The sequence below is a fragment of the Phycodurus eques genome, chromosome 8 (genome assembly GCF_024500275.1).
Source record: "Phycodurus eques isolate BA_2022a chromosome 8, UOR_Pequ_1.1, whole genome shotgun sequence".
Lineage (NCBI taxonomy): Eukaryota > Metazoa > Chordata > Actinopteri > Syngnathiformes > Syngnathidae > Phycodurus > Phycodurus eques.
The window spans coordinates 7,886,116-8,462,831 of NC_084532.1; the positions used below are offsets into that span (position 1 = coordinate 7,886,116).

Here is a 576,716-nt window from a genome sequence, read left to right on the forward strand (position 1 = left end):
TTGGTTTTCTGAAGTGTTCCTGATCCCATATCCTTTACACATCTATGTCGGTTTTTGATGCACTGAGGGATCGAAGGTCACGGGCATTCAATGTTGGTTTTCGGCCTTGCCACTTACATGTAGTGATTTCTCCAGATTCTCTGAATCTTTTGATGATATTTGGTACCATAGCTGATGAAAACCCTAAATTCCTTGCAATTGTACATTGAGGAACATTGTCCTTAAACTGTTCGACTATTTTCTCACGCACTTGTTCACAAAGAGATGAACCTCGCCCCATCTTTGCTTGTGAATGACTGAGCAATTCAGGGAAGCTCCTTTTATACCCAATCATGGCACCAACCTGTTCCCAATTAGCCTGTTCACCTGTGGGATGTTCCAAACAGGTGTTTGATGAGCATTCCTCAACTTTCTCAGTCTTTTTTTGCCACATGTCACAGCTTTTTTGGAACGTGTTGCAGCCATAAAATTCTAAGTTAATTATTATTTGCTAAAAACAATAAAGTTTATCAGTCGGAACATTAAATATCTTTTCTTTGTAATGTATTCAATTAAATATAGGTTGATCATGATTTGCAAATCATTGTATTCTGTTTTTATTTATGTTTAACACAACATCCCAACTTCATTGGAATTGGGGTTGTACAAAAATTAAAAAACAAAAAATGAAATCACTGATAAACTTAAACCACTACTGACAGTAATATACAAAGTGCAAAAAAATAAACCTAAAGCGCCATTAACAAGTAGAAGAAGAATTGGAATAAACAAAGTAAAGCGATCCACACACATTCCCCTCACACTGATTTCCTCCACCCATGACTTGGCAGCTAATTGGGCAAAGATCTGCTGTCTTCTTTTCTTGCAAGCGACATACCAAAATATGCTTCATTAAATGCTGTGTTTTAATGAACAAGGTGTGCCAGACAACTTGTACATGTAACACAACTGCGTAAAATACCGCTAGTCATAAAATGTCAATTTCTGAGACTGTAAATAAAAAACAATTAGCATGTTTTCAAGGCAGGCTATCTCAAGCTCCTGTATTGTTCATGTACACCAAATGAATTATTAATTGACTTAAGGTTGTTATTTGATCTTCAGACAATATCTAAGATAGAAAACAAAGCACAATTATATTCTAGCAGACAACTGTTAACAATAATCACAAATTAGTTTTTACTAAATTATTATTTCAACTGAGGTGTCATTTGATTGTCACACCCCATTTATGTCCCAACCAACTGCCTCAAGATGCGTAGTGGAAGCATGTAGGAACATACAGAAAGAAAAGGGAAGAGTGAGGGAGGGAGGAAGAGAGAAAGATACGGAGCGCATCACCCAGCGTCCAGGAAGTGGCCCTATTGTTTTCAGGGTCACCTCGTTTTTCCTTTCAGAGCCACTCAATGTCTATTCTGTCCCCACAGGCTGTACATCTTAAATAAACAAAACTTCTTGCTGCACAAAATGGTATCTCATCTGGGTTTTTTTCCCTCACCTAAAAAGTATTAAGAAAACACTCCCTCACACGCACGCCAGCTGAAATTAAAACAAACCACTGTTGAATTTATATTTACGGTACATTTGGCTCCAAAGCAGGTTGGACATAGCAAGGGTAAGTCACAATATAAATTACAATATTCTGTTGTTGAGTCATACACTATAAGACAAATGTGATAGACCACACCTCAAACTCACATTTATTAAACCACAAAACGATAGCTGAATAATTAAGGAAGAAGCGGGTTGCTAAAGAGAGTGGACATGGGCAAGAATAAAAGTGAGGGTCTCAGGGCGAAAGGTGGAGTACACCCTGGACTGGTCACCAGCCAATCACAGGGCAGGGGGCAGAGCAATATTTGTTAATCGATTTAGATTTTATGAAGGTGTGATGGTGAAGTGTTCTGCTTCCTTTTCATCATTTAAATCTCTTCACGCATTGGTGCAAATGGATGATAGTGCTGACTGCACTGAATGGAGCATAAACACCAGGTGGGAGGGTGCACACCTTTGTTCCCAAGTTACTCATTAACAGCTCTTCAGGGAAGTGGCTGCAGGGCACGCCTTCTTCAACCTTTGCACAATGTTTCTCAGTTTTCCAAACAGACAAATGAAGTGAATGTGAAGCCTGAGAGCCAGCATAAGGCACCTAAAATCTGTAAAGGCAGTAGCGGAGTTACTGGTGATCAGGTATTGAAAGACTTTGAATTGTGTTTGTTGCCTTGATTGTTCATTGTTGTTTTCTGATGTTAATGAGTTATTTACAACAATGGCAGTGAAATGAAAGTCAATTAATGTCAGCTTGGTTTCATTTTTTTTTATCATCTAATGTGTTTATTGTTATTTGTATACTTTCATACTCCACTCCGTGCCCTTTGACGCAACTATTAAATCAAATACACAGTTAACCATTTGCTAAAGGACAATGCTGACTGACATGTTGACATTAGCCATTTATTGTTTGTACTCCAAACAGTAGGCTACTGAATCATGCACTCTTTCTTCAATATGCCTGGCTCAAACTACAAAATTGTATCCCTATTTTTGGCCTACTTTGCAATCGCAGCGTGGCACAGAGGGTAAGTGTGCACCCTGAAATCAAAGGGTCACTCTTATGTATCCCCGCCTGAGCGTATGTCGTTGTTGTGCCCCTGTGCAAGACACTAAACTCACACTACCTCCGAATGAATGTTGTTGGATGTTTGATTTCGGTCGGAGGGGCCATAGGTGCAGAATGGCAGCTATGCTTCTGTCAGCCTAGCCCCAGGACAGCTGTGGGTTCACAAGTAGGTAGCTTACCACCACTAAGGTGGGAATGAATATTGCATGCAGAAGTGCAATATAAGTCGAATGCATTATTATTATCATTATTAAAAGTAACCGGACAGATATTGAAGCTCGAGTAAAGCTTAAATTGTTGTATTTTGTTATTTTACCCAAGCGAGACACCCAACAGCCGCCGCGCCGACCCGAGCCAAATAACTGTCATATATAAAACATCAAGCATTGTGTTTTACATCAATACTTAACTATATCTATAATGTATAATGTGTCTGTGGATGAAAAAGCCATATCACATGCATGTTAGTCAATTGGACGCCACCCACTCCCATGTCCCCCAGGCCAACCAAAGCACCCGATCAGTCCCAAAGGGAGGAGCACGGGTACCGGACCACCACCCCCCCATCCTCATTCGCTTCCACTCTCTTCAGCAATCCGCCTCTTCCTTAACTACTAATTTAGCTTTTTATGATTTAAGAAATGTGATAAAGTACAACATACTGAGCAACAGACGCCTTTACAGGCTCGCTATACAGGGCATCCATGTATCCAATCATTCACTGTCCGGGGGTGCGTCGGAAATTCCTTTTTATGCGACGGTCGGGTCCAATGGTGTTCGACAGCATTGCGCGGTGTGCGGCAGGCCTTAATGTGCCATTTGACCGGCACCAGCTTGCTTCAATGAAGTCAACTGTTGATATAAAAGATGTCACTTATCAAAGGGTTTTTAAAAACTCACCTTTAGCTCCATTCTTAATGCATCCACCCATTAATTTTTAACACTTATACTGTTCAGGGACACGGGTCAGCCTATACCAGCTGACTTTGAGCAAAAGGTGTAATACACCCTCTACTGGTCACCAGTCAATCAAAGGACGTTCATTTTTTTATAAGTAAAATCATCGCACTTGTAAACAAGAGTAGCTGTTGAGTTGGCCTTGACCATGTGGTATTGTCCTTGAAAAACAATGGCATTGTCAAACTCCTCTTCACATTTCAAAAAGGATGAAATACAACTTGGCAGTGGGAGAAGAACGGAAAGGGGGAGTCTTTTATGCTGCTCTGTGAGGTTTTGGGTTTAGGGTCAACTAGGGGCTGGATTAACTGTGAATCAATGTCACTGCAGCTTTAAGGGGGAGAGAAAGGCTGAGAGTCCATTTTGAATTACAGTATATAACACTTGAAACATTTTTGTGATGAGAAGTTATGAAATGCACTTTTAACTGCCATAATAATATTTTGTGGTACATAGTTCAAAAGATTTCCAACAGCATTAGCAGAATCTTAAATGGATGTTAAATGCAGCGCAATTGCAAAAAGAATATTTTCAAACCTGCGGTCATAATTAGTTCCACCAAAATGGACAAACACTACACCCTTTCTTGCCGTGCCTGGTGTGGCTCTCCTTTGCGCGTTACCTTTGTGAGGGCAGAAAAGGAAGAGATAAATGTGCCCCTGTTGGTTTTGTTTACAAGCCTACCAAAGAGAATGGCTGTTGAAGACAAAAAGGAAGAAGCCTAATGGCTGGAAGTCTGAGGGCAGGTCGCTGGTGTTGCCGGAGATTGGGAGAGACACATAGTGAGCGGAAAAAAGTAAATAAAATGAATATCAATTATGAATTGTTAATGTTTGCAAAAACATAAACGAAATTTGTATGGCTTCACCGTCAACGAGAGCAAACATTAAGACTGAGGCATGCAAATACAGTATCTGAAAAATCACCAGATAGTCATACTTAAAGGTGTTTTCTTAAACAAGACTTACTGAGGAGCCATGCATGCTAAACATATGCAAGCCATTACAGAGATAGCTGTGATATAAAGTTATATTTTCACTGACTGCATGTTGAACTCAACAGACCAATCATTAGGTACACCTCCACATTCCAACCAGAGAACAGAGAATAACAATCACTACATCATACTGATACAGTTTCAAATGTTTCTCATCCTTGTTTAACTACTTAAGTGGGAGGCAAAATATCAAAAATACCATTGTAGTTAGACAGCGCTGCAAAATAGGACCAAGCTAAACGTTAAGTAATACCTCTTTAACAATCTCTTAAATTCGCCCACTACATTCTTATCTATATTGATATTGGATAGCCTTATATGTACTGTATGTAATCGTGTGGGTATCGGTGGTGTATGTGATGGTGTTCTGACTCTATCAAGGTACCTGTGAAAATACTACCATTATTAAGTCTTGTTATTCTGGTCTCCCGTGGTGTAGGAAGCTGTAATACCATCCATCCATTCTCAACACCACTTTTTCTGTTCAGGGTCACAAGGTACTGGAACCTTTCTCAGATGACTCCCGGAAAAAGGCAGACCACACCTTGAACTGGTTGCCAGTCAGTTACAGGGCACATCCAGACACGGACAACCAATTCACGATTACATTCGCACTGTCACTGAGTGGCAACGGAGCCGAAGTCAGACGAATGTACCACTACACCATCAGTGACCTGCTGTAATCCCCAAAAAACTAAATCTGTTCACACCAACCAAGTGTTTTTGCTTTGCTAGTATTTTGTGTCAGCTAGATGCAAGGAAGAGGCTTCCACAGTATGTGAGGCTTCCTGTTTGCGACATACTTTTCCTGTTGTGGTTCTTATCCGCGGGAGCGCCTGACAACTCAAAATCAATTAGGATGTCTGAATTCGAAATATCCATGCAATGTCTCCATTTCACGATGACACACTCACACATGTGAGATATTTATATTTAGGGCATTTGTTTGTTGTCTTTGCATGACAGAGTAATAAAATATGTATTTACTAGCACACATAATTCACAAGGATTCAAATATCCCGTTTTCTTTACAGAATGGCTTTGTAAACATAAACAATAATGAGGTTAATAACGGTTTTATCTCCATGTATGTTTCTGTCTTTTCTCACTCAGTCTTACAGAACACGAGGACTATCTACTCCAATGTGGGGAATTTTACACTACTACACGGTCATTCAACCTTGCCCTCTAGTGGGGTTCTGTGGCTACAACACCCATCCTGGTCAAAAGAGAACTCATACAACACCCTGCATAATCTCAGGAGATGCAGCATCCCATTGAAGTGAGTTTGACCTGTTGAAGAACTGTAATCCCAGCACCAGGTAAATAATCGGTAGTGTGCGCTGGATTATATTAAGCTACTGGCAATTGGAACATGGAGATACATGGGATACACTCATATAAGCGATGATTAAATGCTTGAAGTCCTGCTCAAGAAGCTGGAAATTGAGTCACACGGGAGAGGACACTTCCCAGTAGAGCCAAGAAAAACAAAAGAGGGATGGAAGCATTTGCAAATACAAGCACACAACCCACAGCCACACCAGCTCCAAATGGTAAGGGAATTCAGCTCAATGTATCATGTCATTTTGATTTAAACTCATTCTAAAACCAAACTAGGCCAAAACACAAATGATCAAATATCAACTGAGCAGGAAATGCAAGATGTGATTGTTTCTGCTGCTTTCTCAGACACAAGGAAGACCACCTCTCACAGGTGGGAGTTCCTGGTGGCCGTCTTGGCCACTGCCATCTCCATCTCCATTCTCATGGCCCTCTTGGCTAAGTGTCAAGTGCTTCGGCGCTACCTGGCCAGCTACCGGCACACTCGTTTGAGGGAGACAGACACAGTAGGCCAGTGTGAGCAGTCAGGTTGGCCCTCTACCCACTCAACATCACGATTAAATACTGTTGCTATTTTGGTAATCAACAAATATAGCTACACTGAGAGTAAATAAACAAAGGTTCATATCATAGGTCATATCATGTACTGGCTGGTGAGCAGTTCAGGGAGTACCCCACCTCCCGCCCAAAATCAGATGGGATAGACTGCAGCTCACCTGTGACCCAAGCGAGAATAAGCAGTACAGAAAATGGATGGATGGATAATTTAATATAATAAAAGCCACTGATGGTATCGTAGTGGTACATTCAGATGACTTTGGTGTAGGCAGCATGGGTTCACTTCCCACTTAGTGATGGTTACCCATCTCTATATGTGCTCTGTGATTTACTGGAGACCACTCCAGGGTGTTGTCCGCCTTTCGCCCAGTCAGTTGGAATAAGATCTAGTTGCAGTGTAGAAAACATAAGAAACATAACACAAAAAGTGAAGACATTTGTGTTTAGTGGGTGAGTTGCGGCCATGGAGAATTGGCCAAACAGCTTATTTTGCTCTCACCATTGACTCCTGTTTTGATGGTTTGGATGATCAAAGTTTGAAGAAACAAAACATATCTGCAATTTAGAAATGTATTCATTTCCAAATCACAAGGTTAGTAGCGTGTGGAAGAACCACACACAGCCACAACAGCCTGGGCTGTCCTCCTCATGCTGGTCACCAGCATGAAATCACACTGTTATGGGATGGCGTTCGATTCTTCACCCGGCATTTGTCGCAAGTCAGCCAAGGCGGTTGTGTTGGTCACTCTGGCATGAACAGCATCTTCAAGCGGATCCAACCAGAGCTCAATGAGTGGTCTCTGACAAACCCAGCTCTGTGAGGGTGAGCATTGTCATCTTGCAGGAGAGAATTCAGTCTCAGATTGTGAAGGTATGGGATTGCCACTGGTTGCAGAATCTCATCTTGATATATCTCTATAGTAAGAATTTCCGCAATAATAACAAGCCTAATTTTTTTCTAGTGAGGCAGCTGCCACCCTACACCATCACACTGCCTCCACCAAAAGATGTTATCAGGGCAACAATCAGCATAGCGTTCTCTGGCACCTACAAAAGCAACTTATACTGTAGCTAATACACTACTACAACATACTGTATGAGCTTTCTTTTTTTTGTCTGTAAGAACTTAAAACACATGACCATGGTGATCTGTACCCAGGTCTGGAGGTGGGGTTTGACATGCATGGGGAATGTGAAATGAACCCTCACCATCTTGTGAGTGCTGAAGATGATGATGGCTTCATTGAGGACAACTATATCCCGACGAGTGAAAGAGAGAGAGCTGAAAGAGCAGCAGAGAACATGGAGGACACAGAGGATGAGATGGATGAAATTGAATTCACCATTACTTAGATGAGAGTGATGTTAGGCCTCTTTTGAACACCTGAACCCTCAGGCGAACCCTCATGTCCACTCCTGCTTTTTTATTTTTTTTACTCTGTGTTGCACATTTTAATGACCAGCTGGGCATTTAATGATTGAAGCATTCAAAAATTATCAAGCACTTTATTGATCTTTCATTCTAAGGACATAATAATAATACAAAGTGTCATTCAGGTGTGCATACTTATGAAATTGTTTTTGGATATTAAATACAAACCAAGAGGAACATGCCCCATTTATTTTAGGTTTTCATAGAAGGAAGATTCTACTAACATAAAATCAAAGTCATAAACTTTGAATAAAATTGTAATAACGAGTTGGAAACAATCCATTTCTTTGCATCATTTCACAGTTGCTTGATTGATTTTGGAGCCCAGGCTGTGTACAAGAGTACCTCTTTTTGCTTGACTAAAAATTACTATAAATAATAAATGTGTCTATTGTATTAATTTACGTATGTGTAACAAACGTCCATCAGTATAAAAAAGAGCCTATGCATAAAAGCAGTGATAAAGCAAGTTATCATTCTTAACTTAAGCTTTCAGACACACCAAGTGTTTCATTATGGACAATTATTGCAACATCATTAAATGTATTCAGTTACAATTGTGACATCATGGTAAAAATCATTCCAGTCTTTTTTTCTTTCTTTTTTCAAAAGCCACATGTATCACATAATAAAACATTTTTTTGAACAAACAAACAAAATATTTGTGGGTGCAGCACACATTTGATTACTCTGTCATGATGACCAATCACCTTGGGTTTGAGACAAGCAACATTTTTTCAATCATTTCTGATGTGACTGATGAGTCAAGGCCTTGTGAAGATGGCACCTAAGCTTCAGGAAACAGAATGTTTAGAATCTGGAGATATTCCATTAAAAATCAAAAGAAAACATATTTGGCAACTGTACGTACATTAAAATGGATCAGTCAAAGTTACATAGATTTTTTTTCCTTTAAATCGGTCATGATATTTTGTTGGTTTGCAGTTAAATGAGCAAAAAAACAGCAGGGATGATATATCCATTACATTATTTTAATAATAATAATAATAATATCATATTGCAATGTGTTGAAAGTGCCTCATGGCTCAAATTTGAAGAAACTAATTCCTTAAGCTATCCAGTGGGATGCAAATATCTTTACTTTCATCCAATATATTGGTGATCTAAACTGTATGTTGTAGTTGTAGGCGTTATTATCATCACGTACCATGAGAAATGTAAATATTTTGATCAAACTGAAAGTTAGCTGTTGCTGCTAGAACCATAATTTGTAAAACGTAGCAATTCAGTTCTGGAAAAAAAAAACACATATAAGTAAGGTGTATTTTTTCAGTTGTTATCGTGAGCTAATTTAGCATCTTTTGTAGCTTGGTCCACAACGTTAGCAAAGCTCTTGGAACACGTTTTGATAGCATAAACGTCCAGCCAATGCTACCGAGCTCTTATGACAAACAAACGCATGTATTTTCTTTCTTTCTTTCTTTCATTACAAGCAAAATGTGATGTGGTAAAAGGGAAACTATTTTGAATGCAGACACCCCCATTTACTTCAAAACGCAAAGTTTCCGTTTGCAGCACGGCTCCCACCGAATTACATACCGGAAATACTGTATTTCTGGCAGCTAGCTTGACACTCCGGTCAGGAAGTGCCGCAAGTTAAAGCGAAAGGAAACCCGACGAAGGGAGGCAGAGGCTGGAGGAGAGGCGTGGCGGAAGAAAGGTGATGGGAGTTAAAATTATTCCACACAAGTGACCCACTTCTAACTGGAGACACGCAAAAAGGAAGCCCGGTTCTTGTATCTGAGGATTTTACCCCCCACCGAAGATGTCAGCGTCGGCGTTATTTATACTGGACCTGAAAGGGAAGGTCAGTTTTGAAGATGATCTAAAATACCAGATTAAGAAAACAACAACAAAAAACGAATTGTTAAATTCTACACGTTCTGTCTCAATGTAAGACACGTGTCAATGGAAAAATAACTTGTCAAACTGGTTCCACGGAACATAGACGAGCTGTACTTGCAAGTGCAGCCATGCAACTTGTGTTCTACCCAGTCCCTTTTCAAAGTATACAAAACAAACATTGAGTGTTCATTCTGAATGATCAAAAGGTTATAAACACGTATACTACAATATTTATAATAATTATTTATTTTTTAATTTCGTAAATACTGAATTTCAACTATGTCTCAATGTCTTGTTTGACATTTCTTGAGTCTGACCTACTGCGCACATCATTTTCTCTATATATCTATAAATAAAAAATGTACAAACTTTACAAGAGTTCCTAATCGGACACCGCACATCTAATTGTTTGAAAGGGTTGTGTGAAAAATTATGCCTATGATGACAAGTTTTTATTTTTACTATTCATTAATGCCTGAGGGGTTATTTGTAAAACCGTTTTAAAGACATTCACGCTTTGGGATTTGTTTGTTAGTTGTCTGAATAATCCAATAACTACTCATGCAATGTGAACTGTGAATGGGTGGCACGTGCACCATGGCAAGAACTCTAATAATAGACTTTGGTTGCAAAACTGGGTAAAAATTAATTTTTTCCTTTCACTAATTCAATCACAATGTGACCAATCCCTGAGCCCAGAATGCAAGTTCAAATGTCTTGTATTTATAATCATGACTTTTTACTCGGTTCTCTATGAACCATAAAGTAGCCTATTAATAAAAGATGGGTACATAAATACTATTTTTTTAACCTGTCAACAGATTTTTAAAATGTGAGATACACCACATATGACCGTGAAAAAAAGTTTTTGCTTACTGTTCTTACAGTGTTTGGTGTATGATGTCTGTCATAGTACCAAGATTGACCTGAAAGTGCACAGTGCCACAGGGCATTCAGACTGCGGGAAAAATGGTTGGTGGTCGGTTATCTTTCAGGAGCGTCCAAGAATCGGGCCATTGCTGACTTTGATCAGATAGGGGAAAATGCCCAAACTCAGCCCGATTATTGGTGTTTGAGTATCCCGTTTAACAGATGAACTGACTAAGATATCGTTGAAGCTTGTTAAGTCACCTCCAACTATACCCTTGACTACAAAAATAAACTTACTGTTGGATTGTCAATTGTTGCTCCCAGAGAAAGCAGGCCAATCATCTGAAGATATACACAAATCCCCCTATATGTATTTTAATATAGGGCTGGAAAATATCAATTTACTTTTTACTTTTTTTTACTTAACTATGTTCATAAGTGTGTACTTTTGTACTTTTACTTAAGTAAGGGAGTGGCTTCAGTAGTTTAACGTTTACCAGAATAGTTTTTTTGCGCAAGTATCAGTACATTTACTTAAGTACTGAATAATAGTACTTTTGACACCTCTGGTTAAGTCAGGCTCGAACATCAAATTGGATAGCATCCATTATAATTTTGTCCCAAACAATTAAATAATGAAAAATATTTCATTCTATTTTATTGCAACTGTATTTATTATTGATTAACACACTGAATAGATAATACTAATACTAATGGAACATTTAATATATTTATTCTCAATAAATTGGAAATAAAGTGCTTTGAACAAGGCATTCTTAAGTGCCTAAACATGGAATTGAAAAATAAAGTTTTATCAATTCATGTCAAAATGAGTACAGTATGTCCATTTCCTGCCTGGCCACGGCTTTCGCTTTAGACCAGTAATGGCTGTGAAAACATTGATGGATTTTTCTGTTGCTGAATCGGTTGGACAGCTACGATTAGCTAAAGTAATTTGTATATATGCAGTACAAGCTAATAATAACGAACAGTTTTAATTTCATTTTCATATTTTAAAGCACAAGTTCATCGGTTTGCTCCGAAGTTTCTTTCGCTGTGATTATCCTTGCTCATATATTACAATTATAGCACAGTTAAAACAAATATAACAGTGGTATAAGACTTTTCCACAGTCCTACATCTATTCATATTATATTGTTTGTTGCTGCTTATGGTCAAAGGGATGCTGGAGTCCATTCCAGGTGATTTTGCGCAAAAGGCAACTTTATACCAAGAACCGAACTGCAGTCAATTGCAGTGCATATAGCCGATTATTTTAGCTGTGTATGCTGTCAAAACACTATTCATTAATTGTGTTGACACAAGTCTGGGTTCATTTATTCAAGGATCAGAATCAGTATTTACTTAAATAAACTAAAGAGTAAAAAAGTACAAGCCCCACAGTCTGGATATTTCACAGATCAAAGGTTTTTGCTTTCTGTCTTTGCCCGAGGGCATGTCAGTAAAGTCAGTATCATCACCTTCATTTCTCCTGACGCTTCTCTTTTCCTGACCACATCTCTTCCCCACTCCTGCCCCTCACTTCTTGTGCTCCTGAGCTGCAGGCCTCATGGTGATGTCACCTGCTGTGAAAACTGAAATGTCAGACTATTGGAACCAGCACAGCCTCATTTGTTCCCTCTGTCTTCTGATTGCATTTTAAATGAGTGAGTCTGTTCAGACCACGGCTCGGGGTTCTAATGAGCAGTGGGATCATTTCATTACCATCAGTAGCACTTTGGGATTTCTGAAGTCAAACTTTCTTGTCACAGCAAAGTAAAAGTGTTGTTGAAATTTGCAAAGTGTTCACATTTATAGTTTGTTCAGGCCAAGGTTAAGAAAATAAAAAAAATGATGCTCATATTTCGGTTTGCTCGGAATCAGCATTATTAAAATGGGACAAAAGTTGCTGTGAGTAAAGTCACAATTTGTTAGGACCGTGATTGAAAACTCAACTGAATTATTTCTCTTCAAAAAATATGTCTAATGAGTTACATAAAAAAAATTGTAATTTCTGTTTTACAATCTGAGATGTCACAATCTTATTCCGGTGTTCCGGTCCTTGTGGCCATCCCTTTGGGACTGATCGGGACGCTTCGGTCGGGCTCGGGATCTCCCTGGGTCTTGGGGGCGTCGGTGGCATCCCCCCGGTTGGGTCCCCTGCTGGACGGGCTTGCTGACTGTAGATGGATGTCTGCCGACAAAACCCACGTGCAACAAAGATGGCAGTTTTTGCATGTGCTGGTGTATAAATGTGATTTCTTTCTTTTAATAATGCAGGTCTCTGTCTTTGATCTGTTTAATTTACTAGATTCTATTGTGTGGATCAGAATTACAATTAATTGTTTAATAGTACTTTAATGTGTCTATTTTTTTTTTCAATTTGTGTGCATCGGGTTCAGTTTAGAATGGGTGGAAGTTGTCGAATTTTCTATTTGGGTACAATTATTTTCCCCTTCGGCGGCACGGTGTCCGACTGGTTAGAGCGTCTGCCTCACAGTTCTGAGGACCGGGGTTCAATCCCCGGCCCCGCCTGTGTGGAGTTTGCATGTTTTCCCCGTGCCTGCGTGGGTTTTCTCCGGGCACTCCGGTTTCCTCCCACATCCCAAAAACATGCATTAATTGGAGACTCTAAATTGCCCGTAGGTGTGACTGTGAGTGAATGGTTGTTTGTTTGTATGGGCCCTGCGATTGGCTGGCAACTAGTTCAGGGAGTACCCCGCCTCCTGTCCGATGATAGCTGGGATAGGCTCCAGCACGCCCGCGACCCTAGTGAGGAGAAGCGGCTCAGAAAATTAATGGATGGATATTTTCCCCTCCACCCTCGTATTTGTCTTGCTCTTATAAACTTCACGTGGCAGTCATAGTCTTCTTCCTTGCAATAATACAACTAGGGCTGCAACTTACGATAATTTTTTTTAATCGATTATTCTGTCAATTATATTTTCAATTAATTGATGAATGGGTAAAAAAAGACTGCAGAAAATGCAAAACAATTATGATTCAGTTTCTCTTTTGGTCTGTAACTTGTCAGAAAATGTTGATCATTGTTTTCAAAAATAAAAGCAGCTGTTTGCAAATGTCTTATTTTGATTAAACTCAAAGATAATCAGTATGCTTTCATGGAGGACTACAGAAGTCTGAGAATATTTACTGTTGAGAGGTTGAAATTCCAAGGATTTGGACAATTTTAAGTGAAACAAGGTCTCTGAACAATTTATTATAAAAATAGTTATTTGATAATTGATTAGTTGAAGGCGGCATGGTGGCCGACTGGTTAGATCGTCAGCCTCACAGTTCTGAGGACCCGGGTTCAATCCCCAGCCCCGCCTGTGTGGAGTTTGCATGTTCTCCCCATGCCTGTGTGGGTTTTCTCCGGGCACTCCGGTTTCCTCCCACATCCCCAAAACATGCATGAATTGGAGATTCTAAATTGCCCGTAGGAATGTGAGTGTGAATGGTTGTTTGTTCCAATGTGCCCTGCGATTGGCTGGCAACCAGTTCAGGGTGTACCACGCCTCCTGCCCGATGACAGCTGGGATAGGCTGCAGCACGCCCGCGACCCGAGTGAGGAGAAGCGGCTCAGAAAATGGATGGATGGATGATTAGTTGTTGATTAATCAATGAATTTTTGCACCTCTAAAAATATACTTCTGAGAGTCATCTGAAATTCTGAGACATTAATTTCCAACATTGTGTGTGTGTCAAAATATATGACTCTATACTGCTCTCATCCTAAAATCAGTCAATTAGTTCGTATTTACATCTATCAACCATGTCAGCCTTCCGGTGGCAGGGTGGACCCAAGTGCAGAAACGAGGGAACAAATGGACTGAGATGAAAAATATTTATTGCACAACAGGTATTAAAAAAGTCTCAAGCAAAAATACGCTGATTGGCTGAATGTACGAATTTAGAGTATTGACAATCTGCCGGAGTGGTGGAATCCAAGGCCATTTTAATCATTTTAGCTAAGTCGTTTCATTTCTAAAGAGCCACAAGATGCAAAGGAAGACAGGAACAATTCCATGTAGACCTGACCAATGACAGATGAGGTGTGTCAGAAAGGTTGTCACAAAAGGTATACAGTATTTCAAACCCAAACTACAAACTACATGTTCCCCTTCAAAGTAATCCCCACATAGTCAACCGCACTTCCCCAGCCTTCACTTCTCTTAAACAATCCTGGAAGACGTTTTACGGGATCCTCTGCAGCTCTGTCATCGGGGCCATCTTGATGTCGTCCTTGAGCTTGAGAAAGATGAAAAAAGGTAAGTAAGGAGTTTGCTCCAGCATGGCGACGTTCTTCCCGGCCAGGAACTGAGGGATGCTCAGGGCAGGCACGTTGTCATGGTCAAGTAGCCACAACTGTCGCCTCTCTTCGTGCACTGAACAAAACTGCAGGATCTTTTTTTAGATGTGCTGGTTCATTGTCTGGTCCAACCTGAAGGGGAAAACTCCCAGTTTGTAGTTTAGGTTGGAAATATATCTTTTGTGATTCCAGTCCTGAAACTTGTCTGACACACCTCGTATACTGTTGTTGGTATGTACAGTTATTACCATATTATTCCAGAAGAAAAAAAAGTCCATTCCAATTCAATGTCAGTATTGCAGTTTCTTTTGATGAAAAGAATTGTTTTCCTCATTGTTTTTCGCTGCTGACCCCTGAACTTATACGACCGTGTTGTAGTACTCTCTTACAGAAGCTGAGCAGTGAGCTATTCATTCATTCCTTTTTTTCTGCCCCAGGTGACATTACTTGCTTGGTATTTCCTTTTAATTGATTTCCTTTTGTCTCTGTTACATCATGCAACTCAGCCTCCTGCATTACAAAAATGAGAACATGTGTGTGATCCCTCAAGCGTTGGAGCTTTGATCGCTCTGTAGTCGTTGTGTGGCTTTGTTTTTGTGTGTTTTCTGTGTGTGTAGGTGTGTGTGTGTGTATGTGTGTGTGCGCGCACAGTATAATTGTTGAATCATTTGTATTCATTTGTAGGTGATTGTGGTCTGCAAATCCACATTAACAAAATTCTCGTAGCTCACATTTAATGTAGGTTGAATACAAATGTCACTTAAACATGAAACTTAACCAATAGTTAAGTTAGAGTTAAGTGAGTTGAATGTTCAGATAATGTGCTACTCCTTAATTTGCTTTCCATCAGTTAAAATTCCCCATAAATTTCCCCATCAGTTGTAATTCTCACATCCTACAGATAATCTGTGCTTTGCTAATTTCTACATTTGGTCATTTTTCATGTCGAACATGCATGAATTTTCTTTTCATTTTGATACAATAATATATGCATTTCGCTCCCAATATTCACTTTCAAAACCATCAAATAATTTAGATCGAAATCTGATTCATAAAGTACCACTTTTATCACATTCTTCACAGTAGCGCTAGACACAGTTCATTGTTTAGTTTTTCCCTTTTGGGCAACATCAAAATTGAAACGTGTAATAATGTGTATGCTAAGTGAGTAGCTGGCGCTGCACAGAATAATTTGATGTGTATGAGCTCAATTTATTTGTCACATCCATTGTCTGCTGATCAGTCTTGCTAAGTGTTCGTCTTTTATGGGAGATATCATGAGTTCTCAGGTGAGGTAGCCATAATCACACATCTGTCAGAGTATGATGGATTTTGAAAATATACACATTTCTATTCTATTTTGTTCGATTCTCTTCTTATGAGTCGGTTTGCCTATTTATAATGAATGCACTGTCTGGATGCCCTGTGGCACCATGACGTCTCTCATAGGATGCTGGTACTACACAACTTCTGGTTTCAGGGACGAGACTCTTGATTGTCGGCGGAGAGATATTTAAGTGTTGGGTGTGCGTGCGGTGTTGGTAATATCAAGTATACCGCATACTAGAAGAGCAGTAACAACGCAGGATTGTTTTTAATTGTCAGGTGTGGTGTTGCTTACAGTTTAAAAACCAGTTCAAATGTTAAAGGTCCCATATTTTGTCTACTTAGACCTCCAGAGAGTGACTCTCTAACATGGACATCGTATAAAAGTGTCAATTTCATTTAAAAAAACAGCTTCGTTTTTTCATACGAGTGTCCAGAAGAGGCCTCTCTAAGAGCTACTTCTGTTTGAACCAGTTTTGTATCCGCTTTGTCTATATATGGCTAGTACATATGACTTTCCTATATGGCTTTCCTCTGATTGGTTGCCTTCGTGTAGAAGACCCACTTGTGAGAGCACACATGGTTGTTATGTTGACAGTGCTGACTCGAGAGCGGTAGGCGGAGATTTTCGCCAGTGATGTACATAATCTCGAGAAATTGGAATGACCTGATTTCAGGCCTATCAGCAGAAAAAATGTCTCGAACTCAGGAATGCATGCATGATATTAATTCATATTTCACACGTTTATTGAGGCACCCTAGAGACAATATTACATCCCAAATACTAGAAAAAGTTGTTTGGTAAAATATGGGACCTTTAACAATCTTGATGGGTGTACCAGATTTTAGTGAAGCGGCTTGAGTGTTCAGGTCTGTTACCTCAACCAGGCGCTGTAAATATTTCATAACACCTTTGTGCTTCTCTGACAGTGCTCTTTGCCTCTATATTCTTATGTTATGCATTCAGGTCTTGATCAGCCGTAACTACATGGGAAACATGGATATGAATGAGATTGACTACTTCATGCCATTTCTAATTAAGCGGGAAGAAGAGGCAGAGATGACTCCACTGATCACCCATGGCTCCTCACACTTTCTGTGGATCAAACACAGCAACCTTTACCGTATCCGAGTAGAATTCATATTTCATTTGTGTGCTTTATTAAAAGGGATTCAGTGCATTGTGTCAAAATTAAAAAAAAAACAAAAAAACAAAAGGGAAAAATTCCATACCCAAAGGAAACGCTTTATTCCTGTCTGACGAGATTTAGAATTTTATCACAGGCGGCATCTAGGCCTTCATTGACTCTTACCACATTCTGCAAGCAGTGCAAAAAGTTTTGCATTACAAAATCATGATGTGTTATGTGCCCTTTAATATGCATGTTTCAACAGTCAAACCTCATTACATGTTATTAATTTAGCATGGAATTTTGGTATTAAGTGCTATTTCAAATCAGGCAGCTGAGCTATTACTTCACTGTGGCAATGTTCTATTTTTTTCCCCCTGAGTACAATGCTTTAAGGTTTCAATTTGTTTTCATCTCATAACGGCATTATATTTTAAATCCGTTGCATGTCATCACATATCCTTCAGTTTTCTCTACACGAATAATTATTTCTTAACAGTCTGTATTTCTTCAGTGGTGGCCATGACCAAAAAGAATGCCAATGCTGCTCTGGTGTACTCCTTCCTTTATAGAATTGTTCAGGTTTGTATCTTTTTATCATAATCTAATACTTTGTTTACATGCTCTTTTTGCCCAATTTGTGATTGACCCATTTTTGTTTCGTTTGTGCTCCTGTATATCATTTATTCTGACGTCGTATTGGATAACAATACACAGCTGTGTTCCCATGTAAACAATAAATTATTAAAACAGGTCTTTAATGGAATGCCTTTAGATATGTATTTCATGACCACTTTGGGGAAAAAACTCGCAATAATTTCATAAATGTTTAAAGAACCCCCCCCCCCCCTCCCCCGAAGACACCAGCTTGATAAAAGTACTTTTTCAAAGTCCAGGTACTTCAAATGTGATTCATTGATTTATCAATACTGGATCGCTTACTGAAACATTTAACCATTTTGCCCAAGTTTTTGTATAGTTTTCCAATTATAGTTTTATCAGTGTACAGATACAATGTTCCCTAGAAGTAAGAAGTTACTTATGCAATGTAAATAATACTGTGGCTACTACTTGTAAGTAATAACCTCCCTATATTGTCCCTCTTCCCTGTCTCTCAGCAGCAATCTAGAGTAAACTATATAGATGCTTTCATTTATCATCTGTAACTATTTGGTTATGTTGAGTTTATGTTAGTAAAAATATGACGAGGATGTGTAGAATTATTAATGTGTTTTCATTATGGCGAAATCTCATCAATTTGGAGTGGAAAATGAGACATTACTGTTGTCATAGAGAATTATGTAAGTAACATTTTCTCTAGATTTACTGCATTGTAATTATTGTTAGCCTTTTAAAAGTTATGTGAATGACATATACTGGATGCTTAAAAAAAATATTAGCTATGAATAACTAAAAATAGGTGAGTTTGAAATTTTAGTTTGTTAACCTTATTCAGGAATCAGGACATTGGATATGCATATCTTTTGTTTTGTAGCATTACATGTTTGATATAGAAATGTTTCCATTCGTGTTTACTCTTCTTTGTATGAATACTATCTTCCTATATCGCTGTGTAGGTGTTTCAGGAGTATTTTAAGGAGCTGGAGGAGGAGAGTATTCGCGACAACTTTGTGACTGTGTATGAACTGATGGACGAAGTCATGGATTTTGGATTCCCACAAACAACTGATAGCAAGATTCTTCAAGAGTGAGATACCACATTTTAATAATAGTACTTGCTTTCAGAACAACAGCAGTGCAAATGCATACCGTCTGCACATTTGATTTTCTGTAGGCTTTTTCTTGTTGACTTGATGGTTGTTTATTCATGAGTTTGTTCAGTTGATCACTGATCATCTTTTGTCATTGGTTTTACCTGGTCATGTTTTCCCTACTCTTTCATGTCAGCCAATAATATCCATTCCTTGGGTTGTGTTCTCCTGAGCTGCATCTCATCTGTGTGATTCTATTGAGCACCCCTAATTCTATTCAGTCTTTGTGTGCTCATTGTTCTGTGAATGTAGTTTTCCCAGGCGTGTCGTTTTTTGTCTTTAATGCTACGTCCTTTGCATTTTGTATTAGTCTTCTCGGGATAAAAAAGAACTTATTTAGATCCTGCCTTTGTTTGTGTTGCTGGTCTGCATTTGAGTGCACCACCGGTAGGCTAAATAGTTGGTTCCCTTCAGTTAAACAACAAAACCCCACAATGGCCGCTTAAATAACTTACACGAACAAAAAGTAATAATAAAAACCCACAGGGATCTCGTTTGATGTGCGTCCCGTGTCTGAAACACACCAAAAGGGACTCATAAAGCATGGTGAATCTGCGTCCAATGATGCACAGCATTGCTTACCTACTGTACGCATGTGTGTGTGTGTGTGTGCGTGTAAGTGTGTGTGTGTGTGTCTGTGTCTCTGTGTGTGCATGTGTTGCTAAAGTGCTTCAGCGAATGATCCCCTAAAAGTACAAGTCCTGTCATGGTGGTAGCCAAACAGCGGAAGAGTAGGGTGGGGTTATTGTTCCATAAATACAATGGACTTTTTTCCAGACTCAATAAATTTTCATTGATGTGGTAACAAAACAGCCGCTTACGACGAAGCCAGCCGCTGGTGGAACAGCTTTGGCTCCATAGATGCAAACAATTGGGACATTTTAGGGAAATGTAACTATATATTAAGTTCGCTAGCCCACGAGCTAACTGGCTAGTGTGCTAAGGAGCTAAATACTGTAGCATGCTCTGGCTCGCTGTACTCCATGCCACAATGTTGGCATGGAGGATTCTTCTCTGACCAACCAGGCCAGGTCCCGAGGCAGAGTCTACCCTGCGACGCCTTTTTTGTTTAAATGAACTCTTATGCCATCATAATGAACATTGTACAGCACCATACTATGTGATAATTGTTGCCCGCTATATCTATTGCAGCCTGGTCATACTGGAAGGGAGATCTCTGTCCATCTTTTGAAGGTTTCTTTTTTCCCCAAATGAGGTTTGAGTTTTTCCTTGCCCGATTGGGGGGTTAAGATTAGGGGATCTCATCAGTCATTGCCATTCGGGGGCCTGTGAAGCCTTTTGAGAGTCTTTATAAAAATAAACTTGACTTAAAATAGAGGTTACTAACTGGCGGACCGCGGTGCATGTCCGGACCCAGAAGCAGTCCCAAACAGACCCACACCATGGCCAAAAAAGAAAGGTTACGATTCAAGACACACTGGGTGCTTCTATTTTAAGCGGCACAACATATTACAGGCTTTGCGGTAGTGATGAATTGTACTGAGCAATTACGTGATTTTCCGCCATGCTTTCAGCCAAACAAAACTCCATCGCAGGCGGTAACCACTGAAATCATTGACTGTGCGCAGACCAGACAGAGACAAGGGGTGAGAGAAGGAGTGTGTGTAAGTTGAGTTAAAGCAGAGAAAGAGAAAAATGGGCTTTAAAATGGAATGGCCTGAGTCATTTTTGTGTGTACTTCTCAGTGGGAAGTTCCTACTGGGAGCTCTTATTAAAATTACATATGTATGTGAAACGCCATTTGTGCTGTCCTCATGACACGTTGCCTATGTGAAGCTAGACAGCCAGCGAACAAATACAGAAAGCTCCGTATACAAGGCGTTCTTTTCTTGTTTTTTATGGAGGTCTCTTGTGCTGATACAAATATCAGACAATATATAAATAATAAATATATATTTAATTACATTGTACATTTTGTGTGTAAAATACAAGTAGCTAGTTTATACAGTACACATATAACAAGCAGTTTTATTTAGCTGGTGAAACAATCATGATTTTCAGTGTTCAAATAAAAAACATTACATTACATATAACATTATTATAGTGCTTGTGAACATACAAATACAAAGACGAAAATGTCCCAGGGCTGAACATTTAGAGCCCAATTTAGAATGTTATGAGCTGTCTTCAGAGCACACTTTTACTGTGACTACTAGACTTCTACAGATCAAAGAATACGTCAAAGATCTTCTATAAGCAGACGAATTGTCTTGCACTGCTGGAAAAACAAACGATCCTTAATGATAAAATGTCTCACTCTGACAATTGTACTCCAAAAATTTTTAACAGTTTGCACGATGAAATATACATGGCAAAATCAACGTATTAGCAAATTTTAACATAAAACATTTTAACTACCAAACTAATCTAAAGTGCTACATGGCTTATTCAATCAGTCTCTGAAAGTAAAACAATAATCTCCGTCACAGGTTTTAAGAACACCTTTGTAATCCCTTCTTTAATAATCCGCACTTCCACTTTGTGGACCTTCTTGTCACTGCTAGAAAAGGTCTTCACTATCAGTCCTGTGTGCTTGAACGTCCTGTAACAGGACTACATCTCCTTTTACATTTGGTTGATTTTCGGTCCATTTTGTACATTTCTGCAACAACTATTCTCCTATTCTCCAACAGAGTCCTACACTCCTCTGTACAAGGAGGGGATCCACTCCAAGATCCAAACCTTTCAATTCCTTAGCACGGTCCTCCACAGGAAATGCTTCCATGACGAAGCTACAGTTAGATGCCACTTTGTGGAGACGCAGATTGGATTCTGCAAACACGTTTTTTGTTCTTGTTAACAGGTCAATTGCTTGCTCAGGAGTTGCGACAGATGTGAGCCCATAAAACTGTCTCAACAAACTGCTTGGCCTTTGTGCCATGCTCCTGATCACCTTCCTTTGATGTACATTGCATACAATTTGATTTGTTCAGATTGGGTCCACTTAGTAGCACATGTTTGAGAGACGTACCATCACACGCTGCACTGGAATCAAATACAACCCGTATTTGATCTGGTTTCTGTGGGTGGTATACGGCAAACGTTGGCAGGTACCAGTGTTACTTACCTTCGGGCAGAGGTGGTGCACGTTCACCTTGATCATTGTCCAGCATTTTCTGCATAAACTGGATGTAGTGATCTCTCCTTTCTGTTTTTTTTAAGTGTTTAAGTGAGTAGAGACACTTAAGGGCATGATCTATATTGGTTGGGAGTCTCCTCCTTTGACTACGGAAAGGCTAATGAGCGACCCAATTGTTGTCTTTGTTCTGGCTAACTGTATTGTCCATAAGTGTTAGAAAGCTTTTTTCATCAATAACCAGTGTTAACGGATCTTTCAAATACAGACTGGGCCAGCATTAGCCACCAGTTTCTCAAGCCGCCTGGGAACCGCATTAACTGATTTCACAAGGAATTCTGGTGGGATGGAAGACATAACTTCTCCTATTCATCCTTCAAGTTCTTCCAAAGTCATTGATTTGGTAGAATAGACTTGCTGCTTTAATCATGGAACATACACAAAAACATTTTTTAAAAATATTACAACATATGAATACATTTGTGGAGTTTGCATGTTCTCCCCGTGCCTGCGTGGGTTTTCTCCGAGCACTGCGGTTTCCTCCCACATCCCAAAAACATGCATTAATTGGAAACTCTAAAAAATTGCCCGTAGGTGTGACTGTGAGTGTGAATGGTTGTTTGTTTGTATGTGCCCTGCGATTGGCTGGCAACCAGTTCAGGGTGTTCCCCGCCTCCTGCCCGATGACAGCTGGGATAGGCTCCAGCACGCCCGCGATGCTAGTGAGAAGCGGCTCAGAAAATGGATGGATGGATGGATGAATAAATTATAAGTATTTTAAAATAGGGAGTTACTTTTCAATCACCCTGTCGTTAGCTGGTGAAACAATCACGATTTCCAGTGTTAAAAAAAACCCAAAAACATTATGGACTTCAAGCTAGTCCTTGTGAACATAAAAATACTTACAAAGAAGAAAATGTCCCAAGGCTAAAATGTTTAGAGCCAAATTTAGCATGTTATGAGCCATCTTCAGCGCATACTTTTACTGTGAAGACTAGTTTGAATTCTACTGATGAAAGAATACCTCAAAGATCCTCTATGAGCAGAAAGATTCACTTACACCGCTGGGAAAACAAATGATCCCGAATGATCAGCGGTCTCACTATGACAATTTTACTCCAAATGTTTTAAGTTTGCACCATGAAATATATACTACAAAATGAACATATTTACAAGAGAACATTAACTAATAACTTTTTAACTACCCATTTAACCTTATGAAATATGGATGTCATTTAACATAAAGACATGACACCATTATGAAACAAAACTATGTTTTTGAACCAACATAACCTCTAAACCGGTTCAGTTCAGATTTGGTAAATACAAACATGTAAAATTGTTTGAAACTTCACTGTTGTGTCAAGATTTGGCCTCTTGAAGAGAAAGGGCAAAATTCAAATATTTTTCTGAAATTAAGCACTTTATTTGAAGATGTATAACATTCTCTTTTTATTTATTTGCTCTTATTGTGAAATGCAGCCCTACTTTTATTTAGTCAGTGAGAGAACATTACACAATTGTGCTCATATATTTAATTACCAGGGCAGAATTTTTAAGATGTGTACAATGTTTCATTATGCTCTACTATAATTCTTTCAGTGGCATTAAAAAAATAAATAAATAAAAATTGATACTGTTTATTCTGAAAGATTTTGGGAAAATATATCATTCTAAAAAAAATGCTATCCTGGTACGCCATATAATGAGAGAGAGCAAGAGCAAGGGATAAAACTAAAATATTGTACAAACAGTATCAGAGATACAGTAACAACTGTGATAAAAATCTTCAACATAGCAGGACCGCAAAGCAACAACCGTGATATACCAGAGGATTGCTGTATCTGTATTCCTTGATGATAGGTTGCAGGGGCTCATCGTTTTGATGACTTGTGCATCCTGGGTCTCGCAGTGCCATCCATCCATTTTCTGAGCCACGTATCCTCACAAGAGTCGTGGGAGTGCTGGAGCCTATCCCAGCTATCTTCGGGCAGGAGGCGGAGTACACCCTGAACTGGTTGCCAGTCAATCGCAGGGGACATATAAACAAACAACCATACCCACTCACATTCACACCTACGGGCAATTTAGAGTCTTCAATCAACCTACCATGCATGTTTTTGGGATGTGGGAGGAAACCGGAGTGCCCGGAGGAAAATCACGTAGGCACGGGGAGAACATGCAGATTCCACACAGGCGGGGCCGGCGATTGAACCCTGGTGGTCTCGCATAGTCTCAAGTGTAAAATGACCTATGACATGCAAAGTTTCTGTGATGTATTATGGAAAGATGAGATAAAACTGTAGTTCTCTGCCAATTGACAACATCTCTATGTTTAGCCAGGCAGGAAGGCAAAAAGGGCATACAAGGAAAAGATCACTTTACCAGCATGTACAGTATGCGGCACTGCATCCAACTAATCACCAAATACATAAGCAGTCATGAACCACTCACAAACATCAGTGACTCCTTAGCTTAAGAGCTGAAGCATTTCTATACCCGCTTTGAAACAACAGAGACAGCGAATGAAGGGGCCCCCTGCAGACCACAGTCATTATTTCACCATATGAAAGTAGACACGGATCTTCCAGTCCTTTAATACCAGGAAGGCAGATGGTGCTGAAGAAATTACAGAGAAGGTGATCATGGGCGGTGCTTTTTAGCTTTTAGTTATCTTTTCAACATGTCTCTGTCTAAAGGCACAGTAACATCTTGCTTCAAAACAGCTACCATTATGCCAGTGCCTATGCAAAGTAACATCATTCCCACAATTTTGCCAAGATGGGCAAGAAATTGCTGTTGCTGTGGTTCTCTAAAAGTGGTGTCATTCAAATGTATAACTTGGAAACGATAGTCTGAGGAAATTTGACAGTGAATGATTTCTCAGAGCCTCAGAGGGTGTGTCGATTGTTTTTCAGTGTGAGATATAACCAATGACTTAAGCTACAATAAATAATGGAGCTTTATCCATTGACTGAAATGAACTGAGTCCAGTGCAGTGACAGTGCCACTCAAGTATGCTGTGCTTTTGCTGTTAACAGGGTTCTTTCTGTTTTCCCTTGCTAAGAGAGGCAATTCTGTCTCACTAAAGACCTTTGTGTTTTCTCCACAACTAGCCCACAGTACCAGGAACATGTTTCACTGTCAAGTCATTGTACACGTTTTCTCCCAAACATTGGTCGGGCAATTTCTAGCAGTTGCTTCAAGTTGTGGAGTATTCTCCTGTATATTTGTTTTATCAGAAAATACTTTTATATTTTCGACATCCTGTAGGCCGAATGACAAATTCAGCCATGACCTGGGGTGTATTCTAGTCGAAATCTGAACTGAGTTGACTTGAGCCTGGTAAGGTTTTTTTCATATCTTAATTTTTTATTTATTTTTTATTCATTTTTTTTTATCTGTGACAGACCCCACACATAATGATAAAAAATCAGTCATTGCACAGTTTTGGTCTTATCGTGTGTGTGTGGTGTAATCTTAACCCATAACACCACACCACACACACAAACATTCTGTTCTGCCGCCAATCTAAGAAAAAACTGTCTGCCTTCAGAACAGTTGACTGGAATTATTTCAATCAACTTTGAGTATTTTTACCTCGAGTAAAGTATGTGCGTAACCACAGCAAAAATATTTCATCAATGGTGCACCGATATCTCGATTCACCATGGCAACAGAGAAAGAAATGTCAAATTACTTTTCCTCCATGGAATTGGAGGTGCTAATCCAGTGATTATGAAAATATATGATGTGAAAAAGTAACACTGCTGTGGAAGAGCCGGAAATGGACAGTGAAGTGGCATGGGACAAAGGTTCCGCATGCCGTAAGTTTGAATGCACTCGTGCATTGGCTTAATATTTAACCACACTATAAATCGTACCATATACAGTCGGTGAAAAAATGGTTTATTGATTCACGGCTTCTCATTTGGGTTCAAACCGGTGTTGTACTTCAAAATACATCGCCAGCCAATCACATGGCACATATTGAGACAGACAACTATTTACACTCACATTTACACCATCACTGAGTGGGAACTAAACCTAGGCTGTCTGTATGCCAGTCAAGCAATGATTTTTAATTAATTTAGTCGTAATTAATCATCCAATTATTGAATACAATTATGTTGTTTTATTGACAAATTCATAAACCAATTATTTAAGATAAATAAATGAAAAAAATAAAAGATTAATGAATCACAAATACATTAAAAAAATCATTTAAAACATCTCAATTTACCAATATTAGGAAAATCCTCTTGACGTAAGGCATTTGGAATTAAAGGCAAAGTTAGCCCTGCATGCAATTACAAAGGTGCATATTTGTGGTAAATAGTTATAGAGAATGCTGTCCAGCTTCAACAAAATACCAGTGCTAGCAATACGAAGCACACATCCATCCATCCATTTTCTGTACCGCTTATCCTCACTAGGGTCGACATTTGCACTGTAAACAAGCCAACGTTAGCCACGGCTACTATTTTGGTTGCATGATTTATTCGAAATAGAATGTAACTGTAACACAAAATGTATTGTTTTAAAGTTTTATTTTTTGGAATGTACAATCAATTCAAAACCAAAAAGAGGTGATAAACATACTTGCCCAGGAGAAATGTTGCTAATAATGTGTTGCTTCTGAATCTTCTCAGCTGCCTGATGTCCCTTCGCTATGCTGCAGTTTGCTAGTCTTGGCCTGTTGGTAGCAATTGGGGGGATGGGCATTTTTTTCCAGAGTTGGATATTCCAAAATAGTCAGCAAAGCTCCTAAAGCCCAAGTTAACTGATCAGCACGAGGCTGCGGGGGTGTGCCGATGACAGGATTGTGCCCGAGATTCCATAGCAAATGATTGGCATGTCGTCTGTCACGCCTTGTCTCTGATAGTTTGTCTTTCCTCGAGCCCGGAACCTGGAAACTCCTTTAAGTGTGGCACACACCGAGTGATGGGCCAGCAGCATTGATCTGTCATGTTGTGTGCATGTTTGTGCAACTAGCCTTCATGAGTGGCCAACCGTCAGCCAATAGTTTTGCTGCGATTTGAAATTTTAGTCACATGTGAAAGACGTTGCAATGTTGCAGATGTAACGAGCAATCAAGAATACTATGTCCTATCAGATGAGCTTTAAAATCCAAAATTACATTTCTGTTTTCAACATCAGATATTGTGTTCTACAATAATACTTAACTGTATTTTTAATTTCATATGTACCTGTTGCTAAAAAGCAAAGCGTGGACAGCCTCTGTTGCCAAAATGCATGCGTGCGGTCAGTGAATAGGTCTATCATTGCCATCATCCCCTGAAATATACAGATTCCTGTCTTTGTATTATTACACAGTAAATAACAGACCTAAAAATATAAAAGCACCATGAGGGTAAGATACAATACAGTAATATATCTACAGTGGCTGGCGGAAAACAGTTTCTTCCTTGACAATCGGACCATGTTGTTTGAGGTTCAATTAAATAAGTGGCTCAGTTTCTCATCTCAGAGGAAATGCAACATTGTTTTCCCCGATAAGAACACCAGGCGTTGCAATTGCAGCGTTTCGGTATGTGTGCGACAGTCAATAGCCAGGTGTGCGGGTGTGTGTTGTCCACTGTAATTTCTTCACGATTGTCCAGTTCAGCTGTGTTAGTCGGTGTGTGGCCTTACATGACAACATTTCAAGAACATGAGGGTCCCTCATTTCAGAGTAATTTACTCAGATTGACATAAACTGCTTGCATCCACCTGCACTCTCTGTTGTGCACGCAAACATACTCACACAAACATACCCACACAAACAATAATCTTTTCATGCCCCAACCACAACAACAAAAAACACATCATTTTCCTTATATGATAACGTCATCATATCTGGTGACAGTTAATGTGTGGTGTGTGTGTGATGTGTGAAGCAGGGATGTACATATGAACATTAATGTGTATGTGTGTGTTTGTGCATGTTTATGACAGCAATTGTTATGCTATTATATCAGTATGCTGCCACTTCATTAGCATTTTTGTGCAACACCGGGGAACAAAAGCAACAAAACCTCCACCCCAAACCAGCTGTCTATGCGTTTGATCGCTCAGAAGGCCTAGACTTTGGTTGGTTTCAACACACAAGTAAAACCTCCATGTGGAAAAAACTTAAGGAAAGGATACAGAAAGAAGTTTTTTGAACAACCTCCTCTGGTTGATGATGCTGTTGCAGATAACGCTGGTGAGGGACAGCCTGAGGGTGGATAGGAAGAGACAAATTTAGAAAGGAACACATCAAGGTTGGAGTTGCTCTGGTTAAAACCGTTATAGAATAACACATTTAGATGCATGTAATGTGAGGTATGCTGTAGTGACTGTGACCCAGTTGCCAGAACCCCCCAACCCCCTCACCTTAATAAACTGCATTCTTCCAAGTGGCCCTGCTGTGAGACTGCCCCAAGAAGACGCCTCGTTGACCCTAAACTAAACCAAGCATCAAAGGCCCCCAGATGTTTCCACCAGACCACCTGTCTGTGATTAGGAATAATTGCTGGGACAAGGCGACACCCGCTGGCATCGAGAGGAACTGCAAAGTCGAACCAGGGGGACTCTCTTTTGATGTTTAACCAAAGATAAATGTCTATTTTGATATTTCACAATCGCTGCAGAAATTTTCCAAATGTATGCCTTGATGTCTGTGTCAGTGTGTCAACTTTACAAGTGCAATTGCAAGATTTTGAGAATTGTTCTTGATTTGACTCCAAGCAGCATGAAATGTGATTTGAACCATAAGCAGTTGATTTGCCTAAGCTAAAGTATAAACAGTCAGTCCGATATGCTTGACCTCTGAGTAAAGAGAGTACCAAGTTGAGGTTATTTTATATACTTTATATTAATATATGCTTTTTGTTGAATTTTTTACAGATTTATTAAAAAAGAAAAACAGAGATATCACACAGCCATAAGTATTCAGACCCTTTGCTCAGTATTTAGGAGAAGAGCCCTTTTGAGCTAATACCATGAGTCTTTTTGGGAACTTTTTCACACCTGGATTTGGGGATCATCTGCCATTCCTTTCAGATCCTCTCCAGTTCTGTCAGGTTGGATGGTGAACGTTGGTGGACAGACATTTTCAGTTCTCTCCAGAGATGCTCAATTGGGTTTAAGTCAGGGCTCTGGGTGGGCCATTCAAAAACAGTCACGGAGTATTTCTGAAGCTACTCCTTCGGTATTTTAGCTGTGTGCTTAGGGTCATTGTCTTTTTTGAAGGTGAACCTTCAGCCCAGTCTGAGGATCAGAAGAAATGGGCAGCACCTGAGTTAAATATATGAGTGTCACAGCAATGGGTCTGAATAGTTATGGATGTGTGATATCTCAGTTTTTCTTTTTTTAAAAATCAGCAAAAATGTCAACAATTACGTTTTTTTCCTGTCAATATGGGGTGCTGTGTGTACAATACATTAATGAGGAAAAAAATTGCTTTAATTATTTTAACAAATGGCTGCAATATAACAAAGTGTGAGGAATTTAAGGGGGTTTGAAAACTTTCCGTACCCACTGTGTGTGTGTGTGTGTATAAATATATATATATATATATATATATATATATATATATATATATATTTATATATGTATATACGGTCTTTATTCATTGGTCTCTTAGGACCATTTTTGATTTTATCTAATAAAAAAAATGCATGAAAGTCAAGCCATCACTTATGTCTGCAACAACAATGGCTTATGCAAATCACCTTTTTAAATTTACACTGGCTTATGCAAATCACCTTTTTTAATTACACCCATCAGTAATCTGCATACAATGCAAATTAGTTTTGAGTCAAAATAAATAACATATTATAGAAAGCTTCTTGATAGACTAATGCATACACATGAAATATATAGAATAGCTGTTTTTTATTCACTTCATATTAGAGATGGGCACCGCAGTTCTTTTGAGTGGACTGAATCTTTCTTTCAGTTATATAGTTCACCGAATTGTTAAGTTCTTTTTCACAAAATCATTCAAGTGCTTCCTCATTCAGTTAAAGATCCATCCCTGAGGTTCACATTCACTCAACACGTTCACCGAAGGACTATGCGTTGTTGTTGTCACGTATTGTCAACTAGGAAAGGCGGGGAGACTTAAAAAAAATAAAAATAAATTTTAAAAAAACACGGTATGACTTTTCTCCATTCCACCGCGTCACTGACACCAGCCGCTTTACTGTTATTGTCATCTGATTAGTGGAAAGCGTCTTTGAGTCTCTTGAGAAGCGCTATATGTTTAATGTCTATGTTTATTAATATGAAATTAAAATATTTAATAATCACATTAGAGACACAGACGGAATGTGTATGTATATACATTTATTATTAATTAAAATGTATTTTCAATATGTGTGCTTGTTTTCACGTGCTTGACTGACTCAACATTACCCCTTAGCTTGAAGAAACGGCTGCTGTGAAAGCTATACCCGCGAGGACGTCAGGACTTGCGTTTAAAATTTCTGATGAGTACGTTCACCTCGTAGAACATCGTTCCTTGCGCAAACGAAGCACTCATCGTACTAGTGCATTACTCCTTAGCGGATCACGAACGAAGTTCAATGAACGAATCACTAGTCAGTTCTTCAGCACACCAGTACATCCAGTAGACTGAAGTCCCTCCCCTGAACGAATCACTTTTCAGTTCTTCAGTACACCAGCACACCAGTTCACTTAAGTAACTACCCTGAATGAATCAATCTTCAGTTCTTCAGTACACCAGTTCACTTAAGTCCCCCACTGAACGAATCACTCTTCAATACATCAGTTTTCCAGTACATTTAGTTCACTTAAGTCCCTCCCCTGCCTGCACGGCGCTGCCTGACGCTGGCTGCTCATTGGTGATTCGCTGAAGTGAGTGAAAACGCTGGCGAATCGCAAATCACGTGGCAGTACGTTTTATGAAGTCCCACCCCCACCTGCACCGCTGGCTGCTCATTGGTCATTCGCCGAAGATTCAGAAGTCAGTGACAGAACGCTTTAGCAGTTCCGTTTCCGCTCCCAGCCGACTCACTCGCCTCACGGCGGCGGCCAGCGGCCTAGCTAAAAGAAGGAATCATTTCATATGATTCAGTTCAGTTCGTTCACTTAAAAGATTTGTTCTTCTGAACGAAACGTTCGCGAACGAAACAACACTACTTCATATTAAGCCTTGTTTGTTAACGGGAAGAAATGGCATTGGTCAAGAACAGACGGTGATTACGGTTCTGTAACATATTAGGTTTCTGTGCTGGATTACTGACTGATTAGAAACCAACTTTGTTTCTTTTAGGTACATTACCCAGCAGGGTCACAAACTTGAGGTTGGAGCTGTTCGACCTCCTGCCACTGTCACCAATGCTGTGTCTTGGAGGTCAGAGGGCATCAAGTACAGGAAGAATGAAGTTTTTATGGATGTCATTGAGTCAGTAAATCTATTGGTGAGGACACATTTTAGTATTTTTGATAGGGCTGTCAATCAATTATTTTTTTTAAATCCGATTAATCACACTTTTGAACGTTGATTCCTCCCGATTAATCACAGGTGCCAAATATGCCTCACACAGTACCACATTTTGCTTTGAGATGGTATTTTAAATCTGTTGTGCTTCTCCGAAATGATAGTTCAGTACTGCACTGTATGCATTTCACTTATGCCATTAAAACACTGTTTTAACACTAATTTTAATTAGAGGTGGGGCACCTGACATATTGCATTTATAACTTTAACTGTAAAGTATAAAACTACACTGGCCACAAAAGTTAAAACCATTACACATATAGTACATGAAATATTCTACCAAATGTCAATTGTATGACAGCTAACCAGTCGAGGCTTTGTTGTTAGTCGCTCGCCTGGGAAGTTTAAGGGAATTAGATCATCACTCACTACTTCTTGTCAAATGGCACAAAGCGATGGGCCAGTAATGCACGACAGCAATCGTTGAAGATCCAAATCCAAGTCTTATGTAATACATCCACAGGAAGGATTATATTATGGGCTGAGAGCCCGATACACAGTTTGAAACAGCAACGGATCAAAACCCAAAGTAAAAACCTACCCAAATAAAACAACATCTCCAAACATCCCTTAGCTAAAGAAACAACAATTACGCTCAGTCATACACATGGCCATTGATCATCATCTCAAATTATTATGGCACTCAAACACGAGGTAAACGCGGGGGAAAAAAGTACTTAGACAGTCCGCTGACTTCCTGGTAACTTCCGATGAATATTATTATTCTCTTACATTCTGCCTCTTGAGTAACCACCATTGTCCGTTCAGAATGATGTTTTAAAAAAAAAAAAAAAAAAAGAAAACCTCACAATGAATCTGACTTTTTACACAACCCAGAATAACTAAGGTGCACTGACAGCTTGTGTGATATCGGGTCATGATGTGCAAGTTCCAATAAGTGTTTGAATTAAGGGCCATATTTTTCAACAAAACTCCAGATGATTTCAAGATTTTTGAGGCGTTCCATGTATCAATATCTCTTTGTCCTGGCATTGCCCACCTAACTTTTACTGTGATCCCTAGCAATTAACCAACCAAATAGTGGCCTTTTGTCTTTCACAATTTTCAGAGCACTATCATAATCTCATTGTGTGGAATGCAAAATAAACTATGGTGTGATAATAATTTCACATCATCAAACTAGATGATGGATTGGTATATATATAGTTCTTTTATCTGAATTTGTCACCACAGTAAGAAAAGGAATTCTCAGATATATTGTTTTTGAATGTATTGGTCAGTCATCTCCAGTTTATCAGTCAGAGGGAAATGGATGAGGTGCCATATTTAAACATAATTCAAATACTCATTTTGTTGGTGGTTTACACTAATATCTCTCATCCTTCTCCCTTTTAGTGTGCGTTGAAAGGTTGATTGGGGTATTCGGTTGTCACCTCGTTAATGTAACTTGTTTTGACCAATGTGTCATGTGTAATAATCTTGTATTCTTATAGGTGAATGCCACTGGCAGTGTCCTGCGAAGTGAAATAGTGGGCTGCATTAAGCTTAAAGTGATCCTTTCAGGGATGCCTGAACTCAGACTGGGCCTCAATGACAAAGTGCTGTTTGAAATCACAGGCAGTAAGTAACAACCCATACTAAATGTCATTATCTTCAGGCATTTGTATATATAGCCCGATGCACAAGGTAAGTGGTTCTCAACTGATGTCAACTTGAATCCTCAGTTTGCCTTCTTTTTATGTTATGAATGATGTATGTAGACAAGTGCAAAAGTAACAGTTTGCAATATCTCAAAGGTTTCAAGCACTCACAGATCATTGTGTCCTTTATGCATGTGTAGGATGGTCAGACTTGTCGACCTGCAGGCTACAACATTGGCACATTTTCATTTATAAAGCCATCTTAGGTTCAGAGCTACAGTATATCGGAAACATTGTGGCAGTTATGGTACTCGATCCTTGGCCCTCACGCTTTTAACTGTACCCAAGATCCACACTGAGCTGGGGAAACATTATTTTAAATACGCAGCTCCTTCCTCATTGAATAATCTTCAGCAACAGCTGAAATGGAAGGATCTTGTCTCATTGAACACAAAGACTTTTAAGCAGCTTGGGGCTGAAACATCAGACTGTCAATGTTTCATTAAATTTGTTTTTAAAGAGTTTGGATTTTGCAAATTAAAAGTGCTGATTATTGTATTATGAGATTGTCTGAATGTATTTAGGTAGTACTATTTTGTGTTTGTCTGTCCTGACCAGGACACTCTTTTAAAAGATATTTTTAATCTCAATGAGGTTTTCCTGGACAAATAAAGGTAAAGAAATTTCAAGTACTTATTTGTTTATTTTTACATAATTTGGGTTTCTAGTTCATAAAACCTACAAAATCAGGAATTATGGAACTAAAATAAACTTTTCCATGATATTCCATTTTTTTGGAAAGGGTCTGTATTATCATAGGGAAAGCTGTCATTGCTCTGTCCACTACGTTTACCTGTCAACTTCTGACATTTGGCAAAATGACCACAATCACCACATTCAGACATGGGTGGGTGAATATTATAGCAATAGTACTACCGGGTGATTGAAAAGTAACTCCCTATTTTTAAGTACTTTTTAAGAAGAACGTGTATTGCATGGAGTTTTATTTAAAATTCGATATGGGCGCCAGCATTAGCCACCGGTTTCTCAAGCTGCCTGGGAAGCACATTAACTGATTTCACAAGGAACTCTTGTGGGATGGAAGACATAACTTCTCGTATTCGCCCTTCAAGTTCTTCCAAAGTCGTTGGTTTGTTAGAAGAGACTTGCTCCTTTAATCATGGAAAATACACAAAAAGAGAAAAATATTACAACATATGAATAAATTACACGTATTTTAAAATAGGGAGTTACTTTTTCATCACCCTGTATAGTGAGCTCCCTGTCTCTCCCCTTCCTAGTGAAGGGGATAACTAAACGAGGGGTGCCTTTGTCAAATGTTTACTATTAAAAGCCTTTATTTCAGTTTGAGCAGCAGATGTCATATACCATAAGTATTTCCTACCTTTCTTTGTTTTAATTCCCCTCTTCCACACATCTTGATTAATGTTCTGTTTTTCCAATTCCTTATCCTCTCTTCCTAGTTGCAGTACCCCTTTCCCCCTGTCTCCCACCCTTATGCCCCCTTTGACTTGTATTCCTTGTCTAGCCTTTTTAGTTTGTCTAGGTTTTAACCGTTCCCCCAGCCACAGCCCCGCACAAAGTTAAAGGTCTGGGATTGTTACCCCCAATTTCACCCACTGTAAAATGGAAAAATTATCAAACAGAAACATTGACAAATAAAACACGCAATGATGCAAATATGTCTTACAGGAGAGGAGTGTGCCCAAGCCTTTTCACAACATACATCATATAACACTGCCCCCTACTGGATAAGGTTTACAAAGACAGGAAGCTGAGTCCCTTAAATTCCTCACACAAACCAAGTTCGTTAGCTGCCATTCAGGCAGGTCTTAACATTATATTTTACATGAAATGTTGAACAGATACACGGTAATTATTTATTTTTAGATTAATGGTGATTACCTACCAGAACATTTCAATCTTCTGAATTTGACTGAATATATTTTAATAGTGGTTACAGTCAGTATGAGCAGATATGCAGACAGTAAAATAATTCCTGACCTATTACAGTCAAATATAGGTAGAAGACCCTCTGGTGTGTTTCTTTTTTTCTGGCTATTTTGTTGTTCTGTATTAAAAGCATGAGACCAAGTGAGAGGAGTTACAAAGCGGAACCACAAGGGACATTGTCACATCTTCTGCTCTCCCCTCGCTTGTGTACGCATGCACATGCACAGTCTTGTCTCTTGTTATTGCCCCTGAGGTGCTAGCAGTGATAGAACATGTCTCAAATGACCTTTACTTTTTACCTTTGCCAGAATGCTCAATGCCTTTGTGAGTTAGTAACAGACAGATTGAATAGAACAGAGAAGGACAGTATCAATTCAAAAGTGTTACAGTAATTTGCATTAATTCAAAGATCTGAGACAAATCCCTCACTCAGAAGGTGGCATTGCACATGTACGCTATGCATACAAAAAAGAAAAATGTGTTTCAAAACAAGCATGCCAACACCTTAGATAAAGCCTGTGTATATGTAAACATTCTTGTGGGAAAAACAATACCCATTCATCAATGAGAGCAGGTGAAGCACATTTTCGCTGACTTTGAAAGAGGGGATTTAGCTGAATGGCCACAAGGCCCACAGTTGTTTCAGCAATTTTCTACCACTCAGCGCTCACCATTAACCACAGCAGAGGGGAACAGTGGGCTAATTTTTCCAGCAGAATATAGATGCCACCATTAAAGAGGTTACTTTAAAAAGCCACTTGCACAACTCTTGCAGTTACAGATTCTTTCCCAAAAAAAAATTTATATCATGGAAAAATGTATTTGCATAATTCCATTAAAAAAGTTCAAATTTCATCGATTATTGATTCAGGGTCCACAATTTAAACAATTTCAATTATTTGTTTGTTTATTTTCACATCATTTGGGCTTCCAGCTCATAAAACCCATGAAATCAGCAATTCCAAACATGTGAATACTGTGAAGAACTCAGCCCAAATTTTGCAGGCCATAAATGTTTTAAACTGAGTGTCACACACTAATCATCTACTAAAGTCAAAGCGCCTCCACAGGTTTCCCCAGCTGTTATTAAATTGCTTCAGTTTGGTTCAATTGTCTCAGTTGGGTTCAATATGGGGAAGACTGCAGACTTGACAACTGGCCAGAAGACAATCATTGATACCCTCCATAGGATGGGTAAGCCACAAAAGTCCATGGCTAATGAGGCTGGCTGTTCACAGAGTGCTGTGTCCAAGCATCCATCCATCCATCCATTTTCTGAGCCGCTTCTCCTCACTAGGGTCACGGGCGTGCTGGAGCCAATCCCAGCTGTCATCGGGCAGGAGGCGGGGTACACCCTGAACTGGTTGCCAGCCAATCGCAGGACACATACAAACAAACAAACAACCATTTGCACTCACAGTCACACCTACGGGCAATTTAGAGTCTCCAATTCATGCATGTTTTTGGGATGTGGGAGGAAACCGGAGTGCCCGAAGAAAACCCACGCAGGCACGGGGAGAACATGCAAACTCCATACAGGCGGGGCCTGGGATTGAACCCGGGTCCTCAGAACTGTGAGGCTGACGCTCTAACCAGTCGGCCACCGTGCCGCGTGTCCAAGCATATCAATGGAAAGTCTAGTGGAAGGACAAAATGTGGCAGGAGAAGATGCACCAGCAAAATAGATCACCGGGGGGTTCTGCAGATTATCAAACAGAGAAGATTCAAGAACCGAGCAGAGATCCAGAAAAAGTGGAATGAGGTGGGAGTCACAGCTTCAAAAACCACCACATTCAGGCGCATCCGGGGGATGGGCTACAACTGTTGGGTTCCTCGGGTCTGAGCCTGAGCCAATGTAGGAAGCGTCTCAGATGGGCCAAGGCGAAGAAGGACTGGACTATTGGCCAGTAGTCCAAGATCCTCTTTTCCGATGCAAGTAAAGTGTGCCTTTCAAGGTTCAAGGATTTTTGTTGGAAGACGGGTGAAGAACAGAACCCAAGCTGCTACTTGTAAGCCTGTGAGTATTCAGGCACTAATAATAAACCGCTAGCTGACAGTTTAAAGTGAGGTCAGAGAGATGGGCTCATTGTTACGGCACTCAAAGCACAGTGATGGAAATTGGTCACGCTGCCGGGTGCCTTCTCATACAGTGACACCTTTGGAATATTATTAAAAACAGCCATTTGCATATTGTCAAGTTAATATTGTGTATGGCTAGTAACAGTTTCAGATACAAGTACTGTATATGTTCTTTGTCAAAACTGGAAATTAACAAAAGATGTGTGTTTGTTTGTGTTTTGAAGCCACATTGCGGCTGTGCTTGACAGCTCAATCTGGTAATTATACAGTTGGTGCAAAAAGGAAGACAGATGGTAGCACACTGTGAATAATAATTGTGTGTTTATACCAGCTCTTCTCCATCGCTTCATTAAATAAATTAAATCATCATCATTAAATGCTTGCCTGGATACATGTAAAGTGAGGTTAGTTGAGGCTAAGGCAGGTTTTTGGTGTGTGTGTGTGTGAGAGAGAGAAGAGTGCTAGTGTCTTGATTACCTTGACCTTGTTTTGAATGATTACAAGGCTCTCACCATTTTTCTGTTTATGTGTATCGTGTGTCTCAGGAGACAAGAGTAAAACCGTGGAGCTAGAGGACGTAAAGTTTCATCAGTGTGTCCGTCTGTCGCGCTTCCAGAATGACCGCACAATTTCTTTCATCCCCCCTGATGGTGAGAGTGAGCTCATGTCCTACCGGCTCAACACAATGGTGAGCAGGACTCACACACAAACATGCACACACCAATTGCGAACCTGTTGAAAGATGTATTACCTTTTGTGCTCTATTCTGTTGCAATGAGAGTAAAATTATTCAGGCCATTGTCACTTTTGGATAACAGTTTTATATGCGTGTGTTGTACTACATACATATACTGTATATATACATTTCACTCTTTCTTTCTCTCTCCCCCTAGTTTTAACATTGTTTTCTGTTGGTAATGTGTGTTGTTGTGATGCTATTCAGGTTTGTGCTCACCCCTCTGACCTTGTCCACTCTTTCTATCCCCCTGACAGGTGAAGCCAATCATATGGATCGAGAGCGTGATAGAGAAGTTCTCCCACAGCCGCGTCGAGATCAAGGTGAAGGTAATGACAAATGATGCACAAGCATAAACACAAACATTACCACTAGTCCTTTTGGGACCATTTGGATATTCATGACACATGGCTTGCAAAAACAATCAAATTGCCATTTTGACAGTAATACTGCCAGGTTTGGGGTTTGGATTTTCATGTGCATGATCTCCTTCGCTGCAAAGTTCTAGAATGGCATTTGGGTTGCCGTCTGTTTATCATTGCAGGCTCGTAGTCAGTTTAAGAGCCGGTTAACTGCCAACAATGTGTCCATTTTGGTGCCAGTGCCCAGTGATGCCGACTCACCAAAGTTCAAGACCAGCACAGGCAGTGCCAAGTGGGTGCCCGAGAAGAGTGTGGTGCAGTGGAACATCAAATCTTTCCCTGTTAGTGTGGAACATCCTAATCTTTCATTCTTTAAAACATATTACTGTACATGCATTTAGATGCTGGGTTTGGGTTGTAAAGGGCAAGACATCATTAAGAGTATGATCTTTACATAAACTGTGAATTTATACATTTGTATGCACTGGTCCAATTGCTACTTAGTTCTTGGTGTTTTAACGAGATCAAAAGATTGAACTCACTTGTCCTTACTGTACAAGACTGTGTGCTTGTGTTTTGCTTGCATCATTTGGTTCAAGTAGGTTGTGTGCCCAAAAAATGAGGTCAGATACTGGAATATACTGAATGAGCAGGTTTCTTTTTCTTCCCTGATCCAATACCAATATGAGACTGCCAGGATTCAGAAATCAGGATTCCTTTGGCATGCAGAATCATTTTCACACATGGATTATCCACCGTGAAGTTCAGACCTTTAGATTTTAGGAATATTCTAGAAATGACTTCAAACTGTACAGTGATCTGTCTTAAGTGAACAAGTCCAGAAAAGTTTGGACTCTATTTTCATGACTAGCACAAATCCGGAGCGGCGTGTGCCATACAGTAATTCTGCAAAGGGGCAGGTTAGACCAGGTTGTCGTAAACTCGCAGATGCGCGCAGCTGGCGTATTGAACAAAAGGGGCTGTCTGTACACACAGTATGTAAACACAGCCGACGTCATTCGCCACCAATTAAAGAAGCTTATTTCATTCATTCCCTTAAAGTGAGACACAATGACGGTCTCGCGTGGAGAGCGAGACCTGTGCGTGACTGGAACATTGTCACTTTGGCTAATGTGGCAAAAGACAACGTGATTAAATATAGCATCAGCTGGTGATAACTTAAAGATGTCCGAACCACTGACCCCATGGATCCACGATCATTTGTGCATATGCCCCCCACTGCCCCAGAGCTGCGTGTTTGCCAGTGGGGTGATTTAAAAAAAAAAAAAAAAAAAAAAAAAAAGGGCTAATAATGATAATAATCATGATGCAATCAGTGAATTGCATTCTACAATAATTCACAGGGTTAATTGTCCGCTGTTCTGTATTCATAACGGAAATATGTCCGATCCACCCCACATATCTGCAGAGCTAGTGTTTCTGTCTCCCCACTCTGGGAGGAAGAGGGCTAAACCCGGTTTTGGTACTTTCGTGGACCGGCGTACCCCCAGCGCATTTAGTGCTGGTGTGGGCGTCACTACAGCTGACTTCAATTCAGCCAATGGAAGCGGGTTACTGCATACCCGTTAAAAGTGGAGCAAACCGTTTTGTATATGTATGTATATCATATATGCGGAAGAGGACTCAGCGACCCATGAGTGATTGCAGCATTGAATGTTAGCGATATACCCTGATTAAAAACAGAATGAGCTGGTGAAAAATCGGTGGCGGCTTAAAGTAAAAGAGTCCGACCTCAATGATCTATATTCCCTCAAACGATCATTTGTTTATATACCCTGACGCCAATAGCGGCATGCTGGCCAGTACATTGATTTTAAAAAATGTAATAATGATGATGATGATAATAATAATAATAATGGATTCCCTCTGAAATAAATCTGTCATTCATCACACACATCCGAGGACCTTGTGTGTCTGTCTGCCTGCATGTACACCAATCAGATTCTCCAAAATCGTGTTAGATCCCGGCACTAAAACCTGGACATGGTATGAGCAGGTCTATGTTTAGACGCACTTTCTGTGCACCAAAATCTCACTCCGCAAAGCACATCTCCAAGGGCATAACCTCGCTGCGTTGACACCAACCATCTTGGTGCAGACAGGTCTGCCAATGCGCAGCGAGTCTTGCGCTTGCACAAAGGTCAAGATGCACCGCTGAAAATAGAGCCCTAAGTCACCAAATTGTCACATGGGCCGGGGCGGATGCCAAAGGACGCACCCTTGCTGCGCAAACCGGTCTGCAATATATGCAAACACACCGAGCGAGCCTTGCGCTGGCACAAAATGTACACCACTCCGTCACACTTTGCACAGTCTAAGAATATAGACTTACATTAATGCAAATCTGGATGGAAACAAATTATTTTCTACAATTAATAATCGAGAGGACACATGCACCAACAGTGCACAGATGACATAATGTACAAAGATTATGAAAATGATTAACCGGTTGTATGGTTATAATCTTGAGACATTTAAGATGACTCAGACATATGCCAAAACTGATTAAATTTGTCATGATTATTACCATAAGATGTCCCATGATTTTCCATCATTGACAGGAGAAAATACACCAGACATACAGCTTTGCGGACACAGTATTGTGTAATAATCATTTTCCAGATGTAATAACAACTTTGACTTCTTCTCTTTTCTGTCCATGTTCCTGAAGGGTGGCAAGGAGTACCTGATGCGGGCACACTTTGGGCTACCCAGTGTGGAGAGTGATGAGTTGGATGCAAAAAAACCAATCATTGTTAACTTTGAGATCCCTTATTTTACTGTATCTGGCATTCAGGTGTGAGACAATGTTAGCAATAATGTTTTGTACCTTTATTTCAGTACAATTCTCATATATAAATTTCTTTTTTTTTTTTTTTGTGCTACCCAGGTGCGCTACCTAAAGATTATAGAAAAGAGTGGTTACCAGGCCTTGCCCTGGGTGCGCTACATCACTCAAAGTGGAGGTAAGAACACACTTAAATAGTTACAGTACTTAGTACTTACCCAAAGTTGAAACAAACCATTTTGTGATTTTGGTCGGCCTCCGTTGAGTTAAAATTTAAAAAAAAAAAAATTCTAAAGGAAATTGAGGAATATACAATTATATCTATTTACTTGAATGTTACTTAACATTATTGTCTGTACAATTAATAAAAAAGTTGGAGACAGTTTGAACCTTGAACATATAATTTTATATTTAGATACTATATTTCCACCCATCCATTATCGATACTGTTTATCCTCATGGCGGCCGCGAGTGACCTTAAGCTTATCCCAGCGGACTTTGGCGCGTCAGTAGATGTTTGGTACTCAATCGTTTAGTGTTCGGGTGTGAGTCACCAACTGTAATTCTTTCTCAAGGGTTCACTGACCACTATGATGCCCGCTCTACCATTCTACACAGTTGAGATGAGGTTTGGATGGTGTGCTGAGCCTTCACACAATTGGCCTGATTCACTGAGGTCTCAAATTGTGGGTGCTAAATTACATATTCAGCCTAACAGATTGTGTGCACTGTTGGCAACAGGTGTAAAAGTATTGGAGACTGCTGGCTTTAAAAGTGGGTTTTGTTTGTTTAGTTAGTTCTAGTAGTTTTCACAATGGAAAATCTGGGAGGGCAAAATTTGAGACGTTTGAAGAGATGGAATTGGAAGTGTTTATGGAAGAGATTGTTTGGAAGAGATGCGCTCTTGCAGTCATCTTTACAGGATGGCCATTCATAGGGAGAGTGGCAAGTGGTAAACTTTGTCCCTTTTAGACAATCTTTTACAATGGACTGATGGACATCAAGGCTATTAGACATAGCTAGGTTTTCCAAGAGCTGTTTTGGGCGAGGTACGACTCACATTGGGCAATGCTTCTAGAGAGTAGAAAACTCAAAATTGGTGTGTTTTTATAGTGCAGGGCAGCTTCAATCACCTCCACCTCATCACATTAATTGGACTCTATTTGGATGGTTATCTCCTGACTTGGATAAGCTCTTGGAGAATCATTAGCCTATTGGTTAGGATGCTGTACTTTTTCCACTGCAGTGGGAATCCATCCATCCATTTTCCAAGCCGCTTATTCTCACAAGGGTCGCGGGCGTGCTGGAGCCTATCCCAGCTATCTTCGGGCAGGAGGCGGGGTACACCCTGAACTGGTTGCCAGCCAATCGCAGGGCACACAGAAACAAACAACCATTCGCACTCACATTCACACCTACGGGCAATTTAGAGATTTCAATTAACCTACCATGGATGTTTTTGGGATGTGGAAGGAAACCAGAGTGCCCGGAGAAAACCCACGCAGGCACGGGGAGTACACGTAAACGCCACACAGGCGGGGTCGGGGATTGAACCCCGCTCCCCAGAACTGTGAGGCAGACACTCTAACCAGTCGTCCAACCGTGCCGCCTGCAGTGGGAATGTATTTAAAAAAAAAAAAAAAAAAAAAAACTTTTTTCTTCTTCCTTTCCGCCAAATCGACCTGTTCCCGGTGTGGACCGGGCCGGCTGAACACTCGGAAGCTTGACTCGCCTGCCTCAAACGTGTTCAAGACACATAAGTCCGTTGCGGTCGACTAAAAGTACAGATTAGTGCATATTTGGGTTTAAATTAACGAGAACAGGAATCCCCAGCTATATGCATTCTTTACACGCTCATTCTACCAATCTCACATCACAAGTCAGTTTCCTTTGCCAATGTTCATCTGTACTTTGTTTTGTGTTTTTCTCTGTTCTTTCCCTGTAGATTCCCCATGTTAGATCATTACATTTTCCATAAAATTCACTACCTGCATTGTTGTGTTTGGGTTCGAGAGAGAAAAGCTCTGGACGTCTAGAACTCTTATCAAAGTTCTCTGAAGTGTAGCAACCTTCAGATTACGAGACTGATAAAAAGGTTTCTCATCGTTTTTCCCACATTTTATCCACATAAAAAGCAATGTGGTGCCCCTCTTATATAAAAAAAAAAAAAGCTTTATTTATAACGCTGTACTTTAAAATTACGAAGCTCATTCTTTTTTCCTGGATTAATAAAATTTTTATTTAACCCATATACGCTACAAGTGTTTGTGTGGCAGTAGCACGGTGGGTGACTGGTTAGCACATCTGCCTCACATTTCAGAGGTCGTGGTTTCAAAGCCGGGCTCTGGCCTTTCTGTGGGGAGTTTGTATGGTCTCCCCATGCTGCGTGTGTTTCATTTGGGTGCTCCGGCTTCCACTTCTGTTCAAAAAACATGCATGTTAAGTACAGCACTCGAATCCAATGTGTCATTGTACTAGTTATATAATGCTTTACTTTCCTCATCTTGTTTACAGCTAGTGCTTTGTCTTTTGTTGTCTTTTCTCATAATATTGAGTTACCTTTTTTACTCTCCTTTATTTTTTTCCGTTACTGCCCTTTAAAAACCTTCTGTTCGACTGAACGACTGTAATTCTCAAATATCCATCAGAATACAAAGAGACCGCTGTGGCAGCTTAAAACGTCCACGGTGACACAGTAAAACTGTTCTGGCATAAAAGGGATACAGATCTTCATTTCAGCCTGACCTAACAACCAAACAGGACAACAACAAAAAGAGGGTCTGTCACATATACAGTCAAGAAAAATCCCCACACTTGCCACCTACAACTTTTCTGAAAGCTAAGTCATGAGTTCAAGTTGCATACAATGCCCCCTGTATCATACCCATTTATAACGCTTAATTTGTAATGTGTTAAATAAATATACGTTTTAGAATTATGACCACAAAGTTCATCCATGCTTTCATCAGACCATAACAAAATCTCCCCAAAATGTCCTAGGGTCCAATAAAACCAAGGTTGAACTTTTTGACCAGAATTCCAAAAGGTGTGTTTGGCGCAAACACATCCCCAAAAGAACACCAAACCTCCAATGCAGCGTGGTGGTGGCAGCATCATGGTTTGGGGTTGTTTTTCTTCAGTTGAGCCTGGGGCCTGGTACAAGATGCAGCAAATATATACAGCATACATTCCACTTACAATAGGATATACACACTTGTGCAAACACATTGGAGTTGTTTATTTTTACTTCCCCTTTCGAAAAATGAATTAAAATGTCATTGGAATTGTTCAGGTTATAGGTCACATTATTGTTGTAAAATGTTTTAAAGGATTTGTCTTGATCTCATTTAAACAGCATTCAAACAGGAGCGTTACAGCCATCTATCCATCCATTATCCAAACCGCTAATCCTCACTAGGGTCACGGGTATGCTGGCGCCTATCCCAGCTAACTGCGGGCAGGAGGCGGGGTACACCCTGAACTGGTTGCCAGGCAATCACAGGGCACATACAAACAAACAAGCATTCGCACTCACATTAATACCTACGGACAATTTAGTGTCCTCAATTAACCTACTGTACATGTTTTTGGATGTGGGAGGAAACCAGAGTACCCGGAGAAAACCCACGCAGGCATGGGGAGAACATGCAAACTCCACACAGGCGGGGCCAGGGATTGAACCCCGGTCCTCAGAACTGTGAGGCAGATGTGCCAACCAGTCTTCCACCATGCCACATCCATTATACATCCATTCATGAATTTTCCACAGCACATATCCTCACTAGGGTCGCTGGCATGCTGGAGGCTATCCCAGCTGACCCTGGGTGAGAGGCGGCGTACACCCTGAACTGGTCGCCAGCCAATTGCTGGGCACATATAAGCAAACAACCATGCGCACTCACATTCACACCTACGGGCAATTTAGAGTCTTCAATCAACCTAGCGTGCATGTTTTTGGAACGTGAGAGGAAACCCGAGTACCCGGAGAAAATCTACGTAGGCACGGGGAGAGCATGCAAACTCCACACAGGCGAGGCCGGATTTGAATCTGGGTCCTCAGAACTATGAGGCAGATGTGCTAAACGGCGACCAGTTCAGGGTGTAGTTCGCCTTTCGCCCGAAGTCAGCTGGGATAGGCTCCCGGCGCCCCGCAACCCTAAGCAGGATAAGCGGTGTTGAAAATGGATGGATGTTCTTTACCAGTTCCTTTTTTATCAGTCAAACGTTAGAGGCTTGTTCAGATTTTGTATTCCACATTCTTGCTGCATCTCTATTCAGTTTGCCCTGAAAGTGAACCAGAGTTCCATCCTCTATAATATCATTTTCCGGTTCTTTCACCATCATGTGCAGAGATAGAAACTTTACCGCCGCTTCCCTTCTGAAGGTGTAATTCAAGTATTCCTGTGAATTCCTACGATAACAATCGCCATTTTGGCATCTGTGATCTGTGGATTGAGTGAAACTGTGGATGAACCCCATTTTATTTGTCATAATCCAGGAAGATAACGGAGGACACGCAAGCCAAGAAATGTTGCAGAGTCTGCAATCTAATAAATGCGATTATCCTTTAAGCATTATACTACCATATTGCAGAAGTTGTATCTCCACCTCTACCTATATCACTACCCATTTCGACCCATTAGATGATAGAATATGAGCATGTTAAAGCTATGGCATATTGATGAGGATTGATCAGAACTTTCAAGGGACACTTGCCAGAAGTCATTACGTTTCGTACCTGACATTCACTCCAGGAATAAACACGACTGTCGTACATACGTCAGGTTTATTATGTCAAATACAAATCCGAAGCTGTAGAGAAAGAAGTGCCAGCAGGCTCCCTTGGTAGTTCTCAGAAGAAAGATGAAGTTGGCAGGACTGGAGGCAAAGATTATATTTCTCATATTTTACTTACACCATTGGCACAAAGACACCTAGGGTCCCATTTCACCCAAAACAACCCACAGGCACGTCCATATTGATTAAACCACACCTCAATGCGTTATACAGTCCCTACTGACTTTGCTTACGTATTGTCCAGTTGAGTGATGACAGTTTACGATACGTCTTTCCTCGCTCGTCACCCTGCTGCATCATTCCATCTGTGTGTACTAAGCTACGAGGAACTGCCAGTGTTTGAACATGCGCCTACAAAAGAGATGACACCCTTACCTTTAATGACAGCACCGTATGAAGTGATTCACCTTAAATGTAAGATACTTCATGCAACATCCATGAGGGTTTTTCCTTTCCTCTTCTCACATTCCTGTCTTCATAACAGCACTTTTTGAGGCCTGTCCTTTTGGCCTCTGTTGTTGCCAAAAAAGCCATAAAATGGTGAAGAAAATGGAAGACTGTTAATCCTTTGATGCTTGCTGAACTGAGCTGACATCTCACAGATAGCAGTACAAACAGTTTTGGTCGACTTTAGAGGCATAGTTTTCCCAAATCTTTTCTTTAAGTTCCAAATTAGACAACAGCAACCGATTCACCTTTACAGATTCCACTTGATCTTGATCAGACATTTACATAAACAAATTCAATGTGAAAATGAATAATGGTAAAAATGTTGCTTATTATTTTTCATATTTTCATTTTCATAGTGATAGGTTAGGATATTTACGGTAACTTTCTGTTAAGCTGTCAAGTTAAACAATGTATGCAACTGTGAGAGATGGTGTCCATGAAAGACCACAAGACACAATAATTGATTTTCAAACAACTTTATTTCAATGCAAGTTTGTTTGCGTTCAAGTTGACAGAATTAGAGGCACTGTTGGAACTAAGATCTGAAAATCATGGTCAGATTAGAGTTGAATGCACATAACATACTGTATATACAATTGCACAAGATACAGTATACACTTATTGGCACATCTGATTTACATTACATAGTAATTCAATGTTTCTAATAACCATTTTCACGAATGTATTTCCTTTCACCCTTGCCTAAGGAGAGTAATTATTGAGTATTTGATTTATTGTGCCAGCACTACAGCCAGTATGAATGTAAATCTTGTTTAAGGATTTGGTGTTGCCAATGATGGGATGTGCAGGAGTGATGACAGGGACAAAAGCTATGTGTTAATGCTGTGCTGTTACATCTCTTGGCAGATTACCAGCTCCGGACAAACTAAAGGGCAAAGACGCTGCTAGACGAATGGCTCTCTGTGGCTTCTTCCCCTGTCCTTATGTCTCTCTGAGTGGGACAGAAGGAAAATCTTCTCTCATTTTGTGCAAAAATACGTTCTTCTTTTACACCATAAGTGTAATGTAATGTATTTATAGTTAAGGCTTTCCCTTTTTATGTAACTCACGTGGAGGTTTATTGTCAGCGACATTGAGAAACATTGAGAGAAAAAGAAAATCCCCTTTTAAAAGTTTAAATGAATGAATTTCTAGTACATTATATTTTCAAATTTTGCAGCTCAATGAATCAATGCCAGCCAGTGGATAACCACATTGCCAAATATTCGTGTAATTTATTTCATCATCATGAAAACGTTTACCGTTTTATAATCTGGTTGTGTCTTTGTTATAAATTTTTTTTGTACTACATAAATCTCTTACTCTCTGAGGCAGAATGGTTATGAAAACATCTGTCGTATCTTTATTGCCTTAAATAAATTGTTGTTGTATCATCACCCGTACCACTGTGAACATAATCCTCAGTCAAGTGAACCTAACACCAGCCGGCAGGTCAATGATTAATAAGTGACAATATTGTCTGAGACTTTGGCAGTGTAATATTACACCACTGACAACCCCACATGCTGAGCCTGTAACCTTGCAGCAAAATCCACTTGCAGCTTTGACGAGTCTTCAACAGTGAGTTGGATGCAAAAATGCTGTCTTCTTATCTTTTTATACTATCACACCTAGAGAAGTTAACATAGTCTAAAGGGATTGCTTGAAAATATGTATATGCATGTGTCTTTGCATAACTCGTTTTGTTCTGCCCACACACATGTGAAGATGCATATAGTTGTCCCAAAGAGTTAGGAGTGCACTGTTGTTCAATTACTCGTGTATACATTGTACCATTCACACATTAGCTCAGAAACACCACTATTGCAATAGAAGTCATTTTATTACTGAATAAAAACCTGTTAAATATGAAACTTTTTAACAGACAGCCTAATCGTTTTTGAGTTTTGCTTCCAAAATTATTATTTCTGTTATTGGTCGTCATTAATTTATAATGACTGGTATATGAAGCAATGACATATATTTGAAAATAAAGGTTCTGTACATTTGAAAATATTGAGCAGATTGTATGAAATATTTCCCACGTTTCAATACAGGTAAGTATCGATAGCTGCAAGGCATTTATCCGCTCCCTGAAACATCAGGCAAACAAGTTCACAAAATTATATTTATATTATAAAATATTTTGTAACACATTTGTTTTTGTCGGTCAATAGTTTTTCACACTCCATAACAATAGTGTGATAAATACTCATTGGCAAATTCTGAGGTGGCCACACAAAACTATTACCAGTGAAAAACCATCCATCCATTTTCATAAGGTTACACTATTTGTAAGTGGTACCAAATTTGATAAAATTTTTGAAGCAATATGTGTGTCATGAACTGACAACATGAAAACAAATGATTCACACGTCCAAGATTTGCTACGGAATCTTGCACAACTTGATTAAAATACACTGTGTACTTGGTCATTCAATATGTGTTTAATTATTTTGTTAAAAGAAATGCAGCTATTGTCGGACCACAAAACAACTACGTTTCTATGCACCACTTATTCATCCATCCATTTTCTGTGCCACTTATCCTGTTCAGGAGCCTATCCTAGCTAATTTTGTGCAAAAGGTGGACTACACCCTGGACTGGTCGCCAGTCATTCACAGGACAGAGGACAAACCATTAACACTCACACCATCACTGAGTGGGAATTGAAGCGACACTGCCTACAATGTGAATGTACTACTCCTGTATAACCGCCTGTATAACGCCCCAATTAAATGTTGAAGCTTAACGATCATATCTTTAAAAAAAATCTAAAATTCAACTAAACGTACATTCCTTGAATCAAGGCTGACACCGTCTGGTTTGTCTGTTCACATTTGTATTTGCCTTGGACCAATAAAAAAATATTGAGTCTCATTTCTGGCCTTTGTGTGTGTGTGCAACAAACAGCTTGGTGCTAACCTGTGCCAGCCCCTGCCAGTCCGCCGCCTTGTGCACTGGACCCCCATTTTTTTTTTTTTTTTTTTTTTTTGTCCTCGCCGCAACAATGGTTCACTGTGACTCTTTTGTGTCGCGGCAGCATATGCACAGACTGATAAAGAAGGCTTTACACACACACACACACGCACGCACGCACACACAAAATATATCGTGTGGGGAAATGTGAGAGATGCCTCTCAAAAGCTTTTGACGAACACTCAACAAACTACATCAGGTAAACCTGCACAAGCTAATCAGATCCAATACCAGAGCAGTATCAAATGAATGGATAGTTATAATTTACAGTATGTCAATGTCAAGACAATTTACAGTCTTGCATGATTCAAACAACGTTTGGCTAACACATGCCTGTAAAACATACAAAAGATAGCAAAATATCAAAACAACCACACACAAAAACATTTGCAGTACTTTTGGTAAACATACGTTTGGACTGTGGAAAGATGTGATAATAATGGTCATATTCACATCCATTTGCCGATAATCTGAAGCTAACACTGATACCACTGGTAGCTAATACTAATCTGTGCTAACACTGCATCTCTGCTTACCTTTTATCTGTTACATTTTAATTTCACAGTTGATAGGTGCGCAAGCACACCAGCGGACCAACAATTTGTCTATAAGCAGTTAAAAATTCAATTTGCCATAATACAGTATGTTCCCTTTAAAGGTCACTTGTTTTGGCTATTTAGACCACCATAGAGTGACTCTCTAACATGGACTTAGTATAAAAGTGTCAATTTCATTTTAAAAACATACAAGTGTCTGGAAAAGGCCCCTCTGACAGCTACTTCTGTTTGACCCGGTTTTGTATCTGCTTTGTCCATATTTGGCTAAGACCGCCCCCTTTCTTCTTATTGGTTGCCTCTGTGTAGAAGACCCTTTTGTGAGAGCACACGTATTTGTAATGTTGACAGCGCTGGCTCAGCACCGGAAAGGTAGGCAGGGATCTTCGCTAGTGATGTAGATAAGCTTGAGAAATTCAAATGACCTGATTTCAGGCCTCTTGGCAGATTTTAATTCATATTTCACATGTGTACTGAGGCACCATAGAGACAATATTACATCCCAAATACGGGGGGAAAAATGGTTGGTAAAATACGGCACCTTTATTGGACCACATTTTTCACATCTAGTTTTTGTTCTGTTGTTATTTCTGTTTTTACTTTTGTTTAAATTGCTATGTTTTTGTACCATCAATACTTGAGTCAATAACTTTTGTCTTGCCAGCCATGGAGGCAACGAGAAGTTAAGCTAATTTCAATAGCTGACCTTGGGGATCGTTATTCCTACCATTATGATTAGTAGCAAATGTGATTTCAATCAGTGTTATCATACAGTTAAAGAATTAAGTGGGTAAAAAGAAAACACGATTGCAAAAGTCACATTCAGTCACACAAAAAACAATTTATATAGAAATTCACAAATTGAAAGAGCATAAAAAGTGGAATAATTCTAAAACAATTGTAAGGTCAGCTGACAGACACTACAGACAAGTTTGGAACAAAGTTAAAAAAAAAAACAATGATTTTTTTTTTTGTTAAACTCAAAAGTCACTCATGTGATTTTTCATTTTTCTTCCATTTATATGGCCATTGAGAAGGTGAAAAGATTTTGAATGTCTTTTTATTGCGCCAATAATTGGATATTCTGTAGCTGTAATTTGATCATTTCGGGCTATCATTAGCGACTCACTGATGTCCTGATGCTCACAAACCAAGGATGGTCAGAAATGCAGGCCAAATGTCCCTTTAACACATGAATAGAGCTCACCTCATTTTTCTTTCAAAATGGGTTGCAGTGCAAAGACTTCAGATACAGCTATTGATCATTCGTCCACTTTCCATTGCAACTATGGCCAATAACAGTAAGTCTTCAACTCACCTGTAATGCATATTTCTTGAAATGCGGGAGGAGGTCGGAGTATCCAGAGAAAACACACCTGTGGAGAATAAGCTAACACTACACAGTAAAGCCGGAGGTGAGATTCGAACCTCGAACCCCAGAACTGTGAGGCAGACGTGTTCACAACTACTAGACCAAGCTGCCAACTTGAGATCCATCAATTGGAATTAATGTTTTTATTATTTTTAATGCCCAAAAAATATTTTAGCAGTTTTAAAGATGTGAGTCTAATTCTAAATTTATCATCAGTGCACAGTTAAATATGTTAAACCATCAATTACAGGATTTGATTACAGTATTCCCCCACTGACTTACTTTTTTTCCTGTTGGTGTTGATGCACAACACTGTCCAAGCCAAAAGTACACAGGGCAGAATTCAGCATTTTTGTCCAGAACGAATGTAAAATTTTAGCAGATGTGCAGATTTGAGCGTTTAAACGCAGCATTATGTGTGGCTTTACCGAAACTAAACTGGTACACTTTGTGTGTTAGTCTTTTATCTTTTCTTTCAGTTTTTTTTGCCAACATAGATGTCATTCTTTTTGCTTACGTTTGGCTTCCGATGGTGACAGAAAATGGAGCAAAATGTCGGCTTGGAAAGGATGTGTCATCTTCACGTCTTTTTGTCCCCAGAAAGGATTGGAAGTCAGTTTAATGTACAGAAATTAGGAGCTAAAACCCAAAAGAGGCGACATTCATGCTGTTTAATCTCATATGAGATTAGCCAGGCTTGAGGTAGTTTCTCGACGAGCCCGGTTGTCCATGTGCCCAGAGATGGTGAAGATGTTCAACATCCTGTCCACGAACCTTCGTCCAGGCCGTGTCCTCTCAAGTAGGATGACCACAAAAGAGTAAATTCCAACGCCCAGAACTGCAGCCCCCCCTCCAGTCAGCAACACCACACCAGAGACGTACATATCGTTAAGTGCTTGGCCTGGTTTGGGCATATGGTTCACCAGGGCCAGATGTAGTAGAACCCCTCCACAAATGAGCATGGACATTCCAGCAATCAAAACCACAAGGAAATCAGATAAGCCTCCACTTTTGAGCATGTCAATCTGCTGCCGGCTTCGAATGCAATTCATGTCCTGCACTGCTGAGCTGAGCAGCTGTTTGAGCAAAACCCCCAAGGCGAGCAGGCAAAGGGCCGTGCCCACACCCAACCGCCATTCGCTGGAGACGCTGGTGGTAGTGGAGAGGAGGCCAACACCCCCGAGCCCACAGCCCACGATTAGAAATACAGCGATGGAGTAGCACAGCAGAGACTTCCCGGGTTCTCTGAACCACCACAGCTCCACTTGTTCCTCCAGGATCCCGTGCTGAATCTGAATTGGGTCAGCGGGACCATGGAGGCCCATTTCAGGGTCTCCAGGTCCCCTCAGGGGGGGAATATCGTCCAGTTCAGGCATCTTGCTGCCACTCCCAGCCTGATGAGTAAGGCAGCCACCACCGCAGAGGAAAAAGAATCCACTTCAGAATCCTTTCAACCCGTGTCACCTTCACTGACAGCTGACGCTGTTGGGACTGGCAAGTCGAGTGGTTTTAGCAGGGGTCACTTTGGATGTTAACCTGGAGGTCTCCCAGGTCACTTGAGAGGCATTACCATGACAATTGGAGGCAATGCTCTGTATGTACAAAAACACTTGCCTGTAGAGGTAATATTGTTTTATCCACAGCAAACCTCGACAGTCAATTTGGGTCCCTTCATCCAAGCTGGAGGAAAGGTTGGATCCGGATTCACCTCCGCGCTCGCGGGAAGAGAAATTTGTAACTGGCAGCAGACATCACCTAGAAGAAAAGGCAGACTGTTTTTACACATTTTCATTTTCACCTTCTAACCTTTGTTCGAAGCATTCACGGTATTCTGAACAAAGAACTGAGACATCAAATGAACTTTTATGTGCAAACTGTGTTGAAGAGTAACTCACAAACAGTTGAATGTATTTACATTGACTTATAGAGGCTGACATTTTTACTTTGCTTCAGTCATGTTGAGTTTTGGTAACAGGTGCATTAGAGAATCAGCACCATATGTTTAGCGCTACATATTGGTCTCATTAAAAATACACCCAATTAACTTTGGATGCGCACACAGTTACTATTTATTTGCAATCCAACCATTCTATTATGGCTGTTTAAAAACAACATTTTTTGCCTCATTATCTCAATGCTAATGAAAGTAGCAGCATCAACTGATAGCGGGAAGAATGTACATCCACACACACAAACGAGATTCTATCACACCGACTTACAGATTTGACCTAACAACTACATGCACATTAAATCAAGTCTTCACTCCTAATGTTTATGAATTATGTAAAATGAGTCCCCTATTATAACCATGTAATTTGTAGTCAATGTAATTTTGTCTCTTAAGTTACTCTTGACAATGCCGTCACTCAAACGTTGTAGACTTAATGTCAAAGAAAGGGGACATTCTAAACACACTGGACAAGCACTACAGCAGTGGTTGTCAAAATGTTGACACCAAGTCCCACAGAGAAAAGTATTTAGCTCTCCATTACAACTATGACCACCATTAAGTGGTCAGCAAAAAAACGAGACGGAGACTCTAATCCTAAAAAGTACATTTAACATTATCGCAAGCCACTATCCCGTGATGGAGTGTGACCATTTTTAATTAAGTGGCTCTATGCGTACCACAAGAGGAAGCCCCGTACCACCACTGGTACTCGTACCATACTTTGAAAATCACTGGCATAAAATCACTGGCATGATATCCTGTGCTGTATTGACATTACCGCATGTAAATCTAGACAGCAAGCACACATGCTAGCGAACATCCTCAAGGTTATGGCTGTCAGCAGCTTGTCTTTAGAAACCTGGCAGCAGCTTCATTTCTATCAAAGTCAGCAGCCCGTGGCACAAGCCCACATGTCCCAACACAAGCTGACAGGAGTTAGTTGCACTCTTCCTCACATTTTGTGCAGGAAAAGGCAATTCAGCAAAATCTAAACTCAACACCCCGTATCTCTACAAACATAACTGCACATTCAGGACTGGGATTATGTTTTGAGGCAATGTGACAGATGATTTAAAAACATTACAATTTGATTCCCTCATTTGGATATAGATTTATGCTGACATTTTTTATTAATGTAGGCAGTGCCCGGCCTTGTACAAAGGTAAAGCAACAACAGTGGCATCGGGAGTGGGCATACAAAGCGTGTGAAGTGAAGTGTAAGGTAATTACAGCAGGGAGGCGGGGTGTTTATTGGCAACATGCTGTTCTTTGAAGCATTTCATATCCTGTGTCGGATCGCTGCAAGTGAGTGTTGCAACTGTCGTACATTAACTAAGAAAGAAAAACATACCTCTATGTATTTTCTATGGCGATTGTCCTCATCATTTGGGATGAGCTGGATCCTATCCCAGTTGACTTTGGGCAAGAGGCAAGTCACACCCTGGACTGGTTGCCATCCAATCACAGGGCACATGTAGACAAACAACCATTATCACACACATTCAAAGCAATGGACAATATACAAATTCGATTGCCATTCCAAGAGCATGCAGGAAGATTTTCTGTTATAGTGTATTGATTTCATAGCACACTGGTTTCAGTGTTGAGTCACTAATTAATCCCAGCTGGTCTGAGCACAGCGTCAGGTGGCGCCATAAAAAAAATAGGACAGTGAGTCAGGTGTGCACATGTAACTGTTGTAGGGGATGAAGTAAAAAGGTGGAGGAAAAAAAAGGCAATACTGAACTAAATATTCCTCAACCACCTGCAGTGAAACAAGAAGGTATTGAAACATTGCTTTGAAGCAGTGGCGGGCTGAGTACCTGGGCCATCAATAGCGACTTAGTCCACCACTTAAGACCACCACAATCATGTTGCAATTATAGAAACCATCAATACTATACAAAAACACACATAACAGCATGCAATTGTGCCACATAAATCATTTGGAGCTAACAAAAAATGTTTTTTAAAAACAAATCATACTAAAAGAGGAGCTGATTATCCATCCATCCCTCCATTTTCTGAGCCGCTTATCCTCACTAGGGTTGCGGGCTGCTGGAGCCCATCCCATCTATCTTCGGGCGGGAGGCGGGGTACACCCTGAACTGGTCGCCAGCCAATCGCTGGGCACATAGAAACAAACAACCATTCACACTCATTCACACCTACGGGCAATTTAGAGTCTCCAATTCATGCATGTTTTTGGGATGTGGGAGGAAACCGGAGTGCCCGGAGAAAACCCACGCAGGCACGGGGAGAACATGCAAACTCCACACAGGCGGGACCGGGGATTGAACCCGGGTCCTCAGAACTGTGAGACTGACGCTCTAACCAGTCATCCACCGTGCCGCCCTGTTGGAAATAAATTAATATAATTTCATGGAACAAATATTACAATTTAGGTTGTAAATGTACAGTAGGTCTATGCGTCTGATATTGCTTAAACCAGCAGAGAAGGGCTTGCTGGCCCTCATGGCTCACCATTGCTTTTAAGATTGTTTTAATATCGTCTTGATTCCTTAAATATTACTGTATTAATTACCTAAAAACACATTTCTTCGTTCCACTTTAATTCTATGGAAGATTCTGTTGCACGTCTTTAACGGTAAAATAGGTAATCTTACTAAATGATAAAATTCAGGACTATGCAGGAGGTTGGTATCTCCTGTATGCAGGTGTACAAAATGATGCTAATCCAAATCTGGATCATTAAATATGCCTGAGCCCTGTGGCCAATGTAGTTGAAAATGGGATCAAAAAACATAAAACAATCAATGAGGTGCAAGAAAGGTCATCATGGTCCCTAGATAATAGAAAAAGTGGGAACCATAAACAACAAAAGCATGTCGTCATTTATTACTTCTCCTACAGTAGCTTTTCATACTGGCTTCAAAAATAAACAAGCAGCTTACCCATATTTACACTATTTCTTTTATATATATTATAAATTCTGGGGAAACAAAACAGTAAGCAGTAACAAGAAAACAAGCAGCATTCATTTTAGTTGACAAAAAATTTAATGGAGGGAAACCCCAAGGAAAAGAAAGAAAACGTTACTTATTGAAAAGTGGCAATTGGACATGGAGAAATATGCCTTTTCCTACCACTATTCATTTAAAAAACGGATGCTATTCATGACAAATATTCAAAATGGGTTTCTTTGAAGGGATGGGAGTAGCAAACCAATGCTGGACACTCAGGCTTACAGCAGAGAATGAAATGATTGAGGACAGGCTGACAGTGGAAAAACATCCTTTGTTATGCAAACGAGTTAAGAGTTATGATGAAAAACTGAAAAGGATGAAAAAGGATGAACCTCAAACATGAATCCTAATCTGTAGCTCTCATTGTCTGCCTCTTGGAAGTCCTCAGCCTTACAAGGTCACCGGAGGAGCTGTAGCATAAAAAAAATTTTTAAAATTTTTTTTTAAAAAAAAACATACTGCACTCCAATTACCTGGGAAGCTTTGGGACTCCAGTATTCCCCCCTCTGTTATGTTGGCCCTGAATTCATTCCACTGGCCATTAGTGTCTCATTTTATTGTTGACACTTTGTTCTTTCAAAATTGGCTGTCTGGCAATATGCTAATCAGATTATCAGTCAGCAGAATAAGTTCAAAGGTTGCAGTAACATCCAGAGGGACTAAGGGGGGTACAATATTTTTGTTAAATTTGCCGAGGCTCAGGTGGGGGTTAAGGCGAAATGATTCAACAATAATGGTCATACATGGAGCATGTTCGATATGGTTACAAAAAATAAAAAATAAAGTTGTATTTCTGCCAGGGAAGAACGTATTGTGCTTTACTTGAGTGTGGCAGCACAATTAAAGCAGGCGAACACTGTTACTTTGTCACTTGGGAGCAGACTTCATTTTGGCAAGTAAACCCATCTTGTGATGCTTCACTCACATACAGTAGGTGCATCTATATTTAGGATGCTGTCAATGTTCACGTACTCCTCTTACATCAAAGCTATTGCTGCCAAATAAAGACAATTTTTAAAAAAAGAGATCAAGAAAATGTATCGAAGAGAATCTCCTGCTGTGCGTTTTTTATCATAGGGCCTATGGTTTGGCTTAAGAGTAGTACACGGGAGACAAGGTGATGTGTTGCTGTGGTAACAAAGCAATACACTCTCCTTTCTATCTCCCCCTTTTCTACTCACTCACACAGCCCCCTCTCCTCTAGTCAAGCACTGATTCTCTCGGCGGGCCTGCAGGCGAGGAGAGGGGTCAGGGTTGGCTCCATCTGTCTATGTGCTGGGCACTGGTGCCAAATGCCATAGGGAGTGGAGACAAGGCTTGTGTGGCATGGAAGGGTAAGGGATATTTGAAGCTCTGGACTGAGGGCAGTGCTGAAACTTCGGCGTCCTTCTTGGGGTTTGAAATGTGGTTGGCAAAGACAAGTGAGCAAACAACATATCTTTTTGAAGACACTTTCTTCTCAACATATGGCGCAGCCATGCAGACACAAAGTGCATTACAGTCACAATGGACAAGTCAACTCACAGGGAGAAACGAATGCCCTCTCTCTGTATGGTACCCACAGCTCTACTAACTATTGATGGATTGGCATTGGCAAAATAGATAGCCAGATACCCTGATGTACTAAGCCTGCTACCTGGTCAGCCGGGGTTCCAAGCGATACCAAATAAATCAAATATTAACCTGCTCAATTGTTAAACAGATTGATCATCACCACAGCAAGCTAACATTATTAAAATGCAACATTATTTATCAACTGTTCATAAATGACCTAAGTGGCTTACCTTTGCAAAAAGGTATTAAGGAGATACACTATATTTATTTGAAATACCAGAATCTGGAAGACTGGCGAGGTACATATCGTTTTTCCTGCACGCAGCTTTCAGAGGTGTGACTCTACTTTTCTGAATCTGGATTGATTTTGACCCAACCTGTGGTAAGATCTGCTCACAAAGAGTTGTGCTATGATGGCCTCACATTATTTAAAATGTTAGATACAAGGTGGACTGGCTGGGTTTGATAAAATACAAGCTACTACGCAGCTTCTTACAGGTGTTTATACTCTCAAAAGAATCCCAGCGCACCACTTGTCAGTAGCACCGCCTTGCTCAGTAGCAGTAGCACTGCCTCCTGTCCTGCCCTTTTCTGTCCTCTCTCATCTTGTTCTCTTGCTTATTTATTGCATGTACTCAGCAGGTGCCCTCTAGTTTGAAAGATGTTTAGAATTGACATAGCCACTCCCACCACACTTCTGTTGTACAGCCAGGTCCACGACCCCTGTCCTGCATGCTTCCCCTCCTGTCCCTTTCCAGTCCTGTCCTATATTATCCTGTCCTTCCTTTACAGTGTAGTAGCACTATTTCCTCATACAACACTTAAATCTAATGTGTCATTGTACAAGGCATATAATGATTTACTTTCCTCATCTTTATTACAGTTAATGTCCTGTCTTTTGTTGTCTTCTCTTCCTATATTATTTAGTTATCTTTTCACTGTCTCTCCCCTTTGTTTTTTTCTTCTGTCACCCGCCTTTAAAACTTTGTTCGGTCCGACTGAAATTTACAATAAAAATCCATCAGAATACAAAGAACCACAGTGGCAGCTTAAAAACTCAACTATGGCACAGTAAAACCTCCTCCTTTCTGTTTGACCTAAAAGCCGAACAAGACAAAAAGAAAAAGAAAAAAAAGATCAAAATATTTTCAGGAACTACCTGGTACCCACGGGCACGGGAACTAGACTCATCAGCAGAGACCACTCACCTTAAAAACTTCAACATTTTTTGGGGTAAACTACAACAGAGACAGTGAGTCACGCCACTCACACCCAGTGCTATTCTCAGTAATAGTCTGAACGAAGAGACAAAGAATTGTCACAGACACACTCCCGACAAGATATAGAATGTTTTCCCAGAATAATGGAAACTGTTAAGACTACAAAACTAATGTGCTTGTAGCGTGTAGTGCAAATTATATATCAAACATTGGATTTTCCGACCTGCTGACTATAGAGGTGCGGTATGATGACAATGTTGTGAGTCTGGCTGTAGACATGAATTCAGTTATTAATGTCAGCGGAGGCTTTAAACAGATCCATCCTATTTCATGCCCCTGCGTACCCTCTGGCCACTCTAAGATAGTTTAATTCCAATTTTTCTGCATGAGCTCATTTTTTAGTTTATGGCCCAGCATCACCTCAATCAGCTCACACCTCTACACACCCTCATCTCCATTTGTTTCATGTGCTTATCTCGCCCGCCTTCCACACCTTTCATTCTTCCTTCGATCTCACTCCTTACCTCCTCTGTAGCACCGCCAGTGCTCTTTATCTCCCAAACTTCTTATCTCTCATGTCTGCTTGGGAGATGAGGTGTTGCAAGGAGAGACCTGTGTGCCTGTGTGGAGGGGTGGTACTCGTCTTTGCGAACTGATCTCCCTGTGGCTCAAGGTAATTCAGCCTGACCCAAAGCTCCTGAGCCATTATACACACACATACTGTAAAGCACACTATACACAGCATGATACAGCCATTAGAATGTTGTGATGTTTACATTGTTTTTACTGTGGCATTCTGACATCTTTCCCCATTTGCAATTTTCTATTGGCTCCATTATTACCTGTGTCCACCGATGCATTAATCTATCTAAAATATCCCAATCATTTGGGATATTTTAATAACAGCATAACTCCTCATAGTAATTAAACAGGATTAATGAGAAAACACACAATCTGTCCTCATTTATAAATCAAGCTTCCTCCTTCATAGCTGTAGCCTTGCCTAGTCCAATGACTTCCAAGTCTACATCTTCACACCCACTTCCGGACATCTTTCATCTCATTTCCACCAAGAGCAGTTTAGAGCAGTAAACCGCAAGCTGACTTGGGTTTCGACTGCAGTCTCTGCTGTAATATCAGCGTCAGCTATGTAAATAGTGTGAGATCATACCAGCGTGACACAGTCTGACCCCTCAATTACAACAAAGAACAAAGAAACAGAACATGACAGAGTAAATAAAACGATAGTGGACATCCTGCCTGTGTGTTCTTCTGTTTATTTCAGTAAGACACGAAGAATACACAGCACCTTCTCATTATTTTATTATTTTTTTTAAATCCACACAACATTGAGTTGCCACCCCACTCAACACAACATGCCAACACCCTCTAAATAGTGCTATTTTAGCTTCAGATGCCATTAAAGACAATAGTCATTTTCACAGTGCATTTTAGCCGCTGCCTTTCTGACATTCTGAAGTACACATTCACGCAGCCGTTGCGAGTTGCCCAATTACCAAACTTAGATGTGTGGCAGTGAAAATTGCTTTCAACACATAGGGGTGTGGTCTCCGGAGTTAAACGTGACACAAGGGCCTGGTTGGCAGCAGTCTCGCCTCTGCTACCAAATTGGAAGCAGGTCAAATTCCCAGGTCCACTCCAACTCCCTATCCCATAATTCATCCCTTACACACAGAACAGTGAGCCAGAAAAAGCAGTGAAAATGCTGGCTTTGGTGGCCAGTGTGAAAGACGTCCCAAATTATGGTTGTTTTGATTGTATTTCATTGTAATTTCTCATAACTATTCAAATAGGGTCCACTACAGATACCGTAGTAATAGCAGGCACATGCACAGAGATTTTTGGGCCCAGATGCTCAAGCCAAAAAAAGGTACCCATCACCAAAATTATTTACACAATTAAGAACTTTCTATTTATCTGATCTTATCTTTTCCGCTGGTAACCTATAACCTGTGCAAAAAAATAAAGAAGGGAAGTTGTTATGTTCTGCGTTTTGGTTTGGATTGTGTTTGGCTTTGTTTTATATTTTCCTGTGTCCCATGTGTTTCATGTCTTGTGTGGTCATTTAGTTATTGTGCCCACCTGTTCTCGTCAACCCTCTACCTTGTGTCGATCAATCAGCCACTCGCGTCTTGTCCAGGTGTTCGTTGTCTCGTCAATTTGTTTGTATTTAGTTCCCCGGTTTCTTTCACTTCATGTCGGTTTATTGTCTGTGGCATGTCGTAGTCGCCTGTAGTTTTACTAGTCATGTCTTGTTTCCAGTTTTAGGTTTATTCAAGTGTTTCTTTGTGACTTTGATTATCAGTTTTGGGATTTTGTTTAGTTAGCTTTTTCTAAGATGCTTGTTTGCCTTTAACTTGGAATTAAATATCATTTTTGAGACTTCTGCCTTGCCTCCCTGCACTTGGGTCCTCCACGTTTTGCCTTGCCTTAAAAAAAAAAACCATGTGACAGAAGTAGAAATCAAAAATGGCGGTAACGCGGTTACCCTAGTGTACATACTCTCTTTAGAATGGGGATGTGGCTGTGTTCAGAATTAAATAGACTTTACACCGATCTGATCGGCCTGATTATTATCGGCCGATAATTAGCAATTTATGATGATCGGATTTAATGTCACCGCATCCCGTTTTTTACGATCACTGGGCTTCATCTTGTCAACTCAAACGTGACCAGATACACTCGCTACCATGGCGACGAAAACAATTATGGATCGCTCTGTGCTTATAAGAACAAAATGGGGAAAAACACGTGCTGGTGGCCACCGGTGCTCGGGAGAGGACGTTCATTTTAGGCTTGCTTGAGGTATGTTCACATACTTTTAATAGGATACCGCTCGCAGGCAGGCAACAAACCGTTATGTAGCCTAGCAAGTATGTAATGTTATATTACATATAATATATCACACATTGCGTGCATGCACTAAGCTGTGGCAACAGAACATACATGATGCATGGAGATAATAAAGGGCTTATCATTAGTAGTATAAGAGGGGATTTATTCGACTTTTGACAGTGTAAACTAAACAAACAACCTTATTGAACTGCACCAAACATCATTGTTTTGGTGGAAACAGGGCTTTTGCTGCAATAGGAGCAAAATGAAACAGCTGCGCCAGTTCTGCTTCTGTCAGGTAATCTTCAATTCCCGTTTTCACTTGCGTGAGGACATTAATTCAGTAACGCTCATAAGACTCCTAATTTGAATCCCCTTGGTTCCCAGACTGGAAGGGTGCCTGTGAAACCCTGCGGACAGCTGCTCCCTTTACTTTGTCATGCACAACTGCAAAATTAAAACGCTAATCAAATCCCATTTTAACATGCATGCACCCGTCTGTTTCTGTCCTGGGGAAAATGCTCCTTGTTTTCAAGGCCTTATTTCAAAACAAAAATACAAAATAAAAACATCCCAAGCTTCCTCTTGTGGGTTCAGGGGTGATACTGAATATGCTCTAATTAAAATAAAACTGATCAGAATGAATTTGGATGGTTGGATGTCTGTCTTGTTTATAGACCAATGAAGTGACATTTTCTCTTATGTCGAGGGATTCCTTTTCGTGTACAGAAAAATGGGAGCTTTAGGAACTGCATTTTGTCACAAGCTCTGACTGGGACTTGCAGTGTATGTAACAGGCAGACATATACAGGAATTCTACTTCTCTCTCATCACTACACATCGGATCAAGAATATTATCGAAGCTATTCAAATGAAATGCAACATATTGTATAGAGGGTGTCCTCACTTTACAGTGGTCTTCACGTCTGTTCGTGGTGAATTAGTTTGTGCCCCTTCCTCTATAAAACTCAACTCCGAGAGTAAAGTTAAGGAATTGTTCTCTAGTTGGAGTTATTGGTTTTTTTTTAATTTGATTATTTTATATTCGTTTCCTAGGAGTGTTTTTCATACAGATATTTACTGCAATTACTTTACTACTTGAGAGACGGTAGAAATGACCAGAAGACAGAGCTGGAGGTGGCAGAGTTGCTATTGCTACATGTTGTTTTTCATCAATACTCTATATTATCGCCCAAAACAAAGCACAGCTATAACAGCCCAAAAATGAATGAGGGGAAAGGAGAGTCAAAAATGTAAATATAATAACTCCTCACTGTTGATCCTCATCCTCATTAGTCTGCTACAGAAAGTTTAGAAAACCTTGCATTGTATGTGTGTAGAAATCGGAAACTATTTAAACTTCAAACTTATTGAGATATGATCAGGCGATAGAATTTTCTACCAACTCTGAACTGAATGGGCTGAATGAAATAGATTATGCTCATACTGCAGGTGGACAGGCGTTATATCCATGAAGAGAGGTGGATGGAGTATGGAAAGGACGTCCGGATACGACTGACCACACAAGGACCTGACTTTGTGTTATCTGCTGACTGAGAAACTCGACACCTCTCTTTAAGATTCCGCCCTTGTGTCGTGTCGCAAACACACACGCCTCACTCTGCCTCACCTATAAGAGCTAGGCCGCTTCAGACTCAGTCACCAGTATTGTTTTTCGGCATTCTTTTCATCCTATGCTCTGTGGTGACCACAGGCTCCTCACTCATCAGCCTGACTTGTTTTTATGTCTTTGACCACATCTTGAAAGATTCTTGTTGTTTTTTGTTTTTGTTTGTTTGTGTGTGTGTGTGTGTGTGTTTTGCATTGTGAAATAGACAGTTCAGAGGATTGAGCTTTGTCCGAGGATAAGATGTGTGACTGATCTACAGTATATGAACAAAGTGGCACAAGGTTTCATGCATGGCTGTGCACATTATTGATCTGTTTTATTTAATTATTATTTTATTTTTTTAATCAAAATAACATCCACTCTGTGGTTTATAGAGTTTCCATCATGCAGCAAAACTGACCCGTAGCTCCATGATGTGTCCAGCATGTAAGGATTTACTCATCTGTGCACTGTAATCTTGGGCTGTCCCACAAGTACAAAGGTTAGGCTGTGATACAGTGTCACCATGTTTTACTATGATATGACTGAAAACAAATTAGACAATAGGGCTCAAGAAATTAAGAATACTGTAGTAATAACATGAATGAAAATTAATTAGGAATTCTTTAAATATTTTTGGGGAGTATTCTAAGATAAGATGCGGGGGGGGGGGGGGGGGGGGGACCTCTAAATGTAATAAATATTGCTGTAAAATGGAAAGAACCCACCTCATTTATAGGCTATATTAATGACGTTATGTCATCTTATCCCCTCATTTAACCTACAAAAGGAAATAAATCCAAGCCATGTTTTATTATTCATTTTCCCATGAATAGGATGCATGTTTTATTATTGGTCTGATATTTGAGATGTATATTTGTGCCAGACATTTCCAGAAACTAATGGATCTTATAGCCTACATAAATGATTTCAAAAGAAAAAAACAAAAACAAAACTTAGTATAAAGTTGTCAACAGGGAGAAAAAAAAACCCACACCGTTATCGCGTCCTCTTTTGCCGAGTTATAAAAGCCATTCTTACTGTGCCCTCAGCTGATGCGTGTCGTTCACCGGTCAGAGCGTCCTTTCTATTCGAAATCCAGGTGGCGTCTGCGGCTGTGAAGCGGCCGCAGCAGTCGGTGCACGCATCCGAGCCTCGGTGGCTCGCCGAGTCCGAGAGCGGCTCCGATTTCTGTCTCCGCGTCCTGCACCAGCACCGGGCGGACTTTCCCCGGTCTGCTGCAGGAGTGGCAGAGCGAGACGGCACGGGACGCCGGTGGGAGGGGACACGGACGGGTGGATGGAGTTCTCCGTGGGGGGGCAGGAGCCTGTGTCTACCTCGCTACCTCTCCGTCATTTGCAATTCCCACAGCAGCAGTGTTCGAAACCTTTCGGTACCCACGAGGACATGCTGGCTGCCATTTGGAAATGTAATTGATTACAACGCATTTGATACATTGGATCTTATTGTTCCATTGTTACATTAGAATCTACGTTTATTTGACAAAACGTGAGGGATATTGTCAGTTCTCATCGCTAGGAGAATTCAGACATGTTTTTAGTGTACTGTATGTTGTGTGTAATTTGTATAACTAATCATGGTGTCAAAGGTTTTACACTTTTACTGTAGAAAAATGAATTCCACATTGGGTTTGGTGCCTTGCATTACAGCACGTCGGAGGCTCACTCCTGCATCAATCCCAATTTCTTTCATATTCGGATCCGTAAGAGTTGATCTGACAGTGTCAGTATCGACTTTGCGAAGCCACAACGTTTGACACGGCTCGTGTATTTGCAGTCATTAGATTGTGTCTACTTAACTAATTTCCAGTATCCTGCATGTGCTGTACAGTGCTCATCTCGAGTTCGATGTCTGATATTCCTTGAAAACCCCTCAAGTGCCACTTTACTACCTGTATCTGATGTCCAAACCAGTGAGCAAACATTTCCTGTAAAGACACAGATTTTCGTTTTATTACTGCCAAACAAACTAAGACGGAATATTAATGATGTACTCTAGTGTACAGTAGACGAGTGGAAATGAGCAGAGGTGCCAGCAAAGTGAACAAAAAGGGACCAGTCTAAGGCTTGATCCCAAACCAGTGGCCAGTCCGTGGTGGACCCTGCCTCTCATCCAAAGCCCCCCACCCTAATGAGGATAAGCGCTGTAGAAAATGGACAGATGATGGGCAGATAAGCTAATTAATTCATCCTTATGTATAGAATTGACCATAAAGGCGCAGAGGATCATGCAGAAGAAGAAACAAACATCATGGTGTTGGTCTTAATACCAGTCATTTATTTGATCAGTTTGGATCAAATTTAATATTGTCCTCAACAGCATGCTGCCTCTTCCGTTGTTTCTTCACATTCAATATTTCCATTCCCATCAGGGCCACCGTCCAAATTTAGATCAAGTGTTTCATTCACAGCTAATCGTTTACTCATTGAAGTGTTACCACAGGATGCCTCGTGCACAGACGAGTATTATTTATAGATCCAAGCCAGAAGAACTTGTGAGTGTGATTGTGTTGATTGGATGCAATAGTGTGACCAGTATGTGAGAGATAAGTGTGTATACACCCTGTTCTCTTAATGGTTCACACATACGTTGATTAGCGTGCTTTCTGTGTCTTCTTGGTTGTCAAATTGTCATCTGTTTCTATTAATTCATATTTACCACAGGGGCTTAAAAAAAAACTGTTTTCGGCAGCCCTAGCGTGAATATGTATTAATAATGTCACAGTTATTTGTTTCCATTTGTGAACCTCTATCACAGATGACAGCACATTCAGTGTACAGCAATTCAAAAAATAATAATAATAATTCAAAACATAGCATAACAGTTGATAACATCTGGCAGCCCATTGAGTTCAAATAAGACCTTGGGACCTGAAATTACCTATATTTTCACCAAACCTTCTCCATAGTGGGGAAAGGAAGTTTGTGCTGGCCATTGCAATGTTTTATCAACTATAAAGTGATAAGTAACAAAAGGGTTGCCATGCAAAGTGATACATTGTCCATCCATCCATCCATCCATCCATTTTCTGAGCTGCTTATCCTCAACAGGGTCGCACGAGTGCTGGAGCCTATCCCAGCTATCATCGGGCCGGAGGCGGGGTACACCCTGAACTGGTTGCCAGCCAATGGCAGGGCACATATAAACAAACAACCATCCGCACTCACATTCACACCTACGGGCAATTTAGTCGTGCCGCCTGTGATCCATTGCTCCACCTCAACGGCTGTTCACTGTGTTGCATTTAATGTGTGGCTATGTGCAAGTCAGGCAGCCATGCTCTGGTTTAGAAGCAATGCCTTAATGTCTGTGCTCCTGAAATATTGCAGGAAATTGTCATTTCTGACCAGGTACAAAATAGTCAAATACTCATGATAATGTGTGCACAAGATGTTTAAAATGGAACCCTTAAAGTAAAACACAATGTGTTCCTGGATGCTGGTCAACCTCAGATTTTTTGTATTTGTACATTTTGCCCAGAAGAAATAATGGGAATAGGCATTGAGAACTGGGGCCCTATTTTCGTGAGCAGTGTAAATCCGGCGCAGCAGCGGCACGACTGTGCACCAAAGCTGGATCAGGAACCTTTTTTTTATTATGCAGGGCTTTGACTAGAACACAAAACAACAAATTTAGCAAATAATGGCGAGTAGGTCAGGGTTGGTAATTTCGTAGACCAGCTCAGCCTGGCAGATCCGATAGTGGGCGGGATGGGATGTTTACAGCCGACTTCATTTGCCGCCATTCAAAGCGGTTCCTGTCATTCCCTTTAGATGTGCAGTGTCAGTTTTGATGGAGACTTCTCTGTGTGGAAGAGGATGATGCATAATCGCAGCGGTTCATGCGTGAGTGGAGCATTGTCACTGCTTTTGGCTGCTATGGCAACAGACAATGTGAGCGGGTACCCTTATTAAATACAGAATGAGCCGGTGATAACCACTGGCACTTTAAATATGTCCGTGGACCTGTGTGTTTGCCTGTGCCCCGATCAAATTCACCAAAATCATGTTGGACCAGCGGTCTACCTTGCACCAAAACCTGGACATGGTCTGAGCAGGTGTAAGTTTGGATCGACTTTCTGCCTTTAAGGACACGCCCTCGCTGCACCGGTTGTGTATTTTTATTTCCAAACATTGTATTTATCAATGAGCAATCTCATTGGCCTTAAGCGGTGTACACTTTTACCGTTTTTTTTTTTTTACATCTTAACCTTTGTGTTGTAGGTGGGTGGGCGGAGTCTCCCGCAATGCAGCTGCTGGTGATTTTTGTCATTAGCAGTGTATTTAAGCGTGAGAGACGCAGGAGGAAAACGCCGAGAAATTGTACTTTGCTTGTCGCCATTGCCTTGCCAGCTTTGTTAGTCTCACGCATTTCAACATTCATTCTGTCCTGCCAGTAGTGTTTTCCTGTTCTTGTTTCTCTTCTTTGTGTAGGTTAGAGTTTGTTCTCGCAGTTACTTTTAATGTTTTCCCCCTGTGGCTTCCCATCAACTGTCCTTATTTAAGTACCTGTCCCCGAGATGCTTTTCACTTTGACCTTCTGTCAAATCACTTTCTGTTAATAGTCGTTTTTTCACGTCAGTGTGGTTCCTTTGTTGTATAAAGTCTGTAAACCTGCATCTTCTGTTGTGTTGCTTTGTGGTCCAAATATATTGTTTGATGTAGCTGTAACAATAAAAGAGAGAACTGGCTTGATCAAACTCTGAGTTAACCAAACACATAAGGATTTGCAATCGGAAATATGTAAACGTTTCAACAGTTACATTTTGGGCCAGGACTGTTTACAAGAGCTCAGAAGAAGGAAAAAATCACTATTAACACAATCCACACCACAGGACATTGGTCAGGATAATCTTTCAGAGACATCCAAGGGGCCTTTGCTGACTTTGATTGGAAGGGGCCCGAAATGCTCAAATTCGGCCATTTGTCTGTATGCATGTACCCCAATCAGGGGCAAAAGGACATGTAATGTATTAAGATCCTGTAGACAGCAATACAGTATATTGAAGAGTGAAGGCTACCTCTCTCAACAACACAAGTCGCAGTGACTTGTTTTTCACCATATTCCTGCTCCAAACCACAATTTCTCTCCTTGGGCACTCCCTCCGGCAGCAAAACTCCATCTGTGTTTATTACACCTCGAACTCCTTTTCTGAAAATGGGGAGTGCCCTTGTGAACAGATGCACGGCAATCTGTTAATTCTGGTAGCGACACTGAAATGGGGTTGAGGAGTACATTTACCCTTCTCAAAAGTATTGAATTTGACTCTGAAATTATGTACAAAATGTCAGTTGTAGGTAAACATTTTGAGCTTTGAAGTTATTTATTGAAGGAATATGCTGTGGGCAGTCTTAGGAAAGTTCATTTTCTATGCGAACTGGTTTAAAGTTCAGTTGACCGTTCCAAAAATGAATTAATTCAGTACATATTTCATAATTTAAAATTTTTAACAAAGTTCATTGTTCCAAAACTGAAGTAGTTAATAGTTCTTTTTTTTTCCCAATATGTGATATATCACCCTCAAAATACTGGCATTTAATTTCCCCATTGTTGCAACCCATTCGGTCCACAACAGTAGCCAGCTGCAGCTTTCACCCTACAATCTCAAAAACATGAGAAAAAAAACTTGTTGCTTAAATTATCTTTTTTTAAATGAGGAATTAAAACAAAAACAGGGCCTTAATGTGCAAACAAAATCATGCAACACTGTATGACAGCAATAATGGTGAAAAGACTGATAACTTTGCATTCCTTGCACCTCGAGCTGACTATATTGACTCAGCTATTCTTATATTACAAAAATCCATATTACGACTGTGTGATGGTAAAGTGTTTTAACTAAAGCATTCTGATACAAATAATGATTTTTCACAATTACGTACTGCATTCTGTACCCTCTGAATTGTCATCAGGGGGGCCATAATCTCCTCGTTATGGCCCCCCTGCTCATGCGTACACACAAACCCCCACAATAATCCTCCCTTGTCACAACCCCAAAAACATATTATCAGGAAAACGCTACACAGTGTGCCCCCACTATTCGCTGTGAATAGTGGAAATCCGTGGGTAATTGACGCCGCTCTAAAATGATTTATAGTTGCCTATAGATGCCGTAAGATACTCACTTCACCAAAGTTAATTGGGACTAAGGTGTCATGAGAGGGCACCGAAGTAAGACTTTTGTATTACACAGGGCTTTGACCTGAGCATAAAACAGCGTACTGCAGAAAACTCCAGAAATCAAAGTAAGTGAATGAACAAGATCGTTCTGTTTTAAACTATAGACCTGAAAGGCTCTTCTTCTTTGCACCACCTTTCAACCACCATTATTTTATCAAAATTATCTGCACAATAATGTCTGTTTGCTGAAGTGCCAGAGGTAAGATGCCATTCATGTTTGTCTCTTGAGCACCTAGCTTGAGCCAGGAAGGGGAATGAGCTTATCTGATTTCAAACAACAAAATAGTTGGTCACACATCTGCTACCTGAAGACAGCACCTTAAATTGCATGTTCGGCTTTAAACGTCCCATGCTATCAGATTTTTTTTTAAAAAGAAAACATTTTAAAATATATTTCTTTGGTCGAAAATGCCCAGAAAGTCCTTTTTTTGTCAAGCTATTCTAGTCATTCAAATGTGACATGTAAATGAGCTTTGCTCTGATTTTATCTCTCAAAAATACACACACTTTCAGTATATGTATTTTAATCATTTCATATATTAGCATACAAATAGTTTTCTCTCATTTTTTTTATTTGTGTCTGCATAAAAATGTATATATATTTTGTGATGTACGAAAACAAGTCTCATGCTAACACTCAGTAAGCCAGTACAAAATCAGACCCGTGATCAAATGAAAAGGAAATGTAAGCAGGGGTATCCAAATAGATTCTAATTAGAGGGAGCCACAAACCAATCTAGCAACAGAACAGCTGCTGCACTCCAAGCGAATCTTTATTCATGTATGGGTGGTGAAATTACAAATTTGCACACACGCACACAAAACAAACAGGGCCTATCGCACTCAAGACAGCATTTTCTATCTATGGACAGTACATTACATCCCCGTGGTTATGGTGAGAATTTGTTTATGCATGGTTTCATTGGGAAGTCAAGAATTCAGTTGGTTTTGCATGTCCTACCTTTCGACAGCGCCCATTCGTGAATGTTCTTGATTTCGTCGAAGCACGAGCTTGCATGGTTATACTGCATTGCACTGTATGTGCGGCAAAGCTTGCAGAGAACAGCAGTGACACATCAATAGGGGTCCCGATTTCACAGCACCCCTGATGAAATCCCAAGCTACCACCCCTAGCCCTCACAACACACAGTCTTTGTGAACTAGTACAGAGAACTTTGTTGCAAAGGATCGGATTTCTAAAACTTGTGAGGGATGGGCAAAGTTTGGGACAATATTGACGCAGTGTATTGAGCTGGTCTGTGCAAACGTGTTTCATTGCTTAAAGAGGCTGATTTAATGGACTTCTTAATGCCAGAATCAATTTGAACTTTATCAGGGATTCGTCTGTGCTCATGATCTCCCCTTTTGGTCACTTTTTACACAATGCTGAGTTTTAGAATACATTCACTTTCTTTGTAATGTATTTTTGGTTGGACGATTCAGCGAGTTAGGAGCAAGCCAATTAGGATTGCAAATAAGTTCAAAATGAATCTCTACATACAGTACATTTTCTCTTCTTCTTGGGCAATTATTCAGTGTGACCATTCAAGTCTACAAAGGCAGCTCAGCCACATCAGTTTTCAAGATATTTGACGATGACTCACTGAGCACAAACAAGGAGAAAATGTTATGGAGAATTTTAAAAAAGGCTTGTGCTAATGTAATTGATGATTCAGCAAGCTATCAGGAGGGTCCTGTGCCATTCACTTTTTCAACGCTTGACATCGCCCCTCCCCTTAGCAGCTTAGTTTGACAGACGAGACAACGACATCATAATTACCACATCTTTGATTACTGCTCTTCTCAGGAAAAAGGGAAATAATGCAAAACCTCCAATTAGCTCTCAGTCATTTAAAAACAGGGATGTTACATACCTCATATGCGTCCACTTCAGCGATGTCTTATATTTAAACATTGGGAGTATTCCCATATATATAGTAGGTTCAGCAACTGGATGTCACACAAACACTTTATGAAGAAAAGTCTTCTTTATTTGCTGAATGTTTTTGTCATGTCCAGAGGCTATCTGATATTTTTACAACTCAGCTTCATCTGGTCTATGTCCATAGCTCATACTCAATGTTCTACAATTGGCTTCTGGACTGTGGTTTGGTAAATGCCCAGGTCAAAGTTCAAGTCATGTTGTTTTATATATATATATATATAGCTTCTAGGTTAGACTCCTTAGCTAAACCGAAATACTGTACAAGTCTCAGTGGCATTTCTATCTACAGTAGAAATTGTGCATCACTAACCACTTCAGTATTCTACAGCCTACACTACAGACAGTGTACAGTATATTGAAATTCCAACATATCTTCCAACAGTACGGCAAAACCATGTTTATTTAAACACAATTCAGCAGAATCCCCATTCTGTAATAAATATAAAATGTGTGAAAGAAAGAAACGGCACCACTTGGTGCAGAACTGACCCCAGCCTTTATTACAGAATAAATTCTGAGGATAAACAGCTGCTGAATTGAATTTAATCCACTATAGCTCATGGATGATTTTAAATCCAGGCCATAAATTTGGTTTGGAAAAACAATTTGGATTTTCTTCAGTTTCAGAGTTGTATTTTTTCTCTCTCCCTATTTTCAAGCCTATTTTTCAGTTCCAAATCACATTTTTCATGCTCAAACTTTTAACACGGCTTTGGCGTCAGGGAGGTAAAGTCACAACAACTGCCCCAGACCTGCATTCAGAGCACATGTAGGAAAGAGAGCCCGCTGAGTAAATGTTTCCTTGTTGCCAAATTTCTCACCCAATCAACAAAAGCTGAAAATGGACATCATTACTCAACTGCAGAGACAATTTGTGACTAACACACGCCATATTTAATTGATGTCTCCATGAAATGACAACAGGAAAGAACATTTCTCCAAACACTTCTCCATAATTTGCCTTTAATACAAATGACATACTCAAATCTCTGTAAAAGAATGTGATGGTTGATGTGTCAAGGACTGCGCTACGCTCTAACAAGAGCAGTACAGGGAGAAAACTTTTCAAATAAATTTGAACATTTGATCATATGTCATAATCATCAGTAGAACATCATTTCCTTTTTGTGAACTTTATTTCAATTTCATTTTTGTACATTTCTATGGACTACAAAGCTAGCTCCTTTTAAAAAAATACATTTTAGATGCTTGCAGGGCCTTAGTAATATTGTCCATCGGTTTATCAATTAAAAAATTGCTTTCTCATTATTTTTTGGGGTTTTGGATAATTAATGTGACTTGGGGGGCTTTCTATTTAGGCTAACATATTCATCTTGACTATCCAGGTTTTAGTCAAAACAAAAAAGGGTGAGCAGATCAATAAGCCAAGTCTAATTTGACTTAAGGTGTCGACTGCTGATGCGTAGACAACCATGAAAAACGAAAGGAGCGCAATGAAGTGGTTACAGTGGTGGTAAAAATTGGATAGCTTAATCCTTATAAGTATGCTCTGTGCAACATGTACCTGGTAAAAGATTTAAAAAGTGTTCAGTACAAAAAGCAGAAGAAGCTCAAAGGAGGTAGCTTTGAGATAGAGAAACACAATTTGCTGCCTGGTAATCATGAAGATAGGGAGAGGGAAGATAAATGACTGGACAAAGAGTCAGTGAGGAAGGTAATTATTTAGAGGGGTGGACTGAAGGTGGGAGTTAGAGGATGAAGAGGAGTGGGCAAATGAGAAAATGACAGATTGAAGCAAAGATGAGGAAAACAACGGGCGAAAAAGGTGAAAAGGGACAAATGGACGTTCAGAGGCAGAGAAAGAGGGTGGAAGAAATAAGAGAACCAACAATCACATCATTGATCCCTGCCTTTACTTCACACAAACAACAGTACATGCCCAGTTGTTGTACTCGTGCTTCGTCCGCAATCCGAGAATACGATCACAAAAGTCCACCTCGACAGTCCGTATAGTTTTCAGATACTGTAGAACAAGTGACGAGGGCGTGCAATCTCGTTACTTTTAAAAAAATGAATGAAATTTACTCGCTGTTGTGTGAGAGTTAGTAGAGAATAGAAAGGCTTAGTATGGTCAGATGGACTAATTGGCTGCCAGGTAAGAAGTAGCAGTCTGTACACCTGTTTTTTATCGGCTCTACTTGTGATCCAGTGCCATGCCTTCCAGGAGAAGTGCTGACTGGGGTTTAAAGAACCAAAGCGTAGGTGCTAAGAAAAGTGGACAAATGGTGATTGAACTATCTGAGGGAATCCGAAGTCCTGAAAAAATAGATACAGAGTAAACTCAGATAATCTGAACTAAGGTTCTTTTTTCAGTCAGGTTGAAGATAGATAGGGAAATGTTTCCTTTAGAACCCCTAAAAACGCCAATTTTATCCAAATTTACTTGGGGTGGGGGGAAAAAAACCGTTAAGTCGCACAAAATGTTGGTGCAAATCTCAAGCATTCTGCAAGTTTCCATCCATCCATCCATTTTCTGAGCCGCTTCTCCTCACTAGGGTCGCGGGCATGCTGGAGCCTATCCCAGCTGTCATCGGGCAGGAGGCGGGGTACACCCTGAACTGGTTGCCAGCCAATCACAGGGCACATACAAACAAACAACCATTCGCACTCACATTCACACCTACGGGCAATTAAGAGTCTCCAATTAATGCATGTTTTTGGGATGTGGGAGGAAACCGGAGTGCCCGGAGAAAACCCACGCAGGCACGGGGAGAACATGCAAACTCCACACAGGCGGGGCCGGGGATTGAACCCGGGTCTTCAGAACTGTGAGGCTGACGGTCTAACCAGTCGCCCACCGTGCCGCCATTCTTCAAGTTTATTATTATTTTTTTTTCTTTGGCTGTTTGTGGCTTTTATGGCAACATGCATTCCAAAAGAAGAAATATTGAAACAAGAATGTGAGTCGAAAGAAAATATAAAATATATGTGCATTTACTGCACACAAAGTAAGCATACTCACATTCAGACTCCAGTACTTTTTTCCACCGTCACCATATGGTTGACCACTCTGGTATACGCAACCGGATGAGATTGGACAAATTGGAAACGAGAGCATGGGGAATGTGGGGATTTTGCTACCCATATATATATATATATATATGGGTAGCAAAAAAAATAAAATATATATATATATATATATATATATATATATATATATATACTGTATTTATAAAATGGTGACGTGTGATAACTGTGTGGATTGAAACTGTTTTTGAGTTTCACTTTTTGAAGTGAACTACTGAAACGCTGGTTAATCCTTCACTTTTATGAGAAACATCAAAGTTAAAATGTTACTTCAAACATTGCTTGACCATGAAACATATTAATCCATCAAATTCATTGAATTACAGTAATTTAGGTTCCAAACAAATCAGAAATGGACAAGTGTCCCACATAGGATTGTGATGGACTTTAACAATTAAAGTGTAGCTCTTAATTCACATATAATTTCCGCAATATTCAAGAGAAATGCAGGCATGTACTTTTGTGTTCTCATAGTGTTCAATCATAAATCATAAGTTTAAGATGAAAAACATCAACCCCATAAATTAACTGACTAACCTACCTAGGCCTACTGTGATTTGTAGCCATTTTTGCATTAGATATTTAGCTGGTGGTGAGGTTTATATGCAAAACTTTCAATCTTTTTTTCTTCCTGTCCTGTTCCTTTGCTCTGGCATCCATCCATCCATTTTGTACCGCTTATCCGGGTCGGGTCGCGGGGGCAGTAGCTTTAGCAGGGACGCCCAGACTTCCCTCTCCCCAGCCACTTCATCCAGCTCTTCCAGGGGGATCCCGAGGCGTTCCCAGGCCAGCCGAAGGACGTAGTCTCTCCAGCTTGTCCTGGGTCGTCCCCGGGGTCTCCTCCCGGTGGGACATGCCCGGAACACCTCACCAGGGAGGCGTCCGGGAGGCATCCGAATCAGATGCCCCAGCCACCTCATCTGGCTCCTCTCAATGAGGAGGAGCAGCGGCTCTACTCTGAGATCCTCCCGGATGACCGAGCTTCTCACCCTATCTCTAAGGGAGAGCCCGGACACCCTGTGGAGGAAACTAATTTCGGCCGCTTGTATCCGGGATCTTGTTCTTTCGGTCATGACCCACAGCTCATGATCATAGGTGAGGGTAGGAACGAAGATCGACCGGTAAATTGAGAGCTTCGCTTTTCGGCTTAGCTCCTTCTTTACCACAACGGACCGATACAAAGTCCGCATCACTGCAGACGCTGCACCGATCCGCCTGTCGATCTCCCGTTCCATTCTTCCCTCACTCGTAAACAAGACCCCAAGATACTTGAACTCCTCCACTTGGGGCAGGATCTCATCCCCGACCTGGAGAGGGCATGCCACCCTTTTCCGACTGAGGACCATGGTCTCAGATTTGGAGGTGCTGATTCTCATCCCAGCCGCTTCACACTCGGCTGCGAACTGCTCCAGTGAGAGTTGGAGCTCACGGCTTGATGAAGCCAACAGAACCACATCATCAGCAAAAAGCAGAGATGCAATACTGAGGCCACCAAACAGGACCCCCTCTACACCTTGGCTGGGCCTAGAAATTCTGTCCATAAAAGTTATGAACAGAGTCGGCAACAAAGGGCAGCCTTGGCGGAGTCCAACCCTCACCGGGAACGACCCCGACTTACTGCCGGATATGCGGACCAAACTCTGACTCCGGTCGTACAGGGACCGAACAGCCCGTATCAGGGGGTTCGGTACCCCATAATCCCGAAGCACCCTCCACAGGACTCCCCGAGGGACACGGTCGAACGCCTTCTCCAAGTCCACAAAACACATGTAGACTGGTTGGGCAAACTCCCATGCACCCTCGAGGACCCTGCCGAGGGTGTAGAGCTGGTCCACTGTTCCACGGCCAGGACGAAAACCACACTGCTCCTCCTGAATCTGAGATTCGACTTCTCGACAGATCCTCCTCTCCAGCACCCCTGAATAGACCTTACCAGGGAGGCTGAGCAGTGTGATCCCCCTGTAGTTGGAACACACCCCCCGGTCCCCCTTCTTAAAAAGGGGAACCACCGCCCCAGTCTGCCAATCCAGAGGCACTGTCCCCGATGTCCACGCGATGTTGCAGAGGCGTGTCAACCAGGACAGCCCCACAACATCCAGAGCCTTTAGGAACTCCGGGCGAATCTCATCCACCCCCGGGGCCCTGCCACCGAGGAGCTTTTTAACTACCTCGGTGACCTCAAACCCAGAGATAGGAGTAGCCATTTGTAGCCATTTTTGCATTTGATATTTAGCTGGTGGTGAGGTTTATATGCAAAACTTTCAATCTTTTTTTCTTCCTGTCCTGTTCCTTTGCTTTTGCATCCCATCTCTATTTCATATTTTTAGAAGAGGCTACTTAGATCAGAATTCACTTCTCCATTTACAGAAATGATTATGCACGGTTCCAAGAGTTGATGTTGCATTTCCCTTAGAAATTCAGTGAATGTCCTTTCCTCTGTCAAAGAAAGCTGGCAACCCTGCAGTGTGCCCTTAATTGGCTACTTCACTTCCAATCAGTGTCAGGATGAAGACCTTTTTAAAAATGGTGTGACAATTTGCATATAACATTTCAAAGAACACACAAAGAAGACATCTTTGCATCAAATACATCAACAGTACTTTTTTCAATAACCCTCATTTTAAGACAATACACTAATTGACAAGTGTAATACGGTGGCTTGGTGATGAAGAGCTGACTGCATGAGGGAAAATAGAATCCATGCTGTCTTTGTGAGAGCTTGGGTGTGCTTCAAGGTTTGCAGTTACATTTTAAGTTTCAAGGCACAATGTGAAGCCAACCCTAGTCATCATGGTTACAAAATCCATACTTACAATTAGTCCAGTATTACACGTAGCAAGGTAAAAAGTCACTCACTTGCTTTGGAAAAGGCAGCTCCATCAAAACAGATTAATTGCAGCAAGACAAAAATATTGTGTGTAAAACGATTTTTATAAAATCATTGTAATAATATACACAATAATAATAATAATAATAATAATAATAATAAGAATAATAATAATAAGAAGAATCATTTTTAAAAATATCAATTTCTGAGCCGCTTCTCCTCACTAGGGTCGCGGGCGTGCTGGAGCCTATCCCAGCCGTCATCGGGCAGTTTTTAAAAATATGTTTTAATTAAAACATTCCTCGGTGGGAGGGCCCCACGGGTGGATGAAATCCACCCGGAGTTCCGAAAGGTTCTGGATGTTGTGGGACTGTCTTGGCTGACACGCCTCTACAACATCGTGTGGACATCGGGGACAGTGTCTCTGGATGGGCAGACTGCGGTGGTGGTCCCCCTTTTTAAGAAGGGGGACCGGAGGGTGTTTTCCAACTACAGGGGGATCACACTCCTCAGACTCCCTGGTAAGGTCTATTCAGGGGTGCTGGAGAGGAGGGTCCGTCAGGAAGTCGAATCTCAGATTCAGGAGGAGGAGTGTGGTTTTCGTCCTGGCCGTGGAGCAGTGGACCGGCACTACACCCTCGGCAGGGTTCCCGAGGGTCCATGGGAGTTTGCCCAACCAGTCTACATGTGCTTTGCGGACTTGAAGTAGGTGTTCGACCGTGTCCCTCGGGGAGTTCTGTGGGGGGTGCTCCAGGAGTAGGGTGTACCAGAACCCATCAAGAAGGCTGTTCCGTCCCTGTACAGTCAGTGTCAGAGTCTTGTTCGCATTGCCGGCAGTAATACGGATGTTTCCAGTAAGAATTGGATTCCGCCAAGGCTGCCCTTTGTCACCGAATCTGTTTCATTACCTTGATGGACAGTATATCTTACTTCAGTCAAGGTATTGTGGGGGTCCAGTTTGGTGGCCTTAGCATTGCGTGTCTGCTTTTTGCAGATGATGTGGTTATGATGGCTTCATCAAACTGTGATCTTCAGCTCTCGCTGGAACGGTTCGCAGCCAAGTGCGAAGTGGTTGGGATGAAATCAGTACCTCCAAATCCTACCCTCAGCTATGGTCACGAGCTGTGGGTTGTGACCAAAAGTACAAGATCACGGATATAGGCGGCTGAAATTAGTTTCCTCCACAGGGTGCCCGGGCTCTCCCTTAGAGATAGGGTGAGAAGCTTGGTCAGCCGGGAACAGCTCAGACATGAGCTGCTGCTCCTCCGCATTGAGAGTAGTCAGATGAGGTGGCTCGGACATCTGATTAGGATGCCCCTTGGATGTCTCGCTGGTGAGGTGTTCCGGGCACGTGCCACCGGGAAGAGGCACCAGGGATGACCCAGGACATGTTGGAGAGACGACGTCTCTCGGCTGGCCTGGGAGCGCTTCTGGATCTCCCCGGAAGAGCTGGACGAAGTGGCTGGGGAGAGGGAAGTTTGGGCTTCCCTGCATAAGCTGCTGCCTCCGCTAACCGACTCCGGATAAGCGGAACAAAATGGATGGATGAAAATGAATATTTTTGACGACCCGCCCACGCCAATACACAGGTCCACCGAAAATCTATTTTGACCTAGTTTTGACAGAGTGGCATCGATCGATGAGATTTGATTTTGAACTTTGTGAGACAAAGCACAGAGTTAGACGTAAATTCTAGTTATTTACCACGTACCTTACATTGAAATATATTTAAAGTGATTATATAATAATTAACTACAGTTTCCACTACATCATGGGATTTTAGTTGACATCATACAGAGAGTTACTATATTTTGCATGCAGCAGAATTGTGACGCTGTGTGGCTCCCAGCATGCATTGCACCATAAAATGTTGAACTGTTGCTGTAATTAAGACGTTAATCCTCAATGTTCGTGAATGATAAGGGTTAACGTAACATTGATCACGTATGTTTATGTTACGTGTAGTTTGTTGAACGTGTGTCTTATTTAACTATTGTGTTACATTTACGGTACTGTTATGTTTCACTTAGTTTTCATGAAAGCCTGACTGTGGGTTGTGTGCAATAAATGACACCCGGTCAGTTCTCTTCTGTGCTAAGAGAAGCTAAGATAAGCGTCACCTGGTGACTTATCAGCTGCGTTACATACAAGCGTGTACTTTCCTCTGGTTGCTCAATTTGGAACTTCCTGCTTTGAGGACTTGGACAAGCTACTGATAGGAATTAACGTCTGTCTCCAAACAGCACAACTCATCACCAAAGTAGTTTTCTTCTGTCTGTCTAAACGTTACAACTTTGGCTTGTTTGCTACATGTATGAAACATAAAATATCTGATATCCTGTAAGATTCAGCAATCATGATGACATGTAAAAACAAAAAACTAACAAAATAATAATAATAACACACGTACATACATTCATAGATACATACATACAGTGGATATAAAAAAGTTTACACACCCGTTCAAATGCCAGGTTTTTTAGATATTAAAAAAAAAACTGACTAAGATAAAACATTTCAAAACTTTTTTCCCCCCACCATTAATGTAACCTGTACAACCGAATTGGAGCGTGAAGAAATATAATATTTTCAAGAAGGGAAGTAAAAATAAAGAACTGCATACCTTCTTATAACTGGGGATGTGGCTGTTTTCATCCATCCATCCATTTCCAATACCGTTTATCCTCACTAGACGAGAGTCAGGGTACAACCTGAACTGGTCGCCAGCCAATCGCAGGGCACATATAAACAAACAACCATCCACACTCACATTCACACCTACGGGCAATTTAGAGTCTTCAATCAACCTACCACGCATGTTTTGGGGGTGCGGGAGGAAACCGGAGAGCCCGGAGAAAACCCACGCAGGCACGGGGAGAACATGCAAACTCCACACAGGCAGGGCCGGGATTTGAACCCCAGTCCTCAGAACTGTGAGGCAGACGTGTTAACCAGTGTTAACCACCGTGCCGCCATATTTTAAGTCATTATTTTGTTTTTTTTAAACACACACACACACATTCACACCCAGCAAATATTGTTCGCTTTTTTTTTTTTTTTTTTTTAATGCTGTTGGTTTGTTGCGGCCATGTTGAGACGTTTAGTAAAACTGTCTTCCGAGAACACAAAAGTGAACGAGTGGTATTCCTACAGGAGCCGTATCCGCATGTATTCAGTGAGTCCATTTTTACAGGTTTACAGGTTGTATTATTATTTTATTTTTAATTTGTTATTTGTTATTATGTATTGGTAATCTTTGTTTTGTTTCCTTTTTTGTTTTTCCTGTAGGAACGTTTTGTAATACACGTTTCTCCATCGACGGACTATCTTGGTAGGACCACAACCACACGCTCTTCCTCCCCACGTGAGCTGTTTGTGGTGGATGGTGAACGTGTGGCCCGATTCATATTCACGATTACTTGATTGTTTTGTTTGAGCTTATGGGTATTGCTAGTGAGACCATGGAGCTAGTGGAGGAGGACGAGATGTTCAGCGAGGACTCAGAAGACGAAAACAGCGAATTGTCAGACAATGCGGTTAGTTCATATCGTGACACAGTCAGCTAACCGTTAGCAAGCCAGATGATCATGCTCTATTTTAAAAAATATATATATTTTCATTTATTATTATTGTTATTATTATTTAAATGTAGTATAACTATTCAAATTATAAAAGGCACCACTCGTTTTAACCCTCTCAAGACAACGCGATGTTTTTTTTTTTTTTTTTTTTTTTTTTACTTTCTACAGTGTTTTGCTCCGTGGAATAAAGTAATTTATATTGAACACCGTTTATGTTGCAACAAACGACAGTGATCGTTCATCTAAGTATATTATCGGCTCTGTACTTGTATGTGTTTAATTGACCTACATTCAAAATGATTGTGGGCATGTCGTCTTATGTTGTATGTTTAGCTCCAAGAAGCTTTCGCGAAAGGTTTATTGAAACCTGGAATGAATCTGATGGTAGAAAAATCCAAAAGGTTCGTCAACAATGTGGTGAGTAAGATTATACAACGGTTTCTTTGTTTGCTTATACACATATTTACAATTTGAAATCAACTATTTACGCGAGTCATTCACATATCATTATCCAATGCAGCAAGGCATGAAACAGGGTTTGTCAGACTTAAGGAAAGACCTTCCCTGGGTGGAGAGACTGGACCTCACCAATCCGCCTGTTGAGGATGTCCTCGCTAAGATTGGGAACATGCAAAGTGGGAGCAATGGAGTCGTCAATGCTGACGATGATTTCCAGAGGGAGATGTTCTTGTGAGTATCAGCTTTAATCCTTCAAGTATTGAATTCTTATTGGCGGCAAGGTATGTTTATATGTGCTTGCGTGGACTGCTCCCACTTCCTCCCATGTTCTGAAAAAATGCGTAATGGGTTACTTGAAAACTTAAATTGTCAATAGGTGTGAATGTATTTGTCAGAATGTGCTCTCGCCCACTGTCAGCAAGCATTATCCAAAAAGAACTTATTCAAACTAATTAATTTGCTTCTAAACTGTTTGAACAATATTGTTTACAACAGAGGTTACCTATGTGAATATAGGTTTTAAATTGAACACAGTGGGAGCATTGATGTAAGTGCATAGAGTAAACAACGCTCATAGTTTACTGTTATTATTGATGTAATGTGTGAATGGAAAGCAAACAATCTGTTTAACACAAAGTGCAACACTACTAAAATCTGGACCAGAAGCACGTTCCTACGCATTTCTCACAGAATATGGCAGTGCGAAAAGTGTTTTTTTTTTTTTAAAATTATATATATATATATATATATATATATATATAATGTCAGGATTGCCTACTCATTAGTGTACAACTCACAAGAGTAGATTTATACAAAACAAAAGCTGCTCATTCATATTGTAAGGCAAACAAGGGAAGTTTTTTTTTTTTTGATCACCCAAAATAGATCAGTCATGATTTTTGTGGGAATGTATTATTTATTCAGAATTAAATGATGGTAGTTATTACTACACTGTATATTTGTTTACATTGCACTTTTTTTTTTTAAACAAACAGAATATACTCTAACAATACTGATTCTAATGATTCTTCTATTTCCTCCTCCAAATGTCACACATCGAGCTGTGTCTTTCTCTCAATGTCCTGCTGATCATGAGTGACGCGCTAAAGAACATGACTGGCAAAAAAGCATCACAGTAAAAGCTTCAGCCAGCCAGCAACATGAATAATTCCATTTGTGAACCGTATTAAAGTGTCTAATTCAGAACACTGGTCTCAAATATTGACCTCCGACTGGATAGTGTTGAATGCTTGTGAGTCCTTGTCAGTCTTTCAACGGCTTTTGACGTTCATGTAGTCCGTACATCATCATTACTTCTTGTGGGCAGTGTGAGGTCATTTAAGTTTGCAGTTCATGTCTGCAACACTGTCGAAAAGCCTCATCAACCTTGGCAGTAAAATTATTGATTTGCTGTGTTAAATGCTTTCAACAGCTACCGGCAGGCACAAGCAACAGTCCTTGAGGCGCTGCCTCTCTTGAGCAAGCACGGCATTGCCACCAAGAGACCCGACGACTACTTTGCTGAGATGGCTAAGTCAGATCAGCACATGCAAAAGGTGAGTGCTTAGTTTACTAATATACTCCTCACTTTACAGTGGGACTGGGTTAACTTGAGAAGGGGGCGGAAAAGTACCATACAAAGTTTACCTGGGAAACTATGAAAAGTTGGACGCGTGATTAAAAAGGGAGTTTATGGAATTAATAGTTTTAGCATTTGTACAAACTTGATCTTGTACAAATATTGCCATTTTTGTCATGAGCAGCATGACATGAGCAACAGATGATTTTAAGATACATATTTCAGGTTGGGTTCTTATGCAATAGAGCCTCAGTACTGTTACTGTAGCTGCAGCATTAGGACATTGTTGCAGTTCATTATTTCCAGTTTATGTTCATGAATTCCATTTTAAGAATTCCTGGAAATTTGCAATCCAAACTGTGACTTAATGCGCCTTATTGTCAGAGGTGGATAGTAATGCGCTACATTTATTCCGTTACATTTAGTCAAGTAGCATTTTGGATAAATTGTACTTGTCAAAGTAGTTTCAATACTGCATGCTTTTGACTTGAGTATTTATGTTAAGAAGAAACGGTACTTTTACTTCATTACAATGATCTAAATGCTGCTCGCTGCTTTTGTTTATCAATTTTTGCTTATTTATCAACAATTTTGTGTGCAACCTGTCTGTTTAGACTTCGACTTCAGCAATGGGCGCTGTTTGCTTCAATCCAATTTAACTGCTAGTGACATTAAAGTCTAGTTCACCAATCAAACCACACAAGGAACTCATATGACCGCACACGTCTTCTATTGGACTTCCGAGCATAGGCATTAACACTAGATAAGCCAGCTCGGCTAATTGACGTGCCTACGTGGCGACCATGTTGGGAAGGTCGTCGTTACTATTGAAGGCTACGGCGTGTGACTCGTGTTTACATTTAGACGAAGGAAAAACAACAGCTTTCATGTATTGTAGTATTTGTCTGGCACCGTCTGCCCAAAAGTGGATATTTCAGCCCACTTCTAACTTAAAAAAAACACCTTTCAGTAAATTGCAGATGTTTTGTTGTTGCTTTGCCTGTGCGTATTAGCCCACATTAACCCTGTTTTATCACAACTAAAATGTGCATCTCCGAGGGTACGTGCTAATCTCGCTCACACTGTACTCGTGTGCGCGCCCACACACACACACAGCAATATCAGAATTTGCACATTCACATTTTATTTGTATTTTAATGACGTTCATGCTCTGATTTTTTTTTATTTTTTTTTTTTATAAATCGGATGTTACTTACCATTTACTCAGTACTTGAGTAGTTTTTTTGACTGTGTAGTTTTTACTCTTAAGTAATTTTTGGGAGGACTACTTTTTACATTTCTTTGAGTCACATTGTCAAGCAATAGTAGTCTTGAGTACAGTATTTGGCCACTCTACCCACCTCTGCTTACTGTGTTGCCTAAGGTACTTTCATGATTATTTTGCCAGATTTATTGCCTCAGCCACTGTCACTCTTGAACTTGTCTAAGCGTCACAGTCAAATTCAACTATTTGTACACTTTGACTATCTTTTCTTGTCTATTCCACCATCCAGATCAGGAAGATGCTGATTTCAAAGCAGGCGATAATGGAGAGGTCAGAGAAGGCAAAGAAGTTACGCGAGCAAAGGAAATTTGGCAAAAAGGTTACCTTTTAATAGTTTCTAATTGTAAAATGGAGGATAATTGTGTCTGATTCAGTAGTTGAGTCATTGATGATTGTATTTTGGCACATTAGGTGCAAGTAGAAGTCATCCAGAAGAGACAAAAGGAGAAGAAGGCAATGATGTCTGCTGTAAAGAACTACCAGAGAGGTTGGTCAGGAGAAAACTAATTTCAACAACAGTTTTGCGCATTTCATTTTACTTTGTGCCAGACAGGCTTGGTAGATACAAATGGAACCTGTTATTATCCTCCCACTTTCAGGAATGACTGACAAGTTGGATTTCTTGGATGGAGACCAAAAGGCTCCTGGTAAAGATGCTTCTCGGAGCTCCAAGAAGGCATCATTGAATAAGAAGGGGTAAGGTGTTAAATTATCAGCACTTTGCAGTTTGCATCAACTGTAACAATAGTTAAGTGCCTCCCCGAATCCAGACTTTAATTGTGACTGCTCCTTTAACAGCCCCAATGCCAAGAGAAAATATAAGGACCAGAAGTTTGGCTTTGGAGGCAAGAAGAGTGGAAAGAAGTGGAACACTAAAGAGAGCCACAATGATGTGTCCAGTTTCCGCGTTAAAGTGGCCAATGCGGCGGGTGGAAAAGGAAAAAAGAAAGACAAAGGAAGAAAACAAAATGTAAGCTACACACAAGCTTTGATAAATAATGTAACATGAAGACATGCACGTTTGAAGAGATGCTGATTTTATTTTTCTTCACTTCTAGAAACGTCCAGGGAAGTCTGTACGCAGAAAGATGAAGGCTCGCTCATAAAACACATCGGGGTTGTTCAGTGGGACTTGAACGTTGCTTCTCGGCTGGATTTCCTCACAGTTCATCTTCCTTAAGAACATTGACTTCTTTGTGACATTTTGTTCAAACTGCCGTCTGCCAAAGTGTGTGGTTAAGAAGGAACAGCATAATCAATCAGGCCACACCGAGGGAGGAAGACTTCCTTGCTGTGGAGGCTGTTCCTTGAACGTCAGCCCTTTACGAAACACTGTTTGGATCACACTTGTTAAACATCAATATTCCACGTTATTTAAAACGTCTAATTTAGTAGTTAAGACGTTAAACCCATTTCACTTATTAAGTCATAAAGACGGTATGTACTGTGTTGTGCCAATCTGATATGATTACACTTAAGTATCCACACTTACCATCCCTCCTTATTTTAACTCGCCGTAGGTTTTTTTTCCATTTATAGTTTCTGCTTTTTTTTTTTTTTTTTTTTTACTTGCTTTTAGGATCATTGAATACTAAATTGCCCATAGGTGTGTATCTGAGTGTGAATTATTGTTTGTCTATATGTACCCTGCAGTTGGCTGGCGACCAGTTTAGGGTGTACCCTGCCTCTCGCCCAGAGTTAATTTAGATAGGCGCCAGTACGCCCGCAACCCTAGTGAGGATAATCGATACGGAAAATGGATTGATGAGAGCCTGTCGCTTTTCATTAGTACGATTTGTAATGAGATGACTACAATTAATTTGTAAAGACCATCACTATTGCTGTACTAGAAAGTGTAGTGTCACCTTTGGAACTTAATGGCCATAACCCATTGTTTTTGGAGTCTGTGATTTATTATTAAATATTTAGGGACTTAAAAACAAAGTTTGAAAAGTCTGTTCATTTAAACTTGGTTTGACATTTAATTAGTTGTAACATGACTGGAATTCACATGATGGCAGCTTTGAAATGGGCTACATTGATCACGATAAAGCGCACACACTGCTGATGACTAAATCTTGTCTTATTGACGTGTCAGGGAAAAGCAAACTGCTGCCTAAAGCACAGTATGTAGAACATGTTGATGACAAAAATACTCAATAAAAAAGCATCCGGTACTCCAATCTACACCAGGTCAACGAGCTGTTTGATCATGAAATACATATTTGGCATCACTTAAAATTGCAAGAAAAAAATGGGGTGTGTATTACATAACTATCTTTTGAGATGAAGATTTTAAAATGTAATTCTACTTTGTGAATTCTGAGACTAATTGAACTTATTGAAGTATTCCAAGATATACAAGTCCGAAAATACAATGAATATAAAAAATACTACACACCCCTGTTCGAATGCTGTGGTTTTGTGATAAAAAGAGTTTAAAAATTCCCAGTTCCCACCTTTGTGACCTACAATCTGTAGAACTCATTTAAAAAACAAATTTACCATAAGTATTTTAAGGGGGGAAATAAATGCCTGTTTGTGTGGCACATCTGGATGTGCCAATATTTGCCCACGCTTTGCAACAGTTTTCCATATCTATCAGATTGCAAGGGCATCTCCTGTACACAGCCCTCTTCAGATCACCGCAAAGATCTACATAAGGATTCAGGTCTGGACTCTGGCTGGGCCTTCTAAGATCTTGTTCTTCTGGTGAAGCCATTCTTTTGTCGATTTGGATGCGTACTTTAAGTCATTGTCATCTTTCCAGTGGAACACTGAAGGTTTTGTGCTCATAGTGAATCGTTTTGAAACAGTCCATAATTTCTTCCACCTTGACTAACGCCCTTCAGTTCTATCTTAAGAAAAACAGCCCCAAAACATGATGCTACCACCCTCGTGCTTCACTGTAGGTTTGGTGTTCTTTGGGTGATGAGCAGTGCTGTGTTGATGTGAAACATGCTTTGTAAAGTTATGGCCAAAACGTTGAACCTTGGCTTCATCGGACTATAACACATATTCCCATATTTACAAAATTCCTAGCACGTATTTGCAAAATGTAGCTGTGCTTGGACGTTTGTCTTTTTATGTCTTGCCACCCAATCCCATAGCCCAGATATATGAAGAAAATGGAACATTATTGCCACATGTACTAAACAGCCAGTACTTGCCATAAATTTCTGCAATTCCTTCAATGTTGCTGTCGGGCTCTTGGCAGCCTCCCTGATCAGTTTTGTTCTCGTCTTTTCATCAATTTGGAGGGAAGTCCATTTCTTGATAATGTCACTGTTGTGCCATATTTTCTCGGCTTGATAATGACTTTCTTTGCTGTGTTCCATGGCAAACTTAATGCCTACAGTAGTTGGTTAATTGTGAACACAGGCACATCCCCAGTGACAGAGGGTGTGCGCCCTTTTTCCAGCCACACTATATGTTATTTTGAATTCCCCTCTTTGAGTTGTACAGGTTATAGGTCACTTTAATGGTGAAAAAAAGTTTTGGAATGATTTATTTTGGTCTCGTTTTTTCATCACGTCATAAAAACATGGTATTTGAACAGGGTTGTGTAGAATGTATATATGCATACCAAAATCTCCTTTGTGGTGATTGCTTTTGTTGTGGATTTATTTTGAAGAGCGAAGGATAGACTCTTGGTGCTTGGTGATGTCTGAGCTGTGTCGAAAAAAATTGAGCCTGTTGTCGCTGCGATTTGTTGGGATCTGGGGACAAAACAAATGTGGAAAAAAAATATACGTCGCTGCTTAGTTCTGGTAATGAAACATAACAAAATGGCCTTACTTTTTAAACTTCAAACATCCTCACCAGTGCTGTGGACACCCATCCAATCTCCTGACTTTCAGTCAATGGCATCGCATATTTCTTAGTTGGCTCCTGGCGAGCTTTGTGGAAGGCTTCAATGAAATCCGCTTGAGAAAATGAAATTGCATCATCAGCAATATATTCTTGACAACTCCCCCTTTTTTTCATGGCTTCAAAGGAGCTACATCCTCAGAAGTCATAACACTTGTCATTGGCTGTCATTTTTAAAGACAGAGTGTGTAAGAATTGGCCAAAAGTCATTCCTATATTTCTGACCAGGTTAACACACATTTACAGCGGAAGCCACACCATAAAGTGATCATGAATATTTTCATAGAGCCACAATTAGACACAGCTCTTGTACTGAAATCAGCTAAATTATTCAGCCACACCTTTTGCTGTGGTCGACAAACACAATACCTTTTGAGGCTAGCAACATACTTTCATGTCTTTCAAATGTTTGTCAAAGAAATTTGGTACGTCAACAACTGCTGGTTTCTTTAAATGACAACAAATGATGTTAAACTTACAGTTTTCTGGAATCACTTCTTGTGGTTTCCTGCACATGGGTTTGTCTGGTAGGATGTGTACTGAAAGCGACAATGGGAAAGAAAAAAAGCCACCAACAATTGTATGTGTTTACCTGTGCATCAAGAATATTATAATAGAGCAGTTTAATAAGGGTTGAGTTACTCACACTTTCGGTGTGGGTTGATGTTAAACTCAGTGCGGAGTCTTTGCTGTCTTTGCTCTTTGCGGATCATCTCGACGAGAATTACATTCTGATAAACCACATCTTTTTCTTTTCCTGCCATTTTGCAAATTCATACAGCACTTAGTTGATAGAATAGGTAGATAGGTTAACTAACCTCTGATCCGTCAAGCAAATTTTTGTCTCACGCATGGTCGTTGCCAAGCAACAGAAAACTCACCTGAGTGCCGCAATAACAAAATTAGACCACACGGTGAGGCTGCATGCTCAGCGTTGAGCATTGTGAGTGACTGGACTCTTACACTACTACAAATGTCAACGTTTAATCCCACAGTACCTGGCCCGTAAACAGTAGAACTTTAACGTCATACTTCACTCACTTTATGTCAACATAGTTTCATATTAAGTAACATCAGAGAATTAGATAAAGCCTTTACCACGTCCAGCCATGGCGTGCATATTTACAAAAGGAGATTAACGTAAACAGTTTTTATCAACTCAGTTTTGATTAAACCATCACAATTTTATACTTTTTTTGTTTTTAACAGTTCGCCAAATAAGGAACCCAAAGATTAGAAACCTGGCGGCACGGTGGTCGACTGGTGAGCACATCTGCCTCACAGTTCTGAGGACCCATTTTTACATGAAAAAAATAAAAACACCATTTTTGTTTTGGCTCCCATTTCCAATACATACCAAGCAAAGAATACAACTGTATGTACAAAATGTACAGTTTATGGTAAAGGGGGGATAGACACTGAACTAAAGCCTCACATAGGCTTTTTAAGTGGCATAGAGAAAATGTAAGAATAACAGCCAAATAACTTTTTAATGACTGCCATTTGTGCACAGTGACGATTGGTAGTCATATCAATTTAAAAAATGCCATTACCACCCTTAAAATTTGCTCATGTGAGCTTTAGTTTGATGCCTGTTTAAGATTGTAAGAGACACTTCAGACATTCAGTACATTATAAAGTGTAAATAAGTGAGCAAAGTTTATTTATAAAGCAAATTTTAAACACAGCTCGCACTGAACCAAAGTGCTGCACACTGTGGATTAGCTGAAAAAATATCAAAAAGTAAAGCAGTTGAACATAAAAATAGACACTGTTGCAAATCAGAGGTTTCAACTAAAACAGCATCGACACTCAAACAATTACAGACATACTCGGATAAGACTTTTGAAACATGAAGAAGACCAGGTGCATTTCGAGCCCGGAGTGGAATATTGTCATTGAAGGGGCACGTCTTATGTCAAGGGGCAGTTTGTTCCATAACTGAGGACCAGCAATTGCATCAGTCCAAGGCACACCTGTGCAATAATCCATCCATCAATCTATTTTCTGTCGTGATCCCCATTTGATATCCATGAAGAATTCTTCAATTTAACTCTTGGAAAATTGGAGCAAAAGCAAATATTGTGTATAGTTAACAGTGCAATTGTACCAAAATGTCGATGCCTGTAAAAAAACAAACAAACAAAAACCTATTATTATTATTATTATTATTCTGTTTCTCTACAGCCAACATAACATTACTGTTCTTTGTTTAATTTAAATACATCAATGTTCAGAGTTGAAATGACAACTTTGCTGTATTTAGCAATAACAATAAAACTTCAAATAATTGGTAGTCGTGAGGTTCTGGGTTTGAATCTCAGCTTGTGATCATGGAAATTTCAAAAAGCAACTATAATTTAATGACACGTTTTTTTCTCCCAGTAAGGTAACAACTGGGTGGGTATAATGAGGTGCATGTAGTTTTAAATTTGCGGTGCAAGAGCTGACCAGAGACTTTTCATCACTTGTCCGGCCACTTAAATTTAATTCCAATGAACACACACACACGCTATTGACCAATAATAACAATCGGCAATTCATAAAAAAAAATAAAACTACCTGTAAAATTGTGTAGGCGCTGTCCATTGCGTTTTACTTACAGATTGAGTAATAAGCCAATTGTCATGTGAAATCTTTGTTTTATTATTATTTTTTTTTTTATTTTTATATTCTCAAACCCTCACTCTTGAACAAGACTCCAAGATACTTGAACTCCTCCACTTGGGGCACGATCTCTTCCCCGACCCGGAGAGGGCACTCCACCCTTTTCGGACCGAGGACCACAGCCTCAGATTTGGAGTTATTGAGTATTTCAAACAAATTTGATTCTTGAGAGGATTTAAGTAGCATAGAGTAGAAGAGCATGGATGGGTACTTTCATTTACTTAATTAATTAAGTAAAAATAATTAATAAATAATTAGTAAAGTAAATAATTTACTAAATTATTGGACGTTAAACCAACCATGGTAGACAAACTGTACTCAAATCCAAGTATATGTTTCTCCACTATCAATATCAATATCAATATCCTCCATTTCACCAGGTTAAAAAAAAATAATAATTGAGAGTTAAAACCTGGCACAATATCAAAATGGTTATCAAAAACACAAGACACAAATAAAATAGGATCATAACCTGGGTTCAAATCCGGCCCCGCCTGTGTGGAGTTTGCTTGTTCTCCCCGAGCCTGCGTGGGTTTTCTCCGGGCACTCCGGTTTCCTCCCACATCCCAAAATCATGCATGCTAGGTTGATTGAAGACTGTAAATTGCCCGTAGGTGTGAATGTGTGTGAGAATGGTTGTTTGTTTATATGTGCCTTGCGATTGGCTGGCGACCAGTTCAGGGTGTACCCCGCCTCTCGCCCGAAGTTAGCTGGGATCGGCTCCAGCACGCCCGCGACCCTAGTGAGGAGAAGCGGAACGGAAGATGAATGAATGAAAGAATGTTTCACGAGATTCAAGTTACTCACAACATATGGTCCTTGCTGGTGTTTTTTTTTTTTTTTTTTTTAAATGGAAACTCAATACAATGATTACTGTCAGAAACAGTGCACAAAAACATAAACTCTTTAAATGTTATTGTAGGACGAAGTGAGTCTAGTCACCAATCAAACGTCATGTATTATTGATAGAATTACCTATGTAAAGTGGATCAATATAACATTTGATAATTATTACACCTTAGTGGGTGTCTATATCAGGGGTCACCAACCTTTCTGAAACAAGGAGACTGGGAGAATCACTTTTTCCATGGCATAATGTGCATTTGATGGATACACTCTTTCCTCTAATGTACTTTATGGAGAAGTAATGTTTTCTACTTACACTTAAAGAAAGCTGCTTTACCTGTACAGTAGATTTAACCGGGCTGCTAATAAAATAAAGTAAAATAATTGAATTAAAGCGCCGTTTTTTGTTTTTTTGTGGAAGGGACCATGAGAAAATCATATTGTGGTTTATGTGTGGACCTCCACGACTGCTCTGCCTGTAACAGCCATTCAGTTATGACACTTATCACTATAAGAGCAGATTCCACCCGTCCAACAACCCTTTTTCTTCTCACACACTGTGATAACATTATAGCTCAGCTTTTTATCTGCACACTTCTTGCGGTAGTAGAAGGGCTATTGGTGTTTATTTATCTGATTATGATTACACTCTCTCCTGGCGGCACAACTTTTATGCAAGTGCATGGACGAAAATACAAGTACAATATACTTGGATTGCTCGGTTGCTCAAGCTATTTACTCTGCCCTGGGAGCACTAAGTGATAGTGGGTGACATACAGTATACCAGTCCATGCACACACACATAAACCCTCTTCTTCCTTGTATGTTTTGATATACCTGAAGGTGTCTGGGCTCAATGGAGACACTATGGTCGTGGGAAAGCTGTGTTACGATCAGATGGAAGTTCCGTGTCACCATCGCTCTTATCTGAAATCTCCTGTTTTGTCTTGCTGACAGAGACTTTGTCAGCAAGGACAGACCCTGGAAGAGATTATGGGATGGAACCCATTCCACGTAGCTACATCATAATGCCGGCACCTCATGTACATTTTTCATCCATTCATCCATTCTCTTCACCGCTTATACTCACTAGGGTCGCGGGTGTGCCGGCGCTTATCTCAGCTGACTCGGGGCGAGAGGCGGGGTACACCTGAACTGGTCGTCAGCCAATCGCAGAGCACATATAAACAAACAAGCATTCACACTCACATTCATAGCTACGGGCAATTTAGAGTCTTCAATCAACCTACCATGCATGTTTTGGGAATGTGAGCGGGAACTGGAATACCCGGAGAAAACCCACACAGGCACGGGGAGAACATGCATACTCCGCACAGAAAGACAAGATTTGAAACCAGGATCTCAGAACTGTGAGGCGGAAGTGGCCACTGTGTTGTCGACATTTTTCATATTTAATGTTTTATATTTATTTATTTATTTTTACAAAAATGCTGTTTAGATTCTTAATGGGAACAAATACTGCATGAAATAGATGTTTAGAGGCTGAAACAATTATCTCCTCAATGGCTTTTTCATGATTTAGTTCACTGCATGTCTTCGTTAGCAGCAATGGCCTGGAGTGAGCATGCCAGCCAGATGTGTTTTATATGCAGCGGTGCACATAACAATTTTAGTCTGGTTCACAAATGAGGAGCAGAGATTGTTGCTTCGTGCAAATTTTTTTCATGACCCACCGAGCTCACTGGATGAACTTATGCCAAAAGGTCTTTTTGCATGTGCTTTACATTTTAATCGTCTAAATCTGAGCCAGTTCACAACTGGTAAATTGCCTGTACAAGCATACCTGCATACCTATATACACAAACCTATATACACAATATATATATATATATATATATATATATATATATAATTTCATCTATCCATCTACTTTTTAGGTCTTTGTCGTGGCTGCTTTGTGCCCAGTGGTATCCATTTGATAGTTTCTCTGGTCCACCTTTTGTTACCTCTTCGGCCAACGCGGCCATCCCATTTCCATTTAAGGCTTTTTTATTTTTTGAAAAAAAAATGTTTTTTTGAATGACGTCGGTAACTCATATCTGCTCTTTTATCCAACTGCATCTTTTTCTTGTTAAACACACCGGAATACACTAGCATCAAATTGCAAACTGCCGAAGTAGTTGGAAACGTGAAGAAGAGGCCTTCATCCTGCATTAGATAGAAAATGCCCACGCAGAGATTTTTATTTTAAATTGAAAATTTTTTAAAACAGGAATTAAGCAATCTGGAAGACTCTGCAAAGTACAATAAGGCAAAATCAACAAATGTTCTTCACGCAGAAAACCATTTATTTACACCGCTCAAGTACATGTTGATGTACAAATTTAAGATTCAAATTCAATTTGCCGCAATTCTTTGCTTTTTTTGTTTTGGCCTCCAACTTGAGCCAGGCCCATCTCCACCTTCACCTGATGCCCGCTTCAAGCTGTGCCACATAGGAATAGGAATAGCATCCTCCTCTTTAAACACTCATTCTGGAAAAGAATTGACTAAAATCGTTGTCTGTTTCACTTCATTTTTCTCTATTACCAACTTTAAAGGCTAATCCCAAATGCATCCTCCAGGAAAATATTAAGTACAGCATTTTTCAGTTTTTTTATTGGCCATTTCTGAATTTGAAGTTCGTTCATTCTGTGTTGTGACATAATCCCGAACATCGCTCCGTCGCTTAATACATTTAACATTAACATTCGTAAACTAATTAGTTAATTGAAGGCACATTTCCAAATTAATACAAAATGTACTAGCGGATCAACTCTTGTCACCGATGTTACGTGTGCTTCGCGGTATCGCTGGGACCAGAACCAGGCCCGCGACCCGCAGCACCTCAACGCGAAAATACAAAAGACCAGTGCAACAAATACGACACTGGCTGATCTGATGAGCAAAAATGTTGCTTAAACGTAAAAGTAGCAATAGAGGATGTCCGGCCCTTATCACTGATTAATGCAGATATCAAGATTATCTCGAAAGCCCTCCTCGCAGTGAGACTTGAAAAGGTACTTCCGTCGATAATCCACTATGACCAGACAGGATTCGTTAACGATAGAAGTTCCACAAATAATGTCAGATGTCTGTTGAATTTAATAAGCATGTCAGCGTAAAAATTTTAACGCAATCATCATGTCACTTGACGCACAGAAAGCTTTCGATAAAGTTAACATTAAAAATTTAATGAGTCTATCCACTCTTCAGAAAAGTAAACAGGAGGGAGGCCTAAATGCTCCCAACTTTAAACACTATTATTTAGCTAACCAATTACAATACCTCATCAAATGGTTGCACCACAGCGAGGAGGATAATTCTTGGCTAGAATTGGAACAAATACAATGCAACAACATCAAACTACCAAAACTCCCATTTATTTCCACAAGTCTTAAACGCCATAAATGCTTCAAGAACCCAACACCTTGGTGGCAAAGTTTACAATCTACAGGATCTCAATTAGCTCCCAGTATACTCTCCTCAATCTGGCATAATCCAGATTTCAAAATTCATAATATACCCCTTCATTTTAGTACATGGGAACAACATGGAATTAACCACCTACAAAAACTATTTAACAATAATGTTTTTAGGACACGTGATGAATTGTTCCAATAATTTCAAATAACAGGTGGAAACTTTCTTCAATACAATAAATTAAAAGCAGCAATTAAAAAAAAGAATACCAACACTCCAGAGCACCCTTGAACTGCCAGAGTTTGTCAAGCAAATAATGAACCTTCTCCCGCACAGTAAAATAAATCTCTCAAAAGTTTATAAATTAATTTCATGCAATGAATCAGTGCACTTACCAATCACCAAATGGGAAGAAGACCTCTCCATGTCTGCTGACTGTAGCGACTGGATACAGATATGTAATAATACGTTTAGAATGACCAAAAAAAACAATAATCTACATCTTATACAATATAAAGTGCTCCATAGAACACACTTTACTCAGTACACTATGAATAAAATGGGCTTCTCTCCATCTAATATATGCGTGCAATGCACCAAAAATACCCAAGACACCTATTTTGGGAATGCACACCAATTCAATGCTTTTGGTCTTCGGTTATACAAAAACTCTGCCTAATAAATATTCACAATCATTACTCATCGCATTAGCTACAGCTAAGAAAACAATTCTATAAAACTGGAATAACAAACAAGCTATTAACATCAATCAGTGGCTAAATCTCATCATAGAATATATTGCGTTAGAAAAAATATCAGCAGAGCGAAAAAATCAAATACATATATACATAGATAGGTTGTCACCTTTCCTCAACATGCTAAATGTAGACTCTTGATTCCTTTGCCTGGGTATGGTGCCATCTGACAATAACAAGACTATTTTTGTAAGTGGGGCTTGGTGGGGCAGCCCTCTTTGTCGGTGGTTTCCAGCCTGATGGTCCCGACCTGCAGGAGCCATGCCTCTTAATCACTCACTTAGCACACACTCACACCACTCACTTTATATATTTTTCTCACTATTCACACCTGGACACATATCCAAGGGTTCCTGGGGGACTGGTATGGGGTCGGGAGGGTGTGGGCGTCGGACCGGGTTTCTGCACGCCTGTGCTGTTTCCTGGTCCGTGCGCCCTGCCTGCCCCCCCCTGGATTTTAAATGCATCAAACACACTCATCCCCACGTTTTTAATGCACCACATACACCCATCTCTGGGGGATGGTGGGTGTGTATCTCAGAGGTCAAGATGTGCACAGCAGGAACAGCGCTTGTAAAAAAAACTAAACCCAAGTTGCATCAAGAAGTTCAAAAGTGTATTGCCGCACATGTGGAGAAAGCAAAAGATGTGCCCACCACATACTGACAGCAAAAAAAAAAATAAATAAAAAAAAATTGAACTTTAAATTGTTACTTTGGACTTTAAAGTATAATTTGTCTTTATTATTTATTGATATTATTTTTCATGGATTTTATGTTTTTTTTAATTGAATCTATTGAAATGTAGAATATGCTTATGTTTAAGTTAAACAGTGGTTATGTTGGAATTTAAATATATATTTTTGTTATTGGTTTTACTGAGGCGGCGCGGTGGACGACTGGTTAGAGCGTCAGCCTCACAGTTCTGAGGACCCGGGTTCAATTCCCGGTCCCGCCTGTGTGGAGTTTGTATTTTCTCCCCGTGCCTGCGTGGGTTTTCTCCGGGCACTCCGGTTTCCTCCCACATCCCAAAAACATGCATTAATTGGAGACTCTAAATTACCCGTAGGCATGACTGTGAGTGCGAATGGTTGTTTGTTTCTATGTGCCCTGCGATTGGCTGGCAACCAGTTCAGGGTGTACCACGCCTCCTGCCCGATGACAGCTGGGATAGGCTCCAACAGAAGTACCAGCCAGGTTGCCAGATTGGTGGCACGCATGGCATGACACAAATAAATAATCACTTTTCTTTCAAAATCAAAGGGCACATTATACTGTATTGACAGTTTGATTTGTCAAGTCATGTAGTTCAAGTCCAAGTCAAGCCAAATCTCATGAATGCTGAGTCTAAGTCAAGTCTTTCATATACTGTAGCCAAGAAAGTCACAAGTCATAAAATCAGCCACGAGAGTCCCCTTGAGTCCAAGTCACGAGTGGAGTCCACCACCTCTGTTTAAATTTCTAATTTATCGCAAAAGGGGAGGACCGTGCACTGTTAGACATTCCTCAAAATTCCTCAAAGTTATTTACCACATACCACACAGTAAAATACTTTAAAGTGATTATACAGTATTTAACTACAGTTTTCCACTGCATAAGGTGCCCAACTCCCCAACGCCAACTTCAGCTCACGCTGACATCTTTCCTTGCATGTATGTTGTTTGCTTCTCTGTGTGGTGTGTAACAGAAATATACAGCATAGTGAATTCCCCCTCAGAGTTCAGAATTCATATAACATAGTAAAAAAATGAAAAGTAAATGTAAAATAAAACAGGTGAATGGAACAATCACATTGCAAGCAGAGCCTCCTCAAAATGATAGATTGGATTAGTACCAAAAGATAAAATTAACAGTAAAAAGGAAATCAAAAGGAACTGTGCCTTTTTTCGTCTGTGCAAAATAATAACTACATTTCATGTATGGAGGAGACAATGTTTGTCAATACATTCTCTGATTAAATGAATTTGAACTCCCCTGCCCCTTTGCAGTAACAGCTTCCACTCATCTGGGATGACTCAGAGGGTTCATTTGCTTGGTCAATAGTCACTGATGTGGCTCACAATCTGTGTTGTAGAACTATGATCAAAAGTGTTAAATGGGGCGGTTGGGGTCAATTCTTCCACACCAAACAATCCAAGCAGCTTTTCTTTGTGCGCTGAGTACATTGCCATACTGAAAATGAAAACTTTGAAAATAAATTGCCCAAAACATATTGGTAAGATGAGAAATTAATATTCAGGGGGAATTATGATGTCCCACTCAACTCCTGGTTGATTGATTTACACATTAATCGTGACCCAAAAGATTTGTCATATACCTGTAGTGTATTTGGTATCTCCCAGACCAGTGGTGCATCACATCCACCTGCTTGTTGTTTGTAAAGATTCAACGTTGGATGTTAAAAGCATAAAAAATGTAACATTACAGTGCACTGTTCTAAGCGGCTATGACATTTGTCAGCTCTGACAGGCTTTGCCACTCTGTTAAACACTCGTCTGCTGATCCCATGTAATAAACAAGCAAAAAGATCTATCTTTTTCTATCCATCCATCCATTCTTAACACCGCTTTTCCTGGTTAGGGTCGCGGGGCGCTGGAGCCTATCCCAGCTGACTTTGGGCGAAAGGCGGACTACACCCAGAACTGGTTGCCACTCAGTCGCAGGGCACATATAGACACGGACAACCATTCGCACTCACTGAGTGGGAACCGATCCCACGCTCCCCTCACCAAAGTCAGGCGAGTGTACCACTACACCATCAGTGACTCCAGTCAAAAAAGAGCAATAATGTTTTTCATGGGTCCGGTCCACATACTGGTAGGTTGTTGTCTGAGACAGTGTGGTTGTGTTTATGAGCAAAAATAGAGATTTTGTTTCAATAAGGTAAATCTGGTGTAAAGGTTATTATTTTGATTTGCTTCAATATGTTCCCTACAGAATAATACCAATCAGGCAAGAACACCCAAAGAGAATGGAAAAACATATTTCAGGTTTTATGATGTTTTCTGTGTGTATCTGTGCAGTGGCGAGGTTCATCCTCACCAATGCCCTGTTGGAAAATGAAGCTTTTTAATGCTTGAACTGCATTGTAATCGACTCGTTATCATTGTCTGGGAAATGACATAGCAGATGCCATCTGTACATTAATGACAGCTCTTCATTTCTCCAAATATTTTGTGAGAGAATAATTTGGAGATTATTGCTAAATTGCCTGAAATTGAAATAAGCATCAAATCCTGATTACTGCATTTACTCAAACAATAAACTCTGTAATGACATAACAGGTCAGTGAAGAATGTTGTCAGGTAAAGTGATACAGAGGTAAGGAGAAACAACATTTTGTCCCACTCCTTGTGAGCCAACTCGTCCCGCTGTTTGAGGTTTGAAGTGTGCCGTCCACAGACTGCACATTTCAGCTACTTTCAGAGATGTTGAACAGGAGTTAGATCAGAGCTCATAGAAGGCCACCTCAGGATAGTCAATGATTTCTTCTATAGCCACTTGGATGGTTGGGGTTATTGTTATTTTGCAGGACATGTGACAGAGACCAAGCTTTCTGACATTGGGAAGGACATTTTGGTCAAAAAATGCCTTGGTAGTCTACAGATTTCATTAAATGCTGCATTAATTCAAGGCACCGGTGCAGTCAAACACCTCCAGAATATAACGGAACCTGGGCAGGTTCTGTTCGGTGTTATTTTCTTTTCAAACTTCTTTTTTGTGTCTCTACATATAGAGCTGATTACCAAAACAACTCCAGTTTTGTCTCTCCTTTCCAAAGGACATTCTCCCAGAGACTTTGTGCCTCATCAATATGCATTTTGGCATAATTCCAGTCCAGGTTTTACAGTGACCATTGTTTATCTTTCTTTGACGGAAGGGCACCAACAATTTTGGCCTACATGTGTACCTGCAGTAGTTGAACAAATGAAATAACAATGGCTTTATTTATTTTCAACTTAAAGGACTGCAGTATTATACAGTAAATACTATCTGGACAGTAGCACAATCAGCCTCAACAAGTACTTCTATATTTCACATTCTCTTGTCAATACATCAGAAGTGCTCCCACTCAGTGATGTTTACGGCGTTGCTGCACTGCATCATTAACTCTGTGTAGCTCCAGGGCTAATAACATAAACCCCAGTGTCCGTGGCTCAGATCCCCTGAATAGGGAGATCGTTAGGAAAGAGCAACGGGGTTATCACTCATGTCAAATTCCTTGCCAAAGTGGCCACTTTGTTTTGGAAAGAGATCTGGCTTTGTCACGCCTTGGCACTCACTCATTCCCCTCGAGTAAAATAAGAGCCCAAGAAAGCAGAACAAGACTTGCTGCTAACGCAACACGAGGACCGAGCTGAAAAAAATAACTATGTATTGTTGTTAAAAAAAAGACTTAATTCTCTGTGGGTTTTGAGTATTTAGTGTTAGTTTGACAAATAAGTAATGTTTTGACAACACCATCAATAATGTGAGCAGTTTAAAGAGATTGCACTAATTTTTGATCTGTGGCTGAGAAAGAATTTAACAGATTGAAATTGTTTGGTGAGTTGGTGGATCAATCAGGTGTTTTGAACAAACATTTAATGATACCTAATCAATACCAGCTATCGAGTGAGAGGGGGGCTCCAGGTCTCAGACAGTTTCATTTCAATGTGCGTGGCAACTTTTACTTGTTAAATGTACATTAAAATGACATTTAATTCTCACGAAACATTTTTTCGTGAAAGAATATGACTGACCACGTCATTAATTAGGGGCAGAAATATACAGTGCATGCTAAAATTGTAGTTGTATCCATTAATGAGATATTTTGTAATGCGGTGTAATCACATGGACCAATTAAGTGAGACACACGCACACACACACACACAAACTTTTGAAACTGAAAATCTGTTTAAGCTCCAAATGTATAAGAAAAATACTCATGCCTTTAACTGCAAACCAAATCATGGGTCACAAGAGGTTAGTTTAAAACAGTTCATTGCAAATTTGGCTGAGATCTGCTGAGTACTTGGTGTGATATATCTGGAAGTATTTCCTGTTTGAGTAAATAAAACACATGAGAGAAGTCAATTGCTGTAATCGAGTACTCGTCTCTTTCCGTCCACTTCCAAACGTCGGGTGAAACACCACATCTATCAACAACACCCACTTTAGTCCAGCCGACTAAAGTGGGGTCAGGTTGCTGCGGTGGACCAGTGTTTGCCTGGCTTTGACAAGTGACAGTTGGGATTATAGACTTTTCCAATGGAGCACCACATTTGTTTTGAATTTCAAGACTTATTGTCGACACAAATGTGAGGACAAGGTGGACTGAAATTGAATCTACATTTTATCTACAACCTAAATTCCAATGAAGTTGGGACGTTGTGTTAAACATAAATAAAAACAGAATACAATGATTTGCGAATCATGTTCCACCTATATTTAATTGAATACACTACAAAGACAAGACATTTAATGTTCAAATTGATCAACTTTATTGTTTTTAGCAAATAACTTAGAATTTTATGGCTGGAACACGTTCCAAAAAAGCTGGGACAGGTGGCAAAAAAGACTGAGAAAGTTGAGTCATCATCTACGGTCCATAATATCATCAAAAGGTTCAGAGAATCTCGAGAAATCACTGCATGTAAGGGGCAAGGCCGAAAACCAACATTGAATGCCGGTGACCTTCGATCACTCAGACGGCACTGCACCAAAAACCGACATCAATGTGTAACGGATATCACCACAATAGGCTCAGGAACACTTCAGAAAACCAATGTCAGTAAATACAGTTCGGCGCTACATCCGTAAGTGCAACTTGAAACTCTTCTATACAAAGCAAAAGCCATTTATCAACAACATCCAGAAACGCCGCGGCTTCTCTGAGCCCAAGTTCATCTAAGATGGACTGGTGCAAATTGGAAAAGTGTTCTGTGGTCCGACGAGTCCCCATTTCAAATTGTTTTTGGAAATTGTGGACGTCGTGTCCTCCGGGCCAGAGGAAAATAACCATATGGACTGTTATGGAGGCAAGGTTCAAAAGCCATCTCCTGTGATGGTATGGGGCTGTGTTAGTGCCGATGACATGGGTAACTTGGACTGACTGTGATTTCTCCAGATTTTCTGAACCTTCTGAACCGTAGATGATGAAATCCCTAAATTCCTTGCAATTGTACGTCGAGGAACATTGTCCTTAAACTGTTCGACTATTTTCTCACGCACTTAAATATAGGTTCAACATGATTTGCAAATCGTTGTATTCTGTTTTTATTTACGTTTAACACAACGTCCCAAATTCATTGGAATAGGGGTTGTACATTATATCAGTTGTTTATTTTTACATCCCCTTTCTAAAAGATTTTAGTGTTTTTTTCACTCAAGTTGTAAAGGTTCTAGGTCACCTTAATGGTGGAAAAGGTTTTGAAATGATTTATCTTGGTCTCATTTTGTATATCACAAAAAAATTGTGATATACAAAATGTATATTGAATAGGGGTGTGTATACAATTTATATCTACTGAAGAATATATATCTCTACAAAGACTATATCCACACTGTGTATTGGAGGGCTTACATGGCTTTACACTCAGTGCTGGTTTGCAGCCAGATGCTGCTGCCAGCATCCCATCATCCCGAGTTTCATCTGGCAGTGTCTCAATACTCCATCGTTTGACTGCCATCCTGAAAAAAAAAAAAGGCAGCGTGTGAGTAGGTGTTAATGTGTATATCTCTCTCTAATATGCTCATGTTTGAGAAAGTCAAATGCTGGCAAAGTGTGATCTGAATCAACCGAGGCATAGAAGAGCATTAGGTCCTGTAATAGGCTTCATCTTTAACTGATTACTCTTGCTTGCACTACACACTCTGCCAATAATGTCATACCTCCCCACATGCTTCCATTTGTGTTCCTATCCGAGACATACGTTGGTGTTGACTCTGGAATCAGATGAAGTTTAAATTTTTTTGCAATTATGAAAATGTAAATAGAAATGCCCATACTGTACATGAAAATTAGTCTAGCTATACAGTTACTTGAACATTGCTGATATATTTAGAATTACTTAAAATTATTCAATATTAATTGGGAATTTGAGTATATTAAGGGCAGAATAGTGGTGAGCATGTTTGCTTCACAGTTATGAGCTTCCATCCATCCATCCATTTTCAACACCGCTTATCCTGGTTAGGGTCGCGGGACGCTGGAGCCTATCCCAGCTGACTTCGGGCAAAAGCTTTGGAGGGAGCTTTGGAGGGAATGTTGGCTCTGGCCTTGCTATGTGGAGTTTACATGTTATCCCCATGCTTGCCTGGGTTTACTCTGGCTTCCTACCATGTTGCAAAAACATGTGTTTTAGGTTAATTTAGGACTTTGAATTGTCCATAGGTGTGAATGAGAGTTTGAATTGGGAATTTGTTGTTTTATATGTGTCGTATGATTGGTTGGCAACCACTTCAGCTTCTCACCCAAAGTCAGCTGAGATGGGCTCCAGCTCACCTTCGACTCTAATGAGGACATGCGCTATAGAAAATTGATTGACGGATAGAATATATTACAAGTACACTGTCATTCATTGAAAACTAAATTGTACAGACCTGTAGGTGTGAATGTCTGTTTCTATGTGTCAGTCCAAGGTCTACCCTGCCTAACATCCAAGTCAGATGGGGTATGCTTCGGCTGCCCCATGACCCTGAACACGATCAACAATACAGAACATAAAGGGATGTTCTCTGTTGCCAAGTAACAGCTTAAAGCTGTGACACTGTATGACAGCTTGCCGGATTTGTGTCCTCAGGGGATACATTTCATTGTGAATCTCTTTAGAGAGTGAAGCCATCGAAGCAATGACCAATGTTTGTGTGAATAGCTTCTGCATTTATAATTATACACAAAAATGCAATTATTGAATCCTAAATGGACTCAATATTAATTGGAAAAAAAAGCACACTGCTTATCAGCACATTTAAAAAACAATAGGCGAGTTAGCACTTATCTGCTTTCTCTATCCTGTGTGCTAATTTGTGCCACATGGACTTACACGTTCCCTGCTGGCTGCCTGTGATGCTATCCAAAATGACAGATGTCAGACAGCTCCGTTCCAGAACCGTATCGCACTTTCACACACAAGCTTAATCATACACCAATCTCGTTCACTGATGGACTCGTTGTATATAAGGATTTACATGCTGCACAGTACACACATGCTACTCAATCGATGAGCTTGCTTGACAACTGAGTTGTGATTATTGCTTGTGCGGTATAATTAATTACTGCCAATTTACACATTTTGCCCGGATGCACACACATTTACACGCATGCATTCAATTAGTCTCTAATGGAGTGCACCACCACACACGCTAACACGAGAGCACTACTGAATAAATGAACACCTGACACAGCTGGAACTTTGGAGCCTTGGTAGATTGTGGATGTTATTAGTACGTACAACAGAATGGCTGGATACATGGATGGACCACAGTAGTAGGGATAATAGTCATTTAAATTGTTATGGCTTGGGTGAGGCTGTGCTTGTCGGTGCGTAAACTTTGTATACTTCAACTAAAGAAGTTATGTTTACATCACCATTTTGGGTTATTTTCTGTTTGATTGTTCAATAAAGACATTTCACAAAACACAATGATTTACACAAAATTGAACGCCTCATAGTTCTGAAGATTTGGGTTCAAATCCGGCCTCGCCTGTGTAGTTTGCATGTTCTCCCCGTGCCTGCATGTTTTTTCTCCGCGTACTCCGGTTTCCTCCCACATCCCAAAAACATGCATGGTAGGTTAATTGAAGACTCTAAATTGCCCGTAGGTGTGAATGTGAGTACAAATGGTTGTTTGTTTATATGTGTCCTGTGATTGGCTGGTGACCAGTTGAGGGTGTACCCCGCCTGTCGCCCAAAGATCGCTGGGATAGGCTCCAGCAGCCCGCGACCCTAGTGAGGATAAGCGGTTCAGAAGATGATGATGTTGATGAACGATGGACCCGGGTCAAGGAAGAAGCCATTACAGATGGGTATCTGTGAAGGTTTAAGATTTATCTACCCATCCATCTTCGACACTACTTATACTCACAAGAGTCTCGGGTGAGCTGGAGCCTCTCCCAGCTGACTTTAGGCAAGAGGCATGGTACACCCTGGATTGGTGTACACATGGCAGATCTAGACACACAACTATTCACACTCCCATTCACACCTAAGAACAATTTATAGTCTTCAATTTACCTAACATGCATGTTGATGACTGTGAGAGGACGCCGGTGTAACTGGAGAAAAACCACGCAGGCATGGGGAGAACATGCAAACTCCAAACAGCAAAGCCAGAGCACGGATTCAAACCCCCAAACCTTAGAATTGTGAGGCGAGTGCTGGTTTAAGATTCAATGCTGGCCCAAATTAGGGGTTATTACTGCAGGGTCTATGTTATACTGAGTGCCATGACATTACTATAAGATTTATTTAATTAATTTCAGTTTTCTAAAATCTGATATTATCAGTGCCTGTGGTCTCCGTTTTATTTGAAGCCAGGGTATGCCAGTCTTTTCTCATGTATTCATGAGAAAAGAGAAAAACATGTTTTATGGCTGAAAACAAAACAAAACAAACGAATGTAATTCCTACCACAATGACGTAACTTATTGAAAAAAAATCAAATTGAATTTGTGTGATTGTGACATTTGCTTTGCAGGTCGCTGCACAAACACATTGATGTGTCATGCTGCAAGTAATGGCTGGTGGCTCTGTAACAAATGTCTTTTTCCATTAGACTCAAACACTCCCCGTTGCTCTAAAGTTTTTCATTTGTTTGAAAAAAAAACTCTGTCATGGAGTGATGGTTGTTTCTAAAAACTACCAGGGCCCAGTTTCTGTTCAATGTAATGGCAGGTGCAACTTCGACCATGAAAGCATTTTGGCTCGTGCACTCTCTGGGGCTGGGAGAGACTGCACTTAACCACTTCCTTTTTTAAATCACTTAAAACTTTATAAAGCTGTTATTTTATTAGACCAGATATCCTGTGCTGAATAGTTATATGAATACGTATCCACCCACCTTTATCACTCTGTGAGAGTCGCAGCACTATACGTGCCGTATAAACAAAGTAGCGGGTATTTTTCTTTGTGTATTTCCATGGTCTCTACCATATACAGTATCACTGTGAATAACTGTCTGAATGTAGACAATTCTCGACTATATCCTCAAAGATTATCTCAGACAGAATGGAAAAATTCTGCAATGGCACACAAACTAAAACAGTATCTGGCACCAAGTCGTGATGTGTCTGACAGAAGGGGGGTAAATGATGGACAGATTGTGGGAGGACTGGGGGGAGAACCTGTCAGGGAGGCGGAGGCGTCTGGTCTGACACGCACTCTGACAATCAGCAGCCTTGCTGTCTCCATTCTCCTCTTTGTTTCTATCTGCCAGTCTTTTGCCTTCACTCTTGGGTTTTTGTCGATACTTGAAAACATTGAGCCTCATTCACCAACAAAATTAATATAATACATACAGAAAAATGACAATGAAAAACAAATACAAATATTTTGTTTTGACACTTATGATGATGGTCTATTTATTGAGCATGGTTGGAAGAACCTCTTTGTCTGTCCATGGACGTGCACGCACACACACACACACACACACACACACACGCACACACGTACGCACACATACACTTGCCCTTTCAATCGGGGTTATCCACAATGTGCTTCACCTTATTCGTGTGTAAACCCTTAAAGTTGATCAAGACTAGTCCTACGTTTGTCACCCATCCATCCACAAACTATAATACTCCCGCATTTTCTGAGAGGAAAGTAGACCCATTTGTCAGCACTGTCTCAGCTGTGTTTTCTCATTTGTCCGCCACTGACTCGCCTCAGTGAGTTAACGGCAACCCGATTCTCTGCGTTTTTTCATTTTGCGTTCACCCCCGCTCAGGTGTCTGAGACTCGCTATGGGGCAGTGATGGAGCACTCGGGAACTTAACTGCTTGAAAGTAACATAGGAAAGGAAGGGCTCTCGCCACTTGTGCGTTGATTGATAAATGGTAGTCAGGCTAGTCTGACTCGGAGCCTCTCTCCCCTGCTGCGGTAAGTGGTTACACAGTGAGCAGAGGCCCACAAGTAAATCCCCCCACGGTTCCGACCTGCTCTGCCTTGTGTTTCATTCCTTTCACTTTCAACACCGTCACCTCTGTCTACAAATACACACCTGATCTGCAATGACTGAAGTCATTCTGTTTAAGGTGAACACATTAATATGATGGATTATAAGAAAACAGTGTTGACCACATGCTGTCAGGCATTTTAAGCCACATTGAATGAACATCAGTTTCACATGGTAACAGACTGAATATTTTGAGAACTGTATTTATGATACAAAGAAACAGTTTGGTATAGTACATGTATTTTGGAAGCTGTACTGTATTGCTAAAGGGATTTTTGCCAGGCTCGTTAATGACCCACTGAAGCATGTTACATGAAGAACAGAAACAGTGATTGCACACACACAAAACATGAGATACACTAATAAAACGTCCAACCATATGTTATACAGTAGGCCTACTGTACTGAGGGTTATCCTGTTTCAGAGTTCGTTAGGGGTGTTATAGTCAAAGTGGGCATTTTACTAACCCTCAAAGAGGAGGAAAAGATCATTAGAGCCATCTGACTAACACGCTGGATGTGCAGCAAGGTTTCTGTAATGTCACACACAACCCACACAACATGAAATAAGGAACACATGCGGTCATGGAGGTTCCTGAGGGTGAAATGTTTGCTGTTGCAGATTTGGATGTTGAACAGAAATGCTGCAGTATGATAAGACCCCATGACGAATTTTCAATTTTGACAACAAAGATAAAAGCAAATGACGTCAGCATGCCTGATTAAATGTGTACTTGTCCATGTTGTCACATCATCTGCTGTGTTCTACATTCTGCAATACCTCAAAATGCATGCATTATTATGATGATTATTAAACATGGAATTGAACACTAAAAGACCTCGCTAAACTCTCAACTGTCAATCAATCAGTCCGAAGCCCATACGGCCACAAGCTGGCTGTCAAATCGGATGTAGCGGACATGCCACGCAAAAGAGGACACCCGGCACCCCAGCCTCGCACTACCACCGCTCCCCGCCGAGGTAGACGTTAACTCCAAAGTCACACCCAGACTCTAAATGGATCAACACAATAAACTATCTTCAACAAGACACAGACATTTGCTTTTGCCATGCCGACGCTGAGTGAATCACGGCTGCCTGGCACTTCAAAGCGGAGACCAAGGATGCTGAGTTTGCCTCCGGACGCTAAGTTAATTAACTCCTCGCCAGTCAAAGGCGCCTCCAACCTCTTGAATTACTGCCACTTGGGAGTTGGAACAGGCAAGAGCGACACCCACGGGCGACGGAACGGCACTACAGACATGGGTTCATAAGACAGTCGGTGACTCGACTGGGAGTTAATATTTTAAGAACTTTACATGAACACCACTAGTGACTGTATTGCTGCAAGCTTGAATGTCTAACGTCAAATATGTTGTTAAATGAACCAGATGTAATGTTCACCACACCACACAACATTTGAAACATTCATTACAAGTATGAAAAAGGATGAGCATGGAACAATGCAGGGTGAGGAGATGGTCTCGTTATCTTCAATCCAATAATTAATGTTTTATTCCACTAGTTTTAAACCACAAAATAATCCTTAATAATAATAATAATAATTTTGGTGGAGAAGTCTTCCTTTGATCTCACCCCGACCAATTCGCCGACGACCGGGCCAGGCAGGACGCCCACCTCACCCGAGGTGGCAAGGACACATCGGATGATCCCCGGCCGCAGCATCCTGCAAGCGCTCCGAGCCACCCTGCTTGGGGGCCCTCAGTCTGAGGGAACGGAGCGCCCGCTCCGAACGTTTGGCAAACAGAGACAACCGAGAGACGTCCTGCCTGAAAACTCATTGGCCTCCTGCTTCTCCTCGCTTTTTTCCTCCCTTCCGTCGAATCCGCCTGTTCCCGGTGCGGACCGGACCGGCCAAAAACTCGGGAGCCTGTCTCGCCTGCCTCAAACGTGTTCCAGACACGAAAGTGCAACATTGCGGTCTACTAAAAGTACAGATTAGTGCATATTTGGGTTTATATTAATGAGACCAGGAGTCCTCAGCTATACGCATTCACTACACGCCCATTCTGCTCATCTGATATCATAAATCCCTTCCTTCCCCAATGTTCGTCTGTACCTTGTTTGCTTTGTGTTTGTCTGTGTTTTATCCTGTAGAAACCCCTTTTTATTATTAAATTTTCTATAAAATTCACCACTTGCATTGATTATGTGTGTGTTTGGGTTTGGAACGAAACCTCTAGAAAGTCTAGAACTCAAAGTTTCTAAGCTGTAGCCACCTTCCGATAAGAGACTGATTATAAAGGTTTGTCATCATTTGGTGGGGGCCGACCTGCGTCCCTGGGCCTAGTTTTAGACGTGCCCCCCCCAAAAAAAAATCAGGAAACCTGAAATGGTGAAAAAAACAGTTTAACGCTATATCACCACATTTCAGACTACATATAGTAGTCCTCAGTCGTTGCACGTTTCCAGCAATTATTTTCAAGGATTTATAATATCTTTAGAAATAAATCTGAATTCAGGGTGCATGGTCTTTCAATAGTGAAGCCCCTACAAAAAGTGATTAGTGATTAAGTGATTTTTTTCTATTACAAAGACAATAAACCCTCCAACACAAACTATTTTGGGGAAATGTTGATCTAGAGTTGAGTCGTGTAGCGAAATGTACCATTTGAGACTCAATTTTTATATAAGTGACCTTTTGTGGCAGCATCTGCCATTCTTCAACAGTGTATCACTGCAGGCATTTGTCTGAGAGCCAGCCTGAGGCAAAAGCGAACTAACACAACTGAGTGGCTGCTTGGGGGCCCCAAAAAGCATGAGGATTTTTTTTTTTTCACATATTAAACATGGTGGAAGGGGGCCCCCAAACCCAGTTCTGCATAGGGCCCCCATAAAGGCTTGGGCCGGCTTTGGTGTACACAGAGCTCTCTCAAGTGCAATAAAGCATGTAAAATGTTCTGGTAAATAGTTCAGTCATGACAGCATGTAATGCTTAATCTTTTCATTAGAGAGACAGACAGAATGGGATCTGACAAGGTAGGCTGTCAAAAGAGCAAAATTTCATATCCCAAAACAGTTAAAGTGACAGACTTTACATGATCTCATACCACTCTTAAATAGTGAAGTATTGATGAAGTATAAAGGTATAACACGAACCTGAGATGTCGAATATTAAAATTTTGACAAATGTTTTAAAAAGAAAAACATTAGAATAAATGACCAAAGTTTTGGCAATGGTCAAAAATGGTCTCTGAGCACAATCTTGCTTCACTAAAAAGGAATATAAAATATGATGCTTATCTTAGCAAGATGAATCACAGTTATGGGTGAAACTGAGTTAAAGATTTCCAGCTCACTTTATCTCCAATTGCCCACACTTTCTTTGAATGGGTTTGACTTCTTTCCAGCACTCCTGCCTGAGCCAAATGTTATTCTTAGAGGTCTGAGAACCTGACATCAAAACACAGGTATCTATGTCATTCAATTATCCACGACTACGAATAATACTTTTTTTTCCTTTTTTTAAAAAAACAAAACAAACTATGCCTGCACATAATAATTATTCATTTGGAGTAGGGTTCCAATACAATTCATTCAACATTCAAGGTCATACAATCAAGAACCGAAATGGCGTGGAGGGATTTGATTACCAGGAATCCAAATGTGGCCAAGAGATTTGTTTGAGTTTTGGTGTGTAAATGTTTCTAAAGAATACAATCAAAACCAAGCTGGCCAAATAGAGTACTGATGAAATAGTTTGGCTGTCAAAACTGTTTTTGTATGGATATTATTGTTGCCACACTGGTCTATGACGTTCACTTCAGATTATGTGGCAAGTTAAGAATATCCAGTGAAGATGGGGGGTAGAAATATTTTAATTATGCTGAGGTTGTGCAGGTTTAATTACAGTCAAACATTTCCAAAGCTATAAAAGGAGGTGTTGACATTTTTAACCTTTATTAGAAGGTCAATAACAGAATCTGAGAAAAGAGATCAGTTGGCTTCCTCTGCCTTTTCTTGTTACTAGTTCTCACATTTACACAGTACCCATGTGTACAGTTTAAGTTGGTTACAGGCGGAGAGCACCAAGGAATTTTGTTAATCTCTGGAGAAAAAAAAATACTCATCGGAGACAAGCTGATCAAATATTTTTTTTTAAAAGTTAATTTCCAGAAATTTAAGAGTAAAAAACCAGAGTTTGCAGCCGAAATGGTTCAAGTCAAATCAATTTGCACCAAAAGCTCAAATACATTGATGCTGGATGCTTTGAAGACATCCCTTAAGTTTACATGCACTACAAGGTAATGTACAAAGGCTTTAGACCACCCAAAAATCCCCGACATCCTTGTGGAGGCAAACATACTGGAGTTTGGTCAAAAATGGAATGACACACAGTGCATATAAACTGGAACCTTTCAGAGATATATAACTAAACTGAAGGAACAAGCTATGTGAGTAATTTGATTAAAATGGTCTTGTAAACACTGTGACTACAAAATGTTCTTCGGGGATTGTGATCTGGACGCTATTGTGATATTGCTTCAGTTTCCCCCCGATACGTATGTTTCTTCTTCAAATATAACAGTGCTTTTCATCCAATTCTATTTCTCTTTTGCTCCCATCCTCATTTGAGACAGAATCTTGCTGAGATGAGGAGATTCCCATCCTCTATACCACTGATACTGTTCAGGGAAGCTGCATTTCCGTTGACTTGGGGTGAGAGGCAATGTACACCCTACACTGATTACCAGTCAATCGCAGACTGACGTACATCGTTCGTGGGAGGAGGACCACCAGAAAAGAATCCAAACCAGCACATGGAGAACATGCAAAGTCCTTCCAGGAAAGTCAAAGTCAAAATCCCCTTGCTGTGAGGCAACAGCGTTAACCACTGTGCTTCTATGCTATGGAATCCATTTTTTTCCCCTGTTCTGTGTGAAAGTGCAGCATGTGAACTAACAGAGCAACTGAACCTTGATAAAACACACTTTGTGTGGTCCCATAGTCTGTAAAAGCACATTTTCGGAAGGCCTACCTATGGTACATTTTAGATTTGCCAGTGATATTACAGCAGTCCTTCCTAATAACATCATACTCTGTCAATAAAGTAAATGTTTAGAGCTGATGAAGTAAGAAGCAGCTTTGTTGTGATCAGCGAAGCAGTGAATACTTTGGATGTAAAGCATATTTGGAACATTAAACAGATTTATTTGTGGTGACAAGCTTAAACAGGAAGCATGAAATTGTTTGGTAGAGCGATCAATGTAATGGACAGTCAGTAAAATGTTTGAAATAGTTTTGCTGGATTTCAAAGAGCGGTGTGGTCGGCCTCTTCAGCACGATAACATTTTCCGTAGGTAGGCAACACGTGTGAGAGTGTCTTGTGGTTTGCTTTGGTTTCTAATATTGCAGCAGTAGTTCTTCGGTGGCCAAGTGGCATCATGCAATGGTAACTGGATCACAACACAGCTGCAGCAACGGGGCACCCTGAGTTGTCCGATAGGCTGCTGGAATGATGACAGGGCAGCTCCGCACATACGTAGGCAAGCACACACATTCTGCATGCACACTCACACTGTGGCAAATGTGAACAAAAAAAAAAAAAAAGCAAATAGTACAGGATGGAGCTAAGTGGAGCGGTGGGGAATAAAACTCTACACTGCCTGTTTCAGTGATGTTTTTAAAGCTGTGACGTTTCGACTGCACCCGCAGCAGGCTCAGTTACACATAGGGCTGTCTTTTCAAATGAGAGACTGTGTGTTTGTTATTCTGTTAAATGAGGGGTGGTGGTGGTCAGCCAGGAACCCAACGACAGTAAATTAGTTTCAGAGGGGGAGAGCAGGCTAGGTGCTTGTTCTCCGTTAGAACCATATTGCTCTTATTAGCGCTGATGGCCGTAGCTATGAATTTATAAATCATGTTGCTTCAAACTAACTGATACTCAAAATTAATAGTTTAAACGTGCATATTGTTTTGAGTGTCATTAGCTCAAACACTCATTATGTTTTTGTGAAATTATTGGACCAAAATGATACATTTGTCTTCAAGTCATGTCGATGACAAGCTTTGTTTAACACTGCCGAGGGCAATGGAGGATCATGCTGCGTTCAAAACTATTAACAATGCTTAGTTTATCACTGGAGGCCAAGTGATGTATCTCAGGCCGGTATGTCTCAGATCTCACCGTCAGCTTGGGACATCACTTTACTGGACTTTAAATAAGATGCACAATTTGCTGGAGCCAGTGACTTTGACTAAAGGTTTGTATTTTGGACTGTAAAGGTTTCATACCAATGAAGAAGCCCATATTTGGTGATAATTATCAGACACTGTTGTCGTTTTTTAATGAAACTTCAAAAGTCATAGACAATTGGCTATTCAATGCCTCTGCCAAAGTCGTTGTCATCTTCTCTTTTTTTGGTTTCTGTTTCTTGGATGAACAGCATTACAAAACGATGTCAATCTGGGGCATGGAAAGGCTGCGTCGAATTTAATCCACCTTCAGATAAATGTAAAGATACAAATTATTACTGTTGTTATTATTATTATTATTATTTGCACTCCAAACATTGCAACAACAGTCTTGGTGTAAATGTGTGGTCTATCGAGTGTCATTCAACATGTTTGGAATATGCGATGGAATTGTATCGCTCAGTTTACATTACAGTGTTCAATTCAGATTTTTGCTCTCAAGTGGCACAATTCAAGTGTGTCATGGCAGTTCAAAGAGAAAAAAAACCACTGGTCATCAGACATTCTCAGATCAGAATTAGGGCTCTTATTTCAATCTGGATTCAAATCGGATACTGTGTATATCGGATTACTGCCAATCCAACGTCAACACAAACGGACGGATAAGGTACACCCCCTCAATGCGAGCCTGGTTTAATTGTAAAACGCCCAGCATGACGTAGAAACACTCGCATCGCTCCAAACACCACAAAAAACACTTCGTACCGAATCAGGACTCATGAGTCCAAACTCTCACAGATCTTATGAGTGCTCTAGCAGGCTGCGGTACTACGTACACACGGCGAATTAGCGGACTCACAGAAAGACATTAGACTTAGATGATTTGGTACATGGAGTCAAGTTAGGGGGTGGCCAACAACATTACACTGAGTAACCTCACATTGACCTGAGTCCATAAAATGAGTTTACCATCAGTCATATCAACCTAGTTTTAACCTCACCCTTTTCGCTGAAAACAAATTGTATTTTGAATGTGTCTCAGAGCAAATAACCAAGAAAAATGTCTTAATTTTCTTCAAAAAGTGCTCACAGCCAAAAACCTACTTGGTTATCACAAAGAACACATAGCCTTCTTTTTTTTTTTTACCTCTCTCTCTTTGTTTTAAATGTTTAGAAGCTGTTTTTTTTCCCTTTATTTTAAATGCTTTTAATCACGTACAGCACATTGGGTTACCTTATGTGTGAAATGCGCTATATAAATAAATTTGCTTTACTTCACTGCACACGCACGCACACACACACACACTTCTGTAAAGGAACCTTACACCAATGTCTCTCATTTAGGCTTGGCTAACAGACACCAAAAAGCATGCAGGGCTGTTGGACAGTTTGACACAGGAGAACCTTAAGTGCGTAAGAAGTTGGCAGACACATCAAACACGTTGTGCTGAACTTAGATACTCAATGTTGCAGATACTATGTTGAAATGATCAGAGGAAATCCTGCCTGTAGTGTAATGATATCATCCATCAGCACGTCAACAACAGCTGTCTTCCAAAAATGGTAGGAAAATAAAGTTGTTCAGCGTGTCCAGACACCTTTTTTCCATTTGATGTTTGAGTTTTAAAGATACTACTCTATATCAGAACAGTACGTGGTATATTAAACAGGAATATTTCTAAAATAGATCATATGATTGAGAGTTGCCTGTTGACTGCGCTTGGTTGAGCTTGGTTGAGCTTTTTTTTTAGATTTTTTTTTTCCTAGAAAGTAATGAACCGAAACTATCATGAGCCACTCTTGAGTTTCGCTTTTTTTTTTCTGTCAGATGACTTTTTCTGTGTTATGTCTTTTTTTCTCTCTCTAGTCAGCGGAGGGAAGAGTTGAGCAGGGAGGTGTGCACCTGGCGGCTTGTGTAATCAGCTCCCAGTTTTAAACCCTGCAGCCACACCAGGAAGACACCAGATTATTCCTTTGTCTTTGCCGTTTGCTGTGTTGCATTCTGTTTTGCACCCTATTAGTTGCGTTTTTTTGGTTTGTTTTTTTAATTGGTCTCCGTTTTTTTATAATGTTTCCTACTCGTTATTAGTACCTTATGTTACCAGTTTTCTTATTTTGTACTTTGTGTGAACATACCAAACCTTTTTGTCTGTCGCACCTTTTGTTTGAACATTATTTAAATAAAGATTTTGAGTTACACCTTCCATACTCTGTGTCTGCTTTGGGGTTCCAACTAGTCAAAAATCATTATCATAACTAAATCGATGCTATCGAAATAGGTGAAAAAAAAAGAAAAAAGTCCTTCCATATGCCCATCCCTAAAACAATGGAACTGTAGGTTGAAAGTCTGACTGGATTTTCTTTTTTATTATTTTTTATTTTATATATATATATATATATATATATATATATATATATATATATATATATATATATATATAGTTAGTTATAGTGCATCTGCTTTGTCACAAACAGTACACAATTTTCAAAATATATAAAGAATATACTGAGCATCTTTCTGTAAAATATTAAATAGCAATATTTTGCCAGGATACAATGTGATTATTGATATATTTGGAGTAAAACAATATTTATTTGAACAAAAAAGCAAACATCACCTCACAGGAACTTGCCAACAGATTTTAAAAAACATGTACCGGCATTACCAGATTACTAGCAACCTTTTATTGCTCAGTGTTTTTCTCAATGTCTTTATGTCTCCAAAGTGTTCTCTGTCAATTGACTCTCTGTTGTTGTCATACTAGAGTGGCTCCAACTACCGGAGACAAATTCCTTGTGTATTTTTTTTGGACATACTTGGCAAAATAAAGATGATTCTGATTCTGATAGTGTCCCATCTGTGTTGGACCACATGCCCAAACTTTCCATATAAAAGTTGATGGTGTTATCTAATTTACTTTTTGTATTTGACTCTTGCCTTTGCGTTAACCTTCTTTTTTGAAGGAGTGCCACTGCGCGGATCCAGTAGCAAGGTTGAATTTCTTTTGAGCAAAATATGTATATACAGTATATATGTCATTTAATACTCGTGTATCAATAGTAGCAATATAGTTCCGGCCTTATACATATTTTGTGGGCATTAACACAAAGACCTGACAATTTCTCTTTTAATAATGAGCTACATCACATTGTACAGAGTCTGATGCAAAATACTGCTGATGATCTGTTGTTGACACAAAACAAAACAATAAAAAAAAAAACAGTCTGGCATGTGCATGGCAAATGCAGGTTTCTTTCAAACCAGTAGTAGGAAATCCATCAATCAATTTTCTTTAACGCTTATCAGAGGTGGGCAAGGCACCCGCTACATTTACTGTGTTATATTTACTCAAGTAACATTTTGGATACATTTTGCTTGTCAGAGTAATTGGAATGCGTCATACTTTTTTTTATTTTTACTAGAGTATGGATGTTCAGAAGAATCTGTACTTTTGCACCATTACAATGATCTACATGCTGCTCGCTACTTTTATTTATCAATTATTGCGTGTGCGATCTATTTTTAGACTTTGACTTCCACTGCCGCATCGGGCGCTGTTTGCACCAATCCAGCGTAACCACTAGTGTCATTTCACTCCTGGTCACTGACCAAACAGCATAAGGCAGACACATGACCGCACACCAAGCTTTCACAGGGCCAATCAAATGGACTCATACTGGGGGAAAAAAAAATACAAAATCAGCCGTGCGACTAGTGTTTACATTACAGACTCCGAAAAACATCAGCTTTGTCATGCAGTGTAGTCTTGTGTTTGGCCAAACTTGGATATTTTAGATCACTTCTAACTTGAGAAAACACCTTGCGATAAGTTGCAATGTTTTGGCTAAAACATGCATCTTTTGGGGTACGTTCTGTTGTTTTATTTCAGTTGTTTATTTTTACCTCCCTCTCAAAACGATGGAAAAAAAATCAATTCAGTTGTGCAAATTCTAGGTCACATTAATGGTGGAAAAAGTTATACAATTATTTACTTTGGTCTGAATTTTTTACGGGAAAAAAACTGGCATTTGAACAGGGTGTGTAGATTTTTTTTATAGCCACTGCAGCTTTGCTCCTGTTTTAGAAATCGGTGGCTGGTGAACCTATTGTGTGGTTTAAAAGTGGAAACAAAATAGTATATGACCATTTCATGGAGCTACCTTTGCCTTAATTTGTGACTTTATGAAGATTTTTTTTTCATTCTTTGTTATTTTATAAAGATTGTATTCATTATGTTTTAGTTTAAGTGATATTTTTCAGCAATATCTGAATTTGAAAGTTCATATTTTATTCAGTTATTTTATTTGATGTTAATACTTTGATTTAAGTTACTCAACAGTGACTCAGTGCTTGAGCAGTTTCTTTTCACTGAGCACGTTCCTACTCTTACTCAAGTAATTATTTGGAAGACAACGTTTTACTTTTACTTGATGTTCTGATAGATTCTGACCTGACTTTCAACAGTCATATCAAATCAATGAGTAAAACTGCCTTCTACCAACTGAATAACATATCCAGAGTGAAGGCTTGCATGTGTCAAGCAGACCAGGAGAAGCTCATCCATGCTTTTATCTCAAGTAGACTTGACTATTGTAATGGACTTCTGACTGGACTCTCTATAAAGAACATTAAACAGCTGCAGCTCATTCAGAATGCAGCAGCTCGGATTCTGACCAGAACAAAGAGGTCAGAGCATATTATTCCAATTCTAAAGTCTTTACACTGGCTTCCAGTCAGCTTTAGAATAGATTTTAAAGTTCTGCTACTGATCTATAAATCACTAAAGGGTTTAGGTCCTGAATACATGAATGAAATGCTCATGGAATATAAACCCAGTAGGGCTCTGAGATTGACAGACTCAGGTCAAATAGTGGAGCACAGAGTCCAAAGCAAACATGATGAAGCAGCATTTCGCTATTATGCTGCACACAAATGGAATAAGTTGCCAACAGAAGTGACGTCAGCCCCAAGTGTGAATGTTTTTAAGTCCAGGTTAAAAACTCTTCTTTTTTCCCATGCTTTTTAGAGCATTTCCACTTTTAAATGACATTTCTTGCACTGTATGCTGTTTTAATTCTATTTTTATTTTATTTTATTTTTTTTCCATTTGTTTTAAATGTTTATAAGCTGTTTTTTTCTTCGTTTTTAAATGCTTTTCATCATGTAAAGCACATTGAGTTACCTTGTGTATGAAATGTGCTATATAAATAAATTTGCTTTGCTTTTGCTTCACGAGTAATATCATTCTAAAGTAACAGTGCTCTTACTGTAATGCAATATTTGGCTACTCTACCCACTTCTGCCGCTTATCCTTAGTTGCGAGGAGCTGGAACCTCATCCCTCATCCCAGCTGACTTCAGGCCAAAGGTGAACTATACCGTGGACTGGTCGGTCACCACTACTGTATCATACACCACCCATGAATACTAGGAAATATATTTTAGAGATATTTTTGGGCATAATAATTCTAAATACTTGTCATAACATATGGATTGGGCCACTGAGTGAGCGCGACCTTGAACAGTTTTGGAAGAGGAGGCTCTCTATTTCTATTCATTGCTAGTCTCAGTTCCCAAAATTATTATTATAGTCAATCTAAATACAATATTTGAAGATCAGCAACAGAGAGTGATGCCAAAATAAAGCTTTTCTACCCTGGACAGAGTGAAATCAATCCAGCTGAAGTGGAAATGAGTCACTCACAAAGAGAGCTCGAACTGCAGGAGTTGAGTGGGCGACTACAGGTGGAGGGCAAGGAAACGAGCTGGGTTGCGAGCCAGAGTGTGGCGTTTCTGATCCAAAAACATGTTTCATCTTGTTGAAAGTGCTTTGTCAGCACCATGGCCTTCACTCAGCAAAGTCTTTCCATGGCCCACAAAAGAAAATATTATTCCACTGGTCATTACAGATGGAAATACTTTCAAGGAATGTAAAGCGTTAAAGCTAATCTTTCTGTCCCTAGTACAATTCTATGAAGAATGAAGAAATGTGCTGTGCGTTTTAGTGAAGAGAGTCTCCAATAAGATGCCAAACATCCTCTCTAAGGACACACAGCAATGAATGAGCCTTGGAGAGAAAATTTATTTTCTATCCTCCTCTGTCTTATTTTGCACAAAAAGTCATTATCGTCCCTTTGTGATGTATGCTTATCTTTTAATCACAGAAGATGAAAATGTGTGCTTTCACCAAAGAAAAGAAAGATATTGTGCATTTTTGGACAAGTCTATGTTGATAATATACAATGCAACACAATTTCATGTAGTCAGTGCTTTCAAAGTCACAGCCACTTCTTTCTTTGTACCAGCCAGCCCTCAGCTCATCTGTGAGGAGATAGAAAAACATTCCGATGCGATGGTAGATACGAGCGAACAAAGAGAGCGCTATCACCTGTGTTGACGCCACAAGGTCCAGAGTTGTTAACTGTATCTGAACTCCATCTCAGAGATTACAGAGTAGCGTAGAAAAAAAAAAGAGAAAAAAGTAAAAAGCGGATCTATATCAAATGCATCTTCAAACAAACTGCCTGGGCCAGGTTCAGCATACAAAACAAATGTTGCCTTGGCAACACTGACATCATCTTTTGGGCAAATTTACCATCTTCCCTCATCAGTATGATTGCGACACTAAGAATGATTTTTCGAGGTGTGTCAGAAAAGTTTCAGAATTGGTGTCACAAAAGATATATTTCAAACCCAGACTACAAGTTTGGGTTTGAAACGTAATCCTTCTGGAGTCTATGCCCTTGCCCAGTCTTCACTGTCAAGCACTCCTGGAAGGATTTTACCAGGATCCTCCACAGCTCCATCCTCACGGCCAACTTGATGTCACCTATTTCTTCAAAACAGGTCGCCTTGATGACCCCCTTGAACTTGGAACTTGAAAAAAATCACATGGAGCCAGGTTGGGTGAGTAGGAAGGTTGTTCCACCACGGCAATGGTCTTCTCTGCCACAGCTCTACTTTCGTCTGTCGCACCGAATGAAGCAAACGCTGCAGGATCTCTTTGTAAATGTGCTGGTTGATTGTCTGGCCCACATTGAAGTTTGTAGTTTGGCCTTGAAAGATATCTTTTATGACCCCGGTCCTGGAACTTTTCTGACTCACCTTGTACAGTATATATGAAGTAATCAATCAGTCAATCAATCAGACTTGGTATCTATAGCCCTTTTCATACACTAAAATGTAGCACAAAGTGCTTTTCACAATAAAAGCAAGCAAACAAAGCATATGCCACTGCCACACAAAAACAGATGCACACAAACACACAGAGAAATTTCCCTCTCACACATAACACAGTATGTAAGAGCACTGCAAAAGACACAAGCCCAAGCACTCAAAACTTAAAGTTTTGTTCACACTTTGTTTGGTGGATGAATATTTACAGACAGGTAAGAGTAATTTAACTTGACATGATATAAATTATTAATGATGATGATACTAAACATGATAGCAGACAATGCAAAGATTGTCTAATTATTATAATTCTAATACAATTTAAAATACGGCAAAACCGATTTTGATGTACCACAATTGTATTGCCCATGTTGTCGTGTGTTTGTTAATGAGCAGGATTGTTAAGATTCATTTTTTTCCCGTGACACTTTGTAGAGGGGTGGGTCTCGGACCAAGGAAAACATGAGAGTATTTGGTACAGATGCATTTTTTTTTTTTTGCTCAGCAGAGGCGGAGGTCTGCACTCTGCTGAATGCCATTCTAGTTTGAATAAAAACCAGCTTCTGTCAGTGTAATACAACTAACCGTTTCTGAGTTCACATGTCAAGGTGATCCCTGCACATAACCAAAGCCAAGTACTTTCCATTGGCTTGTCAGGCCCTTAGCAGAGCCTCCACTGAGAAAGGTAGCAGCTTCACAGCTGGAGTGCTGCCTGAGCTGCCAGGAAGGCTCTCGACAGAGTCTTCACCAGGATGCGTCTGGGCAGCAGGAGTGTCGGCACACCGGCCTCTAGCTGTCAGCGCTAACGGATCCAAGGTCCTGCTGGGGGCTCTGACATTTGCCAAGTCCAGGATCCCCTGATCTGATACAAAAATAGAGCATGTGACATTTGAGTCTTGAATTTCTCTTGGTTTTGACTGAGCTTTGATGAGGTCCTGACACAACAAAGTGCTACCACGGTGTTTGAGAGTTTGTCGTGAAGGCGAAGGTATCAGCTCTGATGTATCTTTCTTCTCGCAGCAATTCCAGCCATGCTTCACCTCATCCTTCTTATCTCTATTTAACCCTGAGCTTTTGCAGAGCTGGAACTCACTTTTTGTGCATGATGTGTTCTTAAAATGGAACCAGTGATAGAAATGGAAGTCACAGTCTTGCAGTGGCTTACATCGGTTACACCCAGACCCAAAGCTAGATGTCCCTGCAGATGAAGGGACTTTGTTGAACGACTGCAAGCTAGGCGTGATGGGTAGAGGCATCGGATGAAGTGTGGGGAGGAAGGTGGAGTAGGAAAAGGAAAGGTCATTCTGGAACTCTCTCTGTCTGAGCTCCCGCTCCAGCATCACGTTCTCCAGCTCCTTGTCAGCAAACGTTCGTCTTTTCCTCATGCGGGCACTAATGCTGGCGCTTGGAACACGTGCATGGTCACACTGTGTCTGCTTTAAGCAACAGGAACCGTTACACTCCTGTGGTGTCAGCCCTGCACATTTTCCACAAATGCAGATTAAGGTTATATACAGTATATGTATTCATATAAGTCAGTTACATATCATGAAGTCATTACAATGCATTATGATTTATCTACCCTGTCTGACTGATTAGACTTTATGCCTGCAAACTTGACATACTTCATGTCAGATAAAATTGGGGATAACTGCTGTTTGGTAGTCCTCACTTTATTTTGGTCGCCATAGCAACAACTACATCCTCAATTTAAACTCCTTGACAAATGAAAGAGGTGGATTCGATTCAAATTTACCTTGCAGGAGGCTCTTGGTCCGCAGCATACTTGGCTCTGCTGCCTCAGGAGAGCGCTGAAACAAAGTTCTCTGTGAGGAAGTTGGACATTTGACACCTCTCTTACCCTGGAAGACACGACGCAATAAAGAGTTAGACATTTTGACGTAGAGAATGAATTGAGAGCATAAATCACTGCTGCCTTACAGACCAAAAGTCACAGTATCTTGCTCAAGAACCCCATCACAAGGGCTTGGAATCGAACTCACAGCCCATATTTTGGAGGGAGCCAGAATTGCATTAGATCCTTAATTAAGGTGTTTCAGGTAGCTAATCAAAATACAGACTGATGCAGCTGTTTCTATCCCAACCAAACATGACAAACACATGCTCAAATATATTTGTGAACGTCAATACATTTTGCAGATGGCCCTATGTCGTCGCGTTTTATCTAACACTGTACAAAATAATCAGGAATTCTTTCTATTGAAAAACGTTTGGATAAAAGCATCATCTTAGAGACTGAGTGCAGCTTTTCCAGCTAATATTTGTTGTGTTCCGATTCATAGTAAAGAACTATCGGTCTATTATTTTCCTGTCAATGGACGCCACATCCAAAAGAGTGCGTCCCTCACCTCCGCAGCCTGGTGCCTCCTCAGTGCGACCTGCGCGGCCATGACGCGCTGCCGCTGCACCACCAGCAGGCAGCAAGCGCAGCCGCAGTCCCTCCAGCGGCACAAGCGTTTGTGACCTTTCAAGCACGAAACCACGCCGTGGTTCCGACAGCGGGCGCATTTGGGACTTCGGCTCATCTTGAGCGGTTTCTCCTGCTGCAACGATTTCTTCTCTCTGCTGTCCCCGCAGGTCAGCGCCGGGCTGTCCGTCACCCCCAAGCGTCCATCGGCACTTGTCACGACAAAAAACTCTTCATATTTTGCTGCATCGAATTTTCCTATTGTTTCCAGCTGCCGGCTTCCTTCCAATTGAGCGGACATCTGTGTGACAAGTTTCGAGTAACCACAGTACCTTATCAATATGACGAATTGATCCTTAACGCCGAGGTTTGTACGCACAGAAAGCAAAACCTACATCGGAATATATTTTACATTCTAAACATGTACATATCAAACGTAGTGCATGCAATGTAGTTAAGTCACTTATTAGTGAATTGTTGTAAAACAACGGATTAGAGTCTACACTATTTTACGCACGCGCTCCACCAATTCAATTGCATCTGCAATCTGCGTGCAATTTAACACAATAACTGTTGAAAAAAGGGCTTAACCTGAAGGGGGGAAAATGCAGTTCCCTGGACTTGGTTGACGCGTGAACAGTGTGGTCCTTCAGCACCAAGTCCTTCTAAAACCACGCACTGAAGTGTTGTCTGATCCAGCCTGCAACTGTAACGGTGTTTTAAGGTGGAAACTTCGCAGCCTACCGCCAGACGTCTGAAATGTTAAACTCCTCTCAGCTGCTCTCTGACGCGCCTTCTAAAAACAAGGGGGCCACAAATGCTTCCAAGTCCTTGCGCAGCGTCCGTGAGCAAACATTTGGGGGAGCCCACCTGCGAGAGAAGTCACTTTCTCGATTTAAGCTCCTCACCTGCCCTGCCTTAAAAGTACCCAGCCCACCCGGGGAGTTGACTCAACTTGCAAAGATTGGAAAACAAGACACATCTTCAAGTTAAAGCATTGGATACTCCAGATCAAAATTTCCGTCCACTACAGATAGATAGATAGATAGATAGATAGATAGATAGATAGATTATTTTAAATTTGTGGCATTAAGGTAGTGAGGCCCAAAGTGATGTTTTTTTTCACGCGGGGGAGGGGGGGGCGGGGGGGTAAGTCAGAAGGCAGCACACCTTGCTTTTGGATACCATGTATTGTATACATGATTGCATCAAGTTTGTTGAAATAATTCAACTCCATTCAGGACCTCTGCGGCGAACTTTCCTTATAATAATAAATTCCGGTGTCGGTGTGGATGTACATATGGTTGACATATGCAGATGAATTGTAACATGCAGTCCCGCAGAATGTGAAAAGTGCGCCTTCTACTGATCAATACTTGTAACTACATTCAGGGTCATTCTTGAATACTTGGCCCGAAGCATTCACCAAAATGCAATTCACCAGTACATATGAAATAATAATACATTTTTTTCAAATATAATATATATATATATATATATATATATATATATATATATATATACATATATATACATAGATACAGAGAGAGACAGACAGGCAGGCAGGTAGACAGACACATAGGTAGATAGATAGGTACGTAGACAGATCGGCTTCTTTAGATTCTGACCATGAATGAAATATTCATGTATTTACTTAACGGTGTGTTTGATTTGATTCACCACAGTGATAAAGTAAAATGAATTATACCTTCCACTCTAGGGGAAGACCAGGAGCAAAATACCAAATTGTTCCTACTGCTGCCTAAACGCGTCTCAGCAATCCATCAGTGGACTTATCTAGCATGAGCAAAATGAATGGCTAAATGTGCAAAGTGGAATTAAAAAAAAATAAAATTAAACAAACACAGCACCCTTTCACCAATAAAAAGCTCTTGCAATGTCTGCATCTTTATGTGAAAAGTGCACCAACAACAACGTAATGCATTTTGTTGGGATCATTCTTGTCCCATGTCCCTTCCTCCCTACTCTTTCAACAATGACCTGAGGTTGTGTAGAGGATTGTGCTACTCAGTCAGCATGTAGGCAGCAGAGATATACTGTAGTTTGACAACATACTCCTCTCCCTCCTGTTTGGCCTGTCAGCATGTCCTCCTCTGTCTGCTTCTCCAACCGTGCAAGCACCCTCAATCATCTTCCAGTGTAACACAAACTAAACAACGATGACAGATAACCGGTGAGCTACCTTCAAGGACAACTACTTCAACTTCATGCGTTGTGCTGACGTGTAGAAGAGGTAAACACAGGAGCTTGTAGACTGGCTTTTTGCAAACCAAATCCTGAGCTGAATTTTAAGGCTCTTCAAAGAGATGAGTAAAAACATTGGGCCGCATTTCACGATGCCTTTGCGAAAAGCTTTTAGCAGCTTTATCCACGACTTCTAAAGAGTATAGAGGACACCTGAGCAGTTATCAGCACAAGGCAGATGCCAATAAGCTGACAGCTTTAGTTAAAGAGGTTTAACCTGTACCAAGGAGAGTTTTTGGGCTTTCAAGCTTGGTTAACTCATGATTGTATACACACCACTGAAATAAACGCACCTTTAACCCTATCACGTAAGACACAATGAGGCTGCTTTTGTGAAGTTTTCATATGCCGTGCAAATATTGCTCGTCAAAGACGGTTCCTCTGTTGAGGCTATTTAATGTTCATTTTTAACCTGACATACAGTAGTTATACAGCGGCTGAAATAAATATTTAACACGTCACCATTTCTCTCACCAAATACATTTCCAAAGGTGCTATTGACATGAAATTTGTACCAGATGTTGGGTAGAAACCAAGTCATCCATACATACAAAGAAAGTAGAAAAAGTAAGATCAGAAATTAAGTTGTGCGTAATAATTTGAAATGAAACAGGGAAAATGTATTGAACACAAGAAGAAAAGGAGGCGCAAAAAGGCATGGAAAGCCAAGACAACACCTAAAATCTATCAATAATCAAACAGCAATCCAGCCCCTTGTCAGTGCAAATGAGTATCAGCTGGTTCAGTGCTAATTGATGGCCTAAAAAAAAGGTCTCATTGCCAAGCTGTGAGTCAAGACACATCTCATGATGGGTAAGACCAAAGAGCTGTCTCAAGACCATCACAAACTATCCATCCATCGATTTTCTGAGCCGCTTCTCCTCACTATGGTCGCGGGAGTGCTGGAGGCTATCCCAGCTGTCATCGGGCAGGAGGCGGGGTACACCCTGAACTGGTTGCCAGCCAATCGCAGGGCACATAAAAACAAACAACCATTCGCACTCACATTCACACCTACGGGCAGTTTATAGTTGTCAATTAACCTACCACACACATTTTTGGGAGGTGGGAGGAAACCAGAGTGCCCGGCGAAAACCCACACAGGCACGGGGAGAACATGCAAACTCCACACAGGCGGGGCCGGGGATTGAACCCCGGTCCTCAGAGCTGTGAGGCAGACGCTCTAACCAGTCGTCCACCGTGGTACCATCGCAAACTAATTGTTGCAAAATATAACGATGGCATTGGTTACAGGCGCATTTAAGCTTCTGAATGTTGCAGTGAGCACGGTTGGGGCCATAATACATAAGTGGAAAGCTAATCATACCACCATAAATTTGAGGTGCTCCTCAAACATTCCTGACAGAGGAGTGCAAAGTATAATCAGAAGAGTTGGGAAAACAGTGAGTAATGCGCTCCGTCGCCATGGCCTGTATGCACGCTCATCACGCAAGTCAAGGATTTGGAACCTTTCGATCAAACTGTCAAAGGTCTGGAAATGTGGTTGAGTGGTAGATTTAGATGTGAACAAGTACAGAAGCTTTCTGACAAAACTATGTGTAGGGCAAATTATTGATAAGACAACAAGAGCAGCCGCCTCCCTCCTACACCGCCAGGCCTTGGGGGATGCACACGATGACCTTTGTTTCTCTGTCTCTCTCACTTCTGTATAACGGAGGTGATTGTTTGCTTAGACTTCAGTCAGGGGTGAGAACTCGTAAGACTTGTACCTTTTCCTCTCTTTGCAAAGAATTTTTTTTTTTTTTTAAATAAAAAACCCACAAAGACCAGATTGCTTCCTTTCTTATTCCGTCAGAAAAGGATTTGCCAAACAATACTCCAATTGTAACTAATAAAAAAACACTTATCCCAAATTTTGGCTATAAAAATAGATATTTATATTTTTATCTTATTAGATTTTAATAATCATTGTAAATAAAACTTACAGATAATTATTAATTCAGCAACGGGTTATTGTTCTTCTTGTCAAATTGTATCAGAGTATACTGAGAGCTATATATTTTTTTCTCTGTGTAGATAGTGTACTTTGTGATCTATCAACAATCTTTCTGATAACATAAAATATAGTCTTCGGTCACTCGTGATCCACAACTCAGTAACAAGCCAATGCATCAATGCAATCAAGCCACGTTCCATGATGTTAGCATGCAAGGTGGATGAGTGGTTAGCACGTTCCCCTCATAGTTCGGGATTCGAATCTTGAGGCCGGCTCCAGTTCCCTGTGACCCTGAACAAGATCAGAATTGTAGAGGTTTGCACACAAGATCCTTTCTATGTAGATTTTAATGTATTTTTGTCACCCCACTTTTAATACAATAACTTACCCACTGATGAGAAATTCAAAGGCACCCTTTCTTTATTTTTATAGATCAAATACCTGTATGGCAATAACATCAAAACAGAAGTTTCTAAAATTTAGTTGTCTTTCTACTAGTCAAATCAGATTGATCACCCCCCCCATGGATTTTTATTTCCTTTTTGTTAATCAGATTGTCTCAGGCCATCGAGCAAAAAGCTTTATGAAAGGAAACCAATATCCTTATAGACACATTGCTGACGTCTCAGTTGGGGCATACAGCAGTTACCATAATATTATGGACTTTCTGGTGAAGTTCCTAAACAGTAATTGAGCTTAAGCGAAACAATATTCAATAGGTTCCAAGTAAAATAATATTTAGTCTTTCGATATCCAATCAGTCAAAAATCTGGACGCACCTTCTCATTCAATAGCATGAGAAAGTGTGTCCATTCCTTTGATAATACAGTACTGTACATTCAGGCACATTCAAAATGGTTGCTAATTAATGAAGGTAATGTAAATTACAATTTACAATGACAAAAAATTACAATTCTGGTAAAATACAAATTATCTTCCATTTCCTTTCAAAGTATTTTTGGAGGGAGAAAAATGAATTTGGACTGGAATCTGGGACACAGAGGAACATATACTAGTCTTGTCAAGTCCTGGTTTAGTTCCAGTGTGGCACTCTCCTGCTCAAGAAGAAATTCAAGATTAGACGGGAAAGTGAATGTTTACACACGGTACAAATTGAAACATGATTGTATGTTATGCACGAATGAATGTCATAACAAGGGAGTTGGACATAAACTAGCACCTTGATTGGGGGAACAGCTTTGTGGCTTGTGAATTTTGAGAAACCTGGTATTTTTACTTAAAACTACAACTTATTTTCTACTTGTAGCCAGATCCATTGACTGCGAGGACATGTCATGCTGAAATACAAGCAGCAAATAAAATAAACTAAATAAATGACTAAAAATGCTATCCTCAGCTACTGTCTCAGTTTTAAGATATGAATTTCACAGCGGAGCTTTATTAGTTGTAAAAACAATCTAACTCAGTTGTGGCTTTAGAAAAAACCCCATCAAATACAAATTTACATTTCACTTTAATTTGTCTTGTCAAGGAGCAGAGAGGAGGCCCATTGTCTGAGACCATGCAGATGTTAACTGCACTGTCGTCAAGTCATGTGTTTGATCATGTGACATATGTGGTTGGCAGGCAGTCGCTGTCTTTCCCAGCACATTATGCACAGCCCCTCCTTCAGCTACAAAAGTGTAACATCGTCTTGTCTCCGCTCCCTGCTGACTGCATGTGACAGCTGAGGGGAATGTATGGAGAGCAGTCGCCAGGGTACATTATCGATGCCCTCATGCTTCGCTCTTTCTTCCACGAAATGTATTCCCGATTCAAATAAGCCTTCTCTTCTCAACTATCATTTTAGTTCCAAGACGCTACAAAGGAAGTATTTTGGCCCCAATAAATGCTGTGATGGTGGGAATAAATTGAGTTTTATATGAAAGGAATAACAACAGAGACAATTTGGGGAAAAAAATAGCAGTCATCACCATCAACTGCTGAAAAACACATTAGCATACAGAAAAGTGGGTTTCCACTGTAGTGGTTCCTAATTGTCGCTTTCTCCAACTAAATGGCTTCCTCCCCCTAGATAATGATGCAGTACCCTCCTACAACTGCAGAAAGTATAATAGATAGAGAGGGAAATATTGGCAGAAGTTACAAGAGCTGTTCATTTACATGCGATTCCATTGCTTTCCCCCGCCAGCCAATGCATTCGGGCTGCAGTGCATGAGGGGAGAAGAACGGGAATGAATAAGACAGAACATTGGGCATTGCAGGTCTTTACTTTGAAGATGAATTCCTTGAACCTCAAAGAAAAAGAAGAATAAATCTGATTGGTGTCAAGTTGAACTGCTGCAACACTCATGAAAAGAAGATTTTATACATGGTGGTCAAAAGATGCTCAATATATAATTTTTTGAGTATCCTCATTTGTTCCTCCCTAGAACTTCCATCAATCCATCCATCGCATGTGCTGGAGCCTATCTCAGCTATCTTCGGGCGGGAGGCGGGCTACACCCTGAACCGGTCGCCAGCCAATCGCAGGGCACATAGAAACAAACAACCATTCACACTCACATTCACACCGACGGGCAATTTAGTGTCTTCAATCAACCTACCACCCATGTTTTTGGGATGTGGGAGGAAACCAGAGATCCCGGAGAAAACCCACCCAGGAATGGGCTGAACATGCAAACTCCATACAGGCGAGGCCTGGATTTGAACCCCGGTCCCCAGAACTGTGAGGCAGATGTACTAACCAGTCTTCCACCATGCCGGCCCCTGGAACCTTTTTTTTATTTATTTTTATTTTTTTGTCGACACTAACCACTATTGCTGCCAATTTACCATCACATTTAACTGTGTTGATTAATTATGATTACATGGAAGAGGATTAAAAGCTGTCGTGGCAATTAAAGGCTGTGAAGGTTTTACAAAGTGAATGCATAAGCAGCATTTGAATCCTCCAAAACAATGGTCTGTGTCCACAATGTAGTTCTTGAGGCAGTTGATAAACTAGAAAGTTTTTAAAACGTACCCCAAAAAATAATTAAAATATGTGTTAGTATTTATCCAAATGAGATGCTGTTTCTTTTTGTGTTCAAATCTGTCGGCGCAGGTCTTTCTGTGTGGCGTTTGCATCCTCTCTCTGTGCTTGCGACTTCTCTCTGAGTATTTTTATGATGGTCAAATTTCAAGCCTCTCTTAACAGTGGGCCATATGTTTCCATACATTTTTTTTAAAAACAGGCTGAGGAGTGTGATCCCCTGTAGTTGGAGCACACCCTTCTTAAAAAGGGGTACCACCACCCCAGTCCGCCATTCCAGAGGCACTGCCCCCGATTTCCACGCGATGTTGCAGAGGCGTGTCAACCAGGACAGCCTCACAACATCCAGAGCTTTTAGGAACTCCGGGCCAATCTCATCCACCGCCGGGGCCTTGCCAGCGAGGAGCTTTTTAACCACGTCGGTGACCTCAACCCCAGAGATAGGCGAGCCCGCCTCAGAGACACCAGACTCTGCTTCCTCATGGGAAGGCGTGTCGGTGGAATTGAGGAGGTCTTCGAAGCCTCCCCACCGAGTCACAATGTCCCGAGTTGAGGTCAGCAGCTCCTAGGATCATTGGGAGACACAAACCACTTCACCATGATAAGGTGTCGGCTCAAGTAGGGGATGAACACAATTGAATGAAACATTGAAATACAATGTCCATCCATCCATCCATCCATTTTGTAGCGCTTATCCGAGGTCGGGTCGCGGGGGCAGTAGCTTTAGCAGGGACGCCCCGACTTCCCTTTCCCCAGCCACGTCATCCAGTGAGGATCAGCGGTACAGAAAATGGATGGATGGATGGATAATTGTATTGTGTAAAATAAGTCAAAACCCAGTCTTACAGGCAGTGCCAAGGAACAACTGGGTCAGTGCTGTCAGGCCTGTTGCCAGGCCAGTGACCTTATTCATGCTGTAAAAAAGGTAAAGAACAAAACATACTGGTTGGGAAGTGATTCATACTAGTTTAATGACTGAATATATTTAGCTCATTCATCTGCAGAGTAGGTGAATACTTAGTATGCTAAAATATGTACAGCAGATTTGCAATATTTTGTATGCATCAAAACACAGCATACTTAATGGCCTATGCTCAGTGACGACCCATTCCACTCTTTATACTGCAAATTTTCTTGAGCCTCTTGCAATCTCCTCACAGCCTCATCTGTACTGTACTTTCAGCCAGCTATCTTAATGCTAATAATAATTAGCATCTATATTCCAGTGCTTTAACCTTTTAAGCAACATATTTAACACAAACTGTGCAGCAGACAAGATAAGGGTGCTCACAGTTATATATTGTTTATCCTCTGCATAGAATGACTACAAATAGTGTCATAATGATAAACTGAGAGAGGAGTTAAGACGAAGCATTATTTGAAATCCAACTTCAGTTGTAGGCAGTAGACAGACAGTGGACAGAAAACCTTGGATGTCCGCTGCCGTGGTCGTGGCTTCCAGTACCTGGTGGACTGGGAAGGGTTTGGGCCTGAGAAACGCTCCTTGGTTCCGCAGTCCTTCATCCTTGGCTCATCCCTCCTACGGGACTTCTACCTGGAAGTTCCCCATAAGCCCGGTGGGGCACCAGGCGGTGCCCCTTGTGTGGGGATACTGTTGCGAGCAGTGTTGGCAGTTACCTTGAAAAAGTAACTTAGTTACTTTCCTGATTACTTGAGCTTAAAAGTAACTTAGTTACTTTACTGATTATTTGATTTCAAAAGTAACTAAGTTTGAAAAAAGTAACTTTTTAGTTACTTTCAACAGCAGCCAAGGGGCAGGAATGTCACTTATCCACAGTACAAAAAAAAGCATTAGCTTAACCGTACCCATTACTTGGTAATATATGCCACACAGGTTACAGAATGATGTCATCAACATGAACCAATAACTTAAATAGTGTAGTTGAAGTCACCTTAAATGAGCTACTTAGTGCAGATTTGACATACCAAATACAGTAAGTACATAAACATGGAAGGCATGGAAACAGGGCGGAGACGTCAGCCGTGCAAGCGCGTTAAACCAGCTCACAGTCCGGACAACAGGCGAAGGCGAAAGTTCTCACGTTTTATTGTAAATATTATTTAAGCTAAGTACTGTAAGTCCTTCAGTGAGTCAGTCCTTATTGCATGACGATTTATTACCACGCACCTCTGTATGAATACTATAATTAACCCACAATGTATTGCGCGCTTAACACGCCAGTAAAACAGTTTTCTTAATGTGTAAATAAAAAGGTAACAACAATCAAATACACTTTTTTACGATGGTAAATAACAAAAATAGTGCAGTGACAGTGAAATCATGCATTTCTTTGCACTTTTATAGTACTCTAACGTCACTGCGCAGTGTATAAGAAACAATCACCTCCCAATCGCCTCGTTGGGTTTAATGAATAACGAGCACCCTGCGTGATCGGTAAAATGTTTATGAACCGCTAGTTTGCTCTTTGCATGAGTCACCATCCATAAATTTGAGCTTGGCGGGAGATACAGAGGACTCAAAATGAACTATTGTTATGAAGAAGTAACTGTAGTCTGACTACTTCCTCGGGAAAAGTAACGTGTTACTTTGCTCGTTACTCAAAATGGCAGCATTTTGGAGTTACAAAGTAGCGCGTCACCGGCATCACTGGTTGCGAGTCATTTTTGGTTCTTTTATTTTGACATCGTTGCTGTCCTGCTTCCTGTGTTGCCTCTCCTTTTGTTTCAGGGCTGGGCGTGGCCAGGTGGGCCGAGCTCCTGACACAGCTGTCCCCCATTACTCATCACCCTCTGTATTTAACCTCCGGTCTGACCTCCAGTCCTCGCCAGAATGTCCTTGCTCCTTTACATGGTACTGGTCAGTTTTGCCTTCTATTCCCCATTGATTGAATTGCTTGCTTTAAGTTTTATTACCTCCCTTAGTGGATCTTTTTGTCTGGCTCCTTGTACTCACTAGTGATTTTCAGTTAATTAACTTTGTTGGAACTTTGAATTTTTTCCCTGGATTTTTCTCAGTGAGTTTTGTTTAGACTGATTTTTTTTCTTTCTTTCTTTTTCACCTGCGCCGTGAAGGGAGCTCAGTCTTTAATTAAAGATTCATTTGCTACTTTGGAGTCAGTGGCAGCTTTTGGGTCGAATTCCTGCATCAATCGTCACAAAAATATTAGCTTTAGCTCAGTAAAATGCACACAGCGAGTTTTTTGGAGACCGCAGGAACAGATACATTGCATTGAGTGTTTTGAACTACGAGTCTGGTCACGGAACAAATTAAACTCATATCTCAAGGCACCACTGTACGTCATATTTAAAATGTTCTTTGCTCCAGTATATTTAATTTATATTTTTCAGTGATAGATATACATACCGATATACCCACAAAATAGCAATTAATGTTGTACTGCTGTAAGGGACAGAGTAGAGTTGGACAGAGTAGTTCTGTCCAACTTTTTGAACATTTTGAAAGATTGTGTTTGATGGTGAAGAAGGTGAAAACCGTAACGAAGCAGAAACACCACTACTTGCTGTGCATATTTTAAGAAACTTATGTAGGAGAACTGTTAATGAGGCACGCCATTTTGCTGTGTTAGGCATTTTATATGTGGAAGCATTTCACATTTCTTCAGCACAAACAAGCTGAGTGGTGAAGTCTCTCAGAGTGAGCTTGGTTGTTGTCATGTTTTATGTTCTTACTCATACAGAAAATTGCACCTCAAATGTAGATGCAGAAGAGTGACTATAAAACAGAAAAGAGGATACGGAAGATGCATTATACTATGTGAAGTGAGAGAAAGGTTGCGTAAAAAGAAAAAAATGCTGAATGAGAGAGGGAACTGTGGAAGTGCTCAGTGAAAAGGCAGATTGGAAGACAGCGTACGTGTGCGCATGGATGCGTTTGGTTGCCGAAGGTGTGGCACGTGTGCATCTGAAGTTTGAGGTCATTGCTATCGCTCTAAAGCTCAGTTAAATGTCATTCTTTGACAAGTCCGGACATGGTCGACGTGTCCTTTGTGATTGTCACTCTGATGTGACATGCAAAGATTGCTGTCTTGTTTACTCATCGACCTATACCTGCCCAAAAATGTGTGTGCGTGCGTGCCTCCGTGTGTGGTGCACTCATACATTCTCTCTCTGTAACATGCCCGTTGTCATTGCTGTGGAGTCAATGAGGATGAGAAAAATAATAGAAATGGAAAATCATGTCAGAAATATTAAATAAACAAGACTTGCTGTTAGAGAACATGTCACACACTGTTCAGCTTATATGAAACAAACAGAGAGGAGCTGTCCCCAGCAGATAGACACGGGGGCAATTCACATCAGTGAGAGCGAGCACACAATCATCGAGCTGCAGGGGACAACAAAGCTGTGATGAGAAACAAGGTCTTCAGGCTAACCTTTAGGCTCTAACTAAATACGTATATTCACCATCATTCACAGAGAAAAGGGGTCATGCCAAATTAATATAAAGATATCTTGGCGTGAGTCGTGGCTGTATGTACGTCTGTATATGCATGTATTTCATCAAGCTACTGTATTTCAGTACGTTTTTATAGTTCATATGTAATGAAGTTGAAGTTCGAGGCTTTCAAGTGATATTTTGTTCTATTACTGGTAGTACTGCCCTTGTATGCATACTAAATACAAATATATTTAGACTTAACAGGTTTAATTAAAATTGAACTTTGCAGCAGATTTTAGAATGATCGCATTTGTTGGGTCAAAAAGAGGTGGGTTTCAATTGTCAAACAACCTCGATGCAGTTGAGTTAGTACTGTAGTATATTGCTAATAATTAATGAAACTATAACAGTTCAATGTAATTATAGGCAAGCAGGAACAGAACTGTCAAAAATACATCATTCTTCTCGCCAAATGAGCCAAGTTGCACATTTGGTACAGTCACTCAAACAGGGCCGTTTTCTGATATGGGCAATCGGGGACAACTCCGCCACTGTGTTGCAACCGCCGTCTCCTTCCGCCATACCTCAGTGTGTGACTAATGTACTTCTAAGATTTCATTTCAGGTAGCGATCAATGATTTTGCTTTCACTGGGAATTTTGGGGTAATCTTGTGCTCATGATGCCAGTATGAATGTAAAGTTACTAAACATGTGATGCATAATACCCAACACAACACTTGATTCCATGTTACAGCTCATAGGCTGAGTTTTAATATTAGAGCATCTATCCATGAGCCACTAAGAGCAAGTACTATAAAACAGCCCGCTTTTAATTGCAATTACCAAGGATTACAAACCGCTAAAACAAGTGTTCTTCAAAATAAAAGTCAATCTGGAAAAAAAGAATTACTGCTTTTATGTTTCTCCTACATATCTGTCCTTGTTAACCCAATGCTTTGTGCAAAGAGAACACATGTCATGCTTGGACTCTTCCTGATAAGAATACATGGGAATACTTGGCAACCAACATTTGTTTTTGCTTGCCCCATCTGCTCTAAGCTGACCTGGTTGTGTCACAGATGCGTCCTTTCCTGTTGCATTTTTCATGATGAAATAGGCAGCCCCTTGATGACTTTCCATTTAAAATTCACGTACTATTTCAAAGACGACTTCTCTGGGCAAGAGCCTTCTGTCCCTCTTTGAAATTATAATAGGGCCATGTGGAATTACAGATGCAGGTGAGGAGAGGATGGAGGAGTCATGGTGCGGCAGGTTGGATGTGGATGTAGTGCTTCTGACTGCAAGGATGAAAGAAAAAAATTCGGAAGACCAGCTGCTGGCAGAACTGAGGGAATAGTGAGATGGAAGAATGAATGTAACTTTGACATATCATGGAAAACATGGAAAAAATAGATATGATAGGATGAAATGAAATAGTAAAAAGGTGTCAGAGAGGATGAGGTGAAAGAAGAATAGAGTATCAGGAAAATGAAATCAATATAGATGTATGGAGAAATATGTAGCAAAAAAGACATGGAATGGAGTAGAGAAAGACATTTTACATCAGCTGCAGCTTTGCCTTGGGTGGATCGGGAGTGGTTCAAAGGGGCCCACAAAACATAGATCAACTATCAACCATACACCTCATACCTCGGGCGTTTAGAAACAGTTACCAGCTGCTTAACAAACCCTTGGAGGATTTATCGGTTTTCATTCAATGTATCCATCCATCCATTTTCTGAGCCGCTTCTCCTCACAAGGGTCGCGAGAGTGCTGGAGCCTATCCCAGCCATCATCGGGCAGGAGGCGGGGTACAGCTTGAACTGGTTGCCAGCCAATCGTAGGGCACACATAAACAAACAACCAGTCGCACTCACATTCACACCTACGGGCAATTTAGAGTCGGCAATTAACCTACCATGCACGTTTTTGGGATGTGGGAGGAAACCGGCGTGCCCGGAGAAAACCCACGCAGGCACGGGGAGAACATGCAAACTCCACACAGGCGGGGCCGGGGATTGAACCCCGGTCCTCAGAACTGTGAGGCAGACGCTCTAACCGTGCCGCCTCTGGATTGTTTATTTTTGCAATAGTTAACGTCCTTATTGTTACGTTAATTATTAATTTCTGTTTTTGTTACCAGTACTTTGTGGAATGTGTACCTTATTTACCCATCACATTTATTGTTGATTTATTTTGTACTGTTTGTTGTTGTTGTTGTTGTTTTAACGAAACCATAACTTTAGGTAGTGAAAGAATGGTCTTGTTCAATTCCTCTATAAGAGTGTGCCCATCAGGGCGTTAATTGTCAAAAGATAATAAGTTCTAACTATACATTAACAATAATTGCGTCAGATAATTCGATCTAACAGGTAATCATTGAGACCTACACCATTATGTTGTCACCATTCAAGTTCTCCTGTAGTAAAACAGTGACATAAGCGACATATATATACAGTAGCGATAGAAGGAGAGAGCTACAAAGGGTTTGTTTCTCAGTGCTTTGGTCAAAGTAGCAAGTCTTTTCAAGTTCAAGTCCGCGACACGGTGGACGACTTGTTAGCGCATCAGCCTCACAGTTCTGAGGACCCGGGTTCAATCCCCGGCCCCGACTGTGTGGAGTTTGCATGCTCTCCCCGTGCCTGCGTGGGTTTTCTCCGGGCACTCCGGTTTCCTCCCGCATCCCAAAAACATGCATTAATTGGAGACTCTAAATTGTCCGTAGGCGTGACTGTGAGTGCGAATGGTTGTTAGTTTGTATGTGCCCTGCGATTGGCTGGCAACCAGTTCAGGGTGTACCCCGCCTCCTGCCCGATGACAGCTGGGATAGGCTCCAGCACGCCCGCGACCCTAGTGAGGAGAAGCGGCTCAGACAATGGATGGATGGAGGTTCAAGTCCAAGTGAAATCATGAGTAATTGCTGTTCAAGTTCAAGTCAAGTTGCAAATCTTGTAACATAGTTGAGTCTGAAGTCATCAAATTCATGACTCGAGTCTGACGAGTCCAAGTCATGTGACTCGAGTCCACACCCTTGCAAATAATGACAACTACATTTGAGAAAATGTTCACATTTATTATTATCTTGTTGCAAATCTTGTTTCAATCATATGAGCAATCTCATATCTCAACAATAAGTGCAATTTCAACAATATTATGAACCATTGTTTTCTTTTACAGGCGCAACTTACATATCACAGTCAAGTTTTAATTTTGTTTTTATTCATCTTATTGGGAGATGAATATAAGCTATTGTAGTAGTTATTTCCTGCGGTGTATGAATAAATTTGCCATTTTAATCTTGTATGGTTGTAATTAGTGTTTTTTCTTTGTTACGTTAAAATTGGTTTGCGAGAAATTTTCCAGATTTATTATTACGCTAAAAATTTGCGTTTTTCAGCTGTTATAGTAGGGACTCTGTTCTTTTTGATAATATGCTATCACATTCTTGTTAGAGAATCATAGAGGTCAAAAGACAAGAACCAGTTCAGAGTTTCACCTAATTCAGGTAAGCCAATCAATTAGTATTGAGCAAATGATGATTCATAGCTGGTGTGTAAGTACCATGTATCAAGTGGTGCATGACTCCAGAATCAAATTTAGACGACTCACTCACACTTTTTGAAGTTACATTTTTTTTTTTTTTTTTTTTACATTAAGTTACTGTCAGTTCAGGTTTACAGTAACTTACTGGCAACAGCGTTGTACCACTTGTTGCTACACTACCGTTACTTTGTTCCATCTCTACATTGTCATCAATTCTTCTTTGCCATTATTATTACCATTTGTGCTGGCAGTAAAGAGAAAAAATGGTGCTAACTCATCCCTAAAATCTTAAAATTGAGAGATTTCTGCATATAATGACAACAAGTGAGGTGAGCTGAATTTTAAGCGAGCACTGGTATAAAACTTATCAATGTGAGGCAGGCACACATGCTGCCATGCACAAATTTTTCCTGCACACTCTGGCCTGCCTATTGCCTTCCTCCGCGGTTGCAATATATTCACAGCCACTCTACAAATATTCCACATAGAGCCCCTCAACATTGTGCTGCTCTCGCAATAAAGCAACTTTTCCCCTCTAGTTGTGTGTCAGTCCTTTCAATGCGTCGGCGTGATGCATTCTTAATTATATCACATTAGCCCCCATATCACGTGGAAAGGCGTCTGAGTAAACGAGTCACTAAACACATTTGGCCTACAGCTTTGTCCCGTGGGTGTTTGGAGCCTGGCTCCCATGTGAGAATGAGTCAGTGAGTCAGTGTGTTACTACACGGAGTTTGGATGTGCATGAGTGTATCAGTGTGCCTAACAAGGCATGATAGCTAGCACATATTTGAGGACTTTAATACTCACGTAGAGGGTCTGTATGAACAGATTTGTGAGTGTGTGTGTGTCTGTGATGTACTGACTTTCTCTTGGACTTTGACGCATACAGATGTGCATCGCCCAGGGGATTCGATCCGTCACAGCCAATTGCCCACTGCTGTGCGGTTCTGTGGTGTGTGCACAGATGTAGTCAAAACAGGTCATTTGAAAAATAATTCCCGTTGTTCCTTGAGATGCATCCCTCCATCCATTTTCTTTAACGTTTATCCTGACTAGGGTCAGGGGCGTACTGGAGCCTATCCCAGCTGACTTTGGGCGAGAAAACGGGGTACACCCTGAACTGGTCACCAGCAAATTGCAGGGCGCATATCAACAAACAACCATTCACACTCCCATTCACACCTACGGGCAATTTTAGAGTCTTCAATTAACCTACCGTTCATGTTTTTGGGATGTGGGAAGAAACCAGAGAAAACCCACGCAGACACGAAGAGAACATGCAACCTCCACACAGACGGGGCCAGATTTGAACCCGGGTCCTCAGAACTGTGAGGCAGATGTGCTAACCAGTCGTTCACCATGCCGCCTCCCTTGAGATTATCTCGTAATTTTCCATGCTAACTGATAGGGTTTGTTTCCACATATAATCTCCCTCATGTTAGAACAGTCTCTCAAACTGCTCTGTAATCTTCTGGGGGATTATATTTGTAGAAACAGCATGGCTACACTGTTTCCTGCATAACCCCTGCAATCACGGACCCCACACACACACACCCCCCCCACACACACACACACACTTACACAAATCTTTTTAAACTCCACAGAGCCAGAACTGTTAGTTCAAATGTTCCTTTGACGTCATTCTGCCTCATTTCGCTTTGGGATTATTGAAAAGTAATACACTTCTGAACTGTGCTGCAATGAGTTGTTCAAAGGATTTTAAATAGACATAGACATTGTTTAAATACAAATTAGCTCTAAATATATAGAATTGTAGCAAGTGAAGTGATGTCAACACCAACAAAGCTGTTATTGATTTATTTTAACGTCCTGTTCAACTGCATGGCCATGCAGAATAGTGGATCTGTATGCCTCTTGTGCTGAAACAGTTTTGCTGTGTGCAACAAGGGAGTTTGAAATACTCCCTGTGCTTATTTCTTTATCTTTTTAATTATTCTGATGTTTATTGAAAATGCAGCTGGACAGAAAAGGGGTTTTGGGAACAGGCAGAGGCACAGAACGGACAAGGGGAATAGGGGTGCGAGCCACAACGGAACAATAGTTAGATACTAGATACAGTATTTGACCACAAGTAAGAGAAAGGTGAACACCCACCACCCCCTTATTACTATGGTTACCAGGTCCCCGAATGGCAACCATTATCCCTGTACCGCGATCTTGTGTGGTGGAGTGTCATGCCGTTTAAAAAAAACAAAACAAATAAGCATCATTTTTAGTTTTCACAAAATTTATGATAAAGACCTTCTAAATGTCAGTTTTTAGCATGGTTGAGTATGGCAATGTATAAATGGGAAAAACAACCTTAATATTGCTGTTTTGAGGCTGCTTTGTTTTGTTATGTAGTTTTATGATCATTGTTTTGTTATATTTAAGTATGTTTTGTACTAGTAACAGTATGAACCAGTGAAACCACAAGGGTGCGGCTCCTTTTTCTCTATTTGCCATTTTTGTTGTGTGTTTTCTGGAAGTGACTTTCTTCAGGCTTCTGGTAATCTAAAATTGGCTTAGAGTCAGAAGTTTAGCATGTTTAGCAAGTCTTCCCTTGTGTAAATGAGTCGCCTAACGTCTCCAAAGATGAACGAAAAACACAAAAACAGACAATACTAGAGAGCACGTAACCGAGGCGACCACACAGGTAGCTGTGAGTTTTCCCACCATAATTATAATTATTGTCCCGTGAGATTAATACCGTGATGAAACCAAACCGTGACATTTAGATATTGTTACATCCCTAATAAATACATAAAATGTATTACATGGACAAGAAAGCAAGGATATTCAAAATGAAGAAAACAGGGTTTCATGGTAATTCCCCAAGAGAGTGATTAGGATCGCTGCTGAGCAAGTACACTCCAATTTTTTTTAACTGTTTCAAAATTTCTCAATAGTGGTGCCTTGAGATACAAGTTTAAGTCGTTCCATGACCACGCTTGGAACTCAAAAAAAACGTATCTCAAATCTTTTTTTTTTTCATTAAAATGAATGGAAATGTGGAGGCACGTTGGCCAACTGGTTAGCACATCTGCCTCACAGTTCTGAGGACTGGGATTCAATTCCCGGCCCCGCCTGATAACGCAGTACGGAAAATGGATGGATGAATGAATGTCAATTCATTCTAGCCTTCCCACAAAAAAAACAACGATAAATTTGTATTTTAATGAGAAAAAATAGCACTCCATTTTATTGCGGTAAAAAAGAAAACATAAAACAACAACATAATGAAATATAATACAAAATATATTAAATAGTTGTTGTCGTACTGCATCAATTGAATGGCTATTGTGCTGCTCCTTCTAGTGCACTTACCTTGGCCACCTGGGGTCAGTATAAGACAGACAAACGGATATACTGTTCATTGCGATGTCTCAGGGCGGCACGGTGAACGACTAGTTAGCACATCTGCCTCACAGGTCTGAGGACCGGGGTTCAAATCCCGGACCCGCCTGTGTGGAGTTTGCGTATTCTCCCCATGCCAGCATGGGTTTTCTCCGGGCACTCCGGTTTCCTTCCACATGCCAAAAACATGCGTGGTAGGTTGATTGAAGACTCTCAATTTCCCATAGATGTGAACGTGAGTGTGAATGGTTGTTTGTTTCTATGTGCCCTGCGATTGGCTGGTGACCAGTTCAGGGTGTACCCCGCCTCTCGCCCACAGTCAGCTGGGATAGGCTCCAGCACGCCCGCGACCCTAGTGAGGATAAGTGGTGCAGAAAATGGATTGATGGATGAGAATTCTCAGCTCATCAGTATGACATATACTGATAATATTAATCATTCTACATAGATGATAAAAAATACATGACAGTACTATGTTTTGTTAACATGTGTTGCTGCACCGTTGTGTTCAATCTGTTTTTAAAGGGGTCAAAGCAGCACAATATAGATGCTATTTAGCATTAGCATTAAGATAGCAGACTAAAAGGCTAAGTAAGCTATGTGGTTGTTTTAAATACACAAGGTTATGTGTTATGTTTCGTTTGTCAGTAATCCTCCACTGGCAGTGGCAATAAACACATTAAAGCCTCTTTTTTGAATTGTTCAATCATTGTATCTGCCAAACTGTCGCTTGTTGTGAAGTAAATTAGGTCATTCATATGTCAGGGCACCAATGTATCTAGAAAGTGTTGAACATCAATTAAAAACATTTTTTAAAATGTAATAGTGTAACAAACGACAGAAAAAACTACATTGGCTATTATAAATGCATTCGGATTGTCAATACTGTTGTGAAAATCACAACTACCAAGAGTAATCTCATATTGAGACCAGCATTTTCAGCCTCTGAATAAGACAACTTGTATAACTACTAAACATAATTCTATTTTTAACAACATACTGGAGTTTGAGAAAGTTGAAGTGTAAAGCAATTGCCACTTCAGCACAAACAGACCCAGTGAGAATGTCCCAACAGCTAAGACTGCTTTAGGGCCGAGAGGGGACAGATGTGTTCAAATCATAACGGATGCCTTTTGCAAAGGTTTTCTGCTGACAGTCACCTACTGTGACTGGAATATGAATCAGTCTTCCACAGCCCTAAAATAAACTGGATTTGTGCACTTTCCTTTGCTATGTCACACTTCTTTGTCTACTGTAAGAATTTGCTCTGCTTCGTTCCTCATTCAATGCTCCAGTTAGTCTGCATTTGTTTCACTTACAGCCCGTGTTCTAATTCAAAGCTGAACTTGTACACATTTTTATTCACAAATGTTCCCTCATTAGCAGAAATTATTGCATCGCCTTGAATGAATTATATTAATTCTGGCAGCTGTATAGTTGGTTGTCTTCTGCTTATGTTGATTAGCCTCAACTGCGAGACTGACAAAACACTCTGGAGGATCTCAATTAATGTTTTTCTTCCCAAAACAGACTATTTAATTAAACACAGTCAGCCTCTTCAGTGTTGATTTTCTCTATTTCGTGAATATGCAGTACCTGCAAGTACTCTTCACAAATCACTTCTGTTGCCGCCTGCTGTTCTTCAAGACAAGAGGTTGAATTAGAACCTTCATTTTAGATGTTCAAGTGTGTTGATGGAGGGTTTTGCAGAGTCTGCATTTGGATAATTCCAAATATTGTTTATGTCATCGATGGCTTAGTGGTACATTGCCTCAATTCCGTGCAGCTTGCATTGGGTCAGTCCCCGTTCAGTGATGTTGTGAAAGTGAGCGTGAATGATTGTCTGTCTGTAGGTGCCCTGTGGTTGATAGGCCACTGATCCAGTGTGTAGTTTGACTTTTGCCCAAATTCGGCTGGAATAGGCTCCAGCCCCTCGTGACCCTGAACAGGCTAGAAAATAAATGGGTGGATGGAAAATATTGTTTATCATGAACAGCACCATGTGCTTTTTCCTTACTTTTTTCACAATTATTTTTTATTCAAGCATCAACATGTCAAAAGTATGTGTTGGCCCTTTAAGTATCAACTGGGCAATGAATAAGTGGAGAGAACGAGCATTTGTGTAGGTTTCTGCTTTATGTCTCTGCTTCCATTCACCATTTCACAGAGTGTATTCCTCTCTGACGTGAGCTACCATTATGTTGAAACAAGGATAAAAGGTGAGGATGTTTGAGCCCCTTCAGCATTGCCGTGTCAGTGTCACAGTCATCTATCTGGTTTTGAAAATGACTTGCAAGCCCACTCGTGGGTCTGTAAAGCTGCCATTAAGTCACAAGGGATAGGAGATACGGGGGTGTGTTCATATTGATAGACGATCTGAGAACTGCTGGTGCAGCGGCTATCTCCGGAGAGAAGTTTTTACTTGGTCCATCAATCTATTTTCAATAGCTCTTTTCCTCATTAGGTGGCTTAGGACGACCGGTCGGGTACACCCTGGACTAGTCACGAGGCAATCACAGTGTACGTAAAGACAAACAATTCACACTCACATTCACATATATGGATAATTTAGAATCTTAACTCAACCTAACATGCAAGTTTTTGGCATGTGGAAGGAGGAAAACCCCCACAAGCACACAGAAATCATGCAAACTCCACAAAGGAAGGCCTGAGCCAAGATTCAAACTCCAAACTATCTATTGGAAAGTATCTCAATATATCTAATATCCAGAAGTTTCATGTCGATGGACCGTTTAGATTGCCATGTGATTATAGTTCGCATTTCCCCCAAAGTCAGCTGGGAAAGGCTCCAGCTTCCTGCGACCCTGAACTGGATAAGAGGTGTCGACAAAGGATTGATGGATGGATGGACCTTTTCGAGAAGAGTTTTATAATAAGATTAGTTTAAATGATGAATGTCGAATTGCTCATTACAATAATAAATCGCCAGGACAATCTTGTAAAAGAGATTTTTTTTTTATCTCAATGAGGGTTTTTCCTGGCTAAATAAAGGTTAAATGAAGTTGATTTTACAGTATATTTAAGAAAAACTGCTATCATAGACAGCAGGCTTAGAGGTGGGGCTAGCTGGCGAAAAATGAAGGGGTGGAGCTGCCAACTGATCACCACCCGCAGGTACATTATATTGCCAAAGGTATTTACTCACCTGCCTTGACTCACATATGATCTGAAGTGACTCAAGTCTGAAGACTGAAGTCTCAATACTAAAGTAAATCTCAGATTCAGGAGGATCAGTGTGGTTTTCTTCCTGGCTGTGGATCAGTCGACTACATCTATACCCTCAACGGGGTCCTGGAGGGTGCATGAGAATTGGACCAACCATTCTACATGTGCTTTGTAGACTTGAAAAAGGCGTTCAACCGTGTCCCTCGGGAGGTCTTGTGGGGGGTGCCCCAGGAGTATGGGGTAGGGTTACCACTGGCTGCTCGGTCCCAGTACGACCAGCGTCCGAGTTTGTGCCACACTGTCGACGATTTGTTTCCAGATGCCGTTGTTCTGTTGGCTTCATCAAGCCGCTGCAGAGTGTGAAGCAGTTGGGATGAGAATCAGCACCTTCAAATTAGATGCCAAGGTCCTTCGTGGGAAAACGGTGGAGTGCCCTCCCTATGTCAAGTGGTCCAAAATGATTTTCCTCCACAGGGTGTCACGTCATGGAGAGATTTCATATTCACATTGTTGTGTCATGCAGATGCAAGGCTTGTTGGCAGTAGAAAAAGCACATTATGATTACATACTATACAAAGGTCAATACACACAATGGGCCTGATTTACTAACAGAATAACATGTTCACACTTGGTTGCCGTGTTGTGGATATTTACTCAAATTGCGATCTTTTACAATGATCCCAAAAAGTGGGTGCGAAATCCCTTGTTCATTCACTCTGTTTGCGCGGGTTGCTACCAACAGGTGTGTTTGTGTCCGTAAGGCCACTTTATTAGGAAAATGTTGGCAGCCCCCCTTGTCATCTCCACGGTGATGGTTTCAACATCCTGGCAACTTGTATACCATATTTACAGGAGGGTTTTGGTCAGCATTGAACATTTGGGAGTGCACTAATGATATACGGATTGATACTGAAACGTCAAAATCTCCCCTATCAGATCATTATTCATTTTGCTCTAAAATTGATTCTCAAATAAAAAGATAGATACTTTTGATACTTCAGTCATTCAAGCAGTAATGGACAGGGTATCATCCACAGGAACACAGTGGAAAGTACATTATTGAGATATTCTCGAAATGATATGCTGTTTGTGAGAACTACTTTTTTTCCGCTTGGGTAAGTGTGTAATGCATGCCACGCCGCTCAGTTAGTCATTCAGTCTCAGTCTGACTCTGTACAATGGCATTATTACAGAGCGTAAGGTGTCATGTGTGGAGCTATTTCAGCTCCAAACAGCCAAGATGCGGCTGCTGATGTTTTTGGAAAAACAAGGACTTATGGCAACACAACAAATCTAGAGAAATAACCTTAGGTTAAACGAAAACACAGAATACGAGGCATTTATGATGAGGCGGAGTCGTAGAAAAGAGGAGAGCACGGTGTTGTTTCTCTGGTGCTAGAGGCAGACACTATTCAGGTACAGAGAGAGAACATGTAGCACTTTAAGCAACGCTGCCTCCATCAACTGTTGTTGAATGAATAAAAACAGCTGTGAAATAAGTAATGAAAAAAAATACATGCTTCAGCAAATAGCTGCACGAGTTCGGCTTGGAGTAAAAAAAACAATGTGCGTCAATTAAGTTTTTCTGTCCGTGATATTACAAGGGCCGGCACGGTGGCCGACTGGTTAGAGCGTCAGCCTCACAGTTCCAGGAAATATCACGGGGCATTGAGCAGAACACTGAACTCAACCAGTGGAACGTCCAGCGAAGCTTAAATCAGAAGTATGGACAAATTTGGTTTTGCAGTAATCAAAAAATATCAAGGAGAAAACATGATGGACATAAGCCAAGGTACAAAATTCCATCAAGGACATATTGCAGCATAACACAACAGGTACATCACAGGCTATGCAGAGCTACCTAATAGTAATAAATATAATTAGAACATTTGAGCATTACATATTTTGTGTTCAAGTACAGTTTTGTATTATTTATAGTATTTGTATTATTTCTATGTTGAAAAACAACATCAGAAGTAGCGGGTAAACCGACTGTTACTCCAACCTGAAGACATGTTATCTGCACTCTAAAGTGTGAATGCATTTGCCATTAATGGTTATTTATTGTATAGCCATAATTAATTTTACCTGATAACTTGGGAAATTTCACCTGCAATGTCCAGTATCCAGGTATTTATTTCACAGTTACACTGGTTGGATTTTTGGAATAAAAAGTTACTGAATCGATTTCAAAGCCACTGAATTGTTTCGGATCATATCGCTCTAGATGAAGCATTATCATCCTTGAATTGAATCGGCAACCACAAAGGCTGATACAAATCAAATTATTGTTAAAATGAATTGTTTACACCCCTAATGTGCAGGTATGTGTCAATTCTGCATGACAATGTGTTTCAAATTTGGGGCAGTGCACCCGAAAAAATGCTCTGGGAGAGGTGAACACCATTGGTCACAATACACTGAAATAACCCAGACGCACGTAAATGCAGAGTTAATAGGAGTGTTTTCGTTGTTAATATGGCATGATGCCTTCATGTGACTGGCTCCAAGTCAGCCTTTGTATCAGTCATAAGTTCCAAAATGGCATTGCTCAATCGACAATATGGCACCATAATTTTTATGGCATCTCAAAAACATGTTTACACGAGCGGAAAAATGTTGTCGCCCTCTGTCATTTTCCCCGCACTACGCTGCCACCGCTTTAGCCTGGTTTGTACCGGCCTTTCAGTGACACTATTTAAAGGCACAAAATCAGTCAGTACAATTGATCTTGGGTTTAATAAATCCCATTGCATGTGCTAAATGTATTTATTTGCACATACTCCTACATTTCACACATTCAGCAGATGTAATCCTGCTTGCACCCAGTTAGTAGATCAGTTTCCACATCTGTTTGCATGTGCAATCAAACATGTATAAAGTGGCAGGTTTACATTTCTTTCAAAAGCTTAACATTTTTGCCAAAACTGTGAAAATTTTTCAATGGCCATTTTGGCTGAAGATCATAATCAAATATCTTGCAGGTGCAAGAAAATAATGGGCAAACAGGTGGATGATTATTGATAGAATGAGTGAATGGGTTTGCAGCATGTTTGTATAGCTAATGAGGCCTCCAGCATGTGTGTCTACATAGACTGAACTCATAATAGACTGCATGGTTCAAGTGACGCAATTCGGGCATCATGGGAGCATAAAGAAAAGAAAAACTGTGCAAAGTTGGGTATCTTCACATCAGCCCTTTCTACTGGATTTACACTGCATGTTTCAATGTCCTGCCAGTGCGACTGTTGCGTAAACAAACAAATTTGATATACCCGGTCTGTGCGAGCTTGATGTCATCGAACAAACCTGCCTCTGCCCATACAACATAAATGAACCTGACAATATTTGTATTATTCATTTATTATCATTTACTTCTGTGTTGTTGCTACCTGGTGTTGAGCTTTGCATTGCAATTGACAGTCCTCTCCCAACGTATTGGAACAGCACGGTCAATTCCTTTGTTTTTGTTGTATACTGAAGACATTTGGGTTTCAGATCAAAAGACAAATATGAGACAAAAGTTCAGAATTCCAGCTCTTATGTCATGGTATTTACATCTAGATGTGGTAAACCACTTAGGACAGAGCACCTTTTGTTTGAATCAACCCACTTTTCAAGTGAGCAAAAGTATTGGAAAATGTGACTGATGGGTGTTTCTAGTTGCTCAGGTGTTGCCTTTTCGATTGATTGCTTAAACATCGGGTCGTGCTTGTTTTTGGCTTTCAACTTTGAAAACTGCATTTGCTGTTAAGCAAACATGAAGAGTGCTGTCTATGGGAGAAAAGCAAACAATTTTGAAGCTGAGAGAAGAGGTTAAATTTATCAAACATTGGGCATAGCCAATACAACAATTTGGAATGAAAAACAAAGAAACTACTGGTGTAGTGAGCAACAGACATCGAACAGGTTGGCCAAGGTTATCAACAGCAGTTGTTGACAGAAACATTGTGAGAGCTGTGAAGAAAAACCCAAAGGCAACAGTCAGTGACATCACTGCCAACCTCCACAGGGCAGGGGTGACGGTATCACAATCCGCTGTTCGAAGAAGACTTTATTGCGTGATGACACCAAGATTGACCTCTACCAAAGTGATGGAAAGGCCAAAGTATGGAGAAAGAAATAATCTTATTATGATCCAAAAACACACAGGCTCATCTGTGCAGCATGGTGGAGGTAATGGCATGGCATGGGCTAGCATGGCTGCTTCTGGAACGGGCTCACTAGTCTTTGTTGATGACGTAACTCATGATGGTAGCAGCAGAACAAATGCTGAAGTCTACAAAACCATTTTGTCTGGCAATATACAGAAAAATGCATCCAAACTAATCAGGAGAAGCTTCATCATGCAACAAAACAATGACCCAAAACACACTGCCAACACAACAAAGGATTTCATCAGGGGGAAAAAAATTAATCACCGGACCTTGACCCAATAGAGCATGCATTTTACCTCCTGAAGAGGAGACTGAAGGGAGAAACCCCCAGAAACAAACAAGAACTGAAAGAGGCTACAGTACATGCCTGGAAATCATTTCAAATGAAGAATGCAACAGTCTGGTGAAGTCGCAGGCTTGATGCAGTTATTGCAAGTAAGGGTTATCCCACCAAATACCAAATGTTATTCATCCATCCATCCATTATCTGAGCCACTTATCCTCACAAGGGTCGCGGGAGTGCTGGAGCCTATCCCAGCTATCATCGGGCAGGAGGCGGGGTACACCCTGAACTGGTTGCCAGCCAATCGCAGTGCACATATAAACAAACAACCATTCGCACTCACATTCACACCTACGGGCAATTTAGAGCCTTCAATTAACCTACCATGCATGTTTTTGGGGATGTGGGAGAAAACCGGAGTGCCCGGAAAAAAAACACACAGGCACGGGTAGAACATGCAAACTCCACACAGGCGGGGCTGGGGATTGAACCCCAGTTCTCAGAACTGTGAGGCAGATGCTCTAACCGGTCGTCCACCGTGCCTCAAATGTTTTATTAGGATCTTTCTGGACGCCTCCCTGGTGAAGTGTTCCGGCCACGTCCCACAGGGAAGGGACCAGGGACGACCCAGGACACGCTGGAAATAGTATGTTTCCCAGCTGGCTTGGGAACGCCTTGGGATCCCCCCGGATGAGCTAGATGAAGTGGCTGGGGAGAGGGAAGTTTGGGCATCCCTGCTAAAGCTACTGCCCCTGCGACCCAACCTTGGATAAGCAGTAGAAAATGGATGGATGGATGGATGGAACTAAATCCCATGGATGGATGGAACTAAATCCCATGTCAACATAGTGAGAACATGCAGACTCAACATTGCAAGTCCCATGCTTCCCCACCACACTAAACTTGTTGAGAAAGGACAAATTCTATCTTTAAAAAATTAAATTTATTCCAAACCTTTTGAATAAGGCACGGCTTGGTCAAGCAATTTGACAAAGGGCGTATTTAATTATATTGTACGAATATACTTCAGACTAGGGTTGGGCATCGTTTGAAGTTGAGCGATTCCAGTTCCGATTCCGGTTCCAAGCAATTCTCAATTCCTGGCTGGGTCAAAAACTTTGCATGGTTTAAATAAAGGGTGTCCAAATTATGAACATCAATTTTCTTAGCCGGCCGCAGCATAGACTAAAATGAACATTTGACTCGGGGGTCTTTATAACCAGTATCAATATCAAACATATTAACTAAAAGGCAACGTGTGTGGAACTAACCCAATTGACTTAATATTCATTAATTAATGTTTCAGCTAAAGTTAAATATAGCATAGTTATTTGGCACTGTTTAATCATGTCTAATGCTTTATATGTGCAAGTTTTAACTAACGTCCTGTTTTAAGCTTGTTGTCTTTTATTTTGAAGGGTATGACTGAAACTCCGCGCGGCATAGGCTGAGACTCACAGCGCTACACATTGTGAAAGCCTCCTTTGTACAATATAATCTTATTCCAACTGTTGCACTGAGGAAACTGGTCATTCATTTTAACAAAGTCATTTTAACAAAGTTAAGAGACACTTTTGTTGGCTGCCACCCTCGTTGGGCACAAGCATGTCTTCGTGCGTGTTCTTTTTCGTTGTTTTCGTCCCTAAGGCAGGAGCACTATGGATCGAAACTGGGAACTGAAATTTTAAATTTGAACGGTTCCGGTAAAATCGGAACGTTAGACCTGGTTCCAGTCAGTTCTTGATTCTCAATGCCCAACCCTACTTCAGAGATAGTCCAATGGGTCCCATCAACTTTAATTGACTGGTTACAGTAGAATATAGGAAGCAATTTTATTCTCCCAGATCTCATTTTCAGTGAATTAGGAATCGCGTAAGAAGAAATTCTCTTTGGATTACAAGCTGTCTAGCATTGTAGTAATTGTTTCCTTGACATCTTGTTTCTCTGCTGTAGCTTCTGCTTTAGTTTACAAATGTATTTGCTCTCTCAGTTCCAATATCTGGCTATCTATTAATCACTCTCCCCTGCATGGCTAGGTTCTTATGATCTATATTTCTCATATCCTTCATTCCACTTTTAACTTTCCAAACTCATGATACCCTGTTTAATTATTCATCATAATTGTCCCCTTCTCTATTTTTCCTGCCTCTGCCAAACTGTCATCAAAATTCCAAACCTCTCCATAAATATTATGACCTCTTTTCCTGCCTCTTCTCTCCATTACCACTTTTGGCTCTCTTATCACCCACCCACTGCTTTCCATCGTCACGCTCTGGTCTCTGTATTGCTTGGATGTAAGAAAAAGTTGGAGGCAAGGAGTTTCATCCATTATGATGAAAGTGACAATGATCGTGATATGCTACGTTTCTATTTTTATCCTAATTTGCATACAGTGCTTGACACTCAAACACTTAAAATACTTTAGATTGAGGTCTGCCACTTATAGCAATATAGTATGCAGTGTAATAAAATGTGTTTTAGATGTTATTTTCCGTTTGCTGTTTAAAATAATAAAGTCTGTTTCTTCAAAAATATATTGTATATTCATTGGGGAAAACACCATGATTAATTTAATTTTACATTATTTAATACCTTTAGATTGTTTTCACCTTGAAGTCCATGTTTGCATCTCTTTGTTGGTCGATTGTGATTTAACTTGGTAAAATAGTAACGTCTCTGTTAAGGTCCAGAGTCATTGTGATTATGTTTGTTGTGCTCTTGTTATTTTTGTTGTGCTCTTGTCCCTCCCTGCCTGAGGGTGGTGCTGGCACCCTTGACCTGTGTTTTTGTGTTTCTCAGGTGCTGGCAGGTGACTGGTGAGACAGTATAAAATTCTTCCTCTTCTTTTGGCCCAACTTCCAACTGCACCGTGCATCCTGGTTCTGTCTCTACTTAGCCGATTTGTCCATGACTGTGGTTTAAACGTTTTGACCTTAATTGTATGTTTCTCATTAATTAGGAAAGCAGTCCAGATAGCTGCAGGGATGAGGAGCCATTTTTCTTTCCAGTTTTTCTACGTTCATGTTTGTCTGAAGGAAAAGACCTGTTTGATTGTCATTAATTTGGGTGAAGGAATTTTAGAAAAACAATTAATAGACTTTTTTTGTTTGTTGTTTTGACCGTGTCCACCCTGAGCATATTTGACTTGTGTAATAATAATAATAATAATAATAATAATGTAAGTCATAGTCTTTTATTTTGGAATGCAATTGTCGTGGCCTTTGTCATCCTGAGAACTGGTGAAAGATGGGCGTACCTTTCATACCATCTACTGGTTGCTGAGGCCGTTCGTAAGTCTCGGATGTGTAATTTTGTAAATTCAATCCTCATCCATAAAGCCATCAAAGTCCTCATCTTCTGTATCCGAAATGAACAGCTGGGCAAATTCTCCATCAAACATGCTGGGTTCCCCCTCGTCATTGTCGGAGTCAGTCTCATTGCCGGGGGGCTGTTCAGCAATGGTGCCGGCTTTCATGAAAGCTCGGACAACAATCAAAGCAGATACCTTAGCCCAGGCATCCACAATCCATTCACATATGGTGGCGTAACTCGCCCTGCGATTGATGTATAAATGGCGCCGTTTCATAAAATGAAAGCACCAAGACGGACCTCCTTGAAAATGTTTGATTTTAATTTCTTCTGCAAGCGTTATTCTTCTGTACCATTCGACTGAGAGTCTAACACTCAGTGTTTGAGAGCACTCAGTCGAATGGTGACTGTAGAGACGCTTCTCCCGGCTGTTCTTTGATCATTAATCCATTGCTCCCAATGCTCCCAGTCAGTCAAGCGGAGCGCTCATCAAAGTCACACAACATTAACATATTTTGGAACTCGGTGCACACATAAGGCGCCATCCATTTTGGAGAAAATGTAAGACTTTTAAGTCCTGGAATGGTATTTAAAACTGTAGATTACACAAGTGTAGTATCACACAAAATTTAATATGCAATTATTCGATTATGAAAAAAAATGTGTCAGTATTGTGTGGCGTGTTCTTTAAAATTAAAATAAAAAATCCCTGGTTAATGCTATGTTCTTGGTGAAAAGTGCTAATGGAGGAATGTGTTTTAAATAATTTGTTTGTGAAAAGTGCATTTAATTTCAGAAGGCACAGGAGCAACGTATATGAGAAAGAAAAGAGTGACAGACGCAAGAATATTCTCATTCAGTATGTATCAGGTCTTTCTGAGAAACTCGGGATTTTCAACATGTAACATTCCATTACACTTCAAACCTGGTAACACCCTGAGAGAAAGGCTGATACAACCCAAAGACCAGACACCCCATACCCAGAAATGTATGTGGTCAGATGCACTGAGTGACACACAGACGGGCAAACTCCTCAGGTCAAGATTCAGCTGTCTACCTGCACCTCCAAGAGAAGCAACACTCTTCTGAGGACAAAATCATGCATATTCTGTACAGGGAAAACAGATGGTTTGAAAGAGGTGTGAGATAGGCCATCTACGACATGAAGGTAGAAAGACCATCCCTTAATAGATGAGGCAGTGTATACACCACCTATTTTCCACTTAAAATACCATCTTTGCCTCCATTCCAAAGAAAAGCACCAATTCTGCCTCCAACAAATAACACAAAAATGTAAGTGTTTTCTATTCCTCATGCCAGTTCTAGATTAAACCTACTGCAATACACAAATACTCGGACCAAATATTAGTAAAAGTGGATTGAATCCAATGGCAAATTTCCAAGCCCCAATTCTGGGGCTAATGTTAAGGGAGGGTGGGGTTAGGAGAGAGAGTGAATGAGGGTAGATAATTGGAACTGTGCCCTGGCACACTGCTAAATCCATTGCTTATCCCCATCAGTGGAGAGATGAGCTCTGCTGCCCCAACACTTACACATGCATTCACACAATTAGTGATCGATTAAAGATACATTAGGTACAACAAATTGGGAATGTCTGAGAAACTGAGTCACTCATTTGCCCCTGTCTACTATACATTAGAATGAGTTTGATGTCTGGCTTTACACCTCATATTTTCCCAAGTCAGGGGCCATAGAGGCACGTATCGAATTTGTATTCTCTACACCACTTATCCTATTCACGGTCATGAAGTACTGGAACTTATCCCAGCTTACTTCAAGCGAAAGGCAGACTATACCCTGAACTGGTCAACAGTCAGTCGCAGGGCACATACTGTATAGAGATAGACAACCATTCAGACTCACACTCACACCCTCTTTGAGTGGGAACTGAACCCACGCTGCCTGCACCGTTCAGGCGAATGTACCACTACACCATCAGTGATTAATGTGGTTCTATATAGATACTGTATATTCAATAATTAATTACTGCCAGTAACTGATGCATACCGTGCTATCCCCCGCGCAGCTCTGGGCTTGTCTGACCACTGCTTAATTCACTTAATAGCAACATACAGAAAAAAATTAAATGTGCGAAGCCTGTGGTAGTAAGAAGTGGACATAGGAAGCAAAGTTAGAACTTCAAGACTGTTTAGACTGCACAGATTTGAGTGTCTTTGAAACTTCAACTGGCAACCTGGATGTATATACGGACACTGTTACCTCCTATATCAGTTTCTATGAAGATGTGTGTGTACTAACAAAGACATTTTGCATGTTCAATAACAATAAGCAGTGGTTCACTGCCAAACATAAAGGTCAGAGGACAAAGATCAACATTTTCTTGATAACTCGAGAACACCTTTACAAACCACAGCTACCATTTTGAAGTGATTATACATCTGCCATTTCGAAGTGATTATACAGCAGATATAAAATTGATAAATATGATTCTGAACACGTCTTCTGCTTTTTGCATCCAGCGCCTTCCGGTCTTTGGCTCTATCCAGCGCTGTGACGTAACACGAGCCAAACAGCCTGTTCATTCGGCGTTGTGTGGTGTTGTTCCATGCTGTTGTTCCTGTCCTTGTATATTTGTTGTCGTATGATATAGCGATGTCATGATGGTTTATTGTGTAGCATTGGGTTGTACAAATGGTTCAGGCAGTGGCAAGAGTTTTTTGGGTTTCCAAGTGAAAAAGAAATACGTGACCAGTGTATAGGGAAAGTCAGTCGACAGGGGAAGAAACATGGTAAGCTATGGGTGCCTAGCAAGTGTTCCAAACTCCGTGCTGATCACTTCAAACCAGTGTGTTTTGAGAAAGACTTAGCAGAAAGAATTGGATACACAGGTATAGTTATGCAGAGGCTGAAACCAGCTGCGGTGACAACTATTTTTCCTACGACAATCGGGACCTCAACCACCAGCAAGAGAACTAAATCTCGTAGCCGCCATAGTGCAGCGGCGAAGCGGCCAGACAAGAGGTGAGGATTTCCTTGTATATACCTACAACTCAATTATGGTAATTATGCACTGGGCAGTAGGACAAAAACAAGCCACTCATGTGCTTGAGAAGCATCTGCACCATTTGCACAATTGACACTGTTCCAGATTATCGCACTACTTGTCACTTTAAACTGCTTAAATTTGTTTAAGTCTCTGCACCATTTGCACAATGGTTACTGTACCAGACTATTGCTCTATTATTCATTTCAAACTGCTCTCAATTGCTAGAAGACTGCACCATTTGCACAATTGTCAAAAATAAAAACATTAAAAAATAAATATCATCATTCCACCGGCGAGAAACTCCCGAGAAAAAACTGAGGGGATTTGTGAAAGTTGGCGAACGAAAGTCCCTAGTAGACTCCCTTGTCTTCCCTTGTGTAAGCCCAACTGTCCATTTACTGTACCGCTTATCCTCACTGGGGTTGCGGGCGTGCTGGAGCCTATCCCACCTATCTTCGGGCGAGAGGTGGTGAACACCCTGAACTGGTCGCCAGCCAATCACAGGGCACATATAAACAAACAACCATTCGCACTCACATTCACACCTACCGGCAATTTAGAGTATTCAATCAACCTACCACGCATGTTTTTGGGATGTGGGAGGAAACTGGAGTACCCAGAGAAAACCAACGCAGGCACGGGGAGAACATGCAAACTCACACAGGCGGGGCCGGGATTTGAAACCCCAGTCCTCAGAACTGTGAGGCAGATATGCTTCCTGATCGTTCACCATGCCGCCGTCTTGTGTAACTAAGTCACGTCACGTCTCCGAAGACGAATGAAAAACACAAAAATATAGAAAGTACGAGAGAGCGTGTTTCCGAGGCGAGCACTCGGTTGTGTGCCATCTTGAACAAAAATATTATTGTGAGTTTTTGTTAATAGATGTCCTGATTTGGGAACAAAGGTGTCTCAGTAACTACTAATGGTGGAACCTGTTAACATAAATGTGTTGCTATGGTTTGGTTCAACCTGAACCAGGAGGTATTCCACGTGGGCTCAAATAAAGCAGAACTGAGGAAATTCGCCGCTATGATAATATTATACAATTACTAAACAAAATGCATTGATTTTCTTGATATTTATTGGATATCCTGTTCACGGTAGGTTTAGTGGAGCCGAAGCCCATCCCACCTGACTTTGGGCAAGAGGCGGAGTGTGCAATGTATTGGTCACCACTCAATCACACAGCATTTTTAGACAAGCAACCATTCCCACTCACATTCAGCTTCGTGTCTCCAATCAACCTTCCATGCATGTTTTGATTGAACCCATGCAAGCACTAGAAGAACATGAAAACTCAAACCAGAATCTCCTGGCTGACGTAGAGACATGTGGACTACATTTTAGAAGCTTAAAAAAAATGACCTTGTGATTTATTTATTTTTTACACTACTTTTAGTATTTTAATTCATTTCCCTGCACTGCCTCGTTTTCCTCATTAGGCTGATATCTGTGTCAACACAGTGACACATCCACTTTGTTGTTTGTGTATTTCTATACAGCATCCACAAAGCAATCCAACCAAACATCAAACATGCATATACACCCATACTGTATATTCAGTTGTTTGCACCAGCGGAAACATTGCCCCATTTCAGTCATTTGCATCATGCTCAGTAAATACTGTATGCATTCAGATCTGAGCTTTAGACCAAGCACTCAATTGTTCAATTGTGTTACTGTATTGAGCTGTCCTCAAAAAGGCAGCTAACTGCACTAATATGTAGTTATATATCTTGAGCTTTGTCCAGCAACTGTGATTTAAAAAACACTTGTTTGATTTCATAACTTACCGTACATGACAAAAGTTCACCACACATAGGACTGCATCCCTGTCATGAAAACTGTGTGAATGCTCATGGACGAGAATTCTCAATAATGCTGTTGTGCAAAAGCTTAGTAACTGTTTTATTACTTTTCTCAGTCCAATTACTAACTGGTTCTGAAATGTGAAAATCAAAGGTGATCATGGAAAGAAAAGTAATCATCACGTCTCATGGCACTTATAAGCATCTAATCAGATTGCTCATCTCTATACAGTATTGCTAACACTGCAATGATCCCTTTGTGAAGGTTCATATGCTGTAGTGTATTTACCATGTTTATTGTTCCCTGTACTTTTTTTTCTTTCCCATTTTAGCGCAGTTGAGCTCACTGTCTTCAATACTTAAGACTATGATGAAAGAAACATTCAGAATTATACAAGATGCTTGTGCCATGATCAAAGATGAACAAAAACAGCAACAATAAAAACATGTTACATTTACAGTATATGGCAGCAGTGTAGTATAAGCATGATTGTCTATGTTTATAGGATTCTCATGGTTAAACTACATTAACATGATCTTGACAGTTTCTTATACTGAAAGCCACTTGTGGCATCTCTGAAGATCATAGCACTTGCCAAAAAAGTTTTGTTTCATGTTATGTCATATTTTCCCTGTATCCCTTTTTCATACCTGTATATCATGTGTAGTCATCAGGTTTTCATCCCCACCTGTTCTTGTCAGCCCTGCTCCTTGTGTCTTCCAATCAGCTTCCTCCAGCAACATTGTCTTGTCCAGGTGTGGCTCGTGATCTTGTCAGTTTGCTTGTATTTAGTTCACTTGTTTCTTTCAGTCTGTGTTGGTTCATTGTTACTGTTGTCTCAGTCACTTCAAGTTTCCCCTTAGTAGTGAATGTTTTGTGTCCTGTGCATCTTTTGTACCTGTTCCTCAGCATATGTGAGCAAGAGCAAGACAACCTTATATAACCTTATATAAGGTACTGGCACATACAGTTATCTTATGTTGCAGCCATTTGCTAAAATCATTTAAGTTCATTTTTAATGTATACACAGCAACCCATAATGACAGAAAAAAACAGAATTGTTGAAATTTTTGCAGATTTATTAAAAAAGAAAAACTGAAATATCACACAGCCATAAGTATTCAGACCCTTTGCTCAGTATTTAGGAGAAGCACCCTTTTGAGCAAACACAGCCATGAGTTTTGGGGAATGATGCAACAGGTTTTCCACACCTGGATTTGGGGATCATCAGCCATTACTCCTTGCAGATCCTCTCCAGTTCTGTCAGGTTGGATGGTTAACGTTGGTGAACAGGTATTTTCAGGTCTTTCCAGAGATGCTCAATTGTGTTTAAGTCAGGGCTCTGTCTGGGCCATTCAAAAACAGTATGAAGCCACTCCTTCTGTATTTTAGCTTTGTGCTTACGGTCATTGCTTTTTTTTAATATAAACCTTTGGCCCAGTCTAAGGTTCTGAGCACTCTTGGTGAAGGTTTTCGTCCAGGATATCCCTGTACTTGGCCCCATTCCTCTTTTCTTCGATTGCAACTAGTCCTGTCCCTGCAGCTGAAAAACACACCCACACCATGATGCTGCCACCACCATGCTTCACTGTTGGGACTGTATTGGACAGGTGACGGGCAGTTGCTGGTTTTCTCCACACATGCCACTTAGAATTAAGGCCAAAAAGTTATATCTTGGTCTCATCAGACCAGAGAATCTTATTTCTCACCATCTTGGAGTCCTTCAGGTGTTTTTTAGCAAACCATGCCGGCTTTCATGTGTCTTGCACTGAGGAGAGGCTTCCATCAAGCTACTCTGCCATAAAGCCCCAACTGGTGGAGGGGTGCAGTGATGGTTGACTTTCTAGAACTTTCTCCCATCTCCCGACTGCATCTCTGGAGCTCAACCACAGTGATCTTCGGGTTCTTCTTTACCTCTCTCACCAAAGCTCTCCTCCCCCAATTGTTCCGTTTGGCCAGACGGCCAGCTCTAGGAAGGGTTCTAATCGTCCCAAACGTCTTCCATTTCAGGATTATGGAGGCCACTGTGCTCTTAGGAATTTTAAGTGCAGCAGAATATTTTTTGTAACCTTGGCCAGATCTGTGCCTTGCCACAATTCTGTCTCTGAGCTCTCCAGGCAGTTCCTTTGACCTCATGATTCTCATTTGCTCTGACATGCACTGTGAGCTGTAAACTCTTATATAGACAGGGGTGTGGCTTTCCTAATCAAGTCCAATCAGTATAATCAAACACAGCTGGACTCCAATGAAGATGTAGAACCATCTCAAGGATGATCAGAAGAAATGGACAGCACCCGAGTTAAATATATGAGTGTCACACCAAAGGGTCTGAATACTTATGGCTGTGTGATATTTCAGTTTTTCTTTTTTAATAAATCTACAAAACTTTCAACAATTACGTTTTTCTCCTGTCAATATGGGGTGATGTGTGTACATTAATGAAGAAAAAAATTAACTTATATGATTTTAAGAAATGGCTGCAATATAACGAAGTGAAAAATTTAAGGGGGTCTGAAAACTTTCCGTACCGACTGTATTTGTAAGCATCTTCTGTAGTTTTAATTAATGCTGTAAATGTGCTCCTGCTAGTAACAGCACTGTTTTGTATTTGCAACTAGTCACAGCTTGCCCTCCACCTTTCCATGCTTTGTGTATTGGAGATTCACTCCACTTCCCAAACACCATATGGCCAGGGTTTTTCCAAAACAAAATAATCAACAATCAGTCATCTGGGGACTTTACTGAATGAAACAAATGGTTCCTCAGTCTTCTGAGCAATCCACAAGGAACACGCCTCTGACCCAATTTTAGCAACAAACCATTCATTCAAGAAACAGGAACATGTATTAAGTTACACGAGGTGAATTTGCTGTTAAAGCTGCAAAACGGGTCTTGATGTGTGGGCTAAATAGGTTTGTTTTGAGGCAGATGTGTTTTTAGCATACCCTGTAGCACAAGGGCTCACTGTATGTAATCAACCAAGCCAGATTTGTCCACTGCAAACTATATTACAATAACAAAACAAGGAAGTCTTTGGGAAAGCTACTAAACCAGCAGAACCAAACAAAACCAACCAGAATGGCCCTATGTAGAGCAGACTGCCAACAAGGCAGAGCAATACTAATTTGGATCAGCACAACATTGTGCACGACATAAGATACCCACTAGTTGTTTATGCCAGAATGTTTTTACAACCATAAATTCCTGAATCACTGTAAAACCGAGGATCATGCTAAAACATGCACTTAAATCTCTCAATGTTACCAAGAGAAAATGTAATAGTTTCTACCTTCATGGCAATGTTATTTAATTGTCACAGGGTTTAGTTATGTTGGAGTGAAGGCAAAAAGCAGGTGGACCAAAGCGCAGGGAAGCAGGCAAGGCTTGGTACAAGTGCAGGAGAATCTCGAAAAATGTTTATTTTCGAAAGAAAGGAAGAAAAAATACTGACGAGCAGGATCATAAATGATAGTCATATGTCTAAGTCCAAAAACAGATACTATGAGTAGGAACTAAACATGGGACAGACTTACCACCATAGAACATACAACAAGTTTCATCACCTATGACAAAATCCAGACAGGCTGTTTTTGGCATCAGTCACTCATTCCCTACTCCCTACCCCGGAAACCGAAAATCTTTTTTTTTTTATTGACACCATGGGATGTACAGTATTAGATTTTTCTTGTGAGCATCATTAGCCGCTTTTCCATTACAAGTTCCAGAACGGCCTGGCTGGGCTCTGCCTCAGCGATTGCTTGGCCTTGCCTGGCAAAAACGACCCCACCTCCTCAGTCAACCACGGAAGAAAAGCTACTTTAAGCCTGGCGCACACTGCGTGATGTGGTCGCACCCGACTGGACCAGACCATCTTGTAGAGTTGCTAATGCACCCCCGCACATGAGGGATTGCGCAAGTAGATGCCCTGAACAGCAAGCCTGTATAGGCGTTTGATGCAGTGTATTCAGCATACTGCACTTTTTCACATTTCTTAAACCATAAAAAGATAGATTAATAGTTAAGGAGCAGAATAAAAAGCGAGAGTTGAAAAGGAGGCTCGCTGGCTCCATTGATTTGAACGTAACCAGCATGTACGTACGGTCGTGTACATTCTGGTCACAAGCTTCGCTTTTTCATACACAGGCGCATTATACTGTACATTATGAATATTGTTAAGTATTGATGTAAAACACAACATTTGATGCTTTATATACTATTTATATGGTCACTGGGTCGGAGGAAGTTCGGAGGAACGGTTCTATTGTCACCGCCTGGCCTCGAAAAATGGAAAAGCAACCAAACAGGGCGCAACCAGGCGGGTTGGGAGTAGAACTGGTACAATGAAAAAGGGGCACTTGTTCTCTACTTTTCAAGATGCATTGTGGGATACAATAAATATACTATGTAAGGGATGACCTATACAAATAACACTTTTGAACAACACAATAAAATGGTGAATTCATTGTACATGCAATGTATATAGAAGATAGGAAGTGATTCCGAACAGCCTGAGTGAAAGGAAAGAAGGAACAGAATGCCTACACACCAACGAGACAAAGAGGCACATCTGGACAAGACATGAATTGCTGCAGAGAACTGATTCACTGACACAAGGAAAGCAGCACTGAATAAGAATAAAAAAGGGTATATGAGTGTCTTTATTGTCATTGTAACAGCTGCAGCAAGAATGAAGACCAGACCAGTCGGAGAGAGAGACATGACAAGCAAACAGGAAAGTCACGAAGAGACATGTGGGAAAACATAAAACTCCAGATAACATAAAACCAAGACCCGGTCACAGCAAAATTTGTAACAAAGAAAACAGAAATGATCTCTTCTGGTGTCAACACAAACATAGAGCCTGACATTCACTCACACAATACAAGTCATTATAATGATATTTGATCATTTGATGCTTTACTAAAAATGGCTTGGTCTAGGTTGTTATTGACAAATTTCTACTTTAAAAGAGATTTTGACAACATCATAGGTAAACAGGAGACATATCTCTGTCTATCTTATAACAGCTCTTTTCTTCAATACATCCAAAGGGTTTAAGAGATAAGAAAGCTAAAGCTGTACTTGTCCTATTTTAATCACCCTTTGTTGGACTCAGCAGGGGCAACATGGTGGTCAATGCTGACCCCTATCAAATAGCAAATGATGGATTCAGGAGAAGAACAAACCAGAACTTAATTCTTGCTGTCTAAATCCTTAAACCTAATCTGCAAGGTAGATTTTTTTTTTTTTTCAACATAACCCTTGTGGAGAATACCCACCACTGTGTTTGTATTTGTCCTCTAACATCATCTGGATCTCATATTTAATCCCTCTCATCAACATATACATAAATACAAAATACATCAATTAGTCAACATTCAAATTTATGATGCACGCACTCTCATGCAACAGAATGTAGTAAGTGGCTTAGTCTTATTTTTTTCAGTCAGCAGCTCTCCACTTCCAATCATAAAAAGATATTTGAAGAAAGAATGAAGAATTATATTCCCTAGGGTCCATCATGCGTTGAAATCTTCTCTTGAAATCATAAAATATTTAAAAAGTGAGGAATGATTCATTATTTCTTCCTTTTTTTTCTCTCTTAAAAACAAGTGTATTCTTGATTATGTCTTTCTGGTGCTGTTTACTGCTTTGACTGAAGGCTTAGAAGTAATCTTAATTTTCAGTCTTTATCCTCTTGTTCTTAATTCCATTTAAATGCTTGATTGAATACAAGCCATGTCGTCGCTATAGCTTACTTTGCATCTCACTTCATTAATATGTTGCTCACCACTTTAATCCCTTCTGAATGACTTATCATCCCCTGTGTGTTGGGTTGAGAAACATTGTACACTGTTGGTGTCATGACATCTGGCTTCTGGTCCCTCTGTGGACATTTAGGCTGAATTTACACTGGATACTTCAAGTGACACAATTACAATTTGTTGCTCTCAAGAGAAAGAATTCGGACATGCATCATGGCAGCATAAATAAACTAATGTTATATCAGATATGCTCTGAATCAAGCCTCTTCCAAATGTGGATAAAAATCTGATATGTATTGGATATCTGCCAATGCCAGTGCATATATATACCATGTCAGTGCGAGCTTGACCTCATTGAAATTCACCAAGCAGTGATGTATGATGATGTACATGTTAGTGTATGCTCATACAACACAAATTTAACTACAGTGACAAAATAGACAATTAAAAATGGTTGAAGGTACATGAGACCTGTCTCAGTTATTCATGCTTACATACTGGTCGAGTCAAATTTGACATGTTTTGACAATTGACAGTAATAAAAATACCCTGTTATTCTATCACCCTAAAATTTGACTTTTTCTGAAGTAACCTAAAATACATCCATCCATCCATTTTCTGAGCCGCTTTTCCTCACTAGGGTCGCGGGCGTGCTGGAGCCTATCCCAGCTATCATCGGGCAGGAGGCGGGGTGCACCCTGAACTGGTTGCCAGCCAATCGCAGGGCACATACAAACAAACAACCAACCATCTGCACTCACATTCACACCTGCGGGCAGTTTAGAGATTTCAATTAACCTACCATGCATGTTTTTGGGATGCGGGAGGAAACTGGAGTGCCCGGAGAAAACCCACGCAGGCACGGGGAGAACATGCAAACTCCACACAGGCGGGTCCGGGGATTGAACACGGGTCATCAGAACTGGGAGGCTGACGCTCTAACCAGTCGGCCACCGTGCCGCCAACCTAAAATACATAAAAACGATAATATTTTAAAATGTCATTCTTTTATATAGATGCAACAATGTTTGTGGTCACTGAGGCTTTTCCTGGTAAATTAGATTTCCCAGTATATGCTAAATAAAGAAAACTGGTGGAAATGGTGGGACTTTAGAGTCTTCAACCAACCTACCACACATGTTTTTGGGATGTGGGTGGAAACCGGAGTGCCCGGAGAAAACCCAGGCAGGCACGGGGAGAACATGCAAACTCCAAACAGGCGGGGGTGGGATTTGAACCCCGGTCCTCAAAACTGTGCGGCAGATGTCAGTCTACATCTCCATTTATAAGAGGGCATGTGCAACCACTTTATCTCAGTTATTATTTACTTTACCTCTTAAAATATTGGATTTTTTTCTGTTGAGTTACAGGAACAGGTACACGCATAATTAACTAATAGTGAGGAAAAAAATGCCTCCTCGGCGTCTCCCGAGTGAGGTGTTCCGGGCACATCCTACCAGGAGGAGACCCCGGGGACGACCCAGGACCCGCTGGAGAGACTATGTCTCCGGGCTGGCCTGTGAACACCTCGGGATCCCCCCAGAAGAACTGGACGAAGTGGCTTGGGAGAGAGAAGTCTGGACTTCCCTTCTGAGGCTGCTGCCCCTGCGACCCAACCTAGGATAAGCGGAGGAAAATGGATGGATGGATGGATGGGGAAAAAAAAGTTTTAAAGTCATTTATCTTTAATTTTTATGCATCACATAAACCTGCCATTTGAACAGGGATGTGTAGACTTTTTATATTCAATGCGGCGTCTCTTCACCTCCTTTGTTAATAGTTGTATTACTGACTGTATTGATTATGTTAACAGAAATAATTATATAATACATAGACTACTGTTTTATTTCCCTAATTGTATGAATAATTTTGGCGATGTGTGCCTTTTTGGGCTTGAGTACCTGCCTCCAAAAATGTCTGTGTACATTCATTTAGAAGAACAAGTTGAAAAAAAATTATACTATATACCACATGGTAAATATTTGACCACCTTTTTCTGAAATAGGTTAAACTGAATTTTCATGGTATGCATTCATAAGTCATGTAGTTTTAATTCAACAGTGATTCAAATTTAGTTGTTTTGTGTGAAAAAAAGATGAATTCAAACTTCAAATTGTGTAATTCCCTAATTTCTTAAATTGAGAACTTCTTAAAACAAGAACAAAGTTGCTCTTCTGTTATAGATTTTATGCAAACCCTTGTGCAACCCATGATTGTTGCTTGTTATGAGCAATTATATCTTAAAATTTGCTAGAAATTTGCTAGAATTTCTTATCAAGATTATTTTTATTTTTAGGTTTAAAATAAGAATAATTTCCCAGAAACAAGTCTTTTTTTTTTTTTTACATAGAAATCATTTTTGCAGTGTACAAATTGTATTGTGATGCCTGCACCTCAAAAAGAAAAGCTGGTATACAAAGCTGCACAAGCGCCTCACGCCAAACTTTCAAGTAATACTGAATAGGCAAATGAAGCCTAACTTTCAAGTAAATCAGAACAGGTGCATTTTACACATTGCGTTGCACCTTTCAAGTAAAAAAAAATAAAATTCTTGCTTTCGAGCAACATCTTAGCGCCTGCATTAAGACATTACGACCAAAATGTCACAAAAGGCTTGCGTTAGAGGCTGACACAGGAGTGGGGTTTGACTCCCGCCCCCTCCTACTCCCAGAGAGATTGATCCCACTCCCTCCCAATCCTGAGTGAGTGTTTAAAATAAAATCCCGCTCACTCGTACTACATGGATATTTATCCTATTCCCTCCCAATCCCGAGCCAATATTTTACAGAATCCCACTCCTCCTACTCTGATCACGCCCGCTCCAGGTGACTTTCGTTCCTGCTCCCGCCTCTCCCGGTGACTTTCGCTCCCGCCACTGCCCAATCCTGCGATTAATAGTGAAATTCAATCCCATCCCGCGGGACCCACTGGAATCTCCAAAAAATGTCAGCCTGAAGCTTTTATATGTTGCTCCAAAATCCCCGCTATGCGGAGCAAACATTCATTTTCTCTTTGCTGGGTTGTCAGTCATTTACCTCGGCTGTACTGAGCTCTTGGTTTGCTTCTCTTGCATGTTCTGCCCTCTGAGTTCAGTGGATATGTTTAGTCGAAGGATCCGTGCCACTTAACATTTCTGTTTTTTATAAAACCCATGGTCTTGGAACATATGAGATAATCCCATTGTACTTTCTTCTGGAAGAATTAAAAAGTCCTCATCCCTCCATTTCTGAGTCAATTTCCCGACACATTCAACAGTGTCATCAACCCATCAAATCTCTTCCGGTAAAACAAACTGTTTAATTGGCTCATTATGGTCACGTGATTACAAGAAAATCTACCGTAATACTGAATTCAGGTATGTATGCAGTCCGTGACAGTCGCTTGTGGGGGAGGCCATGTGACGGCGCACATACTTTACAGCATTTTACAGCGATTAACCATGGTTTGCAGGAGACCTTGACTCGGCCTGGACCGCTGTATACTGTATATTAGAAATAACTAAATAATATGATCCGATGCAGTTCATTCCATGCCACGGCAATGGCAACTACAATACTAAGCATATTGTTAAATTGTTATTCTCAGATAGTGTCAATATAAAGTGAGCATTAGGGTCAGCACCTCATTCCTAAGGAATTCCTACACCACTTCCCAACACATTGTGCATCTCTACCTTATGACCACTAATTATAAATAATGAAAGTTACCATACTTCCTAATGAGACAAGTTAAAGATTGTATGTTTTGTGGTTGTCTCCATTTTACAAATATGCTAACATACTCTCAGTATTCTTGAGTTCCAAAATTATTAACAGCCAGTTGAAAGTTCAGTAGGATACTCAGCAAGTGAAAAGCCACACCGTTGCCTGTGACTAAATGGAAATTAGAAACAGTGAGAAAATAATTGAAATGCTGTTTATGATTTGCATTTAGATGAGGATATTTTCATTTTGCACTGGATAATGTTATGATCTGCCCTGTGGGGAATAGTGGAGGTGTGAGAGAGTGTGCAGTGGTGACTCAGCATGGTTCAGTTTAACACGCACATTGTTCATTCAAATTCATACAGTTATCACGAGCCTACTGAATGTGAATACTGTTGGGATAACACTGGTTGGGGGAAAAAAATGTTGAACAGGAGAAAAAGGAGAAGGAGAGTAGCTGATGCAAAAGAGGCCAAAATGCGTTTTTTTTTTTTTTTAAACATAGCTAATTCTAATTAAAAACAAGAAGAGGGTAAAAGATGCGAAGGTTTGTAGCTTCTTCATGGAATGAAATTTCTCTTCCTGCTTGTGATGTTACTTTTTTTTTTTTTTTAATTCTGAACTGGATTCAGGATTCTGAACATTGTCCCTTGGCATCCCGTAGCTTTAAAATAGAATATTTTTCAGTCCTGTCAAACACATGAAGATGTCAAATTGATATTTGTTAAGCCAGTACATGCTGCGAAAACCCCTTTTTTGTAACTCATAATGTCATGCCGTGAATGCGGATCCCAAGAAAAATCTCCAAAAACAAGTTTGAATTCAACGAAAGGACCACACAAGGGTGTAAAATACAAATGCACAACGCGAGACCATCAAAAACACATGTAACACACATGCAACAATAACACAAGGCGACACGACAAAAGGTCATAAGTATAAAGATAGAGTAAATATCAGCGGTGTACATGGACATAAATGAGAGAATATTCCAACAACCGCACACTGTCACGGCGACACCTAAAAGGGGTGCTGATTACGATTCGTGACAGATGTGTCGCCGATGTCACTGCCCACCCAGACACTGTAACACAAAGAAAGACACAGTACACACGCACACACAATCAATAAGTATGGTCAGCAAACAGCTTCTTCATGAAGTCATTTAAGTGAATAAAGCAAATAATGTTTCTGTAGGGCCCAATGCATGTGTTTTTGTTTTTTGGGCAGTTAGAAATTGAAATGGTGGCGAGTGTGCGTTGACTCCCATATATTATTATTTTGTTATTTTATTCGAGGGGCCATGGTGGACGAATGGTTAGCACATCTGCCTCCCAGTTCTGAGGACCTGGGTTCAAATCAGACCTCGTCTGTGTGGAGTTTGCATGTTCTCCCTGTGCCTGCGTGTGTTTTCTCCAGGTAGGTTTTCCTTCCACATCCCAAAAACATTAATGGTCAGTTAAGGGAAGATTCTAAATTGCCCGTAGGTATGAACGTGAGTGCGAATGGTTGTTTGTTTCTATGTGCCCTGCGACTGGCTGGCAACCAGTTCAGGGTGTACCCCGCCTCCTGCCCGATGACAGCTGGGATAGGCTCCAGCACGCCCGCGACCCTAGTGGGGAGAAGCGGCTCAGAAAATGGATAGATGGATGGATGTATTATTGACATTTTTTGTTATTACTTATAAATTTACAGAGGCGGCACAGTGGTCGACTGGTTAGCACATCTGCCTCACAGTTCTGAGGACCCAAGTTCAAATCCGGCCTAGCCTGTGTGGAGTTTGCTTGTTCTCCCCGTGCCTGCGTGGGTATACCACGCCTCTCGCCCAGAGTTAGCTAGATTAGGCTCCGGCACGCCCGTGACCCTTGTGAGGATAAGCGGTATGAATGAATGAATATATTTACAGAATACACAGCACAAAACCACCCCAGTCCACCAAGTCTAATTCTTCTAAGTTTGACATCTTTTACAGTATATTATGCCATCTTAATTTTAAGGTTAAAGAAACAAATACGAGTGATTATTCTTGAATCACTTCCTCATTCAAGATAGAAGGCACTTGTGTTTGTTCCTTCACCCTTAAAATTAAGTTTCCATAATATGAATCTTGTCAAACTTACAAGAATTAGACTTTACTTGGTGGACTGGGGTGGTTTTGTGTTGTGTGTCTTCTGGATTTTTTATTCTAAACGTGGAAAAGCGTAGAGTCATTGTTTTCATGTTTTCTTTTCCCACAAATCTTACTTTCATAAAAAAATGCAGCCAATAAAGTACATTACTATTGGTAAATGGACTGCACTTATATAGCGCTTTATCTATACGATCACAGTGCCCAAAGCGCTTTACAAAGCCTCACATTCACCCATTCACACACACATTCATACCCAAATGGGCGGCTGCTGCCATACAAGGCGCTGCCAGGCCCACTGGGAGCAAATGATGGTTCAGTGTCTTGCCCAAGGACATTTCGACGTGCGGACAGCTGGAACCTGGATTTGAACCAACGATCCTTGGGTTATTGGACGACTCGCTCTACCAACTGACCCACAGCCGGCCCCTCTCTATTCTCCTCTCCATCTTCCGACTGTTCCCTATTGCGACCTTTCACCCTTCTGCGTAATGATCTGACTTCCCTCTATATCTCCCTTGAATGCTTCTCTCTAGTTTCCCAGGGGATCCCAAGGTTGAGGACTCTGAGGAAGGGGTGCCCTTTATGGCTTCTTTGTATCCTTTCAACCCCACCTTTGTCAGCCTTCTTCCAATGCTCTTTTCTCACTTTCCTCCTCCTTCTTTTCCTTCTATACTGTATACTTTATCTGTCTCCTGGCCACCTCACCACTATCTAAATCCCCCAAAAGGACCAATCTGAATAAGCAATGCTGCTCTTTTTACCCTGACGGGGGAAGAATACTGATATCAGTGAAAGGAAAGAGCTAGACTATGGAGACATTTGTCACTGTAATGGGGAAACTATTGGGAAAAAGGGACAGAGCCTTTTTCAAATAGACAAACACATCAGTATGAAATTTCATTGGATGTAGATAGAAGAGAAAAACAAGGTATTCTGGCAGGTTTTACAGTTTTTTCATTCAATGACCATTGCAAATACATGTCATTAATGTGAAATTTGTTTGACACGGCAATTTTTTCCTTTTAACAACCAATCACGATCCACGCCCCAGTGTGGTTCCTCATTAAACTGCATGAGTCGATGTCACATCTCAGCCTAGGGGGTGGAATAAACATTCCTATTAGCTGTTAACAAAGAATCCCAGATATGCAACCATGTTTGTGTTCATTGCTGAAGTCAGTCTGAGATTAGCTGTCTGCAAATACATGGAGGTCCGAGATGCCCTTTGTACCACACAACAGAGGGCATTTCATGAGCAGGCATCTGATCCCCTTACTGGTGTGCAGCAAATGCTATGTAATCCCAAATTATTTAACCAGATTACTAGAGCATGAGGAAATTCTGACTTTGAATTATGTATGGGGTTTATGTGGTGAGGTATCATTTCCGATGTGTGTGTGATTATGGCGCCATTAAAGCTGAAAAACTATCAATGGAAGGCAGTCAGTTAGCTGTTAGCAAATGACAACATTATTATTATTACTCAATGATGATTTCAATTCCCACACAAAATTATGTTACCAACAACACTTCGGGATATGAATATGTTGAACGCTATACTCACAATCAAATATAACCGGCGTTGACTGAAAGTGTAGCTCAAGGGTTTGCACTCCATGTTTGCAATAAAACATTTGAACAATCATTAAATGAATGTTTGCTTTTGGATAAATTGCATCGACCCTTGATTTGTGGCTCTGGCATCCGTGCTTTAATGTTTCTCATATTTTTTATTAGATGAAACAAATATATATGGCCATCTCCAACATTATGACTAAATAGCCACCTATCTCAAGAGGTTCAGTATAAGAGCTGTTTCAAATATTTTGTCTTTACAAAAATAAGAGTGGTCTTTTTTTTATTGACACTGTCAAACATTTATTTAATTATAGTTGTAGTTTGCAGTTGTGTATAAGTATAAGGCATCATAATAAGAGTTCTAATACATTAGAAAACTCAGTTATTTAGAATCAATATAATGGAAAGCGAGCTGTATGATGCAGTACAGTTTTACACCACTGCAAACTACAAGCACAATAACATAACCCTTTGTTATTGTTTGAATCCTGAGAGCACGCTATTCGACTTTTATATTCTGGCCCATAATTTGACTGCTTTCTACATCGGCATTTTACATCCGATTCACATCGTTCCAACTTCAACATGTTCCAGAAAATTACGGCTCGGAGGGCATTACTTATCTGATTTCACAAAATGTTCACATTTCCCACAATTCCACTTTTTGCACCCAACAAAATCCCCATTCATTCCCAATAACTAACTAGACCCTGAACTGGTCACCCGTAGGTCGTAGGGCACATACGTATAGACACGGACAACCATACGCACTCACATTCACACTGTCACTGAGTGGGAACTAAACCCACACCAAAGTCAGGCGAATGTACCACTACACCATCAGTGACTGTAATGGAGTATAAATACTTTGTAATTGTAATTTTTATGTATCTGTACCTTTCTTTTTTTTAAAAAACATTTTATTTACTTCACTTAATTTCTCTATAAAATGTATACTTTTCATCGTTACTACAAAATAAAAGAAATTGTTCGATGATGTAATGGGTGAACCACAGAACACCAAATGGAAGAATTAATACAGTACTGCCTGTACGGAAGCGAGGGGTACCATTAGGGAGATCAGTAAGTCTTTATATGGGTGCACTGCTAGTCTATATTAAAGTAATATTTCACTGACTATTGAGAAAACTGGCTGGGCTTTAAATCTCTTCACATAACAATTATTTTACCTGGTCACTTTCTCTCTCTCTCTCTCTCTCTCTCTCTCTCTCTCTCTCTCTCTCTCTCTCTCTCTCTGCCAGCGTCATGGGATGGCCAGGCCAACTACGCTCATTAACCAATACGCAGATCTTTAAATAAATGCATTTTTTTTTTAATAAATGAAAATGTATTTTAAATGAATACATAATCAAAAGCCGTCCGAAGATAGCTGGGATAGGCTCCAGCAGCGGAGGATAAGCGGTGAAGAAGATGGATGGATGGATGGATGGACATAATCAAAACACTCACTTTTTAAAATACTTTCGTTACAATACCAATAATGTTTAAGATGTGTACATTTACAGTTTTTCACAATTGCTAAACGCATTTCTTGAAACCTCCACCCATTCCCTCAAAACCTTAAATACAAAAAAACAAAAATCATGTTTAGCAATTGTAGTAATATATATACATATAATTACGAGGCCTCCAAGTATAATGGAAAATTTATGTATTGAAACACATTTTTTTTGTACAGCACTGTATAGAGTCATACTGTAAACATGAAATGAAAATATCGATTACTTGTTCACGTCTCTGAATCTTCTGACTTTAGTGGACACAGTAAATCTTTGGCGAGGCTGTCCTTGCTGCATTTCCGCTTTCCTCATTGTCAAAGCGTGGGCAAGAACATGGTCGACACACGTTGTCCATATTTTAACTGAAATATGTAATTGGTCTTTCTCTTAAACCTCCTCTCTCTCCTATTCCTCCTGGACCACCGCTTACTCTTACTCTGCCTCCGTCTTTCTGATTCTTTCTATTCATAGTAAAATGATATAATATAAGCCAGTTCTCACTGAACTGGCTTATATTATATCATTAGTCACAACTGTGATACATTTTGGTTTGCTGTATTTATGTTGAGACACCTGAGCTTCAGTTGAGTTTCATTTTTGCTATCTGTGCTTACCATTATGCAACACAAGTGCATCAGAGTGCAAACATATTTTAGTAGGTGAAAATATGTTCGCAATTTGTGTTTTACTAGGTGAAAAGCGGTGGCACGGTGTGCGATTGGTTACCACATCTGCCTCACAGCCTGTGTGGAGTTTGCATGTTCTCCTCGTGCCTGCGTGGGTTTTCTCCAGGTACTCCGGTTTTCTCCCACATCCCAAAAACATTTATGGTAGGTTAACTGAAAAATATAAATTGCCCATAGGGTTGAATGTAAGTGTGAATGGTTGTTTGTTTATAGCTGCCCTGCGATTGGCTGGCGACCGGTTCAGGGTGTACCCCGCCTCTCGCCCGAAGATAGCTGGGATATACTCCAGCATGCCCGCGACCCTAGTGAGGATAAGCAGTACGGAAAATCTACCACAAGGGAGACCAGTTCAATAATTGGGTTCAGGACACTGAGAATTTAGTCCAGACAAAAGGGTTTTGTGTACTACTGTAAGGTCAGAAAATTACCAGTACTTTATATACACAAGTACTGTATGGCAAATGTCAAAGATTTTTACTCAGGTAATATTTTACAAGGTGACTTAAAGTTCTACAACAAAGATATTTGTACTTTTACTTAAGTCCAGTATTACTTTCTGGTACTTTATACAAGTCTGTTTTTAGTGCTAAAAAAAAAAAAAAACACCATGATTTTCCATAGCAAGTTGGAGCTAATGTTTTGAAAGGTAAGTACCGATCAAGCATGTTCAATAAATGCACTCTGACATGGTATGTATTTACTCAGAGTGATGCAAGACTCAATTAATGAATGAGTTACAACAGTGGTTCTCAAACCTTTTACACCAAGTACCACTTAAAAAATACGACCATAATGACCAACATTAAAATACTGAAAGATAGTAGTTAAGTGTTTAAAAACGAGGCGGAAGTTCAGTTGTATTCCTACCGTTTATTCAAGAGTACTGCAAACCATTGTAATATTATGCACAGTTTGAACAGTACTGTGCTTAAATAGGGAAAAAAAACTACTTAAATCACGATTCAATTAAAATGGATTAGACAAAAGTTAAAAGTGTAACTAAATTTTTGAAAAAAAAACGTTCTAAAATATTAAATGCAAATGTATTAAACTGAACCGTACTTAACAAATGTACTGTACGGGATTAAAAAGATAGAGTTTAAGATACTGTAACATTCTGCACAGTTTGAGCATTTAATTAATTGATTCTTTCACGTATCACTCGAGAGAGCCCGCATATCACTCGTGGTACTCGAACCACACTTTGAGAAACACTGAATTAGAATAGAAAATAAAATGTAGCATAATAATTAGCGTGTCTTTTATTGTTGAAATGTTGATCATGAGTTCCACATTTAATTTTACCCTGCAGCAGGCACCTGACCAGCAATCATGGTTTTTGGGTCACAAGCTGTAAAGGCAGAGCTGTGAACACGCCACACACACACACATACACACACACACACAAGCACTGTGCCAATACACTATTTACATTGAGGAACACTCTGCAGGAAATATAGATAATTTGCTGACCACCAGATGTGTTGCTTTTTTCCAACAACATTACACAGTAAGTCACAAGCCTGAGAGGGAGCGAGAGGAGAGACTGGGGGTGGATGGAGCAGATGAGCAAGAAAGAGTAAGAGAAGAACTGAGACAAACAGGGGCAGATAAAGAGACAGAAAGGAAAAGTAATCACTTAAAGGTCTGAAGGTATCAGTCTGAGTTGCTCACTGTCCTGTAGCCAAGATGAATGCAATATGCAGGGCTGACCGATGAACACAATTTCATCACCGACCTCAAGGGATAAAAATCAGAAACAGTTGAGTGTGGAAACACGGTGACATTTTGCAACTGCAATCTTACTGCTCTCACTTCACTGTTAGCAAGATACCAGTTATTTCAGATTACCTTTCTTAGTTGTTTATCGTCAGTTATACAAAGGTTACTCATCATTGCTATTGTTTAACATGAGTTCAAACATCTACTTCGATGAAATGATGGTATGATTGATACAACTGAATGGTCATGGGTAAAGGTCACAGTAATGACACAGGAAGTCACATGCATTCACAAGATGGTTATGGCTATTTTGTATCCCAAAGGTCAAAGCTAAACGTTACTGTGAAAATGTATTACTTTAGTCTGCAAAAGGGACAAAAATACCACAATAAATTGTATGGTTTGACATATATCCTCACAAAATGCGAACAGTAGTTTTTGGGTAGCAGATGTGCTCTCAATACTGATGCCCATGAGCCTCAGCTACTGAATGCAGTGATCTGGAAATTCAGAGATTTGAATCCAGGCAGGAGCCAATTCAGAAGTATTTTATAGAAGAACATTTCCCCGACAGTTGCTAATGTTATTGTGATTATCTAGTGCTGGGTTGAATTCAGATTCTCGAGCTGCAAAAGACAAATATTTGATGTATAATAATGTACAACATTTTAATCCTTGAACAAGAAACCTGTAGACTTCTTTCAACATTTGGCAGTTGTCCACTGGGTCTGCACAGCGAACTCGCTCTTCTGCTCTAGTTCACCTTCTTATTTGGAGCTCATTGCTACTGCAGGGCAGCACTGAAGGTGCAGCGCAAATGGTGTATTCCTCTGGGCTTGATGGATGAGAGACGACACAGTATACATGTGTGGTACTTTTGCCTGCATGAATCATATTGCACTCAACTCAAAACTGAGAGGATGTAGACCAATACCAGCTGTGTACATATTGTTTCTGGTTGATCCTACAGAATAAACATTCACTGGATTGAAATGTTATCATTTCCATATTGTGGATGATTATAGCAGCATTTTTTTTCCCCAAAGTCCTCTTATCTATTTCTATTTCTAACGCCCCTGCCCTAACACTTAAATATAGCAAAATATTTTAATTGTTGTGTAAACCGTTTTAAAATGCACTCACACACTATTTTTATTAATTATGATTGTGGCGTTAAATGCACATTTGTCCAGTAGTAACATTCATTATTCACGTGATGAAGTAATTTCTAAAAGACGAGCCATGTTGAGCTACAGCTGAGCTGCTGCAAACCCAAACTGCCTGAAACTGCTTAGTGTTGCAGTACAGATTTAATTTCGATCACATACTAAATAAGAGTGATTTGCTGCCTGCAGGTATCTTGGCAGTTATAAATGTATATGCTCTGTCACTTAAAGTTTCCCCCAAAAATAATGTCAGTCGACATTCGTCTTCAGTTTTTTTCTTCAAAGATGAACTAACTACAAAACTGCTCAGCATGTGAGAAATCCAATTAGTGAGACATGACCTGATAAGACAAAGACAAAGAAAAGAAAAGAAATGTCTTCTACTTGAGGTCATGGGACTGAAAAGACAATTATGTTATTCAGTCGAGATGCCCATCTTCGTCCACAATATCACGTTAAAGAACAGAGGCTACTAGGAGGGATGTGATTAATTCTTATATGGTTGGACTGAGGAATTCAATTGTTAACGTTGCTAATATCTTTGCAGGGATTTCATACTGTGAAAAATACACCAAGGTCACCGTAATTTATTTTTTATTTAAAATACCAAATCATTCAGTAACGAAAACATTTACAGAGAAGATTCATGCCGGTCATGTCTAACCTAGATCCCGACATTAACTTTTTTTGATATCACAGGCAGATAAAGCAGACAAGCTTGAACCGGCAGTGACAAACACCCACTCCCAATGTGTGTGTTGGGAGAAAGTCAGTGATGATCCCCAACACATAAACAATGTGTTACATGAGTTTGTTAATTACATTACATAAGTTACCTTGTTAAATAATTGTTTTCAACCTGAAATTGTCATGGTCTGTGTTTTGGTTTGGTTTGGGTTGTGTTTAGTTTTGTTCCATGTTTGTCGTGTGCTCATTAGGTTGTCGTGTCCACCTATTCTCGTCTACTTTGTGTCGACCAATCAGCTCTCTCCAGCCAGTCGTGTCTTGTCCAGGTGTTCCTCGTTGTCTCGTCAATTTGTTTGTATTTCGTTCCCTGGTTTCTTTCAGTTCTTGTCGTTGTCACGTCTTTGCCATGTCATAGTCGTCAGTTGTCTTTATCATTGTGGTATGTCATTGTCCGGTGTCATTTTCCCCATCTATTCCACGTCTTACTCACAGGTCATAGTTTGTTCCAGTTTTAGATATTCAAGGGTTTCTTTGTTACTTTGGTTTGTTTGTTATCTGTTGTGGGACTTCGTTCAGTTTTGCTTTATCCAATATCCTTGTTTTCCTTTTTTGAAGATTAGATATTATTATTTTGAGACTCCTGCACTCCTGCCTTGCTTCCCTGCTTCCCTGCAATTGGGTCCATCATGTTCTTGCCTTGCGTTCCTCGCCTTCGCCCTAACCACATACGTGACAGAAATCACTTCACATTCTGTACAGTTCTCTCGTGTTACCATATTTAAATTATTGTTCAGCGGTCTGGGGAGATGCAAGAATTCATTACAACCTGTTTATACTGTTAAAAAAAATAAAAAATAAATCTTGTAAATAGTCCATAATGTCAAACCACACAAACTCGCTATTCCTAGACTTTAAAGTTAAAAAAATAATAATAATAATCTTAAAATGAAAAAGGTGCAATTATTCTGCCAGGACATAGAATGTTTTTGAAAGAGCAGGTGGTTATAATTAAAGGGGGAAATCTGGAGTTGCCTCCAGTGAGAGGCGCTGAGCAGGTGTGGGCATATTCATTGCCCCCTGCTTGTTGCCTCGATGTTGGGGTTCACCTCAGTGGATGTGACGGTAGCCTCCCTCCGCCTTCGGTCATTTTTTTAACTTATAGGAATAAATTATAAATATACACCACTGTATTTCAGCAGTTGTAAAAATAAATGTATTTGTCATTTTAATCGGAGCTCACTTTAAGAAAAACCGGTCCCCTTTCACTAAAATGTAATATGACCAAATCGTATCTTTTCATTTTAGACCCCTGTGCACGCCATAGGGTCACTTGCATGCACTTGAACCCCTATCCTTCTGGATCTGAGATGCTGCCCCCCTCCTCTTGGGCCTGGTTGTGTCCATGTTGCCCTCCCAGGGCTGCTCTCGGTCCCTGGGTGCCGGGGAGGTGCCTGCTGGCCCCACTCAGGGTGCCTCGTCCTGGTCGAAGCGTGGAGGGCTGGAGGCCGTGCTGCTACACCCCGGGCCTGTGTCCTCCTCTTCCCTCTCCTCAGGGCGCTCCGCCGTGGTCACCGCCCCTCTCTCGCTCGGGCTGTGTGGGGTCTCCGGCTGACTTGGGGCCTACGGTAGGGTGTCAGCACCCCGTGTCTTGGCCCGCCTTCAGTGCCCTGTTCTGGTTGCTGGGGGATGGTCAGTGGAGGGGAGAGGGAGGAGCTGTAGGGTGGGGATGGCTGCTTACAGCCCACATCCTCCCCTTTTCTGTCCTCTATCATATAGTTCAATTGGTTAGTTGTTGCATGTCCTCACTGGGTGTCCCCCTACATCCACCAATAAGAACACGATTTGACTGCTGTAACATTACTTGTCTTCAAATATCTAGACTGTGTAACTATTGTTCTGCTGTGGTTCGCACCCCTATTCCCCAAGTAATTATAGGTAAACCCAGGGCTTTCTGTTGTAACTATCGTACTACTTTACATCTAAACCAGTGGCAAAAGGCTACGACCTGTTCGGCAGCATAGCAACCAGTCCCAAATATGGACACACTTGCGCCTGGCCGTCTTTATCCTTTGCTGTCCAGTGCCCTGCCCTATAATGAACACCACAAAAACCAAGTGCAGTGTGAAAGTTGCTTTACAGAAAACCAGGCAAATACCAATTTTGTCAATGGACTATTAAGTCCATATTAAGCGACGGCACAGAGGTCAATTGGGCAACACATCTGCCTCAGTGTTCTGAGGTCCCTGGTTCAAATCAGGCCTAAGTGTGCGGAGTTTGCATATTCTTTCTGTGCCTGCGTGGGCTTTCATTTCATTGCAATTTAGATTGTGCCCGAGGAGGATCCAAAGTTCCAATTTGGGAAGAGTTTCGTACGTATACTCTGCCTGGTGAAAAGTGCATGTATGAACAGTAGTAGTATAGTACATGCACTCTTAAAGAATATGTAAGAATTTATAATTTTATAAGAATTTCATCCTGATACGTTAATTTTAGTAACTTGTTTACGAGTAAACCACTCTATTTTTTCTACAATTCTTGCAAGATAAATTAGAAATCCGAATTCCAATGAAGTTGGGATGTTGTGTAAAATGTAAATAAAAATGGACTACAATATTCATTCATTTTGATACCTGCAACACATTCCAAAAAAGCTGGGACAGGGTATGGTCAGGTAGCCAATGAGGCGCCCTAGGTGAGATTTGTTATGGCGCCCCCCCCAGCAACGATTTACATAGGCTTACCAAAAAGTCAAATACTAATAGTTTTTAACATTGCCTTGCATTTATAAGATGACATGTCACACAATTTAAAATAGAACATTTTCATTTCATTACTCCCAAACATATCATACTTGGTGTTGCGACAATCCAGATGGCCCGTTTCCTCTTTGACCTGCAGGACATGTCCCTGATTTCCAAAATCAATTGAAATGTGGACTCGTCAGACCACAGTGCAATTTTCCACTTTGCGTGACTCCATCTCAGATGAGCTTGGGCCCCCGAGAAGCCGACAGTGTTCCTGGGTGTTGTTGATATCTGGCCTTTGCGTTTTACGGTAAGGTTTTAACTTGCATTTGTAGATGTAGCGATGAACTGTGTTAACTGACAGTTGTTTTCTAAAGTGCTCCTGAGCCCATGTGGCAATATCCTTTACACAATGATGGCGGATTTTAATGGAGCGCCGCCTGAGGGATCGAAGGTCAAGGGCATTCAATGTTGGTTTTCGACCTTGCCGCTAAGAGAGATTTCTCCAGGTTCTCTGAATCTTTTGATGATGATTGTACTTTGAGAAACATTCTTCAGCTGTTGGACTATTTACTCATGCAGTTGTTCAGAAATAGGTGAACGTCACCTCATCCTTGCTTGTGAACAACTGAGCTTTTCAGGGATGCCCTTTTTATACCCAATCATGACATTTACCGGTTTCCCTTTAAAGGTCCCATATTTTGGCTATTTAGAGGTCCATAGTTACTCTCTAACATGGACCTAGTATTAAAGTGTCGATTTAATAATAAAAAAATAATAATAATAAAATAAAAAAACACTGGTTTTGTCATACAAGCGTCCAGAAAAGGCCCCTCTGACAGCTACTTCTGTTTGACACAGTTTTGTAACCTCGTTGTCCATATTTGCCTTTCCTCTGATTGGTTGCCTCCGTGAAGAAGACCAACTTGTGAGAGCGCGGTGTTTGTTATGTTGACAACGCTGGCTCGGAGCAGGAGTGGTAGGCAGAGATATTCGGTAGTGATGTAGATAAACTAGAGATAGATAAAATAGATAAAATTGTAATGACCTGTTTCTGGCACTCAGAGATGCGTGGACGATTTTAATGTATATTTCACATGTTTACTGAGGCACCATAGGCAATATTACATCCCAAATACTAGAAAAAGTTGGTTTGGTAAAATATGCTATTGTTAAGGGTTATTGTTACCTGTGGAAGTATTATCAGTCTGTTGTTGCCCTGTGCCAGCTTTTTGGGAACGTGTCGCAGCAATTAAATTCGAAATGAGAGACTTTTAGCAAAAAACAATGTTCATCATTTTGAACTTTGAATATTAAATAACTTGACTTTGTAGTGTATTCAGTTGAATATAGGTTGAAAAGGATTTGCAAATCATTGTATTGCGTTTTTATTTGTTTTCCACAACGTCCCAACATCATTGGTAGTGCGGTTTGTAGAATAAAAAACAAAATGTAGCAAGAGACAACTTCTTCAATGATGTGGTATGTAGGTTACTCTACCATTGTTCCAATAAAATAACACCACTGGTTGACATACTTGCAGTATAATGATTTTTGAGAAACATACCCGGTAGTCAGTCTACTTGACCTAATCTTGTCACATGCAACTTTGAGCAGGTCGAACCCTGGAGTAGAGCCAGACGCACCAAAGTCAGTGATCGGCGACTGTTTGAATAAGATTCCGGGATGCGCCCTTCCCATCGTGACTCAGCAGTGCCAGCAGGTATGACTTCCCGAGCTGGTTTTTTTTTGGGGGGGGGTTTATTTTCATAATAACCAAGTGCCAATTACTGCACACCACCCTCAGCCTCAGCTATCCCGCCCATAAACGTCACGGATTCAAACGGCAGCCGAGGCAGAGGCAGGGAAAGCAGCCGAGCGGTTCACACGCGTTTACACGGGCTGAGGAACATCAGACACATCGACATCTGCGGGGGTCACTCGGCGGGGTTTCTATTGCATGAGCGCAACCCGCGGACTTAAAGATGTGGAAAGAAGTCGGCAAGCTCGTACTGTTTCATTTGCTGATTATGGAGCTCCATCGCGCGAAAGGTAAGACGGTTTGCCTGAACGGGAGCGAGGAGCTGCGGGTTGTGTGGTATCAAGCGCCGCAAGACTACCAGGATCGTATCAATCTCGTGTTTAGGAAGACTTTTGGCATCACACGCGAATGAAAGGGACGCACAGTGGTGACAGGAGGTGACAATGTGCTGGGGTGGGGTGGGGGGCGAGTAGATCTAGCCTGCACGTGTGAAACATGCAGTCTGCTAAGGATGTGTGTCACTATAGGCTAAAATATGTTTTGTCTTATTGTAAAGGCACGAAGCGTCTCGTAGAATCTGCCAAAATAAGGCTTCCAAACGGGTGTTCATCAGCCCATGTGCTGCCAGTAGTAGTCCACTGACACAACTGAACAAAACAAAAAGGCAAACCAGTCAGAAATATTCATGCAGTTCAAGAAAACCTCTGAAATACAGTGGATTAGAGATGTGACACAGAGTAAATCAAAAATAAACTGAAACTTTCGGCCAAACATTGCAAAGTATTTCAATAGAACTGAAACTACACGTTAAATTCCTGACAAAAAAAAGATGTTCTTGTCAATACATTTTTCCATTAAAATAAACCATACCAACTGCTAACATGATTATATAAAATGACCCATTTAAATGTCATTGACAAAGTGCTAAGCATTCTGCGTGCAAATAAGAAGACATGAGGACTCTTTGTTTTATTACAACACAGGGATTCGCACAGAATCGCAGTGTGAAACTGGGCAGTTTAAGTGCAGCAATGGAAGGTGCATCCCAACCCTTTGGAGATGTGACGATGACGATGACTGCTCGGACAACAGCGACGAGGAGAACTGTCGTAAGTCGTCTTGTGCACTGCGTGGTGCAAAAAAATATACTCGTGTCATTGTCTGCTGTGACTATTGTGAACATTCATTATTGTCCGGACCAGGTCTTCCAACAATTACAAATGAGATTTCCCCATACTTCATACAAGGATTTTCTAGGATTAAACACACTGCTCATGGATATTAAGTGGTACCTTGCAGATGTTGAATAAGTTATGCAGAGAATAAGCTACTTTTCTTGCTGGGCCCCATTGGAATCTGCGCAGACATCAATGTGCAGGACTTGCAAAACCTAAGACAAGGGTCACATGGCCTCAGGAATTTGCTTAATTCTTACTATATTTCCCCCTGTCCAATTTTAGGTTTTGACCCTTCTAGGTCACATCAGGACAACTATATATTACTACATATATCTTGCAGCTGCTATGCGGGACTGTTGTCACCAATATTATTCACACAACCACAGTACATAATGGTCTGAAGTCGTAGAATAGGATTAAGGATACAAATAAAGTAATGACATCAGTCTGGTGAATGCCAATATTACTGCTTATAGATGTGGATGAATTGAAACTGGCTGCTTTTTGTTCTCAAGCTCACTTCTGCTTCCATGTGTTGACTGACAATAATCGGAGTGTAAAATACAGAAACCCATATCATTGTCATCATTCAGTCAAATGTAGCATTATGATCCTCAAGGAAAAGTGGTAAAAGAGACCAAAGCACATAATTTTTCCCTCGTACTGCTTCTGAATGCCTTTTAGGAAATTACAGGGACAACCAGACGAGCAATTATCTCTTATGAATTTGTCATGGCACTAATGGCTTGAATGGTTATATTAGTGGCCAATTGATTCATCACTTGTCCTTCGGCACCACCACGACTGTTCTCTCATCTTGCACACGGTGATCTTTGTCCCTGAATGTCGTAGGACTTTCCTATATGATTGCTGTGACATTTTCACAGTTGCCTCATTGATTGCAGAGACTGATTGGGATTATTCGGCATCTTGTGGACGATAGCTGAAAGGAAGCGCTGTTATATTTATAATGAGTCCGATAGGAGTGATTACTTTGGTCGATAGAGTTGCTTGAAGATATTGACTGAAACTGTACTGATGAAACAAATTACAACAAATGTTTTTTCACGTGGGGTTCTCTTTCTTTTGTGCTCCTCTTTTTGCGTTCTCAATGTCTTCTGCTCTGTATTTACATTTCACCTATGGACTACCAGTCTGTTCTGAATACTGCATCCTTATAAATGTGGACTGTAGTTGCTCCCACTTGAGACTTTTGCTCTCTTACTTCTGTTCCCTGCGTGGAATGTATGGCAACTTCTTTCTTCTCTCTAAAAAGATAAGACAGTCCTTCAACATTGTAACACCCACCATTTTTGAATTTCATGTGGGCAATAAAGCCATGCCAAAGGGTGAAGAGAGACGATGCCCAGAATGAGCATCAGCTGATAGGTTGGTCAAGGATAAATCCAGTAGCATGAGCCTGGTTGACAGAGCGATGCTTAGTGGCTGGCGCTGTGCCAGCACTTCTAACAGATGCCACCACTCTGCACCCTCGCTGCAACCTAATATCAGTGGCAAGGCGCAGCAAAAAGGAGGGTCAGGGAAATGATTGAATAAGTTTAGAGCAAAAGGAACAGGATGATGTCAAGCAGAGCTCATGTGAATGAAAGGGGAGAGTAATTTTGGAGAATGGTGCAGGTGGCAAATTAAAAAATGGAACTGACTTTCGAAATGACTATACAATGCCTCCCATTGATTGCTCTTACAGGGTGAGCATGTTGGACACATCAATGTTTGGGACATACCTGCTCAAATTGGTATCATAATTGCTTCTTTCTGTTGTTGTTGGTTTATTATAGTTAGGGATTTAGTAATTTTGAACTTGACTTCACTTGACCTACTGAATAGTTAAACATGCAATTAGCACCCTAAAGAATATCGTAGATAAATATTTTAGGTAGAACTGTTGTTTGCACCACTACAATATATTTTGCAAATTAGACAAAAAAGTACAAAGTACACCACTACATTAACTGTTTTTTTACATTGTGTGTCCCCCCCCCTCCCCCCCATTAAATTCAACTCACCTACATTGCCATGGATTCAAGGAGAGCATTCTTATTTTGCTAAAGGCTGAAAGTTTTGGTTCAACTCTTGGATTGGATATAACATGTATACCTAATGGTTGCAATACTATTATAGGAAATACCCCTTCCTACTGCCGCATCTGAAAACTCTTGCAGAGATACTTGCTGAAGATTTGGATGTCTTTTGTACTTTCGATCATTTTCTCCTCCAGCTCCTCTCCTCCATTTTCAACATGCCTCTTGGTAGATTCCTCTCTTGTTGCCCAGGGAGACGGCAAAGTGCTGTTGATGGTTGTGGGGCTTTTTGAGGATGTGTGTGTGCCTTCTTTGTTGTGAATGCAGTGCCGCTAAACATTTGTGAACACATGGCAACTCTCTTCCTCTGTATAGCTATGTATGACCTATATTTTAGATGGGGAATACAGAAAGAAAGAGGCCTTATCATTTTGACAGAGGATTTAAGTGGATTTAAACATGCCTAATCCAATCTGCCTCAGTAAAAATCATCTATCTGAACCTGGTGTTAGCTTTCAATTTTCCTTTCACACTGCATTACTGTAAGACACTGACACAATATCAATCAGGTACCATTTCTGATCACTAATAATTGGATAATAACGATTACATTGATTATTGATGAGATCATTTTAGCAAAGTAAAAGGAAAAAACAAAACAAAAATCAATACATCATATACATAGCCAACATTAGGAAAGGGCATACTAGATTATTTACAATTCTGATGATTGTGTAGAATCGGTTTTTGATTAATCAAATATTGCAATAAGTAAGGAAAATAAATGAGTGCACTATTTGGAGAGGCGCTGCAGTCTAAACTAGTTTGCATTATAAAGAAATCCATCACATTGTTAGCTATGGGAAGTTGCGTTACATCCATAATGATCTTTGCTAGGGTACAACTCTTGTATGTGTGTGTATATGCGTGTATAACATGGTGTCTTGTAAAATAGTATAGAGTATTATGCATGAATGAATTCTTAATCTGTGCGTGTGCCTGCATGTGTGATCTTGCATATACACCATATGTGTACACTGATTACTGGTATGGCAGTGTGTGCTACCACATGACAATGAGCCTCGGCAGGTCAAAGGGGGGCAGCGTCTTCTCACCAGTCATACACCAGGTTCCCATGGAGGAGACATCACAACACATTTCACGCCTCCACTCTACATTATAGGGTGCAAGTTGGGGGGTGTAGTGCTGGCACACACACACACACACACACGCTACTGAGGTCAGACTTCTAGGTGTCAGTGCAAGAGGTCAGTGTGAACTGTGGCTAAATGTAATTACATACAAGCACACATACTTCAAATCCAAAGCAGCCGCAGGAAATGGTGAGATCACTACATGAGTTAAACTGAAACTGAAATATAAAACACGCATACTCTAATAGCGGGTCAGCACTGAACATGTTTGCTGATAGTATGGGTGCGTATGTTTGTAAGTCTGCGTGTGAAGTGTTTACAGCTGCAGTGTAGTCATATGCAGAGAGTGATACCCACTGCTGTGTTCATTTCACCATTGAGAAACACATTTGCGTCTCTTTGTAGTGATTACGCAGTTTAAGAACAGACAAATAGGGAAACTAATCGCAATCGAATCATTACTCCTTGTACCATTCTAAAATAAAGACGTCAATGTCCTACAAATGAAATATCCAATTTGATTATGAGAAAACTATCGATAGCCCCTTGGTTACATCCTGGCAGCTGTTGCCAAAATGCTTCTTTTTAGTTTAAAATGGCTAACTTTAAACAGGATCCCTTGTGGTATCGTAGCCTTGGTCTGTTTTACCCAGTCTCGCCGCCGTAAAATGTGTAAATCCCCGCCGGCTGAGATGGCTAGCTGCTAGCTATCATCTGCCACGATGTCTTGCCCAACTTTCTCCCATTCATTGTCATCAATGTCATCTATGCAGCTCCTTGTTCCGCAGAGATTATCGTCTCTGGGGAGATGGCTACGTGCATTTGTGATTCATGATAAACTACAGGACTTGGAAGTTGCGATAATAATAATAATTTTCTCTTGCAAAGTTGTACTTATTTTGCACTTTTCTAGACATGCAAATACACTTAACAATTCCCTCTACACTCATACCTGGTGGTGGTAAGCTATTTGTGTAGTCTGACGGAAACATGGCTCCCATTCTGCGCCGACGGCAACTCTGACCAACACCAAACATCCCACCACATTCACACGTTGGCAGTGTAGGTGAAGTGTCTTGCCCAGGGACATAACGATGCTCGAGCGGGGAAACAAACCGATGACTCTCTGGTTGCAGGGTGTATTGTTATCGTGTGCACCGCGCCCCCCCAGCCACCTGCCGCAATGTAAACTGTACAACTGCGCATATGAGCATGCTCAGTCAGTCAAAATGGCGGCTGTAAAACAAAGGAAGTAAATACAGGAGGGCAACATCTTAGTCTTTAAATGTTAGTCTTGGATTTGTTTTCGTTCAAATCCGAAAATTTTCAACTCAAATCACCACCGATTTCTTCATAGCACTAACTTTTATACAGTTTCATAAGCATTATAGTATTAAATGTTTTTTTTTTTTAATCAAAGTCGGTAAGTCTTGTTTTCTGCCCTACTGGATTTGGAACTGTCAATCCCAAGTGACTTATGTTGCCTGATGAACAGCTACTTGCATGTTGTTATAAGAGAAATGGCTGGCCATAGGATACTGTATACAGTACATATAGGCTAAGTTGTAAAATTCTTTGTTGATTGTAGGGACACATTTTTTGGAGTCATTGGAGTTCTTCACTTTAAACATCGGAACATTCATTATAATCTGTTTGCCACAAGCTACAAGATTTTTTTTTTCTTCAGATGAGAAGCTCCACAATGTGTGTGAGCATCACCTTTGTCAAACTCTGTATCACACATTACTATGAACCAACAAAATCCAGTGTGCTGAATAGGTGTTTGGTGCAGCAGCGCGAAGCAGCAGCGGGGTAATTTTAGCTGAGGTCAGTGCTGGCCTAGGGCTATTCTGTCTCTCTCTGTGTATAGGTGGTCTCGTCTTCATTTTAGGCCCAATTTGTAGCTTTTGCCCCCATCACTGCATCTGTTACACATCTGCCGTGTCTTTGTATGGTGGGTATATGCAGTGCAGCAAGCCCATGTACTAAGTGTGTCTGTGGGTGCCTGTGTGCTAATGTAATGTGTTGCAACATGTTCAAATGGAGCTTGATGGTGTCTAATTTGGTGTTTAGATTTGTTATATTGACTTGTTGTTTGAGAGCCTATGGTGAACTACATTTTATTGATATCTTTCCCTCAAAAGCTGTTAGAGAATTGAAAAAAAGTTACATTTTATGATAAAAGATGATTATATCATGTCAGCACTTATTTAAAACTTCTAAAGAGTCACTTACAAGCAGAGGTGGATAGAGTAGCCAAATATTGTACTCAAGTAAGAGTACGGTTACTTGACAATAATGTCCCAGGTAAAAGTTAAAAGTAGTCCTCCAAAAAATAACTTGAGTAAGAGTAAAAATAAATAAAAAAATCAGAGCATGAGAAAACGTACTGTGGTCATGTAGGCCTGTGCTAGTTAAAGCTAATGCTAACTGGGTATGTAAATTTGGGTTATGAAAGGTGTCTTCATATATCTGGGACATGCTTTTGTCATTTCATCACAAGCGTCAAGAATGTAAGGACACGTTACACCCCAAATTCTTACTTTGCTAAAATCAGCCCGTTTGAGTGGGCGTTCCTGCCTCATGCAAGTGAGCCAAGCCCTCATCCTGCCCAACACGCTGCTGGGCCCATGGCGGGTATACATTTTGTTACCATGACGACTAGAGCCAGAGCCAGGGTTAGCACCCCGGATCTAACAAATGGCTGCGAAGAGCAAGCATACGCAAGCCCCTATAAAGACAGCAGGGATTCTATTTTTCCTTGTGGAGCCAAATTACACTTGCCAATAACTGTGTGGACTTGTGCGCTGATTTACTTGGTTGTTTAATTTCACACCTGATGGGTGGGAAGAAAGTCCAGACATCAAATCGTGTGTATGCAAGCAATGAAAGGTAAATTTTCCATATGTTCCTTTTAAATTTAGAAGACTGCAAAAAAAAAAGTAAACCAGGCTTAAGCTAAACAGACTATGTGCGTGCTTAACTGTTACTACTTTTTTTTTTTTTTTTTAAATATTTATTTTAATTTTTATTTATTTATTTATTTATTTTTTAACTGATAGCTGGGATAGGCTCCAGCGCGCCCGCGACCCTAGTGAGGAGAAGCGGCTCAGAAAATGGATGGATGGATGCTTGTGAGTTGCTGTTGTCCCCCTCCCCTCCCCCAACGATCTGTCTAACACGGTATCATGGCATTAATCTGCAGCTCAGATTAACCGAATATACTCATGCGCCTCATTTTTATTATTTACATTTTCTGTAATCTTGTTTTTGAGCGTGCTCTGTTCTGTCCGGCATATGCAGTTGGGGAATGACATGTGAAATCAGCTAAGAATGCTGTTGAATAAAACATTACTGCTAATACCTGTGTGCTGATAGAGTTCTAAGGTTTTGCATGTCAAAACTATGCGCTGATAGAGTTCGAAGGTTTTGCATGTCAAAACTGTGCTTGTTTTTTATTCACCGCTTGCTCTCAATAATTCTCTTCCGTGTTTCCTTTCCTGTCCAAGGATATAATATGGTATCTGTCATCTTAAATAAAACTATTCACACTATTCACACTCACCATGATCAGAAAAAGAAAATGTGGATAAGGCAGAAGCTAGTTTTTGTTGTGCAAGCCCGTTTTGACAAGGATTTGCGTCTTTGTTTGTTCACGGATTTGTGCAATTTGACTTTCAAGCAGAGCACCTGCTGACAAGCAGATGGAGCGAAGCTTTAAGGGCTTAGAAAGAAACTGAGGATGCTCGTATATTAATCCCATATCTCCCCATCTATGGACAGAACAAATCAATTCAATCAAATACACTTGGATATAACATGGGGTTATGGCTAAGCATTTAAAAGTTCCATATTTTGCTTATTTAGACCACCATAGAGTGACTCTCTAACATGGATTTAGTATAAAAGTATCAATTTCATTTCAAAAAGCACGTTGGTTTTGTCATACGAGTGTCCAGAAAAGGCCCCTCTGACAGGTACTTCTGACCCAGTTTTGTATTTGCTTTGTCCATATTTGGCTAAGACTGCTCCCTATCCTCTGATTGTTTTCCACCGTGTAGAAGACCCCCTTTGTGAGCAGATGTGTTTTAGTTATTTTGACAGCGCTGGCTTGGCAGCGGAGATGTAGGCAGAGAGCTTCCCAAGTGATGTAGATAAACTCGAGAAATTCGAATGACCTGACTTCAGGCTTCTCGGCAGAAAAACGTCTTTAACTCGGGAATGTGTGGACAATTTGAATTCATATTTCACGTTTACTGAGGCACCATAGAGTCAATATAACATCCCAAACACTAGAATAGGTTGGTCTGGTAAAATATGGCACCTTTTGATGGTTAAAGTTTAAAACAACATTTTCTCCTAGTGTTACTAAGTCAACTGAAATACAGTGAACCCTTGCCTAATCATGGTTCACTTTTCATGAATTTCCATATTCAATTTTTTTTCCACCTGTAGAAATTAGCCTCAGCTATTTGCTGAAAACAAAACCTCACCTATTCACGTTTTTTGTTCTCTCGCTCTAACATCTAAAGATGGCACAAGATCGCATCTGGGTCATAGGAAAGTACTAATTGGTGTCAAGGAAGTGCTAGTGCTAGTCAAGCTATTGCTAGTCAGGCTAATACTGTCCTAACCAGCCTTGTTGCAGCAATTGATGAAGCTTGCTGGGGCAAATTGTCTTGTAAGACAACCAGGACAGTCCATTTGCGACCGATTCAATGCCCTGAGAATGAAATGACATGCATTAATGGCAATATTAACTGGTCTCATGTCAAGGAAGTATGTTGATGTGATCTATCTCGACTGAAAGACTAAGATCTTTGTATCTCAACGAGAAGCTAAGTTGAACCAGGGTTGTTAGAAGTTACCTTCGCCACCTGTGTATGTCTTTGCTCTGCAGAGTTGCTATAAAACAGCTCAAACATCTCCATTTATTTTTAAGGATGATGTTGTAAGATGGTGGCACGGTGGCCGACTCAGCCTCACAGTTCTGAGGACCCGGATTCAATCCCCAGCCCCGCCTGTGTGGAGTTTGCATGTTCTCCCCGTGCCTGCGTGGGTTTTCTCCGGGCACTCCGGTTTCCTCCCACATTCCAAAAACATGCAAGGTAGGTTAATTGAAAACTCTAAATTGCCCATAGGTGTGAATTTGTGTGCGAATAGTTGTTTGTTTCTGTGTGCCCTGCGATTGGCTGGCAACCAGTTCAGGGTGTACCCCGCCTCCTGCCCGATGATAGCTGGGATAGGCTCCAGCACACCCGCAACCCTAGTGAGGAGAAGAAAATGGATGGATGGATGGATGTTGTAAGATGGCGGCACGGTGGGCGACTGGTTAGAGCGTCGGCCTCACAGTTCTGAGGACCCGGGTTCAATCCCCAGCCCCGCCTGTGTGGAGTTTGCATGTTCTCCCCGTGCCTGCGTGGGTTTTCTCCGGGCACTCCGGTTTCCTCCCACATACCAAAAACATTCATTAACTGGAAACTCTAAATTGCCCGTAGGCATGACTGCGAGTGCTAATGGTTGTTTGTTTCTATGTGCCCTGCGATTGGCTGGCAACCAGTTCAGGGTGTACCCCGCCTCCTGCCCGATGACAGCTGGGATAGGCTCCAGCACGCCCGCAACCCAAGTGAGGAGAAGCGGCTCAGAAAATTGATGGATAGCTTTGCTGTATGGAACGTCTGCTTAGCTTAATGCTAAAAAAAAACAATGTAAAACTCTATTGACATGGTAACGGTTAGCATCAATAGTTGCAGTTTTAGAAACAATGTCAATTTGAACACAAACGATGGAGCAACACAAGGCGACAGATAATATAATAGAACAGGCATATAGTCTCTGTTCTCAACAGAAAATGGCTAATATTGAAGTATCTTACTTAGTCAGTTACATTAGTAGTACAGTACAGTAGTATTATACTGCCTTCCGATGGCCAAGACGGGAACAGGAGCAACACAATGAATTGGATTGCAGCATTAAATCATGATACACAAAATGTTTAATTCTTTACATTGTATTTAATTGTTTTTATTAAGTACATACAGTATTATATAGTGCTATTTTTCCTTAAGAAACACAAATATGTAAGTTATTTTGGGGGGGAGGATGGATTAATGGTATTTCTATTCATTTGTTTGTGTTTTGAGTGAGAAGTGTGGTCACGGAACAAATTAAATGCGTATCTCAAGACACCACTGTATATTTATGGTTTAAAGTATTAGTATAAACAATGGTAAACATTTTGTTTTTGTTTTTGCGGGAGCATCATTATTATGGTAGAATACACTTGCTTGATTTATTGCTGAGGAAATGAAGTTTGACAGGGTGCATGTGTCTGTTAGCCATTTATTGAGGATTGGTCGTTCGTGCCCATGGCCTTGCCTTGCGTGTATAAGCGATGAGTCATCTTTGTTAACAAGCCACTGACAAAAGCCCATGAATTGGAAGAAAAGTCTTTAATTTTGTCACCATGACAGCTGCATCGGGATGAGCAGGCAGAGAGACAGACGCACACACACACTCACACGCACACACACACACACACACACACACACGCACACACACACACACACACATATCAAACACAAATTTAAACACTTTGCTTTTACACGCCATAGAAAGCAGATTATATTGAACTATTGAACATCACGATCACCTTTACCAGTATATCGAAATCTGAAGCCCCTTTATCTGCCAATCATGTCAAAAACACACAATGAAGTTTAATTATCAGTGGAAGATACTTATTGTTATTGATGCAATTTTCTTTATAGTCTTTATATGGGCGCACTGGTAGTCCCTGTCCGCCTGCCTGCCTCTCTCTCTCTCTCTCTCTCTCTCTCTCTCTCTCTCTCTCTCTCTCATACTTATAGACAAAGCATGTGTCTAAAAGTGCATTGCTTTTGGCAATGTTTGATATATATTTTAATCATTACCATTTAACTAATCTACAAACCCCAATTCCAATGAAGTTCGGGTGTTGTAGAAAACGTAATTAAAAGCAGAATACAATGATTTGCCAATCCTTTTCAACCCATGTTCAATTGAATACACTACAAAGACAAGATATTTAATGTTCAAAAAGATGAATGGTATTGTTTTTTTGCCAATATTCTCTCATTGCGTGTCATGATTGTGTATAAAAGGAGCATCCCGAAAGGCTCATTTGTTCACAAGCAAGGATGGGGCGAGGTTCACCATTTTGTGAACAACTGCGTGAGCAAAATAGTCCAACAGTTAAAGAACATTTCTCAACATCATTTCATTCATCACCTATGGTCCATAATATCATTAAAAGATTCAGAGAATCTGGAGATGTCGCTGCACATAAGTGGAAAAGCTGAAAAGTAACATTGAATGCCCTCAGTTGGCACTGCATTAAAAACCGGCATCATTGTGTAAAAGATATTGCCACGAGGGGACTCATGTACGCACGCACACACACACACACACAAACACACACGCGCATGCACATACACACAAAAAAGCAGGGCCTCTCATTGAGGTGTCACTCTGCTTTCAAACATTCAAGCTATGCGGCCAATGACGCATAATCGTGCATGGGGGTGATCAGAGAGCACAACGAGGAACTTCTTGCCGGTGAAAAACATTGAAAACATCTTGGCAAGTGATATAGACAGCTTAAAATTACAGGTTGAAGAGAGCGGGCCAAGAAACCAACCAACAAATCAGTTGTAATTGTTCCACGATGCATAACGAGATTGTTAACCACAATAATTTTGTTAATATCACAAATCCTCTAACAACTTCAAGATGATTGATGAATGATGGAAACAGTTTGAGCCTGGAAGCAATTAATTTACAATAGTTTACAATATTTTTAATGGGAAAAATAGAACAACTTGGAAGCCAACCAGCATCAAAGCATGTATTGTGTTTGACTGTGACGGTATCTGATATATCTGTATATACTGTACGTATGTGGCAGTAACATGTCGAATTATAGTAAAAACAATTGTATACTGTGCATTGAAGGCTTTATACAATTTTTTTGATGAGCAAGAGAGAGAGAGTGTGCTTTATGTAAATTACATCAAGATTGTAAAGTTTAATTTGGCAAACCTCGTTTGGATTAAACGAGGTTTTATGTTTAAACATATTTAAGTAGTAATTCACATGTGCAGTGGAAACATTACCCTCATGTTTTTTCCACTGCCTTTAAACTGTTGCAATACCTTCCCAACATTACCCCTCATTGAATATTATCTTGAGAGAATGAGAACTATGCCTATCAATGCTGTCATTGAAGCCTTGCTTCTGGTCTTGGTTTGTTTAGCTTACCTTTTTTTTAAAAAAAAAGGTTTAGCTTAGCTTTTTTTTTTTTTTAAAAGGCTATTTTTCCATTGGATGTACCTAATTCCTAATGACGGGGGTGTTTAGTTTTCAGTGCGTGTGTTACCCTTTCGAAACAAGCATTATTATTATTATTTTTTTGTCCTGTTCGGACTGTTCGGTCAAGCAGATTGGAGGATCTGTATCCCTTTAATGCCGGAACAGTTTTACTGTGTCACAGTGCAGTTTTTAAGCTGCCGTTGTGATTTGTTGGCATTATAATGGATATTTATTGAGAATCAGAGTCAATCAGTCAAACAGAACAAAGTTTCTAGAGGCGAGTGAGAAAAGAAGACAAAAGACAAAGCACTAACTGTAAACAAGATGAAAAGTAAAATCCGAAAGTTAATCAATCTAGAACAATGACACATTAGATATGAGTGTTATATGGTACAGTTGTGCTACACCCTGTGAGGGAAGGACAGGACAGGAGAAGATGGGACAGGACAAGACAACAACAGGGGAAGAAGCTTGCAGGACAAGGGTCCTGAACCCGGCTGTACAACTGATGTGTGGTGGGAGTGACTATGTAAATTATTAGTCTATAGGACAAGCGTGTGAGTGAGGGGATACCCAAGCAATTTGCATATTCATGAGTTATTTGTCGGAATAAGTCAGTGGCCCCACACCCAGCGAAAAAGTCCCATGGGTGTGTGCCTGCGGACACATGCAAGTGGATTGACACCGTTTCACATGCACAATGACTGGCAGAAGTGTCCTGTAATTGCTGTGCCTGCACCGCGGAGGCTGAGGACCCCACCCAATCGATCGAGAGGTGGGAAGTGACATGATGATTGCCTTTAGATTTTAACGCTGTGACATCCTTATTAAATTTAATAGACGTCTGACATTATTTGTGGAACCTTTACCTTTAAAGAAACCTGTCTGGTCATAGTGGATTATCGACGAGAGTACCTTTTCAAGTCTCTAACCCTTTCGAGATAATCTTATCTACATTAATCAGTGAGGGCTGATAATTAGCCTGGAGAGCAGGGTCTTTACTTGACTTTAGTAATAATTTAATTGAAGCTGTGCTCATATGGCTACTTATTTAATTATTTGACCTTTGTTTATCTCCTTGACTGTTCTGAAAAATAGAGGCAAAAGTATTGGCCAGAAATGTTTAATGCATTCGACGGAGATTCCGTCCGGACCAGGTGCTCATCCCGATTCCATATTTTTTAATGCGTTATGTAATTTTATGATGGTTAAAGGAACATCAAGACTGTGTTTAATTTCTGTATTTAATTGAGGAATGTTTAGATCCTTAAGGTTTACATTTATTTTTGGTCTGGGTTGTTCGAAGATGCGTGTAAGCTGCTATGATAATTGTAAAATATTTCATTTATATCTAGTGGTGACTGTGTACAGTTGCCGTTTGAATATTGAATGGCTGTAATAAATGACCTTTCTTAATTGCGCTGAAGTTGGTCCGCAATAAGTTTTCCTGATTTATTATTGTACTCAAAGTTAGTGTATTTTAACTGTTGTAGAAAATCTCTTCTTTTTGATAACGTCTAATTGATGTTTGTTTTGCCTTTTGACGTTGGTTTCTTAGCATATCTGTCAGATTTATTGCATAATTTTTTCCTCAATTTCCTTTTCTAATTTTTGTTCTTGTTAGAAAGGCATTAAAGAGGATGAAAAATGGAAAGGCAGTTGATCCTGATGACATTGCTGTGGAGGTATGGAAGAATCTAGGAGAGGTGGCTGTAGAATTTTTGACCAGCTTGTTTAACAGAATTCTAGCAGGTGAGAAGATACCTGAGGAATGGAGGAAAAGTGTTCTGGTGCCCATTTTTAAGAACAAGGGTTATGTGCAGAGCTGTGGGAACTATAGAGGAATACTGTTGATGAGCCATACAATGAAGTTATGGGAAAGAGTAGTGGAGGCTAGACTCAGGACAGAAGTGAGTATTTGCGAGCAACAGTGAGGTTTCATGCCTAGAAAGACTACCACAGATGCATTATTTTCCTTGAGGATGTTGATGGAAAAGTACAGAGAAGGAGCTTCATTGTGTCTTTGTAGATCAAGAGAAGGCGTATGGCAGAGTACCCAGAGAGGAACTGTGGTACTGCATGCGGAAGTCTGGATTGGCAGAGAAGTATGTTAGAATAATACAGGACATGTAATAAGGGCAGCAGAACAGTGGTGAGGTGTGCTGTAGGTGTGACAGATAAATTTAAGGTGGAGGTGGGACTGCATCAGGAATCAGCACTGAGCCCTTTCCTGTTTGCAGTGGTGATGGATAGGCTGACAGATGAGGTTAGACTGGAATCCCCGTGGACCATGATGTTTGCAGATGACGTGATTTGCAATGAAAGCAGGGAGGAGGTGGAGAAAAAGTTAAAAAGGTGGAGGCATGCACTGGAAAGGAGAGGAATAAAGATTAGCCGAAGTAAAGCAGAATATATGTGCATGAATGAGAGAGGTGTAGGGGGAAGAGTGAGGCTACAGGGAGAAGAGATGGCAAGGGTGGAAAACTCTTCAAATACTTGTGGTCAACAGTCCAGAGTAATGGCGAGTGTGGTAAGAAAGTGAAGAAACAGGTCAAAGCAGGTTGGAACAGGTGGAGGAAGGTGTCAGGTGTGAAATGAGCTCACCAGAGGGACGGCCAAGGTTAGATGTTTTGGAGACAAAGTTAGAGAGAGCAGACTCCGATGGTTTGGACACGTCCAGAGGAGAGAAAGAGTGAGTATATTGGTAGAAGGGTGATGAGGAAGGAGCTGCCAGGAAAGAGAGCGAGAGGAAGACCAAATAGAAGAACAGGTTGATGGATGTCGTAAGGGAAGACATGAGGGCAGTTGGTGTGAGAGAGGAGGATGCAGGAGATGGGATGACATGCTGTGGTGACCCCTAACGGGACAAGTCGAAAGGAAAAGAAGAAGAAGAAGAAAGTGATTAGTGAATTCTCAACACAGCCCCAGCTATAAGACATGACACTTGTGCAACCACATTTGGTCAGTTGTTAAATTTTACTTCCTCTTTAAAATATTTTAAAATGATAATCGAGTTGTACAGGTTACAGGTCGCATTAATGGTGGAAAATGTTTTGAAATGATTTATGTTGATCTAATTTTTTTTTTATACTACAAAAACCTCACATTTGAACAGCAGTGTACATACTTTTTATATCCACTGTGGCTGAAATGAAGATGTTGAGGTTAACTTTAAGAATGACTTAGGTTGGATAGGATTGAAAATGAGCTCATGAGAGGGACAGCCAAGGTTAGATGATTTGGAGACAAAGTTAGAGAGAGCAGACTTTGATGGTTTAGACACGTACAGAGGAGCGATAGATTGAGTATATTAGTGTAAGGATGTTGAAGATGAAGATGCCAGGAAAGCAAGCAAAAGGAAGACCTAAGAGAAGGTTGACGGATGCAGTGAGGGAAGACATTAGGACACTTGGGATTAGAGAGGAGGATGCAAAAGATAGGCTTAAATGTAAAAGGGTGATGCCCTGGGGCGACTGTAACGGGACAAGCCAAAAGGAAAAGAAGACGTAGGCTTGCTTCTGAGTAAATACATTATCAGTTGTTTCTTTAATTATATACAGTATATTATTCATTCATTTTCCATACCATTACTGTTAATGAGCCCCCTTTTCTTCCATTATTTGCCTTTTAGTATTTTATTTGCCTTTTATTACAGTCGAGCAACTGTTATTGAAGTAGAAAAGTCAAAAGGCACAGACCTCTTTTACAAAGATGCCAAGAAAAAATATCAGGAGGGTTACTGCCTCAAGATGTAATAAAACATTTGGTGTGTGTATGCGCTAATTATTGCATTATATCAGCACCAAGTCTCCAGAGGATCTTTGGGGTTGTGTTCAACATTACCCCCTGCAAATTAATATAAATAACACATTTATACTTAATCAATTTCACAAAAATGCAGTGTGGTTGTGGATGTTATTTAACTCTTTCTGTCGAGAGGCTGGTAGATTTTATTCAAATCAGTGCTTAATTACGACACAGGTGGGCCTTCAGAGGGAGGACTTCATCTTTTATTGCATACGTATGTACTCTCTCTTGTTTCAATGAATGAATGCCCAGAATGATATGAAGACATCTATAATTTCAAATCGGCTAAAAACATAAATATCTGACAATTTTGCCAAAATATTTGCCATTGAGATTCGTGCCAGACTTTGCACCCATGTATCAACTCACCATTAGACTTTTTTTTAAGATTTAGAACATCTCTGTGATCACCACATATAATTTAGCACCAAATGCAAGTTTACTGATATATAATATACAATATTTCTCTCATCTTATATCTAATTTTAAGCATTATTTTGTTCAGCTCAAATTTGACCCGACAGGGTACATCTGATTGTCAGTTTATGCTGCAGTCACATTGGCAGAGATCTGATTTGTATCCGCATGTGAAAGAGGCCTAAATCAAAGCTTGCTTTTTTTTTTTTTTTTTTTTTTTTTTTTATCGTAAAATTATTTCTTTATGGTGCCATCTGTGTTCTATATCCAGCCGTATACTGTTTTTCTTTATCTTTAAAGCATAAAAAACATTTTGTTTACCACCCTCTGTGCATATTTGGCCCTGTTTTAAGGTCTGCTGTAGTGTATCACATGCATGCATTTTCAACAGCAAGCAATGTGTAAAAGTGTTCTAGCAGTGAAACTCAGGCCATGATTTTATTACTTTTTTACACAGTGCTAGCTAGCAAGTAGCTTTGAATAGTTCCCCCCCCCCCCCTTTAATAAATAAGATAACAATTTAAAAACTGCATTTTATGTTGTGTGTTTAAAAACCAAGCAAACAAGAATTTGAAAAGGGTGCGAATACTTTTCCACGGCATTATTTACGTAACAATGTGGTTGTGTGCCTCCATGAGAGAGATGGTGCCCTACAGGTTCTGTCACTGTGATGAAGAGTCTCGGGGTTGGGGTGTTTGTTAATTAATCTCTTAGTGTGTACACCGACATATGCTTAAGAGATGTCTCTGTGATGAAGCATTACAGGGAGAGGGAATACATACTGTGTTACAAGAGATGGTCATTAGCTCAAAGGCACCGTAAAGCCAGTGACCCTAGAGTTGAAAATGGAGGAGCCGGATCATTTCCTGCGACCCCCAGTCTTTTCATGGACTGAAACAGTCATTGATGAGACACGCACGCACGCAACACACACGCACACACACTGAAAGTGTAAAACGCCAATACATTTTTATTCACAGCATGGATCGCTCACGTAATGAAGCTAGCTGCTAAATGCTAATGTAAACAAGACCCTGAAGCACTTTCTATCTCGTCCGTGATTGGCAAACTACTATCTTTTTATCTTCCTGCCCCGTTCATGGAGAAAACTGCCAACATGATTGCTACACGGTCCACAGCGTTGTTTTGTTTACAGGAGCGGCACTCTTTAGCGTGATACATACATTATTACATGCATGCACTTGATACTCTGCTTTATCTTCAGGTGATTTTACACAGATATGCCTGTCTTCTTCGCGACATCTTTCATCCACGTTTTGCAGACTTCTGTTGTTTCCAATTGATAGACATTACATGCCCTTTTTTGGTACTATTTCTTGCTTGCTCGTCGCTAGCGTGTCCTCCATGTTTTCTCCGCTCAACAAAAGCTGCCACGGGACTAGTGAAAAAATAAAATCCAGGATTCCCGTTTTCTGTATTGAGCATGAATAAAATATCGCTCAAATTGAGCTCCTTGATATATCGCCCAGCACTATATGGCACAGCTAACATACCTTGCATTGGCTGCGCAATTTTGGCTGGTGATCCCTGAGATAAGCCAAAGGATTTTGACACATTGTCCCTGCAGATCACGGCAACTTGCATTCTTTGTACACTGGGTAATTACAAGTATCTTGCATTTACAGTATTTTCAATGAGCATCCTCAAAAAAAAAAGTACACATTCTGATCGGGGGGGCCGTTCCTCCCAATCATGCCCTTCCAGGTCTCACTGTCATTGCCCACGTGAGCATTGAAGTCCCCCAGCAGAACAATGGAGTTCACAGCGGGAGCGCTCTGCAGCACCCCCTCCAAGGACTCCAAAAAGGGTGGGTACTCTGAACTGTTGTTTGGTGCATAGGCACAAACAACATTCAGGACCCGTCCCCCCACCCGAAGGCGAAGGAAGGTTACCCTCTTGTCCACCGGGTTGAACCCCAATTTACAGGTGCCGAGCCGGGGTCAAAAGGTATACCCACGCCTGCTTGGCACCTCTCACTGTGGGCAACTCCAGAGTGAAAGAGAGTCCAACCCCTCTCAAGAGGACTGGTAACAGAGTCCAAGCTGTGTGTGGAGGCGAGCCCGACTATATTTAGTTGGAACCTCTCGACCTCACACACCAGCTTGGACTACTTCCCTGCCAGAGAGATGCCATTCCACGTCCCTAGAGCCAGCTTCTGTAGCCGGGGATCAGATCGCCAAGCTCCCCGCCTTCGGCCACCGCCCAGCTCACACTGCACCTGACCCCTATGGCCCCTCCCACAGGTGGTGGGGGCCCACGTTACCCTTTCGGGCTCTACCCGGCCAGGCCTCATGGGTGCAGGCCTTCAAGCCTTTGAGCCACACCTCCAGGCCTGGCTCCAGAGGGGTGGCCCGGTAACCCGCGCCTGGGCAAGGCAAACCTATATCCATTTATTTTGTTCGTCATAGGGGTTTTTGGAGCCGTGCTTTGTCTGGTCCCTCACCAAGGACCTGTTTGCCATTGGTGACCCTACCATGGGTGTGAAACCCCAGACAACTTAGCTCCTAGGATCATTGTGACACACAAACCCCTCCACCATGATAAGTTGACGGCTCAAGGAGGGGTATTATTATATCAGTGGCATAAAAGACATCAATGATGCAATTGTCTGTCGTGATAGTTTTTGGGAAAATATATCGTCCTAAATCGCTATTATGACAGGCCTGAACACATACAGTATAATATACTGAGAGAGAGAGAGAGAGAGAGAGAGAGAGAGAGAGAGCAGAGGAATGGATAACACAAAAATATTGCACAAAGAGTATAAAAAAAATGGAGTAAGAACCGTAATAAAAATCTGCAAGAACCGTGATGCAAGAACTGTGATGTATCGGAGGATTACTGTATCTGTATTCCGTGACAATAAGTTTCAGGGACTCATTGTTCCTGGGTTGGGACTCATTGTTTCAATGACATGTGCATACCAGGACTCACATAGTTTCAAGTGTAAAATGATATATACTATAGTCCTGTGTATATGTACAGTATTTATCTGCTTCTGTTTAGTTGGCACGGTGATCGACTGGTTAGAGCGTCTGCCTCACAGTTCTGAGGACCGGGATTCAATCCCCGGCCATGCCTGTGTGGAGTTTGCATGTTCTCCCCGTGCCTGTGTGGGATTCCTTCGGGCGCACCGGTTTCCTCCCGCATCCCAAAAACATGCATGGTAGGTTGATTGACAACTCTAAATTGCCGTAGGTGTGACTGTGAGTGCAAATTTGCATGTGCCCTGCGATTGGCTGGCAACCAGTTCAGGGTGTACCCCGCCTCCTGCCCGATGATAGCTGAGATAGGCTCCAGCACGCCCGCGATCCTAGTGAGGAGAAGCGGCTCAGAAAATGGATGGATGGATGGAGTGTTGTGTTTAGTGCAATGTCAGATATATGAGTGTTTTGAGACTGATTTAAAAAATAAAAATAAATAAATAATATATATTTTTTTGCACAGTGTGTCGAGAAACGTCTCTTATGTCTCTTGTCTCTCTGGTGAGATGTTCATATTGACAAACTGTCTACATTTTTCCGGACTGCACTATGTAATCAACTTCCACCATGAGGGAGGGATATTTTGTTATTTTGACAACATGAGTCTTTGCTGTGACAGATACTGGATATTAACTGAAGTCCTGCAGCTCGTAAATGAAAGCAAAACACTGAGCAGGTATCAACGATGGTAATCCAAAATACTGTATTATTTTTGACATGCAGGGTTCAGTGGATGTTGACTAGGAATCATATAATAAACGCAATCATTAAAATGGTATGAGGAAATTACTGGCTTTCCCAACAACATTGTGTTTGTCAAATAAAGTTACTGTGTGAATATTTGAATTCGTAATATTTACTGCAGTGGTTCGCAAGCTTTTCACAGTACCACCTAAATAATACTTAAACCCTCCAAGTACCACATTAAAATGCAGTTGCATAGTAAGACTAAGTGTTGATCAAAAACAAGACAGGTTTTATTCCTGAACTGGATATTACTTTAAGCCACTGTAACATTATGCAATTTGAACATTGGCACCATGCTATATAGGTTATAACAATATAGGAAAATAAAAATATTGAACTTAAGTAATTATTCAGTTAAAATTTATAACACGTTTAATACAAGTTGTACTTAAATAATAGTTGAAAAAAAAACAAAATCTTAGATCAAATGCAAATGTATTGTACTAAAACGTTAAATACAACTGAACTGTACTCAGGCAATGATTCTTTTACGTAGCAGTAAAGGGAGCCCACGTATCACTAGTGACACTCGTACCATACTTGGAGAAACACTGATTAACAGCATGTTGCTGCTGCTTCACTTATTTGTGTCTGTTTGTCGGTGTGTACATCTGCGCAAATGTCTTTGCTACAGGAGTATACTGTTACTGTGATTTATTGTCTCTCCCCACAAGAAATTTTTTTAGTGAAACCAAAAACCTTTTTCTTTTGTATAAAATCCATTCCATAATGCTACATACATCACAAAGTATCCCTCCTTTCATTTGGTCACACACCATAGAAGCAAACATGTAAGTAAAAGAAATAGCTTTCATTTTTGAATTTTTTTATTTATTTTTATTTTTTATAAGCCTTAATTTTATCCCTGTGGAGTGACAGTGGAGCAGTAAAATTCTGTCACACATAATAAGGGGTTGGCCCTGCTGTAAAGCAATGAAACCTACTGTTTGTCTGCATGATGCTGCATTTGGGATCTCAGCGTGGGTGCACCTGCTGCTTTGGAAAAGTCTAGATCCAAGAGGCAGATGAACCGTGTGTGTGTGTGTGTGTGTGTGTGTGTGTGTGTGCGCGTGAGCGTGCCTACTTGGTTGAGTCAGTCAGTCCAGGCTGGTCCTAAAGTGAATAGGAGAGCAGGCCAGCCACAGATCAATTTCCTTTTTACTTGTCGAGTAGAGCCTTGAAATGCATGGCCTCCTGTGACCCAGATTCATCCCTTCATTCTCCTTCTTCCTCATTGGCACAGTGGCATAACTCCAGAAGACTGGAGAGACACTGAGGGAAAGATGAAAGCGAGAGAGAGGAAGAACAGAAAGGCAACATAGAGTGTGTTGGATTGCAGATGATGATGGGGGGGAAATCAGCATATAATTGAGGTATGGGGCTATTTTAAGGACATGTTGAGAATTAAACCTGCATATGGAGGGTTTTAGATTGATGCACCATCCATGCTGAAAATGCATCAGTAAAGGTTCCGCACACAGCAGCTGTGGACTGAATGGAAAAATTTTATTGTTTTAAAGTAAATGTATGGGAAAAGAAAGGACATGCCCATTGAGAGAGTGGAAAAGAAATCTGCAATTTACTGTTCAGGTTCTACAAGTAGGACTAATTGACATTGGTGTTACTTTTTAGTTGATCAAATTCCACAGTTTCATCAAATTAAAAAAAATTTAAATTTGAAAATTTCAGAAATTATTATTTTGTCACATCTACAACCCAATTATTTTGTATGATTTTCAAACAATTTTTTCTCAATGCTTCTTTCCTACAAAAATGTTAATTATTGCTTTGTTGTTTGAAATAAATATATAAAACACTTTGCAATACACGAAACATGTTTCAAGTTGTCTTTAACTGTAGTTGTAGTTTTGTGTAGTATCATTAGCATACATGTTGAAATTGAATGATTTCATGGTTGCTGGAATCTTGAGATATTTAACAGTCAGATGTAGATGAACTTTGTACCAAATCATCAGTTATTGTTACTGCCACCTAATGAGGAAGTGATTTATGTACTCGGGCTAACGGCTAACCTCAATAAACTGATTTTATGCTCAGGCCTGTATGTCTTTTCATAGGTCCTATTGATCACTAACTGTAGATCATTGTAACAGAACCCAGAGTACCTTGTCGACTGTTATGTGAACAGAGTTGTGGTCCGTGTCCAATGTGTATATTGTTACCCAAGATTACACATGGTAGATCCAGAACACATAACGTGGAGGTGGCCTGGCTGTTGTGTTTGTACATCACATTTTGAGTCTGTGATCATGAAATGCCCCTCTACCCACCATGGGAACCAGTCAGGTTAATTGAAAATTTTAACTTCGAGCAGTGATGTTGCCACCTATTTCATCATTTGATCTGATGTAATGTAATCATGTCCATGTTTCCTGGTCAGGCAAAGGCTTGTCCTGCCAGCTCGTGAAAATGAAATAAAAATGAACAAAGGAACATATTCAATGAATATTAATATATGGCAGTCAGCACTCAGAGAGAGAATTTCTTTTCTGAAGTTCTAGAAATATATATTTTTTCAACATTTTCTGAATCAAACTATGCAAAACATTGATTTGACTTGCTTTGCTCTAAATCCAAAATACAGACAAAGCCAAAGGCGAGCAGAAGCCCCACAGCTGAGTGTGTCGATTTGTAATTTCTCTACCTTATGGTGGTACCATCTGTCCTCTCTTGCTTTTTTTCACAATTTATAAATTCACTTGAAATTTACAAGCAGTTGAATCTGGACTTTATTGGTCTCGTAATTACATAAAAAAATAAAGTCAGTTGTGCAAGGTTGTGGTGTTAGACATGGCTTTGTTATGGTCAGCTTTAACTGTACTTGGTCTGGTTGGGCCATCACCCGAGTGTATCCTGCCAATGGATGCATGGATATTTGAGTTTGTCCAGTTCTACAGGATGTCCCTGGTGCTAAAACTAACTGGGATGTGTGAAGGTTATCACATCCACTCTCCGACCCACATGTGAATTTCTACTATGTGAGACCCCATCTGTCACCTGGAGAGGGATTGCCAGTTGCAAACACACACATACACAGAATTTTAAATGAACTCACACTCAGTGTCTTGCTAAGAGGGATGAAGGGGAAATGGATGATTATCCCGCGTGTGTGTGTGTGTGCCCGCACGCGTTTGTGTGTGCGTGTGTGTGTGTGTGTGTGTAGGGGGGTGCAAGGGGCACAGATGTTTTCTTTGTGTTTGCAACCATCCTTAATTCCTATTACGACAATTTCCGTTGCTTCCTCACTATCCCTTTTGTGCTTCTTTATTAATATAGCTCCAGTTGTAACATGTCAAGCCACAAGGTACAAACAATACAAGCGTCTCACTTTGGTGTTTAGAAATCCCTAAAGATATGTTTGAGGCACCCTTTCACCATCGTATCTTTTTACACACATGTACAGTTAAAACTCTTGCTGCTCCCCACAATGGACGTGAGCTGGATCATGCTACTGATTATTAATAATAGTCTGATGACCTCGACCTCAACTCCACCCTAATCTAAATGAGTGAAGAGAAGCTCATTCACTGTGTTTGTCACTTCATGAAACAAGGGCTCCTAATCTGCACCTCTCTGAAATGTCATGCACATCTCTCTGTTGAATATTAGGTGGTGGATTGCCATGATATCTATACAAATCATAGCTATACAGGTTACTTCTTCATTCTTCACGATGTGTATGTTTATGGATATGGCTTAAAATATTGAAAAATATTGCCCCTCTTTGGCTCAGCTGTAATTTACACCAATGAGGTTACAGCATGTTTTTACTGTTAGTAGGATTCAACAAAAGCTACAGTACTCACAATTCTTCGATTCAAAGTCTTGTGGCATGTGCACAATAGGAACCCATTACATTTTTATATTTAGAAAAATAACGTACAGTACATTTGAACTGTTCGACCTTTGGTTGACATGTGCTCTTGACTGACCTTTATTCTAATATTATACCCTTTTGATTTATCCTTTCGCCTTTTTGTTCTGCTCCATGTCAAATGTCCCTCCTTCAGAGTGACTGTCCTCTTCATCCTTTGCTTATCGCCACTATTTGGTCTCGATCCCAGTGTGCAGCTTCCTCGTCTGGTTTGGCTTTCATTAAGTGTTAATCTACGTCGTGGCGCCAGCGTGTCACGGTGCGCTCATTGTGTAGGATCGATGCTTGGCTTGTCTCCTCCCTGGCTGGACCCTTATCAGCCCAGACAAACCACAGGCCCTTAATGAAGGTCGCCCCTCTTTCCATGCTAATTCAACTCGATTGGAATTAGGCTCATTGTCTGCCATCCATCTCAATGAGGCACCGGGACCTGGAGAGAGAGGTGTGTTTAACGGAAGGAAAGGAAGGGGGTAAATGGTTCACGGAACATGTTTTCATTTTATAAAGTGTCTCAGTGTTAGAGTTTTCATGTAGGAAAACTAGAATTGTATTTTTTTTCTGCAGTCAGACAGGTGTGATGTTTGAAAGGAAAATGAACTCTGTTAAATTCTTACATAACAGTTTTTTTGTTTATGTTGTTTTGTTATTTGTTACATATATATATATATATATATATATATATATATATATATACATACGTGTGTGTGTGTGTGTGTGTGTGTGTGTGTGTGTGTGTGTGTATATATATACATACACACACACACACGTAGCCAAGTGGTACCAGAATCCAAGCTGTGTGTCGATGTGAGCCCAATTATATCTTGTCGGAACCTCTCGACCTCGCACACCAACTCAGGTTCTTTCCCTGACATAGAGGTGGTATATAACATCCTTGAGCTAGCTTTTGTACCTGGTAATTGGACCCCCAAAGGTGCCACCCTCATCCTCTACCCAGCTCACATTTCACCGATGGTGAAGCCATTTGTGGTTGGGGTATCTACATTGTTTCTTTGGGCTGTGCCCCACACGTGCAGGCCCAGCCATCAGGTGCTTGTCATCGAGCCCTATGTCCAAGTCTGTGTGGGCTTTCTCTGGGTACTCCTGTTTCCTCCCACATCCCAAAAACATGCGTGGTAGGTTGATTGAAGACTCTAACTTGCCCTTAGGTGTGAATGGTTGTTTGTTTGTATGTGCCCTGCAATTGGCTGGCGACCAAGTCACGGTGTACCCCGCCTCTCGCCCGAAGATAGTTGGAATAGGCTCCACCGTGACCCTAGTGAGGATAAGCGGTACAGAAAATGGATGGATGGATGATATGACCCATTCAAAAGGATATGCATGTATTAAGGCAACTGTTTAATTTATTCTTAAGCCAAGCTTTTAGATGGACGCTTTTCACCACAGACTGTATTTATTTTGAATATTAAAGTTACATACAGTATCCCCGGGTGACCAAGCTTCTCACCCTATCTCGAAGGGCGAGGCGGAGGAAGTTTATTTCTGCCGCTTGTATCCGCAATCTTGTTCCTTCGGTTACAACCCACAGCCTGTGACTTTATGTGCGGGTAGGAATGTAGATGGACCAATAAATCGAGATTCTTCACCACGACAGACCGATACAGAGTCTGCATTACTTCAAATAAACGCTGCACCAATCCGCCTGTTGATCTCCCGCTCCATTCTTCTCTCCCTCGTGAACAAGGTTCATTCTTCTTTGGTATTCCATACTCCCAGAGCACCCCCCACAGGACACCCTGGGGGACACTGTTAAACGCCTTCTCTTTGGCCACAAAGCACATGTAGACTGGTTGGGCAAACTCCCATACACCCTCGAGGATCCTGCTGAGGGTGTAAAACTGGTCCACTGTTCCATGGCCAGGACGAAAACTACACTGCTCTTCCTGAATCTGAGGTTCAACTTCCAGACGGATGCGCCTCTCCAGAACCCCTAAATAGACCTTACCAGGGAGGTTGAGCATTGTGATCCTTGAAAATCCTGCAGCTAAATTTACATATGCAATTTCCATTGAATAGTCACGATTGGAAAACTAAAATTGTGCCCATGGAGGTCTATAACATGATGCAGAAAAGTCATGCCATAGAAGCATTATCATCATAAGAAACCATAAGAGTCAGACAATCTTATTAATCTTTTGCTCTCTAAGTTGGTCTTTAATTGTGTTACTTTTGTTCCCTGCCGTGAGAGGCTATTGCAATACTCCTTGCTTTATGCATTATTCATGACTTGTGCACACAACAGTTATGAAACTTTGTAATACCAACACTAGGTCAATGCATTATTGATGACGTTTAATAATTTTGAATTAGCATGCGCAAGTAATTTTCCATGCCTTCAGCGCCCCCTGCGTATAATTAGGATTTGTGTGTCCCATTGTAATGTGGAATGGGTTTATGCACTTTCTGTGCTCTTAGGCTGAGGCAAGTTCTTGCTTAATTGCCAAATGCAACGCACATTTTGTTTTGTTCGGATATAGTCTGTCTGAGGCTAGATTTATCCTACATGGTTCAAGTGACACGTTTCCATTGTTTTTGTCTTTTTCTTTTTTTATTTGCTCAAAAATTAGCACAAAGTCACTGATGGTGTAGTGGTACACTCGCCTGACTTCGGTGCAGGCAGCGTAGGTTCAGTTCCCACTCAGTGACGTTGTGAATGTGAGTGTGAATGGTTGTCCGTGTCTATATGTGCCCTGCGACTGCCTGGCGACCAGTTCAGGGTGTAGTCCGCCTTTCGCCCGAAGTCAGCCTAACCAGGATGAGCGGTGTTGAAAATGGATGGATGGATGGATGGATGGAAATTAGCACAGTTTGGATATGCATCATGGAAGCATAATGAAAATAAAAAAACACTAGGAATCATATTTCCTGAGATCAAAATCATGATCTACAAATTTGGATTAAGATATGTTATGTATTGTACATCTGCCTTTGGTAGTTAATGGACTGTCAATGCAAGCTTGACATCGATAATCAAAATGCACTGATCTGTGACAAAGACTATACACATCACTGCTAAAACAACTCAAAAATGTAATAAAAAAAAAACATCCACTTTGAATCTAAACTACAGGAAAAGCCTAGATTATTAAATATATATGTATGTAAATTAGGGGTGTAACAATTTGTTTTGGCAGCGATTCGATTCGTATCACGATATTTGGTGCCGATTTGATTCAAAGACGATATATGCTCTCTTTCACTACTTTGATCTTTGTCCCTTAGAAAACTGTTGGTGTTTGCGATTTGCTGAAATACACTATGTCCGTGAAGGAATTTTGTACCAACTCTTTAGCTCTTGATCGTCATATCATGAAGAAAATGAAATGTTGAAATGTCTCACGAATTGATGTTTGGCCTCGTTTGCTTCTTCCTTGGTTCCGGGTGATTGTGGCTTTTCATATTACTTCAATTCCACGACTTGTCGACGGCAGCGGTCAGCAAACAGTTTATTCCATGCCTGTCATGTTTTCTCCTCGATTGTTTTTATGACAGCAAAACTAAAATGCGTCCGATTTTGATTAAAGCTTCGTAGGACTTCCTCAGTCTTGAACAATCAAGAACAGTCCAGACGCTGTGATTCTACCTTTGTAGAAGTTTAGCGAGAATATAAATAGATACATCGATATAATGAATGAATCGTTACACCCCTAATGTAAATAAGTATGTACATTAGAATTGTGTCAATCATTCAATGCGACCAATGGAGTAATGTGAAGGTTACCCTCCTATTATTGGTTATATTATTGATGTATCGTTTATTTCCATGTCGTTGCTACCTGGTGTTACCCCTTGTCGTTATATACCTGCAATTAGCGCGTGTTTGCAAGTGGGTTGTTTCGTGGGTTCAGGGAATGTAAACATATTCATATCGGATATGTGTCCCTTGAAACCGACATTGGATTGGAAATTGGCATTAAATCGGAATTGGGAACTTGGACTTTGTAGTGTAAATCCAGGCTCATGTGAATGTACTGTATGTATAAAATATGAACCGTTCTTATATTATTACACCAGATAGTCATTATTGCTTTAACCTGTTTGGCTAACCCAGGAAAATATTTGTTTCCTGTATTCTTTTTTTGCTGGTCCATTGACCTAACTTTAAAGCGGTGTCACTCAGTGCACATAACAATAATCTATGCTAATATACGGTGACAAGTACAGTGTAGCGGACAAGCTCCCCGCAACCTGAGGTGTCACAGTGACTCCCCCACAACTTGATAAGCTGCTTTCTTCCAAGCAGCCCTGCTGTGCGAGGCAACCACTAGAAGATCCCTACTGGACCTTAACCTAATTAGCAGCTTCCCGTCGTGATTCCTCTCTTCAAAAAGACTCCTTTCCTTCTTTTGAAGATAGCTGGGATAGCTCGACAATGTAACGAAAATACAGCACTGCACTATTTTCTTAATATTCAAACATGCATGCAAAGTGGCAGCACGGTGGACGACTGGTTAGAGCGTCAGCCTCACAGTTCTGAGGACCGGGGTTCAATCCCCGGCCCCGCCTGTTTGGAGTTTGCATGTTCTCCCCATGCCTGCGTGGGTTTTCTCCGGGTACTCCGGTTTCCTCCCACATCCCAAAAACATGCATGAATTGGAGACTCTAAATTGCCCGTAGGTGTGAATGCGAGTGCAAATGGTTGTTTGTTTGTATGTGCCCTGCGATTGGCTGGCAACCAGTTCAGGATGTACCCCGCTTCCTGCCCGATGATAGAGAAGCGGCTCAGAAAATGGATGGCATGCAAGGTGTCACCCACTGGCGTTTGAGAGTACTGCAACCCGTGAACCTCCATTCAGTTGTTTCTAACTGAAAATAAAATGTCCGTTTTGATATTTCATGAACTCTGCAGAAATATTCCAAATGTATGCCTTGATGTCTGTGTTAGTGTGTCAACTTTAAAGGTGCGGCTGCCAGACTTTGAGGACTGTTTGTCTTGGTTTGAAGCCAAGCAGCATGAAATATGATTGAACCGCAAGCAGTTTATTTTCCAAGACTAAAGTTTAAACGGTCATGCTATATGCTTGATCTATGAGTAAAGAATACAAAGTTGGGAGTATTTTATATTAAGATATGACTTTTACACCACTTTCATGGAAAATTTGTAGACTAAATTCAAGTCGATGGGCGTGGTCTTGTCCGATCCTCTGTCCTCTTAGACATGCCCCCTGGGTATTTAACCTCCGACTCCCGCCTCCTCCCCCTTTTTTTTTTCTTTGTTTTCCTCTTTCTTCTCTGGCTTACTCTGGTTGACCTCAGCACGGCTCGGCCTTGCCGCCGCCTCTCCCCTTTCATTTGTTCAAGCGCCCGGCTCAGCAAAGGTGAGCCTTGGGGATAGAGATCCGGCTCCCTGGCCTCCGTGGGTCACCGCTGCTCAGCCTCCAGAACAGTTGCTGCTGAGCTACCAGATACGCTCCCAGCCAAACGTGAGTTCTCTGAACATGCTAGCGGATCCTGGAAACAGGTGGTGAGAGAGACGGTCATATTCTCCCAACGAGGCGTGACGAACAACAATTTTTCTTCTTCCGCTTCCGTTGTTTTTGTTTTATTTTTATGCAGCTTTTTTTCTTGTTCAACCAAACCGGCTTCATTTTCTTCCTGAGATGTCCGGAGAGCGACCACCTCCACCGACCAGCTGATCTACGGTCATGAGTACCACAACAAGCGTTGCTAGGATGTATAATATTAGTGCCTATTAATTTTTGGGGAAATTCCTAGCTTCACACAAAATCCCAACTTTTCCCTCGCTTTGACTCAACGCATTAAACGCTCACATTCTCACAGCTTTAGCCCCACAACACACGATGTTCTAGTTCCCTTTTCGTACACCTATTTTTCTTTCTTCTACCATTATTCGCGTTTCCTTTTTGTAGTTAGATCACTCTATGCGTTTCCCTATAGATCCCTTGTAGATGTCATTAAATATTCTATAAAATGCTACTCCTTGTTTTGTTTTGAGTTTAATAAGGAGACCTCTGTCATCAAATGTAGCAACCTTTAGATTATGAGACTGATAACAGGTTTGTCGTCACTTTTCCTAAGTTTTATATGTATACAAAGTGACGTGGTGCCCTTTATGAGACAAAATACCCAAATTTATAACGTTAAGCGTCAAATCACGCTAAACCGGAAGAAACGCAGGTGTCGCTTCTTCGACGAATTTATTTCTTAAATAAATTGCGTTTTATCTAAACTCCAATATATGCTATAACAGTACATTTTTGTAATTGTTGTTGTTAAGTGTGATTTTAAATTCCACATGCATGACAGCAGTCCTATACATAACTTTAATTATTCTTGGTGCTATAATTTTGCTACCATACTTGTTTAATTTTTATTTTATGTTATTAGCTCTGATGTCAAAGGAATTACAGAAAAGGTGATTACTGTCATCTACGAGTTTGCCTCTCACTATTTGTTTTCATCTAATGCTTTGTAGAAAAGGAGATGGAGGTGTACTGTTAAAATCTGGTTGAAGGGAAATGAGAGACGCTATCACCCGCTAATCTTGATGCAAAACAAATTGGTTTTGCTAGGATACCTCCACTGCACTACCTCTCTTCCATCCCCCATGATCCCCTCCCTTTTGTATTCTACCTCTAATCATTTCTCTCGTCTTTCCCTCATCTTTCCCCTCCTCAAACCCCTTCTCCTCAGAGACGAATAAACAGCGAGCATCCATCGCTGTCTCTGTTCATTTCTTCACGCACTCATAAAGCTTGCTGACGGCTAATCTGTTTTGCTGTCAGATAATTCTGTCTTTGTTTATTTCCACCTGTGATAGAGACATGTACATGACTCTTTCTTTCTTCTCCATGCCAAATTTTTTAAATCATTTCACATTTACATTATAAATGAGGTGAGGGAGGCCGTTAACATAAAAATGTGAATGGATGTTTTTTTTTTTTTGTATAAGAGCGACGTAGAAGATAAATGAGGGGGAAGTGTAAAATGCACTATCAACTTAAACTAACCTATATAATTGTGTGCTAATGCTCTGTGGATTCACTATTAAACCATCTCTTCTAGGTCATCCTGTCTATGTGACGATAATAATGTGCAATATGTTCCGATGAAACTGGGTATGTCTTTGGCCCAAATTGAGGCAGAGGCGGTATCATTCTGACCAATTGCTTGTGTAGTCTCCACTGGATCAAACAATCACTTTTTCTCTGAAGTATTTATATGTATTTTATAGTTATTTAACATTTTCTTTTTCTCAAATCTAGACATACTAAAGGTACAGGAACCCTGTTCCATATTAGATTCAATAATACATAATAACAAAAGTACATAATATACATAATAACAAAAGTGGGCGGCATGGTGGCCAACTCGTTTGTACATTTGCCTCACAGTTCTGAGGACCTGGGTTAAAATTTCGGCGTCGCCTGTGTGGCGTTTGCATGTTCTCCCTGTGCAATCGTTGGTTTTCTCCGGGTACTCCGGTTTCATACCACGTTCCAAAAACATGCATGGTAGGTCAATTGAAGACTCTAAATTGCCCGTTGCTATGAATGCGAGTGAATAGTTGTTTGTCTGTGTGTGCCCTGCGATTGGTTGGGGAGTAGTTCAGGGTGTGCCCCGCCTCTCGCCCAGAGTCAGCTGGGATAGGCTCCAGCATTCCCGCGACCCTAGTCAGGATAAGCGGTACGGAAAATTAATGAATGAATAATAACAAAATTGAATTGTGTATTCAATCAAATGTGGACCTGGTAAATGGTAGTTAAACATTTCAGTTACGATTTCACATTCCATTTAAGATCCTTTTTTCTGAGGGATAAGAGGTGCTTGGTTACAAAAAACAAAACAGAATTAACCTGTTTAAACAAAACTAAATCATCCAACAAATTTGCAGCTGAAAAGAAAACCCATCATTTGCGCCAGGTGTTTTTTTGCAGTGCTTTTGTTCTTCTTTGACGGTTTGAAGAACAATTTCGAACTGTCTCTGATACAGCGCTGCAGAAACGCAATTGCAATTAATTAATAATAATTAGACTCGTCAGATAACGTTTTTCACGATGTCAGAGCTTCTTCAAGGCAGAGGCGGCCCAGCATTTGGCAGAGTCGACCATATCTACATTGTGTATGTAGGAAAAACCCTGTGAAAATTTCATAGGATATTATAGGAATACTTCACAAATGATTACTGTGGATCTTCTACATTGCCATTCTTGCATGTTATATGTATGTGTATGTATGTTTGTGTATGTTACACTACTTACACATTGTGAGTCCTGTAGCAACAGACTGCATAAACACAGCGGACATGCCACAGATATGGTTTGGGGCTATGGAGTCAGAATTTAGTCTTATCAACCGGTGCCCGCAGCGGGCAGAAAGCATTCAATTTTTGGTGGAAAGTCATCTGCTGTGTGGGCGTGGGCAGCACAGTGCTCCAACTGTTGCGCGAAGGTCAGTTGGCAGAACGGGATGGCGTTACGCCGTGGCAGCTTGGGACGCGTGCCGACCATTCTCCCTGATCTACTTACCTCCGGTGCCCGGCACATTCAGTTGCTAACCACCAGCTGAGAGCATCTGACAGGGTCCCAGAGATCCATAATAAATATCTAGAGTGGAGAGTCAACAGCATGCACCACTTTATTCTCCCCCTCCCGATATGACCAAAAGAAGTATAGACGTCAGTTAATACTGGAGACAGATTTTCTTTTCACAGAAAGCATTCGGTTTTTGATTTGAGCTGCCACTCAAATTGCACGTACAAAGATAAATATGTCAAACAACCAAAAGCTAGGAAATACTGTATACTGTATATATTTTTTATTTATGGCAGCTTAATTATGTAGTATTGTAGATAATAGTAGATAACGTTGGAAAGCTTCTGCTGTGCAACAGGGGAGTTTGATATCATCCGTGTGGCATTTTTTTGTTTTGATGAATATTTATTGGCAATGCAGTTTGTAGGAACAATGTTTGAGAGGTGATTGTGTAGACAAAAGAGAGGACAGAGAAAAAAAAGAACAAAAAAAATCCAGTACATGAAAAATAAAAACAATACATAGGGGCTGGCATTTATATGGACTGAGAAGGCAGTAATACACCGTTTTTTTAAGTGATGTGTCAAGTAACAAATAGAATAGGATGTTCAGGACAGCTGCAGAGAGTCCGGCAGTGGTATTGGTGTGTGCTTTGCAATACCAATCTACCCTGTCAGTGCAAATGAGTTAGAACGTCTGCATCACAGTTGTTTTTTTTTTTTTTTGTCCTGTTCGGCTGTTAGCTCAAGCAGAATGGAAAATCTGTATCCCTTTTATGCCCAAACAGTTTTACTGTGTCACAGGGGAGTTTTTAAGCTTCCACTGTGGTATTATAATTGAGGTTTATTGAGAATCAGACTTGATCAGTCAAACAGAAAAAGGTTTCTAGGAGGGAGAAATAAACAGACAAAAGACAAAGCACTAATTGTAAACAAGATTAGTGAAGTAAATCATTACATTATCTACAACAATGAAACATTAAATATGAGTGTTGCATGGGGCTGTAGTGCTACACCCTGTGAGGGAAGGACAGGACACGATAGAACAGGACAAGGATAGGACAAGAAGCATGCAGGACCAGGGTCATGAACCCGACTGTACAACTGAAGTGTGGTGGCATTAATGATGTAAATTATAAAAGTCTACAGGACGAGAGTATAAGAGAGGGGATACACAAGAGATTTGTATATTCATGAGTTATTTGTCACAGTAAGTGCGTGACCCCATACCCAGTGAAAGAGTCCTATGGGTGTGTGCCTGCGGATACATGCAAGTGAATTGATACCGTTTTACATGCACAAAGACTGACAGAAGTGTCCTGTAATTGCCGCACCGAGGCGCCTGAGGACCCCACCCAATCAATCGAGGGGCGGGATCAAGCCCAGGGGTCCACCTGAGAACAGTCCGGCGGATGGGACATGTCCCACACCGAGGGACGCAAGGAGAGGCTGGGTACACCCTGAACTGGTCGCCAGCCAATCGCAGGGCACATACAAACAAACAACCATTCTCACTCACATTCACACATTCTGGCAATTTAGAGTCTTCAATTAACCTACCACGCATGTTTTTGGGATGTGGGAAGAAAGTACCAGGAGAAAACCTATGCAGGCACAGGGAGAACATGCAAACTCCACACAGGCGAACCCCGGTCCTCAGAACTGTGAGGCAGATGTGCTAACCAGTCGACCACCGTGCCTGCCACCAAGTTATCAAATAAAATAAGATAAAAATGACAGTAATTCGATATTCTACTTCTACATTTCGGCGACACGGTGGTCGACTGGTTAGAGCGTCAGTCTCACAGTTCTGAGGACCCGGGTTCAATCCCTGGCCCCACCTGTGTGGAGTTTGCATGTTCTCCCCGTGCCTGCGTGGGTTTTCTCTGGGCACTCCGGTTTCCTCCCATATCCCAAAAAACATGCATTAATTGGAGACTCTAAATTGCCCATAGGCATGACTGTGAGTGCAAATGGTTGTTTGTTTGTTTGTATGTGCCCTGCGATTGGCTGGCAACCAGTTCAGGGTGTACCCCGCCTCCTGCCCGATGACAGCTGGGATAGGCTCCAGCACGCCCGTGACCCGAGTGAGGAGAAGCGGCTCAGAAAATGGATGGATGGATACTTCTACATTTCAACCAGTAAAATCCCCTTTTCCCATTGCTTTCTTGTATTAAAACATGACATCATCATTTTGACTTTGACCGTATTCATTGGACTTATGTCCCTCTCACATACACTCACTCACTTCATTATGACCAGCAAGTGAATTGATACCCTTTATTGCTCAGCGACTTTTTATTTATTTATTTATTTATTTTTGTGTCAATGTCTTTATGTCTCAAGAGTATTTATTCTGTCTTTTGACTGTCTGTTGTCGTACTAAAGCGGCTCCAACTACCGGAGACAAATTCCTTGTTTGTTTTTTTGGACATACTTGGCAAATATCGATGATTCTGATTCTGAATAACTTGCAGAATGCTGTCCAGGTCTAAATAAAATGTCCATGTGTTCATCAGGATAATATGATAATAGGTATGTGTCTGTAAAGAAGGGCGTCTGAGTCTGGAGCCGTAGTCCGCCTCTTTAAGGGACACCTGAACTGGAGACAAAGCATTTTTTCAAGTAAATCCCCAAATTTCCCCTTTTAGTTAATTACAGGGCATAAAGTCCAACTAAAATTGTAAATAAAGCATAATAACTGCTGTGCTGGCTTAGTATTTACACATTCTTATCAGTTAACACATTGCTCCGTGAGTGAGAGCTTTACTGTGTTGAGAATCTATTGAATGGGATGTCACTGCATTAATAAACTAACACTGAGATCTGCTGATGGGCACCCCTTTGCAAGGCTCACAAGATCATGCAGTCTTCCCTGCTGTCATGAGCCTGGTGTGCATGCAGAGTTTAAAGACTTCCATGCTTGCCAGTCTCTCTTTGAATGGCTCAAAAACCCGTCCCTCACAATCCTTATGAAGCTTGTTTTTACCTTTTTAAATATTGCTTCTGTACATCATTTCAAATGGAAGTGGTGCTTGTGATTCAGTGCTGACTGGCTCTCTTACAGACTGCAGCAGAAACCAGGTTAATGACTCACACTGATTGAGCTCATGGCAGTTGCATGCTCTTCTCAATCTTTTCCTAGTTGTGTTGTTATTAAAGCGGGAATGACAAGAATGATGACTCCAGTTAGTCCTGATGGTTCGAGTAACCCACTAACAGTCACCTGCACACACACACACACACACACACACACACACACACACACTTTGACATGTTTTATATCCAAGCACACTCGTGAACACTTCTACAGCTGCTCTGACCTTAATCTGTGTCTCACACCTATTTCTGAATTCACAAAACATGAAGTCTTTTTTTTCCTTCAATCATGACTATTTGTAACTGAATTGGTTTGTGTGTATGTTAAATATGTTACATTATTAAAAACGGGCACCCCCACAGTACAACATTCAATACGCTGACTTGCACAAGAAACCCCAAGATATAGCATTAGGGATAAATAATGGAGGAATTATCTAATAATATACCTTGTCGCATGAATGCTAAGGGGATTTGCTTTACACATCTAATCTTTTTCCCTCTGAAATAACTGGACTTCCATTTTGAGTTGATCCCATAAAAGATATTACATTACTGTTCACTGGAGCCATGAATGGGAAATTGAGGGATTGAAACAACACAAAACAAATGCTTTAACAAGGTAGTATACATGGATGATGGAATATTATTCCTCAACTGCAGCGATATCTGTTTTTTGCTACTTTTTTTGCAATGCATTGTGCTTCTTTTAACATCTCACTCAAAACAATCTACATGGATTTGTCATCTAGACATCAAAACAAATATATTTTAGTCTGATGTTTTGAAGGGGAAAAGTTGTTTTAGAATGACTTTTTAAACTCACAGACAAAAGTTAGTAAAAATATGTGAGCACTGGAATAAAACATAAAGGCACTCCAATGCATGATGAGGTCTGATTGTTTGTGTGACGATAAAAGACTGATGCGTTTCACTTCTGAATGATTTTTTTTTACAGCCTCTTGCTTCACACTGCCGTGGGCAAAAGCAAGTCTCAATTTATACTGTCATACTTTGGAGAGTTGAGGGAGGCTCTATTTATAAAGGTTGTTTGGTACATTTAATCCTGAAGCCTGCACTTAGGTGCAGGATTCATGAGAGAATGAGAATTTTGAAACAAACCCAAAAAACTTCATCATTATAGATTATTATTAGAAGGGTACTATACCCAATGCTTTTTTCCCAAGCAAGAATACATTGTATTTGCCAGTACTAGTCAAAACACAGAAGCCTACTCTGATTAATATTGTGTTTGCAGAATAAGAATTAAACGCAATAATCAGTCAATATATGGGGGCAAAATCATTGTCCGATTGGATGTGATGTCGAAGCAATGGCAGTGAGTTGGCCGCTAACATAGCACGCTATTCAACTGTGTAGCTGACAGATTGCAGAGCGATAGATTTACTCATTCGAGCCTCGTAATACCAAGACTGAGATGGGAAATATGCAGCGGTCATCAGAGGAAGCATAGCAAAGAGTAAAAGTGTTCCACATCAACTTTTTGATGTGAAAGAGATCGACAAAAAGGGATCCAGATCGGCTCACAACTCAGTGAGTACATATAGATGATGGCGTTTATGATCATGGTTTATTGCGTAGCTTTTGTAAATGTAATGAAATCGAAAATGTAGCTTGTCGTTGCGTAAGATAAACGAACTGTATGGTTTTCTTGGTATTTTGCGGTGCCACAATAGGTGAGCACACGTCACATTCTCATTAATTCACACTTTCACAGAGTGGAAAGACCTAAAAATGGTAGCCCTTGTAAACAAGGACACGAAGGTAGACGCAATGGTTTAAGCATTTTTATTTTTATTTTTTTCAACACAGCAGCTGATAAAGAAGATTACACATTTAAAATATAACAAAATGTTCACATCTTGGGTTTAGTTCCCCTTTAAATAAGGTAGCTGCACATTCTTTACCTTGGCAATTATGGTTACATTTTGTTTTTCATTGATCTATAATCATCCAATCTGAGTTCAGATGAGCAAAGATTACTGTTGTCTTCTTTAGGCCTGGCACACACATAAAGACAATTGGTCTGTTTTTACGCTGACTTTGCCCCTTCTCGACCAAACACATCAAATGCCAGACAGTTTTACGTTTTATAAGTTTATCCTTTAAGATTGTCTTTAGGTCCGATGTGCGGTAAGAGTGGAGTCGTCCCGATTTTAGGGTACGAAACAGGTTGGCGTCGACAATCGTAAATGATGAAAGTTCAATATTTATGACCAAAAGTCATGTGTATGGGGAAGCGTCGACTCCTCGAGAGTCATGACGCCATAAATTGTGACGTGTAACACAATATAGCCAATCAAGAAGCGCCCTGACTCAACAAAAGGAAAAGACTGTAAATAAAAACATGTCTGGTTTTTTTGTTTTTTGTTTTTGTGGGTATCAAAGTGGGTACCCTTGACAGCAAGAAGTATTTTCCAGAGCAAGTCATTTTTTGAGGACTGCGATTTTTCAAGGTAACCTTCGGGAATGTTCCGGAAACTTTTGCAAAGCCGGAAGTGTTTCTTCTTCTTTGGTTTTGTGAGATCACGTGTGATCACATGATATTTCGAGATTGGCGTTGGGGTTCATGAATTGAGATTATCGGAGCACACCACACACAGTATGACCAAAACTATTAAAATGGCAGATTTTTTTTTCTTCATGTGTGGGGTTTGTCACAGATAACACATCTTTTAAGATTTTAAAAGTCCATTGTTTACCAGGCCTCAGATGGTTCAATAGTCGACTGCACTTTGTGTCAAAGGGGCAGGAACCTATCCAGATGTAGGAGAAGTTCCAATGTTCACCTTACATCAGTAAAACCTTTATGTGCATCCACAAAGTCCAGTAACTGGCTTAAATCGCAATGCAAACTGTAGTCTTACAGAATCCATTTTAATTAGTGTTTAGACACTTGGGGCCTGATTTACTAAGGTTTAAATACCGTGTCTGAAAGGCAAGTAAAACAAAAATCATGTAAACATTTTTTAATCGTCAGAAACAAAAATTATCGAGACATCTCTTTTCAGCAATGCAATTTTAGAGCTTCTAAATGATCTGACTTGGAACCTATGAAAGTATAATCTGTATTTTGTTAGTTTTTTTTCAATGAATTATTCTGAAGTTAAGCACTTTATTTGAACACCTAATCCTTTTTTTAATTTACTCACTCTTATTTTGAAATTCACAGCCCTACTTTTACTTAGTAAATTAGAAAACACACAGTTGTGCTCATATGTTTGATTACCCAGGCAGAATTTGTAAGATGGGTACAATTTAAAGAAAAATTGATGGACCAGCACTGATGGTGTAGTGGTACACTCGCCTGACTTTGGTGCAGGCAGCGTGGGTTCAGTTCCCACTCAGTGACGTTGTGAATGTGAGTGTGAATGGTTGTCCGTGTCTATATGTGCCCTGCGACTGACTGGCGACCAGTTCAGGGTGTAGTCCGCCTTTCGCCCGAAGTCAGCTGGGATAGGCTCCAGCGTCCCGCGACCCTAACCAGGATAAGCGGTGTTGAAAATGGATGGATGGATGAATGAAGGACCAGGCGAAACATGATGGGTTTCAAATTGAACGGTCAAGCATTTCAGAAAAGCATTATCATTAAAAATAACATAAGCATAAAGAAATTAATGATGGTTGTTGTTCAGTCATATTTAAAAAAAACAAACAATATTTCACAAATTCCTGGTCACTGATGGTGTAGTGGTGCACTCGCCTGACTTTGGTGTGGGCAGCGTGGGATCAGTTCCCACTCAGTGACGGTGTGAATGTGAGTGCGAATGGTTGTCCTTGTCTATATGCGCCCTGCGACTGACTGGCGACACCCTGAACTGGTCGCCAGTCAGTCGCAGGGCAGCTGACTTCAGGCCTTTCGCCTGAAGTCACCTGGGATAGGCTCCAGCGCCCCGTGACCCTAACCAGGATAAGCGGTGTTGAAAATGGAAATGGATTTCACAAATTCTGCCCAGGGTATGCAGTCATACGTACCCCTGTCATATTGGAATGAAAGTGGAGGCTGCACTTTTTTTATAACCACTAGGTGGCGAGGCATTTTGGAATGAAAGTGTACAGCTTTTTCATAACCACTAGATGGCGGCATACATTTATGAAATTTTCCATTTGCCCCTATACCTATGTATAATGCGCACTATTGACTTTTGACCCCCAACAGGTTTTCATTTTGTTAAAGCTCTCACCTCCAGCATCCTCAATCCAGACAAGTTGAATTTAGCACCCGAGTCGCTTAGATGTTTTCCGGGGATGTGCTCTCAGCCATGTGCTTTAGCCAACATGGCATTGAGTCATGAAATGAGATTTTGCTGCTGTCGCTACATTGCCAGCTAAGAAAGTCACATCTTACTCTGAGTGAATGCCTCACTGCTTACCCCCCCCCCCCCCCCCCCCCCCATCTACCCCCACCTCCCAACCTCAACACGGTCATGCCTAAGCATCACTAAAATGGATCGATGGAGCTGAGCTCCGTAAGCGGCCTGCTGTCAATACAGGAAATGTTGTGTGGTCTGATAAGGGAGTAATACTAAGCAGTTAAATCGTATTAGCTAAGCAGTGAAAAGGGTTCTTTAGTCTTGTAAAAAAACAAAAACAGAGGAAAAAACTTTGTTTGCATACTTTTTTATAATGGGGAGGCATTTCAGAGCCTCTCACTCATGTGAAATCTCCATTAATGTGTTTTCTACTGATCTGACTCCTGCGAAATATTGATCGTACTTGTTGCCTTCGCTCGTTCTCAAACAACCCTCCTTCAATTGCACAAATAAATCAATTAACAGCATATACTGTACTGTTAGTGTTCCTGTTGTTTCTCTGGTTTGAGGGATCTAAACGCCAGTCAGTGAGTGTTGAGTGTCATAGCAGTCAAAGTTTGCTTGACATGCTCTTTGGAATCTTTATAAACAATTCTGTTGGATCCAACATGAAATGTATAATTTTTGCTTGGGGTAGAAAGTCTTTTGAAGCCAAATCTTACGTTAGAACATGAGATCGTTGCACATTTGATTCTCACCTTTTTTGTTTTATTTTGCTTTAGGATGAAAACGCATGATTTTTTTTTTAATGAATTTACAGTGGTCCTCATATAAAGTATTTGCCAAAGGCCATGATTTGACATGGAAGGGCCTGCCTTCTGCCTTGATGGGATTTTATAGTGATGGCAATTGACTGCTAGTGGGGGGGGGGGGGGGATGATGTCCAAAACTGGAACAAAGGTTGACTAATAATTGTAGACAGTTAGGCATTAGCTCTCAAAGTTTGTTTCAGTTATGCTCTTGATACAGTTCTATCTTCATTGTTTTATATATATACTATACAATAAAAACAAAACAGTAGTGAATTTCAAACACTAGAAACTTAAAAGCTGTCAATTAATTGTCTAAGGAATATACACTTTAATACTCTGGGTACTTCTGCATGTATTTTATTTTTATTTTTTTTTACTTTAATCTCTCTAGTTGTTTGCATTTTAATGGTATTCAGCTCTGTCAGATATGGAACTCTGTTTCGAATTTCCATGCTGTGCAAGATGTTTCCTGCTGCTTTTGCAGAAGCTCACATCATGGTGCCATGCCAACAAATGTCATACTCTGCCCCTGATTTACATTTTTGAGTCAGTTTTTACATAATGAAGAGATTTGAGAATATATTAACGTAAATTCCTTCTTTCATATTGTAAAGCTAATGATGTTAACAAATTCCATCCATCCATCCATTTTCTTTACCGCTTATCCTCACTGGGGTCGCAGGCTACTGGAGCCTATCCCAGCTATCTTCTTCATATTAAATTAATCTATTATGCGTTGTTGGGGAAAAGCAGGATGGATTCTAAAAATCCACCCATCCATTCATTTTCCGCACCGCTTATTTTCACTTGCCCAGCCGACTCTGTGCGAGAGGCGGGGCACACCCTGAACTGGTCGCCAGCCAATCGCAGGGCACATAGAAGCAAACAACCATTCGCACTTACATTCACACCTACGGGCAATTTAGAGTCTTCAATCAAGCTACCACACATGTTTTTGGGATGTGGGAGGAAACCGGAGTACCTGGAGAAAACCCACCCGGGCACGGGGAGAAAATGCAAACTCCACACCGGCGGGGCCGGGATTTGAACCCCGGTCCCCAGAACTGTGAGGCAGATGTGCTCACCAGTCGATCACCGTTCACAAATTGTTAAATAATTTTAAAAAAATTTTTTTAAACATGTATTCATTTATTTATTTTTTTCAATTCCACAAACCGGTAGATGGCGGCCACTTGCCACATTGCTACTTTCTGGAATTTAAACTATGAAGCTGTCTATAAGCAGTTAATCAGTAGTCCAAGACATTTTGTTGGAAATATCATTCACTGCATAATACAGTATGTAGATGGAATATGGACAGTGAGTCTGCATGCATGATTAGATATTAGTGCTAGAGAACGAGAACTAGAAAATGCCAGTTATTGATGCTGTTGACTGAGATACTTTCTGGCTTTTCTCAGTAATATACTCCCTCAGTTTCAATTAGAAGTAATGAGATCATTTGTCTCGCAGCGTAGCGTAAAAAAACAAGTTTATCTCCTTTGGCCATTAGAGTAGCTTAGTAGTAAAGTTTCAACGAATGGTTCTTCACTCTCTGACTGCGCTTACCAATGAATTGTAAGTCAGGTTGATCAAAGGTCACAGTATCACAGTTTTTTTCTTTTCGTATTCACATCTTTTTCATTTTTAATGTCTTCAGTTCAGTGTGAGAAGGCTTTCAATCTTTTTTCCCACTCAGGATTTTGAAAGTATCTATTTGGCGTTCTATTAAGGTGTGATCCACTTCATGAATTCTTTGGGCCTTTCATTTGACTTTTCAATGCTCATCCTTTTCTCAGCACGCGTTCAGCTTTCTTTCAACCATGCTTTGTCTTACGGAAGGAGACGAGGTCTGTTGTGGAATATAACATTACATCTCCTTTCCTCCCCCCATGAAAATTGCCCTGTCGCTGACCACACCTGATCAGGAGACAATTGGACAATTCTCTGTGTGTAACCGTTTCAACTTTTCATAAATAACTTAAGCTGTTTCTGGCGCACTCACTTTTCTCTTTTAATAATCCTTGTATGCTCTTATGTTCTGACACTTGTCTTTTTTGCCACAAAAGTTGGATATTCTATTTTTAGAACCAGTCCTTGACTGATATATTTTTAAACATTGTTAGGAAGAGGGAGAACGCGTCATTTTATCCCACCAGTGGATATTATAATTTCATAGTCAATAAGCCACCAATGCCTCCACCATATAGTTTATTTGTGCATAGAAATGTCACAGTTTTTATTAGGATCAGTACTTGACCTCTCAAAATGGGACACAATGCTATCACTGTCTTAAATTTGGAGATGTTGTAGCTTATTTTTAACACTTATACATGCAATAAACGACTTATACATAAAAATTAGGTGGTGGATGTGGAGTGGTCAGTGGTTGGCAAGTCTGCTTCATAGTTCTAAGGTACAGGGTCAGAATCTCGCCTCCAGCTTTCCTCGGTGGAGTTCCTGTGGGATTTCTGAGTGCTCCAGCTCCCTTCCACATTCCAAAAAACATCATTGTTAGGTTTATTGAAGACTGACTGAATTGTCCATAGGTGTGAGTATTAATGGTTGTTTGTGCCCTGCGGCTGTCCGGCAACCAGTCCGGGGTATACCCCGCTTCTCATTCAAGTCAGTTGGGATGGGTTCGAGCTCACCCTAAAGACTTGTCAGTGTGGAATTTCACTTTTAATATACTCATTTAAAACATATTCCAGTTTCAGTCTGCTTAATCAGATATTTACTGCTTCAGGTAACCTCCTTGTCTGCACACTACAGCTATATCAGAAATTGTGCCAAGTGTTTCTGTAATACAGTTCTACAACACTTTAAGTCCAAGTACAACAATGAGCCTCCAAACCTTAATTTTTGCATTTCTTTAGATTTTTAGTTGCTCATAAAGTTGTGTCCAGATAGCGTACAGTACAATATATGTAAGAAAACAAACAGTTACAGTACCCATACAGAATTAAAAACAATTTCAGGGTGCCCAGTGCTGCATTTCTTCAAATTGAGACACATCAACACCACTGGCGGCTGGTGCAGCTATATACAGTATCTATCTAGCCATCTATTTTCTATACCACTTCTGCTCATTATGGTCATGGGTGAGCTCAGCATTAACTGTAGATCCAACTTCCATACTGCTTATCCTCACTAGGGTCGCAGGCGTGCTGGAGCCTATTCCTGCTGACTCTGGGCGAGAGGCTGGGTATACCCTGAAATGGTTGCCAGCCAATATCAGGCCACATAGAAACAAACAACCATTCACACTCACATTCACACCTACGGGCAATTTAGAGTCTTCAATCAACCTGGCATGCATCATTTTAGGATTTGTTTTTAGGATGTGATACGGTAACTCGGAGTACCCGGAGAAAACCCACGCAAGCACGCGGAGAACATGCAAACGCCACACAGGCGAGGTCGGATATGAACTCAGAACTGTGAGGCAGATGTGCTAACCAGTCGACCACCGTGCCGCATTAACTGTAGAGGTCTAAGTACATAAATATACATATATTTTGAAATATTGAAAATGCCTCATTACTTTTTTATTTTAATTTGTGTTTTACTCAAGATAATCTGGTGACTACAGTGAGTGGTTGGGCAGTGGCCGAGTGCCCTCTCTTGACCAGCTGCCTCTCTTTAGCATTCACCGGACACAACAATAGTTACATCTGCACAATCTAATGAGATTAATTAGAGTCACAACAAAAATGTAATATTTTTGGTGTGAAGGTTCCCTGCATCGTAGTGAGAGACTTTTGTATTTTTTTTGTCTCTTGGAACTGGATACGGTAACTCAAATATCATAAGATAATATTATCTGAATGAAAACATTTTGTCCCCACTTTAGCTCACAAAATTAATAAAGAAATTGACAAAAATATATTTGATGTACCAACAATTTATCAAACACTGTTGTATTGGGTTGGATCAGACTGCTAGTGTCTAACGAAATGGCTGGACCATGGTTTTTAAGATATTATCAAAGTACAGTAAGTATATATATTTTTTGACTCTATTAATGAGAATTTTGACAATTTTCACTTAGGATTTTTTTTTTTTTTTTTTTTTTTTCATCGTCCTTTTACGTATTCCATGACTTGTCTAGCTTGTGAAGCTACTTCCTTTACCCCTTGTTTGTGCCTGTTTAGACACAAGGGGTTGGTGTGTGTTTCTCCTCTAAGTGATGGGGAGGAGGCATATATAAAGTCTCAAGTCAGTGTTCGGGACAGAAAAAGGACCAACATTAATCTAGGAGTTCAATCCTATAGTTGTCATTCTGTGTGGGGTGGGGTGGGTAGGGGGCTTGACACTGACTTAAAGGCCTTTGGTCAGAACAATGGCTGCCCTTTGCTTTGGAGAGAAAGGCAAAGAGTTCATAGTAGAAACCTCTAAAACATTTCTCTCACGCCTTTCTCATTGCTCCCTACTACTTTTATTTTTTTTTATTTTTATTTTTTTTTTTTAAAACCAACTTTTTTTTTCTTTTTTGTCTTGTTTCAATCTTTGGATGTAAGCTACATAAAGTATAAACCAGAACCGAAATGTAGAATCTTAGGACATTATCCTTGGCAAATGAAACTATTTTATTGCTCTTTGTCTTCATATAAAGAAAGGCGGAAGGTGTGCTTTACTTTATTTGTCCTGATCTTTTCTCCTGATATTGTGTTCATTTGTATGTAGTTTTCAAGGTGATTAAGGACTGCAAAGGGTGTCTGAAAACATGTTGCCTGTTTGTTGAGCTATGGGACAGCTACACATATGACCATGAGCTCAACGTGGTTCTTTTATACTCCTGGTACTTGTGCTCTTCTGATTGTACAATATGTTTTATATATTAAAATATGCTGCTATTACGTATGCCCACATGTCTAAAACATGAAAACAGATAAGGTCTGGTACTTTTACAGACAAAAAAAAAATCTAAGAAAATATTAAGTTATATTGAGGTAATGTCAGTAGATAGCATAGCAATCACTATTAAAGAAAATATGAATTTGTTTTTTGAATTACTGTATCAGAAGAAATCATCTCCAGGGGATAATTATTAAAGCTTTTATAATTATCTCCATGCAGAACAATCAATTGTTGATTGAAACTAAACCTAGTTCCTATACACTCAAGTATCAAGTGTTCAGGCAAGTTCTTTTTCGTTTTCTTTTTTTTTTTTTTTTTTAACAGAAATGTTAATGAAATCATGCAAATACCCCAAAATGAAATTTTAATACACATTACTGGATTTGAAGACAAGTCAACATTGATACTAACATAATTTCACATTGCAGTAAACCATCTTAAATTATTATTAGTAAGTAAATTGTGGTCACACCATTCTCCTGATTAATAATTCATCAAGTGCATGACGTTTTTATTACACAATTACCACGGCCACTGGAGGAATTTCTACTTCACCAATTTAAACATGTCGGCGTTACCTGTGTGGAGTTTGCATGTTCTCCCCGTGCCTGGGTGGGTTTTCTCTGGGCACTCCGGTTTTCCTCCCACATCCCAAAAACATGCATTAATTGGAGACTCTAAATTTCCCGTAAGTGTGACTGTGAGTGCGAATGGTTGTTTGTTTGTATGTGCCCTGCGATTGGCTGGCAACCAGTTCAGGGTGTACCCCGCCTCCTGCCCGATGACAGCTGGGATAGGCTCCAGCACGCCCGCGACCCGAGTGAGGAGAAGCGGCTCAGAAAATGGATGGATGGATGGAATTAAATTGTGGTCACACCATTCTCCTGATTAGTTATTCATCAAGTGCATGACGTTTTTATTACACAATTACAACGGCCACTGGAGGAATTTCTACTTCACCAATTTAAACATGTCGGCGTTGAAAGAATATCATCAAATTTACTGTTTGAATGTAACTGCTTCAATGCAGACACATTTCCATGCTGGTACTGTGATGGAAATTCTGTCTGTGAAAGAGAAGAGACATTTCCTGAAAGAGTATAGGGGGAGGAAAGACGGATCAGCTTCGGGGTGTCAGCGAGGGATTATTCTCTCGTCTGTCAGATCAAAATCCCATTTCTGGTGTTTGCTAACCAGGTTTGGTTCTCGCTCTGCTCCCTGATGTCCCCTGGTAATACAATTAGGATTCATAACTTTTTCCCATGAAAACAATGGCTGAAAGAGAGATTGTTCCATGCTTCAATGAAGTTGGGGAAAGTGTGTCTACGTGTATGTGAGGAATTGAGTTTTGTAGATGGCTAGAGCAAAGAAAGTTCTCATCCAACTCACATTCATTCACTTTATTTATTTTCTTGAATTTAATTGCTCATTTGAGTTGTAGCTCCAAACAAGATATAGTTGTGAAATAAACAGTTTTTCAGCACAGTGGTTAAGATTTTCCTTCACTCTGACTTTGCGACTTGCCGATAATTAAATCATGTCAATTTGAGTTTACCCACAACCTTCAGAAACAAATTGCTCGTAAGTTTTGGGAGGACAATAAACTGTTTTACTTTTAATACGCTTATGCTTTCATTTAAAAACATTTATAGTAGTTCTTAAGGCAGGGCCACAATATGCTGACCTGTTTTTGTTGCATCGTTAGAGTGAAAATCCAATATTTATTTTTATTGCACTTACTATTATCTGCAATGAGAAGAAGGAAGATACAAAGCATAAAAGTGCCAGAAATGAAAATAGTTTTTTCAGCTAAGGACGTTTTTCTCCAGGGCTTACTCTGCATTGCTGTTTCAGGATAGTCTACTGCTGGTGTGGATGTAAATTAAACAGTGTTGTTGTGTATCTGAGAGGATAATTGGCTTTTCACTGAAACCATTTTATGCTGATGCTATCGAACCTGTGTTCACAGCGTAAAGGTTAGGATGACATTAGCCTCTATACAGATGCTTTTAGGACAATGCACACTGATTCACATGTCATTAGCAAGCTCTTCTTAAAAGGTCGTGTGTGTGTGTGTGTGTGTGTGTGTGTGTGTGTGCGTGCGTGCATGTGTTTGCGGCAGTTGTTTTGGGTTGGTCATCTAAATAAAAAAAGAAACTGGTGTTTTTCAGCACGGTGGGTAAGATTGACTGATAGTATTACTCTGCTCACAGTATTACTCAACCGTCAAAATATCCTGTTCTGTGAAGGTGCATCATTTACAACTGATATCATTTCAGCAAAATACTACTTTTTTCAATGAAATAGCCATAAAACATAACTGTCTTTATGTATATTTATAATTATTCATCATATTTTTAAATGTTGTTTCATTTATGCAACTTTTTATTTTTTACATGGTTAGCCAATGTTACATTAGATCCGTAACCAGTATTGTCATATACTGTGTTGATCATATTAAATTAATTTATTATGCGTTGTTGGGGAAAAGCAGGATGGATTCTAAAAATCCATCCATCCATTCATTTTCCGTACCGCTTATTTTCACTTGCCCAGCCGACTCTGTGCGAGAGGCGGGCCACACCCTGAACTGGTCGCCAGCCAATCGCAGGGCACATATAAACAAACAACCATTCGCACTCACATTCACACTTAGAGGCAATTACGAGTGTCCAATTAACCTGTCATGCATGTTATTGGGATGTAGGGGAAACCGGAGTACCTGGAGAAAACCCACGCAGGCACGGGGAGAACATGCAAACACCACACAGGTGAGGCCGGATTTCAACCCGGGTCCTCAGAGGCAGATGTGCTAACCAGTCAGACACCGTGCTACGCGATTTTAAAAATACATGTTTCAATTGGATGTATTATTTTCAATGGGTACAACTTGAGTCCACAACGGTACTTTTATGCAGACAGTCATAAAGCTGTCATGTGTATTGAACTGATTGTAAACTTGTTGAAAGTTGACACTTCTGTGGAGAGTATGTTTTTCACTTGCTTTGTGTATGACTTTCTGTTGCTCAGCTCTATCAACGACTTGTGATGGTTTTGCTTTGCAAGTCTCTGAGGGCATTTGATTGTAGAGAAAGATGGTTTAGATAGAGAAAGACAGTTTCCAGTCATTTTCTTTGGTCCCCTTACCCGTCAGGTATGAAAGGCCCTAGCCAAGCATTGCCAATGACATGGACCACAAAAAAGCTCTTTTGTATGGTGAGAGAAAGAAGATGGACAGAGAAAAAAGGGAGATGTTGGGGAATAACGTGATGTCTTTAAACGGCATCCTGCGGTGATCTTAGAGCTACTCTGTTTGGACAAAAATTGAGAAAATAGAAGTGAAGCGTAGACATAAAACAAAGTTAGCTTGCAGTTATGAATTTGTAATATTTGTGTGCTCATTCGTGTTGAACCAGGTTTGCAGTCATCAATAAAACTAAATTAATGTTATATCACTAAGACTTTCATAAAATAACTAACCCATACCGTACAATAGAATACTAATGTACAAAAGAATACTAGACAGCGCTGCATTGTAAGTGTGATCTTTAAAGTTTTGTTTACATGGTAAACAGAACTCTGCTGTCTGGTGCTCCTCACCCACACACATACACACACTGCCTGAATGAGGACTTCCTTGCATTTTGATAGTGGGCCTGTCTCTAAAGAATACTAATCATCAAGGCCTTGGCTGTATTCAGACTCTATTCAGTAACGCATGGTAGACAGTAAGTGGAGGCACATGATAAATCACTAGTCCCATATTGCGCTTAGTAATTATCTGGGGATAGAAAGACAGAATTGAAGTGAGTAAGCAGAGTTGAAGCCACACTTTAATACAATAGCTTGTGGTAGCTACACAATAAAACACAATTCAGCTGACAATTTGTTTCCTTATTGTTTTGCCTCTTGCATGCTCACCAAATGGACTGCAGTGTTTCCCTCTAAAATGTGACTTTCAAATCAGTTCAAAGTTTACAAGCTTTGCTTTCTGATGAAGGTTTTAAATTTCAGTGGAGGAACATCTAGATGGTTTCAAATGCAAGTTGCCCTGCCTTGTAAAAAAATATAAAACAATTTGGAATGTAACCAAGAGCTATTGCTTCTGTGGCTATAAGAGACATCCATAGGATGATCATTTTCTTAAATATGTCTAAAGATTATATGACAGTCTGAAAGTTTTAAATCAAGCCAACATAATGCGGATAGAATGAGCAGTTAAGCGGTCAGGGGCGCTTTATCTACTAACTACCAAGAAGTGAAAATTAATTAACAAAACACACTCCATTAGCTGTTGGTTCGGCCTTCTTATTTTAATGCATTTTTGTCTCATTACATGAAAAACTGATTCCCAAACCAAATGGCTCTTATCTTTCTAATGTAAATAATCCCCATAGTTTCTCCAAAATAGCTAAAACACAAAATCAAAAGAGTATTATAAGTTTTTTTCTTCTTCTTCCTGGGGGCCCCGGAGTTCCGGGATCCTTTTGGTTGAAAGGATCTATTAGTTACACACGTGAACTTCCAAGAGACATGGGGCTTTTTTTGTGGGCCCCTAAACATCTTTCTCCTTTATACTCGAGGCATTTTACGTTTCAGAAAACAACTTATCTGTCATGTTTGAATTGACAACCTTAACTGTCAAATATGTCACAGTAGCTGGTTTCAGCAGTGCTGTCAATAAAACACTCAAATTTAGCTAGTGGACAAAAGATGTGTTAAGCGGGATAAGTGGAATCAGATGCATTCATTAAAAAAAAAAAGTTCAGCATTCAAGTTAACCGGGAATTTGGGCTGTCAAAGGTGTCCAATTTTCTTCCCGGCCAAAAAAGCACACACATAATCTCACAAAGACACAAAGGAACGAAAAAACCTCTCCACCCAGGGATGCTCTCCAAAAATGCAAATGTGGTATAGGCTGTTTGACCTGTTGGCTCAGCCTTAAAAACGCACAGACCTCACCAGAATATTCAGACAGTCTTACAGTAAGGAAGGTTAAAGCCATGCTGTTATCAGACTAAGCCAGAGAGTTCAGTGCGTCTTCCCCCTTTCTTATGCTTGCAGCAAAGTAGAGGTGATGATAGGAGAAAGAATAAAGGCTAAAATAATAAGCCAATAAGACAATTGCCTATGAGATGCATCCCATGTAACATAATTAGGCACACTTCGGAAAAACAGTTACTTGCTGTGGTTGTCTTAATTTTTGTGCGTAGACATGAAAACACGCCTCTGTACTTTAGGATTGTATCCTTTGGAATGAAGCTGATCAATCCTAAATGCTCCTCTGGCAGTAATGTCTTTGATGGCTGCTTCAGATGATTTTAAAGCTGGGCTCGTCGTGAGCTCGACTGTGGGACACTGGATACTTCTTTTTTTTGTTTTCATCAGTCCACCTTCTATACCACTTATATATTTTTTCAAATAAAAGATTGGCTAGGGGGAATGAATGACACAGTGCTTCTGTAGAAGCACATGCCATATATGCGTGAAAATGTGACTATTATGCAAGTGAATGAGTGTGCTCACCTTGCTGCCAGTTACAACAGTCGAAGTGAAGAGAGGATGAGGATGTACAGAGAGTCCTCGCCAAGTAGCAGGCATTCACATTTTGTTCTCTGGAAGCCGAGTGTGAAAGTTTGATGAAGAGCGATTTGCATCTCTGGATGGCTATGAAGAGGTCGGCTTTGTTGGTTGCCACCAAAAAAGCTGCTGTCTTCAAAAACCTGCCAACATTATCACCGACCGGCAGCAACCCTCTGCCCTTCACCCTCCACCCTCCTGGCGTCACTTTTGGTTGCTGACCTGCTGGCAGTCCTTTCATTGACACTCCCTGGGCTTCTTTGATACAATATCTGGACACCCGCAGCCAACACACATACATGTATAACTAAAAACTGTACAGATGAAGATGGTCAAAGCTGCAATTTGTGAGCGAGTGTCTGCTAAGCACTGTTTGTGTTTATGGGTATGGACTGGAGGGGCAGATACAAGGTGAGGAACATACACGCCTTGTTAGTAGCAACATACACCTCCTTTTTTTACTGTATGTGCAGAATTTTCTTCCTGATTGAAAATGAACAAAACAGACCCTGCGATTGTTAAAAACATAAAATCTGTTAATGAAGGGTGATGGCGTGTGACAGTGTGGATCAGGAGAGAAGACAGGGTAGTTCGGTGTGTGTGCGTATTTGTATTCCAGTGGCCCAGGGTAACCGTGGATACACCTAGATGAGTGGGAAACATGCAGGGGAAGATGTGGGAGAGTGGTTATATCACAAACGTGCCCTTGATACCCACAATGATTAAAAGGAGCTACACATGGAGAGGTAACTTCAGGTCATTTGTAATCAAAACACCGACGTACAGCTACCTCCCGGTCACTTTTTCATAAAATTTTGCAGATGAGTTTGGGATAAAGGTAACGGTTAGGTGGAACAGTAGACGACTGGTTAGCACATCTGCCTCACAGTTCTGAAGACCGGGGTTCAAAGGATTTTGTTAGGATAAAGCGGTACAGAAAATGGATGATTAGAGAGGGAGAAAAGCAGTGGGCAGTCGTTTTTGTGGCTGTGTAAGGTAGATGGATTGTTTTACAAACTGAACACCTAATTTTTTGAAAAGCACAAAGAAACACTATTGATTGCCTTGACCAGTGACAGATACTTTGTGTTCTTGTTTCTGCTGTGCGTTGTAATCAGTATATGTCATTCAACTGCATACGTGCCATTATGTACAGTATACATGACTATATTTTTTGTGAATATGTACATTTATCCATGTGGTAAAAATGCTTATTTCTATTGGCTATGAGATTTTCCAATGTTTGGATCCGTTTTTTTTGTCTTGTTGAAGAATCCATATTTGTCTTCTTTTGCTCCTGACTGTAATGACATTGGGTGCTATTTTAACTGCTGCCCCCTGTGGCTCACGGAAATTATGCAAGTGTCGAGCACACACCTGAGTGACAGACTTGTTTTCAATGGCACTTTAATTATGACTGCACAGTATTGTGTGTTTCCCGATGAAGGCCAGTGGGCTGATATGGGCTGGTGTTTTTTAATGGCTGGGCCTTAAAAAAAAAAAAAAACCTGTTTACATTTGTTATCCTAATGAGTGCCTGGATCTGGAATGTTTTTCCCAATGTCTTTTTCATGACCATTTAACCGTTCCAAGAGCACCAGAGGATACAGGGTACCAGCAGTGCTCCAGTTCCCTATTTTTCTGATATCAGAAAAAAAATTGGTGTACTTTTAAATACTTTCCAAGTCTATATTGAACACTCTGGTTCTTGACAAATTTAAATTGCTTAAAAGTTTTTGGTGTGCTCCTGCAAGACTCAACGTTGTACTCATGTTGCAGAAAAAATTGCAGTTTTGCAATATAGGTCTTGATCTTGATATTGGTCTTGAAAATTGTCTTATGATGCAAAATGAATTAAATTTAGTAGACGATAATGACTCTCAGTTCAAACAGACAGTATGCTGAATTGTCATTGAATCGTCTTGTTTGCTGTGTGTATGAGGTGTAATGTCACCTAATTCCATTAGATTTAACAATTAATTATTGTCGTTATTTCTCGTGTAGAATACATAATATACACCCCAAAGTTGACCTCAAAATTCTGCAAAACCCTTCTACCTATGTACTGTATAATGCATTTTTACAATGCATGATTTTGCTTCGACCCATGTGATCAAAACATTCAGTATTATCTATATTTGTTAGTTTTTTTTTTCAACGAATTATTCTGAAGGTAAGCACTTTATCTGAACATGTAAAACTTTCTTTTTATTTGCTTGCTCTTATTTTGAAAGCCACAGCCCTACTTTTATTTAGTAAATGAGAAAACACAGTTGAGCTCATATGTTTGATTACCCAGGAAGAATGTGTAAGATGGGTAAATTTTTTTTAAAGAAAACATGAACGGCTAGGCGATACACATTTAATTTTCTTTTAATGGGATTCAAATTGAACTGTCAAGCATTTCAGAAAACCATTATCGTTAAACAAAACATAACCATAAAGAAATTGATGGTTGTTTTTCTCTCATCAGTCGTATTTAAAAAAAACAAACAAACAAAAAAACAAGTATTTCAAAAATTCTGCCAGCGTATGTAAACTTATGAGCACAACTGTACCTATATGCAGTTATATGTACCCGTCATTTTGAAATGAAAGTGTAGGCTACACCTTTCTCATGACCTCTAGGTGGCGGTGACATATTAGAATGGAAGTGTACACCTTTCTTATAACCTCTAGGTGGCGGTGGTATATTGGAATGAAAGTGTACAGCTTTTTCACCACCTCTAGATGGCGGCATATAAAATGTGAACGTTTTTTTTCATTTCCCCTATACTGATGTATAATGCGCACGATTAACTTTTGACAATTTTTTGGGGGGGGGGGTAAAATATGCATTATACTCGAGAAATTACGGTAGTTATGAAGGCCCTACATAATATAGATGTAATGGGAAAAATAACAAACTCTCAAGGTTACACAAGTATCATAAGCGGTAACATAGATGTTTTTGTTACATTGAGGATATTCTTAGGGGGCTTTTTACTCATTAATACTAAACTCACCTAATGGCTGTTTTTAATGTATTTCTACACCTTAGTCATCATAAACACATCGACAAAGTAAAAGGGCACCTGGCTGTTTGCCAAGGGGAGAGAGGAAGTGAAGGAGTAATAAAAGAGTGAGTGTGCCAAGGATACAAAGTAGGAGGGGAGTAGAGGAGATGATAAGGAACATGGAGTCTGTGCATCGAGTGTTTTGTTGAGCTGAGAGCACAGAAAGGGGCTTCGTCATTTTTGTTACAAACAATAATCCCTCGTCCACTTTCACCTCTGGCAAATCTGATATGCAAAGTAGCACTTTTTCGTTTGTGTTTGTCACCCTGAACATCATCTTTCCTCGATGATCTTTTGAACATCTGTCAAACAGGAATGGGCAAGATATGCGTTGGGTATCTGTAAAATACAAATTTGCAAATGCTTTGATTAACAGCCGTTGCCCTTTTCAAGGGCGTTTGTTGCTTCTAAGGCAGCCATTTGGAATTTGGAAATTATTTTTGTTTCCTGGTCTGCAGGTAGATAATTCTTTCTGTCTTTTGTCTGCAGATGCTTAGCAGGCTCCAAACACCCCAATTCATCAAAACCCCCTATGCAGCGCCCCCTCCACATTTTCAATAACTGAATTCAGCAGGTGCATGATTTTTGATAATAAGCCCAGTGGTAATTTGTCATGTGGGCTGACCAGCAGTGCGCTGCATGTGTGCATTTTGGGACATGAATGGCGGCGGCACAGAAAAGAGGAATTGCATAGCTCACAGCGAGTGTCGATTCATACAGCCAGCAGGAACATTTGTGTGCTTGTTAAAAAGGCGTTTTCTTTGTGTTTCCGGGTGGGTGTGCTAAAACCTCATTTGTTGCACAAAGATTTGAATTTTCCATTTAGTCTGAGAGCTGCTACAATGCAGACTCACTTACTTTTGGTTTAATGCATGTAATTCCCCTGGTTTGGGATGGGAAAATAAAATTGCTCTCATGTCATCGTTATTAAACATTTCCTTATTCAGCTTTTGTAAAATGCACTTGACAAATATTTGTCTAAAGAATATATACACTGTCATACTTGAAATACCATCTTTGTAAAACCTCCTCTGAAACAGTAGGAAAACCATTTAGACATTGTAAGAGATGTAGGCACTAGTGGGACAATGTAGCCCCTCCCCCACCCTTCTTATGGGTCCTTGGTTCTATGGCACCAGTGGGACATTTGTGCCGTGTGCATGTTATTGTACGTACTGGTAAGAGGATGTATGAGAACCTGAACATATAAGCCAATGAGAGTGGAGTTCACTCCGCAGTCAGACTATAATGAGAAAAGGTCTCATGACCTCTGCAGTCTGCAGGCACACTAAAAGCCTTAGATGTTATTTGAAATATCAATTGTACAATGGCAACATCAGACAGTTTCTAAATTCTGTCATTTTGAAGAAAACAAGCGTATAGCAAGTTGTTATGGGGGTGGGGGTGGGGGGGCATGAATAAATTCACAACCATGCAACTGTTAGTAATTTTCATGATTTACATCTGACAAAATGTTTGCTGTTTTGCACTGTCGCCACTGAATCCCAGTCATAACACAAGGAGAATTGAGGAGAAGACTATGCCTTACTTATCCTCTCAGCAATATGCAGCTTTTCAGTCAATGTGCAGATCTGATTCCTGTGATGATTTCCATGTGTGGGTGTGTCCAGTCCAGGGACTCAAGTGTCTGATGATGTGATTGAAGTATGATGGTGGGATGTGGGGGACCGGGTGCCTGAACGTGTGGTTTTTATATCCATGTGTGAATGTATTTGACTGTCATGGTATCGATGTCTGACTGTTTAATAAAGCAATGTAGTCTGAGAGCCTGATGTCCCCCAGACGTTACAGTCAGTCGGGATTATTATTCGACAAACATGACATCGGTATGATGATCAGAAGAATACATAACTGTTAAAATCTATTGCTCAGGGTCTCGAGCACTCGTTTAGGGAGTATTGCTTGCTTTATAACTCATCCACCTATTCTCATTACCGCTTATCCTGTTTAGGGTCGCGGGGTGCTGGAGGCTATCCCAGCTGACTCCAGGCGAAAGGAGTCATTCACACCGTCACTGAGCGGGAACTGAACCCACGCTGCATGCACCGAAGTCAGGCGAATGCACCACTACACCATCGATCAGAATCAGAAGAGCCGCTCTATTACGACAACAGACAGTCAATTGACAGAGAACACTTTAGAGACATAAAGACATTGACAAAAACAGTAAAGGGTTGCTAGTTATCTGGTAATGCCGGTTCAAATTATTTATTTTTTTTGACAATTGTGCAAAAAGATGCAGAGTCCTTTAGCACTTAGAGTAGTTTGAATGACTAATATAGTAATAGTCTCGTCCAATGACCATTGTGCAAAGGGCGCCGAGACTTCAAGGAATGCATGCAGTTTAAAGTGACTAGTAGTGCGATAATCTGGACATCTGCTTTATAATTCAACCATGGAAATACAGTAATTAAAACTTAAGGTACGACTGAAATTGTGTTGCACTGATTTCCAATAAGGTAGAAATCAAGTTTAAAAGATACAGCAGAGACAGAGGCAGAGAGAGTGACAATAATTAATTGTCTTGAAAAACACATAAATAAATGCCTTAACCAAAACGAAAGACAAATTAAGTATTTCTCTAAGATCCTTTGTGGAACTAAAGCATTGCCTAATTAATCAAAGTGGACAATAATCTCTGTTCCACATGGTTAGGCATATGCCATTTTTTTTTTTCATTTTCCTAAATAACCAATTTGATTTACATTGAATACGTTTTATAGGGGTCCAGGCCTTACAATGGATTTTGTTCCCTATTTTGTGTGTTAGCTGGAACATACCAATTACCACTAACCAATGCTAACACAGTTAATAAAGCCTTAATTACAGTCAATATTTGTATGAACGTTGGCACGGTGATCAACTGGTTAGCACATCTGCCTCAGAGTTCTGAGGTTCCTTCCTGTGTGGGGTTTGCATGTTCTCCCCGTGCCTGGTTGGGTTTTCTCCAGGTACTCTGGTTTCCTCCTACGTTCCAAAAACATGCACTGTAGGTTAATTGAATTTAAATTTAAACTTTAAATTGCCCATAGGTGTGAATGCGAGTGTGAATGATTGGTTGTCTGTATGTGCCTCGCGATTGGCTGGCAATCAGTTAATTTTTTTTTTTTAGAATTTATTTTTTTAACCAGTTCAGGGTGTACCCCACCTCTCTCCCGCAGTCAGCTGCAATAGGCTCCAGCATGCCCGTGACCCTATTGAGGATAAACGGTGTAGAAAATGGATGGATGGATTTGTACGAACCCTTCAGTCCATGAATATAAAAAATAATCAGATGAAAAATAGGAAAAAAAGAGAAATATTCCTGACATTTACCCCTGATATTTTTCGATAGAACATCTGCTTTCATCAGCTCCTAACATTAATCCCTGGCAAATCAAAGCGAGCAAAACAAAGACTGAGGGATTAGAAATCAGAAAAAAGCACTATAGTCTGTTTTCTCAAAATGAGTAAAACAGAACATTTCCTCAGGGAGGGAATAAACAGATTCATAAGCCTGTACAGACACACACACAGGAGACCGCAAAACCCCCTGTAAAGTAGTTGTGTATACAGTAGGTATGAGCTGGCAAGTGTTGCAAATCCAAAATCAGTTTATTTCATTTTGAAACACAATATTTGAAAAATGACCAGCTATCAAATCTGCAGGATAGACAGTATTTGCTGTGTGCTCTGGCTTGTTTTTGGGCAATTCTTTGTTATTCGTCAGATAAATGACACGATGCATTTCTCTAAAACACTGCAACTGCTTACTTCCATTTTTCTTTCAAGCGCTGAGAAAATAGATGACTTCATTTTTGATGAATCATGTTCTTTTTTTACAAGTATAAAACAAAAGTTAATGAAAAGTAATTTTCTTTTATAGATATGAAAAAAAGTAATGTATTGTTCATTTATTCTGTAATATCCAAGTTTGATTTGTGGTTCTATTAGTGTTCAAAATAAGGTATCAACATTATGTAAAATAAGGTCAATATAAAAAAAAGAAATACAGTAGACGTATGATGTATTTTTTGCCATTAATATAAATACTAGGCTTTACACAATCAGGATTTTTGGGGCCGATCAGCGAGTTTAAAAAAACGATCACTGAGCTGATCACAAGATGGAGGAATGTGTCCATTTAAATGACCTGTTCATTTACTGTATATACTTGTGTACTTAATTGCTCAATAAATAATGTATCTTTGTTCATCTATTTATGCCAGTGAGGCGTAGTGACGGACAGAACAAATGAATGGTCTTGTATTAGATGGCAGGAAGTACATACAGTAATTAATGTATCCACTTTTTGTGACATTTTTGTTTGTTGGTGTGCCGTGAGATTTTTCAATAGTAAAATAAGTTCCTTGGCTCCATGAAGGTTGGAAATCACTGCTCTAGTCAGATCGTGTATTCTAATCAGTCAGGTCAAACCAACATTACGACATGACATAAATAATGGGTGCTAACTTACTGTAATTAAATTACTTTATTGTAATTACAACCCCAATTCCAATGAAGTTGGGACGTTGTGTTAAACATAAATAAAAACAGAATAAAATGATTTGCAAATCATGTTCGACCTATATTTAATTGAATACACTACAAAGACAAGATATTTAATGTTCAAACTGATACATTTTATTGTTTTTAGCAAATAATCATTCACTTAGAATTTCATGGCTACAACACGTTCCAAAAAAGCTGGGACAGGTGGCAAAAAAGACTGAGAAAGTTGAGGAATGCTCATCAAACACCTGTTTGGAACATCCCACAGGTGAACAGGCTAATTGGGAACAGGTCGGTGCCGTGATTGGGTATAAAATGAGCTTCACTGAATTGCTCAGTCATTTACAAGCAAAGGTGGGGCGTGGTTCACCTCTGTGAACAAGTGCATGAGAAAATAGTCGAACAGTTTAAGGACAATGTTCCTCAACGTACAATTGTAAGGAATTTAGGGATTTCATCATCTACGGTCCATAATATCATCAAAAGGTTCAGAGAATCTGGAGAAATCACCGCATGTAAGCGGCAAGGCCGAAAACCAACACTGAATGCCCGTGACCTTTGATCCCTCAGGCGGCACTGCATCAAAAACCGACATCAATGTGGAAAGGATATCACCACATGGGCTCAAGAACACTTCAGAGAACCAATGTCAGTAAATACAGTTCGGCGCTACATCCGTCAGTGCAACTTGAAACTCTACTATGCAAAGCAAAAGCCATTTATCAACAACACCCAGAAACGCCGCCGGCTTCTCTGGGCTCGCCGGGCTCATCTAAAATGGATTGATGCAAAGTGGAAAAGTGTTCTGTGGCCCGACGAGTCCATATTTCAAATTGTAATTGGGAAATTTTGGACGTCGTGTCCTCCGGGCCAAAGAGGAAAAGAACCATCTGGACTGTTATGGACGCAAAGTTCAAAAGCCAGCATCTGTGATGGTATGGGGCTGTGTTAGTGCCAATGACATGGGTAACTTACACAACTCTGACAGCACCATTAATGCTGAAAGGTACATACAGGTTTTGGAGAAACAAATGTTGCCATCCAAGAAACGTCTTTTTCATGGACCCCCCTGCTTATTTCAGCAAGACAATGCCAAACCAAATTTTGCACGCGTTACAACAGCGTGGCTTCGTAATAAAAGAGTGCAGGTACTCGACTGGCCTGCCTGCAGTCCAGACCTGTCCCCCATTGAAAATGTGTGGCGCATTATGAAGCGTAAAATACGACAACGGAGACCCTGGACTGTTGAACAGCTGAAGCTGTACATCAAGCAAGAATGAGAAAAAATTCCACCTACAAAGCTTCAACAATTAGTGTCCTCAATTCCAAAACGTTTATTGAATGTTGTTAAAAGAAAAGGTGATGTAACACAGTGGTAAACATGACCCTGTCCCAGCTTTTCTAGAATGTGTTGCAGCCACAAAAGTCTAAGTTAATGATTTGCTAAAAACAATAAAGTTTTCAGTTTGAACATTAAATATCTTGTCGTTGTAGTGTATTCAATTAAATATAGGTTGAACATGATCGATAATTATATATGAGAAATCATTAACATGATCACTGTTTTCACATAGATGAACATCATTACTTATTAAAAATAACTTATAACTGAAGGGGTAATATGAGTAAATTTTGTCACGAGTTGATCCAGACGGGACCCAAGAGGAGGCGGAGGCTGAGAGGTTGTGCAGAAAAGCTGGCAGGTTGATGAGGCATGGAACGTGTGGCAGGCGGCTGGCTTGACGTCGTGGATGCGAGGAACATGGAGGGAACACTGAGGACAAGGAGAGAGACAGAGGTCATGAGGAATTGAGTAAGTTTACGTGGAGACTGAGGAGCCATGGTACCACAGGAGAGCGTTAATACTCCGGCGAGAGTTTCCGGGTCCTGGCAGGCTTTTATGCAGGGGATGATGAGGGCTGATTGATGACAGGTGCGTGGCCGAGATGGTGCTGATTACTGTGAAGAGAGGGTGGGAGGGAGAGAGGGGTGCAAAGCGTCACCAGGCTCCAACAAAAAGGACTGCAGGGCACCGCTCATGACAAAATGTGTTATTTTAGAAGTGTGTATCAAATGATCCAATTGGTAGCCCTTAACATTAATCAGTACACTATCCAGGAAGTAGCCCTGTTACATAATTTGGAGATACTATTGTATTCTGGTCATCTCTCCCCAATATTTCACTGACTATTGAGAAAGTGGCTGGGCTTTTAACCTCTTCAAATAATTATTTTAACTGGTCATTCTCTCTCTCTCTCTCTCTCTCTCTTTTAATCTCTCTTGCTCTCTCTCAGTTGCAAGCTCTCACAATCCCTTACACACACACATGGACCTTGGAGTATTCTCCACTCATGGCTGTTGTTCAGCCTCAGCTCACTGATTAAGGGCCTCTGTCCCCCAACTGACATGTTGCGTTCTTTAGCCTTTTAGCGGATCGCAGAGGGTAATCTATTTCCTGTCTTATTTCTCCTACATTTGATCTACCCCTCAATTTTTCTTTGCCCTTGTTGGATCCGCCGAAGATGTATTCTTACTGGATCCATACTCTACTGATTGTAATTAGAGAATGATGTGTCTATGAACTACACTTCCCCGAAGAATAATAGGTCCTAAATGTAGTAGGCCTATCCTTTCACAATTATCCAGTTGAAATGACTCGACTGAAGATCATTTTCTTCATCATCTGCTTGCCCTGACATTGATCAGTTGTCTTGCTTTGTTGTGCTCTTTGCAAACTGAAGTAAGAATGAATTTGTAACTGCAAGGTTTTTAATATTTGATGATTCAGAAAAGTGTTCCTTTGCTTGTACTGTCCTAACACAGTTTACATTAGTTTGGGATATTGTTTTATTTGGGCTTGCCTGGGTGTCAAAATTATATCCAAAAGAGAATGGCCTGTCGGAAGGTCATTGGCGCCATCTCAAATTTAAAGACTTAAAGACAGAAATAAATTAAACTGCATACATACATACATCCCCTGCAATTCTGAGTTAAAAACATAATCACATGCAAAGGATGCAGAACAATCATTTTATCAACAATTCTGCTACAGACAAGTTAATGTTAAATCATGTGCCTGGATTTTGCTATTTTGTTTCTAATATTTTGCCATTACAAAAGCTTCTCAGTATGATGCAGTGCACTTCTGTACCGCTGCAACCTACACGATTATTATCTTTTGAAAAACATCAATGGGCTCTATGCACATAACGTCATATCATCATATTATATCAGTTGCAGATAGTACGGTTTACCCTTTTCCGGTTTTGCACATTCTAATAGCCATGTATTTATACTCTCAAGTAAATAGCCAAGTATCAGTCTTAAAAAAGTGATTTTTTTTTTTGTTTAGTTTTTTTCTTCCCCCCCAAAAGAACACAAACAATAGCATGAACATTGTTGTGCTCAAATGTGCACATTGTTATACAGAATCAAGTGTTTTCCAGCAATGGAGGGCTCACTCATGATTACGCTTATTGCTGTGTCTCCAAACCTACTTTCCTGGACACCGCAGTGCATAAAACCATTAACTAAAAGGAGAAACAGACTCATTAATAAAAGAGATCTGGGAACTAAAAACGATTTGCATTTAGATTACAAAAATTCTCCGGAGCCTGCCTGACATTTGTTCCCTAAAGTAGGGAACACTATTAAGATCAGTGCCAGCTATTAGATTTTCACCTGTTCTTTTTATTACCACCACCAAGAGTCAAAGTGAATGGTCAAAAAGTGTGTTTGTTTCATAACAGGGTTAACCTTTCTTTGGATGTAGATGAACAACATCACACAATTTCATATTTCATATTGAGACAAAGCAATTGATTTTCTGTTTTTACTGTTAGAGTCATAATGGAACTGTTACTCTGTCCCGGAATGCAAATGCTCTTGGCCAATTATCTGCATCACCTTGCATCATTCGCCTTGAACCAGAAAGCAGACAGCTTTTTAACATGAATAATGCACTTTTGCTAGATGAAAGTCACTGTCCATATCGCATAGCTTTGTTACTGACAGTCTTGTTTTTAATGTTGACTTATGTTGTGTTTTATTTTATGTTGCGCCCCGAGTTAACTATTTTTCTTGAGAAGCTGATCACTGTCTTTTCATGATTGTTTTTGGATTCACAAAAAAAAAAAAAAAAAAAAAGTAAACGTCCCTCTTCTTTTCAGAGAGCACCCTGCTGAATGCATAAACTTCCACTTGGCATTATTTTTTGTTAACAGTTCGTATAGGCAGAGATACAGTATGTGCTTTATTGAAGAGTTATTCTCGTTTCGTGTTAGTAGATAGGAAATTATTACACAGCTTTGAAAGGTCATAAAGGACGTAAAGTCGATAGAGATATCGTAAACACAAATGACAGCGTTCCTTTAGCTATTATTATGGGGCTCGTGCTTTATTTCCTTTTCACTTTCACTTTGTATGTGTGATAGAGCGAGTACATTTAATGACATGGATGAAAGCACTGACCTTCACCTATATGGTCAAAAAGCAGAGTCCTAAATCATGTCCTCATGAGAATGTGGTGAGTTCTTGGTGTTTGTATGATGCGTGGGTGTGGGGGCAACCAGGTTATCATTCAGAAGTCTGCACAACATTCAGTCATACAGCCCACAATGACAATGACGTAGTTGTTTTTACCGGTAATTCTTTATAAAATTTGCAAAAAAAAGGCAAAAGTTTTTTTTACATATTTTCATTATGGGATGTTTTGGAAGATAATATATGTAATATTATAAAATGTCCAAAGTAAAGCACTGAATAATTTCTGGATGCACCGTATAAACACACATTCTAAGATATATAACAAATATTATCTTCTGGACCACACAAAATCATACTTTTAAATGAAGCTGTATCAATTGCTACTTTGGATTATTGCTCACTACTGCATTCAATTAGCCCTCCATTTGTTGTTGTTGTTGTTCCCCCCGTACATTCATAAATACAATTCAGCATTCCTCTTAATTAATGTATGTTTGCTTCCTCTTTACAGCAAAGAAGACATGTGCAACCACAGATTTTGCCTGCAAGAATGGACAGTGTGTTCCTGCTAGGTGGCGCTGCGACGGGGAGCAGGAGTGTGCAGATGGTTCGGATGAGGCTGACGCAATCTGCAGTAAGTAGCTGACCAGACCCAATGCCTGTAAAAGAACAATTATGAGCAACGCAGACAGCGTGAAGGCCAGACACACAGTCTGGGAGGTCACTTCTCTCATACGCACGCACGCACACACACACACACACACACACACATTATATTCACGTTACAAGTAGGACTACATGTAGTGTGCAGCCACTTTTCATGACATCATGACTTCATGCCTCATTAAGACGTTTCTGACCAAATTTGTACGCAAGTCAGATTACATCATCATCTATCACTAATTTATGCTAACACTAGACCTGTCACGATAACAACAATTTTAAGATAATATATTTTACCAAAAACTATCACGATAAAAGATGATATCGTTGTTGTTTTTTATGCCTCTGATGAAAAATAATGGCCGTTCTCGAACTGCAAGACTGTGTTTGGTCAGCTGAAGATGAGCCCTTCACCTGTCAATCAAATATATGTTGATGATTGCTGTAGTCAACGACTGGCTGAATAAAGTGTGCCACTGCGGCTATGCTTAATAAACCGTTAACTTTCACGTGTTTTGTTTAATTGGGAACTAACACAACAACTCTGAGAGAGGGGCTGACATTTTACACGGCTTTGCCGCAGTGGAGCGAGCTGTATCGCTCCTTAGCTCGTGGGCTAGCTCCTTAGCTCACGGGCTAGCGAACATAATAAACACTTAACTTTCCCTTAAGTGTCCCTGTTATGTGAATCTATGCGCTCCAAATGGAGCAAGGCTGTTGAGTATTGGACAGAGCCAACACTGGCAAGTGTGTACCGGTCCGCTGGCGTTCCATGAGCCCATTAGTGGGTATTGACACAACTCTGTGTGACAATTTATCGATTCTGGAAAAACTATCGTGCCCATTTTATTTATCGAACAATAAGTCGATATAGTAAATATCGTGACAGGCCTCGCTAACTCAATGGTGAAGTCATAATTACAGCAAATATCTGGATAAAAAACACTCCTGGGCCATAAATATAATGCAGTCAGATGAAAAACATTAAGTATAGCGTTTGTTGAACATGCCTTAATTCTTGTGCCCTACAACAGCATATTTCTTCTATTCAAACTTGTAACCTCAAAACGTATGTCTGCACAATTGCAAGCTCAATTCCCCTTGTATGTAGGACATTAATAATAATAACTATAACTATTTAAATCTATTAACTATTTTAAAATTAACCCATATAAGTAGGCACGCCTGTACAATTCAATGTTATCTAATATAAGGAATGGATCAAATTTTTTTCGTGCAAACTATAACATTAACAAAATAAAACGTATTGTAATACCTCTCAGAGTTGTTTCAAACTGAGTATGATTGTGTAAAGGAACAATTTTTGATAGAATGTATCTTTGATCCCAATATACGTACTCGACCCAAAACTGTGGCTGACGAGTGTATAGCGGGCTTGTGTGTATGCATGGGAAGATTAAATAAAAGTAATTTTAAAAGAAAGTTCTTCTCCACAACACCCATTCCAATTAAGTTAGTTTCTCTGTCATTTATGCTGTCCTTCTGGCACATTGACAAGCTTGTTTGGGTTGCGTGTTCCATTTTTCTGCAATCATGCCTTCCGTGCACAATTCACACTACTACTTTAGAACATTACTGCATGTTGTTTTTGCTGCTGGAGCGCCACACACAGTTTGCTCATGACAACTGTGAGTGAAAGAAATGTTGACTCCATTCACACCATGTTAACACAATACAGTAATTACGACATGATTTCTCTGTACCGGTTGCATCTCAAAGCAAAAGGCCACACAGTTGGGGTGAATAAATGAATTGCCCCATGTACAATGTTTACCACGATTCTGTTATTAAAAGGTGAGTACTCTGATTACATTCTCAACCAAGATTCTATTATACCAGATATCATGACTAAAGTCTGCACAGAAATGAATCTCAATTCACTGTTTAATCTTTGTTATTGTTTTACATGCCTGGGGATTTCTTAGTATAAATAACTGCAGCACTTAAAGAGTGTCTTTCTTTTTTCTGGTCTAGGTCAATTGTAGCTAGTGTTGATAGCCTTTGTAACAGTGCATTCATGTAATTAAAGGTCTTCAAGCACATTTCTCCCCTTATGGTCTCATTGAAAATGTATTTGCTCACTGCTGCAATTATAAAAAATGAAGGTTGGACTGAATTTAAACCTTGTCCTCACCGTTGGTCTGCGGTGACTCGGCGCGGTTTGCCGATTGTGAGAGCAATTAGGTTCTAGTGTGTGTTTGCATTGCATCCCTAGTCGTTATATTTTATAGATGGCACATTAAAGGGTAGTAAAACCAATTTGGTACAACGGTCTCTTCATTCAGACCATGTGTGTTGCTATGGTGGATTTTTAATAACCAAATCAGAATCTTTTAGTAAAGCATGAATATAACTTCATATCATTCAGTCAGATTGACTTAACAATCAGAAAAAAAACTTTAATTATTATGAGGACATTTTAAAGAGCATATACCTCATCTTGTATAATTATGGAGGATATAACTTAACGGGGTGGCACAGTGGGCGACTGGTTAGCACATATGACTCATTTTTCTGAGGACCCGGGTTCAAATCCGGCCTTGCCTGTGTGGACTTTGCATGTTCTCCCCGTGCCTGCGTGGGTGGGTCCTCCGGTTTCCTCCCACATCCCCAAAACATGCACGGTATCTCGCCCGGATTCAGCTGGGATAGGCTCCAGCATGCCCGCGACCCTAGTAAGGAGAAGCGGCTCAGAAAATGGATGGATGGAAGGAATATACATTAATGGACCATTTTTTTTTTTTTTTTAAACAGATCCCAGGTGTCTTGACATGCGTTCATCAAAATACCCCAAGGATCAATAATTAGTTCATACTTTATGCATCCTATTTCTTGTCTGGCTGAAATCCCCCCATGCTTCGGAGAACTACCGAACCAGCCTTCGTCCCGCCCTATATACTGCTGGACCAATGGCAAGTCATCAGTTACCATGATGACGAGGAGTGCAGTACTCAGCGGCTTGGCAGACTGCCTCTCATCTCGCCAGCAAGTGTGTGCATAACAGCAAGCTGGATTTCACCTGTGAGTGTATTTCTAACAGTGGGCTACATCGCACTGGCCAGTGTGTTACATAACAGTGGGGTTGTAGTGCAAAACGACTCGCTCACAGACATATTTTCAGAAATGGGCATTAGTATGCATTAGTATTAGTATGTGATTAAGTCATGCTAATCCATTAAAAAAAAAAAACATTTATCAAGTTAAATATTGGCTGGGGATGTATGGTTATGGAGGTGATGGAAGTTTAATCTGGACAAACTGTCCGTTGACATTTAGGTGTTCTCATATTAATCAACAATAACCAGTGTTTCTCCAAAGATAAACCCAGAACTGAGCTGAACGTGTCAATCTTGTCACAGAACTTCATATTGCTGTCACCACAGGCCATCTCTCTTATTGGCACTTTTTATTAGCTTGACTCTCGAAAAGGGGATCAAAGACTATGTGCGCGTGTATGTTTGACAGCTATAGTCATGACTTATATTTAATATTCATCCCAAGGTGGTGCATAAGTCATTGCTTTAGATTGGTTGACTTGAGTCCCATGATATCTTCTCAAGGTCTGATAATTGTTCTTCATGTATAATGTATATACTTTGTTAAATATATCAGTTGAATAATCTGCAGTGGAAGCTCCGAATTTGAATGCCATATTTCAAAAGTGATGCATACATTTTAAAGTCAGTTTTCTATAATACAGCAGTATTAAAATGTGAGGCATACATTTTAAATATGCCCTAAAAGTTACACAAAAACTTGAACTGTCCTCATCATTATGATATTGTCATCATTGAGACGTATGCCCACCTTATTTGTGTGTTTGAAGTGGTTTTGTGTTTAATGAGTGTTTTAATGTACTAATAGTGCAGCGTTTAAATAATTGTTACAGTTAAGAATGTTGAAATGTTATTTTAAAAAGTGTTTTTTAAAAAAAAACTCCTTCACCTCTCCATGTAGTATTTAAGACCCTGTCCTCTTAGTCCTCTCTGATCACTTTGTGATCTGAGTTCAGCTTAAGTAAAGCATTTTATTTAATGGATTTGCCAGGGAAGGGGTCGATGCGCTGATCCCTGCAACCTCTGGTGACTACTGATTAACCATGGACCTCCACTGATGCTTTTGAAAACAGCATAGACACAAATACAGGTTCACTTACAGACACGCACACAAACACTGTAATTACACATTTGAAAAATAATCTGAGGTTAGACGACAGTTGTTTGTAACCATCCCTTCGTCTCGAGTGATATATTACAGTCGAACCTCCAGAGTCGAATGCCCCAGCAGTGGTATAATTTAAACTTCAACCAAAATTCCCAGGTAAAACACCGTGAAAGTAAACAAATAAATAAATAGCTGGCTATCATTGTTGGGAAGGGAAAAAGTGTAATAATAACCTTATAACCAGAAGTGGAGGTACTTTTCTCTCTTTATTTTAGTATGTTACACAGTAATATTAGTACATAAACACATACTGATTTTTAACATCTTAACTGATATATGAAATATGATGGACCCCACTCATGGTGAAGAAAAAAATTGCCACGTGTGTTTTTACTTCTCTTATGGTGTGTGGTGTACTCGAGATAACAAGCAGGGCACACCCACACATATAGTGATAACTCCGCGGACTATCGTTAAGTCCTCTCCTGTAAACCAGCTCTGCCATAGTACCAAGACTGACCTGGGAGAGGCAGCATGGTGCTACATGGCATACAGACTGCAGTAAAATACAAAGAAAGAGTTGTAGTGGAAAAGAAATAAGAGGACTGTTAGCGTTTCTGGTTGTCCATGAATTTTCGATGTATCTCAGTGTGTTCTGTCGTATACAAAATGGGTTGATTACGTGATAAACCATCATGTCATCAACTGGAAGTTACAGTAGGCTAGTTATCGCAGTAGATACGGGGATTCCGCTGACTTGTTTTCCGGGTCAAGTCACGTGACGTTCACAATGAGGGCAGTTATGAGGTTAATTTCGGTTGACAGCAGAGGACGATGTTGCCCACTGAGATGGATGAAATTTGATTAATTTATATGTATAATTTTTATTCCACAAATGCAATATTAATCACAATACCTTGTTCAGTCTGGTCGCCCCCATTCTCTGCCCTGCCGGTCCTCCAGTTTTAATACATCTGGGGTGGACACTTGGCCAGGTGTTCCGGCCTGCTCTATGGCCCGCCATGTCTTTCCCCAACAGATTTTTAATGCACCACATACATTCGCACATCCTTTGGGGAGCTGTTTGTCATTGAAATTCTTATTTCTCTTGGCTTGACTCCAGGGGCCTGCGCCCCCACCCCGCCCTCATCGGTTGTCAAGTCGCGGTGAGATGGCAGACCACCCCTCTTGGGTCCCCGCCTTCCTCTCCCCTCTCCTGGCGCCCTCGCCCATCACTGCTCACGACGGGCACTTAACATGGGCTCGCTTTTGGCAGGCTATGACCTTTTTCAGGTGGCAGCAGTCTCCTGCGTTGGGCCCTGTTGGTGGCTGGATAACCCATGCTCTCCTGGGGTGGTGGGTGGGCTAGTGACCGCCCCGGATCCTGGGGAGTTAATGGCATTCTCCTGGCTGGGTCCCCCGTGGGATGGGCTTGCAGGTTGCACACAGACCGACCCTTCCTCAATGTGTCGGCTCAGCAAGTCCATAGACCAGTTGACTAACATGCATGTGATATGATGTGAATTCACTCATAAGTTCGATAGACACACTATAGGCTTTAATTGGTGGGCACTACCGATCAATGCAAACTAGAACTAGCAGACATTCCAACAGCTTCTTCCCTCTTGCTATCAATGACACCTTAAACACCTAACCTACAATTCCATTGCAACATACTGGCATTTTTTTTTTGTCTTGAGTTTGTTGTCACATTTCTGTCGGGCCAATTATATATTACTCGTGCACTCACTGTAGTAGTCTCACCACGCTGCACTATTTGCATATCTGTTGTTGACCAATACTGGCCACTCATGCCAGAGTTGCATCTGCTTCATTTGCACACTGACTGAGGAGTATCTGCAACATTTGCACAATCAACATGGTCCCAGATTATCGTACTACTCGCTTAAAATCTCGACGCCCTTTGCACAATGGTCATTGCACCGGACTATTGCAATGTTGGTCATTCAAACTGCTCTAAGTGCGAGAGGACTCTGCATCTTTTTGCACAATTGTCCAAAAAAAAAAAAAAAAAAATGTACCAGCATTACCAGATAACTAGCAACCCTATTTATTGGTCAGTGATTGTTTTTCTCAATGTCTTTATATCTCAAAAGTGTTCTTTGTCAATTGATTGTCTGTTGTCGTACTAGAGCGGCTCCAGTTACCGGAGACAAATTCCTTGTGTGTTTTTTGGACATACTTGGCAAATAAAGATGATTCTGATTTGGATTCTTATTGCTTGTGCTGGGAACACTAATAATAACACAGGTTATGTTAAGATATCAACTCACAGGTTCTTACAGGTGTTTAGATTCTATAAAAATCATCCCACCGCAACACTCATCAGTAGCATTGCCTTGATCATTTCCCCCATTCTGTCCTGCCCTACCCTTTTCTGTCCTCTCTCATCTTGTTCTCTTAGATAGTTGTTGCATGTGGGTGGGTGTGGGTGTGTGTGTCCCCCCTCCCCCCCATCCACACATAAGAACACGATTTGACTGTTGTAACGTTATTTGTGGTCAAATATCTAGACTAACTATCTTTCTGCTGTAGTTCGCACCCGATTCCCCTTGTCCATTCTGTCCCTCTGTCTGTCCCCTAAAAAAATAAAAATATTAGCAGAGAGAGTATTTCAAGCTCCCCTGCTGCACAGCAAAACTGTTCCAGCACACAAAAAGAATACCATGTTTAGACTATTGGTGGCACATACAATGTATTCTTGGAAAAAAAAAAAGAAAAAAAAAAAGGCTTCTTTCTCAGTGGAATTAACCAGCTTCTAAGGTGTGACAACCAGTGCTGATCGGAGTGCTACTCATGCAACTTTGTGTGTGCGTGTGTTTGTGTGCAAACACACTCATCCGGCTCTGTCAAATTCTACAAGGGGATTAACCTGAGCCCTTCTCACCAAGCAACTTTCTCGATAAACAGGTTAAATTTATTGAATTGCACCACCATACACTCAGACGACCTCCTTCACCTATATATTGAGCGGGTACTGAACACCCTTGAGATTTCCCAACTACTTTCAATACTTTTGTTGTGGACCGAAACTGTTGACTTCTTCTGACACAATGAGTTACCGAACTGTTTATTAAAATTTTAGGAAAAGGGAAAAAAGTGGTACTTTGAAATAAGAGTCACCCAACTTGGCTGAATTTATTTCTTTATTTTTCTTTATTTTATTTTTTTTTTACTTGCGAGCAGAAACATGAGTTACAAGCGCTTGGTGGGAGTAAACCCAATTCAGCTCACTTCCCAATAAGCACCACTTTAACAAATGATGAACATTTAATCAAAAAAGAGAGGTTTCAAGCGGTTTAATGTTACTCCCAGTTGAATTTTATGGTCAAACTAAACATAAAATAAAGGGAATTACAAGTTGTGTATGGAAAACAACCACAGCTTTGCCTTAGGAAAGTCTGTTATCTTAATTCTAACAAACAACGACCAAATGAAGAGAAAATGCCATGCTAACAGTTAGCATCGGCAGTCGCGGTTTTAGAACCCTTTAAGAAACGGATATTGGAACACACATGGTAGCACAACACATACAGACAGATAATATAACATTACTCACAGGCATATATTCCTCATGCTTGACAAAGAAATGGGTAATATTACAAGCAACCTATTGAGTGGTAGAACAGCAGAATAAGTTGATTCTTCTTTGCTTGTCTGCATGACTGTGCAATACAATAGTGCCTTCCGAAGTAAGTAGTACAATAGTGCCTACCGAAGTAAAATATTGAGTACTATTTTTCCTTAATAAGAAACTAACATTTTTTTCCCGGGGGAGACAGGGACGCTGGAACAGATTAATGACATTTCCATTTATTCTTATGGGGAAAGATGATTTGAGATAAGAGTATTTTGAGTTAAGAGCATTGACATGGAACAAATTAAACTTGTATCTCAAGGTACCACTATATATGTAAAAAAAATTGTACTTATGAATACAAAGTTTAGAGCGTCAGCCTCACAGTTCTGAGCAGCGGGGTTCAATCCCCGGTCCCACCTGTGTGGAGTTTGCATGTTCTCCCCGTGCCTGCGTGGGTTTTCTCCGGGCACTCCGGTTTCCTCCCACATCCCAAAAACATGCATTCATTGGGGACTCTAAATTCCCCGTAGGTGTGAATGTGAGTGCAAATGTTGTTTGTTTGTATGTGCCCTGCGATTGGCTGGCAACCAGTTCAGGGTGTACCCTGCTTCCTGCCCGATGATAGCTGGGATAGGCTCCAGCATGCCCGCGACCCTAGTGAGGAGAAGCGGCTCAGAAAATGGATGGATGGATGAATACAAAGTGGAAGAGAACATTGGTTTTGAATATCATTGGGTACAAAAGATGAGTTTTATTATATTTATTTATAATAACAATTTATTTATTAATGTATTAATCAATGTACTTGCCTATCTTACTTAACTCTGTGGTGGAGTTAAACATTGAATGTTTCACAATTGTCTTTTTGTATTTCATGAAACACATTCAAATTCAGACACAAACATGTCTCTACAGTATTTAACGAATTTATTAGACCACGACTCAAATTAGATTATCTATTTATCTGTTATACATTCATCTAGCCACATTCTACTAATAGTCACATTCAGATCAAATATGGGTACGTTTTAGAGAAGCACCACAGCAGTAAGATTAAAAGACTTAAAATTACATTAGGATTTTCGCCTTAAGATTGAATAGTTACTGTGGAATATAGTCATACGAGAAGCACACAAGCCACCTTATATTAATTGGTGGGGACATAATGGGACTGTCAACCGGCTGCCCAACTACTAAGTTCTTTTACAGTCGGGAAGGTTCTACTTATGCCCGATGCCCAAGTGTGTCACTGGGCACCAGTTTAACCCCGCCCCAAAAAAATCTGGAATTAAAGAATGGTGTAAAGCTATTTTAACCCTATAGCTCCACAATTAATAAGACAGAGTTCTCAGTCATTGCACACATTTTCAGCAATTATTTCCAAACATGTATAAAGTATTTAGAAATAAATCTATGATTTCACAACTATCTTGATTGTACATTACATCAGTCGCAAGGCCCAGCCCTATTTGAGCAAGTTATGACTTAACTTTAAATGTCCATGCATTGCCTTTGAAGGGAACATCGACCTTTCCAAGATGGCCGCCACGTAGGCACGTGGGTTATCTGGCCTGCGACACATTTTAAAAGCTGGGCACAACAAAGCAGACAAAACTCATAGCACGACCAATTTTATTTAACTGGATTACATGACAACAAGACACAAAGCTAAAGTAGTGTAACACAACAAACTGAGGGACCTATTTATACATTCGTTCCAATTGGGTTCCATTGTTATACCTCTCAGTCAAAGAGGTATAACTTTAATGTTGTATTACGGTGGTTATAGTCTAGTGTTTTAGAACTACACTGCATTTGACTACGACATGTTACTAATCTTATTTAGCTACATGACGGTGGCAAATTATGAGAAACTCCTCTCTTGTCAGATGAAGCGCAGTCCTACTACATTGAACCACCCTCTTTAATTTGTATTGAAAATAAACTGGTGAAGAACTGAACTGCATGAACCAGGAGATAAAAATGTACTTGTGTACCGTGTGTGTATGTGTTTGAAGGAGTGCAGATCAGCATTTTAGTGGGTTATTTTTTTTGCTGCATTGCTGTGTGCTGCTTAGCTAAAACTCCATACAGTACTGCTTGCATTTACCAATTCAGAACATGCCTGTTGGAAATAGGCATGTTCTCAAGTAAACTTTCTTAAAAAGAAAATTCCATCTGATTGATCATGACTGGGTAAGTCCCCTTCCTGCAAATGTGGCAGCTTTAGATATATTAAACGAGTTCTCCCCTTGTGTTAATTTACTGATGTCTTTCTGAAAACCCATCACAGTGTTATAGTCACACAGTTAAAACGTGGATAACTATGTATCAATATATGTGTTCATACAGTAGTTAGAGGCTCTTTGCTGTAGCCAGATTCTGCAAGTTCACTGACAGGGTAATGCAACTATGTATTTTCCACCACTGCATGCATATTAACTGCATTCTATAACAGAATAATCTGGATATGTAATTATTAGCTCCAACATATCAGATGGGACTTTTGTAGCTTTTTGCTCAATCCTGCTCATTCTGCGTCCATAGGGTCCTCATCTCCACGTTTAGGGTTTTTTTTCCATCCATGTCTGTACGTGTGAGAGAGACAATAGCATTTAAAGCATGGAGGCGCAACGTTGTGCGACTTAATTATTTTTTTTAAATATAAATGGGAAGGAACCAGTGAGTTGCATTGTCTGATGGTTTCAATTTCATGCATGAGGCAGCGGCAGGCATAATTTCCCAGGTGCCCCCCCCCCTCTCGCTTGCGCTCTCTCTCTCTCTCTCTCTCTCTCTCTCTCTCTCTCTCTCTCTCTCTCTCTCTCCCTCCCCCCTTCCTCTGTCACTCTCTCGCTTTCCCCTTTTTGCTCCTCCCCCCCCCTCTCTCTCTCTCTCTGCCTCTCGCTCTTTCTTACAAGTTACAAGATCAGCAACAAAGCAAAATGAAGGAAACATGCTTTCTATTGGTGATATCAAACTCAAAGTAGCCACTGTGATTGGCTGACTCTTTAAATGTTGTATATTTCATTTCAGAAATTTAAAACATCAAATTTCAATGAGATGACTAATCTTTTAAGGGTACCATACATATACCTACCCTTATATATATATATATATATATATATATATATATATATATATGTATATATATATATATATATATATATATATGTTTTATTTATTTAGTTATTTTTTCAAGACTCTCTGACTTGACCTTTTGGCCAGTGCGTGGTCTTTCTCAGCTAAAGCGACTGAATCCTGCCAGTATTCCATTTGTATGTATGTGCGCATGTGATATCTAACTCATAAATTATGGATGATACAGTAATGATTTCTGTGTCACTATAAAGACAAACAATGAAGGTCTCTCTCTTGCTCTCTCTCGGTCCCTCTCTTGCTTTCTCTCTCCTTCTCTGTCTGTCTCTCTCTCTCTCTTTGTCTCTCTCTCACACATGCATACTCTCTCTTTTAAACCCATCATTTCAGGCTTTCATCTTCACTTTCACTTATTGAATTTATCTTTTGGATAATAGTGATGAGTCACAGTGAATCTGCCCTATGAGCATTTGTATTTAGTCATGCTTCCTACATTGTAATACTGGGAAAAAGTGCTTTCAATCAGCTAAAATCTTTTCACTAATTGTCACTATTTCAGATTCATCATTATTCAACGCACTGACTCACAGCATTAATGCAACATTTAAAAATATATATATACTGTATATTTTTATTTTCATTTACAGGTATTTGTCCACATATAAATGTTCTGCAGTGTGTATAAATGCAATGGTTAAAAATGATAGTCGGCTAAACATTATACAGCACAGAGAGGCATTATGTGTGTATGCACTCACTGTGGAAATTGGAAGGGCTGGCATCATAATCTGCAGTATGGTTCTTGACACATTCATTTTGTGTGATTCATCTTGTGAAATAAAGCATTAAAAAAACTAAACACAGTAATGTATCTGCAAAAATAAATGGTACATAGATACAGCACACTTACATACAACAATGCACTAATTTATTAAAATTAAAAAATGTACTAAAACTCACACAGAAGACTTCCTTTAAAGATTACCAGAATGTATTTGGGAATAGATAAATTATGTTCCCAAGTTGTTATTCCAGTTAAAATATATATATATATATTCATAAATATTTAAGCAGAAATATGAATTTTTGTCATGGTCATTATTATTGTCAGAGTAGCTCAAGTGAGTTGGTTTGCATACGTACAGTATCTTTTTCATTTAGCATAATTTCAGTATCTACTGTCTCGCAATGCGGATTTATCCGCTTTACTGCGCGGCTAGCCCTCAAAACACCAAGTAATCCATATAATCACGAAGTATGATTGGATGTTAAAGGTTGCTAGACTGTTGAATACTTTTGTGCTTGCTCACGGCTATGATTCCAACCCCCTGTCATGTTGTTTTGTTTATTGTCACTTCCATACTTCAACTTAGTTCCTAAGCGCTTCAAAAGGTATAAGTTTTCATCGCAGCACATTGCTTACAATCTACATTGCTGGTGAGTCAGGGCGATAGAACAATTTGCAGAGGTATTTATGATTACTTTCATTCACGTGGGATGATTCTTTTCCCAAATGGCTCAGAAACTTAGAAAAATGTAAAGAGTAGCACTGCGCTCCCAATGATTACACATTTGGATTTAGTTCGAATAAACATTTGAGGTTGATGAATGAAAACACTGGGCATTCCAAGAAAATTGGAGCGATATCACCTTACTGTTAAAAAAATAATAACCTTTGACTCAAAGAGCAAAAAAGTGCATTCTATGAAGGTGTTTCTATTAGTCTAATGCGTTTAATTAAGAGAACAGCAGTTAAAACACCACTAATGAACAGAAAGCAGGTATTTGAAGCTTCTTGTTTCTCTGGTGGAGCACCGACTTTCAAACACTTTTATTCACAGATGAGTATAATGTAGGTTGTAATGACTAGTCAACTTGTTAACTTAATGCTTACTACTTACTTGACTTACTACTCCACAATGATGTCTCGAGCAGGACGTCTCCTTGTCATTAAATCACGTCTTTTTGCTGCTTGCAGCATCAGATGAGTGAACAAAAGGACATTTGTCACCTTAATGGATTTAAATTGTGTTGAGGGAGAACCAATAAAAGGGGAAAAAGCCAGGCTCAAGCAGGATTTTGAATATTTTTTGGGCCCAGACTATCAATGTGGAAGAAAACAGGAGAATGATTCCATCGCAGACGGAGAGATATTTGCAAACGCCACAATTTCACACCATACAGAGCCCACTGCTGGGGTGGGCCGAGAACGAGGACAGGCTGTCCTCGCGGCAACCACACAGAGGTAGAAGATTTTTCTTTGGCTGGAAATAGCATCAAGCGACGAGGAGAAACTTCACTCAGTCTCAACGATGCTCTTGTCTTCTGCATAAATCCGGTGTTTGAGCTCTCCATTGTTGATGAATATACCTCTAGATTATTCCAAAGCACTCCTCCTCCTGGTAATTATTGTACTGTTCTAAAAATATATGTGTCAATGACCTCATCAGCAACTAGTTGACATTGACTTTAATTTCATCACATGAGTTTTGACTTTTAAAAAAAAAATTGTGCAATCAACCTATGCTACTTTGGATAGTCCCGATGGTTTGAGTTCTTGGCTGGTGGGTAGATGTCATAGGTCCCAATAAGAATGCACGTCAGTGAGGAGCTGGCTTAATGATTTCTTGCCGGAAATAACGGGTAGTGAGATGATAGGCCTCTTTAGGTTTCCTGAAGATGTCAAAATGGCCTCTTAAAAATATGTGGAGTTTCTAACTAATCATTTCATGGGGCAAAAAAGAAGGATGCCTTCCACAGCAAAATGATTATTATGTAAGAGAATGTATCCTATTCTGCAAAAAAGGGCTTCAGTGCCACCTATTATTCCAACTACTGTTATGGCCCCAACCCCACCTCAACTTGTACCTTTAGATCCTTTTTCTCCTTCACCGTATTTACTCATTTACGATTCATAACAATATTTTTTTCCTCTTAATATTCCTCTCCATGTCAGTTTTTCTCCATGCTTTTGCTTCCATATACATACTTCTACTTGTCTCTTCTGAGTCATTTTGCTTTTCTCTCATTTCCCGATCACTGCACACTCAGGCACCCGCTCTCCATCTCCTCAAAACAGATCAGTAATAATTGCAGATGATTGTTCCGATGAAAGCCACTAATCAACACTAACCTTCATTTGAAAAGTAATCTGATTTTAGGCATACGCGCTTTTGTTGAATTGGATTTCACATTCGAAGGACAAAGGGAAGATGGAGCTTTAATGATCAGAGTAAAAGAAATAAGTGCTTTAATATTTTGAAATATGTAAGTACTCATAGTGGCGGCACGGTGGACGGCTGGTTAGAGCGAGACCTGTGTGGAGTTTGCATGTTCTCCCCGTGCCTGCGTGGGTTTTCTCCGGGCACTCCGGTTTCCTCCCACGTCCCAAAAACATGCATAGTTGGTTAATTGACAACTCTGAATTGCCCCTAGGTGTGAATGTGAGTGCGAATGGTTGTTTGTTTGTATGTGCCCTGTCATTGGCTGGCAAACGTTTCAGGGTGTACCCCGCCTCCTGCCCGATGATAGCTGGGACAGGCTCCAGCACGCCCGGGACCCTAGTGAGGAGAAGCGGCTCGGAAAATGGATGGATGGAAATACTCATAGTACACCATGTAAATGTGTGTTATAGTTTATATCTCTGATATAATTCTGTAGGCTTCCATATCATTCTCAATCATTTGATACAAATGATAAGCGGTGGCGCAAGAATTAAAGTAAAATAAATATAATAAAATTATAAATTTGCACACGATGAACATTAAACCAGGGATAAACAATCACCGTACACTGCATTAAGTATACTCACTTGCACAGTCTAATGGGAGCCAAAACTAGAGCTGAATCGAATAATAACTTTTCATTAGTACAGTATCACTACAATTATACCAGGCTGTTTTTCTTGGTTATGCTGCATCTTGCAGATAGGTGTTGCCAATAGGTTGTTCCTGTCATGTAAAGAACCAAATTCTGAACACCCCAAGCATACAATATAATGTGGCATTTGTTTGCTTAAAACTTTGTAAAATCATCGCTGTTGATGACAATAGTCTGGTAAAAGTGGTTAAATGTTTATGCATTCCTGCATTGCCCATGTATCGTGTTAAATTATATTCCTCCCACGGTGCCTTTGTTTTCACAATTTGTCTTCCTGTGACAGACAGTGAGTCAAGGGCAATGTATATCACCTGCCAGCCTCAAACACACCCCTTATGTTAAATAAATTATCTCTGCATTAGCCTGTGAGGCTATGAACTGTCTCAATCAATCAGCAGTGAGGTTAGCTTAGATTCAAGTGAGGCTACAGAAGAGCAGTTGCAGTGTCGTGTTGAAATGCCACAATTCCCTCCTTCCTTGTGAAGTGAAATTAAGACGGTAGTTAATCAAAAGTACATTAGCATACAGCGCTGAGCTCAGTCCACCCCTACACCCTGCACATTATAGTCACTTTGGCGGATTTTGTGAGGAGAATAATAAAATCCCTACCACTTTTCATTGTGAATTTGATGGCGTAAAACACAATGCATTGGCCTTTAAGTGCTAAATTACTTTTTTGACCTCATGACCAACAAAATGTATTTAAATGCCCAAACCACTGCCCACAGATTTCAAATTACAATCATCACTCAAAACATAATTATTACTGTAAAGCTGCAAACATTTTCTATTTTAGGATCATGGTTACAATCTGGACATACACTGGTTAGTTGGCTTTGGGATTAATCAAAGTCGCTTTATTAAAGGCAATATTTTTTTATACAGTATATACAATTTTCATGGATGGTATTAGTTATATCCAAATGAAGAGTCCTATTTATTCTATACAGAATGGAAGGTCATTGAAAAAACTGCTGGTCTTATAAAATTCCAGAGGTGGGTAGTAAAATAGCCAAAAATTGTGCTCAATAAGAGTACTGTTACTTTAGAAAAATCAGACTCAAGTAGATATAAAAAATAAAATTCTAGATAGGCGTTTATGCCCCCCCCCCCCCCCCCCCCCCCAAACCAGAAGAAAGATTATACATGTGCTTGTCAGATATGATAAATTGTGTATTTTGGATGTTTGCATTTAAAGAAAACATAACATTGAAACATGCATTTTTACTTTTTACAAGCAGCATTTTATGAATAGTAATACTTACTGTACATAAAGGAACACATTTTCCTTTAGTTTAAGGAATTATATTAAACCAGGAAAATCTAACTATTTGGCCATTATTTGTTGACTTGATTGGCAGCTATTCCAAATTCTGATGAATGGTTTCTTTCAAATTCTTTCAAACACCACATACAGTAGAATACTATACTATTTGTGTGTGTGCTTGCTCAATCTGTCTCTCTTTAGGGAGATTCACAAGAGAGATTGTTGTTGTTTTATAGCATCTCTACATTTACAAAATCCAATGGAAAAGCATTTAATAGAGTCTCACAAAAGAAGCTACTGGTCATGGAGAGAGATGTGTGCTCTTTAGATTAAAAAGCAGGAAAATACATACTTTCAGTTACTGCTGTGTGATATTACGATATCTATCGTAGTGCGATATAAAACTACCATTTGACACAACCCTCCATCATATATACTGTCATTTTGAAAATGTGGGGTACTGGATTGCTCTGTTGCGACACTAATGTAGAGTCCAAGACTGTAACACAATAACAGGTGTCTTTCTATCACATAATCCTTGTGCCTCATATTAAGATTTATTAACTTTTTGATATGACATACTGTACATAAAAAAGAACCACTTCTGGAACTCAACAAAAGTATCAGCAACACAACATTGCTTGAAAAGTGATTGAACTACTAATATTACTACGATTACTACTATATTTTGAATGGTACGTATTTGTCCCACTTTATTTTTTTATTGTATTTTTAGTTATGTTTTATTCATTTTATTGTTTTCTTTAAAAAAAAAAAAAAAAAAAAAAGTGTTTCATAAAAAAACTGGGAAAGTTACCAATAGATGAGATTGAAAGAGACTCATATGTAGATTTGACGTGTGCCCAGGAACAAGCTGGCTGTAAAAAATATATAATTTATGAAGATATTTGGTATGCAGCTGTATTACAATCTGGGCCTTAAGTCCCATTGGTTTTAAGTGTGTGTGCGTGTGTGTGTTGATTTTAATTTGACTTTTGGAATTGTTTCTGTTTAAAGGGGTAGTGGACAGCTGTATTCAAATTCAAGAGCCAGGATTTGTTTCACTTTTTTTAAAAGAGACATATTTTCCCACTTTATCACCAAGCTGCCGAATTACACTTGTCAGCTAGTGCGCTGATCCTTGCATGTGGCACATGGAGCAGACACATTTGAGTCGTAATGAGTAGCAGCTGCAAGTTAACCGATTTACCCAACTGTTGATTGACACTGGCTCTCTCCCTTCCTTCCCCCACCTCCCTACTCTCACCTTCATCACTCACAACAGGCCGGCAAACCTGTCCACCAGAGAAGTTTGACTGTGGTGGGATGGCCACCAAATGCGTCTCGTTGTCATGGCGATGTGATGGCGAAAGAGACTGTGAGAATGGGGCAGATGAAGAACACTGTGCTGCTGGTGAGTTCGTACAAATAAGAAATTCTGCTTGTCAAGTGAACTATGACAGTGAGTGAACAATTCCTCTTTAGCACATCAATTCCAGACACCCTTATTTTCCTAACACACATACAGTAATAATAATGATTATGATAATAATGTAATACCATGACATTCTCGCATCTCTCACTGCTTGTAGTGCAAGCAGCCCAGAAAGTAAATTGCTAGCACAGAGGAAGATGGTTGTTTGTATATTTTGTCCTATTGATGAACTGTCACTCAAGTGAAAATTACACAATAAGCTCAGCATTGAAGGTACACTTTTACAAAGAAAAATGTTGTAATAATACCAGACCAGGGTGAGCTTTTAGGTCTTCTTTTTTTCTTTTTTTGAGGCACGTTTGTAGTCTTTTCAGGTGGGTAAAATGGTACCTTCACTCCCTATCTTCATTTGTTTTTTTCTGGAGTTCACATACAGGAGCGTCTGTGCATGCCCTAACTGGACTTAACTAGGTTTTTTCACGGCCTAAAATGCCCAGTACAAGGTTTTTATATATAAATGTAAAAAAAAAAAACCCTGAAAATGTTTGAAAGTTTCAGATGTTTTCCAAACTTACCATGCGAGGTGTGCTTGGTCAAGGTGACATTGTTGACGTACAGTACTCATCATAGGCGAGTCGCTTTCATGAGCCGCAAGGAATTAATGAACTTTCAATTTCCAAATCCGCAGCCAAAGACGAACGGCTTGACAAAGAATACTGTTACTTACCAAAAATACCATGTTCCAGACTCCAGAGACTTTGTTTGTATTCCTTAACACTGCCGACATGCCGTTCTCTCTCTCTGCGCTTCGAGTCTATGTACAATAGACAATAGATATATTCATCATGACATGGCCGCCACCCTTTCAGCCTAAAAAAATAGAACTTTTTAGCCACAATTGCAAGCATCATATCTAGAGAATAAGAGGGACTGCTCATCACCTGGCTAACACCATCTCTACTGTGAAGCATGGTGGTGGCAGCATCATGCTGTGGGGTTGTTTTTCTGCTGCAGCAACTGAGCGAATAGTCCGCATAGAGGGTAAGATGACAGCTGCCAAATATAGAGAACTTGCTCCAGAGTGCTCTGGAACTCAGACTAGGGCGTCGATTCATCTTCCAACACAACAATGACCCAAAGCACACAGCCTAGATAGGAGTGGCTTCAGGAGAAGCCTGTGAATGTCCTTGAATGGCCCAGCCAGAGCCTGGACTTGAATCCAAACGAACATCTCTGGAAAGACTTAAAAAATGGCTGTCCACCAATGCTGCCCACCCAACCTGACTGACCTTGAGAGGGTCTGCACAGAAGAATGGGACAAAATGATATACAGACAAGATGAAGCAAAGCAAATTTATTTATATAGCACAATTCATACACTAACTCAATGTGATTTACATGATTAAAAGCATTTGAAAACAAAGAAATAAACAGCTTACAAACATTTAAAACAAAGAGGAAAAAATCAAAGTATAATTAAAATAGCGTACAGTGTAAGAAATATAATTTAAAAGTGGAAATGCTCTAAAAAGCATGAGGAAAAAGGAAGAGTTTTTAACCTGGACCTAAAAACATTCACACTTGGGGCTGATGTCACTTCTGTTGGCATCTTATTCCATTTGTGTGCAGCATAATAGCTAAATGCTGCTTCACCATGTTTGCTTTAGACTCCCTGGTCCCCTATTTGACCTGAGTCTGTCGATCTCAGAGTCTTACTGGCTTTATATTCCATTAGCATTTCTTTTTTGTATTCAGGACCTAAACCATTTAGTGATTTATAGACCAGTAGCAGAAGATTAAAATCTATTCTAAAGCTGACTGGAAGCCAGTGTAAAGATTTTAGAATTGGAGGAATATGCGGAGAGGCTTCCGTCGAGCTACTCTGCCATAAAGCCTCGACCGGTGGAGGTCTGCAGTGATGGTTGACTTTCTAGAACTTTCGCCCATCTGCCGACTGCATCTCTGGAGCTCAGCCACAGTGATCTTTGGGTTCCTCTTTACCTCTCTTACCAAGGCTCTTCTCCCCCAATTGCTCAATTTGGCCAGATGGCCAGCTGTAGGAAGGGTTCTGGCCGTCCCAAACGTCTTCCATTTAAGGATTATGGAGGCCATTGTGCGCTTAGGAAGCTTAAGTGCAGCAGAATATTTTTGGTAACCTTGGCCAGATCTGTACCTTGCCACAATTCTGTCTCTGAGCTCTTCAGGCAGTTCCTTTGACCTCATAATTGTCATTTGCTCTGAGATCCACTGTGAGCTGTAAGGTCTTATATAGACAGGTGTGTGGCTTTCCTAATCAAGTCCAATCAGTATAATCAAACACAGCTGGACTCCAATGAAGGTGTAGAACCATCTTAAGGATGATCAGAAGACATGGACAGCACCCGAATTAAATACAGGAAGTCCTCGATTTACAAACGAGTTCCGTTCCTACGCTGGCGACGTAACACGAATTTCCGCGTAAGTCGGATTTCACCGTTAAAGTCGAAATTTACGGCGAAATACTTCCGTTACGGCTATTGTCCCACGTGATTGTGACAGCAAGCTCAGTGTGTGTGGGCGTGTGCGTTGATGTGTGAGTGAGACGTTACTGCGAAGGAGGAAGGAGTGCGCGCCGGTGTGTAGTGATGGCTACCGGGGAAGAGTAGCGATTAGCGGAGGACCCGTTGACGTTGAATGTGCAGAGTAGCTAATGAAGCCATTAAAGCAGCAAATCGGTGCTTCGTGCCTTTATAGTTGCCGCCTCCCAGCTCAGCTGTGCAACGAGAGAAGGGAGTCTCCCGACCACGGTCAGGTGACCGTAGCAGGAAAGGTTAACACTTCGTATAAAGAAATAAATTACATTAAAATAAGAAAAAAATAAGACGCTGTACTTACCATTACTGCTGAGAGTGTGAAAAAATGAGGGCGAAAAAGGCACAGATACTCCCGGCGCACAAATACAGACAAGCACTATGCACTAGCTAAGCAGAAACACTATGGTGCTGGGACAAAATGGCAAAAAGTTATAAGTCGAGTACGTCGTAACTCGAGGACTTCCTGGATATGTGTCACACCAAAGGGTCTGAATACGTATGGCTGTGTGATATTTCAGTTTTTTTTAAATAAATTTTAACAATTCTGTTTTGTTTTTTTTCAGTCAATATGGGGGTGCGGTGTGTACATTGAGGAAAAAAATAACTTAAATGATTTTAAACAAAGGGCTGAAATATAACAAAGAGTGAGAAATTTAAGGGGGTCTGAAACTTTCCGTACCCACTGTATCTGTCCTTTTTGGTTTCTGTTGTGAACATTCCTCATTAGATCTAGATATACAGTATAGTTAAGTTTGAAAGTTACACACAGGGCAAAGTTACTTATCCTCACGGGTATATAAACTGAATGGAACAATTCTTTCCAGCAACTCTTCCCATCACAGACACATGCCTATTTTATATTCCCTTTTTACTTTCCATTTACCCTCGTCTGTAGACACAAAGGGCAAGATGACTAGATATGATCATTTTATTGCCTCTCATCTATATGACCTGTTTGAAGAGGAGAAAATCAAGCTCTAAAATAATTCATGAACTTATGAGCTTGAAGTCTTGCCAATATTAAAACCTGTGAGGATCATCGTTTGAGCTATCATTTAAAGGTAAACGTGATGAAAGGCCATCTGACATTTAGGGGAAAATTACATCAAAGCTCATATATAAAAGTCCACTTGAAGAGCAGTGTAATTATTTCTTGCTTGCAATGTTAAATTATGGCAGGGTAGGAGTCCGTGTGGTTGGTGGGCCGCTAGAGGTGAGCACTGGTTTGCAGGGAGCAAGGGCAAATGGCAGACTGGGGACAAAGAACAAGAATTAGGTAGAGGTAACTCACTAGGTCTTCAGGAAGCAAAAAGATAGGCAAGGGGGCTAGGCTACGAACTCGACGTAGAGCGTTGATAGTCTGGCGACGAGTTGGAATCCCACAGCGTCTTAAGAGCAGTCAGGATGTAATTAGGATGACAAGGTGCAGCTGCTAGACTCCAACACGTCAACCCTGCAAAGCACTCATGACGCACACACACACACACACACACACACACGGACGGACGGGCTGAACTCAGGGTGCTGAAACAGCAGCCCTGACAGTATTGAAATGAATATTTTTTTTTCAAGTTGCACATTTATACAATGCACTGCACTATACGTATGGAAAAGTACATAGTTCTTCAAGGCCTTGCATGTTTGAGTTCCCATTGTACCTCTTATTCCTCTGCCCCTGTATGTTAATTAGGACCAATTGGGCATATTCAAAGTTGAATAAAAAGTGGATGCAGGAAGTTTCTTCTTTATGAAAAATAAAGTAAATACTTCTAAACAAAATGTTGCATCCTTTAATTTATGTCAATATTAAATTGCTTTCATTCCAGCGGACTGTCTGCTTCAGTCTGAGTGTCGATAAACGCATTTCCATTTGGCAAAAAATAATCCTTCCTTTGGCTTTTGTTTTTATTTTGTTTTTTTCAGAACTTATGATTCCAAGATGGCGCCTAACCGTGTGGTCGCCTCGGTTACGTGCTCTCTAGGGCTGTCTATATTTGTGTCTTTTTCGTTCGTCTTTGGAAAAATTACGCAACTCACACAAGGGAAGACTTGCTAAACATTAGGGAGTCTATCCCGAAATTAGTTTCACCAACTTTCACAACTCCGGTCAGTTTTTTTCTCTGAGTTACTCACCACTGGGGCGGCCGTGATCTATGTCGCATGGAGGCTAAGGCGACGTCACAGAGGGAAGCGAGCCGGAGTGCAGGTCAAGCTCTGTAAGAGAGGATTCTGAATGCCGCTTCCCTCGATTCACCTCGCAAATGTACGCTCCCTACCCAACAAAATGAATGAGGTTCATCTTCTCACAAAGACCAGTAAAGACTTTGAACATTCCGCCGCTGTAGTGTATATCAGGGTTAAATAAAAATGTCATTAATTTGGAAAAAGATTAAGCCGGAAGCGACGCCTGCGTTACTTCCGCTTTAGCGTAATTTTAAGTTTGTGTTATAAATCAAGGGACCACGTCACTTTTTATACGTATCCAATTTTGGGAAAGTGACGACAAACCTTTTTATCAGTCTCGTAATTTGAGGTTTGCTACATGAATTAGATAAGTGTTCTCTGCTCAAATATCTTGAAAGTCTCTGCGCCTTCAGCACAATTGCCACTGTACCAAAATATCGCTCTATTAGTCATTTCAAATTGCTCTAAATTTCTAGAGGACTGCATCGTTTGCACAGTTGTCAACAACAAAACAAAAATGTATCGGCATCAAATGGCTATCTGTTGTCGTACTAGAGTGGCTTCAACTACCGGAGACAAATACCTTCTGTGTTTTTGACATATTTGGCAAATAAAGATGATTCTGCTTAATCTGGAGACATGGGTCAAAAAAGAGGAAAATCTTGAAAAATGAAGGATACTTAAATGCAATAAGATTATTGAAGGATGAAACAAGTTCTACTTGCTTCCGAATCCAAAAGAGCATCTACCAGTAATTCAATTAAGAAGTTTATTTTAATTGGACTTGTCCACAGACTTAGTAGTGAATTGCCCTAAACATTAATTGTAGCTGTTTGGTTTGTGTGCTTCCACTGTAAAAGAAACTAATAACTATAATTTGAGTCTTTTGTAATCACTGTCTTTGTTTATCCACACACTGTACACACTCTAATTTAGCAATTATTATTATTATTATTTTTTTAATGTCCACGTTATGTGTCTCGTTAATTGCTGATTAGCAGTTGGGAAAATGTTTTGAATGTTGTAACCTGTAAAGCACTGGCATTCAGTACCATGCTAAAAGCCACATCTACATTGCTCAGGAAGGACTTTCCACATCTTTTTTTTTTTTTTTTTTTTTTAAAATCTGTATCCGGATGATTTGAACCATCCACCCCAAGCCAAATCATTCAGGATGAAGCATTCCATTGTCAAGAAAATACGTTAAAAGATTTGCACGATTGAAGTCTGAAATGATGCACCTACTGATCTGACCCTTTTCTAAATTATTGTCAGTAATTTACTAAAGCAAGCATCTTGATTGAAAATCTTTTTTTTGTGCTTGTGGGAATTTGTGGGAATGGTTGTCTGGCACTATGTGATTGAACTTGTGATCTAGTGTAGACAGCATTTCACCCTAAGTCAGCGAGGATAGTCTCCATTTCCCTACCTCAGGTGAAAAATGGATGGATAGTTGACTTGATGGATGCGAACAAGCAACAATCCAAGATATAGAAGCACAGTTGTCCCATTCAGGTTTTGTACCACAGTATTCAAGAACTGTTTATTTGCTGTATCTGGCATGCTTTCACTGATTTTACCTTGCTTCACTTTGAATTATTTCTCTGCAGTGACTGTGCTTGCAAGTACTTTTGACTCTGGGGGAAAGTGGGCTAAACAGAACCGTAGAGACAGCCAGAGAGAGAGAGCGAGAGAGAGAGAGCGAGCGAGCGAGAAGACTGTAGTCTGAGAAACTCCCGTGGGCCCTGGGGACCTGTTGCTCTTTTAACATCACTTGTGAATGCGATGTTACATTACAGCAAGCCGCTACAGCAGGATCAATGCTCACTAGGGATATGTTGGTGTTTTATGGCAGAGCAGCGAAGACCTCTGTATATCTGTGTGTGTGTGTGTGTGCGTGTGCGTGTGCATGTGCGTGTGCGTGTCATTCTAGGAAGAAACAGAGGGTGGGCAGAGAATAAAATGATGCAACCTATACTTACATGAAAATAATGGCCCTTGGTGCACAGTAAATGAATCCTCTACTCTATCATTTAATAGCAGATTTAAGAGAAGCATGAAGAGTCCACCCACATGAAAAATTACTGGTGCGGGATTTAGCTTATTTATTCTTTAGAGGTGTCTGTAGCCTCTTATGTTGATGTTTTTTCTATTGAATCCTCCTTCATTTCCAATCCTTTGACTGCTCTCACTGTGTGCGTAGGTAGAATGTAATGCAGCAAGGATCACAAGCAAGCTCTTATGCACCCAAAGGCTGTTGCACTTTTGTTTGGTTCAAACAGTGTCAATCTGCCCAATGATACCATGAATTCATTAGCTTAACCTGCATTGTGAGTCAGGTTCGCTTGGAGATGAAAGCTGGGATGTCTCAACCTTCGCTCCAAACCAGAGCAGACACAAAAGGAGATTAAGGACAAGCCTCTTACCTTTGCTGTTTTTGTGGTAGGGCAGCACAGCTGCAGACGTGGCAAGTGCATCTGCCAGATACTTAATGTTTCTGGGTTTGCATCTTTTACCTTTTCTGTGTGGAGTTGGCATTTTCTTCTTGTGTATCTCTGGGTACTCTGGGTTTCTTCCATGTTACAGAAACACGGTTGCTATCTTACCCAACAACTCTAAATGGTCCCCAGTTGTGGGTGTGAGTCTGAATGGTTGTTTGTCTATACAATTACAAATGTTTCAATTACAAATTGTACTTCTATAATTCTGCTCAAGTCACACTTTGAATTTTCTGGGAGTAACATTTGACCATGAAGAGCTGTACTTCGTGTACTTTATCCACCACTGGCAATCTGTGACGTCACACCTCGGTACATCGTGTTGGCATTTCGTTTTGCACAGGCATCGTTTTAGGTCCGCTCCATTACCGATACTACCTCCTAAGGTTCAAGATTAGTAACTTGGCACCCCTGTTCCTTGTCAAAACCATTTATTAAGAACAGAGAAATGACTTCAACTGACCCAACATGCAGGTTTTTGGACTATGTGAAGAAGCTACAGTACCCAGAGAACCTACGCAAACACTGTGAGAAAATATTTAAACATGAGATATTTTTGCTGTAACAAGGCAGTACTATCCAGAGGACACCAATGAGTAATTTCTAATTGCAATAATATTATTATATCAATGATATTATATTAATACATAATATTAAGTAACTAATCATACATAATAATGTGTACCACATCACCTATTTGAAAAGCATATTGCCGTACATGCCACAATTGTAATGATGATTATGGGTTTTGGATGTGTTTCGCTGGTTGTAAGAGATGCAGATACAATATGTCAAACTTGCCAGATAGCTGGCTCAGCTCAGGAACATATCAAAGATAATTTTGCACTAATGCTTATTTGCCACACGAGTAGAAGCTTCCAGTCTGATTCCTAGCTGTTGTGCTGTTTTCTTTAACAAGACAAAAACTCCTCTTCAATTCCCATCACTGTGGGACTGTTGTTAAGCACCCTGAGTGGTCAGTAGACAAAATAATCAGTACTTCTTGTAAATGAAGGTCATTTTATCATTCACTGCAATGTATTTCTAAGACACAGCAATCATAGACGCCCTGAAGAATACTACCAGGAGACCCAAGTGCAGTTGGACAATATTACTCTTCAGATCAATCCTTGTAATTAAGGTTACATTATTCACTTGCTCATGCTGAAATCCCCTTGTTGAATATTTGTGGCTAGGCAATCATCATGGCAGTACAAACTCTTCAATGCAATCACAAATATGCTAACTTGACATGCCAGGTAAGATGTCATAATATTTCTCCCAGGCATGTAATGTATATTTTAGGACATCCTCAGTTTCAGAGTCAGGTTTGAGATGTGCGACGGAAAAAGCAAGAGGTCTCAGAAACTGTCAAGTTTCTGAAAGGACAGTGTCTGGTATCAGACATCATCTTAAAAGTCACCTGGTGTCTGGGAAAAGATTGCATATTTCTGGAATTGCAGCATTACGGATGTTGTGTTTGTCCTCGTGTGTGCGTGTTTGTGCATCCCAAGATTGAGATAAGTGCAAACATTTTAATTGACAGACACACAGACATTATAGTTCAATGAGTAATTTCAATAGTTTGCAGATTACGGTTATTAAATGGGAAATGTGCCTTTTTTCACAATTCAATACAGAAATAGCAATTCTATTTCATTTCTATTTCTTACTGCAAGAATATTTTTCAAGCACATTGATAGACGGTTTATAGGATGCACCAATAGAACTGTGCCAATACTGGAATGTGCTTGCTTCAAAAATGACACACCCAGTTGAAGTTTAAAGTAATATTAACACAAAATAAAGATAATTACCACTTTTATATTTCATCAAACACATAGCTTCATCTTGCAAAACTCCACAAGTGTTTGCGCTCTGCCAACAAATAATGAAAAATGTCACCAGCAGGCTAATGAATAGCATTGAGGCTGCAGTATAAACCAAATAACCACTGTTTGAAAAACATATTGCACAGCAACATTTACAGAATGATGATATAACACAATACTCGCAGGCTAATATGCTTTGAAGATTATGGCACTCCTGTAATATTTTTTATGTCACCAACATTAACTACAGTGTTGCCAGTAAGTTACTGTAAAAGCCCTATGAACTGTCTAACAAGTGTGCATTACAATTTAGTTCTAATGTGGCAATGCAACTAATGTGCCCTTAGAATGGATATGTTTAGAGGGACAAACATTTTGAATATGAAAAGTATGTTGAGTATTTTCTTCTAATTGTCTGCTTCAGTCTGCTTTTGTCTTAACAGTTTCCCTTTGTTTTGGGCAAAGGTGGGCCTGCTTCATCATCTTTGGGCAATACAGTAAAAGATAACCGGAACAGAAAATGAAATGTGTGATATTTACATTTGCAAATATTGTATCTAAGAAAACTGAGCATACTGAACGTTCACATTTACACAACAACCATCTAAAGTAAGCCATTTTCTTGAGTATATATGTAAGGATTAATTGGAGACTCTCTAAATTGCCCGTAGGTGTGAATATGAGTGCGAATGGTTGTTTGTTTGTATGTGCCCTGCGATTGGCTGGCAACCAGTTCAGGGTGTGCCCCGCCTCCTGCCCGATGCTAGCTGGGATAGGCTCCAGCACGCCCGCGATCCTAGTGAGGAGAAGCGGCTCAGAAAATGGATGGATAGATATATGTAAGGTACTGGGATGGAATTTTTTTGTTTGTTTTTTAATTTGGACAGGGTCAGTCTCCCCACACATTTTCCGTCTTCTAAGGCAGTAGCTAAGACATAACGGAGGTGGAACGTACATGCCCCTTTGTGTTAAAAGCAATTGTCGCACGGAAGTCGCCACGCATCAACTCATCTCATTGTGTCAAACCACAACGACCTCGTAATTCCGTGAGTTGTCTGAAAGGGACAAGCGAATCAATCCCAGCTCTGCTATTACTCCTCTCATGTGTCCATTTACTGGAAAGTCACTGTGAAATAGGCTGTTGATTCCTTCTATTGTGGCACTTGTATGCAAGAAAATACATAAATATTTAATAAAACAGATGAACATAATGCTTGTCTCGTGCTCGGGCCATTAAGCCACTAAAACAACCCCAGGTGTCTTAGTTTGAAAAGTGTATCGTGTGTAATCAAACTTGTGTTGGAGCTCATCTGTTTTTTGGGGGGAGGACTGTGCTTTCATGCAAGCTCAAATGAGAAATAAAGGAAAACACAACACGGTTCGTTTAATAACATGTTAAACCAGGGTTTGATGAATTTTATGCTCTAAAAATATGAAACCACATGCGTTTGGATATGTACCTGAGTACTAATATACAATAGTATAACATGTTTCATGTGCACCTGTATCGTTTCGTTTCCTGGAGTCTTTTTAGAAATGTTGTCCTTTCGGTTGTGTGTTCCATACAGACCTGCAAAATATACAGAATGCATGCCAGTGCACGAGCCGGTTGTCCTTGAGAGAAAGGTTAATGATCTTTGCCCGCACCCCCTGTCCCTCAATTGGTCTAGCTCACCACTGGTAGTTCGACTTTCTATACAACAAATTTATAGAAAGTTACATAACCTCCATCTTGGGCAGGTTACTGATAACTAATTGTATTCTGCCTGGGGACCAGGGGGTGGATGGAATTTAAAGTCCTCCAGATTCAGTCCCAGATTCATTTCAATAGTCTTTTTTTGGTTTTTTTAGCTTCAATTTTAATAAAGCTGGGCTAGTTAGATAAAGTTGATTATGATGTTTTTGGTGAGAAATCACACATTGGTTAAGTCATTAAAAAATGGCAAACCCTATGTAAATCATATTGCCTATATGTATCTAATTTTAACAACATTTGATAGATAGATTGTTAGGTAGACATCCTCTATGACTTACTTTCAGTAACGTTTTTTCCAGCACAATTTCAGAAAGCTTAGCAATCCTATTGTATTTAGTCCTTTGTCCATTTCTATCTGATCAGTTATCCTTAATGTTTATTTTTTTTAATCTGCTATACCTACCTGCTTGCTGCCTGGGGTCATTTTTGGTAGAGGAGGCTTGTAGCACTAAGTGGGTTAACCTCCATGTGTTTCTCTGAGCACCTGTCTTCTCAAGTGCTCCCACACACACTCTCATACCACAAAATTGTTTCGGTCTCCAATAACTGAGACGGAGTGATAGCTCTCTCGTAGTGTGACATATACAGTAGTAGATACTGTAAGTGATAACAACCTGCTAAAACTTGTAATGCCTTGAAGATCAGTTTGGGAAGAGCAACACTAATAGTTTGTTATGTAGTCATTATCTGAGACGATAATAACAATGATCACTGGGGGGGGAAAAACACAGTTAATTAAAATGGGCTTTGGCGCTACAGTATATAATCAAAATGCAATCCAATTCAGACAGTATTATTGCAGAAATTCATTTCCCCAAGTTTAAAATTCTTTATGGTTTGTATATCAAGGTGATATAGTTCTATGACTCCGCAAACAGGTGTGGAAAAGTGCTCATGGCGATCAGTTTTCTTTTCTGTGTGAGCAACCTGTGCTTGGAGTCTGGCATCCGAGCTTTGAATTTAGGATGTTTTAATCACAGGAACATGCTAAGAACTGTTTTTCACCAAAGTATTATAGTTGAGCATACCTGAGGAAACCATCAAAACATCCAAGACACATAGTTGATTTAATGGAAAGCATCAACACCAAACATAAATAAATTAACATTTTGTTAAAATGCAAATTTACATCAGTAAAAAGCCTCTTGAGAGTCTGTTTGTTTCTACACTTGCGTGAGCCCCAACCGAGCGGTTGTTGCTGTTTGCTTATATGCTCATGTTGATTCTATTACCTACCTGCCTATCACCTCTGAAAGGATCATTAGCATGTTAGCAGTATAATGGGCCTTCGATATTCTGGGGCAATAGAGACCAAACCTGGCCGCAAATAGTACAGTGGCTACGGAAAGTATTCAGACCCCCTTAAATGTTTCACTCTTTTTTTAAATTGCAGCCATTTGCTAAAATCATTTAAGTTCAGTTTTACACAATGTACACACAGCACCCTATATTGACAGAAAAAAACAGAATTGTTGAAAGTTTTGCAGATTTATTAAAAAAAGAAAAACTGAAATATCACACAACCATAAGCATTCAGACCCTTTGCTCAGTATTTAATAGCCATGAGTCTTTTTTGGGAATGATGCAACAAGTTTTTCATACCTGGATTTGGGGATCTTCTGCCATTCCTCCTTGCAGAGCCTGTCCATTTCTGTCAGGATGGATGGTGGACGTTGTTGAGCAGCTATTTTCAGGTCTTTCCAGAGATGCTCAATTGGGTTTAAGTCAGGGCTCTGGCTGGGCCATTCAAAAACGGTCACGGAGTTGTTCTGAAGCTACTCCTTTGGTATTTTAGCTGTTTGCTTAGGGTCTTTGTCTTGTTTGAAGGTGAACCTTCAGCCCAGTCTGAGGTTCTGAGCACTCCGGAGAAGGTTTTTGTTCAGGATATCCCTGTACTTGGCCGCATTCATATTTTCTTCGATTGCAACCAGTCTCCCTGTCCCTGCAGCTGAAAAGCACCCTCACAGCAAGATGCTGCCACCACCATGCTTCCCTGTTGGGACTGTATTGGACAGGTGATGAGCAGTGCCTAGTGCTTATATTTCAGTTTGTCTTTTTTAATAAATCAGCAAAAATTTCAACAATTCCGTTTTTTTTCCCGTCAATATAGGGTTCTGTGTGTACATTTATGTGGGAGAAAAATTAACTGAAATGATTTTAACAAATGACTGCAATATAACAAAGAGTGGGAAATGTAAGGGGCTCTGAAAACTTTCCGTATGATTGTGATGATGAGGAAGAAAATCATGATGATGATTACTGACTCAAAACCATTGGATCTACGGGGTGACATCATGAACTGGAGGTCATGGATAGGTTGAGCGATTTTGTGCTAAGCTATTGTTGCGGATTCGTCTGACTTTGATGCCATGTTTAGTCCTAGTTTGGCAAAGCTATCGACTTGGGCGTCGCTGTGCTCATTGTCCTCTCCCACTGACTCGCTCATCCAATCATCAATCATAAATCGAATGGCAGGTGAACGTTACTGTGAATAACGGAGGATAGATGGAAAAAGTAAATAAATCTGTAAATAGGTGAATTCACAAATGCCGTATCTCAAATATGCCAAGGTCCATTGTAATAGCAAACAGGAAATCCAATAGCCTGTGACCATAACGAGTTCCTTTGGCACACTGCGTAGCTAGGTGAAGAGAAACAGATACTTGCTATATTGGTCACCTTTGCGAAAATGTGACAATTTGGGACAAGATACACTATTGTAATTGAACAAAAGATTAATAAAAAGTAACACATTACAAAAATTGAGCCATAGAAATAAGTTAATTGAAGAAAATAATGGTAGAAACTATTGTGTATTGTAAAACTATTGTTTCAATGAGAAACGGTTATGTTTGCATTGGTATAATGGATATGTCATGTCAAGAAACAGTCTGAAATATATTATTAACTGTTCCTTTCATTTGATGTGTGTCAATGTTCATGTAATAATGAACGTTGGAGCTTTGTACCTGACAGTTTTCTGTTGTTTTGCTTTCACCATATATTTAAACACAATATGCAATGTTGTACACGCATTTTGGCCACACTTGTTTTTTGAGTTGCACCAGACACCCAAAGACAGAGAAAAGAGAGTTTCAAAATTCTCCCATGCTCATTAATTGCAATTATACTCAAAGATGGAAATGAAGCGTTACTCATTATATTCTGGTCTCCCCATTCACTTTTAATGTATGCTCTGATAAGTTAACTATCTATTCTCACATTTTCTCTTATCGACACTCACATGCTTTAAGAGGAGACCAAGTGAAAACTTAATTTAAGTTCAGTTGGGCAAAGTAAAAAAAAAAAAAAAAAAAAGAATTCTCTAGAGATAGTCTATGGACAAAAGTATTGGCACACGTGACCATTGCACCTCAAGGCAGTTGGTCTTCCTTTTGTGTCTATGAGAATTTTGATCCAATTATCCAATATTTGCGAAGTCAAAGCGTGGACGATATTCAAGAATCGGTGTTTTATGTAATCCCAAATGTTTTTGATGGGGTTTAGGACACGTACTGTATATCAAGTTATTCTACATTTTCCCAGATGTCTTGGACTACCTTTGAAGTGTAGTTCAGAATAAAGTGATCAATTTGTGTACGTTTGCACCTTGTATTTCACGACAACAATATATTATAACAACAATACAATGTTATAATCACTACCTGCATTCTCCATGTTACCTGTAGATGCCAACGCCTGCCCGTCCAAGGATTTTCAATGCGGTAACGGGAAGTGTATAGCACCCATCTTCGTCTGTGACGGCGACGATGACTGTGGCGATGCCAGTGATGAAGAGAAGTGCTCAACTCCCACCTGTGGCCAGCATGAGTTTCGCTGCAATGACTCTGAGTGTATTCCAGCACTGTGGAGTTGTGATGGGGATCCTGACTGTAAAGATAAGTCAGACGAATCTATGGAGCGCTGTAGTCGGAGGACTGAGCCCCAGAAACCTCGATGCATGGTGAGCGAGTTCCAGTGCGGGAGTGGAGAGTGTGTCCGCATAAACTGGAAATGTGATGGAGATGCCGACTGCAAGGACAAATCTGATGAGGCAAACTGTCGTGAGTAAACTGTCATTCATCATTAGTAGGTACATTCACTGGACACATCATTAGTTACACTTGTGCAATCATTGTTTCGTTTCCATGTAGCTGATAGAACCGCGGTGTTTTGAACAGTTGAGTGCTGCAAAATATTCAAGAAGCCTGAAAAGATAACGTGGGTCCCCCTTCCCATGGGCTCACCACCTGTGGGAGGGGCCATAGGGGTCGGGTGCAGTCCGAGCTGGGCGGTGGCTAACGGCAGGGACCTTGGGGATCCAAACCGCGGCTACAGAAGCTGGAGGAGTTCGGTGAGGCCATGGAGAAAGACGTCCGGACGGCTTCAAGGAAATTTTTATCCACCATCCGGCGTCTCAGGAGAGGAAAGCAGTGCACCACCAACACTGTGTATGGTAGGGATGGGGCGCTGCTGACCTCGACTCGGTACATTGTGAGTCGGTGGGGAGAATACTTCGAAGACCTTCTCAATTCCACCGACACACCTTCCCATGAGGAAGCAGAGTCTGGTTTCTCTGAGGTGGGCTCTCATTTCTCTGGGGTTGAGGTCACCGAGGTAGTTAAAAAGCTCCTCGGTGGCAAGGCCCCGGAGGTGGATGAGATTTGCCCGGAGTTCCTAAAGCCTCTGGATGTTGTGGGGCTGTCCTGGTTGACACGCATCTGCAACATCGTGTGGACATCGGGGACGGTGCCTCTGGATTGGCAGACTGGGGTGGTGGTCCCCCTTTTTAAGAAAGGGGACCGGTGGGTATGCTCCAACTAAAGGAGGATCACACTCCTCAGCCTCCCTGGTAAGGTCTATTCAGGGGTGCTGGAGAGGAGGGTCCGTCGGGAAGTCGAATCTCAGATTTTGGAAGAGCAGTGTGGTTTTCGTCCTGGCCGTGGAACAGTGGACCAGCTCTACACCCTCAGCAGGGTCCTCGAGGGTGCATGGGAGTTCGCCCAACCAGTCTACATGTGTTTTGTGGACTTGGAGAAGGCTTTCGACCGTGTCCCTCGGGGAGTCCTGTGGAGGGTGCTTCGGGAGTATGGCGTACCGAACCCCCTGATACGGGCCAGTTCGGTCCCTGTACGACCGGAGTCAGAGTTTGTTTGTCGGCTAGGATGAGAATCAGCACCTCCAAATCTGACACTATGGTCCTCAGTCGGAAAAGGGTGGCGTGCCCTCTCCAGGTCGGGGATGAGATCCTGCCCCAAGTGGAGGAGTTCAAGTATCTTTGTTCACGAGTGAGGGAAGAATGGAACGGGAGATCGACAGGCGGATCGGTGCAACGTCTGCAGTGATGCAGACTTTGTATCGGTCCGTTGTGGTAAAGAAGGAGCTAAGCCGAAAGGCGAAGCGCTCAGTTTACCGGTCGGTCATCCGGGAGGCCTCAGAGTAGAGTTGCTGCTCCTCGACATCGAGAGGAGCCAGATAAGGTGGCTGGGGCATCTGATTCGGATGCCTCGCGGACGCCTCCCTGGTGAGGTATTCCGGGCACGTCCCACCGGGAGGAGACCCCGGGGACAACCCAGGACACGCCGGAGAGACTATGTCTTTCGGCTGGCCTGGGAACACCTCGGGATCCCCCCGGAAGAGCTGGATGAAGTGGCTGGGCAGAGGGAAGACTGGGCGTCCTTGCTAAAGCTCCTGCCCCCGCGACCTGACCTCCGATAACCGGTAGAAAATGGATGGACTCTCAGATGTACATTATAATCGCAAATAATGAATTGATGACGACAACACTGGTTACATCAAAGTCATTTCATTTGCGCTACGCAAATATAGCGTGGGCTCATGGCCCCGTGCTCTGCTGAAAAATGGGATGACATTAAAACAGTCTGAGTAAATGGTTAGTAAGTACTTAGTTTCTGCCAATACCATCATTGGTTTTCATCATGATCTCATCTTTCATCTTGCTGATTAGGCTCTCCATCCTGAATGAGCATGACATTTTGGTCTTTTATTAAATTATCATCATTGAGCAAAGTGTGGTAGGGAATACTATTAAAACTATCACTACTTCCTAAAACTCAGCATTCACTCACAATTATCGCAGTTGTACCGAATGTTGTGACTGGTGAATGTATAATTATGGTCACTTACTGATCTTTTTTCATTGCTACTGAATTTGTAAATGATTACAGTACATGTTGTAGCCTTTGATGTGAAAAAATTTTTTTTCAAAATTATTGAAGAATGATCAAAAATAACTTTGTCATAATGATCCAAGAATGGGTTGCCATGAAACTGTGGGATCTGTAAAAGCAGGAGAAGCTGATAGTGCTTGTTCGACATGTGTGTTTGTTGCATGTGTGGGAGGTGATGGTCATTTATGAAGCACAAAGCCCATCTGGTCTGCTCTTCACACCACTCGAGGACATGACAGCAGACACGCGCGCTTGCAACATAAAAGATGCACACTACACAACCACACACACAAACATACATTTTCGAAAGACACATTTTTCAAAGATGAAAGCTGACGCAGGTTTCATGTGTTACATCTAATAGATGTACTTGGACAAAAGTATTGGCACACGTGACCATTGACTTGGGCAGTGGCATACACGTGGCACACGAATTGCACAATCAAAAGAGGCTTTGTATAATACATACTCCCATCTGCCAAGATCATGTTGAAAGTCTGTAGTTATAAAAAGAAGCCTCAATGTTTTATCTCCTCCTGGAAATATCTCACTTCACTTAAATGGCCATTATGAAAAGGTGACTTTTGAAGGGATTGTATAGTTGGGTCTCTGATGCGCCTGCCCACCGATGAAGTATGAAATTAAAATACCAGGTAAATCTTTTGTTAGCTAGCCTATTTCTAAATACTGTATGTGCAAATATTTTGCGAATTGTGTTACCACAATTCGCCCAATTTACATAAAAGCCTGCACATGGAGTATCGCCACCCATGTCTTGGCAGCTAGGCAAGCCAAAGATGCGCCATGGTAACACATTTGCTGCTAGCTGCTTTTTTCAACTGCAACAGGGATTTGACGAGATTTGCATTCTATTTTGTACAAAAGTCACTAAGTTGGAAACAATCGGTAGCGCTCACTTTGTTACAAAGCCCTAGCTCCGCCCCGGTCGTCCATCGTTGGAAGCTCTACTCGGCATATGTGTGAGACAGAATTGCCCCTCAAAAAGTGTGACATTGTGGATCCTACGTATGCTGTTTTTATTTTGTGTTTTTTAAAATGCATAATACAGTGGATATAAAAAGTCAGCACACCCAGGTTCAAATGCCAGGTTTTTGTAGTAAAAAATAAAAAAAGAGACCACGATAATTGTTTTTTAAATTCACCATTAATGTGACCTATAATCTGTCCAACACAATCAAAACAATTATTTTAGTGAGGGGAAGTAAAAATAAACAACTAAGTTAATGTGGTTGCACAAAAGTGCACACCCTTTTATAACTGGGGATGCAGCTGTGTTCAGAATTAACCAATCACATTCAAACTCATGTTAAATGTGAGTCAGCACACACCTGAAACTTTTTAATGTGCCTCTGATTAACCACCCTAAAACATTCAGCTGTTCTAGTAGGCTTTTCCTGACATGGCAACAGCAAAGTAAGCTGTTTTGCATCGGCAGAGAAGATTTGGAAAGATTTTTCATGGGCGCAACCAATATACCGGTACTCAGCCCTGCTCTTATAACAAAAATGCATGCTCCTTACCAATGTGGAACCATTTAAGAGGGAAATAAACAGGCTTTCCAACAGTATAAGATTTAAGTATTTGAACCTGCTTATCACAGTGTCATTAAATGTGGGAAGTTGAAAGTTTGTGTCAAAAAATCTGTTATAGTTTGAGATGACTGCTGAATGCAAATAAGACAGCAGAACTCAGATCTTCAATGCAAATGAGATTTGTGAGAGTTTTTTTCACCTACTATGTTCCTGTAGTCATAGAGATAGTTATTCTGTCTCTGTTTTATATAATTTCATGTCACATGAATGTGAAAGTTAAAAGTGATATAAAAGACATTTTCCATTGAAGAAAAATAATGAAAAGCAGTAGGAAGATGTTCTTGTTAATCAAAACGCTTGCTGATTGCAATCAGCAGATTACAACTATTAAAAGATTTCGTCATTTCTTTTCAGAGATTGTTGTTAATTATCTTTGGGTATGGGATTTAGAGCATCTAGTGATTGCCCAGGTGTATGTTCGCCCATAGTGTATGTTGCAGTGTTTATTTTTTTATTTTTTATTTTTTTAGTCATTATGATATAGCCGCTCTATAAGTCTGTTGAAATACTAAAGTATTAAGCCATCCGACCATTACATTCATTCATCTTCCATTCCGCTTATTCTCACTAGGGTCGCGGGCGTGCTGGAGCCTATCCTAGCTATATTTTGGGCGAGAGGCGGGGTACACCCTGAACTGGTCGCCAGCCAATCGCAGGGCACCTACAAACAAACAAACACTCACATTCACACCTATGGACAATTTAGAGTCTTCAATACCCTGCATGTTTTTGGGATGTGGGAGGAAACCGGAGTACCCGGACAAAACCGACGCAGGCACGGAAAGAACATGCAAACTCCACACAGGCGGGGCCGGGATTCGAACCCCGGTCCTCAGAACTGTGAGGCGGATATGCTAACCAGTTGACAACCGTGCTCCCCCGGCCATTACAACTAAAAGAAATAGAATTGGAGAATAGAGAGAGCGACGCAAACCCTCTTCAGCGAAGATTTACTGCAAGACAGAAGCAGAAATATGTACAGTATGTTTTAAACCTGTGACAATAATCAATGTTTCAAATGTGGAAAAAATACAGAACATGAGTACTCAATGAAAAGGAGAAGGACAGAATGAGGAAAGCATGAGCAGGAGTTAATAATCTTGGGGGTGGTTATAATGAGCTGAGCTGATGTCGCAATTGTAGAGGGGGAAAAATGGCAGTAGGCTACAATGTCTGAGCGCTGCCATTGTGGTCAATATTAGATGAAAGAGATCTCAGACATATGCTGATCCTTTAAAGCCATTTGCACAATCTGCTGAATTCTCAATTTTCCTCCATGAAATTAGATTTTTATCTCAGCTAGTGAAATAGAATAACCTCCCTACATATGTGTGAATTGATTGCGAGAATCTACAAGCTTTGTAATCTAAATATTTTTGAATGTACAGTGAATGTACATATCCATTGAAACATTTCAAATTGAACATGGAAAAAATATGGAGTTTTTCAACCCTCTGCAGCTGCATAACCTGTTCATTGTGGTGTGTGTGTGGGTGCGGGTGGGTGGGTGGCTATATGGGTCGAGGAGTGGGCAGTCATGCCCATTCATTCAGGTCAGAGTTCACTAATGTTGGATGACAGGTCTTGGCAAGCTATCTTTGTTCTAGTTCATTCCAAAAGTGTTCAATGGGCTTGAGGTACAGTTTCTTTCCAAGTTCCACACCAAAGTAATCTAAGCATGTCTTTATAGACCTTACTTTGTACACAGGGAATGCCCAAACTGTCTCCACAAAGTTTGGAACAACATATGTTATTTCCCTCAAGGATACTATTTTTAAGAGTAAAGAAAAATTGTCATATAGTGCCAAAGCACCTGCCTGATTAACTAATTCAGAGGTCAGCTCTGATGCTTTTATCCATAGTATTTTCACCAATAGGTTTGATATTGAGTGCCAACAGTTGGTAGCTCCAATTTTTGTTCGACTTTTTTCATATACGCATGAATAATTAAACAGCCAGTTAAAGAGATAATGAATTAATAACCTTTGCTGTTGGGGCATGCCCAGGACAGCATTGCAATTGGGAATCCGTTCTCAGTTGCCTAACCTGGATAAATAAAGGATAAATAAATAAAATGTCAAAACGCTCAACAATTTCATACACACACTAAGTAGACTGGACAGAGAATCACGTTTCATATAACATACCTGGTCGTGTTCTGAGGGACTGTGCAGCTGAACTCACAGATATCTTCACGGACATCTTAAACACCTCCTTGAGTCAGTGTATTGTCCTCGCGTGCCTCAAAGCACCACCACCATCATCCCGCTCCCATCCGGATGAAGTGCTTCGAGCGGCTAGTCATGCTCCACGTCAAGTCCCCCCCCCCCCGTACCCCTCCCAGTTTGCATATCGGTCCAACCGGCTCCACCGCCCTCCACTCTGCCCTCACACAACTGGGGCCTCATGTACAAAGACTTGCGTGGATTCCCTCCTACAACATGGCGTACGCTGAAATCCAGAAAACGTCGTACGCACAAAAATATTCAGATGTATGAAACTCTGCGTACTCATGAATCCAAGCACATTTTCTTCATACATTCCAATCAACGTGGAAATGAGCACATGTTGGAGTAGCCGACTCCTCCCTGTCCACGCCCACATTTGAATTTCCAAATCATATTTAAATGAACCCTGCACCTGGGATGCTGATCTCTGCATGATCAGAAAAAAAGGAAAATGAGCAAGGTCCATCCATCCATTTTCTGAGCCGCTTCTCCTCACGAGGGTCGCGGGCGTGCTGGAGCCTATCCCAGCTGTCATCGGGCAGGAGGCGGGGTACACCCTGAACTGGTTGCCACCCAATCGCAGGGCACATAGAAACAAACAACCATTCGCACTCACAGTCATGCCTACGGGCAATTTAGAGTCTCCAATTAATGCATGTTTTTTTTTTTTTTGGGATGTGGGAGGAAACCGGAGTGTCCGGAAAAAACCCACGCAGGCACGGGGAGAACATGCAAACTCCACACAGGCAGGGATGGGGATTGAACCCCGCAGCTCAGAACTGTGAGGCTGACGCTCTAACCAGTCGGCCACCATGCCGCCAATGAGCAAGGTAATGAAGAAAAATATTTTTTCTGAATGTGAAGTTGCTCAATGAAGTGGAGGCACGCAAGAAAATCTTCTTTGGGATGCTGTCCTACAGCGTTAACAACACGCGAAAGAGGAGCAAATGGGACAGCGCGTGTGCGACTGTCAAATCTGTGGAGACAGAATAGCTCGCACACGCTGAACTAAAAATTAAATGTTCAGACATTAAGGTGGATGGGAAGCGGAGGACAGCTGCCCACCGCCAAAGTGTGGCCAAAAAAAGGCAGGAAGAAGCGGCGCCGAGGGCCTCGCCGCGTTCGAGGAGAGAATTGCTGCGATCGTCCGTGACGCTGCTCTCTCAGGGGTGATGGGAGGACGTGGCTGACTATGATCACCCCACAAGGTTAATACCATGTATTTTTTAGAACTCATAACAAATTTCTTCATACATTAACCTACACTCAGCCCTGTGAGATAAAGGTTCATGCGTAAATGTTGTAGGTGTGGTAATGGTAATAAATCTTTTGAATTCAAGTAGAAGTACATCAGCATATCAAAGAGGATATCAAAAACTTTGACTCCTTTTTGATTACTCAATTTATTATTTTAATACACAGGAGGGGACACGCACACTGAAAAAAAAAAAGAAGAGGGGTAAATTATGTCAATTTAAACGCATTTTAATCATGTGCATCCGATGTACATGTTCAAATGAAGTAAAGTCAAAGGACTTTTTTTCAGTGCATGTGCTGGAGTCACAAAGCGATAGTGAGGTCATAGGCGGCATAAATGATCGCCTCGATCAATTAATAGGTCTAACAAATATCAGTGGTTCATTAAATGGTTAACAAATGGGTTAACAAATGATGAATTGAAATGAATTCTCAGTCCTTGCCTCAATTGCATTGTTGAAATCAAATGTTGCCGGGCATGAATTGTTCATCAGTGCTAATTATTCATGCGTCTCTGGTGTGCAGATTGATGAGAACAGTTTCCCAGCATCACCTCTAAGTAAAAGCTGCAGAAACGTGCGTACGCCAGCCATGCAGTTGGCGTGAGGCACCGCGCATTTCCACGGTCATTTCACTCTTGATACATCTGAACCTTACCGTGAAAAAGAACGGACGCCATGTTTTTGTGCGTACGCACCTTTTGTACATGAGGCCCCTGGACTCCAAAGACTCATATGTCAGACTGCTGTTCATAGACTTCAGGTCAGCATTCAATACCTTCATCCCTCAACAACTGATCTACAAATTGGACCAGCTAGGGCTCAACACTTTGATGTGCAACTGGCCGCCTCACCCGCAAAGCCCTCCGCATGGCGGGAGTTGCCACCCATCCATCACACAGCCTCTTCAGTCTGCTGCTATCAGGGAGGAGACTGCGGAGTCTGCGGGCCAGGACTAGCCGACTCGAAGAAAGTTTTATTCATCTGGCTGTCAGGAATCGGAACTCTCTGCCCCCTCTACCTTTTTATCCGACGCCCCACACACACACACACACACACACACACACACACACACACACACACACACACACCAGACTCAGGATCACACCAGCCACTTTAGGAGCATTGGGGTTTTGTCATCTAATTCATATATGTCTTATTTTCCTTGGTTCTCTGACCTTGACTATGTTGCACACGTCACCTGATCTTTAATATTTGCACATTCAATTACTACTTTTTATACTGTATATACCATAGTTTTATTTAGCTTTTCGTATTGATGTTATTATTTGTCATCTTTTGTAACACCGCAGGCCCTTGAGTACCATAATTTCAATCCTCTGTATGTGTTACACATATTGACGAATTGGCAATAAAAGCACCTTGAACCTTGAAAATTGCCAGAGTGTAACCGCTTATCCTCACAAGGGTCGCGGGATCGCTGGAGCCTATCCCAGCTATCATCGGGCAGGAGGCGGGGTACACCCTGAACTGGTTGCCAGGCAGTCGCAGGGCACCAGAGTGTAACAAATAACGTAAATCACAGGTATCCACCAATGCATGTCTTGAGGGTGTAATAATGGTTTTATAAACTGAATATATATGGCAGAGCTGTATCCAGTGAAGGATAAATTCCAATTGGAATAATAATGAAATAGTTTATCTCAAATGAGGGCATCTTTTACTTATTAATTGTTTAAAAAAAAAAAAATTGTTGCAAATAGTAACCACCCTGCTTGCCTGCATTATGTTCCCTAGCTCTGCTTACATGTCGGCCTGATGAGTTCCAGTGTGGCGATGGCTCCTGCATCCACGGCACCAAACAGTGTAATAAAGTCCATGACTGCCCAGACTACAGTGATGAAGCTGGTTGTGTCAATGGTAAGAAACAGTTGCAGGAAATAATGAAAACAAGCACAGTAAGCATTAAGGCATTATGTCCGTAATTCTGTATATGTGGTGCAGATTGCCACTTTGATTAAGTGGGCCGTGAAAAATGCTTGGGATAAATACTGCTGAGAAAGATGGTGATACAACCTTGTACAAATCAGTTTGCAAATCATAGTGGGACTATTCATGTAGTAGTCTCTTGTCACATTTGATGAACCATTAAAATATATCCAGTTGAAAACATTGGCAATATAGAAGCCAGCACAGATGGCTTCCCTAGTTATCTGCCCCTTGAGAAATTGTTTGACATTTAAAGCATGACTAAACAGACAAATATATTACATAAACAGAAATTACTGTAGTTTTGTGCATTAAATAGTGCTCACTGAAGGATAAAACTCCTCTAGATTGTTTAACACAATATGCATGAATAAAATATGATCCGCGACTATAAAAATTCTGCCTCACATACATTTTCTATTGCATCCCTGTTACCATACCACCATACCACCACACTGTCTAGTCCCTTATAAATTATATTTAGTGTTCATTCATTAATTTGCTTGGCCTGTCATTGAATGGCATTTAAAGCGTAATGACAACCCCTGAGGGCCTTTCTTTTTTTATAAAGCATTTACTACATTTATTTACATTTGTCTGTGTGGCTACAAACCACTGTAAAATTAAACATTTACATTTTCAACTACTGTATACACAGTATGTCAGGGCGCAACTGGTTTAACAGCGGGCTGATTAATCTGGCCGATTAGAGCATATCGTCGATATAGCGACATGGGTCAATATGTAACCAACATATTAACTTTTTGCTCTGCGGTGTCTGTCGTGCTGCTCTTGTGTCTGTGCTGAAATGCACACTGGTCCTACCCCTCACACTCAGACACATCGACGTGGCAGTGTTCATTGTCACAACATTGTCAGCTAAGAGGATATATAAATAAATATGTTTTTCTTGTTCTTTATGTTAGGTTTTTTTCTTTTGTTTTGTCTTGTTTCACAGTGAGCTGTAACTTTATAAAACAATATAACAATAGACTTTAGTGCCCCATGACTTAAAGTCAACACGGAAACACATCAGGGCAGGTCAAGGAGAGCATTGTGTGTGTTTTAGAAAGTTTATAACAGCATTTTAATGTTATGTAAGTTGCGTCTTTGTGAAATAAACAAGGACATATGAAACTGTTAATTCCCCTGTCCACTATTATCTAATATAACACTATTTTACAGTGTTTTAAAGTTATGTAAGTTGTGTCTTTGTGAAATGAAGAGAGATACAGTATATTCAACTTAACTGTTGCAGCTGCAAGGCATAAATGACTGCATAAGCTACGCTTTGACGTCAGCTTTATTTTTAAAGCCAAAACATTTATATAGAGGCTTATAAAGGCTGTTTATTTCACTGTGCCTTAGCTGCTGTCGTTTGACTCGAGTTACGTTAAAGATACAGACAAGAAAAACAGTACATGAATGTTGCCTTCAATTTACGATTCGTAAACACCATTATAATAGAACATGAAACCTAGTAAAAAAGAAACCATGAACAAGGAGTAATACAATAACAATTCCTTTTATGAACAGTCTCATCGCAAGCTTACCCGAACAGTCATAGCTCTCACGTAACTCCCATATCCACCATGAATATAAGACTACGAAGGAGCGTCCCTCTTCACTTCATTCTTCCATGCAGAATTTACCGAGGCTCATAAATTTTCAACCAACTAAGTTTCAACTAATGTATTTAGTTTTAATTTCATATATTGTATATATATTATATCACATATATGTTTTGAAAGTAGATACATTGTTATTTAAAATCTAGTTTAGTCCCGTGTATTAGTAAGTCCTGTAATGTGATTCATATTTTGAACATTTGTCATTTTGTTTATAAATGTTATGTTATAAATGTTTGCTTCAGCATTTACATTCAAGATGTCAGCAGATACCCATCTTTTTCTGTTGCTGTAAGTGCTACTTCGACTTTTGAGTTGATGTTTGTAAAAATGTCATGTTGTATATCATCACGATTTTACTGTACGTCTACTGTATGACCATGTTACTTTTTTTTTTGTTATAGTGCATTAGTGCAATACATGAAAGTTGGTTTGTTTCTTAATGCATATTCTGTTTGTTTGTTCACAGTTACGAAGTGTGACGGGACTAGACACTTCCGCTGTAAGAATGGCGAATGTATTGACAGCAGCAAGGTGTGTGACAATGTAAAAGACTGCAAGGACTGGTCTGATGAACCTGTGAAAGAATGTGGTAAGATCATGTCTCCCTCTAACACAAACACACTCACAGAAAAATTCATTACACTGAAAGCTTCACTGCATCCAGCGCATCATGTCTGGTCAAACCAGTAATGCTACTGATTAACGCATTCATTTCCAGGCATCCTCAACTACAATACAGTTCTTCTAATGTGGGCAGTCACTCTTCCTGATAAGAGGAGCTTAATTTGATCAAGGCAGAATAAATCAGGACATTTCATAACTGCCTTGTTATGATCAAAGATCCGGGCGCCTCTGCCCTCTAGTGCTATCTTAGACAGGAAAATGTGATCAGACTACATTGCCCATTAGGAACCACACAGATTATCCGCACACCATAGATAATTACCCTTTAGCAAGTTTCAGTCACGGAAAGTAAACAGAGTGCTGCATTTGAGAAAAATAAGACTGGTTGATGAAATGTGTTAGGATCAGCGCCAGTGCTTAGTTGCAAGTGTGCATATATATATATATATATATATATATATATATATATATACGGGAGAGAGAGAGAAGGGATATAACAATTAGGGATGCCCTGATCCAGTTTTTTCACTTCCAATCCAATACCGATATTGTAGCCTTGAGTTTTGGCCGATACTGATATCGGTCTGATATTATTTCAGCAATAATCCTAGATAATTTGCTTATTGTTTAGTGTGGAATGATAGAAAATGCTGGATTAAGTGATATTAGACAACAATAATCAGCAACAGTAGATATGAGAAAAACTGACTCATTTATTATTAACTAATGGGTTACATAAAGTAACTGTTGTGCACGTCTTGACCTCTGAGGGGCAGTGTGGTGCCCGCAATGAGATACACACTTGCAGTAACAAAGAAAGTAGAAGTCAAGTTCGAATATTGTTATTAAAACAAATTTTTCCCAGAGTTTGAAGAATATATGCCAGAGTATTGTTACAGTATATTGCTTGTTTGTATGTGTATATACAGCGTTTGTGTTAGGCTTTACACAATCAGGATTTTTGGGGCTGATCACCGATCAGCGAGTTTAAAAAAAACGGTAACTGATCACCGATCCGATCACAAAATGGAGCAATATGTCTATTTAAATGACATGTTCATTTACTATATATACTTGTGTACTGTATACCGAGTATCTTCAAAAATATTCCCTTGTCAGGTCATGTATTCAAACCAACATTACAACATGACAGAAATAATGGGTGCTAACTTTCTGTAATTGTTACTTTATTGCAATAAAATTACTTCACACACACCAAAACTTTAGAGCATGATTCGAGAGAACGGCGGCATGTTTACGTACAACCGTCAGTGCTAGCACTAGCTTGCTAGGCTACAGAACGTTTTGTTGCCGTATTAAAAGTACGTGAACATACCTCAAGCAATCCTTGAAAAAACGTCCCGAGCACTGGTGACTATTACCACCACACGTTTTTCCCCATTGTATTATTTTTTGACCAACACAATACATGCGCGATCCATTGTTGTTGTTGTGGCCGTGGTAACGAGTGTATCCAGTCGCGTTTGAGTTGACAAGATAAAGCCCAGTGATCGTAAAAGACGGGATGCGGTGGTATCGGAATACAAGATTTTATTTCAGTATTCTGAAATAGTGCAATTGTGAAAGACGAAAGTTGTCTGATCCACGCATTACGTGTTGTCTGTCTCAGACGTGTTGTCAGTCCCACATCGCCGACATATTTAATGCTAATTATCGGCCTATACCGATCGAGCCGATCAAGATAGGTTTAAAGTCTAGTTTGTGTACCAATATTCATTATATTGAGAGCTATAAATGCCGCGATTTCAATGCTCATTTTCCTTAGCTCCTTCAACTGTGTTGTTCATTCATTGTGTGTTAGCCTTGAGCTAGCGATTTCTGTGTACAAAAACAAAGAAATAAACTAAGTCTGTGATGTATTTGAACATTCAATAGGTAGAATTATTTTGTTCAGTATGTTTAGTTTTACAGTGAAGTTCAACTGGAGTGTCAATAAATGACTAAGAAAGGAACATTCACTCTTACGCCTTGCTGCTATGTTAGCACCTTAGCAACCTGTTGTTGTGATCACGTGGGCTCTCATGCCGTCTGGGCCCTGCTGGATGGAATGCTGGAGCAGAGCACGGAATGGGCTGCTTGTATGAGAGTGGTAAAATTGGAGTCTGATCCAATCCTTGCTTTTATACTAACATCAGACCGATTTCCGATCTCATGGAACGGAACGGAACACCCCTAGTAACAATATTCACGATATCACAAAAGTAAAAGTACCTCAATATTGTCGTGGTCTTTTCTTGGTTTAAAGTAATGAGCTGTTGTGCTTAAAATTTTGTTTTGGGCCGGTTATATGCAGCCAAGCCACTTAGCCAGGCTGTTACAGCCAGGCTACAGCGTTCCACTTCACACCCGATTGAATGCGTAACCCATGTGACCATATGTTTATGTCCCCAAAAAATAGACTAATTGGCTTACTGGCCCACATGACCGAAAGGCTGCGCTGGGAGAGATGCAGAAGCATTACAACTTTGTGTCCCGAGTCCCTCCCAAGGCTACAGCGTAGCCGCTACACGGCTCTGAGCATCGCAATGGATTGGACGAGAGGTGCCTTGTTGTTCGCATCGGCCTCTGTCCCAGCAAACGCTGACCCACAGGCTGGGATCTGCTGCGAGTGTACCTCCGCTTCGCAAAGCCGCATCCTTGCCGGTGGGTGCGGCCACCGGGAAGCTCCACGAGCCGGCCCTCCACTGGCCACCGCCGCTGCTCCCCCTCGAAGAGATGATTCGCCAAATTATTTAAGCATATCGTAACAATAGCACTCTTTAGTGGTGTACTAGTAAGTGTTTATCTCGATCCAACTTCTGGGAAAAAGCACGGAAAATACTATAGCCTAGCAAGAAGTACTCAACCAGCGAGTGAAAGAGAGGTCTTTCGGTTTGGCTGCGTACGCATTGTGAACATTCCTGCAATACACTGAGCTTTATCACTGTGCACTAAAATGACCCAGACACAAGGAAATGCAGTGTTGGAAGGAATGACATGACTCCTTCTTGTGACTGGCTCCAAGTCAGTTCTTAATTAAATCAATACGGAGGTCCAAAATTGCATTGCTTAATAGACGATATGTTGTGCAATTTTTTTTTTTCTGTTGGCTTTTGACTTTCAAAAATGGTTACACAAGTGGAAAATTTCTCCCATCTGCTTCTAATTTTGCCCGCACTATGTTGGCACCGCTTTGTATGCTGGTTTGCACCTTCCTTTTTGACGCAGTATATAAAGATGCAAAATCAGCCACTGTAATTCATCATAGGATAGATAAATCACATGGCGAGAGCTAAATTAATATACTTGTATATACGTCTCCCAGAATGGGTAAAATGAACTGTGTGGCAATTTAGCTCGTTTGGCATACGCAATTACAGGCGAGCCGGTTAATAGATCAGTTTCCACATCTGTTTGCACAACCAATCAAGTTTGCACCCGTTTGTGCATGTGCAAACCTTTAGCAAATAGGTCCAAAGAGTAGTGAAATGCTCCTGACGTATGACCACAGCAAAGCAAATCAAAAATAATTCTAAAAATATAGAATAAAAAGAAAGAACAAAAGTAAAGCCTGCAGTTTTAATGTGTACATTTTTAAAATATTTTTCTGGATTTTCAAACTTTAAAACAGTACATTTTGACCTGCAACAAAACATTTGGGTTTCAAACAGCAATACTTCCTGAGTACTTTTAATGTACTCTTAATTATTGCATGTTTTTAGTCACACCAAGATAAAGCTTTGCTGATACTCTAGCATCTGATAGATTTCTAGCAAATTCTAATTTCTCCAAATCTTTGTTTGCTCTTATTTCTATGTCTGTTCATGCAGCTTCTCCCAGCCTAAGCGTCTCACTGCAGTACCTGTAGTCTTGAAGCTTAAATCTTTAATGTAAACCGGTAATGAAGCACCAGCTTTAGATTTCTGAAGTGAGCTCTCCATACTCCCTGGGGGCAGCTGAAAGACAAGGGGATAAATGCAGACTTTAAAACAGATACAGTAGAGAAAGGGCATGCAGAGGAGGAAAGTGGGAAGAATTAAATGAGACGAGGAAGAGGAGCACATGGAGAGAGCAGAATGTGCAAAAATTGTGGGCGGGTGCTTAATGCATGTGTTCAAATTTCATTTTGTGGGAGTTACTGGATCAAGGTGCATTTCTCTGTGGTCCACAAACATGAACATGGAAATGCCCACATGAATGTGATACACAGCTCTCCATAGCCTTATTTGACCCCTCATCTTGTTCTTTTGGATCAAAATGTTGTTGTACTCCAAAGCAATGCAAGACAATCTACAAATATACACAGACACATGAACGAACACACACACACACGCCATTGTGAGTTGACTGACTGTTGTTTTATTTATCATTCTTTTTGTGCCTGTAATATCTGACAAACTCCTGTCTCGCTCCTTGGACTATTGTCTCTGCAGGCCTGAATGAGTGTTCAGACAACAATGGTGGCTGCTCCCACATCTGCAGGGACCAAAGAATTGGCTTTACGTGTGACTGCCCCTCTGGATACAAACTTCTGGACAAAAAGACTTGTGGCGGTAAAGAAAACAACTCCCCAGCCTAGCAAATAAAGTTTCTGCCTTTTTTCACAATTTTCCATTTTCATTCTGCTTTCATACTACATCTTAGCATCCAGGATGTCACATTAATTATGACAATAATATTGTTACTTTATATAATAATGCAGTGTACACACACTGATGACATCCAATCCAGTAGAGTGAGTAGACGTAATAAAAACAACTACAATCTACAATCATAACAGTCAATGACAATGCTCGAAATAATGCTCGATTAAAACCTCTCTCGCAGTGTTTTTTGAAACGGTAATTATATTCAGTATTTTTTAAGCATTATGTCAGGCTACACCTAATTTATTGATTCATTAATTTAATGGTAGCATTCCAGTTGCAATGCAGTTCACCTGCTGTCACTGGAGCTGGAAAACAAAAGTAGTACTTTACTTTTCATTGACAGTAATATAGCTTTTTCCAACTGAGCTTTGTCAAGTACAGCCCCAATTGCAATGAAGTTGGGATGTTGTGTTAAACATAAATCAAAACACAACATAACATAAAATTATAAAATCATAAAATGATTATTTGCTAAAAACAATCAAATTGACCAGTTTGAACATTATCTTCCCTTTGTAGTGTATTCAATTAAATATAGGTCAAACATGATTTGCAAATCATTGTATTCATCCATCCATCCATTCTCTGAGCCGCTTCTCCTCACTAGGGTCGCGGGCTCATTGTATTCTGTTTTTATTTATGTTTAACACAATGTCCCAACTTCATTGGAATTGGGGTTGTACAACCACTGTATTTAAATACATTTCATATTTGAAATAAAAAGTGGCAACCTAGAGATTTCCGGTGCAATGCCATTATTGGGTTACCCTTGTGATCACTGTATTTTTGTGTGTTTGTTTTTTTGTATTCTATTTTTGTGGGTTAGCCGGGATTCTCTGCAAAATTTCGTTACGTTTCATAATGACAATAAAAGAATCGCTCGCTCTCTCTCTCGCTCTCTCTCTCTCTCTCTCTCTCTCTCTCTCTCTCTCTCTCTCTCTCTCTCTCTATATATATATATATATATATATATATATATAATATAAATAAATAAATAATAATAAAATACTCTCTCTCTCTCTATCTATCTATATCTATATATATATATATATATATATATATATATACATACATATATATGAATAGGATTGGGGTTTTTTTGTTGTATTTTTGCTTTTGTGTTTGTGTATTGTTCTTCATCTCAGAGAATTTGAGTTTGTTGATACCCATACAGATCCGCAAATATTTTTTAATTTATTTATTATCACATTTACTTTATATTGGCATGATATTTCTTATTTTTCTGTTCACAAATAATTCATTAACAGTAAAATGTCAATAAAATGTTTCTGAACAATTTGTTTTCAGCAGGTTTAAAAATTGTTGCATTGTCATAACAGATATTGTCCATGTATGTGAATAGATACAGTACATTCAGATATCCAAATACAGTACTTCAAGACGTGTATTTCATGCTGTATCTCTTTACTCTCTCTACAGACATAGATGAATGTGAGAACCCAGATGCTTGCAGTCAGATCTGCATAAACTACAAAGGGGATTATAAGTGTGAATGCTATGAAGGTTACGAGATGGATCCTGCCTCCAAGACCTGCAAAGCTGTGGGTCAGTCATTCTTCACACATATTGAATAGAACCTAAATCAAAATATACACATGAATGGGCACACCTACAAACAAGCACATTGAAGCCTGGCCTTTTACAAAGAGCATATACCCTTTACTTTTGGTAATTCTGACTACTACCACATTATACCCTCCACTGTTATCTCTCTGTGGGACCCCTGAAAAGAGAGGCTTGCTTTGTATGCAGGCCCTCCTCAGCCGCCTGTGCAAAGATAAATATTTGCCTTTTTTTTGCAGTCCTTACTAATGAAAAGTTTTCAGCCATCCGTCAATGCTTTCCCTGGAGTGTCAAGCGAATAATGTTGTTGGATGCCAATGTCTGTTTATTAACGGGCACAGGAAGGGTCTGTCACCTTTGTTGACCTCGGTAAACACTCCTTGCACACTGTAATTAAAGAGAAGTGTGAAATCAAGAGTAACAGAGACATTATTGCCTTCTTGCTGGGCCTAAGACTAATTTTGCTTTCATTCAACTCCATATTTGCAGGAAAAGAAAAATGTACATGTATTAATGACAGAATTCAGGCATACTCAAGGAGGTAGCTACGTGGGTTCAAAACTTGGTCCTGATCCAATTTGTTTTGACATTCTAGATGAGTGTGTAATTCAAGTTTAATGGAGCCCAGCACTCAACAATGGTGCCCTTACGCTGACTGACCTTATCAATAACACCTCCGACCCTGATTGCATTGTGTTTTCTTTTGAGCTCCACATAGGCATCCACATTCTGGTAGCATTTGCAGTGACCCCTTTGTCATATTATGGGATAGGACTCCCTAACTAGTTTCATTACAAGGCAAATTCAACTTTGTGCAAAGAGAAGGAAAATTGTGTTAACATTGATTAAGATGGCCATGGGTCTTAGTTTAAGTCATTACTGAATGAAGTGGTGTGGTAATGAGAAAGCTTAACACCAAAAACAATCACTCACTCTTGGTTTAAAAGAATAAAAAGATTGATTGCTGAATGTCTGCGAACTTTTATTAGTTTGAGGCACAGAAACGGTTCTTCTAAGACTGGTGTTTGATAGTAAGGAGAAATGACATGGAGAGAATAAATACTGAGGAACAGAAGGATACGTGGGCAAATTTCAACACCCATGAATTGGTTGGTGCCATCAACCGAATCTTTAACCACTTAGCCACAGCTCTCCTATCTGCAGCCCTGATCAGACCCAGGATGCTATACAGTTGCCAGAAAAAGTATTTGAACCATTTGGAATTACCTGGATTTCTGAATACATTGGTAACAAAATGTGGTCGGCTTAAACTAATACCAGAACAAAATAACAATATTTTAATGTGTTTATTGGACAAACCACTGACAGTGGAGAGTGGAGAAAAGCACGGGATGCCCTAGACTTATTACTACTCTAACAGCTAATCAATCAGGGAGTCGACCAACCCTCGGTGATGGTTAAAGCTACCCAGCCCTGTAAAAAACACATACCAGTTTACAGGTATCGATTCTCAAGAAGCATTGCCTGATGTTAGCATTTTTGGACATAAAGCGACGTAACGCTTTTGGCCGGTAGATCGATGCCCTCGTCAGCCGATGTTATGACACAGCCAGCTGATGAAAGCCATGTATAAATGTGGAAATTAATCTGCAAAGCACTTCCTCCTATGGGACGGGTCGATGAAATCAGAAATACTGCGCCGATTGTTCTGATATTTTCAGTGGTGTATGTGGCCATAAATAGGGATGTACTCGTAAATTTCAGCTGCAGTTTTGGGACATAAAGCGACGTAGCACATGTCATGTGTGGCATGACGTGGCAGCTAAATCTTTCCTCAAGGAGGCATTCCAATGGTCGATTTTTATTTATTTATTTATTTTAAACCCTCAAGCCTTCCAACATGCTTCACAGTCACAATTTTCACTCATTACTGTGTGGTATAAAAAACATCCAGACTTCCATTATAGGCAGCTATTACACTGCAGAATGCAAAGAATTTCAATGAGGAAATGTCCCCCTCCTTCTGCCATCTACATGTCAGGGTGTGACAGGCTGACATGTCCAAAATATGGACGGGCCAAAATCTGGCAGGAAATAAACATCAGAAAACCAGCCTAAAATTACGACTGGGTCAATTTTGGGGAATTTCTTTCTGCAGACCTTATTTTTAAGTCCAGAACTATGCGATAAGTGTCAATGTTCTCACCGTTATCTAGTTCCTTTTATGGTCAAAGTTGGTAAGGCTTTGTATTCATTGAGAAATCAAGGAAAGGAAAACAAAGTTCACCAAAAGAAATCCTGAAATGTGAGAGTGTGTGGATGTTTATCAGATGGATGAACACATTCCCACATATATTAACTTCATATCGGCATACAGTAGTTTAGATGGAAGAATATGTATTCAGTTTGAACATTCTATTCACAATTTTATACAGGTGGTATTTCTCTTTCTGCCTCTGTGTGGCTTTGTTGTGTGATGAGATGCATTCTGTTGTACAAATTACTTGCTTTTTTTTTTTACCCAAGAAGCACAAAGCTGTCCTGGCTCAAAATGAACATAATCATCTGCAGTTTGCTTGAACTAATGAAGCTGCTACATTAGTCCTTAAAAGGGCTTTTTCCAATTATGTTAATTATCAATTATGCTAATTAAAGGACGGTATCCCAGGCTCTCCAGGCAAGTTTGAGTACTGTGAAGCAGGCAAAACACAGGCAAATCTAATTAAAAGTAAAGTCACTGCGATAAAGCATTCCGTTACCCCTTTGAGTTCTGTTTTTATTTTTTAATAAATATTTCTGTTTGAGGCAGATCAGTTAGGGTAATGGTTAGCACGGCTCGCAGTCGAGAGGTTCTCGTTTTGAATCATTTCAAACGTTATAGCGTTTAACTTTACATTCAATACAGTATCTTTATACATTTTCGTGCTATAATGTTTATGCGTGACAGGAGAAAACAACACGAGAAAATAAAAATGTACATTTAAAACAAATATTGACTCCACAGCGAAACCATTTGAAGCAACTCTGGGTCCTTTAGTCATTTATCATCATCCATCCATCCATTTTCTGAGCCGCTTCTCCTCACTAGGGTCGCAGGCGTGCTGGAGCCTATCCCAGCTGTCATCGGGCAGGAGGCGGGGCACACCCTGAACTGGTTGCCAGCCAATCGCAGGGCACATACAAACAAACAACCATTCGGACTCACATTCACACCTACGGGCAATTTAGAGTCTCCAATTCATGCATGTTTTGGGGATGTGGGAGGAAACCGGAGTGCCCGGAGAAAACCCACGCAGGCACGGGGAGAACACGCAAACTCCACACAGGCGGGGCCGGGGATCGAACCCGGGTCCTCAGAACTGTGAGGCTGACGCTCTAACCAGTCGCCCACCGTGCCGCCATTTATCGTCATAAAACCAATAATGTTTGTAAGTACAATGACTTTTTTGTGATTGCATCCCCTGTTAAATAACATGGTCACATCTGATTTGTTAAGATATTCAATTCAATTTCAGGACTATTTGCAGCAAATGTTTACAGTAAATATTACACAATTATATTATAAGCTTCCAGACAGTAAGCGCACCCTTCATAATGCAACATAGTTGACAACATGCCCATTTTTATGCTAGTATCGTATTTGAAGGATGGACATTCACCGTGCGATTTTAGCATTGGATTTTGCACTCCCGCTACATGCATAAATGGAATTGAAACAAACCAAGTGCTGTCATACTGTACAAAACGACAGCCCGTTAACTTCACAATCGGACTTAATATGGGTTAATTTACACAGTGTACATTGGCTGTAAATGAACCCCTGTATCCATTGTTTTATTTAGTTTGTCCTGGCACCACGGTGAATAAAGATGTGGCAGAGCAACATTTTTTTTTTTCCATTTTTGACACAAGCAGGTCATGCTGTCAAAACAATGCACAGAAAGTTTAGAAACTTACCTTAGCTGGAAGTTTGTTCTTTTTTGTTTCCACAATGCCAAGAGCAATCCGTGCCACATTGATGACGGTTTGGGCGTACACTTTTCAAAACAGCTTTCCATAAAGTGGTCATGAGATTCATAACACCCAGGGGAGTTTCCTTTCAACTTCCCATTTCTTCTCTTTTTCAACTTTATCTGCCCTGCGGAAATCCAATGGCCCATTCAGATGCTACGAAACATAAGTTAATGACAATGTTGTCTGGGAATTTTCCAGGAGATCTGCAGGCCCTAGGTGTAAATTTGGAGGCGAATGCTTGTTTGTCTATATGTCGTCTGCGATTGGCTGGCAGCCAGTCCAGGGTAAAGCCATCCAAAGGGAAGAGTCAGGACAGTGACTTTCTTACAGGCGTCGTCTTTCTGGCTTTTTCGGGAAACGATGCAACCGTATGCTTTGTCTGTGACAGCCTACAGCTGCATAACACATCATTTTGCTAAAAGTTCACTTACAAAAGACTGAAAACTGACTCAGGCTACTGTAGGCCAATACAATAAACATGGTGGAAATGGAGCTGTCCATATGTCATGTGATGCGGATTTAACCAATAACAAAGCATTGTGGTCACTTCAAAGAGTGTCCAGTGTTTATGCAGCTTACCCACTCATATCTGCCCATCTTTTATAGGCTCATCCGTGACTCAAGTGAGAATAGGCTTTATAGAAATTGGATGGATGGATAAGTTAAAAGAAAAAGTAGAACCTATTACAGATGCAAAGTGGAGACCAACTCCATATTAATGCCTACAAATTTAATATGGGCTTGTATTACATTTATATATTGTATGTCCGAATGCACATGCCAATTACAGTATGCCATTGACATACAGTACTCTGTGTCTGGCAAATGTATGACATTTGTGTCAATCTTGTGGTCATGTTTATGAAACTATTCACCAGGTGCCTCCATTAACCACTACTAATCACAGTAAATGCATCAATTGGAGGTATGGATATCTAGTAATATACATTGTGGTCTTCAACAAAAATGCATTTCGCTTTACACAATACGTTCGTTTCTTCTCTTCAGTCATTCTGTTGTTAATTGGTTATGTGATTGTCTGTTTGTGCTCTTTATATTTCATCAGGAAAGAGTCCGTATTTGATGTTCACCAACCGACATGAGATCCGTCGCATTGATCTGCTGAAAAGTGAATACACACAAGTAGTTCCTACACTGAAGAATGCGGTGGCACTGGATGTTGATGTGGCCACCAATAAGATGTTCTGGAGTGATCTATATCATCATAAAATATACAGGTATACACACTGATATAATCATCATGCTGTTACAACAGGTTTGTAACTCTGTTTGCTAGACAGAGAATCTACAATGTTTTTGTTGTTGTTGTTGTTTGTTTTTCTGTATGATTGCAGCAATACTGTAGTTGGCTGGCTATGTATATTTTACTTGGCTATGTTACATTATGAAATACACGCTCACTCGAACGGACCCTCTTCGTCTTGGGCATACTAATGACAACGTACAGAAATCAGGGGTTTTAAAAGTCAATGTGTCTGCAGCTTTCTGCAATTATGTATCTGTAGTCTCTTCTTCAAGTGCTCCTCGTTACTTTTGTACGGTAAGTGAAATTGTGACATTTATTTTAAAGGGATTATTAAGAGAAGCTAATCAAAAGTACATTAAAAAACTAATTTGCTGGTTCTCAGAACAAAAATAATTAGCTCCTATATGTGAATTAGTAAAGTTTCTAGAAATAAAAAATATGCAGCAAAAGTGAACTTAATCATGCAATTCATTGGTTGTTGGTGGTAAAGTTCAATAAACCTGAATGTGCCTTGAGTTTGCACTAGTCGGTGTAAAGGCAGGATGGTGAGTGAAATAATGTAACTCTAATGAATTCGACAAATAGGTGGAACATAAGGCGGAAGCTAATTGCCCTGACTGCTATAATTATACAAAGAGAGGAAACAGGTGATAAATTAAGGAGAGTGTAGATATATTAGAAGCTGTTGGGAATGACTCCATATTTATACACACACACACGCACACACACACATATACTGGTTAGCACATCCGCCTCACAGTTATGGGAACCCGGGTTGAAATTGGGCCTCGCCTGTGTGGAGTTTGCGTGTTCTCCCCGTCCTTGCGTCGGTTTTCTCCGGGTACTCCAGTTTCCTCCCATCCATCCATCCATCCATTTTCTGAGCCGCTTCTCCTCACTAGGGTCGCAGGCGTGCTGAAGCCTATCCCAGCTGTCATCGGGCAGGAGGCGGGGTACACCCTGAACTGGTTGCCAGCCAATCGCAGGGCACATACAAACAAACAACCATTCGCACGCACAGTCACATCTACGGGCAATTTAGAGTCTTCAATTAATGCATGTTTTTGGGATGTGGGAGGAAACCGGAGTGCCCGGAGAAAACCCATGCAGGCACGGGGAGAACATGCAAACTCCACACAGGCGGGGCCGGGGATTGAACCCGGGTCCTCAGAACTGTGAGGCTGACGCTCTAACCAGTCGTCCACCGTCCCGCCCAGTTTCCTCCCACGTACCAAAAACATGCACGGTAGGTTGATTGAAGACTCTAAATTGCCTATAGGTATGAATGTGAGTGTGAATGGTTGTTTGTTTGTATGTGCCCTGCGATTGCCTGGACACCAGTTGACGGTGTACCCCGCCTCCTGCCGGCAGTTAGCTAGGCAGGAGGCTCCAGCACGCCCGCGACCCTAGTGAGGAGCAGCGGCTCAGAAAATGGATGGATGGATGGATGGATATATGTGTATGTATATATATATATATATATATATATATATTAAACATTAAGCATTACATCTGCAATGTTGCATCACCATTCATTCAAACCTTGAGCCATTCACAGCAGTTCAGTTGTGCGTCACTCTTACAGCGCCGGTCCTAACATTTATTCATTAATTTATTTCCGCTCTCGAGAGCATTGACTGCTTCCACCTGTCATTAACTGAGTGTGTGCTTGGGCGTGTGTTCGTGTCTGTCACACCGGGGGTATTTTGTCACCAAATGACAGGTAAGGATAATGATCGTGATTATTGAGGCAGTAAAATTAAACAGAGACCATATGGTTCATTTTTGACAATAAAATGCCTTTCGCATGACTTCCACCCAGGTTGTCACATATTCATGCAAGTGCACATATGCACACATGCATGCATGGTCCCACACGCCGGCACTCGCCCACATTTAACATACACTATATGTAAAATGATGGGTTGCGGCCGATCTACGTTCCTACCCTCACCTATGGTCACGAGCTGTGGGTCCTTAGACATAAGGGGAGAAGCTCGGTCATCCGGGAGGCGCTCAGAGTAGAGCCGCTGCTCCTCCGCATTGAGAGGAGCCAGATGAGGTGGTTCGGGCATCTGTTTAGGATGCCTCTTGGACGCCTCCCTGGTGAGGTGTTCCGGGCATGTCCCACTGGGAGGAGACCCCGGGGACGAACCAGGATATGCTGGAGAGACTAAGTCTCTCGGCTTGCCTGGGAACGCCTCGGGATCCCCTCGGAAGAGCTGGAGGAAGTGGCTGGGGAGAGGGAAGTCTGGGCTTCCCTGCTGAGGCTGCTGCCCCCGCGACCCGACCTCAGATAAGCGGAAGACAATGGATGGATGGATGGATGGATGGGTTGCGACAATGAAAATAAGGGAGTTTGAGTGAAAATGATCTTGTTTGTATTACTTCAGAATCCAAATCATATTTTTTTAAAAATTAAAAAAAATAAAAACCTTTGCTGACGTTCTAGGTATTTTATATATATATATATATATATATATATAATTCACATTTCCAACTCCTATGGCACTTAATGATTTGTTGCCAGTGTATTCCGGTGTGTTTAATAATTTTGATGTTGTTGTCGACGAGTTGTCGACGGCGTTTAGGACATAGTCCTCCGTTTTGATATCTTTTTGTGGACAGTAACAATTGAACTTGACCTTTGTTTTGCTTTTTGAGACCAGAGCGACAGCTTTCTAAGTCTAATTCCTGAATACGACATTGTACTTGTTCAGCATCGTAGGAGAATAAAATGATGTGGTCTGCAAAATAAAGATGACTCAATGACTCAAATAAGCGCCATTAATTTTCAGTCCTTCTTAAATATATATATATATATATATATATATATATATATATATATATATATATAATATTAGTGTGTTTAAAAAAACTAGGTTCCTGGACGTATACTACAGTACACAACGAAGGGGATGGCCAAAGATACAGACTTGTTTAATATCAGTACTGTGTTTTCGTGTAATCACTTATCCCAATCAATTTCTTTTAAATTTAAATGTTTCACCCATGCAGTCGTACTTTTTTCATTCTTATATTTGCAAGTATCGGGGGGGGTGTAAATGTGGGGTGTAAATTTTGCATTTGCCCATCTTTAAACAAATATGGCTTGTATTGTCTTGTTTGATAGGCCACGTGGAGAGGAATATAATGTGCTTTGCCTGACGGCTTGGCAGGAGCGAAAGGGTAGAGGATAGAATGCAGAATTGGTCGGCAAAGACCACATAGAAGGCAAGAAGCGAGATTCAAATAAATTGAAAAGACGTAGAGCGGAGAGTGACAATAGAGGAGGAGTCGGCTTGATTTGGAAGGTGCCGATAGAAGTAGACAGATTCATTCTCTCTCTCTCTCTGAGTGACTGTTTAGTGAGTAGAACGAGGTTGTGATAGCGGTGTAAGGTTTAGTTGCCCTTGACATTATCTTCAAATAATGCACATTCCCTAGCATCTGTTACCCACAAGGAGTCATGTTTCACTGACAGACCAGAATAACAGATCTAGCAAGTTATGCTTTTGGAATTTATTTATTTTTTATTCTTTTTTCATGTAAAATGAGTTAAATATAGTAGCACTTGCTAAGGACTTACCAGCACATCCTCTTCTCTTGCATCTACCAGTGCTTACATCAACAAAGCCAACGACTCTTCGCAGCAGCTCACGCTCATCGAGGCGCTCCAGTCCCCCGAGGGCCTGGCTGTTGACTGGGTTCACAAGAACATCTACTGGACCGACTCTGGCAGCAAGAGCATCTCTGTGGCCACGGGGGATGGCCGCAAGAGAAAAATGCTCATAGAAACAGAGCTGAGCGAGCCACGGGCCATCGCAGTTGACCCACACCAAGGGTAAGGAGGTGGAAGTGGAATTGAAAGTGGAGGTGGAATGGGTTGAATGGGGTGTAAAAAAAAAAAAAAGAAAAGGTGCAATAAGTGAGCGAGAGACGACAGATCCGTATTGACGCTTGATGAGAAGTGTTTATTCGTACAGAATTATTGCCCATGTATTTCATCAAGATATCAAATAAATATTTGAAGAAAATCATAATTTATACTCCCAGAAATGTATGTGCATTCTCTTATAATTGCCATGATTTATTTATCATTGAATATCTTGCTAAATTATTGTAAGAAAAGGCGGTATGGCTCATCTCTGCCTGTTGTGAATATGTAGTGTCTTAAAATAATGAGTGACAAGATTCATGTTGTGCCCAAAACACAGTTTGGAATTAGGATGGCCATGTATGGTTTATGTGCAGCATACTGAGGGGGAAGGGGGGGTCTCAAATGTGTAAGCATTGTAACCTTAAACAAAATAGCATTACACCCTCTTTTAAAACAAAAAGACTGCAATATTCACAATATATATGGTTGACTCTTTCCGATACACAGTAGTTTTCATGACTCACTATCCCTACACTACCATGAAATATATACAGTATGTAAATGAGAACACTTTCTGCTCTCTCAGCGACACACACATGGACAGAAGAGAATAATATATTCCGGCAGATAAAAGTGATAAAACAGTACTTTGGAGAACTATGTCTACTGAAAGTTTCATGGTTCTAAATAACATAAATTGAAAGGTAAGGTCCTCATGAAATACAATAGTGCATCAATGCTGGTGCATTGCTGCTGCTACTAAGCAACCCTATTTCCACAGTCATTTACATGGCACTGTTTTTACTCCATGTCCTATCTAGTTGTTGTATATGTAATTGTGTTTGATCTCTTCCTCCATGGAGTGAACAACAATTCCAATACCGCTGTATAAGTGGTGTGAAAAGCTGTCTAATAGAATGATTTTCAAATTGTTGGTTCTGTACACAAAGTTTTCAAGGGACAACATATATGTTTGTGAGCTCCTATAAAAAGAATATCGAATGTGTCTGTGTTTCTTTTCACAGGTTTATGTACTGGTCAGACTGGGGAGATCAGGCCAAGATTGAGAAGGCTGGGATGAATGGAGTGGATCGGCAGGTTCTGGTATCAGAGCACATTGAATGGCCCAACGGAATAACTTTAGGTGCATAATAACAGAGAACATGAACAGGAAAGCTAATCGGAGACAGTTTTAGCAGTTGTGTTGCAGGAAAGGACAATCAATCAACTTAGAAAGCAGAGTTATCATGGTAAAATAGTTGAAGTGCTGTCAGCACCATGTGAGGGTTTGGTAGAAGCAGGAGACGAAAACAATAACGGCGCTGTAACACCTGAGCCACTGTTATTGCTCTTGCTCACGTTGTGTCTGGCCCTCATCTCTCAAGCCAACAAATATGGGCTGTTGAATTAATAAGCCATATGCTCTGTTCTGTCGATACCTCCCATTATCGCTTTCAACTCCCTCTGCACCAACAGCCAATTTTTTGCCGCTGCTCTTGCCTGTGGAGAAACAGAGTCATAGTTGCCACACTCTGTGGAATTGAAAGGTCACTACATGCGAATGAAAAGAAATTACTTTTCAGAGCAAAACAGAGTTGGTGATGTGTACTATAAACCTCGGGGATGAGACTTGGATTGTTTTTTACAGTCACTGACGGGGGCGGGAAGTAACGAAACTTCGTTACTGTACTTAAGTAGATATTTCAGGTGTCTGTACTTTACTTGAGTATTTATATTACAGGCGACTTTACTTTTACTCCTTTCTTTTTTTTCTTTATCTGTGCTTTCTACTCCTTACATTCTAAAAATGAGCTCGTCACTTTTAAAACCTTCTAAAGTTAGCAACACGCGACATACGCTGAAAAAACTGAAGTTAGCGAGTCAAGTGCAGTGATCATAGACATCGTAGCTACGACACTCCCCCTTTTACCCATGTGCCTACGGTGACGCAAAGCTAGTGGGTGTAAAGTGTCTGTGGACGGAATCCAAAATAACAAGGATGCCTGCACATTGCGCTGCATACGGTTGCACACACGTCGAACAATCACAACAAGGGAACTCCAAACTGGGAATAACCTTTCAAAGGTAAGAATATGTTTGGGCTCTTTTTTCAAAAGTGCCTGCAGTGAATGAACCATGTTAGCTTTTTAGAAAGTCTTGCTCGCTGGCAGTAAATTATGTCACGTTTGAGCATTAACATATAATATTGCAAATGCATTTATTTGCCCACTGCTAAAACCAAACTGTTGCTCATTCTCGACAGCTTTCAGTCAATCGCCCTTTTTTTTTTTTTTTTAACTGAAGACATTTACATTTGTGTTTACTTTGTACATTTACTTAAGAGAGTGGCTTCATTACTTTTACTTTCACGAGTTGTTTTTATCAGTACTTTTACTTATGTACTGAATACCAGTACTTTTCACATCTCTGGTCACTGATTTCCTTCAGAACAGTGAACACATCAGGTGATTCACCATATACCCTATTACCCACAATATTAGGTACACCTAAACAATATATATATATATATACATTTAATTATTATTTAAGCTTTAGAACATTTTAAAATTGGTCTGGCAACGCCACTGGTTCCTGCTATTGTATGGGGCCGTATTTATTTGTGTCTATTGCATTTAGTTGTTCAACATATGTAATGATGGCCATTTTTCAGACTACTGTATGTGGGAGCAATGTTTTGGCTGTGAAAATGTAATTTCCAAATAACGTTTGTTCACTTCGCCTACAGTATGTGACAAATATGGTCCCCTTAAATTGCTTTTCAAATCCTGTTGAACAAGCAGAACCACTTTAAGATTATTCTGTCAAGTAGAAACAATTCTCTTTAATATCAAGTTTACCAAAGCCCTACAGTGTCCACACAGAAATCGGTTCCAAAGTAAAGAGGTCTGAAAATTGAAAATTGAAGCGGTGAACATAAATGCAGCAGACCTAATCAGTTTGCTTGTGTAGTGCACGTATATTCCCCCTAGTAGAGAGGTCAAGCTGCATTATTACGATCACATCAGTGTTTTCTCAACTCATGGGCCTCAGCTCTTATGTGACACAAGATTGATTGTGCCGCTAGTTGGCCACCGAATTCATAAACCGCTCACCCTCTGCTTTTTTACTTTTTCTTTTGAATGACCTCTATTGCTTTCTCACCGCTCCTCTTTGTAATTTTCTCCTTGGTAAATGGCTCAATTTTTTTCCGCCCCTTGCTCCATGTCCAGACTTGACCAATAGGCGTCTCTACTGGGTGGATTCCAAGCTACACCTGCTGTCCAGTGTGGATTTGAATGGAGACAACCGCAGAGTCTTGCTGTCTTCCCATCACCACCTGGGACACCCCTTTGCCCTCACTGTTTTTCAGGTACAGGTTAATCACAAGTATTATATATTATATAGACTTTACACCGATTTTATTGGGCTTATCGGTATCGGCCGATAATTAGCATTTTATGCTGATCGCCTTTAATGTCATAATTCACCCCGCAAAAGAGATTTACTCCGCGTCGCCGGGCGCACAGTATATTTGGATCTAAATTATTATAATTATTTTTAGCCGTGTCACGTGTCTTTTGACATAGTATTGGAAATATCTGACCGCCAATAAAGTTATTTAAAAAAACAAATAAAATGTCGGCGATGTGGGACAGACAACACGTCTGAGACAGACAACACGTAATGCGTGGATCAGACAACTTTGGTCTTTCACGATTGCACTATGTCAGAATACTGAAATAAAATCTTGTATTCCGATACCACCGCATCCCGTCTTTTACGATCACTGGGCTTTATCTTGTCAACTCAAACGCGACTGGATACACTCGTTACCGTGGCGACGACAACAAGAGTGGAGCGCGCTGACTTTGTATCCATCCATCCATTTTCTGAGCCGCTTCTCCTCACTAGGGTCGCGGGCGTGCTGGAGCCTATCCCAGCTGTCATCGGGCAGGAGGCGGGGTACACCCTGAACTGGTTGCCAGCCAATCGCAGGGCACATACAAACAAACAACCGTTCGCCCTCACAGTCACACCTATGGGCAATTTAGAGTCTCCAATTAATGCATGTTTTTGGGATGTGAGAGGAAACCGGAGTGCCCGGAGAAAACCCACGCAGGCACAGGGAGAACATGCAAACTCCACACAGGCGGGGCCGGGTATTGATCCCGGGTCCTCAGAACTGTGAGGCTGACGCTGTAACCAGTCGGCCACCGTGCCACCTGACTTTGTATTATAAGGACAAAATGTTGAAAAACGTGTGTTGGTGGTCACTGGTGCTCAGGATGGGAGAGGACGTTTGTGTAAGGCTTGCTTGAGGTATGTTAATGTACTTTTAATACGATACGGCTCACAAGCAGGCAATAAAATGTTATGTAGCCTAGCAAGCTAGTGGTACCCCGAAAGGTTGGACGTAACATGCCGCCGTTCTGTCGAATCATGCTGTAAAGTTTCAGAGTGGGTGAAGTAATTTAATTCAAAATAAAGTAATTACAGTAAATTAGCACCCATTATTTCTGTTATGTTGTGATGTTGGTTTGACCTGACTGATTAGAATAAACGATCTGACGAGAGCAGTGATTTCCAACCTTTATGGAGCCAAAGAACATATTTTACAATTGAAAAATCTCATGGCACACCAACAAACAGATATGTCACAAAAAGATGATACATTAATTACTATATTTACTTCCTGCCTACTAATAGAAGGTCATTCATTTGTCTGTCACTATGCCTCACTGGCATAAATAGAGGAACAAAGACACATTATTTATTGTAAATATAATTTTTTGAGCAATTAAGTACACAAGTATATAAAGTAAATGAACAGGTCATTTAAATAGACAAATTTTTCCATCTTGTGATCGGATCGTTGATCAGTTATCGTATTTTTAAATTCGCTGATCGGTGATCGGCCCCAAAAATCCTGATTGTGTAAAGCCTAATATTATATATTATATTATTAAAATGGGGGTCTGTGTCCTTGCAACAGGTTTCCAGTTTCCTGTAAAGTATACAAAATGTTATGATATCAGGCTAACCTGTAAATGAAATGAAACAGGAAAGGAAAATAAATGATGTGGGTGAGTTGAATGGGAAGATTCAACGTACTCAAGGAGATGGAATGATGAGTCAATGTAGGGGATGATGCTTGATAGTCCAAGATAAATTCAGACAAAAAAATTACCTCTTTAAGGCCTGAGAAGAGGAGCGGCTGAGCAGAAGAATCAATGAAACTAATGTGGAGGAATTGATTAGGCAGGAACGAGTCTGTTTGAAAGAGCCAATCCAGTATGATACGTAGAAGGTTCAAACGAAATCCAGTGGCGAGCAAAGTGAAGATGGAGGAGGTGGATTGTGATCAGTGGGACGTACGTTCTTCATTCCTCGTTTTGCTGCACACACTGTGAAGATGAAAGGAAAAGAGGTGGCATTCATCATGTCCAGCTGAGAGTGTTTGTCAGTGCTGGTGTTGGGTGTGTGTGTGTTTCTTGCAGGCAAGCAAGTTCATGCCTGAAGATTGATCACTCTCCATGCTTTTTGTCTGTGATCCGTTCTGCTTAACATAGCAACTAAATTAAAGATCCCTCAGCATGCAGCTCCTGTTGCAATAGACCGAAGCCCAGGAGTTGCCTTGATTTAGCTTCATCCCTTTTCTATTCACTATTTGCAAACATTTTATCCAGGTAAAGAAAAAAAGCTTGCAAACTATTCTAATTTGTAAGAATAGTCAATTTTGCAGGAATGTATTTACTGCCAAAAAATTAAAGCAGCCATTTTGTATACCACTTCTGGGTTGTAGCGGAAGCTGGAATCCAAGCCAGCTGCCTTCAAGGTGAAGTAAGCATTTAGGAAAGAAATAAAACTTTTTGCCCTGTTTGTTAAAACTGCATGTCCAGACAGTAAAATATTTTTAAATGATCTTCTGAAAACTCATTCCCCTCATCTAATGCCTCTAATTTAATAGTCATTATTAAAAAAAAGTCTCCGTGACAGAGATAATTGTCCAATTAGACACTGTACAGACCGGAGGCGTGGCCCTGGAGGGTCCGCTATCCTTCGTGTGCCTTCTACTACAAGGAAACAAAAGCAGAGCGAAGAGACCAGAAAGGGGAATCTTATAGCGAAAGAAACAAAACTAGGATACACATTGGACCTATTATTCGGGAGGTGGCTGGAGTCAACTCAGACTCCCTGAGGAACTTGATGGACGCAAGCGACGTCGCTTCCTTTCTGCTCGACGGGTAAGTCTATCACGTACTTGTATTTTTGAGTGAATGTGCAGTTCCCAAAAATATAACTTTGAACCGATAATCATAGTGTTACGCAGCCGCGGTCTAGTACGGCATGAACTAGTTCAGCCAAATAGCATTGCTCCCTAATAATACAGTAGCTAGCGTTTTGACAAGACATAGCTGCTATGTCGGAATGACTTTGGGTATGTGCGTTCTATGAGTGCAGTGCTCAGAAAGGCAGAGTGCCCTCCATTTTCTATGAATTTATGAACAAGCGTGTCGGTACTATATATTGGGAATATATATAAGTAATATAAAATTCACGTCTACTGGAGCAATGCTTTGAAAATATGAAATGTGGTTCCTCATTGTCTACTTTGTCTGAAACCTATGTAATGTCCTTGGGGATTTTCCCCATTCCGTATTGGCAATAGGCCATCTTGGCAAAATTGTCTGTTGTTCTCTCCAGGGTCGCAACAATCATCATCTGTCCAGATGTCATTCAACATTCGTCTGGCTCTGCATAAAATTCCCTCGTTCAAGATGGTGTCCATGAGGTTTGTCATGTGTCTGCAGTCATGGCAGACACCATTCCTTTGGACAGGGGCTGACGAGTCGGAGGAGCTTCCCCAGATGTCTCGTGGTGGACATCAAAACATGGAGCTCGGGTCACGTTGCAGAAAATTATTTTTCACAATATGTGATTGCTAGTCAGTCTGTCAACTCTCTCCTGCAAAGCAGGACATGCTGATTAGAGTTTGTGTTTGTGAAACTAGCTTTAGATTGTTACAAATATTGCATCTATTCTTTCTGATGTCCACAGATAAAAGCCCTTTAAGAACTATTTTAAGAAATTCCTCATACCCATCCCATCCACAAACATTAATGAATAAATACGGTACCATTTTCTTCTATTTTCATTCTTGTACACACACATACATACATATACACGCAGCGATGTTAAACACATTTTTGTCACGGGCCACATTGTAGTTAGGATTTCCCTCAGATGGCCCTTATGACTGGAAATGTTTAATTGTTTCATCATATTACCTATACATACACAACTAATTGATGGATAACTCATTTTGAAAGCAGAAGTAAAGGATAATGGTATGTTCAGCTATTCTTCAGGTTACTGTAAATCATGGTAGTTGACACAATTTGCTTTCACATGTGATTTACAGTTTCTAAAAATGTGTTTGTGGCGGCACGGTGGACGACTGGTTAGAGCTTCAGCCTCACAGTTCTGAGGACCCAGGTTCAATCCCTGGCCCCGCCTGTGTGGAGTTTGCATGTTCTCCCCGTGCCTGCGTGGGTTTTCTCCGGGCACTCCAGTTTCCTCCCACATCCCAAAAACATGCATTAATTGAAGACTCTAAATTGCCCGTAGATGTGACTGTGCGTGCGAATGGTTGTTTGTTTGTATGTGCCCTGCGATTGGCTGGCAACCAGTTCAGGGTGTACCCCGCCTCCTGCCCGATGATAGCTGGGATAGGCTCCAGCACGTTCCTCACGCGACCCTAGTGAGGAGAAGCGGCTCAGAAAATGGATGGATGGAATATGACATCTGTTTATTTTTACTTACCGATGAACGACACTTGATGAAAATGGCAAAGTAGCTGCTACAAGATGACTACAGTAAAGCCAGCTAATGAATTGCGAGTGCACGCCTGCAAGGGTTGTGGATTCGGCCAGAGGGAATGGGAAGGAGTAGTGAAGTGAGACTACATTAAAATCTTGCTAGCGGTTTCAACACTACATACTGCACCTTTATGACAGGTATATACCATGCAATTACAATATGTCAATCTCAGACAAAATATGCACAGTTGTGGGAAAAATCATCCATTTTAAGTCAAAAACGGTAGTCGTCCAGCTCACAGTGAGGCACGAACAAAGAAGAGAGATGTGCCTGTCATGCGATAGTGTGAAAAATGCATTGCCATAGATATGAAGCAAAATCAGACATACACAGCCTTTCCAAGAATTTTTAATAATATGGAAAAGTTTATTTATTTCCATAATTCAATTCAAAAAGTTAAACTTTCATAGATTCAGGGCCCACGATTTAAACAATGTATTTGTTTATTTTTACATAATTTGGGATTCCAGCTCATAAAACCCACGAAATCAGGAATTCGAAAAATTTGAATACAGTAAAGAAATGCGACAAAATTTGGCAGGCCATAAATGTTTTAAACCGAGTGTCACACACTAATAATCGACTAAACTCACCTGCACAGGTTTCCCCAGGTGTCATTAAATTGCTTCAGTTTGGTACAATTGTCTCAGATGGGTTCAATATGAGGTAGACTGCAGACTTGACAACTGGCCAGAAGACAATCATTGATACCCTCCATAGGATGGGTAAGCCACAAATGTTCATAGCTAAGGAGGCTGGCTGTTCACAGAATGCTGTGTCCAAGCTTATCAATGGAAAGTGTAGTGGACGGACAAAATGTGTCAGGAGAAGATGCACCAGCAAAAGAGATGACTGTGGGCTTCAGTGGATTTTCAAACAGAGAATATTCAAGAATCTAGCAGCGATCCAGAAAGAGTGGAATGAGGCGGTATCACAGCTTCATAAACCACCACATTCAGAGGCATCCGGGAGATGGGCTACAACTGTCGGGTTCCTTGGGTCAAGCCACTTCTGAGCCAGAGACAACGTAGGAAGCGTCACAACTGGGCCAAGGAGAAGAAGGACTAGACTGCTGGTCAGTGGTCAGAAAGTAAAGTGTGCCTCTCAAGGTCCAAGGGTTTGGAGGAAGATGGGTAAAGAACAGAATCCAAGCTGCTTGAGATCTAGTGTGAAATATCCACAGTCAGTCATGATTTGGGGTGCAATGTCCAGTGCAGGTGTTGGTAAACTCTGCTTTCTTAAATCCAAGGTCACCGCAACAGTCTACCAGAATGTTTTACTGGACTTCATGATTTCTTCTGCAGAGGATCTGTATAAAGATGCAGATTTCACCTTCCAGCAGAAACTGGCCCCTGCCCATACCGCCAGAAGCACCAAAACCTGCTTTGATACCCAGGCCATCACAGTGCTTGGCTGGCTAGCCAACTCGCCGGATCTAAACCCTATTGAGAATATACGGGGTATTATCAAGAGGAAAATGAGGGGCACCAGACCCAAAAACAAAGAAGAAATGTGGGCTTCCATAACTTCCAGGCGATGCCACAGGCTGATTGCCTCAATGCCATGGCGCATCAAGGCAGTAATTAAAGCAAAGGGATTGCCAACCAACTATTGAAGATTAAAATATCGTTTTGAAAGTACCATATTTTGATTGATTTAATGTGACCCTAATTTATTATTATTTTTCTTCAAAAACTGAGAAGTAAATGGTGATTTCTTCACAGTATTCAGATTTTTTGAATTCCTGATTTTGTGGGTTTTATGAGTTGGAAGCCCAAATTATGTAAAAATAAACAAATAAATACTTCAAATTGTTTAAATTATGGGCACTGGATCTATAATCTATAAAAGTATAAGTTTTGAATGGAATTATGGAAATAAATAAACTTTCCCATGATATTCACACTTTTTGGAAAGGGACTGTATATGCCTCTTCTACACAGTATGGTTTTGGTACGCAATCTTGAAAGAAATTGGGTGTAAAAATACATAAATAAATAAACTTGCGGTAAATATCACTGAGTTTTTTTCAGGCAGGTCCTGGATTCTACTTAATATTTTGAACCATGTTTTTCTTTAAATAGTATCTTACATCACAGGTTTTTGACTGCAGAATGTTCTGTGGTGCCACTAGGTGAAAAAGCTGTTTTATACACAGCCCTAAATCAAACAAACAATTTATAGGTAAGAATAATGCAGTAATTTTGACAATAATTTTATGCTAATGTTACTGGCATTTCAAGTTACAGTATATACATACATCTTTTACCTAATCTTAATATCATTGTCAGTGTGTGATTGTATTGTATTGTTAACATCAAATGTGTTAATTCCTCATGAGACAACATCTTCAAACTTCTTATGAGTACCGAATGTTTATTTACTCTTACTATCCATAAAACATTACAGCGCTTGTTACTGAGCATGCCTCGTTCCTTCACAAACACACATGGGCACAGTGATATTAACCTTTGCAGGCTGTGTGTCAACCTCATGCCACCTCACCAAGCCCTGAGGAAATCTAGATGGTAGCAGAGAGTAATGTCCTATTTTCTGTGTCATCTTCAATGTCATGTAATTACATTCTCCTATCTGATTGACTGAAGGGTGTATGGGCAAAGATGAGAAGGGGGAAAGGAAGAACAAGTTAGAAGTAAACAGTTGGAACAAACACTGACAAGAGGGGAAATGAAGGCACTGATTTATCCTAAAGCCACCAACATGCCGCAGAGGAAAGAAATTAACAGGTTTAAAAAGCCTTTTAGGCGGCACGGTGGCCGACTGGTTAGCCTCACAGTTCTGAGGACCCGGGTTCAATCCCCGCGGGGCCCCGCCTGTGTGGAGTTTGCATGTTCTCCCCGTGCCTGCGTGGGTTTTCTCCGGGCACTCCGGTTTCCTCCCACATCCCAAAAACATGCATGAATTGGAGACTCTAAATTGCCCGTAGGTGTGACTGTGTGTGCGAATGGTTGTTTGTTTGTATGTGCCCTGCGATTGGCTGGCAACCAGTTAAGGGTGTACCCCGCCTCCTGCCCGATGACAGCTGGGATAGGCTCCAGCACGCCCGCGATCCTAGTGAGGAGAAGCGGCTCAGAAAATGGATGGATAAAAAGCCTTTTACAATGATTTCAACTTTTAAAATGTATGTGGTGAACTCGCCTACCCATTAACAACTAACATTGGAAATCTGAACAGTGTACTTATGTCATACTAACTATATTTCATATATACTGTAGATTACAGTATATGCTCATTTGTGAAATTGTTATTCTGGGGAATCTAAAAATTGGTACAGTTTCACAAGTTTGCAAACACTCATGGGCAAGAATGTCATATTAATCAGTGCCAATACGCCTTGTTAACATGGCTATTTGAATTCAACAGCCGTCAATGGCATTGACTGAGTTAATTTGGGGTGCTTAATGATATATTTGAACTATTCTTTTTCCAGGGTGGAACGAATATATAACGTACAACTAAAGTATGTTTTTGAAAAAAAAAAATGGGTGCACAGAGAAGTTAACAGGATAGTTACGGCCTCAAGTATATTCATATACCCCAAATAATATTTGTTTAAACGTCCCTTAGCAAGTTCTTGACCAGGTACATTTTGCACCTGGGCAAAGTGAGTCACTTCAAAGTTAATAGGGAATCAAAAGTAAAGTAAATTAATGTATTTACATGTGGTTATCTTGTGGCGTAGTGCCTAAGATCCAAAATTATTTGGAAATAAGTCACTTAGTTCTCATGAGAAGACACCTCCAATGTGTATGTGGCGGCACGGCTGATCAACTGGTTAGCACATTTGCCTCACAGTTCTGAGGAACCCGGGTTCAAATCCGGCCTCGCATGTGTGGAGTTTGCATGTTCTCCCTGTACCTGCATGGGTTTTCTGTGGGTACTCCGGTTTCCTCCCACATCCCCAAAACATGCGGGGTAGGTTAAGTGAAGACTCTACATTGTCCATAGGTATGAATGTGAGTGTGAATGGTTGTTTGTTTCTATGTGCCCTGCGATTGGCTGGCGACCAGTTCTGAGTGTACCCCACCTCTCGCCCAGAGTTACCTGGGAGAGGCTCCAGCACGCCTGCAGCCCTACTAAGGATAAGGGGTACGGAAGATAAATTAATGAATAAATGTTTTCATATGAATTCTAAATAAGAAAAGTCATTCTTTTCAGTAGGACAAAATGGAATGTACCTGCCAATCAAGCCATACACGTAAACACTCAGACGTGAGTAGCGGTGGATCAGCTCAACATCCTATTAATTTTTGAGCACTCTAGTTAAAGAATAATTTTAATCTACTGGTCACTCCCAACATTTCACATATGTAAAAACATCTCTTGAAGTAATGGCCTCAAATAGAAATAGAAACAAGATGCAAGCTTGCAGATAGATGCCCTTTTTTTTTTTCTAGAAGGTTCCTTTGGGGAAGAACCAATCATCAAGGTTGGTTGGAACAGTCACATCCATTCAGGTGAACTCTCATCCCTGCAGCAACCACAAACAGCTTAACTGATAGGGGGCTCTCTCAAATGGCTCTGTGCTTCATCATGTGTAAAACTTGACCTGTCGTTCAACACATGAAATGTTGTATTTGATCCGGTTAAGGGCATCTGTAGCTTTCAGGGTAAGGGAATATGACAGTTTCACATGTTACATGAGAAAGAGGAGAAAAATCCACTGTCAGGCAGAGGTAGTTGTCCTTAGAGACAAAACCATTGAATGAATAAATGTCTTCATATCAACATGGTTGATATTTATTTCTTTGTGTGTCAGCACTACTGTCATGTGAGTAAAGGTTATCTGAAAAGGGTAACATTCAGATGCAGCTCAGAAAGGTTAAGTCCAACCCAAACAAATATAGCTTTGACCATACCAGTCTGACGTACACTGATAGGATTCACTTTGATTCACAAACCATGTCTGTGTTTGATCCACAATAATTCGGTCGATGATAGGAATACCGTAAAAGATTAAAAATACAGAGTTACAGAATTATGTGAAATGGTGAGTGCAACGCAAATAGCAATTTAGCCAGGCTGCAGAGAGCAGACACGAACCGTTAAATTTAAATGACTGTACTAAATCTTTAGTTATTTGGTCATCACCGACCTTCCAACTACAATTATAATTCAATGCTGACAGATATTTTTCATTAAAAAAATAACCTAAAGATTGTAAGAGCTATATCAAGGAAGAGGATCACACTTTGATTTTGTACAGAAAGTATCCATACTTGTTTGAGGAACTGACATATCGTCACTTCAAAAATCAGAGTTGATTTAATGAACTAATGAAAAAAATGACATACCCAAACTCTAACACAATAAACCAACTGCTTTAAAATCCAAAGTGGTTCATGGCAAGCATTTTCACGTCCGCATCATGTCTGCTGTGATGGTGGAATGTGTTGGGCCCTCAGCATTGTTTTGAAGAGCCTTGCTGCAGAGGTTTGGGAAGTTGCACTGAAATCCCCACAGGTGCATTTTATCAAGGAACAAAGGAAGTATGTTGCTACTTGAGGTTTGTCCTATATCTGTGGTTGCGATGGCAATGAAATGACTGCACTTTCAGTCAGTTCATAGTCTCTAATTATATTAACTCCATCTTCGGAATAACACGGGTTCAGTGTGCCATGCGCCTTTGTTTCGGGATAAATAATTGTTTGGCTTAATTTGTTCATTTTTTTGTCCAGGATCGCGTATACTGGACCGACTTGGAGAACGAAGCAATATATAGCGCCAACCGCCTGACGGGGAACAATGTGTCGAAGGTAGCAGAGCACCTCAACAATCCCCTGGATCTGGTGGTGTTCCATGAGCAGAGGCAGCCAAAAGGTGGGCCACTCTGCACACATTATTGCATTGATACATGCAAATTATTTCATTTTGTTTTCTTTACACAGCACTACCTATTTCAAAAGTAAGATGTTGTATAGTACATTACATCCATCCATCCATTTTCTGAGCCGCTTATCCTCACAAAGGTCGCGGGAGTGGTGGAGCCTATTATCCCAGCTATCTTCGGGCAGGAGGCGGCGTACACCCTGAACTGGTTGCCAGCCAATTGCAGGGCACATTTAAACAAACAACCATTCACACTCACATTCATGCCTACGGGCAATTTAGAGTCATCAATTAACTTACCACGCATGTTTTTGGGATGTGGGAGGAAACCGCAGTGCCCAGAGAAAACCCACGCAGGCACGGGGAGAACATGCAAACTCCACACAGGCGGGGCCGGGGATTGAACCCTGGTCCTCAGAACTGTGAGGCAGACGCTCTAAGCAGTCGACCACCGTGCATAGTGAATATTGTAAACAGCATTAATTAATTCTTTGGCCAATGTTACCATTTTCTTCAGCGATAAACAAAGAAGCTGTTGTATATGAGCAGATTTGTGAGTGCAGTGTGCTTCAGTTTCTTCCAAGATGGATGTGTCATTTGAGTGACAAACATTTACTTGTGTTATTGCATCACCATGGTCCTTTGCATTTGGCAAGTGACAATTAGAGATTATATTTTCATGCCTCATTTCCTTTATCAAAGCTCAAAGCACCTTTGTCAGTAGGGAATTAACTGCATTGTCTCATTATAAGTCAGACATTTCTGCTCAAAGACATATCACAGCAATTAAAAAAAAATTTCTTCAAAATGCCAACAAAAGCATGATAAACACTCATGTTCAGCAAGACTAAATGAGCCCCTGAATTGCTGTGAAGATACGATATTTCTCAGCCAACCCAGTCCCTTCCTTTTTTTCCACTTAATCAGTTATTCATTCTAATATAATTTGCTAAATCACAGTTGAAACAGCACCACATACTAATTCATCTATATACATATTCACATACAGTAGGTACGGAAAATATTCAGACCCCCTTAAATTTTTCAGTCTTTGTTATATTGCAGGCATTTGCTAAAATCATTTAAGCTTTTTTTTTCCTCATATATTTCCCATATTGACAGAAAGAAACAGAATTGTTGAAATTTATGCAGATTTATTAAAAAATGAAAAACTGAAATATCACACGGCCATAAGTATTCAGCCCCTTTTGCTGTGACACTCACTCGGGTGCTTTCCATTTCTTCTGATCGTCCTTGAGATGGTCCTACACCTTCATTGGAGTCCAGATGTGTTTGATTATACTGATTGGACTTGATTAGGAAAGCCACACCCCTGTCCATATAAGATCCTTACAGCTCACAGTGCATGTCAGAGCAAACAAGAATCATAAGGTCAAAGGAACTGCCTGAAGAGCTCAGAGGCAGAATTGTGGCAACGCACAGATCTGGCCAAGTTTACAAAAACATTTCTGCTGGACTTAAAGTTCCTAAGAGCGCAGTGGCCTCCATAATCCTGACATGGAATACGTTTGGGACAACCAGAACCCTTCCTAGAGCTGGCCGTCCGGCCAAACTTAGCAATCGGGGGAGAAGAGCCTTGGTGAGAGAGGTAAAGAAGAACGCAAAGATCACTGTGGCTGAGCTCCATAGATGCAGTCGGGAGATGGGCGAAAGTTCTAGAAAGTCAACCATCACTGCAGCCCTCCACCAGTCGGGGCTTTATGGCAGAGTCGCTCGACGGAAGCTTCTCCTCAGTGCAAGACACATGAAAGCCTGCATGGAGTTTGCTTAAAAGAAACACCTGAAGAACTCCAAGATGGTGATAAATAAGATTCTCTGGTCTGATGAGACCAAGATTGAAATTGTTGGCCTTAATTCTAAGTGGCATGTGTGAAGAAAACCAGCCACTGCTCATCACCTGTCCAATACAGTCCCAACAGTGAAGCATGGTGGTGGCAGCATCATGCTGTGGAGGTGTTTTTCAGCTGCAGGGACAGGACGACTGGTTGCAATCGAAGGAAAGATGAATGCATCCAAGTACAGGGATACCCTGGACAAAAACCTTTTCCACAGTGCTCAGGACCTCAGACTGGGCCGAAGGTTCACCTTCCAACAAGACAATGACCCTAAGCACACAGCTAAAATAACGAAGGAGTGGCTTCAGAACAACTCAGTGACTGTTCTTCAATGGCCCAGCCAGAGCCCTGACTTAAACCCCATTGAGCATCTCTGGTGAGACCTGAAAATGGCTGTCCACCAAAGTTCACCATCCAACCTGACATAACTGGAGAGGATCTGCAAGGGGGAATGGCAGAGGAACCCCCAAATCCAGGTGTTAAAAACTTGTTGCATCATTCCCAAAAAAGACTCCTGGCTGTATGATCTCAATATGTGCTACTACTACATACTGAGCTAAGGGTCTGAATACTTATGGCTGTGTAATATTTCAGCTTTTTTTTTTTTCAATAAATCTGCAAAGATTTCAACAATTCAGTTTTTTTCAGTCAATATGTGGTACTGTGTGTACATTAATGCGGACAAAAAAATTAACGTAAATTATTTTAGTAAATGGCTGCAATATAACGAAGAGTGAAACATTTAAGGGGGTCTGAATACTTTCCGTACCCACTGTATGTCATTTGGCTTCTGCTTTCATCATAAATGAATGTAATATCCTGTGCTCGATATGCCTATTTTCCTATTTAAAAATATATTTTATTTGTTTTTCATCTATCTTGGCTTTCATGTTTTGTTTTTTGGGGGGAGGGGGGGCGGGACAACAAGGAGAGTTAGACGGGCACAAAAGTGATCCTTCCGCCACATCGTACGTGCAGAGTTTGCCAAAGATGTCTCATAGATAGATCCTGCACAGGGAACATTTGTGTGAAAAGCTTTCTTATTGCGTGACTTCATATGAATTCCTTGATGTACCGCTCCCTAAAACTACATGTTAGAGGCAGCAACGACCACAACCTGACCTATTTCTCGTGTCTTTCCACATGACATAAGGAACTTAATGTTTTAGTCTTGGGTTAGAGATGTGAATATTTCAGTATTTGAGCATAAAAAAAGTTTTAACAGCCCGATCTCAACTTACCACTCAAAAAAGCAATCAGCACATTGAGTTCCATCTTGCATCTGTCAGTGAAACTGAGACTGAGGGACTAGATCCCAACTTTGTTAATTTTTCTTATTCCAGGCTATGGATTGCCATTACAATGACCAATTCGAGTTTAGTTACATTGGATATATAAAGTCTTCACACCTCTTCAAATGTCAGGTTTTTGTGATGTGCAAAAATGAGACCAATATAAAACATGTCCAAACTTTTTCCACCATTATAATGACCAGGGACGTACTGAGCCCAAAATTCAGCCCGGGAATTTAGATGGAGAAGCCCCCGGTGCGCACAATCGAAGACCAACATTTTTGTTCTTCCTCCTGCATTGCAACGAAGCCCCAAATACTAACCTTCCTTCCTCCACTGAAAAGATCTGTCAGCTTTGCACATTTTGGTTCACGTCTGGTGTGGGGGTAGGGGGCGGACACAACCCGCTTAGGGCTCGTCTGCTGCTTAACAACAATTGTTGGTCGCACCGCGCACGGCACAACAGCAAGGGTCCGATGAATTCAGAAATCATAAACACATGCTACAGCCTGCAAGCTATAATCTATACCGGTCGTCCAGCTGGCAGCCAGGACATATCTTGGCGTGCACGGCGCACGCGACCGATGCGCTCGTGCAGGGCTTTGTTGACATAAGGCTACCCTATAAGTTGTCTTGTATTTGTCGAATAGTAGTCTGTAATTATGCTTTGTTAAAAGATGGCTGTGTGTGTCGGAATTCATGCAGGAATTAGCCTATTCCTAAAAAAAAAAAAAAAAAGCCACTTGACCTGGTCGGCCTGGAATGGGCCGGCCGTTCGGGACTTGTCCCGAAATTCCCAGTTGCCGTCAGCCTGGAATGGGCCGGCCGTTCGGGACTTGTCCCAAAATTCCCAGTTGCCGTCGGCCTGGAATGGGCCGGCCGTTCGGGAATTGTCCCGAAATTCCCAGTTGCCACCCCGCCCCTGATTGTGACCTATATCCTGTACAACTAAACACAACCACGTTATCTCAGTTGTTTATTTTTACTGATCCTCTCGAAAAGATTACTTTTTTGTTTTCAATTGAGTTTTCCATGTTGCACAGGTCACATTAATTGTGATTCTTTTTTTTTTTAATGACTTGTCTTCATCTAATCTTTTTTTAAATACAGTATCACATAAACCTGGCATTTGAACAAAGATGTGTAGACATTTTATATCCACTTTATATCCCTTTCTGTTTTATTCTGAGCAAAGTCATAGAACACAGCCTGGCAACCAGCAATAAATAAGACAGATAATTTAAGATATGCCAGCTCATTTAGGTAGACAGACCTCAAATCATTAACAAACAAGTCAACACACCAGCAGCTATTCGTTTACACTAATCCACTGATCCGTGTGCTTTGTTAAATGGAACTCCCTACCTTCATCCGAAAATGTAAATGTAATTTATATTCATCTGCATGGATTGGATACTCAGGTACAGCATAGCTTGAGCCTCTATCATGATCTGTATTATTTACTGTATTTCATAAACTTTTTTAAAATGATACCATTAAAGTTGGTTTTCCCTTATCAAGTTCAGGTTATTACGTGATTTTATCCACACATTGTATTTTCTGTTGATTAAGTAATATAGATGGTGTTCTCTTTTGATCTTGGCCAGATATTTTTAAGAGTTCCTAATACTGGTTCCAATGTGTCAACAGTATGCTTTCAGTGACCACACGTGAAAGACCTGCAGATGAATTCATTTATGTTTCCTTCACATTCATCCACGCACACTAAGTTGTTGGTGATTCCACTTATACTTTAATGCTGACGGTACTGACCTAAACTCAAAAGTAGGGCTGCTCTTCAATTTTTAATAGACAATTTCTTCTTCCTTCCTACTTTTACTTAGCAGTTGTGCTCAGCTGGATTTATGCAGTTTTGTCTCGCTTAACCAAACACTAGCATCCACAAATTTTGACAGTGTATTTAAATACATAAGAAATAATGTTTTTTCACTGGAATTATGGTATATATAATGTATATTATTGTAATCTGTAAAACGATGTTATGGCCTATTCTATGTTACTTAAGTGTGTCGTACAGTTCTAAAACTAAATCTATTTTGTGTGTGTGTGTCTGTGTGCGCGTGGGTGTCCTTTAAAGCCCCTGACGCCTGTAACATGGGGAGTCTTCCAAATGGTGGCTGTGAGTACCTTTGTTTAAAGGCACCCCAGATTACAGACCACTCCCCCAAATATACGTGTGCCTGTCCGGATGGAATGGAGCTGGGACCAGACATGAGGCGATGTGTCACAGGCAAGTCAAGACTTCATAAAAAAAAAAAAAAAAGGCAAATTTTGACAGTAGCATACTGTTTTCATATACAACACTAATAAAGTTGCATTCTGGGATACATTTGTGGGTAGCTTATCATTCTTCATTAAATACGGTGGTAATATATATATTCCAGCTGGGCGAGAGGCGGGGTACATCCTCAACTGGTCGCCAGCCAATCGCAGGACACAAACAAACAACCGTTCACACTCACATTCAGAGTCAATTCAATTTAGAGTCATGTAACAAAACATTTTTTGTATACTTCTTCAGACATCATTCTGTACCGGGGTATCATTTATCCCAGTGCAAAAGATTTTTCATCTATCTCTTTTCTATACAGCTTGTCCTCATTTGCACCCTATCCCAGCTGACTGCTGGTCGAGGGGCAGGGTGCACCGCACTAGTTGTCATTCAATTGTAGGGCACATATACACTGTAGACAAAACATCATTAGCAACAGCATTCACACCAATGGAGAATTAAAGAGTCTTTAATTAAACTAACATGAGGTGTTTTGAGGTGTGGGAGGCAGCCGAACTACCCTGAGAAAAGCTGTAGAAGGACAGGGGAAAATATGCAAACTCAAACAGGTGGGCCTGGGCCAATATTTAAACCCTGAACCTCTTAACTGTGACACCGACATGCAAACCACTAATTCACCATTCTATCTGCAAAAGATACGTCCTCAAAATTGACCCAATAAGCCAATAATATAATTCTATATACAATAAAAAATATATATATATATTTTTTTTTTTTTTACTTGTAATGAGAGTATTTTTAATCAACATGTTTAGTCCAACTTTCTTCAACATTCAACAATTCACTTTAACTGAAGAATTAGCCACATAAGAATATTATCATTTTGGGCCTAACAATACAAAGTGTGGTTAAATGCAGGACACAGTGAAACCTGATTGTGATTAAATACAGCAGAGGAAATAATTATATGATTCCTCACTGATTTTGTGAGTTCACCCACTGACAAAGGCATAAGCGGGCTATAATTTTAACAGTAGGTTTATGTTAACAGTAAGAGACAGATTATCAAAAAGAAAATCCAGAAAATCACATTAAAAAAAATTAATAAATACATAAAAATGTATTTGCATTTCATTGAGTGAAATAAGTATTTGATCCCCTACCAACAATAAAGAATTCTGGTTCCCACAGACTAGTCCTCTCACTTTAAGAAAGTACTCCTAATCTAAACTCGTTAGCTGTATGAAAGATACCTACAGTATCGCAATGTGTTAACTGTATAAAGACACCTGTCCACGACGACCCAAAGCACACAGCCACGGAAACAAAAGTGGGGCTAAAGAAGAAGCACATTGAGGTCATGGAGTGCCCTCGCCAGTCTCCGGACCTAAATCCCCTACAAAATCTGTGGAGGGAGCTGATGCTTGGAGTTGCCAAGGTGCAGGCTTAAAACCTTAATGTTTTGGGGAGGATCTGCTAAGCGGAGTGGTCCAAAATTCCTCCCGAGATGTGTGCAAAACTGGTGATCAACTACAAGAAACATCTGACCTCCGTACTGGCCAACAAGGGGTTCTCCACCAAGTACCAAGTCATGTTTTGATAGGGGGTTAAATACTCATTTCCCTCAATGAATTGCAAAATAATTTGAAACTTTTTTTCATGTGATTTTCTCGACGTTGTTTTTGATATCCCTGTTAGAATACACCTACCATTAAAATTACAGAACGTTCATGTCTTTGTCAATGGGTAAACTTCAAAATCAGTGAGGGATCAAATATTTATTTCCTCCACTGTATCTGTCCATCTTGGATTTACCTAATGCTAATGTTTACTTTTCTGTTTCTACTGTGCAGTCCGAGCAAGATCAAAAACAACAACAGCAGTTCCTACTACCACCAGCACCACCACTACTACTACTACTACTACTACATCTACCACAACCACCATGGCGAGCACAACAACAAAAGCCACACTTGTTCCCACCACAACGGTACCAGCCACAGCCACCACTACTGCTGCCTCTACCACACTCACAACAACAACCAGGCGCCTGGCAACAGCCGAAGCCCACCAGAAACCCAGGGGGACCTCCACTGAGCACCCTCGAACACCTGCTGCCATAAGTACACAGACGGGTTTCAGCAGCACCAGTCAGACATCAACATCCACGCACACGCCCCTACTGGGCTCAGTGGCCCCAAGCAGCATTCACAAAGAGAGCAACACCAACCTGTCACACAGAGGTAAGAATCACCCTCAGCAGGTTCAATGCAAAGTACGTTAAATCATGTGAGTTGAGCATGCAGCATGTGTGTTCACTTGTGTGTGAGATGCTCTGTAGCCACTACTTCCATGATTGTTCCCTGCCATCATCACAGCAGGGAGCTGAAATGCCTTTTTGAAAACTACCACTTTCTGTGTACAAATTCTTCCCCTATAGTTCTATCTCGAGCCATCTGTTTACTGGACATTGTCTTTCACCAGTTGCTTTTCTTTCTATCACTCACTCACAAGGTTGTTGCACAGGGTCCCTCATGAGAACTATGTAACAGAGGTGTCAGAACTAAGGAACGACAGTCCTTACTCCCCTTGTTTGCTCCCTGTATTCACCTCCCGCTACTTTGTCCTCACTCACTTTTTTGACAGCATCTCTCTTTGTCTTTCTCTGCCTGCCCCCATTCTCCCATCCAGCCCTCACTCACACTGTCTAAAACTGGTTCAAACGCAAATTAAGCTTTACCACTATTTCCACACACCAAAAAAAATAACAGCGCTTTATAACCGCTTCTTGAACAATGCTTGACAAAGCACTAAGCCTTAATTGTGCATAGAAGGAGGAGAACAATTCTGGATGACAACACAAAGCAGAATTGATAACCCACTGTACCGAAAATCTCATAGGACAAAAAGCCTTTGTAGTAACCACATTTTTTGGTATTTACTGCATGAATAAATAAAATGGTGGTAAATGACATGTCCGTCGCTCTCATCGTTTTTTTTTGTTTTTTTTTGTTCTATTGCAACAAAATGTCATTCTTCCACCAACAGAGTCAACAGGTGAACAGATGTTTAATACAGACCACAATGGTTAAACAGAACAAATTCAGTTGGATCATCAGGCTATTGAATAAGCATGATAGATAGACAGACAGATCCACTAGATGCTCACAGTTGTTAGTTATTTCATACATGCAATGCAGCATGTTCACTAGCCTTTTGTCACAAGGGTACAGGCAAATTTGCAAGTGAAATGTTGGATAGTCTCAGGGTCTTCTGGGTCCTGTCAGCTGAGTGGAGCAGCTATTGTTATAAGACTGATTCTGCAAGTTCGAGAGCAAAATTGAAGAGTTGTTTGTTTGACAGTTGGAACAAAAGGCAAAATTGGGACCTTGGTAAGATAAATGTGAACACTAGTTAGAAGAAAAATAAACTATATACAAGCAAAAATCAAGAGTGAATAAAAGACACTATAGTGATCCAGTGCTGTTTAAGAGCTTCAGAGTGTTAGAAGGCGATGACTAAGACAGGAGAAAAATATGTGTGGTAAATAAGGCAAAAGTGCAAAGTTGTTCGGGGTCAGCGATGTGGAATTATAGAGAACGGCTTGCCTCATCACTTTTGGGGCCTTTTTTTTCTCCACACAAACCAAAAATCTAATTCCTCTTGTTTCAGAGGTTTTCACTTCCTCACCACATCACAAGTACTCTAAATGAGAGCTCAAGCAGAAACTGAGTAGAAAATGGGGCATGAACAAGACATGTCTCCATGCCCATGGGCCATAATTTTTAACTCAGTTTGCTCTGTCAAGTCAGCTGTTACACTTGCTGAGCAGCGGCTGGCATTTTGTCGGAAGATAAAGCTAATGCCTGTATCAGACTACAAGATAAATTTGGTCTATCACGATTGCACTATGTCAGACTACTGCCATAAAAACTTGCTGTATCTCACTCAGACAGTGTGGCAACACTACACGTGGTATTCCGATACCACCGTATCCCGTCTTTTACGATCACTGGGCTTTATCTTGTCAAATCAAACACTATCGGGGAGACGTGACCAGAAAACATGTCACCTTTCACCACAACCAGAAACAACTGTTACCATGGCGACAATTGTTGTCAAACAATGGATCGCCATGCCAATGTTGGGGGGAAAAAAAGAACAAAAAGAGGGGGGAAAAGCTGAGGTGTCACCAGGTGCTCGGGTGATGATGTTTTGGATTATCCATTCAAGGATTGCTTGACATATTTGCAAGTACTTTTAATACGATACGGCTCGCAAGCAGGCAACAAAACGTTATGTAGCCTAGCTAGCTCGTGCTAGCACTAATATTTGTACGTAAACATGCCAATGTTCTGTCAAATCATGCTCTAAAGCTTCGGTAAACTTTGGCTTGCACGTGTAAATAAATGTTGACAACGGCGACCAAGTATGTTGACAACGGCAAGCACGGGAGGCGATGCACCGGTCAAAATACGCAATCCTGTTGGTCAACGTCAAGGTGCGCTGTTGGAGAGTTGTCGTTGATATGTTACACTACTCTGAAGATGTCCAAGAAATCAAACATGCTAAACTTTTCATTTTGGTGTTGTAGGGCTATCAAATTGTCGGTCGGGGGTTATGTCACACTACAAGAAGTTTTGTCGTTCCCAACATATATTGCCGGGCCTGATCAAGGAAATCGCCCATGATAGCTAATCGCACCAATATCTGAGCTGAATTCCTGTAGTCAACAGGGAATGTAGGAAGGTGGAAGAAAGAGGGAAGGTAAACAGGAGCTGTAATACACACCTCATATGCTCATATAAAAACCTGACGAGATTTTCTCTAGGATACAGTTTTATTTGGATCCCAAGTTGAGTGCTCTTATAACAGTATAGATTAATTCAAATACATTTTCATTTGTACTCCATCGAACTGCATCTGGCAATAGTGTAACTTTGGTCCAAACCTTTTTTGATTTGGAATAACTGACACCAAATGGTCAAATTCCTTGACTTGCCGTGGTCCCAGGAGGCGGGGAGTTTAGACCAACATTCTGCCACCAAATTGTCACATGCGCCAGGTGGATGTCAAAGAACACACCCTCGTTGTGCCGGTACGCCCAGCTTTTCGCAGAGCGGTCTGTCACATTGGCAAATGCGTGCAGCTAGCCTTGCGTTTGCACAATTATCAAGGTATGCCAGTTTTTGCTCTACACTGTAGATGTGCTGTCTAATCTAATAATTTCACATGATATACTTTATGGATGAATAGGGATAATTATCTGTTCTTTTACAGTATTTTGCAAGTACTGTATGATTCACACATCATGCTACCTTGCTGCAGGAAAAAAAAATTCCCCTCTAGCAAGGTATTTGGGGATGATTTTGAAAATAACTTGGAACTGTTGCATCTCTCTCTCTCTCTCTCTCTCTCTCTCTCTCTCTCTCTCTCTCTCTCTCTCTCTCTCTCTCTCTCTTCCTTCCATCACAGCTGCGGGTGATCACTACCTCATAGGCAACAACATCACAGTTGCTGTCTTGGGGATAGTCATTCCTATCGGTGAGTTCTCTTGACTTTCTAGCCGTGTTGTCTTGGCTTTTTGCGTGCCTGCTTTTCCCTCCTGGCTTTTCCCTCTGTGATTGTTGTGTGTGTGTGTGTGCATGTACAGTACATGCATGAGTATGACTTAAAAAGCATTTTTCTCCCACCTGCCCGATTTAACTGACTTAATTTGTGGGTTTAAACAGTCAAAATCTTTGGCTAGCCTCAGTGGTGTTCTATCAGAAAATACCCAATGGTTTAGTAATTTTGTACAATTCTGTACTATTATTCAACTACAGCCCCCTGATCCCATGGCTAGTACAGCCCCCTGGTCCCATGGCTAGATGAAGCTATTACGAGCCAGTAAGCTCATTAGTCAGTGGTGGCCTTTGTAATGTGCCCATTACAGTATGTCATTATTAAGAGGATTCGAGCAAGTGGGGAGCTCTGTTCATGTTCTGCCATCACATTTGACTGGCTGCAAATAGCATTAAATTCCCACTTTGAGCATACTGTTTGCTCCCATTGCAATCTATCTGAGTGTCATGACCCTTTGGAACTCAAGTTACATACTGTACATATTTGTTCAAAGGAGATAAAACAGAAAAAGGCTGACCAAGAATTGATTAGGGGAAATTACCTAGTTTATTTATTTATCTTTTTGTGTATTTCTCTAATGAGTGGTAAGTTCTGACTTAGTAAATCACAATGTCAGTAAAGTGTTAAAAAAATAATAACATTGGGCAACAACATGAAAGAACAAACAAATGCATGCACACCTTGTTTATATGTTTTGTCCAATTGTTACACAACTTCATTTTAAAAACAGTATGTTAATAAAACTAATTCACCTTTACTAAAATAATTAATTCATCTGGTAAGCCCCTTCTACATTGCTGTAAAATTAAGGACTTATCCACCTTTTTTTCATCTGCTGTGTATAAATTGTACAGACTCGGTATAGGGGGACCAACTCACGTCAGACAATATGGCGCAAATGCTTTAAAACTTTATCCAAATGCTTCATAATGGGTAACTATTAGTCCGATGATAAAGTGTGAAAAATAAGAGCACTAGGGTCAAATGTGTGATGCAAAACTGTTTTTTTTGTTTGTTTTTTTTTTGTGTTTTTTTTACACATTTGTCCAAATACCACCAATTTACAAGGGTGGACACAAAACATTCAGTTCCTTAATGCAACACATTGACGGATATGACACAAATCTTGACATTCTGTTAATAAAAGCATAGACCTTACTTTATGTAACATCAGGCTTCGAGTGGCGCATCAGCCAAATTGAATGTTTATTAATGGCTTTGGTGTAGACACATTGGACATTTTTGAAAGGCAATTTGTTGTGACCAGTCCTATAATCATGTTCTTTAATCTGCATTTTGATATGTATCATCTACCTGGTGGATGTCAATCACTATTGTTTGTTTATAGTGTTCACTCATACAAATGTTCACACGTTTGTGACAGACCCAAATCAAAAAGATAAATAATTTTTTTGGTTTTATAGAACCTTACATGTGGGAACAAAACCAAAAGGTGGTAGATTCAGTTTATTTATTTATTTTAACTTTAGGAATTACAGATGAACAGTATGCTTGCAAAGGTATTCTATATTCTAGCAATCAGTTTAAAAAAAATGGAGTAAAGTTACTGTATTGGTCCTTCTTAGCGATTGTTGACTTTTTAGTGTGATAACCTTTGCTACGTTTTAAGGTTTTAATTATATCAGATAGATATAATTACTGTAATTTCTCATGTATAATGTGCACACATGTATAATACGCACCCCCAAAGTTGACCTCAAAATTATGGAAAACCCTTCTACCTATGTATGATGGATTTTTACAATGCATGATTTTGCCTCTCCCCGTATGATCAAAACATGAAGTATTATCTGTATTTTGTTAGTATTTTCAAATAATTATTCTGATGTTAATTAAGCACTTTATTTGAAGACGTAAAACTTTGTTTTTATTTAGTTGCCCTTATTTTGAGAATTCACAGCCCTCCTTTTATTTAGTAAATGAGAAAACACACAGTTGTGCTCACATGTTTGATTACCCAGGCAGAATTTGTAAGATGGGTACAATTCTTAAAAAAACATTAAAGGCCAGGCGAAACACATTTACTTTTATTTTAATAGGATTCAAATTAAACTGTCAAGCATTTCAGAAAAGCGTTATCATCAAACAAAACATAACCATGAAGAAATTAATAATGGTTGTTGTTCAGTCATCAGGCGTATTTTAAAAAAAAAAAAAAAACACACACACACAAAAAAAAAAAATATTTCACAAATTCTGCCAGAGTTTGTAAACTTAGTATGTGTATATGTATCCCTGTCATGTTGGAATGAAAGCATAGGCTAAACCTTTTTTCATAGCCACTAGGTGGCGCTGGCATATTAGAATGAAAGTGGGACCCAGGACACACTGGAGAGACTACGTCTCTCGGCTGGCCTGGGAACACCTCGGGTTCCTCTCGGAAGAGTTGGAAGAAGTGGCTGGGGAGACGAAACGCTGGGATTCCCTGCTGAGGCTGCTGCCCCCGTGACACGACCTCGGATAAGCGGAGGAAAATGAATAAATAAATGAATGAATGAATTATCAAAAATATAGTACAACTAACAGCTTAGAAAGGAGTTCAACAGGGCTGCAAAGGACCCTAACGGTGGAATTCCCAACACTGACACAATTAATTGAGTAATAAAATTTCCACAGGTAAACCTATCAGGATGGAATCTAACAGGGTGGAACTTTATTCATTCAAATTAGCCATTGCTCCATAAAATAGCAAATTTCAGCTTCCTATCTGTTCACAAAAAGGAATGTTTAAATATATATATGGCCTCACCGAACACTTCCCACACCCTAGTTTTTGCCTCAGCGACCACAAAAGCTGTATTTGCATGGCTAACCGGTACCCATCAGCTGCCTCTGTAGTCCTACAAACCAAAAATGCCCGATAGGACTCCTCCTCCAGTTTGACGGCATCCCTTACCGCTGGTGTCCGCCACCATGTTCAGGGATCACCACCACGACAGGCACCGACCACTTTACGGCCACAGCTTTGGTCGGCCGTCTCGACAATGGAGGCACGGAACAATTGTCTGACTCAAGTGTCCCACGCCTCACCAGAGACGTGGGCGTAGTTCTGTTGGAGGTGGGAGTTGAAACTCCTTCTCACTGGGGACTCTGCCAGACATTACCACCAGACCCTCACTTTATGTTTGGGTCGGCCGGCATCTTCCGCCACCATCGGAGCCAACTCACCACCAGGTGGTGATCGGTTGCCAGCACCGTGCCTCTCTACACCCGAGCGTCCAAGACATGAGGCCGCTAGTCTGAATACATGGTTTTTGTTCTGGACAATCCATGATGAGCACAGAAGTTCACTCGGGTTCTCTTTGAGCTTGCTTTGTCTGGTCCCTCACTTAGGACCTGTTTGCGATGGGTGACCCTACAAGGTGGGTGAAGCCCCAGACAACTTAGCTCCTAGGATCACTGGCACAGACAAACCCCTCCACCACGATAAGGTGACGACTCCAGGAGGGGGAATTTACAAAACAGTCTACAAGGATATTTTGTGTTCATGTTGGAAGCAAGATCATAATCTATGACGAAAAGAAATCATCATCAGAATTTTATTTATTTTAATTAAAATATTAAGTATTTTCATAGGAACAGAAGAAGTACTAATAGCCAGGAATGACCCCTATTCTACAAAATGGGATTAAGACTAAAATGTAATTTAAGGATCATCATATGAGATCTCTTTCAGCTCTTATATTGAGTACAGGGGCAGCTCTCAAACGGTGTTCTGCTATTTTCCCACTCTCTACAATTAAGATATCAACTCAGTTCATTATAAAAGACCCCAAGATTATTAACCCCTGCTCATCCGTTGCTCATTCAACCCTCAAGATATTCATTGAGGCAGTAAATCCCCTCATTCTGCATTTTTTGCAGATTTGAAACGTTAATTATTGTCACAGGTCTACAAGGACTGGATTTCTGTGCTTCCATCCACTAATGAACCGCGCCCACCCAGCATCTCCTCAAGGGGAATCAGCCTGACTATTATAATCAGTACTTAGCCAAATTCTGTCATTTATGGTGGCTTGTAATTGGAGTGAAATATTCTAAATGAGACAGAAGCAGATGTTTTCAACCCAATGGGCATATAGAGAGTAAAAAAAAGAGGGGTGTGGAGTTTCAGCCCAGTCAAAGAGGGATCTCAAGTGCATCAGAATCAGAATCATCTTTATTTGCCAAGTATGTCCAAAAGAACACACAAGGAATTTGTCTCCGGTAGTTGGAGCCGCTCTAGTACGACAACAGACAGTCAATTGACAGAGAACACTTTTGAGACATAAAGACCTTGACAAAAAAACAGTCACCGAGCAATAAGGGTTGCTAGTTATCTGGTAATGCCGGTACATGTCTAACACAAGGGAAATTACAAAACTATTTCCATCATTGATGTCATAGACACCTATACAAACATGTATTTGTGCACTAGTTACAGGTACTGTAGGGTAGCCGTGATAATTAGGGAAAAGAGACTTGGCTTTTCTGAAACCCTCCAAAAGGCTAACAGCCCTTCACTCTGCTTTCATCACGGTTTCAATTCCAAACACAATTATCACTCATCCTTTAGGCTCATGTAAACCACATAAAGGTAGCACATTAAAACAGTACTAGCAGCTAAGTAACAAGCTAACGTTGATAGGCTTTTATTGTAGGGAGGGAAAACAATTGTAATTTCTTGGATTTAGGCTCAGAAAGATTCATTACAAAATGACTTTTTTCAGTCCCATGCATGTATGCTGTTTATGTGTGTATGTTGGAGGTAGTATGTATGTACAGTATAACGATGCATGCAGGTGCTCATTGTTGCAAATGGCGCATGTGCGTTCAACTTTCTGTTTTTGATTCAAAATGTGGCCTGAGGATGAATGTAATGGGATGTACTGTCAATGTCATATGAAGGCTCTTTGTTTTCTTTTCAGCATACTTTTTGTCACCTTATTTATTAGTTTCCTGGCAGGGGGGGCCTTCAGGTCTCCTTTTGCCAATGATTAGGCCATGGCTGTTCACAACTATCCAAGCCCTTCACTACAATATATTGCTTGGGTATATAAAGTAATACAAATTGGTTGTTATCGGAGTTTAAAAGTATCAGTAATTAGTAAGAATTGTGTTGTAATTAAAACAAAATAATTTATTACATTGATAAGGTTGAAACATACAAACATCTTATTGATTGTAATTAAATATCTTTTATTCAAATTAAAATGTATTGACTTCTCAGGTAGAGTGATATTGCACAAAATAAATTGGGTCTTGAAAAGGGAAAGAAAATAATGAGCCTTCAGTATGAGAAATTGTGCTCATGTGTAAGTGCTTAAGGTGCCGCTCTGTGTCCCCTGGGCTGTGTTAACGCTCCCGCCGTCTGTTGTTGTTGTGTGTGTGTTAAACACATGCAGTCCCTATCCTTGCCACAGTGGTCATCGGGCTACTTTGCATCGGCGCCTACCTGGTGTGGCGCAACTGGCGGCGCAAGAACACCAAGAGCATGAACTTCGACAACCCTGTTTACCGCAAGACCACGGAGGACGACGACGATGAAATCCATATCGGCCGTCACAGCGAGTCCATTGGACACGTCTACCCAGCAGTGAGTGGCAGCCATAGTCAGCCATTCATAGCGCTTCCTCTAGGGAGCGGCGTCAGCGACAGCAACTCTCACTGGTACTCGGGGGCGCCAATGCTCTCCAGTGGCAAATGAGAAAAGAACCTTCTGAGGAGACGTGGGAGTCAGAAAAGCCTACTTGTTGGTGAAAGAGAAGCAGGCCTGCACATACCAACATACTCACACATCATGTTTTTGCAGTAACTACTGAAAACGCCAAACACTTGAAGCCCTTCACCATGTTACCATTCCTCCTTTGATCATGCTCATATAGTATAAACATTTGATCAATGTTTTCATCTTTTGACATCATATTGAATCCCAATTTTTGTACTTTGTCATGTTTCTAGTTGTTTAAATGTTTCGTCAGAAAGACATGATAATGTCGTTATTGTCAGGGTCCTACGTTAAAAAAATAGACTGACACATATCGCCTGTTTTAAGAAGCTGCTGGTTTTAGTTGCGGAGCAAACTGGGATCCTCATCACACAGCACTGGTATGATGACAATTGTTAATATCACTGAAGATGTGGTGCTACCAACTTGTAATTCATTGGTAGGAATATTTCGAGTTCTAGAGACAGCTGACAGGACAGCAAAGTAGTTCACATTTTTAGAGTAAATTGTTTCATGTGAACTTTATTTCCTACTACTTAAATGAAATTGGGAGCCAACCAAGAGCAATTTAAAAAGTATACATTTTGGTGGCGGCGCAGTGATCAAGTGATCAAGTTCAGAGATTGTGGGTTTGAATCCGGGCTCCGGCCTTCCTGTGTGGAGTTCGCATGTTTTCCCCGTGCATGCGTGGGTTTTCTCCAGGTACTCCGGTTTCCTCCCACATTCCCAAAAATGTGCATGGTAGGTTAATTGAAGACTCTAAAATTGCTCGTAGGTGTGAATGTGAGTGCAAATGGTTGTTTGTTGATATGTGCCCTGTGATTGGCTGGCGACCAGTTCAGGGTGTACCCCGCCTCCTGCCCGATGATAGCTAGAATAGGCTCTAGCATGCCCGGGACCCTAGTGAGGAAAAGCAGTTAAGAGAATGAATGGATGGATATTTTAATTCTGCGAGCAATGTATTGCCTTTAAGATTCCACTGGTGCAGGTGCAACATTGTGGCTTGAGGCCACAAAATCAAGAGTCAACTGCAGCTGTGAGTTGCATTCAACCCCTTAAAGGGGAACAGAAAAGGTGGTGACTGAAGTCGCTGTAAGGACATGTTGTCAGAGTAGCAGAGCATCCAGTGAAGGGCAGCCAAAAAAGAATATGGGGGATGGGAGTTGAGCGCTCTGATCAGCTGGCACGGCAACACTGATTTCTTTGTCACTCCAGCAAGGAAGGAGACTGGCACGACGACAGATAAGTGCACAAATTAGTATTTTTTTTTAATGTACTAAAACTCCCATTTGGCAAGGAAGTATCACATAGGTTAGCATTTTTTGTTGGTGTTGTCATTTACCCAAATATTGTCCTACTCTCATGTGGCATCTATGAGAGCCAGAGAGAGATCCGGCTGGCTTTTTGTGGGCCAAACATTGGCAGCCAAAGGCATGCAGCCTGCATGCCTCTAAGAGCCAGAAAAGGGAAAAGACAAGGAGGTCAGGGTAGGAGGAGTAGGTGAAAATTATAAATAAATAGCTGAAGCCTTTTTTTCTATTTTGCGCTGTTGTGATGTCCATCATGCCACTGTCTCGTGTTTTGTTTAGATTTTTTGTTTTTCCCCATTTAACTTTTTTTTTTTTTTTTTTATCTGCTGTTTTCAGCGAGTGGCACTCAGTCTGGAGGACGATGGCTATCCCTGAAGGAGGGATGAAGCCTCTCCCTTCATTCCCACCTTGGCCCCTCCCCCCTCCTCATCCCAACCTCCACAATAAGGTCGACAGTCCTCCTTTTGCCTCTCTTTAAGGAGCAGAGATGATTCATACAATCAATATACCCCAACTTTCTCTGATAGTGCTCTCATTGTAGTAACAATACTACCACCAGTAGCTGCTACTACATTTAATGCTATCGCATAGTAGCCTATGCTCTACCCATTTCTTCTTGCGCTCTCTCTCTCTCTCTCGGCCTCCTGGTAGTCCTAGTGAACACTTACATGCTGCTCTGTGATATTTGTCAAACTAACCTTATTGAGCAGTATTCAGTGCCAGAGCAGCAAGCATAATTCTTAATTTATCATATTCGTGTTTACTCTGTTAATATGTTACCGCTATCTATCATTGCACAGCTGAAGACAGTTCAATTGATATACAGTAGTTGGCAAAGACTATTATGCCCCTTAGGTGTTATTTGAAAAGGCGGACATTTTTTATTTTTTATTTATTTTGTATTATTTTTCACTCTTCAGCTCTCCATGTCTGCCCCTTCGCATACAGTACTGAGGAAGCAAAGCGTAACATCATAATGAAGAAATCAGTCTCTGAACCCGAGGATGTGTGTGTGTGTGTGTGTGTGTGTGTGTGTGTGTGTGTGTTCGGGGGGACTTGAGTTAGGGTGCGGAATCATTTGGAGGTGATTTGAGGGTGAAAGAGTAAAAAATTGGCTTTTTATGTGAATATGAGGATTTGTGCCACCGGAAAGTTGAGCTTCAAGGCAAAAAGCAGCAAGGCAGAAAAGAGCATTATGAGTAATCCTCTGTGTTGGCGTCAGAGTTATGCACATTGGTTACAATGAACTGGGGGCTGTTTGTTTATTCTCAGTCAGGATGTTGTAGACTTTTTGTTTCCTTATCTTTGCTGCTCCTATTATAGATGATGGTTATGGGGATATGACATCAGGGATATGTAAATAGGTCAAATAAAATTATATTGTCTTCTTCTCCATCTTTAGTGGAGTTTATTTTTAATGGAAATCTTTTTTCGAAGGCCAACAACCAAACAAACAAACAAAAAATGAATCAATGAAAATTCAACCTTAAAACTATCAAACATCCTGACTTTGAAGTAGAAAAAGTGCATGAAAAAACATTCATTCAAGCTATGTTATATACCAGGGGTGTCAAAGTCATTTTTGCTGCTGGCCACATTGTAGTTATGGTTTGCCTCGGAGGGTCGTCATGAGCGCGAACGCATATACAGTAAATGTACAATTGCCTCATGTTATTACATATACACAAAAAAAATGATGAATAACTATATTTGAAACCAGAAGCCAGTACAAAGTTGTTAATGCAGTTTATTTTGAAATGGGGATTGGTAACAAAAATGTTTGCAATCAACATTCTATAAAAGGGAAGACGATTTGCAATGTTGTCATTTTGGCAAGAAACATGAAGTCGACGCACTTGATTTGCTTTCGCGGGGCGCATAAATTGATGTGGTGGGCCGGATGAGTTTGACACCTGTGTTATATACTTCCGTTACAGCAATATTGACTCCGCACACAAGACAAATAGATCTGTTATTTATTTTTGTGAACAGATAATCTGTCGTGAAAGCTCCTTTTTTCCATCTTTCTTTTGGCCATTTTGGAGATGTAAATTTGCCCAAGGAGACTGACTGCAACAGAAAAGCATTTGTAGTATTAGTGGTGCATGCGCTATATATAGGTAGGCCAGCTCTAATACACATTCGATGTGCGAGCGGGCCAAATCTAAATTACATCTGTCCCGTATGCCTGAGTTTGACATATAGGCCATAGAAAGGGGCTCTACTAAAAACAACTGTTTACCATACCAAAATCAGTATAGCATGTTCGAGAGATGTGTACACGACAAGCACTTGAATCAACAACAGCCATAGATATGAAAAGGTAGAGATGACACGCCCCTTTTGAGCTGGGTGCCTACGGCAACGCTAAACTAATGTCCAGTAAACAACAGCGGCCAATTCTGGAAATAACATCATCTATATGCCACAAAGGGGCATTTTCAGTTCCAACTGGACACTAGTTTTTGTCCGTTAAATCCTAAATCCATACTATCTGGGTCCGTTAAATCGAGGTTCCATTGTCTTGAGAGGACATTTACGATTTTGAGTCATTGAAATGAGCGATCTATAGTGTTCATGTATCAATGCAACTTACTAAACGGCAATGTTTTATTTGATCGATAGATTCTTTATTCATCTTGAGAATAAGAATATTAGAGGAGTACAAGTCAATTTAAAATACATATGAGAAAGAGAAGGCATAGTCAATTGAAGTACAACCTGCTTCTGGTTTCATAGCCTGATATTTACTCCTAGAGAGTATTTCTTTCAATTAGCTGCCGTAGTAACAGAAATCTTACTGATTGCCTGTTTAGTTTACTGTGTAGTAGGAAAAGATGAATAAGCTCACACAGACAGAGATTTAAACTAGACAGAAGGGAAAGGGATGAACAAGTGCAAAGAACATCTCTTCCTTTTGCTTGCTGCAGCAATGTTTCAGACTCACTGAATCAGATGAAATGCCCAGGGAATATTTCTGTAATTGCCCGGATGACTTTCTAATGGTCATTCAATTTAAACTGCTTATGCAAGTAAACATGAGAGCTGTTGGTATGCCTAATTAACTCTTCTATCTGGATGTCTACGAGATTTGACACTTTAAAGGATATGTATTGTATAATTTATTTACACTGAATCATGCATTCAACAACACCTATTGCTGAATTTTAACTGGAGTCGGATTCAGACTGAACTATAGTAACAGTATATGCACACTGTTGTGTATTTGTCAAATGAATTTGGTTTTAATTTAATCACTGCGAGAAAGATGGTATGATCGTTTACACACATTAGTTATCAGTGTCTGACTGAAATAACTGAGAGGAAGGAATTCTACTCCCACATTCTGTTATGTTGTTTGTTAATAATTGTAGTTCAATGGATCCGAAAGCTGCATCTGTTGATGAAACTGGTCTTGGTCCAAAAATGACCAGTTGCTTGTCCTTCCAGTCTTTGCACTAAAAAGTAGTCTCGAAACAGGGTCTTCCAAATCTCTCCAGAAGTAGAAATTATCACTGCTTACCCAGGTTGTACAGAACGCTTTCTAACATGTAAATTTTTTTTTTTTTTTTTTGTCTCCACATCTTCACTGCATGCACGCCATAGCACTAAAAAGTAACACCAGCTACAAGGCTTTAACATATTTTTAGTTTCAGTGTTTGTGATGCTCCAGTTACATAGTTTCCCCCGATCTCTTTTGCCATCCCATCTTCATCTTAGCATCAACATATTTTCTTTGCAAGGGCTATCACTACCATCAAGGTAGTTGCACACTAGTAATAATAATAATAAACACTGGCTATAACTCAGGCCTCCCAATCAACAAGGAAACCCCCACAGGTGTCAAGAAGACACTCCAAGGGAAGTTGCCCCTTCGACTGCATTTTGGACCACAAATGATCTCTACTTGTTTCGGATGTATCCTTTGGTAACTTTTCTTAACAAACTGCTATCTCTAATTGTTGTGTTCCTTTTCATTTAAACACAAAATGACTGGTTTCAAACTGTCAATGATGTCATTGTCCTTCTTTGAACTTTTTTCAGCTGATCTTAAAAATAAGCCGATGGGGTGAAGTTGCTGCACAGAAACAAGTACAATTCTAAGGGGTACCGCAATGGAAAATTACAACTCCGTAATAGATTTCAACATTATTGGGGGGAATTGATGGGGTGGATATAATTGCTAATACCCTTATTTAGTCAGCTGGCTCTTCCATCTGTTTTGAAAAATAGTTTTATTTCATTGTCTACAGAAAAAAAAAAAAAAAAAAAGGGGTGGGCCTCCTTCCATTCCACAGCCACATATACAGTATGGTAGACATTTCTTATGCTGTTTGTTGCACAAAAACTTTTCAAGAAGCCTTCTGCACTGTGTAAAATGATAATGCTCTTAGGAGGGGAGGGGGGAAAGGTGAGGCAGTCCAGAAGTACAGTCCAATGGTTTTGAATTGTGACTTGTAAATACTTTTTCATACAACTTTTTGATAGTGTTTTAAATGTATCTGTAAAATGTACCTTAAAAAAATGTACATAAACCTCTGAAGGGGGGAAAACGAGTGTAGTATATATAAATTTATTTGTACACAAGAACACTGGATTTCTTTACTACTTGATTGTAACTCAAATTAATAATCTGCCAAAGTGTTTTTATTTGATTTTTTTCCTGTTGTCTGTTCCATTTGTCTGCTTTTTAACAGGACTGCAGAGTTTTAATTTCATACTGTATTTAATTCTGTTAAATAGATTTTGTTGTTGTGTGGGTGTATTTTTGAAAGGGGTTATCCTTTTTAATTTATTGGTGCCTTGTTTTGTGCTCCTGTATACTTTTATCCTCTGTCTTTCTGTGTCCAGTGTCTGTAAGAGGACAGACGGGATTAACTGGTGGGATGATGGGGGGGGGGGGGGGGCTGTGGAAGTTAAACCTTAGCAACTTCTGTACTTACATTGACTATCTGTACTGTATGCCAAAATGGTCTAACTCACGTTTCTATGAAATCAAGTTGTTCATAAATATCTCTATATATTGATATATTAAATTTGTAAAAACTGCCTTGTGTGTAGTGTTGTTCCTTTCAAGCTATATTTGAACAAAATAAATATTGGTCATCTTAATGATAAAACTCAATGAACTGGACACATCAGTAATAGACTGCAACACTGCATTTTTGTTACCCATGTCTATAAAGTGGCGCGCTCAGTGAATGTCATGACTGAAAATAATCATACCAAACTAAATATTTGACAATAACTGTTTGGTATCTCATGGATTCAGACAATGAAAACAATACATTTGTGAGGAATAATAAACACGAGAACCACTTGGCAATCAAAAAAAAAGTCAAGGTATCTCATAAAGAGGAAATCCTTTTTATCCCTTAGAATAAAATAAAGGGAAAAAATATTCTGTAAATGACGCCAAGAACATGCTTAAAATTCTGTGAAGAATTTAGGATTATCTGCATTTGATTTACACTAACCCAAAAATATATTTCCCCTATTTTCCTTTGTTGTATCCATCCATCCATTTGCTGAGCCGCTTCTCCTCACTAGGGTCGCGGGCGTGCTGGAGCCTATCCCAGCTAGCATCGGGCAGGAGGCGGGGTACACCCTGAACTGTTCGCCAGCCAATCGCAGGGCCAAAATCTTCCAAAAATGAGTAATATTCTAAAACTATTCTCTTATACTGGACACATACATACTGTATGTACAACTTTGTAACATCACAAAGTAATTACAAAATTATTAATGGTTACATGCTATGTTAAAAAGGTTAGTTACAACATTACATGCAAGTAAAGTAGAGCAAAGTTAAATAGTTGGGCCAAAAGAAAACACCCTGAATCGTCGTCAAGCATAACCTTTTCATATTTATTAAGACATTTCGTGATCATTTCAAATATATAATTTAGGTCCGCACGGTGATCTAGTGCAGGAATTGTCAACTGGCGGGCCTGCACACACATTTGAGTGGCCCCTCGATTTTATACATATAAAATATAAAGTTAATCAATTTTCAAAAATTATAAACATACAAGGGCGGCACGGTGAACGACCGGTTAGCAAATGTGCCTCACAGTTCTGAGGACCCGGGTTCAAATCCGGCCCCGCCTGTGTGGAATTTGCATGTTCTCCCCGTGCCTGCGTGGGTTTTCTCCGGGCACTCCGGTTTCCTCCTACATCTGAAAAACATGCGTGGTAGGTTGATTGAAAACTCTAAATTGCCCGTTGGTGTGGATGTGAGTGCAAATGGTTGTTTGTTTAAATGTGCCCGGCGATTGGCCGGCGACCAGTTCAGGGTGTACCCCGCCTCCCGCCCGAAGATAGCTGGGATAGGCTGCGGGACGCCCGCAACCCTGGTGAGGTTAATGGATGGATAAACATAAAGATACAATACAAGATCAGTTTTAAGTTGTAATAGATGTAGATGGCACCGAGTCTTCTCCATCAGGAATATCATTAAGAATACTAAGCAGTTTATGTGTTCAACAAATCGAAAGGAAAGCCCGTGTACCTAGTTTGCTTAGAGATGTTTCACATCCATTGCAATGGGGGGGGAAATAATCAGCATTCAGTGTGCTTTCACATATTCACCGGTGCATCTCTCTCGAGCTCACTGTCTTCTGAACCATTTTATTCCTCTGTAACACTTCTTGCTTTGTCACTTTGTTACACAGCTCAGGTGAAGAAGTAACTACGCCTCTTGTAGTTAGCACACGGCTGCCTCTCTGTCGCTCTCGTTTTCCCTCCCCTGCCTTCTCTGCCCCGTAGATGACAGTTCCATTATCTCCTGGATAATAAATTGCACAACTTAGCCACGGGAGCAGACAGAGTGGCAGGGATACGCTGCTGTCTTTTTTGTGTGTGTTTACATATGTGCATCTGTGTGCATAATGTGTGCGTCATCGCACACTTTTCACTGGTGTTGACCTGTGTGTGTTTGTCTGTACAGTATTTATAGATAACCTTTGCAACAATGTGTTTATGTCCATTTGTGAGTATTTTCTGCTGCTCTCTAGGTGTACTCCGACGTGTGCATATGTGTGAATGCCTACAGTATATGCACTGAAAGGCACGGACGGGAGAGCTTGACAGGCAAAGTGCCATTAGTAGATAATTAGCAAAAAAAAAGTCTCCACTCTAAGAAAGGCTGCTCATCATCTTGATACTGGCAGACGGCTAAAAACGAAGATGAACATCTTCAATTCAGAATAGGAGCACTTGTGATTTTGCTGTATGTTCTCATGCATTTCATATACTCTCTTCTTCTCTTTCTATCTTGCATCTATCCATCCATTTTCTCCATACCGCTTGTCCTTATCAAGTGCGAGCAGGAGCCTATCCCTGCTGACTTTGGTCGGGAAACCCCGGAGCAGTTCATACGTAATCATTACGTTACATTTATATGACTGTTATGCTCATTCATGCAAGATTGCGCTTGAACAAACATAAACGCTGTGTCATTTTCTGACACAAGAGGCCGGACTAATAAGGCCTTGTAGGCATCCTCATTAAGTACCAGTCATTGGTAACATTTGTGATTTTTAATTACACACAAATAATTCCCATTCAGATCATTTCCTCTTTCGCAGTAAAGCACATGAAGTGAAGCACGGAAGTAAATATCTGCACCATGTTGTGATTGTGAGTTATCACTCTCTTTTTCTATTTCTTTTATTACGTAGTCAGAGAAGCTGTTTTCTCCAGCTCGCGCAAAATAACTTTTGTTCGAGAACTCGGTGCGTTTATGTAATCGTAGTACCTGAAATAACAGCACTAACATCCACTTTAGTTGAGAGCTGATTACTCTCCTCCCATTATGTTATTTGTACTGTACCAATCATGGGAGTCACTAGTTTTTGTGGACAATGGGACTGAACCCGCGGAAGATGAGGGAAAGTAGCACGCGAGCACAAAATTTCACAAACGACTAAATATGATACTAAGAAATTGTTTTTCAATGGATTTAACAAGGATACATTACAGGTAGTGAGTAAAGGTTTTTACATCCGTTGTCTGTACCGCTTATCATCCTGATGGAACTCGGTTGTGCTGGAGTCTATCCCAGCTGACTTTGGGCAAGAGGCGGGTTACGCCCTGAACTGGTCGCCAGCCAATCGCAGGGCACATAGAGGCAAACAAGCCTTTACACTCACATGCACACCTACAGACAATTTAGAGTCTAGTATTAACCGACCGTGCATGTTTTTTTAGATGTGGGAGGAAACTGCTATCGTTACATTTGTAGTGTTATGTCATTGTTTTTAATTCAGTTAAGCGAAGTATGTTTTCAGCATTATTATTGTTATTATTATTATCCATCCATTTTTTTGTACCACTTATCCTCATTAGGGTCGCGCAAGCTATCTTATTCTTATTATATTAATTAGAAAAAATAATAATAATAATTTATGCCAGCGACATATTGTGTCACACTGACAAACAGAACATTTAGTCTTCCCTTAGATGGGAGAAGGTACAATAAAAAAAAAAGGGGTGCCAGTCAGCGTCAAGTCTGACAAAAGTAGGCCACTGAAATTATGAAATATAAATTCGTAGTTAATCCACACAAAATCAAGAAAATACCATTCACAATGAACCAAAAAAAGCATAAAACAGCACTTTCTTTTCCAAGTAAGTTCACACAAAAAGAGAAACAATCTATAATACACTCAAGTATTGTGTGTGCGTACATGTCTCGGCTGGACTCGGTTCGGTGCTATTTTTGAAAGAAGTCCGTGTTACTGTAACTGACATTTAGCAAAGCAAGGTCATGATCTTTTTTTGGGGGGGAGGGGGGGGGGGGGGGTCTGGTTGTGGGTGAGCTGTCTAGTCCAGCTCACCTTGGCCAAGAGGCGAGCCATGCAAGCAAAATTGTAAACTCCGCAGAGGAAGGCCAGAGCTGAGATCTGAACCCTGTATCTGAACTGGGAGACGACAGTGCTAACCACCAAGCCACAAATGATCTTGAGATCATTTTCTCACCTTCCTCCTTCTTCACACGTCACCTGGCTTGCTGATTCAGATTTGATGCATCGATTCTTACATTTTGACACAACATGTTGACAGGTTGTCACTTTCTAAAATGTGTGTGGATGACAGACTAAACGGCATTCAGTATGACAACAGTTCTTCATATTAGCTGCAAGGCGTTATGCAGCTGTGCTTATCACGTTATAACACTGCTCTCTGCTGGTTATTTTTTGTCATTTATTAAAACTAGTTTTTGTCAGTTTTATTGAACCAGACATTTTAAAAGTTATTAAATTTGTTTTAATACAAATTTAAAAAAATGCAATTACATGCAGTGAATTAGAGTCCATTATTTTTTGTAAACTATCCAAATTATTGTGATAGAAGATTAGACAGTGGCAAGTAGTCAGGGACAGGAAATGCAAGAAACATTATGGCTGTGGGTATTCTGTTGTAAATGAAAAGGGGTGGAAGGCCAGTTTTTTATGTATATATTTATTTATTGTGAAATAGTTCTCTGGTTTCCAACATATGAGCTCATTGAGATATTACACAAAGATATAGCTTAGACTGTCATATTCATCATTTTTCATTATGCTGTACGTTGATTTTATTTATTTATTTTATTATAGATGTAACGTGTCATTGGTAACATGGAAGGGCACATTATAAAGTCACCAATACTACACCACCCATCACTCCAAAAATTATTATCCACTGCTCACTGTGAAAGTTTAATCACTGGAATGTCTGTCCATGCATACATACATATAATACTATATATATATATATATATATATATATATATATATATATATATATATATATATATATAATGTAATTGTTAAAAAATATATAGTTTCAGATAAATATTTAATATTATTTGTAGAGCATATTGATTGATAGTAGAGGTTATATAATTTTCACAATACTGTATATACATGTGTTTGGCTGGCATTACAAGAACAAATAGAATACATATTGAACCCCATGTGAAACAGATTTGATTTCAAGTCTTTGGCAGCAAAACCTTATTGTATCATCGAGGTCACACTGGATTAAATATATTCATGTGTTTTTCATATAGACCAAATGCACAAAGGATCAGATACAAATTCTTCTCACAACACAAATATTTGGAAAGATGGGAGGCGACAAGTTCACACACTTGTGCATTGAAGTAGAGTGGAAATAAAATCACAAATATGACAATATCCTGGCGAATGGGAAGTCCAAGTTTCACATGATGTGCAAATTAACATTATTGTCTGATTGATCACTTGTGAAAATCATTTAGGTATTCACAGCATGTGTTTAATATTATTAACATACTTGATGTACTTGAATAACTTTAAGTCTACCAATGTTATTGTCATATTGGCACACATTTTACAAAGCACTGAATGATAGGTTCATTAATAAAATAAATGTTTGTGTCAAAATTGGATTATGGAGTATGAAAAGATACTTTTGTTGTTTTGTTTTGTTTTGGCAGAAGTCACTGCTGTAATATATTAAAAATAGGGTGAGACTCCTGCTTGGACGATTTTAAGGAATACTGGCATTTTTAATGAGTAAGTGCAGAGAAATGTCTCAGCTCTACAATACAGTTGGACCAACACATGACAATTTTCTGGATGATAATTAATTCATCTTCAGTTTCATTCATAATTTCATATTCTTTAACAGTCCTTATGATCTCAGAGTTAAGTCTTATTTGTGCGCCTATTCATATACGTATGTATATATAGTTCTTGCAAAACTTGATTGTATACATATATATATATATATATATATATATATATATATATATATATATATACACACAAACACACACACACACATATATATATATGTGTGTGTGTGTGTAATCAAGTTTTGTGAGGACAGATGAAATGCAATTCATACATTTGTATTATGCCTTTTTCTGCCATATTTACTGAATAGAGTTATGATTGCTACATTTGCTCATTATTATTGGTATCAATATTTAGGAATGTATTAGCCTGTCAGACATTCATTGTGCAATTTGCTGCATACGACAAACAAGTAGGCGAAGAAGAAAAATAATGAGAAATATTTGCACTGAGGAAGAGTGGGAGTGTCTGACAGTATTACAACATACTGTTGTTCAGCTGTTGATAGCCAACAAAACAAACCAACTGCATGATAAGCAGAAACATCTGCACAATACAATCTTCTTTGTAAAAAAAAAAAATATATATATATATATATATATATATTTGAAGTTAGCGTTATATATTGGTTATAAAATAATTTTATTCTGTTTCATTCTATATGATACAAATCATTTTATCGCAGACTGAAGCATCGGTGTTTCTTCTCAAATTCACGCACACACACACGCTCGCATGCAAATAACAATAAATTATTATTATTATTATAAAATAAGACACTGAATGATTTCAAATATCCGTTGGGTGATGCGAAACAATTATATTATTACTTTTGTTTTTTTTTTTTAAAATCAATTTTAGTACATGAGTTAAAGGCCTGGACATTGATCTCAGTATTTACAAAGCAATATTTCAAAATAAAAATAGGAACGCAGTAGAAAATACAGATTCTGTGTTTGTATATACTTATAGTCTGATGCAATATTGTGACATATATGCTCTGAATAATGGCTTACCTCCACCTTTAAAAAAAATATGTCAATGGAGAGACAAAAATGTCACGGTGAATATTTTACCTACTGGATATATGTATTCAAAAGGTAAATCCTGTGCTTAGTATAATGCTTGAAGAGTATTAGAAAGAGGCAGCAGTTATCTTTCCGTCTACATGTCTCTGTCCATATTTTCATTTGATTCTCCAGGATGTAAAATCCTTGTCACTGTCACGTGAGCGCTTTAATCAAGGCGACTATCCTGGTGTGTGTCCACTGGTTGGTTGGTTGATGCAGCATTCTCTATGAAAGGCCCACAGGAGGCGTGTTGGCTGACATGTGGAAGAAAATATGGGTGTACATTGCTGACTGGGAACTTGGTTTGTGAGCTTCCGCAGCTTCGAGGTCAGCGGCACATATGCAGAGGGTGGTGGCCGATGCGGGGGGGCATCTTTGCTCAGCATGAGCTGGTTTGGAGGAGACAGGACTTTGGCTCAGCGGCCGCACTCAGCCTTGCCATGGGCCGCGATGAGGTCAGCAACATCTGGGTGGGAAGATCCTTCTGCCACCTCCTTAGCGGTCTGTCCATTCTGGAGCAAGCACATAATAATCATCAAGTACCTGCAGTGAAGCTTCTACTCCTGATAGCGGCGGTATTGCGCTGTTTGAGGCCTCCTCAGCACCTACTGCTATAGCAGGCATTATTAGTATTAGACGAGCAAAGAGAAGCGTGTTTATCATTTTGAAATACTAAGTGACATTTCGGATTAGGGTTGTCATGGTACTGTAAACGTGATCAAATTATTTGCCTTGCAAATGTAACATTATTGCAAAAGTATACCTATGGTATACCACATACTTTTACTTCCATCCGCATAATAGATTGGCGATGGCAGTACCATTCGAAACAAAGAAATTATATGAACATTTTAAGTGATGTAAAATGTCCATTGAATCTAAAATAATGAAGTATTGGTACTTTTTCTTAATGATGACGGACCCGTAATAGCGCACACGTTGAAATAAATGCCACAAAAACTTATATGTCTTTTTTTTTCACTTGAGAACATTTTTCAACACCATTATTGAATGTTTAATGTTAATCCACTACATGTCATTATATTGAATTCAAACCTTTTATGATTGCAATTTCTTTGCTGATAGGCTGTGGGAAAGCATATGGCGCCAGTGGTTTGTGTGTGTGGGGTCCATTTTCAGTTCAAGTCACAAAATATGCTCATAACAGGCTGCCAAGAAACAGAAATAAACTGGGATTTATTTTTCATTATTGAATACGTTTCAGTAGTTTTAGGTTATTCTTTATTATTATTGACACTCACTTTATTTTACCCCAAAAATGGTGAAATGTATTTTTTCAAATGACCCCATATGATCTACAATGTAATTAAGCGTAACGTGTCTTCAATGTGAGAGACATGTAAATATCATTTGATTTGCTAGATTAACTGCCAACAAACTTTTATTTGCAGTGGAGAACAAATGGGATCTAATGTTTCAATTTAAAATGCACAAAATGAAGATTTTCTTCTTTATTTTATATAAATATTATGGAATGAATGCCACAGAACATAAATTACTGTGTAAATTCCTAAAAATAAGATTTATGAGGATTATAAGGTTTGGGAGATTCTGGATTTATCTCAATGGTCATTTTGGAAGATGCAGGTTCACATACAGTATAGGTAGCCTGACTTTAAAAGTATCTGACAGATAATATATGATATTGTATGTCCTGTAGCGATAAAGTCAATGCTATAGTACCTTATCCGTGAGGCTGGTGTCACAGTGACCTGTCTCCAGCAGCAGGCGGGCAATGTGAGTGTGGCCGTGCTCGCTGGCACACATCAAGGCCGTGGAGCCCTCATAATCCTGAGCATTTACATCTGCGCCACAAGTCAGCAGCAGCTTCACCATGGCAAGGCGGCCGTGGCTCACGGCGAGCATCAGCGCTGTCTGACCCATCTAGACGAAGAGTGAGATTCAAATTAAATGTGAGGCTCCAGGTATTCGGGAGAGTAAGAAGAAGAAAAATAGGACAGAAGAACAGGTCATGGTGCAGAGTACAGCCTCAACAAAGGTATATATACAGTAGATCATTTCACCTATTCATACGCAAAGCTGGCTAAAGCCAGGGATTCTTGCTTTGACAAAGGACAATTTGTGTGAGTTTGAAGAGCTGCTGTGTAAACTGGACCCTACAGAATGCTGCCAAGGAGCACGTACTGTATCTCCCAGTTTGACCTTGGCTCACAGCCAATATGGAAATATATAGGATTCACATTAACAATGTTTGTTAATGTGAATTAACAAAAAAGGACAAAGAAAATGACTCCATAGTTGTGATAATAACCTCTCAAGATAGGCTGACATCCCATTCTGTCATCGACAATAACTTTATTCAACGCAAAAAGACAAATATTGCACATTGGTGTAATTCCGCCAGCATACCCAGGTAACCTGAAGTTCAATGGTAAATGAAGTACCTCACCTGCCGGGAGCGTGCGTTAACATCACCAAGTCTCAGCAACTGTTGTGCGACCTCCAAATCATCGGGACTCTCAGCGGCTGTCAGTGCAGCCAGCATCACCGGAGTGTAGCCTGCCTTGTTCACGTTGTCTGTTTCACAAAGTCCTGAACAGAAACAGTTTTCAAAAATCAATGATATAGTGGAAGTTAGCAAGGGTGCAGGTAAAAACCGGTAGCCTAAACGTCTTGAGGTAAAAGTGCTCACCAGTATCAAGCAGCAGTTTGACCACAGGAAAGTTTGAATGTGACACGCTGTAGTGGAGAGCCATGTTACCGTTGCCGTCGGTCAGGTTGACGACATATGGCAGGAGAGTCGGTGTGGTCAAACCCACTTGGCGGAGGTACAATCGGACGGTATCAGCCTGCGAAGTTTTCTGACTGGAAACTTTGAACCATTCCTGGTAGAGGACCACTAAAACTTGCCGCTGAGAGCAGAGCAGAGAAACGTGTGACGATATGTTGATTAAAAAAACAGCCTGAGCTGTAAGTGCTATAAATAGTGCTGCCTAAATCTCATTTTCCATTTACACACAGCAGCTGGTTATTAACCTGCTGAGGAAACCACATTATTCCTTTTAAAAGCCTGAAGCTCTGTCTTTACACGACATTTGTTTTGTTTTTTGTTGTTTTTTTTTTAATTACTTTTGCAAAAATGTAATTAGGGACAGGACAAAGACAAGGCATCTTTTTCCCAGCAAGAGAAATATCCATCAAGTGGAAAATACGAATGTGGCTTGCAGTCCCATCCCATGTGGCTGTTTAGGGCAGGAAGAAGACAAGCTTTGTTTGCCCAAAAATTAATTCACGATGTTGGACAGAAGTGAAGATTTTGTTGTTGTTGTTGTTGTTGTTGTTGATCACAAGACAGCACGGTCTAGCTCAGATGTTTGATTTATTTTTCATATTTTACTAGTTCTATCTTTCAAGGAGATATTAAGCGGACTGCACACAGGCAGGAATGTACGGACTGACTGAGCTGAGGCAGGGGGTGTTAGGTGCCTGACTCAAGGCCACCTCAACAGTAATCCGAACGCAGACTAGCGGCTCTCCGACAACTAGTTGAGCTTTACACTTCTAAAGATACTGTATTTATTGAACCAAACTGCACTTGTACTTTTCCATCCATCCATTTTCTGTACTGCTTATCCTCACGAGGATCGCGGGCGTGCTGGAGCCTATCCCAGCTATCTTCGGGCGAGAGGCGGAGTACACCCTCAACTGGTCGCCAGCCAATCGCACTCACATTCACACCTACGGGCAATTTAGAGTCTTCACTCAACCTGCCATGTATGTTTTTGGGGATGTGGGAGGAAACCGGAGTGCCCGGAGAAAACCCACCCTGGCACGGGGAGAACATGCAAACTCCACACAGGCGGGGCTGGGATTTGAACCCCGCTCCCCAGAACTGTGAGGCAGATGTGCTAGCCAGGCGTCCACCGTGCTGTCACTTTTACTTTATAACAGCAATTTACATGAAAATATTAACTTTAAAGTTCTTTCAGTAGGTCAAAAATCCTTACCATTTCTTTATCTGGTGAGGTAACCTCCTCCATGCGATCCTTAACATAGAGGCAGGCATCAATAAAGCTCTTGTCAACTTTTTCCCTGAAATAAAATGTTCAGTAGTTAAAGATTAGTATCATGAATATGTAATAATGCAGGACAATCTACAAAGTACATGGTGGTTCTCAAAGTCTTTGCTTTGGTCTCAACATTAAAATACAGTAGCACAGTAGGCCCGAGGGTTCTTCAAATATGAGAGGATCTTTGTTCTGTCAAATATTCGGAGAAACTTCTCCGTTTAATAGCATGATCAAGTGTTTCAAAACTTTTGACTGGTAGTGTATATTTGATATTATTGCAGGCCACCGTAACATTGTGCACAGATTGAACATTAACACTGTGCTTAAATAGAGGTTAATTAAAAAATATATATATTAACTTTAATAATGATTCAATTCAAATGTATTGCTTTAAAGTTACAAAAAAATACCGAAATAAAAAAAAAACAGTTCTTAAACGATTACAAGCAAATGTATTACACTAAAACGTTAACTACAACTGAACTGTATTAAGGCAGTGATTCTGTGATTTTGCATACCGTGAGTGGTAGAAGTACCACACTTTGAGAATCGCCGATCTACATGATTCATTATTTGACTGTAATGCATGTCAATTACTTGACACTATCATCTCCATGGGAAAGGTCAACGTGCTCATTGGTTATAGTAGTAATTTGGCAAGATGTACTGTTTAAGTTGCAGGGATAAACAACCGTTCAAACGCTTATTTGGAGTTAGTTTGAAAGACTGCAAAAAATATTCAAATCCACCATAAAAATGTCAGCTGTGTGAGCATGAATGAGTCCCTTCTTTAAATCTATCTCACCCTTCAGCCTCTTCCCCGAGGAGCCCGTGGCTCCCCTTTGAATCCAGCAAATCTTCACTGCTCTCTTTCTCTGCAGCTACTGCAGCCTCTTCGCTGGGCAAGATTTCAGCATCTTTCGCTTGTGCATCTGCTCCCTCCTCAGGCTTTTCTGCTGATGCTGGCTCCTTGTCTTTTTCCTCCTCTGCCTGTGAGCTGCCCCCCTCTCCTCCAATGTCCACTTTTGCTTCCTCATCTCCACTGGACTCGTCGCTCGACGTGCTCTCATACCTGGCCGGAAACAGCAAAGTCATGATGGTAACCGTTCTTTCGTTTTTATATTTTAGTTACTCGTTACAATCCCTCAAGGGGAAATTCTGTTGTGTATTTGTATTGCACACCACACAGAGAAGCCACTCACACACATGCAGGCATGAAAGGAGGAATGTCAGAATAAGGTGGATACAAATGTGCTGGGGATAGTGCCTCGATCAAGGAAACATTGACAGTGGTCGGGTATAGACTAGCAACTCTCCAACAACTAGTTGCCGTTAAACATTTGTCCGCAGCAAGAGTAGAACCATGACCCTCTGGTACAAAAGTCCAAACAGATGAGCTGAACTGAAACAAAAATCAGCTTTCCCTGTTCAAAAAATTGTGCTTCCAAAGTCTCTCGCTATAGATGGCGCTGATAATGCCCAATGGGATTTGAAACCCGGTTCTCAGAACTGTGAGGCAGATGTGCTAACCAGTCGCCCACCGTGCCGGCTCGTCCTGTTATGTCTCTTCCAATCAGCTCTTGCCAACGTGTCGTGTGCTTCATTGTCTCCTTAGTTATTTAGTTTGCTTGTGTCTATTCAGTCTTTGACTGACTGTCATTATTTGTGGCGAGTCAGACTCTGTGCTTATTTTTTTTATTTTTTTTTTTTTAAACCTGGACATCCAAAAGGCTTTTGGCTTTTTTTCCCCTTTAGTACATAAACTGTATTTGAGTTTCACGCCTGTACGGCTGTCAGTCTTCACGCATTTGCACCTGTGCCTCCACCACCAAACGCTGACAGATAACATTTTGTCCACCATGAGCTTTGCGGGATGTGTTTTCCCTAAATTTAACCATGTGTACAGACTTTGAACAAATACACAGGCAACCACATCACAGCAACACCAAGGCTGCGACTACTAATATGAAAGCAATTAACGAGCCAACACGAGCCGTGGTTAAATACACACTAAAAGGTCTTCCCTGTGAAATGAAAAAGATGCTTGTTTAATACAACGTTGGCCCACATATCCAAAGCATCCTTTGCAGTAAGACATGTAAATAAAGATCTATTTCAGGTATGTTTACCTGCTCACATCTGTGCACCCTTGAGCGAAACACAGCCTTGTTCAGTAAAGGAATATCATGATATATGCGGGCACTATGAGGGCACCTCTGTAATGAGTAATTACTGATTCATGGTTATTTGGTTTTAGGCCGCAAAATTCTCTGGATTCCAGAGAATCTTGGGAGAGAACAAAATAGGCAATCTTAAAAAAAACTACTACTACTACTCTTACTATTATTACAATAATAGTACTTATGATAACAAATTTCAGCATTCTTTCTGGTTTTAAAGGATTTTCATGATTATTCTGGACTCAACTGAACACTTTGAGAGGTATCATCAATGAGCTGAACTCCACTACTAGCTTCCTTCCATCCTATCCTATCTTCGTAACGCTAAACATAAAGCGGTACTGTAAACGTTCACCCTGTGTTTCACTCGGGATCTGTTTCAGTCATACGTATCCAGACACAATCTGAAGCATATTTGGTCTGTGAGATTAAGTCAGACAATTTGGAAATGAAGCACACAATAACGGAAAAAAGTGCGACTCACAACGAGAGCGAGTTACAGACGTTATTGTTGTGTGGAGACAAAACCATGTTTTAAAATGTCTATTTTATGAGGAGTGCTGTCAAAATCCTGATCATGGCATCCAAAAGCTTGATATTATCTCCTCTAACAAATGAAATAAATGCCTAGCGTAACAAGTGCATCACAGTAAACTCACTTTCACACTTGATAGTATCAGCAGCAGTGAGGCAAAACTCAAGAAAGTGTGCCACCTATTTTGCATCAATGACTAACAGAGTTAAGATGACAAGTGACTATAAAGCAGCATCAAACTTGTGTTGAGTTGTGCTTGTATGCACCTACTATAGAAAAGCACATTTTGAAAACATGACAAAGAGGCATTACCGAATAGTACAGAAATCTATATTAAGCTGCGTTAACGCCATGTTCCCAGCAGCCACGGTGAACAAAACAGGATGGTCATGAGACAACATTGGGGGACGGCATGGACAAACGTGACCAGCTGCGATCGCCGTGCAACTTTTTTCAGCTGTCAAAAAATTGCCACGACAGTCAAGGTGCAAACGAGAAACCTAGTCAGCCCTAGTCAAACACAGGCAATGCAGCTAAACCTGACAGTACGTAACAGGGCGTATACGGACTTGTAGGTGTCCTCAGTGGGATGGGAAGCGTAGACCTATGTATTCCCTGTCATCTCACAGTCAAGTCACATTCTGCCTCATTTGTTACACATTTTGTCCTGTTTTGCCACAGTTCTCACAGCGAGCTAGGGTGTACGCCTACAACTTTTATAAAGTGTATGTGCGTGCATGCGAGCAAGTGAGAGAGGGAGCGACAGAGAGAGAGAGAGAGAGAGACAGACAGAGACAGAGACAATGTCTCTGTCTCTTTTCTGGCAATGCAGCACACTGTGCAGTGTGTATGTGCATACGAGGCTCTTTTGCATTTTTGGGCACAAGAGATGGATTTGTGAATTAGCTGTTGGGGGAAATTTAACATTATTAATCATTTATTGAGAGGCTTTAGGTGCCCCTCCGCACCGATAACACTCTGTAACCGGTCCGGTGGGGGAGCTTCATTAGTCTCTGCTGTGGCTGCCCGGGACCCGCGTTTTATCCATAGAAAGCCTTGACAAATTGTGAGAAACGTGAGGGACCCCATCAGAACTTGACAGGCCAGGAGGAGAAGTACAAGCAACTGTGGTAAACCGTGGAGTTGGCGTTTGAGCCTCTGGGATTCAGCAGCTCTGTCAATCCCGCCGGGATAAACCGTGAGAAAATTTAGCAAGCCTTGAATACGGAGAAAAAAAATAACCAAAATCCCAGGGCGCACTACATTGAGGGCAAACGGGGCTGCCGTGGCCACAATGAACATAATGGAAATGTAGCCTAAAGTAACAAAACGCAGAAAATCCATTCCTGTTCAAGTGAATTAAGTCTATTAAGATGGGCATTCTGTTACTGTACAATTATGCAAACATGGACAGAGAAAGACAATGATGATGAGCTCAACCACACAAAGAGAAATACACACACATACACACACCCACGCACGAGTGCAGCCTAGATTAAGCTATTAAACACAGACAGATTGGACACTGATTAAACTGATTTTACCCTCCATTCACCCCGACAAACTTCAAGTTTTTCTTGGTTCCCTTATTCCCCTGCTTGTCAGCAACCCCATTTTTCTTCATAATAGATTTGAGACCTGGGAGAAGGACAGAACATGAGAGGGAAAAGTGATTTGCAAATTCTGTAAAGTACAGAGTACATTTTCTTAATCTTTTAGTCCATCCATTAATCCATCGTCATCCGTACATCCTTTCATCCGGCCATCCTCGCATTTAAATAGGGGCTTTACTAAAGTTAAGCACTGATATGCTTCCACTATTGATTGATGTACGTATTTGACAGATGTCTATAGTTATGCTAGAACCAAAAGGGACTTCCTCCAAAATGTCTTGATGGGTGGAAGAATTAATATTTACAGGGGATTTAGGGGCCTAGCCAAACCCCTGATTGAATAACTGAGTATTGTCTGACACAATATTGTGTCCATTGTGTTTCTATCTATACATCTTGATTAAGCCTTATTGATCACATACAACCTTGATAGGCCACCTAATGTATATAACAGAAATGTAATTGATTTACAAGTAATGTTGCTCTATTCCTGACTTTCATGTGCTCAAAGCCCAGCGTGGTTGTGATGGTCTTAATGTAAAGGCTCTTCCATGTTTTATGCAAGACAGAAGGATGCGGCTTTGGGCTCAATCCCACCCCCAAAGAAACTGTGTCACGGAAGAATGATGGCCATTATCACTTAAATGCATCAGGATGGGGATTGTTAAAACACAGGTTGCAATAAAATATATTGTCATTCACCCTAATGTGCTGCCTCACTTGGTCAGGGCACCATACTGTGTTTTGAAATTAAAATGGAATTGAATGACTGAGAATATTTTATATACATTTCTTTCTGATGTCAAAACATTGTTATTGGTAGACAAGAACCTTGTGTTGCCAGTGATGGTAAATAGCAAAAACAAACAAAAGAAAAAAATTCACAGACAATGTCATAATAATGAGCTTATGTACAGTAAACCTTAACCACGGACACACACATGCACACTTAGAAGCTTTTGTGCTCCTGCACTGAACTTAAAATGAACTCAGAACATAAACTATGTCTGATAGCACAGAGAGCAAGTCTGTACGGAAACTCCCAGGCCATAAACATAATTTTGAGACATCAGGGGAGGAAAGAAAGACACCACTTTGATGTGTGTGCTTTAATCAACTCATTCAACTTTGGGGGAGAGAGAGATATGTCTCGAAATTATTTGCACCTGTTTTTCTTTTCAAATCCAAAAATAAATCCGCAATTATCTGTCTATCTATCGGCCATAGCATGTAGGGGTGGCGGGGGCAGACAACATGGTATTCTTTTGTTTGTCCGGCAAAGGAGTTATCCCGCTGATGCGGTTGATGCGGAGGCCTTCAAGGGAGAACAGTAGTGGTTGATATTTTGTATGATTGCAAGCAAACTGCCAAATATTTTTTTAAAAAATGAATTAAAGTTAGGCGGCACGGTGGACGACTGGTTAGAGCGTCAGCTTCACAGTTCTGAGGACCCGGGTTCAATCCCCGGCCCCGCCTGTGTGGAGTTTGCATGTTCTCCCCGTGCCTGCGTGGGTTTTCTCCAGGCACTCCGATTTCCTCCCACATCCCAAAAACATGCATTAATTGGAGACTCTAAATTGCCCGTAGGTGTCCATGTGAGTGCGTATGGTTGTTTGTTTGTATGTGCCCTGCGATTGGCTGGCAACCAGTTCAGGGTGTACCCCGCCTCCTGCCCGATGACAGCTGGGATAGGCTCCAGCACGCCCGCGACCCTAGTGAGGAGAAGCGGCTCAGAAAATGGATGAATTAAAGTTATATAGTACTGCCCAAATAGGCCTACCTGACCTGTGAAGCACTGAAATAACATTGCAGTAATCTTAATGGAAGCTTACTGTGTTCTAGCAATACCATGACTATTACATCATTGCTTTTCTTATATTTGATCTTCCAGCCTTTCAGAACCAATGTGTGATAAAACTGGATGAGATCAATTGTGTAATTAAATATTGTGTTAATCAATTTTCAAATAAGGACAAGTACTATACAAAATGGATGGACACAAAATTAAATGAATTGTAATAATTGTATATCATAAGATCAGGTGAATTACTACAAATAAACTTCTCTGGTCATTCAAGCAATTAACTGCCATTATATAGCTTTGCTATTACATTAGGTTAGGGCTTACCTTGTTCTTGCTGTTTGTTAGCAGCAGCTTTCTGGCCTTGTGAGTAAAAGGCAGAAAGAACACTAAGGGAACTGACCAACTGACTCTGAATAGAGCTCATTTTGGAGGGACCAGGCTTCCCTGCTGGTTTCCCTGTGGTTGCTGCTTTTCCCGCAGGCTTGGCTGAGGCTCCCTTTCCTGCCTCCGTGCTTTTCCCTGGCGTCTGTTTTTGTGTGCTAGGATTCTGCTGCTGGCTGACCAAGGGTTGCACTCCAGAGCTGCTCCCCAACTGAGCCCACTGCTCCCCCAGAAGCCCTGTTATCCGGGTTACGACTTGACCTAAAGCCGCAGGCGAGGTTGGTGACTCACTTGAGTCTCTGCGTACCTGCTGCGCTTCGTCAATATTACGACGTGAGGTCAATGCTTCAGCAGAACTCTGATGCTGAGCTGTTTCACTGACGCCTCTGCATAAAGTCTGTTGTTCAGGTTCTTTCTTAAGGGGTTGACTCTCCTCGGACAAACTTCGAGATGGAGATTGGATTTCAACCGATGCCTGACGTCTTGGGTGTGTATGGCCATCTCCAGATCTGCGTCTCAAAGGTTGTGATACACTAGATACTCTAGTGGGTGCTTTGATTTCTTTTGAATCCTGTCGAGTTGTAGTTTTAGACGGGGCTTGGATAGATTTTGGTCGAGTTTGGACTTCCTTGGCGCTTGATGATGGGCTTTGAATCTCAGTTTGAGGTTGCAATTTAGACTCTTCACATGATATCACCGCAGTTTTGTCCCCAGACTGAGACTGAGATGGGGATTCATGTTTTAGCTGTCGGTTGGAGAGTTCTGCAGAGGATTGAGAGTCAGTTTTTGACTGCTGACCTTGAATTTCACTGGATCCCCTACGAGGAGACACAGGAGCAGCTTGAAGTTGAGGTGTTGGTTGTGACTGATCTGATGATGGCCTATGGCCTCTCTGGGGTCTTACTGGAACTCCTGTCTTCACTGTGGCACTCTCTGATGCTACTACAACAGTGACAGTACCCAAAGACTCTCCTGCACTCCGTGAAACATGCTGTGTTTCAACACTCTCTAAGAGTAATATTGCTTTTGTTTCTGAGTTCTTTTGCACAAGGCTTACTTCTGGTGTAGTCTCTGCATGTTCTTCTATTACCACTCTTGAACTTCTACTTTCTTCGGTCGGGTTAACAAAATGTGAAGCTACAGTTTCTTTTTTAATCCCACTTATTTGAACTGAAACAGACATATCTGTAATAACTTCGTCTCTGTGATCTTTCTGAATTCCTTCATTTATTTTCTTGCCTTCTTCACTTTCACTGACCCGAATATAAACCTCATCCCTCTGGTTTCCTGTATTTTCAATCTCATGACTCTCTGTTTCAGCATTTCTGACTGGAATGTGGTCTTGCACTCTTTCTACGTCTGTCTCAGTATGCTGGTCATTCATCTGTGCTACCTCTGTCTCAGTCACCCTGTCCATTGTGTGCATCCTCTCTGTCTCTGTCCCCCTATCAACACTGCTAGCCCTTGACCTCTGTGGATGGTCTGTCTCTCCCTCTGATTTAGTTACAGTTGTTTCAGTCATCTGATCCTTAGTCTTTGCTCTTTCAGTGACTGTACCCTGTTCCATACTGTTGACTACAGGTAGTTGTGCACTAACAAGAAAACCTTCTGCCCCAACTTCTGTCACTTTGTCCTGACTGTCCACCTTGGTCGTCTCCGTTTCTTGATCAATACATCCAGATTGTGGTACAGGGATGCACACAATACAGATTCTTTCGGTATCAGTTCCTTGATCTACTGTACCAGGTGATTGTGTCTCTGTCTCCTGGTTGGCATAGTCTACTCTTTCAGTCTCTGTCCCTGTGTCTATACTTTCTCTTCTCGGTCTGCAGTGTGTTTCTGATGGACACACCTCTACTCTTATTCCCTCACTTAGCTGTAGTATTTTCTCCTCTTTCACTTGATTTTCCACGATTTGTTCTTTCAACAGATCATTAGTTCTCTCCAGCTCTTGACTCGCCTTAAGAAGTTTAGCCTCCAGTATTACTAGCTTTTCATGCAGATTATGTACACTCCTCGAATCCCCAAAATTATCTCCCATTGTTGCATTACCATCTTCCTGCCCTGCATGTTCAAGTGGACTCCCTACAGTCTCTTTGTGTTGGTCACATTTTTCTAGCAGCTGTGTTTGAATGTTAGATTCTTGTTGACAGAAACTCTTAATCAATCCTTGATTTACCGCCTCTTTTTGAAGCATAATAATTGCCTCTGGGCTACCCTGTTTCTTTTCCTCAGTTACTGCCTTTCTTGTCAAATGCTCATTAAGTTGAGGTGTCAGAAATAAATTAAACCCTTCTCTGCTAGCTTGTGGTTGGGTTTCTATCCTAACATCAGCACATGGAGCCATTTTAGATGATAATGTGGAAGTCTGGGCCTTTTCCTGGGCCTGAAGCTGACATAGTAGCTGCTCCCTTTCCAACCTTAGTGAACAGATCTGAGCCTTAAGCTCAGGGATGGTTTTGACCTGTTCTTCAAGCTCTCTGACCCGCTTCAAAGCCACTGTGATCTGCTGGTGAATCCCCACTCGTTCTTGGGTAACACATCTTCTTTCTGTTATATCTGGTGATGCTCTAAACATGTTTTCAGTTGAGCCATTCTCTGGTGTTCCCACAATACGGTCTGGGCTACTTGAATCAGAACCTTTCCGCTGTTGTAATGTGATAGGCATACTTGATGCTCTAAGCAAGTTGGGACGATTTTTTGTGCCGGTAATTTTTTCTTCAATACCCTGAGCTCCCAGAATTCCATCACCTCGGAGCCTAGCTGAAAAAACACTCGTTGGCTGGATAGCTGTCCCTTGGCATGATGTTCCTCCTTCATTTGCTCTCAAATCAGAGATCTGCGGAACCTCTGTTAGCCGTGATTTAGGTGTTGGTCCCAATGTGGATATCCCAGTCCACAGACTGTCTTTAGGGGCTGGCCGGATCACATGCCCTGGAAGACTGAAATTTCTGGGCAGAGTACTGAATTTGGGAGGACCCTTGATCCGACGTTGGATGTGGACTCTTTTGATGGTATTGCCTTTTTCAATATCATCCACATATTTGAGAAAATCCAAGTCCAGGTGGAAACCATAAGGTGTTTCTACTGAGTAGGGTAGTTGCTTTCTCTGAACACCACCTTCACTGGCCGTTGTCTGAAAGCCATTGGCTGGTATGGAGAAATATCACAGTAAATTAGTCAAAGTTTTTCCTCCAACAAGTACTAACTATATAATAATGATCTAATTCAAGCCAAAATTGTAAAAGCAAAACGTATTCCCTTTTTTTAGCTGCTTGACAAAATACAGAGAGAAATTATCATTGGTTAACTAAACCCAGTTATACTAACATGCTAGAAACATGGTGCAGTACACAAAAGTATTCTGATAACTAAAACCATATGACTTGCTGAGAAGCAATTATCATGCAGTGATTGCACCAAAACTAATGTTCCACCATGCCCATCCGACCCATGCTGTCTAATCTCAGAAACAGACTTTGAAATGAGGAGAGTTATTAGCTGAAAAATAAACATTTAGAAACCTTTGTCAACAACAGGAAGAGGAAATTACTTTTTTCTCTACAGCATGCTGTATGTTGCGTCATGAAATAAACATGAAAAAAATATGTCGCTACATTACATAGCGAGCTCACTAAGATGTACAAAAATCATATCATTTGCCAACATCCTTGGTAAAATCACTGGTGACCCTCACCACTTTTTTTGTCCATCATGGGATGCAGAGATCTCAGTCATCGACAATGGTTTGGCGTTGCAGCCTACAGAAAATAAAATAAAATAGGAAAAAAAAAAACATTTGAGAAAATCAGACGAAAGTAATTAATATCACAAGAAATGTGAATACTAGAAAAAGAAAACGATTAAAAGATCTGCATCTTGAGGTTTTATCGACTGAAGCTATTTCATGACCGGGACCCATTAAAAATTTCCAATGATTAATTAACTTACACTAAAAAATAAAATGCAAATTACCCCACTTATGTATCAGAGGAGAAGCTATACATTCTATAGCCTCTCTACATAAAGTTAACCTTGGTTACTGGCATAGTACACATGAAGACAATCATTGCGGAAGTGTTGGGTGATACACGTGTACAAAATTGTTGAAACCCTTCCGGTAAAAGAATACAAAAAAAAAGAAAAACCCACACTGCTTACTGAAATAACTTGAAACTGACATAAGTATAATGAATAAATATTTACTGAAAAGAAAAAAATATATATTATAAAACATTTCCCATCAATTGTTGTCCACCATGAAAGTGGCCGGGACAAAAATGATTGTCCCTTTAGTTCTACAAACGTTTGAGGCAATCACTGCAATCATATAATTTTGGTGACTTTCAATAAGACTTCTGCACATCGACAGGTATTTTGGCCCAATCCTCTCAAGCAAACTGCTCCAGCTGTTTCAGGTTTGAATGGTTCCTTCTCCAGGTCCTTCCACAGATTAGAGCTCATAGAAGACCAGTTCAAAATAGTCCATTGTTTTGCGTTCATAGATAATTATAGTTGTGTGTTTTGGGTCATTTTCCTGCTGGAGGACCCGTGACCTGAGGCTAAGCCCAAGACCTGCCCTAAGAGCACAGTCCACTCCAGAATGCCTAGCTAGTCTTGAGATTTCATTGTACCTTGTAAAGATTCAGGACACCCTGTGTTGGCTGCAGTAAAGAAGCCCTGGAACATAACTGTGTTTCACAGAAAAACATCATTCTTTTCGTTGTAATCTCAAAATGTAAATTGAGTTTAAAGTTATTTCACCGACCATTATGGGCTCTATATTCGTAGACTGTGCAACGTGCGCCGCAGCGCAAATGTTGCACATCTTGATATACGTGCCAGTGCTCGCTGTGTGTGTGTGTGTGTGTGTGTTTGCCTAGATGGCAGACCGCCAAGCTGGGCGGTGTCGACGGAGCGAGGGTGTGTCCTTTGGCTTTTGCCTGCAATATGTGACATTTTGGTGATAGGGGGCTCTACTTTTAGGGATGTATCTTCATTTCCGTCCAAGAGTCGCTGCGTTTACACCACCCAGCTTGGTAGCCAACGTGTAATGAATCTTGTGCCCTTGGAGATGCGCTTGGCGGAGTAACATTATGGTGTCACAAAGTTGGCCTCCAAGCCTCTTATCCATCCATCCATCCATTTTCTGAGCCGCTTCTCCTCACTAGGGTCGCGGGCGTGCTGGAGCCTATCCCAGCTGTCATCGGGCAGGAGGCGGGGTACACCCTGAACTGGTTGCCAGTCAATCGCAGGGCAGATAGGAACAAACAACCATTCGCACCCACAGTCATGCCTACGGGTAATTTAGAGTCTCCAACTCATGCATGTTTTTGGGATGTGGGAGGAAACCGGAGTGCCCGGAGAAAACCCACGCAGGCACGGGGAGAACATGCAAACTCCACACAGGCGGGGCCGGGGATTGAACCCGGGTCGTCAGAACTGTGAGGCTGACGCTCTAACCAGTCGGGCACCGTGCCGCCCCAAGCCTCTTAATCATTGTAGAAATCAATTAATTGAAAGCATTATTATTTGTATCATCATTATTATATCATTTTTATATCCACCAACTGGCTGGCATGCCACTATGGGGGTCAGAGGCAGGGGGGAACAAACGATCATCGGAGGAAACATAGCTCAATGAGGTCAGCAGACACATTTAAGTCACCAGTGATTTATAACCTACTCCTATTGTATTAAATAAGGGTTTATTGCTAACATTCCATGCTTCAGTCACGCATGGGTCACTGAGCCCTCTTCCACATATATGATTAGACCATGCAAGACAATTTGTGCCGCTTTTAAAGGGTATGCAATAACCCGCTTCGATTGGAGAGTTGAAGGCGGCTGTGGTGACGCCTACACCAGCGCAAACATCCCATTGGACGTTCACTGGTGCACTAAAGACGCAAAACCGGGTCAAACCTGCCTCCTCGCAGAGTGGGAAGACAGATACACGAGCTCCGTGGACATTTTGGGTGGATCAGACGTATTTTATTAATAAATATGTGAACAGCGGACATTGAACCCTCTGAATCATTGAAGAAAGCGGTTCATTGAATGCATCATCATTATTATCATCGTCATTAGCCCATTTTAATGGGGAGGAGTCGGGCATTGGGTGGGGATAGATTAATGAGCTCTGTGGACATATTGAGGTTGCCCGCAATCATCAGCTCACCAGATCACCAGCTCTAGGCCATGTGACAATGCTCCAGTCAAGCACAGGTCCCTCTCTCCATGCATGCGAGACCATTATTGTGCCTCTCTTAAAGGGAATGAATAAAATAAGATGCTCTGATTGGCGGCGAATAAAGTTGGCTGTGTTTACGCCCACTGGCACTGACAGCCCCTTTTGTTAAATACACCAGCTACGCGTGTCTGAGACATTACAACAACGCGGTGCAACCTGCACCCTTGCGGATTTGTGCTAGTCAAGAAAACAAAGCCCAATGTTTTTTTCTTGCTTTATTGGGAAATTACCAAGAAATTTCCCCACTTTTGTTTGTTGTGCAGTCCATGACAGCAATATTAACATCTACATTGTTATAGTTTTTACATCCATTCTCTATACCGCTTAATCCACACTAGGGTCGTGTGTGTGCTGGAGCCTATCCCAGCTGACTTTGGGCAAGAGGCGGGGTACACCCAGAATTGGTCCCCAGCCAATTTCAGGGCACAGCCAGACAAACAATCATTCGCAATCGCACCTAGTCTCCAATTAACCTACCATGCATGTTTTTGGTATGTGGGATGAAATCAAAGTACCCAGAGAAAACACACACAGACACGGGGAGAACATGCAAACTCCACACAGGAAGGCTGGGACCTCAGAACCGTGAGGCGGATGTTCTAACAAGGTGGACACAGTGCCGCCATTGTCAGACAGTAGAGCTCATGCACAACAATTAAAAAAAAGACATTGTTGTATCAATCCATTATTAGAGTAGATAGGCCCCTAAAAATGAATACCAACTTTTGTTTCACTTGCAGAAGCCTGAAATAGAGCCTGCTTAATCTTGAGTGAACTTAGTGCTGCATAAGAGCAAAGTGATCTGGAAAACAATGCAGCCAGAATAGTAAAACATTCATGGGTTTATATCAAATTTATAAATAATCTTATACAAGTAATACAATTTGGGCATTTGTCGAAGCCTAAGAGCTTGTGAGCTGTAGCATTCAAATATATAACGTTATATTTCCCTTGCAACCAAATACAAAATCCAAGGCTACCTATAGACACCTCAGATAATTTCTGTGCAAATTTGTGCCACAAGAAAAATATATCCCAATGTGATAAATAGACATGACAGCACCGGGAGCCTGTTTAATTAATACAGTATGTGCTGGGGTTTTAAATGTTTAACACGGTGCATTTTCCAAGGTAAATTATTCATGGTTAAATTACCATTACTGTTACACAACATATGATTGATTGTGCTTTATTTATTTATTTATTTTTTTAAACACAAGTGCCTTATTAATTCCATTCTATTATGTCCCAAGGCTTTAATTTGTAGGACGTTTTATGACAGTTATTTGTCATTCTACTTTATTTCACATTTGGATGCCAATTTCATGCGAATACGTTTTATGTGTCAATACACATGCATTCTATGCATTAAGACAAGGCTGAAGGTATTACCCACTGAGAGGCTTTATCTTATCAAGCATTGATTGTGATGCAAATGTAACTTAGCATGTATGGACAGCTGGATGTGTTTTGGTAAACAGATATCTGAAATTATATTGCTCCTGATATTTTGTATGTATTCTTTGAAATTTTTTTAAAATTACATTTGTTTTGCTTCAGACACTACTACTTTACTGGCTTGTATGACACCAAGATAAAGCATGTTAGTTGTTGACAGTGAAATATCTTCATATTGTTCATGCTATACGGCGTAATTGAGCGTATAAAATGGGCTGCAATGAGTTATATATAATTCAAACCTAAATTTTGTTTGGATGAAATAAGATACTGATTCTGAAGTACTATAGTGTTGTGTAAAGTCATCAATCAAATTGACTGCAACTTGCAGGGGCTGAAACAGGAAGTATGACAAGTTCTGGATGGCCTCTGTGCAGTGTACATCATGGAGAAGTGGTAATCTGGACCACAGTTATTGTTGCTGAAAAATAATGAATAAAGATGTTGACAGCTGTGGCATTCTATGCCACAGCTTGTGGCTGTTACCACGGCAACCATCCATTAACCTGCAACTTGTTCCTGTCCCAAGAGTAGGCAGAACATCAGCATTCCTGACTTCTCTGGTGCTTAACGGAACTGCAGCTCACTCTCCTTAGGGCTTAATTAGCCAATTTGGGAGCTGAAAAATGCTGATCATGACCGGTGAAAGAGGTAGAACCCTATCGCAATATTACACAGTGCCCACACAACACTCCCCATTTAATCACAACATTATTGAAACATGAAGTACTATACATACAGGAGATAGTGAAAGGGAGGAGAAAAACAGGTCAAAAGAAGTGGACATTGAGGAGAAAGAATAGAATTGAAATGGTAAATGATAAATTTAAATGAAATGAAAAAGATAAATGATTTAATTGCAATTCCTCCTCACAAAGCTTTAGCAGTAGCGGTAGAGCAATGTTTCATTTGGGGGAGCTTTCAGGGGACAGTGGTAATGTGTAACATTAAATGACGAGCCAATAAAAGTTATAGCAAAACGATTCATTCAAACGTTCATACAAACCTTTTGTCTGTACTGTCTTGTTTATTGTCTGTCACAGAGGTGGGGGGCTCAAGTTAGATTGGAGTTGCCAATTTTAGGATCTGGGTCTTCCTTGGCTAAATCTTATGACAGACTCGACGGATGGGCCATAAACCTGGCAACCCTGCCAACAGCCTGCCAGGGAGACCAGGGCTGAGCCACTTCACTCAGCGAGTACCACGGAACGGATGGGAACGCCAACAATTACATTTAGATTCGTGGATGAGCTTTTTGATGAAACAAAGACAAGACAAGAGCAACATGCAAGGTTTGCAACTCAAAGATAAAAGAAACAACATCGACGAGGTCTATGTTCATCTGTCAGATGCAGGCAAGCTAGCTACAGTATGTTAGCTTCACAGTTCATCTCCCCAATATATCTGATCAAACATTAACTAAACTTCATTTCAGTCATGGATTTAACTGAGAAGACAATGGAGTGATCGGCAATATGGACTATAGCAACCATTAAAAACTGTGGTTGTGATTTTTGCTGCACATCCGCCATATTGGATATGGCACGTCCGCCCGTAAACTAGTGAACTTCATAACGCCACAAGCTACAAAGTGTACACAGTTAATGCCTCTCGTTCACCTATTTACATAAGCACCAATATATTTAGGACACAGACTCACACCAAAAACAGCTTGTGTAGCTGTAAAATGTGATGATTACATATTTATTCCCATAGTACAGTCCAATATTTATCGCAATAACCGTGTTAGATACATTGGTAGTTGTAAACAGTAATGCAAATGTTAGAAAAATAATTATAATAATGGTAATCATGATTTGTTCTCTTCCCACAGTCACTTGTGACTTGCTTGAAGCTTATGACTTGAGACTTCCAGTACTTGCGACTTGCATCTATGTGACTTTCTCACACCTTTGCCTTTTCAGTGAACGTACTGAATGGAATAACTTCATCAACTGATTCATTTCTTCGCTCAGTTGAGCTCAGCCGCGAGCTTGTCCCAGGGACTCCCCACAAATGTTTCTGTTTAGCAAGCGTTAAATGATAACAACCTTTTGATAAAGATTAAGAAAGATTAAGAAGATTCAACAAAATGGTCACACCGAAAATCTTGAATCCTATTGACTTCTTATCGATAAGAAGTTGGCCAGAAATTGAAGCATTTTCACCGGTTTTAAAGATTCATAACTTTCTCAATATTTATCACAGGAAAATAAGACGCATCACTGGAATCCTCTTTTAAGGTCCCATATTTTGGCTATTTAGACCTCCATAGAGTGACTCTCTAACATGGACTTAGTATAAAAGTGTCAATTTCATTTCAAAAAATGCCTTGGTTTTGTGATACGAGTGTCCAGAAAAGGCCCCTCTGAGAGCTACTTCAGTTTGATCCAGTTTTGTATCTGCGTTGGCCATATTTGGCTAAGACCGCCTCCTTTCCTCTGATTGGTTATTTCCATGAAGAAGACCCACTTGTGAGAGCACACGTGATTGTTATTTTGACAGTGCTGACTTGGGAGCGGACAGGAAGGCGGAGCTCTTCGCAAGTGATGAAGATAAGCTCGAGAAATTCGAATGACCTGATTTCAGCCCTGTCTATAAACATCCACATTCTGTCTACATGTGACTCGTGTCATTATTGCACTGTAAATGAATTAGGAAGATGTATTTAGAGTTTAATATAAAGCCCTGAATGAGACTAATTGTGCATGATTCATGTTGTGCATGATTCATGAATGATTCCATTCTATGAGAAGTTTCAAATGAATATCTTTGCTTAGGGATATATACTCATTGAATATTTTATTAGTGACTGTACATCAAGACAACTTCATATGTCTCTGGGTATACAGAAGCTGCACAATCTAATGAGATCCAATAAAAGAGCTACAATGGAACCTTCAAAGTATAATGCCATATCGCTTCCATGGAACTGTTTTTTTTTAACACATTTGTACATTGTACATGTAATGTAAAGTACTTGTTGCAGTCACAGACGGTTGCCTCAAGGGTCCCTTAACTGTAGTCAGGATGCAGACAAGGATCTCTTCAACTATTAGCAATGGACAATTTGTTATTGCCCGCACTGAAATTTAAATTATGATCCTCAGTTCCAAAAGCCTATGTCTTCACAAACTAAGATACTGCGCCCTCTCTTGGGATTAATAAGTATATGCCTGTCTGCTTAAAAAAAAAATCTAAAGAAAAAGCAAAGATAATTCTTCGGATTGATGATTTGTACAATTTTGAGCAAAGCCCTCTTTGCTGGTCTTAACACTATCAGGAGCACTGATAAAGATTTACAACCTAAAGTATAATATTTGTTCCATGATACTGTCTCAATTATTCCCAACTACTATTCTCATCATTTCATAGCCTTTTTCTTGGTTGCAACGCTTACAGTAGCTGCATGGCCGGCCCGCCCAGTAGGCGCAATAGGCGAATGCTAAGGGCGCCATGATATCAGGGGGTGCCACACAATTGGGGGAAAATGCACCGTTAATATACGCGCCACATTGACAAGGTGAAGATGTGTAAGTTGGATTTTTTTGTCTAATCATATTTATAGAATGTGTTTTGTTTAGTATTAATGTATCTGTAGTTGTAGTCTGTAGTTCTGAGTTACGTTAAGTTGGCTAAGTACCCACTGAAGACCGAGGAAGCAAATGCACAGCCTGCTACTGTGGAAACTGTACGTATCTTGTGGTAGATCTTCTTAGACGGAGCACCTGTACCTAATGTGCTGGTCGATAATTGTCGTGAAAAGAAAGCGATTTGCAGTGCATGTCAAACATTTTACCCGTAAATGTTCATGTCTGTTCATGTGCATGTATCAATATTGTGAAGTGTGATGGTAGGCCTATATAGGAGCTGTTGGATGTATCCCACATTCTGTCAACACCAGTCCAGAGGGCACAGCAGCTGGTTGAGAGGCAACAGAAAAAAAGATGTAATGAGAGTGTAGTGAATAAGCTCCTACTGACAACAGGATGTCATTAAATGTCATCAGCATAGTTATATAGAGGCTAGTTTAAAGAGTATCCACTAAATCATTTAAAAACTGGCAACCTTGAGCTCAGTTGTTTAATTGACTGCAGATATAAAAACACTCCAGGCACGCATCAAACGTTCTGTATTTAAACACATTGAAGTCGCCTGACCCAATCCACCAGGAAGTAGGAAAATCATTAGTTTTAATGGCTGCCTGTATACAAGAAATCAAATTAGCTTGATACAGTGACAGAGCAGGCTCCGGAGATGACAGGCCTACGGGAAACAGGATCGGTGATTGCAGTCAGCAGACAGGAGGTGGGCGGTTAGACGAGAGAAGACGAGAGAAAGTGAAAATCGAGGCAGGCTCGGGAGTGGCAGTTGTACGCACTCATATCTCGTACATGCAGAGCAGGACTTGGCCCCTTCTGTCATTTTCAGCACAACCCTCTATCTAATTAAAAACATGAATACATTACAATATCCTGAACACACAGAATGCATGCTGCAGTTGCTAACATGAGCTCATTAGCTCTCAGAAGGGTCAGTCTGAAGCACAACCCATCAAAAATAACAAACGTCAGAGTCTTTATTGTAGTACTGACATGGGTCCAGTCATCACCGTTTATTCTTGTTCCACCCTGAGAATGTCGGCAGCATTGTTCGGCCCTATTTACCAACGTTAAGCCTGGAGCAGACGCAAGCAAACCAAACAAGGGGACGTATTGTAAGAACAGTGGTATTTTATATGGGCACCGACCACTTGGGCTACATACCAGGAACACTACAGTACTATCTCATACAGTCTCTCAAATATGCTTATTTCAATTCTAATTTAACTTCCTGCTATATTGTTATAAATGACACAGCCAATTTATATAATTGGTGATTCGTTCTAAAACTTGTATTTATGTAAAAGATGCCGCAATGTAGCTCAACAGCTATATACCGTGTATATTTCTCCTGGCCACATCAAATCACCCTGGCCACTTATTGTCACGCCAAATTCATTGGGCTCAATCAAACACAGAGGCCAAAGATCAAATTGGCACTGGCCAAACTAGGGGTTGAAAAGGAAGTCAGACAGACACGTACTTGAGAACTTTGCCGTATATAAGTTTATGTGTACAATACATTCATGTCATAGGATTTAAATATACACATTTGAATATATTTTATAAAGTATATTATACTTGGAAAAAAAAGCATCATCCACTTTCCTCATAAGAGCAGTCAGTGTTTGTTTTATAAAGCAGATTTTCTGCTTTCCAATAAGAAGGATTGTTGTCGTGATTGAGTGCTGCAAGAACTAAGCCAACACCAACCTGGACCTTTTGTACGAACGCGAAGCAAACTCGGCCCTTCTGCATAAAGAGAGTGGGTAGTAGTTGTGGATGGTTCAAGCGAGCAAACCCTACATTTTGTGTAGCGCTTATTTACAATTATTGTTTTATGTTATGCCCTCTCTCTCTCCCCTCCCCTCTCTCTTTCAGCACCTTCGTCAAGCCGCACACCTGTCTCCAATCAGCCCTCATCGCCACCTACATATAAGCCTGCCTGTTCCTGGAAATCCTCGCCAAAGTATTGCAGTTACTTCCAGCGGTACCACGGCCCATTTAGCTCATGTAAGCCACTCTATTCCTTGTTCCCTTTTTGACTCCTGTGTCTCTCAGTGTTTACCCCTGTGTTCCTGATCCACATCATTCCTCGCCACTGCCTGCCACCCGTCCACGCCACTGGCTACCAACCCACCTAGGACCACCTCCATTACCTTTCCTAAATAAACTGTTCATTATAATCTATCTGCCGCCGCTGGCTCTTGGGTCCAGCACCTCTCCATACGTGAAAGCTATCTTGATTGAGAAAGACCTAATGGTGCTGTTTAGCAAAATGTCACTGGGATGCTGGAATACATAACTGCACAAAAGCCTACTGTCATAATACACTTGATGAGCTGATCTCTTGCATGTCAGAGATTCATTTCACCATGAAGAGCAAGCACATTTGTGTGCAGACTGATTTCCATGACAGAAAAATTCATCAAAATCTCCAACAATCCACATACTGTACCATGTAAACAAAAGCTTTTCTTACCACCACATTTAATCAGCTTAAGTATAAGTTGTCTATGGAGAGAAAGAGAGGCTGACTGTTTTAGCCAGACTTGAGTGATGAGCATTGGAAATACCTTTTATTGTCTCTGCAGTTGTAGCCAGTGAATTAAAAAAATAATAATACACTGTGGATGCTTTCCTCAGCAAAGTTATCCAATTCTGTCTCTACATTCTGAATTTCAAATATAGCTAAATACACATTGCAGGGTTTTACCACAGACACAATAAATCCAGCTGATGCCAAAGATACAATATCACAAAGTGTTTTACTGTGGGCATTAAACATGTGCTAAACAGAAGAAACTCGTAAGGTATAACCTACCAATTCATTTACATTATTTCATCAGCTGTTTGCATTTACACTGTACTTTCTCATTAACCAAATGTTTTTCCCCCATTAACTACGGGAAGATTCATCGGGAAAAAGGAACACTACAAATTATCCATGACATTGTTCTGATAGTTATGGATGAAAAGAAGTGGAAAGAAATAACTAGCAACAAAATAAAAATACAGTGGACCCCAGTGTTGGGGATAGGGACCACGCCTGACCGCGAATAGTGAAAATCCGTAAATAGTTGGGGTCACTCACAAACTGATTAGAGTTGCCTATTTTAATAGTTTAACCCATAAATATACCACAAACTATGATCCCAAAAACACTCGGGGAGAGGCTCAGCAAACATACTGTGCACAGTAATTGGCCATGAAAAAAAAAATCTAACTTGCAATTGCAAATAGGTGGGACGTTTCACAAATAACAGGGAAAAGGTTCCAAATAGAAAAATCCACAAAAAAAGGGAATTCGTAAATGCAGAACCGCAAATATGCAGGGGTCCACCGTCATCATATTGGTCTGGATGTGGTGTGTTAGCAGTCACACTCTCAAGTTTATCAGCCAATCGCTTGATTTATTATTTCCTCCAACGTATTGGCTCATCATCGATCTACAGTATATGTGCCCCCATCAAGCTATTTCAGCACAACAGCCTGCTTTTATTAGCAATGACGGAAATAACCCACCACAACATCTATTATTAAGTGGAGCACAGAGCCAAGCTCTTACAGTTGTTGGACCTCGAGTACCGCTACGGGCTACTTCCCTCCTCGGAGGTCAATGAGCATAATAAAGTAACTACAGTACAGCATTACTGTTGATTAGTGTGTGAGGTGCATCTCATTAGCAGTATCTCATATGAATTAATTCATAGATGAGTGATAGAGTGAGAATATGTGTTGATAAATGAAATTGGAGAATGAGACAGATAGATGGATAGATGGAGAGACAAACAGATAAAAGGCAGGACAAAATATAGCTCAATATGCATCTTTTGAAGATGTCATTCTTGCTATTATCCTCAAAGCTGCATTGCTAAACACCAGAGAAAAACATACTTTATTGTGTCATGTTTCCAACATTTAGCTGCTTTTCTACTCATCAAGTATAGAGGCCACTGTCGTTAATTTGTTTACAGTAAATACAACAAGTACTATTAACCCTGAATAATGAACATAAGGTTTTGACATGCTGACTGACAATACATTTATAATTGTATCAAAAAGTCTTATTCATCCACGCAGGTACAAAAAAAAATGGGCAGTTGAATTCACCATTAAAATGTGAATGATGGGGCTTACTAAGCCGTTCTCTGTGTTTCTGAAAGGTAATATTAAGGGCTCTTTTTCATAAATGGCAGATCTTCGGCGGAGCGTTAAAAACTAGCGTACCTTCGTGCAAGTGCAAGGCTCGCTGTACTTGTTTGCCAATTTGGCAGACTGGTCTGCGACAAGCTGGGAGTACCAGCTTTTTTAATCATCCCACTGGCCGGTACACATCTGTGGGGAGTCAGACCAGCACATTCTGTACTTAATAAGGGCACCCGCTAATATTGTCTGTTGCCACAGCAGCCACATGCCGTGACAATGCTCTTATGAATGAATATGAATAAAGTATGATGGTATTTGCAAAAACTAAATGCCCAAAATGCCTCATTAATTACACTGAGAGGACACACACTATAAATGGCAGCTGCACGCTATGAAGGAATTATCCCACACTTGGATGAACATGAGATAAGACGCATGTGTGCATACTGTAAGTGCACACAAACACACAAACACTCCCACCTTCTGATGTGATGTAGAGCCTGTCTCACACCAGTGGAGTGTGAAGTTAGGTGAGCCATGGTGGCTCAGTATAGCTGCACATTCTGCAGAGCGGGCAGGAGGAAAACAACATTAAATGAGTGTTTATTGATTGTTTTCCCTCTTTTTGGGATCACTCTGATTCCACTTGCACATACACAGAAAACACATGAGCATAGACGAAATGCACAGAACACATCACACATGTGACATTCATGTAGTTCAAAACAAAGAGTTTGCTAATTGCAAACCTGTCCAATTATTTCTCCTGCATTGTGTCAGCTGCTGAGGCTGTTTGAGCAGCAAACATCTTCTAATATACAATCGTGTACTACCCATTCTCTCTCAAACGGTTTCCTACACATCCATGGCAACACATGTGACCTATATTCTACCCAGCAAAAAAAATAGACAGGGAAAGGGAGTGAGAAAGAGGGCGGTGAAGTCTTGAAGAAGAAATGTGAAGCAAACAAAATGAAATTATCGATAAACTCAGGTACAGCAATCTGTTCTGGAAAGAAAATTGTCAGAGCAAGAAGAAGTCAGAAGGAGGAGAGAATTCTCATGGAGAGTTACCTCTCTCCTGGCACACAGTTCTTCACCCCATGTCCTTCCTCTTTCGGATTTCTGTAAGAGTATATGACCCTTGTCTGTTTTCACCGCAGCGCAGACAGAAGGAAAGGGGAGGGAGCAGGCCAAAGCGACATGGGTGGGAAATGGGTGGAGGTGTTGGCAGGGGTTATGGATGGTGGAGAAAGGAAAGTGAAAGAAAACATAGACTCCGGGTCCTCGATCGGTGGATACACACCCAGAGCTATTATTTGATCATTTGGACGAACACTTGCAATTTAACCAGCACCACTTTTTGAGGATTTATAGTAGCCTTTGAAAAAGTATTGGCCCCCTTTTCAAAATCTTATATTTTTGCATAGCTTCCCCGCTTTAATGTTTAAGATCATCAAATAAATGTACATATCAGACAAATAGAAACTTAAAACACTGTTTTTAAATGGTGATTTCATTTATGAAGGAAAAAAAGCTATTTAAAAACCGAATAACTGGTGGGGCCATCCTCAGCAGCAACAACTGAAATTAAGCATTTCCTATAACTGGCAATGAGTCTTTCACATCTCTGTGGAGATATTTTGGCCCACTATTCCTTGAAGAATTGTTTGAATGTATCAAAGATGGGGGATTTTCGAGCATGAATGGCCTTTTTAAGGTCATACCGCTGCATTTCAATCGGATTCAAGTCTGGACTTTGACTAGGCCACTCCAAAACCTTCATTTTGTTTTTTTCAAGCCATTCAGAAGTTGACTTGCTGGTGTGTTTAGGATTGTTATCCTGCTGCAGAAGCCAAATGCACATCAGGTTGAGGTCACAAACTGATGGCTGAACATTCTCCTTCGGGATTTTCTGTTCAAGAGCAGAATTCATGGTTTCATTAATCACAGCAAGTTCTCCAGGTCCTGACGCAGAAAGCAGCCCAAGACCATCACACTACCACCACCATTTTTGACTGTTGGTATGATGTACTTTTTCTGAAATGCTGTGCTACATTTATTTATGCTGTGCTACATTTATTTACATGTAACGAGAAACACACCTTCCAAAAAGATCAACTTTCATCTCATCAGTCCATGTAATATTCTCCCAAAGGTCTTGGGAATCATTCAGATGTTTTTTTTTTGTTTGTTTGTTTTTTGCAAAAGACAAGGCTGTATGTTCTTTTTAGTCAGCAGTGGCTTTCACCTAGGAACTCTGCCATAGATGCTATTTTTGCTCAGTCTCTTCCTTTTGTGTCACCTTGAGGCAAGGGAGGCCTGTAGTTCCTTAGAAGTTGTATTGAGTTCCTTTGTGGCCTTCTGGATGAGTCATTGCTGTTCTCATGGGGTAATTTTTGGTAGGCCGGCCACTCCTGGGAAGCTTCACCAATGTTCCATGTTTTCTCACTGTGAGGATAATGGCTCTCCCTATGGTTCACTGGAATCCTAAAGCGTTCAAAATGGCTTTTGTAACACTTTCCAGACTGATAGATGGAAATTAATTTATTTCTTGACTGTTCTGGGATTGAGCATCTGCCTCACACCTCTGAGGACCGGGGTTCAATTCCCGGCCCGGCCTGTGTGGAGTTTGCATGTTCTCCCCGTGCCTGGGTGGGTTTTCTCCGGGCACTCCGGTTTCCTCCCACATCCCAAAAAAACACATGCATGGTAGGTTAATTGAAGACTCTAAATTGCCCGTAGGTATGAATGTGAGTGTGAATGGTTGTTTGTTTATATGTGCCCTGCGATTGGCTGGCATCCGGTTCAGGGTGTACCCTGCTCTTCCTGCTCGAAGATAGGCTCCAGCACTCTCGCGACCCTTGTCAGGATAAGCGTTGTTGTAGTTGTTCATATTAGGTCATATTAGGTTTATTGTAGTGTCCTGCGACTGACTGGCGACCAGTTCAGGGTGTAGTCCGTCTTTCGCCTGAAGTCAGCTGGGATAGGCTCCAGCGTCCCCCGACCCTAACCAGGATAAGCGGTGTTGAAAATTGATGGATGGAGGTTTACTGTATATCCAAATTAGCCTTGCAAATCAGCACTGTAGCATGAAAAAATGTTTTTCCAGGAGCAATAAACAACAATTTTTACACCAATGGATTTCATAAAAAACACCCCAAACAACTGTTATTTGACATATTTGGCACACTCATTTTTAAACGTGGCATAATAAACAGTACAAAAAGTAAGGATATTTGTGTTTAATAGATTGTGTCTTTGTTGCAACAATGCTTCTTGGCAAAGAATCTAATACCATCAGAAAGCCTGTTAATTACCTTTACAAATTGTGCCAGATTTGTAAGGAACATGCATTTGTGGTATGAGCAGGAGAGCTGAGTATGTGTGTTGAACCCATTAAAAATTTGGATGCCAGTGCCAAACAGGTTCCTTGGCTGTTGCCATTGAGTCTTTGTTTTTTTTTTGTTTTTTTTTTAGCTTCTGGTACCACCAGGATGACCATGATTGCTGCTACAATTGTCATTAAGTATCTGCTCCAAGAATTGGAATGCCACATTTTACTGATCCGGATAACACCCCTGTGATAGGGGAACTTTGAGCTTGTGTAACGCAAAACCAAGTTATGGCATTGGAGTGAGCCCTAGTACCATCTCCAAGCTGAAGGCTAAGATCAGTATAATAGAGACAGGCCACCAAGTAGAGACTAGAGCACCGTTTCTTCAGCCTGTCAACACTTAGGTACCATAGGCTGTCTTCTAAAGATTTTCAGACAAGGTTTATAGGAGGATAGGGCCAATGCCCAGACAATCCGGAACAGACTGCATGCATCCGGTCTCGTAGGGCTGCAAGGTGATGACTGCCCTTCACCGTCATATGCACTTGAATCCGAACATGTAGAGGAACGTTATGTTCAGCAGAGTCCAGATCTTTTGGTGCAGACAGTGTGATGGTGTTGGGTAGCATGTCCCTTACTGGAAACAAACATTCACACTTATATTTGCACCTATGGATGAATTTAGAGTCTTTAATTAACCTAAAATGCATGTTTTTGAAATGTGGGAAGAAGAAGCTGTAGAAAACTTATCCCACGGGGAGAACATGCAAACTTTTAATAGGGGGGCCCAAGAGTCGCACCAAGAACATTTTGACTGTGAAGCAGACATGCTAACTACTACCTCACCGCGCTGCCCAACATGAATGTAAATATTATAAAGTCATAATCAGTATGAATAGATTCATCTGTTATAGTGTAAGTATGATGTCAAGGCCAGGGCCCTCATTTATCAAAGAGTGGGTAGAACAGGTTCTAGATTTGTTGGTACGACTGACATTTAGTACAGTGTGTACGTACAAAAACAATCCATATTTATCAAACGTACAGTTGTCTGATGTGCGGACAACAATAACTAATGTGTGTTGATATATCCCACCTGTTCTAAACAGCCATGCTTGAGCACGTCCAGCCTTATTTGCATGAAGAAATGCCTCCAATTGACCATATATGCTAGCAACAATTCCTTTAAGAATGCGGGGGATTGACAAGAGGGTTGACAAAATTAATATCTCCGTGAGACACACATGAATTTATCTGAGAAGTGGAAATGTAACCCATCTGTAATTTTATTTCATGGGTTACAGAAAAAATACTCTTTGGAACAATTAATACAGGGGTCACCAACAATAGGAAAAAATGACGTGGGGCCGTGGGAGAATTTAACTGCTGCTGTTAATTCTATCGATCAGAGAAAAGACAAGTTTCAGAAATAAAAATAAATTGTTTGAAATCAAACTCGATGTCAAAAACATATTACAGCACACAGACGAGAATTATCATTAACTGGGGGAGAACAAGCAATTATGGATATCCGTATTGCAAGCATTATTGGCAACATTGTAAATTGTCATTGTACGTGTAACCAGCCATCCTCAACCTCAGCTCCCAATGCGCACATCCACTCAACTACTCTGTAGGATGAATGAATGAATGAATGAATGAATTGTGCATTCCTCCAAACGATATGGATTGCAGATTACATGTGCATTGATTAAATCAAATCCTTTCCTTTTCACGTAGCTGAATTCCTCGTTCTACCACAAGGTTTTGTGTGTACGCATGGTCAGAGCTGCGCGTAATTTCACGCACATCCCCACATATAAATCCAAATTGACAAATCCCATTCTTGGCATGGAAATGTCCATATGCACACTTTATGCATACTTCTGGCCATACGCATACTTGATAAATGAGGGTCTAAGCCTTGAATGGTGTAGTTGTGTTCATTGTATTATTTGTGTTTATATTACAAGGCGTTGGGTCTTGATTATTTTGTCCATGAAGTGTATATGTAAGTGTGTAGACATGAGTGTGTAAAGTTGTCACAGCAAGATTAGGTTTTCCTCGAGAGCAAATAACCTCAGGAGAGATATGACTATGTTCATTCATGCCTCATTCGTGTGTGTGAGTGTGTGTTAATATCAACCACCATGTACCAGTCTAATTACAGTATACATATCTCGAGGACTTTCAGACAGCCATTGCTTCATTGACACAAATCTACACATGAACAATTTGTCTAAGAGGTATCAGTGGCTCTCAAAGATAGTATCTCAATTGTAATGACTAAGCTCCCTAGATGTCTGTGTTCAGCTCAAGAACAGAAAAAGTCTAATGCTTAAACCTTGGCCCAGATGGTTCTTAAGAGTAAATGAGGTAAATAATTAATAGCCTTTAAATAAGCTAACTGCCCAGCTAATGGCTATCATTTATCTCTCTCCTGCATGATCCCAAAAAGAAAAGTATTGCTTATTTCAAGCTTGACGAATGTGAAGATCACATTTTAAAAGCAAATCTTAAAGCAGGAAGTAAGCATGAAGCTTCTATAAAATACAGGGTAGAGTGTGCATAGAAATATGGAGTACATTAAATATTTATCTGTTCATTTGGCATTTAAAGCAGGGGCTTGACCAGAGTCGGGATCTTTTAGATTTTCAGAGTACAATGATCCAAATAGACTCAAGTGGCGTGATGACCCGGAAAGTACACAAGTTAAATTAATAACTCTGTAACAGTGTCAACAAATCTGAGCATTAATATCTCTAAAAGAGCAGATATTTTATTTTGATACAGCTCTCTGGATCTCATTAGATTGTGACACTTCCACTGACTGTTTGTGGTGCAGAACATAACCATATAAATGAAGAGCACAACTCCATAACTCTGTATTTGTAATAAGCTTATTTTAAAATCCTTTCATACATTAAGCTTATGCTTGTATTGTATTTGACAAATTAACCAATCATGTGGACTAGGCATTTTTTGTGGCTAAATCCTGGTCGCACATGCAACATGCATAAAATCATCTCGCTCTCTTTGATGTAACGCAGCCAACTGAAAGAGGGTGTAATGTGGCCCAGGGGGTTGAAGCGTCTCGCTTTTCGATCACATGAACTGTCTGGTGTCAGGAGGGATCAGATCCTATCTCAAAGCCCTGGGACTTTTGGAGTCACACTTCTGTTGCCTCTTTCACAACATTTTGACATCACAGGTTCAAGTCTATTGGGATAATATTAAAATTTTTAATTGGCACAGGATCCACAGTGGCGGATAGGTGGTCGACTGTTAAGCCCATCTGCCTCACAGTTCTAAGGAGCCGGCTTCAAATCTGGCGTCCCCTGTGTGGAGTTTGCGTGTTCTCCCCGTGCCTGGGTGGGTTTTCTCCAGGTACTCCGGTTTCCTCCAACATCCCCAAAACATGCATGGTTGGTTAATTGAAAACTAAATTGCCTGTAGTTGTGAATGTGAGTATGAATGGTGGTTTGTTTATATGTGCTTTGCGATTGGCCCGACGACCAGTTCAGGGTGTACCCCGCCTCTCGCCTGGAGTCAGCTGGGATAGGCTCCAGCACACCCGTGACTCTAGTGAGGATAAGCGGAACGGAAAACGAATGGATGGATGGAGGATCCACAGCAGTGCAGACATCTGTCATTGACAGTTTGCACGGACTTGTCACCTAGAGGACAGAGTAAATTGCCAGAAATGTCAGTTTTCTTTGAATTACAGTGCATTTTTGCAATTAAATAATTGAGAAAAAAATCCCTCCAACTATTCAACTGATGTAAGGTGCCTCAAGTGCAAATTCCAGCTCCATACACGTGTGAGGTGTTTGGCCATCTAATAAGAGTCAGCATGGGAAAAATAAGAAAGCACATGACTGGGGGGAGGGGTGGGGCGGTGGGGGCAGCTTAAAACACAGTCTGGAGCAATGCATGCTTGCAGGTGGCTTGGTTCCTCTCCTTCGAACCCTCGGCACAAGACGAAGTAACCACCCGGTGGTTGGCAGTTATTGCAAGAATTACAGTAATGCGTAGTATGTGTGGTTTATGCTCAGTCAAATGCCTGAGGCGAAAACCTTCGTGGCAAGACCCATTTGGACCCGTCACTCTGAAATTTAACTTCAGCATTCCTGTATATCAGCAGTCTCCCTGCACCAGCTTTGGCAACACCACGCCTTAAAATATACAAATAGCAACAAGGTAGTGTTATTGAAAACCTGACACCCCATGGTTTGATGTGGATATGTCTTAATATGACTAAGTGGAAAAATAAAAATTTTTGTTGACTGCACAGCTCATCAGGATGTACAGTTAAGGATGGGAGCAATACAAAATCAATTCTGCCAAATAAAGCATTTGTAATATGCTGAATGAAATTTTGATTAAAGGCACTTACACACTGCACTTGTTTTTCACAGTGCCCACCGTAGGGTAGAGCGTAAGACCGCGCAGGGACGACGGCAGCCCAGCACCAGTTTGTTCATATTTGGCACTGGTAGCTAAGCGACCAAACAGGAAGTAGCCTGGTGCCTTTTTCTCCTGGTTTAGATGTAAAGTAGGGCGCAGCTCGGCAATATGTATTTCTCCCTGTTACAACTGAAAGCTCTGGCTTTGCTTACAGTACAGAGGATGAGGAGATATGATACAAGTGAAGCACAAGTGACTAGGCTATAATTTATTTTCAACCAACATTTTTATTGTTCAAAAATGCTACTGTCACACTTCTACCACTTTCAACCAACCTGGTACATCCAAAGTGTGGCGATCTCCCTCCGTACAGTAACTGTGCATTTTTCATCACGTCAGGGTACATCATCTGTCTGCTTCAGGGACACCACATTATTTATTTGATTCCTTCATTCAATCCCGGTCCTAGTCTGAATGGTGCCCTGTGCGAGACCGCCCCTTAAAAAAAGGGGAACATTATTGCAATGGTAAGATATGAGCTGTGGAGGTACATGGCTGTGCATCATCTTCAGAGGCAGATGCGCCATAATATTTGAGGTGTACTCCTGATGTTGCATACAAATACAATATATGATATCAAACATGCATGGATTGAGCATCTGCATTAACATGTTGTTATGTGTTATTAATCAACTATTAATCCAGGAATAGTATCAATAAACAGTAAAACAGGGGGCCAATTTAAATGCACATGGAGTACTTTTGCTGTTAAAAAAAAAAAAAATGTCTTGCTGTCAGCACTCTAAAATCACTACGCCAATATTTCTCCTATTGGATGCACCGAGGTGTCGTAACAGTGCGCTCCCACTCGACTTAAACATTTTTCAAAGCTGACAAGGCAGCCTCGTGCGTCGCCAGCCTCTGCAGCAAGGCAGGCTGAATGGTTACGTTGATGGTGCCCTGCGCTGTGCCATGTGAAAAGCTCTGAATGGCAATTGGTCACTGCAGGCAAAGATCATTCAATGTTGTTAGTTTTAAAACACTGACTGTTGCAGTTTACAGTAAGTTCGGAAATGTAGATCTTTGTATTTGCATGCCCCAACTCTAAGTGGGTGGAAGTGTGAACAAACACAAAATGTGTTTCTCCTGGCAAATCTAAAAGTTCACAAACACCATTATTTCAGAGAATGAGAGAGAGAGAATCATGAATATTCTAACATTTTGCAACTCATAGAGCCAATAATTCTGATTCTTTAAATAGCGAGAGGATACTCAGGTTCAGTATTTGCTATTACTATATATGATTGTGAAATCTGGACATTTGAGTGAAATATACATACAGTATATAATACATGAAATCAGTGACTTGTTAGAATAAAAGTCCCCATGTGTTCAACTTCATAAAAAGTAACATGATAGACAGTACACACAAAATACTGTATCTGAAGGAACTCAATTACATTATATACAGTATTTTTTATTTGTCATTTATTTTATTTTTTATCTGTTGTTGTTGTTGTTCCCATCTGGTCAAAATGCCATTACTGTAAATTACTGACTGTGGAATAAAAAACATGCAGAGACATACAAAGCTGTATGACAGTGTTAAAATAGTTCCCCAGTCATCATTCTTAATTTCCCCTTCTTATAGTTTGTTCTGCATTTCTTCTAGGCTGCTTATACATGCACACTTTCAACAAAAATAATTTTGCTTGTTGAGTTTTGGCATGTACAAGCATTACCAACTATCCTTTTTATACATTTAGAATGGTAGACGTGTGTCCCACAAGCGGTAAGTCAGATACCAGATACTGTAGGTTATGAATTTAATCAACTATTTACTGTTTGACTGAGCAATAGATCGAAATTGCACAAACCAGCAAGAACGCTCTCCTGGAAAATACCCACTTGAAAAAAGTCAAAAAAAAATTCAAAGAACTGTTGCCACTTGATAATACAGTGAAAGCATTACCTTGAGTGCTTAATGAAAACCAGCTATTTCAGGTGTACAAAAATACTCATTGGGCTGCCTGGTAATTTTTACAAGTATCCACCACTAAGACGGTTTTAGAATGGAAAAACAAAGAGTTAAACTAAGACCAGGATTTTCCATTGGGCAAGTGTTTTGTGTGTCTGTCGGGGCCACGGCTGGCAGTCATCCTGAGGAAGGCCAGTTGCTGATAAGGCCTTTGCTCAGGGAAAAGACTGTTTATACATTGAAAATGACACTGCCTGAACTGAACACACAATACACTTCACTGCTCAGCTGGAAATGACCTGAACCTTTGTGAATGCATGCATGTGCGTGTGAGTCAGGGGCAACCAAAGGTAACGTTCACACCAACTAGAGCCTTGCAAGGAAATAAGCATTCTTCACATGCATGTAGTGGAATGAGAGTTGACACTAAAAATGAGAAATTGCTGGTGCGGTATATTTACTTGGTATTTAACCATAGTGGCATGTTGTGTACCTGTACAATGTTGTGTAAAAAGTATTTGATCCCATCCTGATTTCTGATGTTAGAAACTGGGAACAGTGATGAACCTTCCCAGGAGTTGTCGGCCAACCAAAGTGTGCAAGAACGACTCATCAAGGAAGTCACAGAAGAACCCAGAATAACATCCCTAGAATTGCAGGCCTCATTGGCCTATTCAACCATAGAAAGACATTGGGCAAAAATGGCTTACATGGGAGTGTTCCAAAGTGAAAACCACTGCTGACTAGGTATGGGCAGATATCACATTCTGACGATATGGTAACCGTGAGCAAAAATATTGTGGTTCCACGGTATTGTAATTACAGCTGTAAAATACATTATTTGTAAATGCTTGGCTAAATAACTTTTTGTTTTCATTGAATGCATTCCAGAGATAAATTAGTAAACAAAATAAGAAAAGAAACAATTGATTTTGTTTTCTAAATGAAATCAAAATGTCGTACAATTATTTCTCAGAAAATGAGTAGCTACTTCTCTGCTATTCTCTCACTTTGTGAAGCACCATCAGGTCCATCTGGGGCAGGTCCAGCAAAATAAGAAATAAGTGAATGGTTAATTAGTTCGGAATGGTTCATCATCAAAACAGCTTTATATTATCTAAATAATTAACAAATACTACACTGACTGAATGATCTTCTGCTGTAATGATGTCCTTAGTCCAAACTGTGCATGTGCAGGCTTAAAGAGAATAAAATGCACCTAATCACGGCTTGGGACAACAGAAGAGAGTGCACATAAAAGGCTGTATTGTATATTAACTCGGTTCCTGCAGCAATCCTCCTCCGTATGCCCATCTTGTTTTGCATTCAGCCCTGTCCAGATGTTTTCCTTCATGTATCGTTGAAATATATCACAGTTCTCTGGTTTCTCAAGCCCTTTCTTCTTTCTACACCAGTCAAGAACATTTACTAAACGAAAACATACTGCCGTTTGTACAAAGTTGCATTTAGTGGCATGGTAAGCAAACATTAGCTTGACATAGTAACTGGTGAATTTTGGATTGTAAACTATCATTTTTGCTCTTTCGAACTGTTTACAGTAGCAATGATGTTTGTTCACCTTGCACAACTCTGGTTATTTTTTCAACTAGAGGCTTTGGGCTATTGTGTGGTTAGAAATAAACACAACAACAGGAACATGAAGAATGTTTTTTTCCTGGTCTTTCGAGCTGTGTGTGTTTGTTCTAATTATTATTAGTGATATTAGAGCCAAGCTTGAAGCCTGTGTCTTGCACCGTCACAGGTCAGCTAAGTTCAATCATACAGGAAGAAACTGTCTGTGGGAGGGAGCAGGACAAATACACAATAAAGCTTTTGCTCAGCCATGCTGACGCTCCCACCTTTTGACCTAAGCATATGCATATTATTATCTATTATTATCATATTATGATATATAATCCATCCATCCAGCCATCCATTTTCTGAGCCGCTTCTCCTCACTAGGGTCACGGGTGTGCTGGAGCCTATCCCAGCTGTCATTGGGCAGGAGGCAGGGTACACCCTGAACTCATTGCCAGCCAATCGCAGGGCACATACAAACAAACAACCATTCGCACTCACAGTCACACCTACGGGCAATTTAGAGTCTTCAATGAATGCATGTTTTTGGGATGTGGGAGGAAACCGGAGTGCCCGGAGAAAACCCACGCAGGCACGGAGAGAACATGCAAACTCCACACAGGCGGGGCCGGGCATTGAACCCGGGTCCTCAGAACTGTGAGGCTGACGCTCTAACCAGTCGCCCACCGTGCCGCATGATATATAATATTTTTCTTTTTTAATATAAATAATATATATTCAATATATGAGCAGAAAGTACATTTTCGCATGGCACATACAGTTTGTCCCAGTGGTGCTGCCGTAGAAGGTCCGTATGACGGTTAGAGACGTGTGCAATTAAGGTTGCAACACGTGTCTCCGTCTCATGCTGTTATACACCCAACAACCAGTTTGCTTCCGTGTTCCTGCAGAAGCACTGCAATGTCCTGGCTATACTCTATGATGTGATTTTGCATTTGCATTAGCTTATCGCAAATGCAATCAATTGTTTAGGCCTAGTTCTTTCTCTATTAAAGAGACTGCAGACCAAGTTGTCTGCAGTACATTTATGGTAATCTTGAGCCTTGCTAATCTAATCTGCCCACAGCCTTCAGAATCCGTTGTATTGACTGATGTAATTTAAACTATATGTCACACCGTGGTGAGGTTCGTCCTGTCTTGGGTTTTTGTCTGAGAATCTAATCACCTCAAAGCCTCCTTTCCAGCCAAGGGGGTCAAGTTGGTGAAGTCACTCCCGGCTTCCGATCACTCGCCCTGTTCTCTCACGCCCGTCAAGGTAACTCACCACACCACCACCACTAACCTTAGACGCTCATCGACTCAGGAGCTGATGAGAGTCTGCACTGGCAGTTGGCAGCTAAATTGGTACTAAAATCTAAACCACACTTTAGGCCCATCCAAGCGAGAGCACTCAATGGCAAGGAACTCTTCACCATAACCCACACCACTGAACCCCTCGAATTGTGCATTCAGAGTCATAAAGAACTTCCACCACATAGACGATACGACTGTGCCATAGACATGATTCCTGGCTCCACCATCCCTAAGGGCCACCTGTACTCAGTCTACGGTCCGGAGAGAGTAGCCATGACAAAGTACATAGAGAACTCTCTGAAGGCGGGACTTATTCGCCCCTCTTCATCAGCTCCCGGAGCAGGGTTTTTCTTCGTGGCCAAGAAGGACGGGACCTTAAGGCCATGCATAGACTATTGTGCCCTTAATGATATCACTAATAAAAACCGTTACCCCCTGCCCCTTGTGTCATCGGTTTTTGACCAACTCCAGCAGGCGAAGGCCTTTACTCAACTAGATCTCTGTAAGGCTTACCATCTGGTCCGAATCATGGAGGGGGACGAATGGAAGATGGGGTTTAACACCCCTGACGGCCACTATAAATACTTAGTCGTGCCTTTCGGGCTCACCAATGCACCTGCGGTCTTCCAGGCCATGATCAATGATGTGTTAAGTGACTTCTTAGATAATTTTTTTGTATGTTTATCTGGATGATATTCTCATCTACTCTCCTGACCTCGCCACGCGTAGTTTTACAATGATGACTAGAGCACAAACTCTATGTCAAGGCTGAGAAAAGCGAGTTTCACGACAATACCATCTCCTTCCTGGGCTTCATAGAAGCCCCTGGAAGAGTGCACATGGACCCCACTAAAGTTAGCGCTGTGGCTGAATGGCCTACACCTGACACCCGTAAGAAGGTTCAGTAGTTCCTCGGATTTGCTAACTTTTACAGACGGTTTCAGCGCAAGAGCGGCTCCTCTGCATGCACTCACATCCTCGAAGGTGCCATTCTTCTGGTCACCGGAGGCGAAGGCTGCCTTCCAAGGCCTCAAGACCCACTTCCCCACAAGGCCAATCCTCATGATGCCGGATCCTCAGCAGAAATTTGTGGTGGAGGTGGATGCATCCAACAACACCATCGGGGCAGTTTTCTCCCAGCGGTCGGAGCAGGACGGGAAGATGCACCCCTGCCCCTTCCTATCACGGCGACTGACCAGGACGGAGCGGAACTACGATGTCAGCGACCGTGAGCTGCTGGTGGTCAAGGCGGCCCTGGAGGAGTGGAGACACTGGCTGGAGGGGTCAGAGCACCCGTTCATCGTCTGGACTGATCATAAGAACCTTGAATACGTACGCAAGGCCAAGAGACTCAATTCTCAAGCCCGACGCCCTGTCACAACTCTACGACCCAAAGCCTCTTGCAAAAGAACCAGAGCCAATCCTTTCACTGACCTGTGTGGTTGGCTTGGCAGATAGAAACAAAGGTTAAGTAAGCTAATGGGGAGGCGCCGGCACCTAGTGGGTTCCCCACGAATCGATTATTATGTTTTTGTCATATAATTAGATAAATATTGATTCTAAGCTGCTCAAAAATTATGTACGTGGCAAATTTGTGTCCTGTTATATTGCATTTTTGTATACTATTAATGGTTTCTATAATTGTGATAATATAGTGGTGGAACTGCAAGTCGGCTCAATCCCCACTTAAAGCCCAGGTACCAAATGCACAGCCTGCCACTCACGGTCATAATACGGTAACTCCACATACGGCAAGATTGCAAGACAGTTGATTGGTTGACTCAGATTAGTCTCTTCATGTCATAATGTAATTGAATCAAGAAGATAAGAAGAAAATAAAAAGTGGTACTTAAAAAAATGCTGTGGATTTAGGCTCAGAGGAATTAAAGTTTTGTGTTTCTTATTTACAGATAACGTAGGCACTCAGACTCTCCTGGAGCTGTCACTTTATCTTGATGGAGGGGTTTGTGTGTCCCAATGATCTTAGGAGCTAAGTTGTCTGGGGCTTTATATCCCTGGCAGGGTCACCCAGAGCAAACAGGTCAGAGGTGAGGAAACAGACAAAGCACGGATAATGGCGCTTTTCCATTACAAGGTCCAGAACAGCCTGGTCCCGCTCTGCTCCGGCCTCAGCTTAGCCTGGGCTGGCTTCCATTTCTTTCCATTGCAACAGTGGGAGGGAATTGGGGTGGGCTCAAGAAGAAGGTGACATGCTTGTTTCTTGTTGCGCCTTCCATCTAGCTATATTTCATCCTCTGCCAATATGGACAAAAATGTCCGCACCTCCTCAGTCGACCACAGAACAAAAGCTACTTTAAGCCTGCCACACACTGCAAGATGTGGTCGAACCTGATTGGACCGGAACATCGTGTAGAGTTGTCGACACAGCCTCGCACATGAGCGATTCACAAGTGGATGCCCGGCCAGCCTGTATAGGCATTTGATGCAGTGTATTCCGTGTCTTTTACTTTATGACGCATTGATTGCGAAAGTTAAAGAAACACCTACATCTGCCGGCCAATCACGTGACAGTTACGTCACGGTCTTCCTGTGTCTCGTTTTAGAACCAAGGTCAGAGGAGGTTCTGAAAACCGGTGCCATTGTCATTGCTCGGCCTCGAAAAAGTGTAATGGAGAATCGACCTACACGGGGCGGAGCGAGGCTGGTTGGGTAGAACAGGTACAATGGAAAAGGGGCATAATGAGTAATATTATTGAATCATGTCTTCCCTTTCCCGGACGTGGGTCCCCCCTTTGAAGCCAGGCCCCGGAGGTGGGGCTCGATTGGCTCTTACTTCCTTAATGTTGTTTGTGCCTATGAACCAAACAGCAGCTCAGAGTATCCATTATTTTTGGAGTCCTTGGAGGGGGTGCTGAAGAGTGCTCCCGCACGGGACTCACTTGTTCTGCTGGGGAACTTCAACGCTCACGTGGGCAATGACAGTGAGACCTTGAAGGCCGTGATTTGGAAAAATGCCTCCCTCCACCACCCCAATCAGATCATGGATTGTCCATAACGAACACCATGTTCAGACATAACAGTGTCCACATGTGCACTTGTACTAGGACACCCTAAGCCGCAGTTCGATGATCGCCTCTGTGGTCATGTCATTGGTGTTCGGGCCGCATGAACACTCGGGTGGAGCTTTCAAATGTCACCTGGTTGTGAGTTGGCTCCGATGGTGGGGGAAGATTCCGGTCCAACTTGCCAGACCCAAATGTATTGTGAGGGTCTGCTGGGAACATCTGGCAGACCCCCTGTCAGAAAAAGTTTCAACTACCACCTCCAGCAGCGCTTCGCACACATCCCGGGGGAGGCGCGGAACATTGCGTTTGAGTGGACCATGTTAGATGTCTAGTGTGAGAAGCTCGGTCATCTGGGAGGGGCTCAGAGTCGAGGTGCTCCTCCTCCGCATAGAGAGGAGCCAGATGAGGTGGATCTGGTTAGGATTCCCCCAGACGCCTCCCTGGTGAGTTGCTCCGGGTATGTCCCATAGGGAAGAGGCCCCAGGGATGACCCAGGTCACGCCGGAGAGACTGTCTCCCAGCTGGCCTTGGCACGTCTTGAGATCCCCCTGGAAAAGCTAGACTAAGTGGCTGGGGAGAGGGAAGTCTGGACTTCCCTGCTAAAGCTGCTGCCCACGTGACCCAACCTCGGGTAACCGGAAGTAAATGAATTAATGGCTGGAGGCCCTAGGCAAAGCCCGGTTTTAGATTCTAACAGTATGAAAATCTTGAGCAAAAACCTCACTGTGGCCCTTGTGATCATTAAGGTTTCTCATCCCTAGCTTAGTGGATTTCTCCTTTTACATCGCATTGCCATTCAGGACACCTTATTTCAGTATGATTTTTAAGACTATAGTGGGAAATTGTAAACATCTAACAAGTTAATTTATGGCTTTAGATTTTCAAATTCCTTGTTTACCTGTGAAAAGAGTTATATTTGGCTTGCAAATATGCAAACTGAAAAGAGCAATAACACAAGGCACCAGACTGAAAAAGGAAATGAGGCATACCCGAGGAAAATAGTGGTCTGTAACCTTATCTCAACAACTCGGAGAGATCTTGACTTTGTGAAAACGGGGCAGGCAGCTACAATTTTAAAAGGCTATAATTGTGGTTGATTGGTGTCAAAGTCATAAGCACGAAGAAATTAAGTTTATCAGATTAGAAATGTTTCGTTAGGTTAAGTTTACAAGAAGAAGACCAGATGTATGCTGCATCTGTGGAGAAATTTTGTTGATAAACATACAATTACCCGTAGGTCATAGCTTGATACTCAAATACTCACTGAGTATTGTTCACACAAAACAGAGACATCTTTATACTGCCCACTGGGACTCCTTAGTCAGTGATGGGGCTTTAAAAGTAAATATGCCTTTGCTCAGTAAATAAAGTCTGTTGTGTGGGAATTTATTCCTGGTCTGGATCCAGCAGCATTCAAACAATACAATATTTTACACTCTTACTCACTCTTACTCTGGGTTTTTAGGTGTCTCGAGGAAATATAGGTAGCATTCACAAAAAGAAACTTGAGAATTAAAGAAATGAGGAAAGACTAAGGCAGCTATGGTGATGGCTGCGCTTCAATGTCGCCATGTTCTGGAGAAAGGAAAGCTTCCTGTTTGGCTCACATCTCATTCATGTGTTAGACTATTTATCTTTCACGACACTCTGTGATTTCCTATCTTAAAAAGCTCAAGTGTCAGTCTAATCTGTAAAATGAAGTGCAAGTAAAGAGGCTTGCTTTTTGGCGTTATAGAGCAACAGCCACCTGCAGCAATAAAGCAAAGTATCATCTCTCTCCACCATATTTATCTTCATTCTTTTGTCCTCGTCCTCCATTTTCTGTCCCTTCACACTGGGAACACCAAGCACAAGCGGAGCCCTGCAGGCAGGCATCCTGCTCAAATAGCAGCGACAAAATATTGGACCGGCATGAGACAAAAGAGCCAACAAGCTTCCTCTAGTGGTGCAAAAGGCTTTATAAAATCTTAAAACCTTTCGTGATAAACAGAAAAATACAAACGAGATCAGCAAAGGCACTCTAAAAAGATTCCCAGTTTTAATATAACCATCTGCCTTCTGTAAATTCTGACAATGTATAGTTTAGCCTTTTTTTAATCTGACAGATGGAGTATCACTTCCAAAGGCTGGCTGGCAGCATGGCTGTATGCGCCATCGTTAGAAGTTCTGTATTAAAAAAAAAAAAAAAAGTAAAAAATAAAAATCCAAAAACACATCTTTTTCTGCTTTACATACTGCCACTTACCCAGTGCATCTGTCCCCCGCTCCTAATATCAGCATTTCTTGAGAGCTGCTGTCATAGCTACTGGCCCTCCATTCACGTTATCTGGTTGATTCTTTGAATGTGACCTCAATTAATTCTGACGTCACCTGCTCCGTTCTCCAGACCTTGTCTTTTCTGTCTCCGCTCTCTTTGTCCTGGACCGCCCGCTTCGCCCCATTGCACTGATCTTCCGTCTGAACAAGTCTAAAACTAGCCTGAGATGGATATTTGTAAAATAGATCAATACTTTCTTCACTGTTATCTGTTACCACTGTTACCCCTGCATGGGTGCCACATAACTGACTCAAATCCATCCATCATCAAGATGTGGGGACTGTGGTACTTACGTAACAGGATAATGATGCTCATTCTAAGGCAGGCTCTTAAGAAAGGCCTTCATAACATTGTGTGTGCGTGTGTGTGCACCCGCGTGCGTGTGTGGTCACATTTAAACTGATAAAAATAGCTGAAAAGAACCCCCAGTAGACCCCCCATTAGGTGGTTTTGAGTGTCGGTTTTGGAGGGTTGCAAACATGTCACTTCACAGGCACTCTTACATTGCAAGGGTGTTAAGACTGTGGTTAGGGAATGTGACCACCCAATATCTAAATTAAACGCACACACGTACACACACATGCACACACACACCTACACACACACACACACACACACACACGCACTGTTTCCCTCCAGAAAGTGAGTGAGAATTATTGTGTGCATGGACAATACTGGATCAGAAAATTGGAGGACTTCCAGTTTGTCCATTCTAACAATGCGTGACTGCAGCACAATTGGCTGTGCGAGTCTTCTCTAGTCTCAAAGCCACAGTATATCAGTATATAGTATATATACACAGTATATATATATATATATATAAGCCACAGTATATCGGATTCTAGTGTGATACAGCCATTGTTTACAGAGATAAGATGATGTTTGTGATGGGAATCTGAGGCACAGAATACAAAAGAAGAGAAAATGAGTAATGGTGAGGTGAAGGAAGACTGATAAGGTCAACAGCTTGATCTCATTTGAACATTAAGACTTTGTTGTTGGTCCGCAGTGATATAAAATTTAAAAAATAATAATTTAATAATATTATAATATATAATTATAATTATAATATTAATAATAATAATAATAATTTAATAAAATAAAACACGATTTTAAAGGGTGTTTGAACACTATTACTCCATTCGTTTCAAGGATGCTGATCCATTGTGCTTTTCTCTTTAGATTGCCAACTTTCGATTTGTGCTTTGGGATTTTGCGCTGTAAGCATTTGGAGTGGGTCCATGCCAGCCGTTGCGCAGCTTGGCTGCAAAGCGTAGCTGATTGATTCTTTTATAATGATAGCAGCATTTGTCCACCCCAGAGGTGCTATACCAAGAAGCTGGCGAGATATGGAGACTGCAGCAGTAACCATCCATCTACTTGTCAGTGTATATGTGAGTGATATAAAACACACACATACACGACCGCATCCGCACACAGTGGCTACTCGTTACAGTACTATAATAAAAAATAATAAAAAATCAAAGGAGGAGGGAATATTTTGCAATACTATATTATAGCGGGCGGCACGGTGGGCGACTGGTTAGAGCGTCAGCCTCACAGTTCTGAGGACCGGGGTTCAATCCCCGGCCCCGCCTGTGTGGAGTTTGCATATTCTCCCCATGCCTGCGTGGGTTTTCTCTGGGCACTCCGGTTTCCTCCCACATCCCAAAAACATGCATGAATTGAAGACTCTAAAATTGCCCATAGGTGTGAATGTGAGTGCGAATGGTTGTTTGTTTGAATGTGCCCTGCGATTGGCTGGCAACCAGTTCAGGGTGTACCCCGCCTCCTGCCCGATGATAGCTGGGATAGGCTCCAGCACGCCGTGACCCTATTGAGGAGAAGCAGCTCAGAAAATGGATGGATGGATGGATATATTGTTGCGACCTTGCAGTGATGTCATGTGTATATATATACAGTGGGTACGGAAGTTATTCAGAGCCCCTTAAATTTTTCACAGTTTTTTTATATATTGCAGCCATTTGCTAAAAATATTTAAGTTCATCTTTTTCCTCATTAATGTACACACAGCACCCCATATTGACAAGTTTTTTTTTTTTGCAGATTTATTAAGCCATTTTCAGGTCATTCCAGTGATGCTCAATTGGGTTTAAGTCAGGGCTCTGTCTGGGCCATTCATAAACAGTCACGGAGTTGTTCTGAAGCAACTCCTTTGGTATTTCAGCTGTGTGCTTAGGGTCTTTGTCTTTTTTAAAGGTGGACCTTTGGCCCAGTCAGACATTGTGAGCACTCTGGAGTTTTCGGCGAGAATATCCCTGTACTTGGCCGCATTCATCTTTTCTTCGATTGCAACCAGTCTCCCTGTCCCTGCAGCTGAAAAACATACCCATAGCATGATGCTGGCACCAACATGCTTCACTGTTGGGACTGTATTGGACAGGTGATGAGCAGTGCCTGGTTTTCTCCACACATACCGCTTAGAATTAAGGCCAACAATTTCTATCTTGGTCTCATCAGACCAGAGAATCTTATTTCTCCCCATCTTGGAGTCCTTCAGGTGTTTTTTCGCAAACTCCATGTGGGCTTTCATGTGTATTGCACTGAGAAGAGGGCTGCAGTGATGGTGGACTTTCTAGAACTTTCGCCCATCTCCCTACTTCATCTCTGGAGCTCAGCCACAGTGATCTTTGGGTTCTTCTTTACCTCTTTGACCAAGGCTCTTCTCCCCTGATTGCTCAGGTTGGCTGGACGGCCAGCTCTCGGAAGGGTTCTGATCATCCCAAATGTCTTCCATTTAAGGATTATGGAGGCCACTGTGCTCTTAGGAACCTTAAATGCAGCAGAATATGTTTTTTGTAACCTTGGCCAGATCTGTGCCTTGGTACAATTCTGTCTCTGAGCTCTTCAGGCAGTTCCTTTGACCTCATGATTCTCATTTGCTCTGACATGCACTGTGAGCCGTAAGGTCTTATATAGACAGGGGTGTGGCTTTCCTAATCAAGTCCAATCTGTTTAATCAAACACAGCTGGACTCCAATGAAGGTGTAGAACCATCATAAGAATGATCAGATGAAATAGACAGCACCCAAGTTAAATATATGCGTGTCACAGCAAAGGGGCTGAATACTTATGGCCGTGTGATATTTCAGTTTTTCGTTTTTAATAAATCAGCAAAAATGTCAACAATTATGTTTTTTTTCTGTCAATCCGGGGTGCTGTGTGTACATTATCCATCCATCCATTTTCTGAGCCGCTTATCCTCACAAGGGTCGCGGGAGTGCTGGAGCCTATCCCAGCTATCATCTGGCAGGAGGCGGGGTACATCCTGAACTGGTTGCCAGTCAATCGCAGGGCACATATAAACAAACAACCATTCACAGTCACATTCACACTTTCGGGCAAATAATCTTCAATCAACCTACAATGCATGTTTTTGGGATGTGGGAAGAAACCGGAGTGCCTGGAGAAAACCCACGGAGGCACGGGGAGAACATGCAAACTCCACACAGGCGGGGCCGGGGATTGAACCCTGGATCTCAGAGCTGTGAGGCAGACGCTCTAACCAGTCGATCACCGTGCCGCTGTGTGTACATTAATGAGGGGGAAAATTAACTTAAATGATTTTAACAAACAATGCAATATAACAAAGACTGAAAATTTTAAGGGGGCCGGAAAACTTTCCGCACACACTGTATATATACTTATATATATAAAAAAATTTCTTTGCTTCACCTGCCTTGCCTCCTCGTGTAGAAAGTAGTAAAATGCAGGTAAACAATGCGGGGTGTGTCAAATGCTGTTTTATTGCTGTTAGAGGAGCCCAGCAGAACCTCCCTGCTCCTTCAAATGCATTATATTATCGTGGAGCTACGTATGTGAGCACACAAATGGAACAAAGACAATGTATACATGAAAGCTGCATCTCATCACAATAACAACAAAAAGCCTTGTGAGTCCAATCAAAATCTGACAAATCTGTAAAAAGCAAAGGCATGTTAGTATGAAGTTTTCTGGAGATTGTCAAAACTATTTTAGATCAGAAGCAAGTAAGTGTTTGCTCAGCACGTCGGCCCAACTCTCCACTGGATTACTATGTTTGAACTATTCCCGTGCAGATGCGGTACATAGGCCCTGCGGCTATTAAGCAGTCTAAATATCTGGACCAGTTAGGGAGTTCAAAAGCTGCCATCCGAAAAGTAGTAAAATGCCATCGTGAATGACAATGAGAGCAACAAATGAGTGTCTGCCAATTACAGATGACTAAAGATTTGTGGCATTTGTGTTTGAGGTGCAAATGCTCCCTCAGCACTGCAGAGCTCATTTGACCCCTGGTTGCTCTGTTACTGTTAAAGTATCCTGGTTCTGTGTCATCAATGTGTGAAGGAGATGATTAGTTTCTTTCCATTAAATCATCTTCCATCATCACTAAAAGAGTCTAAAACACATATGAGAGAGCACACTATGGGTAAATTTCCATCTGGATTTTTGTGGTGCTTGGAACATTGACACCCATCTGTGCGGCGCTCAAGCATGGTCATTTCATCTGCCCTGAATGGCTTAGGAGAGGAGGACTTGCGCATGAAAGGCTTGCTCATGCACAAGTACATGCACAGGCTCCCAACCCAGATTGGTTTATCTGTACAAACACATTTCAGAAGACTAATTTGGTATGTTGTGCCTTGTTGTGGTAAATACATATATTTCAATACAACTTCATTACAAGGGAAACAAAGTGGCACATCAACCAATCTTTTTGGTTCACACTTGAAGAAGTCATCCCCCAGTTCTATTTTTTTTTCTTACAAAACAATGCAAAATGGTTGTTTTGCTCCAATGAATCTTAGTTGCTCCCAAGAGTATTTCATGTGCTACTCTTTCAGACCCGTGCATTATAACTTATACAACTGCAGTTATACAACTGAGAGCCATCACTGTATGATTGTGTCCAGGGTGGTTTAGCTTCTTAGTTTATCTGTTGGCCACAGGTCCACAACAAAGAAGACAGTATTGATCTCTATTCTTAACACTGCTGCAGATCTGAGATTTGGTGAAGAACACAGGGAACAGATGAGCAATGACCACTATGGTAGTATAAAATGTAGAACAGTTTATTTGAAACGTTTTTATAGTGTTTACTTTGTTTCTAGACACTAAACACATCACAAACTGCTCTTAAAAGCTAGAAGAAAAGCCCTGTGTATACATTTGTGGAAATGTTATACATCTCTACTATTACAATCATATTGTGCTAATCTCAACTGATTTTAATTTAGGGTTTAAAAGCAATGCAGCTGCAGTCTGTCCCATAAAATCCAACTGTGATCCTTAAGAAGATCATGTGCAAATGCCATGTTAATGGAGTTGAAGAAACAAGCCATTAATTCCAAGGGCAGCTTTTATTCTGCTGTAAACAGAACACACAAGACAATACCCACAGATAACAAGGCTGAGACAGAAAAGGGGAGCATATTCCCCAAGCAAGGGAATTATATCAAATTAAATCCATCTCCCCATCCTCTTCTCACGCAACCTCCTTCTTTGCTCAAGGAGGAGTAAAATAAGAAAGAAACAAAAGGTGGCCAAGGTCACATTCATTCACCCTGTCGTGTTTTTCAGGTTAGAGCAGCATGTAGGACAAAAGTGATTTCTGCTGACGATGGGAATTTGTTTTCATTCATAACAGCAAGATGATTTATAGCAATTAGTGAGTATTTGATTGCAGGATGACATAACTGAAGGCGGCACGGTGGGCGACTGGTTAGAGCGTCAGCCTCACAGTTCTGAGGACCCGGGTTAAATCCCCGGCCCCGCCTGTGTGGAGTTTGCATGTTCTCCCCGTGCCTGCGTGAGTTTTCTCAGGGCACTCCGGTTTCCTCCCACATCCCAAAACCATGCATGAATTGGAGACTCTAAATTGCCCGTAGGCACGACTGTGAGTGCGAATGGTTGTTTGTTCCTATGTGTCCTGCGATTGGCTGGCAACCAGTTCAGGGTGTACCCCGCCTCCTGCCCGATGACAGCTGGGATAGGCTCCAGCATGCCCGCGACCCGAGTGAGGAGAAGCGGCTCAGAAAATGGATGGATAACTGAAGCCTGATAAAATGATGAGAAACCTGCAATCTCGGTTCAGAATGACTACAGGCCTGTCGTCCTGACATCTGTGGTCATGAAGTCATTTGAACGCCTGGTGCTGGACCACCTCAAGAGCGTCACAGGACCCCTGCTGGACCCCCTGCAGTTTGCCTACCGAACAAACAGGTCTGTGGATGACGCAGTCAACATGGGACTGCACTTCATCCTAGAACACCTCAACGGCGTGGGGATCTACACGAGGATCCTGTTCGTGGACTTCAGCTCTGCGTTCAACACCATCATGCCTAAATTCCTGTCCTCCAAGCTTCTCCAGCTCAGTGTCTCGCCTGCCATTTGCCAGTGAATTTACAGCTTCCTGACGGCCAGGACACAGCAGGTGAGGCTGGGGAACACCATCTCATCCACTTGCACCACCAGCACTGGGGCGCCCCAAAGGGTGTGTCCTCTCTCCACTGCTCTTCTCTCTCTACACGAACGACTGGCTGTCAAACTCCTGATGTTTGCAGACGACACTACAGTCATCTGCCTCATCAAAGACGGAGTCTGCCTCATCAAAGACGGAGTCTGCGTATCGACAGGGAGTGGAGCTGTGGTGCGGCCAACACAACCTGGAGCTGAACACGCTCAAGACTGTAGAGATGATGATCATATCCTTCGCCACAGCTGCCCCTCATGCTGTCTAACTGCTCTGTGTCAACCATCGAGACTTTAAAGTTCCTGGGAATTACAGTCTCTCAGGGCCTGAAGTGGGAGACCAAGATCAACTCCATCCTTAAAAAGGCCCAGCAGAGGATGTACTTCCTACGGCTTCTGAGGAACCATGGACTGCCACAGGAGCTGTTGAGGCAGTTCTACACAGCAGTCATCGAATCAGTCCTGTGTTCATCCATCATAGTCTGGTTTGGTGCTCCCACAGAAAAGTACAAACTCCGACTGCAACAGACAATCAAAACTGCTGAAAAAAAAACGTCGGTACCCGCCTACCCACCCTTGAGGACTTGCACGCTGCCAGAACTAAGACAAGAGTATGCAAAATCCTCTTGGACCCTCCACATCCTGGTCACTACCTCTTCCAGCTCCTTCCCTCAGTTAGTCGCTAACAAACAAAGCAAATTAAAACCAGCAGACATTCCAACAGCTTCTTCTCTCTTGGCATTAACTTCTTAAACAATTAACTTACAATTCCATTGTAACATGCTGCCAATCTTGTCTTGAGATTGTCACATCTCTGTCGGGCTTATACATTGTTTGTGCACTCACTGTAATAGTCTCATCAAGCTGCACTACATGCATATCTGTTGTTGACCAATACTGGCCGGTCATGTGCTTGAGAACGATCTGCACCATTTTCCCAATTGACACTGTACCAGATTATTGTACTACTAGCCACTTTAAACTGCTTAAAGTTCTTGAAGTCTCTGCACCATTTGCACAATGGTCACTGTACCAGATTATCGCTCTATTATTCATTTCAAACTGCTCTAAATTGTATGAAGACTGAATCATTTGCACAACTGTCAAAAACAATAAAATAAATAAATGTATCGGAATTACCACATTACCGGTAACCTTTCATTGCTCAGTGGCTCTCCGTACTGTGTTTTCATGTTTTTATGTCTAACAAGTATTTTCTGTCACATGGCTGTCTATTGCCATACTAGAGCGGCTCCAACTCCCGGAGACAAATTCCTTGTGTGTTTTTGACATACTTGGCAAATAAAGATGATTATGGTTTAGAGACCCTGTAAAGGGCATTCAAAGATTTGTTTCTAAATACATTAAGTATGTTTCAATATAATTGCTGAAAATGTGCAAAGACAGAGAATTTATGAATTACTGAATTGTAGAGATATAGCGTTAAACTGTTTTTTACCATTTCAGTTTTCCAGATTTGCTGGCCATGGTGAAAATGGCACCCAGTGACGCACTTGGTCATCCGGCCTGGGTTGCCCGTCCCCTACTATATAAAAACTAGAGGTCTCCAGTGACGTAGTTGGGAGACTAGCATGAGTCTATATAATTTCTACCGCTACAGCGTGCGGTTAGCCAGCTATGCCTACACCCCGAACGTGCATCTTCCCTGGATGCCACAATTTGCAAACCAGTACGATATCACAAAGCATTGTGGGGATGTAACTCGCAGGAAGTACGGTATGTGCTCAAATGTCTGTCGTTTTATGTGAGCCACAGGCTGAATGATGTGTGCCACTTGAATAATAAACAGTTGACTTTTTCTGAAGTGTCTTTATTATGTGGACCTATACACTGAACACCAAGAGAGTAGGTGATGCAATAGACTAGCCTGTCGCCTATCCGAAGTATCAGCTGCGATGAGCCTCCAGGAGCCTGCTTGCTCGCAAGCCAGCTGGTGGCTAGCGCCTGTCGTCGAGGCATAGAAAGCCGACGACACAGTCTTGGTGGTATACTGTATATCCCAGCCATCAGAGTCCTGAATCACATATATTTTCACAGCTCAAACATGTAGGGATGGATAGAGAAGAACAATTTTAGTCATAATGGTATGTGATTGACAGCTGACAAGAGAAAATATGTGGTTTCAACGCATTTAATGGACACATCCACAGCATTCCTGAGCTGAGAGAAAGGCTTGATTTTTCATGATTTTGAAGCCGCATTTTATATACCTGGACACCTTTTTAATCATTCAATCAGGGTGGTTAACAACACTCTTCTCTGTGGAGTGTCAAATCTACAAGAAATATTTATTCTAGCTTTATAGGGACTTTAAATGGGTAACATAATTAATGTCATGATATAAGATGAATAATGATGCAAACAACGGTAAGAAAATATCTGTAAAGTTACATAAAAAGTCAGGCATGTACAGCACTTTGACAAATTTGGATGTGGGCGAGGGTGGGTGGGAACTAGGCATTGAGGCATCATCATACTTGGCTTCAATGTGACGGCCCAAAAATCAGAATCAGAATCATCTTTATTTTCCAAGTATGTCCAAAAAACACACAAGGAATTTGTCTCCGGGAGTTGGAGCCGCTCTAGTACAACAACAGACAGTCAATTGACAGAGAACACTTTTGAGACATAAAGACATTGACAAAAAACACTGAGCAATAAAGGGTTGCTAGGTATCTGATAATGCCGGTACATTTATTTTTTATTTTTTTTTTGACAATTGTCTGCTAGTTCTAGTTTGCATTGATCGGTAGGGCCTACCTGATGGAAGGAGCTGGAAGAGCTGGTGCCTATTTTTTGTATTGTCTAAGAAATAAGGCAATTTGGACAAGACTCATGAAAATATGATGTGCAGCAGCAGCACTGGTCCTCATGATGTCAACTCAGAGCAGTCTGAAAGAGGCAAAGACAAGTAAAAACACTGAAAGCCAGACAAAACGAAAAGGGAAGTAAGAGACCCCATCAGAGAGGTACAATGATTTTTTTTACTTCAGTGTATCAGCATATACTGTATACACCAGAGGTGGGACCAAGTCATTGCTTTGCAAGTCACAAGTAAGTCTCAAGTGGAGGATGTACCTCGCCTCTCGCCCCAAGATAGCTGGGATAGCCTCCAGCACGCCCACGACCCTAGTGAGGATAAGCGGTATGAAAAATGGATGGATGGATGAAACCATTACTTGAGGTAGTGTGTGAAAGAATAACCTCTTGGTCAATTCCTCTACCAGAGTGTGCCCAATAGGGCGTTAATAAGATCTAACTACACATTAGCAATAATGGTGTGGGAGACTTCAACCTAATAAATAATCATTAAGACCTTCAGCATTTTGTTGTCATTTATCATATTTTCTTTTAGTAAACCAGGAAGTTGTACATCTTGCTATAGAAAGAGAAAACTGCAAACTGGTTGGTTTCTCAGTACAATGGTCAAAGTAGCAAGTCTTTTCAAGTCAATGGGTTCTAGTCCGCCGGCACGATGGGCGACTGGTTAGAGCGTCAGCCTCGCAGTTCTGAGGACCCGGGTTCAATCCCGGGCCCCGCCTGTGTGGAGTTTGCATGTTCTCCCCGTGTCTGTGTGGGATTTTCTCCGGGCACTCCGGTTTCCTCCCACATCCCAAAAACATGCATAAATTGGAGACTCTAAATTGCCCGTAGGCATGACTGTGAGTGCGAATGGTTGTTTGTTTCTATGTGCCCTGTGATTGGATGGCAACCAGTTCAGGGTGTACCCCGCCTCCTGCCCAATGACAGCTGGGATAGGCTCCAGCACGCCCACGACCCTAGTGAGGAAAAGTGGCTCAGAAAATGGATGGATGGATGGGTTCTAGTCCAAGCTAAGTCACAAATCATTGCTGTTTACGTCCGAGATGAGTCTTTTAACATACGTATATTGTCGAGTCTACCTGTAATGTCATCAAATTCGTGACTCGAGTCTGACTCATGTGGCTCGACAATGTAATTAATCTACAGCTCAGAGAGTGTGGTCCTTGGCCACAAAACATTCTACAGTCTTATGTTCCATACACAGAGCATAATGAGATTGTGTATGTGAGGTAATGTAATTTTTAATCATCTTGCTTTTGGAGTCATATGAGCAATTATCTTACTAACAGAGGAAGAACAAGGATTGGACAGGTCCACACAGGAGTACACACATGCTGCGTTATCACAAAATGCTGAAAAATAACTGAATCTGATCAAATGACAAAGCAATTAGGGTCCACAATAACACTTCACATGGCGATTAATGACTCTGAATATGCAATAACATGCAATATGAATAGCCTGATTCTCAAAATCTGCATAGATTTTAGCTTGTTTCTTCCCATCTCCATATATTTCACATCAGCCAGGCTAAAACCAGATCAAGCAGACAGGCAGTGACAAGGCTACATTCTAAGCCTTCGTTTACTTTCCAAACCTTTCCCAAATTACCAGGTTCTTGAAATAGGTTAGACACAATCTCTGGTAAGAATAAATGAGCATTTAGTTTTGCTGTGGGACAAAAGGAAGAAGTGGAATATTAAAGATAAAGACTGTGATACACATTTACAGCTGTTATGTAATTGTGAGAATTATGTGGTACCATATCAAACCGAATAAACAATTTAGCTTTTATTGCCTTTAGAAATCTGCTTTTTGCTCTTCATGCAAGTAAAGATGCAGTTAACGATTTTTAAACTTCTCCTAATTTCCGGGTCAAGACTACAGCTCTCCTTCGATCAAATCCCATAAGAACGAGATGACCTCTATCCTTCACAGGCTTCTAGAACAATGTTTACAAGCCTGCTTAAAATAATTGTCTCACATAAATGAATATCTGAGAATTTTAATGGAGTTTAGTGGAATATGATGGGCAAAGTTATTCACTTTAAAAGCAAAATATATTTCAAACAAACAGCTCATCTGTCCATTTGAAGAACATTAGGCACTTAGACTAAACATTCTAAACATTTAGAATAGAACGGACAAAATATATACTTTGTAAGACTATTAAGAATCTGGCGACAAAGTGAACAAATGGTGAGCACTTCTGCCTCACAGTTCTGAGGACCGGGGTTCAAATCCGGCCTCGCCTGTATGGAATTTGCATTCGTTCCGTGCCTGCGTGGGTTTTCTCCGGGTACTCTGGTGGCTGGCAACCAGTTCAGGGTATACCCTGCCTCTCGCCCAGATTCAGCTGGGATAGGCTCCGGCACGCCCACAACCCTAGTGAGGATAAGCAGTACGGAAAATTGATGGATGGATATTAGAAATCTCAAATGTAGAAAAAAGGTGCAGCACAGTGACCTCATGTTAGCACGTCTTCTCACAATTCTGAGGTTTGGGGTTTAAATCTGTGTCGATTTTGAGTGTTATCTTTGTGGTTGCGTGGGGTTTCTCTAGGTATTCTGGCTTCCTCCCACATTCCAAAACCATGTACATTATCTTAAGTTAATCTAAATTGCTCATCGGTGTGAATGTGAATGGTCGTTTCTATGTACAGTATGTGTCCTGCAATTAGTTGTTGACCATTCTGACGTTTACCCCACCTCTTGCTTGTCGGATCTCCAAACTTTCTCTGGCATTAAATTAACGTTTATTTCAAGATATGATGAAAGACAAATTCTTTAGCTTTAAACAATGTATTTGCTGGCTAAATTTCCATCAGCTGACAGTTATACAGTCATGGGACACAACTCTTAAGGGGTTGGTCTTAACCTTTTAGTTCCCCTCAAATCTTAATTATTAATCTTAGTAATTTCATACATTTCATACAATTATATGCTTCAGCAAGGCCCTTTCCCAAACACATCAAACACATTTTCTGTCTGTCAAACATCCAATATGGAACATGCCAAAACGTGTTTGCATTTTACCACTGGATTTGTATTTACCACAAATGCTTGAATAAATTACACTAGACAATTTGAGTGGCTGTTAGGTAGTGCATTTGATAAGCTTGTGGGTATCAAAGGAAATACAAAGCTACTTAATCCCTGACATAATTTCCAGTGGCAAAATTGCAGACAGACATTGCCTGCTTTTGACAGTGATAACTAAAACTTGAGTGGGGCTCTTCCTTCCAATATCTTCCATGTGCTTACTTTTTTCTTTTTTTTTTTTTAACATTTTTACAGAGCTCTGGAAGCCAATTACAAATGTGCAGTAGCAGAAGGTACAGAGTAGGAAAACAGACTGTCCATGCGAAAACTTGGCTGTGCTTAGACAACTGTCGACTCTGCTCATGCATGTGCTTCCTGATTAGGATGTAGTTTATTTATTTTAAAAGGATTTCCTTTAACTGGATGCTATAGGGGCGGCACAGTGACCGACTGGTTAGCACATCTACCTCACAGTTCTGAGGACCGGGGTTCAAATCCCAGCCCCGCCTATGTGGAGTTTGCATGTTCTCCCCTGCGTGGATTTTCTCCGGATACTCCGGCTTCCTCACACATCGAAAAAAAACATGCGTGGTAGGTTGATTGAAGAAGCTAAATTGTCCGTAGTTGTGAATGTGAGTGCAAATCGTTGTTTGTTTATATGTGCTCTGCGATTGGCTGGCGACCAGTTCGGGGTATATCCTGCCTCTCGCCAAAGATAGCTGGGATAGGCTCCAACATGCCGGCGACTCGCATGAGGATAAGCGGTACAGAAAATGGATGGATGGATGGATGGATGGATGCTATAAGCACTAGCTAGTCTTCCAAGGTTTCGGCAATGGATGTGTTTCATAAAAGAATAAATTGAAGGGGCTCAAGATGCAGGGAAATTATTTTAAAGATAATTTGAATATTTCATACAACATAGTTTGTACTTATTGTTTTTTTAATGTTAATATTTCGTACACCGCGGTTTGTACTTATTTCTACGCTGCTGTGGTCAATACAAATCCATCCCATCCATCCATTCAAGTTCTACCGCTTATCAGGTCAAGTCATGGGTGACCTGGAGCCAATCCCATCTGACTCTGGGTGTGAGGTGATGTATACTGTACTTTGGAGTACTCCTCTCACATTCCAATATGGTTAACTGAAGACCAAATTGTGAGTGTCAATGGTTGTTTGTCTGTATGTGCCCTGTGATTGGCTGTCGACAAGTCCAGGGTTTAACCCATTTCTCACCCAAAATCAGAAGGGATAGGCTCCAGCCCACTGGAGACCCTAATGAGGAAAAGCGTTACAGTGGAACCCCAATTTACGAACACTTCAATGTTCAAACTATTCAATTTACAAACCACAAACCAAACGAAAATATTGCCCGATGGTCGAACCTTATGCAATGTGTGGATGTTTCATTCTCCCTTTTTGTGCCAGGCGGTGTAGCCATTTTGTGGTGGTGGTGCGCCCATTGTGGGGAGGCGAATCATTGTCAGCCGCTCAAGGATCGCATTCGGTCACCACTTTGCTTAGTGCCTCTTTGTGTGCCTTTTCAGTGTTTTATGCTTTTATTTTTTGCATTTTGCTTGCTCAATATGGGGCTAAGAAAAGCAACGGACAAGCGTGATGAAAGGAAGGGACTCAAAACAAATATTTGGGAGGAGTACAGTATAGCAATGGTGCACGCATTGCAAAGCTTGCAGCTCAAGTACAATACAGTATGGAAGAAACAAGTCCACAATGGCAGCAATCGTGGGGGCGGGGGGGTATGTTTCTGTGGCTGCTGACATGGCCAAGGGAGTGAAGTATTCTCGATAGGACTGAGAGAAACTTCAGGACAAAGTCTAAAAGATGTTGCTTGTTTGGATAAACGAATAAACAGCTAGCGGGTAACAGCATTTCCAGGGCTATCATGTGCGTCAATGCGAGGCACTTACATGCCGACTTGTTGTCAAGAGAAGAAGCTGGAAGTCAAGAAGTCAAGGTAAAGTGGATTTCCTTTTTTTTTTTTAATTCTATATAATTGTAGCAATCTCGTTAAAGTTAAGGGGTTTTGTGATTTCCGACTCACTGTGAATGCACCACAGGGACTGGCAGGGCAACTGCATATGAATGAGGACAGTTCCGCTTGTTGTTGATAATAGAGATTTCTGATCAATCACCCCTTGTCATGTTTGATATACAGTACTGTATGGCTTTATATCGTGTTCAAAGTGTACAAACTTTGATTAAAATAGGGACTTTTGTTAAGGCTGGAACCAATTATTCATGTTTACTTTACTTCCTATGGGAAAATAATGTAAAATTTACAAAGCCCGTTGAAGAACCAATTAATTTCGTAAATCGAGGTTCCAGTTTATAGAAAATACATTAGATGGATGGATTCATGAAATTTGTTTGTGTAATCTGTAATCTTGAAATAAACAATACCTGAGAGGAGCAACGTCATCATGACAATGACGGATGCAAACAAATAAAGTTGAAAATGTAATTTTAAGGTAAATTCATAAATATATATTGTTGTTTCAATGTGCGTGTCATGAAATGTGCATTTAAGCCTACATACATGGTATGACCACAGTTTAGTTGTTGATGTGGACATGAGTTTACATAACCACCACTGCTGCCCTGTTGCCATACAACCGCAGCAGTTTATTTTGGAAACACTCAAAGGGCATGACCCTAGAATGAGGACAAGACAGAGCCACAAACAGGAAGCAAGCAGAAATAGTAAACTGGTCAGCACACTGGGATTGCCCTGCTTGTCTTCTCTTCGTTTCTGAACTACATGAGTTGACACTCCCATGACATTTGTTGCTTCTGCCTGTTGAGAACTGAATGTACACTTGGTTCTTAATATCTCCTGTCTCTGGTTTATGGCTCTGCTCTCGATCTCCTGCTGCTCACTGTCACCACCAGTGTGGCCGCAACTTGACAGTTCCCTGCTGCTTTCCCCCTTATTCCCCTTTATTAGCAGGTCATTGACCTATTTCATACTTTAGGTATAGACATGTCAATGTCAGAAAAAAAAAAGAAACAGCCGAAAACTGCTAAGCTACAAGAATGTAGAGAAGGCTGGAGACAGTGACTATTTTTGGACATCCAATTTTTACAATGAGATAATATCAAATGGGAACACGGTTGTCAAGAGAGGATAAAGGATGGAAAATTACATAAGCCCCCTTTCCATTAAAACCAGAAATAGCTGAGAATGAATACCTGATTACACACTGAATATGAATCAGTTATCCTTCGAAATGTAGAATAATTAGATACCACAGTGTCTGAAGTGATACACCATAATTATGTTGGAGTGAAAATGTACGGCATATTTACAGTTAAAAGAAGGAAAAAAAACAATTGAACATCATGTTAAATGTTAAGTAAGTATTACTTTCAAAATAATACAATTACAAAAGAGACTGCTGTATAATTTATCTGTAAAATCAGCCATCCCTGATGAACCACAAAGGTGACCACCAAAGCGTTGATGTGATTGTCAAACATCAATCAAAATAATTTTAAAAATCCTTGCTGGCTGCTGCTCAGGATGCAAATGATTTGCATACCAATTAAAATGTGTGCAGTATGCAGAATATCACTGTGGAGAAGAAAAAAAAAATCACACTTTTGGTGGTATTGGTTGCTATTATTGGACACTGAAAGTGATATAAAATGTAAAAAAAAAATAAAAAATTAAAAATACTCTGCATCTCAGCGACTAACAAGAAATATTTCGACCACTGTCAGCTAGGATGGTAGAACAAGTGGATGCAATGATGAGTGATGTGATGTAATACATGCAGTGGATATAAAGGGTCGACACGCCATAGTTCAAATGCCAGGTTTTGTGATACAACAAAATGAGACCAAGATAAATAATTTCAAAACTTTTTTATACCATTAATGTGCCCTATACCCTGTAAAACTCAATAAAAAACGGAATTTTTTTCAAGGGAAGAACTAAATGGTAAATGGACTGCACTTATATACTGCTTTATCGACATCACAGTGCCCCAAAGCGCTTTACAAAGCCTCATATTCACCCACTCAGTAAAAATAAACAACTGAGATAATAAAATGTTTGTGTTTGTGCCAAACATATCTTTTGGAATTATGGTGTAACCTTGGTTTAATCGGACCATATCACCTTTTCCCACAGGTGTTTGGGAGATTTCAAGTATGTTTCTTTTTCTTTGTATGGTAAGGCTAGATCTTGCCACCCAAACCCATAACCCATACATATGACAAAGGCGGGAGATTATTTTCACACATACTAAACAGCCAGGACTTGGCAGAAATTCATGCAGCTCCTTCCATTTCGCCGTCAGCCATTTGGCAGCCTTCCTGACCAGTTTTCTTCTTGTCTTTTTATCAATGTAGGAGGGATGGCCGGTTCTTGGAAATGTCCTTGTTGTGCCATATTTTCTCCACTTAATGATAACTTTTTTCACTGTGTTCCACTGTATATTTAATGTCTTGGAAATTATTTTTAGCCTTCTCATGACTGAGCCCGTTGAACAATAAGATCCCTCTGATGCTGTGGCAGCTGCAAAGAAAAAAACAAACAAAAGAAAAAGCCAGGAAAAGCTTACTAGGCCAACTGTACTTTATTTATGGTTAATCAGAGGTACTTTAAATGTGATTGGTAACAGCCACAGTTATGAGAGGGTGTCCAGACTTGTGCAGCCACATTACCTGTTGTTTTTGTTTTTTACTTCTTTTTAATTTATTTATTTTCAGTTGAGTTGTACATTTTACAGGTCACATTATTGGTGGAAAACGTTATAGGATTTATCATGGGCTAATTTCTCATATGACAAAAATCTGGTATTTGAACAGGGGTGTGTGGCATTTTTATATCTACCCTATATGTAAGAGAAGAGTGTATATTATTTAGATTTAGGACAGCACAATGCAACTCAATTTGTACAAAGCAAGAGAACCAATAGACTTATAATTACAGTGCATCATACCAGGTGCTGCTTCCAGAGCACAGTAATTTGCCTCTATTTATCATGGTCGGAGATGTAGTAACACACATCCTCTATTGGCTTGCTGCTATATTATTATATCATCATTGCTTTCCTTTTCTGCTCTTCAGATTGTCTGTCTGGATAAGATGTTAATGCAGGATGTCCTCTGTCATGAAAGAAGGAAGCAAAAATAAACATACAAACTTATACCTTGACCAGGTGCCATACAATGGGCGAAAGGTGATATGACATTTATTCTCAGTTCAAAATGATTGTTAGATTTGGAGTGTTATTTTAGTTTTTTAATACAGTACACAAAAACAGAAAGTATGTTCACAGCATTAACCACAAAAAATAGAAAAAAATATGTACATATTGTACATATTTGATTTTCAATTAACAAAGACTTACCGATAATAATTTCCCTTTCGAGGAGTTAACAATGTCATCAAACTCAAATTCACAGCTGCAATCGCTAGCTACTTGGTGGGTGGAAGCGTCAACGAATGCCATCTGTTTTTAAAGGTGGCAAATATGTCTCTCTCGCTTTGTTTTGAATCAGATGCTGAAGTGGGTCTCTTTGGATTGACATTAGTGCCAAACTAAATTCTTTCCCTTCAAGATACGTTGAAACACATTTAATTAATAACTGATCAATGTAGAGGCTAATGACATGACTTTGGCTCACTACACAATAACTATTTGCTCGCAGATACTTTTGAAGTCACAGAGATTACATTGTGCGCACATGTGACTAAAATGGTTAGAGAAAAATATTATCCATTTTCTGAGCCGCTTATCCTCACAAGGGTCGCGGGAGTGCTGGAGCCTATACTCAATTACTTTTAAATTAAACAATAAAGTGATATTAAAGTGACGGTAACAGGACGCGTTTACGGGAAGCGAGGGAGATGGACATTGGGGAAAAGGACAGTTATCAATCCACACTCTTTTCCGACGAATTATAAGAACTAAACGGTTAGATCTTTATTTTGAGAGCTGCTGACCGCTCAGAAAAAGTTTTACTTACTGTAAACTTTAAAAAGATACATCACATATTGTAGCAATGGATATTGAGGAATGCATTGCAAAAGATCTCATTTTACGTCGCACCTGGCGATGCAATGCCGGATATTTTGGATCCTGTTCTTAAATCAAATTGTGTGTATATACCTATGTTGCAAATTAAAAGGTGCATTAATTTGTCAGATGAATAAAATGTCACTTAAAGGGGAGGGCACAAGGATAGAGTTTCAATTTACAAAGAGATCAAAATGTTCCAGTTATATAAATAAACATAATGCTCAAATTTGAGCAGTTTTAATCGGTGGATACCCTGAATATGATCGAACAGTAGAAGGATTCCATGACATGCCACGGAGAGCTTCTGTATCCCTACCGCTTTCTTCGACCTTCTCTCAGAGTCAATAAACCAACAAAGGACAAACTAGGTATTATGAAATAGATCAAATGAATGTGCATTCAGGTAGTGTTTGTGTTATAATGTATACCAAGGCGTGTGTCTGTGTGTGTCTGTGTGTGTGGTGGTGGTGGGGGGGGGGGGGGGTATGAATGTGATGATGGCCATATGATGTACAGAGGCATGGTTATCCTTAGGATTACACTTCAATCAATCTAAAGCTCCAGCATCCCTTTTCCCGCCACAGAAATCCTATATGTAAGAGTACGATTTCAGCCTGTGCTCTTCCCTTTGACCGCCATTCTTGAACGTGCCACAAAGCGTTATGTCATATGGAGATGCAAGACCTCTACTTGACAACAATGCATCATGACACACAACTTTACACCTGCACAATCCAATTATAAATATATATATATATATATATATAAATACTATAAAGGCGTCCCACCGCACCACTCATCAGTAGCACTGCCTTGCACATTTCCCACATCTTTTCTGTCCTCTCTCATCTTGTCCTAACAGTTAATTGTTGCATGTCCTCACTTGGTGTCCCCTTCTCCACCCCCCGTCCACAAATAAGAACACGATTTGACTTTGTTACGTTACTTCTAGTCAAATATCTAGACTTTCTAACTATTGTTCTGCTGTGGTTCGTACCCCTTATCTGTTTTGTCCCTCTGTTTGTCCCCCAAAACCCTTTTCTGTCTGGCTGCATTTTCAATAATAAACAGAATGATTTAAAAAATTCAAAATAAACAGAGGAAGTATTTCAAACTCCCCTGATGCAAAGCAGAAATGTTCCAGCACAAAAGGCATACAGATCGACCATCCTGCATGGCCATGCAGCTGAACAGGACCGGTTTAAAAAAATAAAAATAATAAATTTTAAAAATCCCACCCAATCCAGAGTTATTGAAAAAAATCCAACTCCCACAAAATTGTACAGAATCCCACTCCGTCATGGTTTCCACTCCCGTCAACTCTCGACATCATTATTTTCCACTCTGGTCCATTCCTGGTGACTTGGTTTTCATTGTTTCTACTCCCGCCCACTCCTGATGACCTTCGCTCACGCTCCTGCCAATCTCGTGATTGATGATGCAATTCACTCCCTTCCCGCGGGACCTGGTGGGAATCCGGAAAAATGTCAGCCTCTTGTACACATGCGCAATGTGTCCAAGAGATTCAAAACCCAGCACGTTTAACTGTGTTGAAATCTCCACCAGGAGTTCTTTGACCTCTCCACACACAGCCTCGATGCATGGATGGAAAGGTGGTGATGGTGTCGATGGAACGTGACCACCAGAGGGTATAAAAATCCCCGGAAAACATCAGAGATCTGCAAAGCCCCGACCATACAGTTTCTCATCTACAATACTCTGTGTGTACAGTACATGGTATTATAAATTGGAGGGATCAGAGGATAATGTTTCTGACCTTAATAAAGATGACAGATGGGCACAAACATACACGCATACACTGACACCTTTAAACAAGACTAACATAAATCTATCCGCATGGCAAATAAAAGACAGAGGTACTGTATAGCTTGTGTCAAGAGAAACTCTTCATCTTTTTACAGCAAACCAACAGATGGTCACCTTACACTGACATGCCAACAAAGTGTTCCAAACATTAAGACACTCTGATAAAGAGACAACAGTACTGGACCAAGTAGACAGACTAAACACTCCCATCTGCGAGAGCCTTAGTGGCAAATTGGGTTCGTTATGGAAGCTCATTTCCCCCCCCCCCCCTGTACTTAAGTCAGAGTTGGCACGAATGGACTTACTGAAATGGTTTAGAACAAATCTGGGGCTCTGGGTTGTTGCCAATCGCTGCATTGCATGGAGGGGATTTAAGCAGCTTAGTCGGCTGCAGACAATGCACTGAGGTGGCATCATGACACAGAAAAATCAAGTGTCAGTAGGTCACTTGTGCTATGATGGATACATTGAATGTTCAATAAAGTTGGTAGCATAAGCCTTAAAAAGTTTTTAGAGCACAGAGTCCCAATCTCTCAGAGACCATCATCAAGTGATTTAATGCGGGCCCTTTCATTTTCAGTGATCCCTTGACATTTTACCATTTTGAATAGGAATTAAAAATTAGATTCACATTTCTATACCCAATTTTGACTCAACCCACTGCTCTTCAGTCAGAAATTAATCAAACATAACATTCAACCACTAAAACATGTTTTGTTTTGGGGGGTTTTCTGTCAAAATAACTAGAATTGGATATTTGTAATCCTTATCAACTTATCAAGCTTTGCTATTTTTGGGACATTTTCACAATGAAACTAAATTTAATGGATAACACCAGCAATTAGTCTTTGTATTTTAGTATTAAAAATATCATCTCCGTTAAAGAGTGTTTGCACACTGGTGTTTTAAGTATTACAAAAACATACAAATGATTTACTGAATACAAATGGTGTTCATTTTATGTAGCTGGGTTAAATGTAAACATGAATACATGTTGACTACAGCAACACATAACATGTATCCGTTCAAATGATTTAAAATTAAAAAAAATAAAAAACAGAACCTAGTGAGGATAAGTGGTATGGAAAAACATTTTTTCCCCAAAGTTAACGAATGTTGTAGTGTCATACATAGTGATATTAGTGTTCTTTTTATCATTTTCAGATTCATTTTTGTCAACAAGTTCAGAAGCTTGGATAGTATTTTAAACATCAATCAAATTAAAGTAATTACCATGTAAGTGCCAAGTCCACAATTTCTACAAGCTGTCTGGTTGTGTCAATTGTTACTATTGTAATGTGATGATAAAGCATTGTGAAACTAAGTTGTCAGTCTTGCTGCACTCATGCCACTCAAAGCTGAAAGCTGTATTACACACAAGCTAATACACACTGACAGCTGACTGACGATTCTGTACTTGAGCAAAAAAATTATCTTCTGTCACCAGTTAAGTAAAAGCAGTCCAACCAGAGATAAGAACGCTTATTTACCAGCGTAAGGTCTTGCGTTAGATGGCAGTTTTTATAGAAACACCTAAAAGGGCTTAAGAAATATGAGTGTGCTGAAATGAGAAGGGGAAGTGCTGTGGGGTAGTGTTTAGCATGTCTGCCTCACAGATGAGAGGTGGGTTCAAATCTTGGCTCCTGTGTGGAGTTTTCATCTGTCTGTGGGTAAAACACACAAAATTGTGTGTGCTTCTTCTCCTGTCCTTGTCCACAGGGTATACATACAACCCAACCCATGCAACACTCGTATCTAATGTGTCATTGTTCTAGATATATAAGGATTTATTTTTCTCATCTTGTTTACATTTAGAGTTTTGTCTTTTGTCTTCTTTTCTCACTCCCCTCGAGAAACTTTGTTCTGTTCGACTGGTCAACTCTGATTCTAAATAAATATCCATTATAATACTAAGAAACCACAGCGGCAGCTTACAAACTCCACTGTGACACAGTAAAACTGTTCCGGCATAAAAAGAATACAGATCCTCCATTCTGCTTGACCTAAGAGCCGAACAGGATAACAACAACAACAAAATGCTAAACCTAATATCAGTTGGGACTAGCATGTTATATATGCTGTATATTTTTCATCCATTCCATTTTATGTATATATATATATATATATATATATATATAATAACATATTTGCTTCTTTTTCTGTTGATTTGTCCAGGTTACAGGCCACACTAAAGGTGGATACAATTTGGAATGATTAATCATGCATGGTCTCTTTTGTTTGTATTTTAACCGTGTGTTCACATTTTATTTTCACTTTCTAAGATGCGTACACACAGTGGCATTTATTTATCTCATATAGAATACCATTTTTTCTTTTCTTCCCTTTCCTACTTAATACTGTACTTCCCTCCTCCTTCCTTTCATCCATCTTTGAGAAAAAACAGTGAACATAGTGAATAATTTTGCAAGGATAAATGCTCTCCACCAGCAGAATGAACAGTGGCTAGCCCTAACTCAAAACTCTGGGGCTCTCTTTTATCTGATTGGTTGACATGGAGAGAGATACTGGTCGCCGCGGGGAAAAGAGCTGATCGCGGTATAACGTCAGCACTTCTGAGAATACAAGCATAGACAGATACAGTCTCAATCAAACAATACGGCATAATATTTCCAAATTTTGCAAACACATCAAGACTTCCTGTTCATGTCATACTTCATCAGCCCTTTCAATTGCTCCTAGGCCACTCCTCACTCTCCTAGCACTTCGATGTGACTCCCCAGACCTTCTCACCTCAAAATGTTCAACCTCAGACTAGCGAATCAACACCTTAACAACAGAAGCAAGCCCACATCATCTCACTTCTCCAAAGGCTTGTTCAGTTAACATGAGGCAATATGAGTACATAAATGTATATTATTTGGCACTCTTCTTATAATGGTGCACCCATCACTCTAGAACAGGCTCAATCCTGATCCATCAGACCACATGACCTTATTTCACTTGTGTGTTGGAATTAACTAATCAAATTATTAAAATAAAACTTCTTACAGTGTATAATAGTATTAAACACTTGTATTTTACAATACACCTGTATGTCACTCCTCCTCCTCTCTCCATTGATGACTTGACTTTTATGGGAACACAGCAATCTATGGTCCGACTCTGCTGAAATCCCCAGTAAACCATTGCAGTTAAGCCAGCCCCCAGTCGGAAAGATAAAGTCAAGCCAGCTGCCCCAAAGATTGTTTATACTAGGCACTACGAAAGCACGCTGCCTACGAGCTGCTTGGGCCGACTTCAAAATAAAAGCCTGAAAGATAATACATAGACATCAATGCTTTGGATTTAAAATAATGAAACAAAATACTCTTTCCGTTATATGGGAACGAGTCCACCACTGAGAGAAAGAACCTGTGCCAGGATTGCATCCAGGAAGGTTTTGAAGTTGCATTATATCCATGCATCCAGTCATAATACCGCTTATCCCATTCAGGGTCGTAGGGTGCTGGAGTCTATCCCAGGTGACTTTGGGCGAAAGGCGGACTACACCCTGAACTAAGTTGCCAGTCAGTCGCAGGGCGCATATAGACACAGACAACCATTCGCACTCACATTCAGACCGTCACTGAGTGGGAACTGAACCCACCGAAGTCAGGCGAATGTACCACTACATCATCATTGACTTGTTACATTGTACAATAAAGCTAATTTTAAACCTTCATATATGTCTACCATTGACCCTGATTTCAAGAGATTATTTTAAAAATCCCTCAATAATCCCAGAACCAAACCAGTTTTGGGAGAAACTAGACCACCCCAGGACTTCAACTAAACCACGTTCATAAAAATCTGATGTGGCATTTCGATATCAAAGTTATTTTAAGAAACAAGTTTGAAATCAGGCTTAACTGTTCGACTCCCATAAAAATGACTTGCAGTCAAGTCATCAATGGAGACAGCAACACTGCCACCTAGCAGATGGAGGGATGGGCCTTCCCACACATGTGAATATTCTAAACTTGTGTGTGTAAATATCGTGAAAACTGCGGTACATCCATCCATCCATTTTCTGAGCCGCTTCTCCTCACTAGGGTCGCGGGCGTGCTGGAGCCAATCCCAGCTGTCATCGGGCAGGAGGCGGGGTACACCCTGAACTGGTTGCCAGCCAATCGCAGGGCACACTGAAACAAACAACCATTTGCACTCACATTCACACCTACGGGCAATTTAGAGTAATTTAGAGGAATTCCTTACAAGACTTAATCTCCTTCTCGAAGCCGGCTGGGCAGCTCCCAGGCCTCGTTTAGAATTCCTCACAACTGTCATGATTTTAGTTATCTATCTGCATTGCTGCTTTTTTTATTTTATTTTTTGCAGTATGACAATGACAATCAGTTAACTTCTTCAGTGCAGCAGAGGCGGAAGGAAGTTGTTAAGATTATTGCATTGGTTGCCGCCATTTACCATTCTCATTTGTTACTATCGTTGCTTGCCTTTAGTGCTTAGTCACTTCTGTATCCGACTCTGTTACTTACCATGTTTATGTCTGATTTAGATGTATAGTGGGTGTTGTTGACTATGTATACATTCTAGACTTATGTAGCCCACATTCCCATTCTATTTTTTCCACTGTTGGCAGTGTCTTTCTGCTGTGGCTCTGTCTATCTCTTTTAGTTTTTAGTGTCATGCCTGTGAATATTGTCATTCATCCAGGTCATTTCATTCTCAGGGCATTGAATCGATCACAACTGAAAGGTTCTGGTTGTCTTAGGATATGTTTTGCCTCTCATCCGAGAAGACTTCATCAGATCATGCACAAGGATTTATTGAGACAGTGCTAACCTGGGTGTTGGTGTGGAAATCCAACTATTTATCCTCCAAGTTAGAGGTACACCGCAAACCACGAATGGTATAACTCTTTTGGGATATAAAAATAACTGTTGTTAAGATGCCATTAAGAGAGGCCTCTGTCCCTCAACAGCAGTTGTTGAGTGGAAACTCCATCGATATCCCATTCAGTTGTTCAAAAAAAAAGTGTTGGAGCCACCTCAAGGCCAATAGAGGCTGTGTTTTTTGCTTGTTTTTGTGTTGAAGGCAGAATTATTGTTTCTTTGGAAGGGACGAAAGGACAGCATTGTATGTTGGAGATAGATGGTGTCCTGGGGCCTCATGTAGAAAGACTTGCTTGGATTTCCTACTGCAAGAAGGCGTACGCACAAAAATATCCAGATGTATGAATCTGTGCGTACGCATGAATCCAATCCATTTCCTTCGTACATCCCAATCAACGTGGCTATGTAAATATGTAAATCATATTTAAATGAACCCTGCGTCTGAGATCACGATCTCTGCATGATCAGGAAAAAAAGGAAAATGAGCAAGGTAATGAAGAAACATATTTTTCTGAATGTGAAGCTGTTCAATGAACTGGAGGTGCGCAAGAAAATTCGATTTTGGCACGCTGTCCTCCGATGGAAACAACAAGCGAAAGAAAAATGAATGGGACAGCCTGTGTGCGGCTGTCAATACTGTTGAGTCAGAACAGCGCACACAAAAAAAGAAGTGGTCAGACATCAAGGTGGATGTGAAGCGGAAGACAGCTGCCCACTGCCAAAATGTGGCCAAAACAGGCGGAGGAATCGACGTGGCGGGCCTCACCCAGTTTGAGGAGAGAATCGCTGCGATCATGGGGGACACTACTCTTTCGGGTGGTGGGAGCACATCTGGCTGACTCTGATTACCCCACAAGGTAAATACCATGTATTTTTAGAACTCACAACAAATGTGTTCATACAATAACCTACACTCAGCCCTATGAGATTAAGGTTCATGCGTAAATGTATGTATGGTATTTGTAATAAATCTTTTGGATTCAAATAGAAGCACATCAGCTTATCAAAGAGGATTTCAAAAACAGTGTGTCCTGTTTGATTACTCAATTTATTATTTTAATACTCAGGAGCGGACACGCAGTCGCAGCCACATGCTACATGTTCGGGGTATTCGTCCACCGTCCCCGGTGTCTTAGTATCACAGACGAGGAAGATCCTCCAGGGTCCCTCACTGTATAAAAAGAGTCCTTTGAATTTCCTTAATTTGAACATTGGTTGCACGTGATTAAAATGTGTTAAAATGACAATTTACCCCTGTTCTGCTAAAAAATAAAAAAATAATAATTTTAACAGATTTTAATCATATGCAACTGATGTAAATGTTCAAATGAAATTCAAAAGGATAATTTTTTTTCAGTGCTGGCATCACCGGTGTCACCTATGCGGAGGTTTCGTCCACTGTTTTTTTGCGTCTCCTGCGGCATCCCCAGCGTCTCCGACGCAATTACACTCCAACAACCGGCTTCTGCTGCCCGCCCGACTGGCCGTGTCCTCACCCGTGCTGTGCCGGAGGCACGAGATTGTAAGGGCAATAGGCGGCATAAATGATCCCCTTGATCAATTTATAGGCGTCCTCACAAATATCAGTGATTCATTAAATACACTGGTCAACAAGTGAATTCCGAGTCCTTTTGCATTGTTGAAATCAAATGTTGTCGGGCATGAATTGTTCATCAGTGCCAATTGTTCATGTGTCTCTGATGTGCAGATTTATTATAACAGTTTCCCAGCATCACCTCTAAGTGTCGCCAAAGCACCAGCAGCTACAAAAACGTGCGTACGCCAGCCATGAAGTTGGCGTGAGGCACCGCACATTTCCACTGTCATTTCACTCTTGATACATCTGAACTTTGCCGTGGAAAAGAACGTGCGCCACATTTTTGTGTGTGCGCACCTTTTGTACATGAGGCCCCTGGTCTTTCCGCCTTCACGTAGATGGCTTCTCTCACTCCTCTTTCAAACCACCTGTCTTCTTTTTCCAGAATATGCATTTTGTACTGTTGCTCTTTAAAAGGGGAAGGAAGACAGCTGAATCTTGACTTGAAGAGTTAGCGGTTATTTGGTTTCCCCAATATATCTTTAGCTTTTCTAGTGTGCCTTTTTATTTACGTTGATTGTTTTTCATTGTTTTGTTTTTCGTTCATTTCTCACGTTGTCGTGCTACCTTGGTTAATAAACTATTAAAATGCTCAATGTGTTTGGTCTACTTTGGGGTCCAAGATTTGGCATGCAAGCATAATAACATGTACATAAACATTGACACACAATGTGGCATGAGCGTTAACTTGTCCCTATGGCTCATGCCACATGACTAAGATCAACTTAAATATGGTGCAGGGAAATGGTTTACAAAATCAGGTTAGTGGAATATTACATGATTTACTCACTGATTTATTAATGTATTAAATGACTTCAATTCATCTAGGAGATTGTTGACATACCGCCGTGCTGTAGTTTTGTTGCTGTCCGTATAGGCTCAGCAGTTTACTACTTAAAGAGGACATATTATGGAAACATAAAATTTTAATTGCTTCTATACAAATATTTGGGTCTCCGCCCATCAGGTGTGAAATTACACACTGTGAGCTTCAAAAATGTCTCGATAAGCAAGCTGTTTTGAGTTTTGCCAGCTTGTCACCTTAAGATCCAACAAATTTAAATACCACTGTGCCCCGACTGTGTTTTTTTGTCCATGACTTGGCAGCGAGGGTGGGCATAGACCTGCCACTTTCAAGTGATGGCTATGCTACACGGAAGCACTATCAAGTCAAAGCCAAACGTTTTGTTGGATGCACAGATTAATGCTAGCTGACAGCATTATCAGCATTAGCTTCTGACAATTGGCATACACAGTACTCGGTTCTTTGCCATTGTTGTTGAAGAAGGGGGAGGGATGAGGATGCTATTTATGTTTGGCGGTGTCACCTGCATGCACTTTATTTGATGCTATATGATGAAGTGGCACCTCTATGAGTGATAATACAATTGATTTTTTGTTGTTGTCATTATTGGGGCTTGATTAGCCACAATTAGAAGTCGCTCGCCTTGTTGCACCACCCCTTGCTCTGCCCCCAGTCGCCATGGTAACAAAAGGCTAGAATTAGAAGGCAGAGGGGTGAAGAGTGGCTCATTTGCATGAGACAGGAATGCCCCCTTAAAACAAGGTTGAAAAAAATAGGGTGAAAAGCATAATTATCCTTGAGGTATGTTATTAAGACACCTGGGAACTGTTTTAAATTGTGAAAAAAAATGCATAATGTCTCATTTCATGTCCGTGGGTGAACATTGTCTATGAAATGAGACGATTGCATGAATAACATTCTTTTTCCCGAAGAGAAACACGAGGCATCTGTGCGATGCAGGCGTTTATTTGTCTTAAGTGGATGATGCACTACTACAGTATTTGCTCGGTAAAATGGTCTTTTGGCCAAGCAGTGCATTTGAATAGTAGCTACCAGAATGTTTATTATTAGTGTCTAAGACAAGGCACAGAGCCTGAATAACAGTGAGAAGACACTCAATGACGCATTCTGGCTAATTGGTGAGTGAGCAGCTCAAGAGCTTCAATCTAGCGTAATTGTCACAGTGACACCTGTTCCTCCTCGAATGCCACTTTTTCTCCTTTTGGAATTTTTGAGTCGTCGCTGTAATTTGCAGTTAAGTACTTTCAAACACCCAGTAATATAAGGAAATAGCTTTGCATCAGTTCACTACCCTAATTCAATGGTGAGATGTGAATAAAGTAAACTAAAACTGGCTAACCACAACTATTGCCATGCCCCAAATAATGCTAGGTCACCAAACCGCTTATGTATACCTCTCTTCCAATAAACAACACAGATGAACATAATGAATTAGAAAACCTTTCCTTAGCAACCATATTTTGTTACACGAAAGGTGCTTGGGAGATTACGGACCCAGTGACTTTTGTTTGCCACGGCAATGACAGACATGCTGTCTCGTTATTACAGGTCAGTAAATATTTCCATCAAAATGATTTCAGCAAAGATGTTATTGAAACTGTTAGGTGAAAATACTTTATCTTTTCTAAAGCTGTTCTGTTGGTGTGTGTGGAACATTTGTGCACAGTTGGACTGAGCACATACTCATTGTACAAGCATCCGTGGAGAAATATGACTCAAACAGACAACAACTGTGTACGTTTGTACAATAATGGAAAACATTGGGCACACACTTGAGTACAAAATGTGCTATCCAAGTCCCCGGTGGTTGACATGAGAAAGTACAAAGTGCAACCAGACTTGCAGGTTGAATAGCTGAAAGAGCTCAAGGATCACTAAACTCTGGAAAAGCAGCAACTCTGCCGAGGCTGAACACTCTGCCCGACACACACACACACACACACACACACACACACACACACACACACACACACACACACACAATGTACTGTAAACTGTAGAGCATGTGTGTGTGGAGTCGGCTTCTTGTGCGTGCAAGGTATTCATCAGTTGATCTACATTCCTGAGCTTCATGCAACCCATTAGAGTGAGCTATCTCACAGAAGTTTGTTTGAAAGATGGAGCATCAAACAGGATTCAAGCAAAGTCCTCCACATACACACACACAAAAACACGCTCAGAGTGACAATTGCACTCTCTTTCATTGACAACATTACAGTGCTTCTTTTTTTAACCTCTGATTCATCTCTACCTGTTTTGCAGTCGTTAAAAACTGTGCTACACTCCCGGGACCACCTGGAAAGGTTAAAAACTGTGCGCAACCAAAGTGAGTGTGTCCCAAAGATGGGGTACATTAAAGGTTTACAAGAAAAAATATTGTTGTCGTTTCAAGAAGGTATGTTTTACTTCTCTGATAAGAAAAATAACTGGAATATTAAGAAATTGTTTTTAACTCTTCTGTTGCATTATAACAGTCAAAGTTGCCGTAGTCTGCGATGAGCGTATTCCCACATATAGAACAATTCAAACATGACATTTACATGAAGGTCAAGTGTATTTTTTAAGCAACTAGAGAGAGCAACATATTTGTATTTCAGAAACAGAGCTTTAACTTTGTAGTAATTTCCTCATTTTACAAAGATCAATGTGTCAACAAACCTCTAGGGAGACATTCTCCACATCCATCCTCACACCCACAATTCAAGTCATGCTCAAATTCGACCTTGCCTCTCTAACATCATATAGCAGTGGCAGGTTTATTACCAGTAAAACAGTTGTTTTTTCCGATTGTAAATATTCCATTTACATTTACTTTTCGTAACATTCTAAGCTTGGATAACCAGTTGCCCAACTACCCTAAAATATTGATTTTCAATGTAGTGCCTTATTCTAAGAAATCTTCAAGGAAGATCTTTGACCAACATTCATATTGACCTCCAAATTCATCTCTTTCAGTATACTGACAGACAATCAAAGTGGAAAGCATAGTGAGGTCAAAATGGGGCATGTGTTCATACACTGGGAAGACAGATTTAGTTGACCACCTTTGTAAAGTGTGTGGAAAGCCTTGCAGACATTGGTCGTACCATTTAAACACATACTAAGAAAACCAAAGGTTATTTTAGTGCAGAACAGACAGGATTCTACCACAAACACATCCGCACATACACGCATGCACACACCCACACTCAATACATTTTGGACTTCCAGCAGGGAGCTGCGACTTCCATCGACACTCAACCAGGACGTTCCTCCCTCTTTGCGCCAGCCAATAAAAAGGCAGCATTTAAAAGCAAACGAACCATTAAGGAAGTCCCATGTTCCCTTCAGCTCTCTCCGCTCCTCTCCAAACACATTGTTTTTTCCTGCCTGTCAATGCCAGGAACCCATTAAGAAATGTGAATCAGGAGACAATGTAAGGATGGACCCAGCTATTGTTTCTCACCGTTGCTTCTTGAGATATGTCCGGTTTTGTTATTTTTTTTTCAAGCTGCAAAATTATGACACGTGCTGAGCAAAAAAAAACCCAAAACATTAATTGGATCCATTGGCATTTTTATCAGGCTAATTTCACATGCACTGTCAAAGCGCGAAAGTTGAGAGCAAGCAGTAACTGAGTTTATTCGAAAGAGTTGTGCGTACACTCAAATCAGTACTTATTTGTTATTGGACATACAGTTTTAATGCTGTACTGTTCTGTTTATGTAGTATTTTCTTTGCAAATATTACATGACACATTTATGTACGGATATTTAGATGCACCGCTACTGTATAGTGGTTATCTGCTTGTTTACCAGAGAGGTCTTGTGCATATTTGCTGTATTGTGTCACATTATTTTGCTATTGCTGCGTGATAACTTGTCATAGGTATTCTCAGGTCAGTAAATCTATTCTTAGATTTACTGACTTGTTAATGTTGCTTTTATATTGTGTAAACTTTTTTTTTTTACTGTGTAATACATGCAGAAATATTATTTGTATATTGTTTATTACCATTAGAGAACCACAAGTTGGGGGGGAACAATTGGTGGATGAGGCTTTTTTTTTTTCGAAATACATCTCCTTGTTTTGAATCGGACATCCTGCAGTGTTTCTGAAAACCACTATCATCCCGTGTATAGTTATAGGCAAGGGCTGCAATAGCCAGGTGGATTTTATTTAAAAAAAATTTTGCGGGGGGCTGCTGATCAAACTTTTACACCTTGAAAAACATTATACTGGGCCGCGGTGGTTTGGGACCCCTGGTAGGCTATAAAGCATTCAATTTCACGTGTTAAAAGTGTCAACATGTTATTTTATACAGTAAGCCGGTGTTCCCAAAACTGTATCCCTTATTTGGAGAAAATTTATTAAATACAAGCAACTCCCAATAAACTGCTGCTTCACAACAGCATGGAGACCTCAACGAACTGAAAGCCCATTTGTGTATCATCTGTTGTGCATGGATATATGAGGACACATGGGGTCAGTGTTAGCCTGTGATTTAATAAGTTCAAATTAATTCATCCACAGAACAGAAGTTCAATGCACTTTGGTGTAGCTAGATCATGCTGTGAATAGTTCTTGGCCTGCTGACAGAGCTTTAATCGCAATTGTGCTTTCAGAGCAAGGACGAAAATCTGCCTACTTTGGCAACCACATCAGCAGTGGATGGCCACTATCCAAAAAATGGACGGGATCCACCACCACGACAACAAACTTGTGAACTGCTGGGGTGGGCAAAGTGGCCGTCTGAATTTAGTCAATAAAATCAGACTTTAGTGTGGCGAGAAAAGTTGTGTATGAATATTGTGTATATACATATATATATATATATATATATATATATATATATATATATATATATATATATATTGGAGTGCAAAAGTCCAAGCGACTAATAGCATTGTTGTTATAGTTACCACTAGAGCAGTCATCTTGGCATGATAAAACAATATCGAGATAGCAGAAATATGCAAAATAAACCCATTCCCAGAAAACTTTGGACAAGGGGGTGGACAAGATATATATATATATATATATATATATATATATATATATATAAATAAATACATACACACAAATACATACATATGTTATAGTATACAACAGAACAGTAGACAAACGACCATTCACGGTCGCATTAACACCTAAGAAGAAATGTCGTCTTTAATTAATTAGAACCAGTGGTTATCAAACTTTTTACACCAAGTACCACCTAAAAAAAACTACTTGACTTACTTGACAACCATCACGACCAACATCGCTTAATCATAGCTTAGTAGGCAACTAGATGTTAATAAAAAATGAGGCAGACAAGAAGTTTTATTCCTGAAAAGTATACTTAATATTGAAGTAGGCCACTGTAACATTACGCACAATTTGAATATTAACACAGCTCTTAAATACAGGGGGGGGGGGGGGGATTATCTATCTCACATAAAAGGTAAGTACCGCAATAAATGTTTAAAAACAAAAACTTCCTCAGGAAAAATGAAAATATTTTGAACTTAAATGTTAAATACAACTGAACTGTACTTAAGCAGTGATTCTTTCGCTAATATTAGAAAATTAAAATGGCTCATTAGTTAATTTAAGCAACATGAGCAACAGACTTTTGTGTTTAATGATGATATCCTCACAAGCATGTAGCCCTGCACATTTCAGTAAGGAAGGCATAAAGAGACGTATGAAATGCTGGATTAGTATTGCTTACCATCATTGGTGGCGGAAATTAGCATGTGTAAAGTGTGAACTCATGTTGTTGATGGTAATACTTCTGCTGTCTGTTGCACAAGGCGCTATTCAAGCTAGCATCCACACTTTGTGCGGCAGTGTGACTGTCTGTTGGATAATAAATAATTTCTTCTTTTTTGAGCCTGAGGTCTGGCGTAACACATGCACAAAGTCGAAGAACCAAGAACAGAATGCATTCACAACCACAGGTAGCGCATCCAAACTCCACACAGTAGGCTGAGATTCAAACGCAGGAGCCCTTGGCTATGGCTAGACTTGCTAACTACTCGGAAAATACATTAGGGGACAGCTGATAGCAGCAAATGACAAACATTTTAAGATACAGGTATTACTGCACCGCTCAATAACACAACTGGGAGTATCAGCCAACAACTTAATCTGGATTTGTTTCCCCCCAACCTATGTTTTGTATTCCATGGCCAGTCAGATGCGTTTTACAAAGCAGATATGCTACTGGACCAACAAAGACACAATTGATTGTGCAGATTGGAGATGATCCACCTGCAGTTTAAAGATACTGACATGTGGGAAGAGAGCGTTGTAAGCATAGCTGAGAAATTGTGTGTCGACAGAATTTTATTAGCAGTCCTATCCCCGGATCTTCACTCAGGTGATGTGTGTGTGCATATGTGTGTACTGCACTGTATGTGTGTCCATTGACTCCCAGCTCTAATCCGGGTACTCTCAGCGAGGGGCTCGGTGGTTCTTTGACTGACAGAAAGAGATTTTAGGGAGTCCCTCTTCCTCCTACAGCAGCATTAACAAGCCCTAAAGCTCCTTAGACAGCCTCCGCCACTTGTTTGATGAAAGAACATCACTTTTATTAACTCTAAATACTGTGGAGATTAACCAACCAAAAATAAATCCTAGTGAGTCAAACCTATGTAGCTCTGCAGGCTCTTTGTCAAGCGATGAATACCGCCAGTGACGACCAACAGTGGCGGCTTAGCGGCGGAACGTTTCGTCACCCCATTCTGTCTGTATGCATCAACAAGGAGGTGTAATAACAGTATAACAATTCTCACTTCTATAGCCCTAAACCCATCATACTAACTTAATACATATGTGTATTCAAACACATGGCGTTGACAAACAAATTTTGATTCTCAGAGGCCCCCAGGAAGAGTCATTGTATGAAGAATGTGAGCCACATTTGGCCAATAAGCTCATAGGGAGTAAAGGAGAGAGAACCAGAAATACACCAATCAAATTATCATTCACACACACTCACACACACATGCAGACTAACACTACAATGTTTATACTTTGGTCATAAAGAGAACACGTTACAATGCCCAACACAAGGTTATGATGTGTGTGTAAGGTGGTCATTCTGGGAGGGCAAAGTGTGCGTATATGTCTATTAATGCTCAACCAGATTAAGATGCTTAGTCTTTCCTACGTAATTTATATTTTCTGTTCCCTAAAAATGTCTTCCACATCAGAAAAAAAAACTGGTCTAATTCACAATTCATGACATTTTGTTCAACCACAACGATATTCAGTTTATTGGAAAATATGAAATATTGTTTGACATAAACCAAACCTTATGATGAGTTTACATAATGGTTTAGGGACCACTAGGTATGTTTAAGGAAAAAAATGTTTTGGTTGTAGAATATTCTAGTAGTATATTATGTGTATGCTTATGCATACAAAAGACACTGAGAGTCTGGAAAACATAACTTTCACATCGGATGCTCATAAAAACTAATTATGGGGGTATGATATCCTGTCACGTCTCACAGATCTTTCTGTCAGTGTCACTTTGCAAATCACACATCATTGCATCACTTAAAAGCCACGAGCCTGGAAGCTGGAATGAATCACCTCAATGCACCTCCCAGGAAATCATACTGACACACACACACACACAGAGAGAGAGAGGGAGCAATTGACAAGGCACTAATTAGAGTCAAACATTGCAAATAATTTTTTTGTTCGAGTAATAATGTGCCCTTTTGGCCTGCATGGATGGATGGATGGATGAATGGGTGAATGGATAGATAGATAGATAGATAGATAGAGAGAGAGAGAGAGAGAGAGAGAGAGAGAGGGAGAGAGAGAGAGAGAGAGAGAGAGAGATTCCATAACCCTTCTTTGATGCTAATATCCATCCATCCATCCATCCATCTTCTACCGCTTATCCGAGGTCGGGTCACGGGGGCAGTAGCTTTAGCAGGGACGCCCAGACTTCCCTTTCCCCAGCCACTTCATCCATCTCTTCCGGGGGGATCCCGAAGCGTTCCCAGGCCAGCCGAAGGATTTAGATTCTCCAGCGTGGCCTGGGTCGTCCCCGGGGTCTCCTCCCAGTGGGACGTGCCCGGAACACCTCACCGGGGAGGCATCCGAATCAGATGCCCCAGCCACCTCATCTGGCTCCTCTCGATGTGAAGGAGCAACGGCTGTACTCTGAGATCCTCCCGGATGACCGAGCTTCTCACCCTATCTCTAAGGGAGAGCCCGGACACCCTGCGGAGGAAACTCATTTCGGCCGCTTGTATCTGGGATCTCGTTCTTTCGGTCACGACCCACAGCTCGTGACCGAAAGATGAGGATAGGAACATAGATCGACCAGTAAATCGAGAGCTTCACCTTTCGGCTTAGCTCCTTCTTTACCACAACGGATCGATACAAAATCCGCATCACTGCAGACGCTGCACCGATCCGCCTGTCGATCTCCCGTTCCATTCTTCCCTCACTCGTGAACAATACCCCAAGATACTTGAACTCCTCCACTTGGGGCAGGATCTCATCCCCGACCTGGAGAGAGCACACCACCCTTTTCCGACTGAGGACCATGGTTTCAGATTTGGAGGTGCTGATTCTCATCCCAGCCGCTTCACACTCGGCTACGAACTGCTCCAACGAGAGTTGGAGGTCACGGCTTGATGAAGCCAACAGAACCACATCATCTGCAAAAAGCAGAGATGCAATACTGAGGCCACCAAACCGGACCCCCCCTATGCCTCGCCTGCGCCAAGAAATTCTGTCCATAAAAGTTTTGAACAGAATTGGTGACAAAGGGCAGCCTTGGCGGAGTCCAACCCTCACCGGAAACGAGTCCAACTTATTGCCGGACATGCGGACCAAACTCTGACTCCGGTCGTACAGGGACCGAACAGCCCGTATCAGGGGGTTCGGTACCCCATACTCCCGAAGCACCCCCCACAGGACCACCCGAGGGACACAGTCGAACGGCTTCTCCAAGTCCACAAAACACATGTAGACTGTTTGGGCGAACTCCCATGCACCCTCGAGGACCATGCCAAGGGTGTAGAGCTGGTCCACTGTTCCACGGCCAGGACGAAAACCACACTGCTCCTCCTGAATCTGGGATTCAACTTCCCGACAGACCCTCCTCTCCAGCACCCCTGAATAGACCCTACCAGGAAGGCTGAGGGGTGTGATCCCCTGTAGTTGGAACACACCCTCCGGTCCCCCCCCCCCCCCCCCACCACCACCCCAGTCTGCCAATCCAGAGGCAATGTCCCCGATGTCCACGTGATGTTGCAGAGGCGTGTCAACCAGGACAGCCCTACAACATCCAGAACCTTGAGGAACTCCGGGCGAATCTCATCCACCCCCGGGGCCCTGCCACCGAGGAGCTTTTTAACCACCTCGGTGACCTCAACCCCAGAGATAGGAGAGCCCACCTCAGAGAACCCAGACTCTGCTCCCTCATGGGAAAGCGTGTCGGTGGAATTGAGGAGGTCTTCAAAGTATTCTCCCCACCGGCTCACAACGTCCCGAGTCAAGGTCAGCAGCGCCCCATCCCCACTATACACAGTGTTGATGGTGCACTGCTTTCCCCTCCTGAGACGTCGGATGGTGGACCAGAATTTCCTCGAAGCCGTCCGGAAGTCTTTCTCCATGGCCTCACCGAACTCCTCCCATGCCCGGGTTTTTGCTTCAGCGACCACCAAAGCTGCATTCCGCTTGGCCAGCCGGTACCCATCAGTTGCCTCAGGAGTCCCACAGGCCAAAAAGGCCCGATAGTACTCCTTCTTCAGCGTGACGGCATCCCTCACCATTGGTGTCCACCAACGGGTTCGGGGATTTCCGCTAAGACAGGCACCGACCACATTACGGCCACAACTCCGGTCGGCCGCCTCAGCAATGGAGGCGCGGAACATGGTCCACTCGGACTCGATGTCCCCCGCCTTCCCCGGAACATGAGCAAAGTTCTGTCGGAGGTGGGAGTTGAAACTCTTTCTGACAGGGGATTCCGCCAGACGTTCCCAGCAGACCCTCACAATACGTTTGGGCCTGCCACGTCGGACCGGCATCATCCCCCACCATCGGAGCCAACTCACCACCAGATGGTGATCAGTTGACAGCTCCGTCCCTCTCTTTACCTGACTATCCAAGACATGCGGCCGCAAGTCCGATGACACGACCACAAAGTCGATCATCGAACTGCGACCTAGGGTGTCCTGGTGCCAAGTGCACTTGTGGACACCCTTATGCTTGAACATGGTGTTCGTTATGGACAATCCGTGATGAGCACAGAAGTCCAATAACAGAACACCGCTCGGGTTCTGATCGGGGGGGCCGTTCCTCCCAATCACGCCCTTGCAGGTCTCACTGTAATTGCCCACGTGAGCATTGAAGTCCCCCAGCAGAACGATGGAGTCCCCAGCGGGAGCGCTCTCCAGCACCCCCTCCAAGGACTCCAAAAAGGGTGGGTACTCTGAACTGATGTTTGGTGCATAGGCACAAACAACAGTCAGGACCCGTCCCCCCACCCGAAGGCGGAGGGAGGCTACCCTCACGTCCACCGGGGTGAACCCCAACGTTCAGGCGCCGAGCCAGGGAGCAATAGGTATACCCACACCTGCTCGGCGTCTCTCACCGTGGGCAACTCCAGAGTGGAAGAGAGTCCAACCCCTCTCGAGAGGACTGGTATCAGAGTCCAAGCTGTGCGTGGAGGCGAGTCCGACTACATCTAGTCTGATGCTAATAAACCAGGTTCGATAGATATTCTTCGAGGGAGATTGATACTTTATTCGTCAAGGGAAATTGGATACGTTGATGGCAACGCTTGCTGTTTCTCAGCTGCTTTGACTTCATGATGATGCAAGGAATCTTCCGTGTAAATAAAAACCACGTAACACTCAACATGCATGTGGGCACACACGTACGCACACACTGACGCACTGTGACTTCTTGTATGCAAGCCTTTTAATGCCAGCCAACCATGGCCGATGCTGTGTGGAAAACATGCAGAGTACTGACCAAGACTGGCTGTGAATACATGCACACACTGAGAGAGCAGAGATAGGGGAAGGCAGAGAGATTGTAAATGAAAGAGAGAGAGAGAGAGGGAGAGAGAGAGAGAATGCAGGCAAAGCAGTGATGCAGAATTAATGCATGCAAATTTTCAAGATTGCATATTATTATTCTAAACCATTTTCCTCCATCTATTTTTCCACCTTCGATCTGACCAGAGTACCTTCTCAACCATGTACATTGTACTGTAACTGCGTGCACATGTGCGCGTGCTGGGCACCAGCTGTAAGACATTAGTCTAGCCAGCAGGTAACTTGACGGAAAACTGGCACAGATAACAAGAAGCTTGGGAAATGAGATCAAGCGGCAGAGCAAGAGACATGAAAGACAAATACAATGAGGACTAAGAATCAAAGTGAGGAATTTACCTTTATCAGAGCAGGTATGTGCTGAGAGGAATGCCTTTCCTGTGGACTCTGTTTAGATGCTCTAACTCAATCCACAACTAAAAACAAAACAAAAAAACAGCCAAACAAAGGAAGAAAAAACTGGAATGTGTGGGTCTTGGTTGATAAAAACTTAAATGTGGGCTTAAGGACACAAATATGGTGTCATAAAAGACAAGAAAGTCTTGAAAATAAAATGTTTTGAGACAGGGTACATAAAAGACTTGGCACAAAGAGAGGGCATGGAGCAAGTGAGTAGAATTGGGGAAAAGAGTGTAACAACCAGCAAGAATAGAGCAGAAAAACATGAAACACATTTGATCTTCCCTTACCTCTGCAGCTTGTTTTGCAATCCTTTGGAAAATAATGACGCCTCAACAGTGCTACAGATTCTCAATTTCTAGCTCTTTCCACAGTAATTGTTTGCAAGCGTGCCAACGAGGAGAGGAGTGAGTCCTTGTGTGCTCGTGTGAATGTATCCTTGATGTTGATGTACAGTGTGAAGTGAAACTCCACTGCAAGGCAGACAGACAGTCAGACTGACGGAAACAGGAGAGCAGCGAGAGTCGAGGGCAGACGGAGTAGGATGGAAGGGTTACGGCTACCGAACATCAGAGCGGCTGAGTGGATACACCCACCTCCTCAGCTGGCGTCACACGGGAGTCTCCACAGATATTTCAAACTATACACGGAGAGCTAAGTAGTGAATGTGCAGGCCAAGATCTCATATTGGCCACAACACATACAGGTACAGCGGTACAACTGCACGACCAAATGGGATCGAACCAGCAACTATCAATAGGTAGGCTGCATACCAAGAAAACCTTAAAAACATTACTGCTTCGATTGGCATCTCGAAGTATGTATCCTCATTGGAGTTCTCAAGATGGGGCCAAATTGGGAAACCTTTCCACAACAGTAAATTCCTGTCATAAAATACCAATAGTATCATGCCAGTTTAGTTTTTTTTAAAGTTTTTTTAATGCATAGTCAGACACTTCAGTCATAGGCGAAGAGGATGTATCATAAAGAGACGCAGCACAACTGGGAACAACAATGAACAACATAAATGTCGTATATAGTTATGTTGGAGTTCCAAATCCAGAAACACACAGCTTTGAGCTCAGGAGCAATTACTGCGTATAACAGAAGTGATTGTAATTTACAGAACAAAAAACAGGTGTGGTGCTGCCAGGTGAGCTGTTAGCACGTAATGAAATGTAACATTCTTGAAGTGCCTGTCTGCCAGTCGCTCAGCATGCCTTCATTTCCCCCCGCTTGCCAGGTTGGGAAACATTGTGCGTGGAGAATGGAGGGTGTTGAACTGTCAACCCTCCCACCTCTGCTTCTCCAGCCATGTGCATCCCGTGCTTCTTGAGACAAAGCCTGCCTTGATAAAGGCCAACTCTACTGCACAGTGCATTGACAATGGTCCTCATTAGTAGCCCAGGTCGGGGTCTAAACTCTCTTGGGAAGGGAACCACCTGCAGGTGGTCACTATATTAAAATGTGTGCACTCACTGTTAGACAGTTGATATAGAATGACCAATGTGAGTTAGTTCCTTTACCCCACACCCACAGATTAATGATTTGCACCCATTGCTTGTGACGTGAATCAGCTAAGAAAAGGACCTTTACTAAGTTCACGATAACCAACTACTGTAAAATGAACAAAGATTTCCATATATACAACCATCCAATTTCTACACTGCTTGTCCTCGTTTGGGTCGCATAGGCGAGCTGGAGCCTCGCCCAGTCGACTTTGGGGCGAGAGGTTGAGTAGACCTTGGACTGGTCACCAGCCAATTGTAGGGCACAAATAGACAAATAACCAGACTCACATCTACACCAATGGATAATTTAGAGTCTTCATGTAGATACATAAACATGCATGCTTTTGGAATAGGGGAAGAGGTCTGAGTACCCAGAGAAAACCCACAAAAGCACAGGGAGAACATGTCAACGCTACAGCGGCGGGTTTAAACTGAGATTCAGATGTGGGACTGTTTGACTGTGAGGCAGACGTGCTAACCACTGTCGCACCATGTTGCCCCAATATGTTACAGTAAAAACATTATATCAAAGAATACAACAACAATGAATCGACAATGTGTTTCATAGGTGCTGTTTTGAGACAATGTTGAGCAGGTAAGAGGTCAGGCTCTTCATTATTTTTCTACGGAACATAAGTGATATCCAGACAATTACCCATGCGAGAGCATAAACACCAATTGCTTGATAGTGAGGCTTCATCCAAGCCAAAGAAATATGCTTCACTCTCATCTTGCTGCTCAAAAACAACTAACTCAGTCCACCAAATTGTCACGTTCACCAACATCCAGTGTGTAGAAAGGGCAATCCACAGACAATTAAAAGTAATGAAGAGCTGAAAAATGGATGGCAGTTTAGTTGTTGATGGTCCGCGAACAAACTAAATGCCAACCTGGTGACCTTCCTTGCTAAAACACCCCCCTAACCTTTAAATTACTGTGTATTACATAACATTGTATATGTAACGCAGTAATATCTAAATCGAGATGTGTTATGGGAGACAGTATATGATGCAAGCAAGTAATAGCTCTGTTGTTATTACCACCTAAATATTACATCCCTAGAGGAGGTCAGGCACCTCCTTACTACACAGTAGTATGACTATTACAACATCACTTGGTGATGGGGTTAAAGAAGCTAGTCCATTGACGCATGTATAGTTGCTGCTGACCACGAAGCCGCTCTGCAGCAACAGCAGCAGGAATAGAAGCTCAATTATTCCTCGACATCATCATATTGGTGTGCACGTTAAGATATGAAACACCCTGCATTGTTTGTTTGTTTTCCTCCCACCGCATTAAAGTGATGCGAGCATCTTTGGAAAACAACTATTCTCCATCCTCGCCTCATTTTGATCAAAATTGCACCGGAAAACGCGAATCGCTCGCACGGATGCAATTCCGCGGATTTGATTGGAGAGACGCAAGAAGAACAAGAAGACGTAAATAGTATCTTACCGTTCAAATCGTGGACGGGTAGCTGGAGCTGTCTGTCAGATGTGGAGACGCTCCAGTGACTGTGGACGATTGGACGGCGTGATGGTGTCGTTGACAAGCGTGCCCCCTGCTGGCTCATAGAGGATATTGATTTTTTACGTGTACAGAGTGGATCTTGTATCTTTTTTATTTTCGAAATCTAAGGATGTCATGTTTTTTTGTATTAGACTGTGGATCTTTTACAACTATTAGCTGTGGTACACGCCAGTTGCACTAGAGTGCTCACTCTGGATTTTTTCTTTTTTTTCAAATTTCCTTTTGATTATTAATCTTCAGGACTTTTACCGGAAATGTCACTTTAGAAAATGCTTTAATTATTTTATTGTGGTCATTTCACACGCACGACTACTTGCTCTGAAGAATTTGTGGGGAGCAATCATAGACGCATTAACTTCACAATAAACAAGCTTTCTGTCACAGCACCATCTGCAGGATTTGAGAGGGCATACGCAACTATAACTGTTATTTATACAATACATACATCCATTGTCTGTACCGCTCATCTTAACATGGAAAAATTTGCATTAAATACCAAATTTGTTTTTGGAATGGTACATGCACACACGTTGCAGCTTGATTTTTCTTATTTGTCGTGCTCTAACGGAAAACTACTTACGCTCGTAGCCCAAGTACATTGAGGACTACAAAAATGGCTTCACAACGATCCGATGGGCCAAAACAGGACATTGGTGTCTAATGTAAACGCCAGACGAAATGTGGACAAATGTTCGTACTATTATATATTTCCATGCCGTGTATTTATCATTAAGATGCGTGCTTTTATTATAAATAGTATCATGGTTTACAGATTTTTCTTTAAAATTATCCGACGTTTGTGTTGGTATTCAGGCAATGCAGCTGTCACTCGCCCGTCCAGTGGAGAAAAAAGCGCCAAGTTCTTGTGCAGCGTCGATTAAAATTGGCTTTTAATCGTAGACTACCGTTAAATGCGGTATAATACGATGATTTATGAAGGTACGAATGTGAGTTTGTTACTAATTTGGAGTTCGTTGACTTTAAGTGGAGTTACAACTTGTCCCGCCCCCCTCGCGTCTTCTTTTGTGGGGACCGAGTTTTGTCGTTTGTATCGGAACTTTGTGTCGCCGTTTTTCTTTTGCAATACGTATAGTATACACCGAATTGTACAATATCATTATCAATTCTATGCTTGTCGCTACAAAAAAAAACATAGGTAAGGGACATGACAGTAAAAGTAGCCCCGTAGTCAGTAAGCGTAGCAACTGAACCAGCAGTCGTTATGTAACTAACTGGCCTTGATAGTTCTGCTTTTGTTTCGTTTTTTTTTTTTTTATTCAGCTACTTGAATAATACAATATTTTCAGCGTAGTTTAGACGCAGCCATTTACGCACGGGCCTTTTCGTTTGAAACTTTGCTCTGATAGCCCATTCAAACGACTTGCTAGTGTTTCTTCCTTTTGGCACATAGCGGCATTGTTGCAACTCCTTCAAGGAAAAGGCTTTGTGAAGTGAAGATGCCTGGTCTGCAGGGCGAACACGCTGTGACCTCGTTGGGGAGCCCCATCAAGAGGAGCAAACTGTCTCTGAGGTTCTTCCAGAAGAAGGAAACTATACGAGTCCTGGACTTCTCTGAACCACACGCAGATGAAGCCAAGTCAGTGTCCATATTCATTAAAATAGTTCCTCTCAAAGGGCTTCTTCCCACATTGCAACATGCCTCTGAAGTTAATTGAGGACTCAAAATTGTTCATAGGTGTAAACAATGTTGTCAGCTCACCCGCGACCCTAATGAGGACAAGTGCTATAAAAAAAAAATTGATGGCTTAATGCCTAATGTAAGATGACTTGAACTGAATTGAAGGCAAAATAATACAGTACAGTATGTACATATGGCTGGCCAAAATGTCTGATGAATAACGTATGTCTTAAGTTTGTTTGACAAATGTGCATATACTGCTAGGCTAGCCTTCTTAATTTGCTGTGTTTTAATTGTTGTTTTTTAGCTCTTTAATGTCCGGTCCTCCAGTTGTCTGATATGGCAGTAATTTTAATTAGCCACCAGTTTGTAGTCTCGAATGAGGAATAAGGAGAACCTGTTGCCATTCAAACCAAGGTCGCACTCATGAAAATAAACCAACCATGCTCTCGTGAAATGTTTTAACATTTTTTGTGTTTGCTCAGCAGCAGTGATCAGGTAGTGCCTGCTCCATCTCTGCCACCGACCTCGCCTGACCTCCCGCTGTCATGCGAGAAGAGAGAGAACTTGTTGCCGTTTGTGGGGCTCAGTAACGGGGGGAACACCTGCTATTTAAACAGCATCTTACAGGTGAGATGCCATTTTCAAGAATACAAGGGATCCATTCCTACAGCAGCAACGTAACCTGATTTTTCTGAAGTCATAAAGCACCATAGTTTATCATCAGCCTACGCTTACGCAGAAGTAAAGTCGTAATTACTCTAAATATTTTTATGAAAAACACTTGTAGGGCATGAATATCAAACAATCAAATTAAAAGCTGTAAGTATGGCAGTAACTTGGCACGTTCTTGTGCCACATGACTAATTCTAAAGGCTTCTTTATACTCGCGCGGGCGCTGACGTCACTGCGGCTGTCCCGCGCGGGCACAGTTTGCCTTTATACTCGAGGGCAACCCACACGCGTGCAGTTTTAAAAATGTACTGCAGGTTCTCCTCCAAGTCGGGGGTGTCGCTGCAGCTGGTATTGGCTAGGACGCCACAGGGTGGAGTTTCCTCTTCATTTTTTGGCCATTTCCGGTAGCCGTTTTTACTTTTCTTTCCATAACAAGGAACAAAGCAACTATAATGGCGACTGTGGAACAGTGTCTGCTACAACGAATGGACCTAGATGACACGTTTAATTCTGCTGCAAAATCGATCAAGAAAGGCGGCGGCATAGGTGATATGTGGAACCGAGAGGAACAGTGAGTACGTCATCACGGCATGTGACTAAAATGGAACCAATCACGAGAGATGATCTCCGCGTCATTCTATTGTTGCTGCACAAGCAACAATTTTTGGCGCGCGAGCAACAGTTTTTGCCATGTGCGCATCAAGTGACGCAGAAGGGCCACGCGAGCCAATGCGTCGGCCGTGCAGGAGTATAAAGATGCCTTAACGGCGCACGCTTTTTTCCATTACCTCTGCCAAGTATGAGGTCAGATGGGTTGTCCAATGGCTGTTTGCTAGTTAACAGAATTAATCAAATACTTAATAACTGGCTCCCACAAAACCCCTGGGGTGCCAATAGTTTTTGAGCACGACTGTATATGTTAAGGCTCGAATTATGCGGTCTCGGTTATGCGGTCTTGCAGTTTGCGAGTTAAAATTCATATTTTGCACCTCAAAAAACACATTGAAAAACAAAACTGCAAATCAGTTCTACTGCGGAGACGGTCGTGAAGATGGAAGCACACAGAGGCGAATGTGACAACGCGCTTACGTCACCGATGCGTGGGAAGTAGAATGGGAAAGTGAAGTTTTTCAGTTGGAGCGGGAACACAGTGGGAAGATGCGGTGCAACACTGACTTGAGAAGGGAAAAAAAAAAAAAGACACAGACAAGCATTTCATGGGGAAAGGCAAGGTGAGCACCCGTTTGTTGTAACATTGGACCTTTCTCTCCGTGACTTTGCCAAAGTCCCCATGTCGTGGGTCCCGAGAGACAAAGGTTAAAATATTATGTTGTAAATCACTGAGATTAACGTTTGTCTACCTTAGAAACATAATGTACGCCCTGCGGAGCATTTCAGTTAATTATGCGTACCGTCAAATGAAGGTCCATGAACTAGTTCGTATTTCGGCTGACCGTGTCCTGAACTTAGTACATTTCTGCCTGATGAAGTTATTGAGAACACACCCATTCTGGCGTCTGTGAGCGGCTTTCAAACGAAAGTTCATTTTCATTTAAGAGGGCCAGGTTTTGTTGGAGACTTCAGGACAAAACCCGGAATTTGTTTTGTTTTGTAATATACATACATGCAAATCAGTCGCCTTTTGTCGAAATTTGTCGTTTATGAACTCAAAATAGGTCATCGGGGGTAACACTGTCGTCATAGGCTGTTTTGTACTACTTAAACGCTGGCAGATGGCGATAACGGTACCTTTACTCCGTTACAATGATCTAAATGTCGCTCGCTACTTTTATTTATCAATTATTGCTTATTTGTCAACTATTTCGTGCGTTAGACTACTACTTCGACTTCTGCATTTGTTCCAATCAAATTTAAGCGCTAGTGATGTATAAGTCTAGTTCACCAATCAAACGACAAAAGAAAGTCACATGACCTCACACGTCTTCTATTGGGCTTCCCGGGCATAGGTATTAACACAAGATAAACCAGCCTGGCTGATCGTTGTGCCCAAATGGCCACCATTTTTGGAAGGTTTCGTTACCATGAAGGCAACGGCACGCTACTCGTGTTTTCATTTAGACGAACAAAAACAAATACTACTTTTACGTTTAAAAACATTTTTGCTCATCAGATCAGCCAGTGTCATATTTGTTGCACCGGTCTTTTGTGTTTTCGCGTTGAGGTGCTGCGGGTTGTGGTCCCAGCAGAACCGCGAAGCACACGTAACATCGCCGACAAGAGTCTGATCCGCTAGTACATCTTGTATTAATTAGGAAATGCGCCGACAGTTACCTAATTAGTTTACAGATGTTAATGTTAAATGTATTAAGTGATGGAGCGATTTCACAACACAATTAACTAACTTCAAATTCAGAAATGGCCAATAAAAACAGAAAAATATTGTACTTCATATTTTCCTGGAGGATGCTTTTGGGATTAGCTTTTTTAGTTGGTAATAGTGAAAAATGAAGCAATACACACAATGATTTTAGTCATTTCTTTTCCAGAATGGAATTTCCGCCTGTGTGGAGTTTGCATGTTCTCCCCGTGTCTGCGTGGGTTTTCTCCGGGCACTCCCGTTTCCTCCCACATCCTAAAAACATGCATGGTAGGTTAATTGACATGTCTAAATTGCCCGTAGGTGTGAATGTGAGTGCAAATGGCTGTTTGTTTGTATGTGCCCTGCGATTGGCTGGCAACCAGTTCAGGGTGTACCCCGCCTCCTGCCCGATGATAGCTGGGATAGGCTCCAGCACGCCCGTGACCCTAGTGAGGAGAAGCGGCTCAGAAAATGGATGGATGGATAGTTTACATAGAAAATGAACTTATGGGTTATGTTGAAGTCAGATGTAGGAAATATTTTTCTCTTGAGGTTTCTTCATTTTAGTTTGAGCAAATTGAACGCTTCCAAAACGCAGTACAAAGAATATTTGTCTTATTCCTAGTCGGCTGGTCTAACTAAGCTCATAAATCCCATGAAGCTAATGTATTATGTCACAAAATGCTGAAATGCCAGCTGCTTAAGTGAAGTCCACAAAGGCTGTTAATAACTTTTTAAAAAATGAATGCCTTATCTTTTATGCACAATATGAACTTAAGAAATAAAAACTGTTGATTATATCAAGAGGAAACCAATTATGTATATGTTATTAAGTGAAGTCTTTTTTTTTCTTTTTAACCAAGCAAAAATATAGTTTATCCAAATACTTGAGTGTTCGATAGGATTTTCAGTAGGATACTCGAGTACTAAAATATTCGTTAGCTGCAGCCCTACATTCAACTCCCCCATTATATTCATATTGTTATTATTTAATCAAAACCCTTGCTTCGGGTCCCCATGCAATTAACCTGCAAAAAATGCTACTCAAAATTAGAAAGTTGCTCCTGAAATGAAGAAATAACTATCAAAACTGTTTCTCAAAGAAAAAAATATTTTGAGCCTAAATCAATCCAATGCCGGCCGCCCCCACACGTCAAAATAACAACATAAACACTATGGACTTATATGGCACGATAGGCCTTTTAATATAATAGCATGAATGACATTGTAATCTAATCACACAGCAGTACTCATGGACGGGAAGGGGATCCCGTGCGCGAATGGCATGGCTGGGTCGGGCTGGCAAGCTATCTCGCCGCTGCAGTGGGGCGACAGAGAGCCAGTTTATCAATCCACGTTCTCTTCGTCAAGTTACGAGAAATAAATGGCTCAAAACTTGAATTGCCTGATGGAAATTGAGGAATACATCGCTGAAGACCTCATTTTGAAGTGGGTTGGCGCACGCCACGGATCGCCTAATGTGAATGCGCCCTAAGCAGCACTGCACCTACATATGACAACAAGCTTCAGCTATGGGATGCAAGTGTCATCAAATATTTTTTTCTTGGTCTTTTTTTCCCAGACCTTGCAGCTCACGTTTCCAGCTGGAGTTTGACTTATCATCGAAACAGGGCACACTAATTAAATTATTTTGTGCAGAAGCCATTTTTAACTTGTGTGTAAACACACTTTTATAAATTATGCCCCAGGTTTTCCAATACTTGAAACTTTTGTCATTTCTGGTATTAAAATATAATTTTTAAGTCTCAGTTGAAGATGAATGTAGATGTGTTATTGTTCCTGCAGGTGCTCTATCACTGTCCAGGCCTAAAAGAAGGCATCAAATCCTTATACAAGTTGTCGAAAAGAAATGCTAAACCCTCTGAAGAAACGAAACAATGTGAAGAGGTGAGCAAATATTCCCCCAAAGACATGCTTCTTTCACAGTCACATAGAGCAGTGATTGTCAACTGGTGGCTGAGGACCCAAATGTGGGTCGCAGACCCATTTTGGGTTGGGTCACGGCAGCTTGTAAAAATAAATAAATAAATAAATTAAAAAAAATAATAATAAAAAAAAATGACCTATCCTTTTTTTCCTTTTTTCCGCTGCAGTACAGAGGCGTACCAAGTTCCCACATGGAACGTAATAGGTACGTGACAGGAAGAGTAGCTGCCTTGTCCTTCAGCCACTAGTTTACTCAGTAAACAAATACAGTGCAACTTAGCTTCTGGCTAGCAAATGTCATGGTGAGCAATATGGGTTTGCTGGTACAACAAACTCAGAGGCAATTTGAAAACAAAACATGTTCTTTATTGTTTTAAGTTCTTTATAAGTGAGTCATGACTTTGCAACAAAAGGACAATGCGGGTCCCAGGGTGACAACAGTTGAGAACCACAGACATGGTCATGGAGTATTGTTTTGAAAGTGGGAGTAAATGCCAATTTTGGGGGGGCAAGAGTATGTTGTATGCAGTGTTGGGAAGTAACTACAGTGGGTACAGAAAGGATATAAAGTAATTTAAGACCCCCTTAAATTTTTCACTCTGTTATATTGCAGCCATTTGCTAAACTCATTTAAGTTCATTTTTCCTCAATGTACACACAGCACCCCATATTGACAGGGAAAAAAACGGAATTGTTGAAAGTTTTGCAGATTTATTAAAAACTGAAAAATCACACAGCCATAAGTATTCAGACTCTTTGCTCAGTATTGAGTAGAAACACCCTTTTGAGCACCCTTGAATACAGCCATGAGCCTTTTTGTGAGTTTTTCACACCTGGATTTGGGGATGCCGATCCTGTCCACTTCTGTCAGGTTGGATGGTGGACAGCCATTTTCAGGTCTCTCCAGAGATGCTCAATTGTGTTTCAGTCAGGGCTCTGGCTGGCCCATTCAAGAACAGTCACAGAGTTGTTCTGAAGCCACTCCTTCGTTATTTTAGCTGTGTGCTTAGGGTCATTGTTTTGTTGGAAGATGAACCTTTGGCCCAGTCTGAGGTCCTGAGCATTCTGGAGAAGGTTTTCGTCCAGAATATCCCTGTACTTAGCCGGATGATTGCAACCAGTCGTCCTGTCCCTGCAGCTGAAAAACACCCTCACAGTATGATGCTGCCACCACCATGCTTCACTGTTGGGACTATATTGGACAGGTGATGAGCAGTGACTGGTTTTCTCCACACATATCGCTTAGATTTAAGGCCATAAAGTTCTAGCTTGGTTTCATCAGACCAGATAATCTTATTTCTCACCATCTTGAGTCCTTCAGGTGTTTTTTTTTTTTTTTTTTAAGCAAACTCCACGTGGGCTTTGATGTGTCATGCACAGCGGAGAGGCTTCCGTCGGGTGGACAGTACCCGAGTTAAAAATATGAGTGTCACAGCAAAGGGTCTGAATACTTATGGCTGTATGATATTTCAGTTTTTTCTTTTTTAATAAATCTGCAAACATTTCAACAGTACCATCTATATGGGGTGCTGTGTGTTCATTAATGAGGGAAAAAATTAACTTAAATCTTTTCGCAAATGGCTACAATAGAACAAAAAAATTAAATTTGAAATTGAAGGGGGTCTGAATACTTTCTGTACCCACTGTAATTACATGTAGTGAGATTATGTAATTAAATTACAAAATGCATGCAATCCATTACTTAGAGAAAATGTGTTATTAAATTGCAGTTACTATTGAAAATTTCCATGATTACAATTTTAGTTACATTTGAAATATAGCTTTTGCAAAAGCTCAGATTTTTTCCCCCCATATCTCCTCCTCCTATAGCCTGTGATTGGCTCTGTGGTCATGTGCCAGGATAGTGGGTTCCCTGTGAATGGTGTGATAACTAGCAGGACTATGGGTTGATGACATGATGGTTTGAACACAAACCCAGTAAAATAGTGTCGGGATGTCCCGATCCAACTTTTTCACTTCCAAACCAATATCGATATTGCATTCTTGAGTTTTGGCTGAGACTGATATCGGTCCGATCCGATATCTCTAATACATAATTATTTTGTATTATGGAATGTTAGAAAAGGCTTGAACAAGTGACATGACTCAACAATACTCATGAGACTCAATAATCAGCCACAGTAGGTATGAAAAAACCTGACCCATTTATTATTAACCAATGGGTTCCAGAAAGTAACTTTAAACATAGGAATGTACTAAAATGAAATAAAATGAATATAAATATTACAAAATCCTGAAAAATTGCTTAAAATATAAGAAATGTTTGCAACATGACCATTAACAATACAAATTGTACTTTTAAAGTGTAAAATAACAATTCAAGTTGAATTCAGTTATTTTTTACTATCAATAATGGTGAACAGCATTTGGTTTCTCCACATGCGGAAATGCATCTTGGGTGTAGTTTTATGGACAATGTTGTGGTGGATAGAAGGAATGTCGTGAGGCTTTAGGTACTTGTCCTGCCCCTGTTTGCATGTGCCTCTTTGGGATCGCTGTGCATGTCTTGACCTCTGAGGGGCAGTGCGGTGCACACGATGCGATACACACTTGCAGTAGCAGTAACAAAGACAATTGATCGAATATTGTTTAAATAACTAATTTTTCACAGAGTTTGAAGAATGTATGCCTGAAAGTATTGTTATATTGCGTGTTTGTGTATCAATATTCATTATTTTGAGAGAGATGGATAAGTACCGCAAGTTCAAGGCTAATTTTCGTTAGCTCATCAATGGTGTTTTTCATTCATTCGTGAACTAAAACAAATAAACAAATTCTGTGAGGTATTTGAACATTCCCTACTTGTAATTCTTTTGTTATGTGTTTTTAGTTTTGCAGTGAACTTCAACTGACTGTCAATAAACGACTTTAAGCAAGCAACATTCACTCTTACGCTTTGCTACTCGTTAGCACCTAAGCAACCTGCTGTTGTGATCACCTGGGCACTGCTGGGTAGAAGTGGCGGAGCGGCGCATGGAACGGACTGCTTTTATGAAAGTGGTAAAATCTGAGATTTTAGATCTAGTCTGATCCGATCGTGTTTTTTGCTGACATCGGACCGATATCCGATGTCAAAGATCGACTCGGGACACCCTTAGAATATTGTTCAAACCATCATGTAATAAACCCATAGTTAAGATAGTCATCACAACATACACGGGGATCCGGGTTTGGTCACATGACATTTACACTTGTGACGTTAATTTCTGGCGACAGCAGAGGGAAATAGTGTATAACGTGGCGGCCCAGAGAGATCGGTGAAAATTGAATTTATCCTTTTAATTCTTATTCCACCAATGCAATATTAATCAGAATACCATGTTTAGACTAATGAGAGCAGATACAACATATTCTTCTTGCCCCTAAAGCATAATTCTATTTCATTTATAGCTATCAGGGAACGCTGCCGAGTCCTTACCAGCACACATTGAGCTCCTCGAGAGCTTCCACAGTCTTATATGTTCCGTGGAGCAGCTGCAGTCCAACTTTCTGCTCAACACCGACAGCTTCAGTGAGCGAGAGCTCGACGCGTCACCTTCTAATGTTCTTAACACACTCAGGTAACTTGGTTGAAAATATCAAGCTGTAGAAAGCCCAGTCTACATTTTTGTTTTCAAGGAAGCTTTAGAATCAACTGATTTATGTTATTTATGGAAATTAACAAATACCATTAAATTGGGTGAATGCATAATGAAAGAAGAAACTATTATTTTGTTGTTGGCTTGGCTTTAATTATAATGAAAAGAAAAAGCCTGCAGTTGGTTGGTAACCAGTCCAGGGTGTATGTACCCCATCTCTCGCCCAAAGTCAGTTGGGATAGGCTCCAGCTCAACCACGACCCCTATGAGGACAAGAGGCAGAGAAAAGAAACTGCTGGAAGAAGAAGCTTGCTTTAATATTTCAGATGCATTATCATATTTTAAAATCCAGTAAGTTTTACTCGACTGATTTTTATGGTTTAATGTCTTGCAGGCAACTGAACCCCATGTATGAAGGCTATCTTCAGCATGATGCCCAAGAGGTTCTGCAGTGCATCCTTGGATACATCCAGGAGGCCTGCAACACTATCAGGAAGGAGAAAAAGCACGAGGACAATGTGACTGAGGTCAAAGTGGAACATGGCAGCAATTCAGTGTCAGAATCCCAAAGAGGCGCCAATGAGGATGGTGAGGTGGCTGTAAAAAGGAAAAGCGATACAGAGATGGGAAATTCCAAAAAGAAGCCCAAATCCATCAAATCTGGAGCAGGGGAGGAGCACTTGTTGAGTGGACCTGTCACCCGCTCAAAAAGGAAGTCATCCTGTCAAAACACCAAGGACTAAAGCTGGAGAGGAAGAGGACGCAAAGGAAGTGAAACAGCAAAAGGTAGACGAAGAAGAAGAATGGGGCAGTGATGATGCGCGAACTAAAGAGGCTGATCGGAAAAAGAAGAAACGCTCTAAATTGAGCTGGCTGAGGCCTGCTGGAAAACAGCCTAGCATCATCTCCATGTTTCGCACCGTCGGGAAGCTCACGTCTACATTTGCGAAAAGCGCAACGAAAACAGAGAGAGAGAACAGTGGAGCTGACGAAGGCCAAACTGAGGATGAGAAGAAACGTGAGGGGGTCCTCATGCAAAACGAGAACGAGGTCCACAAGGCAGCACTTGAAGGTATGATCTTATGGTAAAGTACAGTTTGACAGAATTCATAAATTCACCATAAACTATTATACTGTATATAAATTCATCTCAATAAATTCGAAAATTGTGACAATTTATTTCAACAGTTAAAAAAGATGAATCCTACAGATTGACACTGTATTGAGTAAACTATAGTATAGCTATCAGGAGATGCTGCCAATTCCTTACCAGCATAGTTGTGGTTATTGTTTTTACTTTTAAATTATCTTGAATATGACAGCTTACAGCTAACACAAAACCCAAATTCAGCATTTCAAGAAATTAGAATATTACATACAGTGGGTACACGTAAAGTATTCAGATCCCCTTAAATGCTTCACTCGTTATATTGCTGCCATTTTCTAAAATCATTTAAGTTATTTTTCCCCTCATTAATGTACCGTATTTTCACGACCATAAGGCGCACTTAAGTCTAAAATTTTCTCCAAAATGGACGGGGTGCCTTATAATGCGGCGCGCCTTATGTGTGCACCGAGTTCCAACATCTATAAATGTTGTTGTGTGATGACCGCTCCCCTCGACCGTTTTTTTTTTTTTTTAGCATTTCCTACCGACGCACTGCTTACACAGAGAAAAAGCGGACATGGCTTGAGGACAGGGGAAGGACGCTAAAGCCACGCCCCCAGTAGGGAAGTAGAGAGTGGCGTGGAAGCGATGGATGACAGATGGTAAGCACAGCTTTACCAAGACAAGGAGGCAACGCCGGGCGAGTTACACCACAATTTGTGAATGTATTGTGGATGGCGGTACGGTGGGCGACTGGTTAGAGCGTCAGCCTCACAGTTCTGAGGAGCGGGGTTCAATCCCCGGCCCCGCCTGTGTGGAGTTTGCATGTTCTCCCCGTGCCTGCGTGGGTTTTCTCCCACATCCCAAAAACATGCACGTTAATTGAACACTGTAAATTGCCCGTAGGTATGAATGTGAGTGCGAATGGTTGTTTGTTTGTATGTGCCCTGCGATTGGCTGGCAACCAGTTCAGGGTGTACCCCGCCTCCTGCCCGATGATAGCTGGAATAGGCTCCAGCACGCCCGCGACCCTAGTGAGGAGAAGCGGCTCAGAAAATGGCTGGATGGATGGATTGTGGATGCTGGGCTAACGTGCCTGCTTGCACTGTTCGAGCTTTCGCACGGCAACAAGACTGACTCGAAGCTGGCGTGTTTGGTTGAGAACTTGCCCAGCTGTTCATTTCGGATACAGAAGATGAGGACTTTGATGGATTTGTGGATGGGGATTGATCAAAAAATAACGTGAGTACATTGTTAAATACTTCAGTAAAGTACAACCGAACTCAGTTTTGCTCCCGCTTGTTTTAAAAACATTGTTTTAGCGTGCATGCATGCTACTGTGTGTTTTAAACTAGCGCCCAGTAATACGGTGCGCCTTATGTATGTGTTAAATACAGAACGAGACCCCGTAACTGAGACTGCGCCTTTTAATACGGTGCACCCTTTGGTCGTGAAAATACGTTACACACAGCACCTCATATTGACAGAAAAATAACAGAATTGTTGAAATTTTTGCAGATTTATTAAATACAAATATCACACATATCACACAGCCATAAGTATTTAGAAACTTTGCTGTGACACTCATATTTAACTCAGGTGCTGACCATTTCTTCTGATCATCCTTGATGGTTCTACACCTTAATTGTAGTCCAGCTGTGTTTGATTATATTGATTAGGAAAGCCACACCTCTGTCTATATAAGACCTAACAGCTCACAGTGCATGTCAGAGCAAATGAAAATCATGAGGTCAAAGGAACTGCCTGAAGAGCTCAGAGACAGAATTGTGGCAAGGCACAGATCTGGCCATGGTTATAAAAAAATGTCTGCTGCACTTAAGATTCCTAAGAGCACAGTGGCCTCCATAATCCTTAAATGGAAGACGTTTGGAAGGACCAGAACCCTTCCTCGAGCTGGTCGTCCGACCAAACTGAGCAATTGAGGAGAAGAGCCTTGGTGAGAGTTAAAGAAGAACCCGAAGATCATTGTGGCTGAACTCCAGAGATGCAGTCAGGAGATGGGGGAAACTTCTAGAAAGTCAACCATCACTGCAGCTTTCCACCAGTCGGGGCTTTATGGCAGAGTAGCTCGACTGAAGCCTCTCCTCAGTGCAAAACGCATGAAAGCCCGCATGGAGTTTGCAAACAAAAAAACAAAAAAAAAACAGCTAAAGGACTCCAAGATGGTGAGAAATAAGATTCTCTGGTCTGACGAGACAGACGGAGAACTTTTAAGCCTTAATTCTAAGCAGTATGTGTAGAAAAAAACAGGCACTGCTCATCACCTGTCCAATGCAGTCCCAACAGTGAAGCATGGTGGTGGCAGCATCATGCTGCGGGGGTGTTTTTCAGCTGCAGAGACAGGTTGGAATTGAAGGAAATATGAACGCGGCCAAGTACAGGGATATCCTGGACGAAAACCTTCTCAGAACCTCAGACTGGGCACACAGCTAAAATACCGAAGGAGTGGCAACAGAACAACTCTGTGACTGTTCTTGAATGGCCCAACCAGAACCCTGACTTAATCCCAATTGAGCATCTCTGGAGAGACCTGAAAATGGCTGTCCACCAACATTCACCATCCAACCTGACAGAACTGGAGAGGATCTGCAAGGATGAATGGCAGGCGAACCCCAAATCCAGGTGTGAAAAACTTGTTGCATCATTCCCAAAAAGACTCATGGCTGTATTAGGTCAAAAGGGTGCTTCTACTAAATACTCAGCAAAGGGTCTGAATACTTATGGCTGTGTGATATTTCAGTTTTTCTTTTTTAATAAATCTGCAAAAATTTCAACAAATCTGTTTTTTTTCTGTCAATGTGGGGCGCTGTGTGTACATTGAGGAAAAAACTAATGATTTTACCAATATAACAAAGAGTGAAAATTTTAAGGGGGTCTGAATACTTCCGTACCCATTGTAAACTATCAAAAAACATTAATACAGAAATTAGATAGGAACTGACCTGGAAAAACGATTTTCCTATAGTAAATGAATCATGAGTTTCACTTTTTGAATTGAACTACTCCCACTTTTGTCAGCTTTTTGCTGAAAAACTCTCCTTTTCACATATTTCTGTGATTTTTCTGTAACGCCATAAGATGCCAAAAGATGGTGCCAAAGCCCTGGCTAACAGGAAAGTAGTAATTGGTGTCAAGGAAGTATTGCTGAAGTGATCCATCTTGACTGAGAGACTAAAATCTTTGGATGTTTGGGAGTAGCTAAATTTCGTCTGGGTTGTTAGAAGTTACAGATTGCCATCTGTACACCTGTGCTTCCGGTGCATTTTTAAATTTTAAAATGTTGCAAGATGAGTGAAATTATTTGGCATGTGGTATAGTTACAGTTAAAACTACCTTTATATAGACAATTCTAAATCTTGAATTTATTTTTTTTGGGAGGGGGGGGGCGGGCGATACTGTAGTGAAATTATTTTCTATGGTTTTCCAACTTACTGAATGTATAATAATAAATACATTTTTGTTGTTCTCGCTTTGTAGACGGTCTAGACCTGATGGAACGCTTGTTCCAGGGCCAGCTGGTTCTACGGACTCGTTGTCTGGAGTGCGAAAGCTTCACCGAGAGGCGAGAGGACTTTCAGGACATTAGTGTCCCCGTGCTGGACGACCAATTTAGCAGCCCGGACGATCTCTCATCAGGTTAGTCGTAGTGCTGGGCGATATGGCCTAAACTTGATATCATGATTTTTTCTTTTTACCCCGGCGCCACGCTGGACGACTGGTTAGCACATCTGCCTCACAGTCCTGAGCACCCGGGTTCAAATCTGGCCTCGCCTGTGTGGAGTTCGCATTTACTGTCCGTGCCTGCGTGGGTTTTCCCCGGATACTCTGGTTTCCTCCCACATCCCAAAAGCATGCATGGTAGGTTAATTGAAAACTCTAAATTGCCCGTATGTGTGAATGTTTTATTTTTATGTGTCCTGCGATTTGCTGCCGACCAGTTCAGGGTGTACCCCGCCCAGAGTAGGTGGGATAGGCTCCAGCACGCCCCCGCGACCCTAGTGAGGATAAGCGGTACGGAGAATGGATGGATTTTTTTCAGTCTATATTTGATATGGCTCTTTTACTTGTATTAAAGTTTATAAATGTATAAAACCGGACCACACCAAACTGATTTATATTATAAAGCAGAAGGTTTGTGTAACAGTTATAAACATCACAAAGAAATGAATTATATTTCCCTACAGGTATTTCAAAATATGATCTCAAAATTAGTGATACACCAAAGACAAAAACACCAGCGCTTCAACCGAAACCACAACCGCTCTGCGGCGTTGTTTTGTTTACATCACAGGAGCGGATCTCTTTGATGTGATGCATGCATCCTACTCGATCACGTGCTTCATCTTCAGGTGATTTTCAGACGGTGGTTGTTTCCAAATGATAGGTAGATATGGCCTTTTTTTGCAACGGTTTATGGCTCCCTAGTTGCTAGCATTTTCTTCTCAATGTTGGCGGAAGTCTCGCAGAGTAGCGAAAACTATAGAACATAAAACCAACGATCCCCTTTTTCCTTATCGAGCATTAATAAAATATTGTTTGAATCGAGCTTCTCGATATATCGCTCAGCTCTAGTTAGAATAAGCCACTGCTGTTTCCACTGAGTAAGAGGACACAGTGGGTCCTGTTTACAACGGAGTTCTGTCTCCATGGCAACGTAACTTGAATTTGTATGCAAGTCTGAATGCTGTGTAGTCTATCACTAACCTACAGTAAATGTGTATGAAAAGACTTCAAGGCTAGTATAAGTAAGCATACAACAAACAAATAATCTGCGTGCCCTTTGTACCCTCGAAACAGTCATAAACGACATTCGATCTGATACCCACTCTACTCTGAGTTTGCAGTGTTCTGAGAGACGGTACGCTCCCTTTCTTGGAATTTACGAACCATGCCTTGCTTGAACAGCTTCCATGCTCATCCTGCCTGACACTGCCGCGCTGTCTCGCGTGTGCGCTCTGATTTTCCGAAAACTCCGGAGTGTATAAAGTGCACTGTTGAACGTACCCTTAAAGTGTGAGCCAAAACCAACCGGATCCGGCCCATGGATGTAAACCGTGCGTGTCTATTTCCATGATTCTTGCTTAAATCTGTACCAAAATTCCAAATGATCATATGTAATAATGCTGAGATATTACAAGCATGTTTTTTGTCACTAACACCATTTCTTCAGTAACTTGAACTGTAGCTCAACAAACTACTATGCTTGACTTCTGATTTTAAAACGATCAATTGTGTATGTAAATGTGATGAGGTGATTAAACATTCGTATGGTTTCAAGTCATAACGGCCCTCTGAGGGGAACCGTAATGACAGTGTGCCCCGTGACAAAATGACTTTGACACCCCTCGATAGTATACAGTTTATCAAATCAGATGTCTGTTGTCGTACCAAGACCGACCTGTTTTGGTTAGAGGCATCTACGGTGAACGAATGATGACCTGATAAAACAGCAAACTAAAATGTTGGTCTCCCAGTTTCTCCTTACCCCAAAGCAGAGGAGAAGACCCTGAAATGGGCCATCGCGCAGTTTGCATCGGTGGAGCGCATCGCCGGAGAGGACAAGTACTTTTGTGACCCGTGTCGCCACTACGCAGAGGCCGAGAGGAGTCTTCTGTTTGACAAAACTCCCGACGTCATCACCATTCACTTGAAGCGCTTCTCTGCCAACAGTTTGGAGTGAGTCGCTTCACCACTCAATACTTTACTCGCTTTGAGCCTCGTTTTTCATACCCGTTTGTTCCCTCTGTCTAGAATGGAGCCGTACACCAGTCTGTCCAAGGTGAATACGCCCTTGCAGACGCCCTTGACCTTGTCTCTAGAGGATTGGTGCACCCCGCGCTCATCCGGCAAAGGTCACCACTACGAGCTCTTTGCCGTAGTCATGCACAGCGGCCTGTCCATCAGCAGCGGTCACTATACCGCCTTTGTTCGCATGAGTGGCCTGAAAGATGCCAAGTTCTGGCTGTGTGAAGGGAAGCAGCAAGAGGGTTCCAAAGGAGATGCACGTGACGACGGTGAGGTGTCTGTCAGGCAGCGTGCGAGCGAACAGCCTGCAGTGAGCTCGGCTTGGGGTAAACCACAAAGTAAGAAGCCTCCGGAAGGCGGGGTCGGACTCTCGGGAGGCCAGCGGAGTCAGACCGGCACGGAGCACGGTGAGAGAGTGGGCGGCTGCGGATCTGAGCGAAGAAAAACTCTCAAACAAAATGCAGAAGCTGAGCTTACAAAAGAGGCCGACGCTGGAGAAGAGAGGGAGAAAACATCCCGTGAGGAAGAGGAGGCCTCGGAACAGCAAGCTTTAAACAACCTCCTGAAGTACGAAGGCAAATGGCTGCTGTTCGATGACTCTGAAGTGCGGTTGTTCGAGGAGGAAGATTTCTTCCAAGCCTGCTCCCCTCAGACCTCCTCCTCTTCAACACCCTACTTGCTCTTTTACAAGAGAATACCAAAGCCGCCGCAATGATGCCAGCATCGCTTTACTACCCCAAGATGGACGCTGTACATATTCTATAGATGGAACACACTGTGGACGTAACTTTTGTTTTTAATCAACTTCAGACATCTACTGCAAAATCACCTCAGGATTTTCTCATATTTAAGAAACAAATGTGTGCCTGAATTGAACGTGCTTTTAAAAATGATTTTTTTTTTTTTTTTTTTTTTTCCTTGGGGCTTAGATGTTGATTTTTGTTGTTGTTGGGGAGGTACTTGTGACCAGTTCACCAAATGAAAGTGCTGCACTTGTTTCTACATCACATCAAGTGTGATATTCAGCCTTCACACGCATTTCTATGGCAATAAACAAGCCACCACATTGTAGTTACAAAGAATATAATTTACGACACTGGTTTTTATGTGGTCTGTTTGAATCAAAATTAACTAAGTGGTGCATTGACATGTTCTTCCACAGATGTTAACAAATAAACTGAACGAAGATCACACTCATAGGTGATGGTTTTTCCTTAACTTGTACCAGAATAATAACTAGGTCATCTATAAAATAAACTTTCAAAGTAAAAGAGCTAACGATTCATTTTCTATTGCTTCACTTTTAAGAGGAATGAATTGACATAGGGCTACGTAAAAATACTTATAGGCTTAATTTCTCAAGAGCAATCGCCTCAGTATCACTGCTAAAGTGATTGGTAGTACAATACACACAGGTGTTTACAAGCTTGCAGACTACCACACTAGGCTTAGGCGATGGCTGGGAATTATATATACACGCATACATACAGTTGTGTTTAAAATAATAGCAATCCCACATCACTAGCAAGATAAATCACTATTTTTGTTAGTATTTCAACTTCTACACTGCAAGTAAGTTTCTAGGTTTAGTAAAGGTATAGAAAACCAACAGGCATGACGTGCATGCTGCTGATTCTGTGAAACTGAAAGGGGCGTGCTTAAAAAAATAATGCTGAGTAAGATGCTGGGGGGGGGGCTGTTAAACAGGTGACCCTCAAGGATCAAGGCAACTGATGCTGCATTTTCATTTGTCCTTGAAACAGTAAAATGGGTTGTTCAGAAGAAGAGTGTTCTTTGATTAGGAAATTACTAAGAGGTGAAAACCTATAAAAAAGTGCAGAAAATGAAAAATTATATCAAACGCTTTAAAATGGCAGCCAAAACCAGAAAGGCGAGGAAGAAAAATGACTACTCGAATGGAATAACCAAATGGCAAAGGCTCAGCCAATGATCAGCTCCAGGAGGATCAACGAAGATCTAAGGTTACCTGTGAGGACTGCAACAATCAAGACGACGTCTATATGAAGCCAAGATACCAGCAAGAAGCCCTTGCAAAGTCCAATTGTTAATAAAAAAAGATGTGCTGAAGCGGTTACAATTTGCCAAAGAACACATTGACTGGCCACAGACACTTTGTCAGACATCCTGCAAACACTGAATTCAAGCCACAATACACAGTGAAGACGGTGAAACATGGTGGTGCAAGCATCATGTATGGGGGTGTAGGTCCTCTTTATCGCATACCAGGGAACATGGATCAGTTTCATCCTAATATTGGAAGAAGTCATGTTGTCCCTATGCTGCAGAGAAAATGCCTTTGAAGTGGGTGTTTCAACAAGACAATCACCCCAAACACACCAGCCAGCGGGGGGGGGGGGGAAATCATAGTTCCAGACAAACAGCATTCAAGTAATGAAGTGGCCAGCACAATCCCCGGACCTTAATCCCATAGAAAACTTGTGGGTTTACATAAAAAATACTGTTCATGAGGCAAAACCAAGAAATGTAAAGGAATTGTGGAACAGTACAATTGTCCTGGGCTGCAATATCTGCTGACCGATGCCAGAAGTCGGTCAACTCCATGCACCACAGATGTGAAGCAGTTATCATAAACCGTGGTTATGCAACTAAATATTAGTTTATGATTCTCAGGGAAGTTGAATTTTCAAGCATTTCCTGGTTTATACAGTACATTTTTGAGTTTGTAAAGACGTCAACGTTTTTTTTTATTTATTTATTTGAAGCATTTTCACATTTACTCACCTTTTTAAACACTGTTACTATTTTGAACACAACTGTATATATACACACATACAGTATTTAAACCAATGGGCTAGGTCAGTTTTAATGGCTATTTTTTTTTTTGGTAACTTGGAAATGCAGTAGTTTGACTACTAAATGATTCTCAACCAGTGTGCCAGGGCACAGTGTGCCGTAGAAAATCATAAAATTTTACATAATTTCTTGAAAAATTATTTATTTAAAAGAAATAATGTGTCTTTGTTCATCTTTGTTCATCAGGCATAGTGACAGAACAAATAAATGCTCTTCAATTAGAATTGGAGGAAGTACATACAGTAATTAATGTATCCACTTTCTGTGACATTTGTTGGTGTGCCGTGAGATATTTCAATTGTAAAATATGTGCCTTGGCTCCATAAAGGTTGGAAATCATTGATATATATATATATGTATTCACACAACACACAGTGGTGCCAAAAGGTATTTAGTCATCCACCAGTTGTGCAAGTTAAAAAGATGAGAGAGGCCTGTAATTTTCATCAGGTATACCTCACCTATGAGAGAAAATGAGAAATCACAGTCTGATTTTTAAAAAATGTATTATCAAATTAGGGTGGAAAATAGGTATTTGGTCACCTACAAACAAGCAAGATTTCTGGCTCTCACAGACCTGTAACTTCTTCTTTAAGAGGCTCCTCTGTCCTCCACTCGTTACCAAACAGGTGCCATATTAATGGCACCTGTTTGAACTTGTTATCAGTATAAAAGACACCTGTGCACAACCTCAAACAGTCACACTCCGCTATGGCCAAGACCAAAGAGGTGTGAAAGGACACCAGAAACAAAATTGTAGACTTGCACCAGGCTGGGAAGACTGAATCTGCAATAGGTAAGCAGCTTGGTGTGAAGAAATCAACTGTGGGAGCAATTATTAGAAAATGGAAGGCATACAAGACCACTGATGATCTCCCTCGATCTGGGGCTCCACGCAAGATCTCGCCCCGTGGGGTCAAAATGATCACAAGAACGGTGAGCAAAAATCCCAGAACCACATGGGGGGACCGAGTGAAGGACCTGCAGAGAGCTGGGACCAAAGTAACAAAGGCTACCATCAGTAACACACTACGCCGCCAGGGACACAAATCCTGCAGTGCCAGACGTGTCCCACTGCTTAAGCCAGTACATGTCCAGGCCCGTCTGAAGTTTGCTCGAAAGCATTTGGGTGATCCAAAAGAGGATTGGGAGAATGTCATATGGTCAGATGAAACCAAAATAGAACTTTATGGTAAAAACTCAACTTGTCGTGTTTGGAGGAGAAAGAATGCTGAGTTGCATCCAAAGAACACCATACCTACCATGTGGAGCATGGGGGTGGAAACATGAAGCTTTGGGGCTGTTTTTCTGCAAAGGGACAAGGATGACTGATCCGTGTAAAGGAAAGAATGAATGGGGCCATGTATCGTGAGATTTTGAATGAAAACCTCCTTCCGTCAGCAAGGGCATTGAAGATGAAACCTGGCTGGGTCTTTCAGCATGACAATGATCCCAAACACACCGCCCGGGCAACGAAGGAGTGGCTTCGTAAGAAGCATTTCAAGGTCCTGGAGTGGCCTAGCCAGTCTCCAGATCTCAACGCCATTTAGAAACTTTGGACGCAGTTGAAAGTCTGTGTTGTCCAGCAACAGCCCCAAAACATCACTGCTCTAGGACATCTGCCAAAATACCAGCGACAGTGTGTGTAAACTTTGTGAAGACTTAGACATTTGACCTCTGTCATTGCCAGCAAAGGCTATATAACAAAGTATTGAGATGAACTTTTGTTATTGGCCAAATATTTATTTTCCACCATAATTTGGTAATAGCGGCACGGTTGACGACTGGTTAGCACATCTGCCTCGCAGTTCTGAGGACCGGGGTTAAAATCCCGACCCGGTCTGTGTGGAGTTTGCATTTTCTCCCCGTGCCTGTGTGGGTTTTTTCCGGGCACTCCGGTTTCCTCCTATTTCCCCAAAACATGCAGCATAGGTTAATTGAAGACTATTAAATTGCCCGTTGGTGCGAATGGTTGTTTGTTTGTATGTGCCCTGCGAGTGGCTGGCGACCGGTTCAGGGTGTACCCCACCTCCCGCCCGAAGATGGCTGGGATAGACTCCAGCACGCCCGCAACCCTAGTGAGGAGAAGCGGAACAGAAGATGAATGAATTTGGTAATAAATTATTTTAAAAAAATAATAATAATAATAATAATTTATGGATTTGTTTTTCTCTCAAAGGTGAGGCATACCTATGATGAAAATCACAGGACTCTCTCATCTTTTTAAGTAGGAGAACTTGCACAATTGGTGGACTCCATGTTGAAAGAAAAAACACTATTGTCGACATTTTTGCATATTTATTAAAAAAGAAAAACTGAAATATCACACAGCCATAAGTATTCAGACCCTTTGCTGTGACACTCATATTTAACTCGGGTGCTGTCTATTTCTTCTGATCATCCTTGAGATGGTTCTGTACCTTCATTGGAGGTTTTTATTTTCAGCAGCAGGGACAGGACGACTGGTTGCAATCTAAGAAAAGATGAATGTGGCCAAAAACAGGGATATGCTGGACGCAAACGTTCTCCACAGTGCTTAGTACCTCAGACTGAGCTGAAGGTTCACCTTCCAACAAAACAATGACCCTAAGCACACAGCTCAAATAACGAAGGAGTGGTTTCAGAACAACTCCGTGACTTCTTGAATGGCCCAGCCAGAGCCCTGACTTAAACCCAATTGAGCATCTCTGGAGAGACCTGAAAATGGCTGTCCACCAACGGTCACCATCCAACCTGATAGAACTGGACAGAATCTGCAAGGACGAATGACAGAGGATCCCCAAATCCAGGTGTGAAAAACATTTTGCGTCATTCCCAAAAAAGACTCATGGCTGTAGTAGCTCAAAAGGGTTTCTGAGCAAAGGGACTGAATACTTATGGCTGTGTGATATTTCATTTTTTTAATAAATATGCAATTTGTTCTTGTTTTTTCTGTCAATATGGGGTGATGTGTGTACATTAAGGAGGTGAAAAATGAACTTAAATGATTTGGACAAATGGCTGCAATATGACAAAGAGTAAAAAATTTAAGGGGATCTGAACACACACACACACAGTCCCCTCCAGAATTATTGGAACGGCAAGGTCAATTCCTTTGTTTTTGTTTTATACTGAAGACATTTGGGTTTCAGATCAAAAGATGAATATGAGACAAAGGTTCAGAATTCCAGCTTTCATTTCATGGTATTTACATCTACATGTGTTAAACATCTCAGAACAGAAGACCTTTTGTTTGAACCCACCCACTTTTCAAGAGAGAAAAAGTATTGGCACAGACATGATTCAGTTAAAGTGATTAACATTAAATATTTGGTGGCATAACCCTTACTTGCAATAACTGCATTAAGCCATGGGGGACCCATTGACTTCACCAGACTGTTGCATTATTCATTTGATATGCTTTTCCAGGCCTTTACTGCAGCTTCTTTCAGTTCTTGTTTGTTTCTGGAGGTTTCTCCCTTCAGTCTTCAGGAGGTAAAATGCATGCTCTATTGGGTTAAGGTGATTTACTTGGCCAGTCTAAGACCTTCCACCTTTTCCCCCTGATGAAGTCCTTTGTTGTGCTGGCAGTGTGTTTTGGGTCCTTGTCTTGTCCTGTATATCAGGCCTTGCTTTGTGCACCAGTACACAAACTGATATGTTGGAACAGAACGGGGTAATTCCCAAACTGTTTGACTGTCCAAAATCTCTTGGTATGCTGAAGCATTGTTTCTTTCACTGGAGCTCAGAGGCTAATATTTTGGAAATTTCCAACTTTGTGGGAAAGTTTTGGAGATGGCCCCTTCCTGTTCCAACATAACTATGCATCAGGGGACAAATCAAAAGACATGGATGAGTTTGATGTGGATGAACTTGACTGGCCTGCACAATCCTGACCTCAACCCTATAGAACTTCTTCTTCTTTTCCTTTCGGCTTGTCCCGTTAGGGGTCGCCACAGCGCGTCATCCTTTTCCATGTAAGCCTATCTCCTGCATCCTCCTCTCGAACACCAACTGCCATCATGTCTTCCCTCACGACATCCATCAACTTTCTCTTTGGTCTTCCTCGAGCTCTCTTGCCTGGCAGCTCCATCCTCATCATCCTTCTTCCAATATACTCACTATTTCTCCTCTGGACGTGTCCAAACCATTGAAGTCTGCGCTCTCTAACTTTGTCTCCAAAACATCGAACCTTGGCTGTCCCTCTGATGAGCTCATTTCTAATTTTATCCAACCTGGTCACTCCAAGAGCGAACCTCAACATCTTCATTTCCGCCACCTCCAGCTCTGCTTCCTGTTGTCTCTTCAGTGCCACTGTCTCTAATCCGTACATCATGGCTGGCCTCACTACTGTTTTATAAACTTTGCCCTTCATCCTAGCAGAGACTCTTCTGTCACATAACACACCTGACACCTTCCTCCACCCGTTCCAACCTGCTTTGACCCGTTTCTTCACTTCCTGACCACACTCACCATTGCTCTGGACGGTTGACCCCAAGTATTTAAAGTCCTCCACCCTTGCTATCGCTTCTCCCTGTAGCCTCATTCTTCCCCCACCAGCCCTCTCATTCATGCACATATATTCTGTTTTACTTCGGCTAATCTTCATTCCTCTTCTTTCCAGTGCATGCCTCCATCTCTCTAACTGTTCCTCCAGCTGCTCCCTGCTTTCACTGCAGATCACAATGTCATCTGCAAACATCATGGTCCACGGGGATTCCAGTCTAACCTCATCTGTCAGCCTATCCATCACCACTGCAAAAAGGAAGGGGCTCAGGGCTGATGCAGTCCCACGTCCACCTTAAATTCTTCTGTCACACCTACAGCACACCTCACCGCTGTTCTGCTGCCCTCGTACATGTCCTGTATTATTCTAACATACTTCTCTGCCACTCCAGACTTCCGCATGCAGTACCACAGTTCTTCTCTGGGTACTCTGTCATAGGCTTTCTCTAGATCTACAAAGACACAATGTAGCTCCTTCTGACCTTCTCTGTACTTTTCCATCAACATCCTCAAGGCAAATAATGCATCTGTGGTACTCTTTCTAGGCATGAAACCATACTGTTGCTCGCAAATACTCACTTCTGTCCTGAGTCTATCCTCCACTACTCTTTCCCATAACTTCATTGTGTGGCTCATCAACTTTATTCCTCTATAGTTGCCACAGCTCTGCACATCACCTTTGTTCTTAAAAATGGGCACCAGTACACTTTTCCTCCATTCCTCAGGCATCTTCTCACGCACTAGAATTCTATTGAACAAGCTGGTCAAAAACTTCACAGCCACCTCTCCTAGATGCTTCCATACCTCCACAGGAATGTCATCAGGACCAACTGCCTTTCCATTTTTCATCCTCTTTAATGCCTTTCTAACTTCCCCCTTACTAATCATTGCCACTTCCTGGTCCACCACACTTACCTCTTCTACTCTCCCTTCTCTATCATTTTCCTCATTCATCAACTCCTCGAAGTATTCTTTCCATCTAGCAAGCACACTGCTGGCACCAGTCAACATATTTCCATCTCTATCCTTAATCACCCTAACCTGCTGCACATCCTTCCCATCTCTGTCCCTCTGTCTGGCCAGCCTGTATAGATCCTTTTCTCCTTCTTTAGTGTCCAACCTGCCATACATGTCATCATATGCCTCTTGTTTTGCCTTTGCCACCTCTACCTTTGCCCTGTGTCGCATCTCAATGTATTCCTTTCGCCTCTCCTCGGTCCTCTCAGTGTCCCACTTCTTCTTAGCTAACCTCTTTCCTTGTATGATTTCCTGTACTGTGAGGTTCCACCACCAAGTCTCCTTCTCTCCTTTCCTGCCAGAAGATACACCAAGTACTCTCCTGCCTGCTTCTCTGATCACCTTGGCTGCAGTGGTCCAGTCTTCTGGAAGCTCCTGCCGTCCACCGAGAGCCTGTATCACCTCTTCCCGAAAAGCTGCACAACACTCGTCCTGTCTCAGCTTCCACCACATGGTTCTCTTCTCTGCCTTTGTCTTCCTAATTTTCCTCCCCACCACCAGAGTCATCTTACACACCACCATCCTATGCTGTCTAGCCACACTCTCCCCTACCACTACCTTACAGTTGGTAACCTCTTTCAGATTACATCGTCTGCACAAGATGTAATCCACCTGTGTGCTTCTACCTCCGCTCTTATAGGTCACCCTATGTTCGTGCCTCTTCTGGAAAAAAGTGTTCACTACAGCCATTTGCATCCTTGTTGCAAAGTCTACCACCATCTGTCCCTCCAAGTTCCTTTCCTGGATGCCGTATTTACCCATCACTTCTTCATCACCCCTATTACCTTCACCAACATGTCCATTACAATCTGCACCAATTACGACTCTCTCTCTGACTGGGATGCTAAGAACTACATCATCTAGCTCCTTCCAGAATTTCTCTTTCACCTCTAGGTCACATCCTACCTGTGGGGCATAGCCACTAATCACATTACACATAACACCCTCAATTACAAATTTCAGCCTCATCACTCGATCTGATACTCTTTTCACCTCCAAGACATTCTTAGCCAACTCTTCTTTTAAAATAACCCCGACTCCATTTCTCTTCCCATCGACACCATGGTAAAATAATTTAAACCCTGCCCCTAAACTTCTAGCCTTACTGCCTTTCCACCTGGTCTCCTGGACACACAATATATCAACCTTTCTCCTCATCATCATGTCAACCAACTCCCGAGATTTTCCTGTCATAGTCCCAACATTCAAAGTCCCCACATTCAGTTCTAGGCTCTGTGTTTTCCTCTTCTCTTTCTGCCGAAGAACCCGCTTTCCACCTCCTCTTCTTCTTTGACTTCGACCCACAGTAGCTGAATTTCCAACGGCGCCCCGCAGGTTGATGGCGCCGGTGGCGGACGTTGTTAACCCGGGCCACGACCGATCCGGTATGGAATTCTTTGGATGAACGCTCATATTTGTTTGGCAAGGTTTTAAGCCGGATGCCCTTCCTGACGCAACCCTCTGCATTTATCCGGGCTTGGGACCGGCCTACAGTTTGCACTGACTTGTGCCACCCATAGGGCTGCATTCTCAACCCTATAGAACACTGTGATGAAATAGAGCGGAGGGCTGAGAGCCAGGCCGCACAAACGCGGTTCTGGAAAGGTTGTCATAAATTCCCATGAACACACTCCTAAACCTTGTGGAAAGCCTTTCCAGAAGAGTAAGATGTTATAACTGCAGAGGGCAGACCAATGTCATATTAAACCCTAAGGATTCAGACTGGGCTGTCACTTAAATTCATATCTCAGCCAGGGCAGATAAGCGAATAATTTTGAGTGTGTGTAAAATATATGTTTTGCATGAGGCATGAACAGATAACCAGAGGCAAATTTATGACCAGCATAGGCCTGAACATTAAAATATTTATTTAGTAAAATATTTAAAATTAACAAAACAGAACTACATAAAATTATACAATTTCAGTACCTAACTTTAAAACATTGTAGTTTTAACAAAAATGTGATAAAGCAATATGATAAATAATCTTTTTTTTGTGTACGTTTTCATTTTTCCACCCCTCCCACATAACCTTACCTTTCAAGTTGTGAAATGCATTGCTACACCAGAAAAAAAGTGCACACTTTAAATACAGATTTATTTTTTTTTAAAAAACACATACATTATTAAAAAGACACCTTGACATTTGCAACGTTTGTTAAAGAATTTGGCAAAAAAAACCAACTTTTTTTTGGCACTTTTTGGAACCAATAACGGTATGGCAACATTCTTGGTACCAGTTGCTTGGGAGCTCACAGCGAGCAGAGTCTCGTACCTCTCGACAAAAGGCTTACATTATCAACACAGCCTCTGGGGAAAATGTTCCCCAAATTTAAAAGGTCAAGGTGTCTCTTTAAGATCAGATCCACTTGTTCACCCTGCTGACTGAGTTGTGTAAACAAGTTAAGACACTGGAATGACGTACCAAGTTGGAACACTTGAAGCCAGAAACAAACACTGTGACCCATTCGGAACACGCTACTATTTACACAAGAATAAATTAATATTGCATCTTCTGGTGTTGCTTTGTGTGTATGTACGTTCTTCATCTTCAAATTTCAACTTTGCGAAGACTCAATCTGCTGAAAGAATCTCTGGGAATGAGAGGGAGGCAAAGTTTAGATTTCCTACTTCAAACAAGAGGGGAAAAAAGTAATTACTTTGGTCTGGTGCTTTGGTGAAGTGAAATGAGACAGACTGAGTGAGGTGAACGTGTTTGATTTGTCACATGCAACTTTTCGGTTTAGTTTTTATTATGAGACAAATATTAAGAAGGCTCCTTCAGAATGATGGATTTACTCATTACTAATTGTTTTGGTCAGATTTTCTTCATCCATGTTCTATACCACTTTTCCTCATTAGAGTGGGCTGGAGCCTTTCTCAGCTGACTTTAGACGAGAGGCGGTGTACACCCTTGGACTGGTCGCCAGTCAACCGCAGGGCATTTGGAAAGTATTCAGAGCTCTTCACTTTTTCCACATTTTGTTATGTTCAAATGGAGTATTCTTTTCTCCTCCAAAAGTGTACACACAAAACTATAATAATCTGAAAATATTTTTTTTTTTTTTTTTTTTTTTTAAGGAAATTAGTAAAACAAAAAATTAAGAAATCACCTAACAAAATACATACATGATAAAATATCAAAAAAACGAGGCATTCTGAATGCTTTCCAGATGCACTGTATAGACAAACAGTCAATTCACACTCACGTTCACACCTCTGGACAATTTAGAGACTTCAATGAACCTAGCATGCATGTTTTTGGAATGTGAGAGAAAGCTGGAGTACCCAGAAAAAACCCACGCAAATCAAACCTTGCAAACAAAAGTACAGTACGAGCGCATCTGACATGATTTTTTTGTACTTTTTATACACAGAACCCTAAGTGTACAAATGGTGCCGACACAGAACTCAACAACAAGTGGTCCAAAAGAATCAAACTACCTTCTCAAGCTGTCCGCTTGCTTCATGATTATTTTAGAGCAAAAGCAAAAACTAATTTAATTGGACATTACAAAAATACAGCGGCACCTTGAGTTACAAGAGACCCAACTTACGCGTTTTTCAAGTTACGACCTGTCGCTTAGTTGTTGGGTTTTTTTGTGTGTGGTTTGTGGAAAAATTGGACATTACGCACTAGCTTCGGATACGCCGCTGCTTAAGTGAAGAGGGGTAAAAAATAAAATAAAATAAAAATAAAAAAGGGTCACAGTCACATTCAGCCGTTTATTGAACGGGACAAACAATCAAACACAAATGCAAAAATTAGAACACTCACAAGGAGCAAGGAGGAAAAAACTGGCATTGAGATGCTTACACAGACTAACCGGCCATGTTCCTGACGTCACTCATTAAGCCACACCACATTTAAAGGCACACAACTTTAATATTTTATCCTGTTTTTATCAATAAACTACAAATGTTCTTCGTTAAAAAATTCACAAAATGTACTGGTTTTAGGGGGCTTGAACGGATTAATCGAGTTTTAATTCATTTCAATGGGGAATATTGATTTGATATACGTACAAGTATTATCTATATTTGGTTAGTTTTTAAAAAAAATAATTATTCTGAAGTACTTTATTTGAACACGTAATATTCTTTTTTTATTGACTTGGCTCTTATTTTGAAATTCACAGCCCTACTTTTATTTAGTAAATTAGAAAACACACAGTTGTGCTCATATATGTGATTACCCAGGCAGAATTTGTAAGATGGATACAATTCTTTATAGATCACATGAAGGGCCAGGCAAAACATATTGAATTTTATTTTAATGGGATTCAAATTAAACAGTCAAGCATTTCAGAAAAGCATTATTAAACAAAACATAACCATAAAGTAATGAATGATGGTTGCTGTTCATTCATCAGTCATATTTAAAAAATAAATAAATAAAATTTCACCAATTCTGCCATGGTATGTGAATTCATGAGCACAACTGTACAAAAATCCAGTCATACGTACCCCTGTCATATTGGAATGAAAGTGTAGGCTACACCTTTTTTATAACCACTAGGTGGCGGTGGCATTTTGGAATGAAAGTGTACAGATTTTTCATAACCACTACATGGCAGCATACATTTATAAAATGTGCAAGTTTTTGCCCCTAAACCCATGTATAATGCACACTATTGACAATTGTTTTGGGGTGGGGGGGTGCGCATTATACATGATAAAATTACGGTACAAGTTAAGAGCTTGGTCACGGAACGAAATAAACTCAAGGTACCACTGTATTTTGTGTGTGTGTGTGCCACTGATCGAGAGAGGAAAACTACTGTACCTGTGTGAGTTGACCTGTAGCACAGGTTTGTAAAGCTGAGGAATCTTTCTGTTGATGAGCGGCTGCAGCGCCTCCTTCAGGCGGTGGTAGTTCCTCTCCAGCTCCCTCTGGTACTCCTTCTGGTCAGGACCGATCAAACTCTTGTTCTTACGCAGGGCATCTTCACACCTAGGTGAAGGGTAGTCCAAATGCACCATAAATTGCGTGGTAAACCACACTTTGACTAAGCTGCTTGAGACTGTTTTGAGTTTGTTGATTATTCCATTGATTGATTTTCTATTAAACTTATCCTGTTCAAGGATGGAGGGGAGCTGACTTAAGGCGGCAGATGGCATATTGTCGACGGACCAAACGACTAAGTCGGGAAGTTGCACAAATTTTAACGAACCAAGTTGGAATATTGATGACTAATGACAATCCGAAAGAGCTTACTTTCTGAAATAGTTACAAAATGGCTTACTTTCACTTTAAGCTTGTGCAACTTCCCGCCTCAATCCCTTTTTTTCCCACTTTATTAAAGTCATTACAAACATAGAATGGTGGCATATACTGTCCGTCCTCAGTATATGTAAAACATACAGAGGGCTGAAATTACTTTTCAAAGAGGCCACTGGCACGTAATACAATACAAAAAAACACAAAGACACAAAACGTTTCTTCATTTCCGATGTGGATTAATGATGTTGTGTTGTGGCATTTGCAATTGTTGTGACCTGTCTCGGCCACTGTACAAAGGTGCTGGACCACTAAAATCATACCATACTTAATATAAAAATAAATAACAGGTTCCTCCAAAATTGTATTCCAACTTTTCATTTTACAAAACCTCAGATTTCTTGAGAAAATGTTACTTCAGTTTATCCTCTGCAGTGGAGGAAATAATTATTTGATCCCTCACTGGTTACTGTATGTAAGTTCACCCACTGACAGAGACAGGAGCAGCCTGTAGGTTTATGTTAACAGTGAGAGACGGAATATCTAAAATAAAATCCCAAAAATGACATTTTAAAAAAAGATAAAAATGTATTTGCATTTCATTGAGTGAAATAAGTATTTGATCCCCGAGCAAAAATAAAGAATTCTGGTTCCCGGCAGACTAGTCCTCTCACTTTAAGAAAGTACTCCGAATCTGAACTTGTTAGCTGTATGACACCTATCTCAACTTACCTGGATAAAGACACTTGTTCTCAGAATCAATCAATCAGACACCAACCTCTCCATCATGAGCAAGAACAAAGAACGTTTTAAGGACATCAGGGACAACATTGTAGATGGATTGGGCTTCAGGAACATTGGCAAGAGGCTGTTGGTGCAATAATTACAAAATGGAAGAAAAAATAAAATGACTGTTTGCAATCAATTTGACTGGCCGTGTTTGGAGGAAGAGGAACACAGACCCCAAGAACGCCATCCCCAACATCAAGCATGGAGGTGGAAGCATTATGCTTTCGGGGTGTGACAGGCCAACTTCATCACATCCAGGGAAATACTGATGGAGTCTTGTGCCGTGAAATCCTGGGTTACAACCTCCTCCTCTCAGCCAGAAAATCTAAAATGGGTCATGGACAGGACTTCCAGCATGACGATGACCCAAAGCACACAGCCAAGGAAACGAAAGTATGGCTAAAGAAGAAGCATATTAAGGTCAAGGAATGGCCTAGCCAGTCTCCGGACCTAAATGCCATAAAACAAATCTGTGGAGGGAGCTGAACCTTTGAGTTGCCAGGACACAGCCTCAAAACCTTGGATTTGGAGAGGATGTGCAAAGAGGAGTGGTCCAAAATCCCTCCCAAGATGTGTGCAAAACTGGTGATCAACTACAAGAAACATCTGACCTCTGTACAAGGGGTTCTCTCCACCAAGTCATGTTTTGATAGGAGGTCAAGAAACTTAATAATAATAATAATTAATAATTAATAATTGAAATAATTTGAATCTTTTATTTTATGTGATTTTCTACATTTTCTTTTTGATCTTCTCTTCCTCCCTGTTAAAATACACCTACTATTAAAATTATACACTGTTCATGTATGAATGTATGTTCATTTGAATTAGGGCAATTTTTATGTGTATCATACACATAAAAATTGCCCTAATTCAAATTTCCTCTCTGGGGATCAATAAAGGATTATCTTATCTAGCGTTATTAGTACTGCTGTAGTGTACGAAGGCGTATTAGGGCCACATAATAATAATAATGCTAAGAGGCAGCACGGTGGGCGATTTGTTAGCACATCTGCCTCACAGTTCTGAGGACCGGAGTTCAAATCCCGGCCCCGTGCCTGCGTGGGTTTTCTCCGGCTACTCCGGTTTCCTCCCACATCCCAAAAACATGCAGGGTAGGTTCACTGAAGACTCTTAATTGCCCATAGGTGTGAACGGTTGTTTTGTTTCTATGTGCCCTGCGATTGGCTGGCGACCAGTTCAGGGTGTACCGGGCCCGCCTCTCGCCCAAAGATAGCTGGGATAGGCTCAAGCACGCCCGCGACGCTAGTGAGAAGAAACGGAACGGAAGATGAAAATGAATGAATAATGCTAAGCGATTCAAATTTTATATTTTTTTTCAAGTATAAAGCTACGTTTTTGAGAATAAAGTTGTACTCTTATGACAGAAAGGAAGGATATTAGTGACCTTAATACAGGTACTGACATTTTTTTCTCTAAAATATCCAGTTCCATTCTTTTTTTTTTTTTTTTTTTTTAACTTTCATTTTGAAAATGATTCTTGAAAACATCAACTTAATTTTTGTAAAATTCTGACATTATTCTTTTGGTGCGTTCTTTCTTTTCAGCTTTGTAATGGTGACCTACCAGGCGGACCTATGATTGTGCGGATTTTCACTATTCGTGGCAGGGTTCTCTGACTGTCCCTATCCCCCTCTATGGGAAAACTGTAGACGTTAAATCAAAATTGGGCACTTGGACACACTGTGTAAGTTGGTCTTCCAAGTGGGCCCGTTTTTTAACGGACACCTTCGTCAACTTTGACAAATACCTACCTCTTTGTGAAGTCCTTGAAGCAGAGTCGTAGCTTATTGTGGTGTCTGTAAAGTTTTGGGTCACTGGGGATTTCGGACAGGAACACCTGTGCAACCTCCAAAGGACCCTAAAAAATACACACGTGAAACTTATTTCAAATGTTTTTGTTTTAAAGAAGCAGTTGGCTTTTTAAATTCATTTGACCAAATTATATCTTTTTAAATATTTTAAAAGTTTACCTGGTTGACAGTGGTGCCCACTGACCCCTGCAAGACCATCTGCAACATCTTGGCATCGGAAGGGTCTTGGTGGGTAGCAAAGGCAAGTTCCTGCGTCTTCTTTTGCATGTCCTCGATGGCCACTTCAATAGGAGTGGAAATAATCTAAAAAAGGCCATTAAGAGACAGCGGTTTCATACGAATGGACACAGTGAGATTGGGTGAAACATTTCGGTCTCCCGTGAACTTGTTTGATTGACCTCCTCTTTGTGGACAATGTTGATACGCGTCTTGATGTAAGGGAAGGCATGAGAGGTGGTCAGGATGGTCTTGCGTTTGAACTGCTCATGCAGATCCCCGTGGGCACGTCCATCCAGAGTGAAGGGGGTGCAGTAGACGAAACGACGCAAGTTGTAGTTCTTGTCAAAGTAGGTGATGCGGTCCTTCATCTCATACGTGTCGAAGTAGGGCTCCACGTACGTGATCTGAATGAATGCCTGAAGAAAAATGGACAAGTTCAATTGAGCTTTTTATTGTGTTTATGAATGAGCTGATGAGTGTCTAATGCCAACCTTATTTGGGTCAAGCTTGCACTTGTCTACTGGGTTGGAGTCCTTGATGACTTCTACTTGATCTTCTCCAAACTGCTCCCCGTAAAAACCCTGAGAACAAACAAAAGAAAAAGGGAACTGCTTTAATCGCCAGTTGAAAACTCAACCTTTATTCTTAACTAAAACTACTAACTATGGAAGTAGTGAGCTTTCCTCTTTGAACATGCATTTACAATGATCTCTAAGTGGCTGTGGATTAAAAAAAAAACAAAAAAAAAACTAAATACGGCATAAGTGCCTTGCCTTTGCCACTCAAAAGATACACCTGCCTAATCTCATGAGGTTTTATGAGATTGTAGTTATCTACACTCCCTCTGAAACGTATTCACAGCACTTCACTTTTTCCACACTTAGTTACAGCCTTATTCCAAACTGGAATATATAATTCCCCCCGCTTCCAAAATTCTAGATAAAACACCCCATAACAATGCAAACCATTTTTGCCATTTTATTGAAAAAACTAAAACTAAGAAATCACATGTACAAAAATACTATATTCATGTTATCATAATGGGGTTGTGAAATGTGCCAAGAGAGTTATGTGAGCATTTTGACCAAAACCATTGCCGTGCCATCCGAGTATTAAACTCACCTCCAGCCTGTGAGAGATTTCCGCCAGCTTGGTGATGGCTGGCTCTTTGTACACAAACTCCTGCTCATCCAAGTCGCCGAATTTGGAACCATAAAATCCAACTCTAAAGTACGTTCCAAACATCCTCTTCCCATCCTGCCAATAAGATGATGTATAAGTGCTACATAAAAACAAGAATGTAACCCACATCACAACATTATTTTCTGTTAATCCACGACATTCAGAAAAAGTACAAGGAGTCACCTGTGACTGTCTGGGTCCCATTACACAAAATAAACATGGAATTCATCACGATGTTGGCTCATAAGGGAAACTACAGTTACATTGGGTTGCTGTTTTTTTGTAACTGTGACATTAATTCCATCTAAAAATAAAATATACATTGTGAATCCATGTTTCCTTATACAAAAAGTAAAAATCACCTCCTCATGCAAATATTATCCATCTTGGATGATAACATTTAAATAACACCGCTTTTAACTGGATAACTGTTTTAGACAACATGTGCCAATTGATAGCTGATTGGCAGTTAAAAAAAAAAAAAAGATTTGAAACAAACAAAATAGAAATACTAACAATTACTAATGTGACCTGCTGTGTCTCGAGAATCAGGCATCCTTCACAAATCACAACTATTGACTGAATTGCTCTGAATTAAGTAACTAGTCCCTCATGATTTAAAATGCATTTCAAATTGTGACTGGTTACAATTTATGTTAAGTGTTTTCTCACTTTTATGCAGGACAATCCGGAAAATAATGTGGTCCCTTCGCTTTGCAGGGATTACGACATGTACGTTTGTTCGAAGTGTCAATGTATTTGAAGGCATCAGAACACAAACTATACTGTAATGTTAAACGTAACCACAGCCCATCAACCTCAAACCACCTGGGTGTATTTAAATCAGCAGCATATTTCAATCAAAAATAAATTCAGGAAATATCTTTTGTGTTTCATTTGTTGAAGTCAACATCAACCTATCGACTAGTTCTTGCTGAACCAGGTCCGAAGTGCAGGTAAGTGTTATGCAAGACAAAAGGGCCCATAACTCAGTATTGACCAACTAATTTCAATTACAGGCCATTAAAAGTAGTATGTGCGGCATAAGAAGCAGAAAGGCTGTTAATAAATAATAATAAATCATAAACTACATCCATTCAGGAGTACCATGTCAGTAGTAATCCAAAAAATTAAAATGTGAGAAGCCCCGAAAACAAAGAAACTTACCACAAGAAACAATTAAGTAAAGTGGGAAGGAGGGGTCGGGAACCAGGAAAATTAAAAAAAAAAAAGGAGAAAACAGAACAAATTTTAATCAGAATTAACTTCCTCCCCAAAAAATGATTAAAACAATACAAGCTAACACTGTCGTTGGCATTAGCACCAACAACAAAGTATGTTTTTTAAGAACATGAACGGATTGTGGAGGATCTAAATAAACCATGCAAAGGTAGACGGATACAAAGAAAAAAAAGTGAGAAAATAAAGCTCCACAATCTCCAAAAACACACCATGCACTGTCTGTGCCGAACCTGAAGGAATGAGTGCTCTGTCCATGCAACAAACCAGGAAAAGGTAATACTGGTAACTAAACAACGTAATAGATGGTTTAAAAGAAAAAAAAAAAAAATCTGAATAAACAGGGGTTGATTTAGTTCAAACTCATGAAAACGGAAATAATAACAACAAATCAAAATTCTCAAGGGATTAGCATTTTAGACAAACGTGAGACATTCGATGCTCTCAATCTTCACCCTGATGCCAGTTTGCATCATCAAAAGGCTTAGTCAATTATGAGTGAAAACACATGGTGGTTAAACCAGGGAGGCTGACAAAGACAATGCACTAAAATCGAGCCGTGTGTGTAAAGACAAGAGGTGGTACGACTGTGAGCGTTGTCAGCAAATGGGTGTGTTCTGGTGGACACCTCAGATGGACAGAAGATGAAGACAAGGCGAGTGCAGAGTGCGGATGTGATGCATTCAGAGACTTTTAGTGTCAAACACTGTGGCTCCCATGCACACAGCCGGTTAACGGTGTCACGTTAAAAAAAAGCCCCTCCCCCCTCGTACAACAAGAAGGGAGAGGTGAGGGGAAAACAAGGGTTTTACTGCCAGCGCAGCAAGTGTCCCTGATGGCGGCAGACAGTCGACGACGTCTGCAGATGTTAATGGTCTAGACCAGGGGTTGGCAACGCTTGGCTCCAGAGCAACACGTGGCTCTTTCATCCTCCTGCTATGGATCTTTGCCGATTTTAAAGTTAAATGCAGTGGCACTATTAAACTTCACCGAAGTTGAAGGATACACTGACAATGTCCAGGAACATCACTGCTTTCATCTTCCATTGCTGTTTACCTGTTATTGCATGGCGACTTTTTGCTAATTTACCGTAAAACTGATCAGGGCCTCATTGTATTGCACACAACAGTCACAGTTTCTTCTCTCTAAAACAAAGTGCAAAATAATTAATGCCCCGACAGTACAATAAAACACATTCAATTAACTACTGGTAACATAAACACGTGGACAAAAAGGATTAACGGTTTAGCATTGCATGGTGCAATGCATTCTGGGAACCATGCAGTTTTACTGTCACAACAACATTCATTATTTTCCAATTTGTTTTTATTTTACTTCATTTGTCTTTCAAATGTAATTCTTAATATGAAGATTATGGTGACCTAACAAAAAAATTTTTTTATTTAATTTCTGTCCCTCAAAATATGTGTCACAGCCGCCGATTTGAGACCACAGACATGAACAATACTGCAGGTATACCTGACAAGCCCCTTTAAAAGCTGCGTGACTACGGCAACGCTTAACTAGTGGCGGCGAAGTGTCGCCGCATTCCATGTGTGGATGGCACGAAAACCAAAATAAGGATGCCTACACATTGTGCTGAATATGGTTGGATACAACATCATACAATCACAATAAGGGAACTGGGAATAACCTTTCATAGGAAAGAATATTTTTGGGCTCTTTTTTAAAATTTTCTTTATCATTAGCACATGCTTTGACGTTGGGGAGAAAAAAAAAAATCTCATGAAAATCGGTGAAGAAATGCGCAAGTTATAATTAATTTTCAATATACATGCATTGCCTTTGACGGGAACGTTGCCCCCACCGACGCGTGTCGGTGTATGTATATGTGCATATGTGACATACAGTATATATATATATATATATATATATATATATATATACACACAATATACAGTGTGTTCTACATTGTTTTATGTGAAATAGTCATTTTTAATTAAAGTAGACAGCTGACTGCACGCGCCACACGCGAGAATGACGGAACACAAACAAAGACGGCATTTTTGGTTGGCTGCAGGTGGTAATTAAGTTTTGCTTTAATTTCATGAAACTGAGGAGGACTCAAACACACTGATTATTTTATTGGAACGTAAGCTTCAACCAAGCGTCTTTAAGAGTTCAAAATGGTCATGTTTCATGTAGAAATAAAATTGTGCGTCCTCTGTAGAAGTTCACTGATTTAATAAATGCAGAAGAGCGAGTACACAATAATACACAACACGTAAAAAACAAAAAAAAACGAAATATGCAGTGTTATCCTCCATTCAGATGTCAAAATGGTCTTGCGGCTCCAATGTTTTTGTTTTTCTTTCTGTGGGACACAGCTCAAATGGCTCTTTGAGTAATTAAGGTTGCCGACCCCTGGACTAGATGCACTGTATGTGAAAAGCAAAGCGAGAAACAGAAAGCCTGTGGCTAGCAAATGAAATGAGCGTGAATACAAATAAAAATGTAGAAATAAAAAAAGTATGTGAACAAAAGACGAGCAGGGCCAAGCAGGAACCATTTAACCACCTACCTCCCAGCCAGTACTCTGTGTGTAAAAGAGAGAATAGGATATGTGAACGACAGCACACTTACAACCCCTGTCCACAGTAACACTCACATATGGAGTGATGTTACAGCAACAACAGGGCACTCGGTACTGAATGCATGTCAAAGCCCTTAAATCATACAAACTTTGTTTCCCAACACATGAATGAAATAATTCATGTGAGGTACTGTATTTGCAAAACTAACACTTGAAAACTGCTGCGGGGTAACAAATTATTCATGCAATAAAACTCCCATAATATGCATTATAATGTAATGTATTTTAAACTGAGACCGGTAGCTCCCTACATAGTTAAGAGGAAAACAATTTTTTTATTTTTTATTTTTATTTTTTTAAAACACACCTTTCTGCGTAACATCATACAGTACAGTATAGATCTACTGTATCGTAAATCGATATTACAACCCTGTATTGCTGGGTTGTTGTATTCTGTATTCACTTTATCCAGCTATATCTCCAAATATGACAAGACAGTGTTTGGCTAAATAAAGAAAAGAAGGGGAAAAAAAGACAAACATGCAAAGCTGTATACATTCTAATTTATAACCCCTCTTACTGATTTGTATTATTTTATGAATTCTGTCAAGCTAAAAATGTGTAATTTTTTTTTTAATATGAACACAGAATGTCACTCTGGAAAAAGTATACCTATGTTTCATAAATCAAAGAGCAGTCTAACTTTAAATGTGCATACAGTGGCATATTTGGGAGACAATACATTCTAATACATATTTACCTGATGGACAATTTTGCCAAAGGCTTCCTGTAGTTTACCATGAATGGTGGCTAGCTTCTTTGCATCTCTGTTGGCTTCATGGACTGGGATCAGTATCTTGTAGACTTCATTCACTGCCTCATACATGCCAGCCTTACAGGAAAGAAACAAATACACTAAGAATGTTCATATAGGATTTGGGATTAAAAAATGATAATACAATTCCGAACGTGACCACTTGTATGGTAACAGATTGCAAGCATTCACACCAAAGAGAATGATGAAGCAGCTTGCTCTAAGAGTCCCACAAGGCCGAGCTCAGTGAAGTATTTTCCAGAGCAGATGCCTTCCTCATCCGGTGACACCACATCATCAGAGACAGCAGACTCCTCCAACACGTTGGATGAAATATTCTACAAGTAAAAACACACAAATGAACAAACAAAAAGAATGAAAATACTGTACAGTAAATGGTAAATGGACTGCACTTATATAGCGCTTTATCTATACTATCACAGTGCCCAAAGCACTTTACAAAGCCTCACATTCACCCATTCATACACCAATGGGCGACTGCTGCCATGCAAGGCGCTGCCAGGCCCACTGGGGGCAAATTAGGGTTCAGTGTCTAGCCCAAGGACACTGATATGCGGACAGTCGGAGCCGGGATTCGAACCAGCGACCTTTCGATCACTGGACAACCCAAGTACAGTATATACATTTAGTATGCAAAATCGGTGCCAAACATCCTAACCTGGAAGGTCACACAGCCCACAGGGAGATATTTGCGGTCCTCCAACATGCTCAGGTATTCCGCTACCAAGGCAGCACTGTGCACTAAACACTGAGCAGCTTCAGCATTGTTGTTCCTCTCCGAGTGTTTTCCGGCCATATTCTGGAGCCATGTAAGCCGCAAGTCTGGGGACGTCTGGTAACCCTTTGCAATCCTGCAGATGGATATAGATGCAGAGTTATTAAAATACTGGTGAGGACAGAACAAGGATACACTATAACTGAAAAGAGATTCCTTGAATGTGCCTCAGCTTTGTATAGTACCTGTACATAAGATCAATTAGCATTTCAGGGTCTTCCTGGTGTTCCTTCATCTTGACTGTGTCAGACAGGATCATGTGCAAGTTAAAAACAAGGTCTTGCACCTACAAAAAAGAACCAGGACATTCAAACCTGTACAAAGGTTACTTCCCAACTTTCTTCCAGGTTTACCAAAGCACAAATAAAAAAAAACTAAATAATCTCGTTTGTATTCTTAAACTGTAATGAATGATATTAACATTCTGACATCATAATCAAAACTAGACTTTACACCTATCTGTTCGGCCTGATCGGTATCGGACGATATTTAGCATTTTATGCTGATCAGCTTCAATGTCATAATTTCCCGATCCGATCAAGACATTTACTCCGCGTCGCCATCGTGCACAGTATATTTGAATGCAAAAGCTAGTTTATTTTTAGCCTTGTCGTGCGTCTTTTGACGTAGTACTGTAAATATCTGACGGCCAATAAAGTTATTTAAATAAGAAAAAAAACATGTTGACGGTGTGGGACAGACAACACGTAATGCCCGGATCAGAAAACAAGACAGATTTGCTCTCACGATTGGACTATGTCAGAATACTGCAATAAAATCTTTTATTACGATACCACCACATTCCGTTTTTTATGATCATTGGACTTTAGTGTCAACTCAAATGCGACCGGATACACTCATTACCGTGGTGACGACAACAAGAGTGGATCGTGCCGACTTGTATTATAAGAACAAAATGGGGAAAAAACGCGCTGCTGGTCACCGGTGCTCAGGAGAGGACTTTCATTTTAGGCTTGCTTGAGTTATGTTCCCATACTTTTAATATGATACGGCTCCCAAGCAGGCAACAAAACGTTATGTAGCCTAGCAAGCTAATGCCAGCACTAATGGTTGTGCGTAAACATGCAGGCGTTCTGTCAAATCATGCCCTAAAGTTTCGGTGTGGGTGAAGTAATTTAATTACAATGAAGTGGCACCCATCATTTCTGTCATGTTGTAATGTTGGTTTGACCTGACGGATTAGAATACATGACCTGACTCGAGCAGTGATTTCCAACCTTTATGGAGCCAAGGAACATATTTTACTATTGAAAAGTCTCACGGCACACCAACAAACAAAAATGTCACAAAAAGTGGATTCATTAATTACTGGATGTACTTCCTGCCATCTAATAGAAGACCATTCATTTGTTCAGCCTGTCACTATGCCTCACTGGCATAAATAGACGAACAAAGATACATTATTTATTGTAAATATAATTTTTTGAGCCATTAAGTTCACAAGTATATACAGTAAATGAACAGGTCATTTAAATAGACACATTGCTCCATCTTGTGATCGGTTATCGTTTTTTTTTTTAAACTCGCTGATCGGTGATCAGCCCCAAAAATCCTGATCGTGTAAAGCCTAATCAGTACCTGGTCTGGAAAAGTCGTTTCCCGAAGCTCAAGGTCCTCCTCTGCATAAGTAAGGATGGTCTTCAGAGAGCGACGCAGAAACTCCTCATTAAAATTCTGGGATGTTCCCACCAATGATGAAAGCGACATGGTCACCTGCATCTTCACCCGAGCGAAATTCTGAAAAAAAAAAAAAATAATGATACAATTTTTAAAAAATTTAAAAAAAGAGGGACACGGGGAAAATAATATTTTATCAAGACAACTGATATCAGATGCTGAGTAGACAGAACAAGAGTTATTAGATAATAGAGCTGAGAAAGGCCTATCAATAGTAACAAATTCATCAAAGATGTCTATCTGTTAAGTGAGGGCTTGATAGCAAACCACAACTTGCTGGCTTGCAAAAAATGTACTAACGTTGCCAATTTCAAAGTTCTGCCTCATGAGGAGGTAGAGGGAGGCGCTGGCGTGGGCCCTGATGGTGCTTATACTGCTACTGCAGCTCCTTAGCAGTCGCAAGCACAGGTCAGCACACTGCTCTGTCTCCTCTTCAAACAGCAATTCAGGAAACTAAAAAAAGGCACACACAGCCACATTGACAAAAAGCAAGGCTACAAAAACAGTAAACACTGTGGATCATAGACAACTACAGTCCCCTCCAAAAGCATTGGAACGGCAAGGTCAACTCCTTTGTTTTTGTTGTATACTGAAGACATTTGGGTTTCAGATCAAAAGAGAAATATGAGACGAAAGTTCAGAGTTCCAGCTTTCATTTCATGGTATTTACATCTAGATGTGTTAACTCAGGACAGAGCACCTTTTGTTTGAAGCCACCCACTTTTCAAGTGTGCAAAAGTATTGGAATAGACATGATTAAATTAAATTCAAGTGAATAACATTTAATATTTGGTGGCATAACCCTGACTTGCAATAGCTGCTTCAAGCCTGCGACCCATTGATTTCACCAGACTGTTGTATTCGTCATTTAAAATGGTTTTCCAGGCCTTTACTGCAGCCTCTTTCAGTTCTTGTTTGTTTCTGGGGCTTTCTCCCTTCAGTCTCCTCTTCAGGAGGTAAAATGCATGCTCTATTGGGTTAAGGTCTGGTGATTGACTTGGCCAGTCTAAGACCTACTTTTTCCCCCTGATGAAGTCCTTTGTTGTGTTGGCAGTGTGTTTTGGATCATTGTCTTATTGCATGATGGAGCTTCTCCCTATTAGATTGGATGCATTTTTCTGGAAATTGCCAGACAAAATTGTTTTGAAGACTTCAGAATTTATTCTGCTGCTACTATAATGAGTTACATCATCAATTAAGACTAGTTCCAGAAGCAGCAATGCAAGCCCAAAGCCATGACATTACCTCCATCATGCTTCATAGATGAGCTTGTGTGTTTTGGATTATAAGCAGATACTTTCTTTCTCCATACTTTCGCCTTTCCATCACTTTGACAGAGGTTAATTTTGGTCTCATCAGTCCATAAAACTTTGTTACAAAACTTTTGTGGCTCATCTCTGTACTTCTTTGCAAAATCCAATCTGGCCTTCAGATTCTTTTTGCTGAAAAGTGGTTTGCAGCTTGTGGTATGGCCTCTATTATTTCTTCTGTCGAAGTCTTCTTCGAACAGTGGATTGTGATACCGTAACCCCTGCCTTGTGGAGGTTGGCAAACCATTTTGTCTGGCAATTTAAAGAAAAATGCATCCAAACTAATCGGGAGAAGCTTCATCTTGCAACAAGACAATGACCCAAAACATAAAGGACTTCATCAGGGGGACAAAGTGGAAGGTCTTCGACTGGTCAAGTCAATCTCTGGACCTTAACCCAATAGAGCATGCATTTTACCTCCTGAAGAGGCGACTAAAGGGAGGAACCCCAAGAAACGAACAAGACTTGATAGAGGCTGGAGTAAAGGCCTGGAAAGCATTTCAAATGAAGAATTCAACAGTCTGGTGAAGTCAATGGGTCGCAGGCTTGATGCAGTTATTGCAAGTAAGGGTTATGCCACCAAATATTAAACATTACTCACTTTAAAGCAAAGCAAATTTATTTATATGGCGCATTTCATACACAAGGTAACTCAATGTGCTTCACATGATTAAAAGCATTTAAAACAAAGAAAAAAACAGCTTATAAACATTTAAAACGAAGAGAAAAAAAATAAAATTTAAATACAATTCAAACAGCGTACATTGCAACAAATATCATTTAAAAGTGGAAATACTCTAAAAAGCATGGGGGGGAAGAAGAGTTTTTAACCTGGACTTAAAAACATGCACACTTGGGGCTGACGTCACTTCTGTTGGCAACTTATTCCATTTGTGTGCAGCATAATAGCTAAATGCTGCTTCACCATGTTTACTTTAGACTCTGTGCTCCACTATTTGACCTGATCAACAAATCTCAGAGCCCTACGGAGTTTATATTCCATGAGCATTTCATTCATCTAACAGGACCTAAACCGTTTAGTGATTTATAGAGCAGTAGCATAACTTTAAAATATATTCTAAAGCATTGGAGTAATATGCTCTGACCGCTTTATTCTGGTCAGAACCCGAGCTGCAGCATTCTGAATGAGCTGCAGCTGTTTAATGCTCTTTTTAGGGAGTCCAGTCAGAAGACCATTACAATAGTCAAGTCTACTTGAGATAAAAGCATGGATGAGCTTCTCCTGGTCTGCTTGACACATGCAAGCCTTCACTCTGGATATGTTCTTCAGATGGTAGAAGGCAGTTTTAGTCATTGATTTGATATGACTGTTAAAAGTCAGGTCAGAATTTATCAGAACACCAAGGTTTCGAACTTGGTCTTTGGTTTTTAAAGAGAGTGACTCCAGGTATTTACTAACAGCAATCCTCTTTTCTTTATTGCCAAAAACAATTATCTCTGTTTTGTTGTGGTTTAATTGAAGAATACGTTGGCTCATCCAGATATTTCTCTGTTTTAGACAGTGACACAACACCTCAATTGAACTGTAGTCATCTGGAGACACTGGCAGATGTAACTGTGTGTCATCTGCATAGCTATGATAGTCAAAATTATTCATCAAAAGTTTTGATGAATTTGACCCAAAGGTAGCATATACAGGCTGAACAGGAGGGATCCAAGTACTGACCCTTGAGGGACCCCATAGGTCATTGCCATTCAATGAGGTTGAACACTTCCAATGGTTACAAAATAACTCCTTTCCTCAAGGTAGGACCTGAACCATTTAAGGACTGTTCCATTTCGTCCTATCCACGTTTCCACTTTAAGTTAATTTAATCATGTCTGTTGCAATACTTTTGCTCACTTGAAAAGTGGGCAGCTTCAAACAAAAGATGCTCTGTCCTGAGTTGTTTAACATCTCGAGGTAATTACCATGAAATGAAAGCTGGAATTCTGACCTTTTGTCTCATATTCAAAAACAATGGAATTGACCTTGCCGTTCCAATACTTTTGTAGGGGACTGAATATTGTGGTATTTCTGCCTCAGTGTATGGGCCGTTAAGGGCGGGCCGGGTGATTGGCGGTTGATTTGATTAAACTATAAAGGAACATTGCACATGAAAGGGCAAAGGGACATTTAAGCGTGAATGTTAACTCAAGTCGGGGAGTCTGTGTTTGGAGAGCTTGGAGGTGAGTTGTAGCTGATGGCAGCTCGTGTGAATGTACATTCTGTTAACGATCATGGGAATAAAGCGAATGAAGTGCATCAGCGACAGTGTCATGCTTGACTACATCCAAGGGCATTACAGTGTGTAACTATGAAATAAAGATAGTCCACCTTCGACACTAGTGCTCTCTGTGTAGCAAAACAGTGCTGCAGGTAGAGGGCACTTTGATTGCAGGCCATACTGTGAAGCAACACTTTCAGCACCCCACCGAGGATACTCTCCTTGGACTCTGTCACCGATACCGTCTGAAGAAACCGAGACAGAGATACATAGTGCAAAAATGATTGCAGTGCTCACAACACAATACTATCAACACTCTTTAACCCATGGTGTCGAACTCAAGGCTCAGGGGCCAGATCTGGCCCGCCACATCATTTTATGTGGCCCGCGAAAACAAATCATTTGCGTCAACTTCCAACATTCTTACTATAACCTGTAAGAAAATTTCTAATTGCTATATGTAATCAATAATAACATTGAGATTTGTGGTGTAACGATTCATTCATAATATCAATGTATCGATTTATATTCTTACAATCCAACTGGATCGATATGTGCTCAGCAAGTGTTAGCTTTCCGAACAAAAATATATTGATTTAAATGGTTTTAAAAGGCAATCAATCATTTGTATCAATACTAGGAAATCAATTATTGGATGAACTCATGGCAGACTTTAAATGGAGGTGTGTATGTGTTCTATGTCCATGAAAAACCTCTGTAATTCCTTTTACTTAGCTTTATTATCCAAGTAGCACAAAGCAGTTAGCACTGTAAAGGCTACGTTCTTCTTCGTCACTTTTCTTTTTCGTTTCCTTTTCTACGCGCCACATAGAGTCACTCGTTTCCGTAGTGCCCCTAGTGGTTGGACGAGACACCACAGTATGTGCTTTTTTTTCAAGCACTTTTATTGACGTTTAGGACATCAGTCTGTCTGGTGGATGGCAGATGAGAAGGAGACAAGCGAGGAATTATCAATACGAATGTGTCCCTTTAAAGCTGATTAGCTTAGCTTGCTAGCTGCTAACATTTATTTAGCTCTCGATGCATTATTAACAGTGTTGCCACAGTTACCTTGAAAAATTAACTTAATTACTGATTACTTCAGCTTAAATGTAACTTACTTACTTTACTGGTTACTTGATTTCAAAAGTAACTTAGAAAAATGTAACTTTTTAGTTACTTTCAGCAGGTGCCAAGTGGCAGGAATATCACTTATCCACAGTATAAAAAGGCATGAGCTTAACCGCACCCATTAGTCGGGTATGTATGAGTGTTGTTCCACAGAAGTTACAGAACGATGTCATTAACAAGCACACCATTCTCAGTACACTTCTCTAAACAAGCACACTATTCTCAGTACACTTCTCTAAAGACTCTTAACTGCTAGATAGATAGATTAGTAAAATCATAGCTGAAATAAGAGAAATAAGTTGCTGCTACCCCCTTTGTTTTATTGCAAAGCAAAAGAAGTACATCAGGGAAATCTTTGAATTTAATTACCTTAATTTTACCTGATTCCCTTACAAGAAACAACAGGAATCTAGGAAATTTTACCTGCACTGTCTAGTATGCAGGCATTTATTTCACAGTCACACTGGAAAAGAATTTGGCTAAAACGTTACTGAATCAATTTCCAGCCACTGAATCGTTTCAAACAGTATTGTTCTAACTGAACCAATACCGTCCTTGAATCAAATCGGCAAACACTAATCGTGATACAAATTGAATCATTACTAAAATTAATCATTACACCCCTAGTTGAGATATTGCAACAACAAAATAATAAAATTGTTACCACACCCATTTTTACAGTAACTCAATCAATAATTGAACTGTAATCGTTGACTTCTGATTTTCAAAACAATTATCCATCAATTTGTTGTGTAGATGTAATAATAATGAAGCGATTAAACATTTACATGGTTTCTCAGTTATAACGGCCCTTAAAACCGTATCTACAATGTGGCCCGTAAACGAAATTAGTATGACAACCCTTAACCCCAGTATCAGTATTAGATATATCTGCACAATCCAATACAAGAAAATATTAAACATTAAAATATTCTGACAGTGTCAATTGAAGGTGATCATTATTTTTGGTAAAATCTTTGATACAAACCTTGTAACCTAGTAACACATACAGACAGGTAATATAACAATACTTTCAGTCATATATTCTTCCAAATCTGTGAAAAACTAACGTTTTCAAGCTCTATCGTGACTTTCTTCTTGTACTCTTTTTTTTTGGCGTACCGCAAATGTGTAGCTCCATGCACGCAGCGCACCACACTGCCCCTGAGAGGCCCAGGCAAGCTTCGGTCACAGTTTCTGGCAGCTAGACCCGGAAAATGTGCACGCTGTTTCCCATAATGCATTGCTGTAGTAAAAATTACTCCATCACGTTTTGACTTGTGTTAAAACGCATCTTTCATGTGGTATTTTGTACAGACGGCTTAATAGTTAAAGTGGTGTTGTTTTTCATCATTTTTCGTTAAACTGGTGTTGCTTTTAGTTGTGCGTTTTCTGCTGCTTTTGGGGGCAGTCTGGCACCCTTACTCAGAATGGTGAGAGTGATTTATTCCATTAATACAGCAATGCATACCATGCACAATGATGTCATTATTCCAAATAGGATCGATAACAGAATCGTTTGAAAATTAAGCAAACGATTCAGAATCGTTTGAAAATTAAGCAAACAATTCCACGGAATTGTTAACTTTGGGATTGGCTCCCACTAATTCTCGGTTCTCAATTCCCATCCTTATTCACTCACATACCTGTACAATGATCTCCAGTGTATCAAGAATGATTAAGTTGGCCTCTGTCGCAAGGTTACCGTCAATAAGTGCTTCATGCTCCAACTCTGCTCTTGTCCTATTATCACAGAAACAGAAATGAGTCTCAGTTTGTAGTGTAGACCAAAGGGAATGTGTTACAAGAGGTTTCACATTCCAGCCACTGTGGTCGAGCCATGTTTTGCAGTGCAGTATTGATGATTTTTACAGAAGCTGATTGTCTTCATGTTTCCATGTGTTGTTGGGGGTCTAAAGGTCAATTTACAATTAATTGAAGCTCGTGAGAGGACATTATGTTGCTTTCACAACAATCTAATCAAGGACAGATGGGCTTCTGTGTGGTTTAAACTTTACCTGTTGCACCGATTCAAACTTTATGAATTACCAGGGTGGCTGAAAATGCCCCAAGCAGTTCAAACTGTCAACTATTCTAGCACCAGCACTATCAAGATGGCTATACAGTACTTGAAGAAAACAAACACACTTCACAAAAACACTGTTCTTTCAAGACCAAATATTAATTTAGTTAAATGCAAAGATAATTATTCGACATCAAATTATCTATAAAATGCCAAATTATACACCGCTTTGTAAATGCTTTGGAACTTAACCACTTCAGAAAACACCGAAGTTGAATATCTGTTTTCAAATTGGTCAAAATGTACTGTAACAATGAGGTAAAACTATTTCAAAAGGACCCACCAGTAACAGCCCATGTTGATCAAAAAACAGATAGCCAGTCCAAATTTGCTGCTTCCAATGAGTTAAGATCTTTTAGGATTTTGAGATTCCACGTGGCTCTACACATAGTAGTTTTTTTTTTATTATTATTTGGATGCAGCTACACTGCAAGATTAACAGGCTTTGAATTACCTAGGCGACTAAATATATCTTCACAAAAATGGATAACAAACAGCTTTTTTCTGTGATAGTAAGAAGGAAAACACACCACCCTCAGGCTAAAAATATGCAGCACACATTAAAAAAGCAAACCAGACTCAGCCACCACCAACCCAAACAAGCACAATGTTATTGGGGCATAAGGGGATAAATAGTAAAGCCAGCATATATGAGTTTCTTGTGGTGCATCCATGTGCATGTGCAATTTACAAAGATATAGACCAGATATACCATTATCAATATCATGTGACTCCAGTGTTCCCTGCATAAGTATTAGGAATAATTACTTATTTTAAAAATTAGTTCTTCCTTTTTATAGTTAATGCTCTACAATATATTTGCCCGAGAAAAACAACAAAGTGAGTAAACGACTAGTATTGCCAGTACATCCTGTTCATGTTTAGTGTCTGTACAGTAACTTCTTACCACTATGCAGTACATGTTGCACTAAAGCAGTATTTTTGGACATTTTTCTTTCATTTATGAATTAATAATTGAAGAAACACAGAATTTATGAGTGTTACAAAATTTTTGGGGTGTAAAATGTAGGCAACCTTAACTCAGTTAATACTGACATCAACTGCCAGTACTTCCACATGCAAGTGAACACATTGCTCAAGAAACTTTAGAAAACAGACTCAAAAGCGCACACAGCAAATGTGGGGCATACAATACCTGAGTGATCTGTGACTCCTACATGAACACACAGCAACATGAAATAATTAAGTGTAAACAAGAGTGACAGGACCCAAACTAAAGTAGTACATTTTTGTGCAAAAAAAACACACCATTGATGCTGAACAAAACGATAATTATTATTTTTGGATTATGGCTTTAATTACAAACAAGGCCAATTGCGGAATAAATATGCAGCCTGGTTGGCTTTCCTTGTTTGTTGAAGACGGTTATTGATGGAATAGGCATTAACAAACTATTAAGACAGAGCCTACTTGTCTAATCTTTCACTGTTCTGTCTCCAGTGGGTCATGTCCTTCCTCCACCGCAGATTTTCCTGGCTGCCAAAGGCACTGCCTGAAGGACTACGCTCTGGGAGAGAGAAAAAAGAGCATATTTATTTGCTTTAATCATTGAGAGAGTACAAAATGATGTGTTTGTAGTAGCTATATCTACAGCTACATTTAGATTTACAGCCATAAGAATGTATGAAGGGTGTAAGTTATATAGTGCATAGTTTTATTTTCTATTATTAACCACATTTACACATTTACACTACAGTTTGTAACTGTAACCTTTGATCCAGCTACCTTGACACCACAAGGTGTGGAGGCAGGAATGTGATCACTGTGCCGGCAACATATAAAGCATATCTACAAATTAGTGTGAAACTGAGTAACCTGCTAATTAATTCAATAAGGCAGAAGAGCCCAACATGGTACAGTGCTTTGTGCCAACACCATCCATAAACAAAATACTCTGGTCTTGAAATCCTCTCTTGATCACAATCCAATAATGTATTTTAAATAATGGCTTTTTTGTTTTTCTTTTCTGCTCATTTTAAACCGGGTTTCGCAGGGAAGTGACAATTCTCTGACTGACAATTAAATGACAACAGTTTGTCTCGCTTTACCCGTTTAATGCTGTACAGTAGTGTACAGTGTACAAAGATGTACAGTACAATTTATTGTTGCAAAATTGTGAAATGTACATAAGGGTATTGCTCATGGCTTTTTGTTTGTCTCCCAGAGTGTCTTGTGAGCCCACCTAGCTGCCCACGGCTGCGTCGCACCATCTCCTGCCTGGCACCGATGCTACCCAAGATGGCCTCCTCCAGCTTGGCTTTCATGTCTTTAGACTTTTTGAAAGTCAGACTGTTCATGCGCTCGAAAGCTTTCTTCCCCTGCATGGTGAACACAACATGGGCCTTGTATCCATGAAGAAGAGGGTGAGTGGCAAAAGAGAAAAATGGCAGGAAAGTTATTTGCAGCACAGCACTCAGGAAGCAGAGCAGGTTTAACTGCATGAAAAAGTGCATGCAACATGCAAAGTGACAAACACATTACAATCATTCTGGAAGAAGAAGAAAGCAGTTGTTAGGAAATTCAGCAGCTAAAGCACATAGGGCTGGATTTACTCTAGGGTCTAAGTGCCCAATTACAATTGATTTCCTTTATCAATATTTTTTTAAATTATTGTTAAGTGACCTATATCACACTGCGTTTAAATGTAGTGAACACCTGAAACAACCTGCTTGCGAAGAAGCACAAAATGTGCGCACACACAAAAAAAAATTATAATAATAATAAATACACCAGCATCTCTATCGGGCAGCAACAACAGGAAGGTAAACAAAAAATAGCCATCCTTCCATTTTCTGTACCGCTGATCCTCATTAGGGTCACGGGTATGGTTGAGCCTGACTTAAGGCGTGACGCGGGGTACATAATGAACTGTTTGCCAGCAAATCGCAGGAATATTAAACGTTACATACTGTTAAGTTGGTTTTGGACTGACTCTGCCCATAGGTTTAAGCAGGTAACTGAGGCATTACTTCACTGACCACTGTGGGGAATAGTTTTCCTTATCAAATGGTCTGTTTGGTTCTCACCATTTAAAGACTTTCTCTGGTTTTGCTGTAGTTTTAGTTTATCACATACAGTATGCTTTCTTAAAATGTGTGAGATATATTGTGTTCATTGGCAGACGGTTGTGTCTACATGAACAATTGGCACATTTAAATGGTAGCCTTGGATTGACAGGATATAGCTGATTTGTGTGTCGACGGTCCTGTCACATTGGCAGATAATTTTTATCCACATTTGTAAATTGTAAGAGGACTGATTTCACAGATTTTTATTGTATGCAAATATTTATTTCAACTCCCTTATCTAAATTGTGCCCCCTCTGAGAATTGTGTCACTTCATCCATGTAGTGTAAATCCATCCTAATGTGCAGAGGAAGCGATGTTAGGTATCTCACCTTGTACTCAAAGCAAGAGACACAGAGGTAGAGGAGATCTAACAGGCGGTTCAGCTGTGAGACTGAAAGATCTGTGAACCACTTCTGCAACACCAGCTCATCTGCGTTTTTAAGCACCCACAGCAGACAGATGAGCAGACTGCGACTTGACTCGGCCGAGAAACTTCCATGCTGACGATTCGCCTGGAAAAAAGGACCAAGAGAAATACATGAAGGCAAAAAGGGGGGTGGGGGGGACAATATGGCGATAATATAGATAACAATCAATAGATTATTATTATTGTTAGATTCTGTTGTGCTATGCGTTTGTGAAGAAAGAATGAGAGACACCACTCGAGATGCCAACCGCTATCATTATCGCTCAGGAACATTTTGATTTTGTATGCAATACTTGCGTCTGAGCCAATACAAACACATGCCACCAGAAAAACAAGAATGACAAAATATTGACAGCTTATTTTTTTGTAACTTTTAATTTCAGTTTTGACTCAATCAAAACAATGCCTTGGCAGTTTTATTTACAGAATGACAAATTACGAGAAATATAAGTTTGTATGGTCTTTTAGCGAAGCTAGATTGATTTTTTTTTTTTATTATTATTCTTTTTTTTTTTTAAACAAAGTAAAATAATGTTATTTTGAGAACATTTATTGTCCAGATCTCAAAAGTCAAAATCAAAACTCAGCACTCTTGGAATACATAGGCTATAAAATACTATTTATTAATGTACATGGTGGTTGTGATTATGTATATGTAATTATCTCAGTTTTGTGCAACAGTTGGAGTTTAGTTTTAGACGTTTTACATCACCAATCAACTCTTTTCGGTCACTGTACTGCCACCGTCAGGCTGCATGCACACCACAGGATGCAGCACAGTACTGTGTGTGATACAGTATGTGCAGCTTATATCCATTACCTGCGAACTCAACAAGAAGCTGCTTGGTCTGGACATTGGAGAGGTAGTGGTGGTGCCTGCTATGGCCATGGCAACAGTCTGATTAATCATGCTGTTTCCTTCTGCCTCAACATCTTCTCCGTTGCTGCCGACAGTGACGCCCTGGGGCCCACCTGGTCGACCCCACTGGTTAAGGGATTCTAGTAAAAATTGTTTCAGAAAGGTAGAGAAAAATACAGTTTGGCAAATTATTTTAACTGTAGGACAACACTCAAATTAATTTCATGGAAGAGAAGTACAACTCAAACTCTGAAAAAACAGCTGTTCAAACAATTGTAAAAGTCTAAAGTAAGCAAAGCAAATGTATTTATATATCTCATTTCATCCACAAGGTAACTCAATGTGCTTTACATGATTAAAAGCATTTAAAAACAAAGAAAAAACAGAACATTTAAAACAAAGAGGGGGATAAAATAAAATAAAAAATACAATTAAAACAGCGTACAGTGCAACAAATCATTTAAAAGTGGAAATGCTCTAAAAAGCATGGGGGGGAAAGAAGAGTTTTTCACCTGGACTTAAAAACATGCACACTTGGGGCTGACGTCACTTTTGTTGGCAACTGATTACATTTGTGTGCAGCATAATAGCTAAATGCTGCTTCACCATGTTTACTTTGGACTCTGTGCTCCACTATTTGACCTGAGTCTGTCGATCTCAGAGCCCTACGGGATGTATATTCCATGATCATTTTATTCATGTATTTAGGACCTAACCGTTGAGTGACTTATAGACCAGTAGCAGAACTTTAAAATATATTCTAAAGCTGACTGGAAGCCAGTGTAAAGACTTTAGAACTGCAGTAATATGCCCTGACCTCTTTGTTCTGGTCAGAACCCGTGCTGCAGCATTCTGAATGAGCTGCAGCTGTTTAATGCTCTTTTTGGGGAGTCCAGTCAGAAAACAGATACAATAGTGAAGTCTACTTGAGATAAAAGCATGGATGAGCTTCTCCTGGTCTGCTTGACACATGCAAGCCTTCACTCTGGATATGCTCTTGAGATGGTAGAAGGCAGTTTTAGTAATTGATTTGATATGACTGTTGAAAGTCAGGTCGGAATCTATCAGAACACCAAGGTTTCGGACTTGGTCTTCTGTTTTTAAAGAGAGTGACTCCAGGTATTTACTAACAGGAATCCTCTTTTCTTTATTGCCAAAAACAATTATCTCAGTTTTGTTGTGGTTTAATTGAAGAATATTTTGGCTCCTCCAGATATTTATCTGTTTGAGACAGTGACACAACACCTCAATTGAACTGTAGTCATCTAGAGACACTGCAAGATATAACTGTGTGTCAGTTGCATAGCTATGATGGTCAAAACCTAACTTGTGAAGAATTTGACCCAAGGGTAGCATATACAGGCTGAATAGGAGGGGTCCAAGAACTGACCCTTCAGGGACCCCATAGGTCATTGCCATTCGATGAGATTAATCACTTCCAATGGTTACAAAATAACTCCCTGATTGAAATTTGTCAAAAAGTCCATTTAAGTTCAAGAAATTGCTGAGTTGTTAAAAATAACTCTCTCTACAATCTTGGCTATGAAAAGGAGATTTGAGATGGGTCTATCGCTTGCTAAGTAAAGGGCTCTGAAAGCCTGCTATGGGCTGAAATATTTGCCAGCAGGAACTGAATTTGAATCATTTATATTTGAAATTGAATTTCTACACTTAAATAATTGCATTCAAAAACTGAATTTGAAAAACATAATTAGAATTTGTATTGTTTAATTTGAAACATTGCATTTAAAAACTGAATCTGAATAGTGTAATTTTAAATTGAATTTATTAGTTTGAAGTCCAATAAACGTGAAAGCGATTGTAAGAATTTTTTTGTCCACACTGAAAATTCAAATGATACATTTTCACGTTCAGTTTGACAAACTCAATTTCAAATTAGCTGTGACGGACATCCGGGAACTGTAAGGAATAGCAATCAATCGGCGATACACAGATCTCGTCTTCGGCCAATCAGCGCCTTCGTTTTTTATCACATGACATAGGGACTCTCCGGAAAGTCAAATCTTCTAACCGGCGACAGTATTTTAACCTTTTTACCACCTTTCCTTAACCTTTGTGGAATGCATTATACGGGCAGAAAGAATTATGAAGGTGCTTTATTTTTCGAACATAGGAAAGGACATGTCACACCGACGTGACTAAGTCGTCTTTCCGGTTCTTTTCCAACATAACGTCATCCAGGCATTGAACTCCATGGCTTAGGCTTTACTGCCACCTAGGCAGCAAAAAATAGTTCATAACATTCATGCAATAACTAAATGACAAAATAAAAACTAGTCATATTACAATGGATGATATCTGACTTTAAAAGAGTGACAAAGCCAAAATGCTTTTGAAAACTTACATTTTTTGTTTTTTAAATTCATTCAAATTTGGCAGGCTTTAAGACTTTTTTTTAACCTCATTCGTCAGTTAATGACTCTGTACCTCTGAACCAAATACTTAATATTTGTTTAAGTAAAATTTTTGTGAACAGAGCCTGGGTCTGTTTTTTTTCTATGTTTTATTTATTTAAGATATTTTATTTATTTGCCCTGCGATTGACTGGACACTAGTCAGGGGGTACCCCGCCTCTCATCCTCAGCTATCTCCAGCATACCCGCAACCCTAGTGAGGATAAGACGAGTAGAAAATGGATTTTAATTAATGTTCTACATTACGATGCCAATGTTCAATATTCTTGAGAATTAAAAAAATCAAAAATCAAAATAATAAAAAAACAACCATACTATCGTTTATCGTGATAGTTTTTGGGAAACTATAACGTCCTAAACAAATTGCTATCGAGGCAGGCCGAAACATAATATATTGAGAGAGCACAAGAGCAATGGATAACACAAAAATATTTTAAAAACAGTGTAAAAAAAAAAAAAAAATAGAACAACAAGTAATAAAAATATATACTATAGCGGGACCCCGAAAGCAAGAACTGTGATATAGCGGAGGATTACTGTATCTGTATTCCACAATGAGGGACTCATTGTTCCAGGGCTGGGACTAATTTTTACCAGACATGTACATCCTTGGACTCACATAGTTGCAAGTAGGGCTGCACGATTATGGTCAAAATAATAATCATGATTATTTTGATCAATATTGTAATCACAATTATTAATGACGATTACTCCTCGTTAGGGATAAAGCTGTATTTTTATTGCACTACTTTTCGACAAACTAAGTCAGTTTTTAGTGCTAAATGTATCTTTAAGAACAAATGATAGATATTAAAAAATAAACGTATGCAAGAAAATTATTAAATATGCTATAACAAAGTGCAATCACGAATTGCAACTTATTGAAGGCAAATACAGTTAATACATGAAACGCAATAACATTAGGCTGTAAGCACCGACTTATATTTTGAAAATCCCCGTAAATATAGTGAATTGTCAAGGACGGTATGTCTCCGTTGTTCTGCTTGACCGTTGGTCAGTCATGCATGGTCACAAACTGCAAGCTCGACAGTTGTTATTTCCCTCTCTTTTTACATCTGGAGTTTTTTTCCTTGCGGTCAGGCCAGACGAAAAGTTGAAGTCAAGGCAGCCGCTACAACGATTGTTAATAGTGTCTTACCATGACACGCCGCCTCTCCTCCAACGTACTGAGAGGGCCAACTTCAAAATAAAAGCTTCATATATACACAATGACATTTCAGCCTTTTATTTTGACGTTGTCCTTAGACCGCTTGTCCTCACTAGGATCATAGCTGATTTAATTCAGTTCTAGAAAATAGGGCACACAACTTTTGCCAAAGTGTTCTGCTTTAGACAAGTACTGGTAATTAGATACAGTGGTAAGCTACTGTGCTTTAATTAGTACCTGTGAAGTCATGGAGCTGAGGCAGGGTCTCCATGACAATGCCAATCAAAGGAAGGTACAGCATAGCTACTCGGGCTTTGACCTCTGGATCTGCATAACGTGGGTCAGAGTCATGGCTGGACAGTAGGTTGTGTACAACACTAACCACTTTCTTATGCAAGCCAAACATCCTAGAAAAAAGGGGGATAACAGGCATTTTTTGAGTTCAAAAGAAAACGATGGAAAAACAGAACACATTCAATTTAGTAAAGCTCGCAAGTCAGGGTTATGCCACCAAATATTTTATGTTGTTCACTTTAAGTTAATATAAACAGGTCTGCTTCAATACTTTCGCTCACTTGAAAAGTGGATGGCTTCAAACTAAAGGTGCTCTGTCCTGAGTTGTTTAAAACATGTAGATGTAAATACCATGAAATGAAAGCTGGAATTCTGAACTTTTGTCTCATATTCATCTTTTGAACTGAAACTCAAATCCCTTCAGTATACAACAAAAACAAAGGAATTGGCCTTGCCGTTCCAATACTTTTGGAAGGGACTGTACTTGCAACCCGTCACATAATTTCCATAAAAAGAATGTGGGTTGCTGGGTTACACCATTACTTAGATTTGCATTAAGATTGATGTATTTTTCATGAGCTGAGTGTCATGAGGAGCTTCTAAAATGTACAAAGTAGGACCCACTGGTACACACACATAGAGACTGTATGCCAGGAAACATTAGAGTTTAGTCCTAATGCTTTCTGCTATCATTTTAGCACTGGTCAGTGTAATTGGTCTATCCAGCGTTCACATTTCAACTGCACTGACCAGAACCAGAGTTATTCTGCATGCGGACCCACCAGTCTCAACTTGACTGTGTAGTGTGCAAAGTTTGAATGTTAGTGTTCACACTGAACCAACCTGTCGAGCGTGAACACACCTTCAGCTCAACCAAAAAATGTGATAGTCGTATCCCTGAAACAATATTTTTGTTGTCACCCACGCAAACTGTTTTCTTTACTTTGTGAATCTTAATGTATGACATGGTAAATATACTAACCCCTCATTGTCTGGGTCAAGTATCACAGACAGTTCTGACAGTACCAGCCCAGCCATAAAGTGTTGCTCTCTGAAGGGCACAGACAGTTCAAACATATTTGCTATTTTTTGGTCCTGAACATGTGTGGAGAACCCAGAGCTCTGTGACAAAGAGAAAGAAGAGTCACACATGTACATGCAAATGAAAAAGGCACCTGTTGTTCATGTAGAGCAGTAAATTTACAGGTATGTTCTCCTTTTAAGTAATTCAAGATGTTGCTTTTCAAAGGTATGCATTTAGATCCATCCATTGCTTTCATGCAATTTCACACAAATGTATTCATTACTGATGATAGTATAATTTTAGAATTACAGTACTTATTTAATGATGATACTATAGTCTGAAACATACAGACTCCACATATCTCTAAATTCTGATACAACAATCATTTGAATGAAAATACAAATGAATTCACGCAGTTTAATTTCATGTAATTTTGTAATTGTGTATGTAAATGTTATTTTCTGTAATTTAAACATGTTTTTACAATTTTTCAAATCTGACCTGCGAAGTTGCTGAAGAGACAGACGGTGATGGTGAGGCAGGTGGCGTGAGCAAGCTGCAAGGCAAGTTGAGGGTGACATAGTGCTCATGACTGCATACTATTCTCAAAAAATCCAGCCTCAGAGACTCTAATGTCGGGTTTTGGAGAGTGTAAACCTTTGTGGACACCTGTTGAGAGGAAATTGATGGCATTATTAAAACAAGAGAAATACATTCGAAGGTCAAGAGATGTTTTAAAAGGTCAACTCAAGTCAATGAAGAGATTTTAGATATTTATACACTTTAAATCAATCAAATTAAATATTGAAAACCAAAAAGACAATTTCTGTCTTTATCATTGCCCATGTGTCTCAAATTAATCTCAAAGGTTACTCAAAGGCAACATTACCAGAAATTGCTGCTTTAGTTGCATACTCCTATCCACCAGCTTAGTCATGTATTATGAGACAAGCAAGCAATTACACGGTCAAGAAGTATCTTAGGTAGGTGGTTACCTGTTTCCAGTACGTCCTGATAAGGGTGAAGACAAAGCCTCTGTCCATGACGGACAGCAAATCATTGAGAAAGAAAGCTAGACTTGTATTCAGTCGCTCAACCAGCTCCAGATCCTGACAGGAAGCACACGTAACTTAGTGAAAATTACTGAAATCATAGGTGGGCATGTTTTCAGTAGATCTTGCAAAACAACGCACATGATGAGAAACTAAACAATATTAGTTGACTCTAGCGGTGTTGAAAATGGATGGATTTAAGCGCTCTCATTCTGGAAAAGAATTGACTAAAATCATTGTCTTTTTCACTTCATTTTTCACTATTACCAACTTCAAAGGCTAATCCCAAATGCATCCTCCAGTAAAATATTAAGTCCAGCATTTTTCTGTTTTTTATTGGCCATTTCTGAATTTGAAGTTAGTTCATTCTGTGTTGTGACATAATCCCTAACATCACTCCATCGCGTAACTAACATCCGTAAACTAATTAGATAATTGGAGGCGCGTTTCCTAATTAATACAAGATGTGCTAGCGGATCAGCTCTTGTCACCGATGTTCTTCTGGGACCACAACCAGGCCCACAACCTGCAGCACCTCAATGCGAAAATACAAAAGACCATTGCAACAAATACGAAACTGGCTGATCTGATGTTGCTTAAACGTAAGAGTAGCAATAGAGGATGCCCACTCCAGAGGTAGGTAGAGTAGCCAAATATTGTCCTCAAGTAAAAGTACTGTTATTTGACAATAATGTGACTCAAGTAAAAAGTAGTCCTCCAAAACAATTCCTTGAGTCAGAGTAAAAAGTACACAGTGAAATAATTACTCAAGTACTGAGTGAATAGTGAGAAACTTCAGAGGTTTTTAACCACAGCATGATCATCAATACAAAAAAATTTAATAAAACGTGAATGTGCGTGTGTGTGTGTTTGTATGCACGGTCAAAACTGCATCTGCAATTTACTGCAAGGTGTTTTCTCAAGTTATTAGTGGGCTGAAATATCCACATTTGGGCAGACAGTGCCAGACAAATACTACAATACATGAAAGCTGTTGTTTTTTGTTTATCTAAATGTAAACACGAGTAGCGCACCATTGCCTTCATGGTAATGACGACCTTAGATACAGTATTAAAAAACCTAACATTTTTCAGAAATTCCAATCCTAATGTATGGATTTATTTACCTTCTGGAAACGTGATACAATGTCTCCGGCAATGGTGCTGACCAACGCTGTGATGTCATCCATAAAGCGCTCTGGGAATCGGTTCTTTCTGGGTGACTCGAGGCGTTCGGCGAAGTAGAGGTGGTGGATAATGCTCTTCACCTGCGGTTCAAGTGTTTAAAAACAGAGTAACGGGTTAGCATGTATTTCATTGAAGGACTATTCTAACCAACAGGTTTGTCCTACCATAAGCTCAAAGAAAAACCAGGCCTGCTGGAGTGCGCCCTCCCTGACACTTCCACTGCTCACAACCCACTGGAGGGCCAACTCCTCATGAAAGAGCTATGTGGGACAGGAACGCAGAGGAAACAAAGTGGATGACATAAATGGATAGAATTAAAACTCAAAAAGAAATACATCTAGGTTTGGGTGAGCTCAAATGATTTATATATTATACTCATTCCAAGTTCACGTCATTCGAAATATCCTATGAGAATAAGGTATAGTGCTCACCAAAACACACAAAGTACATTATGTATGAAAGTACTATATCATAATCCAGTAAACTCTATCTTACCTAACTTTGAAATTGATGAAGACAAGTAGGTGTTGCAATTGCGATAACCAGCTCTACAAACCATAAAAAAACATAACCAAACTAATTGAACATGTACTTTTAAAACCATGTCAATTATAGTACGTATTTTACAATGCTACTTACTGGCAAAGATATACAGTATGCAAAAAGAAAAAAAAAAGAAAAAAGATATTCAGGAAATACTGGTATATTTTTTTCTTACATGGAGATATTACCTTTTTGTGGGGAAACAAATTGTCTTTATTTCTTCTGTAATGTGTCCATTTGTGTAAACCAAAAATGTTCACCACAAAACAAATGCTCAAGACCACAATATTGCAAGTCTTGAAGGCAAATGTAGAAAAAGAACAGCCAGTGCCTGAATTCCACATTTCAAAATTGCTACGATTTCTGCTCTGCTTTTTTTTTTTTTCTATTTTTAAATCAAAGATCAAGGTAGTGGACTGACCTATCAATTTTCATTCAAGGAAGAAGTGAGGCATAGGAATGCTCTAGAGCCGTATTTCCCAACTTCTATTGAGCCAAGGCATATACAGTATTTTAAAATGGAAAAATCTGACTGCACAACACAAACAAAGTCACAAAAAGTGTACATACTGAAATAAGGACGATCTCTCCTAAATTTGCTCACCAATTAGGTTACTCATGTACTTTCCATAAAATGTGTTGTATAAATGGCAAGAGGTGGACAGACAGGTTAATTATGTACCTTCTGCAATCTAGTGAAAGACCATTAAATTGTTATTCCCGTCACTATACATCACTCGCATAAATAGATAAACAAACACGTTATTTTTAGGAGATAATTTTCGAACCAATTACGTGAAATGGGATAATTAATTTCCCGTGGCACACCTGATGATGTGTCACAGTACAGTCGTTGGGAATGAATGCTCCAAAGAAAATGAACATCCGCACACCATTTTCCATACCGCTTATTCTCGTTAGGGTCGCGGTGAGCTGGAGCCTATCCCAGCAAACTTTGGGTGAGAGGCGGGGTACCCCGTGGACTGATAGCCACCTAGTCGCATGGCACAAACAACCACTCATACGCTCATTCACAACTAAAGACAATTTAGTTTTCAATTAACTTCAGAAGCATGTTTTTGGAAGTACAGAGGAAGCTGGAGTACCCAGAGAAAACCCATGCAAGCACGGGGAGAACATGCAAACTTGATACTGGAAAGCCAGAGCCCAGATTCGAACCCATGAACTCAGAGCTGTGAGGCGGACGTGCCAACCACTCTGTGCCGCCAAAATGAATATCCCATGTCACATTATATTCATATTGGTAGATCATCTTGGCTCAAGTGGTATCACAGCAATCTAAAAGGATGTTCATTCATGAACACAACATGCACATGTGAAAAGAATAGCACAATCTGTGCAAAATTTGCAAGATTAAAAATCCTTTTAGGTGGGAAACAAGACGCAGATCAGTGACATTGAGCAAGACGTCACACCCGACAAATACAACATTGACCAATCCAAAGCCATACTGTACATCCACAGACAAGACAAGTGAGAGGGTAAGAGGAGGGTGGAGTGGTTTCCTCCCCCGATGCAAGTGGCTCTACCTTTTTTGTGGGCAATCGTCCTGTTAAAGTTTGCAAGAAACTGGCGCTCTCTGTGTGCGAAGACATGCGATTGCCACAGCGCTCCATGGCCTATGGGTGAAATGAATGGAACGTGACAACAAAGTTAGTGAAGGAGCAACAAGTGTGTGGGGTTGCACCTTTTCTTCTGAGCATAAAGCAAAAGGTGTCTGGGTTCACAAGACACACACACAGACACACACAACCATTTTGTGGTATCATAGACATACACAGACATGGATGTAAAACACTGATACACAGGACATGGCTACAATTCTGTAGCGCTTGATTATATAGATGAAATTATAAACATTGCGATTTTTCTTTCACTTTCTTAATGAAGTATGCTAACTGTCTTTTTTTCAGCCCTTCCAAATTACATGCCATGCTTTCATCCTTCCAAAAAGGGTTCATAAATAAAAAAAAATAAAAAAAAGTTAAAAGCTCACATGCTCCATTACTGAATACTAGTGACCAGGCTATAATTTATGATAACAATATCCAAAATAAGCAAATGTTTTAGGCAAGTAGTAGTTAAAATGACACAGGACAAGACACACATTAACACGGAAAGTGAGCAGACAAAAGAACAAACAAACAGACAATTCCATGCTCTTGCAACAAAATGAATCCTATGAGGGGTGAGTCAGAATTCAAGCAGAGAAACTAGCAGACAGTGGAGAGTGAATCTAAAAAAAAATTTGATAAAATTGTAACAAAGGGAAAATGACAAAATAATTATGCCAAGGGGAAGGATGTCTAAATAATATTTTCTCTACTTTCTAGACACCTAATTCTCCCCCTCACCCCCAAAGAATTACACAAATTTTGTGGGAGTAGGGAGAGATTAGGTGTACCTTATATAAATGAACATAAGCGGCTAAAAAGCTCAGAATAGAAAGAATACAATGGCTACATTTACATGGACAGCAATACCTTGACAAGGAACTTATTACAAATGTAATACAGTCAGGTCCATAAATATTGAGACATTAACACAAGGCTCAACTTCTTGGCTCTCAACACCTCTGCGATGAATTTGAAATGAAACGAACAAAATGTGCTTCGACTGTAGCCCCATCCATCCATTTTCTTCCGCTTATCCGAGGTCGGGTCGCGGGGGCAGTCGCTTTAGCAGGGACGCCCAGTTTTCCCTCTCTAAGGTCACTTCATCCAGCTCTTCCAGGGGAATCCCGAGGTGTTCCAAGACCACCCGGGAGACAGTCTCTCCAGCGTGTCCTGGATCATCCCCGGGATCTCCTCCCTGTGGGACGTGCCTGGAACACCTCAACAGGGAGGCGTCCAAGAGGCATCCAAATCAGATGTCCGAGCGACCGCATTTGGCTCCTCTCAATGTGGAGGAGCAGCGGCTCAACTCTGAGCTCCTCCTAGATGACCGAGCTTCTCATCTTATCTCTAAGGGAGAGCCCGGGCCCCCTGTGGAGGAAACTCATTTCGGCCGCTTGTATCCGGGATCTTGTTCTTTCGGTCATGACCCACAGCTCGTGACCATAGGTGAAGGTAGGAACGTAAAACGACCGGTAAATTGAGAGCTTCGCCTTTTGGCTCAGCTCCTTCTTCACCACAACGAACCGATACAAAGTCTGCATCACTGCAGATGCTGCACCGATCCGCCTGTCGATCTCCCATTCCATTCTTCCCTCACTCGTGAACAAGACCACAAGATATTTGAACTCCTCCACTTGGGGCAGGATCTCATCCCCGACCTGGAAAGGGCACGCCACCCTTTTCCGACTGAGGACCATGGTCTTAGATTTGGAGGTGCTGATTTTCATCCCAGCCGCTTCACACTTTGCTGCAAACCGCTCCAGTGAGAGTTGGAGAGCAAAGCTTGATGAAGCCAACAGTACCACATCATCTGCAAAAAGCAGAGATGCAATACTGAGGCCACCAAACCGGACCACCTCTACGCCTCAGCTGCGGCTAGAAATTCTGTCCACAAAAGTAATGAACAGAATCAGTGACAAAGGGCAGCCTTGGTGGAGTCCAACCCTCACCGGAAACGAGTCCGACTTACTGCCGGCATTGCGGACAAAACTCTGAGCCTGGTCGTACAGGGACTGAACAGCCCGTATCAGGGGGCATGGTACCCCATACTCCCGAAGCACCCCCCAGAGGACTTCCCGAGGGACACGGTCGAATGCCTTTTCCAAGTCCACAAAACACATGTAGAGTAACCAGTCTACATGTGTTTTGTGAACTCCCATGCACCCTCGAGGACACTGACGAGGGTATAGAGCTGGTCCACTGTTCCACGGCGAGGACGAAAACCACACTGACTTCCCGATGGACTCTCCTCTCCAGCACCCCTGAAAAGACCTTACCAGGGACACTGAGGAGTGTGATCCCCCTGTAGTTGGAATACACCCTCCGGTCCCCCTTCTTAAAAAGGGGAACCACCACCCCAGTTTGCCAATCCAGAGGCACTGTCCCCAATGTCCACGCGATGTTGCAGAGATGTGTCAACCAGGACAGCCCAGCAAAATTCAGAGGCTGTAGGAACTTTGGGAGGATCTCATCCACCCCCGGGGCCTTGCCAACGAGGAGCTTTTAAACCACCTTGGTGACCTCAAACCCAGAGACAGGAGAGCCCACCTCAGAGACCCCAGACTCTGCTTCTTCATGGGAAGGTGTGTCGGTGGAATTGAGGATCTCTTCGAAGTAATCTCCTCACCGACTCACAACGTCCCGAGTCGAGGTCAGCAGCGTCCCATCCCCATATACACAGTGTTGATGGTGCAATGCTTCCCCGTCCTGAGACGCCGGATGGTGGACCAGAATTTCTTCAAAGGCGTCCGTAAGTCTTTCTCAATGGCCTCACCGAACTCCTCCCACGCCCGAGTCTTTGCTTCAGCGACCACCAAAGCCATATTCTGGTTGGGCAGCCGGTATCCATCAGCTGCCTCAGGAATCCCACAGGCCAAAAAGGCCCGATAGGACTCTTTCTTCAGCTTGACGGCATCCTTCACCGTTGGTGTCCACCAACATGTTTGGGGATTACTGCCACGACAGGCACAGAACCCCTTACAGCCACAGCTCTAGTCGGCCGCCTCAGCAATGGAGGAGCGGAACATGGTCCACTCGGACTCAGTGTCCTCCGCCTCCCCCGGAATATGAGCGAAGTTCTGTCGGAGGTGGGAGTTGTAACTCCTTCTGACAGGGCTTTCTGCCAGACATTCCCAGCAGCCCCTCACAATACGTTTGGGCCTTACAGGTCAGACCGGCATCTTCCCCCACCATCGGAGCCAACTCACTACCAGGCGGTAATGATTTGACAGCTCCGCTCCTCGCTTCACCAGTGTCTCCAAGACATGCGGCCGCAAGTCCGATGACATGACCACAAAGTCGATCATCGAATTGCGACCTCGGGTGTCCTGGCTCCAAGTGCACATATGGACACCCTTATGCTTGAACATGGTGTTCGTTATGGACAATCCGTGATGAGCACAGAAGTCCAATAACAGAACACCACTTGGGTTCTGATCGGTGTTTTACAATCATAAATACAACTTTTACTTTTTAATACTTGGTTGCAAATAATTTTCGCTTCAGTTTATTCTTCAGCAATGTATGCACATTATCAATAATTGTATTTACATATGATGTGACCGCAGACAAAGTAGCAGGATGAATTCTGAATTGTTTAGGGTAATATCTGCACATATTCAGCCAAATTCTTCAGAACTCTTTGGTTGGTGCTTCACAGTGCAGATGGACAATGACCCGAATCATACTACAAAAGAACAAAATGTTTTTTTAAAGCAGAGGAGTGGAATTTTATGCAAGGGCCAAGTCAATCACCTGACCTGTATCTGATTGAGCATACATTTCACTTACTGAAGACAAAACTGAAGGGAAAATTCCCCAAGAAGAAGCAGGAACTGAAGACCTGGCAGGGAACTGAAGGCCTGGCAGAACATCACCAGGGATGAAATCCAGTGTCTGGTGATGTCTATGCGTTCCAGACAAGTATTTAAAAAGAGAATTTTTTATTTATGATTGCTAATTTGTCCCATTGCTTTTCATCCCTTAAAAAGTGCAAGGCCCATGTACAAGCCGTTTTAATTTCTACACCGTTTACCTGATTTGGATGTAAATACACTTAAACCGGAAAGTATGCAGTTAAAACACATCTTGTTCGTTTCATTTCAAATCCACTGTGGTGATGTTTAGAGCCAAAAAGATGAGAATTGTGCTGATGTCCCAGTTTTGGAAAGCGAAGTCCATACTTGATTTAGCTTTTCTACACATTCCCCCTCCAAAAGTATTGGAACGGCAAGGTCGATTCCTTTGTTTATGTTGTATACTGAAGACATTTGGGTTACAGATAAAAAGATGAATATGAGAAAGAAGTTCAGAATTCCAGCTTTTATTTCATGGTATTTACATCTAGATGTGTGAAACATCTCAGGACAGAGCACCTTTTGATTGAAGTCATCCACTTTTCAAGTGAGAAAAAGCACTGGAACATACATAATTAAATTAACAAAGTGAAAAATAAATAAATTAATATTTGGTTGCATAAACCTTACTTGCAATAACTGCATCAAGCCTGCGACCCATTGACTTCACCAGACTGTTGCATGATTCATTTCAAATGCTTTTCCAGGCCTTTACTGCAGCCTCTTTCAAGTCTTCAAGTTTCTTCCTTCAGTCTCCTCTTCAGGAGGTAAAATGTATGCTCTATTGGGTTAAGATCCGGTGATTGACGTGGCCAGTCTAAGACCTTCCACTTTTCCCCCTGATGAGGTCCTTTGTTGTGTTGGCAGTGTGTTTTGGGTCATTGTCTTGTTGCATGATGAAGCTTCTTCCGATTACTTTGGATGTAGTTTTTTCTCTAATTTTCCTGACAAAATGGTTTTGTAGACTTCAGAATTCATTCTGCTGCTCCCATCATGAGTTACATCATCAATAAAGACTAGTGAGCCCGTTCCAGAAGCAGCCATGCAAGCCCAAGCAATGACATTATCTCCACCATGCTTCACAGATGAGGGCTTGTGTATGGATCATAAGCAGATCATTTCTTTCTCCATACTTTGGCCTTTCCGTCACTTTGGTAGAAAGGTTTGTGGCTCATCGCTGTACTACTTTGCAAAATCTAATCTGGTCTTCCTTTTTGCTGATGAGTGATTTGCATCTTGTGGTCTGGCCTGTATAGTTCTTCTCTCAAAGTCTTCTTCAAACAGTGGATTGTGATATCTTCACCCGTGCCCTGTGGAGGTTGGTAGTGATGTAATTGACTATTGTCTTTTGGGTGTTTCTTCACAGCTCTCACAATGTTTCTGTCATCAACTGCTGTTGATGCCCTTGGCCGACCTGTTCGATGTCCATTGCTCAGTACACCAGTAGATTATTTCCTTTTAAGGACATTCCAAATTGTTGTATTGGCTATGCCCAATGTTTGTGCAATAGCTCGGATTGATTTTCCCTCTTCTCTCAGCTTCAAAATGGTTTGCTTTTCTTCCATAGACAGCTCTCTGGTCTTCATGTTTGCTTTACAGCAAATGCAGTTTTCACAGGTGAAACCCAAAGCCAAAACCACGCACTAATCTTGAAGCAATCAGTCTAAAAGGCAACACCTGAGCAACTAGAAACACCCATCAATCACATGCTCCAATACATTTGCTCACTTGAAAAGTGGGTGGGTTCAAAAAAAAAACCTCTGTCCTGAGTTGTTTAACACAGCTAGATCTAAATACCATGAAATAAAAGCTGGAATTCATAACGTTTGTCTAATATTCATCTATTGATCTGATACCCAAATGCCTTTAGTGTACAACAAAACCAAAATAATTGACCTTGCCGTTCCAATACCTTTGGAGGGGACTGTATTAGTTTCTTAAATTGAATTTAGGTGGAGGTGGGACTGCATCAGGGATCAGTCCTGAGACCCTTCCTGTTTGCAGTGGTGATTGATAGGCTGACAGATGAGGTTAGACTGTAATCCCCATGGACCAGGATGTTTGCAAATGACGTGATCTGCAGTAAAAGTAGGGAGCAGGTGGAGGAACAGTCAGAAATGTGGAGGCATGCAGTGGAAAAGAGAGGAATGAAGATTAGCCCAAATAAAACAGAAGATATGTGGATGAATGAGAGGGGTGGAGGGGGAACAGGGAGGCTACAGGGAGAACAGATAGCAAGGGTGGAGGACTTTAAATACTTGGGGTCAACCGTCCAGAGTCATCGTGAGTGTGGTAAGAAAGTGAAAAAACAGGTCCAAGCAGGGTAGAACAGGTGGAAGAAGGACACAGGTGTGTTATGTGACAGAAGAGTCTCTGCTAGGATGAAGGGCAAAATTTATAAAACAGTGGTGAGGCCAGCCATGATGTACGGATAAGAGACAATGGCACTGAAGGGACAAAAGGAAGCAGAGCCGGAGGTGGTAGAAATGAAGATGTTGAGGTTCTCTCTAAGAGTGACCATCTTGGATAGCATTAGAAATTAGCTCATCAGAGGGACAGCCAAGGTTAGATGTTTTGGAGGCAAAGAGAGAGCAGACTTTGATGGTTTGGACACATCCAGAGAAGAGAGACTGAGCCTCAAATGAGAAATGTTTTAAACATCCAATTTTTTACCGTTACAAAATGCTGCAAAACTCAAAAGGATGTTAAAGTGCAATTACTGTGCTATATATGCATAAAATCACCAGACAATGTTATTATTCCAAATATATAATAGCAATACTCTTATGATTGTTGTCCATGTAACCATAGCCATTGTCCAAGACATTACAACAAAGAGTAACTTCTGATTATGACAGAATGGAGGGGGGAAACGAGGTGTTAATTAGGAAAATCTACAGTGGATCAGAGATGTAACACTACATTTACATGTATTGTGGTTTTTGAGTGAGCAACTGTGACACCCATGCATGTGATCATGGGAGGGTTGTGGTTATAATATTAGTAGAATACCGTAATATTAGGACGTTTTGGTATTGTACATATCTACGTCATTTCTCGTGTATAATACGCTTTTGATTATAATGCGCTGCTGAGTATAATACGCACCCCCAAAATTGACTCAAAACAAATTAGGAAAACCCTTCTTCGGATGTATAACGCGTAGCCATGACATTCTATCCATTGATATATTTAAATGCAATAGATGTTAGTGGTGATCCCCTCCTAATTAGTTTTATAATTAAGTCAGATCACTATTATTATTAATACTAATAAAGTATACATTACTGTGACAGACCCAAGTGTTTAGTTTTGACACTGCAGCTTTGCGGAGGTATTGTCCACCTCCCACATGACCACTGGCACGACAGCCGGTTTGCACAATGTACTGACAGCTAAATGGGTCATGTGCCTGGATAACATGTTCACTCCTGGTGCAAGATGATTAGAAAAAAAGTTAAGACACAAATAAAGTTGCAGAGAGAGAATAACCACACATAAAATCCATTAAAATTTACGTTATTACAACTATTTATTGGATTAGGGGACTAAATAACTTAAAACAGCATTTTAACAACTACACAACCGCGCGAGGCACGCTGGAACATCCTCTGACAACGACGACGTCTTCATTAAAACATGGCAGCTTGCGATCACATTTCCCAGTGTAGTATAGTTAAAATGCTGTTTTATGTCAATTAATCCCCTAATACCATAAATAGTTGTAATAATGTGAATGTTAATAGAGCTTCTTATCTGTTCTCTGCAGCTTTTGTTATGTCTTAACTATTTTTTAATTATCTTGCACAAAGTGTATTTGTTTCCCGGGCACATGACCTCTCCAGCTTTCAGTACATTGTGCAAGTCAGCTGACTTGTCAATACCCATGTGGGAGGTGGAAAATACCTCCGTAAAGCCACAGTCTCAAAACTAAACACTTGAGTGGATCACAGCCTCAATACTTACACACAATATAGGAGTAGATGAATTCGAAAATTTTAAATGTGAAACTAAATGGAAGTAACAACTAATAGATCACAAGATTTAAAACTAATTGATAGCTTTTGTAAAATTTACAAATTTGTCATTTTACGTTTGAAGATTTTGGGGGTGAAAATGTGCTCATTATACATGAGAAATTACAGTATATGTGGAGCAACAACAGAATTTTTTTCCCAGTTGATGTCATGTCACTAGAAGAATTATAAGAATTACTGATACCATTATAACATGCATATGATCATGACAAGACAAATAATTTGTTTTTATTTTTTTTCAAGGCCCAACTATCAAAGTACTGTACACATATAACACCAAAACTCCAAATATGTCAGTATTCTTCCGAGTGAGTGAGTATGGTGAGTTATTTTAAACGTGAAGCAAAGCGGAGGACAGGGCATTCATAAAACCACCTGCATGGTTTCTGGAGCAGACCCAGGGCTGGATCCCCAAGGGGCACTCTTACAGCCCATGGTGTGTACCCACGAGTTGGACCGGTCTAAGCCCTAGGAGTGCCAAGGTCAAAGGACACAAGGCAGGCAGGAAGCAAGGCAATAAGCGAGCAGCATGGGGGAAGGAGGAGGGAAGGAATCACAGGTTAAAGAGGTTCAGAGGTCAGGATTGGTAGATGGAGGGCCCAAAAGATCAGCTATCAGTTAAGTAAAAAGAGAAAATTATTTTTTTCCGATTTCTGTTTTTGAACACTATTGTTTTTAAAAGTTCTTCCTCTCTCCCAGAATAACCAGTTGGGCATAAGTAAGAGTAGGTAAAGTATCATCAGCACATGAAACATCTATTGTAAGTTCTTCACTTTAAACCGCATACACTCCTTGAAGTCTCAGCGCCCTTTGCACAATGGTCATTGCACCGGACTATTGCAATATTAGTCATTCGAACTGCTCTAAGTGCTAGAGGACTCTGCATCTTTTTGCACAATTATTTTTTGTCAACGTCTTTATGTCTCCAAAGTGTTCTGGAAATTGACTGACTGTTGTACTAGAGCGGCTCCAACTACCCGAGACAGATTCCTTGTGTTTTTTGGACATACTTGGCAAATAAAGATGATTCTGATTCTGATTCACAATTGCAAGAGAATCACAATACATCACTCATGCACAAGTCAAATTAATTTGGGACTGAATACATCTAAGCATACAGTATGTGAAATAATAATAGGAATATTAGCTCCCCCAAAATCCTTAAGATGTAGGACCATCAAAATGTGCACTCGGAGTCAACATTTTGTCTGCCTTTCACAATCTAAAGTCAATGCAAAAAAAATAGTGCATTCCCTCATGTCAGGCTGCTGTTACAGCAGTTAGAGAGAGATAAGATGTCCAAACTTATGTTTACACACTATATCTTGTGTACATGCTGATAAAATGACCTCAGGGTCACTCTGCGCATGTAAGACAGGTGCCTTGATGTGGGTTAAAAACTACAGAATCAGTGCAATCACCTAATATAACCCATTTTAAAATACAGGACAAAGTCAATGGTACATTAAGATGTCAGTCAGTGCTGGTAAATATGTATTTAAATCAGATTAAGCACGTGCAGTGGGAACATGGCAGCCAGACAGTGCAATGGCATTATGTGCACAGCAAACTAAAAATGTGTTTTTATTTGCACCCTAACTGAAAACATTCTAAGGTTTGAAGAGCTTACCTTGCTGCCGATGATGGAGCGAACCTCATCATCAGGAGAGGTGGGCGTACCAGAGATGTCGGGGTTACTGTTGCTAAGGCTACGAGATCGGTTTAGGTTAAGACTGGCTGGTCGCACAGCTGATCGAGCCATGGTGGCATAGTGAACAGAACCTCCTAGCCCTCCGGGGCCTGGAACAACACATAAAGAAACGGACATATAATAACTGGGGTACAAAGGGTGTCACTACTACTATCAATATTATATAGCCAATGACCCAAACGTGAACTCATGCCATTGGTTAATGGTTACATGTTTTTGAGTCTCTTGACAGTAAGTCATATCTAAAATAATGCTGCAAAATAACAATGGTATTTGGTATCTGATAACTTCAACTATACAAAAAGTTTTCATTTATATGCAAAAACAAGAAATTATCAGGAATTGCACCTTCGCCCCTCAAGACAGGTGTGATAGAAGGAGTATTTGATTATTGAGCAATTGGTAGCTAATTGATGTAATTTGCATAACAGCCAGTAGATGCCACTAAATCTAAGTAGTAATGAAGAAATGAAAACATTCTTACTGATTGCGAAACAACTTCAATATCTATAAAACTGTCATAGATACAGTACCTGTTAAGGATGATTGTATGTCTTTAGTTGGAAAACAGGAGCAAAATTGATGTGGGAGGAGAAAGAAAACAGTTGCAAAAAGTAAAATGTAAAAGAAGAAAAATATGACAGATGTTCAAACAAAGACACAGATGAGGTAAACAACGACCAGAAAATAAGAAGACTGAAGGTTAAAAGAGTGTATCATGAAATACCTGGCGAAGGCGAGTTGGGGTCTGTGCTGGGCAACCGGAAGACATAGTGGATGTATGAAGAAAGCAGGCTGTTGCGGCCATGCATGTCCTGGCTGGTGTCCAAGTACTTATGGAGACGGTTTACAATGGCTGCGATAACCTCAAACGATGCCTGACCAAGATTCACTAAAAAGCGCACAAACAGGTTGAGACAAAACTTGATTTCAAAGTAACTGATACATTACACAAGAGTGAAGTAATCCTCTCTTACTACATCACTGATATCTGTCAACAAATCCCTCACATCATCTTAAGAGACACTTTTGAGTAGTAATAAATAAAAGTATAATAAATACTTGGATTGACCTGACTGATGAATTGTGAAATATTAGATGAGTATTTTTTTTCTCCATAAATGTTTGCTTTCTCCTAAAAACAACTGACTGAAGTTTTCAAGTGATGAGGAATTTTATGTGTGATTGAACAAGTCTTGAGGTAAGAAACAGTACAAGCGCTATGGTGTATTGGTGCATTCCGTCCATTAAAGATTTGACACATTCTATAGACAGACCGCTTTAGCCACAGCTGCACTGTCTTCCTCTTGTAACTAATTTAAATAAACTCAGCGTGCTCATGGGGGGGAAAAAAATGCTAAATCTTGGGTACTCCAACATGAATAGGATAATCACAATCATATATGAATCATTGAGATTATAAATGTATTTTTGTATCATTGATTAAGATTATTTTGTATTTAAACATTTCAATTATTTTCAAGCATTTGTGAGGTGTCATTCTTGAAACAATCTGCTTCTAAAACAGGGCATGTTCTTGATAAATGTACCTGATTAAAATCACTTTTCCCTTGCTAACCTGATATATAATTATATCTACATTAAAATGTAAACTGACTGAACAAAACATGCACAAGATAAAGCAGGGGGGCACAAAATTCACAAGCATTAAGTATCAATGTGTACTCTACTATGTCAATTCATAATCACTATTTACATCTTTATTCAGTGCTAAATCAAGCAGTAGCATACCAATTTGTCCAGCAATAACTGGAGGTCGGACCACAAGTAACACCAACTTGTCAAGTAGAAGGTGAAGGAATCGAACGACTGGCTCCAGCTGGGAAGAGTTCAGCGCTGCTATGCTGGACTTCAGTTCAGTTTCCAGGTTGTTTTCCATGATTCTCATGTCTCCTATACGGACTGGGAACATGTGCTCATCCAGCGCATGCACCAATGCAAAGAACCTATCCAAGTACTGATCCTAGAGAATGAGAACAAGGTATACCTGAACCAGACAAGGTAGAAAAGGACTGAAAGAAGAAAACACGGAAAAGAAACATACAGGAATACATCCAATTGAGATATGCATATCTCAATTAGATATTATTTACGTAGCAGAAGCAATAAATGCAGTTGGACTTTGCCTTCAACTGTGTTAAATAACTGTGTTATTTGTTTGTTTTCTGTATTGTTTTTTGTGTGTGACAGTGGCCTCTTGGAAAAGTAATTTAGACACTGTTATGTTTCACATATTGTATATTGAGGACTGAAAATATATGCTACAATACCAGACTAGGGGAAAGTTAAAGGGGGACATTCTGGAAATGTACTTTTTAATGGCTTCAATACAAATAATTGGTCTCTGTGTGAAATTAAACAACCAAGTAAACCTTTTATCTGCCTATTTCTGAAATGTCTATCAGCAAACCGTTTTGCAAACATAATAAGCACCCCCACATTGAGTTTCTCAGCCAATGACATGACCAGCTAGAATGGCCGAAGTTCCACAGCCACGTTCAAAAGATGTTCCAGCCTCCAGAAGTACGTAAACAGTAAACGCTATCATGTCAAAGCCATAAAGCAAGCAGAGCTGCACAGACTTTTTCTGGATTTATGGATTAGCATTAGCTAACAGGCTTAGCCTCCAATAAGCACCACTCAATTGATTGCTCGGTTAAATTGTAGATGCAGTGCGGGTGGGGGCAATGTGTTTGGCAATGTGTCCACTTCACATACAACAGGCAACACAGTAATCTACAAAGTCTAATTCGGTATCTTGGTGCTGCTCCTAAAAGGGAAAATAATCTATGCTAACTTGTAGCAACTCGCAGTGAATAATATAGTACAGGTGCAATACAACAAGCCTAATCAGAAAAAGAAGAAGCAGTTTTTGAGCAAACTATTCTACGTTTTCCCACTGATGAGCCCATAGCCATCGTAGATGATGCAGCTAGACCAAAAAACTGACTTGTGGTGAGACACACACAAACATTGATGGGAGTGGAGAAGAGATGTGATGGCTATCGGCTAAATGTATAGATTACCTGTGTATGGATAGTTGAAACGGCAACCACCTCCAGATTGAATACCCCACGATGGTTGTCCACCCACTTCATCCCTGGGAGAGGAACCTGATGTCAAAAATAATACCTTATTTAGAGTTTGTCTCCTTATGTACTGTATACTAAAGTGCTTCTGTTTATTTCTAACGAACCTGTAGAATAGGTCACAAAACATTCAATATTCAGTAAATAGCAATGAAGAAGATGCATCTATAAGTACTTAATATATTCTGGGTTAATCTCCACCAAACCTACATCATTCCATCCATCCATTTTCTATACAGTACTGCTTATCATCATTAGGGTCCCAGGTGAGCTGGAGCCTATCACGGCTGACTTCAGGCGAGAGGCGTCGTACACCTTGAACTGGTCGCCAGCCAATAGCGGGGTACATACAGTATATACAGAAAAATAATTCACACTCACATTCACACATATGGGCAATTTAGAGTTTTCAATGAACCTACCATGCATGTTTTTGAACCGTGAGAGGAAGCCAGAGTACCTAGAGAAAACCACTAAAAGCACAGGTACAACATTCAAACATCACACAAGAAGGCCAGAGCTCCTTCAGAACTGTGTGGCGGATGAGCTAACCACTCATTCACTGTGACATACATTATTCATTATATAAAAGAAATATTTATAATTAAAATGAACAACTGCTTAAATACTGTCTTACATCTGGTGAAAGTACAGAGTATGACTGTGGTGGTTTTTCCAGAGACACAGGAAGACAGAAGTGTCCTGTCCGCAAACGTCCATTCTGCAACATGGGAATCCACTGGAGAAGAAAAATTTAAATATATGACGACTATTAGTTAATAAAACGCATGGTGCTACAGCATACAACAGCTTCAAATATACACTTACAGTTACTTGCTTTACATCAATGTGTATGATTAACCCAAATATGTGAAATTGAATCCACTCTTGTCAGTTTGTCTGTTTAGCCTGCACAACACAAGATTATTTCTTACGCCCACCCCGCCGTGGGGTTATCTTTACAATCCTATTGTTACCTACCGTGTATCCCACAGGGGTCTCCAGTAATGTGTTCTGCTTCTGCTGGCAGCTGACGTGGTAGAAAGTAAAGAGAATGTGGTGGTGGTCCGATAGGGAGGCAGGAAGCTTGATCTTGATCTCATCGTGAAAGTCAGGGGATCTGATCAAAGGAATCAGTGTTTTGTTTGAAACGTGTCTCTAATTAACTAAACATCTTAAAATCCATCAAAACGCTGATAAATCATCAGAGGACTTTTGGTTTGATTCTAGAAATTTTGATTCTTGACAAGGAGACCTATCTGTTGCTGAATATTAAAATTTTAGAAATGTGTATTGTTAATGAAATGCAAATTATTTGTCATTATTTCAAACTCAGTCTGCTTATAACAAGAGACTGAGGAAAATAGGAAAGTCAAGTGAACCAAAAATAACTTAATGATGTAACACAGTGGAATTGAACAAATTTTTTATAGTCCCGCGGGAGGGACATTTGTCTGCTGGCAAATATCCAAAAATAAACAACACAGATCAAGCACAAGCACATGACTAAACTCGCTTCAAAAAGTTTCACAGGGTGACTAGTTTCTTACAAGGGCGAGCATTCAGGTTTGATGCACCGTATATACAGAGAAAAGCCACTAGAATCCACACCTTTACTCAGGTTGACTGTTTCTGATATTGGAAAGTCCTACATTTATTTGGATATGAATACAATTCTAATCAGTTCTTCATCTGAGCAAAAATAATAAGAATAGGAAAAAGAAATACATCAGAAAACACTAAGAAAATAAATTAAAATTAAAAGAAAAAAGAAAAAAGAAAAAAACTGCAAAAACAGCAATCATGAATGAAAAATACCTTGTCTATCAGGATTTATTTGGAAATACTCTGAAAATGTCATGTATCACATTGAAGATACAATACAAAAAAACATTAAATAAATGATAAAAACTAAAAGTAAACATGGATAAGAGACAAAACACTTCATAACTGAGTCTATTCTATCTTTGTGTAATAATGTGGCAAACACTCTTACCGATTGTGGTAGACTACAGAAGTATAAGCCTCTTTGTAGAAATCAGCACAGCTCGACTTCCCAAATATCACCTGGGGATTCAGTGAGGTGTTTAAAGAGCTGCATTACCTACATAGATCGATGATAAAAATCTAAAACATAAGCATAGCAAGCAACTGTTTCATTTTAGCATACCTGCATAGCATTATTTGGATCTTCTCCATTCATGAATTGCACTTTCACTGTAATGTTGCGGGCTGAGCCTTGGCGATTGGCAAAGTTGAGACTCTGGGGGTTCACATACAGCAGATTTCTACAAAATGTGCACAGACAAAATACTGAGAAAACAGAGGACATTATATGTGTCACATAAAGTCACATATTTGTTTGGGATCACTATTTTCTTGAAAACAAACAGCAGAATAAATACTCAAGTGAAATTTCCACCATACAAATGTACAGGAGTTACAAATAAGGGCATCAAACAGAACCGTTTACCTTACTCTTACAAAGTCCTTGGAACAGTAGAATTATTTTGACATAATGTCTAAGATTAAACATTTGAGAAGACTATCTTAATCAAAAATAAACATCTCAACACTCATATTGTACATCATACCTTTTTTTTTTATACAGCCGGAAGAACAAAAAAAAATATTGTTTGCAGACTATATTGAGATTAACATAATCTAATTGACATGGCATACTACATTGAGCACAAGTTGTGCGATCATACTGCACTTGAATCTGATGCATATCCGATTTACAGGCCTGGGTCGAAAGAGGCCTGGGTCGGGTACGAAGAAAATTGGAGTTGTCACATTGGGCATAAAAAAAAACTGAATTAACCTGCAGTGTGAACATAGCCTTAGTGTACACCCTCCAACCAGAGGGTCACCGGTTCGTATCACCGCCTGAGCGCATGATATCGTTGTGTCCATGGGCAAAACACTTTACCCACATTCCCTATGAATGAATGTGACTGGATGTTTGTTGGTGGTCGGAGGGGCTGGAGGCACAGAATGGCAGCCATGGTTCTGTCAAACAGCCCGAGGGCAGCTGTGGCTACACAAGTAGCTTAAGGGCTCTCACTGGCAGAGACATCGGTGAGACTTCAGAAACTGATGAGTCGTGCAGACTCCGGGACCCGGGAGACCAAAGATTAGATTAAGATTAAGCTACATGTTAAGGTTTTTCTTCATAGTGAGCATATAGGGGAGTCGCCAAAAAGGTTTGATTTCACTGTGAGTACTTGGTGACTCGGCTAGTCTCCACGAAGCTCCAGGAGATGTCACAGAGACGTCTCAATAACCAGCAGAGAATCAAGTTGCCATCAGGTCACCAACTAGTCTCCAGGCCAGGGAGATAAGGGTCTTACCACCACCAGGGTGTAACTATGGAGTGAATGAAATGCAATTTTAATGCATATTTGAGTGCCTTTAAAAGCGCTATATCAGTGATATGCATTATTATTATTATTATTGCTCATGAAGCTGGCTGTTCTCACAGTTCTGTATCCAAGCATATTAATATATAGTTGAGTGGAAGGAAAAAGTGTTGTATAAAAAGATGCACAAACAACACGGATAACTGCAGCCTTGAGAGGATTGTAAAACATAACCCATTTTAGAATTTGGGAGAACTTCACAAGGAGTGGCCTGATGCTGGGGACAGTGCATCAAGAACCACCATTCGCAGACGAATCAAGGAATTTGTGTTACATTCCCAGTGTCAAGGCATTCCTGAACATGAAACACTTACCTGGGCTAAGGAGAAATATAACTGGACTATTGCTCAGTGATACGTGAAAAAGAAATGCACTACATTTGGGAATCAAGGACCCATATGCTGGAGGAAGAGTGGCGAGACACACAATACAAGTTCCGAGAAATCAAGTGTTTCCACGGTCAGCGGTAGTTGGGGTGCCATATCATCTGATGTTGATCTATTGTGTTTTTTGAAGTCTAAAGTCAACGCAGCTGTTTACCAGTAAATTTTAGAGCACTTTATGCTTAATTAATGATGGAAATGCTGATTTTCAGCACCAACAGTACTTTGAACCTGCTCCCACTGTTCCAAAAACAAAAGCTGGTTAAATAACCATTACTGTGCTTGAGCAAATTGACAACACCAGAACCTATTAGGCAATCTTTCGGTTTTCTCCAAGAGGAAGCCGAAAGACACCGAACCCAATAATGCAGACAAGCTTAAGGCTGCTGTTAGAGCAACCTAGGCTTCCATAATATGTCAGCAATGCCAGAGGCCTATTGCCTCCATGCCACATCGTATTGATGCAGTAACTCATGCAAAAGAAGCTCCAACCAAGTATTGATTGCATATGAATAAACTTTATCATAATTGATTAATTGGGTCTTATGTATGTATTTTTTTTAATTTTTTTTTTTGAGATGGTGAATTGAGGTTTTTGTTGGTTGTTAGGGATGTACCGATTAATCTACTACATCAATGTATCGATTTTTATGCCTACGATCCAACTACACTGTGTTCGGCAAGTTGGCCTTCCAGACGAGGAACGCATACTGTAGATACAAGATCGTTTTAAAATGAAATCAATTGATTGTATCAATGCTAGGAAATAACACCTTGGATTTCAGCATGGCAGACTTTACTGGATGTGTGTAATCCTTATAGCACTTTTATTGATAAAGACGTTAAACGTATTGCGATTCAGTCAGCCTGTCTTGAACATCATCGCCACATGCCAGCAGACAACAAAATATAGCATGCTGGATGGCAGATGAAAAGCCAGCGAGTGAGAAATTATTAAACCAGCGTTATGGTCCAGTGTGTGGAAAGTTTGCCCTTTGCAAAAAAGGAGATGTTCTAAATAAGCCGCTCACTGTTTTGCCAACCATCTGCTAAGGCACCATTGGACAACCGTCCAGGCACTTGCTGTGTTCCCGCTGCAGCAGCAGCAGCAGCAGGGAAAAAATCTGCATCTCTGCATCTTTTTGCACAATTGTTTTTTGTCAATGTCTTTATGTCCCCAAAGTGTTCTGTAAATTGACTGTTTGTTGTACTAGAGCGGCTCCAACTACCGGAGACAAATTCCTTGTGTGTTTTGGACATACTTGGCAAATAAAGATGATTCTGATTCTGATTCTGATTCTGAAAAACAAAACAAAACAAACAAAACGTTTTCACTGCAAATTAATGCCTCAAAGATTACAACGCCATTGTGTTAGTGTGGGGCACATTCATGACTTTCAGAACAGCAGCAGCAGAGCACAAGTACAGCCACTTTTCAGTCATTAAGGGGCTTCAGGCTACATGTCAACACAAACCCAAAATATCTTATCCTCCACAACTGGTTAAAAAACTCTGGCCAACTCCTTGCTAAACAGTGCCTGTGTATTGCCCGCACAAGTGTACTAGCAGAGCGAGTTTCTAGTGATGTTGACAAGTTCATTTAAAAGAAAAATCTGTAGATTCATTGAAGAACAGTTGGTTCCACTTGATCTTTTGTTAATGATTAGTGCACTGCTGTTTGATTATTAAAATAATAGTAGCAGGTTCAACAACTTCTCATTTAACCTGGTTGTTGGTTGTGCTTTATTTTCTACATCAATGTTGTATTTGTGTTATTTCTATGTTGAAAAACAACATCAGAAATAGCTGCTAAACCTACTTATTTTGATTACTTGTTTATGATATCCACAATTCTAATTTTTTTCCTGATTACCTTACAAGAAACAACAGGAATCTAGAAAACGTCACATGCACTGTCAAGTATCCAGGTATTTAGTTAATTGTTGCAAGTTAAATTTATGGCTAAAATGTTACTTAATCGATTCCAAACCACTGAATCATTTTGGAAATGTATCCTTCTAAATCAGGTGCGCTCAATGCGTCGATCGCGATCGACCAGACGACCCTGCATGTAGTATTGGTAGATCGCATGACATTGCGTGACATTAAAGAAAAAGCCTATCATCCATCCCGTTGCTTGATTGATATACATATATAAAGCGATGATATCGGACTTTTTCTGGACACTTAGGTCACGCACATGCGCAAACAACGCAAACAACGGTGCCAAGTGTGTCAAAACTAACAAGCTTGTCAGTGAGTTACCTCCAATTTGTATCTCTCGGTGTTTTCTCTTAAACTTAAGAAAGGGTATAAAAATGAGTGGGGGAGCTGGACCAAGTAAGACGACAAAAACCTACCAGTTTCATACGGAATGGGATGAGGAGTATTTTTTCACGATAACATTTTCGAAATGCGTATGCCTCATCTGCCAGTCTGCCATTGCATTACCAAAGAACGGACATGTGGAGCGGCATTTTAGGACTGTGCATGGAAAATACGACACTGACTACGCATCCCTGGCTGAGTCACTTCAGTGCAAGTCATCGGAGTAAACTCAGGCAATGACAAAAAAATTTACATTGTTAATTATGTTGTGTTGTGCAAGATTGGCTCATGCGGTGATGCAAGGTACACCAACATACATTGGTGCTGAGCTGTGTCGGCGGCCCAGAATTTTAGCTCACTGGTAGCGCTCTGCGCTCTCAAACCGGAGACATAGTCGCAGCCCCCACCCCCCAAAAAAAAGCTAGATCGCGGGAGGGTGGCTGCTTGAAAAGTAGATCTTGGGGCCAAAAGGTTTGGGCACCCCTGTTCTAAATGAACCAATATCATCCTTTAATCATATTAGCAACCACGAATCCAGATACAAATCGAATCATTAAAACAAATCTTTACACCAGCAGATATGAATAGTAGATAAGCCAGAGCGCTGTAGGAGCCTGGGTAATCGACATGCCTATGTTGGATATTGAAATTAAGTCAAAAACTCAATTCACAACCAATTTCCACGAGATTAATTTTTTTTGTCAACGCCAAAGCGTGTGCTATAATCCATCCATCCATTTTTTGTACCACTAATCCTCACTAGGGTCGCAGGCGTGCTGAAGCTTATTCCAGCTGACTCTGGGTGAGAAGCAGGGTACACCCTGAACTGCTCGCCAGCAAATCACAGGGCACATAGTGTAAACAAACAACCATTCACACTCATATTCACACCTTTGGACAATTTTGAGTCTCCAATCAACATACAATGCATGTTTTTGGAATGTGGGAGGAAACTGGAGTACCCGGAGAAAACCCACGCAGACACGAAGAGAACATGCAAACTCCACATTTGGTCTCAGAACTGTGATGTCCTAACCAGTCATCCACCGTGCCACCCCATGTGCTATCAATACTGTATATATTTTTTTAAAAGTCCCAAAAATATATTTTTACCTGCAAAGGTTATTTCCAGTTCCCTTGTTGTGATTGTAGAGCGTTGCATGCACCCATATGCAGTGCAATGTACCGGAATCCTTGGTGTTTTGGTTTTCTTGCCGTCCACACACATGGAATGCGTTGACCACCTTGACCTTACTAGTTTAGCGTTGCCGTAGGCAGGCAGCTCAAAAGGGGGGTGTCGTATTCATGTGTGTTTACACCACGATTAGGGCTGTAGGCTATAATCATCAAAATCACAAGAAATATTTCACTGTGTGTGTAGTGAATCTATATATGAGTTGTGCTTTTTGCATAGAACTACTGAAATAAACTACTTCATGATATTCTAGTTCATTGAGATGCATCTGTATACAGTTCCTGCATTGTGTACTAAATGGCATCAATATCGTGATTGACCTAAATGTTCTGTGTCGGTCTTGCGCAAATTACTGTATCAACCCAACAAACAAGCTGAATTTAGTGTTAACAAATGCTTTGAAGGGAACGTAATTAAAATACCCATAGTGGTTTGCGTAGTGAATAAATACAATGCATGTCAGAAGGGGCAAGAGAATAGGAAATGCAAAGTAACCTAGGATCAGACAATAAACCACAGTGACGTAGTTGATTCAGTTGGGGATAACTCCACAGAGATCACAGCTGGAAACACAACTTCCAAAGAAGCATGGGAATGTCTCTGTTCTGATAAATTAATGGTTTGTCATGTGGCTGCATGAAAAAAGTAGTTCAATTAAAATGGGAGAGCTTCCCATGATCAAAATGTGGCTCTTATTCTACAAGCCTCAAATATAACACAGTTCAAAGGGAAACAAATGCATACTAAGTTTTACATTAGTTTTTGTTTTGTTTTTCCTGAAAGCCAAACCTTGAGTCTTTTTGGCTAGATTTTATATTACAGCTTTCGGTGGTCACATCAGAGATGAAGTGAAAATGAGGAGAGACTAAAGATAACTGAAGCCCAAACTTAGAGTGGAACTAAGCAGATTTCAGTGTTTTGTTTTAAAAGTGTTTTTGTCCTTTCATTTTCACATATCTGATGGTGGAAAAATTGTACACCATATAAAAATGAAAAAAACTATAATGACTAGTGATCACAATAAAATCAAAATGATGCGTCTTCACTGTCCAACCGCTTCAACATCTCTTATTCCTTATTGCTTAATCCTGGCACAAATGATGGTGCCACTCCCTGCTATACTTGAGAGCCTAGTGCTAGGCTGACTCAGCAGGAGGTTAAATCAAGCTCAAGAGCTTTAATTATAGATAACATTATCAATCAGAGTAATGGATGAGAGTGGTTCTTAATTTTCAGAATGATCAGACAGGCTATCCATCAAACACCTGTGTTGACCATTGCTGGCTTTTTGCTGATCAGCTAAAGCTCCCATCTGGAGAACCAGCGGTGTGTTATGAAGAGCAAATAGCAGTTAAGTAGGTTGAAAGAGGGGGGAGGTATGTCATTTGGTCACTGCTGTGATTTGTTTGTTCAGGAGGAGGAGGGCTCCAGGCGGATATAGGGGGAGGTGAGCAGCAAAATGGAAGGGTTTAAAGAGCAGCTAAGCCCCCTCCTCCGTAGAGCAGGCAGTATATAACATAGGGCAGCATGCTGCTCTCACATTTTATGTTAGAAGTCTGGTTGCAAGAGAGAATGAAAAGGGTCTTACCAGTACATTGAGAGCAAGTACTGTCAAAAAGCTGGTTAGAAACAGAAATAATGATGCAGTTTTTCCTGTTACTGCTGCTAGCCAGTTCCAATGCTGCTGTTCCCCTGGAAAACTTGGGTCAAGATGACATCCTCACAGTGCCTTCCGAAAGCCTTACAACAGCACCAAGTCCAACAGAGGCAAAGTCTCGGTTTGCCATGCTAGACGATGTCCGCCTTCTTGCAAATGGCCTCCTTCAACTGGGCCAGAGCTTACGAGAGTTTGTCCACAAGACCAAGAACCAAATTAATGATATCTTCCAAAAATTGAATATTTTTGACAAGTCATTTTACCAGCTTGTAGTGGTCACATCAGAAATCAAGGAGGAAGAGGAAGAACTGAAGAGGACAACCAGTGTATTGAAAACAAACAATGAGGAGATCAAGAACCTGTCTTTGGAATTCAATTCTAAGATTAATAACATTGTGCAGGGGCGTGAACAGCTGCAGAGCAAGGTGGGAAGACTTGAGGAGAGGTTAAAGGGACTGTCAGAGCATATGCTCCCTGCTGACCAACTCAAAGAAATTAGAGCACTCAAGGTAAGCAGCAACAAAGGTTGTCAAATTTTCCCAAAATGTGTTTTTTTAAACATTCAGGTCATGTACAGATCAAAATAGAGCAATGTGGCAACAGCTACCTACACTGATCAGTCAAAAAAAAAAAGGTGTTGCGTAACTACATAGCTTTTGCAGCTGTGTACTCTGAACAAATCAATACTGTACTTGACATACATATTGTACAAGTGCACATTCTTGGACTTGTAGCAAGAACTTTAACCTATCCCAACCCATTGACATTGTCTCCTTGTTATGACAGTCTCACTGCTGCTCTAGTCGAGAACATAGCAGTCTTTACACATTTGTGTGATTAAAATGTTTTGCTTAAAAGATGTTAAACTGAACATTATTCAATGTTGAGGACTGGAGAGCCACCAACAACTCCTAGAGATTACTTGTGTATTTAAATTGCTTGGCCATAAAATACTATTACAATGCTGATGTCATGAAAAAAGGGTGATAATGTTTTTCATTGTTACTTCAAGGAGGTGATTGAAACTCAGGAGAAAACAATCACAAATCTACTGAATGCTGTGCAGGAGCAGCATGCGCAGCTTGACCATCAAAAAATCAAAATTAAGAATATGGAGGAAAAGGTAGACACCTGTTTTTTGGGGTCAGGATCATTGTTGGGTAAAAACAAAGCTTAATAAAGTGAATGCAATGGTTTTCTCTTGCAGCTTAACTATGACAGTTTGCAAAACACAGCTGATAAGACAATGGATTCAGAGACTACAGCTCCAGATGTGTTTGAGTATCAGATAAGAAACACATCTGATGTCTATGAAAATGGTAACATTTTTACATTATATTACAATTAAATTTCCTGTCACAAGTATGATTTATTTTAAAAGAAATAAATCAAATGAAAAGACATTAAAAAAAAATGTTTGTGCCTTGCTCTGAATTATCTTGGTCATTTCAGATTTGCCCATTGATTGCAGTGAGTTATTTGAAAGAAAAGAGAACAGGAGTGGAATCTACATCATCGAGCCAAAACAATCTGAGCCTTTCAGTGTTTACTGTGAAATGGGTTCTGGTGGGTGAAAATGTTTAAACTGAGCATCACAGTATTTTTCATCAGTGTATTTCAAAATTTGCTATTCATCATAACAGTGTCAATCCAGACAGATTGCGGGAATTAAAAATATTACCAGCAAAAATATTCCCCATGCATTCCACAGATGGCGGTTCAACTGTGATCCAACGCAGGGTTGATGGGTCAGTGGATTTTGACCAGACATGGGATAAGTATGAGAAGGGTTTTGGAGATCTGGAAAGTAAGTATTGCTTCACACCGTATATAATCAACATATTTTGAAAGTTATTTTCCCTTGACTATACCAATGTGAATATGAGAATGGAAACACTGGAAAGTGTTTGTTTTAATTTGTGTCTAAACAAGCAAAAATAAATGGAAATAAAAAATAATAGCAAGAGGATTTGAGAGTAAATGCAAGTAGACTACATTGTTGATCTAGTTAGATGTCCAAAAGTCCATTTGAGATCCAACTTAAGTAAAATCATCTGTTGTATGCAGAGGACTTTTGGTTGGGGCTGAAGAAGATCCAGAGCATTACACAACAAGGATTATACATCTTGAGAATTGATCTGGAGGACTGGAAGGAGGATAAACACTGGGCTGAATACCACTTCTCACTAGATGGTCCCTCTGAGTACTATGCACTCCATCTGAGCCACTTCTCCAGTGACCTGGTTGATGCCATGGCTAACAGTTCCAGTGTAAGATTCTCCACCAAAAACCAAAATAATGGCAATCCACAAGCCTCTAACTGTGCACGCAATTACACAGGTATACTAATATCAGCCACACAATAAAAAGACAAGTCCAAGACATTTAAGCCAAAATAATGTGCTTTGTACAAATTATTTTCAGGTGGTTGGTGGTTTACTGGGTGTGGAGAAAACAACCTTAATGGAAGGTATCTATGGGTTAGAGCTAAAGGACGTTCTGGGAGAAGAAGGGGCCTTCACTGGAAACCTGGAAATGGGTCAGCATATTCCCTCAAGATGACTAAATTCTCCATACGACCAGCCACAGCTGCTGAAGGTTTCAAATGAAACCGATATCCATGCCATCTCAGATAACACGACTGGCATTTTTAATCAAACACTGATATACACCTCTCACCCAACATAACACATACACAAATCTATGACACTACATTTTTGTTGTAAAAGAACATTTTTGTAGAGGCTGTTACCGCCCACCAAACAAAACTAGTAGTCTCAAAATACTGCCATGGTGAAATGATGCAACAATGCCATAAAGGTCATAAAGGTATGAAGAAGATGGGCTTTAGAACTATCGTTACACAACATCAGTCACTAGCAGAATGGAGCGATTAAACCATGCAGACTACAGTACTACAATAATGCAGTAGAAGACAAAACAACAAGGACTGATGGAAAAGCAATTAAAAATGTAGCATTGCTCAGCAAATCTTTTCAGTAAACATGAAGGTTCGAGTTGACTTTAGCATGTTCCAAGTGGATTAAAGGCAAGTGAAAGTTAGGATTTGATATGGTTTTGTAGTGACTATGTGCTTTGTTTTGCCCATTGTTCGTTTTCATTTTTTACTCAGTAAAGTATTTAAATCATGTACCTGCTATTACTGTATGTTATATGGTAAAATACACAGTGCTATGTATCTCCTGTTATTGGGTCACATTGACTCCTGTCCATTGTACACAAATGTTCTGTAAATGTGTTTCATCAAGTTCCATACAAGTGTTCCAAAAGTTCATTAAATAAGAAAATCCAATGACTCTCCTATGTGAGTTTTTAAGAACAGTTATAGCAAATAATTAATGCATTATATTAACGTTTACATTATTGTAAATACTGAAATGGATTAACAAAATAAGTCATGTTGATTGAGTCTACTTTAATTATCAGTCACAGTTGTAAAGCTGGTGAAACCAGGATTGTTTATTATGCTAGTGTCACTGATCCAGAGCTGCTGTGTCTTTTCCTTTCGGCTTCTCCCGTTAGGGGTCGTCACAGCGTGTCATCCTTTTCCTATCTGCTGCATCCTCCTCTCTAACACCAACTGCCCTCATGTCTTCCCTCACTACATCCATCAACCTCCTCTTTGGTCTTCCTCTAGCTCTCTTGCATGGCAGCTCCATCGTCATCATCCTTCTACCAATATACTCACTCTCTCCCCTCTGGACGTGTCCAAACTATCAAAGTATGCTCTCTCTCTGACTTTCTGCAAAACATCTAACCTTGACTGTCCCTCTGATGAGTTCATTTCTAATCCTATGCGACCTGGTCACACCTAGAGAGAACCTCAACATCTTCATTTTCATCACCTCCAGCTCTGCTTCCTGTTGTCTCTTCAGTGCCACTGTCTCCATGCCGTACATCATGGCTGGGCTCACCACTGTTTTATAATATTTGCCCTTCATCCTAGCAGAGACTCTTCTGTCACACAACACACCTGACACCTTCCTCCACCCTTTCCAACCTGCTTGGATCCGTTTCTTCACTTCCTTACCACACTCACCTTTGCTCTAGACTTGACCCCATCCCTACACCCTCGCTCTCTCTTCTCCCCTCCACCCCCATCATGCACAGACATATTCTGTATTACTAATCTTCATTCCTCTCCTTTCCAGTAAATGCCTCCACCTTTCTAACTGTTCCTCCACCTGCTCCCTGCTTTCACTGCAGATCACAATGTCATCTGCAAACTTCATGGTCCATGGGGAATCCAGTCTAACCTCATCTGTCAGCCTATCCATCACCACTGCAAACAGGAAAGGCCTCAGGGCTGATCCCTGATGCAGTCATTTAGTTAAATTCCTCTGTCACACTTACAGCATACCTCTAACATACTTCTCTGCTCTCCAGACCTCCGCATGGAGTACCACAGTTCCTCTCTAGGTACTTTGTCATAGGCTTTCTCTAGATCCACAAAGACGCAGTGTAGCTCCTTCTGATTTCAGTTTTTTCTTCTGTTTGGGGTGCCATTTTTTTCTTGTATGATTTACAACCCCAATTCCAATGAAGTTGGGACGTTGTGTTAAACATAAAAACAGAATACAATGATTTTCAAATCATGTTCGACCTATATTCAATTGAATACACTACAAAGACAAAATATTTAATGTTCAAACTGATAAACATTATTGTTTTGAGAAAATAATCATTTACTTAGAATTTTATGGCTGCAACACATTCCAAAAAAGCTGGGACAGGGTCATGTTTATCACTGTGTTACATCTCCTTTTCTTTTAACAACATTCAATAAACGTTTGGGAACTGAGGACACTAATTGTTGAAGCTTTGTCGATGCAATTCTTTCCCATTCTTGCTTGATGTACAGCTTCAGCTGTTCAACAGTCCGGGGTCTCCGTTGTCGTATTTTACGCTTCATAATGCGCCACAGGTCTGGACTGCAGGCAGGCCAGTCTAGTACCTGCACTCTTTTACTACGAAGCCACGCTGTTGTAACACGTGCAGAATGTGGTTTGGCATTGTCTTGTTGAAATAAGCAGGGGCGTGAAAGAGACGTTGCTTGGATGGCAACATATGTTTCTCCAAAACCTGTTTGTACCTTTCAGCATTAATGGTGCCTTCACAGATGTGTAAGTTACCCATGCCATTGGCACTAACACAGCCCCATACCATCACAGATGCTGGATTTTGAACTTTGCGTCAATCACAGTCTGGATGGTTCTTTTCCTTTTTGGCCCGGAGGACACGACGTCCACAATTTCCAAAAACAATGTTAAATGTGGACTCGTCGGACCACAGAATACTTTTCCACTTTGCATCAGTCCATTTAAATGAGCTCGGGCCCAAAGAAGCCGGCGGCGTTTCTGGGTGTTGTCGATGAATGGCTTTTACTTTGCATAGAAGAGTTTCAAGATGGACTAGAAGAGTTTCAAGTTGCACTTACGGATGTTAATGCCAAATTTACCGACATTGGTTTTCTGACGTGTTCCTAAGCCCATGTGGTGATATCCTTTACACATTGATGTCGGTTTTTGATGCAGTCCCGCCTGAGGGATCGAAGGTCACGGCTATTCTATGTTGGTTTTCGGCATTGCCGCTTACATGCAGTGATTTCTCCACATTCTCTGAACCTTTTGATGATATTATGGACCGTAGATGATGAAATCCCTAGATTCCTTGCAATTGCACGTTGAGGAACATTGTCCTTAAACTGATTTTCTCACGCACTTGTTCACAAAGAGGTGAACGTCGCCCCATCTCTGCTTGTGAATGACTGAGCAATTAAGGGAAGCTCCTTTTATACCCAATCATGGCACCCACCTGTTCCCAATTTGCCTGTTCACCTGTGGGATGTTCCAAACAGGTGTTAGATGAGCATTCCTCAACTTTCTCAGTCTTTTTTTCGACCTGTCCCAGCTTTTTTGGAACAGTTTGCAGCCATAAAATTCTAAGTTAATGATTATTTGCTAAAAACAATGAAGTTGATCAGTTTGAACATTAAATATCTTGTCTTTGCAGTGTATTCAATTAAATATAGGTTGAACATGATTTGGAAATCATTGTATTCTGTTTTTATTTATGTTTAACACAACGTCCCAATTTCATTGGAATTGGGGTTGTAGGATCATACCTTTCAGAGGTCGTGGGGGGGTGAGCAGTCTTGGCCAGGGTCTTCTAAAAGTGGCTAAGATCTATTTGTAAGTCTGATGTCAATGTTTTGCATTGACTCGCGTCCTTTTTTCTTTCCCTTCGCTGTAGCAACCATCCACGGCCCCTCACTCGGCGTTGAAGCAGTCCGCAACGCAGGCCAGCCAGATTCCTCAGTAATCTGCTGGTGTTGTGTCCTCCCTTTTAGATGTTGTCCCAGATCTTTGGGCTTTACTCCCAGTAAATTACAGGGAGAACTGCTGGATGGTCTATGACCGTTTCCACAGACCACATCCGCCCTCTTTGTTGAGATAAGTGGCTGTCTGCTAGCACACTTCTGCTCACCATTTTGCCATTTGCTCATCAGTAGAGTGGTTTCATTCCCCGACTGTCCATTTACATCCACATACACTTCAAGACGGTGGATTTTCGTTTCCAGGATTGACATCCTCTGCAGCAGTCCGTGATAGTCCTCAGTGGAAAAGGGAGGCATCTTGATTGCTGGTCTGTTGCTAATAGCAAGCTTGTGCTAAAAAGCAGGCCACGTTCACGTAATGGTGAGAGGGTATCAGAAAATATTGGAATATAGCAACAAATGACTATCTACAAAAGAGTACAGTCCCACAGGTTTAAAAATATCCAGGAATCGCTGCTTCTAATTTTTTTTTAAATGTAAGCAGAAGCAAAGCAAGCAGAGCGAGCAAAAAAGCATCTGCACTGTACGAGAGCGAGAGTAGAACAAATAAGCTCAGAAATTAAGTTGTGTGTAAAAATGGGAACAAACACAGGGAAAAGGTATTGAACACATTAAGAAAGGGAGGTGCAAAAAGGTATGGAAAGCCAAGACCTACACCTAAAATCTATAAGTAATCAAACAGCAATCCAGCCCCTTGTCAGTGCAAATGAGTATCAGCTGGTTCAGTACGAATTCATGGCCGACAAAAAGGTCTCATTGCCAAGGTGTGACTCAAGACACATCTCATGATGGGTAAGAGCAGAGAGCTGTCTCAAGAACATCGCAAACTAATTGTTGGAAAATATAATGATGGCATTGGTTACAAGCGCATATCTAAGCTTCTGAACGTTCCAGTGAGCACGGTTGGGGCCATAATATGTAAGTGGAAAGCCAATCATACCACCATAAATTTTCCTCGATCAGGTTCTCTGAGCAAAATTTCTGACAGAGAAGTGTAACGAATAATCAGAAGAGTTGTCCAAGAGCCAAGGACCACCTGTGGAAAGCTTCAAAAAGACCTGCAATTAGCCATGGCCTCTATGCACGCTCACCACGCAAGACCCCATTGCTGAGAAGAGAAAAAAGTAAAAATTAAAATTAAAAAAAAAGCATGTCAAAGCTCGTTTCAGGTTTGCTGCACAACATTTGGACAAGCCAGTTAAATACTGGGAGAATATTATCCGGTCAGATGAGAGCAAAATGTAACAGTTTAGATGCCATAATGCACACTACGTTTGGAGGAGCAATGGCACTGCACATCACCCTAACCAAACCAACAGTGAAGTTTGAAGGTGGGAACATGATGGTGTGGGGCTGCTTTTCAGCAAATGGTACTGGTAAACTTCACATTATTGAAGGAAGGATGAATGGGCAAATGAACCAAGACATTCTTGACAAAAATCTGCTTCCATCTACGAGGATGATGAAAATGAAACGAGTGGACATTTCAGCAGGATCAGGATCCAAAACATACTGCCAAGGAAACTCAATTGGTTTCAAAGAAAAAAAATAAAGCTGCTAGAATGGTCCAGCCAATCACCTGACTTGAATCCAGTCGAAAATCTATGTGAAGAACTGAAACTCCAGGTCCATAAAAGAAGCCCACGGAACCTACAAGATTTGAAGACTGCTTGTGTGCAGGAATGGGCCAAAATCACACCAAAGAAATGCATGTGACTACTTTCTCCATACCGGAGACATCTTGAAGCTGTCATTGCAAACAAAGGCTTTTGTAAAAAGTATTAAATAAATACCAGTTGGTGTGTTCAATACTTTTTCCCTGTGTCATTTCACTTTATTACATACAAAATTTCTGAGCTTAGTTTTTCTACTTTCTTTGTATGTATGGATTTCTTGGGTTGTTCCCAACGTGGTGAAATGTTCATGTCAATAGCACCTTTGGAAATATATTTAATGAGAAAAATGGTGACGTGTTAAACACTTATTTCAGCCGCTGTATCTTCGGACATATTTCATGTATTTGGAAACAAACCACAGAAATAACTTTACAGGGTCTTTAATGATTGTCCTAAGCAATTTGTCCCAAATTTGAAACGGAATGTTATGCAGGATGGGCACATAACTGTCCATCCAATTGCCACACACTCAGGACGGATGAAACAAAACATGACTTTAATATGGTTGCTGGCTTGGAGAGCGATCGATATAGTTTCTCTAACTCAGTAATATGTTTGTATGCCTCTTCCACTAACATTTCCAATTCCATCATTTTAAACGTCATTTTGGTTTAGCAACACTCTCCTAAATTTTTCATGGTGAAAACCATCAGTTACCTAAATCGCAAACCGATCTTAAATACAGCATTCTTCAACTCTTTTACTTTTTCCCAACATTGTGCACAATCTGTTACAAGTGAGTGAACACGCAAATAAAAGCCTGCTCTTTGGGATCTTAGTAAAAGATTGCAGTCTTAGTAAATCACGTGCAATATGCCCACTAACAGCACACACAATCTGTTAGACGTTAGGAACAAGGAATTTAATGCTCACTATTTGGGGTCTAAGTAAATCAGGCCCTAAGTGTTAGTTCATTTAGGGTCCCTAATATTTTTCTGGACAAAATGGCTTTGTTTGCCTGATCTCTACCATCTCTATAATTCCAGTCACACAGACAATCCAGTACCTGTATGTGGTGTTTGGCACATATACATCCCTGGCAGGAAACTCCAAGATCTCCCTGGTGGGGCGCACTCTACTGTCTGAGTAAGGTTTAACCTGCAAGAGGTCAGGTGTCAAACAATAATGGGGGTTCTCTGGAGCTGGAGAAATGTCCAACTTCAACTGGGCTGCAGGGAAAGTTAAAGAGAACAATGAGAGTGACTTTGACGAGGAATGACAATTGATACAGTTACTAATGGAAATGAAAAATAAGTTAAAAAAAATGTTTTACAGATATTTTTCTTAAATAAATGTCAAATGTATGTTAATACCTGTTATGGGTCTGAGTCTCCTCAACACTGAGGAAGGTCTTCTCATATCAGCAAGAAACTTATACAAGTCCTCATCACTCAGCCTATCACCCTCCTAAAATAAACCAAAATTTGGGAGAAGATGAAATGCTGCTTGCCTCGACATCATATTTTACATACAGTATAATATTTTAGATGTGTATATGTATTTGAGAGTACAGCTGTGGCTGTGCAGACCTGTTTAAAGAAGTTGGTGATGGTTAGAGTCGCAGGTCTGAAACCAGTAAGACTACATGATTCATCTCCACTGGTGGTTCTTTCCAGGGACCGTCTTCCCATGATGCTCGAGTTCCGCCGTTCTGACCATGAGCCCTTTCTCTCTGCATAAAGGGAGTAGAGTCAAAATGACAGTAACAAGAGCATGAAGAAAGCACAGACCTCTGCCAAAGCTACAACAAAAATGATAACTTAGTAAACTTAGTCCCTTGATCCAGAATACTAAATCAAAATCAATTACCTTAATTTCTCGTGTATAATGCATGGACTGGCAGAATTTGTGAAATATTGTTGTGTTTCTTTTTAATACGACTGATGACTGAACAACAACCATCATTAATTTCTTTATGGTTATGTTCTGTTTAATGATCATGCTTTTCTGAATTGCTTGAAAGTTTGAATCCCATTAAAATAAAATTACATGTGTTTCACCTGGTCCTTCATGTTTTCTTTAAAGAATTGTACACATCCTAAAAATTCTGCCTGGGTAATCAAACATATGAGCACAAATGTGTGTTGTCTCATTTACTAAATAAAAATAGGGCTGTGAATTTCAAAATAAGAGCAAGCAAATAAAAAGAATTACATGTTCAAATAAAGTGCTTAACTTCAAAATAAATATTTGAAAATACTAACAAAATACAGGTAATACTTCATGTTTTGATCATATGGGTAGAAGTAAAATCATGCATTGTAAAAATCCATTACACATGGGGAGAAGGGTTTTCCAGAATTTTGAGGTCAACTTTAAGGGTGCGCATTATACACAAGAAATTACCGTAGTTGAACCTGCAACACAGTCGTTAGATTAGGCTTGAGATAAATCCCGTATTTCCATCGTATCATACACAGTGGGTACGGAAAGTTTTCAGACCCCCTTAAACTTTTCACTCTCTGTTATATTGCTGTTATTTGTTAAAATCATCCATCCACCCATCCATTTTCTACTGCTCATCCTAGGTCGGGTCGCAGGGGCAGTAGCTTTAGCAGGGACGCCCAGACTTCCCTCTCCCCAGCCACTACTCTTCCGAGGGGATCCAGAGTCGTTCCCAGGCCAGTCGAAAGACGTAGTCTCTCCAGCGTGTCCTGGGTCGTCCCCGGGGTCTCCTTCCAGTGGGACGTGCCCGGAACACCTCACTAGGGAGGTGTCCGAATCAGATGCCACAGCCACCTCATCTGGCTCTTCTCGATGTGGAGGAGCAGTGGCTCTACTCTGCGATCCTCCGGGATGACCGAGATTCTCACCCCATCTCTAAGGGCGAGCCCGGACACCCTGAGGAGGAAACTCATTTCGGCCGATTGTATCCGGGATCTTGTTCTTTCGGTCACGACCCACAGCTCGTTACCATACGTGAGTGTAGGAATATAGATCGACCGGTAAATTGAGACTTGAGAAAGTTTCGGCTAAGCTTTTTCTTTACCATAACGGACCGATACAAAGTCCGCATCACTGGAGACGCTGCACCGATCCGCCTGTCGAGCTACCGTTCCATTCTTCCCTCACTCGTGAACAAGACCCCAAGATACAGTCGAATGCCTTCTCCAAGTCCACAAAACACATGTAGACTGGTTGGGCGAACTCCCATGCACCCTCGAGGACCCTGCCGAGGGTGTAGAGCTGGTCCACTGTTCCATGGCCAGGACGAAAACCACACTGCTCCTCCTGGATCTGAGATTCAACTTCCTGACGGACCCTCCTCTCCAGCACCCCTGAATAGACCTTACCAGGGAGGCTGAAGAGTGTAATACCCCTGTAGTTGGAACACATCCTCTGGTCCCCCCCAGTCTGCCAATCCAGAGGCACTGTCCCCGATGTCCACGTGATGTTACAAAGGTGTGTCAACCAGGACAGCCCCACAAAATCCAGAGCCTTTAGGAACTCCGGGCGAATCTCATCCACCCCTGGGGCCTTGCCACCGAGGAGCTTTTTAACCACCTTGGTGACCTCAACCCCAGAGATGGGAGAGCCCGCCTCAGAGAACCCAGACTCTGCTTACTCATGGGAAGGCGTGTCTGTGGAATTGACGAGGTCTTCGAAGTATACTCCCCACCGACAGACAACGTCCCGAGTCGATGTCAGCAGCGCCCCATCCCCACTATACACAGTGTTGATGGTGCACTGCTTCGCCCTTCTGAGACGCCGGAGGGTGGACCAGAATTTCCTCGAAGCCGTCCAGAAGTCTGGTCCATGGCCTCACCAAACTCCTCCCATACTGAAGTTTTTGCTTCAGCGACCACCAAAGCTGCATGGCTTGGCTAGCAGACCCTCACGATACGTTTGGGGCTGCCAGGTCGGACCAGCATCTTTCCCCACCATCGGAGCCAACTCACCACCAGGTGGTGATCAGTTGACAGCTCAGCCCCTCTCTTCACCAGAGTGTCCAAGACATGCGGCCGCAAGTCTGATGACACGACCATAAAGTCGATCATCGAACAGCGACCTAGGGTGTCCTGGTGCCAAGTGCACGTGTGGACACCCTTATGCTTGAACATGGTGTTCATTATGGACACTCCGTGATGAGCCCAAGCTGTGTGTGCAGGAGAGTCCGACTATATCTAGTCGGACCTTCTCGACCTCAAACACCAGCTCGGGCTCCTTCCCTCCCAGAGAGGTGACATTCCACACCCCGAGAGCCATCTTCTGTAGCCGGGGATCAGATCGCCAAGGTACCTGCCTTCGTCCACCGCCCAGCTCTCACTGCACCCAACCCTTATGGCCCCTGTGCACGGCCGGGCCCCGTGGGTGCAGGCCTGGCCACCATGCACTCGCCTTCGAGCCTCACCTCCAAGCCTGGCGTCCGGCAAGGGAAAACTGAGTCCATAGTTTTTCGTCATCATAAGGGGTCTTTGAGCCGTGCTTTGTCTGGTCCTTCACCTAGGACCTGTATGTCATGGGTGACCCTGCCAGGGGCATAAAGCCCCAGACAGCTTAACTCCTAGGATAATTGGGACACACAAACCCCTCCACCACGATAAGGTGACGGCTTCCAGGAGGGGTTGTTAAAATCATTTAAGTTATTTTTTTTCTCATTAATGTACACACAGCACCCCATATTGACAGAAAAAACATTTGTTGAAATTCTTGCTGATTTATTAAAAAAGAAAAACTGAAATACCACACAGCCAGAAGTATTCAGACCCTTTGCTGTGACACTCATATATTTAACTCGGGTGCTGTCCATTTCTTCTGATCATCCTTAAGATGGTGCTACACCTTCATTGTAGTCCAGCTGTGTTTGATTATACTGATTGGACTTGATTAGGAAGGCCACACCCCTGTCTATATAAGACCTTACATCTCACAGTGCATGTCAGACCAAATGAGAATCATGCTCAGAGACAGAATTGTGGCAAAGCACAGATCTGGCTAAGGATACAAAAAAAAATCCTGCTGCACTTAAGGTTCCTAAGAGTACAGTGGCCTCCATAATACTGAAATGACAGACGTTTGGGATGATCAGAACCCTTCCTAGAGCTGGCCGTCCGGCCAAACTGAGCAATTGGGGGAGAAGAGCCTTGGTGAGAGAGGTAAAGAAGAACCCAAAGATCACTGTGGCTCCAGAGATGCAGTCGGGAGATGAGCAAAAGTTCTAGAAAGTCAACCATCACTGCAGCCCTCCACCAGTCGGGGCTTTATGGCAGAGTCGCTCGATGGAAGCTTCTCCTCAGTGCAAGACACATGAAAGCCTGCATGGAGTTTGCTAAAAAACACCTGAAGGACTCCAAGATGGGGAGAAATACGATTATCTGGTCTGATGAGCCCAAGATAGAAATTGTTGGCCTTAATTCTAAGTGGCATGTGTGGAGAAAACCAGGCACTGTTCATCACCTGTCCAATACAGTCCCAGCAGTGAAGCATGGTGGTGGGAGTATCATATTGTGGGTGTGTTTGTCAGTTGCAGGTACAGGGAGACTGGTTGCAATCGAAAAAAAGACGAATGCGGCCAAGTACAGGCATATCCTGGACCAAAACCTTGTCCAGAGTGCTCCTCAGACTGGGTCGAAGGTTCACCTTCAAAAAAGACAATGACCCTAAGCACACAGCTAAAATACAGAAGGAGTGGCTTCAGAACAATTTCGTTAACTTTTTTTGAATGGCCCGGACAAAGCCCTGACTTAAACCCAATTGAGCATCTCTGGAAAGATCTGAAAATGGCTGCCCACCAACGTTCACCATCCAACCTGATAGAACTGGAGAGGATCTGCATGGAGGAATGGTAGATGATCCCCAAGTCCAAGTGTGAAAAACTTGTTGCATCATTCCCAAAAAGGCTGTATTAGCTCAAAAGGGTGCTTCTACTTAATACTGAGCAAGGGACTGAATACTTGTGGCTGTGTGATATTTCAGTTTTTCTTTTTTTAATAAATCTGCAAAAATTACAACAATTCCATTTTTTTTCTGTCAATATGGGGTGCTGTGTGTACATTAATGTGGAAATAAATGAACTTAAATGATTTTAGCAAATGGCTACAATATAAAAAAGGGTGAAAAATTTAAGGGGTCTGAATACTTTCCGTACCCACTGTAATATCTTGTCTATCCTAAACATCATCCTACTGTAATATGTTGAAGATACAGTCACACAAACAGCATATACTGTAAATAATTTAAGTAAAATTGAAGACCTGAAAGGCTCATCTCCAGCTCAGTATCTCTCTCGAGACTGCCAGCACTGTTGACAATATTCATTAGGTGGATGGCAGTCCAAGCAAATGGCATGCGGTATCGACCAAGGCGTTGGCAGAATTGCTCAGACTGACTGCGGAGTTTCTCCAATTTTTCTTTGTTCTATAAAAGAAGAGAGCTGACACATCATATCAACAGCTACTTTCCCAGAAATTCTTTTTTTTGTTGTTGGTTAAATCATGCATTGAGCAGTTCATACTGTTATCATACATAATCTAAATTTGTTGTATACAGAATACAATTATAATTTGCATAAAATATATGCCCCGATTTTCACATGTACCTTGGTAGCATCAGATTCTTTGAAGACCATATAGGGTTCAGCACACTCCCCAATATCTCCTTGCTGCAGGACCTTCTCTAACTGAAGGAAAAACAGTTTCAGTGCAGCAAGGAATGATCATAAAACTGCTGAGATTTATTTGCAACAATTGAGAATACTGTAAGAATTGAGAATATGGTGTCATAAATTCATAACTGGCTGACCTTGATTACCAGGAAGACATCCTGAGAGGGATAGGTGATGGAGAATATGGCAGAGCGTGCTAACGTGGAAATAGCTGCAGTCTGAATGTGTGGACGCAACATTGCCTTTGTCTGCTCGGAATTCAGGTCAAAGAAAAAGTTCTCTGATATCTGTTAAATATACACAAATAAATTATTATCCATCCATCCATTTTCAACACCGCTTATCCTGGTTAAGGTTGCGGGGCGCCGGAGCTTATCCCAGCTGACTTTGGGTAAAGGCGGACTACACCCTGAACTGGTCGCCAGCCAGTCACAGGGCACACATGGGCACGGACAACCATTTGCACTCACATTCACACCGTCACCAAGTAGGAAATGAACCCACGCTGCCCGCACCAAAGTCAGGCTAGTGTACCACTATACCATCAGTGACCCATAAATTATTATAATTTCTTTTTTTTTTTTTACTGCCGGCAAAGAAAATATGGAATGATGTAACTGTTTTGCTACTTTAAATGCCCCCTTTCATAATGGACATTTAATTGTTTTAAGTGAAATGCATATTTAACAAGGTGACTGCTTCCCTCTACTGTTTATCATTATTACATTTAGTATCAAATTAAAAAGCGTTCCTGTAGGCCCACAATAGCTTTTCTTGCGGACCTACAGGAATGCTTGCTATTTTTGTAGTTCAATCCTAGAATAACCCTTGGGCTTCCCAAGTTTGATGACATTTCAGTATTGGCCTAATTTTTTAACTCTATCTGATGAAAGAATATCATCTTACCTTTTTCTTTTCCTTGACATCATATAAAGCCAAACTAGCAAATATGGGTTCAATTTCGATTTCAAACCTACAGTGGAAGACAAAAACAAAGTGATTCAGCAAACACAACGTTAAAGGAAATGTTTTTTTCCTGGAAAGGTTTTCCCACCACATACTTCAAGGACAAGCACTTGACAAGTAGTCTCTGGCCAAAATGTTCTTTGGGAACTTCAGGCACACAGTGCCGCTCAATAGGGTCTTCCTAGAGAAGAAGTACATAAAGACATAACATTATGAACAATAATAATATTTAAAAATCCTAGATGTACATCATGCCATACATCCACCCATCTATTTTCCATGTCGCTTATCCTCACTAGGGTCGCGGGAGTGCTGGAGCCTATCCCAGCTATCTTAGGGCAGGAGGCGGGCGACTGGTTGCCAGCCAGTCGCAGGGCACATATAAACAAACAACCATTCACATTCACACCTACGGGCAATTTAGAGTTTTCAATGAACCTACCATGCATGTTTTTGGGATGTGGGATGAAACCGGAGTGCGCGGAGAAAACCCATGCAGGCACGGGGAGAACATGCTAACTCCACACAGGTGGGGCCGGGATTTGAACCCCGGTCCTCAGAACTGTGAGGCAGACGCTCTAACCAGTCGCCCACCGTGCCACCCCATGCCATACAAACAAACAGAAATATATATTTGCACCATCCCCCTGTCTTGATTCCCTTGCCTGTATCACTGATGCTTGTGTGTGCAGCAGTGGCCAGGATAAAAGGTAAAATAATGCTCTAGAGGAGAAATACTGCTGGATGGAGGTATGTAGGAGTACACTGTCTATGGTACTGCCTCATGGGGTCCTCAGTTGCCGTTGTGTAGCACTTGCTGCACCACGGCACTGGGGGCCTGAGGCCACGGCCTGTAATCTGGTTGTGCTGCAGACGGCTCCTTGAGTGGTTTCCTGACCTGGATGCGCTATACCAGGGGTGGACAAACTACGGCCCTGGGCCACATCCGGCCCGTTGATCATTTCAATCCAGCCCGCCAAAGATTGGTACAGAATCCCCCAAATCATATAAAAATCATGACTACATCATTTGACATTTTCCTGTAATGCCGAGTGGTTCCACCAGGTTGTGCTGTAAAGCCCAGTGGTTCCACCAGGTTGTCCTGCAATGCCCAGTGGTTCCACCAGGTAGCACAGTAGGTAAAGTGCTACATTGACTTGACTTTGGCTGTTCTGTTTTTACTCTGCTACTGCTCTGAACGCTTCTTCAACCATGAGTGGGCCAAAGAAAAGAATAGTTGACAGTGAGTGCCAAGTGTTTAATATAGAATGGACTACTAAATACTCGTTCACAAGTCCTGTCAAAGGCTGTATGTCTAATTTGTTAAGAAACCAATGCCGTTTTAGAGGAATATAACATCAGCTGTCACTTTTCTACCAAGCATGCTGATTATGCTAACAGCCAATCAACGCAGGAACTGATGGCTACGGCTCAGCGGTGAAAATCAGCTTGCAGGTTCAACAAAACACCTTCATCTGACAAACTCCCATCCAAGATTCAGTCACACACTACCCTGAAACAGCGCCACAGGAGCTGCAGATGGAACTGATCTCCAATGTGATACTGTCTTAAAAGAGAAGAACTCTCAAACTGGATGAGTTTTATGCTTCATTAAGCGCACACAAATTTCCAAAAATCCAGAAGATGGCACAGAGGATGCTGGTGGCGTTTGGCTCTACCGGTGTGTGTGAACAGACTTTTAGTGTGATGAACACCAACAAAACATCCTCCAGATCCCAGCTGAGTGATGAACACCTCAGATGTGTTCTGAGAATAGCCAGGACAAAACTAACACCAGACTTTGATGCACTGGCAAAAAAAGGTGATCAACAAAACAACACTGTTCCCATTAAAGGTAAATCTAAGTATTAACACTACAATGCTTTTTTTTTTTTTTTTTTTTTTTTTTTTTTAATGTAAGCATTTGGTTTTGGCTTGGCCCGCCTGTCAAATTTCAAAAGTCAATGTGGCCCCCTGAACCAAATCATTTGCCCACCCCTGCTCTATACCCAGCCTCAGGTCCTTAGGTCATTACATTATTTTTAACCTCTATGTTTGTGCGTGTGTGTGTGTGTCAGTGTCTTTCTGGACGAGTGTCGGGAGGATGTGATTTTAATGCGTGTAAAGCACTGAGTTGCATCGATCTATAAAAAGTGCTCTATAAATAAAGTTGGATTGATTTATTGATTGACTGATTGATCGACCGATTGATTGATTCTAGACCTCATCAAGAGCTGGGTGCAGAGCAAAGAGTTCCCGATGGCGGTTGGTCTTGCGTTGATCCTCATTGTGTCTGTCAATCTCTTCATTGGGGGCACGATCAAGAAGATGGGGGAGGAGGGAGTCAGGGAGGGAATTCTTCAAGTCAAAGATGCTGCAAGCCCAGCTTCCCCGAGGGGTGTCATCAATGGACATTGACCGCCGCTTTAGGTCATCCTACAACGACAACAACAAAACTGTTTATTACAACCCCAATTCCAATGAAGTTGGGACATTGTGTTAAACATAAATAAAAACAGAATACAATGATTTGCAAATCATGTTCGACCCATGTTTAATTGAATACACTACAAAGACAATATATTTAATGTTCAAACTGCTAAACTTGTTTTAAGCAAATAATCATTAACTTAGATGCTTAATGTTCAAACTGATAAACTTGTTTTAAGCAAATAATCACTAACTTAGAATTTTATGGCTGCAACACGTTCCAAAAAAAGCTGGGACAGGGTCATGTTTACCACTGTGTTACATCACCTTTTCTTTTAACAACATTCAATACACGTTTGGGAACTGAGGACACTAAATTGTTGAATATTTGTAGGTGGGAATTCTTTCCCATTCTTGCTTGATGTACAGCTTCAGCTATTCAACAGTCCGGGGTCTCCGTTGTCGTATTTTACGCTTCATAATGCGCCACACATTTTCAATGGGAGACAGGTCTGGACTGCAGGCAGGCCAGTCTAGTATCCGCACCCTTTTACTATGAAGCACGTGCAGAATGTGGTTTGGCATTGTCTTGCTGAAATAAGCAGGGGCGTCCATGAAAAAGACGTTGCTTGGATGGCAGCATATGTTTCGCCAAAACCTGTATGTACCTTTCAGCATTAATGGTGTCTTCACAGATGTGTAAGTTACCCATGCCATTGGCACTAACACAGCCCCATACCATCACAGATGCTGGCTTTTGAACTTTGCGTCCATAACAGTCCGGATGGTTATTTTCCTCTTTGGCCCGGAGGACACGACGTCCACAATTTCCAAAAACAATTTGAAATGTGGACTCGTCGGACCACAGAACACTTTTCCACTTTGCATCAGTCCATCTTAGATGAGCTCGGGCCCAGAGAAGCCGGCAGCGTTTCTGGGTGTTGTTGATAAATGGCTTTTGCTTTGCATAGGAGAGTTTCAAGTTGCACTTACGGATCTAGCGCCGAACTGTATTTACTGAAATTGGTTTTCTGAAGTCTTCCTGAGCCCATGTGGTGATATTCTTTACACATTGATGTCGGTTTTTGATGCAGAGCCGCCTGAGAGATCAAAGGTCACGGGCGTTCAATTCGGTTTTCAGCCTTGCGACTTACATGCAGTGATTTCTCCAGATTCTCTGAACCTTATGATGATATTATCGACCGTAGGTGATGAAATCCCTAAATTCCTTGCAATTGTACGTTGAGGAACATGGACCTTAAACTGTTCGACTATTTCCTCACACACTTGTTCAGAAAGAGGTGAATCTTGCCCCATCTTTACTTGTGAATGACTGAGGAATTCAGGGAAGCTCCTTTTATACCCAATCATGGCACCCACCTGCACCCAATTAGCCTGTTGACCTGTGGTATGTTCCAAACAGGTGTTTGATGAGCATTCCTCAACTTTCTCAGTCTTTTTTGCCACCTGTCCCAGTTTTTTTGGAACGTGTTGCATCCATAAAATTCTAAGTTAATGATTATTTGCCAAAAACAATGAAGTTGATCAGTTTGAACATTAAGTATCTTGTCTTTGCAGTGTATTCAATTAAATATAGGTTGAACATGATTTGGAAATCATTGTAGTCTGTTTTTATTTATGTTTAACACAACGTCCCAACTTCATTGGAATTGGGGTTGTAAGACAAATGTCATGGTCAAGATTTGTGGGTGAGCATAACATAATATCCACAGGTCTTAACTTCATAAAATACTGCATTTGAAATATTGCAGCAAACCACATTTAGTAGAATTGGAACTTATATAATACACTGTTAATGCCCATATTTGTACCTGGTCATCTTGGTAGCTGCTGCTGTCCGGTAATTCATCAGCCTCAAACACTTGTTTGGGCAAGCCCTTCTGGCGCTCCTTTTGTTTATCTAATGAATTAGGGTTAAAACCTGTGCCAAGTTTGTGGTACCTGAAAGTAACATGACATTTAGTATACACAGATTTGGAAAGACTTGATTTTTGTTCCGTGTAGCTGTTGTGTTTATTTAAAATTACCGTAATTTCTCGTGTATAATACACACCCATGTATAACACGCACCCCAAAAGTCGACCTCAAAACTCTGGAAAACCCTTCTACTGATGTATAATGCATTTTTACAATGCATGATCTTGCTTCTACCCATATGATCAAAACTAAGTATTATCTCTATTGAGTTCGGTTTTTTTCAAATAATTATTATGAAGTTAAGTACTTTATTTGAACATGTAACACTTTCTTTTTTTATTGACTTGCTCTTATTTTGAAATTCACAGCCCTACTTTTATTTAGTAAATTAGAAAACACAGTTGTGCTCATATGTTTGATTACCCAGGCAGAATTTGTAAGATGGGTACAATTCTTTAAAGAAAACACGACGGACCAGCCGAAACACATTTTATTTCATTTTAATGGGATTCATATTAAACAGTCAAGCATTTCAGAAAAAGCATTGTCATTAAACAAAACATAACCATAAAGAAATTAATTATGGTTGTTGTTGTCCTCTCGGACCGTCTGCACCCCGGTCACCAGCTCTTCCAGCTCCTTCCCTCAGGTAGGCGCTACCGATCAACGCAAACTAGAACTTGTAGACATTCCAACAGCTTCTTCCCTCTTGCGATCAACTTCTTAAACACCTAACCTATAATTCCATTACAACAAGCTGGAAATTTTTTGACTTGAGTTCGTTGCCACATTTCTGTGGGGCCAATTACGTATTACTCGTGCACTCACTGTAGTTGTCTCGCCATGCTGCACTATTTGCATATACTGGCCACTCATGCCAGAGTAGCATCAGCTCCATTTGCACACTGATTGAGGAGTATCTGTAACATTTGCACAACCAACATTGTCCCAGATGATCGCACTACTCGTCACTTTGAACCGGATACACTCCTTGAAGTCTCAGCGCCCTTTGCACAATGGTCATTGCACTGGACTATTGCAATATTAGTCGTTCGAACTGCTCTAAGTGCTAGAGGACTCTGCATCTTTTTGCACAATTGTTTTTTGTCAATGTCTTTATGTCCCCAAAGTGTTCTGTAAATTGACTGTCTGTTGTACTAGAGCGGCTCCAACTACCGGAGACAAATTCCTTGTGTGTTTTGGACATACTTGGCAAATAAAGATGATTCTGATTCTGATTCAGTCATATTTTTAAAAGAAAAACTGTCACAAATTCTGCCAGGGTATGTAAACTTATGAGCACAACTGTACATATTATGCAGTCAGTCACACATACCCCTGTCATATTGGAATGAAAGTGTAGGCTACACCTTCTTCATAACCACTAGGTAGCGGTGGCATATTAGAATGAAAGTGTACACCTTTCTCATAACCTCTAGGTGGCGGTAGCATTTTGGAATGAAAGCGGACAGCTTTTTCATATCCTCTAGATGGCGGAATACATCTATAAAATGTGAATTTTGTTTCCATTTTCCCCTATACCCATGTATAATGCGCAATATTGACTTTTGACAAATTTCTGGGGTAAAAAATGTGCTTTACATCTGAGAAATCATGGTACTTTTACAAAAAGAAGTCTTACTTTCTGTTGACTATGGCCCAGTCCTCTGTGTAAGATCTGGCACAGTCTCTCACATGACGGTCAGTGTCCCTGAAAGTAAATACAGTACAAAGACGTAAAATGTTATGTTAAATATAATCAGTCTCTGCTTATTGTATATTGCAGACCTTATTGGAGTCAGAATTTCGTAATGAGACAGTAAAATAACCATAAAAGCTCCACGAGTCAAATACACGGAGAAATATGCGCAAGTTATTATTGTATTTGCTATGCATTTTAATTGATCAATACAGTATTCTGTACTCACTCTGGTGGAGCAAAAAGGGATGGAATTGTTTGAGATTAAAAGAGAGAATGATGAAGCAGAGTATAAAACAAATTGTCTTAAAATGTTTATAAGTAGAAACTGAATGGGAAAGTCTAGTGAATACAAACACAAATGGAGATGCATGCATTTTAAAAAGAACATTAAATATATGTTACGACGTAGACGTATATGGAATATGCTTTCAAGCTACATTTTGAAAGGGCAGTATTACCATAGTAATGTTCAAACATAACTCATCAATTCATCCATCCATCCATTTCCTATCGTGCTTGTCTCCATTAGGGTCATTGGTGAGCTGGAGCCTATCCCAGCTGACTTCGAGCGACAGGCCGGGTACATCCTGGACTTGTTGTCAACCAATCACAGGGCACAAACAGACAGCAAAAAACATTTTGCACTCACACAAACACCTATCAACAATTTAGATTCTTCAATGAACCTAACCTGCATGTTCTTTGAAAATGGGAAGAAACCGGAGTATCCCAAACATTAAAATATGTGCCAGTTGTCAGCTAATGCTGATAACGCTGTTGACTAACGTTAGTTTGTGCTCACAGTGGAACTCTGCTTACCTTTTGGCTTCGACATGATAGTGCTTCAAGGCTCAAATTCAGTGGTCTCGCATCACAGTTTGTTAAAATTTGCATTTTGCGCCTAAAAAACACATTGAAAAGCAAAACTGCGAATCAGTTTTACACGGAGATGGTCGCGGACGCAAGGAGGGCCTTATGTGACAATGTGTTTAAATCACTGATGCGTGGGAAGTAGAATACGGAACTGCAACTATTCATTTGAAGGAGTGGTAAAAGAGCAGGAAGATGTGACACGATGTCGAATTGAGAAGACAAAACGGCAAATGTGTGAAATGCAAGGCGAGCACCCGTTAGTTGTAACACGGCCCTCTCTCCCTACCGAAGACACCAAATATGACGGCATGTCGTGGGACCCGAAGGATGAAGGTGAAATTAACATAGCGCAAGTAAGATTAACATTAGTCTACCTTACTAACATAGCGTTAGTGCTGCGGCGCGTCTCTATTAATTAAGAGTACTGTCGAATGTGTGGCTTGTTTATTACGAACAGATATGAATGGGTAGATACGCCAGCGCAATGTAGCAGACCAGCCCACCGACGTGCCTATATGGCGGCCATGTTGGGGAGGTTGACGTTCCCATAGAAGGCAATGCATGGATACTGATTAAGTCGTAACTTGCTTATTCCTCAACAGATTTTCATGAGGGTTACCGTTTTGTCAATTCCAAAGCGTATGCTTTGGGGGGGGGGAACGCAACAACAACATTTACATGTGAAAGGGACTCCCAGTTCCCATGTCGTAATTGTACGTTTTACGCAACCGTATGTAGCACATTGTACCAGCATCGTTGGTCTTTTGGTTTTCTTGCCATCAATACTTATAGAACGCGCTGACGACTTTGACCTCCCTAGCTTAGTGTCACCGTCGGCACCGAGCTCCGAATGGCCGAGTCGTAACTACCAATACATATCTGTGATTACAAAGGTGACAAGTACAGTATAGCACACCATAAAAGTACATATAGGGTGCTTTTTGCTCAGTGTAGTCACTGTGTCACATATGGGCAATCTGATGATCTGTAAGTGGCAAAACTTGGAGTGAAGTTGGTGAACAATGAGACAAATGTGGCCAAAGAGGAATCAGAGTAAAATGGGTCATGTACCCAAACATAGGAGGGTTTTGGTGAAGTCAGATGAAGGAAATATTTGTTTTCTCTTGAAGTTTCTTCATTTTCGTTTCAACAAACTAAACACTTCCACAACTTGTTGTAGTACAAATAATATTTGTCTTATTCCTAGTCAGCTGGTATAGTATTAATGCCACAAAATGCTAAAATGCTAGCTGCTTCAGTGAAGATGCAGCAGCTGTAAGAGGTTTTTTTTAAATTAATGCCTAATGTTTTATGCACAATATGAATTTAAGAAATACAAACTGTTGATTGTATAAAAAAGGAAATCAATTAGTTGTACGTTATTAAGTGAAACATCTTATTTTCTCTTTTGTATTCATAACTGCTCTTTAACCAAGCGAAAAATTTATGATAGAATTCTCAGTAGGATACTCGAACACTAAAATATTAATTAGCTGCAGCTCTACATTAAACTCCCCCGTTATATTATCATTTTTTATTGTTTAATACAACATTTGCTTGCAGTCCCTGTGCAATTAACCTGCAAAAAAAATGCTCCTCATAATTAGATAGTTGCTCCACAAATGAAGAAATGATCATCAAAACTGCTCCTCAAAGAAAGGTGTTTCCAAGTAGTTACCAAGCTACCAAGTCAGAGGCGAAAAACTCTGTGTAGGGGCAATATCATGTAAATTATCATTGTCACATGCCACAGTCGGGCAAAACTCAACAGCTTGTTCACAGGTACATTTTCCAAAATAGACAGCTAAAAGATTTATTTTGTTTTAATTTCACACTTGATGAGTGGGCAGGCACTCCAGAGACCTATTGACTATTAACTAACCTAACAATATGTATGTATCCAAACAATTAAGTCAATGTACACTATATTGCCAAAAGTATTCAGTCACCCACCTTGACTCTCATGAATTTAAGTGACATTCCGTTCCTAATCCAGGGCAGGCCAGTTAAATTCATCCACACCAGACTACTAATTCATGTCATCCATGTCTTTTATTTATGGACCTTGCTTGGTGCACAGGATGGAAGAGGACAGCGCCAAACTGTTCCCACAAAGTTGGGAGCATGGAATTGTCCGAAATCTCTTGGAATACTGAAGCATTCAAAGTACCTTTCACTGGAACTAATGGGCCAAGCCCAGCTCCTAACAAACAACCACATACCAAACCTTACACTTGGCAAAATGCAGTCAGACAAGTACCGTTCTTCTGGCAACCACCAAACCTAGACCCGTCCATCAGACTGCCAGATGGAAAAGTGTGATTCGTCACACACCACTGCTCTGGAGTCCCGTGGCAGCGTGCTTTACACCAGTGGTTCCGACGCGATGCATTGCACTTGGTGATGTATGCTGTGGATGCAGCCGCTTAGCCATGGAAACCCATTCCAAGAAGCTCTCTGCGCAATTTTCTTGAGCTAATCGGAAGGCCACATGAAGTTTGGAGGTCTGTAGCGATTGACTCAGCAGAAAGTTGGCGACCTCTTCGCCTCAGCATCTGCAGATCCTGCTCCGTCAGTTTACGAGGCCTATCATTTTATGGCTGAATTGCTGTCGTTCCCAAATGCTTCTACTTTGCTGTTGTAATACAGTTGAGAGTTGACTGAAATATTTAGGAGCAAGGAAATTTCACGGCTGGACTTGTTGCACAGGTGGGATCCTACTAGAGTTCCACGCTGGAATTAACTGAGCTCCTGAGAGCGACCTGGGAACTCTCTGCACTTTTTGTTTTTTAACTTTAAACAAAAATAGTATTATTATTATTATGTAAAGTAGTAACATTTCAATTATGTTGACATTTTGGAAAACTTTATTTACTATATAAAACTTTAGGGAGGGGTTACACGGTGGGCGACTGGTGAGCACATCTGCCTCACAGTTCTGAGGACCTGGGTTCAAATCCAGCCTCGCGCCTGTGTGGGGTTTACATGTTCTCCCCGTGCCTGCATGGGTTTTCTCCGGGCACTCTAGTTTCCTCCCGCATCCCCAAAACATGCATGGAATGTTAATTAAATACACTAAATTGCCCATAGGTGTGAATGTGATGTTTGTTTGTTTATATGTGCCCTGCGATTGGCTGCCGACCAGTTCAAGGTGTACCCAGAGTCAGCTGGGATAGGCTCCAGCACGCCCGTGACCTTAGTGAGGATATGCAGTACAGAAAATGGATGGATGGGATGGAACCTTAAGAAGCTATTTATTTGTTAAAGTTTTCATTTGACTTTGTAAGACATGCTGCTGAGCCTGGGGGGTCGCTGAACTTTTTGTTAGAATTTAAAACAAAGATGCCTATTGTCTGAGATAAAAAAAAATAATAATAATAATAATAATATTTTTTAAAACTAACATGTTGCAAATTTGAAAAGTTATTTAATAAATGTGCTTAAAGGAATTTAAATGAAGCCAAGTGTTGGAGTTTTTATTATTTAAAATTTTGACGCCAATGTTTTTCCTTTTTACTGCAAAACAAATATTGGCTCCAATTATCAATTACCGGCCTCCTTGACTCCTAATAATCGGTTACGGCCCTGAAAAAAACATATTGGTCTGTCATTATAAAACACGTCCGAAGAAAAGTACTCCTTGGTTCACAGATGAAACCAGAGAACTGAAACAAGCATGTCGGAAGCTTGAGGGCAAATGGCATGTGACAAAACTTGAGGTCTTCAGTCAGGCATGGGGAGATAGTTTACTGAAATACAAACAAGCTCTCGTTTCAGCTAAAACTAATTATTTCTCCAAAATAATTTGTCTTAATAAAAATAACCCTTAATACTTTTCGACACTCTTCCTGGGAATCTCGTTGAAGAGCAGTTTTTTACTCTTGAGACCTCCAATCTTAAAAATGATAAATTTACCACTCTTCTCCGGCGCTGTACCTGCAGGTTTCAAGATAGCTGTTATTCGATCCTTACTCAAAAGACCCAACCTCGACCCTAAGAGTCTTTGCAATTACAGGCCGGTGTCAAATCTCCCTTTTTTTCCCAAAAATTATTGAAAAAAATTGTAGTACAACAACTTAACGATCACATGGCCTTTAGCAATCTAGTTGAACTTTTTCCGTCCAGACTCAGGGCAGAGCTCTCTACTGAAACGGCCCTTGCAAAAGTGATGAACGCTCTTTTACTAGCTATGGATTTCAACACTCCATCAATACTATTATTACCCGACCTCAGCGCTGCCTTTGATACCGTCAATCACAATATAGTACTAGATCGCCTCGAAATGCGTATCAGTATTACCAGGGTTGGGCATTGGGTCATGAAACCTCTTAGCCAATGTGGCTAAACAATATAAAAATCTACTAGCCACACTTGTGTGTAATTACACACAAAATCATGTTTCTGTGGCTAAACCTTTAGCCACACTTAGCCAGCCCTCGTCACTGGGAAGTCGATAAGCTTTAACGATGTGGGCCCAATTAAAACTACCTCGTCATCAATCACGAGTATGGGTGAACGATATCGGAAAATCCTAAATTGTGAGGGTTTCTTTTAAACAAATATTGCCATTGCGATTTAGCATGCGATTTTTCAGGAGGAAGTTTTTATCTTCAGCATTATTCCCTAAACACAAGAAATAAATTATTCTATAGTATGACCAGCACAACATTGGATATACCCAACAAATAACTCTTTCCTGTAGGCAAGACCTAAATGTTATGATGAATTGATATGAAGAACAAATCTTCTTTTACTATGGAATTTTAAAAAGAAAAACCTTAAATCAGTCGAATATTGACTTATTAATTTAGCTTCATGCCAAGGACTTTATATAGAATTTTCTCAAATTCAAACTTTTTAGTTGAAGATTTTTTTCCAATATGTTGCTGATGGGCTATTACCCTCAGAATATGGGCATTTATTTCACCATGTTGCCACCCATGCAGTTCACACTCGTAGCTGGCTGCCACTTGCACCCTACAATCGCAAAAACAGGAGGAACATTTTAAAACTTGAGGAATTAAAACAAAAACAGGGCTTTTGTACTTTATGTGCAAACAAAAACAAGCAACACAGTATGGCAGGAACGATGGTGAAGGGACATTGATCATTTTGCATTCTTTGCAGTTCTGGCAGACTATATTTAGAAAATATTTGATCTGATCTAGTCTTATATTACAAAATAAAATTTATTCAATTTCATGACAGTGGGATCATATAGTGTTTTAAATAAAGCATTCTGCTAAAAATAATTTTCCTGGTCCATTTGAACAATTATGCACTGTATTACAAAATAACACACTCACGCCCATTTACGCAGTGTCCCTGAAAGCACCTCTCGCACTCACCAGCTGCTGTGCAAACACGAATGGCGGCATCAGCCGCACTGAATCGGTTGTTAAATACGGTGTTTATGATAAACGAAGACGCCAAGTATGATGGCTGAACACACTATATAGGAAGCCTTCATATGTTGGTATGAAGGCTTCCTAGATAGTGTGTTCACCCGGGTTGCAGCAGTCATACTCGCCGTCTTCGGTGGAGAGAAAGGTCCGTGTTAGAACCTTACACGTCACAGGGGCTCGCCTTGTATTACACTATGAAATGCTACCACACTTTTGCCATTTTCCATCTTTTGCTCTTGCATTTTTCCTATAAATTCAGCTTCGCCCTTCCCGTACCTGCAACCAAGCTTTGCTTCACTTCCGTCTTTTGGCGATGACATTGTCACTTCCGTCGAGCAGAGCGAACTATCTGTGATTTGCAGGTTTGCTTTTTAATGTGTATTATGAGGCGCAAAATGCGAATTTTGACTCACAAATAGCAACGCAAAACCGCTTAATTCGAGCCTTGCTTTAATTGGGGAACTGATAAAAGTCCTGTTTTGCCTCAAGTGCATCAATAGAAGTGCGATAAAATTGGTTTTTAATTATATATTATCTATTTATTAGAAAGTCAGGCGCTAATGTTGTAGTCCTGGTTGTTGCTGTTGTTTTTTGGTTGGGGGGGTATTGTCTGGCATGTTGGCAAACCCTTACCCTTCCTCTGGGATGGCTTGGACGACTGTGCGACATTCCCTGGGTGTGCAGATGACTTCAATATCATCTGGGGGAAATTCTATCAGATCTCTAAGGGGTCCTGACTCCACAATTGGAGGGTGAGTGATGAGGTACTCCTCGAAATCCACTGGTTCTACTGCCTCCGTGAGTGGAACCTGGAGAGCAACCAAAGGGATGAAAGGAATGAATTAGTTGAGAACAGTCAACCATCAACAACGTCATGACAATTTGAGTACTGGTATCGTGAAAAGTGCTATGCAAGTTAAATCTATTTTTACTGCTAATGCAAAGCATATATAGCAAAAACAACAACAGATCCAGAAATCTCTCCTATCTTTTCTTCTGCTATCTAAGAATCATCATCTAGAAATTCCAATCCATTATTTTATTATATATTTTAGTTATTGTCGTTGCTCATGGTAACCACGGTTTCATACATTTTGTTATTTTGTTCTTCTGCCATGTGTCAAGACATGTCAGGACAAAAAAGTATTTCTAAGTTAGAAAGGCCTGTCGTTCAATCAATTCATCAAAACATCATCATCAAAACAGTAGGAAGATGTAGAAATGAAAAGGAACCCTTCTTCCTCATCACTTTTTTTTTTATTGTTTCCAGTAGCACTTTTCTTTGAGTTCAATATGCTCCTGGAACAAACCTCTCTGTATGTGTTTTGTTTTGTTCTGTTCCATTTCTACGGCAGTAAACTATACTGAACTACTCTGTTGATTGCTGCCCACATAACATTACGTGTAAAAAAATAAAAAATAAAATAAAATAAAAAAGTGATAAAAAATTTGCCCATACGTATTATTGGCCATATTTACTTCCAAAATGGAAAATTACTGTTAATTGTTTGAAAATGCCCTCAAAAGTGATACATGATTCAAGGGTGTTTGTCTGTTAAATTTAAGACTCCAATCCAATCTATTTCCTTCTGTGTGTGAGACTGTGAGTTTCTCAGGGAGTTTAGTTTATACAGTCACAGTTCACATAAAAACCAAAGAACGTGAAAAGGGCCAGAATTTGCCAGTATTTTTTCTAAAGGCTGTTAAATTTGCAACCCTCTTTAACATATCCTCCCACAAACTGTAGAAACCTTGAATGTGGAATAAAAACTAGAAACGTACAGGCATATCAGATGTCAATAATGAACAGATATGCTTGGACTTCATATAACTATAGATAGGAATACAGCTATCAATTCATTATTTCCATGTGTGTAGAGTTACTGTACACATTCAGCAAACTCGAGAAATGCAGTGTGACCAGAAATCATATCATTGAGCTGAGCACAGCCCCATTAGCACTTTTTTTTAATGTTTCCGAAATACACATAATGGGCATGTGCATAAATAGAACAGTTATAGCTACGTATACATACATTTGCAAAACAGTACACTTTTTTAGCTAACAGAATTTTAAAACTAAAGCACAACCACTCTTAAAAACAGAGATAATTACTTTATATGTGAGTATTTAGGCTGGTTACAAAAAAATTTGGTTTAAACAGAAAGCAGCAGCAGATTATGTCTCCAAGTAAGGAGTGTTTTTTAAAAGTAGTTAAGCTTACGCACTGTGTTACTTGTTATGGTCCCAGTGTTGAGGTTCTTGAAGAGCTGTGGGGAGCCCCCATACTGACCGGCTATTTGCTTCCTGACCTCTGCTGCCACAGTCCTGCAAAGAAACAAAGCTTCATTAATTACAGTCAGTCAATATTAAGTTGAAGTAATGCGTCTAACTATATAAATATCCATCCATCCATTTTCCAAACCACTTATCCTCACTAGGATCGTGGGTGTGCTGGCGCCTAGCTCAGGTAACTTCGGGAGCATTTCGGGGTATCAGTGTCTTGCTCAAGGACACCACATCCGTGAGTCCGGGAGATGTTGGCGGATGGTCCAGTTGGGGTCTTTAACCTAGGTGCCCCACGTTGGCAGGCGATGATCTTAACCATTGGGCCACGGCTGCCCAATGGCTGCCTAAATGGCCTATTTTGAGTTCAAAATGACCCCGCCGAGGCACCCCGACAACCGGCCACCCAGCGGGCGTCGCAGGGACCCAATGCCACCACACCAGCCCCCCGCCCACCACCCCAGAGAGCCAGCCGCCCCGCCCCCAACCTGCAGGGCCCGTGATGCAGCCAGTCCCCACCGAGCCCAAGGGTGGGAGAGTGTCCCTTGTTTGTTGGAAATGAGGGCGGATAGGGGCACCCGACAAGGGAACGATAAGGGGGGGAACCCAAGGAGCAGCCCCGGGCCATGAGAGGTAAGCCCCAACACCAAGCAGTCATCCAGCCCGGGGGGCACGGCCTCGGGAGCACCGCCATGCAAGTAAGTGAGACCCACCTCCCCCCCTGTTACTATGACTGCCAGGTCCCTGACTAGCAGTCATTGGCCCTACCCGTGTATCAATGTTCTTGAAACATTTATGGTATTTAAGACCAATAGAAATAAATGGGAGTTTTGGTAGTTTGATGTCGTTGCAGTCTGTTTGTTCCAATTCTAGCCAAGAATCACACTCCTCACAGTGGTGCAACCAATTGATATTTGATAGGTATTGTAATTGGTTAGCTAAATAATAGTGTTTAAAGTTGGAAGCTTTATGACTGTATTTTCTATTGGTGATTTCACACAAACACGTTCTCCAAAAAGGCAATTTTCTTTTTTTCTGACAACAAACTCAATTCAACTGTCATTTTTGGGAAATCTAATAAGATGCTGGATGTTACATTCACAGCTATTGTTGTATGTGTGCTACTAAAGATGGTGAGGTTGATTACGCTCCTCCAGCCAAGTATATTTTATTGCAACCAGTAGAGGGACATTACTCCTAAAACTCACATTTACATCCAAATATTATATGCCAAGTATGTAAATTACGCATTTGGATAAAACTGGACAAGTACTAGGTGTATGCACGCATTGTACAGGTATGGATTGCAAATTACATCATTTTCAGTCTTTTCTGCAACTTTGTGACTTCTAAATAAAGACAACAAATCAACAAAAAGAAACAAAATTTCATTATGTACAGTATTAATCAGACCACACCACTCTACACAACAGCAAACCCAAAACATGTAATATTTTGTTGAAGCACTACTTGTGATGGTGTACAACTGTACACAGTCAATCGATATTCTCTGTTTCAAAAGGAGGCTTTTAACATACAGTTGAACTAAGTCTGTCTCCCCTACTATTTACAGATGCCCATATAATCAGGCAAATTTGACATCAGAACCAGATTTTGTGATATTCTTTCAAATTCAGCCAATATACATTTATCTAATTTGAACATAATTTGTTGTACGTTTACTGGGCCAGTGTACTATATATCAATATCTATTCAGATGATCCAGAATATGCATTTTACAGCTGTTATGATGATTATTATTATTGCTACTACTAGTATTATGATACATCAAATTTATATGGCGCTATTCTAAACACTCAAACACAGATGTTTTACATAACTTGTATCATCAACTCGAATTAATTTAACAAGGACAATCCCATTTAATGTGTAATAATGTGTTATTATTTAATGTGCACTATGTGCATTTGAGTGCTCATTTCTTCAGTTTGAGGTGAATCAGCAAAACACTAAAGGAAATGCATAACAAAACACTAAAGGAAATGCATAACAAAAACAAATCAAGGCTGTGTCTGCATCTAGTTTCAAGCCAATCAATATAACCACTTAACAATAACACAAAAGGACAATGCATAAAGTCCCCTCCAAAAGTATTGGAAAGGAAAAGTCAATTCCTTTGTTTTTGTTGTATACTGAAGACATTTGGGTTTCAGATTAAAAGATGAATATGAGACAAAGGTTCAGAATTCCATCTTTTATTTCATGGTATTTACATCGAAAAGTGTTAAATAAATCAGGACAGGGCACCTTTTGTTTGAAGCCACCCACTTTTTAAGTTAGCAAAAGTATTTGAAAATACATTATGAAATTAACTTTTAAGTGAATAACATTTAATATTTGGTGACATACACCCTTACTTGCAATAACTGCATCAACCCTGTGACCCATTGACTTCACCAGACTGTTGTATTCTTCATTTGAAATGCTTTTTCAGGCCTTTACTGTAGCCTCATTCAGTTCTTGTTTGTTTCTGGGGGTTTCTCCCTTCAGTCTCCTCTTCAGGAGGTGAAATGCATGCTCTATTGGGTTAAGCTCTGGTGATTGACTTGGCTAGTCTAAGACCTTCCACTTTTTCTCCCTAATGAAGTAATTTCTTGTGTTGGCTTGTTGCATGATGAAGTTTTTCCCATTAGTTTGGATGCAATTTTCTATAAATTGCTAGACAAAATGGTTTTGTAGACTTCAGAATTCATTCTGCTGCTACCATCATGAGTTGCATCAATAAAGAGTAGTGAGCCAGTTCCAGAAGCAGCCATGCAAGCCTAAACCATAACATTACCTCCACCACGCTTCATCTTTTGCAGTTTAAGCAGATCCTTTCTTTTTCCATACTTTGGCCTCTCCGTCACTTTGGTAGAGGTTAATCTTGGTCTCATCAGTCCGTAAAACTTTGTTCCAAAACTTTTGTGGCTCATCGCTGTACTTCTTTGCAAAATCCAATCTGGCCTTCCGATTCTTTTTGCTGATGGGTGGTTTGCATCTTCCTGTATGGCCTGTATATTTCTTCCCTCAAAGTCTTCTTCGAACAGTGGATTGTGTTCCAATACTTTTGCTCACTTGAAAAGTGGGTGGTTTCGAACAAAAGGTACTCTGTCCTGAGTTGTTTAACCCATCTAGATATAAATACCATGAAATAAAAGCTGGAACTCTGAACCTTTGTCTCATATTCATTAGACTTTACACCAATCTATCAGCTTGATCGGTATCGGCCGATGATTAGCATTTTATGCTGATTGGCTTCAATGAGTTAATTCGCCGATCCGATCAATGATGCCATTGACTGGCCCCAGACATTTACACTGCGTCGCCATCTTGTACAGTATATTTGAATCCAAAAGCTAGTTTATTGGTAGCCTTGTCCCATGTCTTTTGACCTAGTACTGTAAATATCTGACCACCAATAAAGTTTTTTTTTTTTAAAACATGGCGGCGGTGTGGGACAGACAACATGTCTGAGACAGACGACACGTAATGCGTGGATCAGACTACAAGACAAATTTGGTCTTTCACGATTGTACGATGTCAGACTACTGCAATAAAATCTTGTATTCCGATACCACCGCATCCAGTCTTTTACGATCACTGGGCTTTAGCTCGTCAACTCAAATGAAACCGGATACACTCGTTACCATGGCGACGACAACAACAATGGATCACGCCGCATGTATTATATGAACAAAATGGGGGAAAATGTGTGCTGGTGGTCACCGGTGCTCGGGAGAGGACTTTAATTCAAGGATTGGTTGAGGTATGTTCACGTACTTTTAATACGATACAGCTCGCAAGAAGGCAACAAAACGTTATGTAGCCTAGCAAGCTAGTGCTAGCACTAACGGTTGTACGTAAACATGCCAGCGTTCTGTCGAATCATGCTCTAAAGTTTTGGTGTGTGTGAAGTAATTTAATTACAATAAATTAATTTAATTATATTAAGTGAGCACCCATTATTTCTGTCATGTTGGTTTGACCCTACTGATTAGAAGACCTGAATAGAGAATACTTTTGAAGATACTTAGTATATTGTACACAAGTATAAACAGTAAATGAACAAGTCATTCAAATAGACACATTGCTCCATCTTGTGATCGATCACAGAGTTTTTTTAAACTCTGTGATTGGCCCCAAAAGTCCTGATCATGTAAAGCCTAAAATTCATTTTGATCTGAAATCCAAATGTCTTCAGTAAGCAACAAAAAAACAAATGAATTGACCTTGCCGTTCCAATACTTTTGGAGGGGATTGTAACTATCTCCGGCAAGACAGTTTAGCCAAACAATTAGGAGTGATCCTGACATGTAGATTGAAACAGGACACAAGGTCACAAACCATCCGAAACGATAATCATCTCAGGCAAAATCGATCAATTAAGACAGACTCTCCAAATACGACAGTTTATTTTGGCCTACAACTATACATTGCATTAAGGTTACTGATACTGAAGATTCAGCATCATGCTTGTTGAATTAAAAACAAACAATTCCTAGATAGATAGATAGATAGATAGATAGATAGATAGGATCAAATAAACCATTACGGGGAGGAGGGGGGGGGGGCATCTGACAGCACAGAGCCCATTGTTAAAGAGATTAGAGATCCATCGGAGGGGCGGGGATGAGATTGTGGTTTGATAGTCTGTAGACATATTCCTAGACCTACCGTATGACATATATTTGCACTGTCCGCCTCACTGTATGTTTGCTGAGATCAGTCCCTTTTGTAGCGATGACAACAGTGTGCTCCTTCATCAATGTAAGATACAAGAGCCAAGACAGCTAGCTGTTCAAACTAACGGTTTTAGTGTCACTCGTGCCATATGTAGCGCTGATCGCATAGACACTATCCAGTATGCCTTGTGCTCGATCACTTTACAATCATTCAAACAGGTTTGTACTATGTGTCTTTTTAAGACTTCATTCGGCTCTCTGTGAGTGGGCCTGAGCATCTTTGCGATACGGCTAACAAGCTAGCGGGGCTATGCTGGCGTCTGGGCCTCTTTCCATCAGGTTGCTCCGCGGTGGTCCGTCGCTGACCCACTTGAAAGCTTCAAAGAGTCCGTTTCGGACACGTTTTTACCTGCTTATCTTCTGGGCGAAGGCGCGGCGTTCAGCCATGGCGGTGGCCGCTCTATGTGCTTGAGCGAAATTCCCACCGAGGCAGCCAGCGAATTCCACTCACTCACTACGGCCAACGGGAAAACGGGAAAACTAGAGAATGGGAGCTTCACATCTTACCGTAATGGCTGTAATGGTGCACAATAGAACACGCCCACGCAAAATAACCAGTTTGCCGAACTTTTAGTTCAAATGTATTTCAATTGAATAGAAATAGTTTTGCTCTACGCTGGGAAAGATCTTCTTGTTTTTCCAAATTTCAGACAAGTTGACATATATATATAAATATAAATTTTAATATACAATATTTCAGAACAGAAACTTTATTTTCTCTTATATATACATACTCCGGATAATACATATAAGTAAGTATTTAACATACACACACACACACACACACATATATACTGTGAAAAATGGTGACGTGACGTGTTAAATAATATATATGAAGGGTTAGAAACCCTGTCATTTCTTTTGACCTGCAAAAACTCTATTTTTATTTATTCAAACAATTTTAATGTATTGCAGATTTTTAAGTACATTTTAACATACATTTCAGAGCTTTATTTTCTTTTATAAAAATATATATTTATACTACATACTATATTTAGGCAGCACGGTGGATGACTGGTTAGCACTACCTCACTGTTCTAAGGACTGGGGTTCAATCCCGCCTGTGTGGAGTTTGCATGTTCTTCCTATGCCTGCGTGGGTTTTCTCTGGGCACTCCGGTTTCCTCCCACATCCCAAAAACATGCATGGTAGGTTGATTGAAGACTAAATTACCCGTAGGTGTGAACGTGTGCACGAATGGTTGTTTGTTTATATGTGCCCTGCGCTTGGCTGGCGACCAGTTCAGGGTATACCCCGCCTCTGGCCTGAAGATTGCTGGGATAGGCTCCAGCAAGCCCACGACCCTCGTGAAGATAAGCGGAACGGAAGATGAATGAATATACTATATTTGTACTTTTATATATACATTCTCACTAAATATATTTCCAAAGGTACTATTCACATGAAATTTTCAACAACCCAAGTAATCCATACAAAGGACAAATAAGAACAGAAATTAAGTTGTGTGAAAACATGTGAAATGACACAGGGAAAAAGTATTGAACACATGAAGAAAAGGAGGTGCAAAAATGCATGGAAAGCCAAGACAACACCTAAAATCTATCAATAATCAAACAGCAATCCAGCCCCTTGTCAGTGCAAATGAATATCAGCTGGTTCAGTCCTAATTGATGACCTACAAAAAGGTCTCATTGCCAAGCAGTGAGTCAAGATATATCTCATGATGGGTAAGAGCAGAGAGCTGTCTCAAGACCATCGCAAACCAATTGTTGCAAAACATAATGGCATTCGTTACATATCTAAGCTTCTGAATGTTGCATTGAGCACGGTTGGGGCCATAATAGGTAAGTGAAAAGCCAATCATACCACCATAGATTTTCCTCGATCAGGTCCTCCTTTTGCTGAACAACATTTGGACAAGCCAGTTGAAAATATAGTCTGGTCTGATGAGACCAAAATGTAACTCTTTGGATGCCATTATGCACTCCACGTTTGGACGATAAATGGCACTGCACATCACCCGTAAAACACCATACCAACAATGAAGTTCGAAGGTGGGAACATGATTGTGTGGGGCTGCTTATCAGCAAATGGTACTGGTAAACTTCACACTATTGAAGCTAGGATGAATGGGCAAATCTACTGAGACAATTCTTGACAAAAATCTGCTACCACTCTGCTATCTACTACTTAGATGATGAAAATGAAACGAGGGTGGACATTTCATCAGGATAATGATCCAAAACACACTGCCAAGGAAACTCTCAATTGGTTTCAAAGAAAACAAATAAAGCTTCTAGAATGGCCCACCCAATCACCTGACTTGAATCCAATCGAAAATCTATGGAAAGACTCAAGGTCCATAAAAGAAGCTCACGGAACCTTCAAGATTTGAAGACTGTTTGTGTGGAGGAATAGGCCAAAATCACACCAGAGCAATGCATGTGACTAGTTTCTCCATACAGGAGGTGTCTTCAACCGCTCACTGCGATTTTGTACCAAGTATTAAATAAATACTAGTTAGTGTGTTCGATACTTTTTCCCTTTCTAGCATGAATTCCCTCCCCCACTATATAATGAAAAAGTGACTTCCTTCCATTTGGCTATGCTGCTCAGTTGTGAGTTAGCGTTGCTTAGCTTCCATAACAAGACCCATTTACCGCTGCAGCGTGCAGTTAGCAAGCTATCGATGGCTACAGTCCGAATTTGCGTCTTCGCTGGTTGACTCAATTTTACAGAACCAGCTCGTTGATGTTATTTAAGCTCCCAAAAAAATGAGGAAATAAAAAAGCGATGGATTGAGCACCTCATTGCTAGAGACAAATGTAAGGAATGACACATCTTGATGAACTGTCAAACTACTTGATGCTCAAATAAAATGAGACAAAAGGCCAATGTTGTTTGGTCAATTGAGTAAAATCCAGATGAAATCTTCAGTTGCTGAATCAGTCTCTTTCAAGTTGGGAAACTGGACATATTTTCAACATCTTGACAACTAACCTTTAACATGGAAAACATAGCATATATTCAAATGTCAAGAAATGCGCAATTAATATTATTACAAATGATAATAGCAAATACTCCCTCCACTGGCTAGTTGGTATACTGCTCGCTCTCTGTTAGAGTGGGAGTAAATTTATCAAATGTGACCCCAGAGAACTCTGCAAACATGTTAAAACGATCCAAAACTGTGGGGAACACAAGGAAGTTAAAACAAGAGGGAAAATGGGGGAAAGATAAGTTGTTGCATTGTCTAAAAACGCGTTGTTTTGGTACAGTAAATGGTCAAAAGCAAGTGCTGTGGAAGAATTTCATTATGGGTATAAGCACCGCCCACTCGGGTATGCGTTAGTACAAATCGAGCCTCCACAGACTTCCGTCGCCTTTTGTTTGTCGCAAACATCGCGAGATCAGCTGACCTACCCTCTGCTACTTCCTCAAAATGTAAACATTAGCTTTTGCCAGTCATATGTTTCACGGTACTGCAAGCTATGAGAGGCATAGAACTGATTACACACAATTCCTGGTCGTCAGAATGCGACATTACCTCGCGGAGCTTTTGAGTAAAAACACGCCTTGACCGAATTAAGGTAATGGCATTCTCAGAGTAAATGTGCGCGTTATAGTGGCATGAGTTTTGTTTCTTAGCGTTTGCGTGTTTGTTTGTTTGTTTGTTTTCCTAAACACGGCACTGTACACGGTCTACCAGCGTTTCTCTGAGGTGTTGGAATGGGTTATATCCCTCTGTGGTACAAATGGAGAATAAAGGGAGTGACGAGGTGGAAAAAATGAAGACCAAGTTCTTGTCCGTGTGGCACAATGTGAAGTACAGTAAGTGAGCTTGAGGTCAAAACACACACACACACACACACACACACACACACACACAGATCTGACAGTTTAATTCTGATTTGCTGTGAGACAACATGTTTTTCTTGACTAATGAACAATCTTTTGCTTGTCAATATATGTGTTTAAAGTACCTGGTGGCTGAGTTGTGTTTTTTAAACTGCAACTTGAGACAAACAGTGTAGTGTTCTGTGGTTATATACATTTTGAGACTGAGCCAAAGCACAAGGTGGCGGCTGTTGAACAGTAAGTGTGACTCAAGACTCAGTGTGTACTGTTGAATTTTTGCAAACCTTTTTTTTTTTTTTTTGTTCCTGCAAATTGTAAACCAAGCTGAGCCTGTGATACATTGTCTGTATTTTTTAAATATATTTTAGGTTGGGCTCTGAAGGCAAAGACCTCATTCAGCCGAAATTCCCCTGTGGTTCTTCTGGGAAAGTGTTACCATTTTAAGGCTGATGGTATAGTATGTTGCACAGCTTATGAACCTGTTTCTTTTTCAGTTTATTCTTCTTGCTTTGTAGGGTTGGCATTAGATTTTAATATTTCCTTGTGTTTTCAACAACTGTTAAGGAAAGTTCTTCGTAGCTAAAATGAAAATGTTCTCAGATGATCTAACATAACACATTGTGACAACTGATTGAAGAGATCACATGCATTATAACTTTGGAGTAACTGTGTACAGTATCATGATACACAACAGCAATATAGTTATATAGTTGCAGGGATCTCGTTTGATGTGTGTCCTGCATCTCAGACGCACAAAAATTAGCGGGGACGCATAAAGCACAATCAGTCTGCATCTTCAGACGCATGGCTTAGTACGCTGGCGTGGGGCTGGAAATCTGATGCATGATTATTATTTTTTTGGATGAGACAGAACTCTAGAGTGCGACTAATTTGGTCTCTTATGCGCCCAAATTTCTGAATGGTGCAGCAAAAAGCAAAAAAAAAAAAAAAAAGATACAGGTGCCCAGTCATTTGAGGAAGAAAAAACATTTCCGCGACTTGAAAGCAGACACACGATGGGTTTCATTGTGTCTCTAAACCAATCAGATAGCGAAGAGCGGGTACCTGTGTGTGTGTGTGTGCGCTTGCATGCGTGTGTGTGCACGCATGCGTTTGGCAATGGGGGCACTCGGGTTCACAAAGCTAAGTTTTCTGACGGCGAGCTGGTAGCTGCACAGTTAATGGAATTAGTTCCAAAGCCTAACGCCACCGCGATGATGTGAAAACATTTTGGATTCAAGCCACATGAACGCGGTCATTCTGCTAACACCAACTAGCTGGTATGTCAAATTTGTATGAATTCGCAACAAAGACAGCACAACTTAAAACCTCAAAGTGACAAAATAAATTTGAAACACAACCGTCCCACCCAATTTCTTCAGCTGGGAACAAAAAACATGGTGGGACATCTCTTGTTTTCTGTCAGCTTGCAATTATGGAACACTTTGCCTAATAGTGCAAATACAAACATGAATATGGCGCACGTTTGCTCACGTTTTATACAGTATAGAGTTACAATTGTAAAGAGATGTAGTTAATGAACGTGTTGACAAAGCAGCTTTTAAAGAAAGGCTGCAGACTTTTAAAACAGGATGCTTTGCTCTACTTGTGTTGTCATTAATGTTGCTACTTGGCACTTTTTCTTAACCAGATGGAAACTGGATTGGCAATATACGGCCTGTTAAGGCATTAATGACTCTTGATACTTCTGTGCCAAATTTTAATATTTGTAGAAGTGCAATTTTTGGGAACAGAGCCTCAGTCTGTTTTATTTATATATTGTTAATCTAAGATATTGTATTTATTGTTCAACATTACATTGTCAATGTTTATTATTCTTAGAATTATAATTAAAAGTGAATTGTCTTCAAAAGGATGTACTTGAATTATTCCCCTCTAATATCATTATATGAGTGGCATAAAAACATCAACAATACTATCGCTTGTCGTCGTAGTTTTTGGAAAATATATCGTCCTGAAAAATTAAACACACATAATATACTGAGAGAGAACAAGAGCACAGGAAAGCGCAAAATATTGTACAAACGGTATATGAAAAAAAATAGAGTAACACCTGTAATACAAATCTGCAATATAGAGGGACCGCAAAGCAAGAACCGTGATATAGCATAGGATTACTGTATCACTATTCCGTGATGATAAATTCCAGGGACTCAGTGTTCCTGGGTTTGGAGTCATTGCTTCCATGACATGGGCATCCTGGGCCTCACATAGTCTCAAGTGTAAAATGATCTATGAGTTGTATCAACTATTCTGTCTATTCAAAGATAATAATGTTCAGTTTTGATTGACAGTGCCCGAGGGGTATTCATTTACTAATATTTGTTATTATTGTTGTTGTAATTTGCAGTGGTGTACAACTGCACTGCACAGACTCGCACATGTAATTGATTCATATTTACCAAAATATCAAACACAGCTCTCATTGCTGTGAAGTACTGGTTGGTAAGATAGTGGGTCCACTGCAATGTATCATCCATTCATCCATTTTCTGTATCGTCTGTTTGCATTTGACATGAGTTATTATACAGTATAATAATAAGCATTAATTGGTTTGACAAGGTTACACACAGTTGGGTAAACCCAGCAGATAATTTCTAGATGACACCTTGACAAATAAGGTTTGGTCATCGGCCTGAGCCTTGTTTTCCCTAGATGATGACGATGTCTCAGAAGCCTGCTTGGAAGCGCCGGATAAGGACTCCGTCATGGGAAATATAGAGGATTTCCGGAGGGATTTTGCATCTCGTGTGTGGCTAACATATAGGGAAGAGTTTTCCCCTCTACCTGGCTCTCTTCTAACATCCGACTGTGGCTGGGGCTGCATGCTTCGGGCTGGACAGATGATGTTGGCTCAAGCACTTATTCTGCACTTCTTGGGCAGAGGTAAGTTGTTTTATCGTACCTAATTCCCTCTACTGACTCCTTTTAATGTTTTTCCTTGCTCGGAACTGGACATAGTGGTAAATCACTTTCTACAAAAAAATATAGAATTTTAAGGAATTTAAAAAAGTACAGTATATTCAGAGGTGTGTAATAATGAGCTATATTTACCCCACTGCATTTGGTTCACTGTCTTTCTGGATGAATTGTAGTTGTCAAAGAGGTATTAATGCAACATATTTTTTACTTTAGTATTTTATTTTTTATTTTTTTTTGAAGAAACGCTACTTTAACTCCGTTATATTAAGCTACATTCTGCTCGGTACGTGTAGTTTTATCAACAGGTATTCATTATTACGAGCGCAGTCTGTTTTGCTTTGTGTATTTCACCAATCCAACATAACAACTTGTGACGTTTAACTCCATCCATCCATCCATTTTCTTTACCGCTTATCCTCACTAGGGTCGTGGGCTGCTGGAGCCTTTTCCAGCTATCTTCGGGCGGGAGGCGGGGTACACCCTGAACCGGTCGCCAGCCAATCGCAGGGCACATAGAAACAAACAACCATTTGCACTCACATTCACGCCCACGGGCAATTTAGAGTCTTCAATTAACCTACCATGCATGCGTTTGGGATGTGGGAGGAAACCGAAGCGCCCGGAGAAAACCCACGCAGGCACGGGGAGAACATGCAAACTCCACACAGGCGGGGGCCGGGATTTGAACTCCGGTCCCCAGAACTGTTAGGCAGATGTGCTAACCAGTCGTCACATGGCCTCACGTGATCTCCACAGCTTCCTTTTTTAGTTACAAAGATTTTTTACGATGCTTGGATTGTTTTCTTCCAATACATCCTGACAACATTGTATTGTGAGTTACTCAGCCATTCCCACCCAACATGCATCAGTCCTGTTATTGAATACTGCTCCAGGGTGCTTAGTGCTCAGGGTAGCTATTCTGCCTCTCAACAAAAGTCAGATAGGATAGGCTCCAGCGTCCATTTGAGCCCGAACAGGGATAAGCAGTATTCCAAATGGATGGAGTGACAGATCTGAGACACTATTTTTCTTTCGGGATTCTCACCTGGAATCGGAAAGCTCTCCCATTCGGTATTTGAATGAATTCTTTACCACTTTGTCTGATCTATTGACTCCTAAGTGTCCTCGACTTTATGAGTCCTCATAACGAGATGGCATGCCATTTTAATGCGGTCATTTAGAAAACAGTATTTATAACGGGCTCTTCTCTCTGTTGTAAAATATGCCATCAATGAAATATTTCTCAGTGAAATGACGAATGGCCTTTTAAGGATATTTATTGATCAATTTCACTTTGATTCTCTTTGGATCAAGGTCAAATTGTTAATGCTTTAAATTTGACTCTTCCATTTTATATCCTGGAACAATTCCATTTTCTCTACATTAATCTCCACCCTGTTTGTAAGGAGAAGATGCAATTAAAGTGAAACACCGTGTCATTCAAATGTGTAATTAGATACCTTTTTGGTTCTCTGGATTGCTCAAGGTTCATATAAAGTTCTGAAATACTATATTTTTAATGGTGAAGTTAAATATATAACTTGAAAGTTCAGGATCAGGAAGCTCTCACAAAGACCTGGTCAAATTATTACCTCTCATTACTTTTCATAATTAATACCTATATAGCAGACAGAGGAAAAGAAGACCTTGAGTTTTATGTATACATTTTATGAATTTTCTCATTTTTAAGCTAGTCACTCCATAACTCATGTTAGAACCGAAGTACGCCAGTCCCAAATGCTATACATAAACAAATTATATCATTAATGGCAACATGAAACAACATTTGTGAACAAAAAATATGGCATATTCCTTTATCGGGTAATCTGACAAAGACATTCACATGATGTATTTCATGATTTCCTTTAAGATTGGATGTGGTCAGAGGCACTACAGCTCCAGCGTTTGGACGCCGAGACATGGACCACCACTGCAGCCAAGCGCCTGGTCGAATTCCTGGGAGCCTCGCTACAGGGCACCTTCAACAGGCCCTCCAATCCTGAATCATCAGCCATACATCAGGCTCAGGCTCCAGGGTCAGCAGAGGAGGCAGATGCCCACTTAAAAGAAATGTACCACCGGACACTGGTTTCATGGTTTGGGGACAACTCCTTTGCTCACCTGGGTCTGCACAGACTGGTACATTTAGGCCTGACATTGGGGAAACAGGCCGGGGACTGGTATGGACCTGCTGCTGTCGCGCACATTCTCAAGTAAGTTGATAGCGTTAAGGGAAAAAAAATCAGTTCATAGTTAGATGCACACTTTAACAATTTTTGCAAGAGTAAATGGGTGTCATAATGTGGCCCCTTATTTAAAAGGATAATTCAAGATACTTTATTGTTGAAGATACTTTAGTGTTTAAATGTTTAATAGTCAATAAATAGCAACACTTACATATCAATCCTGAATACCAACTGCTAAGATAACAGCTAACTGTTAAATTTCACATGCAAACTATGGGTATTGGGCGGCACGGTGGATGACTGGTCAGCCCACCCGCCTCACAGTTCTGAGGACCTGGGTCCAAGATCTGCGCTCGCTTGTGTGGGGTTTGCATGTTCTCCCCGTGCCTGCATGGGTTTACTCTGGGTACTCCGGTTTCCTCCCACATCCCAAAAACATGCACGGTTGGTAAATTGAAGACTTAAATTGTCCGTAGGTATAAATGTGAGTGCGAATGGTTGTTTGTTCGTATGTGCCCTGCAATTGGCTGGTAACCACTTCAGGGTGTACCCCGCCTCCCGCTCACAGTTAGCTGGGTTAAGCTCCAGCATGCCCGCGACCCGAGTGAGGATAAGCGGTGGAGAAAATAGATGGATGGACTTTGGGTATTGCTCACTCTCCAACTCTCTCTGTATCCCCCTATTCTTGTAGGAAGGCTATGGATGAAGTGAAGGACTCTGCCTTAGCTGGTATAACTGCTTATGTCTCCCAGGATTGTACAGGTACAGTATGAAAAATGGCCTTGCTTTTGACAAAATACAATGGGCACTTTGCCAGAATTGGTGCTACTTTTTACACCATTTCTACTTGCCTTCAGAGACGCTGTGAAGCTGCTGAGCGTGGTCAAAGTGTCATTGTATTTATTTATATAAAAAAAATGAAAAACTCTTTAGTCTTTCCTAACCTGAAGTAGCGTGCGTGCGTGTATGTGTATATATATTATATAACGCCCAGTTAGGTACTGTTAGAGAGGTATTCTTTTAACAATGTTTATTTTTGTGGCTATAATTTGCAGTAGTTAATTGCACTGTATTATACTGAGAGGGTCTTTTTAAAATTTTATTTCTGTAACATATTTACCCACAAGTACAATTTACAAAGTAGAGCCCAACCGATTAATTGTCAGGCCGATAGCGTATCACTGATAAATCGACATCTGTCAATATGTAACTGATGCAATCATAGCAATGTGATAAGAGGCCGCCATCTTGGTGGAATTTCCTAAAAAAGAAAAACCACGGAATGAGAATTTCTAATGCCTCTAAATTCTTTCATCACAAATAAATTCACGAAAAAACAATTGATGACTAAAGTACATGACCTGCAGCCCAATCTCTTTTGACAAATAATGTTAAATTTGCGTAATTTAAGTTCTATTTTTTTAGGGCAAGAAGTGACACAGAAACGTCAAGGTAATTTTTAGGAGGTCAGCTCAGAGAGCACTGGAATTTTGGCCCACATTAGCTTAATGATGGATAGTTTTGACTAAAACTCATCAACTAATTGGGGAAGGTGTTCACTAAGTAGCAGACGAAACAAAAACATTGGTTCTGGTTGTGGAAATTCGTACGAGGATGCCAAATATGTCATAAAATGTGGCTTTACTGGGTCAGCGCTGACATTCCATGCCGGTTCAGTATATTCCCTTAAACTCGTAGCAACTGTTAATATCCAAAAGTGCTTTCGCAAGCAGATGTGTGTGCGGCACATTCACTTTGTTCATATATCCTTGGGTCAGGTTGAATGAAAAAAATAAAAGAAACACGGATTCCCTTAAATTATGAGTGATACCACAGTTTATTGTATGCTTTCCTCTTCCAATAGCCAAGCACAAAACCCTCTTTTAAATACAGAAAATAAGATGCGTCGGTCGTGGCCACCCCACGATCGCTACTTGAAGCCACTACGACAAAAAGAAAACAGACGAGAATGTTGTCCTGGTGTAGTTTTCCTTGCTTGTGGTTTTTAGTAAATTGTCAACAATTGTGTAGTCTTGTACTTTTGACCGAAGAATGAGTGATCGTGAACTAATGTCATCAAGTAGCTATGCATGAGACTATCGGAATCGTGAATTTGCTTGAATAATACAACTCGCGTCATTCAGCGAAATATTCGGTATGTCTTGAGTAATCTTTTGAACAATGCAGTCATTTTGCGTGGCGATAGACACACCCTATGAATCCATGCTTAATCCTTAAAAACCGTCAGTGCTTGGACGTTGACTCACTTTTAAATAATCGACTATATATATACTGTATTATCTACTCAAGATAACAGCTTTAAATATACACAGCCTTTTGCATTATACATTCCTAAATGCAAATGCAAATTTTTGACCATTTATAAGGGCTATTTCCCAAGATATTGTTGTAAAGTTACGAAAGACTATCTTCGTGGAAGTAATGAAGTTATACTGTTTTACTCTAATTTGGGGATTTTAGTCCAGATTGTCAATTTCTCTGGAACCATCATCAGATTTTCCAAATTCTTGCTGCGCTGTACTCAGGTTGAAGTGGCCATTTCAACCAGACTTTGCATTTTGACCTATTGTCATTTATGGGAAATCTTGTCACATTGCTAATATTGCTGTGGCTTTGTAAAAGTCAAGGAGAGCGTTCTAGTTTTTTTCACTTAAGTTTTTAGAGAGCATCACGTTGGGTTTTAAAATCGTGTAAGTTGCATCTTTGTGAAATAAACCAAGATGTATATGCAACTGGTAATTGCCATGTCCAGCATTATCTAGTAAAAGAGTTTTGTAAAATAACTTTGTGTGATAAACAAAGATATATGCAACTGTTAATTCAAATGTCTCCTATTATTTAAGATTGTTATACAGTATTTTAAAGTTGTGTAAATTATCTTTGTGAGATAACAATTTATGCAACTGTTAATTCCCATCTCTTCTATTATAGATTATAAGATGATACATTTTACAGTTTAACTCATGTTGACAGTGTCACTAATGAAGGTTCTCCTTTTTATTTAGTAGCGTTGTGCTTCTTTGGCTTGAATTGTATTTGGGTATTATAAGAATTTGTGTTCATGTACAGTATATACTGTATATCCTGTGTATAATGTTCTTTTTTCATATATCGTCTGATACAGTATCAGTTATCGGCCAATATTGGTATTGGCCCCAAAAATCTCATATCGGCCAGGCTCTATTAGACAAACTTTTCAGTATAATGAAGTATGGTACAGTTTTTCAGCACTGCAAACCACAGCTATTGTTGAACTGTTGTTAAATTACTGACTGTCAAGTATTTTTGATACAGCGCTTGCACTGGCTCTCATTAGATTAGGCAGGTGGGCGTATGTTTGTCTGTTGTGACCGGTCAGTGTTTGTTGTGTATTGTAGAATGTCTTTGTGTGTCACTACAAAACTATTGTAATGTTTGCCCTATTGATCCTCTCTAGTGTACAGCGCTGATGTGATTGACAGCCACAGGGCACCCAAAGCTGGGTGGCCGTCGGCTGGTAAAGCAGATGACCTGCCCCCTCACCAAAAAGAACAATCAGCATCTGCGTTCACCCTGCCAGACAGTCAAGCTGTTATCATTCTAATCCCTGTACGACTGGGAGGGGAAAAGATCAACCCCGAGTATTTTAACTTTGCAAAGGTGAGCTATACATACATGTACATATTGTAGATTGGGGTTTCATTTTAGGTCATGAATGCCCATAATATCGGGGAAGAGAGGCCAGTGCATGCAGGAGTAAAATGAAGCTCGAATAACTATTAATCAATTCTATAGTAGTTGTTTTGTCAATAAAGGATGATGATAAGGAAAAAAAAAACTTTTGTTATACCTGTGTTTTCTTCATTACATAGAGAATACTAAGTCTGGAGTACTGCATTGGCATCATTGGAGGGGAGCCCAAGCAAGCCTGCTACTTTGTAGGATTTCAAGGTGAGCGTTTGCTCAATGTAAAAGAAAAACTGAGCGAGAGAGAGAGAGGTTGGTATGAATAGCAGGTTGTTTTGCATATTATACCTTTTCTTATATGAGACTATAAAGCAAGTTAATATATTCCTGTTTGCACATGGAATATGCAGAGAGGAAGCAAGTGAAGCAGGGCTTCCTTTATTCCCTCTGACCCATCAAAGCCTCAGCCATTTATCACAAGTAAACCTCCCAAGTTGTGGGAAGTAATTGATTTCCATAGGAGGCATGCATTAAATTTCTTCCAGACCCCAAAGTGAGCCACTCTTCATCACCTTCAGGAGCTGGGAGGAACCTTCAGTTGTACATCTTGGCAGTCAATATTTACGCATTTACATTTTCGCAATGTGATATACAGTGTTGAATGATGTCTAAATGACAAGCAATACATTCTTTCTGCCAAGGCACAGTTCACCTCTGCATTCATCATATGCAAATGGTCGCATATAATTGCATGTTTTTAAAAGTAATCCTCACGCCAGCAGACCCCCCCCCCCAACACATGCTCAAAATTAAATGAAAAGCTTTTTTGTGGGTGTTAAGAATATGCTTGTAGAAACTCATTTGATTATGCAGAATTTTATCCCCCAGTGGTAGATATTAAAAAGCAGTAACTTTGTGGGAAGCATATTCGATTCAACAGAACAGCATGCAGGTGACTTTGAGCGACCCTCCATAGAAATTGGTGGGAGGGGCTTTTTTGTAATGATCCAATGTTTTTAAATAACTTGTCTTATGTTTTGTCCTTGCAGATGACAGCTTGATTTACATGGACCCTCATTACTGTCAGTCTTTTGTGGATGTCAGCACCAGCGATTTCCCTCTCCAGGTAATGGGAAACTACACTAAGGAGCTGAATAGAAGCCTAGTAATGGGAATGATTTGAATGTAATCATTCCTGTTAGTACTTAATGGTATGAATCTTAAAGCAGACCATCACTCAATTACAGTACATCTGCTAATTTACACACACTAGCTACTTCATTAGATACACTTGTTTTATTGAAAACATTCTGAAACTAATTGCTAATTTTGTATACTTTATCAACTTCTTTTTCTCATTATTAGTATTATTTTTACTACAACCTAAATTTTACCTAATTATCCATTGGGTGTTTCTAAAGTACATGAAGAAAATGCTCGTAATATTTTTAAGGATAGCGCAGTGGTTAGCACATCTGCCAAACATTTCTGAGGTTTGTTCAAATCTGTCCCGAGGTACTCTCGTTTTTTTTTTTCCACATTCCAAAGACATGCTTTTTAGATATCTGGAGACTCAAAATTATCCGTAGCTGTGAATGTAAATGTGGATGGTTTTGTGCCCTGTGATTGGCAACCAGTCGAGGGTGCACCCCACTTCTTGCCCAAAGTCAGCTGGGAGAGGCTCCAGCACACCCACGACCGTAATGAGGATAAGCAGTACAGAAGATGGATGGATGGATATATTTGAAACTTTATGAGAGGGGTAAACTATTAAAGACCCTGTTAAATTAAAATTGATTGAAGTCAAAATGATGCATTATTAGCTAAGGAACTATTTTGATCCTGCTTTTATGTTGGATCTGATTAGATTTTAAATATGTGCTTCATGTTGAGATTACATGCTACTCACATATGTGAAGCAAACACAGCAACAGGACAAATGCTTACAAGATTGGCACACATCTCAATATACAAACTTAGTTTCATGCGGTTTTTTTTTATACAGTACACAACACAACAGTGTTGTGCTGTAAATGTGTTGACACCGTGACAGCAGATAAATAGGATTTCATCGCATATATTTGGTCCTGCAGCTTGAGGAATATTTGAAAGATGTACTCTGTCTTCTTTTGTCTAGTCCTATCACTGCCCCTCACCAAAGAAGATGCCTTTCACTAGGATGGATCCAAGCTGCACCATTGGATTTTACTCCAGAAGTGTCCAAGACTATGAGAAAATCACCCAAGAGCTGTCTCAGGTGAGAAGCCATTCAACTATTTCAAAATTATTATATTGTCATTCCTAAATATGAATGGTTTACCCATTCACAGTCATTCTCAAGTTAGCCACTAGGTGTCAGCATTGAGCCATGTATCTTGTCCTGTCCGATCCTGTCGGTTAAGAAAGTCGGGAGCTCCAAAAGAATCCTCCATCCCTTTATTTGATGTTCACTCTCTATATATTAAAAAAAAAAAAAAGTTTCCATGTCTGGGTAAATAAACGTCAGAATAATCAAAATTGCATTATAAGCCACCTAAAGTAACTTCACAAGGATAGCGAGATAATTTTTTTCTTTCCAGTTGGGAAGAAAGTGTGCAGTATTTTGTAACATGAACACCTTGGAAACATTGACCTGTTGTGGTTTCAGGTTCTGCAGCCATCAGCAAGCGACAAATACCCAGCGTTCACTATTGTGCAAGGTCATGGTAGAGATTACGACCTGTCGACCCTAGAAAAGAGAGAATGGCCCTTCATCCGTGACCCAAGGAGGACAATCACCACTGCTGGGGACTTTGTGCTTCTTTGACAGAACAGTTTATATCAGTGAACATGGAACTTGCCCTCAAGCCTTGGTTTAGACAGATGACATTAAACCTTTTAAAACTGGATGTCCCTGAAAACACTTTCTTTTCACCGATTGGTGAACAGCTGGATTTCAACAGTATAAGTTTGCTAAAATACTTTGGTTTGTCACAGGACATTTTTAGAGCTCTACTGAATTATCTGACCTATTTTTAAACTAAACTGCAGAAGAGGAAGATGGTTGAAGTGCACACTTGTTATATTATTTTATTTTTGCCAGCAGACATTTCGGTGTTATGATAGAATAACTATAGTTCAGTACCTTCACAGTTACACCAGCTTGTAAAATAAAGAAAATTAAGTTTCAGTCCCTGCAGTATTTATACAACTTGTGTTTGTCATGATTTGTATTGGACTGAAAGGAATATGATTAAATAGGCTTGAGTTATGCCAATTAACATTTCCAAGCCCTCTCCAAAAGCATCTCAGCTAATATGATGCACATTTTCAGCCACAAGAAAACAATTTACCATATTTGGGGGGGGCAATCCTTTACTTTTTCTATCGTGTTACACTGGAGCTTTCTTATATGCTGTTTTGCATTTGCATGGTTTAGATTTGTATTAAACAATATTAATTTAGAAATGTTTAATAAATATTTTTATTCAAAATTTATTTTTTTTTGAATAAAAATTTTGAATAAATATTTTTTTCAGTGAAAGTGACTAGTGTTTAGAGTTTGTCAAGTGCTATGTGTTATAACTCACCAATCATTCATTGTTAAAAAAAAAGTGTGAATCTAAAGTTTAAAAATACCTTGTACTGCAGCTGAAGTATCAAAAGATGATACTAGAGATTGTTTGCATATGTATATACATTTGAAACATTTTGTTATTGTTTTTGAAAAAAATAACAATACTGCTCTTTCAGTGCATGCTGTAAATAAAAGCACAAACGGCTCTGCTAAAAAAAAACAAAAAAAACACCTTCAGTCATTTTTAAGTATGCCACACTAACTTAACCATGTACACTAATTCTCATATATAGTGAACAAACCTATTGCATCCCTTTCTTGATTGCAACTACTTCATATCTGTTAACAAGTATTGCCAGCAATACTTACAAAGTAATCATTGCAAAAAATTAATTAGCAATACTTGCTGGAATGTCAAATGTTTTAAACTACAGTACCATAAGCTTGCTACCATGTCCATGTGAAAACCTGGAGAAACTCTGCTTGAATAAACATAGTTTACTTCATTTTCATTGCTTGCAAACTTACTCAGTTTGCTACGGTGCATTCAATCTTTTTCACAGCAAGTCAAACGCAGTAGATTAAAACTAATCGTATGTGCTAACCATCTCTCCAGGCCATTAACCAGGCACCAGAAAATATGTGACCCAGTGACACTGACGGCAACTGTGTTCTGTTTTGGAGGAAAAGAAAATATCCTTGTGTTCTGTTACTATGGCGAATATGTCTGATGCCCTCTCAGATTGAGCTATGCCAGACTGTTTTGCTGTACAATACAAATTCTTGTATTATGATGAGGCGTGCTTTTTAAAGGCGGGAAATGCCCCTTCTGCGGGAACGCCAGGCCAAGGGTGAGGATTGATGAAAAGTAGAATCCTTCATCTGTTCTCCTCCTTACCACAGAGAAGCAATTGCAGAGCACATAAAGGCATCATTTAGATCGCCTGTCTGATCTATGTGTTTCCTCCTTGGTTGTTTTTAGCCGATGACCAGCCGGCTGTGTGGACCGAGCCAGAACATCAAGTATGCAGGAGCAAAAGACCGGCAACATTCTTGAGCTTTTGCAGATAGACACAAAGAGCACGGGTTGAATGGAGGGCGGTGTCAGGAGGGAATGGGACATTATGGGATTTTTGACAGAAACATGAAAGAGCGCTTGTGCTGGGGGGCACAGAACACTGTGAGGGTCGACTGTGTTCTCCATGTATTTACAGGCCATGTATGAATATTTGATTAATGAGTCACACGCCCAGGGGAAATGGAATATGGCTTTACAAAGCATCCCATCCCTCGCATACGCACACACAGATCATGCTATTCAAGGCAGCTGCCTAACATGTCATTGACATTGCAGATTCCTGAAAATCTTATCTGCAGCCAAGGAAATTCCTCCCAAGTAGGAAGTCCGGGATAGTCATTTCTGTGTGCAACCGATAGATAGGTAGTCTGTGCTCAAAGGAAGAGACATCTAATAAACCTTTTGCTTTTAACAAGTGAAAAAAACTTGTGGCAATCAGTCTGTAGAGGATTGAGAAAGGCCTTTTTTATTTAATCCCAAAAAACATCAATGTTGTGGTCAGAGACATGAGATAGAAAGTAATTTTGACATCTTGAAATACTGCAGAAATTTCCCAAATTATGAATGCATTTATTACATGTTTGCCGGCAATTTCCGATGCAACTTATTCTGTTCAGGATCGCTCTGTGTATCCCAATCTGTTGTGGGAGCAACCTGAAGTACACCCTGGAATGATCACCGGTCAATCACTGGACTGACACATTGAACAGACAATCATTCACAACTACAGGAAATTAGTCTCCAATTAACTGAATATGTTTCCGTGTTTTTGGTATGTGGGTGGAAAGCCAGGGTACCACACAAGCACTTTCAGAATAAGCATACTACCCAGTTGAGATTTGCCATCAGACCCCAACGTGAAGCCTTCTTACAGTGCAGTGCTAACCACATGCCTTAATTTAAATCCATCCATCCATTTTTCTGAAGCGCTTATCCTTCACTAGGCTCGTAGGTGGGCTGGCACCTACAGTATCTCAGCTGACTTCAGGCGAGAGGCAGGTACACCCTGAACTGGTCACTAGCCAACATTTTTCACTGTGACAAAATGTTTAATGTTTTTCTGCCACTTAAAAGCATATCACAGCAACCGTATGCAAATATGCCCCCGAGGGACTGAGAAAACATCAGAGCATTCTGATTTGATCATGTTATTAGTCAAGCCATGACGTCATTGCCATGCACCTCATCGATTTTCTGTCCATAATCCCGTCCTTGATCTTCTTGCAGAACTATTATAGATGATAAAAATGAGTAGCAAAATAAGACCTGAAAACAACACAAATACTTTTGATACACAACGCAATATTATTTATAGTGTGATAAATGGAATTGTTCGTGGAATGGTTGATGCTCAGTATTCACACAATTATAAGCAGGCAAGTGCACACATAGATTCCAAGTGGTCCTCAAGCAGTTGCTCTTTTGCCCTGGAGGGGAAAAAAAGAGCCCTTTGTGCTGGAGTCCATTTTTAATGAATTCATCAACATTTAAAAAAACAAAAATACCCTCTGTGTCATCAATTCCACCATAGTGATTTGATATTTGAGTATGTGGGAGAATCATACATATGTTGTGTTATCTGACATTGATGCTTTGGAGATTTTTTTTGTCCCCTTCTTCTGAATAATACCTTAACAGTGAAACCCCTCTGATGCTGCGGAGGCTCTCTGCGGACCATGGCTTGTCTCGTAAGATGCGTCTACAAAAACATCAGGACAACCCTATTAGAACAGCTGAGAATTATTTGGGGTTAATCAGAGGCACCTTAAAAGGTGGTAGTTGTGTAGTGACTCCAGTTTAACATGAGTTTGACAATTTGAATTCTGAACACAGCCTCACCGCCATTTATAAGAGGACATGTGTAACCACGTTATCTCAGTTGTTTTTTTTTCTTTCCCCTCGAAAATATTGTTTGTTTTTCAGTGTTGTACAGGTTATAGGTTAATGTTTTGAAATGATTTGATTGGTCTCATTTTTGTATATCACAAAAACCTGCCATTTGAAAAGGGGTGTGTAGACTTTTTATATCCACTGTAGCTTCCCTTCACCTCTTTTGTTAATTGACTGTGTTTATTGTGTTAACAGAAATAAATACATAATATTTGGGCGGCACGGTGGGTGACTAGTTAGCACATCTGACGCACAGTTCTGAGAACCCGGGTTCAAATCTGGCCTCGTCTTTGCAGAGTTTGCATGTTCTTCCTCTGCCTGCATGGGTTTTCCCCGCGTAGTCCAGTTTCCTCCCACGTTCCAAAAACATGCGTGGTAGGTTGATTGAATGAAGACTCTAAATTGCCCTTAGGTGTGAATGTGAGTGTGAATGATTGTTTGTCTATATGTGCCCTGCGATTGGCTGGCAACCAGTTCAGGGTGTACCCTGCCTCTCGCCCAGAGTCAGCTGAGATAGGTGCCAGCACACCCGCGATCCTAGTGAGGATAAGCGGTATGGTAAATGGATGGATACATAATCGACAGACTACTGTTTTTGTTCTTAATTTTATGAATAATGTTGGCAATGGGTGCCCTTTTTTGGCTTGAGCATCTGCCCCCAAAAATGTCTGCATGTGCTTATAACTATTCCAATCACAGATAATTGGTTAATAATCTTCAGTCGAAATAGCGTGAGAAGCCTCTTAAAAGTAGAGTGATGATGATACACAACATTCAATGTCCAGTTGCTCTATAATAGGATACCCTTGAACTCTGCAATTTTATCAAAATTCACGACTTCGGATTTTGTAACTAAAAGTGTATGTACTTTCCTTGAACTGAACTGAATGTGAAGCCAAGATAAGCTCGTGTTGGAAGAGATTTTGTACATCCAGAAGAATAAGAAAACATTACACTTGTAGTCTATGTGCATGTTTCAGGGGCTGAAAGTGATGTCTGATCTCTTCCATTCATAAGTAGCGTGTGGATTTATATGGAGTGTGTAGTTTACACAAGTATGGATTGGTTGTGTGTAAGTGATTCTAAATCAAAAGGTGTCACACTCTCTCTCCGTCTTCACACCAGGTGCATGGGTATTAGATTTATACTCAGTAGCTCTTGCCCACCCTTGTGGAATGCCATGCATCTTGAAACAGGTACTTCACTTTGAAATCTCAGCTCAGCGTGATATCTCTAGGCCGCTAAATATATCCGGCACCCGGAACCTGGAGCCCTTAGAGCGTAAATACCGACTGTAGTGTATCAGACTGCATTCACAGTCTCAAATCTGGCCACGCAACTGCCCACTTGTCTCCGGCCGTCGCCTTTCCGGCCCCTTGCGCCCTGCTGCTCACGGGAGGTTCAGGAGAAGTGCTGAGGCATTGCATGCCACACAAAACTGTTCTGGGGGGAAGCCAGACAAATGTCCTCATGCTGTGACTATTCAGTAACATGCAGGACAAGCACATTGAAATGTGTTCTACTGTGTGAACATGACTAAGAGCGCACACACACAAGGTCACATTCTTTTGCTTTTTTCAAATCATTAATAAATACATGCACCATTCTCTTACTGTCAGTCACACTGATCTTTGGATACTATCAATGTGAAATTAAACCAATTTAAATCAACAAGCATGAATTAAAATCTAGTCAAACAATGTTGAATTGATTGATATTGTTTCACTTGTGATGAAGTCATCATAAACCTGGATTATGTTATTTTTCAATCATGTACTAGTCATTGTTAAGTGACTTGACATCTTAATGCGCCGATGGGTGGGTGCTCTATGAGTATGTCACTTTATAAGTTGAACTGATGTCATTTATTTGCTAATAGAAGCCTCCGGAAAGCTGTATGTGAAGTTAATACTGTAGCTCTATCCTCTGAAATCTTGACATTGTACCAAAGAAAATTGGTTCCATTTCCATGGGTGTTATTTTGTTTTGTTTTGTTTAAGTTCATGTTTCCAATTTTGTAAAATAATCAGAAGGTTTTTATTGATTTATTTATTTTTACAAGTATATCTTTTTCTAAAAGGTTTTGTGACAGTCCGCACATTTATGAAGTAATTAAAAATATCAACATTCCACCAAATAATTTCTATTTGGCAGATTTGGCAACAATTTAATTTGACATGGAAATCGACATTTCATGTTTTAATTGATTTAGAACCCTGTCAAATCTTATCTCAGATTGTAATTTGTTGCAGTTTTGTTGAATTTTAACTTTTATTTATTTATTTTAATGTAAGGTCCTAGATGTTACCAATCCCTCAAACACAAGTTTACATTTTACATCTTAGCCAAGCTCTTTCCTCTCAGTGTTCTTGTGTTTTTTTTTAAAGTTCTAATTTTGTTCTTTTTTCCCCCTCTTATGTTAATATCTTAGTGATATCACATACTACACCTGCAATCTACACACTATCGATAATCACAAAATACCTTGGAATATGTGGCTATCGAGTCATGTGATTTTACATTGGACTTTTCCAATAAAGTCACTATCTGAAAACAGCAATGCCGAAATAGGTTTGCATCACGTTATTTGTCTGTTACTCAAGAAAAGGCACCATGGCACAGGGCCAAAGCTCCTCTCCTTGTGTTGGCTAACCTTACAGGCTGTGACAACAAGAAGGCCACTGGAGTTAACATTTAGATAACAGATGTGTATCCCTATTTCAATTTCCATTCAAAGAGGTGACAAGTAAACCAATGAGCATGTGTGTGTGTGTGTGTGTGTGTGTGTGTGTGTGCGTACACGTGCGTGTGTGAGTGCGTGGGGGGATGGGTAATAGTGTGAGCATCTCAGAGGTGATGTGGAGGTACTTTGAAATTGCTCGTTCTCCTACCTTCTGAGGCGTGGCCAGCCCTCTGTCAGCTTTTACTAAGCAGATGCTTCCGAAACGAGCACATCGGCTGAAGGCAGGGATATTGCCTGCTGTGTAACTGTCGACTTGTTTCTTATTGCACGCCTGTGTTGACCAAGGTGGCAAGTTTTGTCTGTGTGTGTGTGTGTGTGTGTGTGTGTCTGTGAATGAAAGGAGGGAGGTTGGGAGCATGTCACTCTGTCTTTGTGTGCAGGATGTGCTATGGATTTGGGGGGGGGTTGTATCATACGCCACTTACATATCACCTGTCAAACGTGCCCTCTGGTCTGAGTGTGTGATGTAGAGGAAGGCTTACAATGAACTTAAAGAAAAAAAAAATTGCATATCGTCACTGTCAGGCAGAAACCAAATTTGGTCAATTTCATATTTTTCATAAATTGATACCTTTGGTCACTCCCCATGTGAGTGTCTTCTTTTTCAAATTATTGACCAATCTAAAGTGTTGAAAATGGCTCTCTCTCTTGTAAAAAGCAATCTTAAGGCCTCAACAAAATTGTCGGTTTTTTTGTTGTTGTTGTCCTGAAAAGTGATTCTTTTGGAGATGCAAGTATTCTGCCCGACACCACCGATATGTTCGAAATCTCATCTTCCTTTCCAACTCAAGCAGGCCCTGTGCACCATTGTCATCCAGTTGCAAAAAACAGCAACACAGTAATTAAAAGGGATCTGTCTGTAATTGCCTCACTGGATCAACTTAATCAGCACTTTCATTAAGAAATGAAACAAACGATGATACAATACATACAATACATCACTTTATGTTTTAAAAAACCAAAGGCACAATAACAATTGTCCATGGTACACATTATTAGGTATACTTCCACAATCGAATGGTAAACAGTGTATCAAATTAAATCTGTAAAATGTAATCATATTTTGTTCAATGTAGGAAAGCCTTAATTTTAAAATAATGTATGCTATTTTATGTTTTCTGCAGTTCCATAGAATTGGACTTTCGATGTATTTATAACAGTAACATGAGCACATATTAGACTGAGTATGGTTTCGGTCTTTGCTGAATTGTCTGTTCTTCTTCTTTAGTATCGTCATCTTTATTCTTACTTTCTCCTGTTTGTTTCACCCACAATTAAAAACAACAGAATGATATCATCTTTAAATATACAGTATGCGGGTATTGGGTTAAATTTGTGTCACCGCATAACAGGCTACATGCAGATTTATCAAGTTGTATCTTTGGACTCGTAGATTTTGTTGTTTTTTTTGTTTGTTTTTTTTCTGAATTATTAGTGAAAGTTTGAAGATGAAGATCTTGTTTTCCACATAAATAATGCACAGGGTTAGGGTTAAGTTTACAAAACTGTAACATCCAGAAGAAAGAAAAGCTGTAAAGAAACAACTAAAGCCATGAATAAATTAAATAGGCCATTACTCTCACACTACTGGGCACACAGCCTCATTGAAATATAGGTCTTTTCAACACATATACCTAATATACTAAAAAAGAACATTTAAAATGATTCAGTGGCTTGTGTGAACGCATTAATTTTCAGTACTAAAAATATATTTTTAAGCAGGTCTTGGGCCCTACTTCTTTCTTGCGCTGAATATGTAATGGATCCCTGTGTAATCCATTATGATAGAGGAAAGAAGGAGAGATAAAGAGTCTTCAGCAGCAGCCACCCGGGTTGTTCTTCTTTAAATGAAGTTTTAATAAAGAGTGACAGGGAGGCTGCACAAGGTCAATTATCAGACTTTTCCAATCCCCTGATATTGTTCTCTCTGATTCCTGTGCTTAGATAACCATAATAGCTCTCAGTCATAGCTTGCTGGTCTACACACCAAGGCTGAAACTATCTATCCAACACCTCTATCAATGTACGCTTAATGTTGA

General features: G+C 40.6%; 12 protein-coding genes across 43 annotated transcripts; 7 read left to right on the forward strand and 5 right to left on the reverse strand.

The window, feature by feature from the left end:
- The first annotated feature begins 2,097 nt into the window (after positions 1-2,097).
- Positions 2,098-8,366, forward strand: c8h1orf210 (chromosome 8 C1orf210 homolog). Of its 5 annotated transcripts, none has more exons than XM_061683881.1 (5): positions 2,098-2,190; positions 5,063-5,896; positions 5,980-6,130; positions 6,267-6,446; positions 7,636-8,366. In XM_061683881.1, exons 3-5 carry the CDS (start codon positions 6,076-6,078, stop codon positions 7,827-7,829), a joined length of 429 nt encoding a protein of 142 aa, XP_061539865.1. In that variant the 5' UTR covers positions 2,098-2,190; positions 5,063-5,896; positions 5,980-6,075; the 3' UTR covers positions 7,830-8,366. The 5 variants fall into 5 exon arrangements, with proteins under 5 accessions (XP_061539865.1, XP_061539866.1, XP_061539862.1 ...); XM_061683882.1 differs by having other exon boundaries at positions 6,000-6,130; XM_061683878.1 differs by having other exon boundaries at positions 5,063-5,348; positions 5,688-6,130.
- Positions 8,367-9,541: 1,175 nt separating this feature from the next.
- ap1m3 (adaptor related protein complex 1 subunit mu 3) lies at positions 9,542-48,474 on the forward strand. 2 transcript variants are annotated; one of them, XM_061683991.1, is made up of 12 exons: positions 9,542-9,736; positions 17,250-17,406; positions 17,927-17,994; positions 18,990-19,120; positions 31,565-31,712; positions 33,247-33,373; positions 37,992-38,134; positions 38,440-38,511; positions 38,727-38,885; positions 41,237-41,362; positions 41,456-41,531; positions 47,468-48,474. In XM_061683991.1, exons 1-12 carry the CDS (start codon positions 9,695-9,697, stop codon positions 47,488-47,490), a joined length of 1,272 nt encoding a protein of 423 aa, XP_061539975.1. In that variant the 5' UTR covers positions 9,542-9,694; the 3' UTR covers positions 47,491-48,474. The 2 variants fall into 2 exon arrangements, with proteins under 2 accessions (XP_061539975.1, XP_061539976.1); XM_061683992.1 differs by lacking the exon at positions 38,727-38,885.
- A 3,599-nt stretch (positions 48,475-52,073) lies between these two features.
- LOC133406632 (transmembrane protein 125) lies at positions 52,074-54,897 on the reverse strand. Its single transcript, XM_061684361.1, has 2 exons — positions 54,808-54,897; positions 52,074-53,260 (listed from the first exon to the last, which is right to left on the reverse strand). Exon 2 carries the CDS (start codon positions 52,879-52,881, stop codon positions 52,183-52,185), a length of 699 nt encoding a protein of 232 aa, XP_061540345.1. The 5' UTR covers positions 52,882-53,260; positions 54,808-54,897; the 3' UTR covers positions 52,074-52,182.
- A 26,155-nt stretch (positions 54,898-81,052) lies between these two features.
- ebna1bp2 (EBNA1 binding protein 2) lies at positions 81,053-86,739 on the forward strand. Its single transcript, XM_061683686.1, has 9 exons — positions 81,053-81,239; positions 81,618-81,701; positions 81,805-81,974; positions 83,176-83,299; positions 84,837-84,926; positions 85,019-85,094; positions 85,207-85,303; positions 85,406-85,577; positions 85,666-86,739. The coding sequence occupies exons 1-9, from the start codon at positions 81,144-81,146 to the stop codon at positions 85,711-85,713; spliced, it is 957 nt and encodes a 318-aa protein (XP_061539670.1). The 5' UTR covers positions 81,053-81,143; the 3' UTR covers positions 85,714-86,739.
- A 1,491-nt stretch (positions 86,740-88,230) lies between these two features.
- On the reverse strand, positions 88,231-89,268 carry cfap144 (cilia and flagella associated protein 144). Its single transcript, XM_061684854.1, has 4 exons — positions 89,124-89,268; positions 88,957-89,016; positions 88,430-88,533; positions 88,231-88,326 (listed from the first exon to the last, which is right to left on the reverse strand). Exons 1-4 carry the CDS (start codon positions 89,239-89,241, stop codon positions 88,231-88,233), a joined length of 378 nt encoding a protein of 125 aa, XP_061540838.1. The 5' UTR covers positions 89,242-89,268.
- Positions 89,269-121,138: 31,870 nt separating this feature from the next.
- dmrt2b (doublesex and mab-3 related transcription factor 2b) lies at positions 121,139-123,757 on the reverse strand. The gene is made up of 4 exons (XM_061684154.1): positions 123,672-123,757; positions 123,022-123,381; positions 122,409-122,514; positions 121,139-122,129 (listed from the first exon to the last, which is right to left on the reverse strand). The coding sequence occupies exons 2-4, from the start codon at positions 123,379-123,381 to the stop codon at positions 121,306-121,308; spliced, it is 1,290 nt and encodes a 429-aa protein (XP_061540138.1). The 5' UTR covers positions 123,672-123,757; the 3' UTR covers positions 121,139-121,305.
- Positions 123,758-180,929: 57,172 nt separating this feature from the next.
- lrp8 (low density lipoprotein receptor-related protein 8, apolipoprotein e receptor) lies at positions 180,930-341,135 on the forward strand. Of its 4 annotated transcripts, none has more exons than XM_061683235.1 (19): positions 180,930-181,111; positions 181,805-181,930; positions 245,117-245,239; positions 262,582-262,710; positions 277,264-277,638; positions 286,621-286,743; positions 288,910-289,032; positions 293,501-293,620; positions 295,157-295,282; positions 300,342-300,513; positions 304,162-304,386; positions 305,448-305,566; positions 307,653-307,792; positions 318,003-318,144; positions 323,400-323,552; positions 325,409-325,798; positions 329,031-329,099; positions 334,586-334,776; positions 336,555-341,135. In XM_061683235.1, the coding sequence occupies exons 1-19, from the start codon at positions 181,045-181,047 to the stop codon at positions 336,591-336,593; spliced, it is 2,952 nt and encodes a 983-aa protein (XP_061539219.1). In that variant the 5' UTR covers positions 180,930-181,044; the 3' UTR covers positions 336,594-341,135. The 4 variants fall into 4 exon arrangements, with proteins under 4 accessions (XP_061539219.1, XP_061539220.1, XP_061539217.1 ...); XM_061683236.1 differs by having other exon boundaries at positions 334,604-334,776; XM_061683233.1 differs by lacking the exon at positions 336,555-341,135 and having other exon boundaries at positions 334,586-336,506.
- Positions 341,136-347,442: 6,307 nt separating this feature from the next.
- Positions 347,443-433,886, reverse strand: kank4 (KN motif and ankyrin repeat domains 4). Of its 4 annotated transcripts, none has more exons than XM_061684374.1 (10): positions 433,814-433,886; positions 362,158-362,221; positions 358,404-361,610; positions 356,207-356,300; positions 352,753-353,019; positions 351,885-351,969; positions 350,570-350,789; positions 350,327-350,469; positions 349,600-349,800; positions 347,443-348,407 (listed from the first exon to the last, which is right to left on the reverse strand). In XM_061684374.1, exons 2-10 carry the CDS (start codon positions 362,174-362,176, stop codon positions 348,312-348,314), a joined length of 4,332 nt encoding a protein of 1,443 aa, XP_061540358.1. In that variant the 5' UTR covers positions 362,177-362,221; positions 433,814-433,886; the 3' UTR covers positions 347,443-348,311. The 4 variants fall into 4 exon arrangements, with proteins under 4 accessions (XP_061540358.1, XP_061540361.1, XP_061540359.1 ...); XM_061684377.1 differs by lacking the exon at positions 433,814-433,886 and adding an exon at positions 431,138-431,352; XM_061684375.1 differs by lacking the exon at positions 433,814-433,886 and adding an exon at positions 391,808-392,022.
- Positions 433,887-434,697: 811 nt separating this feature from the next.
- usp1 (ubiquitin specific peptidase 1) lies at positions 434,698-452,232 on the forward strand. Its single transcript, XM_061683933.1, is given in 10 exon segments — positions 434,698-434,827; positions 435,361-435,485; positions 436,016-436,157; positions 440,329-440,430; positions 443,881-444,050; positions 444,463-444,795; positions 444,797-445,140; positions 448,675-448,833; positions 450,672-450,873; positions 450,949-452,232. Coding segments are annotated over 10 exon segments (2,292 nt in total). The 5' UTR covers positions 434,698-434,821; the 3' UTR covers positions 451,658-452,232.
- An 8,530-nt stretch (positions 452,233-460,762) lies between these two features.
- Positions 460,763-553,255, reverse strand: dock7 (dedicator of cytokinesis 7). 17 transcript variants are annotated; one of them, XM_061684897.1, is made up of 51 exons: positions 553,125-553,255; positions 547,973-548,072; positions 546,377-546,552; positions 539,406-539,474; positions 537,658-537,787; positions 535,619-535,831; positions 533,491-533,576; positions 533,336-533,402; positions 532,567-532,716; positions 532,364-532,444; positions 532,020-532,182; positions 527,355-527,497; positions 527,139-527,232; positions 526,832-526,994; positions 510,977-511,094; positions 510,803-510,873; positions 509,788-509,926; positions 509,444-509,545; positions 508,744-508,830; positions 507,449-507,680; positions 506,424-506,588; positions 506,230-506,250; positions 505,616-505,785; positions 496,008-496,097; positions 494,079-494,174; positions 493,854-493,994; positions 492,671-492,784; positions 492,177-492,344; positions 491,634-491,773; positions 490,595-490,764; positions 486,716-486,894; positions 485,798-485,980; positions 484,582-484,717; positions 483,810-483,906; positions 483,535-483,552; positions 481,942-482,038; positions 479,275-479,409; positions 475,927-476,079; positions 475,528-475,686; positions 474,114-474,214; positions 473,812-474,004; positions 473,327-473,470; positions 473,079-473,210; positions 472,307-472,321; positions 468,466-468,600; positions 467,835-467,924; positions 467,523-467,759; positions 467,284-467,427; positions 467,065-467,171; positions 464,066-464,233; positions 460,763-461,873 (listed from the first exon to the last, which is right to left on the reverse strand). In XM_061684897.1, exons 1-51 carry the CDS (start codon positions 553,160-553,162, stop codon positions 461,831-461,833), a joined length of 6,363 nt encoding a protein of 2,120 aa, XP_061540881.1. In that variant the 5' UTR covers positions 553,163-553,255; the 3' UTR covers positions 460,763-461,830. The 17 variants fall into 17 exon arrangements, with proteins under 17 accessions (XP_061540881.1, XP_061540876.1, XP_061540875.1 ...); XM_061684892.1 differs by having other exon boundaries at positions 468,466-468,591; positions 484,582-484,741; XM_061684891.1 differs by having other exon boundaries at positions 484,582-484,741.
- On the forward strand, positions 517,589-521,103 carry angptl3 (angiopoietin-like 3). Its single transcript, XM_061684756.1, has 7 exons — positions 517,589-518,300; positions 518,804-518,914; positions 518,999-519,110; positions 519,244-519,357; positions 519,503-519,598; positions 519,859-520,131; positions 520,216-521,103. The coding sequence occupies exons 1-7, from the start codon at positions 517,773-517,775 to the stop codon at positions 520,398-520,400; spliced, it is 1,419 nt and encodes a 472-aa protein (XP_061540740.1). The 5' UTR covers positions 517,589-517,772; the 3' UTR covers positions 520,401-521,103.
- Positions 553,256-556,137: 2,882 nt separating the features above from the next.
- Positions 556,138-568,933, forward strand: atg4c (autophagy related 4C, cysteine peptidase). Of its 5 annotated transcripts, XM_061683986.1 has the most exons (11): positions 556,138-556,326; positions 556,446-556,567; positions 556,963-557,046; positions 559,271-559,501; positions 561,408-561,750; positions 562,415-562,485; positions 565,181-565,383; positions 565,596-565,674; positions 566,460-566,536; positions 567,548-567,667; positions 568,058-568,933. In XM_061683986.1, the coding sequence occupies exons 2-11, from the start codon at positions 556,492-556,494 to the stop codon at positions 568,214-568,216; spliced, it is 1,443 nt and encodes a 480-aa protein (XP_061539970.1). In that variant the 5' UTR covers positions 556,138-556,326; positions 556,446-556,491; the 3' UTR covers positions 568,217-568,933. The 5 variants fall into 5 exon arrangements, with proteins under 5 accessions (XP_061539970.1, XP_061539969.1, XP_061539971.1 ...); XM_061683985.1 differs by having other exon boundaries at positions 556,138-556,567; XM_061683987.1 differs by lacking the exon at positions 556,963-557,046 and having other exon boundaries at positions 556,138-556,567.
- Positions 568,934-576,716: the final 7,783 nt, after the last annotated feature.

What these genes read in the sequence shown, in the direction of transcription:
- c8h1orf210 (XM_061683881.1), top strand. Translation starts at nt 6,076, where the DNA reads ATGGAAGCATTTGCAAATACAAGCACACAACCCACAGCCACACCAGCT. An exon ending in AGCCACACCAGCTCCAAATG is followed by an intron (nt 6,131 to 6,266) that starts GTAAGGGAATTC and finishes CTGCTTTCTCAG; the next exon opens with ACACAAGGAAGACCACCTCT. An exon ending in AGGCCAGTGTGAGCAGTCAG is followed by an intron (nt 6,447 to 7,635) that starts GTTGGCCCTCTA and finishes ATCTGTACCCAG; the next exon opens with GTCTGGAGGTGGGGTTTGAC.
- ap1m3 (XM_061683991.1), top strand. Translation starts at nt 9,695, where the DNA reads ATGTCAGCGTCGGCGTTATTTATACTGGACCTGAAAGGGAAG. An exon ending in TACTGGACCTGAAAGGGAAG is followed by an intron (nt 9,737 to 17,249) that starts GTCAGTTTTGAA and finishes TTATGCATTCAG; the next exon opens with GTCTTGATCAGCCGTAACTA. An exon ending in CAAACACAGCAACCTTTACC is followed by an intron (nt 17,407 to 17,926) that starts GTATCCGAGTAG and finishes GTATTTCTTCAG; the next exon opens with TGGTGGCCATGACCAAAAAG.
- LOC133406632 (XM_061684361.1), bottom strand. Translation starts at nt 52,881, where the DNA reads ATGCCTGAACTGGACGATATTCCCCCCCTGAGGGGACCTGGAGACCCT.
- ebna1bp2 (XM_061683686.1), top strand. Translation starts at nt 81,144, where the DNA reads ATGGGTATTGCTAGTGAGACCATGGAGCTAGTGGAGGAGGACGAGATG. An exon ending in GCATCATTGAATAAGAAGGG is followed by an intron (nt 85,304 to 85,405) that starts GTAAGGTGTTAA and finishes CTCCTTTAACAG; the next exon opens with CCCCAATGCCAAGAGAAAAT. An exon ending in ACAAAGGAAGAAAACAAAAT is followed by an intron (nt 85,578 to 85,665) that starts GTAAGCTACACA and finishes CTTCACTTCTAG; the next exon opens with AAACGTCCAGGGAAGTCTGT.
- cfap144 (XM_061684854.1), bottom strand. Translation starts at nt 89,241, where the DNA reads ATGGCAGGAAAAGAAAAAGATGTGGTTTATCAGAATGTAATTCTCGTC. An exon ending in CATCAACCCACACCGAAAGT is followed by an intron (nt 89,017 to 89,123) that starts GTGAGTAACTCA and finishes TGTCGCTTTCAG; the next exon opens with TACACATCCTACCAGACAAA. An exon ending in GATGGGTGTCCACAGCACTG is followed by an intron (nt 88,327 to 88,429) that starts GTGAGGATGTTT and finishes TTTTGTCCCCAG; the next exon opens with ATCCCAACAAATCGCAGCGA.
- dmrt2b (XM_061684154.1), bottom strand. Translation starts at nt 123,381, where the DNA reads ATGTCCGCTCAATTGGAAGGAAGCCGGCAGCTGGAAACAATAGGAAAA. An exon ending in GGAGGCACCAGGCTGCGGAG is followed by an intron (nt 122,515 to 123,021) that starts GTGAGGGACGCA and finishes CGTGTCTTCCAG; the next exon opens with GGTAAGAGAGGTGTCAAATG. An exon ending in GACCAAGAGCCTCCTGCAAG is followed by an intron (nt 122,130 to 122,408) that starts GTAAATTTGAAT and finishes GAAAATGTGCAG; the next exon opens with GGCTGACACCACAGGAGTGT.
- lrp8 (XM_061683233.1), top strand. Translation starts at nt 181,045, where the DNA reads ATGTGGAAAGAAGTCGGCAAGCTCGTACTGTTTCATTTGCTGATTATG. An exon ending in GGACAAAAAGACTTGTGGCG is followed by an intron (nt 293,621 to 295,156) that starts GTAAAGAAAACA and finishes CTCTCTCTACAG; the next exon opens with ACATAGATGAATGTGAGAAC. An exon ending in GCAGTTGACCCACACCAAGG is followed by an intron (nt 304,387 to 305,447) that starts GTAAGGAGGTGG and finishes TTCTTTTCACAG; the next exon opens with GTTTATGTACTGGTCAGACT.
- kank4 (XM_061684374.1), bottom strand. An exon ending in TTTGTCGGGGTGAATGGAGG is followed by an intron (nt 353,020 to 356,206) that starts GTAAAATCAGTT and finishes GTTTCCGGCCAG; the next exon opens with GTATGAGAGCACGTCGAGCG. An exon ending in CTCGGGGAAGAGGCTGAAGG is followed by an intron (nt 351,970 to 352,752) that starts GTGAGATAGATT and finishes ATTTTATTTCAG; the next exon opens with GGAAAAAGTTGACAAGAGCT.
- angptl3 (XM_061684756.1), top strand. Translation starts at nt 517,773, where the DNA reads ATGATGCAGTTTTTCCTGTTACTGCTGCTAGCCAGTTCCAATGCTGCT. An exon ending in AAGAAATTAGAGCACTCAAG is followed by an intron (nt 518,301 to 518,803) that starts GTAAGCAGCAAC and finishes TGTTACTTCAAG; the next exon opens with GAGGTGATTGAAACTCAGGA. An exon ending in TTAAGAATATGGAGGAAAAG is followed by an intron (nt 518,915 to 518,998) that starts GTAGACACCTGT and finishes TTTCTCTTGCAG; the next exon opens with CTTAACTATGACAGTTTGCA.
- dock7 (XM_061684891.1), bottom strand. Translation starts at nt 553,162, where the DNA reads ATGGCTGAACGCCGCGCCTTCGCCCAGAAGATAAGCAG. An exon ending in TTCGCCCAGAAGATAAGCAG is followed by an intron (nt 548,073 to 553,124) that starts GTAAAAACGTGT and finishes GTTTCTTTGCAG; the next exon opens with GACTGTGGCAGCAGAGGTCA. An exon ending in ACTCTGTACTTTCACCAGAT is followed by an intron (nt 508,831 to 509,443) that starts GTAAGACAGTAT and finishes TTTTGACATCAG; the next exon opens with GTTCCTCTCCCAGGGATGAA.
- atg4c (XM_061683985.1), top strand. Translation starts at nt 556,492, where the DNA reads ATGGAGAATAAAGGGAGTGACGAGGTGGAAAAAATGAAGACCAAGTTC. An exon ending in AGTATTTTAACTTTGCAAAG is followed by an intron (nt 565,384 to 565,595) that starts GTGAGCTATACA and finishes TTCATTACATAG; the next exon opens with AGAATACTAAGTCTGGAGTA. An exon ending in CCAGCGATTTCCCTCTCCAG is followed by an intron (nt 566,537 to 567,547) that starts GTAATGGGAAAC and finishes TCTTTTGTCTAG; the next exon opens with TCCTATCACTGCCCCTCACC.